Consider the following 576,716-nt stretch of genomic DNA (forward strand, 5'->3'; position numbering starts at 1 on the left):
GGATGCTCATCATGCATGTTTTTGTGTCACACTGATAGGAGTCTTTTGACTGAGAGTTCTGGTAGTGGAGCATCTCTTAGAGCCACTCCTGCATGAGGGAATTTTTCCTTGTATGATCGCGACATCATCTCTTGTGTACATCACTTCTCTTGACAACACTTAATGCAGCGACCTACACCATCTTGACACCAGGGCCCGGAGACGTAGTCCCTCTTGGACAAACTTTGTTATCAACGCTTATGTTTTCGTGTGTTGATGATTGTCATGTTCCTCTTCTTTTCTGCATGCACATGTATTCACTCATGCTCTTTTAAAATTCCAATTTAACACATCATGAAAGTAAAAGGTCTTGGAAGGGTCCTTCTTCACACCCAGACCTAGATCAATTTTGTCTAGTATACTCTTTTTATTCATAAATGGCTGAGATTTACTTTTCAAATGTTCTTTGAAGTCTGGGAACATCTTTCTACATTGTTTCTAAAATGTAAACTACATTTTCAGAACATTTTACACAAGATTTTGTAGGTTTTAGCTATTGTATTTATACAATCCCCAATTTGGTGAAGTCATAAATGTATTTTGTAACAGCAAAATCTAAGCAATCATGAATTTTAGTTTTTACTAGTGCTCTATAGTAGTCTACTTCGACTATGTATGTTTATGTCTTGAGTTAAATTTATCCAACATTTTCTCTCATTTTCTCCTTTTCAGCTCAACTCCTAATCATAAATGCATGGACTATCTAAATATTGAGTTTAGAAGCTTCAGTATCCATGTGAAATACTTGAATGAAATAACACAATATGCCATTATCTCATTGGAAATTTCGGTCTTTGAGATGCTTTCGACAGGTTAATGAAATGAAGAAATTTAATATTTTTAAGCTTTTAGAGAAATTTTTTAGAGGATTATCATCTAAACTCATTAGGAACCATGAATTGTTCTTTTGATAATGGTTTTTTGATGAATACATCAAAGCTAATTTGAGAAAACAAAAAGAAAGTATTGTGGACTCTATAATTAAGCCTGTAATTGGAGAGGGTAAAAAACTTTTGATGTGTCTTGCATTTTGATTGGCTTGCTTTCACGATAAGTTGTGACTAACGGGTATTCATTTTATCAATGCCACCAATGTTTTCCATTGATATGATCCACATAGTAGATTGCATTGCATTAGCACAGTGATCATATCTAACAACATGGTTATGGATTAAAGACTTCAATTTCCTAACAGATAGAGCAATTAAATTCAATGCTATATCTAAATACAAAAAAACATGTTTAGTGCAGTGATGGCTACAACGTCCCCTTACTCTATACCCAATTGCACCAATCCATTTGTTTAGGCTACAATCCTATCTAAGAATTGCATGCCATTTTGAGTGTTACTTTCATAATATATTTTTATATTATAATCATCTATATGTGATATCACAAATGATTTAAATTTATAAGAGATGCTATAAGAAGGTGACAAGGATGGTTATCCTTAACTTAAGTCTAAATTTAGGATCTTTAGTATTGTTTTCGTATTGTTGTAGCTTCAAGAGACAACCCTCGGGTTTAGGAGAGGTCAGTGCCTGCAAAATTTTATTCTCTCTTGAAGATAAATCAGTGTAGCTCAAGAGATAAATGTGAAATGGTTTAGATTTTGTTTCAATTACCTTTCTCAGAGGAAGATTCAGTATGCACATAAAAAACATATCATTCCAAAGAATAAATGTTTAGGTCTAGTGGTCGACACATAGAGAGTGCATATTAACTTTGTCGTTGCAGTGGAGATGTAAAGGAGAGACATAAGAGAGGAACCTGGCTCAAAGGGCTGGATCAACATAGAATCCTATGCAAGAAATCCTAGTATAATTATGAAAAGATAAAAGAATAAAGTGAAGAAATTATGGAGCATATTTTAAGGATTTCCACTCAATATCTCATAGGTACTATCTGCTATTTCATAACATACATAAATCTACAATTTCATAGGGACCATCTGCTATTACCTAACATAGATAAATATACAACCTCACAAGCACCTTCTGTTGTCACAAAACATTAGTAATTTTATGACTTAAGAGTGAATCTAGCAGCTACAATGACATACTTTCTGAAGAAGAAAATACACATATGAAATGACATACATAGGAAGAAAACATACTACATATCCCAATCATTGGAATCACCAGAAACTTCTCCATTAATCTCCAAGAATGAAATACATATCATAGGCCCAAACTGGCGAAAATGTGTAAATAGTAACATCCTCAGGAACAAGAAATTAGAACCAATCTTGGAACCTCGTCTAAAAATAGAGTTCAAAACCGTTGAGCATAGAATTCAAAACCTCTAAAAGAAGAACTTAGGAACCTTTCTAATGAGTTTCCTCTTCCCTTTTATAGGGAGAGACGGCTCAAACAATAATTACAAAATATGTTAGAATGCTACAACTATCTAAACTACCAGTTGTCTGAGCATGTGAATGGCCTAGTTGTCCTAATGATTACATAAAAAAACTCAATTATTTTCTTTAAAATGCAAAAGTTAACAAAACATGAAAAATATATGGTGACATAATTGAGACAACAAAAAAATTTCGATGTTGATTCCTCTGATCTCCTAAGGTTGAATCGAGTTTCATTATCTAGATTGGTGGTGTGATGATGATCTGACCACGCCTCTATTATGATATTCCTCCCACAGTTACCTACCACTTCTCCTATCGCTTTCTCCCTCTTAGTGCTTAAATTCCCTCTTTCTCGAGTGCTTTGTGATTTGGTGTGGTGGAGTGGAGATGATTTGTACTCGATAATGACTCAACAGAGTTCATAGTTGTTGACCCATTCATCCTCTATACTCCTTGTATTATAGTGTTGGAGCTTGATATATCATAACTCTTATTAAAAGAACATTACAAAATCATAACATTCTTATGCCCCTAAAACCTTTGTACTTAACCTCTTATCACATTTTTCCCATGAGACTGGGTGTTGTGACTAGAGGCATAGATCTTAGGTTCTAAGGCCTTAATAATCCTATCGGAGGCTTATCTCTTAGTGTATTAGCTCTCTGCCTTTGGTTTTTAAGGGTTCCATGACCAAGTTCCAATCATTTCGAAAGCCCCTACATATCGTAACATTTTTAAATATCAATTAGGACTAGAACTCTGATATCCACACCCATAGTATGCTCCATAGCACTTAAGTGCTCGACCCAACTCTATGCCCTTAGTTCTTTAGGTCCCCGTGACCAAATGCAATTCAATATCAGAGGCCCCTCTCATTGAAACTTTTTCAAAAAGCTTTTATAAAGAAGTTCTGATATTTCCAACCTCTGATATACAGATGTCATCATTGCCACATGGCACCTCCAGAGTGGTGGCATGTGTCACCCAGGTTTGCCACACAAGGCCACCTAAAAATTCTAAAACTGATTTCCACATGTCCCGTACCTCCACATCATGCTGACATCATCTGCCTCATTAGCTTCTCAGGGCTAATCACCAGCTTCCATGTGTCCTCCAGAGGAGAGAGAAAGCTTCCTTGGGTCATTTAATTTTGTAGCAATTTTCTTTGTAATTCCCCTTCACTACGAATTTGACAATTTTCAAATATTTTGCATTATTAAGAAGTTATGAGAATTCAATCTCTGAAGTTCCGAAGTGGCCAACCTTCTAAAATTAGGGTTCTGATATGTCGCTTGTTCTAGCCCTTCTGATATTGCATTTCGGATCTGCCTTTAAATAGACTGTCGAGGTCTCTTCTATTCTGACCTCCGATATCCCAAAGTATCGATATTCCTTTCTGTCAGCCCTTCTGATATTCCATTTCAGGTTCTCTTTTAAGTAGACCATTGAGGTCTCTAATGTTCTGACCTTTGATACCCTGAAATACCGATATTCCTTTATGTCAATCCTTCCAATATCGGCCCTCGATATTTTGAGCCATCTTCGATATCCATTGTTTTGAAAATCAACTCCTGATATTTTGACTCTCCTTTTTCTATTCCCTTCTAGATCTCGGCCTCTGAAATTTGGCTCTTGGATTTCAGATCTTCCTTTCATCAACCAAGAATGCACATGTTCTTCTCTGCATCAAGGATGAAAAATAGGACCATTTCACACAAATATAAGATGGTATGATATGTGATAACATCAGCTCCAATTGGGGAAAATGCCTTGCTGGCAAGGTGCTAAGAACCTGTAGACTAGTAGCCTTCACCATTGGGCATGGAGTCAAAAATATATTGAACCTGCAAAACCAGAAAATCTCCCTGGAACTTTATTTTTTGGGAGTCCTCTCCTCATAATACATGAAATGCAGAACTAAAACTTCTTTAAATTGGAAATTAAATACTCACATAATGATCTTATTTATGCTCAACTCCTACTTATGTCCAAGGCTCAATTCACCCAAGTGAATTCAACCCTCCAATGATACTATCCCAACATATGAGTATTAGACCTTATGTCATTATTCTCTAGAAAGTTAGCAATTAAATAGGCATGCACCATGTGGAATTTTTAGGTAAAACATTTAATGCATACCCCATAATTGAGACATGTTGCTGACTAAAGAAAGATTCCATATAGTCAGATACCATATAGTCATCTATTAGATCATAGAACTAATGAGAAAAAATTCCAGCTGCCTCCTTTCCTTGAACAATTTCCAGGCAAGGATCTTTCTACAGAAGGCGATCACTAATACAACTTGCTTCTTCAACTTTGGCTCTTCTTGAAAATGCTTTTTCTAGTAATCTTCTCCCCACTTGCTGATAAGAAAATCCCTTTGAAAATATACAACATCCTCCTCTGAATCATATGAATCATAAATCAGATAATCTTCATTAACTTTATTACTAGCTTCTTGTACTTTAAAAATAAAGGTAGGTATAAACATGGGCCAATAAAACTAACTGGAAGCTGCTGATATATACTCAAAACAAGAGGTTTTCTTTATTTTTTTAGAATCATTTTCTTCTTGTGGTTGTCTTGGGCATATGCTAATACCTTTTTCTCCATCTGAAGGATGTAAATCATAAACTGGAGCCTCTTTGTTAACATCATTGTTAACTTCCTTTTTTGCACAGCTTCCCATGAATGGGACTATTGTGGTTTTGTAGCACCCAACTCTCCATCTGAGTCATACAAATCATATAAAGGAGATCCGTCAAGTTCAACAAAATATGATCTTTGAGGGTTTATTTGAAGCTTAACAATGTCTCCTTATTTGTTTTCTTGATTGTTGGGCATTGCTTCTTGATGTAGGTATATGTTTTCTTGGATTTGAGATCCAAAAATATCTTCAACAACATCATTGGTCTTGGAAAGATTCTTAACATTAAAATATTCACAACAATCTTCAAACAGAGAAGTTGGTGGATATAATCTTTTGTAAAAATAATTAAATGCTATGTGAAATCTCTTTAAAGAAGATATGTTGCCATGAGGTATTGTTATGTACCAAACCCTAACATCATTATCCAAAGAGTACATGAACAATTTCATTTTCACATCTAAAAGAACAATACCATGTTGCTCCATGGATTCCTGAAAGTCCTTAAGGTGTTGGGTCAGGATTCCATCTGTGTGTCCATTGAATCTAGGCAAATAGGTGTACCATTCTTGAAATGGAGGAACATGATGGGTGTAACCAATGATGGAAGAAAAATCTAATGGGGAAAAAATGTTGGCCAAGAATGCAGGAAGAGCCATTTTGAAAACCCCCTTAGGTGAGAGATCTTAGGGTCGAATTCAGGGAGAGTTTTCTGTTGAGAATTGTCAGAGCGAATATGAGGTCTTTTGAAAGCCAGAATGATCAAATTAATATTTAAAGAGTGGATTCGCCAAGGTTAGGGATATTCAATCCACACTTACTTTGTTCACCTAATAGAAGGAATGTAAAAATGTCGTACCGAGGGAAAAATATTTTAATTCATTCCCTGACAACGACACCAGAAGATCTTGTATCTCTTACGGAAAACCCTTGAGTTGAGGAGAGATCAATGCCTATGACATCTTATTCTCCCTTGAAGATAAATTAGTGCAGCTCAAGAGATAAACGTGAAATGGTTTAGATATTGGTTCAATTACCCTTCTCATAGGTAGATTTGTTACGCACATAAACAACATATCATTCCCAAGAATAAATGTTCAGGTTTGATGTCCAACACATAGAGAATGCAGGTTAACTTTGTCATTGCAGTGGAGATGGAAAGGAGAATCATAAGACAGGAACCTGATGCAAAGGGATGGATCAACATAGAATCCTATGCAACAAATTCTACTAGAAACGTGACAAGATAAAAGGAATGAAGTGCAAAAATTATGGAGTGAATTTTAAAGATTTCGACTCAATATCTCACTGGTACTATCTACTATTTCATAACATAGGTACATCTATGATTTCATAAGGACCGTTTAGTATTACATAACATAGATAAATCTATAATCTCATAGGTACCTTCTGTTTTCACATAACATTACTAAATATGTGACTTAAGAGAGAATCCAACAGCTACAAATACATACTTTCTGAAGAAAAAAATATGCATATGAAATGACATTCAGAGGAAGAAAATATACTACATATCCCAATGCTTGGAATCACCAGAAAATTCTTCATTAATCTTCAAGACTGAAATACATATCAAAGGCCCAAACTGGAGAAAATGTACAAAACAATAACAGCCTCAGGCACAAGAAATTAGAACCAAACTTGGAACCTCCTCTGAAAAAAGACTTCAGAACCTTTGAACACAAAATTCGGAACCTCTGAAAACTGAATTTGGAAACCTTTCTAAGGAGTTTCCTCTTCCCTTTTATAGGGAGAGAGGGCTTAAACAATAGTTACAAAATATCTCAAAATGCTACAATTTTTTGAATTATCAGTTGTCTCAGCATGAAAATGGCCTAGTTGTCCTAATGATTACATAACAAACTTGATTCTTTTCTCAAAAATTAAAAAAATTAAAAAAACATGGAAAACAAAAGGTGTCATAATTGACACAACAAAGTATCTTCGATGTTAATTCCTCTGATCTCATAACATGGACTTGGTCTCCATTATCTAGATTAGTGGTGAGTTGATAATCTAGCCATGCATGTGTTATGATATTCCTCCCACAGTTACCTGTTACTTCTCCTGTCGCTTTCTCCCTCTAACTTCTTAAATTCCCTCTTTCTAGAGTGGGTCGTGATTTGGTGTGGAGTGGAGGTGCTCTATACTGGCTAATGGCTTAACAAAGTTGATAGTTTTTGACCCATTCATCCTCTCTAATCCTTGTATTTCAATATCGAAGCTTGATATATCGTAACTCTTATTAAAAGAAACATTATGAAAACATAACATTTTGATGCCCCTAGCCCCTTTGTACTTAACCTCTTATCACATTTTTCCCACAGGACCAAGTTTCATGACTAACAACATAACATTTAGGTGATAACACCTTTAGAATCCTGTTGGGGGCCTACCCCTTAGTGTATTGGCTCTCTACCTTTGGTTTTTTAGGGCTCCATGTCCAAGTGCCAACCATTTCGAAATCCCCTAAATATTGTAACTTTTTTAAATATCAATTAGGATTGGAATTCAGATATCCGCACCCTCTATATGATCCATAGCACTTAGGTGTGCGATCATGTTCTGCACCCTTGGTTCTTTGGGTCCTCTTGACCAGCCACCATTCAAACATGTTTTATAAAGGAGTTCTAATATTTCCAACCTCTGATATGTTGATGTCATCATTGTCATGTGGAACCTCCGGAGTGGTGATACATTTCACCCATATTTTCCACACAAGGCCACCTAAAAATGATAAAAATAACTACCATGTGTCCTATATATCCACATCATGTTGATGTCATCTTCCTTGTTAGTCTCTTAGTGCTAATCACCAACTTCCATGTGTCCTCTCGAGGAGAAGAAAGGGATCCTTAAATCCCTTTTTCAGTGATTTCTTTGTAATTTCCTATCTCCACGACTTCAACACTTTTCAAGGAATTTCAATTATTAAGGAGTTATGAAAATCTGATATCCAAAGTTCTGAAAAGACCAACCTTCTGAAATTCAGGTTCTGATATGCTGCCTATTCCATCCCTTCTGATATTCCATTTCAGGTCCTCTTTTAAATAGACCATTGAGGTTTCTCATGTTCCAACCTCTGATATCCTAAAGCCCTGATATGCATTTTTGACGTCCTTTCCTATATTCCATTTTGGATCCACTTTTAAATAGAACAGTAAGGTCTCTTATGTTCTGACATATGATACCCCGAAATCCCGATATGCCTTTCTGTCGATCCTTCCGATATCGTCCCTCAATATTCTGAACTGTCTCCGATATCCATCATTTTGAAAATCGGATCCCAATATTTCGGCTTTCATTTTTTGGCTCCCTTCTGGATCTCAACCTCCAAACTTCAGCTCTTCCTTTAGTCAACCAATAATGCACCTATCCTTCTCCACACTAGGGATGAAAAATAAGACCTTTTGACACAAATATAAGATGGTATGGCAGGTGACAAAACTTATAAATACTTTTGACCACCTTTCTTTATCGTGAATTAAAATATTCATTTCACTTTCTATTATTTCATAAAAATAGTTATAATTATTTACTTATTTATTTAAAAAAAAATAACATTTTTAATTGTTTTTTCATTAAGAAAAGTAATTTTTATCTCGCGTTCAAAATTTGTAATAATTTTGAAATTAATTCACATTATTGTTTTATAATATATATATATATATATATATATATATATATATATATATATTAATTCAAATTATTATATATATAATTTTTTTAACTAAAAAATTTAATTGTTATTTTTATGATTTAAATTGAGTAATTATTCAAATTTTAATTTTTTCATATATAACATGAAATACAAAATATATTTATCAAACTATATTTAAATATATTTTACAAGTTATTTAAAATAAAATATATAAATATTTGATGAAACTTTTCATAATAAAAAGGAAAAATTTTAATTCTTTCATTTAAGTATAATTGAATTTCTCTTTCAATAAGAATAAATACACTTTATCTATTGCATTTAAGTACAACTAAAATTCTTTAATTAATAATCGCAACATGTTATATCCACCAATATTATGTTTATTTATGAAAACTTTTATTTTAGGTTGGTGGTTGTTCTTTTTGGCTGCTGTTTTTTTTAATAGGTTGTTTTTTTAATTAACTTAGAGAAAAAATTACATGGATACCACATTTTCCACATTGATATGTTATTAGGGAGAATAGACTAATATCAAAAGAATAATGTTTTTTTTGTAATATTTTACAAAATGAAAGAATTTATTTATCCAATTGAATCTCAATATATTAGTATCTAAATAACAAAAAACTATAACTTGCTCATTAGAAGTAGCATGAACATTAACATATAATATTATAGAAATAAGCTCATAGGAAGGGCCTGCACAGAAAACCATGAAGGTGGCTCAAGAAGATGTGGAGACGTCTATAGGTTTAGCAGTGGTCCGAGGTGAGGATGGCAACATAAGTGACATATATCTATGTTCCAGAGTCATATCTTGGTGCTCCACTAGAATCTCATCAAGATGCATTATGATCTCCCTCTTAGTCTCATTGTGTTCTAGGAGGACCTTTCTCAACAGGGACATGGCTTGGGAGGTTCAAGAACATGGTATGAGAAAGCCACGCTAGCCAAATCACTGTGTAACTACTTGCAAATTTTCTCATTGTAGCCTTAGTGACTTGAGACACTCTATCACTCTCCCAAAATGATTCAATGGTGTTTGTATGAACTATAAAATCCCAAACCATTCAATCCGCCCTTCTGTCTCTTTGGGTTAAATTTTACTAAAATAAATCTATCATGGATTTTAGTTGGCTTGATATGTTGACAATTGTTCAAAACATTTGTCCTATTTTATAACCATTTGACTTGCTAAACTCAAATTTTCGATGCTATTCAAATCATACCTTTGATTTGTTTATCCTCTAGAGGTAATGATCTTATATGTCTACAGTCATTACAATTTCACTCTTCCTTTGTGTATGAATGTGTGTTCATGTGTGGAAATGCCAATCATTATGATAAAACATGCAGAAATAAGCAGAGATAATGAATACTAACCATGATATGGAGCTTCAGTCAAAATTAAGTCATGTACAACCTCTCACCCTAGGGTCAATCAAGTCTTTCCCATTGGGGGTAAAAGTACCGATCCCGAGCATAGACCAAATCAGCAGTCAAATCTTGGGAAAATCCAATGTAATACATATAGTCATACATTTTATAAAAAAAATTAAAATACTATTTATATAATATTTATTCAATTAAGAATAAGAACTTTTAGGTTTAGTCCCTGCCAAGTCACAAGTTCAAACCTCATGGGGCTTGACCAATGTCTTTCACAATCCTGGTGATAAGCATCCCATGGTGGTTGGATCAGTCTTCTTCCAACCAATAAGCAAGTTGGCCCCGACCTAGGCTCAACCTAGTTTTTTTTATCAATTTTTTTTCAAATACTCTTTTTATAATATTTATCCTATTATAAATTAATTAATTAAAAAGAAAAAAATAGTGATTTAGATTTTCAAGATGATCTGTCCAAATATTTTCTTCCTTTAGTATACCTTTACACCTTTAGGTACAATTGCTAGTTTATATATTATTGAAATTGCATAACTCACTCAACTACTTTATCTTGTTTTTTTTTTTTTGAAAATTTAAATTTTGGAATATTAGATGAACTTATTGGAAATCTTTTTTTTATGACTAGTTCTCTTTCAAATATATATGTATTATTTATTTAAAGTTCATATCAAAGGTATTAATTTATATAGGGATATACATTGATTTACGGAGCAAATTTACTCATATGTAAATCTCTTTTAAAGTGAAATTTTTTAAATAAGTACAAAGTAAAGCTTTTTATAAATGACTATAAATTCATTTCAATTATTGATTTACAATATATTAAGAGATCAAGTCTACTGATATGCATCTTTCATAGTAAGATTACATCTCAAAAGATTTGATCTCTATTGGTTTTTGATAAATACAAGGTTTGGATTTATATAATGCATAAACGAATACAATGTTTTAAAGTCTTATTGGACACTTGGATTGTGTAAAATACACAACTAAAATTTGCAATTCAAACAAACCCTTACTAGATTTTAGATAAAACTAACTAAAAATATAAAATAGTGAGACTACTTGAAATGTTTTAAGCATGAAGATTTATTTTTAATCGATATATATATATATATATATATAGAGAGAGAGAGAGAGAGAGAGAGAGAGAGCATTGAAATAATTTATTAATGAACCACATTAGCTATATCTATATGTTTTTCTATATTAATATATATTTAAATACAAATCAATCTTACTTAACCTTCACAAGTGAAATAATTTATTAATGAACCATATTATCCATACTTATATGTTTTTATATTATTAATATATATATTTAATACATGTTAAAATTTTATTTTGTGAATTTAAATTATATTTCCTTAAAAGTTCATCATACAAATGCAAAAATATTACTGTTCATGAAAATTTTGGTCTCAATCTATCTCTAGGGAAACCATATTTGTTGACCATGACCAAATTTCTAATAATCCAAAATAAAAGCATCACTAAGAAGTTATTGATAACTACCAAAGCTATTGATATCTACCATACAGTGAATGATATAAACTAAAAGCATCTGCCAAATGGCTATGAATGATATCAAGAGTCTAATGAAGTGACCGGGGACAGGTCTTGAGCGCTTGTTCCAGTTGGAGCGGGAGGTTTACATTCAAACTAAAAATGGATTTCAAGGCGATCAAGCTAGGCATCCAAACTAGAAAGGCGTGAACACGAATAATTTTGTACCCACTTCATTTCATTCAAAGGAGATTATATCATTGTGGTCTTCATGTTCCTCCTTCAATACCCTATCCAGAAGAGTTTCCATTTTCCAAAGAAGAGTGATGCAGTTTAGGTACTAGCTCCATCTTTTCCTGGTGTGTCCAACATCAATGATGCAACTTTTCTAACTTCTCTCAACCACTTATCCCTGCTTTGGCTTAGGCTCATTGTGTAACCCCACAAGAACCACTACCCAAAACCTATGAATGATGCATCGTAGTGCTCAAAGTCAACTAAAATGTATTCAATTGTGCTCGCATCTATGCTCTCGCGTCAATCCTTGGTAAAGAGCTTAACCTTGTTAGCATAATAATGATTCTATAATGCAGAATAAACACTTAACAAAATTGAAAAACTTTAATACTCAATAAATCATACCTCCGGCTATTGCTGCTACTCACTCTGATACTAGACTTTCCGCTACGCTTAAGGGAGTCCACTTCCCCTTTTGTTTTTGAAGAAGATTCAAGAAATCTCAGAATGGCTGGAGCCAAAAGCTCTCCCAAGAACAAAATGTCGGAAAGAAACTCTAGCCTTCAGGGGTTCAATTCACCAAAGCATAAAACAAAGCCTCTTGTGAACAATTTCTCCCTTTGAAAAAACGTATACAAAGTATGGCATCAAAACAACTCTTTCAATTGCTTTAAAGACATGGTATTCGCTTCCGTAGCACTAAAGATAATGATTTCTTCATTGGATTTTGATCAATGGAGAATTGAATGAAGAATTTCAACAACAGCTCTTGCTTCCACACTTCCAGGCGTGACATGAAAAATACAGCTAGCAAACAGCTCTGTAATTACGCCATTTTCGAGCCACTACGTGATAGATCATCATCCGTGTGGCACTTCCAAGCTCTGCTCACTCTAATTTGATGGTGTAAGGCTGAAGGGGATTGAGTTGTGAGCTTGGGGACCAAACAGAAGTATTTATAGCCAAGCTTCCATCAAGCTTTTGTTGGCTATGTGTCAAGTGCTCCACAAAACATGGTAGAGAATTGCAGAGGGAGTAATGGACCACTCCAAGAGCTCCCAACAAGAAAATTAATTAACTGTAGATGATTTTTGTAATTGAAGGAATTGGTGGCAGACCATTTCCAAACCATCGGCTGCCATAAAGGAGCCATTAAGGGAGCTAACATTCTCCCACTTGGTCCATACTTCCAATCTAATGTCTCATCTTAAAACCCATTGATAATCTGTATTAAGTAATAGATACATGAATCATGGCGATAAGTCCTCTAATGACGAGTATTATCTTCCATGTATTACTATGTATTTATTTCTATTAAAATTTATGTGGCAACAATTTCTTAATGAATAAACTTTATGTTTATTCTTGGTCCTACATAGATGAATTCTCTCAAATCAAATTAAGGTGCACATAAATATGAGGAAAACATCACAATAATTAAGAATTTCATTAAAATGACATTGTCCATACAATGAGAAACTACATAATGGAACCAAGTCCCATATTTATTACATGATCCTTGAATTTCAACATTGGCATGCCCTTAGTCAAAGGATCAGCGATCATCAACTTAGTGCTGACATGCTCAATGACCACTTTCTTTTCTTTAACACGTTCTCTTATAGCTAAATACTTAATGTCGATGTGTTTATTTCGACTCCCACTTTGGTTTTTTTTAGCCATAAAAACAGAAGTTGAATTGTCACAATACATTCTGAATGGCTTAGAGATAGAATCTATAATTCTAAGCCTAGAAATGAAACTCTTAAACCATACACCATGTAAAGTAGCCTCAAAATAGGAGACGAACTCGGCTTCCATAGTGGAAGTGGCAATCAAGGTCTACTTGGCACTCCTCCATGATATAGCTCCATCGGCCAGCATAAAAATGTATCCTGATGTTGATTTGCATGAATCAACACATCCAGCAAAGTCAGAATCTAAGTAGCCAATTACTTCCAAGTTGTCCATCCATCTATACATAAGCATGTAGTTTTTGGTTCCTTGAAGATACCTCATTACTTTCTTTGCAGTTGTCCAATGGTCTAAACCTGGATCACTCTGATATCATCCCAACATTCCTACATCAAATGCAATGTCAAGTCTTGTGCAGACCTGAGCATACATTAGGCTTCTGACAACAAAAGCATATGGAATGTTCTTCATTTGTTCCCTTTCAAAGTTGTTCTTCGGGCATTGGTTCAAATTGAACCTATCACCCTTCACAATGGGAGCAACACTTGGTGAACAATCCTTCATTCAAAATCTCTCTAAAATTTTATTAATATAGGTTTTCTGAGATAGACCCAAGATGCCTCAGAATCTATGTCTATGGATCCTAATGCCAATTACATAAGATGCCTCACCCATATCCTTCATATCGAAATTTTTAGAGAGGAATTGTTTCACCTCATGCAACAATCCCTTATCATTGGTTGCTAGCAAAATTTCATCGACATATAAAACAAGAAAACATATTTTTCTCCCACTGGATTTCAGGTATATACATTGATCCATAATGTTTTCTACAAAATCGAAAGAAGAAATTACATTATGTAATTTCAAATACCATTGGCGGGATGCTTGGTTTAAACCGTATAATGATTTCTTTAGCTTGCAAACCAATTGCTCACCATCACTAGAGGGGAATCCTTCAGGTTGTTTCATGTAAACCTCCTCCTCTAGATCTCCATTGAGAAATGTCGTTTTCACATCCATTTGTTGCAACTCCAAGTCAAAATGGGCTACTAATGCCGTAATAACGTGCAAGGAATCTTTCTTAGATACAGGAGAGAAAGTCTCCGTGTAGTTGATTCCTTCTTTCTAAGTGAATCCCTTAGCAACAAGTCTTACCTTGTATCTCTCAATGTTTCCCAATGAGTCTTTCTTTGTCTTAAAGACCCATTTACATCCAATGGCTTTTGCACCATTAGGCAACTCAACAAGATCCCAGACTTCATTACTCTTTATAGAATTCATCTCTTCCTTCATGGCATCATACCGTAATTATGATTCTTTGCAACCCATGGCTTGTGAAAAAGACTCGGGATCATTTTCGGCTCCAATGTTGTAGTTAGATTCTTGCAGATACAAAACATAATCATCAGGAATTGTTGATCTCTTTGGTATAATAGATCTTCTTAATGTTGTACCATCATCTTCCTGAGTAGTATGTGGTTCAACTCATTGTCCAAAAGTTCTTGGCAACTCTTGAACTACCTGATCTACTTGAATGTCATCAGCAGCTTGTGGAACTTCAACAATTGGTTGTTCAACACCAGTTTGTACTTGAGGGGTGATGTGAACAATAACCAATATATCACTTGAGGTGGAAGGTTGAGGTTCTGAATGATCCTTCTCAGAAACTATGTTCCTAGTTTGATCGCTTCCACTGATCAAGTCATTTTCAAGAAACTTTGCATTTCTTGATTCCACAATCCTAGTGCTGTGAGATGGACAATAAAATCTGTAACCTTTAGACCTTTTAGCATATCCAATGAAATACCCACTAATGGACCTTGGGTCCAGCTTCTTCTCTTGTGGATTATATATTATCACTTTAGATGGGCATCCCTAAACGCGCATATGTCGCAAACTCGGTTTCCAACCTTTCCATAATTCAAATGGTGTTTTAGGAACAACCTTGGTTGGAACCCTATTTAATATATACACTTTCATCTTAAGTGCTTCAATCCACAAGGATTTAGGAAGATTGGAGCTGCTAAGCATACTCCGCACCATGTCCAATAATGTTCAATTTCTTCTTTCTGCTACACTGTTCTAGTCGGGTGAACCAGGCATGGTGTATTGGGCAACAATCCCATGCTCTTGAAGATATTTTCCGAATGGCCCAGGTGCTTGTCCATATTCTATGTATCTACCATAATATTCTCCACCTCTATCTGATCTCGTGATCTTAATTTGCTTGCCGCATTGTTTCTCTACTTCAACCTTAAAGATCTTAAAGGAATCTAATGCTTCGTTCTTTTTATGAAGCATGTAGAGATACATATATCATGAGTAATCATCTATAAAAGAGATGAAGTATCTTTGACCATGTGAATCCATGTCTAGACTACATATATCAATATGTCTGATCTCTAATATGTCTGAACTCCTATTGGCACCTTTCATTGACTTGTTGGTCTGCTTTCCTTTTATGCAGTCCACACAAGTCTCAAAATTAGTAAAATCCAAAGTATTAAGTACCCCTTCATTTACCAATCTTTTAATTCTTTCTATGGAGATATGACCTAATCTCTTGTACCATAATTTAGAGGAATCTTCATTAATAACACATCTTTTAGTGCTAGTGGGAACATGCATTGAATCATAAGTGACATTGTTTCGTAAATTAATGCAGTGAAGACCATTAGACAAAATACCATTCCCAACACAATCAGATTTATAAAATAAACTAAAGGATGTTTTTGAAAAGTTAAAGGAATATCCAAAAGGTACAAGCCTTGAAACTGAAATCAAGTTTCTAGAAAAAATTGGAACATAAAAGGTCTTTTCTAATTCTAAAACAAAGCCACTACTTAAAGTGAAACAGTATGTTCCTATAGCTTCCACATGTGAGCCCATCTTGTTTCCTGATAAGATGCTTGGCTCACTTCCCACTGGCTTCCTTAGGTTTTGCAAACCCTACAAGGAATTCGAAATGTGAATTTTTGATCCAGAATCAATCCACCAGGTGTTAATATTGACATTAACCATATTAGATTCATAACAAACAAACGAGATTGGATTACCTTTTTCCGCAAGCCATTTCTGAAATTTGGCGCATTCCTTCTTCATGTGTCCCTTCTTTTTACAAAAGAAACACTTGGAATCCTTCTTGATATTGGCTTGGGGAGGTACTTTACCTTTCCCTTTCTTATTGGCTTGAGATTTGCCCTATCCATGTGTTGCCAGCATTGCACTTTCTCCCAGTTCCATCACCAGTCTCCCTTCCTATTGAACACACATGGTCATGAGTTCATTAATTGACTATTTATCCTTATGTGTGTTGTATGAGATTTTGAAGGGTTCGTATTGGTGCAGAAGGGTGTTCAAAATGTAGTGCACTAGGAAGGACTCCAATATTTCAACCTCGAGTTTCTTCAACTGAACCACAATGTCCCTTATTTGCATGATGTGCTCACGTACACCTTTCGCACTAGTGAGCCTTAGGGATGAGAACTTCATAATTAGGGTGCTTGCTAGTGCCTTGTCTAAAGTGACGAATTGATCATCAATGGCTTTCAGCAAGTCTCAGACCTTTTCATGCTGATCAACGGAACCACAAATACCAACAGAAATTTTAGTCTTAATGAACATCATGCTTAGGCGATTAGATCGTTCCCATCGTTAATAAAGCGTGATGTCTGCTGCAGTACTGGTATTAGTGACTGCCAGTGGTTCATCTTTCCTAATAGCATAGTCTATGTCCATTCACCCCAAATGAAGGAGAACTCTCTCCTTCCAGACCGTATAGTTATCTCCTTTAAGTTCATGGATATCACAACGAATTTCAGAGAAACTTGCAGGTTGTATAACTGCATAAAATTAAAGATCACATGCTTATGTTAAATTTGAGGCCTAAATAAAATTTCATGCTTGGTAAATCATGCTTAAAATTGAATCTAATGACATAAAAATTATTTGTGGACTAAATTTTCAATTCAAGCAGATTCAATTATTCTTTATGATAGAATTCATCAAATTATTCACTTAATTCATAATTTTAAAGGGTATATTATGATTATAATTTGATATAAATTCTATCTTAGATTTGAACTTTATGATAAAACTATTTATTCATAATTCCTATGGGTAAGTTATGAATAATTTGATATTTTATCCTAATTAATTATATAAATATAATAAAAATTCATGTGGGACAAAATTTATTATATTTAGTACAATTAATGTCGAAATATTTTTTATGTGATCCTAATCAATCATAATATATAATATTATTTAATTAGAGATGTTGTGGCTATTCTCTAATCAATTAAAAATTATATGGATCACTAGACATTATTTCTTTTATGCATAAAAATTAGCTTGATATGAGAATAATGATAATTTGCATAAATAAAACTATAATATTCATGCATAACATTCAACGATGGGTCTTGTATACTCATCCAGAATAGCATGTTTTAATTAGAGCAGAAATAATCAATTCATGTAAACTAAATATGAGCATAGTTAATAAATTTGCACAACAATTATCCAAATTGCATATAATTAAACCAAATAAATATTATAAGCATAAAAATTGAGCAAAAATTAGACATATTTTCAAATAAATGCCTTAATTCAGAAAATTCTCAAAATATGACATTTAACCAAACAAAGCATGTCTATAAACACCAAGGCAGAGATAAAAATGGCTCCGATACCAAATGTTAGCATAATAACGATTCTATTATGCAGAATAAACACTTAAAAGAATAAAAAAACTTTAATACTCAATAAATTATACCTCCGGCCATTGATGCTACTCACACTCTAATACTAGACTTTCTACTACACTTGAGGTAGTCCACTTCCCCTTTTGTTTTTGAAGAAGATTGAAGAAATCTCAGAATGGTTGGAGCCAAAAGCTCTCCCGAGAATGAAATGCTAGAAAGAAACTCTAGTCTTCAGGGGTTCAATTCACCAAAGTGTAGAACAGAGCCTCTTGTGAACAGTTTCTCCCTCTAAAAAAGCATATATAAAGTATGGCATCAAAACAACTATTTCAATTACTTTAAAGACATGGTATTCGCTTTGAAAACACCAAAGATAATGATTTCTTGATCGGATTTTGATCTATGGAGAATTGAATGAAGAATTTCAACAACGGCTCTTGCTTCCACACTTCGAGGTGTGACATGAAAAAGACAGCTAGCAAACAGCTCTGTAATTACACCATTTTTGAGCCACTGCATGAGAGATCATCATCCGTGTGGCACTTCCAAGCTCTGCTCACTCTAATATGATGGTGTAAGGCTGAAGGGGATTGAGTTGTGAGCTTGGGGACTAAACAGAAGTATTTATAGCCAAGCTTCAATCAAGCTTCTCTTGGCTATGTGTCAAGTGTTCCACGGAACATGGTAGAGAACTGTAGAGGGAATGATGGACCACTCCAAGAGCTCCCAACAAGAAAATTAATTAACTACAGATGGTTTCCGTAATTGAAGGAATCGGTGGCAAACTCATTCCAAACCATCAGAGGCCGTAAAGGAGCCATTAATAGCCATTAAGGGAGCTAACAAACTTGACATCCTATGAAACATGATCACATGAATCTTTGGTGATCGAGAACCTTCGTTGAATGAGCCTAGCAATTGACCACCACGATCAAACAATACAAATCCACATCCATGGTGAATTGTGACGGGGCCTCCCCTTGTGATATGAGTTAGGAGGGAGGGTACGAAATTGTAGTTATAAGTGGAGTTTCCACTCTTTTGATCACACGAAGAGGTTTCTCTAGTGGAATCCCATGAGTCCTATGAATTATAGGGGAGCCTCCTTTTGTGACATCAACAAATTAGGGGGGAGCATCTGCAATGAATACACATCATTGATTGTAATCGATGTTCTCCACTATCCTGAAATCTCAAAGTCTTATCCTGATGGAAGCTTCTTCCTCCTCAAGGTCTTTGCATCTTCTAGCTTTGTTCCAGTACTTAGCTTACATTGTATGTGCAATTGAGTATTCAAGTTCTCAATCTTTGAATAGCCTTGTCATCTTCAAACCTCATAGACCTCAACAAATCCTTTCAAACCCAATGGTTATTGCTCATTTAATTAACACAATTTTATAAGCAATGCATGGCATAATGTAGAGCCACATTAATCCCCACCACTTCTTCATGAAGAAACTTGATAGTCTTCAAATAGCATTTAGCATCCCATGATACAAAGAGATCAAGTTGGCATCAACACCCTTCTCGAATGAAAACTTTGATTGTTCTTCCACTATTTGTATTCATAGGTCAACACACCTCTTTTACTTTTATCCAACATAGGGGTACTCAATGCATGTTAAATTCCATCCTAGAAATGTGTTTCAAAATTTGCTACATGAACATCATATCATCTAGTTATATCTAAGACTTGCACAATTATGGGAACCATACTTATAGGGAATTTACACAGAACATAGATGTAGAGAACAAGTACCCAAGGCATGAAATCAATATATCTCAAATTATTTAACTATTCATCATTGTATATTTATAGAGAAATTTCATCCTCTATTTTCCAAGCTACAAATCTCTCATGCTACCATTCGGGCTATCCTTTACTAGATTACCCGAACTCTACTCTTGAGTTGTAAGCTCTAATCCCTCGTGTTGAGCCCTAATTGTACATATATATAGCTTCTTACTAGTTAGAAACATCCTAACAAAAAAAGGATTATTTGGACCTAATTCTACATATATATAGCTTCCTACTAGTTAGAAACATCCTAACAGAAAAAGGATTATTTGGACGTATATCCCAACTCCTAGTGATCCAGTAGGATCTCAAGACACCAAGGGGATGGATAAAGGCTCGAAATTCAAAATGGCAGAAATGAGTAGTTGATGGCATCAATTGAGAAGGCTCGTCTTCCTGATCGCGATGGCATGAATGGTTCGTCAATCTAAGCTCGTATGCAAAAGATAGAGCCCCTCAAAGATTGGTGTGGCAAAGGAAAAATGGGGCCCACAGTGTGTCACATGGCATCCCAGTCAGCATGTAAGACCGACATGGGAGCTTAACACTTGGCATTCCTCCAATAGCCTTCTAAACCTGCACAAGAAAAAAAATCATTTTGAATTATTAAATAACTATATGACAAAATTTGTTTTATAGTTATTAAAATAACTTTATATATAGAAGTCAAAACCCAAAACATATATATGTAAAAACCATATAATAATATGGTTATACCCACACCAAAACATATATATCCCATATAACAAAAAAATCCAACGTATTACAAATACGTGGCAAGGATTAAGTCATATACCATATAAAACACATGGTATGGTTATATGAAACAAAAGGAGGGAAATATGGTTACATATGTGGTTAAATCAAAACCATAATGTATATATTAATCCAGCCCCATTCACATGGACATAACAAACCAATGCATATGGTAAAGCTGGGATACGGTATGGGACGTTGACCGCGGTAGTGCTGGGTAAGGCGGCCACGTATGTGGTCCCGCCACCCAAAGCCACCACGCATGCCCATAATAAAAACGAACTGCCACCGGATTTAATGCGTCACGCATGCCCATAATAAAAACGAATTGCCGCCGGATTTAATGCGTATCAGTTGCGAAGGGATGGGTGTTGTCACGCCCCCAAGCCTACGGTAGTCTTCCAACTGTGTCTGGCAAGGTGCGGCACCACCCTGCACTTTCTTTTTAACAATACTCATGCACATGGACTACACCTTTCCACATTAACATACTTAATTCATCTTTCTCAATTAAGTAAAATGCATTAATCTTCATACACATTCATAACCAATATGCAATTAAACCGAGAACATAACAATTGCACACAATTATAGAGGGAGGGGCAACTCCCGAACAAGTCCGCCCGATAATAATATATTATGAAAGATTTCAATAATACATCATACAAGTGTGCCTGGCAAAGTCCAAGGCCAACACTTAGAAAATATTACAATCACGGCAAGACAGCCTTTACATATGCATGCCAACCTCACTTGGTAGGAGCGTGCTCACCCGAGCCACCAGAACTCCTCCAATTCAGTTCTGCACCAAACTGCCTTTAGAATTGACCTTCGTACAACCCACGTCAGGTACCGGTAAAATCTGCACCCTTTTTCCTTAGCACATGAGTTATGCGTAGTTCAGAACTGCGCACTCCTTTTACCTCTGCTCCAAGTCGTAGAAGAGATGATCGAACTGCTTGATTGATCCAAATGAAGCCTCTGCGCCATCTATATATACGCTGGCTATCCATTTGGTGAAGGGTTGTTAGCTCTTGGGCCGACCCCATAATTTATGTTTTAGGAGCCCCTACTTTATGTTTAGTAGGTCGGCCTTTGCCCAAGTGCAAGGCCTCCCTACGCCCATTATAAAGTTTCCATAACTCCATCGTATTTTCTCTTAAGTGTAATATGTGCTCCCCATAACGTCGCACTCAGCTCGCCTTTCCGTCGCACGCTGCCCGGTTGTTGTCGCATTGTCCACTCATCGTGTGAAGGGGCGCCCGCCCGAGTCGTCCTTCCTTTGCACTTGTCGTCCGCTGCTTGAACCGCGCCCGCCTATGCTGTATCGCGCCCGCCTGTTGCCGAACCATACCCGCGTCCACACAACTTTGTTGTCCGTCGTTTCGTCGCTCGGGTTGTTCGTCCACCGGGTGCGGGTGGCCCGCCCATCGTGCGCAAGTCGCCCACGGGTCGCCCATTCATTTACCGCACCGGCTCGTCGGGTGGCCGCACTCGTATGTCAACTCGTTGCCCTGCCCACAGCTCGTCGGGTGTCTGCGCCCGAACCTCAACTCGTCAGTTCGTTCGCCGGGTCGGGTGACCGCACCCGCATATCAACTCGCCGCAGCTCGTCGGGTGTCTGCGCCCGAACCTCAACTCGTCAGTTCGTCCGCCGGGTCGGGTGACCGCACCTCGGCTCGCCGTGCCCATCCGTCGGTTCGGCGGCTCGCCGGGTGACCGCACCTGCGCCTCGGCTCATCGTGCCCGTCGCACATCAACTCGTCGGGCCGCCCGCCCATCGTGCAAGGGCGCCCGCCCGGGTCGTGCCCACGGTCCAACTGTCGGGTGAAGAGATGTTCGCCCGCCTCGTGTCTGCCCAAGACTTGAGGGCCTTACATCCTCCTCCACCCGAAATCGTTGTCGTCCTCGACAACACACCATCTCAGTAGCTCTCCACCAAGACTGCATCGACCATGATGTAGACTCCTCCATATAAGGCAAACATCACTGCATATATAAGGTCCCGCCTCCATCAAGTCATCTCCATGTGAAAACTGCCCATGTATAAGTGCTACACATCTCAGTCATGTGTCAACACTCATCTCTACGATCCCATGCTCAAGTCCATGGGAACCCCATCTTTCTGCAGCATGTCATGATCACCATACCTGCTCAAACATGTTAAGGGCTCACTGCCTTGAGCAGCCAACAATGAGCCCCATCTTCTATGTCATCTAAGAAGATAGGAGAGCCAGGAAGCTCCCTCCCTGGCTTTCATCTACCCATGTGTCAGATCGATACTGCATCCTTAAGTATTTATGCACAGCCTCAACCTCCTCACATGTACACCCAAGCTCACCTAGCTTGTCTTTTTTCAACTGAAAGTCATATATGCCCATAGCATACCTGCAAAAATCCACTATTCCGGCAGGATCTCTACCCTCATAACCTTCATCAACCACTGCTTCTGAAGTAGCTTTCGGGCTTACTTCATTCGCAACTCCATTGTGAGGATTGGTAGAAGATGCTCCCAACAAGTGTTTCCAAGTTCGTGAGGTCCTCTCCTCACTTCCATCCTTCTTCTTTCCGACCCTCGCAACAAAGTCAACAAGCTTCCTCTCCCTCATTGTTTGAACCACACTCCCAAGTCCTCTTTGTTCCACATCCTCATGCTTCACATTTGGATCTTTGGGATACAAAGTCATAGAGGCCATTCTTGGTCTATACCCCAAGCAACTCCTCCTATTCATCGGCACCATCATGTTTTTTCCTTCAGCTGTGATCAAGAGAAGATCCCGAGTCATCATTGGTATGGCTTGGGCAAGTCTCATAAAGTCTAGCCCCAACACCATAGAATGATCATCCATATCCACAACTCTCAAATCCAACTTTCCGAACCATGATCCTACCTTCACCTGAGTGTTTTTCAGCACACCATCAATAGCTCTAATGGAAGAGTTAACTAATTTAAAAGCACTACATTCCCTCTCCATCTTTGCCCTCTTCCCAAAAGATTTTGCTGCCTTCCTGCTTACGAAGCTATGAGTAGCCCCTGTATCAATCAAAGTTGCAAACCTTTTGCCCTTCACGGTCACTTGCACAAAACTTAACTTCAAGGAACCATCTTCCTCTATTGGCTTTGTCTTGCGCCTTATCTCAGCAACCTGTTTCAAGAATTCGGTTTCCGAAGTGTCAATAGGTTCATGTTCCCTTTTGACATTTCTCTTAAGATACCTTACTTCCTTGATTTGATTTTCTAGGGAACTCGGCCTTGGCTTGGCTTGACTTGCTTCAAGCTCTCCTTCCACCGTGTTCTGCTCAAGTGTACCAACCAAGTGCCCATCGACCAAGTCCATGGAACTAAACTTCCGGATATCCTCTGGATGTTCCCGGTAATGAGTCTCCAACTTGTCAATGTAATCAAGTTCTTCCTGCTCAATCACAACGATCTTCTTGCCAAGAAGCTTCTTCTTTATTTCTTCCTCAATTTGCTTGACCTCGGCTTCCACCCTAGCACTTTCCTTCCTCAACCGGGCCCTTTCATCAAAGAGCTCTTGAAGACCAAGTCTACTTCGTTGGATCTCCTCATCAAACTCATTGAGTTCAATATCTGTCGTACTTTCACATTGGCTTCTGAGTTCTTCAAGTTCCCTCCTTAGTTCTGAGCAACTTTCCCGAATCTTCGTGTTTTCAGCTTGCATCGCAACCCAGTTAGAACTCCATCGACTCATGTGTTCCAATACTTCGTACCGGAGAGCCTTAACCGCACTATGGCTGGATTCACCATCATCCACCATTACTTCTTTATCGACCTTCTCCATATTGCCAAGTCACGAGCTCTAGATCTAGTTCTTGATATGCTTCAACACCTGAACCTTGTTCAAGTTTCCACGAGCAACCCTGCTCTGATACCACCTGTCACACCCCCAAGCCTACGGTAGTCTTCCAACCGTGTCTGGCGAGGTGCGACACCACCCTGCACTTTCTTTTTAACAATACTCATGCACATGGACTACGCCTTTCCACATTAACATACTTAATTCATATTTCTCAATTAAGTAAAATGCATTAATCTTCATACACGTTCATAACCAATATGCAATTAAACCGAGAACATAAAAATTGCACACAATTATAAAGGGAGAGGCAACTCTCGAACAAGTCCGCCCGATAATAATATATTATGAAAGATTTCAATAATACATCATACAAGTGTGCCTGGCAAAGTCCAAGGCCAACACTTACAATCACGGCAAGACAGCCTTTACATATGTATGCCAACCTCACTTGGTAGGAGCGTGCTCACCTGAGCCACCAGAACTCCTCCAATTCAGTTCTGCACCAAACTGCCTTTAGAATTGACCTTCGTACAACCCACGTCAGGTACCGGTAAAATCTGTGCCCTTGTGCCTTAGCGCATGAGCTATGTGCAGCTCAGAACTGCGCACTTCCTTTTACCTCTGCGCCATCTATATATACGCTGGCTATCCATTTGGTGAAGGGGTGTTAGCTCTTGGGCCGACCCCATAATTTATGTTTTAGGAGCCCCTAATTTAAGTTTAGTAGGTCGGCCTTTGCCCAAGTGCAAGGCCTCCCTACGCCCATTATAAAGTTTCCATAACTCCATCGTATTTTCTCTTAAGTGTAATATGTGCTCCCCATAACGTCGCACTCAGCTCGCCTTTTTGTCGCACGCTACCCGGTTGCTGTCGCATTGTCCGCCCGTCGTGTGAAGGGGCGCCCGCCCGGGTCGCCCTTCCTTCGCACTTGCCGTCCGCTGCTTGAACCGCGCCCGCCTATGCTGTATCATGCCCACCTGCTGCCGAACCATACTCGCGTCCACACAACTGTGCTGTCCGTCGTTTCGTCGCTCGGGTTGTTCGTCCACCAGGTGCGGGTCGCCCACCCATCGTGCACGGGTCGCCCACGAGTCGCCCATTCGTTTACCGCACCGGCTCGTCGGGTGGCCGCACCCGTATGTCAACTCGTCGCCCTGCCCGCAGCTCGTCGGGTGTCTGCGCCCCAACCTCAACTTGCCAGTTCGTTCGCCGGGTCGGGTGACCGCACCCGCATACCAACTCGCCGCCCAGTCCGCAGCTCGTCGGGTGTCTGCGCCCGAACCTCAACTCGCCAATTCGTTCGCCGGGTCGGGTGACCGCACCTCGGCTCGCCGTGCCTATCCGCCGGCTCGTCGGCTCGTCGGGTGACCGCACCTGCGCCTCGGCTCGTCGTGCCTGTCGCACATCAACTCGTCAGGCCGCCCGCCCATCATGCAAGGGCGCCCGCCCGGGTCGTGCCCACTGCCCAACCGCCGGGTGAAGAGATGTTCGCCCGCCTTGTGCCTGCCCAGGACTTGAGGCCCTTACAGGTGTGATCCCGTGAGGTACGGGCCCGCCCCACAACAACAATAAAAAAATAATATATGTTATATGTTGGGTAAAGTTTAGTTGGGTTGGTAAAAAAAAATTATATGTTATATGTTGGTAAAGTTGGGTTGGGTTGGTAAATGATTTGAAAAATATGGGTTTGATAAAAATAATCCATAATAATATTATGAATTAATCTGTCCTAAAACTTTATATAAATTGATCTTTTATCATTTGCGAAGGAGGAGATCAGCGATACAAATTTCGAGACAAGGTGGTGGAATCTTGAGCACTCAGAAAAACTGGTGGAACCTTGTGTGAGCAAAATTTTTGCAGGAGGGTGATTTTGGTCTAGACCCAAAATTGGGCAAGTTTTATATGGATTTTGCACCTCTCGGCGACGGGAATCCATTGGCAGTGTCAGTTTCTGTAACAGAGCTCTCCAATTTTTGGGCACTTTTCAGCATGGAGGTATAATGCTCCATTTTGTAAATTGATGAATGTAACTTCTTGATGCCATTTTTTAATGAATGAAGGCCTCCCCATTGATCGAGCAGGGCCTAGAGACGTAGTCCAAGAGGGATGAACTCCATTATCAAGCTTCTTGTCTTCTTGTCATGCTTATGTGTTTCTTCTTCTTCTTCTCACATATGCACATTTAAGTTTCTCTTTGGTTAAGCTACAAACTGTTTATGTAATTCTTTTCATGCATCTATAAACAAAAGATAACCTGGATCACCTAGAAACTACCCAACACGTCTGATTTATATTTTTCATTTTTTATAAAGTTCCACTTGGCCAAAACACCAACTCACCTAATAACCTAATAACCCAGGTTTAGAATTTGGACACTTTTTCTACATTAAAAACATATTTTAATACAATTTACAATTGAGGAAATCTCTTCCCCTTTTTCATGAACCCCCTTACGTCTAATAAGGAATGGGTTTCTTAGGGTTGATGATCTTGCATCAAACTCTCCATCTTGATAATTCTCATGATCTCCTGGCCATGTTCCTTTGGTTTCTGCATCCTCTAGGATCCCATATCTTGTGTTTTTGTTCATCATTCATCCATTGATGCTACTACTTTGCTACTATTGGTGGTTTAAATCTTCCATATTCTAAAATTTTATTTATTTTGTTGTCATTGTGCTTCCAGGATCCCACTTTTCGTTTTATTGTTGTCTCCCACTTTATTTATTGTGTTGTCTCTAACAACCAATCAAGTTCTATAGTTGATTGTTTCTTCTTTCTCGCTGCACCATTTTTTAGGTATAATCAACATCCATATCTCCGGACCCTCTAATTCTAATTAATTCTCTTTAAGGGCATTCTACTAAAACTGCTCGTTTGTAAATGAAACTTTGAATTTAAATAATTTAAAGCCCTAGATTCCATTTCATCATTAGACATCTTCTCAGGTGCATCCATAATTTCTCCGCTAATCTCATTGCTATTTCTTATTTTCGTACCCTTCCTACTCCCATTCTTTATCATTTGAAATTTGGGAGATGTTTAAGATCGTAATAACCTTCCTTTTGGTTATTTGGGAGATGTACCCTTCCTACTCCCATTCTTTATCATTTGAAATTTGGGAGATGTTTAAGATCGTAGCAAGCTTCCTTTTGGTTATTTGGGAGATGTTTAAGATCGTAACAACCTTCCTTTTGGTTGTTCCTTAAGAGGAAGTTTTTTTATTTTTTTACTTAAATCAAATTTATGACAATTGATTGTTTTCTTCAACATCTTGGTCTTTCCCTGTTTTTATGAAAATATCTTTATGCTTCAACAATATATGAGATCACCCTTAATATAAATTTACCTAATATAGAAACTTTCCTAAATTTAAGTTTTCCACCTCAACACAATGTGCAATTTCATATTGTGCAAGTTGTTGGTTACCTTTTCAAATTTGGCCCACATTCTGATCCTAAAATATAGCATTCCATTTTCAAGAGACAAACTTTCCTCATATTCTCTCATCTCACCTTCCTTTGACTATCATCTTCTTGGATACTTGGCCACAATATCTTCCATACTTTTATTCCTTACATCATGGATTTCACTTCACAACTCAGTATCATCATGAAAATTATTAAAATGTTCATATTCTTTAATCATCCATATCTCCTCAACACTCTTGGTGTGGTTTTATTTAAGCCTTGGATTTACCAACTAGTCTTCAATAACCTTCAAATCCTTTTCATATTTTAATAGCTCGGTATCTAAATGCTATCCTTTCTCCCAGTTGTGGGTGTCTTCACAAATTAGTGAGTAAAAAAGAAAATAATAACATTACGAAAAAAATTACATGAATATATACACAATCATGTTGTATTGTCATGTTTATTATACTTAGAGTGGGGAGAGATGTCAAGTAAACATAATGTCTAATTCCAAATGTGGGTGTCTTCCTTTTCATATTTTAATAGCATGGTATGTAAATGCTATCCTTTCTCCCGGTTGTGGTTGTCTTCACAAATTAGTCAGTAAAAAAGAAAATAATAACATTACTAAAAAAATTACATGAATATATACACAATCATGTTGTATTGTCATGTTTATTATACTTAGAGTGGGGAGAGATGTCAAGTAAACATAATGTCTAATTCCAAATGTGGGTGTCTTCACAAATTAGTCAGTAAAAAAGAAAATAATAACATTACGAAAAAAATTACATGAATATATACACAATCATGTTGTATTGTCATGTTTATTATACTTAGAGTGGGGATAGAGTGGGGAGAGATGTCAAGTAAACATAATGTCTAATTCCAAATGTGGGTGTCTTCACAAATTAGTCAGTAAAAAAGAAAATAATAACATTACGAAAAAAATTACATGAATATATACACAATCATGTTGTATTGTCATGTTTATTATACTTAGAGTGGGGAGAGATGTCAAGTAAATATAATGTCTAATTCCAAATTGAAAGTATGATAAAAAACTTATAATAGAGATAAAATGAACAAAAATATTAAGTAAAATATAAATATTTATATCCAAATTTGAAATAAAAAAATATAAATTAAATTGTAATTTCAAAAAAATAAAACGATATAAAAATAAGATAGCAAGGATGAGGTAAATAGGGACATTAAGTAAATGTAAAAAGCAAACTATTCCATCTTATGATTGGGATATGGAGAAATATTAGCTAAAATTGAAAATTATAAAAAATATATATATATTATGAGAAATACAAAATAGGGGATGGAATGAATAAAAATATTAAGTAAAACATAAATAATCCACTCCGAGACAAAAATAAAACAAATTGTATTTTCAGAAAAAGAGAGAGGAGGGGAAAATGATAAAAGTGAAAACATGGGAAAAATAGAGATATTGTGTTTACAACATATTAAAGGTGAGAACAAAGATGGAAAATATATAGATATTCTATTGTATTGTCATGATGCTCAAAGACTTTATTATAATTAGGATGGAAAAAGATGTTGAGTGAAAATAGACCTTTCAAATAAAAATAAAATAAATATAAATATTTAATTAGAAAATTGATATAAATAAACAATGGTTTATATAAAGTAAATTTTACTTTTGAACAAACCAAGAAAAAATTGAAAAGAATCACACGTTCTTGAAAGGCTATCTTGATAATCTTCGTGCTGTCCAATGATGCCGTGTCATTGTATTCTCAATTATTCAACAAACTCAGCCAAAGCTTCCCTCTTCAACGATGCAGGGCTTCTTGGAAGGCCGAATAGCAGAGCAAAAGATAATTGCAGGAATATCAGATGAAAATAGATTGTTTCCCAAGGTTTTGCTCCCTCATTACCCATCCATTAATTCTGACGATCACACAGAAGGGATTGCAGAGATAACGCAGACCATACGAAACAAGAGAGAATGGATAGAAGAGGAGCTCCTGCAACACAGTGCTCTGCTCTTCAGAGGGTTCCCTCTCAGATCGGCCGCCGATTTCAGCTCTTTTGTGGACGCGTTTGGTTGGGAAGAACACCCATATCTGGGGTTTGCTCCCAGAACTAAGATGGAGGACAGAGTCTACACCGCCAACGAGGGTCCACTGGACCAGGAGCTAGGATTCCACCATGAAATGACTTGGGTAAGCTATGGGCTATGTCGGTTTATTTGGGATTGAAGTTGAAAGTTGAGTTTGGCAGGATTTTCATTTGATGTTATTGAAGCCTACATTCGTTTTCTGTGAATTTTCTGTTGTTGGATGAATTTGAGACTCATGTCCACTGAATTCTTGCTGAACTTCATCTGAAGCCAGAGTTAACTCATTGTTGCAAATTTATTACTTGAAATTTTGTTTTAAATTTCACGAACATAAAGAATAAAATCAATATAAATTTATTCATTTTAATTTTGGATTTATCAAGTGTTAAATCCGTTAAATTGTTAAGAAAAAACTACTACAAAATTTGAAAAAAGCTTTACACTGTAAAAAAAATAAGATTTTAAATAGGAGTTAATAATTTTATGTTATTTAAAAAATATATTATTTATATAAATTTCACATATCTAGATATATTTCTTCTATTTTATTAAAAGCATAATACATATAGTTATATAAGAGTTTGCTTTGATATGTTTTATAATTTTATACTTGAATGTGATGTATAGAATGTGTGTATATCTAGATAGTATTTGAAAAAGAGTTCATTGGAAGAGTTAAATTTTATATGGTTATTATTGGTTAAGAACATGTACTTCATTCTAAAAAATCAGAGGTTCAAATCCAAAGTGGAATAAAATATGTAGACTCTCATAAACAGTATTAGTAAAATTGCTTTAAAATCTGAAGTTCAAATCCAAAATGGAATAAAATATGTAGGCTTTCATAAACATTATTAATAAAATTGCTTTGATGAAGTTTTAATGTATTTGTAAATTATATGTTTTCTAATTAAATATATTAAGTTTTTATATATTTATTAATTATATGTTTTGAAATATAACGATTATAATCATTATTATATAATTAGTATTTTAATGTAATATGTATATTGTGATTTTACTATAAAATTATAATGTAATAAATTAAATTAACCAATATTATGTTTTATTATTATTATTTTTTTAATCTATAATTTCATTTTAAGATTATTGTTATAATTTTAGCCATGTTAAATTGGAGAACATCTCTGCTAAATTAAAATTTAAATGTTTTTGTATGGTCTTGAATAAATTGGAGTTAAATTTTGTTTTGCTTTTTTGTTTTTAATTTGCAAATTTAAATGTTATTATTTTTAAATCTAAAATTTCATTTTATGATCGTTGCAAAAAATTTTACCATATTGAACCAGGAAACATCTCTTCCAAGTTAAAATTTAAATATTTTTCCTATGATGTTGAATGAATAGGAGTTTAATTTTGATTTTTTTTTTTTTTAATTTGTAATTTTAAATGCCGGAATTTAAAAATTGTACATGATTTTCATTATTACATTTTTGGATATAAGAATGTATGTATCTCATTCATAATTTGCTGAAATGCAAAGTGAACAGAATTGGATTTAATTTTTATTGAATAAAAGATTTATAGTTATATATTTTTGTTTTGTTTTATTTTATAAATTGGATGTTGAAATTAGATGATATAATTTTAAGCAATATTGTATTTTTTTATTATTTAAAATATTTATTTTAATATATAAATGAATTTAAATCCACTTTCCATTTATCCTAAGTTTCAGAGTGAAGTTGTTGCACCACCCAACTTACAAATATAATATAAATGAATTTAAATCCGTGTCTTTTTTAGTCCAAAAACTACTATAATTGTTGATACCACGCTAGCCCACATATACAATGACTTAACAATTCACAACCATTAAATTTTTAGTTCAAAAACTCCATAAAATTGTTGGTACACACTGGCACACAGATAGAGTCACTTCACAAGCCATTGAACTTAGGTGGGAGAAGATAATATTCATTAAACCTAACCAAATTGACAACTGAATTTGATACCTATATATTTAAATAGCTGAATTTTATACATGTTTTTTTGCTGGTTCTCCACTCTGTTTTTATTAAATTTTAAGATGTGATTCGATTCTTTATCATAATTGTGATACAGATGAAGTCGTGGCCGTCTAAGATCTTTTTCTTTTGCGAGACTGCACCTCCGGAGGGTGGACAAACAGCGATAGTTCTCAGCCACAGCATTACGCAGCGCATGGAAAAGAAGATGCCAGAATTTGTTAGCAAATTGAAGGACGTAGGGTTGGTGACTACAGTAACTACACCCATTGAAAACAGAGTCTCTTCCTTCATAGCCAAAAACTGGCAGACTTTCCTTGAAACAACGGACCCCAACGAAGCAAAGAAGAGGTAACTGCAATGTAGTAACCATTAACTAACATTAACATAGGCGCATTTAGACTACCTGCGGTATTAACTAAATGTAGCCATACAAAAATAGTTTCTGCTAAATTTAATATAAATAGTTTCTGCTAAATTTAATGTATTAATATCAATTTGGAAGTTTAATGCCCTGGCTTTTGAATAAATGATAAGCAGAGCTTTAGACACGATGAACTGCGGAAGCTTCGAGTGCTTTGAGGATGGAACGGCAAAGTTTGTGTTGGGTCCTCTGGAGGCTGTCAGAGCGTTCGACGGTTACGGTGGAAGGGAAGTGTGGTTTTACGGCATAGCGGCAGCGGCCTCTGGGCGAGGAAACGTTTCGCAGTCACTGGGAGATGGATCTGCAATTCCTTGTGAGGCAGTTGAAGCGTTCAGGGCCATCTTGATGAAGAGTGCGTAAATTTGAGGTGGGAAGTAGGGGATGTGTTGTTGGTGGATAATGTTGCTGTTCAGCATGGGAAAAGGGCTTCAAAGCCACCTCGTCGAATCCTGGTTTCTATGTGCAAGTAGGGGAGCTTTTGATAATTTTAGGGCAGACCTTATATTTTATTGAAACTCCATAACTCACTCGAGTACTTTATAGTGTCTTTAATTTTGTGAAGAGTTTGTGATTGGATATGAATTTTCGAATATTAAATGAAGTTAGGTAAATCTTTTAGTTATGACCAGCACACTTTCAAATATTGATGTTTGTTTCACATATCATACTAGAACAAATCAGTGTAAATCTAATTAAGAATCTAGTATCAAATTTATTGATATATAAAAAAATATTAAAGTATAAAACTTAAAATATATATAATGGGAAGTTGTATACAAATGAGTATAAATTCATCTTAATTATTGATTTACAAAATAATAAAATGGATCAAATTTATTGATATGTAAGAAAAATTTAGAATCTGAAACTTAAAATTGGCTCTTTCTATATATATACATGGATAAAATGGTTGATTGTTCCATTGGACATCTCACTGAAAAATAATATAAAATAGTGAGACTACTTGAAATGTTTTAAACATGAGAATTTATTTTTTTGATTGCCTTATAATATATGTATAGTTGGCATTGAAATATTTAACTTACTATAAGCATTGAAATATTTTATTAATGAACCACATGGTCCATATATATGTGTGTGTGTGTTTATCTTACTTAACCTAAAGTATTGAAATATTTTATTAATGAACGACATTGTCTATATTTATATGTTTTTCTATTATTAATAAATATTTTTAATACATGTCAATATTTTATTTTGTGAATTTAAATTATATTGCCTCAAAACTTCATCATAAGCTAGTAAAATATATCAATGTTCATGCAAAGTCTAGTGTCAGTCTACTTCTAGGGAAACCATATTTGTTAACCATTGACCATAGTTCTAATCATTTAAAATAAAAGCAAGTATCATTGAGAAGCTACTGATATCTACTATAGATTGAACGATATAAAATAAAAACAAGTACCAAGTCGCTAAGAATGATATCAAGGGTCTGGTGAAGTGACCAAGGCCGAGTCTTGAGTCCTTGATCTAGTTGGAGCAAGAGGTTTAAGTTCACACTAAAGATGGATTTCAAAGTGAGCAATCCGCTCATCCAAACTAGCAAGATGAGAGCATTGATAACATTGCACCTAATTGATTTCATTTAGAAGAGATTATATCATCATGGTCTTCATGTTTCTCCTTCAATACCTTGCCCAAAAAAGTTTTCAACTACCAATGAAGAGTGATGAAGTTTAGGTACTAGCTTTGTCTTCCCCTAGGTTGTCCAGGGTTAGTGACGTAGTTTCCTTGATTGCTCTCGACCACTTATCCCTACTTTGGCTTGGACTCGTTGTGCAACCCCACAAGAATCACTACTCAAAGCATATGAATGATGTGTCATAGTGATGAAATTCAACTAAACTTTGTTCAGTTCTTGCATTCACACTCACAACCCAATCCTTAGTCAAGGGCTTAACTTGACATCCTATTAACCACACTCAAACGACTTCTTGGTGACCTAGCACCTTCATCAAATGGGCCTGACAATTGATAGCCACGATAAAACAATACATATTCTTGGCCACAGTTAAATGTGGAGAGGGGCTCACCATATGACATCAGCAATGGGGGTGGGGAGGAAGGGGGTCCACACTCATAGTTTTGAGTGGAAGTTCCACTCTTTCAATCACATGTTAAGGATTCTCTAGTGGAATCCCATGAGTCCTATGAATTACAGGGGGGTCCTCCTCCTATGACATTAGCAAAAGAGTGGGGGAGGGATTGCAATAAATACATGTTGTTGATCTAAACCAACAAATTTCAACTATCTTGGAATCCTAAAGCCTTGTCCCAATGGAGCCTCGTCTCTCCTCAAGGTCTTCACATCTTCTAACTATGTTCCAATATTTATCTTATGCCCTGAGTTCAACTAAATATTCAAGTTATTGTTCTTCAAAGGGTCTCATCATCTTTGAATCTAATATCCCTCAACGAATCCCTTCAACCTAAATGGTTATTGCTTATTTAATTAACACAATTTTATCGATGATGGATGACTCAATGTAGAGCCACATTAATCCCCACCACTTCTTCATGAAGAAACATGATATTCTTCAACTAGAATTTATCATTCCATGATACAAAGAGTTTAGGTTGGAATCAATGCCTTTCTCCAATGCAAACTTCAATAATTCATCCACTAGTTGGCTTAATAGGTCAACATACCTCCTCTTCTTCGATCCAACATAAGGGAACCCAATGCATATTAAATTCCATCCCTGAAAGGTGTTTCAAACCTTTCTACAAGAACATCATATCATTTAGTCATACCCGAGACTCGCACAATTATGGGAACCATAATTGTAGGGAATTTACACAGAACATAGGCATAGAGATCAAATATCCAAGGAAAAAAGTTATTATATCTCAAATTATTTAATTATTTAGCATTGTAAATTTACAGAGAAATTTAATCCCCTCTTTTCCAAGCTACAGGGCTCTCATACTCCTATTCAAGCTCTCCTTCCCTAAACTACCTAAGTTGTGCTCTAGAGTTGTAAGCTTTAATTCTCCCTTAGCTCATCAAGCCCTAACTATACATATGTATAGCTTCCTATTGGTTATAAATATCCTAATAGAATAACAATTATTCAAATGTCTATCCCAACTCCTAGAAACTACCCAACACCTCAACTTTACATCTGTCATTTTTTACAAAGGCCCACTTGGCCAGAATACCAACTCACCTAATGTCCTAACAACCCAAATTCCTTTAGAATTTGGACACTTGTTTTTACATAAAAATCCTATTTTTATACAATTTACAATTGATAAAATTTCCTACCCTTGGTAAAATTTCATGACCCCCTTGGGTCTAATAACAAATGGGTTGCTTAGGGTTAATGCTCCTGCATTAGAATCCCTATATTAAAAATTATCATGACCTCCTAGCCATGTGACTTCGATTTTAGCGTCCTCCAATATCCCAAATCTTATGTTATTGCTGATTATTAATTCATTGATTCTACATCCCTGCTACTACTATTGGGTTAAATCCTCCAACTTTGCAAAATTTATGTTTTCATTCTTTTGTTGTCCTTATTCTTCCAATATGCCACTTTTCATTTTGTTTTTGCCTCCCACTTGCTTTGTCAATGTTGTATCTAATAGGCAAGCAAGTGTTGTAGTTGATAGTGTCTTCTTTCTAGCTGCACCATTTCTTAGGTATAATCAACATCCCTATCTCCTCAATCTCCAATTCCAATTGATTCTCTTGCAAGGGAATTCTTCTAAAACTACTCATTTGTAATTAAATTTTTGAATTTAAACAATTTAAGGCCTTAGATGCCATTTCATCATCAGATATATCCTTAGGTACCATCATCCACAATTTCTCCAACTTATTTCGCTACAAGACCAAACTACTTATTTGTAGTTATACTGTCAAAAATCTCATTACTATTTCATTATTTCCATACCATTGCTACTCCCATTATTTATCATTTGGCATCTGGGAGATGTTTAATATCCTTGACATCCTTCCTTCTAGTTGTTCCTTGGGAGGAAATTTTTTTATATTTTTTACATAAAGTAAACATATTACAACAACTTCTCTCTCCATTATTGTCTTCAACATCTTGGTCGTTGCCTTGATTTTTCATTGAAATGTCTTTATGTTTCAACAATATACGAGGTTTCCCATAATATAAATTCATGTGATGTTGGAACCTTCCCAATTGTAAATTTTGCAATGTGCAATTTCACCTTTTGCAAGTTGTTGGTTACTTTTCCAAACATTGTTTTAGCCCACATTTTGATGCTGAAATAAAATTTTATTTTCAGGAGACAAGCGTGCCTCATATTTTCTCATCTAATCTTCCTTTGATTATAATCTTACTGCATACTTGGCCACAATCTCTTCCATATTTGCAGTCCTTACATCATGTATTTCACTTGAAAAACAAGTATCATCATGAATATTATTAAAATGCTTAGATGTTGTAAGCATCCCTATCTCCTCCTCCTTTTTATCAGTACTCTTGGTGTGGTTTTCCTCAATCCCTGGAATTACCAACTAGTATTCAATAAGCTTTAAATCATTTTCATGTTTTAATAGCATCATATCTGAATGCTATCCTTTCTCCTTGTTGTGTGTATCTTCACAAATTAGTCCTTCATCTCTTCTTCTTTTTATAGCAACCTTCAATAGTTGTTCTTTAATTTTCACATAGTTATCTTCATAATCTAACTTTGTTATGTTTTTTTCCATAGTTTCTTTTCTCAATTGGTGGCAGCATCGAAGGCACCATATAGGATGAGCACACCATAATTAGTAGATTTCAAGTTACAGTTGAAGGAAATGCTTCACAACGGATACATTAAGCCAAGTGTATCACCTTGGGGTGCACTAGTATTGTTTGTGAAGAAGAAAGATGGTACCCTTAGGCTATGCATAAATTATAGGAAGTTGAACAAAGTGACCATCAAGAACAGGTATCCATTGCTGAGGATTAATGACTTGTTCGATCAGTTGAAAGAAGCAGCAATGTTCTTGAAGATTGATCTAAGATCAGGATATCATTAGGTATGCATTAAAGAAGATGACAAATACAAGATCATTTTCCGGACTAGGTATCGGCATTATGAGTTTGTTGTAGTTCCATTTGGTTTGACTAATGCTCCAGCTATTTTTATGTTCTCGATAAATAGTGTATTGCATCCTTATCTTGACAAGTTTTTTATTGTGTTCATTGTTGATATCTCGATATATTCTAAAAATAAGGAACAGCATTTCAAGCACTTAGTAGTAGTGTTGATATTACTCAAAACGCATCATTTATATTCCAAGCTTAGCAAATGTAGTTTCTTTCAAATAAAGTTACATTATAAGAAGGAGAATATAAATAATCTTGATGCTAAATCCATTAAATGTGTTTTTGTAGGATACTGTTCAGAATTTAAAGCTTACAAAATGTTTTATCCTTCTACTCACAAAGTATTCGCAAGCAAAGATGTAATTTTCCATGAGCAGGTAGATGAAGGCAACAAGGACAACAACTATGAAAGGTGGCACATACTTCCTAAATTTGAAGATATTAAAGAAGAAGCAGAAGACAGTGAGTAGCAGAAGCTTGAGGAAGAATCCAATGATATGGATACTACCAACAACTAGAGTTCACCTACAGATGGAGTAGGGCCTTCAAAGAATAGGGATGAATATAGTGGAGTGAAAAGGAGATCTACTCGTCAAATTCACCTAACTGAAAGGTATAAGGACTATGCCTTGATGATTAGTGTTTTGAATGTCATAGAACCCATGAGTTTTAATGAAGCTAACGAACATGAAGAATGGAGAAAAACAATGAAGGAAGAATATGACTATAATTAAAAAAAACCCTGGGAATTGACTTAATTTCCTAAAGATAAACAACAAATAGGATGTAAATGGTTGTACAAACTCAAATTTAAAGCATATAGCAGTATATATTAGTACAACTTGCTAGGTTGGTGGAAAAAGGGTACTCAGAAAAAGAGGCCATTGAGTATGCATAAACATTTGCATCTATAGCTAAATTAAATACTATTAGACTGTTAATTGCATTAGCTACAAAGTACCATTGGAATTTGCACCAACTAGATGTAAAATCTCCTTTTCTAAATGGTGATTTAAAGGGGAGGTGTATTTGACACAACCTGAAGGTTTTATGAAAAAGGGGCAGGAACATTTAGCTTGTAGATTAAAGAAAGTTGTGTATGGGTTGAAGTAGGAACCTAGGCCATGGTATGAAAAGATAGATTCCCTCTTTCTTCAACAGGTTTTTATGAGGAGTCAAAGTGATCCATATTTTATACCAAATTTTATTCAAAGGGGCATGTTGTATTGATTTCTTTGTATGCTGATGATTTAATTATTACAGGAAATTCAGTTAAATTAATTGATGGAATTAAGGTGCAGACGTCACAAGTATTTGAGATGAAAGATCTTGGTGAGTTACATTACTTTTTAGGTCTTGAAGTGTGGAGAAATGTTGGTCATACTTTTGTTTCCCAGGGTAAGTATGTCAGATAATCACTTAAGAAGTTTAAAATGGATCAGTGTAAAGTTGTTTTTGTTCCAATGCAATAGAATGTGAAACTTCATTTTGATGACGACTCAAATGAGGTTGATGGTAAAACGTATAAATAGCAAGTGGGAAACTTGAATTATCTTACTACAACTAGACTTGATTGAACATACTTTGTTAGTGTGTTAAGTCAATTTATGGAAATACCTCTAGAAATCCATTGGAAAGCAGCAAAAGGAGTGCCTATGTATCTTAAAGGAAGAGTCGATTTTGGTCTTCAGTATATTGATTCATTTGATGTTGAGCAGACAAGTTACTCAAATTTGGATTGGGTTAGTAATCCAAATGATGGGATATCTACTAAATGTTATAATTTTGGCCTTGGATCTAGGATTGTTGAATGAGCCTAGCAATTGACCACCACGATCAAACAATACAGGTCCACATCCATGGTGAATTGTGACGGGGCCTCCCCCTGTGATATGAGTTAGGAGGGAGGGTTCGAAATTGTAGTTATAAGTGGAGTTTCCACTCTTCTGATCAAACGACGAGGTTTCTCTCGTGGAATCCCATGAGTCCTATGAATTGTAGGGGAGCCTCCTTTTGTGACATCAACAAAATGGGGGGAGTGTCTGCAATGAATACACATCGTTGATCGAAATAAATGTTCTCAACTATCTCGAAATCTCAAAGTCTTATCCTGATGGAAGCTTGTTCCTCCTCAAGGTCTTCGCATCTTCTAACTTTGTTCTAGTATTTAGCTTACACTGTATGTGCAACTAAGTATTCAAGTTCTTGATCTTTGAATGGCCTTATCATCTTCAAATCTCACAGCCCTCAACAAATCCTTTCAAACCCAATGGTTATTGCTCATTTAATTAACACAATTTTATAAGCATTGCATGGAATAATGCAGAGCCACATTAATCCCCACCACTTCTTCATGAAGAAACTTGATAGTCTTCAAATAGCATTTAGCATCCCATGATACGAAGAGATCAAGTTGGCATCAACACCCTTCTCAAATGAAAACTTTGATTATTCTTCCACTATTTGTATTCATAGGTCAACACACCTCTTTTACTTTTATCCAACATAGGGGCACTCAATGCACATTAAATTCCATCCTAGAAATGTGTTTCAAAATTTGCTACATGAACATCATATCATCTAGTTATATCTGAGACTTGCACAATTATGGGAACCATACTTATAGGGAATTTACACAGAACATAGATGTAGAGAACAAATACCCAAGGCATGAAATCAATATATCTCAAATTATTTAACTATTCATCATTGTATATTTATAGAGAAATTTCATCCCTTGTTTTCCAAGCTACAAATCTCTCATGCTACTATTCGAGCTATCCTTTACTAGATTACCCAAACCTTACTCTTGAGTTGTAAGCTCTAATCCCCCGTGTCTCATTGAGCCCTAATTGTACATATATATAGCTTCCTACTAGTTAGAAACATCCTAACAGAAAAAGCATTATTTGGAGCTAATTGTACATATATATAGCTTCCTACTAGTTAGAAACATCCCAACAGAAAAAGGATTATTTGGACGTATATCCCAACTCCTAGAAACTACCCAACACGTCTGATTTACATTTTTCATTTTTTATAAAGTTTCACTTGGCCAAAACACCAACTCACCTAATAACCTAATAACACAGATTTAGAATTTGGACACTTTTTCTACATTAAAAACATATTTTAATACAATTTACAATTGAGGAAATTTCTTCCCCTTTTTCATGAACTCCCTCACGTCTAATAAGGAATGGGTTTCTTAGGGTTGATGATCTTGCATCAAACTCTCCATCTTGATAATTCTCATGATCTCCTGGCCATGTTCCTTTGATTTCTACATCCTCTAGGATCCCATATCTTGTGTTGGTGTTCATCATTCATCCATTGATGCTACTATTGTTGGTTTAAATCTTCCATATTCTACAATTTTATTTATTTTGTTGTCCTTGTGCTTCCAGGATCCCACTTTTCGTTTTATTGTTGTCTCCCACTTTATTTACTGTGTTGTCTCTAACAACCAATCAAGTTCTATAGTTGATTGTTTCTTCTTTCTCACTGCACCATTTTTTAGCTATAATCAACATCCATATCTCCGGAACCTCTAATTCTAATTAATTTTCTTTAAGGGCATTCCTAATTAATTCTCTTTAAGGGCATTCTACTGGAACTGCTCGTTTGTAAATGAAACTTTGAATTTAAATAATTTAAAGCCCTAGATTCCATTTCATCATTAGACATCTTCTCAGGTGCATCCATAATTTCTCCGCTAATCTCATTGCTACTTTGAATTTAAATAATTTAAAGCCCTAGATTCCATTTCATCATTAGACATCTTCTCATGTGCATCCATAATTTCTCCGCTAATCTCATTGCTATTTCTTATTTCCGTACCCTTCCTGCTCCCATTCTTTATCATTTGAAATTTCAGAGATGTTTAAGATCGTAACAACCTTCCTTTTGGTTGTTCCTTAAGAGGAAGTTTTTTATTTTTTTACTTAAATCAAATTTATTACAATTGATTGTTGTCTTCAACATCTTGGCCTTTGCCTGTTTTTATGAAAATATCTTTATGCTTCAACAATATATGAGATTACCCTTAATGATTACCCTTAATATAAATTTACCTAATATAGAAACCTTCCTAAATTTAAGTTTTCCACCTCAACACAATGTGCAATTTCATATTGCGCAAGTTGTTGGTTAGCTTTTCAAATTTGGCCCACATTCTGATCCTAAAATATAGCATTCCATTTTCAAGAGACAAACTTCCCTCATATTCTCTCATCTCACCTTCCTTTGACTATCCTCTTCTTGGATACTTGGCCACAACATCTTCCATACTTGTAGTCCTTACACCGTGGATTTCACTTCACAACTCAGTATCATCATGAAAATTATTAAAATGCTCATATTCTTTAATCATCCATATCTCCTCAACACTCTTGGTGTGATTTTCTTCGAGCCTTGGATTTACCAACTAGTCTTCAATAACCTTCAAATCCATAGCATGGTATCTAAATGCTATCCTTTCTCCCAACTGTAGGTGTCTTCACAAATTATGAAAAAGAAAATAATAACATTACCACAAAAAAAATTACATGAATATATACACAATCATGTTGTATTGTCATGTTTATTATACTTAGAGTGGGGAGAGATGTCGAGTAAACATAATGTCTAATTCTAAATTGAAATTATGATAAAAAAAACTTAAAATAGAGATAAAATGAACAAAAATATTACGTAAAATATAAATATTTATATCCAAATTTGAAATAAAAAATACAAATTAAATTTTACTTTCTAAAAAACGATATAAAAATAAGATAGCAAGGATGAGGTAAATAGGGACATTAAGTAAATGTAAAAAGCAAACAATTACTTAACTATTAACAAATATATTCCATCTTAGGGATATGGAGAAATATTAGCTAAAACACATTGTTTAATTGAAAATTGTAAAAAAAAAAAAACATTAAGAGAAATACAAAATAGGGGATGGAATGAATAAAAATATTAAGTAAAACATAAATAATCAACTCTAAAACAAAAATAAAACAAATTGTATTTTCAGAAAAAGAGAGAGGAGGGGAAAATGATATAAAAAATATGATAAAAGTGAAAACAGCGATGGGAAAAATAGAGATATTGTGTTTACAACCTAATAAAGGTGAGAGCAAAGATGGAAAATATATATATATTCTGTTGTATTGTCATGATGCTCAAAGACTTTCATGATGCTCAAAGACTTTATTATAATTAAGATGGAAAAAGATGTTGAGTGAAAATAGACCTTTCAAGTAAAAATAAAATAAATATAAATATTTAATTAGAAAATTGATATAAATAGTTTATATAAAGTAAATTTTACTTTTGAACAAACCAAGAAAAAATTGAAAAGAATCACACGTTGTTGAATGACTATCTTGATAATCTTCGTGCTGTACGATGATACCTTGTCATTGTATTCTCAATTATTGAACAAACTAAGCCAAAGCTTCCCTCTTGTTCTGTATTTCGTTCCCACGGGATTGGCTAAAGTGGAACATCAGCAACCATGCAGGGCTTCTTGGAAGGCCGAATAGCAGAGCAGAAGATAATTGCAGGAATATCAGATGAAAATAGATTGTTTCCCAAGGTTTTGCTCCCTCATTACCCATCCATTAATTCTGACGATCACACAGAAGGGATTGCAGAGATAACGCAGACCATACGAAACAAGAGAGAATGGATAGAAGAGGAGCTCCTGCAACACAGTGCTCTGCTCTTCAGAGGGTTCCCTCTCAGATCGGCCGCCGATTTCAGCTCTTTTGTGGACGCGTTTGGTTGGGAAGAACACCCATATCTGGGGTTTGCTCCCAGAACTAAGATGGAGGACAGAGTCTACACCGCCAACGAGGGTCCACTGGACCAGGAGCTAGGATTCCACCATGAAATGACTTGGGTAAGCTATGGGCTATGTCGGTTTATTTGGGATTGAAGTTGAAAGTTGAGTTGGGCTGGATTTTCATTTGATGTTATTGAAGCCTACGTTCGTTTTCTGTGAATTTTGTGAATTTTCTGTTTTTGTGATGAATTTGAGACTTATGTCCACTGAATTCTTGCTGAGCTTCATCTGAAGCCAGAGTTAACTCATTGTTGCAAATTTATTACTTTTCACTAACCTAAAGAATAAAATTAATATAAATTTATTCATTTTTAATTTTGGATTTATCAAGCTTTAAGTCGGTTAAACTGTTAAAAAAAAATTAGTACAAAATTCAAAACAGCTTTGCACTTTAAAAAAAAATAAGATTTTAAAGGGGAGTTAACGGTTTTATGTTATTTTAAAAAAATACCATTTATATAAATTTCTCATATCTATATATAGATATATTTCTTTTTTTATTAAAAGCATAATACATATAGTTATATGTGCATTTGCTTTGACATGTTTTATAATTTTATAGTTGAATTTTAATGTGATGTATAGAATTTGTGTGAATATAGAGATAGTATTTAAAAAAGAGTTCATTGGAAGAGTTAAGTTTTATATGCTTATTAATGGTTAAGAGAATGTACTTCATTCTAAAAAATCAGAGGTTCAAATCCAAAGTGGAATAAAATATGTAGACTTTCATAAACAGTACTAGAAAAATTGCTTTGAAGTCGGAAGTTCAAATCCAAAATGGAATAAAATATATAGACTTTCATAAACATTATTAGTAAAATTGCTTTGATGAAGTTTTGATGTGTTTGTAATTTATATGTTTTCTAATTAAATATATTAAGTTTTTATATATTTATTAATTATATGTTTTGAAATATAATGATTATAATCATTATTATATAATTAGTATTTTAATGTAATATGTATATAATGATTTTACTATAAAATTATAATGTAATAAATTGAATTAGCCAGCATTATGTTTTATTATTGTTATTTTTTTAATCTATAATTTTATTTTAAGATTATTGTAATAATTTTAACCATATTGCACTGGAGAACATCTCTACCAAATTAAAATTTAAATGTTTTTGCTATGATCTTGAATAGATTGGAGTTAAAGTTTGATTTTTTTTGTTTTTTAATTTGTAATTTTAAATGATTATTATTATTTTTAAATCTAAAATTTCATTTTATGATCATTGCAAAAAAATTTACCATGTTGAGCAGGAGAACATCTCTGCTCAATTAAAATTTAAATATTTTTCCTATGATGTTGAATGAATAGGTGTTTAATTTTGATTTTTTTTTTTTTTAATTTGCAATTTTAAATGCTGGGATTTAAAAATTGTACATGATTTTCATTATTACATTTTTGGATATAAGAATGTATATATCTCATTCATAATTTGCTGAAATGCAAAGTGAACATAATTGGATTTATTTTTTTTAGAATAAAATATCTATAGTTATACATTTTTGTTTTTTATTGTATTTTGTAAATTGGAAGATCTAATTTTAAGTAATATTATAATTTTTTATTATTTTAATATTTATTTTAATATATAAATGAATTTAAATGGGCTTTCTATTTATCTTAGAGTGAAGTTGTTGTACCACTCCAACTTACAGATATAATAATTTTACATATATAAATGAATTTAAATCCATGTCTTTTTTAGTCCAAAAACTACTATAATTGTTGATACCAGACTAACCCACAGATACAGTGACTTCAGTTCACAACCATTGAACTTTTAGTTAAAAAACTACTATAAAATTGTTGGTACCACGCTACCACAGATAGAGTCACTTAACAAGCCATTGAACTTAGGTGGGAGAAGATAATATTCATTAAACCTAACCAAATTGACAACTGAATTTGATACCTATATATTTAAATAGCTGAATTTGATACATGTTTTTTTAGCTGGTTCTCCACTGTGCTTTTATTAAATTTGAAGATGTGATTCGATTCTTTATCATAATTGTGATACAGATGAAGTCGTGGCCGTCTAAGATCTTTTTCTTTTGCGAGACTGCACCTCCGGAGGGTGGACAAACAGCCATAGTTCTCAGCCACAGCATTACGCAGCGCATGGAAAGGAAGATGCCAGAATTTGTTAGCAAATTGAAGGACGTAGGGTCGGTGATTACAGTAACTACACCCATTCAAAACAGAGTCTCTTCCTTCATAGCCAAAAACTGGCAAACTTTTCTTGAAACAACGGACCCCAACGAAGCAAAGAAGAGGTAACTGCAATGTAGTAACCATTAACAAACAATAACATAGGCGCATTTCGACTACCTGCGGTATTAACTAAATGTAGCTATACACAAATAGTTTCTGCTAAATTTAATGTAAATAGTTTCTGCTAAATTTAATGTATTAATATCAATTTGGAAGTTTAATGCCCTGGCTTTTGAATAAATGATAAGCAGAGCTTTAGACACGATGAACTGCGGAAGCTTCGAGTGCTTTGAGGATGGAACGGCAAAGTTTGTGTTGGGTCCTCTGGAGGCTGTCAGAGCGTTCGAGGGTTACGGTGGAAGGGAAGTGTGGTTTTACGGCATAGCGGCAGCGGCCTCTGGGCGAGGAAACGTTTCGCAGTCACTGGGAGATGGATCTGCAATTCCTTGTGAGGCAGTTGAAGCGTTCAGGGCCATTCTTGATGAAGAGTGCGTAAATTTGAGGTGGGAAGTAGGGGATGTGTTGTTGGTGGATAATGTTGCTGTTCAGCATGGGAAAAGGGCTTCAAAGCCACCTCGTCGAATCCTGGTTTCTATGTGCAAGTAGGGGAGCTTTTGATAATATTAGGGCAGACCTCATTTATATTTTATTGAAACTGCATAACTCACTCAAGTACTTTATAGTGTCTTTAATTTTGTGAAGAGTTTGTGATTGGATATGAATTTTCGAATGTTAAATGAACTTAGGTAAATCTTTTAGTTATGACCATCACACTTTTGAATATTGATGTTTGTTTCAAATATGAGACTAGAACAAATCAGTGTAAATCTAATTAAGAATTTAGGATCAAATTTATTGATATATAAAAAATATTAAAGTATAAAACTTAAAATATATATAAGGGGAAGTTTATAAATGAGTATAAATTCATTTTAATTATTGATTTACAAATAATAAGATCGATCAAATTTATTTATGTTAAAAAAAAAAAATGAATCCAAAACTTAAAATTTGTTTTTTTTCTATATATGGATAAAATGCTTGATTGTTCCATGGGACATCTTATTGAAAAATAATGTAAAATAGTGAGACTATTTGAAATGTTTTAAACATGAGAATTTATTTTTTTAATTGCTTTATAATATATGTATAGTTGGCATTGAAATATTTAACTTACTATAAGCATTGAAATATTTTATTAATGAACCACATGGTCCATATATATATGTGTGTGTGTGTTTATCTTAATTAACCTAAAGTATTGAAATATTTTATTAATGAACGACATTGTCCATACTTATATGTTTTTCTATTATTAATAAATATTTTTGATACGTGTCAATATTTTATTTTGTGAATTTAAATTATATTGCCTGAAAATTTCATCATAAGCTAGCAAAATATATCAATGTTCATGCAAATTCTAGTGTCAGTCTACTTCTAGGGAAACCATATTTGTTAACCATTAACCATAGTTCCAATCATTCAAAATAAAAGCAAGTATCATTGAGAAGCTACTGATATCTACTATAGATTGAATGATATAAAATACAAACAAGTACCAAGTCACTAAGAATGATATCAAGAGTCTGGTGAAGTTACCGAGGCCGAGTCTTGAGTGCTTGATCCAGTTGGAGCAGGAGGTTTAAGTTCACACTAAAGATGGATTTCAAAGTGAGCAATCTGCTCATCCAAACTAGCAAGATGAGAGCATTGATAAAATTGCACATAATTGATTTCATTTAGAGGAGTTTATATCATCATGGTCTTCATGTTTATCGTTCAATGCCTTGCCGAAAAAAGTTTTCAACTACCAATGAAGAGTGATGAAGTTTAGGTACTAGCCTTGTCTTCCCCTAGGGTGTCCAGGGTTAGTGACGTGTTTCCCTGATTGCTCTCAACCACTTATCCCTACTTTGGCTTAGACTCGTTGTGCAACCCCACAAGAATCACTACTCAAAGCATATGAATGATGTGTCATAGTGATGAAATTCAACTAAACTTTGTTCAGTTCTTGCATTCACACTCACAACCCAATCCTTAGTCAAGGGCTTAACTTGACATCCTATTAACCACACTCAAACGACTTCTTGGTGACCTAGCACCTTCATCAAATGGGCCTGACAATTGATAGCCATGATAAAACAATACATATTCTTGGCCACAGTTAAATGTGGAGAGGGGCTCACCATATGACATCAGCAATGGGGGTGGGGAGGAAGGGGGTCCACACTCATAGTTTTGAGTGGAAGTTCCACTCTTTCAATCACATGTTAAGGATTCTCTAGTGGAATCCCATGAGTCCTATGAATTACAGGGGGGTCCTCCTCCTATGACATTAGCAAAAGAGTGGGGGAGGGATTGCAATAAATACATGTTGTTGATCTAAACCAACAAATTTCAACTATCTTGGAATCCTAAAGCCTTGTCCCAATGGAGCCTCGTCTCTCCTCAAGGTCTTCACAACTTCTAACTATGTTCCAATATTTATCTTATGCCCTGAGTTCAACTAAATATTCAAGTTATTGTTCTTCAAAGGGTCTCATCATCTTTGAATCTAATATCCCTCAACGAATCCCTTCAACCTAAATGGTTATTGCTTATTTAATTAACACAATTTTATCGATGATGGATGACTCAACGTAGAGCCACATTAATCCCCACCACTTCTTCATGAAGAAACATGATATTCTCCAACTAGAATTTATCATTCCATGATACAAAGAGTTTAGGTTGGAATCAATGCCTTTCTCCAATGCAAACTTCAATAATTCATCCACTAGTTGGCTTAATAGGTCAACATACCTCCCCTTCTTCGATCCAACATAAGGGAACCCAATGCATATTAAATTCCATCCTTGAAAGGTGTTTCAAACCTTTCTACAAGAACATCATATCATTTAGTCATACCTGAGACTCGCACAATTATGGGAACCATAATTGTAGGGATTTTACATAGAACATAGGCATAGAGATCAAATATCCAAGGAAAAAAGTTATTATATCTCAAATTATTTAATTATTTAGCATTGTAAATTTACAGAGAAATTTAATCCCCTCTTTTCCAAGCTACAGGGCTCTCATACTCCTATTCAAGCTCTCCTTCCTTAAACTACCTAAGTTGTGCTCTAGAGTTGTAAGCTTTAATTCTCCCTTAGCTCATCAAGCCCTAACTATACATATGTATAGCTTCCTATTGGTTATAAATATTCTAATAGAATAACAATTATTCAAATGTCTATCCCAACTCCTAGAAACTACCCAACACCTCAACTTTACATCTGTCATTTTTTACAAAGGCCCACTTGGCCAGAATACCAACTCACCTAATGTCCTAACAACCCAAATTCCTTTAGAATTTGGACACTTGTTTTTACATAAAAATCCTATTTTTATACAATTTACAATTGATAAAATTTCTTACCCTTGGTAAAATTTCATGACCCCCTTGGGTCTAATAACAAATGGGTTGCTTAGGGTTAATGCTCCTGCATTAGAATCCCTATATTAAAAATTATCATGACCTCCTAGCCATGTGACTTCGATTTTAGCGTCCTCCAATATCCCAAATCTTATGTTATTGCTGATTATTAATCCATTGATTCTACATCCCTGCTACTACTATTGGGTTAAATCCTCCAACTTTGCAAAATTTATGTTTTCATTCTTTTGTTGTCCTTATTCTTCCAATATGCCACTTTTCATTTTGTTTTTGCCTCCCACTTGCTTTGTCAATGTTGTATCTAATAGGCAAGCAAGTGTTGTAGTTGATAGTGTCTTCTTTCTAGCTGCACCATTTCTTAGGTATAATCAACATCCCTATCTCCTCAATCTCCAATTCCAATTGATTCTCTTGCAAGGGAATTCTTCTAAAACTACTCATTTGTAATTAAATTTTTGAATTGAAATAATTTAAGGCCTTAGATGCCATTTCATCATCAGATATATCCTTAGGTACCATCATCCACAATTTCTCCAACTTATTTCGCTACAAGACCAAACTACTTATTTGTAGTTATACTGTCAAAAATCTCATTACTATTTCATTATTTCCATACCATTGCTACTCCCATTATTTATCATTTGGCATCTGGGAGATGTTTAATATCCTTGACATCCTTCCTTCTAGTTGTTCCTTGGGAGGAAATTTTTTTATATTTTTTACATAAAGTAAACATATTACAACAACTTCTCTCTCCATTATTGTCTTCAACATCTTGGTCGTTGCCTTGATTTTTCATTGAAATGTCTTTATGTTTCAACAATATACGAGGTTTCCCATAATATAAATTCATGTGATCTTGGAACCTTCCCAATTGTAAATTTTGCAATGTGCAATTTCACCTTTTGCAAGTTGTTGGTTACTTTTCCAAACATTGTTTTAGCCCACATTTTGATGCTAAAATAAAATTTTATTTTCAGGAGACAAGCGTGCCTCATATTTTCTCATCTAATCTTCCTTTGATTATAATCATACTGCATACTTGGCCACATTCTCTTCCATATTTTCAGTCCTTACATCATGTTTTTCACTTGAAAAACAAGTATCATCATGAATATTATTAAAATGCTTAGATGTTGTGAGCATCCCTATCTCCTCCTCCTTTTTATCAGTACTCTTGGTGTGGTTTTCCTCAATCCCTGGAATTACCAACTAGTATTCAATAAGCTTTAAATCATTTTCATGTTTTAATAGCATCGTATCTGAATGCTATCCTTTCTCCTTGTTGTGTGTATCTTCACAAATTAGTCCTTCATCTCTTCTTCTTTTTATAGCAACCTTCAATAGTTGTTCTTTAATTTTCACATAGTTATCTTCATAATCTAACTTTGTTATGTTTTTTTCCATAGTTTCTTTTCTCAATTGGTGGCAGTATCGAAGGCACCATATAGGATGAGCACACCATAATTAGTAGATTTCAAGTTACAGTTGAAGGAAATGCTTCACAACGGATACATTAAGCCAAGTGTATCACCTTGGGGTGCACTAGTATTGTTTGTGAAGAAGAAAGATGGCACCCTTAGGCTATGCATAAATTATAGGAAGTTGAACAAAGTGACCATCAAGAACAGGTATCCATTGCTGAGGATTAATGACTTGTTCGATCAGTTGAAAGAAGCAGCAATGTTCTTGAAGATTGATCTAAGATCAGGATATCATTAGGTATGCATTAAAGAAGATGACAAATACAAGATCATTTTCCGGACTAGGTATTGGCATTATGAGTTTGTTGTAGTTCCATTTGGTTTGACTAATGCTCCAGCTATTTTTATGTTCTCGATAAATAGTGTATTGCATCCTTATCTTGACAAGTTTTTTGTTGTGTTCATTGTTGATATCTCGATATATTCTAAAAATGAGGAAGAGCATTTCAAGCACCTAGTAGTAGTGTTGATATTACTCAAAACGCATCATTTATATTCCAAGCTTAGCAAATGTAGTTTCTTTCAAATAAAGGTACATTATAAGAAGGAGAATATAAAGAATCTTGATGATAAATCCATTAAATGTGTTTTTGTAGGATACTGTTCAGAATTTAAAGCTTACAAAATGTTTTATCCTTCTACTCACAAAGTATTCGCAAGCAAAGATGTAATTTTCCATGAGCAGGTAGATGAAGGCAACAAGGACAACAACTATGAAAGGTGGCACATACTTCCTAAATTTTAAGATATTAAAGAAGAAGCAGAGGACAGTGAGTAGCAGAAGCCTGAGGAAGAATCCAATGATACGGATACTACCAACAAATAGAGTTCACCTACAGATGGAGTAGGGCCTTCAAAGAATAGGGATGAATATAGTGGAGTGAAAAGGAGATCTACTCGTCAAATTCACCTAACTGAAAGGTATAAGGACTATGCCTTGATGATTATTGTTTTGAATGTCATAGAACCCATGAGTTTTAACGAAGCTAACGAACATGAAGAATGGAGAAAAACAATGAAGGAAGAATATGACTATAATTAAAAAAAAACCTGGGAATTGACTTAATTTCCTAAAGATAAACAACAAATAGGATGTAAATGGTTGTACGAACTCAAATTTAAAGCATATAGCAGTATATATTAGTACAGCTTGCTAGGTTGGTGGAAAAAGGGTACTCAGAAAAAGAGGCCATTGAGTATGCATAAACATTTGCATCTATAGCTAAATTAAATACTATTAGACTGTTAATTGCATTAGCTACAAAGTACCATTGGAATTTGCACCAACTAGATGTAAAATCTACTTTTCTAAATGGTGATTTAAAGGGGAGGTGTATTTGACACAACCTGAAGGTTTTATGAAAGAGGGGCAGGAACATTTAGCTTGTAGATTAAAGAAAGTTGTGTATGGGTTGAAGTAGGAACCTAGGCCATGGTATGAAAAGATAGATTCCCTCTTTATTCAATAGGCTTTTATGAGGAGTCAAAGTGATCCATATTTTATACCAAATTTTATTCAAAGGGGCATGTTGTATTGATTTCTTTGTATGCTGATGATTTAATTATTACAGGAAATTCAGTTAAATTAATTGATGAAATTAAGGTGCACACGTCACAAGTATTTGAGATGAAAGATCTTGGTGAGTTACATTACTTTTTAGGTCTTGAAGTGTGGAGAAATGTTGGTCATACTTTTGTTTCCCAGGGTAAGTATGTCAGATAATCACTTAAGAAGTTTAAAATGGATCAGTGTAAAGTTGTTTTTGTTCCAATGCAATAGAATGTGAAACTTCATTTTGATGACAACTCAAATGAGGTTGATGGTAAAACGTATAAATAGCAAGTGGGAAACTTGAATTATCTTACTACAACTAGACTTGATTGAACATACTTTGTTAGTGTGTTAATTCAATTTATGGAAATACCTCTAGAAATCCACTGGAAAGCAGCAAAAGGAGTGCCTATGTATCTTAAAGGAAGAGTCGATTTTGGTCTTCAGTATATTGATTCATTTGATGTTGAGCAGACAAGTTACTCAAATTTGGATTGGGTTAGTAATCCAAATGATGGGATATCTACTAAATGTTATAATTTTGGCCTTGGATCTAGGATTGTTGAATGAGCCTAGCAATTGACCACCACGATCAAACAATACAGGTCCACATCCATGGTGAATTGTGACGGGGCCTCCCCCTGTGATATGAGTTAGGAGGGAGGGTTCGAAATTGTAGTTATAAGTGGAGTTTCCACTCTTCTGATCAAACGACGAGGTTTCTCTCGTGGAATCCCATGAGTCCTATGAATTGTAGGGGAGCCTCCTTTTGTGACATCAACAAAATAGGGGGAGCGTCTGCAATGAATACACATCGTTGATCGAAATAAATGTTCTCAACTATCTCGAAATCTCAAAGTCTTATCCTGATGGAAGCTTGTTCCTCCTCAAGGTCTTCGCATCTTCTAACTTTGTTCTAGTATTTAGCTTACACTGTATGTGCAACTAAGTATTCAAGTTCTTGATCTTTGAATGGCCTTATCATCTTCAAATCTCACAGCCCTCAACAAATCCTTTCAAACCCAATGGTTATTGCTCATTTAATTAACACAATTTTATAAGCATTGCATGGCATAATGCAGAGCCACATTCATCCCCACCACTTCTTCATGAAGAAACTTGATAGTCTTCAAATAGCATTTAGCATCCCATGATACGAAGAGATCAAGTTGGCATCAACACCCTTCTCGAATGAAAACTTTGATTATTCTTCCACTATTTGTATTCATAGGTCAACACACCTCTTTTACTTTTATCCAACATAGGGGCACTCAATGCACATTAAATTCCATCCTAGAAATGTGTTTCAAAATTTGCTACATGAACATCATATCATCTAGTTATATCTGAGACTTGCACAATTATGGGAACCATACTTATAGGGAATTTACACAGAACATAGATGTAGAGAACAAATACCCAAGGCATGAAATCAATATATCTCAAATTATTTAACTATTCATCATTGTATATTTATAGAGAAATTTCATCCCCTGTTTTCCAAGCTACAAACCTCTCATGCTATTGTTCGGGCTATCCTTTACTAGATTACCCAAACCTTACTCTTGAGTTGTAAGCTCTAATCCCCCGTGTCTCATTGAGCCCTAATTGTACATATATATAGCTTCCTACTATTTAGAAACATCCTAACAGAAAAAGCATTATTTGGACCTAATTGTATATATATATAGCTTCCTACTAGTTAGAAACATCCCAACAGAAAAAGGATTATTTGGACGTATATCCCAACTCCTAGAAACTACCCAACACGTCTGATTTACATTTTTCATTTTTTATAAAGTTTCACTTGGCCAAAACACCAACTCACCTAATAACCTAATAACCCAGATTTAGAATTTGGACACTTTTTCTACATTAAAAACATATTTCAATACAATTTACAATTGAGGAAATTTCTTCCCCTTTTTCATGAACTCCCTCACGTCTAATAAGGAATGGGTTTCTTAGGGTTGATGATCTTGCATCAAACTCTCCATCTTGATAATTCTCATGATCTCCTGGCCATGTTCCTTTGATTTCTACATCCTCTAGGATCCCATATCTTGTGTTGGTGTTCATCATTCATCCATTGATGCTACTACTTTGCTACTATTGTTGGTTTAAATCTTCCATATTCTACAATTTTATTTATTTTGTTGTCCTTGTGCTTCCAGGATCCCACTTTTCGTTTTACTGTTGTCTCCCACTTTATTTACTGTGTTGTCTCTAACAACCAATCAAGTTCTATAGTTGATTGTTTCTTCTTTCTCGCTGCACCATTTTTTAAGCCATAATCAACATCCATATCTCCGGAACCTCTAATTCTAATTAATTCTCTTTAAGGGCATTCTACTGGAACTGCTCGTTTGTAAATGAAACTTTGAATTTAAATAATTTAAAGCCCTAGATTCCATTTCATCATTAGACATCTTCTCAGGTGCATCCATAATTTCTCCGCTAATCTCATTGCTATTTCTTATTTCCGTACCCTTCCTGCTCCCATTCTTTATCATTTGAAATTTCAGAGATGTTTAAGATCGTAACAACCTTCCTTTTGGTTGTTCCTTAAGAGGAAGTTTTTTATTTTTTTACTTAAATCAAATTTATTACAATTGCTTGTTGTCTTCAACATCTTGGCCTTTGCCTGTTTTTATGAAAATATCTTTATGCTTCAACAATATATGAGATTACCCTTAATGATTACCCTTAATATAAATTTACCTAATATAGAAACCTTCCTAAATTTAAGTTTTCCACCTCAACACAATGTGCAATTTCATATTGCACAAGTTGTTGGTTAGCTTTTCAAATTTGGCCCACATTCTGATCCTAAAATATAGCATTCCATTTTCAAGAGACAAACTTCCCTCATATTCTCTCATCTCACCTTCCTTTGACTATCCTCTTCTTGGATACTTGGCCACAACATCTTCCATACTTGTAGTCCTTACACCGTGGATTTCACTTCACAACTCAGTATCATCATGAAAATTATTAAAATGCTCATATTCTTTAATCATCCATATCTCCTCAACACTCTTGGTGTGATTTTCTTCGAGCCTTGGATTTACCAACTAGTCTTCAATAACCTTCAAATCCATAGCATGGTATCTAAATGCTATCCTTTCTCCCAACTGTAGGTGTCTTCACAAATTAGTCAGTGAAAAAGAAAATAATAACATTACCACAAAAAAAATTACATGAATATATACACAATCATGTTGTATTGTCATGTTTATTATACTTAGAGTGGGGAGAGATGTCAAGTAAACATAATGTCTAATTCTAAATTGAAATTATGATAAAAAAAACTTAAAATAGAGATAAAATGAACAAAAATATTAAGTAAAATATAAATATTTATATCCAAATTTGAAATAAAAAATACAAATTAAATTGTACTTTCTAAAAAACGATATAAAAATAAGATAGCAAGGATGAGGTAAATAGAGACATTAAGTAAATGTAAAAAGCAAACAATTACTTAATTATTAACAAATATATTCCATCTTAGGGATATGGAGAAATATTAGCTAAAACACATAAAAAAAATATTAAGAGAAATACAAAATAGGGGATGGAATGAATAAAAATATTAAGTAAAACATAAATAATCAATTCTAAAACAAAAATAAAACAAATTGTATTTTCAGAAAAAGAGAGAGGGGAAAATGATATAAAAAATATGATAAAAGTGAAAACAGCGATGGGAAAAATAGAGATATTGTGTTTACAACCTAATAAAGGTGAGAGCAAGATGGAAAATATATATATATTCTGTTGTATTGTCATGATGCTCAAAGACTTTCATGATGCTCAAAGACTTTATTATAATTAAGATGGAAAAAGATGTTGAGTGAAAATAGACCTTTCAATTAAAAATAAAATAAATATAAATATTTAATTAGAAAATTGATATAAATAGTTTATATAAAGTAAATTTTACTTTTGAACAAACCAAGAAAAAATTGAAAAGAATCACACGTTGTTGAATGACTATCTTGATAATCTTCGTGCTGTACGATGATACCTTGTCATTGTATTCTCAATTATTGAACAAACTAACCCAAAGCTTCCCTCTTGTTCTGTATTTCGTTCCCACGGGATTGGCTAAAGTGGAACATCAGCAACCATGCAGGGCTTCTTGGAAGGCCGAATAGCAGAGCAGAAGATAATTGCAGGAATATCAGATGAAAATAGATTGTTTCCCAAGGTTTTGCTCCCTCATTACCCATCCATTAATTCTGACGATCACACAGAAGGGATTGCAGAGATAACGCAGACCATACGAAACAAGAGAGAATGGATAGAAGAGGAGCTCCTGCAACACAGTGCTCTGCTCTTCAGAGGGTTCCCTCTCAGATCGGCCGCCGATTTCAGCTCTTTTGTGGACGCGTTTGGTTGGGAAGAACACCCATATCTGGGGTTTGCTCCCAGAACTAAGATGGAGGACAGAGTCTACACCGCCAACGAGGGTCCACTGGACCAGGAGCTAGGATTCCACCATGAAATGACTTGGGTAAGCTATGGGCTATGTCGGTTTATTTGGGATTGAAGTTGAAAGTTGAGTTGGGCTGGATTTTCATTTGATGTTATTGAAGCCTACGTTCGTTTTCTGTGAATTTTGTGAATTTTCTGTTTTTGTGATGAATTTGAGACTTATGTCCACTGAATTCTTGCTGAGCTTCATCTGAAGCCAGAGTTAACTCATTGTTGCAAATTTATTACTTTTCACTAACCTAAAGAATAAAATTAATATAAATTTATTCATTTTTAATTTTGGATTTATCAAGCTTTAAGTCGGTTAAACTGTTAAAAAAAAATTAGTACAAAATTCAAAAAAGCTTTGCAATTTAAAAAAAAATAAGATTTTAAAGAAGAGTTAATGGTTTTATGTTATTTTAAAAAAATACCATTTATATAAATTTCTCATATCTATATATAGATATATTTCTTCTTTTTTATTAAAAGCATAATACATATAGTTATATGTGCATTTGCTTTGACATGTTTTATAATTTTATAGTTGATTTTTAAAGTGATGTATAGAATTTGTGTGAATATAGAGATAGTATTTAAAAAAGAGTTCATTGGAAGAGTTAAGTTTTATATGCTTATTAATGGTTAAGAGAATGTACTTCATTCTAAAAAATCAGAGGTTCAAATCCAAAGTGGAATAAAATATGTAGACTTTCATAAACAGTACTAGTAAAATTGCTTTGAAGTGGGAAGTTCAAATCCAAATGGAATAAAATATATAGACTTTCATAAATATTATTAGTAAAATTGCTTTGATGAAGTTTTGATGTGTTTGTAATTTATATGTTTTCTAATTAAATATATTAAGTTTTATATATTTATTAATTATATGTTTTGAAATATAATGATTATAATCATTATTTATAATTAGTATTTTAATGTAATATGTATATTATGATTTTACTATAAAATTATAATGTAATAAATTGAATTAGCCAGCATTATGTTTTATTATTGTTATTTTTTTAATCTATAATTTTATTTTAAGATTATTGTAATAATTTTAACCATATTGCACTGGAGAACATCTCTACCAAATTAAAATTTAAATGTTTTTGCTATGATCTTGAATAGATTGGAGTTAAAGTTTGATTTTTTTTTGTTTTTTAATTTGCAATTTTAAATGATTATTATTATTTTTAAATCTAAAATTTCATTTTATGATCATTGCAAAAAAATTTACCATGTTGAGCAGGAGAACATCTCTGCTCAATTAAAATTTAAATATTTTTCCTATGATGTTGAATGAATAGGTGTTTAATTTTGATTTTTTTTTTTTTAATTTGCAATTTTAAATGCTGGGATTTAAAAATTGTACATGATTTTCATTATTACATTTTTGGATATAAGAATGTATATATCTCATTCATAATTTGCTGAAATGCAAAGTGAACAGAATTGGATTTATTTTTTTAGAATAAAATATCTATAGTTATACATTTTTGTTTTTTATTGTATTTTGTAAATTGGAAGATCTAATTTTAAGTAATATTATAATTTTTTATTATTTTAATATTTATTTTAATATATAAATGAATTTAGATGGGCTTTCTATTTATCTTAAGTTTTAGAGTGAAGTTGTTGTACCACTCCAACTTACAGATATAATAATTTTACATATATAAATGAATTTAAATCCATGTCTTTTTTAGTCCAAAAACTACTATAATTGTTGATACCACGCTAACCGACAGATACAGTGACTTCAGTTCACAACCATTCAACTTTTAGTTAAAAAACTACTATAAAATTGTTGGTACCACGCTAACACAGATAGAGTCACTTAACAAGCCATTGAACTTAGGTGGGAGAAGATAATATTCATTAAACCTAACCAAATTGACAACTGAATTTGATACATGTTTTTTTTGCTGGTTCTCCACTCTGCTTTTATTAAATTTGAAGATGTGATTCGATTCTTTATCATAATTGTGATACAGATGAAGTCGTGGCCGTCTAAGATCTTTTTCTTTTGCGAGACTGCACCTCCGGAGGGTGGACAAACAGCCATAGTTCTCAGCCACAGCATTACGCAGCGCATGGAAAGGAAGATGCCAGAATTTGTTAGCAAATTGAAGGACGTAGGGTTGGTGATTACAGTAACTACACCCATTCAAAACAGAGTCTCTTCCTTCATAGCCAAAAACTGGCAAACTTTTCTTGAAACAACGGACCCCAACGAAGCAAAGAAGAGGTAACTGCAATGTAGTAACCATTAACTAACAATAACATAGGCGCATTTAGACTACCTGCGGTATTAACTAAATGTAGCTATACACAAATAGTTTCTGCTAAATTTAATGTAAATAGTTTCTGCTAAATTTAATGTATTAATATCCATTTGGAAGTTTAATGCCCTGGCCTTTGAATAAATGATAAGCAGAGCTTTAGACACGATGAACTGCGGAAGCTTCGAGTGCTTTGAGGATGGAACGGCAAAGTTTGTGTTGGGTCCTCTGGAGGTTGTCAGAGCGTTCGAGGGTTACGGTGGAAGGGAAGTGTGGTTTTACGGCATAGCGGCAGCGGCCTCTGGGCGAGGAAACGTTTCGCAGTCATTGGGAGATGGATCTGCAATTCCTTGTGAGGCAGTTGAAGCGTTCAAGGCCATTCTTGATGAAGAGTGCGTAAATTTGAGGTGGGAAGCAGGGGATGTGTTGTTGGTGGATAATGTTGCTGTTCAGCATGGGAAAAGGGCTTCAAAGCCACCTCGTCGAATCCTGGTTTCTATGTGCAAGTAGGGGAGCTTTTGATAATATTAGGGCAGACCTTATTTATATTTTATTGAAACTGCATTACTCACTCAAGTACTTTATAGTGTCTTTAATTTTGTGAAGAGTTTGTGATTGGATATGAATTTTCGAATATTAAATGAACTTAGGTAAATCTTTTAGTGATGACCAGCACACTTTCAAATATTGATGTTTGTTTCAAATATGAGACTAGAACAAATCAGTGTAAATCTAATTAAGAATTTAGGGTCAAATTATTCATATATAAAAAAATATTAAAGTATAAAACTTAAAATATATATAATGGGAAGTTTAAATTTATTTTAATTATTGATTTACGAAATAATAAAATGGATCAAATTCATTTAAAAAAAAAAATGAATCCAAGACTTAAAATTGGTTTTACATATATATATATATGTGGATAAAATGTTTGATTGTTTTATGGGACACTTCACTGAAAAATAATGTAAAATAGTGAGACTACTTGAAATGTTTTAAACATGAGAATTTATTTTTTTAATTGCCTTATAATATATGTATAGTTGGCATTGAAATATTTAACTTACTATAAGCATTGAAATATTTTATTAATGAACCACATGGTCCATATATGTGTGTGTGTGTGTGTGTGTGTGTGTATCTCACTTAACCTAAAGTATTGAAATATTTTATTAATGAACGACATTGTCCATATTTATATGTTTTTCTATTATTAATAAATATTTTTAATACATGTCAATATTTTATTTTGTGAATTTAAATTATATTGCCTCAAAACTTCATCATAAGCTAGTAAAATATATCAATGTTCATGCAAAGTCTAGTGTCAGTCTACTTCTAGGGAAACCATATTTGTTAACCATTGACCATAGTTCTAATCATTTAAAATAAAAGCAAGTATCATTGAGAAGCTACTGATATCTACGATAGATTGAACGATATAAAATAAAAACAAGTACCAAGTCGCTAAGAATGATATCAAGAGTCTGGTGAAGTGACCAAGGTCGAGTCTTGAGTGCTTGATCTAGTTGGAGCAAGAGGTTTAAGTTCACACTAAAGATGGATTTCAAAGTGAGCAATCCGCTCATCCAAACTAGCAAGATGAGAGCATTGATAACATTGCACCTAATTGATTTCATTTAGAAGAGATTATATCATCATGGTCTTCATGTTTCTCCTTCAATACCTTGCCCAAAAAAGTTTTCAACTACCAATGAAGAGTGATGAAGTTTAGGTACTAGCTTTGTCTTCCCCTAGGTTGTCCAGGGTTAGTGACGTAGTTTCCTTGATTGCTCTCGACCACTTATCCCTACTTTGGCTTGGACTCGTTGTGCAACCCCACAAGAATCACTACTCAAAGCATATGAATAATGTGTCATAGTGATGAAATTCAACTAAACTTTGTTCAGTTCTTGCATTCACACTCACACCCCAATCCTTAGTCAAGGGCTTAACTTGATATCCTATTAACCACACTCAAACGACTTCTTGGTGACCAAGCACCTTCATCGAATGGGCCTGACAATTGATAGCCACGATAAAACAATACATATTCATGGCCACAGTTAATTGTGGAGAGGGGCTCACTATACGACATCAGCAATGGGGGTAGGGAGGAAGGGGGTCCACACTCATCGTTTTGAGTGGAAGTTCCACTCTTTCGATCAAATGTTAAGGATTCTCTAGTGGAATCCCACGAGTCCTATGAATTACGGGGGGGTCATCCTCCTATGACATTAGCAAAAGAGTGGGGGAGGGATTGCAATAAATACATGTTGTTGATCTAAACCAACGAATTTCAACTATCTTGGAATCCTGAAGCCTTGTCCCAATGGAACCTCGTCTCTCCTCAAGGTCTTCACATCTTCTAACTATGTTCCAATATTTATCTTATGCCCTGAGTTCAACTAAATATTGAAGTTCTTGTTCTTCAAAGGGTCTCATCATCTTTGAATCTAATAGCCCTCAACGAATCCCTTCGGCCTCAATGGTTATTGCTTATTTAATTAACACAAGTTTATCAATGATGCATGACTCAATGTAGAGCCACATTAATCCCCACCACTTCTTAATGAAGAAACATGATATTCTTCAACTAGAATATATCATTCCATGATACAAAGAGTTTAGGTTGGAATCAATGCCTTTCTCCAATGCAAACTTCAATAATTCATCCACTAGTTGGCTCAATAGGTCAACATACCTCCTCTTCTTTGATCCAACATAAGGGACCCCAACTCATATTAAATTCCATCCTCGAAAGGTGTTTCAAACCTTTCTATAAGAACATCATATCATTTAGTCATACCCGAGACTCGCACAATTACGGGAACCATAATTATAGGGAATTTACACATAACATAGGCATAGAGATCAAATATCCAAGGAAAAAAGTTATTATATCTCAAATTATTTAATTATTTAGTTTTGTAAATTTACAGAGAAATTTAATCCCCTCTTTTCCAAGCTACGGGGCTCTCATACTCCTATTCAAGCTCTCCTTCCCTAAACTACCTAAGTTGTGCTCTAGAGTTGTAAGCTTTAATTCTCCCTTAGCTCATCAAGCCCTAACTATACATATGTATAGCTTCCTATTGGTTAGAAATATCCTAACAGAATAACAATTATTCAAATGTCTATCCCAACTCCTAGAAACTACCCAACACCTCAACTTTACATTTGTCATTTTTTACAAAGGCCCACTTGCCGAGAATACCAACTCACCTAACATCCTAACAACCCAAATTCCTTTAGAATTTGGACACTTGTTTTAACATAAAAATCCTATTTTTATATAGTTTACAATTGATAAAATTTCTTACCCTTGGTAAAATTTCATGACCCCCTTGAGTCTAATAACATATGGGTTGCTTAGGGTTAATACTCCTACATCAGAATCCCTATATTAAAAATTATCATGACCTCCTAGCCATGTGACTTTGATTTTAGCGTCCTCCAAGATCCCAAATCTTATGTTATTTTTTATCATTCATCCATTGATGTTACATCCCTGCTACTACTATTGGGTTAAATCCTCCAACTTTACAAAATTTATTTTTTCATTCTTTTGTTGTCCTTGTTCTTCCAATATGCCACTTTTCATTTTGTTGTTGCCTCCCACTTGCTTTGTCAACGTTGTATCTAATAGGTAAGCAAGTGTTGTAGTTGATAGTGTATTCTTTCTAGCCACACCATTTCTTAGGTATAATCAACATCCCTATCTCCTCAATCTCCAATTCCAATTGATTCTCTTGCAAGGGAATTCTTCTAAAACTACTCATTTGTAATTAAATTTTTGAATTTAAATAATTTAAGGCCCTAGATGCCATTTCATCATCAGATATATCCTTAGGTACCATCATCCACAATTTCTCCAAATTATTTCGCTACAAGACCAAACTACTTATTTGTAGTTATACTGTCAAAAATCTCATTACTATTTCATTATTTCCATACCATTGCTACTCCCATTATTTATCATTTGGCATCTGGGAGATGTTTAATATCCTTGACATCCTTCCTTCTAGTTGTTCCCTAAGAGGAAACCTTTTTATCTTTTTTACATAAAGTAAACATATTACAACAATTTCTCTCTCCATTATTGTCTTCAACATCTTGGTCGTTGCCTTGATTTTTCATTGAAATGTCTTTATGTTTCAACAATATACAAGGTTTCCCATAATATAAATTCATGTGATGTTGGAACCTTCTGTTTAGTCAATTTAGTGTTTCTAAATTGATGTCATTAATTGTCAACCCGGGGCTCGTAAGCTGATGAAGTGAAGGTGTACTATATGTACTTAAGCAACCTCTTAGAGTTTTTGTCGTTTGGGGGTGTTGTTTGTGGTTGATTTATCTTCCTAAAATGGAGTGATGATTATAGACAGATGAGTGCAAGTGTGTGAAAAGTGAGTTCTAGATGAGTGAAAGTGTGTGATTGGTGATTTCTAATTACTTGTTGAATTTGTAAAGGAAAAGAACTTGAAAGAAATGAATATCTTGAAATGACTTGAAAGCAAATGACCACGTTCTAATGGCATTAGTCTCTACCCATATTGCTGCAAATAAAAGAAACAAGAAAATCACTTCAAGGACTGATGATAATGGTTATCTCTTCCTAACTCCCTGCTTCTACCACATAGTACTGCGTAAAACACGATTAGGAAGTAGCTGAAAACAAATCCACGAATTGATAAAAACTCTAAATGACAAATTATAACACTACTAAGCCTTTTCCATCATACTGCTTCCTACATATGTGATTATGTGTAACAAGTGGAAAAAGTATTAGTGCCACAAGCCAAGACTACTTAAAAACAAGCTGCAATTAATTAGTGTTTTGTTCTCTTGAAAGATAAACCATTCATGATAAAGAGAGCATCAATTAGTTAGCATCCAACTTGTAAAACTAAGCTAAAAACTAATCTAGAAAACAGAGTAAAAAGGGCAGCATTACGAATAAGACAACTGTAACTACCATTAGATATTAAAGCAAATACAACACACTCAATCCCGGGTAAAAACCTGCAAAGAAGCAAATCTGATCAGTGAAAATAAAGGCTGCAGCAATGAAAAGAAATCAAGCTGTACATAACTCAAGAAAAGGAAATGTTGTATGTGAAATAAAGAAATTGCAGAAGTATAAACATGAAATACTTATACAAGGGCAGTCATGAACGGGGGCCCTCCATCCATACAACCCACAGAAAACTCAGATGCTTTAAAACCTCAAAACAACACTGTTTCCATTACTTTATATGCATAAATACATAGTCAAAAGTGCTGGAACAGCTCTATAAAAACAGAGTTCAAAAAAAGTGCTAAAATTCTCACAAGTTCATAAACTACAGCAGCTAAAAAGTTAACATAAGCGTACGCAGACGCAAGTATTTATAGGCATCTGCAAGATGGCCTAATGCGTAAAGCATAAAACAGAAAATAAACTGAATGTCATGCGTATTAAAGGTGCAGTGAACACGTCATGTGCTTCATGGTCGAGCTGGAGGTCCTGGTCGTTATGGGCAATGAATCCAGCATTGGATCATGTTCCTCACGGCTTACAAAACACGGACAAGTCATCTTTTCCACCGACGTGACCAAACAGCTTACGCATCAACGTTAAGCTGCCTTTATTTGACCGTAACTTGACCCCCTTTGACCGGAGGTACAGATGACGTGGCTGGATGAACTGATGGCACAGGAACCTCGAGCACATATATTCCAACATGCCCACGTGGCTCGTTCTGAAAAATAGCACGTGGAACCTTGAGATCAACAAAATGGCTGCGGGATCATCAGATGGCTGCGGAATCAGCAGATGGCTGCGGAATCAGCAGATGGCTGCGGAATACCTGTAAGTATGTCAAAAACTAAACAAAACAATCACCCATTAGCAAAGCTCACTTGATCATGTTTAATGACAACTAATGTAATGATCTGGGTGGAAAATGAGGCAAAAGAGAGAGGAAAGTGATGAAAACAGTAGGTAATGATGGATGATAAGGTGTAAAGTAGAGTCTCTACATACCCCCACTACGAGGGCATTGCATGTCCTCATGCAAAAACACTGATCAATCAACCTGCTGTGATGCCTCTTCCAAGACATCCAATCTCCTCTTCTTTCTCTGTGTAGACACATTGACCCTTGGCTTCTTTACTAAGCATCTGAACTTTTGGTTGATCAAGGCTCTGTCTAGCCTTTTGCATTTCTTCCTTAACTTTTTGTTACTTCTTTGCCACAGGCCCAAATGTAACATGGTGTTATCATGAATCATCTTATCCAATTTGGCTTGCTCTTTCAACTTTTCATTTTCTTGCATGATATGTCGATTTAGAACCTCAATCTCAAAAATTTCCTGTTTTAAGGAGTGGACTTGTTGCTCTAAAGGTTGAACATTGCTTGGGCCAGCGGCTACTTGCTCCAATGTTTCCAGATAATTATACACTTTTTGCTGCTCCGGGTCAACCTCAGGTGACTTTTTGGGACTTGGTTCATAATCAAATTCAGATCCATGTTCATGCTCAAGTTCATGTTCAAAAGGACTTTCCTCACGTGGAGGACTAGTCTCAATATGCTCAGCGTGTGAAGGACTTTTCTCTAAGTCAAGACTTGTAGCACCTTTTTGAGGTGAGCTTAAGTCAATGAAGAATGACTGTTTACCCTTTGTGGCCCCTACTTTTCTGTTTTGTAATCTGCTGCTCCTTCTTACAGAGGTGGTACTCTGTTTTTCTTTTGGTACTTTTTGCTTCTGTTTTTCCACCTTTTTAGAGAGGGCAGTTTCATGGAGTTTGGCCATTCTTTGAGCTAAGGGCTGATTCCTCACTAGAATTCTCAGGAGTGAGGTAAGTTTCTCGGACTACAGATTTACCTTTATCTTGCTTTTGTTTCTTCCTCCCTTCTTTTCTTTTCTGAGCAAGTTCTGAAAGAGTTTCAGTGATAATTCCTTGGGCTGCTTGGTTATCATCTTCATTAAATCCAGGATCAATTTCCTATTCAGGATGTTGTATATCAGTTTCCTCATCAAACTGTTCTTGAACAGTTTCCTCTTGGGCAGTTGTTTCAGGAATAGTGGTATCAGGAACAATAGTTTCTGTTTGGGCAGTAGTTTCTTGGTTAACCCCCTCTCCTCTTTTTGTTCTACTTCTTTTTGGCACTTGAGGGGACCCTCCAGAAGTTTCTCCTAATTCTTGAAAATGGTTTCTTATGAGAAACCTCTCCCATGTGTCTCTTTTTGATTTCAATTGTTCCTCAACTAGCAATTTCACAAGACCGTGATGATATAAATGTGCTTCAATATTTCTGGGGTTCCTTTGGACAATTGCACACATTTTCTTAAGACTTGAAAGTAGAAAGTATGGGAGGTTAATATCATCTCCTAGAAAATGCATCATAACCTTTGCATGATAAACATATAAGACCCCAAATCTTCCCTCACAAGTGAAAATTTTTTGCACTAATAAGAGTAAGGTTGTCCATTCCTCCTTAACATAAGAAACAGGAATCCCTTTTGTGAAGATGCTAGTATCCATACCTGGGTTTTTTAAGATTTGTTTCCACTGCTGATCTTGAACTTACCGGTTCTTAAACCACCTTTCTCCAGTCTGTGGAAGTGAGGTAGCGTGTGTTATGCTGCTCTCAGTGACTGTGAATTGTAAGTCCCCTATCTCCACGTGATTATCTTTTTCTCTGAAGGACCTTGCAAAGGCCTTCGTAACCTCCTTATGGTAGCCTCTGAACTTCTGTATGCATTGTAACCAGTTTGCCTTTTGCAATGCCTCTTTGACCTGAGGATAACCCTCCAAAAACTTTGAACCTTCCGGTTCTGCCCTTAAGAGCTTCCCCATTGGCTCTTACGGCTCTGTTCTATTTAAAACACGGCTTCAAAACGGCCTTACACAGTCAACTCACGGCTTTGTTCTAGAACACGGCTTCAACAAGGGTCTTACACAGTAAATTCACGGCTCTGTTTTGGAACACGGCTTTAAAAAGGGTCTTACACAGTAAATTCACGGCTCTGTTTTGGAACACGGCTTTAAAATGGCCTTGACTTGGTGGATTTACGGCCTCAACACAGTGGATTATGGTTTTAGCTCTGGATACGGCCGTAACAGACCTCCGCTGGTGATTAGAATTAGCAGAGAGGGAAAACAGAGTATGGTGAATGGTGGCAGCGTAATGAGCACAGCGTAAATGGAATGAAACAGTGTGAGTGGAAATAAAACAGCGGAAGTGAAATGATATGAGCGTAAGAGGGTAGAAGGGTTATGGAATAATGAATGGAAACGGCTATGTCCTTAGATTTCGGTTTCAGAGTTACACTTGGCTGCGTGAGTTGATGTCATATAGAGACGTAGTACATTAGGTTACGTCACCTAAGTACGAGATCTTAATGGAAGAAGCAGCCGTAAGTGAAATTCAAAATCGTGGTAATCAAGGACTGATAGACTTGGGAGATACGTGGGTATATGGTCGCATGACTGGTAATCATTACACTTAGTGGCAAGAAACATAACCTAGAAAACTTTGCATAATGAAATAACTGTAAGTTTAGGATTTAACCCATACCTCAGATTCCCGCTTAGATTTGCCTTTGATGACTTGCCACTAACCCTTCACTGATTTATGGTTGTTGCATGACTATTTTTCATTTATTATTGATGACTACTGAGCTGTAGAAATTTCAAACAGACTGTGTTTTTTTTATGCAGGTACAGAGAGCTGCGGAATCATTAGATGGCTGCAGAATCTTCAGATGGCTGCGGAATCTGCAGTAGTAGCCTCCGACTGCACAAAAACAACTTTTAACTATCTAAAAATGACTTTATTGATGGAATGGAATGTAGTGAGTGGATGGATGAATGAAAAAAATGAGGTGGAGTGAAAATGAATGAAATGGTGGATGAAATGGTGGTGATGATGAAATGAGATGAAATAAGGAGAGAAAGAGATTTTTTTTTTTTGGAAAACATGAGGTGTCAGGTGACCCTGATTTTCACCTCAGGTTTTCTGTATGAGACTGCCAATCAGAGATTGGTTTTCAGGCTCATATATTTATTCCTTTTTTTTTTTTTTCAAAAACCAAAGATTAGGCTGATGGAGGAGAAGAATCCTTCTCCACCAACCTGATTGCAGAATCGTCTTTGAACAATTTGACAAACTCTTCTTTTGAGAATGGCTTCTGGTAGATTTTCAAGCGGTGGCCATTCACAATAAGAGGAGTATGAAATTCATCAATAGTTTTTACTCGAACTGCTCCATTGCTAAAGACTTCATCAATCTCATATGGCCCAAGCCAATGAGTTTGAAACTTTCCTTTGAAGTCTTTGAATTTTGAATCAAACAATAGAGCCCAATCTCCTTTCTAAAACTTTCTTTCTTTGATATGACGATCATGCCATTTAGATCTTTGATGCTGAACTAGATCAGTCCTTAGAATTGCATCTTGTCTTATTTCATCTAGTTCATTTAGCTGGTCCATTCTGTGTTTTTGAGCTTCTGAGAGGCTCATTCCCAATTGGACTGCCATCTTGAAGGTCTTGATTTGGAACTCAATAGGAAGCAGGACTTCCTTCCCATAAACAAGTTCATAGGGAGAATGTCCTGTTGTGTTCTTCCATGTAGTCCTATAGGCCCATAAGGCTTCAGGGAGCCTTTCCGCCCAATCTCTTCTATGAAGATGAACAGTCTTGGTGATAATGCCTTCAAGAACTTTATTGGTAGATTCCACTTGACCATTGGATTGCGGATGGTAGGGAGTAGATGTTCTGTGCTTGATCTTATATTCCTCCATCAGCTTCTCCATCAAATTAGATGTAAACTGGCTGCCTTGATCTGTCACAATTTCCCTTGGGACACCAAAACGAGTGAAAATATCCTCAAAAAGAAATTGAACAACTGAATTTTCAGTGGCAGAAGGCAATGCTTTTGCTTCTACCCACTTAGTAACATAATCAGTACAAACCAGTATATACTTCTTTTGCTTTGATGGTGGATTAATTGGTCCAACGAAATCTAGAGCCCATTTCTCAAAGGGTTCGATGCATACCTGAGGCTGTAGAGGCATTTCATTTGAAGGAGTTGGTTTCCCAACTCTTTGGCAGCTGTCGCACCTTCTAACATACTGCTTTGCATCTTTAAAGAGAGAAGGCCAATAATATCCTAGAGAAAGGATTTTATAGGCTGTCCTCTTGTCAGCAAAGTGCCCGCCGCATGGTTCATCATGACATGCATTAAGGATGTCAGGCATTTCATCTTCCCGAACACACCTTCTGATTATACAATCTGGCCCTGTTTTGAACAATTCATTAGAAATCCAAGAATAATGTGAACTCTCTCGAATGATTTTCCTTTTCTCATTAGGAAATAAGTGTAGAGGAAGCTTCCCTGTAACAAGATAATTAGCCATATCTGCATACCAAGGAGTCTTGGTAGTCACTGCAAACAAGTATTCATCTGGAAACTTATCTTCTACTGGAGAATCCTCATTAGTGTTTTGGATTCTAGACAAGAAATCAGCTACTGTGTTTTGCTTTCCAGGTCTATCTAACACAGTAATGTTGAATTCTTGTAAGAGTAAAAGCCATCTTGTAACTCTACCATTAGTGACAGGTTTGTTCATTAAGTATCTTATGGCAGAGTGATCAGTATGGACAAAGGTTTCATAGCCGGTTATGTAGTGTCTAAACTTGTTGATTGCATGTACCACAGCTAAGAACTCTTTTTCTGTAACAGTATAATTTAACTCAGTAGGAGTCAAATTCTTACTTGTGTAATAAATGGCATAAGGGATCAAATCCTTTTGTCCCAAAACAGCTCCTAAAGCTGTATCTGAAGCATCAGTAGAGATGTGGAAAGGGAGTTTCCAATTTGGTCCCCTTAAGATGGGTGCTTCAGATATTCTAGACTTTAAAGCTTCAAAGGCAGATTGACACTCAGGATCCCATTTAAACTCACAGTCTTTGGTAAGCAATTTGAAAATAGGAGATGCTATCCTAGTGAAGTTTTCAATAAATCTTCTGTAATACCCAGTAAACCCAAGAAAACTTCTAACATCCTTCTGGCAATTTGGAACAGGTAACTTAGAGATGACTTCAACTTTGGATTTATCAACCTTGATCCCATCTCCTGAAATATGATGTCCTAAAACAATCCCTTCAGTAAACATCATAAAACACTTTTCATGACTTAAAGAAAGATTTGTTTCCTTACATCTTACCAGTACTTTTTCCAAATTTTCCAAAGCTTCTTCAAATGTATTACCATAAACTGTGAAATCGTCCATGTATACCTCTACACAATCATGAATCAGATCTGAAAAGATTCCTAATACAGCCCTTTGAAATGTAGCAGGTGCATTGCACAATCCAAAAGGAAGTACTCGGTAGGCAAAAGTTCCCCAAGGACAAGTAAATGTGGTTTTGTCTTGATCTTCAGGTGCTACCTGAATTTGATTGTACCCACTAAAACCATCCAAGAATGAGAAATACTTTTTACCTGCTAAGGTGTCTAGTACCTGATCAATAAAAGGTAAAGGAAAATGATCCTTTAAGGTTGCCTTGTTCAATTCTCGATAATCAATGCAAACTCTCCATTTACCATTCTTTTTGGGCACTATAACCAAGGGAGAAACCCATTGGCTATCTGAAATAGGGTAAATGAAGTTTACCTTGAGCAATTTCTGGAGTTCTTTCTTCACGATTTCCCTAAGGTTTGGATTCATCCTTCTTTGTGGTTGCCTAATAGGTCTGCTATTCTCTTCAATGTAGATGTGATGAATACAAGTCTTAGGATCGATTCCTTTCATGTCAGTGTATTCCCATGCAAAGGCAGTGGAATGTTTTTGCAACAGTTTAGTTAATTCTTCTTGTTGTGGTCTTCCCAAGTTTTTGTTAATGTTTAATGTTTTTCCTGGGAGGATTTCAACTGTAGAACTACCAAACTCTTCCATTGAGAAGAGAGACATTTGTCTAGAGGAGAGATATTCAATGTCTGCATCTATATGAAAATGTTCAGAGTTATATTCTAAAGATACTTCAAAATTTTCTAATGTATTTAGAATTTGACTATCCTCACTGATCTCAGAGATGGTTAGAACAGGTTGAATAGTATCTTCATCCTCTACCCATTCATCTTCTCCTATTTCTGTTATAGCTTTTGCTGGGGGATACAAGTTGAACTTCTTGGTGGAATTACCATCTGATATATACATGTCTCCAAACCTACAGCTTATGAAAGCATCAGCTGTGGCCAGCCAAGGTCTTCCTAAAATAAGAGGATGTCCTCCTAGATTGTTCTTGGGAGTTAAAATCATAAAATCAACTGGATACTCCCAAGAATCTAGAGAGACCGGAATATCTTCCAATACACCATCAGGTTTAATGATTGATCTATCTGCAAGCTGCAGCAAAGTAGGTGTAAAGAGAAGATTAGGAAGCTTTAACTGATCCATGGTCTGTCTACTCATGATGTTGATCGCGGCTCCTAAGTCAATTAAAGTATTTGGGATTTCAACTCCATTAATATGAGTTTTGACAATAGGACTACCGGGATCCACATACTTTTGCATGGTAATCTTACCCATCATTATGTCTGCAATTTTTCCAACTAGATGTATCCTTTGGTATCTCTGGTTCTTTTTACTGTTTTCTTCAAACTCAACTCCTTTATTGTCTTCGCTAGAATGGGAATTTCCTTAATGGCTTGTAACAAGGGAATCTTGATACATACATTCTTCAATTCATCTAGGAAGCTATAGTCAGGCACCCATATCTGCTTTTCCACCCCTTTGTCAATTTGCAATCTTTCAGGAAAGGGAGGTGTAGCTGCAGGTGTAGGTTGCTCAACTATGGGAGTTGTAGAAGTTGATTCTTTTTCTTTTTCTTTTTGGATATTTTGGTTTTGAAGTGACACTTCAGAACCTTTATTGACTTTGAGAGATTCCTCCTCAGAAATGCTTGGTTGTTGAACACTTGTAGAAGGTTGATCTAAGACTCTACCTGATCTAAGTTGTACTTCATTGAGAGGAACAACCATATAGGTAGGGAATGGTTGACCTTCCATCATGTAAGCATTTTGAGGGTTCCTATTATTTGGATTTGGTAATGGCTGAGAGGGAAGTTGATTTGATTTCTGCTGGGATTGAAGTGCTAATTGAGAATTTTGATTTTGTGGAGGAGGGTGTTGTTGTTGAGGGTATGGAAATGATAGTTGTTGACCTTGGTTTGGAAGTTGTGGAGCTTGCTGATTCTGAAATGATGGAGGATATTGATAGAATTGTGCAAATCTCCCATAGGGATTTTGCATGCTTTGCATCCATGCTTGGAAAGCATTTTGAGGTTGAGGCCAAGGTTGTTGCCAAGGATTCCAACTTGGTTGGGATTGAGAATTCATAGAGTTGTTAAACCCTTGATTCTATTGTCCTTGCCAAGGTCTCCTTGCAATAAAACAGAGAGATTCAAGTGTATCTGGATCCTCTTGAAAGACTGCTTTGAGGCCAGGAATTGAGGGACAATCCTTGGTCTCATGAGTTTCTGAGCAAATTACACATGTTTCTACAACGTGTGCATCTAAGGGACATTCCCTTAAAGCATGTTTCTTTCTACATTTCGGGCAAAAGATAGCCAAAGCCTCAGCTTCTGCTTTTTGTTTATTGTGAATCTTAAGGGTATCAAGTTGTTCACTAAGACTCCCTAAGATGTCAGTTTTAAATTCATCAAGCATATTGCCGATTTCAGCCCTACTCACTGATCCTGTTGCAGATTTATTCGCCCTAAGGAGAGAAGGATCTCTAGGCCCTTTTTGAGTTTTTGATTTGCCCCTTGAGAGATGGATACAAAGTTCTGCTATGTCATTGAGAGAAAGTTGAGAAATATCCCCTTTCCCCATCATGTTTAAGATGTCTATCCATTCATCCCTAATGGCTTTCAATAAGAGGGCTTTTAAGGTCTCTTCATCCAAGGTATTCATTTTTGCTCTTTTCAAGTTATATTGAAACCTTTCAAGTAAATCTTCTAGACTCTCATCTTCTTTTTGTATCATTTTAAAAACCTCGTCCTTGTGATTAGTAGGCATGCAATAGTCTAAATACCTATCCAAAAATGTCTGTTTCATCTCATCCCAAGTCCTAATGGATTGAGTGAGTAACCCCATGAACCATTTCAAGGCTTGATCCTTCAGTGTTGAAGGGAACAACTTGAGTTTCTGAGAGTCATCCAAGTAGTCATAAGTTCGACACACCACTTCAAACTCAAATAAGAATGTTTCAGGGTCCTCAGTCCTTAACCCATGGAAATTAGGGAGGACAGATGGTGATATGTTTTTCATGGTGGCTCGGGAATCCTCATTAACAATGGGAAACCCAAATGAATTATCCCCATTTCTATTTCCTCCTCCAATGGGACCTCTACCTCCATTATTGTTATTGTTATTTCCTCCTCCTCCTCTACCTCTACCTCTACCTCCTCCTTCTTCCTCTGCCATGATGATTCTCCTAGGGATTTCAAAATCTTCTGGTTCCTCTACAAAAGGTGAATGAGAAGAGATTTCTCCTTCTTCTTCAGATGATTCCAATTCCTCAATTACAATTGGTCTTCCTGTAGGAGAAAGAGAAGAGTCTCTTCCTGGTTCAAACTCAATAGAAGGTGTAGGAGAGTCAACTCTTGGCTCTTGAATTCCAGGAATTCTAGGACTAGGAGTTTCGGTTGGAGATAAGGGGGGTGTCTCTTGTCTATCCCTTGAAGCAGATGGACTTGTAAAAATTGAACTTCGAGCTCTAGCTAAAAACCGTCCTCTAGAATCTCTAGCTCTATGCATGTCATTTTTTATTATTTTTCTTCAAGTCAAGTTAATAGTTATTTTTCTGATCTTCCAGTTCACTCTAGGTGCAAGAAGAGAGCATACTCAAGAAACTACTAAATCAATAACTTTCTCCTTTCTGATCCTCCAGATCACTTTGAAGTGCAAGAGGAGAGCATACTTGGATAGGTTATTAACCTCTTTCCTTGAAAAAAAAAAAAATTTATGTTTTTTTCTAAGTATGGCTACTTAATTTCACTTCCCCGGCAACGGCGCCAAAATGTTTAGTCAATTTAGTGTTTCTAAATTGATGTCATTAATTGTCAACCCGGGGCTCGTAAGCTGATGAAGTGAAGGTGTACTATATGTGCTTAAGCAACCTCTTAGAGTTTTTGTCGTTTGGGGGTGTTGTTTGTGGTTGATTTATCTTCCTAAAATGGAGTGATGATTATAGACAGATGAGTGCAAGTGTGTGAAAAGTGAGTTCTAGATGAGTGAAAGTGTGTGATTGGTGATTTCTAATTACTTGCTGAATTTGTAAAGGAAAAGAACTTGAAAGAAATGAATATCTTGAAATGACTTGAAAGCAAATGACCACGTTCTAATGGCATTAGTCTCTACCCATATTGCTGCAAATAAAAGAAACAAGAAAATCACTTCAAGGACTGATGATAATGGTTATCTCTTCCTAACTCCCTGCTTCTACCACATAGTACTGCGTAAAACACGATTAGGAAGTAGCTGAAAACAAATCCAAGAATTGATAAAAACTCTAAATGACAAATTATAACACTACTAAGCCTTTTCCATCATACTGCTTCCTACATATGTGATTATGTGTAACAAGTGGAAAAAGTATTAGTGCCACAAGCCAAGACTACTTAAAAACAAGCTGCAATTAATTAGTGTTCTGTTCTCTTGAAAGATAAACCATTCATGATAAAGAGAGCATCAATTAGTTAGCATCCAACTTGTAAAACTAAGCTAAAAACTAATCTAGAAAACAGAGTAAAAAGGGCAGCATTACGAATAAGACAACTGCAACTACCATTAGATATTAAAGCAAATACAACACACTCAATCCCGGGTAAAAACCTGCAAAGAAGCAAATCTGATCAGTGAAAATAAAGGCTGCAGCAATGAAAAGAAATCAAGCTGTACATAACTCAAGAAAAGGAAATGTTGTATGTGAAATAAATAAATTGCAGAAGTATAAACATGAAATACTTATACAAGGGCAGTCATGAATGGGGGCCCTCCATCCATACAACCCACAGAAAACTCAGATGCTTTAAAACCTCAAAACAGCACTGTTTCCATTACTTTATATGCAGAAATACATAGTCAAAAGTGCTGGAACAGCTTTATAAAAACAGAGTTCAAAAAAAGTGCTAAAATTCTCACAAGTTCATAAACTACAGCAGCTAAAAAGTTAACATAAGCGTACGCAGACGCAAGTATTTATAGGCATCTGCAAGATGGCCTAATGCGTAAAGCATAAAACAGAAAATAAATTGAATGTCATGCGTATTAAAGGTGCAGTGAACACGTCATGTGCTTCATGGTCGAGCTGGAGGTCCTGGTCGTTATGGGCAATGAATCCAGCATTGGATCATGTTCCCCACGGCTTACAAAACACGGACAAGTCATCTTTTCCACCGACGTGACCAAACAGCTTACGCATCAACGTTAAGCTGCCTTTATTTGACCGTAACTTGACCCCGTTTGACCGGAGGTACAGATGACGTGGCTGGCTGAACTGATGGCACAGGAACCTCGAGCACATATATTCCAACATGCCCACGTGGCTCGTTCTGCAAAATAGCACGTGGAACCTTGAGATCAACAAAATGGCTGCGGGGTCATCAGATGGCTGCGGAATCAGTAGATGGCTGCGGAATACCTGTAAGTATGTCAAAAACTAAACAAAACAATCACCCATTAGCAAAGCTCACTTGATCATGTTTAATGACAACTAATGTAATGATCTGGGTGGAAAATGAGGCAAAAGAGAGAGGAAAGTGATGAAAACAGTAGGTAATGATGGATGATAAGGTGTAAAGTAGAGTCTCTACACCTTCCCAATTGTAAATTTTGGAATGTGTAATTTCACCTTTTGAAAGTTGTTGGTTACTTTTCCAAACATTGTTTTAGCCCACATTTTGATGCTGAAATAAAATTTTATTTTCAGGAGACAAGCGTGCCTCATATTTTCTCATTTAATATTCTTTTGATTATAATCTTCCTGCATACTTGGCCACAATCTCTTCCACATCTGCAGTCCTTACATCATGTATTTCACTTGAAAAACAAGTATCATCATGAATATTATTAAAATGCTTAGATGTTGTAAGCATCCCTATCTCCTCCTCCTTTTTATCAGTACTCTTGGTGTGGTTTTCCTCAATCCCTAGAATTACCAACTAGTATTCAGTCAGCTTTAAATCATTTTCATGTTTTAATAGCATCGTATCTGAATATTATCCTTTCTCCTTGTTGTGTGTATCTTCACAAATTAGTCCTTCATCTCTTCTTCTTTTTATAGCAACCTTCAATAGTTGTTCTTTAATTTTCACATAGTTATCTTCATAATCTAACTTTGTTATGTCTTTTTCCATAGTTTCTTTTCTCAATTGGTGGCAGCATCGAAGGCACCGTATAGGATGAGCACACCATAATTAGTAGAGTTCAAGTTACAGTTGAAGGAAATGCTTCACAATAGATACATTAAGCCAAGTGTATCACCTTGGGGTGCACTAGTATTGTTTGTGAAGAAGAAAGATGGTACCCTTAGGCTATGCATTGATTACAGGCAGTTGAACAAAGTGACCATCAAGAACAGGTATCCATTGCTAAGGATTAATGACTTGTTCGATCAATTGAAAGGAGCAGCAATGGTCTTGAAGATTGATCTGAGATTAGGATATCATTAGGTACGCATTAAAGAAGACGACATATACAATATCGTTTTCCAAACTAGGTATGGGCATTATGAGTTTGTTGTAGTTCCATTTGGTTTGATTAATGCTCCAGCTATTTTTATGTTCTCGATGAATAGTGTATTGCATCCTTATCTTGACAATTTTTTTATTGTGTTCATTGTTGACATCTTGATATATTCTAAAAATGAGGAAGAGCATTTCAAGCACTTAGTAGCAGTGTTGATATTACTCAGGGTGCATCATTTATATGCCATGCTTACCAAATGCAGTTTCTTTAAAATAAAGGTACATTATAAGAAGGAGAATATAAAAAATCTTGATGCTAAATCCTTTAAATGTGTTTTTGTAGGAGACTGTTCGGAATTTAAAGCTTACAAAATGTTTTATCCTTCTACTCACAAAATATTCACAAGCAAAGATGTAATTTTCCATGAGCAGGTAGATGAAGGCAACAAGGACAACAACTATGAAAAGTGGCACATACTTCCTAAATTTGAAGATATTAAAGAAGAAGTAGAAGGCAGTGGGTAGTAGAAGCTTGAGGAAGAATCTAGTGATATGGATACTACCAACAACTAGAGTTCACCTAGAGATGGAGTAGGGCCTTCAAAGAATAGAGATGAATATAGTGGAGTGAAAAGGAGATATACTTGTCAAATTCACCTACTTGAAAGGTATAAGGACTATGCCTTGATGATTAGTGTTTTGAATGTCACGGAACCCATGAGTTTTAATGAAGCTAACAAACATGAAGAATGGAGAAAAACAATGAAGGAAGAATATGACTATAATTAAAAAACAACCTGGGAATTGACTTAATTTCCTAAATATAAACAACACATAGGATGTAAATGGTTGTACAAACTCAAATTTAAAGAATATAGCAGTATAGATTAGTACAACTTTCTAGATTGGTGGAAAAAGGGTACTCAAAAAAAGAGGGCATTGAGTATGCATAAAAATTTGCACCTATAGCTAAATTAAATACTATTAGATTGTTAATTGCATTAGCTACAAAGTATCATTGGAATTCACACCAACTAGATGTAAAATCTGCTTTTCTGAATGGTGATTTAAAGGGGAGGTGTATTTGACACAACCTGAAGGTTTTATGAAAAAGGGGCAGGAACATTTAGCTTTTAGATTAAAGAAAGTTGTGTATGGGTTGAAGTAGGAACCTATGCCATGGTATGAAAAGATAGATTCCCTATTTCTTCAACAGGTTTTTATGAGGAGTCAAAGTGATCCATATTTTGTACCAAATTTTATTCAAAGGGGCATGTTGTATTGATTTCTTTGTATGTTGATGATTTAATTATTACAGGAAATTCAGTTAAATTAATTGATGGAATTAAGGTGCAGATGTCACAATTATTTGAGATGAAAGATCTTGGTGAGTTACATTACTATTTAGGTCTTGAAGTGTGGATAAATGTTGGTCGTACTTTTGTTTCCCAGGGTAAGTATGTCAGATAATCACTTAAGAAGTTTAAAATGGATCAGTGTAAAGTTGTTTTTGTTCCAATGCAATAGAATGTGAAACTTCATTTTGATGACGAATCAAATGAGGTTGATGGTAAAAAGTATAAATAGAAAGTGGGAAACTTGAATTATCTTACTACAACCAAACTTGATTGAACATACTTTGTTAGTGTGTTAAGTCAATTTATGGAAATACCTCTAGAAATCCATTGGAAAGCAGCAAAAGGAGTGCCTATGTATCTTAAAGGAAGAGTCAATTTTGGTCTTAAGTATATTGATTCATTTGATGTTGAGTAGACAGGTTACTCAAATTTGGATTGGGTTAGTAATCCGGATGATAGGATATCTACTACATGTTATAATTTTGGCATTGGATCTGGGATTGTTTCATGGAGTAGTAAGAAGCATCTTATTGTATCTTTTTCATCTACTGGGGCAGAGTATAAATCTTTGTGTGTAGCAACTTGTGGAGTTGTTTGGTTGAGGAGAGTTCTTCAAGATGTTGGAGAAGAACAAAAGAAGGCTACAATGATCAAATGTGACAACCAGAGCTCAATCAAGTTGGAAAATAATCCAGTACAATGATCAAATGTGACAACCATAGCTCAATCAAGTTGGAAAATAATCCAGTTTATCATGCAAGAACAAAGCATATTAATGCTTAGTTTCATTTTATTATAGAGAAGATAGATTCCAAAGAAAATTTCTTGAATATTGTAATACTTTTGAAAATGTTGCTGATATTTTCACTAAACCTCTTGGAAACATGAAATTTGTATTGTTTAGGGAGATACTAGGTGTGGAAATTAATCCTTTCTCTATTGAGGGGGAGATTTGGAAATAATGGAGAAAGTGGTTGTAAGTGGTTTAGATTGTGTTTTTATTTAGGTGTTAAATCCTATTTTCTAGGAATTTATTTGATCTCCCTGACCAAAACGTAATCACATAAATATATGTAATCTTGTTTGATTAATTAATGAATGTTTAGTAGTGCCTCTAGGTGTAGCTCATATCACTTGAGAACTGTGTGGTTCATTCTTTAAGTTTCATATTCCATATTTTTTAATTAATCTTACATATTATACTTTGATTTATATACCACAACTAATGCAAGGGTAATTATGATATTAACAAAGTGAGTAATAATAAAAATCATTGTATCAATACATGCATACTGAAGTTGTTGATTGACACTCACTGAGAGTTAGCTATTCTTCCCACTAATACGTACTTCATATTTAAACTAAAAGGTGTTCTTTATCATTCCAAGTACGAGTGATGTTGATCGCCTTCATAATTAATTAACCAGTTGATCCAATCACACTTCACCATTAACTAAACAATGGAGTATGGTTGATGAAAAATCTGTGACTCATGAATGAAGTGGGTTAAACAGAATCCCTCGTTCATGTTAATAGTAAAGTTAGACAATGAATAAGGTTACACCATATCCAAATTCATGAATAAAAGTCATATTCAACTGGATATCACTATCAATTATCATTTTCAATTGGACTTAATCTACTTAACTGCAAACCATAGTAAATTGGAACACTGAGAATAAGATTGTTGGTTTGAATCAACTCTAATTCGGAGCGAGGTTGATTGTAATTACAACAGTAGTTTACTAACACAAAAATATGATGATTAAAAAAAATCTCACATCAAATATCCATCATTCACCATAAGGAAAAACATATTCATCATGCTCAACCAACATATAAAGATATTACTTCATGAACACTCATTATCTCTCCTCATTCCATTCATTCTCCCTCGTCATTAAACATTTATAAGTTTCCTTCCTATGTTTTCATGAGATGTAAGTATTACCATTTCACTTAAAAATTCAAACCTTCATATAAGGAAGTGTTCATGCAATATCCAACAAGTTTAAGCCTTCGACCTAAATGTTGCTTCAAGAACACTCTTATGAATTGATTTTTCCACAAGGAATCGACATTAGTCCCAATCATTGATCAACGACCATCCGATGACTCCTATTGGATCTGGGTTATGATGATAGAAGTTAACCCTTCTAAATCTGGAATGGTTGAACACCCAAACTAAATATTTACCTTTTATCAAACAGATCTAATGGTCATCATTTCTCTTGGTGATTCCACTTTATGGTTTCGTGAATGGTCAATTAAATGCCTAGTTCTTCTGGTCTTATCTCTTCCTTTCGGAAGGATTTCGCCACAACTTCATGAGGATTTTATCAACATAACATTTGGATTTTATTTTAGGCAGCGATCTTCCTCATTCCACAACGTTCTCTTTTATGGTTCCACTTCCAATATCTAGGAGCGAAACTCAATGTTGGGTGTTTCTATTAGTGGAGCATTTTTATGTTTATTGTGGATTCCCAAAATAATTCAGGATAATATGGATATGGGAAAAGTCAATTATTTAACTTCACCCATCTCCATAAAATCCTAGAACATTCCAAGAATCTGCAATTAACTTAATCTTTAAGCTTCATGACTATTGTTGAGTGTCTTTCAAATTCTTAGGCAGTTTAAGATAGTATTCCACTTCATGGATTCTAATTTAGTTGCAAAGAAATTCTCCCCTTCAAATTTAGACCACACATCGGTCCATACTTAACTGCAGCACACACATATTATCAGTGTTCCATTTTGGTATGGAATTGTTGCTCAATGCAGAGAAATCTAGCCACGGTTGACTCAATTTGAAATTGAGAACATGAACCCAACACCTGGATCTTCAACAATATATTGACAGTGCATGGTCCAGGTGGCTCCAGAGACACACAAGACAAAGAGGATTTAGGAAAGCTCAAAAATAAAAATGTTTGGATTATGCTCAAACCAAGACCAAAGCGTAGATCTCGTCGTCTTGATCGTGGTGGTGAAAACGGTTCGTTAAACTGAGTCTGTATCCGAAAGTTAGAAGCAGTCAAAGTTGGGTTGACTTTTTGCTGACTAGGGAGGCTTAAGGAAGCGACAATTTGGACAGAACCCGGCCTCCGGGTTCCTGCCAACCTGGGCCAAATTTTGGGAAAATTTGTGGCCCAGTTGAAATGACTCCTTTGCCTTAAATTAAAATTTTTGCCTATGGCATATTACTTTTATAATAATAATAATAATAATAATAATATATATATATATATATATATATATATATATATATGTATATATGTATATGTATGTATATATATATATATATATATATATATATATAAAGGGGTTGGGGGCCACAAACCCCACCACCCCCAACCACCATCGTACTATGTACAAGCCACATTTAAGTGAGGCTGGTGGGGATCGAACCTGCCCAGCGCACGTGGGTCAGCCCCCACCGGGCGGCCCCCATTTATGGTGCATACACCATAAACATAAACGAACAACCATAAAACTAGCGTACCACCACCATATGTTAATGTGCCCAGTTAGTGGCTAGTGCAGAGGTTAAGGGGCGAGCCGCCCAGTGCGAACCCGACCCCTCCTAAAACAAATACATGCAGTTTTGTTTTCTAATAAAAAGAGGGGCGGGGATTGACCACCCGACCCCTCCTCAACTAATACCCAATTTTACTAATGTGCCACAACTACCTACATTGGTTAATCTGCCACAAACTTATATAAAAATCATTTTTTTTAGTGCACCCAGGGCATGAAGCAACCAGGAGCGGGCATGGATTTCGAGGAGGAGGAGGCAGTGCACACAATTTGAGGCAGCGTTTTGCAAGAGGGTTGAATTTTCACTTTGTCATATTTTGACAAATTTTATATGGTTTCAACACTACTCGACACCAAGAACGCAATGGCACTGTCCGTTTATCCATCAAAATTCTTCATTTTTCGGCCACTTTTCAGTATGGAGGTGGAACCATGACTGCTGCAGAAACAGGGAGCAGAACCATGATCCATGAAATTTTCCCGAGGAGGTAATTTTTCTCCATGTTGGAATATAGTCAAGTTTACAGTCATTTTTCATGGTTTTCCGTCGGGATTGCAATGGCGAGGTCAGATTCACCTTTCGAGTTGCATATTTCCAGTCCACCCATGGAGAAGAATCTTTGAGGAATCTAGCAGGAATCTAAAATATTCCTTAGCCCCAGATTCTCAATTTCTCAGAATTCAAAAATCGGACAGTAGATTTTGCACTATTCGATGCCACAAATCTAATGGTGTGTTCAAATTTATCATTTGTTCATTCTATTCTTCAGCCACTTTGATAAGTGGAGTGTAGGTGTCGACATTCATGTGCAAGCAGCGATTTCCATTTGAATGATGCCGTGAGATCGATGGCATGAACAGCTTCAGCAGCTTGACATCTTCTTCTTCAGATGGCCCTTGGTTGTGAGGTATATGCAGTGTTCATGTACTTATTTTGTTATGCATTGTGTTGCATAGGTCCTTGCTTGATGTTTGATGTGGGATCCTGTTTCTTACTCATTTTAATGATTCCTTCTTGATGTGACGCAGAATCGTCTATCTGATGTACTTGTTGTCATGATTCGTCATGTTATGTTTTGAGATCCCTTTGTTGTATGTTAATGGGATACTCATGTGTCGCTATGCATGTTGTGTTTTGAGATCCCTTTTATGCCACATTGGCGGGATGATCATCATGCATGAGTATGTGTCCCACTGATAGGAGTCTTGTAACTAAGTTCATGTAGTGGAACATCTCTTGGAGCCACTCCTGAATGAGGGCATTTTTCTTGTATTATAGCGACATCACCTCTTATGTACATCATCATTACTGACAGCACTTAATGCAGCGACCTACAGCATCTTGACACTGGGTCCCGGAGACGTAGTCCCTCCTCGACGAACTCCATTATCAACGTCTTATTCTTTTATGTTGCTGATGATTGACATGTTCCTCTTCTTTACAGCATGCAGATGTATTCATTTATGTTCTTTTAAAAATGCAATTTAACAAATCACAAAATTAAAAGGTCTTGGAAGGGTCCTTAGTCACACCCAGACCTAGATCAGTGCAATATCCCGAACAATGAAATAATCAACCGATCTGGCACATCTAGGTGTTCTAGTATAAAATAATTGCAATCAAAACACTGAATGCAGCGGGATTTTAAAATGCAGCCTATATTTATATTAATAACTAAAGAAAATGGTACATTCCCATACAATAAATTTCAAGCCCCTACAATGGCATGCACAACTTCTTTCCAAAGAGAAGACAAATGCACTGAAGAACAATCATGGACCCTAGATGGATCCATTAGACAAGTAACACCCATGGGGTTTTCTTCCCTAGGATTAATCTGGCACTGGCCACGCCAAGTTCTCGAGAAAAATACAACAAGACAGACAAATCCAAATGATCCAAATGCTTAGCTTCCATCCCATTTTATAGGTTTGATGGACTCTCTAAAAACCCTATTTTATTATTTTCCCTCGAAAAATGAAGGAAAATACCATGGGTTGATACCATGGACAATTCCGTTCATTTTGACTAGATCAAGAAAGGGAATATTACAAATCATCTTGCCCAAAGATTGCTTACCCTCAAGCAATTCACTTCTATCCACAACAAAAGTATTGATACCAGGATCCCATACAACCCAATGTGTTATTCCATACCTCCATGCTACATGATCCTGAATGGATCCTTCGATACTTGGATCCCAAACGATTCTCTGACCAACCCTTCCTTCGATAGATTCATCTAGATCCCAAACAATCCTCCAGCCAATCCTGGCCCCAATGGATTCTCCTGGATCCCAATGCCACCTAAGTCATGGGACTTATGGGTTATGGTACCATCTCGCCCTCCATCACTTCTCGTGCCAAAGGGCCCAAGCTACAATATGTCCTTAGCTATGAGTGTCCTCCTAGGAATCAACCCATCAATAGAGTACCAACTCATAATTTCTCACCAATCCACACCTTGGGAAGGTTCAATACCTACAAATATACTATGTTGATGTTGCTCGACACTCAACTCATGTTTTTCCAGTTGGTCACCCAACATGATGCATTTGCAGAACTCTTCCCTACTCTTCCCAATGTATAATTGGGTTTTGGTAGTGTTGCACGCCTTATCTATGTACTCTTGTAGAGGGTTTCTCTAGAACTCCCAATTGTACTCCTATTGCTGCCTTGTGAGGGACTTGAGGAATTCCTCAACACTAGATAGTTGGGTCATTGATTCAGCACATACCCCTATGAGATCGTCGACATCATAAGAATTGTCTTGAAATGCATGATCCTTGTAGAAATTTTGAATAATTTAACACATATTCAACAGAGATTATCATGATCGTGTACTATTGCGGAATACATACACAATACATAAGCTCCTCTACATTGATCATCAATATAGCAGCATCAATAACAATAAAACATCAAGAGCATTCAGACATTAACACAGTATGTAACCCGGGGAAAGCATCTCGCTAAAAACCCCACACTATCTGTATATTAATGATTGAGACCATGTAACATTACAAAGTACAATGCTTATCACAAGCAATCCAGTACCATCTCCACCTGTTACACACAATACAGCTAAGATCTGATCTCCAAATCTATTCCACTGCTTGCCTGCCTCCACTGCTCAATACCTGCTCAAGAATGAATGAGAATGGTCTACCAAACTCGTATTTCACCTCCAAAGAATCACTCACAATGTGTAAGACGTGAGCAGAAGCTACAAACTGGGAAAATACATGAGCAAACTCATTGGCATACTCAATCCCTTGATTGTGCAAGATCTGATGCACAACTATAGTCACAATTGATAGCAATATGATTCTCTAACACCTGTCCCTGTTGAACTGAACATGCACTGACATGCAACTGAGTTAACTGATGTATTCTATAGTTGTATTATGAGTTAATAATTAGTTTAACAACTCATCATTAGTCTATTTGCAGTTAGACTAACTACAACTAGTTTAACCAAGTCAAACTGAACACAACTCCACAATCAACTCCACCAAACTCAACTGATTGAGTTCTAACTGAAGTCATGCATGCAACAACTCAACTGACTCATAAGAAAAGCGTACTTCCTTCTGACAGCTGCATGGGCCACATCTGTAGCTCAAACTGAAGTGCTCCAAGAGAATAAGATCAAGTTTATAGTCCAAATATTATTATGAGACAATAATATTTGACTTTTCTATTTTTGACAGCCAGTCTAAAAATAGACTTTGATCACCCACACTGTGGTCACCCACAATTTGGTCACCCACATTGTGATCACTCACACTGTGGTCACCCACACTGTGATCATCCACACTATGATCAAAAATAGAACTTGCGCCATAATTTGCATGCGGGCCCACTTAGTGAAGGCGACTCTTTTCACTAAGCTCCATCATCTTGTTGCAATCTCAACACTCCCTCTCGACAAGATATGGATTATCAGCAACCCCTATCCTGCCTCGGTGGTACTCGAGTTTGCTCCTGGTGAGAGCCTTTGTCAGAATATCAGCATCCTGATCCTCCGTTGGAATGTATGAAAGCAACATGATCCTCCGCTGCACACAATCTCTGATATGATGGTACCTGATGTCAATATGCTTAGATCTATCATGAAATACAGGATTAGCCGATAGTTTAATGCAACTCTGGTTATCACAGTAAATCACAGTAGGATTCAAATGAGAACCGAACAAACCAACCAGGATCTTCCTCATCCATATAGCCTCGCATGCAGCCAAACTTGCTGCCATATACTCTGCCTCCGCTGAACTGAGTGCCACGGATCTCTGCTTCCTGTTGTACCAAGAAACTGTTGTCGATCCAATACTGAAGACCCCTCCTGATGTGCTCTTTCTGTCCGTTCGGCTCCCTGCCCAATCTGCATCTGTGAAGCCACATAGTTTCACCTCATCCTCCTGTCTGTACCACAAACCATATCCCGGTGTGCCTCTCAAGTAGCGCAATACATGCTTGCCTGCCTTCCAGAAGAGCTTGGTAGGCTTAACCATAGCTTGTGAAAGCTGGTTAACTGCATAGCATATATCAGGTCGTGTATTGACCAAATACATCAGCGACCCCACCAACTATCGATAAACAGTGGAATCCACTTCCTCTCCCGAAGTGGCATCCTCCTTCCTCCAACCTCTAGGAAGAGGACTATCAACAGGCTTGCATCCATGCATGTTGAACTTCTCCAGTACCTCCCGAGCATACTTGCCCTAAGAAACAAACAGTCCACCACTGCGCTGCCATATTTCCAATCCTAGGAAATAGTGAAGGAGGCCCAAGTCCTTCATCTCAAACTCTGTAGCAAGATCCTTCTTGCATGACAGTATCAACAGCTCATCACCCGTTAGAATCAAATCATCAACATACAGTACAATGATAAGCAACTTACCCTCCACCACAATCTGGTATAGGTTAGGATCCGCCTCGCTCTTGGAGAATCCAAGTCCTGTGAAATAGTTGTCTATCCGTGTGTACCAAGCACGTGGTGCTTGCTTCAACCCATACAGCGCTCTCTTGAGCCTGCACACATGCGACTCGCTACTGAAGACCTCAAAGCCTTCGGGCTGCTCAATGTACACCTCCTCCTCAATGACTCCATTGAGGAATGCAGTCTTCACATCCATATGATGAATGTGTCATCCCATCTGCGTTGAGAGAGCAAGAATCGTCTGTATGGAAGAATACCTTGCGACAAGTGCAAAGGTCTCCTTATAATCGATCCCCTCTATTTGTGAAAAGCCTCGGGCAACAAATCTTGCCTTGTACTTCTCCACACTCCCGTCAACTGCTTGCTTGACCTTGTAGATCCATCTCGAACCCACCACTGATTTCCCTTCTGGTCTAGAAACAATCTCCCATGCATTGTTTCTGACAATAGAATCATACTCTTCCACCACGGCATCTACCCATGTCAGATCCTCCATAGCTTCCTCGAAAGAGGATGGCTCAGTCACAACACACTTGCTCATCAGAGCCATGTATCCAGTGTACCGATCAGGTGACTGTCTCTGCCTGCGTTGGGCTGTAGGTGGTCCTACAACTTTCTCTGCATCTTGAGCCAGTCGTTCAGCTTCTGTCAAGCGCTTTCGCCCTCTGATGGTTGGCACTGCATGAGTAGTCTCTTCCACTCCATGAACCTCGTCCTGTGGCTGATCCACGTCCTGAAGCTCATCCTTAGGAACTAATAGCTCCTCATCTGCATGCAAGTGTAGCTCCCTCTCAAGCGAACACTTCATGGCTTTCTCCTCCTGAAATTTTATATCCCGTCGCACAACAGTTTTACCACTGTCTGGAAAATACACACGATAGTTGTGGGGCGTATCAGTGTACCCCACAAATATCCCAACCTCTGCGGTCGGCCCCAACTTCTTCCTGGCATCCTTCGTCACATGCATGTAAACGTTAGCACCAAAAATCCTCAAATGAGAAAGATCAAGCTTCTTACCAGAATAAGTCTCCTCAGGCGTACTCATGCCAAGTATCCTATGAGGACAACAGTTCTGCACATAAACTGTTGTATTGCATGCTTCCGCCCACAAGTGAAGGGGTAGGCCTTGATCATGCAACATTGCCCGTGCAGCACCCACAATCGTTCTGTTCTTCCGCTCAGCTACCCCGTTCTGTTGTGGGTTATGGGGAGTTATGAGCTCTCTACGAATCCCTTCTGCCTTGCAGAAATCCTTGAACTCGTCCGAGATGTATTCACCACCATTATTGCTCCTAAGAGTCTTCACCTTCTTCCCCGACTCCTTCTCGACCAGTGCTTTGAATTCACAAAACTTGGAATATGTCTCACTCTTCTTCTGCATGAAGCAGATCCAGCACTTACAAGAGAAATCATCAACAAAAATCACATAATACCTGTGTTTTGCTGTCGAAGCAACTGAGAAAGGTCCACACACGTCTGTGTGAATTCTCTCAAGGATCGTCGTGGCACGACTATCCTTCTCGTGAAAGGTGGCTTTCACAAACTTCACCAAAGTACACCCCTTGCACTGATCTGACTGCGCAAGTGTGCCTTTAGGAAGCCCTGTAGTGATCTGCTGTAGTATCTTCAAGGCTCCATGGTGAAGGTGACCCAATCTCCTGTTCCACAACTCGCCATCATCGCGGCTCACCAATCCTTCTGCCTTGTCTGCCATTGTTGTGCATCCATCTACATGCAACTGATAAAGGTTCCTCACTCGAACCCCTATCTTCCGGGTCTCACAAGTTGTCTTGATGCGCAGGAAAGCCTTTCCCTCGCTGAAAACAACATCATACCCCTTGTCTTCTAACATCGCCACTGAGATGAGATTCTTCGTCAATCCTAGAACATGGATGACTTCCTTCAATACGAAGGTTTTACAAGACTCCCTCTCAAAGGAAATGGTACTGATACCGGTCGCACTGTATCTACCATCATCGCCCATCTCGATGTGCACTCCAAGATCTTTGTCCTCCAGATCAGAGAACAAATCTCTATCTCCCGTCATGTGAAAAGACGCACCACTGTCCAAGAACCACACTGATCCCATCACACTTGAAACCAAGCATGCGATCAATGAAAAATCAAGCTCAAACTGTGAGGCTAGAGCCTCTCCTGCTAAAGATCCAGCAGCCTGCTTGTTCTTCTTCTTCTGCAGACAATTAGTGGCATAGTGTCCGTGCTGGTGACAGTGAAATTACTTCACCTTGGACATGTCCTGCTTCTTGCCTTTCACACCGAAATGAGAAGCTTTCTTGTTCTTACCCTTCTTTGCTTTGGCAGCCAAAGTGCAATTCTCTTCATCAGATACGTTTGATGAAGATCCATTCTCACCTTTATTGTTTCTGAGTTTATCCTTGAGCGCCAAGTCGCTCTTGCTTTGGAATAACATTTGCAATCCGTTGAAAGACATTTCAACAACATTGCTACAAATTCGATTTCCACCAGCAACCAACTCAACTGCTTCCGATCTAGAATTCGTGAGAACACAATATTTCTCGTACAGAGATTGACTGTATGGGCATTCACCGGATATCTAACCTTCCAAAAGAAGGATGAATCCAGAGGCTACCTGGCCCGATTACAGACTCTGCCTGAAGAAATAGAATGTAAACACTTCCTGAATAGTAGATCAGATGATCAATCCTCGCTTGATATCCTGTAAAAATCTCTTCTACAAATCAAGCAGCTCTGATACCATGTAGAAATTTTGAATAATTTAACACATATTCAACAGAAATTATCCTGATCATGTACTATTGCGGAATACATACACAATACATAAGCTCCTCTATGTTGATCATCAATATAGCAGCATCAATAACAATAAAACATCAAGAGCATTCACACATTAACACAGTATGTAACCCGGGGAAAGCATCTCGCTAAAAACCCCACACTATCTGTATATTAATGATTGACACCATGTAACATTACAAAGTACAATGCTTATCACAAGCAATCCAGTACCAGCTCCACCTGTTACACACAATACAGCTAAGATCTGATCTCCAAATCTATTACATTGCTTGCCTGCCTCCACTGCTCAATACTTGCTCAAGAATGAATGAGAATGGTCTACCAAACTCGTATTTCACCTCCAAAGAATCACTCACAATGTGTAAGACGTGAGCAGAAGCTACAAACTGGGCAAATACATGAGCAAACTCATTGGCATACTCAATCCCTTGATTGTGCAAGATCTGATGCACAACTATAGTCACAACTGATAGCAATCTGATTCTCTAACACCTGTCCCTGCTAAACTGAACATGCACTGACATGCAACTGAGTTAAATAATGTATTCTATAGTTGTATTATGAGTTAATAATTAGTTTAACAACTCATCATTAGTCTATTTGTAGTTAGACTAACTACAACTAGTTTAACCAAGTCAAACTGAACACAACTCCATCAACTCCACAATCAACTCCACCAAACTCAACTGATTGAGTTCTAACTGAATTCATGCATGCAACAACTCAACTGACTCATAAGAAAAGCGTACTTCCTTCTGACAGCTGCATGGGCCACATCTGTAGCTCAAACTGAAGTGCTTCAAGAGAATAAGATCAAGTTTATAGTCCAAATATTATTATGAGACAATAATATTTTACTTTTCTATTTTTGACAGCCAGTCTAAAAATAAACTTTGATCATCCACACTGTGGTCACCCACACTTTGGTCACCCACATTGTGATCACTCACACTGTGATCACTCACACTGTGGTCACCCACACTGTGATCATCCACACTGTGATCAAAAATAGAACTTGCGCCATAATTTGCTTGCGGGCCCACTTAGTGAAGGCGACTCTTTTCACTAAGCTCCATCATCTTGTTGCAATCTCAACAATCCTTTTCCGAAAGTCCTCTTCTGGAAATTCTCGTGCCTTGTTGAATGTCTTTGTATTTGTCTGCACCAGATTCCCCATAACCATAGCTTCAACTTGAGCCTTTAAATGACCCTCCAGAAATGGCTCATCCTGCATACTATATTTTTCATGCTACCCTACATGATCATGCTCATTATGTCAATTTATTATTATTGTCTCCTCATTTGATTCTCCTTGAATGTATTCTTCCTGGCCTTCAGCACATGTGGGGATAAGTTGTCCACCCTCTTTGATTTTCAAACATGGATGTATTGGTGGAATGTTATCTATACCTGCTTTCCCATACTTTTTATGAATGTTCTTTTGGATATCTATAGACTCAACTATCTCATCATCAAGAGAAATTCCCTCCTTCCTTTCCCCATGTACTTTTTCAAGCTCACTGATTATCATCAGCTTGTCCTGCAAGTTTCTCTAAAAAACATGGTGTTGTTCCTCACCAGTTGTACTTGAATGCTTGGATCCTTCATAGGTTCTCTTTTAAAAACTGGTGAACCCAACTATGGATGAATCCCCATGATCTGCCCTTGTTGTGTCCTTATCACCTGGACATGAATGGTTAAGGGCCCAAGGTCCCTTGAAAATAAAGTATAGTGCTCTCCTCCTTAGTTCATTCTTGTTGCAAATTTTGTTCTTTCTTCCTGTGTCAATCCTTCCCAACTCCTTCCTAGTCAGCACCCTTCTAGGCAATTTTATGTTTTTCCTGACCAACTTCTCATCTAGATCATAGGAAACTAGTGATCCATGTGGTTCGTTCCTCTAAATGGTCAACAATTTGGATCTTAGTATCTTGCAGATGTCAACATTTCCTTCTAAGAATAGAGACACAATATTTTGCATGCTTGTTTTGACATGGTCTGAATGAGCTGATGTAATACTGGTGTAAACATTTTGGAGCAACTGAAAGATCAACTCATCACATTCCAGATTCAGCATGAATGTGCCAAAGCTAGATTCTGTCAAGAGTTTTAAAATTATGCACCTCTTATGAAAGGTAGGAAGCATGATGTTATTCAACCCTTGAAGGGATTATACTATCAGCTGCAAGATCTCCCTCATGATATCATTATTGTAAGGCAGTAGTGACAACGTTAAAGCTATGATCCTGCTTAAACAAGAAGCAACTATGAGCCTGACCTCTTCACAAGGATGTTCCAGAAATTTGGGTTGTATTAGCCCAAGCATGGATGGCTTGAGGGCCCAACGGAGTTTATTCCATTCTGGCTACCCTACCATTGACAAACATGTGTCTAATTCCTCCAACTTACGAAGGTCTATGACTGACTTCATTCATTGTAACTCAGATCCAAGTGTGAAGAGCTTCTCACTTTTTACATTTTCCTTTTGAATATCTATGGATTGTTGAAGGATAATATGGACCTTCCGAGAGAAAGGCCTATTTTTCTGCTCTTGCTTTTGAGATGTAAGTTGTTTCCATTTTTTATCCAGAGAAGTATTGTAGCCCAGAGAATCAACTGATGTATTACTATGTTGATTATCCGAACTTAAATAGGAATGAAAGAACTTATATATATAATCATAAACACATAGATGCAGTAGAAAAACACTTCATTTCATTAATAGAAAAATATTGAACAATGCTTACAAACATAATGGAAATAATATAGCTCGGTCGATGGTAGATTATCTCTGAGAAGAGATGTGGCAGCTACATGCCTTTGAACTGAGTTACAGTGAGGCTCAAGGGCCTATTTATTATTGGAAAACATAAGAAAATCCTAAACAACCAAAACCCTAACCCCAGGAGATGTAACACCAAGAGTTTGTGGGCCCCGTTGGGATTAGTTGGGCAACCAACTTCCCGGGGTCGTAACTTGTTCATATTATCTCCATTTGGCACATACAATACCTTGTTGTAAAGGTATTGTCGAGTACTATAGGTTTCATCGCAGGCCCCTATCTATGGCTACAGGCCTGTCGCAAATCCCAAAAAATGCCTTTTAGTGGGTCAAAACTGCTTCGGAAGTTCACGACCTGAAAAACTGCTAAAAATAGTAAATGTTGAAATGAACAAGAAAACAAATGAAACTAACTAGGGGGTCTAGGTGGAATAGGCAAGTGGTAACCAATATCCACCTAGATCATTCCTTCCCCCTTAGGAAGCAATGGTCCCCATTGCGTGCAGAGCCTCCATGAGGTGAGGAAATTTTTGTTGAACCTAGTCCCTGGTGAACCACTTGCCCTGGTGAAGGAGTTGGCTTGCTTTGACAACTCGATATAACTGTACCCTTTGTTGGCGAGTGTGGGACCACTGGGTGCAGACCAAGGAATGGTGGGATGTTGAGCTTGAAGGCATTTTCATTGACGACCTTGGTGATGGTGTATGGCCCAAATTAGAGCAGGCGAAGCTTGCGGTGGGGTCCAGCAAGGTGCTCCTTCTGCAAATGTATCCAAACTTTGTCATCCACCTGGAACTTGTGCGGCACTCGATGTTGATCATGGCGTTGCTTGTACTTAGCATTGGCTCTATCCAATATATCATGGACCTGTTGGTGGATGTGTTGAATGCACTCAATGAATTTGTTAGCCCTTTCAGCTTCGGATTGAACGTGATCTGAATCTACCTGAGTGGCTACAAATGGTATGGCCACATCAATGAGGCATAATGGCTGAAATCCCAGCCCTACCTGAAAGGGGTTGTGACCTATTGAGCTGTGGAGAGCTCTGTTGTAGCTGTTTTGGACATAGGGGAGACTTTCATCCCACATGCGTGGATGCTTTGAGTTGTACATGTGCAGAATGTGTATGATCATCCTATTGACAACCTTTGTTTGACCATCAATTTGGGAATGGAAAGTCGTGGACATATTAAGTTTTGTATCCAACATCGACCAGAGACTTGACCAAAATTCATTTAGGAATCTGTTGTCCCGATCTGAGATAATGGTCTGTGGGATCCCAAAGTGTACCCTAACTCACTCAAAGAAGAGCTTAGCAGTGGCCTCTATTGTGATACTCTTCTTACAGGCCGTCATGATCGACATATTAGAGAATCTGTTGACGACCATGAAAATGTTGTCGTTGTCATGCTTAGTAGAAGGAAGTCTCGACATGTAATCCATGGAGATAGATTCCCAAGGTTGGCTAGGAGTAGGTAGAGGAGTATACAGGCCTTTCTTCTTGATGGTTGGTTTAGAAATGGCAAAAGCGATGCAGGATCTAATGTACTTCACAACATCCTAACGAAGTTTTGGCCAATAAAAATACTTTTGCAATAATGCCACTATTTTCTCTACTCTGAAATGTCCAATGACTAGACTGTAGTGTGTCTCCCAAATCATCTCGACATGCTCACTTGAAGGAACACAAATGTGTCCCAGGTGGAATAATAGTGCATCCTGAAGGTGAAAATTTGGAACTTTCTTCCCTTCCAAGAGTTTCTGGTATATGTTGTTAAATTCGGTATCACTCTTGTAAAGATGCAGCCACCCCGATGTCTTGTGCCCACAGGAGTCAAGCATAGTGATCAGTGCCATGACCAGTGGTCCGCTGAGGCAATCAACGACGTTATTGGTGTTTCCATTCTTATACCTACTATTCAAATGGAACTGTTGCAAATAGGTGGACCATTTCTGATGGCGATCGTTCTACAACTTCCCTTGTGTCTGTATGAACTGTAGAGGTCGGTGGTCTGTGTGGATGATCGTTTCCTTCCCCATAATGTAATGCTTCCATTGATGGCATGCCTGCACAATGGAATACATTTCTTTATCGAAAGTGGGGTAATTTCGAACTGTGTCTGAAAGTGTCTCACTATGGTAAGCCATTGGATGCCCATGCTAAGTAAGAACCACACCAATAGCATAGTCGGAGGCATCTATCTCAATCTCAAATGGTTGTTGTAGGTCAAGTAATGTGAGCACTGGTGCAGAACAAAGGAGATTCTTCAACTCATAGAACTCTTTTGTTGGGTTTTCGACCAAAAAAAAAATTCTTTCGCTCTGCCCTTGGTGACTTGACTTAAAGGCCAAGTGATATGAGAGAACCCAAACATGAACCTACGATAGAAATTGGCAAGACCCAAAAATATGTGGAGCTCTGTTAGAGTGGTTGGTGCTGGCCATTCCCAAACGACTTTTATCTTGGATGGGTCCAGATGGACACCCTGCTTACCTCCATCGTTAGCGAGTGTACATGATGTGTTTCATATTTCCGTTTTGCGTCATTATATTTCAGATCCTTCGCATGTTATTGACTTTGGTCATTTGTAGGCTTTGGACGAGAGAACAGTAATGGTCGAACCAGTTTTCATACTGGACCAGCGAACCTTTCAGCTTAGATGACGGTTAGTGGATCAGGTTAAGGTCCAGTGGGACAACTCTAGTCCCAGTTCCACTACTTGGGAGGATGTTGAGGAGATGCGTCACCGTTTTCCTTACCTATTCCAAGGACTTCGAGACGAAGTCTATTATTAAGAGGGGGTGTATGTAGTGCCCCGTTGTAGTTGACTGACAATGATATGACATTAATATTTAGTTAGCCCTAAGGCCCACACTTTATTCTTTGAGGACCTCAGGTTGAGGATCCGGACACATGACTCTATTATTAGTGGTTGTGATGTTTATGTATGTTCTTCATTGATATTATGATGAAGATAACATTAATGGTTATGTATGTTGTCTATTAGTATTATGATGATTGTAGCATTAATGGTTATGCATGTCCTCTATTGATATTATGATGATTGTAGCATAAATGGTTATGTTTGGTCTCTATTGAATTTATGATGATGATAGCAGTAAAGGATATGTATGCTCTCTATTGATATCATGATGATGATAGCATTGATGGATAGGTATGTTTTCTATTAATGTTACGATGTTGATAGCTTTTGATGGATATATATGTTTCCATTGATGTTATGATGATGATAACCATGATGGATGTGTCCCCTATGTTACCTACTTGCATTAGTTCTAGTTCACAATGAACAATGATGCGAATGACTAGGACAATGACTAACACTAAGAAACCTTGTTACTGATGATTATTGAGTATGGCAGGAAACCACCAGAGGCACTTGCATATGATGAGTTGATGACACCTGGTTTGAAGAAAATTTATATTATTTTATCTTTGAAATTCTAAGTCAATTTTGAAACCTGCTATGTATGTTTATCTATATTCTGATGATATGTTAGTGGTTGCAGGCACAGATTAGTTGCCTGGCCGAATGACTCACATATGGGTGATGGGGTTGTACAATTGGATGGAACTGCGTGGGAGGGGTCGAGCAGTGTCCCTGATCTCACCCACTAACACTCCCATCGTGACTTGGGTTGGAAAGTTTGAAACACCTTCGCCTTGAAGATCACGATGTCATGGGGGCAGGTCCCAAATTTGGGTCGCTCATGAGGATTTTACCAGGGGGCGCACATCAAGGCGGATTCCTTGATCCCCTACACCATTAGTCTCACTATAGCAAGCAACATAAAAGATGATAGTGATCTATGTCGTTGCACCTATACTTTCCCCTCATAGTCACTGAATGCTTGAAGGGCAAGTGGTGTGGCACCCTTGGAACTTCAAGGGAATTTCTTGAAGGGCACGACCAACTTGGCACCCTTGGCATCACAAATAAACTATTAGACGTGGCACCCTTGGAACTTCAAGAGAAGTTCTTGAAGGGCACGACCAAACTTGGCACCCTTGGAATCACTAAAAAATAAATTAATTAATAAATATAATCAAGAAATGAAAACTAGGTAAATTTACATCAAGGGTAAATGATGTTAGAAACCGAGGTAATTAAATCAAAAATAAAAACTTGGGTTAAGAGGATCAGAGGAAGAAATAAAATAGGTTACCTTAAAAAGTCTACCCTTCCCATGTTAGAAAATATTAGGTAGATTATGTAGTTTAATTAGGTAAAAGAGGAAAGAGGGACATAATTGTAAGGATAAAGATTAATCCTAAAATAGTTAAACCTAATTAAGAGAAGAGGATGGTGAATTAAAATAAGATTAATAAATTAAATTTTAGAGAAATGTAGAGAACCTCCATGTGGCAACAACCAACATAAGAATATCCATCTAAGAGATAACTTGAGTTAAATTAGGGAGTAGATAGGGGATCAAATCTTGACTCATTAATTGATTTTAGTAATGAACACAAATTAAGGAGTAAAAATGGGGATCAAGAGACAACTAGGAGAAGAAATAGGAATCTTGTTGAGGTGAGGAAAATATTAGTTTTAAATTAAAATTTAAGTAAATAATTTTGGAGACCCTTGATGAGAGAATGACACATGGGTGGGTGAATTATCAAACTATTGAATTATAAAAAAATAATAAATTATGCATGACATGTCAAGTGTCACCTATGAAGACTCCTATAAAAGAAGGGGCAAGCCATGGGAGAAAGAACTTTTGGGAACCCTATTGTTGGATGGATGAGACTATGTCAGAGTAGTGATTACGAACTATAGTGAGTTTGGTGAGGTAGAGGATTTTTAGAGAGGGGACTCTTGAGCCAAGGAGTGCTCTCCTCTACCAGCTATTGCATTCCTCCATTGTACAACCCCATTACAGCTCGAGGGTTCGTGGGGAAGAAGAGTACCCAAGGAGTAGGCTGGGAGGTCAACCGATGGGTCATTGCATTCGAATCAAGTATGTTGGCATTCACACTCGGAGGTGATTGACAACAAAGGAAGACAAGTAACGGCAAATCAAGCGGAATCTTATCTTCTGGTGAATGGTACTTATGTGTTACAATATTCTTTTGCATGATTTCTTTATGGCTTTAGTTAAATATATGTAAATTTTATATATGTTCATTGAAATGAATTTCAGGGATGTGTTAGATAACGCTTAATAAATTTGAATTCTCGATGTTTTTCTCTTATGGTTGTATTTATTTTAAAAAAAAATTATATAGACATGTACGGTCCTTACAAAGGGCTTCGAGGGAAAGAATAATCTGGCCAATAAGTCCAAGGGTTTCATGTAAGAAAATGATGTCCACCCTCTCAAGTTCGAGGAGTCTTTGGAAGGCTAGCTTTTTGGCAGGACTAGCCAGCCTGTGACAATTGAAAGAGAGCCACTTCATGGAGGACTAGAGGGAAGGGTGGTCATAGCTCTAAGGACCCTGTCGATGGAAAGTTGTCTACCCTCGACAACATCCAGGCCAGCCTCATGAATAGACTTGGACATAAAAGAATGTATGCCCCTGGAAGATTTGGAAGTTTTCGGAGGGGGAACGATACCAAGACCGCAACATGCATCGCATGATGATTTGACCAGGGAGCAGAGAAGATAAGGATGGCTCAGACGAGAGTCATTAGAAGTCTCAAAAAGGGAAATAGAGAGAGGAGCATCAGGGATAGCAGGGAAGGTGTCCGAGAAGGTGGGCGGAGGGGATACAGAGGGGCAAATAAGAAGGGGGGGAGACAAATGTAGATGATATGATGCAATGTGATAAAGATACAAATAAAGAATTTGAAAGAAAATTATCAGAAACAGAGGGAGGAAATTGAGCTCCGAATAGGATAAATAACCTGAAGTAAGACCAGCAGCAGCAGCAGCCGCACGAAATCTGGTGACGGGAGGTGAGGGAGGTCGAACAGGTCCTGAGCTCGTACCATGTTGTTGGACTTTGGATCTTGGAGGGCAACCGACAGCTTTAGCAGGCCGCTTGTCCTGAGATCCAGATGGCACGTCTGTTGCAAGATCATCAGTCTGTGAATCGGTAGTAGGTCTGGAGACGATCAGTGGACATTCCTTATACAAGTGACCAACCTTATGGCATCGTCGACACCTGAAAGGTACTCCTTCATAATCTAGGATCTATAGACGGGAGGTGTTCCTCCACTGAATATTCAGGCTAGCCTCCAAACCTTCACGAGTATCAAGATGGACCAATATGTGTGCCATAGCCATATTTCCAGTGACAATGTAGGATTTGGTATAGTCAAAATAAGTCCCGAGCGCATTCCTAATGCGCTTGAATATGACCTCAAACTAGAGGTCAAGTTTTAGACCAGGCAGACAAACCAAGATAGGACCAGCCCCTAATTCTTCACGCTTCGGATCGAATAGAGGGATCCATCTCTTGAATAGAACCGATGCCAGTTCAATGCGCTAGAATTTAGATAGTACCCACATTACATATTCGGAGCATTGAAAGCGGAGAGAAAACAATCCACGGCTTAAGGTAATCACCGAAGGTAATTCTTCAAGTACCTGACCCCAAATTTTCATGATCCATTGCTTGAGACGAGCCGATTTGTAGGAGCATCCCTGAACCCATCCAACTAGAATTTTGTCTGCAGTGTCCAAAACATCACCCATCTAAAGGTCGTCACCGAAGGTTAATGAGATCTTTTCGTGTCCCTCCTTGATGCACTTACATTTCTTCACCATCCGGGACACTATACTAGAAGGCGGATCGGAGGGGGTTGCATAAGATGTGCCTAGATCTTCGAAACCCTAGTCTCTACGCCTGAATCAGTAAGCAGCGAGGTAGATCCTTCAAAACAACCTGATGAAAGGGAAAAGGACGCCAAATGGGGAAAGATAGGGTCAGATGATGATGGAATAGAGCAATGAGGGTCCATATCCGGAGGGTTAGAGGGATAGGAAGCCGAAGAGGAAGGGATACACGGGAGTTCCGACGGACAATAAGTAATGGTCGGGTTTAGACAAGAGGCTAGAAAATGTAGGGAAGCTGGAGAAGGAGGTAAATAATCATAAATCTACAATAAGAATGAGGCGTTCGATGAGCCAGAACCCAACAAAGAGGTTGATGAAGGACTGGCATACGACGAGCATATATGAGTCAAAAGGCTAGGGTTGAGAAAACCTAACACCGAGTAAACCATAGGGTCACCCGCCATAGTAGAAGGGAGTTGCAAAGGAATCAAAGAAGTCGAGACTGTCATGTGAGGCAAAGAGACCATCCAGATAGGCATGAAATCGTAGGGATCCTCGAAGTAGTCCACCAGATCATCCTCCATCTCAGCCGACCGATAGTGACGGAAGATTCGCAAGATATTCGAGCTAGTCGACAATTTCCAATATTCAGAAAATTGTTTGTCAAAGGGGTCCCCAGGTGCTAGTGGACAGGGCGATGGCTAGCAAGTAGCAGTAGTCACCGAAGACAAGAGGAGAGACCCTTAGCCAAACTTTCCAGAGGAGGAAAACCTAGCCAAGAGCAGACGGAGGTCGAAAAATGTAGTCGCAGAGTCATCCTTCCATCAACCCATTGCCAATATACATGGATACTTATATATAATGTTAATGATATAGTTTCTTTGACATCAAGGACAATAATTTGTTCAACATATTAAACCAAAAAAAAAATATCGAGAGACAGTGGAATCTTTTCTCCATTCACACCCTTCGGTACCAAACAAATTCAACAAGTTTTAAATACAAGGATGCAATAGTTATCTTTTATAAAGTTGGCATTTGGTGTAAATCAGAAAATATTTCCATCTACAATATCCATGTTGTAGAATGTTTACCATCAATTTTTTTCATATCAATATTGGGAATTTAGTACCTTGGTACCAAGTTGAAACCCCAAGATGTGGATCTTGGAGTGATGAATAATCATGATTTTGTGACTTAGTTTTCATGTTCTCCACATTTCTTAAATCTTCCCTACATGTGGCCAGGATTCATCAATTTTATTCTCCCTATTTTTATGATTTCCTTGCGTCAAAATATTACCTTCGGGGAACCTTGCATCTAAGGTATGCAAAAGTATGGCATCCACGGTGTTTTGTAATTGTTTTATATTTTAGTCCATTTTCCTTTTAAGCAACTCTTGAAATGTACCAAACGAACATTTTTCAACATAGTGTCATCCATTACATTAAATTGGTTCCTTAAAGGATACCTAGTATTGTACATCTTCACTCTCCATCATCGTGTATGAGTTCTCTAGTGGTTTTACAAAAGAATATTTTTTTATAGAACCCTATCACAATTTTTGAATCATTAAAAATATGTTTTCCAATCGAAAGATATATCCCTTTAGAAACCCAAGTTTGTACACTATCTTGTTGACTGACATTGCTCCTAAAGAATCTCTAAAAGTTTGCCCCCTCTAAGTCTTAAATTTTGATCTATAGTAGCCTATAATATATTCTCTACACTGCCATAAGTTTTCGCAAATTCCAATGTGGTAAGAGAAAGTTACAATGACTTCCCAAAACTTCTCATTTTTCTCTCTAATGAAAATAATTAGTAGTGGAGGTTTTAATGGATTTCCATTATAACTAAAAGTTTTGTATGGCTTGAGCTTCCAATGGAGGTCTTTTATCAACACAATTAGGTATCGTGCATTAGTACATCAAATATATATAAAATACACTAATGCACTACTAATTATTTGTAAGTGCTTAGGCTTACATATTTATTGTTAGCTTATCTCACTAATGGGTACTCCATATGGCAGTAACTTGCTTACTAAAATATCCATTTTTTATTATGTATTTTACCATCTTTTGCCTTAACTATCTCTAATCTTGACATATATATATATATATATATATATATATATATATATATATATATATAAGGATTTTTAAAGGAGTGCTTGGGTGTGTTAGGCTAAATAGAAAAGCATGCAATATAGTTTGCACATATAAATAATGGTTTGTGAATAAAGGTTCGACTAATTGATCAACAATTCATATGCCTTGTCTACAGGGCAGGTTTTGGTCTCATATGGTACGACCATGTGTCAACAATACGGTCTTTATATATATTTTTTGTGGCGAGAGGATATTGCCACCTTGACCAAGCTTATAAGCCATTCAAAAATGAGTACGCATGCTAAGTGGGCGTGGTCTACGACTCCAAGAAGCACAGTTGCAAGATAATATGGACAAAGTTAAGTCATTTATGGACCTTCGAAGATTTTGGTTTGATAGTTCAGCCATCGAGCACATGAAAATACTATATGCAAGATTGGTTATGATTTTAAAGTTCTATTGCTCTAAGATGGATGGAATACCTCTGATATTTCGACCCGCAACTAACAATTCAAGCAATTATAACCAAGGTCTATTCGGAATTCCCACCAAGATATTGGTTCCTGAAAGCTTACAGGCTTGTGGAGAATATTCGATCCATTTGATGGGGTTGGTTTCGAGTACTTACAAGGCTATCTAGCAAAGTATATCCATTTCACGTCAAGAATAGGAGATTTTGTTCAAATCATGACCAAAACTGATAGACAAATGTTAACCAATTTTTATTTTCATTGTCGTTTAGTTCACTCAGCCAACCAAACGCTTGTGTGTTTAATTTTAGATCTTGTGAATCTTATATAAGTATGTAAGTGCTCTAAGTGCAGGAGGAGACTTTGGTATTCTGATATTTTGTCTACATGATATATTAATATTGCTCTTTGTGTGTAACTAGTGGGAGTTCTCAATCTTTGCTTTGTGCTCTCGTATGTATTTTGTGACTTGCTAGTGCACCTGTGTTGAACATCTAGACAGTATAAAGGCACAGTTTGAGCCTTGAGCAGGGCTCACTCAAGGCACAACCTAGTGCCCATAATTCTTTATCTTTTATTTGCAAGTAGGTAAATATTGTTGTCTTTTCATTGCAAATGTGCATAGTTTTACTTTTGAATGGTGTGAGTTTAATTTCCAGCCTATGTGAAGTTTAGATTTTGATTGTAAGTTTCTTTAAATTGTAGTTCAAGGGATTTGGCAGCATGCCTTATGAGCAAGAGTTGTAAGGATGCCTACTGCACAATTTAGTGAAGAACTACCCAATCAACACCTAGTGAAATTGAGATCACCCATAGGAGAGTTAAGTGATTGTAATGCTACATATTTGAGTTGTGTTTTTAGGTGGATCCTCTCATGAAACCTCAAATCCATATGCATTTACTTTAGGTCGTTGTAAGAAGCGTGAGAACTTACCTCCTGTGCATATAACATTTGTGAGCCCTGGTTGACAATTAAATAGATCATGTAGCCCAAAACAATATTAAAACATATCAATACATTGTCAATTGCCTCATATATAGAGAGAGAGGGAGAGAGTCCCTTCACATCATCATCATTGTAATAATTTCTTTGTACTTGTCTTCTTGAGTAAGGCACTAGAGTTCATGAGGACACCTTATGAAAAGTTAAGTCTAGAAAATATATCTTTATTGGGAACTTGCACTTGTGAGACTCTCGAGTTTGTTTCTATGAGATAGACATTAGATAATCTCATTGTGTCTTGATCATCTTATGTTAGAGGTGTGTGACAGACACATGTCTCTCTCTCTCTTTGTACTTTATTTCTCTTATATTAGAAGTGTTATGGTCTTTTGGGGCTTTTGGAGCATTTTAAAAAATAAGGTTAATGTTTCATCCTTTTTGGACATTGGAGAAAAAGTTATGTTAAAAAACCCTAGATTGTATCTACTGAAAGGTGGAGAAGAGGAAAGATGTTGCCTAAGATTTGCTAGTGTGATATTAACTTTTTGGAACCCCTTGGTGCTAGATAAGTTTTTCTTGGTTTTTCCTAACCAAGAAAAGTGTACTAGCCTTAAGATGATATTGTGGTACAAGTATGTATTTCATCTCTTGTATCATATGTGATCCTTTTAGACTTAATTATCATGACTTTCATTTTTTCAATATTAACAATCATACCCATCTTGAAACACAAGTCGTGGAGGATTCTTAGCTACGTGTAAACATCGAAAGGACTCATTGCTAAAAGAACAACACCATTAGCATAAAGAACAAGAGTGATGATAATACCAGTGAGAGTTGTGCTAACACAACCTACTTACTCTGAACACTCTTACAACTTATCAATGTATATGTAAAAAGGAGTGGGAGACAAGGGACACCTTTGCTTGACACCAACATTGCAGTTAATAATATCTTTCGACTAGCTCCCAGTGGTCCTAAACTTGGAAACAACACTCTCATACAACCTTGTCATAATAAACCTCAACGCAAGAGGAACCTTTATCTCTTCCAACCTCTTGCGAAGGTTTGTCCTAGCAATAGTCTCAAAAGTTTTTATTCAACCAACAAAACAACAAGAGACCAATTTATTATTGCACCACTCTTCGATCAATTGAATGAAACCCAAGCCCCACTTGGCCTTCGGCTCTTTTTCATAGCTTTCTAGCTAAGACTAATCTTCTTTTCCACAATAATTCCATACAGCTTGGCTAAAACGAGATTAATAATAAACAGGGAAAATTTTAAGAACGCCCCCTAAATTTATAAATATAATAAATGGGCGAATCTCCATGGTATATAGGAAAAATGGAAGGCGATTTTATCAATAATATAATATGTATATATAATTTTTTGGCGAATCTCTCACCAGGCATGGCGAATATTTTACTCAATTATAAAATCTTGTAAGATCTTGGCGAGTCTTTCACTAAATAATAAAACTTTGTAAAGTCCTAGTGAATCTTAGCATAGGCTACATGCTCGTTTCATTCCCCCATTTAAATAGGCTACATTCCAGGTGAATACCATGGGTCAATAACATGTGCCATTTTGGTGAATACCATGGGTCAATACCATGTGCCATTTTTATTTTTATTAATTCTAATATTAGGGTTAATAATGGTTTTTTGCATGGTATTAATAACAATCTAGTCCATGGTATTTGTCCCATAGTATTTTGGCCATAGGTTTCACCTAAATATAACCCATTTTTTAATTGTTCGTAAATATAAGGTGACTTATGGAGTAAATATAAAAAAATGTTTTATTTGTTTACCATACCTCTCGTTTATTTATATTTTTTATTAATTTACCATACCTCTTTTACAAATATGGTATTTGGCCCATAGGATTCACTTAAATAAAACCTCTTTCTTGAGCCTTCATAAATAGAACAAGGGTTATGGACTAGATATAAAAAGATGTTTTATTTATTTACGATACGTCTAGTTTATTTATATTTTTATTTATTTACCATACCTTTTGAGTAAGTATAAAAAGACGTTTTATTTATTTACCATACCTCCACTTTACTTATATTTTTATTTGTTTACACCCTTACATGTATATAAGGTGACTTATGGAGTAAATATAAAAAATGTTTTATTTTATTTACCATACCTCTCATTTATTTATATTTTTATTAATTTACCATACCTCTTTTATAAATATGGTATTTGGCCCATAGGATTCACTTAAATAAAACCTATTCTTGAAAATGGGCGAATGGATTCACTTAAATAAAACCTATTCTTGAAAATGGGCGAATGGAAGGTTGTAAAGTTGTAAGTCCTAATTTCAAGGGCTAAATTTACCTTTTTTACCCTCTCCCTTAAAATAAGGTGGGCTATTTGAGGTGATTTGTAAAAATGTACTATGATACAAAATATTCGCCCACTAAAAATTTAAAACCCCTTAATTTCGCCAAAGGGCGAACATTCGCCCCTAAAATTATCCTTGATAATAAAGGTTTTACAATTAGAGGGAATGTTTTTATACTTGTAAAAATAGGTATAATGAGGCTTTGCAATTAGGGAAGCCTTGCTTCACTGCCAAATTAAAGAGCTTGTCAATGTGATGGATGAGGATAGGCCCTCTGATTTTAAAAGCTACAACTCGGTAGCATTCAATGTCCTTATTTTTCCTAGTTGTGAGGCACTTAACCCTCAACTTTGTCTTTCATAGAAGACTTCAACCTCTATAGAAGCATTTGAAATGATGTCCATGGCATCAGGGAATTCATAAAGAATTTTAAGTTGAGAATTGTGTTCCTTGGAGTGAATCATATCATTATCTTTGGTTTTAGAAATTAGAATTTCCCTCCAAAACTTCTTAAAACCCAAATTATAAAAGTGCAATAATTGTTCTGGCTTTCTATTTATATAATATTTTTTCTTCCTCAATTTCTTTTTACATATTTATCCTATAGAATTTTAAAGATATCTTTAACAACTTTTTTTTCAAACACTTCAATTTATTAAAAAATAAATAAAATAAAATAAATAAACTTCTTAAGTAAAATAGCAAATATTGTAATAAAATTATGAAAGAGATCTCCAATTTTATCATTGTATATCTTTTAAAATAGAGATCAGCTTTATTACATAACTTAACCACAAGCTCGTTAAATGTTCGTTGCTCTGACATGAGAATAGAGTTCAGGATGTACAGAAAACATCCTATTAGGTATCAAACTTTCAGATCATACACGACGAAACAATGAATGTCTGAAAGTTATAAGCCCCTTTGCAGTTCACATATCAAGGCGTAGTAGGTTGCAGCAGAATTCCATAAAAATATATTTTGACAAATCATTAGAAATGAATACGAACCATAATACAGCGTGCCCGCACCTGGTGAGGATTAAACCTGAAAGGAATCAGCATGTAAGACATTACAGATGCTGTGAAAACGGGCACAAATGTAACATCTTGGTATTTCCTGCTGGATTGTTCATTGATTACATGGAAATTCGAGCTCCTTGATTATTTCCATATCACGTCAGCAATATTTCTATTTGAACAATTAAACAATTGTATCCCTCTCTTGGGTGTCATAAAAAATCGGTTAGAAATAGTGACAATATATATTCGAATTTATAGTGTATACGAATAATGTACAGTTCACACTTTCCTTTGAGGTAGGTCCGTAAGAGGAGGTTTCTTCCTACCGGTAGACGGTGTACCACCTCCTACTCGTTTCTTACTCCTAGTAGAAGGGGGAGACACCCGAGACGGACGTTCCATCATCTTCTTCCTCACCGTTCCACGTGTTGCATATGAAATAACCTGAAAACAATGTCATAAGTATGTGAGATTAGCATGGTGAGGAATGTAATTCATGGCGAATATTGTTGAAAATAGAGATGATGCTCTAAATATGTACATGATCCATTTCTGATTCATCAATGTCGTCGTCATCTTGAGGTTGATTCGCATGAGAACTTGACATAATCGGGTCCTCATCTTCTTTCTCATTCCTGATACGATACGAACATTAAGCAAAGGTGAGACCAGTGAAACAAGTTTTAGCTCATTGCGAACTCGAGAGGGTTTGAATCCAACCTGACTGATAAATTATCTGAAAAGTCATTATCTAAATGTACAGCCTCTCCTCCCGATCGAGCATGGAATGAAAGTGTTGGTGTAATTAGCTGCAATTAGATATCAACGAAAACATTAATTAAAAAAATTCCTATATCAAAGTCAAAAACAATCCAAGTTTTCACTCAATCTACGACTACAGGCCCTTAGGATACATTCTTATTGTCATATTTCTCATTTGGCGAGGCATTGTACTGTAGCTCGAGATAAAACACAACATAACAAGTTACCCAGGCTGCCCAAAAAATGATAAACAATTTATGCAATGGTTTTCCAACTTTGAAGAAAAACATACAACCTTAGAGATGTTCTCACCTTGTCAGAATCTCCAGCTGTTGCTCTATCAGAAGATTCATAATTTTCAGTTTTCTCTGCTTTCTGGCAGTGACCATCTGTGTTTTCAATATTTGTTAAAACATTTACTGAACAAAATGCACCAGGTTCCTTTTCCTTGTCTAACTGTTTATGCTCGTCATTTGTCAAGTTTGCAACACTACTGTCCATTGATACGTCTTTATTTGAATCTTGTGCAATAAGTGGCTCTAGCATTCTTACTCGCTTGGATGTGCTCTTGGGAGATTCTGTGTGTTCTATGCAACCGTTATCCATCCCTCCTGACCACTTTACAGCTTGCTCCTCCCAAGGATCAAAACTGTAACCAACATCTTGTGTCGCAGAAGACCTTTTCAACTGCCCACTCCTAGGATAAGGTTCCTGAGTTTCCCCACCCCTGGTTGTAGTCACGGCTAGCTTGGACCTCAGCTTTTTCTTTAATCCTTTTGACAACAAATAAAGATGTTAAAATCAAGCTTGCATGCATTCCACTATTTTATTATTCAGGGTTACAACATCCTAATACCTTTGGTCTGATTTCCACCCATTGCTGGACCTTGGCTGTCAACTTGGCACTGGGATGGAAACTCCACAGAAGCTAAATGAGCACCCTGATTTGGGGGTTGAGTCATACCAAAGAAACATATATCTTTGTCTTCCGCTGACATCATTCTTGGACGAAATTTATCGCAAGGAAGCACCGAATCCTAAATAATAGAGCACAGCATGTCATATACCAAGACTAGGTGAAAGAATAAAATTACCTGGGCAAGTTTTGCCTAGAGGAGCATGATGCATCCATCTAATGAACTTAAACATTACAAGACCCACTCCCAAATTTAGTATTTCTTATGTCTTCATGCAATATAACACTACTTTTCAACCATGTATAAACTCCTTTTGAAGAGTGAAATGTGACATCCTACTGTTGCCACAGCCAGGATATGATGATATCAATATAATCTGACAAGGCCTTGCTGGTAAAATCAAGGAGCTATGTACCTGCCAAACGCATTCATGTAACCAATCTTCAGTAATGGTCTCTATATTCCAAGTACGCGCAGCCTCATATTTTGGTCCACCAGTAAATTTGCACAGTAAATGCGTAACGTTTCTACTGAGCTTCTCTGTGAATTTGGCTCCCAGAACATGGCACAAATTCCGTAGCAATAATCTCTCTTTTTCTTCGTACTGAGAAACACAAAAGCGCTTACTTTCAAATCCAGCCAGAGGGACTCGACACGGCAAAGGCTTGTATAATATGTGGCTTCCAACATCTAGCATAGCCCTTTCCTTCACCAACCAAGAAGAAGAGTGTAAGCAAACATTGAGATTGGCTCTAACCGCTCAAAACATACTACCACGACAAGATCTTTACCAACAAAACCCATGCAGAACTAAAAAGTCCAGCAAACTCCAGTAAATATTATCAACTTGGAACGGTTATTTCATACTAAAAACATTTAAATATTCCCATTTGCGCAAACAACAACCAAAAAAAAAAACCAACTAAAAGAGGATTAAAGAGTTCACGATGTTACATCATAGTCCCACCAAACAACAAATGGATATGAACTATTACGAGAACGAGATTGGAAGTGGAAAATCATACAATAAAGTAAACTCGGTTCATCTATTATGAAAAAGGGAGAACCTTTAAATAGAGAAATGAAACTTCCATATATGCTTATGCAACTATGTATTATCTCGAAGGACTGATATATTTCTTAAATGGGAGAATATATCTAGTTGGATACATTAAAGGGCGGACATAAAAGGAAATATATCATACAAAAAGCCAACATTCTACAACGACCTGACATCGCAACTGCTGGAATAGTAGACTATGCACGTTCACCACACCTCTAAATTTTTTGGAGATAGTTAATTGGCAATGTACAGTCAACTAGGAGAGTCGACTGACTGGTCAACTAAGAGATCAACTAGATGCTCAACTAAACAATCAATTAGTCAAACAATTTGAACAAAGCAGTCAACTGTTGCACAGAACAAAACAGCAATCAAGGAGTTTTGTTGTGACCTCAGCAATCTTTTTTTTCACGAGAAAAAATCGAACTTTGATTTAATATAAATCAAGTTTACATATGTGATATACTATGTTCAAGAGAGGTATAATACTTTCATATATATTATGTGCCCTCACCAAACTATGTGTGTTAATTTTCCACAAGTTCTCTGCTGTGATGCAATCCATTGTGTACATCAATAATGTTCCAGCAAAGTTCCAAATCTGACCACAACAATAACCAGTCAACGAGAGAGAAAAGTCAATGCTGGTCAAAGATTACAGTCTGCACAGGGGCTGAATTTCAGCTTGAGGTGGCTGAATAGAGGGGCCGAAATTCAGTCCTGAAGTTGCCTCAGAAAGTCCAGTCAATGCACCAGTCAAACCTTCAGTCAAAGTCAGTCAATCCTGTGGTCAACACCCAGCAAAACAATCTGAAATCCGGTCAATGCAGAGGAATATTCCACAGAATATTCAGCCTCTTTCCTCAGTCAAAACCTCGTTCAAACAGATCCATAATAGCCCAGGTCAACGAAAGTCAGAGCAAGTCAAAACAGAGAGATATTGGTCATCGGGGAACAGAAAGTCTCCTTCGCAAGTGTGAACTCTTTTTGTGATTTCAGATCAAATGGATGGATGTGAGATGTGCCAAATGAGCTCCAACGAAGTTGTATTATGTGTCTTAGGAGGTGGCTTTTCCACGTGTGAGCTGACTTGTCTTCCTTGAGGCTGACTTGGTCAAGGTCAAAATTATGAATTGTCTCTATCAATTGCCAATGAAAATTTCGCCTGAAGCTGCCAACTTCAACACTCCCTCTCAGGTAGGGAGGAATTTCCGGCTGCATTAGTGTTACTTGGGAGCGGGACCGTAAGTGGGGAGCGGTAGCGAAAATGGGTGCGGAAGCGACATTTTCAAAAACTCCCAGTTTGGGAGCGAATCCCGAAGAGAGATATATATATATATATATATATATATATATATATATATTATTTTATTTTGATACATATATGTCAACAAAAACATGTAAAATGATGAATTAGATATAAAAAACATAAAAAAACATAGATTGATCATTGAATCATATAACATCAATCATCTAGAAGTTATAATCTTCATCAACCACGTCCACAAGTTAGTAACATACAACATATTGAGTCTTGTGAATCATGATTCATCAATCTTAAAGTTTCAACTTTAAGCTTTCAAAATTGAAAATTCAATCTATAACATTTATCATCAATGATCACCAAAGTTGTACTTGTAAGCTAAGTTTAAACTTTAACCATTACAAGAAATAATATTAACATGAAATGAAATGTTATAAAATGAATTATGAAATGAAATGAAATGAAACAACTTTCACGAAGCATCATATTCATAATTCAAAATCATTACCAATGAGTTATACTTGCCAACTTCAAACTTCAAACTTAAATTGTCACAGTCATATATTGTTTACAAAAAATATCATTATGATATGAAAGAGTCAAGACTCAGCAGTTATGAAAACTAATAGAAACTAGAAAAGACAAGTAAACTATAAATCTATTATCTACTACTTCATGTGGCCCTTGCCACGAGAAGTGTCTGATGTATGATCAGGTCGTAGTGGTCTTCTAGGAGCTCCTCCCGCATAGACCGATGACCAGAACTAGAAGGTACATGCCCTCCACGTGAGGGTGTAGATGGAGGCGGCAATAGCAAAGGAACAAGACTCAGAACTCGAGCACTGCCACTGGATGGTGGAGGCGGCATGGTTGTTGCTTCATCTTCCTCTCTCATAAGTTCTGCTTCCAGTTCTTCAAGATGTATAGTGCCATCCTCCAAATTATCATCCTCTGGGTGGTTGTCCCAAACATAGTTGCAGGAATCGCCCCCCCCGGATCCTAAGCCGGAATCGCGTCCCGTACGGAAGCGTTCCGGAACCTCCAGGCGAAGCGCGATTCCGGTTTTTCTGAAGCGCGATTCCTATTTTTTGAAACGATTCCTGGAATATCCGCTTACCATCCGCTATGAGTTTATTTTATTTATGGTGACGCACAAGTCTTATTTAAAGTTTTGTTGTAATGCTAATGGGGGTAAGGATTGGTGGAGCCCCGCCAACCTAGCAGCCCCGCTAAACCATTAGACAATGTTATCAATGCTTGAAACTCATGGATAGCAGCAACTCAGCGCGAAGTCAATATGGCGGAGTATGTCTAAACTTTGGTTTATATGTCCGCTGGTTCATTATATTTGGCATTCCGGAGTTGGTTAGCAACACTCCAAATATCACAGGAATCTCCACCAAACTCGGCGTGGAGAAATTTTACGGCAACACCATATTCCAAAGTCAAATCGTATATCACGAATATTCCGCAGGGAGCTATGTCAAACTTTGGTTATATTTGATATATGCCACGGGTCGGAGTAATATTACACCGTCAATGTTTGCCACACCACTGAGGGGAGTTACATAACTATCGGAGTTCATGCGCTCATATGCCAAGGTTACATTTTTTATAATTGTCATATCCAATCACGGATGGCGCACCGTCGGACTTTGGTTATAATGCATATGCCAAAGTTATCAAATATATGCCATGCGGAACTCAAACATATCATCTGTCGGTTCAATTGAGCTTATGTTTATCATATGGTTACGACTATATCATATCTGATGCCACAAGGCCTTGTCACTGTCGGGTCTTTGTTATACCATATGTAGTATATGGTTGCACCAAAGCGAAGTGTTAAGTGCAAACTTCGGTTTTTTAACCAAAATGTGCCACAGAGATTCGTATATCCGCTTAAAAATTTGATGTATGTTTGTAATAGCTAGAATATAGATGATTGTTGTACATACTAGTAACTACAATGGAATCATGGATGCCATATCTATCTTGATTTATGCAAAAATATGCATGTTTTCATGTCTTCTACAATTAATTTGGTATTTGGGATGTTTGTTTTGAGTATAAATGCAAAAAAATATAAAAATATATATATATATATAGCAGACGCTTCCGCGAACGCTTCGCTTCCTAGATTTTTGGAAAATGACGCTTCCGCGCTCCGCGTTTCCGCTTCGTGCTTCCGCTTCGCTCTCGCTTCGTGCAACATTGGTCCCAAATTTTATATGTTGGATCTTCATAAGCCCAATCACAGTAATGGCTCAACAATCTCAAGTTGTAGTGCACATAAACCAAGCATTCTGCCCGGTTTTCATTGAGTCTGTTTATTTTCACATTATGTATGAAGTTGTAGGTGCTCCAACACCTCTCTGTAGAAGAAGTATTTACAACCTGTGAGCTAAGTCACCTGACACAGGGATTCGGGACACGTACGATTCGAGATTCGTGGTGTCGGATTCGGACATGCTGACCCCCCAGAACAAGACACGTTATATATTATTTTATTAAAAAAAAAAAAAAATATATATATATATATATATATATTTTAAAAATATATATATTAAAAATTAGATATTATCATATTTCTTACACAAATTTTAATTAATGATACAAATTTATTGATTTCAAACATAGATCTTCATCTATAGCTATTAGCATGCATAGTACATACAAAATTCAAATAAATGTCAGTGGTACTGGTCACATAAATGATAAATCTATTAAAAATTTAAATCATGATTCACAATTCATAACTGAGAGACAACTTACAACTACAAGATAGTAAGATAAACACACTGACAACTATAGTTTTCTCATTAAGTCATCAAATCAAAATGTGTTACATAGGTAGTGTTGGTGCAATGCCAATGGCAAATAGAAATAAATATAAAACAGCTACAGGTATACAAGCCTCAAGGCATCAATCAGCATCAGAATCAGCATCACTGTCCCCATCATCATGGTCCCCACTGCTCTCCTCTGCATCCTCCTCCTCCCCTATATCCATAGTCGCCTCTGCATCTGCTGGTATGGAGGTTGACCCCTCTAAGTCATCAAATCTAACAGGCTCTAGCACTGGATCATTGAGATCCATGTTGGCCAATGCCAACTCAACAGTGGTGTCCAAACCCATATCATCAGGAACAGTGTTACTTGGGAGCGGGAGCGAAAGCGGGGAGCGGGAGCGAAAACGGGAGCGGGAGCGACATATTCAGAAGCTCTTGGTTTGGTGCTCTTGATTAAATACGAGTTCCATACCCTAATACATGACAAAATTCAATGGAAACATTGCAATCCCCCAATCCTAAAATCCTGAAAAACTGATAAGTCTGCTGGATTTTGAATGAAATCTAAAATTCTACTTTCTACATATGAAATCCAATGAGGCCGGAACCACTCTCAAACATCCTGAGTCATTTCATGGTAAGGTTAAAAATTTAAGTAAAAGGATGAAAATGAAGATTAAGGAGAATGTCACTTTTACTTTAAGAATTTAACATTACCATGAATAGCATATCAATACTAGGGCCTAGACTTGATCATGAAGCTGCCAAAATGCTCTACTCCTTGCTGCAACAGTGCAAATCACTTGCCAACAGCACAAATCAGTTGCCAAATGAAAATATTAATGAGCAAACACGCCCTTTTCATTCCCGCACTGAGCTTAGCGAGTCCTGGAAACAGGACACGTGTCCCAAAATCGTGACACGACCTCGGATTCGACGTGTCGGAAACGGACACGACGTGTCATATGATTTGGACACGAATGCGCACTAAATCATGTCGGATTTGTTGGATTCGGGATTCGTAGGGGGTTTAGGACGAATCCGGTGACTTAGCCTGTGAGAACTTTTTTTGCCAATTTTGGCAAAAGTTCATGGCCGCCATATGATTCCCACCATTTGAGAGCATCAAATTTGTCTCTATCTTCCATTGCATGAAAGGTACCAAACAAACCAGTGCCACTAAAGTATCTGCCTAATTCAAGATGCACACTAGCACATTCCTCCTTGTCAGGTATCAACTTTTCTAATGCTTGCAAATATCCTGTAGATACCTCTTCATCTATATGGGGTTTCACCCTAACCCAACCCCCTGGTACAGGTTGGCGCAACCAAGATGTAGAGTAGTATTTTGGCGTAAGGATATACGCCAAGCAATGTAGTGGAACATTAAGTTTATCCCACCATATACACACACAATCGTGAATCAGTTTATACAAGTTGGGATCATTGTTATGAACAATATCTTTTATTTGCCCCAACATGGTATCCATCTGCTCATACACCTCACCAATCACTGGTTTATCTGTATCTGCAAACCGAATCATGTGATAAATGGGCTTGGTGAAATCCAATACTTGCCTCACACGTGCCCAAAACATACCATCAAGAGCGGCCTCCTCCACCTGTTCAAAACCTTGCCTGTCAACTGCATTTGTAGCCCTTTCCTTTAATACCTTCCAGTGTGGACATGATACCATGCTAGCCAATGACTCTCTTACCTTCAAAAGGCGCCTGAAGGTGAAGTACAAATCTAGTCCTCGCAATCTTCAACAACTCCAATCTTGAGTGACTGTGGAAAAGAACATGGGTATTGCTATGATTTGTAATAAATTTTATCATTTGTTTGCCTCTCTGGTACAAATCACCAATCCATTTGTATTGTTCGTTTTTGTTCTTAACAATATCATGCATCAAAAGGTTCATTGGGTGAACCAAACACCCAGACCAAAATATGTTGGGGTATTTATCCTCAATAATTGCTTCTGTTGCCTTACAATTAAGAGCATTATCAGTGATGACTTGGATGACATTGTATGGCCCAATATGCTCAATTGTTTCAAATAATGGCTCTGCAATGTTGATGCCGGTCTTGAACTTGTCTGAGTAATCATGTGTTGAAAGAAAGATGGCACCACCAACAGACACAGCAAGAACATTTATCAATGGCTTACCTTTTACATTTGTCCATCCATCAGATACAATGGACACCCCATGGTCAGTCCAAGAACTTGTCATTCTATTCAAAGAATGTGATATTTTTTCTTTTTCATGATATTTTTGCCTTGTCATACCCAGGGCTCTTGTATCCTTTAGGGGCATCATTTATGGCAGACACCATTTCGTGCCAATAAGGTGAGCGAAGAACAGTGAATGGTATCCCACATGCATAGACAAACTTGTAAACTTTTGAATCCACATCATTCCTACACCCTTCATCAAGGAAATCTGATATGCTTCTACGCCTTAAACTTGGTGACTGTGTGCCTCCATATCCACTGCCTTGGGAGGATATTGAAGGAGTTCTTTGTGCATGTGATTGTGAGCTTGGTTCAAAGAAACCCTTTGATTTTTTAGATTTGTATTGGGCTTCCTCCTCTTCCCTTATGTATTTGGCTCTATCTGCTGCTGACACACCTGAACAAGTTTTGATTCCTATTTGTTTATCTCCATCCCATGGCTTTTTCCCGCAGAGGTGCTTTCTGGCACGAGTATATGAACCTGTGTAATTATTGTTGCAATGGAGGCAACGAAATTTAGTGGTTCCACCACCTTTCCCTGCATTAGGCCTATTAACATATTTCCACAATGGAGTTTGGTCTTGTTTAGTTTTTTGAGTTGACTCATGTTCACTCTCCTCCAGCTCCTCCTCACCGGGTTTTTCATCAAATCCACTATGACCCCCTTCTTCATCCCCTTCTTCATTTTCAACCCTCCTTTTTCTACTCTCCAACACCATAATAACCAAAAAAGCAACCAAGAAGAAGAAAAAGCCAAGAAATATAACCATGATGTTTGAAATTTGATGTTTTGAATCTGCAAAATTTAAAAATATGGAATGGGAATGAAAATGGGAAATAGAGGAAAAAATTATTTATTTATTTAGGAATAAACATTAAAAAAAATTGCTAGAAACTCTATTCAATATTGTAGAGCCTACCTCTTTGGCGTCCAATCTCCCCTTGCAAGCTCTTCAATCTCCCCTTGCTCCTTGCTTTCTCTTACTCTCTCACTCTCTTGCTCCTTGCTCCTTGCTCTCTCTTGCTCTCTCCTTGCTCCTCACTCTCTTGCTCTCACTCTCACTCTCACCCTCTCTCTCACTCTCTCTCACCCTCACTCTCACTCTCACTACAATGATGAAATGAATGAGGGAGGGTCTATTTAACCCTCCCTCCCTCCCTTTATTTCCACAAAAATCTTCTTCTTCTTTTTTCCGTCGGAAACTCTTTATTTTTCCGCGCGTTACTCTGGGAACGATTTTTATAACCCAGGAGTGGTCGAGAGCGATCACTCCCCGACCGCTCCTGGGTTATAAAAATCGCTCTCGAAGCAACGGGAGCGACGCACCCTATATTGAATTGAAAAAAACCTGGGAGAGTAAATTTTTTTAAGGGAGCGCGCTCCCGAAATCGCTCCCTTTTCGAGAGCGATTTCAGGAGCGCACTCCCTACCCACTCCCAAGTCACTCCCACCTGGAGTGCAAATTGCAAGCGGGATCGAGGGCGGGGGGGGCTCCCCCGCAACACTGGGTTGCACCATAGATCTCATCTCAAATGCACATTGATGTCTCCATCCATAGAAAACGAATAATCCATAACCAATATAGGAGAGATTGATTTACCACAACCAAGTCCATTGCAATCCATATGACCTTGGTAAAGATCAGACACCCTATGTCCACTAATTGATCCTAGCCCAGCTTGATCCTAAGCGATCAAGTGATAGAACACCTACACCCAACACTTAGGAGAGATCAATTTACCACAACCAAGTCCATGGCAGTGTCCAACCTTGGTAAAGATCACACACACCTAAGTCTCCTCACCCACTAGCCAGATGGGTGGCAATCCCAACAAGCTTAACCATCTAAACATGGCAGATCACACACACCTAAGTCTCCCCACCTAAGTTGCAGGAAACGTTGGAGAAGGGTCCGTTTCTGGCCAGAAACGAAATGGAAACGAGAAAACTCGTACCGTATGGCCTGGAAATGTGTTTTCGGCCATAATGGCCCTGTTGTCGCACAGATTGTCGCGACAACGCTCAGACCGGGGGCTGTCACCCTGATCCCCGATCTCTCCGTTTAAGCCTGTCTCCCGCGGCTAAGGGGGGTAGACCCTAAGGGATGATGAAGACCAACTGTGGACCAGTTGGGTTGGGAGACACGAAGAAACAAGCACTAGATTGATTTTGCTGAATTAATAGACCAGTGCCTTGTGGGTTTGATGTTTAAACGATTGTTTACTAGATGTTGCAGAGATGTAAACCATGTATAGCAATCATTTATCATCAAATAACTTGAACGATGCAAGATATCCAGTAAAACCACAAAGTTCTTATAATGATTAAAGTTTCAATAACGATATCCAGCGACTAAAAATTTCGAAAGATAAATGCTTTGAACAACCATGCAAATTATGAACATTAACCAGATATCATAGTCATGCAGCTAATCTTCCAAATGATCAAAATGATAAAAATTCCACATCAAAAGAGTTTGAATCTCAGCAGGAAAAAATAAAACGTGATAAGTCTCCGAGCCAAGACTGAATCTGGCAAAAATTTCCCACAATATTTTTTTTTTTAATTAATGAAATCTAACTATTTAGCCAAATTAATAAAATCAAACTAAACTAAATCAAAGATTAAATTTCTAAACCTAAACAAAACTTTTTAAAATCCTAATTTAAAGTCTAACCTAATATCAAAACCTAAAACATACATATATACATGAATATATAACCTAGATAAATGAAAATTTAATATGAATCAAAAAATCTAAAGCGCATCAGATTTCCTTTTTTTTTTTTTATATTTTTATAAAGAGAAAATAAATCAAAAATCCTAACAAAAACTAATGCATATCGAAGTTTTTTATTTTGAATAAAGATAAAACAAAAAAAAGGGACTTACGCTTTTTAAAAAAAAGAAACTAAAACTACGCTCACGTTGAAAACAGAACGATGCTACAGCATAGAGAAAACGACGCCTTTCGTATGAATCGGATTTTACCTGGCATTCGATGGAGAAAAATGGTTCACGTGAAAGGGTTTCAGTCGATGCTTCTCTTACCTGATGCCCACACGCAGCATATCCAACGCACATATCAGAACAAAAGAAATGAAAATCAAAGCCTGGGATTACCGCACGTCAACTGCGTGAAACACCGTCTGCATGATGGAACGAGCTCGTGTTTGTCTGCGGAAGACCTCGACGGCGGACAGGGAAAGATCCTGAGCGTTTGCAGGCCCACGAAATTTTCCCCAGCGGCAGCCACAAGCAGTTTTACAGGTGAGGAGGGCAGGACGTAGCTGCTGTCTGGAGGTGCGATAAGGCCATGGAAGTTGTGACCAGAAAAGGTGTACGCTGAAGGATATACGCCAGAATGCGCCCACGAAACGGCCAGCTATCAAAACGATTCAACACAAATTTTATTTGCTTGCTGCGCAGGTAATCAGAGGAAGCTGCGGGTCAATTTTCTTAAACGCAAGTTGGATACCGAGAAGGCTGGGGAAATATGTGCAGTTTCAGAGGTCCTGCGCAGGAGAAAGCTGCATATAAGGGTAGCAGGAATGAGATCTTTGAAACTTAGCAATAAATGTATGGCAGGCCTGCGTGGAAATGGAAGAATGGCTGTGTATTTTGCAGATGGAGAGGAATAGCAGCAGTATGAATAAGCAGCTGATTTAATTTTGAACAGTGCGGAGCTAATACGCAGAGAAGATAACCCAGAAAACGATGAAACCTCTCCAATTATATCTAGATTTTCTCTGATCTGTAGCACCTGTGACCTGCAGAAGAGCATAAAACCCTAATATAATATATGTATAAAACAAAATTTGAAACCCTAGATGAACCAAGCAATTTACAGCTTTTGACCCGTGAACGGCCAGATTTAGCAATAATAGCAGTAATATTATCAGAATTTAATTTAAATGTAAAATGCTTCAGAAAACCCTGCATGCATTCATAAAAAATATTTCGAATGATAAGCCCGGAATCAAGAACTAGCTGGGCTCTTTCAGAAAAACACAACCCGGGAGTTGGCTGGTTCAGCTGAGAACTTCCCCTAACGCCCGATAATCTGAAAAAAGGATTTCTTGCACAGCTTAAAATCAACCATCAACATAGAAGGAGAAAACAATAGTGAAACCCCGATCAAATGGAGATACCTGCCAATATATTTCAGAATCTAAACTATCATTCAAACCTCAAAGATCAGACAAGATACTTGTGCCTAGATCAATCTTCATTAAGCTATCATTAATGGCTGAAAATAAAATTACGCAGAACAAATAAAACAATCTTACAGCATTTTCAAAAGAGTAACACGAGCAAGATTTTTAACCCCAAAGTCTTCTTTATTGCACAAAAAAAATGAACTACAAGAGAGCTTCTTCAGCACAAGACTCACAGATCCTATCCTCCCTCAAATGACCCCTAGCGCCCTATTTAAAGTAAAAATTCCCAACAGCTAGTTCAAGTGATCCATGTCAAAATGATCTCGACCGTCGATGAGGATCAAGATATCTCTTAATCTCATCCGTCGAATTTTTAATGCATTAAAAAATTGAAATTCTGCATTTATTTACTCAAAATATTATTATTTTATTATTTTTAGGTTTTTTACTTTATTTTTTATTTTTTATTTATTTATTTATTTATTCATTTATTCATTTTATTTTTTATATTTTTTATATTTTTTATTTTTCAGTTTTTTATTTTTATTTTTATTTATTTTTAAATGGATCCTCGAACTTAGCCTTTGAAAAAATCACCTAGGACCTAGCACCTAGGACTTATGAGGGGATTAAAAACATTTTCTAACCCTCAAGACACTTTACATGACGACTTTTACAATTTTACATCTCAAGAGGGAAAACCCATTTGACATAGACCCTCATAAATCACCCAGTTCTGTGACACAACTATAATCTAGCAGATTAACACACTAGGATTCTCCTAAGATTCTAATGACAAAATCCATTCCGACTTTCGGGTTAGGCTGAAGGAAAACTCTGCCGATCATAGATCGCTGAGACAAAAAACCTTCCGGAACGAAGATTATCACTAGAAAATTAGGTCCACCTAGGCAATTTACATACATGACTCAACTCTGCTAAGATTATTTACAATTAAATATGCAGACTGGGTTTACAACATAAATTGATCACGCTGTCGATGACTGTCGAATGGCACGGACATGTTGATCAAGCGCTATCCCTTTTTCGAAGAAAAAAAAAAAGCGGGTGTACTGCTGGGAAGTTGACACGTAGTGGTCAACAGGCCCATTTCTCGAGGAAGAAACGTGGCTAGTACAACCGGAAACACGTTTCCAGGTCGTACAAAGGAGTTTCCTCTTCTAAATTGATTTTTTCTTGTATTTTTTATTTATTTTTTCGCTTCTAATTTTTTATTGGGCGACTAAAATATCTTCTGGATGCCTCTCAAGTTATAAAAAAGAGAATTTTTTTGAGTGGGGCAACCTAATGTTCAAGCCTATGGCCCTAGTGTTGATATGCAGTTCATGGTAATGTTAAATTCATTTTCATCCTTTTACTTAAATTTTTAACATTACCATGAAATGACTCAAGATGTTTGAGAGTGGTTTTGCCCTCATTGGATTTCATATGGAGAAAGTAGAATTTTAGATCTCACTCAAAATCTAGCAGACTTATCTGTTTTTCATGATTTCAAGATTGGGGGGATTGCAATGTTTCCATTGGATTTTGTCATGTACCAGGGTATGGAACTTGTATTTAATCAAGAGAACCAAGCCCTCTATGCAGGGGAGACTCCCAATAATCAAGAGCACGTAGGATACTAGGGTATGGAACTTGTATTTAATCAAGAGCACTAAGGTCGTTCGACTATGTAGGAGGAGACTCCCAATCAAGCATGAGACAAGAAATTAGAAATTTCTTGTAGCTAGTTTTGGATATTGCTATTTTCATTATGTGATCATTCATGAGTAAATGTGATGTAAATTTAGAGACTTATAGTTTATGCATTGACAATTTAATCATAATGTAATAAATTAGAATGTATCATATATGCTTTATGATTGCACATATTTCTTAAATGTCCTAATATATATATATATATATATATATTTTGTTTCCCTGTTTCCAAAATTTGGGGGGGTCACGTTTCATACCCATGCCCGTTTCGGAAACTCGTACTCGTTTCCCCATTTCGTGCAACTTAGCTCCTCACCCATTGGCCAGATGGGTGGCAATCCCGACAAGCTTAACCATCTCAACATGGCCCTTGGTCAATAATGACACGAAGGTGACTTGCAAGTAGGATGCATATTGGGGCATGTACTCAGCCAAGTCCATGGCTCCAAGGAGTACCCTCACACCCAGGAGCTACTCTACTCAACCCCCCCCCCCCCCCAACAAAAAAACCAATTTTTGTTGGACAAAACATAGTGGGAAGAGCATATGCTCAATGCTCTTAATCAATAGTGTTCCCTCCCAAGGAGAGATACATTCTCCTGCACTCCAAGTTGGTCTCTGAAGAATAAGAACTTCGCTTTGGGAAATGACTTGGTGAGAATGTTTGCAATCTACTTATTTGTCGAGATATGTTGGAGCCTCACTGCTCCTCTCTGTACCATATCTTTGATATAGTGGTACTTGATCTCGATGTGCTTCGACCTATCATGAAACATTGGATTCTCTAAAAGTCTAATACCGCTTTGATTGTCACAGAATATCACGGTCATAACTAGCACATGATCAAACAACTCTGCAAGGAGCTTCCGCAGCCACACTGCCTCACCGCTAGCCATACTAGTTGCAATATACTCCGCCTCAATGGTACTAAGAGCGACAGATCTCTGCTCCCTGCTCATCCAAGAAATCAAGGTAGATCCCAAGCTAAAGCAACACATTGATGTGGTATTTTTTTTCTATAATACTCCCAGACCAATATGCATATGTATACCCATGAAGTCTCAAATCATCATCGAAGACATACCTCTACCTATGATTGATTTTCCCATGCAAATATCACAACACATTTTCGCTGCCACCCAGTGAGCATGCAAAGGTTCCACCATGAACTAGCTCAAGCTATTAACAGCAAAACATGTATCCAATCTAGTGTTGACTAGAAACACAAAAGTTCCAATCATCCATCGGTCCATAGAAGGATCCATTAGATTTGGGCCTGCAGCTTCACTGCTCAACTTCTTGAAATTTGCCTCCATTGGTGTGGCCATGGATTTGCAATCCACCATCCCAAATCTCTCCAAGAGTTTGATAGTAAATTTTCCTTGGTTGAGGAAAATCTCTCCTAGTTTCTGCCACACTTCTAAGCCCAAGAAATAATGCATCAATCCAAGATCCTTAATCTCAAATTCGGAGGCAAACTCCCTCAGACACTAGATGATTGGAGGCTTTGCTCCTATCATGAACAAATCATCAACATATAAAACCAAAATCAAAGGCATACCTTGAACAACCTTGAAGTAAAGGTTGGGATTGGCATTGCTTTTGTTAAAACCAAGCTTTGTCAAATCTCCATCGATCCAAGCATACCAAGCCCTAAGGGCTTTCTTCAATCCATAGAGGGCTTTCTTCAATCTACAAACATCAGTTTCCTTGTCATGTTCCTCAAAGCCCTGAGGTTGTTCCAAGTACACTTCTTCCTTAAGTATGCCATGAAGAAAAGTTGTCTTCACATCCATCTGATGAAGACTCCAACCCTGATTAGCAGCTAGAGCAATGATAGACTGGATGGTAGTGTATCTAGAAACAGGAGCAAATTTCTCATCATAATCTTCTTCCTCTTTCTGAGAAAATCCTCTAGACATGAACCTCACTTTGAACTTTTCAATGCTACCATCAACTGTATGTTGATTTTGTATATCCACTTGGAATTCACTACAGACTTCCCATCGGGTCTCGAAACAACCTTCCATACATCATTTTTCATAGTGGACTAGTATTCCTTGGTCACGGCATCTTTCCAACCATGTTCCTTTATTGCTTTTTCATAGCTAGTAGGTTCAAATTGCATGATGTTGCTCATTAATGTAGCATATCTCTAATATCTACAAGTCGCTTTCTTTCTTTGAAGGTGCCTCTAGGGGCTGAATGTTTCTTTGCATCCTGTAAAGTATCACAAAGCCATAAAAGTCTCCTCCTAAAACAGGGTGGATCACAAGGCGGAGCATCTAAAGAATCCAGATGTGCCATAGGCTCATCTGCAAGGTCAAGTTCTTGCATGGATGGTTCTACAACTTCATCAATAGTATCGTCTCTCCTCTCAGTGTTGGTAGGCACAAGAAAGTCCATGGTTTTTCCAAGTGCAGTGTCCTCATCAAAGGTCACATCTTGAATAAACTCAATGTTCCTCTGCCCTAGCACATACATCATGTAAGCATTAGAATTTTCACAATATCCAACAAATGTACCTTTCTTACCAGAAGCTTCTAGCTTTGATCTTTTCTCTTTAAGTACATGAATGTAAACAGGGCAGCCAAATATTCTCAAGTGTCCAACTTCTAGTTTCACACCAGTAAATACTTCTTCAGGAATCTTGTTCCACGAGACTTGATTGAGGGCTTCTATTTTGGACATATATTGCAGTAATTGTTGCTTCTCCCCCACAGAAACATGAGAAGCTTCTAATCACGAATCATGACTTTGACTGCTTCCAAGATGGTCCTGTTCTTCCTCTCAGCAACTCCATTTTGTTGAGGGTTGTATGGAACAGTCAACACCCTCTTAATCTAGACTTCCTTACAACATTCCTTGAAGTCATTTAAAGTGTATTCTCCAACATTATCTGTCCTCGAGATCTTGATCTTCTTTCTAGTTTGATTCTCCATTAGAGCTTTGAAGTCCCAGTATATATTCAAAATTTGATCCTTGGCCTTCAAGAAGAAGATCCAAGTCTTACAGGTGAAGTCATCAACAAAAATCACATTGTATAGATATCCTCGAAGAGATTTCACCAGCATGGGCCCAAAAAGGTATGAATGAATAAGTTGAAGAAACTCATCAAATTTGTTGCTACCAAAAGGGAATGGTCCCTTGAGATTCTTTCTACTTGCACATCCTTGACATGTGCCTTCATGTTCCACTTGAATCTCTGGAATGCTTGAAATCATTTTGCTCAAACTAGGCAAAGCCCTGTAATGAAGGTGAGCAAATCTTCGGTGCCAAAGCTCGCACGGTTTGTGCTATCATGGACCAATGCTTGAATTGGTCGACCACAAACTTTGTATAGGCCTTCATTTCTGACACCAAGTGTGAAGGTTGCCTTTAAGCTAGATTTCCTTGGCCATGCAAGGAATTTTCCATTAAAAAATGCAACTTTGAACCCTTTGTCTTCCATGGCTGAAATGGACACAAAATTCTTCTTCAAGTCTAGCACTTACAACACATCTTACAGATGAATGGTTTGACTAGAATCATGATACCCAATCTAGTGTCTGGATGCCCCACTATCCACTAGCCAAGTATCAACGTTATCTGAAGATGAGCTTGAAAGACCAAAAACAATAAAATATTCAGATTGAGTATTAGTAATATTATCAGCGTACCTTGTGTTTTTGTACTTCTTTGGAGGGCGTTGAGTCTATTCAAAACTTTCATGGGCAGCAAGACCTCTACCTTTCCTATTGTTGGAGTTATTGTAGCTATTGTTGTTGGTATTGGGCCTCTGAGCACTTCTTCTCTCAAGACAATCTCGAGCTATGTGGCCATATTTGTCACATCTATGGCATTGGACTTTGGACAAGTCCCTTCTATTATTGTTGAATGCTGGAGTTGGCTTCTTTGACTTCCATTTGGAAGGTCTTCCTTTCCATTTTCCTTTCCTGGCATTTGCTGCAAAGGTTGTAGGTTCTCTTTCATGTCTCTGAATTCTTCCTCTGGAAATGAGCATGGATTCTTCTCGAGTGCAAGTGCCCAAAAGTTCATCAAATGAAGGGAGCTCCTTTCTGCTACTAATGCTTGTTATGAATGTCTCCCAAGACATGGGAAGTCCTCCAAGGGTCATCTACACAAGCTCTTTATCAAGTATGATTTCTCCAATGGAAAGAAGTTGATCTCTTATTTGAGAGATTCTCATGAAGTAGGTTGTTATGGATTTTGTCTTGGACATCTTGATGTCACGGAGCTGACTCTTCAAAGCAATGATGTGAATGAGATTGTTGACCTCATACATCCCAATCAACTTGTCATACATCTCCCTTGACTTCTTCAACTTAGACACATAAGTGTATGAGATGATCTCTAAGAGAGTCAATGATGATCTTCTTAGCCTTGATCTCAGCCTTCTTGTAATTGGATTTGATATGGGCATTTGCATTCTCAAGAGGTTCAACTATCTTACCCTCCACATACTCCATCACATCATTTTCTTCAAGGGTGAGACCCAACCTAGCTCTCCATGTTCCAAAGTTGGAGGCATCATTTAGCGTCTCTTCAATCTTGAAGTAGGAGGAATTCATCTTGAGCAAGAAAATTGATCACCAATCAGCAAGAGAAATGTCTCAAAGGGGTGTTCTCTGTTCTCCAATGGTTGATCTTCACCTTAGCGTTGATACCATGTTAATTTTCCACAGGTTCTCTGTTGTGATAAAATCCAATTTGTACATCAATAATGTTCCAACAAAGTTCCAAATCTGACCTTAACAATATGCAATCAAAACCAGTCAACGAGGCAAGAGAAAAGTCAACGGTGATCAAAGATTGCAATCTTCACAAAGGGGCTGAATTTTGAGTTGAGGTAGCTGAACAAAAGCACCGAAATTCGATCATGAATTTGCCTTACAAAATCTAGTCAATGCACCAATCAAACCTTCGATCAAGGTCACAGTCAGCACCCAACAAAACAATTTGAAATTTGGTCAACGCAAAAGAATATTCCACAAAATAGTTGACCTCTTTCCTTAGTCAAAATCTCGGTCAAATAGATCCATAATAGCCTAGGTCAACAAAAGTCAAAGAAGGTCAAAACAGAGAGAAAGATGTTGGTCATCATAGAACATAAAGTCTCCTCCTTGTCTCCTTTGCACATGTGAACTCTTGCAATTTCAAAACGAATGGATGGATGTGAGATGTGCCAAATGAGCTCCAACAAAGTTGTATTTATGTGTCTTAGGAGACAACTTTTCCACATGTGCGCTGACTTGTCTTCCTTGAGGCCGATTTGGTCACAGTCAAAAATATGAATTGTCTCCATCAATTGCCAATGAAAATTCCGAGCAAAGCTGCCAACTTCAACAATGCGAACCCCATCTTCCCTATTTCAAGGGAGTTGATTACATCTTGGTGCTATAAAAAGATGGTTTTATGCATTGTGGAAAAAGTCGAAGTTGGGAATAAATCGGCAAGGGTACAGAAATTGAAAAAGTCGTTAAAGTCGAGAGGTTTTCGAAAAAGTAGGCAAAAAGTTGGCAAAATTTAAAAAAAAAAATACAAAAATATTATCCCGACTTTTTCGATAAAATCCCAATTTTTTCAAAAAATAAAAATAAAAAGTCATTAAAGAAACTACCTCACTCACGATTTTTTTGGAAAACCTCCCGATTTAATCTCGACTTTTTCAACTGGAAAAAATCCCCAAAAAGTCGATTAATTAAATCGTCTAGTCTAAGAGTCAGCTAGTCCAAAAAATCGGACTTTGCCGATTTAATCGCAACATTTTGGCGACTTTTTCCGTACTAGTTTTATGGGTAGATTTAAGTGTGTGAATAATGAATGCATGATATTGTTTTGTGTATTGAAACCTTTTGGTTTCTTACATTGCAATGTGTGTTGAGGTATACTTGGTCCTGCTTAAGTGTGTAACAATTTTTGTAGACACCACCGTTCTTTTGGAGTGTCAGCGGTTTGATCTACCTAATCCTTTGATTCTCTCACATGGTACATGTTACATTTGAAGATCTCTTACTCACTTGGTGACTCCAAGAAGGAGAGAAGCACTTGTTTCTTCAAGAGTATTGAAGAACTTGTTTGTAGAGGTGAGATAATCTATTGAGACTTGAAGATATTTGAATACTCACCTAACGACCCCAAAGCTTCGGAATGAGGTATGAAGGTTATTGCATATCAGTGTTTTCAAATTTTATGGTTGAATTAGAAAACAGTGCCATTTTCAGAAGAGTAATGGATGGAGGATTGGTTTGATCCATTTGATTTCCCATGCATCCAAAGGCATTAGTTTTTCAATTTTTAAGGTTGAATTAGAAAATTGTGCCATTTTTAGAAGAGTAATGGATATAGGATTGGTTTGATCCATTTGATTTCCCATGCATCCAAAGGCATCCAAATCAAATTCTTGATCTACGTTTGGACAAGCACGTCCCAAGTTTTCATTGTGTTATAATAATTCAGTTGCTCTGCTTGTTATATTTTTATTTAAATTAATTTCAATATTCAAGGTTATCCATAAGGACGTTAGATGAAAATGTTTTGTTTGTTACTTGGAAGATGATATAATAGATTAGCTTTATGATTGTTGTCCAAGGGAAATACCTTCACTTGCAGGTTTAATCAATGCTTTTCACAAACATTGTCATGTAGGACATTAACAAGAAGAAAAGTTGAAGATTCACATAACTTGCATGGCATGTGTAATGAGAAGCCCTCAAACGACCACCATTCTCTTTCATCCTATGATCTACTTGTTAATTTTTAGTGCTACATTGTTCTCTATTGTAGAAAATTGCAATTTTAAACTTTTTCAACATCTTCATATTACAGCCACCCCATAACATCATTCATCATTAGCAATTATGCAGAGAGAACAATAACAGTACAATAAGGAATAATAGAATAAAAGTATACAAAACAAAGGCACTAGCATTTAGGTCAAAGACCAAGACAAAACCCCACAAGGGGGGAAACCCAAAAAAATTCTTCTTAGATATTCATCAAAAGGTCAGCTGAGATATAAAGTACATTAAGTATGAGACACATCTTTTAACATCCAAAACATTACTCCAAGCAGGACAATCCAGCAGCATGCATATCTCATTGTCATACGAGCACAGGATCTGTCATCATTGTCATATCATCATCGTCATAGAGACAAGCCATAGATTAGTGTGTTACTGCCATACACCAAAGGTTATTTATCATATCCAAGGCACTGTCATATACAAATAGCTCACTATCATATACATACGCATCAGGGTCACATTATCACTGAAGGTCACTTTGTCATATAATATTGTCACAACCCTATTGTCATAAGTATCACTTGACAGCATATATAATTGTCGCAACTCTACTGACATGGGACTCAGCCATATAGGTACATGTTGATTTGGGGTAGCATAGGATGTGCTCTAGCCACGAAATTTGGTAGAGAGGTCGGGGCACATGAGATCTCCAATACTCAGAAAGGATTTGGGCAGATTCTAAACAGATCAGGAGATATTAAAATAATTAATAATTTTAATGGAGTCCCTAAGTCTAAACTTAGGTAAAATAAAATATTAATGTGTATTAATATGAATATGTGTTAGAATGGTCCAAAAGACATGGATCAAGCCAAATTTAATCTTAGTTGTTCATTAGGGACTTAATCTCGGTCGTTGAGATGTCAACAGGAAAAGTATAAGAGGAGGCTTGAGGGTCACTTGGAGAATACACCAGAGTGATCAATTATTCTATTATCTAGAGCGGGGCTTGCGAAAAGAGATAGAATCAATGATCGGGAGAGCAGCTGAGGGGCATTGAGTACAGAGAAACAGAGAAGGCAGAGATTGTGTCGGGAGAGCAGCGCAGCAACCAAGGAGAGTAACGCAAAGCCAGCAAGGGCCCACGCAAGGCCACACAGAGGCAACCAAGTGTTGTGCAAAGCACCAGAGAGGCCAGCGTATCTGACGCAGAGGCCCAGAAAGCTGACGCAGGGCCTCCTGGGGCTGACGCAGGCCAAGAAAGGCTGACGCAGGGCCAACGTGAGACAGAAAGGGGCTGACGTAGTCCAGATTGGGCAGACGTTGGGGTTGCAGCGCAGTTTTGTACTAAGGAGCTGCCGGAAGGATTTTCCGAGGTTTCAGCGAGCAGATTTCTCTCAAACTATGAGGTATAGCTGCTAAGGAAATTCTCTGTTGGGTAGGCCAGTTTAGGCACCCATATTGTACTCTAATATTGCTTAATAAGAAAACCCTCAAATAGTTGCACCGGTTTTCCTGCATTGGGTTTTTCTAGGGACATTGGTCCAAAAATAATGGTGTCATATGGTGTGTTTGTTCTTGTTTCTTTTAGTTGCTGATCTGTAATCTGTTGAGCATGCACTGGTGTTTATTTTTAGTATTTACTTTGTAAATAACTTGTTAAAGAAAAATAACAAGTAGGTAGGAATAAATCAGAAAAAGTGCATGAAGGGTTTCTAAACTAAGTAAACTTAGAAACTTCAACAGTACACATGTCATAAAAGGTCATTAATCAAAGATCATAGTCATACTTTACTATCTCAAATACACTAATATATATATATATATATATATATATATATATATATATATATATCAGTCATATCAAGCCATCATTGAAAGATTAGCCCATACCTCTGTTGAAAAGTGTAACTAGGTTCAGTCTTCATAATGACATGTAATTATGATTTTATGTAATGACATGTAAAGAAGAAAAATAATATTATTGTATTGCTTTCTTCATGGATTTCATGAGCAGGATATTTTGTTTTTGAGTCAAGACTCCCAATGGGAGTTTTACGAATTATTTGTCATCTAGTCATAAAATGATCGAGTCATTGTCATGTAATGAAGTCATGTTACACATTGTAAAAGGTCAAACTTATCTATGTAAAGCATCTTCCAAGACCTTGTCACTTATCCTCTTCAAGTCAGCCTACAATGATGGAAGAATTTGCTAGAAGAAGTCGGCTTACCTACTTGAGATCATGTTGACCTAAGGGCCATGAGATGAAGTGTATAAATAGCCACATGGCCTCACTTAGAGGCAAGCAACTCGACAAGCATTCAATCAAGAAGAAGTGAGAATAAGAGTACAACAATAGAAGTGCGAAGAAGGTATAGCGAAGGAGAATTCTTTTGGGTATAGTGTAGGAAAGTTTCTTCTGGGGATAGCGAAGACAGAATTCTTCTGGGGTCAACAAAGGAAGGATTCTTCTAGGGTTTGTCTTGGGATATATACTCTCTCTCGTTCAAAGAAAGAAGAAACGAAAGCATCACAAGATGTTAAAACTGGCAACTAGGGCCAAACTCCATGTGGGTCATCTTATTTATGGCAGCTGATATTTTTCTTGGACTCCTCTCATCAAGAGGTGTAGGATTGATCTAAAGATCATTCATTTCCGATAAGTATTCATGGAGTTATGAATTTATTTGTGTTATAAGACAATTCGTCAAGGTTGGCCAGCAACCAAATAACCCACACGTGTGCTCAACGTTTTAGTATAAAAGGAGGTGACTTGATAGTCATTTCTACACACACTTCACTCTTGATTTCTCTCCACTTGTTCTGGGTTTTAGTGGAAGAGAAATCTAAAAGAGGAAGACCTAAATGCAGAAAGTAAGGAGCCCTATTACAAGCCCTAGACGCAGTCAAGAAGGAGGGCTACACGTTGCCCTATACGCTGGTCTCTACAAGCCCTAGCCGCATGCCACTTCAGTGACCGAATTAATGGATGCAGGGCCAAGGATCTAGGGCCGAGAAGGCAAGCTACTAGGCCGAGTAGAGGGAAGCTAAACGCTGGAATTTGAATCGCCGTTTGGGCACGTTGAGGAGGTTGAAAGCCAAAGCAAGCAAGGTTGCAGGCCATAGCAAGCTATTGGAGTTATTTCATGGCTACGTTGAGAGGATAATGTGGCATGGGAGGAGCCTCTTCAAGGCTAGCCGTAGCACTAGAAGGCTAGTCTTGTTGTGTGTTGGGTTAAGGGCAGTGGCACATACCCTAACCAGAAGTGCAGTCACAGCAGTAACAATTGGGACAACAGCGATGACATGCTAACAATTGGACAGCAGCAACAATAATGGGACAGCAGCAATGATGGGACAGCAGCAATGGCATGCTAACAATTGGGACAGATGTAACAATTGGGACAACAGCAATAATGGGGCAGCAGCAATGGCATGCTAACAAATGGGACAGCAGCATGACATGGTAAGCAAGGTACAGCAAGCACATGGTGGCAAGCGTGGTGCGGCCAGGACATTGGGCAAGGCGCAGAAAGCACATGGTGGCAAGCATGATTCTGCAAGCACATGGGACAGCAGTGTGGCAACATGGTGCAGCAATGGCACATAGGACAACAATGGTACATGATGCAGTACAGTGAGGTACAGTGTGAGGCAACACTAGTGAGTGCAGCAAGATGATAAGGTACAGCAAGATGTTGCAGTACAGGAAGGTGCAGCATAAGGTGCAGCAGTATGATGTGTGCAGCATGGTAATGAGGTCCAGCATAGTGATGATTGGTGCAGCATGGTGCAGCACAGTGAGGTGCAAAATAATGATGAGGTGCAGCACTATGATGGGTGATGGAGTCACCTTGGAGAATTAGTTGAAGCAACATGTCTTCAACTGAGTTCAACTACCTCATGTATCATCTTCTTAGACATGATCTATGTTATTATAAGTCAAAGTGTTGACTTCAGTTGTATATGTACTCTCTCTCTCTCTCTCTTTGCAGAACTATTGAAGAACATATAAGAAGAATTGATCAAGGGTTTCCCCACATTGGGGTTTGTCCCTGGCTAGCACCACATCTTGTGTCCTCTTGTCTTGGCTTGTCTTCTATGATCTATGTTCATGTTCTATCTGCAATTTACTTTAATGTTGATGCGATTGCTAATCTAGAAAAGATATTGAGCTAACTGTGAAAATTGAAATAAATTGCTCTAAGCATAGAACATACCTAAAATTAACACAAGAAGATCGAAGGAAGAACCTGTTGTTTCATCAAGGAGACTAGGGTTTCTGTTCTAGGGTAAACCTAAGAGATCGAGATTCTCTAGGTGACCGAGATAGAGACTGAGATTCTCTAAAGGAGACCAATGAGAGCCTAGAGACCGAGATTCTCTAGGGGAAGCCAAGGAGAAGCAGTGTGGAAGGTTGGAGACCGAGATTCTCTAGAGAAAGTCAAGGAGAGCAGTTCAAGATCGAGAAGAAAGTCGAGAAAGGGAAGAGGCAAAACATCAAGGTTGGTGACAAGGTTCTAGGGAGGACACTAGACTCAAGGGTCTTTGTCATGGTCTTGGTATTCGTCAATTGAAGATCTATAAGAAGAATTTTGATCAGGTTTTCCTCTCAAGACGTGAGAGGTTTTGGCCCTAGCTGACAGGCCTACATATGGTAATTGTCTTAATGAAAAGAACACAATAATAATATAACAAAGAGAAGACTATAAGCTAAGAAGTAAAAGTATATCACAAACAATTATCAAGCAAAGAAATCTTTTAATTCCTTATGCCCCAGATTTCTCAACATGGTATTAGAGGTTAGGTGTTGAAGTAAAGAAAGGGCACTCAACCAAGAAGACATCAAGCCTCAAAGAGGATCGTAGAAGATTCAAGGGCTACCAAGGTCAAGATCTTCAAAACCCTAAATCAAAGAAATCTACAAGAGTCCTGAAACCATCTTCAAGAAAGAAGGAAGACTAAAACATTCAAGAAGGATCATGAATCAAGTTCCCTCGCATCAATCTCTCAAGAAGCAAATCCTCTATCAACATCAAGATTAAGGAGGAAGAAAGCATCGATTTTTCAAGTAAGTCTATGACTATATCTAATAAACAAAATGGCTTTTTGTAAGGAAAGCAATAAATTCGTTGGGGTTGCAACTTACCTTGCATCGAAGAAAAGGACAGACCTAAATCTTATTGAGAATGAGGTCATGGATCACATCAAGGGGTCGATAACCCAGCCTGCAAAGGAAGATACTCAAGCACATGCTAGATTCATGAAGGGAGAAGTGAGAGCCTAGAGGATTCTTATAGAATCTATAAAAGACTCTCTAATCCCATATGTATCAAAGTCGGAGACTGCAAAAGCTATATATGACAAATTGGTAGAGTTGTTTTCTGTAAGTACTGCAAGAGAAGTAATCTCTTTAAGGCAAGAACTCTACAAACTAAAGATGTCCAACGAAGATGGAATAGCCTCATACTTCATGAGGATATCAGAAATTCAAGATCAACTACAAGAACTAGGAGAAGTCGTGTCTGATAAAGAGATGATCACAGTGGTACTAAATGCACTACCAGAAGAATGGGGTAACTTCACTTCACGTTTATATGGGAAGAAAGAGACTAGTCCATTTCAAGATATATGGTCACTCTGTAAGATCGAAGAAACCAAATTGAAGGTTAAGGTTGATATAGGACCAAATGAGCAGAATCAAGCATATGTTGCTATGACAAGAAGAAAAGGGAAATTTGGAAAGTTAGGTCCTCAAAAGAAAAAGAAGAACATGGCTAAGGTAAGATGCGATGGATGTCAGGAACTTGGCACTATAGAAGAGAATGTAATAAACGTAAAAAGAACATGAGGGATAGGGAAGAAACCCATATTATTGTGGAAGTAAGAGAACCTGAGATAAAGAAGCTTAAGAAGGAAGAAGTAAACGATCTCTACTATGACTGAGATAATCTTCTTCACTAGAAAGTACTTTTTGTTGAGAAATTAAGGCCAAGACAAAATTTCAATTTCTCTTAACTATGGAAACTACTTGTGATATTATTTCTTTATATTCAGCTTCTTATAGTTAGCATGTGTTATTATCATCAACCAACTATCAAAACGAGAAGATCAACAATGCATAAGTACACAAAATATTGGCACCAAGCCAAGGCAAAACCCTCTCCAAACTGTGAGAGGAAAAACCCTTTGAACTCTTTCTTATAGAATCTTTATTGATGAATTCCAAAACTATTGACACAAGACTGCCTTCAACATCAGAGTGACAAACCCTCCGAAATGTACCCAAGTAAGAAGTTTCCTTCTACTACTTCGCACTACATAGTAGATCTGCAACAAGAGAATGACAGTCTGCAATTATGATCTACGATAGGCTCATTTAACCTTCCCTTTTCTTCGCTCTTCTTGTAGGTTAACCATACATATAATAACCCTTTGATTTGAGCTTGATCTTAGATTCTTTGATGCCGAGATAGTGATTGTTTTAGGGCAGCGAGAACAGAAATGTCTACTTCAGAAAGTAGACATACATGCGAGGAAGATTAGGGCTCTTTTATCCCTTTTATTACTTCGATCTTCTTGGCTATGGATCCTTCCTTCAATCTGTTGCTAGATCGAACTTCTAAACCAACACTACCTCAATATAGATTGATGCCCTAGCCCAGATCAGAATGTCGCACATGTGAACAAACTTGATGAAGACTCCGGATGAGAGAACAGACTTCCTCACTGACTGTGGCTATCTCTTCTTCGTCTCCTTTTCCTTGACTTCTCTCCATGAATGTGTAAGAGTGATTTTGTTGTATGGAGGAATCATTGTTGCCTATATATAGGCTTGTCTCCTCATCTTTAAGCCAACTTGATCCCTTGGTTAGGCCGACATCATAAGAGGCTTCTGGAATTGATCGAATACATTATTTCAAGCAGCTTCCTTATATCAATTTAGTGGGTACATTTCGGTGGTTTTTATTGATGATCTAGGACTTTTGACTAATAATAATTACATTTACAAGTGTAACAATCCTTTTACATTACTCAACTTAAGGCTCTTAAATGGCAGCCATTACTAGACCAAGAAACTTCTTGAGCATGAAACCTATGACTCAAGCAATAATATAAAAATATTATTGATACAAAATTCCATCATTGACATTATGAAGGCCGAACCTAGTTACACTATTTTCAACACTTTTCACTTGTAATTTATAGATAGGAAGCAATGTAAATAAGATACGATGCATCTGATTAGAAAAGAGCATCATGATAGAAGCATTAGAAGCAAGAGATCTTGATACGGGAAGCAGAAAGAATGTCTGGAATAAATTCTATCAAAGGATAAGAGCCCTTGGAAACCTCATTGAAATCTCAAGTGATACTTATAGAAAGAAGTAGAGGTCATCATCGACTGAGATCATCATACAATAGTCAATAAGGAAACATATGTTGGGTGAGGATATGAAAGATCCTCAAGTTTTTTTGATGGAATCCTTATCAGAGGATTCACCGATCTAGAAATGAAGCAAGTCTAAAGGAAAAAGCTTTTTCGTTCAAATGAAGCTGCTACTGGAAGTCTGGATAACCCAAAAGAAAGATGGGGTATGTATGCTTACATAGGTTACTATGAAAGTCATGTCATATGGTTGCAGATAATATGGATCATTATTTCCATGTTGGGAAACATGATCAAAGAAAAGGTGATCTCCTCCTCTGAAAGTTGCAAAAAGCCATAGGTCACACTAGATGAAATCAACATAATATGTTCTCATATGAAGCATAAGGAAGTTGACTACAATTAAGGAACTCTTATTGGAAGCTCCTGGGAATGAAGAGTGTGAGTAAAAAGGGGGAAGAGATCAGGAGATATGCAACAATGGCAGAAGGCATTCAACATCCGATTCCAAGAAGATTTGACTAGAATATCTCCCAGAAAGATATGAAAACTTTGATTGAAGTCGGAAAAAGATAGAGACACTTGATAATGGATATCTTTGGGAGATGTGTCAAAATGTATGCGGGATGTTGATACTTACAGGAAGATGTCATTATGAAAGACCATCACAAAGGTAATTTTTGGTTTAAGTGTTCCTTTCTTATTTTTGAACTAATATCTAGATGGGCTTATCTAGGACTACCAAAAGGAAGATATGTGGATGATTTCCAGGAAACCCATATAGAAGCATGTAAGATCCTTCCAGAAAATATGGCATGAAGAAAGCAGCATGACATGATGCAAAGCCTGATGGAAACCTGATGTATCACTTTCTGATAAAAAGAATGAGGATGTGACTGACTCATGAATGAAAGTAATGGATGGTCTGTGCCCTATGAAGAAGTCCAAAAAAATGAAGACTCTAGGACAAAATAAATTCATGGCATCGAAGAAGAAAGGAGTTCTTCAAGTAGTTGGTTGTCCCATCATCTCCACCTGAGAAGCTGTTGTAGGTCCCTAATTAAGAGGGAGCTTGGAAAGTTTCTTACTTGGAAGAAACTTGGAAATTCCTAAACCAAGAGGGAGCTTAGGTACATTCCTTTTGTAGGAATGTACATTCCTTTATTGGAATATGTCCTCCCTATCTAAGAGGGAGAGATAGGAAAAATCATTTTGGTCTTCACCTGGGAAGACAGAATGGAGGATTGGGTAATTATTTGGCATCCAATACTCTTTGAGGATGAGATAGGGCATCCAATAGAAGAGTAGTTGTGGAAGACCAATATTATTTGAGGACTAGGGAGTCCAAGATAAGAATAGTCCTCATGGAACACACCCTGAGTACCCGGGTAGGGGATGTTACGAGAGAGACAATGATGACAGTGTCTATAAATCATTGGTCTCGCCAGCTAATCTGGATTTAAACAGGAACACAACAAATTACAGAGACAACCATAAATACAAAAATGCAGTAGAAATAACACTTTATTTCATTAATATCAAATACTGAAATATGCTTACAAACAGAATGGAAATAAGACTAGCTCAAGCGATGGTAGCTTATCTCTGAGAAGAGATGTGGCAGCTACATGTGTCTGAACTGCATTACAATGAGGCTCAAGGGCCTTTTTATTATTGAACAATAAGAGCAAACCCTAAACAACCAAATCCATAACCCGAGGAGATGTAACACCAAGAATTTATGGGCCCCGTTGGGGTGAGTTGGACAACCAACCTCCCGGGGTCACAACTTGGTCATATTATCTCCATTTGACGCCCATGATAACCCATTGGAAAGATCTCTCCGAGGACAACGACGGAAAAGACGATTTTAGGCAAAAAATCGTTGGCAGGTAGATTGCCAAAAAAATGTCGTTTAGGGCCTCAAAACGACTCCGGAAGTTTAGGACCCGAAAAACTGAAAAAAATAGTAAATTGTGCTACAATTCAGGAAACTGAAAAACTGAAAGAAACAATGGTGGGGGTCCAAGTGGAATTGGCGAGTGGCCACCAATATCCACCTGGATCACCAGCATTGAGCTTAAATCTTATGGAGAGATGGAGTTGTTAGTCAAGGCGTTGCTATGTGACAACGCTGATTGATATGATGCTATACAAATGAGTTACCAATCCAAATTATTCTTATCAGAAATTCTTCAGATTGAGAATGTCTAAGTACCATTATGAATACCTCCCTAGTTAAGAGGGAGTGTTGAAAAGTGTACCTAGGTTCGGTCTTCATAATGACATGTAATTAGATTTTATGTAATGAGATGTAAAGAAGAAAAATAAAATTATTGTATCGCTTGCTTCATGGTTTTCATCAGCAAGAGATTTTGTTTTTGAGTCAAGACTCCCATTGAGAGTCTTTAGTAATTATTTGTCATCTATTCATAAAATGATAAAGTCATTGTCATGTAATGAAGTCATGTTACACATTGTAAAAGGTCAAACTTTTCTATGTAAAGTATCTTCCAAGACCTTGTCACTTATCCTCTTCAAGTCGGCCTACAATAATGGAAGAACTTGCTAGAAAAAGTCGGCCTACCTACTTGAGATCATGTCGGCCTAAGGGACATGAGATGAAGTGTATAAATAGCCACATGGCCTCACTTAGAGGCAAGCAACTCGACAAGCATTCGATCAAGAAGAAGTGCGAAGAAGAATCCAACAATAGAAGTGCAAAGAAGGTATAGCAAAGGAGGATTCTTCTAGGTGTAGCGTAGGAAAGTTTCTTCTGGGGATAGTGAAGACAGAATCCTTTTGGGGTCAGCAAAGGAAGGATTCTTCTAGGGTTTGTCTTGGGATATATACTCTCTCTCTCTCTCTCTCTCTCTCTCTCTCTCTCTCTCTCTCGTGCAAAGAAAGAAGAAACTTAGGCATCACAAGAAGATTGAAGGAAGAACCTATTGTTGCATCAAGGAGACTAGGGTTTCTGTTCCAGGGTAAACCTAAGAGATCGAAATTCTCTGGACGACCAAAATAGAGACCAAGGTCCTCTAGAGGAGACTAGTGAGAGCCTTGAGACCGAGATTCTCTAGGGGAAACCGAGAAGAAGCAGTGTGGAAGGTTCGAGACCGAGATTCTCTAGAGAGAGTCAAGGAGAGAAGTTCAAGATCAAGAAGAAAGTCGAGAAAGGGAAGAGGCAAAACATTAAGGTTGGATACTAGAGTCAAGGGTCTTTGTCATGGTCTTGACATTCGTCAATTTAAGATCTATAAGAAGAATTTTGATCAGGTTTTCTTCCCAAGAGGTGGGAGGTTTTGGCCCTGCTAACAAGCCTACAAACTGTGTCACTTGACTTCTATTTTGCATATTGGTAATTGTCTTGATGAAAAGAACATAATAATAATATAACAAAGAGAAGACTATAAGCTAAGAAGAAAAAGTATATCACAAGCAATTATCAAGCAAAGAAATCTTTTAATTCCTTATGCCCTAGATTTCTCAACAACCTCATTGTAACAAATTAACTTCAATCCATAAAGAATGTATAGCGAGTCACTGTAATTTCATTTGGGCCTCAGAGCGTGTAGTGAGTCACTATAATGTCATTTGATTCTGAGTAATATGATGCCATTGTAATGATGCCACAAAGTATAGTGATGCCACTTTAGAGTATAATGATGCCACCACAGAGTATAGTGATGCCACCACATAATATATTTCTCAAAATATATTATTTCTCAAATTTTGCTCAAAATAATATCTAAATATATTTCTCTTTAATGATTGCTTACCCAAATTTTGTGCCACGTTAATAATAATATTTCTCTTATCAATTTGGATTCTTCCTTGGGCAAGGTGAATTTCTCTTTGAGGTAGTTGGGTTCCTATGGGGAAATTCGTCCCATTATTGCCCCAATTTTCAACAGTACTTGTACATGAAATTTCTGATCCAAAAGAAGAGAAAGGTGACAAAGTTAATAAGATCTTATTGCCATACCTTGTGATTCCATTGAAGACAATGCATGCTCTCATGTCCTAAAAGAAGCACATCATGGTTGAGGAGTTACATTTGAATGAAGGAAAGGGTTTGTTGAGTTATATTCCATTCCAAACTTTTGAATGTTTAGTGATGGATCACTTGGTGATTTCAAAATTGAGACTTTTGTAGAGAAATCCTTGGAAGGTGAGGTGTTTTCATATTCCGTCACCCCATCATAACATAAAGAGTAAGACAACCATAATATTGGAAGAATTGATACTCTATTCCATATTGAAAGACATAGATGAGATAGAAATTGTTTTAATTTTGATGGAGATAATATTTGTGATCTAGATAGCATGGGCCCTAGGGATGGATTTTCAAATTTGATGCATCTTGGACAACATAAAGTATTGCGAGTATCTGAAGCATAGCTAATGAAAAGCTGGACTCTCTTATCTCTAGAGCAGATATGTTGCAGCATGTTCATGAAACTCACTAGTACAGCTTTCACTATGCGATTGTTTAGTGTGATGACATGTTTACTAAACACCAAAACAAAGAGTTTTAGCTTTCATTTTGGTTATTATTCTCAGCAGAAATGCATTGGATGATTTCTCCAGATGTTGATGATGAATACCCAAAATTCATCATGATAGTGAATCCTACAAGGGCTTCAATTGACAAAAATGTTTGTGAAAATGCAACACTAGTGAAGATTGACAGTGCCAATATGCATGCCATCTTTCAAGGAAGCGTTACAAGCGCTAATAGATTTGAATTTTACCATGTCCAAGGTCATTTTCATATCTTGATGGAGTATATTACATTCACTGTTGATGTACTTCGTGCGAAAAATGAAGTATATGTCTCAAAGATACATCTCATCTCACCATCAAATTTCATATCAACATGGTTCCTTCAATACTAGGTCCCATTGAGACTGTCCAACACTTTCCAGTGAGAACTTTCACTTAGCAACCAAGAAGCATTCAAGAAGTTGTTCGTCTTCAAAAAATATCTAAGCCTTCTTTAGTGCTAACAATAAGATATTATCTTTCAGATCATTTTTTATTAATCTCTCCTCAAGCTAGAAGAAGAAGCTATGAAGTGCAAGTTTGTACTACAATCTTTCAACATCAATGAGGAATGAAGTGTCACTAATGTTAAATTGAACCCAATAACCTTGCTCACTTATATCTTAGTAGATTATCTCAAATCTACTGAATAAAAGCATGACAAGGATCTTAACATAAACAAAAATATTCAGTGGAAGCAGAGAACACAACCAATCTCAATCACATAAGCACATAAATATTTTGCCCAATTTATAATTCTTCATTGAAAATTACTTCGGAACCTACTCAGGCTCCCTCCCTAGAAAAATGGCCCGCTGAGGAAATTTAAACAATAAACTTGGATTTGATCCAACTGATCAAGCCCTAGATATATCGTTTGATTTCTCTTGGCTGATCTAGACCTCCCTTATTGCTCCTTGTACCTTCCTTGCACAAAACACACTTGAATGGAAGTACTTCCCCACCCAACCATTGAGGTCTCACTTAGTGTGTCTTGTGCTCAAGATGTCTTGTGTGTCTTCTCCCTTGGCCTAGCATTTCTTTTATAAGCTCAAGTTGGTATGGCCTTTGGGCCCTATATGAAGTCCCTAATAAGCATTCATTATTACATTAATTGTTATATTAGGAGGTCAACTAGAACCTTTCATGGTCCCCATTTTATTATAATTTTACCCCTTGTCTCCTATATATATATATATACACACACACTAAGGAGACCAAGTCTTAGAATCATTAAATATTATCTTTTACATTGTATTCAATGTAAAAAGAGTTTCCCCCTTGAAGACGACGGTAATTATTTGTTTCTTATCACTTTTAACAAGCAAGCTTCATAACATTTGGTATCAAAGCATATGATCCTAGAATTTTTCTCCTTCAAATGAGTCCTCTTGCCTTTTCTCTATAATTTTTTCTGAGACACTTCAAATGGTGAAATATTAAGCATATTGATAAGAAATTTTGAAGAACATCTGATTAAAATTTCAAAGTTTGCTTCGCTATACTTTTTGAAATATACTCTGGAAATTAGGGTTTGTGAAGGATCCTTAAATCAATTTCAAACAAGTGAACTTGGCATTTTCACTATAAGTTTTTTCTAGGATGCTTTAAATAGTGAAATTTTCAACATAGTGTGAACATATCTCTAGTAATGTCCTGCTAACATTCATTTCTTGGTTCACTATACTTTTAGTGACACACTTTCCAGAAGATAGGTTTTGTGAAGTGATTCATAAACTGTCGTGGATATTCCACTGGACAGTTCGTCACAATATATCTAATAAAATTATATTTAAAATCTGAAATTCTACATACTACAGTTTTATTAGGTTTCTAGATCTATAGATTTACTATTAATAGTGCATGCATGCTAATGAAAATTAGGCAAAAAATAAAGAACGGAAAAATAAAAACTCACACACATATTTGACACAAGATATGCTCTAGGAAACCCTTTCGGGAGAAAAATCCCAACTAGAAGTTGAGGTCACTCCGCTCTCTTTCTCTGAATGGAAATATGGCTGCGAGTACCAGCGAAGCACCACCCGTATAAGACCCACAAGTACCCGCGGGTCTTGGAAAGTTCTATAGCGAGTCAAGTCCCTCGCATAGAACCCGCGCTTAAGACCAAACTCGACAGGTATTTTATTAAACTCGTCTACCCGTATAAGCCCCGTGGGTTTTCCATAAGACCCGCATCAAACCCTTATAAGACTCGTTGACCCTCAAAAGGCAAATGTTTTTAATTTTTTGATTTTTTTAAGTTTCTTTTCTTTTTTGGAAATGAGGTGGAGGGAAAGGGAAATTGGAGGGAAGAAAATGCTTATTATTGTTGTAATAGGCCTTTGAAGGGGTGTTGTCACCCAATAAGAATAGACGCTTCAAATTTGGTTATTTGATTAGTCTATTTCTTTTTCTTATACTTCGAAATCCTAAATTATATGTTCATCTCGGTTGGCTGACTTATTTTCAAGGTTTCATGTGTACGGGGCACCTATCTACTAATAATTTTTCTTGGCAAAGATCTTAAGGAATAGCAGGTGCATCAAAATTTGAAGACTTGGGATCCTCGTCAGTTGGAGTACCCATCTTCAAATACAAAAGAAGCTCATTCCCACCTTGCACCAAGTTTCACCTCATTTCCTTCAAAGATTTCTCTAAGATATTTCCTTCTTTTCTTGCTCACAAAATTCTCTTCAATATCTCGTGGTTTGATTTTGAAGATTTTCATTACTAAATCTAGTGTTTGAAGGTTAAATTAGTTGTTGTCCTAACAGCAATAAAATCAGCTATGAAAAGGTTAAGTTACCTTGGCTTTTCCTTAGTTGCATAGTGTATAAATTGATATCTTTCATTCTATCATTTCACTTGGTGTTTTTTGGGTTTTGTATACTAACAATTTTGAGTGTTCCAAAAGCATTTTGCGCACTTTTCACATTGATTTGTTTGCTGGTTTTTAGATGGCAAGTGATCCTAAATGCTGGAAAGATTGGTATGAGACAATTATTTATCATTTATGACATGTATTTCAATTTTGAACTTGCTAACATTTTTTATTTTAATCATGAGTCCTTTTCTTATTTAGTATCTAAATGTTTTGCTTACAAAAATCGAATATGTTATGTTTTGTACTTTTATAGATATGAGATGATATGAATTATTGCATATATTATGGTTTTTATAACTTAGAAGGATTGGAATTGTCATTAGTTTCTTTTCTATGCTCAAAATTTAAAATAATTTAACTCTTTTTTTGTATTTCGACGAGTCTTATATGAGTCTTATACGGGTCGTTCCCGAGTCTTATACAAGTCGACGAGTCAATAGCGTGACGAATCTAATACGAGTACGAGTCGTGCAACATTGGCGAGTATAAATAAGTATGCCATGTGGCCTGTGGGATGCTACAGTGCACAAATCCTCTTTGTCTGCTCTAATTCCTATCCCTTTTAGCTATTTTTGCTCAGCTATGGAACAAATGCACACGAAAGAATGGAATCTCTTTTCCTCCTAGTGCCCCATTATAACACAACTTGATAGCCTACTAGTGGTTAGGTTTGACTACCTCAACTCTTAACTAGAGTTACAATATAGAATTTTCTAGTCTTCTACATCATAATCATGTGGCTAGCCCCTTTTTTATAAATAATCGGGGTTAACATGGAATTCTCTCGAATTATGGTGGAGTGGCATAACTTTCGCATGCAAACTCTGATTGACGTGATTCTTGCATCGTTGGAAAGGTCTTTGTGTGTAGAATAAAAAGAAAAGTCGCGCCAAAACTGGGTTCTGCCAATAAAAACAGTCTGTGAGTTGATTCCTCCATCTTTTCCACTCTGAAATCATAGAGATAGATGACAAACAATATAATGATGCAATCTGAATCACACCTCCCCATTTTGGGGGACTTTTGGTCCCCAAAAGCTTCCACTGAATGAGGTGGGGAAATTCCCCCCCCCCCCCCCCACCTTCTCTCGAGTGTGCCATTTGGCTTTGCCTCGAAGTTGTCCTTTCAACCCAATCTGCCAAAGGTCATGTTGCCCCTATCCGGTAGTTCTGAACCTCTATAAAATTGTATCTTCTTTCAACTCTGCTTGAGCATCTAATGCCAAATCCCCAACAAAAGATATGACTTGTTTCTCTTCTTAATCTAGCATGGAAGGCTCATAGTGTTTCAAATTCTCTACATTCACCACTGAGTAAATGCACATATATGGTGGTAAATTGAGTCGATAGGCATTATAACCCACCCTTTCCAGTATCTCAAAGGGACCATATCTCAGAGCCTTGATTTTCTTACCAAGCCCCTCTAGCCTCTCCTTATTCAATCGTAGCCATACTTCATCCCCAGCTTGAATAATTTCGTTGTCCTATGTTGAACATGCATAGCCTTATATTTCTCCTGCAACTTTTGTAGTGTCTCTTGTACCTATATATGGATCTGCCTAATATTTTCTATAAACTTTTCAACCCTTAAGGCATCTCCTATAAGATCCTCCCTCACTCCTCGTTGATGCCCATATGCAATGTCCAAAGGCAAAGGCAGCAAATATCAAAAACAAGTCTCAAATGGGGACATTCATGTAGAAGTGTGGATTGCTCTATTGTAAAAATGTTGTATATATACTAGATTTTCATCCCAGGTCTTTGAATGATTTTGGTTGTATCCCATCAAAAGTTGCACCAAAGTCCTATCGACTACTTTTGTCTATCCATTTGTCTGTGGATGGAATGTTGTAGATCTCTTCAACTTCGTTTCCATCTTCTCCCACAATGTAGTCCAGAATGCACTAAGAAATCTAGTATCCCTCTCTGAAACAATACTCCCTGGTATCCCAAAGTGCATCCAGACCTATCCAAAGAACAAGTTTGTTGCTTCTTGTCCACTGATGTTCTTCTTACATGGCACCAAAACACACATCTTACTGAACCTATCACCTAACACGAACAGGTAGTCATGTCCCTTCCTAGTTGTTGATAAACCTCCCACAAAGTCCATGGAAATTATTTCCTAAGGATGAGTGGGTACAGGTAAGGGATTATAAAGACCTTGTTTCATGTTGTTAAGCTTGCTAGTGCAACGAAGCATGCATCCTCTTATGAACCTAGCTACCTACTATTGCATCTTGGGCCAATACACATACCTCTACAAGTTGACCATGGTCTTCCCTACACCAAAGTGCCCTGCAACCTTGGAGGTGTGAGCCTCTCTAATCCGCTATAACCGCTCACATTTAGGAACACATAACTTATCCAATCTATAGAGTAACCCATCCTGTAGATCGTAGTCAACAGTGTTGTCGACATCATGCACATGACTCTGACTCTACAACTGCTGAAACACCTCCTTGAAGTCCTCATCCTCTGAATATGCCTCTCTGTATGCATCATGGGTGAATGGCTCCAAGTGCATAAGAGTTTCCAAAGCTAAGATCATTGATATGGGTGATCTTGAGAGCATATCATCCCACTTGTTTGTGTTGCCCTTGTTGTACTTGATCACCAAATGAAACTATTGTAGAAACCCACATCCACTTGTAATGCCTAGTTTGTTATAGCTTACTCGAGACTTACAAGTACTGTAGTGGTTGGTGAGCTATGTGGATTATTGTCTCATTTCCCATCAGATAGTGTTCCAGTTCTTCACAACTTGCACCAGGGCATAGAGCTCCTTGTCGTAGGTAGGGTAGCTAAGAACCACCCCATGAAATACTTCAAAATGGTAACATATAGGCCTTCATCCCTACATCAAGACCGCTCCAATAGCGTACCTACTTGCATTTGTCTCCACATTGAAGGGTTGTTGCAAGTATGGTAATGCCAGAACCGGTGCTCGATTAATTTTCTTTAGCTCCTCAAGAGCCCTCTGCTAACCCTTTCCCCATTGGAAAATCTTACCACTTGTTGTTATGTTGTGGAGCAATGCTACTACCATTGAAAATGAGGCTATGATTTTTCTCAAGTAGTATGTTACCCCAATGAAACTCTTTACGTTAGAGACAATAGTAGGCACCTGCCATTTCAAGATGGCCTCCATCTTGGCAGGATCTATCTTCAACTCTCCTCCACCTATCACATACCCCAGATACACCAAATATTGTTATGCAAACTCACACTTCTTGAGACTTGCTAGCACCTGGTACTTCTTTAATGTCTCCAACACCCGTGTCAAATGTGAGATGTGCTCTTCCCAGGTAGCACTGTATACCAGTGTATCGTCCAAATAGACAATAACAAATGAATCTATAAAAGGGTGTAGTATATCATTCATTAATCTCATAAACGTAGCTGGTGCGTTAAATAGACCAAATGGCATGACTAACCACTCATACAAACCTTACCTAGTTTTGAAGGCGGTCTTCCAGGTATTCTTCTTCTTTGACTCGAAACAGGTGATATCCAAACATTAAATCCAACTTGGTGAAATATTTTGCTTCTTGCAGCTGATCCAGCAAATCGTCTATCCTGGGCAAAGGGTACCTGTTCTTGAGTGTGATCTTATTCAACACCCTGTAATCTACACATATCTGCCAAGTATTGTCCATCTTTGGCACAATGATGATGGGTGACCCACATGGTGATGTACTCAGCCAAACGACACCCTGTTCCATTAGTTGTTGCAATTGTTTCTTCACCTCACTTGCTTCTATAACAAACTGCCTGTACAACCCACTGTTTGGCAATGGGGAGTCTGAGAATAGCTAAATCTCATGCTCCACTTCCCTCTTAGGTGGTAATGCTTTAGGCTCTCGAAACACATCCTTGTATGCCTGTAGTAACTCTTCCAGTTATTGTTTCTGTTTCTTAGAACACCCCTCTAGGGATGCCTTGTCTCTTACTATCTCTTCTGCAAACTGATTTTCACTTAAAAACAATAAAACATACTTATTGCTTGAACTCGTCATTTTCTTGGCTTGGTTGGCACTTAACAACGAAATTTTTGACTTGCCTATGTGCACATTGATAATGAATGATTTTCCATCCTTGAAGAGTCGATATTGGTCGGCTCTCCACATGAATATTGGATCTCGCATGTACATGTAGGGACTCCCAAACACGACTCCAAATACATCAAGGGGAACCACATCTAGTTATAGTTCACCAATAAAATTAACATTGGTAGCAAATCTAATTTTACAGTGTGTTGTTACTTTTAACCCTGCATCCTTATTTACCCATCCCAATGGATATGGGTTTGGATGATTATGAATTTCCAGCCCCACCTTCTTGACCAGCTCTATTGCAATGAGATTCGTCTGCGATCTTGAGTCAAACAAAGCATCAATCTTTGTCTTCTTAACATGTATCTTTATATGGAAGAGTTTATTCATTTCTTTCTCTTCATGTTGTTGAAGGCTACTCAGGTTCACGTCCTTATGCACTGATGTACAGACGATCTTCTCATCCACGTTCGAGCTGCTTTCAACTTGGTTGCTCGAATCAATGGCCATGAGATTCTTCTTCCTATTATCTTTCCTTTTGTTCTTCGAGTTTAGCTCTGGATCCAACAAACATCACTTATCCTATGTATGGTCGTCAATGTTGCAATGGTTGTGGTGGTTGTTGGGATCTTTGCATTGGTGTGTTCTGGTTGTCATCATTTTATCTTTTTACCCTTTTTGCTTCTTCTTCTTCCCTTTCTTAGAAGAGTCTTGTTCCTCCTGCTTCGATCCACTTGATTGCACTCTCTTCAAGCCTATGTTCTCTAGGTATTGTGCCTATACACAAGCCTCGTCCACAAATTAGGCTTGAACAGCATCACTTGCTACCATCGATGGCGATGTAGACCCCCCAAATACTTGAGGAGTACATTTGGGTTATTTGGGGATATACTGAGCATTATGGCCATCTTTGTTTGAAGATTTTTGTGGTAGGGTTTTAATGAGTGAGAATTCAGAGGAATTTCTATAGTAGTCATTTTTATATCTACGTTTCGAGTCTCAAACAGGACTCATCATCAGGATATGATGTTGAGAGAAGAAGGGAAATGTAAAATGAAACAAATAAATACAAATAAAAAACCAACGGAGAAAGGGGAGGTCGACATAACAAAATAAAGAGATATAAAGAACAAAAATTGATGAAGAATAAGAACAAAGAAATAAAATAAGAAAGAATTAAACATAAAACAAGAACAAAATAAATAAATAATAGAATAAGAAGAAGGATTAGAAAGGAAAGGAATAGTACTAGAGGAAAATAGAAAAGGTGAGAGAATAAAGAGAAGGATGACAAACAAAATGAAGTATGACAAATAAAAGGAATAAGGAAATAAAAGAAAGAAATTAATAAATAAGAAAAAACAAAGAGACAAACAATTAAAATAAATATAAATATAAATTAATTAATAAATTAAATTAAATTAAATAATAATAAATGATAAATAAATTATAGAATAGGAAAATTATAAAAGGAAAGAATAATAAAATTAAAAAAAAATAGTAATAATGATGAATATAAAGGAAAAAGAACCCTAAGAAAAAACGAAGAAGAGCAAAATCAGAAAAGAAATAAAAGAATAAAATAAGAAAGGAAATGAATGAAATAAAAGAAAAGAAGAGAGGAGGGAACAAAATAAAGTAAAGGGGAAGAAAAATAATAATATAAAATAATAAAAGAAGAAGAAAATAAATTAAAATAGGAATAAACAAAACAAAACAAAAAAATAGAATAAAATAAAATAAATAATATCATGAGAAAAGCTAACAAGAAAATAAGGGGGTATGATGAGAAGAAGGGGAGGAAAAAGAAGGAGAAGAGGAAAGAGAAGGATAAAAGAAGAGGGTGAGATAAAGCGAAGAAAGGAGAGGAAGGAAACTATTATTGGATATGGGAGATTAAAGGAATCTAGCTAGTGCTTACCTTAGTACCACCATCATTGTTTAGATTGTTAGGTTGTTTGATGATCTCCAATGCTTCTCTAATTTTGTGTTTGAAATAATGATCTTCTTTAATGATAATATTAGTATCTTCAAGGCATAGGTGGTGCTTAGTTTTGGATGAATGCTCAGCAAGAGTTGAGGAGCGTATTCTTTCATTCTTAATGTTTGCCCCATGCTCTTTGAGTCTAATCTTAAATGATCGACCAGTGTCCCCAACGTAGCACTTTCTGCAAGAACAATTGATCTCCTAGAACCCTTTGAACTAAAGTTGATCGACCTTATCTTTAAAAAATATCATTTTGTGTTTTATGGTCTCAAGGGGTTTAAATGACATAATAATACCATTCTTCTTAAGGACCTTAGCAATCTTATCAGTGGTACCACGAATGTAGGGGAGGAGAATCTGGAGAAGGGATCTTTTTGGTTCTTTTGATGGCTCTGCAAATGTCGTTGTGGTTGTAACCAATATCAAGAAAAACCTTAGTAAGGTGGTTGATTTCTTGTTGTAGATGCTCCTTGTCACATAATCTTGAGGCTCTAGTTATAAGTGTGTTAAGGATCCCAATTTCTGAGCGAGATGATGATGAGAATCAGCATGGAGATAGCTATCAGTGTGAATCTTCTTCCTGTATACTTGATGTCCAATGCTATCGTCTTTTCGTTTAGAGATAAGAACATCCAAAAAGGGGATGTTATTATTATCTTCTAATTCCATGGTAAATTTGATGTACTTAGAGATTCCATTAAGATGTTCCAAAAACTTGTTAAGTTCCAAATCCCCATGAGGCCACTTCACATTGGTGTCATCGACATATCTCTTCCATCTTTTTTGTTTTTAAGGGGTAAGAGTTGATAGCTTTCTTTTCAAACATTTCCATATAAAGATTGGCAACAATGGGTGACAAGGGAGAGCCCATAGCAACTCAAGTGGTTTGCTCAAAGAATTCACCTCGGAAATTGAATAAGGTTGATCTAAGGCAGATCTCAGTGACTTTAGCAGTAAGGGAGTCAATGACATTTTTGGCAACCTCTATAGCTTCATTAAGAGGAATTTCAGTGAATAAAGAGACAACATCAAAGCTTACTAATAGGTCATTGGGTTCACATTTATCATCTTTAATCAAGTCCACAAAATGTTTAGAATCTTTAATGAAGGAATTAGTATTGCCAACAAGAGGGTTGAGAATACCAGCCACATATTTAGCAAGCAAATAGGTGGGAGAGCCAATGGTGTTTACAATGGGTCTTAGAGGAATTCCTTCTTTATGTATTTTAGGAAGACCATAAATCCTAGGGTTGATTTCACTACACGGGGTTAACTTCTTTTTTATTTTTTCATCAAGATTTGATTTCTTGATGGTCTTCTTAACCTCGTTTGTGATTTCTGAGATAGGATTATGTTGAAACTTATTGTAACAGCGATTTTTATAGAGGTGGTCTCTCATTTTGGAGTTGTAGTCTTCTTTGTCCATAACAACTGTGGTTCCACCCTTGTCAGACTTCAAGATAACAATTTTATCATTATTCCTTAAGTTTTTAAGTGCCAATAATAGTTTGTGATTCAAATTGGACTTGGGAGGTTTGGCTTTTCTCATGATGAGAGTGCATTCCTGGCGAATACATTCTTTGTCAACATCATTAAGTCCTTGAATACTATCTTCCATGCTACAGATAATACTTTTTAAGGGAATCTTGTTGGGGCCAATGGCGAACCCTAGGCTTTTGTTCAAAACTTCGACTTCATCATTAGTTAGCTCATGAGAGGATATGTTGATGACTTTTTTGTTTGAAGAAGGGGGAGTATCATCAGGATTCAAAGTAGCTCCAGAGGAAGGAGGAAAATTAATGTTAACCTGGTCCATATTCTTGCTGCCACTAGAGTTATCAAATGTATTTGAGATGTTAATATAATTTGGTTCTACTTCAATGTTATCTGTTGTATTACAATCATGTGAATCTCCTATGTTACTGGAGGAATTGACTATACAATAATGTTTATTGTCACCAGGTGTGGCATTGTTCTCAACGGAATTGTTAGGGGTATTCGAAGTCAGATTTTCAAATGTATCTGAGAGGTTCATATCAGCAACCACTTCAACATTATCTGTTGAATTAATAGTCAATAGTGGTTATTGTCACCAGGTGTCGCATTGTTCTCAACGGAATTGTTAGGGGTATTCGAAGTCAGATTTTCAAATGTATCTGAGAGGTTCATATCAGCAACCGCTTCAACATTATCTGTTGAATTAAATATACAATAATGCTTTTTATTGCCAGGATCAGAGAATGTGTTAATGGAAGTAATCATGGATGTTGAGTTGTAGGAGGAATTTCCACTGAGATTGCTTTTAATATGAATGGTGTCATCATTCATACTCACACATTTATTAATTTGTCATCATTCATAGTCGCAGACTTATTAATTATGCCAATGACGTTTAAAGATTTATGTGGTTGGGTTTTAATGGGTGAGAATTCGAAAAAAATTCCACAGTAGTCATTTTTATATGTACGTTTCGAGTCTCAAACAGGACTCATCATTAGGATATGATATTGAGAGAAGGAGAGAAAGGTAAAATGAAACAAATAAATACAAATTAAAAACCAAGGGAGAAAGAGGAGGTCAACATACCAAAATAAAGAGATATAAAGAACTAAAATTAATGAAGAATAAGAACAAAGAAATAAAATAAGAAAGAATTATGGTCATCTTTATGAACTTTGTCGTGTACTCCTACACGCTTTGCCCCACCATTTTCCTGAAGTAGTGCCACCGGATCCATTGGTCCTCTACGTACCCAATAGGGTAAAACTGTGACTTAATGAGGGTTTTGAAGTCCTCCCACTTAGTCACTAGAGGCTCTCCCTCCAACCTCAGGGTCTCTGTGTGGCTCTCCCACCAAGTCAAGGCATGGCCCTCTAATTTCAGTTGCGCAAATGAAATCTTATGTTCTTCCTCAATTTGATGGATGTTGAAATACACTTCCAGTTGCTGCAACCAGTGATTCAACTTCAGAGTGTCAATCTCGCCATGGTACGACTTGATATCGACCTTTGCTTCCATTTTAAACAGGGGTTGTGATTGATTCACCGCACTTGAATTGGGTTGTTCTTTCTTCAGCGAATTCTCCATTTCTTCCCGATCTCCTGATCCCCCTTCTGATTTGTCCTCTGCGTTTGAACCCCCATCTTCTCGAAATATAACAAGATTATTGTTCAGGGCCACCATGAGGAGATTTACATTACAACTTATATTTGCGACTTGTTCCAGCTGCAAAAATCTCTCCTCTGGGTGAACACAACGATTATTCATAGACTCATCGGCCATGACTAGGGATTTTCGACTTTTCACCCATCTGATCTAGATCCCCTGCAGAACTCCACAAAATAACCAAAGAAATTTGGCTTTGGTACCAATATGATACGTAAATTGTCGTGGGTATTCAACTGGACAATTCGTCACAACAGATCTGATAAAATTATATTTAAAATCGGACGTTCTACACAATTACACTTAGGTTTCTGGCTTTGTAGATTTATTGTTAATAATGCATGCATGCAAATGAAAATCACACATAAAATAGAGAATGACAAAATAAAAGCTCTCACACACAATATTTGACACAAGATATGCTCTAGGAAACCCCTTTGGGAGAGAAATCCAATTGGAGGTGAGGTCGCTTTGCTCTCTTTCTCTGAATGGAAATATGGTTTGAGTACAAAGAAGTATGGCTTGTGGCTAGTGGGGTACTACAATGCACAAATAACACATCACGATAGCCTACTAATGGTTATAACACAACCTGATAGCCTAGTGGCACGGTTATAACACAGCCCGATTGTCTACTAATGGTTAGGTTTGACTACCTCAACTCTTAACTAGAGTTACAATATAGACTCTTCTAGAGTCTTCTACATCATAATCACATAGTTAGCCCCTTTTTCATGAATAATGGGGGTTGACGTGGCCTCCTCTCAAATTATGGTGGTGAAAACAAGAAAGTCAAATTTTGAGTGGCATAACTTTCGCATACAAGCTCTGATTGATGTGATTTTTGTGTCATTGGAAAGGTCTCTATGTGTAGAATACCATGAAAAAGTGCAGAGAAAGGCCACGGAGAAGGGGAGGATGGCCCCACAAGCCCTGCAGCTTAGGCCAACGCCCCTTAAGGGCTGATGACAGGGGAGGATAGGGTCGTCGCAAGGCTTGGGAAGCCCAAAAATGCTAGCGGCTTACTCAAAATGGAGGAGGTTGTGGCTAGGGCTACGAGGGAAAACGTTGTGCCTAGAAGGCTCTAAAAACTCTTCAAATTGATGCAAAATTTGAATTTCACTTCAAATCTTCAAAATTGCCCAAATTCAATGCAAAATTTTGGATGTTGGCTCTGCAACCTATTCCAGAGACTAGATCTTACCTTCAAGCGCCTAGATCTAGCTCAAAACCGCAACAAAATCTTCTTGATTAGCTTGAAGCTCACCTGCACAATTGAAAACAAAAATTTCCCCGAAACCCCAACACATACAAAATTTCAAACAAACCCCAAACCCCAATTGTTGTAAAACAAGGGTTAGAAAAAAATATTTTACAAAATATTTACACTTATCTACAAATATACAATGCTTGTAAAATGAAACTTTTTGAGAAATAATTTTTTAAATAATGTCAATGGATCAATGTGTTTCAAAAGTTATAGTATTAACCACAACCTTTAGCGAACTAAGAAAATCACATAAGAATTCCCAGAGCCCAAACAAGGTTGGCTCTTCTCCAAAGCTTGTGAACTCGGAGCCCAAGGGTCGTTGAAAAGAGTAAATAGGTTCAAACTTCATAATGACATGTTTAATTGTCATTTTATGTATTTAATATAAAGAAGAAAACCAAAATTATTTTTGTAATGCTTGTCTCATGGCTTTCATGAGCAAGGAAATTTATTTTAGTTATGGCTCCCATTGTGAGCCCTTAGGATTGGTCATAAAGTCAAATTGAATCAATGTCATGTATGAAGGACCCTTCTTAGGCATGTTACATTTTTATATGAGTCAATGAAAGTGTCAAAGATTCTCCAAGACCAAGCTCAAGCAACTCCAGCGAGTTGGCCTCAAGATGGAAAGATGAACCTCCACCAAATGACATGTCGACCTAGAACTCCTTCAAGTCAACTTATGTACGTCGGCAAACCATTATAAATAGGCAGCTTGCCCTACATTTGAGTATAAGGAATTCGGTCAAGGTCTAAAGCAAGAAGAAGTGAAAAAACACAGAAGAAGAAGCCTCCATCCAAGCGAATAAGAAGGGATCAAAAGCCAAGTTATTTTGGATCCATTTTAGGGTTGTTTGTCATGTGTGCGAAGGAATCTAGGGTTTTGATCCGTTGCAGATAGGACAAATTGCAGTCACACCTAAGTATTTCAGATTGATGTCAATAAGGTCTACTTGGAAGGTCGAGTTCACTAACAAGGCAAGGAAGGTATAGCGAAGGTATAGAAAGATAAATCTCTCCATGATCTCCTCCCTCGTGTAACCTAGGGTTTCTTAAGGGAAGACCGAAAAGTTGCAAAAATTGCAGGTGAGCCAAATTACAGTAAGAAAGGACGAGGTTGCAGTGAAAGTGTTCCTAAGGTCGAAGCTGAAGACTGGAGAGAAGTTGCAAGGGTAAAGGTGACTTGGTCTTGGAGGAATCTTGGTCAAGGGTCTAGGTCATGGTCTTGGTATTCGTCAATTGAAGTCTCTATAAGAAGAAGAATTTGTTTGGGTTTTCCTCTCAAGTGGGAGAGGTTTTGGCCCTAGTTGATCACCTACATTCTGTGACTCTTGTCTCTTTATTGTTTATGCTTTGGTAGTTGTTTGACAAAAAAGAACACTATAATAATCTAACTAAAGAGAAGATCCTAATTTATTAAAGTAAAAATCATTCACAAGCAGTTATCATTCAAGAGAAATCACCTAATCTTGATGCTCTAGATTTCTCAACATGGTATCAGAGCTAAGGTGACAAAGTCAAGGAAGGGCATCTTATCAAGGGACACTCAAGGAGAAAATCTTGTAGGATATCAAAGTGAAGTCAAGAAGTGTCAAAACCCTAGATCGAAGAACTCTACATCGGCAAGAAGTCTTGGAATTCTCAAATCAGCTCAAGAGACCACAAAGACCCTACTTGAGTTGAAGGACTTATAAAAATAAAGTTTCTTTCAAGAGAAGCAAGATCAAGGATGTTCTTATCATCTTTAGAAGTTCTAAGACAATTTCCTCTCATTGAAGCAAGGATTTCATCCTTGAAAAGGATCATCAATATATCATCAAGAAGTCATCATTGATCATCATCAACAAGGACAACACCATCAAAGGATCAAAAGTGATCTCCCTCTTTGTGGAGTCAGGGATCACTTTTGAAGAGATCTATCTTTATCAAGGAGAAGTTCTCTATCATCTATTTTATTATCAAATTCAAGGAGGTAGCAAGTGGAAGAAGCATCTTCACAAGTAAGTATATTTATGTCTAAATCTATCAAAATGTCTTTCTGCAAGGAAAGCAACAAATTGGTTGGGGCTTCAAACTATCTTGCATGGAAGAAGAGGACAGATCTGAATCTCATTAAAACTGAGGTTATGGATCATGTCAAGGGATCCATCACCAAACCAACAAAAGAAGATACTCAAACACTTGCAAAGTTTATGAAAGGGGAAATGAGGGCTCAAAGGATTCTCATAGAATCCATCAAGGATCCCCTCATTCCATATGTATCTAAACTTGACACCTCAAAAGAAATATATGACAAATTGGTAGAGTTGTTTTCTGTAAGCACTGCAGGAGAAGTTATCTCTCTAAGGCAAGAAATCTACAAGCTAAGGATATCAAAAGAAGAAGGAATAGCCTCATACTTTATGAGGATATCTGAAATAAGGGATCAACTTCAAGATCTAGGAGAAGTAATGTCTGACAAGGAGATGACCATTGTAGTACTAAATGCACTACCAGAGGAGTGGGGTAACTTTACTTCAAGTATTTATGGGAAGAAAGAAGCTACTTCATTCCAAGATCTATGGTCACTATGCAAGATTGAAGAAACCAGAATGAAGGCTAAAACTGATGTGGGATCCAGTGAGCAAAATCAAGCATATGCTGTTATGACAAAGAGAAGAGGAAAGTTTGGGAAATTTGGTTCTCAGAAAAAGAAGAGGAACATGGCTAAAATTCAATGCTATGGATGTCAAGAATATGGGCATTACAAAAGAGATTGTCCTAAGCTCAAGAAGGACAATAACAAAAGAGGTAGAGAAGAAGCCCATATCATCGAAGAAGTGGAGGAAGTTGAAAAGAATAAGTACAAGAAAGAGGAAGTAAGAGATCTCTAATATGATTGAGATAGTCTTCCTCACCTAGTTCTTTTCAAGTTTCTATTTTCAAGTTTTTCTGTTATAAGATATGGCTATCATGATTCACTAAAAAATGATAGGATGCATCATGGCATCATAGAAGCATTAAAAGCAAGAGCTTGTGATATCATCATAGAAAAGCATGGAAAAATAACATGATACATTGAGTGGACTCTGATGTGAGGAGGAAAGCGCAACAGAGCTACAGCGACAGTTTGAAAAGGGTTAGGGTTATGCAATAAACTGTACCACCTACACCTTAACTGTCGTTATGCTTTTTCAGATACCTACACCGTGGCAGTCACCGTAACACATCTCGGCTCTCCGTAATGGCCTTGTAACCCTCGACTTATTCACTGTATTACTGCCTACCTACCTCTACCCGACATAACATCGCTGCGATAGTTACGATTGCCTTGGAGGCAGCTGGCGAAGCTCTCCTCGGAACAGCCATGGAGTTGGACATCGTAGATTATTCGGAGGATCCGTTGGAAGATGTCAACATCTGGACAACTCCACACTCTGCCTCGGAAGATATGCTCCCCTTCTGCTGTGATCTAACGGCCACCATTGCAGGCCTGCCCTTGATCTCGGGACCCTCCAGCTCTACAGTGACCTTCTCTGAGCCCCCTCCAGTCTGGCCGGTACCCTCCTCCCCTCCCCAGTCTCCCTCCGCATTTAAATTCGCGACCGACTGTATTAGCCCTAACCCTACAGCTGAACCCTCGCATTACCCTCCCCCCCTCCGTCTGTCGGCTCCCTTAACATCCCTCCCGGAAACCCCTCGAACCCGGCACAAGGGACTCCTCAGGCATCTTCATCAGTGACACCTCCATCGGGCAGCTACACTGCAATTCCCCCACTCTTGGAAGCTATTCTCGTGGATGCACATCTAAGCCCTGAAAACCCTCCTACAAACCCTACTCCACTTGAGGAACGGCCAAACTCCTATGAAGTTGCTGCAAGGCCAAGCAAGAAGCGCAAGTGCTTCAAATCCAAAGGCGAAGATGTCATTATCAAGCTTGGGGAAGATATCCAATGGGGCAACACCATGGACACGGCGGACCGTGTTTTGGTTGGAAGGATCAGAGGCAGAAGCTACACAGCAGCTCGATTGAAGCTTTGGACCTCAGAGGTATGGGGGCAGCACCTGGCCAACCTACCTTTTGTAAAAAAAATTGTTAGGGGTTGGTTTGCTTTGCGTTTTGCCAGAGCAGAGCACACGAACTGGGTCCTGTCCTCCTTCTGGAATTTCGAACAAGCACCTGTCCTTCTCTGCCATTGGAACCCTCTATTCGATCCGGAAAAAGAACAGATAGGAGTCGGGCCAATTTGGGTTCGGCTTCTGGGATTGCCCCTCCAATTTTGGTCGGAGGACATATTTCGGCGCATCGGCAACACCCTGGGCACATACCTTGAGCACGATAGATCGTACTTAACTACTAGAATGATGGCATATGCCAGGGTATTGGTACACCTGGACACAAGGGGGGGCCTTCAGGAACACATCACATTACAATGGAGAACATTCTCTCGCCAACAAACTCTGGATTACGAAGGGGTCCCGTTCCGTTGCAGACGATGCCATAAGGTGGGACATCTATTCAAGGATTTCCCTCTGAATAGGAAGGCGCGAGATGGAGAAAAGGATAAGGACAATCAGCAAAAGAGCTCACATACACAGGGATGCCCCCCCTCGGCTGAAGAGGCAGTAAACTTGGCACAGGCTGTTGACACCAAATCCTTGTGATTGGGTAAATATATGTAAATAAATAAATGAGAAATGTGAACAGTCATCGGGATATGAACTGAACAGTCTCTCCCTCATGTATATAACAGACCTACCTGATTGAATGAATAACACAAATCAGTTTTCTGCCAAATGGAGTTACTGCCTGGCCTGACACAGGCTGTGGTAGAGAAAGCACCCTCAAAGGAGGCCAAGAAGAAGAGTGGAAAAGCACCATTCGGGCCACCCTCTCCTCCTCTGACCAGAGCAAGGGCGGCTCCCAAGGCTGCATTCTTCACGGGTATGTTGGAATCATCCTCCTCCTCTACATTTTCTATTGCTTCATCATTTTGCATTGCATCGAATAATGTTCAATACTATGTCCCATGCATAGTTTTCAAAACCGACCTTGCTAACTAGTTACCGATCTAACCGGCCAGTTAGCAAGCCCACCAGTCGAAACCGGCCAAAAAACTCGGTCAGGGGGGCATTTCTCCTTTTTTTGCAAAAAACCGATCCTAACCAGCTAGTTTAGGACGGAACCGGCCGATTTGTATCAAACTAGCCGATTTCGTCCTAAACCGGCCAGTTAGGAGGCACGCCCACCGTCAACTGAAAAAGCGACTTTTTAACTGTGTTTTAGGGGTTTTGGAGGGAAACTAAGGGTGCTTTCCCTCCAAAAACACCCTCTCCAAGCCTTTAAGAGGCCCCTCTCCCTCTCATTTGTCTCACACATCTCATTTGGAGTGTTTGTGAGTTTGCTTGGGAGCTTGGAGAGTGTTGAGTTTTTGTTGGAGTAGTGGAACAACAGAGTTTAAGCTAAGTAGTAGTCATCATGCCTCCAAAAGCCAGAGATACTGCATGGGCTCATTGTGATATGATTGATGGCAAAATGATCTGCAAATATTGCCAAAAATCCATTCAAGGAGGGGGTATTAACAGGTTCAAGCAACACTTGGCTGGGATAGGAGGCCATGTAAAGCAATGTGGAGCACCAAATGAAATAACAGGGCATATTAGGGCAGAATACCTTGAGAAGTTTGAGACTCAAGCCACTGAACCAATAGAGAAGTTTGTGATTGCAAAATTTGGGAGTCGAGACTCAACCAACTGAGTTTGATCATGATGACTCATGAGAAGTTTCAAGTGATAATGTTGATCACTATTATAGTATTATCATATATGTAGACTTGAGTCTTATAGTAGGTCACTGGCCCCATAGTTTGTAGGCTTTGTTTTTGCACTCTAGAGGCCATTTAGAGACTCATTGCTTATGTATTTTGTCGATGATATGTATTGCACTCCGTGCCATTTTGATATATTCACCTTTACATGGTATATAAATGAGCAATCTTTGCATATTTTGTCTCTATTGGCTTGGAATCATGGTTTTAAATCTTAAAAATAGTTTTTTTCATTAAAAATTAATTATTTAATGTATTTTTCTAAAATCGGTTCGTTTAGACCAAACCAGTCCCGGTTAGACCGGTTCCGGTCGGTAAACCGGTTCATTAGGTGGACCGGTCCAGTCACCAGTTCCGGTTTTAAAAACATTGGTCCCTTGCAACATTCCTCCCATTACCCTGGCATGCCCCCTAAAACCCCCTTCTCCCTCCTTATCTTGCACCCCGCCATCTTTTCCTGAGGATCCCCCAGCCATCACTTCCATCCCTGTGCCTGTCCCTCCATCTTCCAGATACCCTCTTCGATCCCGGACTCGATCTCAGGCTCCTGATTCCCTGGGCATTGGTCTGATTTCCGCCCCCCCACCTCTGAAACAACCTCGAGGCAGACCCTCCTCCTTATCAAAAGCCATTCTACAAGCTGGGGAAGAGATTGCAGCTGGCAGACAACATTCCATTGATTGGGTACTTAGAGCAGTGAATACCCTTGTGCACCCCCCTCCATGAAGATGCTATCCTTCAACTGTCGAGGGTTGGCTAGCCCTGGGAAAAAACTAGCCTTGCAAAGACTGCTAAAATCTGAGATGATCGATGTCCTCTTTCTACAAGAAACCCTGGGTCAGGCTAGTGTTATCACACACCTACTCGAATCTTGGCTACCTGGGTGGACTTTTCACTCCCTTGATGCAAATGGTCGCTCAAGGGGTTTGGCCCTGGGGATAAACTCTCGTTCCATCAAAATCTGTAACATATGGGGAAGCTCTGGACACATAGGGGCAAACATATACTCTTCTGAACTTGATACAGAGCTCAGGATCATTAATATTTATGGTCCCTGTCACAATAGGGAAGAATACTGGAACAGGCAGCTAAACTCTCAAATACTGCAACAGGATAAGCTCATTATGGGGGTGGACATAAATTTTTCCATTGGCTTTGCAGAATCATGGGGGCATAATAAACAAAGGGACACCCTCTCGGATTTTTTTGAGAACATTCTGGATGAACATAATCTCATTGATATCCCCTCATCCAAAATTCAACCTACTTGGAGAAACAACAGAACAAGAGAGGACAGCTTATCCAGGAGACTCGATCGGTTCCTCACTAAGGAGCGCCTGCTAAACATGGGACACAGAATTAGACAGTGGGTTGGTTCAGGGGGATTATCGGATCATCGCTGATTTACCTGGAAATAAGGAGAGGAGTGAACAAACCTAGAGCCCCTTTCAAATTCAACTCTTCATGGCTAAGAGATGCAGACTACACCAGGCTAGTCACTGAATTTCGGAAGACTCACCCCCCAGCGGCAAGGGGGAACATCACAGAAGGTTTTGCTCACAACCTGAGAGAACTAAAGAATCTCTCTAAAATATGGGCGCACAAGAAGCGAACTCTGGAGGACCTTATCCTCAAGACTACTGAAGAAGAAATAGAGGCCTTTGAGAATGAACATCAAGGGATCTACCCCTCCCCACAATACAAGGACAAAATTACATCCCTACTGGCCAAAAGGAGTCAGATACTTAAGGATCAAGAGGAAAGTTGGAGATTAAGAAGCAGAGCCATTTGGCTTATGGAAGGGGATGATAATACTAAATTCTACCACAAATTTGCGAATGGGCGCAAGGCTATTAATACAATTTGGCAGCTAACAGATGAGCAGGGAGAATCAGTGAATACCTTCCCAAGATTAGTTGCCTTGGCTACATCTCACTTCAAGAATATTTACAAGGCCCCTCAAACTGCTACTCTAGCAGAAGTTATGTGAACAGCTCAGTTGTTTCCCAGGTTCGTCGACCAAGAGGATGCATTGGAACTGACAAAGGAAGTCACCTTGGGTGATCTTGAAGCCACCCTAAAATGGTTCAAACGAGACAAAAGCCCAGGCCCAGATGGATGGAATGTGGAATTCTATCTGGCTTTTTTTGAAATTCTAGGAGGGGATCTCTTAAAAGTTATAGAGGAATGTAGATCCAACGAAAAGATGTATGAGGCCTACAACTCAACCTTCATTGCTCTCATCCCCAAATCTGACAATCCCACCTCCTTCAATGACTTTCGTCCCATCTCCTTGTGCAATTGTATATACAAGATCATAGCCAATCACCTCCGGCTAATCCTGTCTAACCACATCTCAGCTGAACAATTCGCCTTCTTGCAAGACAGACAAATCCATGAGGCTGTCGGAACTACACAAGAAATCTTGCACTCCATCTAGACAAAGAAACTAAAAGGTATGGTCTTAAAAGTAGATCTCTCGAAAGCTTTTGACAAGGTAAATTGGCTCTAAATTAGAATGCTTCTAACTCATTTAGGCTTTCCATACGAGAAAATTAAATGGATAATGTGCTGCATTACTAATGTATCATTCAGTATCCTTGTAAATGTGGCAGCATCACCTTTCTTTCACTCTAAGAGAGGTCTCAGGCAGGGATGCCCTCTGTCACCATTACACTTCTTACTCATCATGGAGGGTCTCAACAGAATCATAAAAGAGGAACATCGTCGGAGAAGGCTAAGAGGTATCAAGATTGCAGATAGGTGCACATTGACGCACTTACTCTTTGTAGACAATGTTCTGCTCTTCCTAAATGGGAGTATTGGTGATTTGAACTCACTACAAAACACTTTCTCTGTCTTCCTATCGGCTACAGGCATGATGGTAAATAATGAAAAATCCATAATAACGGCTATTGGATGCTCCCCACACGAAATACAGTATGCCTTGAACAAATTCCCTTATACCCTTTTGCAACTAGAGGAGGGACTTAAATATTTGGGCTACAGATTAAAGCCTCATGGATATAAAATCGCAGACTGGATTTGGCTCATTACCAAGATGGAAAAGTAGCTCAACATTTGGTACCACAAATATTTGTCGCGAGCAGGCAGGCTGATCCTCATCAAAGCAGTTTTAGAGGCCACACCAGTGTACTAGATGTCGCTAGCCTGGATACCAAGGGGAATCCTATCTAGAATACAAAATATTTGTTGTAGATTCTTGTGGAAAGGGCAGCAGCCAGGGAAAATATTTGCATGGGCCAAATGGGAATCCCTAGCTCTTCCAAAGAAGTGGGGGGGTTGGGGAATCAAAAGGCTAGGAAATTTCTCTACTGCCTTGGCGGCCAAACTAGGATGGCAGCTAATCACCTCACACAGCTTGTGGACATCAGTGGCCATCTCTAAATACATTGCTCCTCAAAGTCTCATGGATTGGCTCTGTCAACCACAGTGGAATTATGTTAGCATATCAATCATATGGAAAGCAGTTTTACAATCAATGTCTCTTATTCGGGACGGACTCACATGGAGAATACATTCGGGAGCATCTGTCAAACTAGGGATAGACCCCTGTATTGGATGTGGAAACGCCCACAGGCTCCCTGAGGAGCTAAGGACCCATCTCTCTACCAGAGGTATTACTCATATTAGACATATAGCGGACAAAGAACACTCTACTTTTATAGCTCAAGCCTCGAAAACGGGCCAGGAACTGCAGATCCCTCAACCATGGCAGCAACATTGGAAGGAATACACAAAGGCCCTTACTAAATCACACATAAGAATTCTGGAAGGAGAGGATGAGCTTATATGGGCTCCAGCAAAGCATGGGAGATACTCTCCAAAAGAAGGCTATATAGTATTAATGGACTCTAAAAAGCCACCACTATGTGAAACTTGGTGGAGCAATATATGGAAGTTAAAAGCACCACCCAGAACGAGGCTCCTCATGTGGACTATTCTGAGGAACAAGATACCCACAGGAGACAACTTAAGCAAAAGGTCTTTCCATGGACCCTTCTGGTGCGGTCTATGCAAATCTGATAACAAAATTGTCGATCATCTCTTCCTCATGTGCCCGGCTATAAAAGATCTATGGAGTTCTATACACTCACACCTACCCTCTCTCCCTCAATGGCAGGGCTTAACAGTTCGAGAGGCCTGGGACTCATGGTGGACTGTTGCCTCCCTGAAAAAAGCCAGAAATATCCCTATTCTCACATGCTAGGCTATCTGGATTGCCCGAAATCGATACATTTTTCAGAACTCCCCCCCCCATTGGTCGTCTATCACAACCCGCATTCTATCTGATTACCAAATCATTCCCGAGGATGAATCAAATTCTACTCCCAGACATATTATCCCTGAAAGCATAAATCACTCACATCCTTGGGCTTATTTTGACGGCTCAGCACAAGACATTGGTTGTGGGGGTGGTGCCATACTACACCTATCGAAATCTCATTCTTTCAAAATACAAATGGGACTGGGCAGGGGCACAAACAATTTTTCCGAGCTTATCACAGCCAAATATACCATACAATTTGCACTAGAAAAACATTGCAGAAACTTACAATTATATGGGGACTCAAAAATTGTGTGCAATTGGATAAACAAAACTGCAAATTGCAATGCATATTCTCTGAGACATATTATGGATGAGGTTCATAGACTCATCAATATTTTTGACACTTTTGTTTGTCATCATATATACAGGGAGTGAAACACAGTTGTCGATCTCCTATCCAAGGAAGCAGCGCACAGGCCTATAGGGACATGGATGATCCAGGAGCAGAGAGATGGAACCTTCCATCAGCACTACCATAGACCTTATATAGACATTACAGATTAACTAGCTCTAAAGGAGCCTGTCAATAATTTTTTGTTTATATAATTTTATTTATGCATAATGATACTAGACTTATATATGACAGTTTAATACTCTCTGCGTAGAGTTTTTTATTTGAAGCTTTAATGACAGTGCAGTATCTCCCTGCGTGGATAACACCATATTTTGACTATATTAAACTTGATGGGCTTTATGCCTCACATACAGCATATGCTTTTGCATCTACAAAATGTAATTTTCTTTGATTAATGAAAATTATGACTTTTCCAAAAGGGAAAAAAAAACATAGAGAAGCATGAAATATGGCAGAAATAGAAGTTTATGGAAGGATATAGCTCTTGGTAACCTCATTAGAAGCATAAGTGGCACTTATGGGAAAAAGAAAAAAAAAAGTCATCTAGCACACAGGTCATCATACATCAGTCAAAAGGGGAACATTTGCTGGATGAGGATACTCAAAAGGAAGCAAGGGTTTCATCAAGAATTCCATCATATGGGAATTCATGGGAAGATGGCATGATGACAAAAGAAGTGAAGCAAATCAAGGGATTGAAGTTCTTTCAATCAAGGAAGTTGTTGAAGGAAGTCTAGATGACCTAAAGGAAAATGAGGTATGTATGCTTGTATTCGATAGTGTAGAGTCATTTCATATGGTTGCAGATAGCATGGATAAATGTTATATCTCGAGAACATGATCAAAAGAAAGGATCTCCTCCTTTGAAAGGATAAAGGCATGGGTCACACATTGTCTGGATGAAATCAACATAATATGTCCTCATATGGAATATGAGGTGATTGCCAAATTGGAGGAACTATGACTAAAAGTTTCTAGAAGTAAATGTGTGAAGAGAGAACGGAAGAGATCATGAAATATGCAACTATGGAAAAGGCAATCAACATCCGAGGACTGAGAGATTTGACTAGGATATCTCCATGAAAGATATGAAGTCTGAAAAAGAAAGAGACACATGGCAATACATATCTTTTGGAGATGTGTCAATATGTATGCAGGATGTTGATGCGAACAAGAAGATGTCATGATGAAAGACCATCACAAAGGTAATTTTGATTTAATGTTCATTCCTTTATTTTTGAATAATATTTGGATGGGCTTATGCAGGGCTGTCAAGGGAATATCTATGGATATCTCCCACCCATGATGTCCATGTAGCAGGATGGAAGATCCTTAGGTAAACATAGCATGAAGAAGGCAACATGGCATAAAGGAAGGCTAGATAGGAACTGATGGATCACTTTCCAATGAAAAGAATAATGACATGACTAAATCATGGATGAAAGTGATGGATGGTTTGTGCCCTACAAAGAAGTCCCAAAACATGAAGACTTTTGAATAAAGAAAATAAGTTCATGACATCGTGAGGAAGAGTTCTTCAAGCAGTTGGTTGTACCATCATCTCCAACTAAGGAGCTGTTGTAGATCCCCAGCTAAGAGGGAGCCTTGAAAACAATTTTCTAACTTCGTAGAAACTTGGAAGCAAATTCCTAAGCCAAGAGGGAGATTAGGTACATTCCTTCCGTAGGAATGAGTACATTACTTCATTGGAATAGCTATGACCTCTCTAATTAAGAGGGAGAGATAGACACATCATTCTTCTCTTCACTTGGGAAGATAGAATGGATGATTGGGTAAACATTTGGCATCCAATGCTCTAAGAGGATGCGTTAGGGCATCCAAGATAAGAGTAGTTGTAGAGGACCGATATTCTTTGAGGACTGGGAATTGCAGGTGAGCCAAATTGCAGTAAGAAAGGACAAGGTTGCAGTGAAAGTGTTTCTAAAGTCTAAGTTGAAGACTAGAGAGAAGCTACAAGGACAAAGGTGACTTGGTCTTGGAGGAATCTTGGTCAAGGGTCTAGGTCATGGTCTTGGTATTTGTGAATTGAAGTCTCTATAAGAAGAAGAATTTGTTTGGGTTTTCTTCTCAATTGGGAGAGGTTTTGGCCCTGGCTGATCGCCTGAATTTTGTGTCTCTTGTCTCCTTATTGTTTATGCTTTGGTAGATGTATGATGAAGAAGAACACTATAATAATCTAACTAAAGAGAAGATCCTAATCTATTAAAGTAAAAAGTATTCACAAGCAGCTATAATTCAAGAGAAATCACCTAATCTTGATGCCCTAGATTTCTCAACATGGGTCGATGTACCTGCAAATCTATATATATTCCTTCAAGCAAACTTGTCAGACATATGGCGAATCAAATCACATAAGATAGACCCAAAATCTACCAATAGAATGTTCTTATCACCAACAAATGTAATAGCAAGCTTATATAAAAATTTAGCACAATATAGGAAAGCACATAACCAGCATGTACCACAGATCAATGGGTAAACAACACCATTAACCAAACCCCAAAGTCTTTTTATTATGATCTCAAACGTTCCCAGCAAATCAATGGATCAATACCAGCATTACAAAATTACATAGACTAGGGCCAGAATTTTCATCATGACTTCAGAAGCAAAATGACTTCTAATTTATAGAGAAGTCCTCCAAGTGGAATATAATGGCTAGTTGGTGTTGAAAAGTGTAACTAAGTTCAGTCTTCATAATGACATGTGTAAATGAGATTTTACGTAATTGATGTAAAGAAGAAAAATAAAATTATTATTGTAATGCTTGTCTCATGGGCTTCACAAGCAAGGAATTTTATTTTTAATAATGACTCCCATTGTGAGCCTTTCGGTTTTGTCATCTAGTCATAAAAGTCAAATTGAGTCAATGTCATGTATGAAGGACCCTTCTTGGGCATGTTACATTTTGTATGAATCATTAAAATAAGTATGAAAGCCCTCCAAGACAAGCACAAGACCTCTCCTTCAAGTCGGCTCAAGATGAAAGTAAGATAATCTCCAAAAGGCATGTCGGCCTTGTCTCCAAGTCATGTCGACTAATTTTCATGGGCAAACTACTATTTATAGGCAGCGCGACTTTCATTTTAGGCATTAAATTCGGTCTTGCATCTGAAATACATCAGAAGGTGCAAAAAGGAGAGATAGAAGCCTCTCATCTAGCGCAAGGACGACAATATGAGTTATTTTGGCATTGTTTTGGTTACCTAAGGATCTCATACATGGTATTGACTCTCGGCAACTCTGCAACTCTGCAACTCTCGGCTTATGAAGGACATGTCAAAGGATCTATCACTAAACTAGGAAAGGAAGATGTTCAAGCTCTTGCAAAATATATGAAAGGGGAAGTTAGGGCTCAAAGGATTCTTATAGAATCCATCAAGGATGCCCTCATCCCATATGTATCAAAACTCGAAACTTCAAAATAAATCTATGACAAACTAGTAGAGTTGTATTCCGTAAGCATTGTTGGAGAAGTCATCTCATTAAGGCAAGAACTCTACAAGCTGAAGATGTCAAGGAAAGATGGAATAGCGTCATACTATATGAGGATATATGAAATCCGGGATCAACTACAAGAACTAGGAGAAAACATGTCTAATAGACAAATGACTACAGTTGTATTAAATGCACTATCAGAGGAGTGGCATAACTTTACTTCAAGTATTTATGGGAAGAAAGAAGCTACTCCATTCCAGGATCTATGGTCATTGTGCAAGATTGAAGAATCTAGACTAAAGGGCAAATCTGATATGGTAGAAAGTGAGCAAAATCAAGCTTATGCTACAATGACAAAAATAAAGGGAAAATTTGGGAAGTCTGGTTCTCGGAAAAATAAGAGGGACATGACTAAGATTCAATGCTATGGGTGTCAAGAATATGGGCACTACAAAAGAGATTGTCCTAAGATCAAGAAGGACAATAAAAAAAGAGGAAGAGAAGAAGCCCATATCACCGAAGAAGTGGAGGACGCTGAAAAGAAGAAGTCCAAGAAAGAGGAAGTAAGAGATCTCTATTATGATTGAGATAGTCTTCCTCACATAAGTTCTTTTCAAGTTCCTAAGTCTTTTGTTGAAAGATATGACTATTATGATTCACTAAGAAAATGATGGGATGCATCAAGGCATCATAAAAGCAAGAGCTCGTGACATCAACATAGAAAATCATGAAAGATGGTTGAAGCATGGGAATCAACTATGGAAGGATATAGCTCTTGGAAACCTCATTTGTAACATAGGTGGCACTTATGGAAGAGAAGGAAAAAGGTCATCTAGTACAAGGCTCATCATACATCTATCAAAAGGAAACATCTGCTAGATGGGGATACTCTAGATCCTCAAGATTCTCTGATGGAATCTTCATCGAAAGGTTCACCGATCAAGAGAGGAAGCAAGTGTTTCATCAAGAATTCCAAACTTGTGGAATTCATAGGATGATGGTATGATGACATAAACTATGAAGCAGATCAAAGGATTGAATCTTTGTTCAATCAAGGGAACTACTGCAGGAAGTCTGAATGACACAAACAAAAATAAGGTATTTATGCTTGTATTCGATATTGAAGAGTCATGTCAATGGTTGCAGGTAACATGGATCAAAGCTCTATTTTGAGAGCATAATCAAAAGGAAGGATCTCCTCCTTCGAAGGAATGCAGGAATGCATGGGTCACAAATTCACTAGATGAAATCAACATAATATGTCCTCATATGAAGTATAAGGTGGTTGACATTAATTGGAGGAACTATGATTGGAAGTTCCTGGGAATGGAATGTGTAAACTAAAGGAAGGAGGAGATTGTGGAATATGCAACCATGGTAAAGGAAATCAACATCCGAGAAACCAAGAGATCTGGCTAGGATATCTCCAAGAAAGATATGTAAACTCTAATGAAGTCTGAAAAAGAAAGAGAGCCTTGACAATATATATATCTTTGGGAGATGTGTCAATATGTATGCTTGATGTTGACGCAAACTAGAAGATGTCATGATGAAAGACCATCACCAAGGTAATTTTGATTTAATGTTCAGTGCTTTATTTTTGAACAAAATCTAGATGGGCTTACACAGGGTTGTCGATGATAGAGCTACGGATATCTTCCACCACTGTTGACCATGTAGCAGGAAGGAAGTTCCTTCAGGAAACATGGCATGGAAGTAGGCAACATGGCATGAAGAAAGGCCAAATATGGACTGCTGGATCACTTACCGATGATGACATGACTAACTCATGGACGAAAGTGATGGATGGTCTATGAAGAAGTCCCAAACATGAAGACCCCTGAATAACGAAAAGAAGTTCATGACATCATGAGGAGGAGTTCTTCAAGAAGCTGGTTGTCCCATCTTTATTTTTGAACAAAATCTGGATGGGCTTATGCAAGGTTGTCGATGGTAGAGCTATGGATGTCTTCCACCATTGTTGACCATGTAGCAGGAAGGAAGTACCTTCAGGAAACATGGCATGGAAGTATGCAGCATGGCATGAAGAAGGCCAGATATGGACAGATGGATCACTTTCTAATGATGACATGACTAACTCATGGATGAAAGTGATGGATGGTCTATGAAGAAGTCCCAAACATGAAGACTCCTGAATAACGAAAAGAAGTTCATGACATTGTGAGGAGGACTTCTTCAAGCAGCTGGTTGTCCCATCATCATCATCTCCACCTAAGGAGTTGTTGTAGGTCACTAATAAAGAGGGAGCCTAGAAACAAGTTTCTTACTTGGAAAAAACTTGGAAGCAAAATTCCTAAACCAAGAGGGAGCTTAAGTACATTCCTTTCGTAGGAATAAGTACATTCCTTTATTAAGAGGGAGAGATAGACACATCATTCTTGTTCTCACTTGGGAAGATAAAATGGAGGATTGGGTAAACATTTGGCATCCGATGCTCTTTGAGGATGAGTTAGGGCATCCAGGATAAGAGTAGTTGTAGAGGACCGATATTCCTTGAGAGTTGGGAATCCAAGATAAGAATAGTCCTGGTGGAACACACCCTGAGAACCCGGGTGGGGTATGTTCAAAGAGAGACAATGATGAGGGTGTCTATACTTCATAGGTCTCGCTAGCATTGTGCTCAAATCTCGTGGAGAGATAGAGTTGTTAGTAAAGGCCTTGCTATGTGACAATGCTGGTTGATATGATGCTAAACAAATGGGTTACCAACCTGACTCTTCTTATGACAAACTCTTCAGATTGAGAATGACCAAGTACCATTATGAATACCTCCCTAGTTAAGAGGGAGTGTTGAAAAATGTAACTAGGTTCGGTCTTCATAATGATGTGTAAATGTGACTTTATGTAATTGATGTAAAAAAGAAAAATAAAATTATTATTGTAATGCTTGTCTCATGGGTTTCATGAGCAAGGAATTTTATTTTTAATAATCACTACCATTGTGAACCTTTAGGTTTTGTCATCTAGTCATAAAAGCCAAATTGAGTCAATGTCATGTATGTAGGACCCTTCTTGGGCATGTTACATTTTGTATGAGTCATTAAAATAAGTATGAAAGCCCTCCAAGACAAGCAAAAGACCTCTCCTTCAAATCATCTCAAGATGAAAGTAAGATAATCTCCAAAAGGCATGTTCGTCTTGTCTCCAAGTCATGTCAGCTAATTTGCATGGGCAAACTACTATTTATAGGAAGCTCGACTTTCATTCTAGGCACTGAATTATGTCTTGCATCTCAAATACATCAGAAGGTGAGAAAATAGGAGATAGAAGCTTCTCATCCAACGCAAGGAGGAGGATAATCTGAGTTATTTTGGCATTGTTTTGGTTACCTTTTCCTCGCATGTGTGGCATGTATTAAGAGTTTTGCAGTAGGTTTTTTCTCAGTCAATAAAGCAGCCAAGAAAGGATCTTTATATCAACATACATCATAGCCGAGGTCATAAGATTGAGTCTCCTAGTCAAGCAAAGAAGGAAGATATCTCCAAACAGCTCACACGTGAGAATTAGATAAGCCGAGAGTTGCAGATCTATGGATGAGACCGAAATTGCAGAAGTGCAGACAGTTTGACTTGTGTTGACCATAGAAGGAAGAAAGAGCAACAAGTTTGTTTCCAGGACTTCATCAAGGAAGGTGTGTGACTTGGTCTTGGAGTCAAAATAGGTTAAGCGTCTTGGTCTTGGTATTCGTCAATTGGAATATCTATAAGAAAAAAAAATTGATCGGGTTTTCCTCTCAAGTGGGAGTGGTTTTGACCCTGGCTTATAGCCTATATTTTGTGTCTCTTGTCTCTTTATGGTTCATGCATTGGTAGTTGTTTGATGAAAAATAATACTATACTAACATAAGTAAAAGAAGATCCTAATCTAAGAAGAAAAAGGCATTCACAAGCAGATACTAATAGAAGATAAATCACTTAGTCTTGATGCACTAGATTTCTCAACAGTTGGCTTGATCCCCATAAAAATAATCTCGAACATTGATAAAAAAAATTGATAATCTTTTAATCTCCACCTTCGGAAATATTTATTTTTGAGGAATTTTCAAAAACAATTTGAAAAACATTTTTTATTTATCCAAAAATAAATATTTTGGACTAATTTCCTCAAAATTTTGACTTTGACTTAACCACCAAGGTCCAAGGGCTCAATTTTCCTTAAAATGTACATTTTTGCCTTGGTGGGGGTCCTCCAAACATTAATTTCTTTTTGACCCGCGAATTTTTCTACTTAGAGAAATTAATTTCTATAATTATTTTTTGACTCTAAATTAATTAATTTTCTGGCTTAGGATTTTATTTTATGTTTGCTAGAAAAAATAATTAATGGACACCAGAAAGCATTAATTATTTTTTCACCCTCAAATATTTTAGCTATGATGTCTAAGTATGAAGGACTATGCACTAAAATATTTTTTACATCAAGATGTTACAATAATTCATCCCTCAAATGGGGAAAGCCTCTTTACATATAGACCCTCAAAATAATTACCCAATTCTGCGACACAATATGATCTAGAAGACCAAGTGATTTATAATAAAATAATTTAGTCAAATAGCTTAAATTATTCCCAAACCATTTTTACAACGACTCGATACAACGCTAGGACTCACCTAAGATTTTGATTATGAACTCCACCCTAGTTTTAGGGTTCAAGCTAGAGGAAAAAATCTACCGACTATCTGTGTTTATAAACACACATTATTCGATGAGGTTAAAAATCCTCTTAGTATGAAATTTGTCCCCAAAATCATAGGCTTATCTAGGTTGTTACATAATTAAACAGTCATACTAGCATCAATTACATTATAAGTTGCAAAAATTGGGTTTACAATGATGTAATAGCGTGTTGGCTGATGACTCTGAACTTTGAAAAAAATTGTCCACCGCTTCCTTGGACTTGTGACAAAATAGGTACAGCAAACCCTAAGGGGTTTCTCTCCCCTTTGTGACCTTTCATGGGCCTTTTGGCCTTTCCTTTGCCCTTCCTAGGCCACTAGCCTTGCCTTGTTCTTCTTCTAGTCCTAGTCTTGGGGTTTTCTAGCCTTTTAGCCCTTCCCTATGTTGATTTGGGGTAGCATCAGATGTGCTCTAGCCACGAAAACTGGTGTAGAGACTAAAGCACATGAGATCTCCAATACCCAGAAAGGGTTTGAGCAGATTCTAAACAGTTTGGGAGATATTAAAATAATTAATATTTTTAATGGAGTCCCTAAGTCTAAGCTTAGGGAAATTAAAATATTAATATGAATTAATATAGAACTATGTGAGAATGGTCCAAAAGTCATGGATCAAACCAGATCTAATCTTAGCTATTGATTAGGGACTTAATCTCAGTCGTTGATTTGTCAACGAGAAAAGTATAAGCGGAGGCTTGAAGGTCACTTGGAGAACACATCAAGATATCAAGATTTCGACTTTCTAGGGTTGGGTTTGCTGAGAAAGTTGAGAGAATGATCTGGAGTTGCAGATGAGGGGCAATGAATACAAAAGCAGAGAGGCAGAGATAGTGCCAGGAGGATCAGCACAGCAGTCGGGAAAGCTGACGCAGAGGGCAAAAGCCGGAACTGTCGGAACTGCCAGGAAAGCTGACACAGAGGGCGGAAGCCGGAACTGTTGGGAACAGCCAGAACTGTCGGAACTGCCAGGAAAGTTGATGCAAAGGGCAAAAGTCGAAATTGTCAGGAATAGCCGGAACTATCGGGAACTGCCGAAAAAGCTGACGCAGAGGGCAGAAGAGGCTGACACAATCCCTAAGGGCTGACGCTAGGGTTTTTCGTGGGGCAGATTGGAGCTGAGGAGCTGCCGGAGTGTTTATCCGGGGTTTCAATCGGAGCATCTGTCTCCGAAGGAGAGGTACTACTGTCGAGATTTTTCTCTATTAAGTGAGCCGGATTTGGCACCCAGATTGTATTCTAAAACTACTTAATAAATCAAACCCTCAGATAGTTGCACCAGTTTTCCCGCATTGGGTTTTTCCGGGCACATTAGTCCAAAAATAACGGTGTCATTTGTGTGCTTGTCTCTGTTTCCTTCAGTTGATGACCTGTAATGTGTTGAGCATGCACTTGTATTTATTTTCAATATTTACACAATAAATAACTTGTTAATTAACAGAACAAGTAGGTAGGAATAAATCAATAAAGTGCATGGAGGGTTTCTAACTATTAGACTTAGAAACTTCAACATGGTATCAGAGCGTGGTTGCAGATCACAAGAAAACTGAGGACATCAGCAGAGTAGAGCAGCAGCAGCAAAAAACAGTTGTCCCGAGTGACAGAAGTTGTTCCTAGCCGCAAAGCAGCAAGGAAGGGGTGACACAGTGCCTGCCTCAACAAGTTCGAGCCAAGAATAGGTTCGCAGAGGTTGAAAGAGGCAAAGAAAAGCTCACGCAGAGAGCCCAGGAGAACTGACGCAGTTGGCTAAGGGAGCTAGTTTGCCGGTGCCGGGACTGTAGAGAGCCTAGGAGCTCTCACCTTCACATTGTTGGGGCTTAGGAGGTTGTGGGTAAGTTGCAGAGTGGAGCTGGTGGGGTACTGTAGTTAGAACAGTACCTAACAAGGCAAGGCCAAGGAGAAGGGAATTGCTACCAAAGGTTTCTAGCCAAGAAATCTGGATCAGTGGTGTCGTTGCACAGATGATCAGAGTAGGGGGCATCTCAACATCGGCAGAAGGGTTTCCAAGACGGAAATCAAGGCTTAGAGGGAGTCACATCGAGAACTTCCAAGAGGTAAGTTGAAGAGAAGCATGGCACTACACGGAGTAAGAGACCAGGATAGACTGCACAGAGCCTCAAACTTCACAGTCTGGAAGGCCAGAATCTTATTTGCACTTGACAAAAATCGTGTCAAGCACTTCGCCTGGAGGACAATAGCGATCCCAGTTGACCCAGCTGATAATGACAAGTACGAGGAGGCAATGGCGAGGGCCAAGAGCATCATCCTTGACGAGGTCAAGGACCATGTAGTACCACACATTGCCGAGAAGGAAACGGCAAATGAGATGTGGGAGGCCCTAAAGAAATTGTATCAACATACTTTTGTGCAGAGAAGGATGTTACTAGAAAATCAATTGTGGTCATACCAGATGAAGAAGGGAGAACCAATCGACACCTTCCTCGGTCGACTGAATCAGATCCAGGATCAACGGACCTCCATAGGGGCCACGCCGGATCAGGAATTGATGGTGAGAACAGCCTTGAACACAGTCTCAGAAGACTAGGAGGTATTTGTCCAAAGTATACTGGGCAAAGCAACCCTTCCACATTGGGAGGAAATGTGGGCGGCTCTTCGCCAAGAAGAGATCAGAAGGCTAAGCAAGGCGGGAAGCAGCAGAAAGGGGATCAAAGTCAAGGAGGAGGAGGATGTTGCCCTAGCATCTGAGGGAAAGCAAGAGAAACGGAAGAAGAAGGACCTCTCCAAGGTCAAATGCTTCCACTGTGGGGAGCTAGGTCATTATGCGACCCAATGTCCAAGGAAGAAGAGTAAGGGAGAGGCCTCCGAGACCAAGGCAGCGCCAACAAGCGCAGAGAAGGAAGTGGAGACAGACGATGACTGTGCCATGAGTGCACACACGCCACTTGAGCGGAAATGGGGAGACATCGAGTTGTAGTTAGACGAACTACAGGCAATGAGGCGCAGGATCCCCGAGGTACCCAACCTCTTGGATTATACCTTGCTACGGGAGCCCCGATGAGGAGTAGCAGTACTAGCAGATGTCAGTGGAGACGGATGCGGATGAAGCGGCAAAGAGAACCACAGTGCAGGATTCCCAAGACAGCTCGAGGCTAGCAAGCTACAACAGTGCGAGAGGCACGGGAGTGTTGCACCAGTGAAAAATGGCACAGAGAGGTGTGCAACAGTGCGAGATGCAAGGAGTTGTTGCAACAGAGCAAAGGTCAGAGAGGGAGCACTTGTCAGCGACAAAGGGAGCTTCAGCATCAGGAGGGTCTCTACCCTGACAGAGAGGTCAGCGTTGGGAGATCAGTTACTTACTTCTCAGTAACTGAGTTGCAGTGCAGCATTTAGCAGTGACAGTGCTATGGGCAGCACGATTCAACAGGATGAGAGAGAGTTGTCGTACAGATGCAACAGTGGCAGTGGCAGAGCCGTGGGTAGCAGGACGAGATGCAGCAGTGCAGATGATGGGCAACAGGCCTAGCATCAGGGACTGATGCCGGATGATCAAGATGATACTCAGTGAGGAGTATTGCTAGAGCACAGTCCTCACTAAGGAGTGTTGATTTGGGGTAGCATCAGATGTGCTCTAGCCACGAAAATTGGTGGAGAGTCTAAAGCACATGAAATCTCCAATACCCAGAAAGAGTTTGGGCAAATTCTAAATAGTTTGGGAGATATTAAAATAATTAATATTTTTAATGGAGTCCCTAAGTCTAAACTTAGAGAAATTAAAATATTAATGTGAACTAATATAAAACTATGTTAGAATGGTCTAAAAGTCATGGATCAAGCCAAATCTAATCTTAACAGTTGATTAGGGACTTAATCTCAGCCATTGATTTGTCAACGAGAAAAGTATAAGAGGAGGCTTGACGGTCACTTGGAGAACACACCAAGAGATCAAGATTTCGACTTTCTAGGGCTGGGTTTGATTAGAAAGTTGAGAGAGTGATCTGGAGTTGCAAAAGAGGGGCAGTGAATATAGAAGCAGAGAGACAGAGATAGTGTCGGGAGGATCAGCGCAACAGCTGGGAAAGCTGACACAGAGGGCAGAAGCCCAAACTGTCGGGAAAGCTGACGCAGAGGACAGAAGCCGGAACTGCTGGAACCGCCAAGAAAGCTGACGCAGAGGGCAAAAGCAAAAACTGTTGGGAACAGCCGGAATTTCCAGGAACTACCGGAACTACCGGGAAAGTTGACGCAGAGGGCAGAAGCTGGAACTATCGGAAATAGCCAGAACTGTCAGGAACTGTCAGAACTGCTAGGAAAGCTGACGCAGAGGGCAGAAGAGGCTAACACAGTCCCTAGAGGCTGACGGTGGGGTTTTTCGTGGGGCAGATTAGAGCTGAGGAGCTACTGAAGTGTTTATCCGGGGTTTCAACTGGAGCATCTGTCTTCAAAGGAGAGGTACCACTGCTGAGATTTTTCTCTGTTGGGTGAGCCGGATTTGTCACCCAGATTGTATTCTGAAATTGCTTAATAAATCAAACCCTCAGATAGTTGCACCGATTTTCCCGCAATGGGTTTTTCCGGGGACATTAGTCCAAAAATAAAGGTGTCATTTGTGTGCTTGTTTCTGTTTCCTTCAGTTGATGATCTGTAATGTGTTGAGCATGCACTTGTATTTATTTTCAGTATTTACATGGTAAATAACTTATTAATGAATAGAACAAGTAGGTAGGAATAAATTAGTAAAGTGCATGGAGGGTTTCTAACTATTAGACTTAGAAACTTCAACACCCTAGCCTTGTAATCAATCATCTCTGGTTTTGTATTGTTTTAGTAGGCTAACATTGTGGTTTTGCAGCATTTATTTGAGCTAATTTCGTGTTTGCAGGTAGCCAAACTCATTGGAGGTCAACCTAGCCTTCAACTAGGCCTTAAAGCCTTTTGGTTTGCTCTATAACCCACTAATTTTATCAGTGTCATAAATTTAAATTCTGAAGTATTTCATGACAGCAGTATATCAGAAGGCCCAGCACATTTTTTACAAGCCTAAATTCATCAATAATTCACCTAGAGCATTGAGAAGTAAGCCTAAGTAAATTTGAGTGCATATAAGTGGTTTTCTTGTGGATTGTTTGGTTTATTTCAGATCTGATATGTTTGCTACAGCCACATAAAAACATCTACAGCAGTGATTTAATCTCATAACAGTGGCATAATAACTCATTGCTAACCATATTTCATCATTGTATTGTCACTAGCACTCATTAGGCTTGCATCTTTATGCATGATTAATCATTTTCTGAAGGTTGTAATAATATTTCAAGGTCTAAAATTTATTGCATGGGGTCTAATATAAAAATTTCAATGGTATTAAAAGTAGTTGAAAGACATCTAATCTCACTTAGCTCTGATTTCTTGTATCTTGTGGATCTTGGATAAATGTTAAATTGAGTAGTCGGTTGATTTTCTTATTGCTGCTATAGTATCTTATTAGTTGATCCACATTTCTTTCTGCACCATTGGCATCTATTTGGACTCTCGCATTCACACACATAAGTGCCCTAATTAGATTGGTAATTGTTGATGAGATTTGCTCTAGGTGACATTGTGGATTAATGCTCCTAATTTCTCGGTGTCATTATTGTCATTGGATAAGTGGATTTATTGTTCATTGTTAAATTGGATATCTCTTGTGGATTTCATAATCGAGTTAAATTCTAATTGTGATAAGAGATCTAAATGTATATCTAATCGGCATATTGGTGATTGCACTTGAAAATTACTAATTGTATTAAGTAGCATTGATCTTGTCTTATTTATCTCTTAAGCTAATTGTCTAATAATATTACTGGCAACATTTTCTAGCACCATTTAATTTGAGCACTTTCTCTTGTGTTTGAGATTGTTTATTGTTTAAGTATTTTGTTGTTTATAATTGAAGATCATTGTAATTGAGTACTTAAGTAATCATATAATCTCTCCTTAAGAACACTCACGTTTTGCACTTGCATTTTAGGATTATCCTCTTGCATTAATTAATTTACTTCCGAGCATAAGCTTGTTCGATAGAGAGATAGGCCCACATTTCTCATCTAGCTTGAGGAGTCTAGAAATTATTTAGTAGTTAACATGGTGACCTTGCAGTTGTCATAGCTACAGTCTCAGGTGGTTAGAACCCCAGGGGAGGTATCATTAACCAAGCCTAGGCGTGCTTCCCCCCTGTTTCTCTCTCACAACTTACTCTCAAGACTAGTTTCAAAATAGTTAAGAGGAAGAACACACCTAGAATAAGCATATAACTTAAAATAAACCAAAATTTTGCATCTCACCTATATTGTAGGATTTGCATCTCATTTAGGATAGTGTAGCATCCTCAAAGCAACAATTGTTCATCTGGTGACTTGGTAAATAATTTGTTTTAAGCAAGTAATTAATGCAATTTTGATCTAAATACAGTTAATCTAACATGAAAATATCATATGATGTTAGTTCTATTGAGAAAAATCAACATGCAATGCACCCTACCTAACATGGATATTGCATTGTGCAAGTACTAAGTGTAATCATAGAACCAATGCAACCCAGACATCACTAGATCAACATAAAAACATTTTGCCCAATCATTACTTATGCAACAAATCGAAGAGAAAGGACAAGCACAATCATATGGAGGGTCACCAAGGCAGGAGGTGGGAAAATAAAATGCCCATACATGGAGGATTATGGGAGAAGAGGGAACAAAGGGATGTAATCTACTCCATGAGATCCTCTCTTCTAACCAAAAGATAGAGATGTCAACAATTAGGCTCATAAACTTTTTATGGATGGCAACCTCAAGCATATCACACCCATCATGGTCTTTATTATTTATGTCATGCTTTACGGCCAAAATAGGGTATTGATTAGTAGGAAAGGGAGACCAATGAAATAGAGAGACATAACAAGCACGTGGCCCATGATGATCACACTAAGGAGATATGGAAGATTCCTCATAAATAGTGATAATGTAAGAAAGATTGAGGAAAGGGTCCACATAGAAGCTACTACAACCATAGAATTTTGAGGAAAAACAAGGGTCCTATGGATATCTTCGTCATCGGTGTCATAGATAGGGTCGAAACAGACCTCCCACTTCCCTTCTCGAATAAGTAAGTAATCGTTGATATCAATGTTTGAGAGGGCTATGGGATCACCTTCTCCAAGGTCTTCAAAGGGTAGATCATCATAGGTAGTATCCTTGGAAAACATGGGGTTAACCTTGACTTTTACAAACTCACCCTCCCTATCACATGTGCTTTCGGAATTATCGTCATGCCTATTTTCGTCATGTGGACCCAGGGAGGACCCTCTTTCTTGCTCATCATCTAGATTCCCAAGGTGATGATGATGCTCAATGAAAGCTTCCTCTTGAATGTTTAGTGTGGGGCACACTTGAAAATGTATAAGAAATCCTTCAAAGAACTCCTCAATAGATGAGAGGCTCTTAGGATCGTGATTATGCAACCATGAGTTATGACCATGGAGAGAGCTCATGAACAAAAGAATATGGACATCCTAATGGACCACATTCTCCTTTGAAGTATGTGAAATAAATCTTTCTACATGATCAATTGTGGAGAGTGGATCACCATCAAACATGGGCACCCCACGTACCATCCTTCCTATGACATGATTAGGGTGCCCAAGGATGCTAGTGATGTCCAAAGTGGGAAAATCATCAAAGAAAGACATCCTATTGAGATATACATGTAAATTATGTAGGATTCGTCGAGGTAAATTTAAAGATGCCTAGAGAAATGATTGCTTCACCCTACAAGCATTGACTTTAAATTCAATGAAGAACTAGGGCTTTGTTCTTCCAATGGAGTCACCAATAAAAATATCTCAATGATGTCGTATGTAAAACAAGATGCACGTCTTGTGTCCCCGGCAACGGCACCGAAATGTTAACGCTCAAACTAGCAGGGGTCCTAGGAGGGGATCCTATAGAGCAACTACTAGGTCAAGGGGCAATAATGGAGGGATAACCCATTGTTACCTCAACTAAGGCTCCCTTCTCTTTACGAACTTTCACCGATGGGAGGAGACTCGATATAAGGGGAATCACTAGATGAATGGATCAATAATAAGATACGGAATGATCCCTAAGGCCAATTTACAACAGAGACTCAACAATATGGCTTTCTTGCTTGAAAAGAAATGTAATAGGCTCTAAAGGAACAGCTAGGAAAATTCTTGAGACTAGAGTTTGGGAATATGTCTTGTCAAGAGGGTTCCTAGACCCGAGAATCCTTATGAAGAAATGGTCCTTGTGTGATATTTGCATAACTAGAGTTGTGAGGTTGCAGGATCGCACGAGACCAAGTGGACGCAGAATTAGGTCAAGGATATGGAGTTGATCAACCAAGGAGGGGCTTGACCTAATTATGGAAGAGAAGAGGATCAAAGGACAAATTTTCTTTGAGGATTGAAATGCAATGATCCAAATGAGGACACTAACCCAAATCAGCCTAGGGAGAGAAATGATCCTCGAGCTAGGGCTTGCAATATCTCAAGATTCCATTGTCAGATTGTGCTTAAATTTGGAGGACCACTTGAGAAGACCCCAGCGCAGTTGTGAACCAATTTTCAAGGTGTTTGGATGGCTATAAAAGATTTCGCTTGATGCCCTAGGTGACCCTCTAGGGTTAGGCCTAAAATTTGGAAAAATGAAGAAAAGAGAGGTAAATTTGACCACCAAAGGGATACGAGGATTAGTGCATTATTGCTTGGGCTTAATCAAGACAAGATACACATGGATCGAGAATTTTTGTGAGTTAAGGAGCCCTAATTGATCTTTGCTAGCCTCTCCAAGGGCAACAACTAGGTCAATAGGGATTTATACTTCAAATTTTCCAAAGAGATGAAGTTTCGAGGCTTAAAACCTATTAGGTGCCTCTAGGAACATTCACCCACTCTCTTCAAGTACAACGCATGCATTAAATCACTTATTCAAGGTTCCCAAAAGAATTTCGCATTTACTTTAACCCATACAAGAATAATGATAACCATAACATGCAGTAAACCAATAAAATAACAAGAATAGCATCAAAATTCGACTTACATGAGAGAGAGAGTATATCCATTCATCAACTTTGCATTAGAAAGAAGCTCCAAAGACAATATCAAAAATCCAAACATCATAGACTATAGTGCATCAAGAAAGCTCCAAAACGTTTACCCAGCCAAAAGTGCGAAAACCTCTTAAGATATACCAATCCAATCCAAGTGATGATCATGAAAATGAATCACCTTACGTGTATTTATACAATCACTAATGAGTTTGATTTGCCTAATTTCACCTAATTGAGCCCCAAATAATAAAATCATTTGCAATAATAACATCCCTTGGTGACAAGCCCACCAAGATAGCTCAATGACACAATAATAAGCCTCTCAAGAGGGTCGAATGATCAATAAAGTGAGTCATTGGGCCTTTGAGGAAGCCTAATGAAGTCCTGACTGTGCCATGATATGAGAATGGACCTCAAACATAGTGGACAAGGGGTTGGCCCCTTGTTTACAAGCAAATCCTTGTGGTGCCCCCAAGTGGGTGTGAGGGGCAGAAGGACATCCTCATGGGTCTCCATGTGGATCGAAATTGTCTGTAAACCATCTATAAGGGCTAGGATGTTGTCATAAGCCCTCATCTGGACCCTGGATCATCTGCCATGTGTATGGTGCAAGTGTGGAGTTGGCTGAGCATGGTGAACGAGGTGCATCATCCTCATCCAAAAAGGTAGAACACAAGCAATCAATGAGTGGTGTTGGGGATCCATGAAATACTCTCTGTTATGATGGAGGCCCATGGATTTCAACGCTCCCCTACAAGTGCCAATGTGGCCCTCTAGAGGGCTAGGACCCCGTATAGGGAGACCAACACTCGAATGGGAACCCACTTGAAATCTTGCATAAGATCATATGCTTCCTATTGAACTCCAATACAGCAACTCATTAGAATAATCAAGTAAAAGAGCTTACAAGCCATGGAATCAATGGGGCACTTCATGGTGGCATGCCCTTCCATAGTGGGCTTTGGCTTGTACAAGTGTCTCCAAGCTCAATGAGGCAGTTAATCAAGGACCCTATTAGGTGGTTTCAACCTTTAAAGGGGGTGACATCTCCATGGTACATCCTTCAAGTGGCAGGTGGCAAATGATATGGTAATGGAATGGAGTGGGGATCAAGGGAATAATCCAAACCACATATTCATGGTACAAGGCTAGCAATAATGAGGGAAGCTCACACCTGGGTATGTGAGTATAGGAGGGTGCAAATCGCGGTACATGAGTTACCCCAACCTTTGTTTTTCCACCCTTCTTCATATACCTTTTGCCTTTGATTGATTTTTCTTCATAACTACTCGAGGCTCCAGGGGATGAGAGCATGATGTGTAGGATATAGCAATAGGTATCCCATTTTAAAGTGGACCATTTCATTGCCCACTAATGGTTGTGACAATCATGGGTTCCTTAATGTGGAGGGGGCTCATTTGACGACCATAGGAACCAGGGTGATGGCCATAAATAAGGGGTTGAGCTCATGCTTGGCTTTTTCTCGTGTGCTAAATTTGTATGTCCTGACCATCTTTTGCATTTTGTGGTACATTTGTTGTTAAGAGTGGCCAAATTATACTTTCTCTTTTCTTTTTAGCTGCATCAACCTTCGGGGCATCATTCAAGGCCCGACCCAAGGTGTGGACAAGGGGAGGGAAGGCCAACCCCATGTAGACCCAATCGCCACATGTGGGCCCGAATTGGAAAAATGATGAATGGGGCTAGAATGAACGGAAGAGAGTGATGTATATGGTGTCGGGAAGCAGGACCACGCAACCGAAAATAAGATTTCCCATGTAGTGCCAACCCTAAAGCTAATGGCCAGTAAAGGAGATCCCACGGAACTAGGATAAAAGGGTAACCACCAAATCGAGCGGAGGAGACAAGAATATAGACCTAGCCCACTCTCTCTGTCAAATCCCCCCACCAATCCATGCCCAAAAGTATCCATGATAAGTAAGGAAATTACTCAACTATACCAATGAAAGGCCATACCTTCAAGATCGGGAGGCCCACCTTCAAACATTCGATCATAGCAGATGGGTGACGGACCGCATGGCTGGCTCAAGTAGCGAAGATAATGGCACATCGAACTATCTAGTGGTTGCAAGGGGTTGTTGGTTGCCGACAGAGAACCATCTAGGAGAAAAAAATTTCTCCTATGCATACTACCCACAAGTGATGGGTAACAAGCCCCTAGTTAGCCACAAAGATGTTATCAAAAGAACGTGCTAGTTAGGAAATCCTCGTTAGTTGAGGGAAATCTTGTTCTCCAACCACCATTGCTCCAAGAGACACTTTACAACCCAGTGTGGGGAAGATGTTGTAGTGCATGTTAGATAAGATATTGTAGTAAAGTGTTAGAGAATAAAACATAATGTCGACTCGATTAAAAAAGTAATAAAATGAAAAATAATAAAACTAACAAGTCGATTCAATTCAATTTGTTATATTGTAATTGTGCTTTTATTAATAAAATTACAAACACTTTTTACAAAGAAAAAAAATCATAATATGGATATCATATTAAAAGAAATTTAAATAATGATCATTCATATTTCTAACCATGATATTTTAAAACTTATGTTAAAATTTAATTAATAAACATATAATTTAAAATAAGAATATTTCTAGATAGAGAGATGTGAAATATATATAAAATATAAATAGTAGTTATAAATTAAAATATGTTTTGCCATATAAATTAAAATAATAATGATCCATATATGTAGGTATACTATTTCAGAACTTTATATTTAAATTTAATTAATAAACATAAAAAAACTTATAAAAATTATAAAACATGTCAAAGCAAAATGCCAAGTCCGTATGTATGTAACAATATGTATTATCAGGGTTCTAATAAAAAAAATAAGAAAAATTCTATATATAGAGATGTGAAATTTATATACAATATAAATAATATTATTAAAAACTAGTCTAGATCCATCTTATCTCCAGATCTACCAAGCGCCAAGAGGAATCAAATCTCTTGAGGTGCAAACCTTCAAGTTTTGCACTCAAAACATAATGTCGACTCAATTAAAAAAGTAATAAAATGAAAAATAATAAAAATAATAAGTCGATTCAATTCAATTTGTTATATTGTAATTGTGCTTTTATTAATAAAATTACAAACAGTTTTTACAAAGAAAAAAAAATCATAATATGGATATCACATTAAAAGAAATTTAAACACTGATCATTCATATTTCTAACCATGATATTTTAAAACTTCATGTTCAAATTTAATTAATAAACATATAATTTAAAATAAAAATATTTCTAGATAGAGGAGATGTGAAATCTATATAAAATATAAATAGTAGCTAGAAATTAAAATATGTTTTGCCATATAAATTAAAATAATAATGATCCATATATGTAGTCACACTATTTCAGAGCTTGATATTTAAATTTAATTAATAAACATAGAAAAAAAAAAAAAAAAACAAACAAACAAACAAACAAACAAACAAACAAACAAAAACAAAAAAACAAAAAAAAACTTATAAAAATTATAAAACATGTCAAAACAAAATGCCAAGCGCGTATCTATGTAACAATATGTATTATCAAGGTTCTAATAAAAATAAAAATAAGAAAAATTCTATATATAGAGATGTGAAATTTATATACAATATATATAATATTATTACAAACTAAAATAGATCCATCTTATCTCCAGATCTACCAAGCACCGAGAGAAATCAAATCTCTCTCAGTGCAAATCTTCAAGTCTTGCACTGAAAAAGAGATTTGCATCTTGAGAGATTTGATCACTCTCAGCACTTAGTAGATTAAGAGTTATGATGGATCTATGTTGGTTCATGCAAAAATCTAGATATCGCAGGAGTGAGGGCATTCTCATTGTATATTGTGAATTACCTCCCATCTATATTAACCATACACAAATATAGCCTAGATTACAAGTCAAATACAAGCTTTCACAATAATTCACATGTTCTTGGAATGACGTTGTGTTTGTTACATTTAATTTTCTTCTTAATTCAAGTCATTTGGGCACATTATATTATCTACTGACCAATTCATGCTAAATTATCATTTGAAAGTCATAGCTTCAGGGGGGGCTTCACTTTCAACACTTCTTAAAACTATAAATATGTGAAAAATGAGTACAGTAAAAACTAAAACCAGCAATTTTATCATAATTATAATGTAAAAATAAGTGAAAAACAGCAGGGACCATCTAAATAGCCATACCTCCAGGGAACATCTGATCCAATGGCTTGAAATAACTGTGGCATGAGAATTGTAGCTGATTAAATTATTGCCTGATCCATGGCACTCAATGATAAAATCAGCATCTCTCTTTTCTGCATCTTCCACAAGCACTCCTCCTCCTAGATGGATCCATTGAATAACTTCATCTCTCTAGTCACGGAAACAATACATTCAGTCTGACGAATTTACCGGGAGCAACAACCAAAAGTAAGAGAAAAACATGGCAGGATCTGCCTCTCTTCAACTAAGGTTTTGAACTTAACCTGATACAGAGAAAAAAGGAAATGCAAAGAAAATTGTTTCTAGATCAAGCTCAAAAACATTCATTGAAGAAAGGGTGGAGATACCATTACTTGTTGCCATATTAACTATAACTCGCACACTCTATGTCCTCTAAACCTTCCTAATGCTAACCAGCTAAGAAAATACAGAGAAGCACACAATGGCCAAATAATACAGTTTTGCAGTTTCAATCTCCTGAGATGCTTACCCTGTTTCCTGGAAAACTATTGGAGAACACAAATCTGCATCTCTTAAAGATGTCAGCGCCTTCTAACAAAGGCCCATTCAGATCTTGGATGGATCCACAATGTTGTGATTGGTGCATATGTGGCATTTCCTTCATCTTTTTGGGTAAGCAATCTTTCTTCTCTGAGGTACTAGCACATTGCAAATTCAATGTTGATGCATCATTGGCCCTATTTAGAGATGCATTATTGCTTCCGTCATGTATCTGATTTGCTAAATGGCTTCTATTCTCATTCAAAATATGTCCATGTTTCGAGCAGTCTGAAGCTATTACAGCATTCTCCCCTTGAGAATAACAATTAGAGCCAACCATTTTAGACACCTCCTTTGAGCTATCTAAAGCTGTTAAACAGTTATCCTCTTCGGAACTCAAGTGAGAGCCAACCACATTAGGTGTTAACTTAGGTTCAATCCCTGTTTCATGATGTCATTTTATCAATAGTTGGTAGAGAACCTTTTACATAGGAGAATATGCCAATATATTTCAACAATTTCTATTCTGTACAGAGCCATTTAACACACAACTCATCTTGTAAGAAAATAGAGAACAAATTGCAGAAAGAACAGATTGAAATAAAAAATTGATTAACAATTTTAAAAGACAAAAACCATTATCTGTTATTTCCCATATTACCATGAAAAATAAAATCTTCAAAAACAATATGCTTTTGAGTGACACTGACTTCTCTTCTATGTCGACTGCAGTCATCAAGCCATATAGGTTTGACAACATTCACAATGCCTCGAACTGAAAGTTTCCTGATCTCCTTGATTTGACTGGTGCATTATCAAACACAAACTTTAGTAACAATGGTTGGAAGCATTTTATTTTTATTTTAAACACTTTACTGGAACCAAAAATTGCAAAAAGTTTCTGTAAGAAGCCTAAGCCAAATACTTTATACATTTTCATTTCAGATATTGTTCCAAACACACTAAGATTTGCACTTGATTTATTTTAGTTTAAAACTATAACCAGAAGACAAACAGCAAACAGCAAACCCAATCGCTTACATTTCTGATGGTTTTCCAACAATGATGTGTGTCAGGCCATCATTGAACGTCATGTACCTAGAACCACCACCAGTCCGAACCATGTTAACTAGCTTCCGCATTTCAATCGGCTCAAATCCTGCCAGTAGAATCTTACAGTTTTCCAGGTAAAGATCATTGGCCTCTGTTTGAGAGTCAGCAGCAATACATTCAGCATATTCTGAAGTACTTTCAGCAGATCGAATAACTGTCTCTGCCTTCTCTTTGGTTGTTGCTGGATGAGGAGAAGTTGCCAAAGAGAATGGTTGTGATACAGAACTGTCTAAAGTAGCTGAGATGACCAGAGATGTAACCTCCTTGTCTTGTTTAGACCGTTCCATTGAATTGTATCTACTGGGAAGTGTTGAAGACACACTTCCAGCTTGTACTGGATATAACTCCTCATCAAGACATGCTGTCAAAATAGCAAGGAGCAATGATGTTAAAAATGTTACTAATCTTAAAAATATTTTCTTGAGAAAATTAATAGTGCCAATTGCCATGTTATACTAATCATAAAAGTGGCATTATTCAAATATACCTCTTGCTGCAATAGATTGATAAATCCACTTTTGATTTACAATTTTGATATGGCCCCACCTCCTTGCAACCATATATTTTTCTCCTTCCATTGTGTATATCTAAAAAGTCAAGCAGCAAACAGCTTACACAAGTTTCAGACATTAACCGAGCATCATGTTCTTTAACTCAAGCCCTTTCCAACAATGCATCAATATTTCAAATAAGATCTCAGCTTCAGCTTACTTTGACCTTACTGCAGCCATTATCTCAATAAGGCAAGCTTGATTTCTTGTACTGTATCCTCCTTTGTACCCGTTGTTTTATGTAATATAGAAATTGTTGAGAATCACAAGTGAAAGAAGGAAAATCGAATGGAACCAAAGACAAACCCATGTTCTTCAATAGTACAGTCACAAGTGCACTATAGAGAGAAAAAAAAAATACCCAAGCACAAGTTTGCTACACAAGACATGCCGAAGGGCACATAAAATAAAGAAATAGCAATCACAAAAGAATACCAAAGATAAAGGTGCCCTTAGGCATGAAACACTTTATAAGAGATATTAAGAAGATGAAAGATCACAAGATGGTTTTATACAAATGAGAATTGGGCTGTATTTATATAAGTGTTCTATGGGGGCAAGTTCCCCAGTCCCACACTACTGAGACAGGGGGGCGCCTAGAGAAACATTTCCCCATGCACCCCTTTTGGGGAAACGTAGAGGGAAACATTTCCTAGATGTGGTGCATGAGTTTCCCCCAAAAAATGGGTGCTTCTGAGCATCCCCCATAGAAAAGAGGTGCTTCTAAACATCGGCCCACGAAACGGGGACTTTTGGGCGTTCACCACTCCCCTACCCCCCCCCCCCCCCCCCCCCGCCCCAAGAAAAAGGATGCTTCTAGGCACCCCCCCCCCCGGCTGCAAGAAAAAGGGTGCTTCTAGGCACCCCCCAAGAAAAAGGGTGCTTCTGGGCACCCTGCCTCCCCTCCGACTCCCAAGAAAAAGGGTGCTTGTAGGCACCCCAACACCCCCCACCCCGCCCCCCCCCAACACACACAAAAGGGGAGCTTATGGGCATCCCCCCAAAAAAACATTTCCTATAAATGCTTAAGAAACGAAAAAAGCAAAAACCAAAAATTAATTAAAATTTAATTTTATTTATTTACATTTTATTCAATTTCACTCACTGATGCTTGAGTCTTGACTCTAGATACTAATACCTCAAGCCGTGTCTTTGACTTGTCACTCTTTACTATTTTTTACTTTGAGTTATATCAATTTACTATTTCAGACTTCATTATCTGCCATTTTTCTTAGTACTTACTGCATTCCAGAATGATGAATTTAAATCAGCATATCAATATTTTACTATTTTTGTTTCATTTATGGTTTATGAAACAATGTATTTCATTACCGAATCTTAATCTAAATCATGTTTATATCATTTACAAATTTGAATTCAAAACTATTTTACTATTTTAATATTTACATTGCACAATGATGAATTTCCATGGAACGAATTGTTCTTGTTGAGATTTTATCATTATCATTTTTATATTTTCTGAGACAATGACTCCTATGGTAGGTACCCAATGTCCCCCATCCCCTTTAAATTTTCCCAAAATTTGAGGGCGATTCCACATGTCCCCTATGTGCATCTCCCCGTTCTCATGCTCCCTAATCCTGAAAGTTTGGTGGAACTCAACTAAGCTACTACCCTCAAGAGGGGTTAACGAGCATATGTGTAAAAGTTCAAGTGGGCTAGCCTCAACCACTTCATAGTATTACAACAAATGATCAAAAGTTAAAACACAACCTTAACCACGATTTTAGGTACATTAACGATATATATAAAAGTCTATTGTGGCCAGACATGATAAATATGATATGATATGATTACAAATGAGGACCCCGAATATAAACCTAAGCGGAAGTGTCCTTTCATTAAGAGGCATGTATTTTTGATAAGGCACATATTTTCATTATAATGACCTTCCATTAATTAACTATTATTACTATTAGTTATTATTTATCATAGTACTTATGTTTATAACAATCTCTAAAGAAATCATATGTTGCAAGCAAACAAAAAATGTACAACCCAAACATTGATGCCATAACTTTCTAGTGTCATCACATTAGCCACTATAGCAATAGATCTTTTTCATTTATGTCATGTGACTAACTCCAAAACTTTAGACACCACATAAAATGTAGTGTGAAACCCAAGAACAAAAGAGAAAAGAGATAAGCCATAAGAAAGTGTTAAAATATGTAACTAGCTTCATTCTTTGTAATGACATATGTAATCATGATTTTATGTATTTGATGTAATGAGAAAAATAAATTTATTATTGTTATTCTTGAGGCATGGGTTTCATGCTCAACAGAAATTTATTTTTAGGTCAAGCACCCATTGAGTGCTTCTAGGGCTTTTCATTAAGTCTACAAGTCAATTGATTCATTGTCATGTATGGAAGATCCATTTGGGCATGTTACATATTGTAAAGAAAATTTATTTGAGTCTAAAATAGTGTCATAATCCCTCCAAGACCTTGTCATAATGCTTCAAGACTAGTCGGCCCTTCCAAGTGTCAAGTCGGCCTAGAGAGAGGGAGAAGTCAGCCTATAAATTGGACAAGAAGCCTATATATATGAGGCTAGTCGACCACTTTGAAGAGCATCAAAACACACAACAAGAGTTCGATCTGAAGCACAATAATCACTAGAAAATCCAACGAAGAAGGAAGAAGATAGAACGAAGGAAAATTCGGATTTCTTGAGGATTGTTTTGGGTAAATCTCTCACACGTGCGGCCTGTAATTAGGGCATCATTTCACCTACAGCAAGACCAAGTTACAGTCAGATCAAGGAGCCACGTGAAGGGTAAAAGAAGCATTGATATTCAAGTTGAATTGTTGAAGAGAGATTTGTTGCCCAAGCGAAGAAGAATAGAGGCAATCCTCACCATATTTTTGTCACACGTGCAAGCTAGGGTTACTGCAGGAGGGGTCGAAAATCACAGTCAAAAGTGCAAGTCTAAAAATTGAGGTCGAAAAGGAAGAAAGCAGTTGTTGGAAGGCTAGTTTGACTATCATTGACTTTGTGGAAGAGGAGCTCATCCGTGAGAAGTTTGACTTGGTCTTGGAGGGGTCTTGGTCAAGGGTCATAGGTCTTGGAATTCGTAAATTGAAATTCTATAAGAAGAGGAGTTCTTGTGGGTTTTCCTCTCAAATGAGAGGTTTTGTCCCTGGCGGATAGCTTATATCTTGTGTCCTCTTGTCTTATTGTTCTTTATGGTTTGATAGATGTTTGATGAAAAGAACACTAAATATGATCGAGTAAAAACTAAATCTAATTAAATTAAGTAAAATATATCACAAGCAATTATCAAACTAAGAGAAATCACCTATCTTGTTGCACATACATTTCTCAACAAGGTATGACAGCTAAGGTGACTACATCAAGGAAAGGCAACCTGAAGAAGGATACTCAAGGGTCGAAGCACAACAAGATCATTCGGGAAACGTCAAGAGCATCAATCATCAAGAAGGAATAGCCCTCTCATCATCTTGAAGAAAGCAATTAAGGAATTCTTGGGGAGCCTACAAATTGAACAATATTCATCACAAAGAAACGAAGACCTCAAGTACCCGACATCCACTCAATCAAAGAAAGACTCTACATTTGAAGCAACTTGAAAAAGAAATCACATTCTACACTATCTTTTGAGGAAGTAAGAAAAAGGCGTTGTCATCACCATCAAGGAATCAAGGTGATCTCCCTCTTCTTGAGTCAAGGATCATTATCCAAGCATACTTGAAGGAAGACATCTTCATCAAGAAGACATCATTTATTATCATAACCATCAAGAAAGGTATCAAATTGAAGATTTCATCATCTACGAATACTGTTAGGATATTCCGACACATAGGATATAGTTAAGTTCAACTTGGTCTAGTATAGAGTTAGGTTAGAGTTAGGTAAAGTGTGTTTCTTTACCGTTGTACTTTTTGTAACTTACAATCCGACGGTCACGATATGTAGTGATCCGACGGTTCACTCTCACCTCGGTATTACCGACACTTGATCCGTGGCTTGACACCCGATTGGTCCATGAGTTCTATTTAAAGCGCATGGAGGGTCATTGTTCGTGTAATCCGTGCATGAGAGAAGCTTATGCAAATTTTCATTCTTTGATTAATAAATTGTCTGTACCCACGTTGGGACAGGCCGTGGACTGTTTCCCTCCTTGCACTCTGAGGGTTTTAACCACGTCAAAAATACTGGTGTATTGATTTGAGATCTGGTTGTGAGCGGTGTCCTCTTGGTATTCTTTCTGAGGAACTTACCCTGTAAATTCTTACATGGTATCGGAGCTATTTGAGGGCCGCGTCCGTTGGTGATCCAAATCTGAAGCCGGTAGAACTGCATGCGGCTGTCGTTTCCTAGATCTGCTGTTTCTGACTGCTTTCGGGCCGAGAGGACTGCTCTGTTGCGTTCGGAGCATCTGTTTCAGTGAGGAACCCCTTTCGTTTCACGCGAAAAGGTTTCCGGTAGCCCTAGCTGCGTCATTTTTCAGATCGGGAGGTATACAGTGTTTTTTTTGCAGTTTACTGTCATTTTCTCTCTGCTTATTTCGGTTTCGGTTTATTTAGCCTTTTTTTTTCCGGATCTATACCTTTCATTTCTGCGTATGCTCTTTGCCCTGCGACTCTGTGCGATCTGGGCAAATCAGAAACAGAAAGAAAGGATTTTTCTCATGCGTATGCTCTTTTCCCTGCACCTTAGTGTGATCTCGGAAAATCAGAAACATTGAGAAAAATATTTAGTTTTTCGGCTAAAAGCTAACTTTGAGATTTTTTTTTTAAATTTCTAGTTTTTTGGCTAAAGCTAACTTCGAGCCGTAAGGTTCGTTTTTCTTTGGATATTCGTGTTGGGTTTTGTGTTTTGTGTTTTGTAGGGGAAAAGAGTCTTCCCAAGGCAAGCACGCAAATCGAGGCCCCCCCCCCCCTCTCTCTCTCTCTCTCTCTCTCTCTCTCTCTCTCAAATATTTTGTATAGATCAATTGGTTCAAAGACCTTTTAAGAGAGTAGAGGTCTTGGGTTCAAGTCTCCATTTTGTGGGGGCGGATTTTTTCATTCCCGCACATTCGCGCACTTTGCCGGCAACGTCAACAATTTTTTTTCAAAAAGCCATAACTTCTTCATCCGGAAGCCTTTTTCAGAGCCGTTTTTTTTAAAACCGCCTATTTTTTCGAGATCTATCCATTGGACCACTTACTTTCAGCATCTTCAGCTTCAGTTGTTTTTCAAAAAATGGAAAGTCCATGCCAAGTCATTCTTGACAGCACTAACTACTTCCAATGGGTAGCCTACATGGGAGATTTACTTAGAAGTAAAGGTCTCTTCAGAATAGCCACAGACCAAGAGAAGAAACCCAAAGATGAAGACAAGGCCGAAAAATGGGAAAATCGACAAGATCAAGCACGTGGTTTGATAGGAATGTCTGTTTCTCCTGATCTTAGATTCCACATTGCAGAAATTGAAACTCCTCATGAAGCATTAGAAAAACTTGCTAAAGTTTTTGGGATTAAAAATGAAATTAGAGCCCATCAACTTGAGAATGAGTTGCTTACTTTGGATCCTAATAATTTTTCTTGCATTGAAGATTTCTTGTCCAAATTCAAGACCCTTAGATATCTCTTGGAAGGTGTTAAAGTTAAGAAAGAAGATGGTAACCTTATTTATTCCATCCTTACTAAGTTGGGACCAGCCTACTCTGTATTTGTTTCCACTTTCCATTCTACCAGGGAAGCTTTCATTTGTCAAGGCAAAGACTACAAGCCCCTTCCTTTGACTCCTTTTGTGATTCCTTAATAAGAGAACAAGAAAAACTCTTACACCTTGGTCTTCTTAATCTTGGAAACTCTTCCTCGAAAGCGTTAGCCGCCCAGCAGCAACCAAATTCAAAGAATCCTAAGAAGTCTTATCCTCAAAGGAATGGTCCTAAACCAACTCAGCCTCAAGATGAAAGATCATTTCAGCAATATGACAAGACCAATAAAAACAAATGGAAGAAGACTGACAGACATTGTAACTTTTGTAATCGAGATGGCCACTTAGAATCTAAATGCTTTAAGAAGATGGAAGCCTTGGAAGCCGCAATGAAGAAACATAACATCCATCTGGAGCCTACTTCAACTTCAACTTCCGGAACGGCATTTTCTGCATGTCATCGTCAATCATCTCAGTCTGGTTATGCATTAAATGTATCTTCTTCTTCTTCTCATTCTCATGAGTGGCTCATTGATTCTGGAGCCTCTTGTCACATGGCCAAAAACGAAGCCATGTTTTCTTCTTTAAATGATTGTAACACCAAAAATATATATGTTGGTGATGATAGATCTCTTAATGTTGTAGGGACTGGAACTGTTCATCTAGACAATGGTCAGTTCAATGATGTATTATGTGTTCCAAACTTATCCTGCAACCTTCTATCTGTCTATCAGATAACTCATTCAGGTGAAGGTAAAATTGTTGAATTTTCACCTCATGATGTTGTAATCAAGGATCTAAAAGATCCTAAACAGATTCTAGCTACTGGTCTTGCTGATGATTCCAAAAGGTTGTATAAGTTTCACAACTTTGGGTCATCCCATCTTCCCTCAGTATTTGTTGCTCATAATGATGAAGTGAGCAAACTTTGGCATGAGCGGTATGGTCACTTAAACTATCGCTCCCTTCAGCATCTATGTAAAGAAAACATGGTGACAGGTCTTCCTATGGTATCTTGCAAAGATGGTGTTTGTTCCGGATGTGTACTCGGAAAACATCATCGGGACAGTTTTGACAAACGTGCCTCTTGGCACGCCTCAGCCCCTTTACAGCTTGTGCACAGTGATTTATGTGGTCCTCTTCCTGTTGCTTCATTCTCTGGCTGCAAGTACTTCTTAACTTTCATTGATGATTTCTCCAGACGCACTTGGGTATACTTCTTAAAACTCAAGAGCGAAGTATTTACCACCTTTTTGGCCTTCAAAGCATTCGTTGAAAAACAATCTGGACATCAAATTCTTAAGCTAAGAACTGATAATGGTGGAGAATATGTTAAAAATGCATTCATCAACTTTTGCACCGAAAATGGAATTCAAATGCAACATACTGTTCCATACACTCCACAACAAAATGGTGTAGCTGAAAGGAAAAATCGCACCTTAAAGGAAATGGCTAATTGTATGCTGCAATCTAAAGGACTCAGTCTTAGTTTTTGGGCCGAAGCAATTAATTGTGCAAATTATATAATCAATCGCACTCCTACTAAGGTTCTAGAGAATATCACTCCAGAAGAAGCCTGGAGTTCCATTAAACCAGATGTAAGTCACTTTCGTGTGTTTGGAAGTGAAGCATGGGCCCATATTCCAGATGAAAAGCATAAAGCCTTAGAACCTAAGAGTGAGAAATGTACTTTTGTTGGATATTCTGAAGATGTAAAAGGCTATAGACTTATTCCATTTAAGTCCAAAAATGTTATCATTAGAAGAGATGTAAAATTTGATGAAAATAAATCGGCCTGCGAGCCTAGTCCGGCGGATGTGCCACCTCTTCCTATCTCTTCTATCTTTGAAAACATTTCTTCTTCTGATGATGAAAGCGAGGATGATAATCCTTCCCCACCTTCTCAGGATCCTCAACTTCCAAGATGGGTCCGTGCTACTCGGGATGCAGCAGGTGATCTTGCCGGTGATCCTACAGATCAGCGACGTACACGTTCTCAGTTTGAAAGAGCCTCTTCTTTACTGGCTCAAGCTCCAGTAAATCATGATCCTGACACTTTTGCAGAAGCTTCAGGCCATCCACATTGGGAAACAGCTATGAATGAAGAATATCATTCATTGATGACAAATGATACATGGGATCTTGTTCCTCTACCAAAGGGACGCAAACTTGTTAGATGCAAATGGGTTTACAGAACCAAGTATGGACCAGATGGGAAAGTTGATAAACATAAAGCTCGTCTAGTTGCTAAGGGCTTTTCACAGGTTGAAGGCATTGACTACACTGAAACCTTCTCTCCAGTTGCCAAAATGAACTCTATCCGCCTTGTTCTTTCCCTTGCTGCCTCTTTAAAATGGGAAGTCCATCAAATGGATGTTAAATCTGCCTTCTTGCATGGTGACTTGCAGGAAGAAATCTATATGGAACAACCCATTGGCTTCATACAAACAGACTCCAGCCTCGTTTGTCGACTTAAGAAATCCCTTTATGGCCTCAAGCAAGCTCCTCGAGCTTGGTATGCCAAAATGGATAGCTTTCTTTTAGAATCTGGCTTTTCTAGGTGTCATTCTGACAATACTGTCTACACCAAGAAAGTGGGCAACTCTCTCATCATCCTTGTTCTTTATGTTGATGATCTTATTCTTACTGGTAGTGATCCCAACCTTATAAACCATGTGAAGTCCAGCCTTAAAAAGAAATTTGAAATGACAGACTTAGGACACTTACACTATTTTCTCGGTCTTCAAGTCTTGCAATCCCAAGAGGGTATTTTCCTTTCCCAGTCCAAGTATGCTTGTGATATTCTTCGTCATTTTCACATGGAAGACTGTAAGCCAGCCACTTCTCCCTTTCAGTCTGGAGTCAAACTTTCAGTCTCTTGTACTTCTCCTGAAGTTGATGCTACCTTATACCGTCAACTTGTCGGAAAACTCTTGTATTTAACCCATACTCGTCCTGATCTTTCCTTTGCTGTTGGCCTTGTTGCTCGTTTTATGCAAAACCCCCGTGAAAGTCATTGGAAAGCAGCTAAAAGAATACTTCGTTATGTTCGAGGTACAGTACAGTTTGGGATTCATTACAGTGCCAAAGCAGCTCCTCTGTTAGTTGGTTTCACTGATTCTGATTGGGCTGGTGACCTTGATGATCGGAAGTCTACTGCCGGTTATGTCTTCACTCTTGGTTCAGGACCTATTACATGGGCTTGTAAGAAACAGGCTGCCATTTCTCTTTCATCAGCAGAAGCAGAGTATCGTGGTGCCGTGGAAGCTAGTAAGGAAGCCTTGTGGCTTCGTCAGATCCTATCAGAGTTTGGCTTTGAGCAGCAGCATCCAACCACACTTTGGTGTGATAATCAAAGTGCCATTCAGCTATGCAAAGATCCAGTCCAGCATCAGCGCAGCAAACACATTGAACTACACATGCACTTCATCAGAAAGCTCATTCATGACCATGTTCTTGAAGTGCAATATTGTCCAACAGATGATCAGGTTGCAGACATCTTCACAAAGGCTCTCACAGAGGCGAAGTTCACTAAACTTCGATATATGCTTGGAGTTCAGGAAGTTGTCACTAAGGGGGGATAGGCTCTAGTGCCTCCTTCCTTCTCCTATTGTGTCATATTTGTAAATCCTTCAATCCTATCCCAAGTTGTTCTTAAGGGGGGATGTTAGGATATTCCGACACATAGGATATAGTTAAGTTCAACTTGGTCTAGTATAGAGTTAGGTTAGAGTTAGGTAAAGTGTGTTTCTTTACCGTTGTACTTTTTGTAACTTACAATCCGACGGTCACGATATGTAGTGATCCGACGGTTCACTCTCACCTCGGTATTACCGACACTTGATCCGTGGCTTGACACCCGATTGGTCCATGAGTTCTATTTAAAGCGCATGGAGGGTCATTGTTCGTGTAATCCGTGCATGAGAGAAGCTTATGTAAATTTTCATTCTTTGATTAATAAATTGTCTGTACCCACGTTGGGACAGGCCGTGGACTGTTTCCCTCCTTGCACTCTGAGGGTTTTAACCACGTCAAAAATACTGGTGTATTGATTTGAGATCTGGTTGTGAGCGGTGTCCTCTTGGTATTCTTTCTGAGGAACTTACCCTGTAAATTCTTACAAATACCTTCACTTGACAAGTAAGTATATTTATATCAATGTTTGAATCTATCAAAATGATTTCATTTTGCAAGTAAAGCAACAAATTGGTTGGGCCATCAAACTTTCTTGCATGGAAGAAGTAGACAGATTTGATACTCATAGAAAATGAATTCGTTGGACATGTTAAGGGTTCAATCTCTAAGCCTCTAAAGGAAGAAGCACAATCTCTAGCTAAGTATATGAATGGGGAAATAAGGGCTCAAAGGATCCTCATAGAATCCATCAAGGATCCCCTCATACCTTATGTATCAAAGTTGGAGACATCAAAAGAAATCTACGAGAAGTTAGTAGAATTGTTTTCCGTAAGCACCACTGGAGAAGTCATATCTTTAAGAACAGAGCTATATAAGATGAAGGTATCAAAGGAAGAAGGAATAGCCTCATATGTTATGAGGGTCTCAAAAATAAGAGACCAACTGTAAGAGTTGGGGGAAATAATGTCTGATAAAGCAATGACCACCATGATGCTCAATGCACTACCTGATGAATGGGGCAACTTGATATCAAGCATCTATGGAAAGAAGGAAGCCACCCCATTCAGTGAACTTTGGTCATTGTGTAAGATTGAAGAAACCAGGTTGAAGACAAAAAGTGATGTGGGATCAAATGAAAAGTTCAAGCATTCGCTGCCATGCCTAAGAGAAAAGGAAAGTTTGGTCCTCAGAAAAACAAGAATAAGGATATATCAAAGATTCAATGCTATGGTTTCAAGGAATATGGGCACTTCAAGAGAGATTGTTTGAAACATAAGAAGGACAACAAAAAAAGGAAAGAAAGAATTGAAGCCCACATTACCAAAGAAGTGGAACAACTTGATGAGAAGAAATCCAAAGGGATAGATCTTCACTATTAAGGTTTCTTTGATGCATAACAAGGAGAAGTAGGAGGTGAAAAGACAGTCAAGATGAGAATCATTATGACTAGATGCATCTTAGAAGAAGATGGCATCACATTAGAAGCATACAGTTGAAGCAAGAGCTCTTGACATCATTAGAGAAGCTTGAAATAATAGCAGAAGTACAAGTCTACATGGATGTAGCAATCATCATATAAAGGAAGTAGCTCTTGGTAACCTCACTAAAAGCATGAGTAGCACATATGGAGAAAGTCATCTAGCATGGTAAAAAGAATTCATCATACATCATTTGGTGCAATATTCATTAGAAGGTTCACCTCTCTTGGAAAAGCAAGTGTCTCACAAAAGGTCTACATTCCACCTTATGTGGGATCCTTTGTTTAGAAGGATGATGGTATGATAACATAGGAATGCAGCATGGGTGAAGTACTTTCAAGGAAAGGAAGCTACCGAAGGAAGTCTAGATGACCAAAAGAAGAAAATAGATACGTGTGTGTTTGATAGATTAAGTCATGTCATCATATGTTGCAGATAGCATGGGTAAATGCTCTACCTCATGAGCATGATCAAAGAAAAGAGATCACTTCCTTTGAAAAGACGCATGAAGGCATGGTTCACATATTGACAAGATGAAATCAACATAATATTTCCTCATATGGAATATGAGCTAATTAACAAAAATAAAGGAAACATGGATGAAAATTTTTGGGGAACAATATGTGAAGAAAGAAGAGATCGTGAAAGATGCAATTATGATCACGTAAGAAAAAGGAAATCAACATTAAATGACTAGAAGAATTGATCATGACATCTCCATAGAGAAGAAGACCCTAATAAGATCTGTAAAGAAAGGAGATCCTTGACATGTGAAGTCTTGGAGACGTGTTTATGAATGTGCAGGATGTTGATGTTGCAAAGAAGCAGATGTCATGATGAAAGGCCATCACAAAAGGTAACTTTGATTTGATGTTCATTTTTTTATTTTTGAACAGCATCTGGATGCATTCATACAGGGCTACCGAAAGAGAGTTGCAAATGTCACCTACAACTAGCACTCATGTGGTTGGTTGGAAGATCCTGAAAGGAAACATGACTTGGAAGAGTTTGCGGTATGAAGAAAAGCCATATGTGGACTAGAAGATCACTTTCTGATGAAGAGAAGGATGACATGACTGATATGGTTCATGAAAGTGATGGATGGTCGATGCCCTACGAAAGATAAAGGCTCCATAATAAAGATGTAGTTCATGACATCGAAAGGACAAGCTCTACTAGCAACTGAAGGTACCATGATCTCCACCAAAGACTTATTGTTGGAAACAAGTACCTAGTTGAGAGGTTGCTTGGAGGGGTCCCTAGATAAGGAGCTTGGGTACATTCCTTTTATAGGAATGGGTATATCTTCCCTAGTTGAGAGGGAGAGATAGACACATCATTCTTGTCTTCATATTGTGAAGAAAGAATGGAGGATTGTGTAAGCATCTGACACTGGTTTTGATACTCTTTGAGGATGAGGTAGGGCATCCAAGATAAGAGTAGTCGAAGAGGAAATTCCTTGAGGATGTGTTATTCCAAGATAGGAAGAGTACTAAAAGGACATACTTTGTGAACACCTGGGTGGGGTATGTGCCTTGAGAGACAATGATGATGGTGTCTATCAATCATTGGTCACGCCAGCATTGTGCTTTGATCTTGTGGAGAGATAGAGTTGTTAGTCAAGGCCTTGCTATGTGACAATGTTGGTTGATATGATGAGAAGCTCTAAGATGGCTTACCAATCTGACTCTTCTTATGAGAATTCTTCAAATTGAGAATGTCCAAGTACCTTGTATGGATTATAAATACCTCCCTAGTTAAGAGGGAGTGTTGAAATATGTAACTAGGTTCGGTCTTCATATCAGACCAGGAGGTAACTCCTCAAATCAAATCATGTTATTCATTCAGGTTGTTCATTATTATGTACAAGAGGGAGTGATTGTTCAGTTCATCTCCCGTGACTCTTCATCTTTTCTAATATTTATTTACATTAATTACAATTGTTCACCCAATCCCTATGATTAGGTGTCAACATTCCCCCCCTTAATCTGAAGGGATGTTGGTGAGTCCAAGCATCGTTCTGAATCTTTCAAGCTTTTCTATTCCAAGTGCTTTGCTGAAGATGTCTGCAATTTGCTCATTAGTGGAACAATGGCGGAGATGGATTGTTTTGGCCTCAACATGATGTCGAATCGGATGATATTTAGTATTGATGTGCTTCGTTCGATCATGGAACTTTGGGTTCTTGGACAACTTTATTGCCGAGGTATTTTCAATCACGAGTGGAGTCGATTGTACTTGTTTTACCTGCCATTTTTTGAATCGTTGACTTTGTCCTTAGTATCCTTCTCTTTATCTTTTATACTTTTGATTTGTTTTAATAGCCTTCGATTCAAGTCTTTTAACAACAAATTTTCTTTTTCTTTCTTTGATAGATTCTCATTGAATTTCTTCTCAAGACATTATTTTTCTTCTTCTAGATTTTTCTTTGTACCTTTAGACTTCTTGACCTTCTCAAGTAGTTTTTTATTATGGTATCTTAGACGCCAAATTTCGTTGTTACTTTCTATTGATTCTTCATAAAACCGATCTTTGAGATCTTTATACTTCTTTTTTGATGCTTCGTTCTTTTGTGAAGTTTTGTGATTTCTCCTTTTAATCACTTAATTTGTGGCTCGGTATTACCTTGATATTCTTCCAAAGTAATCAATCTTCGACATTTTGGACAAGGTATTCTGTGATTTTTAAAAATCGATAAATATTGATCCTTTGTTCGACAAAATGGACATCTAGTCCAACATGTAGAGTTATGTATAGAATCCATAGTTTCTTCTCTCATCTTCAAGTTAGACTCCATTCTTCCTTTTTCTTGAAAGATTACCTTTGATGAAAAGTTTCTTTTTTATTTGGAATTGAACGCCTTTATAATTCCCTTCTTATTATAAAGGTGTTCAAGTCCAAATAAAAAAGAAACTTTTCATCAAAGTCAATTAATATATATATTATTTTTTTATTTTCTGAAATGTCTTTTTAAAAACTTTATATTGCAATGTGCCCCTTTGGAACACCATTTTTTTCTTTTTTTCTTTTTTAATTAAATTAACCTTAAAATTATACACATATATATTATCTATGTGTCTCTCTTTCACTTTCGTATATTACTTCAAGCCTTTCAATCTAACGATGATTTCAACTTCAACTTAAAATTTATTGATTATTATTTTTTTAATTCGATCTATAAGGGTCAATCGTCATACCCCTTCAGTCAACTCTTTATCTACCCTTTTTGCTCGTGATCAAATATAGTGGCAATGTAGTCTATAACACATAAGGATCTTTTCTTAAACAGAAGTTGACAGGTATGGTATGGTTCTAGAGGATAGTCGTAGCAGGATGACTTGATAGGCAAATTAGAATTAGGCACAGTTAAGATGTTGAATTCAATTGATCGGATATCATCCACAAAAATCTATGTTTTTGGAGTGCACAAAAATATGCCAACCAGCTACCTTTCCTTGTGAGTTGAGGAGAGACTAGTTTGATTCTTTCTGAGTTTCGAATTAGCAAATGTACAGTAATTTTGGTGGTTGTTCAAATAGCGAGAGCATAGCTGCAAGGGTAGCGCAAGCGGCTGCGGGGGCACAGAAAAATCAACCCCATACGGTGGTGGATTCAGCTGGCTAGATTGGTGAGTAGTGCAGTGGCAGTTCTAGCAAAGAAGGTCGTGTCTGTGGGCAATCTGTGGGTTGAGTATTTTATTTTTTTGGAAGAAGCAAATTACCTATTGTTGCTACCGTAAGAGCGGACGATGGATGCTCATGGAGAAATCGAGTGGCAATGGTGGTGGCAGCTATAGGTCAGTGGCTCTGATGCAGCTCGTGCAGTGGCCGTAAGATTGTGTCAGCGATGATAGCGTTGTATTGTGGATGGTCGTGCGGATGTCTTTCGAGGTGGACTTCGTTGGCGGCAGTGGCTGCAACAAAAAGTGCAGGTAAAAAAAATTAGTTTTTATTTTTTAATAACACCTTTGTTTTTTAATAATAATAAAAAAAAAGTTATGATTTTAAATTGTTTTTTTTGTTTTTTTAATAATCATTTTTTTATTTTATTTTTTTAATTGTTGTATTTTTTATTTTTTTATTTTTTTTAATACAACTTTTCTTTATTTATAATAATTTTTTTATTTTTTGTTTTTTAATTTTTTCCCAATATTTTTTTTAATTCTTTTTATATAACTTTTTTTCTTTTCTCTTAATATATTACCTTTTCCTTTTATTTTTTTCTCTCTTTTTTAAATGGCCAAAGGCCTTTGAAAAATCAGCGAACAAAGAAACTCCAAAAACTTCTATAGTGAAACACTTCCAATTTCACAACAGCAAGCTTAACGAAGAGTTGATGGCCAAGGGCCCATGATCAGAGAACGTGGCTCTGATACCAATGTAACGAACAAAGTTCATATACGCAGCAGAGTAAGCTTCAAAATACTTTGAAGACAAAAACATCCATTGTAGGATAGTAATTGTATATTGAATATTGAATATTGTATAGGAATTGATATGAGATGATTACAAATGAGAATGAGGGTCTGCTTATATACCCTAGGCAAATACCTCTTCACCAACAGTCATGTCCTTAGGGCCATACCTCTTCATTAACTAATTACTAGTTATTTAATCATTATTTATTATTATTATTATTGTTGTTGTTTACATTATTTGTATTATTTTATATATTTTATTCATAACATTGTTGGATTCAATGTTATTAGAACCAAATCGATGATCGAACTGAAAAACCTTGTGGACCGAGAATCAGTCGGAACCGGTGAAAAACCGAAAAAGAACCAATTTACCAAAAATACATAAAATATTCATATTTTAAAGAAAAATATATATATTCATGTGCATACATATGAATCCAAACCATTTATACACAAATATGCAAAAGTTCTCATTTATATAGCATGTAAAGGTGCACATAACCAAAATAGCATCGAGTGCAATCTATCTCTAAACCGAAAATACATCAACAAATAGGCTCTAGATGCCCTCTAACATCAAAAAAAAATCACACTACAACACACGCCTACATATCATCAAAATCATTGTCTATATTGTGGCCTTCGTTATCAATATAACCATTTAGGCATTAAAATGAGATAGGAAAAATGTAGCATATCATGTCAAGATTTTGCTTGAGTGATGGGTACATTTTTAGTAGAGTCGTGATAGAGGAGTTCGAAAACCAATGCCACTAACATCAAAGTACATATAGGGCTTGGTGCTCTTTATTAAATACTAGTTCGTTACCCTGGTGCATGACAAAATCCAATGGAAACGTTGCAATCCCCCCAATCCTGAAATCCTGAAAGTTGTTAAGTCCGCTGGATTTGAGTGAAATCTAAAATTTCACTTTCTCCATATGAAATCCAATGAGGTTCGAACCACTCTCAAACATCCTAAGTCATTTCATGGTAATGTTAATAATTAAACTTTAAAGTAAAAGGATGAAAATGAAAGATAAAGGAGAATGTCACTTTTACTTTAGAAGTTTAACACTACCATGAATTGCATTGCAATATTAGGGCCATAGGCTTGAATAATGCGTTAGCCTAGGGGAGAATTAGAAGTGGGCCAACCAACTAAAACAAAAGAAAAAGAACAAAACAAAAAACAAAAAAAATCAAAAAAGGCAATTTTTTTTATGTTGGCCTTCATTGGTACAAATTGCACGGAACCGGTTGGTTCAGCGAAATAGGTCGGTTCAGTATCGAACCAACCTATTCTGATTCGGAGACCTGGTTCAGACTAGTTTTGGTAAAAAAAAAGGGTTGGACCAGCCGATTCCACCGGTTCTGGGCCGGTTCTAATAACACTGATTGGATTGTCTACCTTAAGGTATTGTTTGCTAGTAATTACCTATGGGCTTCCTCGATCCATCATGGACTTGCTAATGATAAGGCAAGGAGTGACCCATCCTCCTCAAATTGTCAAGATAAAGCATTAGCCACAACATTTTCCTTACCCTTCTTATATATGATCTCATGATCAAACCCCAACATCTTGGTGACCCACCTATGTTGCTCTAGTGAAGACAACCATTGTTTAAGGTACTACTTTAGACTATGACGGTCACTTTTGATCAAAAATACACCTCCCCATGAGATATGGTTGCCAAGTCTCTATAGCATGAGAGATAGTGATCATTTCCTTCTCAAATGTGAATTTTCCAAATTGTGATCACAAAATTGTTTATTGGTGAATGCCAGCAGGCATCCTTCTTGCATCAATACTACTCCTGAGTCCCATACCTCTACCTAAGGCATCACATTCGAACTTATTAAATTCAAGCATTGCTAATACTGGAGTAGTGCACATGACGTCCTTTAAAACAATGATGCTTATGTTGCTACCCCAATCCAAACAAAGGCATTCTTTTTAATGAGTAATGTTGCTGAAGCTACAAATTTGCCATAATTTTTCACAAATTTATTGTAGTGGCCCATAAGTCCTAAATGTCCCCTTAAGCTCTTTATTGTTTCAGGATGGGACCAATCTTGCATAATTGCCAATTTCTTGGGATCAACTTGTACTCTCTGCAAACTTACAATGTGACCCAAATATTCAACCTTAGAAACCCCAAAAGCACATTTGGAGCACTTTACAAATAATTGGTTCTCTGGAGAGTTGCAAAGACTTATCAACATGCTCTATGTGCGATTTCCATGCTATATTGTAGATCAAGATATGCTATATTGTAGTCCTAGATATCATTGAAGAAAACCAACACAAACTTGCACATGAAGGGTTTAAAATTCTTGTTCATGAGACACTCAAAGGTGGATGAAGCGTTACAAACACTAGAAGGCATCACTAGAAACTGATAATGACCTTCATGTGTTCTAAAGGCTATCTTGCAAATGTTTATCTTTTTCCTTCCTAATTTGGTGGTATCATGAATGAAGATGAAGCCTAGTGAAAAAAATTTCTTCGTGAAGTTCATCCAAGAGATCCTCAATAAATGTGATGGAAAATTCTCCATGATAAACAACTTATTGGCAGCCCTAAAATCGAGACGCATGCACCAAGTCCCTTCCTTATTTAACACCGTGGCTGCTAGTGATGAGTAATGGCTTGTACTAGGACACTTGAATCAATTCATGAATGATCTTTTCTATTTCATTCTCTTGTGCAATAGGAGGGTGTCAATAAGGACATACATTTGGTCGTTTGTAAAAATTTCTCATTTCCCACCCCGGTTTTCAGTTTCACCTTATTTCTCCAAAATAGTTAAATGCTCATTCCCATATCCATACATTCAACACTGGAAATTAAATTTTTGCTGAAAACACAAATTCTGAAAAATTTTACAGAATGCTGGAAAATGCAGAAATAAAAAATCAACAGGTACAAACAGCCATTCAACACATTTAAACACAGTGATTTTTGGTCAAGGTGACCCTGGAAAAACCCCCTACAACTCTTGGGGAAAACCAGTTCGAGAGCTCCTTTTTATTTCTGAAAAATGCTTTTCATAGTGAGAAATATTCAGCAAAAAACACCAAGCAAATTGTACAACTTATCTCGTTTTCCGTGCCTCACAGCCAACTGGAAAAACTTGCAAACAGCAAAATCTGAACAGCAATAAATGCTGTACATCCTCCTTGATTTCTGTGCCAATTTTCAGCCTTAAATTCTATTGTACGGCCTGCCTAGAAAAGCGTGCAAGCTGCCAAAAATTCTATTGTACAATTTCCTCTATTTCTGTGCCGAAAACTGCTCTATGGCCTTCTTGAAAATCTGTTGTACGGCCTCCTTGAAAATCGTGCCAGCAAACTCAGATTTCTGATCCTCGATTTCTATGCAAACTGTTGTACAGCCTCTTTGAAAATCGTGCCCAAAAATCTGCCTTTCATTGTATGCTAACTCAGCTGTACGGACTTGCTGGAATGCTGCCTTGGAATGTGTGCCAAGTTGCTGCCTCCTTCTCCTCCCTGTCCAGAAATCTCCCTTGCTCTCTTGCTCTCCTTCTCCCAATCTGCTCATGAAAGAATGAATGATCTTTTCCTCCTTTTCCTCCTTTAATCTAACCCTAAGTGACTTTTGGGTGATCCCCAAATCCAATGGCTGAAATACATTGAAATCTAGGGCTGAGATCAAATGCTCATTTAAATCTCACTTTCTATTTTTTAATTCACCCCACTTTAATAACGACCCACTTAGTCATTTATTTCCAAAGTCACTTTTCCTTTGTAATTTTACAATGACTTTATTAAAGTCACTTTAAAAATAGACTTTAGCTAAGTTGCAGGAAACGTGGCCCTAGGGGGCGTTTAGCCAGGGGAAACGAAACGAAACGCGTTTCCCCGTACCGTACGGCCTAGAAACGCGTTTCCGACCGTAAGGCCACATTTCCCGAAATGGAAACGTGGCCATACGGCCGGCAACACGTTTCCAGGCCGTACGGGCCACGTTTCCCCCAAAAAAACATTTGTTTTTTAATTTTTTTTTCTAATGTAGATCTCTTACATTTGTTTGCCCTAGTGTTGATATGCAGTTCATGGTAATGTTAAATTCTTAAAGTAAAAGTGATATTCTCCTTTATTTTTCATTTTCATCCTTTTACTTAAATTTTTAACATTACCATGAAATGACTCAGGATGTTTGAGAGTGGTTTCGCCGTCATTGGATTTCATATGGAGAAAGTAGAATTTTAGATCTTACTCAAAATCCAGCAGACTTATCTGTTTTTCAGGATTTCAGGATTGGGGGATTTCAATGTTTCCATTGGATTTTATCATGTACTAGGGTATGGAACTTGTATTTAATCGAGAGAACAAAGCCCTCTATGCAGAGGAGACTCCCAATAATCAAGAGAATGTAGGGTACTAGGGTATGAAACTTGTATTTAATCAAGAGCACTAATGTCATTCGACTATGTAGGAGGAAACTCCCAATCAACCACGAGACAAAAAATTAGAAATTTCTCGTGGCTGATTTTGGATATTTCTATTTTCATTATGTGATTATTCATGAGTAAATGTGATGTAAATTTAGATACTTATAGTCTATGCATTGACAATTTTATCATAATGTAATAAATTAGAATGTATCATATATGCTTTATGATTGCACATATTTCTTAAATTCCTAATATATATATAATATATATATATATATATATATATATATTCGTGTTTCCCCGTTTCCAAAATTTGGGGAGGTCGCGTTTCGTATCGCTTCCCGTTTCAGAAACTTGTACCCGTTTCCCCGTTTCGTGCAACCTTGGACTTTAGTAACTTTATCACTTAAAGTCACTTTTAAATTAGATTTGACTTTATAGAAATTATAAAGTCACTTTAGGAGAAAAATTAAATTCTTTTGGACACTTTTCCCTAGGCCAAAAATCAAAGCCTTAGGGAACCACCTGTCCCCTGGTACCAAATTTCAACACTCCCTCTTACCGAGGAAGGTGTTCCTCACCACACCCATCTTGTCTCTGAAGTAGTCATGCTTGCCCCGTGGTAAGGCTTTGGTAAGAATATCTGCAACCTGCTCATCAGTGGGAATATACTCAAGCTTCACAGCTCCCTTCTGAACATAGTCTCCGATGAAATGATATTTGATCCCGATATGCTTTGACCTGTCATGAAATACTAGATTCTCCGTGAGTTTAATGCAACTCTGATTATCACAGTAAATCACTGAAGGTCTCAACGGCTGACCAAATAAGCCAAACAACATCTTGCGAACCCAGATGACCTCACAACTAGCTAGACTGCCTGCCATATACTCTACTTCCGCTGAACTCAATGCTACTGACTGCTGCTTTCGGCTGAACCATGACACTACTGCCGAACCCAACCCAAAACAGCACCCTGAAGTGCTCTTCCTATCAAAAGCACAACTTCCCCAACCAGAATCAGTATAACCTTCCAATCTCACTCCATCCCCCTGCCTGTAGTCCAGACCATAATCCACTGTCCCCTGCAAGTACCGCAAAATGTGTTTTGCAACCACCCAGTGAACCTTCATGGGCTCACACATAAATTGACTCATCGTGTTGACTGCAAAACAAATATCTGGTCTAGTGTTCACCAAATACATCAAGGAACCAATCAGCTGCCTGTACAATGTGGGATCCACCAACTCGGAATCTGAAGCATGAAGCTTCTTCCAGTTGGTAATCATTGGTGTCGAAATGGGTTTACAATCCTCCATGTGGAATCTGCCAAGGATGTCCACAATATACTTCCCCTGCCCCAGGAAGAAATGCCCCTCCTCCTGCCACACCTCCAAACCCAAAAAGTAATGCATCAAGCTGATGTCCTTCATCTCAAACTCCGCCGCAAGATCTCTCTTACAGTGCTCTATGAGTCTCCTTGCACTTGTAATGACCAAGTCATCCACATACAACACCAGAATGAGAGACTCCTCATCTATCACAATAAAGTAAAGGTTCGGATCTACCTCACTCTTCGTGAAACCCATCCCATGCAAGTACGTATCTATCCTAGAGTACCAAGCTCTGGCAGCTTGCTTCAGGCCATAAAGGGCCTTCTTCAGTCTGCACACATGGGACTCCTTACCATGCACCTCAAAGCCTTATGGCTGCTCAATGTACACCTCCTCCTGTATGAAGCCATTGAGAAATGCAGTCTTCACATCCATCTGGTGGATCTTCCAACCCATCTCTGCTGCTATCGATATAATGGAGCGGATCGAAGTATATCGAGCCACGAGAGCGAAGGTCTCCGCATAATCAGCTCTTTCTACCTGGGAGAACCCTCTAGCAATAAACCTCACTTTGAATTTCTCAATGCTGCCATCTGCAGCATGCTTTACCTTGTAAAGCCATCTGGAAGTAACCACGGATCTGTCCTCAGGCCTCGGCACCACCTCCCAAACATCATTCTTCATGATAGAAAAATACTCCTCCTGCATGGCATCTCTCCAGACCTGCTGGCTAACTGCCTCCTCATAGCTATAAGGCTCAGAGTCAAGGATGTTGGTAACCATTGCCATATAGCTACAAAACCTCTCAGGTGGTCTACTCTCTCTGACCGGCCTCTTACGCTCAGCAACAGATGTGGCATCTCTCAAGGTGTCCTGAAGCCACTTGGGCTTCCTCTTCCCTGAGTGCACTTCTCCCATAGGAGAATGAAACTCCTCCTCCCCATCATCATCAGGAGCCTAAACTCCTGACTGTCTATCTGCTGTCCTCCTGCCTGCACCTGAACCTGTAAAAGCTGAGGTACCGTGTGAACTGTCCATCAATGGACTCCCTAGTGAACTGCTCTGTGAACTGCTCTACATGCTGCCCAGAGCACCACCCCTCTGGCTCGGTGAGCCACTGCTCACTGATGGCCCTGACATCCTCATAGATGTACCTCCGGATCCTCCTGATCCCTGCCCACTGGATCCCTGCGACTGACTCAACTGCTGCTGAGGGTCTAGCTGATCCAGATACTCTAACTCCCGTGATCTCCTAAAGGCCTTGTCCTCCTTGAACTTCACATCCCACCTGACAACAACTTTCCTCTGTGCAAGAATGTAAATCCGAAAGGCCTTTGAGGTCTCACTGTAGCCCACAAAGATACCCTTCTCTACGGTGGGTTCTAGTTTGGTCCTTTTCTCCTTGGGTATGTAGGAGTATGTAATGCACCCAAAGATACAAAGATGACCAATATCAGGCTTCTTCCCAGAAAAAGCCTCCTCCGGAGTCATGTGCCCCAAGGCACGATGCGGACTCCTGTTCTACAAATAAACAGCAATATTGCAGGCCTCTGCCCACAAGAACAATGGCAACCCCTGATCATGTAACATGGCTTTGGCAGCCCCTACGATGGATCTGTTCTTCCTCTCCGCAACCCCGTTCTGCTGGGGGTTGTAAGGAACAGTGAACTCCCTCCTAATGCTTGCCTCCGCACAATAGTCAACAAACTCTCCAAGGGTGTACTCTCCCCCATTGTCCGACCTCAGGGACTTGATCTTCTGACCTGTTTGTATCTCCACAAGAGCTCTAAACTCCTAAAACCGCTTGAAGACCTCACTCTTGGTCTTCAAGAAATAAATCCAGGTCCTCCTGGAGTGATCATCAATGAATAAAACATAGTACTCATATCCACTCAAGGAAACATGAGACATCCGACCGCTCACATCAAAATGAATCAAATCAAGTATCCCAGTCGCTCTGTTGTCACTGCTGGGAAAAGGGGATTTGGCAAACTTGCCCATCGCACATCCTCTGCAAGTATCAAAGTGATCAGTACTGAAATCTGGCACACCTGTAGTGATCTCCTGCAAGGTCCTCAAGGCTCCATGATACATATGCCCCATCTTGCGGTGCCAAATCTCACACAGCTCAGAACTGCTAGCTCTGCTGTCGGTACTACTGCTCAATGCCAAAAGGGGCTGGAATGCAAACTTGTACACCTTTGCATGGCATACACCTATCACTCTAGCTGAATCAGCTGGAGTGCCCCTGGGATACATCAACACCTATCCTCCCCTGAACAGTACCTCATATCCTTTGACCTCCAAAGCTGATACGGATATGAGGTTCTTCCTCATCCCTGGCACATAAAGAACACCTGTCACCTTCAAGGGAGGTTTGAACTCCCTCTGAAATGTCAGTGTCCCCACCCCGACTGCTCTAACAACTCTGTCATCACTGAGTACTACCTCTATATCAGTGCCACTCTCTGAAAGCTCTGAGAAGTACTCATGGACTCCTGTCATGTGACGTGAAGCCCCACTGTCCACATACTAGATACCCGAAGATGCTCCGCTAATCAAGGGAAAAGCATGCTCCCTCTGAACCTGTGTGGCAGGGGATCTTGCACTAGAGGACTTACACGTAGTGAACGCAAACTCTCGGTCAAAACGATCTGCAAAGTCCTCAACCTCTGCTGAAGCTGCCATGCTCTGGTTCTTTCCCTTCTTCTTCTTCTTCTCTGGACACACAACTGCATAGTGTCCCATCTTTTGACAACTCCAACACTTCACCTTGGAATAGTCCTTCTGTGTGTTATCATGTTTACCTTTACCTTTGTCTTTACCCCCACCATTGCTTGTGGAAGCCTGCTTCTTCCCTTTGCCTTTCTTGCCCCCTGCCACCAGTGCTACATCCTCATCCTGCTCAACTAGCTTGGCTGCCCCAAGCTGACCTTTCCTAATCTCTATCTGAATGAATCATCCCAAAACCTATCCCATGTGGGAAGGGTCTCACATGCACAAACCCCATCAGTAAAGTTCATCCATGAACGGGGGAGGCCATTCATTGCAATCCGCACCAACTCAATGGGTGGAATGACCTCTCCAACTACTGCCAACTCATCTCTCACATTAGTAATCTTTGTGAGATATCCAACTGCATTATCATTACCCATCTTAATGGTCTTCAGCTTCTCCTTCAGGACCATTTTCGGGTTCTCATTGGTACTCTGGTAGAGATTGGACAATGTTGTCCACATCTCATGGGCATTTCTCTTTCCTCTCACATGAGGAATGCAATGGTCTTTGACTCTATCTAGAATCAGTCTCTTACCCTTCTTGTTCTTTTTATTATACTCAGTCAACTGAGTAGCATCAGTAGGCACAACAACAGGGTTCTGTGTGGTATGCACCATGATGTCCCAGACTTCTGCCTCCTCAAAGATACTCTGCATTCTCTCCTTCCAAACGCCGTAATTGATATGCCCATCCAACTTATCCTCCACCCTCAATCCCAATGACATCCTGTTGTCCCAAAACTGAAAAACAGCACTGTTGTAGCAAAGATAAAGCTGTTGTTTGTGAAAAATCAGCTTGCTGGAATTTTCCGAGTGAAAAATCAGCAGGCTGGAATTTTCCTCCTTGCTATCCTAAACTGCACTTCAGCACTCAAGCTTTGATACCATGTAACAATTTCTCATTTCCCACCCCGGTTTTCAGTTTCACCTTATTTCTCCAAAATAGTTAAATGTCCATTCCCATATCCATACATTCAACACTGGAAAATAAATTTTTGCTGAAAACACAAATTCTGGAAATTTTACAGAATGCTGGAAAATGCAGAAATAAAAAATCAGCAGGTACAAACAGCGATTCAACACATTTAAAACATAGTTTTCAAAACCGTTTTGAAAAACCGGTTAGCAAGGCCACCGGTCTAAACTGGCCAAAAAACCTGATTGGGAAGCCATTTCGCCAATTTTTTGCCCTAACCAGTGAAAACCGGCCGGTTTGTATCAGACCGGCCGGTTCCGTCCTAAACCGGCCATTTTTAGGCACACCCATCGTAAAGTTTAAAAAGCATATTTTTTACTGTGTTTCAGGGGTTTTGGGGGGAAACTAAGGGTGTTTCAACCCTAACAATGTTGGCAATTAATGGTAATGTTGAATTCTTAAAGTAAAAGTGACATTTCCTTTAATTTTCATTTTCATCATTTTACTTAAATTTTTAATATTACCATGAAATGACTCAGCATGTTTGAGAGTGGTTTCGACCTCATTGGATTTCATATGGAGAAACTAGAATTTTAGATTTCACTCAAAATTCAACAGACTTAATGGTTTTCAGGATTTCATGGTTTGGGGGTAAACAATAAATGCAATCGGAGCTCCAAATGATGAGCAAAACTCCTGATCTAGATCCCATTGTGTTGGACGATATTGATCCAACATCAGAATGGGTGGAGGAGACTGAAGAACCTGTGTTTGAGGCTGATTTTGATATCGACATGGTTTTAGCAGGGGATGACGCAGATTATGTGGTGGCATCAGAACTAGGATTAGTAGCGGCATCAAGGAAAGGCAAAGAACCAATGGAAAGCACTAGTCATGCAAGTCGAAAAACTCGTGCTTCCATTAGGTCCACTTCTATTGTCATTGGTGGCATTGATACTGAGGTTGCAGATTAGGTTGAGGCATCCTCAGACTCTGAACTAGATGATGTCTATGTAGCTCCTGATGATGATCATGTGTCTAGTAGTGGTGATGAACTTGATGATTGATCATGTGTACACTGTAGACTTGTAGTAGGCCAATGACCTCATAGCTTGCAGCATTGTTTTTGGATTTATAGGCTATTTAGAGCCTCATTTCTTATGTATTTTGCTATTTTGTCGATGATATGTATTGCACTCAGTGCCATTTTGATATATTCACCTTTACAAGGTATATAGATGAGCAAAATTTGCATATTTTGTCTCTATTGGCTTGGAATCATGGTTTTACATCTTAAAAATAGTTTTGTTTTATTGAAAATTAATTATTTGATGTATTTTTTTAAAATCGGTTCATTTAGACCAAACCAGTGCCAGTTAGACCGGTTCCGGTCGGTAAACCGGTTCATTAGGTGGACCGGTCCGGTCACCGGTTCCGGTTTTAAAAACTATGATTTAAACACAGTGATTTTTGGTCAAGGTGACCCTGGAAAAACCCCCTACAAATCTTGGGGAAAACTAGTTCGAGAGCTTCTTCTTATTTCTAAAAAATAATTTTACAGTGAGAAATATTCAGCAAAAAAACAACAAGCAAATTTGACAACTTATCTCGTTTTCTGTGCCTCACAGCCAACTGGAAAAACTTGCAAACAGCAAAATCTGAACATCAATAAATGTTGTACGGCCTCCGCGATTTCTGTGCCAATTTTCAGCCTTAAATTATGTTGTACGGCCTGCCTAGAAAAGCGTGCAAGCTGCCAGAAATTCTACTGTACGATTTCCTCGATTTCTGTGCCGAAAATTGTTGTACTGCCTCCTTGAAAATCTGTTGTACAACCTCCTTGAAAATCGTGCCCAAAAATATGTCTTTCACTGTATGCTAACTCTGCTGTACGGACTTGCTGGAATGCTGCCTTGGAATGTGTGCCAAGCTGCTGCCTCCTCCTCCCTGTCCAGAAATCTCCCTTGCTCTCTTACTCTCCTTCTCCTAATCTGCTCATGAAAGAATGAATGACCTTTTTCTCCTTTTCCTCCTTTAATCTAACCCTAAGTGACTTTTGGGTGATCCCTAAATCCAATGGCTGAAATAGATTGAGATCTAGAGCTGAGATAAAATGCTCATTTAAATCTCACTTTCTATTTTTTAATTCACCCCACTTTAATAAAGACCCACTTAGTTATTTATTTCCAAAGTCACTTTTCCTTTCTAATTTTACATTGACTTTATTAAAGTCACTTTAAAATTAGACTTTAGCAACTTTATCACTTAAAATCACTTTTAAATTAGATTTGACTTTATAAAAATTATAAACTCATTTTAAAAGAAAAATTAAATTCTTTTGGACACTTTTCCCTAGGCCAAAGATCAAAGCCTTAGGGAACCACCTGTCCTCCGGTACCAAATTTCAACATTGTTGAATTCCTAGGAATCAAGGGAATGCAGTCATGGTCTCCTTGAGAAAGGGGTAAACCCTTTAGTGTCTCAACTATTTGATGATATTTTTCAAGGACCCACTACAAATCTAGGTGGATTTCTTGTGTCAAATTATCCATAAATTGTATGGCATAAAATTGGGCAATAATGCCATTTTCGCAATTCTTTAATAACTTCTCTGTACAATTAGAGTTAACTTTTTTAGGAAAGCCTACGGACATGACCCTTTTTGGTGAAACTCATATAGAGTTCTTTGCAACCCATTGTTACTGGTATGGTTGACTCAAAATCTAGCAGCCATTGTGAGAGGTCTCATAAGGCAAGATCCAAACCAATTGCAACAATGAGGCGGATTGCCACTATCACCACGCCACTCCACCTCTTGCTCTTTAGTGGAATTTCACCACACCAGAAGCTTCCCAATTTCTCACCTAAAGGATATTCTGAGTCCATTGGCTCGAGGTGATATATGTCAAAGGCTAACCAAGGCACTTCTTCAATGTACAAGGGCACAATTCTCTATGTAAAAGGGGTAGTTTGTCATAAACAAAGCTTTTAAAGGATACTTGATACCTAGGGTTTCAAGGTGTAATTCAATAAAGGAAAATCTAGGCATGCAAGCGCAAAGAAAAGGTTTCCTTGATGATGAGATCAACAAAAGGTAATGGAAAACTTTGAAATAAGCCCTAAATTGAAGTATATTTTAGAATTAGGGTTTTATTAGGGCACAAATCACCTACAATTGATGAAATCAACCCTCTTAGGGTAAATTTCATTATGAAAAAGGCTAGATTTATAGTCTATGAGGTCAATCAAGGTGAGATCAAGCCAACAAAGCTCCAACATCTTCCTTCCACAAGCCCTAGTTCAATTCGCCCCTTGCCCTAGCCCTAGCAGTTTGCCTTGAAGAGCCTAGGAAAATAGAAAAGGAGAAAAAATAAAAGTTTATAATGAATTACAACCACCATAAGGATCTCACTGCCTTCCCCTGCTTGGGTGATGGAGTCTTTTTGGGCTAAATTTAAAAGATATCAAATCTATGCATGGAGTAAGTGCGAAAACCTTAGTTTCCACTTGCAAACCTTAATTATATTTTTGAGGTCTTCTAGGGAATTCAAGGGAAATAGATTTAACATGTAATAATTAACCAAAATTCTCCAATAGAAATATGTATTTAGACAAGGAACAATAGAAAAATCCTATCAAACATTTATCACATGAAAAATCATTGAAGATATGCAACTATCTTTACAAATTTTCCAAGAATTATCCTTCTTTCAATACCAAAAAGGCATCTCCAATACATAAACTAGTCCCCAGTAGTAATAGCTCCACAAAAGATCACATCTCCACAAGTAGTGAGTAGCAAAGGCTAAGTTGATCTTTCTCTAAGGAGGCTAAAATCCACAAAGTGATGATCAACAAATGAATGGAATGATCCTCCTTTCTATCACTTCCATTAATCTAACTAAAAGTCCCTAAACAAGTTTACTTTTGAGTAGACACAAAGTAAATGGGTTTCAATCCAACCCAATAACTCAATGAAATATGCCAACATTTGCCCAAACATGTGAATCGTAAGGCCTCTCTAAGCATGACATCATGCCCTTTCAACGCTAAAAATGCTCCAAGAGTGCAATGCAAGGGTTGGATGTGTCTCTAAGTAGCATGATCAAAAGCAATTTGAGGAAGGGTTCTCAAATCAAATTTCAAAACATCTCCATGTGTCCAAATCCATCTCTTGGAACCCTATGTCAACTCCATGGGTGCCATCTAGACAATGTAGTATACTCTCTCTCTCTCTAGCATCGAGGATCCATGAGGGAGTACAAGCCCTCCCTAATCATCTTGGGGATGATCATCATCGTCTTGGATCCAAATCAAACATACCCATCCAGTAGTGTCAAGGCCAACTTAGGGGCATGTTGGGTCTGTTGGTTACATCATCAAAAATCCTCAATGCGAAGAAAGATGAGCTCAGTGTTCTAACATTTGAGGCTGCTCTGAGGTGTCAATCAACTACCAAGGTCATCAAAGTGCCCAATGCTTTGTTCTAGAAGGGAAACGTTGCATCTGCAAGGTCACGACACTCTTCAAAAGTGTAGTACATCCTACGCATCATGTGGAGTAAGAGTGGAATATTATGTCCTTAAGACCTCAGTTGTTATGTGCAAGACCACCTAGCAAAAAGATCTTAAACTCAAGTGAAAGAAACCACTCATTGGAAACAATAACCATAGATGCATCTAAGGGGACCATACTTAACTGTTAAGTGCATAGTAATACTTCAAACAAGTATCACTTTCAAATATCTAATTAGACCAATTCCCATAAAAGTGTTACCTACCTTTGTAGAGATGGCTAGGTAATCAACCCTATTACGTACTTCCAAACCCTAAGGGGAGGTGGCATTTCCAAGGTCAACCCTTCAACTCATAGGTGGTAGTGACAATATGTGGCAACATAAGTGAATGACTTCATGGCTAAGTGCCATGGCCAAGAGACCAATTGATGGAGGTCCACATCTCGAGTGTATAGATGTAATGGAGGTAGCAATCATGGAGACATGAGTTACCCCTTTCCTCGACCTGCTTTTTCCACCCCTCTAGTGCACCTTTTACTTCTTTTTTATAATGCTTTTATATGGTGCACAGTATTAGGACATAGCATTTGTTTACCCCTTTAAGATGAACCAACTTCTCGCTCATCAGAGTTGGGACATGCACGGGTTCCTTATAATGAGATGGAGCTAAAATGCTCAAGAATCAGGTGCTAGATAATGAGGGGGTAGAGTTCATGCTAGGCTTTTGCCCACGCACTAATTATGTATCAAACATCTTTTGCATTTTAGCTTTTCTTTCTATTTTGTTGGGGTCATCTTATGCTTTTGCATTCCTATAGTTGCATCAACCTCTAAGGCAATGTTTTTTGGCCCTAACTCAAGGATGTGGATATGTAAGTGTCAAATCCCAATGAATCAAAGACAATTAACCCAATAATGGATGTGGTATCAAGGGAATGATAAAAAATGTTATGTACGGAATGGTAATGGACACATTACTTCAATCCAAGTTTTCCAAGTAGTGCCCCTCCTACAACCCAGAGGCCTTAGAAAGGCCCCACTAGATGAGGGCTAAAGACTAACCCCCTTGGTAAGGTGAGGGAACAAATCTACAATCAAGAGAAGTCAATCATCCAGATCACCCTGTTATCTATGTTAGGATCCTGAAACATTATGTAAAAGCACTTGATTGCAAAATGGTTAAAGTACCTGCCAAGTGGTCTCCATCCTCATTCGAGAGGAAATGTTGGATGGTGAGAGGTGAATGACCCATGCAAATGGCAGAGAAATGTGGAATATCATCATCACTGAGAAACATGTAGGGTTGCAAGCTAGTTGGTTGCCAAAGATAGGAGAAAAAGTTCTCTCATATAGGGTTACCCATTTTCGTGGTAACAGGTCCCATCATATGTAGCCACTTTGCCCTTGATACCACATCACAACCACCCATATCGATGGCAAATAGATGGGTTTCCAACTAATAGTCTCCCATCTTAAAATTGACGTGTTCACATATGCTCCCAGTGTAGAGTCCACATTTCTAGCCATCTATCATTTCTATTGGAGACAACCTTTGTATCTTCAAAGGATCAGTAGGCGTTGTGGTTGGGAAATTTAGTTAGGGAAGACGAGTGCAAGGAATGAATGTTGCCTTTCTAATTTGTGCATTGATCACCATCTCAATTTCCAAGGCCCTCTCGATTGCTTCTAACCATGTAACAAAACATTGCATTTTCACGTATGCTTGAATCTCCTCATTGAGACCATTAATCAAACATTCTCTATAGAACGAATATGTTAAGTTCTCTATATGAATGACTAATTGCTTAAAAGCTAACCTAAAGTCAATAATTGAGCTTGTTTTGAGAAACCCAATAAGTCGCCCCAAATAGTGAGTATCTCTCTTGAAACATGCATCAGTAGCTTCAACAAACTAACTTCAGATGATGTAGCCCAGATAGTTCTTATTATGACATTCCTACAATTATCATTGTTCTAGATCTAAATATAGGTCCCACCCTAAGTTTCATCATGATATTATTAATGCCATGGAGACGAAGAATGTTCCATCTAGGTAACACATCTCGACGAGTCAAAATCATCAAATTTTTTCAAGTTCACCTTAGGAAAATGGCACCATATTTTTTAATCCATTGGTCTATTGTCATGTAAAATTGAAGAGTGTTATGAGTGGCCAAATAGTCCCGAGTCAGAAGTTTATTCCTTATGTTGTTTAATGTGTTGTGCAAACCATTGTTCTTCTTATATCCCTTCAGCTATCATAGGTGCCAACTTCTTAGTCAAACGTTTTGTCAAGCTCTCCGACTTCTTGTCCAAATTGCTTATGGAATGTTGAATTCCTTAAAGTTGTTCCCTAAGACTTGTGCATCGAGCCTCCAATCGATCTAATTTGTTGATAGCAGTTGGGGATTTGGTAAGATGTGGTTTATATGTTGAAAATTGGCAGCTAAGAGAACAATTTCACCATTGGAGAAGCCTAGCAAACCCTAAGGAGACCCTTCTTGCACTTGGAAAAATTAAACTTGCACATGGAAAAATATTATTTTTAATGTTGGTCCAAGTCAACTTGAAAAGTACAAGTCAGACTAAAGAGAGAAATTAGACCTCCTAACTCACATATAAATAAACCAAAGTTGACATCTCTTGGAGGTATCACATCATACATCACATCTTCCTCATTGGTTCGCACACTTCAGAAATTGCAGGGCCGAGTTCGCACGTGCGAAGGAGAGAGAAGATATTATGTTTTGCCTATGTTGACTTTATGTTTTGGGCATCTTTGACCAGCGCCAACTTGGGGTTGATTTAACTTGGTTCACCTAATTTTCTAATTTGTATTGGAAGGCCAAATTCAGGGAAACTTTGACCAATTTAACTTGGGCACTTTGACCAAGGAACTGAAGCTACGGTTACTGCAAGTTGATTGCTCACTTTGACCAAATTGAAGGAGGAATCTTGGCTCTGCTTTAACTGGTTTCGACAAAGAAGGGAAGGCTAAATTTATTTCTACTTTGACCTAAGTTTTCTAAGCACAATTGACCATTGACTTTGAGTGGTTAGGGTTGTCGTTGACTAAACTTTGACAAGGCCGAAATTTGCAAAACTGGTACATTGACCAAATTTGACTTTTATGCTCATCACTAATTGGATATTGATTTGTTCACTTGGACGGTCAAGGCTTTGATCTTTGACTAGTTGATGGATGTACTTGAACTATGTATCTTTGTTGAACATTTGATGAATATCTAATAGAAGAAGAATTTGGATGGGTTTCCCCCCTTCTAGCGTGTTTCGCTGTTCTTTGACCTAAATCTTCGTGTCTCATTGATCTTGGTTGTCTTCTATTGTGCATATTGTTTATTGTTCTATCTACAATTGCAATTTTTATTGGGTGATTGAACATAAATTGGAAAATTGATTGCTACTACAAGAAGAAATTGTAAGTGATTGTTACAGCATAGAACATTGTGAAAAATTAACATGGTATCAGAGTTGAGGTGAAGACAAGCCCAAGGAGACAAGAGCAATCACCCCTTTGAAGAGATCTTATCTACTATTGAAGTTCATTTGACTTGGTCAAGATGTCTACCTCATACTTCAAGATAGAGGAGAAGTTGAATGACTCATCCAACTTTGTTGCTTGGAGAGCTAGGGTGGATCTGACTTTGGAAGAGAATGATGTTATGGAATATGTTGAAGGGAAGGTACCTGGGCCTCTGGCAAACGAAATTGCTATTGTCAAGTCCAAGTACAAGAAAGGTGAGATCAAAGCTAAGAAAATCATTATTGATTCTTTGAGAGATCATTTGATCACTTATGTATCCAAGTTGAAGAAGTCTAACAAAATGTATAGTAAGTTGATTGGAATGTATGAGGTCAACAACTTGATCCATCTTGTTACTTTGAAGAATCAACTCAAGGACATCAAGGTGAACAAGGTTGAGACTATTCAAGCATACTTCATGAGGATATATCAACTTAAGGATCAACTTGTGAAATTACATCTGATAGACAATTGATGTTGATCGGCCTTGGAGGTCTTCCTATGATGTGGGAGACATTTATTACAACTATTAGCAACAATGACAAGTTTCCCTTATTTGATGAGTTATTATGCATGTGCACTCAAGAGGAGTCCAAGATGATCTCCAGAGGAAGAATTGAAAAGCATGAAGAGGGAGAACCCACTGCCTTTCTGCCCAAGCCAAGAAGAGGAAAGAAAGAGGACCATCTAATTCAAGAAAGCCTGCTCCAGCACTCCAAAAGAAGATTTAGAAGGGGCATATCAAAAATTCAATGCTACAATTGCCACAAGCATGGTCATTATGCCCGAGATTGTTCGGAAAATGGAAGTGCTCCAAGGTCCAACAACAACAATCATGGCTACAACAACAACAGGTCTAACAATAGAAGAAGAAGAGAAGCTCCTGCTTCCCATGAAGAAGATCACTGTCCTCAAAAGAGATCAAGGAACCCAAGGTATGATAATAATGCAGTTGAAACTCAATCTGAGTACTTTCTTGTTTCTGCTCTTTCTAGTTCCTCTCCTCCAGATTCTTTTGATAGTTGGTTGGTAGATAGTGGGGCTTCTAGACATTTCACTAGCTATAGAGAAGTCCTCTCAAACTTGGTTGAGAGGGAGTCTGATTTAAAGATAATACTTGGAGACAATTCTACATATCCTGTGAAGGGGTGCAGATCTGTTTTTTTTCATTTGAATTATGGTCAAATTATATATCTACATGATGTGTCGAGATTGAAGAAGAACCTTGTCGCAATTTCTACCATGGAAGACAAGGGTTTCAATGTTGCATTCATTAATGGCAATGTCCTTGCTTGGCCAAGGAGAACTAGTATGAAAGATGTCTTCACACTTGGGACTTGTTATCACCTAAAATGTACACCTAAACGTGGGAAGTGTTTCCAACCCCACAAGGTATAATCTTTATGGCACAACGCTCAAAGTAGGGGTTGTCACCTATTCCCTACTTCATTTAAGTTCTCTCCTAGGTAAGATAAGTGTTGAAAAGTGTAACTAGGTTTAGTCTTCATAATGACATGTAACTATGATTTTTGTAAACAATGTAAAGAAGGAAAATAAAATTATTATTGTAAAACTTGCTTCATGGGTTTCATGAGCAAGGGATTTTATTTTTAGATGGCTCCCATTGTGAGCCTTTAGGAATTGTCAAAAGAGTTAATGTCATGTATGAAATGTATATAAGTCAATTGAATAATGTAGTACCCTCCAAAGACAAGCACAAGTTCTCTTATTCAAGTCAGCTTCAAGATGAAATATAGATCTCATGTCGGCTCACCTTATTTTGGAGACACAACCCTTCATAAGAACAGGTCAGCGTATATTCATGGGAGACTACTATAAATAGGCACCTCGGCCTATTCCACAAAGAAATATTTTCGGACATCTCTCTCTAAGATTTCGGGTGGCCTAATGCAAAGGCAGGTTCAGATATTTTTGTGGTTCGATAAGGAGACTACAGCTCAAAAGGAGACTAGGTACAATGAAGAAGTTCAAATACATCTCTGAGATTTTCATATGGAATGTTGCAGTGATAAGTTCAAATAGGTGATGAAGGAATACCGAAGAAGTTTAAGGGCTAACCACATGAACAGCAATTGAGATTTCAAAGCGAAATTCTTTGTGCCACAGCAGAAGATCACAAATTGAACAAGGGTATAATGATACCACAGTTCGGTGCTATGTATAAGCTACAATTTAGTGCTTTGATTCAGTTTAAGATCCCTCACAGTTTCGATGCTATCTCCTCGATGCAATCCTTTGTTGTTGGTGTCATCACAGTAAGATGATCTCGATGATAATGATTAGATCTCAGTGGTGGCAATGTTTCAGTGCTAAGAAGGTCGAAAGGGAAGATGAGTCGAGAAGAGGAAAAGAGCAGAAGACAGATAAGAGAACTTGTGTCTTGGTGTTGGTGTGGCAACTAGGTCAAGGGTCTTGGTCTTGGTATTCGTCAATTGCAATCTCTATAAGAAGAATTTTTGTGCGAGTTTTCCTCTTAAAGAGTGAAAGGTTTTGACCCTGACTCATAGCCTACATTTTGTGTCTCTTGTTCATCTTGTTTATGCATTGTTAGTTGTTTGATGAAGAAGAACAATAATAATCTAAGTTGTATAAAACACTCACAAGCAGTTACTAATCAAGAGAAATCACCTAATTCATGATGCCCTAGATTTCTCAACACTAAGGGGGGAAGTCCCTAAAGGATGGAAAACTTGTTGAAACAACAAGTCTACAAGACTAAGGGCAAGGAAATTACTTTTAAAAGTAACTTGATTTTGGATTTAATTAACAATTATGAGCAATGTAGATGAAATATAGATTTTATTATATCAAAATGGCATCAATAAGATATAAAGATAAAAGACCAGTGCCTTAATGTTCAAATTATAATACTTGCAAGATAAGATATTCAAGTCACAAGATGAGAAATGTTGCAAGACCATCGTTAGTACAAAATTATAGAAATATGAGCAATAAGATATAGCTTGAAATGTAAATGAAACTTCAATTTATGTTTCAGAAAAAATGCTCAAATAAGATATGGCAACATCAAAGGACAATGAGCAAGGAATTTAAATGAGATGATGTTACAATGAATGCAAGACTAAACTATGTGTAATGCAAGGATCTTGGTTTATTTTAATTAAAATTCCTAATCTAAGGTGAAGGTCTTCTCCTCAATGTCAGAAACAAGTCTTAAACAATGTTGTAGAAAGAAGTATGGGGAAGGACGCTAACACCCCATTAACGATACCTACCCAAGACTTCTAACGACCCAAATGCCTCCATTCCTACAAGGGATTCAGCAACAAGAAAATTGCAAGGTCACCCGTTTTAACCGTTGAGTAAGGGTCAAGCTCTTGAATTGAAAATTGGAGAAGGTTGCCCTATCTTTCTATTCAACCAAGCCTATGCTTGGAGGTAAATTTTAAAGATTCAAACCTAAATCTAGAATACAAATGCAAATGCTAGTGCAAAATGCTTCAATAAGATTCGATTGTAACCAAAGATGCTTCAAAGAAAGATATTAATCCACAAGAAAGTGATAAATACTTTGAAAAATATTAGCTTATAACAGTGATTAATGAAGCATGTAAAAATTTATGAATGAAACAAAGAAAATGATAAGGATGTTAAACCAATATCTCAAAATGTCTCAAATGAAAAGTGCTCTTTAAGGTGCTTCTTCACTTATATTGAATTACAACAATTGCATTCAAAGTGAGGAATTATATAGTAAATGCACAAGTAATAGATGGCCAATGACATTGTTAACAGTGAAGATTAGAGAAATTACTTAATCATAAAATGCAAGTGAGATCAAGACATCAAATACCCATTTGCAAAATAGATCTAGTAACCAATAGCAATGAAGGCAAAAGATTAGCAATTGAAATCTGGGATCCAATAACAAATTAGAGAAACAAGTCAGGGGATCTAATCTAGAATACAAATGCAACTAGAATGAAATCAAGTTAGAAACTATTGAGTTAGAATGTCCTCCCTTTTAAATAAGAGGAGGGATACCATGGGATGAATTCCCAAGCTCCCTCAAGACACAAAAATTTTATTAATGAAATTTACAATGAGAGACTCTTTAACAGAGAGAAGGGCTCCTTAAACCTTGAAGAGGATTTACAAATGATAGATCTCTACACCAATACGAAGATCCTCTCCAAGTCATACCAAGACAATAAGAAGCAATGAATGAATGGCACTAAAAACATGCTCTAAATTGTTGATCAATAACAACCCTCAATGAAGGAAAGAGAACCTCCTTTGCTCTCAACCAAGGAGACAAAAGACCTTTGGAATCTCTCAATTTCAAGCTACAAAACCACAAGATTAGCCCTCAAAAATATCACGCACCAGATGATAGGAAGGCTCTCGGCCCAAGAAGAGAGAAACCTTCAGACACTCACGCCCAGCTCCAAAAAATGGCTTAGACTTTAATTAAATTTTATGAGAAAAAATCAGGGAAATTTCTTAAGTTTTCAAGGCTTAAGGCCTTACAAAAATTTTGCAATTTGGCAAGCACTCAGATCCAAAAGACTCTCGCACTAATGAAGGATATTCATCCTTTTAGACTCGTGACCAAGAAAGAACCAAAAAAAACAAAAACCTCCAAATAGGCTTTTACGGCCCTAGAAAAAATTACAAGCTTAGATCCATGAATTTCTTGCCAAAATCGAATGAGAAACCCTTATGAAATTGATTTGAATCCTCTGCAAAACAAATGAGGGTTAGTCAAATAACAAATACAAGGAAAATCAGACCCTAATACGCTCGTGGGCTAAAGGAAATAGCGTCCACAATCCTACAGCCTACTCAAAAATATTCCAATCTACGTCAAGGCAATCAAATAGTGATTTGTCTTGAAAATATTGATTAAAACCCCTTCTAAATAATTTGTAGACCACTACAAACAAGGGATAGATTTAATGACAACCAAAACGATGAGATCAAGCTCCTCAAACCTTGCGGCTATTTTAGAATAGACCTCAAAATTCTTTAAAGCCTTAAGATAATAATATGCCAAAAGATCTCGGATTTTGAGGCCAAGAGAAGCCTGCGGCTTCAAGGAAAATTACTTCCAAGGTCTGCAAAATGAAATGAAAGTTAGAAAAAACCCTCGGAAAAAATTTTGCAAAAAAACAATGCTTCAAACCCTTAAAGAAAAATTCAATTAGGAAGAAAAGGTAGCCTTAAATGCTTGTGGCTTCACAGAGAGCGATATGCAACTCTTCAAAAATTCCAAAAAAATTGATAACCCAGGCCGCAAGGAAGGATGGGGGCTTGGCCTCCAAAATTTATTTGTTTCTCCCTCTAAGGCCAGATCCACCTACAAAACAATGGTTAGAGAGAGTTGTACCCTAGTCTTCAGATCTACAAGCAAAATGTTAAAGCAAAAAACCCAAAAATACAAGATAAAAAAGTATGCACAAAAGGGTTAGATCTATCTACAAAATATTTACAAATAATTTTACAAGACCTAGATCAAGGAGTATGAGTACAACTCCGCTCCTTGATCAGCTAATAAAATGCTCTAAATTAGCAGAATTATTCAATAAAGCACAATGATTTAGAGAAGTAAATAAGATAAATAAATTATATAACAAGCCAAGGCGAAAAAATGCCTGCAACAATTCATTAGATAAAAAAATTAAAGGAAACAGAGTACATTCTCCCACATTTTGACTCAAGAGTTGGTTAACTTAACCAAAAGCATCTCCTCACACTTGAATCTGATTCAATAAAATAGTTTCTACACAATTCACAAGATTTTGTTAAATCCAAATGAGATAGGAAAAAATATGATGGAAGGAAGTTCTAGTAACTTAACCAAAACCTACTAGCCACGTATAATCCTAAAACAATTTTTTAAGTCTAATTACTAGCGTAAGATAGCTATACACTAATAATTCTTCATGAACAAATGAAAATAATAAATATAATCACCAATACAAAATTAAGCTCAATGAAACAGTGCTACCATATCCATGAAAGAAGAGCAACAATATTTCACCCCAAACACTTTCGTTTTATTATTCCAAAATATAGAGCTTCTAGAGCCAAAAGCCAGAGTACAACTTCAAAAGATTGATAGATATTACAATGAGGAGCACAAACTTCCTTAAATAGAAAAAATGAGAGATCTAGATCTCTCTCCAAGTGAAAACAATGAGTTGCACAAATTTGACTTGATCCCGGCTAATTGAATGTGTGATCCATGCCAAAATAATCTTGTCCCTTGATTTGGAAGAATAAATACGAATTCCTTTGAAAATGCTTTTGATTTTGGTCCAAAATTTATTTTTTCCAAATTTTTCTCCTTAAAAATTCCCCATTCACTTAACCACTTTGGTCCACAAATTCAATTTTCCTCAAAAAATCGATTTTTCATGGTAATAAATTCCTTTTGGCCGAATCGAATTTTTTGTGGGATTTTTCCTTACTTAAATTAGGGAGATTCTCCAACTTTTTTCGTTGATTCCTTCCTCAAGAAAGTGCACAAACTTTTTTTAAATATTTGTCACTTGGAGAGAATTTTATTTTTCTCTCATTTCAATTTTTTGACCAACTTCTAGTTAATTATTTTGTCATTTTTGCCAGAAAATCATAAATATGACTCAAAAGGGGTTTAAACATATTTCCCCCACACAAAGTGTGTCAAAATAGAAAGTTTAGGCAATGAGGTCTAATTTTGATTAATCATACCACCTATAACTTCTATAGACAACACTTTTTACATCTTTACATCAAATATTACATGAAAATCTCGTTTAGAAGGGCAATTTTGCCAATTAAAAATTGACCTCTAGACTTAACCAAATTCTGCTAAATTTCAATCATGATCTAGTATGATAATTTACATCAACTCTATACACTAGGACTCACTTAAGACCTTACCATCAAGCCCCACTCTAGCTTTGGGGTATGCTTGGGAGAAAAACTCAACTAATTGTAAGTGTTGAAAAGCACAAACAATGGTTTGAGAAAAAAAACTCCTTAGAGTGAAACTTTTTAGTAAAAAATCTTAAGCTTACCTAAGTGTATTACATGGATTTATAAACATACTAGAATCATTTTTACATAATGGCCCTCATGACTGCAGAATTCGGATTACATAATTTTGACAAACTACTAAAGGATGATTATGAATTTTGGATATCTAACTGCTTGAACATAATGGAATGCTTTGAAAAAATGTATTCAACTATAAGGTAGTTGACACTGAGTGGTCAACAAGACGAAAGGCCTATATAAAGTTTGTGGGAGCCCTATCTGAGCCTTTGTTCATGATACTTCTCATTAATGCGAGTTGTGGAACCAAAGTTTTGCTCACCTACACTATAAAGCCTTGCCTAAGGTGAGAAAGATGGTCTCTGGAATGCTTGAGATTCGAGTAGACCATGATGGAGTCTGTCAAGGATGTGCAAGTGGAAAACATGTGATGGGACCATTCCCTTCAATTAGAAGTAGGACAAATGGAATACTTCTTAGACATTCTGATCTATGTGGACCCATGTTGGTCACCTCTCTTGGTGGCTACCTGTACTATATAATCTTTGTGGATGACTTCTCCTACAAGAAATGGATTTTCTTCTTAAATAACAGGGACCAAGCATTTGACATGTTCAGGGACTTCAAGGCACTAATGCAAAATCAAACTGGAAAGAAGATCAAAAAATTTTGGATTGACAATGGAGGAGAATTCACTTCAAACGAATTCATCCACTTTTGCAAGAAAGTTGGAACCAAGAAGGAGATCATCATGCCTTATAACCCCAAACAAAATGATGTAGCTGAAAGGAAGAACAAAACTATCATGAAAGCAGCCAGAGCTATGTTGCAATATCAAAAGCTGCCAAAGTTTCTATCGGGAGAATTTGCTAACACTGTTGTCTATGTTCACAATACAACTCCTCGCCAAGCCTTAGGTGACAATAATCCTAAAGAAGCCCTCACAGGTATGAAGCCCAAGGTTGGACACTTGAGGATCTTTGGTCGCCTCGTCTACTTTCATGTGTCAAAGGAGAAGAGGACCAAGTTGGAAGCTTCAAAAAAGAAAGGTATTTTTGTTGTTTATTATGAAAATTCTAAAACTTATCAAATATATGTACCTCGCCAAAGGAATACAGATTTTAGCAGGGATGTGACATTTGATGAAGACGTTGCTCTTGGGAAAGCAAGGAACACTCCTCCCCCTGCCAATATTGAGAGAAAGGATGATGCCATGGGTGTACAAGAGGAGCATCCTGCGCCAAAGCCTGAACCTGATTTTACCCATTTGTACATGGTATTCTCAAGGAAGAGGCATACATGGGGCAACCACAAGGCTTTAAGGGGCATGACAAGAAGAATCGTGTGCAGGCTAAAGAAAGCTCTTTATGGATTGAAGCAAGCCCCTAGCGCTTGGTATGCCCGCACTGATAATTATTTGATGAAGCTTAGATTTACTAGAAGCAATGTTGATCTAAATCTCTACTTCAAAGTCGTCCAAGGTATGCCTTTGATTTTAGTATTTTGTGTTCAAGATTTATTCTTGACATGTGGAGAGCCTCTTATTCTCCAGTGTAAGAGGGAGTTGGCTTTTGAGTTTAAAATGAAAGACCTAGGTTTTCTTAGGGTCTCAGCCCTTCCCTTCAACACAGAACCTAAGGGCACTTGAAAACAAACTTCAAGACAGAATACCATGTGGATGAGTATCTATGGAAGTAGCCCTAAGTAGGGCACAAACCATCACAGAAACAACCCTTACACTTTCCAGAATAAACCTCCAACAAGGGCATAAAATTCAGAAATTAACTCGTCCTCATACCAAGGCATACTCGGCCTTCATCCACGATTAAAAAAGACCATAAAGCTCCAACTCATCCATCCTCAAGGATCTGCGACTCACTGAGGTACTCACAGTCTTCTTGGACAGAAATCACATGAGAAAAGTGTTAATTTTTGTAGCTACAATCAAATTCCACCTTGAACAACTCAAATGACCAATATGATGATTGAATTAGATTCCTCTTTTCGAGAGGACCAAAATCAACCTAAAGATCACCTTATTTGGACAAAAAAAGATGTACAAAGGAAGGGTAAAAAGAAGTGCGAAAAAGCAGCTAAGAGAAGTGTAAAAGTATCTTCTGGGAGACTTTCTTCTGGGCCAACGAAAGGGACTTTCTTTTGGGGCAGCGAAGTCTCTTCTGGGTAGTGCGAAGTTACGACGGCAAAGATTCTTCTGGGGCAGCGAAGTTTCTTCTAGGCAAGCAAAAAGGGATTCTTCTGGAGCAAAAAAGATTTTTCTGGGAACGTCGCAGTAGAAGACCTAGAGACCAAGTTTCTCTAAGTAGAAGCCAAGGAGAGCAGTTCAAGAAGGAAGGCGAGGAAAGGAAGAGGCAGAGCATCAAGGTTGGTGACAAGGTTCTTGAGAGGATACTAGAGTCAAGGGTCTGTGTGAAGGTCTTAGTACTTATCAATTGAAGATCTAGAAGAAGAATTTTGATCGGGATTTCCTCTCAAGAAGTGAGAGGTTTTGGCCCTGGCTGAAGAAGCCTACATACTGTGTCACATGTATTTTGATTATGCATCTCTCGGTAATTGTCTTGATGAAAGAACACATTGATAAGCTAACCAAGAAAAGACTATAAAATAAAGTAAAAGGGCATCACAACCTAGTGTTGAACATTTTGATCTTGTTAAATTCTATGAGGCTATCTAATGTTGATACATTGATACACTTGATGATTGGCTAACATCCATCTGTTGGACATCTTGATCCTATAAAGAAGGCTAGCACCTTGGCTCTAGTAGATGATACTCTTGATACTTGTCATGCATGGGTCACGTTGGATTTCACATAGAAGGATAGCTCATTGACTCCTATACATGGGTCTGTTGATAATGCTTGTGATAAGCATGATGAAAGCATATGGAAAGAGAGATTGACACTCTCATTGTTTTGATGAAGTTTTATTGAATGACCTTACTTGATCTTATTGATAATGAAGAGCATGGTAACCTTGATGTTAGAGGTATAAGTGTAAGATTGATATCTAGATCTCTTACTAACTATGGTCATGTCTTGATGTGATGAGTAACTATGGCATATCTGATTGTCCTAACTTGATGGAGTGACTTGATAGAAAGTGTCATTGTGTTCATAATCTCTGAGATATGATGTTGCATCTATATGTTGCTTTGAGTCTAACCTTTGATGAAAGATTGATGTCATGATGTTGATAGCCATGATAGATATATGTTTATGATCTAACAGATTTGTTGTTGCTTGACTCTAGCAAAGACAGGTTGATGACATGAATAAAGATGAATGAAGTGGATTCCTAGTCAGAGGGAGAATCTCTTCTCAAGATTCTTACTCACACAACTATTTGCATTCTCTACTATTGAAGTATGACTTATGTGCATCTGACATTATTGAATTGCAGTAGGTCTTAGATCTGAAGCCATACAGAAATTAGGGTTTTTGCTCTGGACGCAGTCACAGAACTGGGAAATCTCATCCCTAGACACATGCATGCTAAGGCCCAAAGAGCATCCAGGCAACTAAAGACGCTCCCATGCTAACCTGAAGGGAGCGTCCAGGGGTTTGACTACAGTTGACCGTCATCTGAAGCTTTCTGAAGTTGTCTGAACTTTGAATCAAGGTGTCTCGGACAAATTTTGCCACTGTAATCTAAATTTTGAAATTGTTGGGTTAGATTGTTGATCATTGTGCATGAAATGAAATGTTCACCTGGGAGATGTCAGTCCTACAGATGTGTGGCAGATAACAACAAGATCTGCAAGTAGGAAAAGGTTGAATGTTTGTCATAATATGAGCATAGAGACTGAACTTCTGTTTGCATGTGACCAGGACATACATATAGATATGTCACTATGTTTGTGCTACAAGAGGTTGGCATGATTTGGCTTACTGATATATATGAACAGTTTTTTGTCATGATGCTTGACAATAACTTTGAATTGATGATTGAGAGATGCTTTGACTATAGATCTCTCTACAAAAGCGAATTTGGACTTGACTTGATGACTAATGATCTGATTTGACGATTGTTGATTTGCCTTGATGTCTATGTTATGTGGGCATAATGACTTATGTGGGTATTCGAAAAAATGATTTTGTATTGGCCTCCTCGTTCCTAGCACAATGGTTGAAGTATTGATAGTTGTGATTCAGCATGAACATGGAACCTGCATGACTCATCCTTGGTGTATGCATTTGCATCTAGTGACAGAAATGACTTATGTTATGATTATGACCTGATAAAGTTTGAACTTTGGATTGATATTGCATAACTGATTACAACTTGTTGGCATGATGAAGTCATGATTTGATATGAGCTCCACCTGTCTCCTGGTTGAAAGTATTGATACTATGATAATAATGACTTTGATAATGGTCGTGATCTGACTTCTAAGCTTTGATAAGCTGACTTTGTTGATGTGATGGTACAACATTGATTTATGTAAGGCTGATTATGATGGCTTAGCAAGACATTATGCTTAGAGCATTGCATGAAGCAAGCTCCTCGATCCTGATATGTCTATATTTGACAGTTATCTGATGAAGTCAGGATGATGAGTTCCAAGGTATGGCTTTGATTTTGATTATGGTTTTGGTTTTATATCCTGATGATCTACTCTTGACAAGTGATGAGCCTTTGATGATTTAAATCAGAGTGAGATAGCTTCTTAAGCTCGAAATGATGTATCATGGCATGTTGAATCAATTTCTGGAATTTGGGAAAGAAATTCCATATTGCAAAGTTATTGGAAAAATGTTTTCGAATAATGGGAATGCAAATCCTTGGACACTCGTATTTGAAGTGCAACATATTGTTGAACTTAACATGTCAACCGACATTTGTATATGTATGATGTGCATAGAACCTAAATAAATTCATGATTGAGTTGCTTCATTCACATAGAGTTTCCACTAAGCATGCTTTGAAATATCTGCATGAGGTGTTCTATTTTTTAGGATAAGATATTTCTCCTATGATATGTGATTACATGGATGTATCGCTAATATTTCAGATTATTGCTGTTAAGCACATTTGGATGTGGATTTAGTATGACATTTGCCAAGATATCTTGGATGAGAGGTCCATCGCATGACCAAGGTTGAACATGATGTTGCTAGCATGGCTAGTTGTGAGGCAGGATGAAGAAGCTCCTTAGAGAGTTGTCCGAGCATGATCTGGATATGACATGGATACATTGTGAGATCTGATTGGCAGAAAATCCCATATTTATAGTAGGGACCAAGATACTCTCATATATTGAGAGAGTGCAGTTGTTTGAAACCAATTCAAGCTTGTCATTCGCACCTCCTTGAGAGGGGTGATGATTATGGTATTTTTTTGTGATTCATACAATTATTTATGTTCTAACATGATATTTGATTTGATGTCCTATATGAACAGGAAACTGTTGTCATTGGAACAAGCTGGTACCAAATTTGAGTATGATGAGAGCAGTGTAGATTGAGGACACTAAGCCAACTCTTACCTCCCTTTCTGAGCTCCCAGGGTGAGGAATTAAGATGGAGGGCTCCTGGGGTTGAGGGAACTCTATACAATAGGGCATTACCCCTATCTGTTACCCATAGGGTTGGAGAATGTTGCTCCCCTATCTTCATAGGGTCGGAGAATGTTGCTCCCTTGCTTGGTCTTTGCAGAGTATACCCTAGTTGGCATCATACCCACAAGCAGGTCGTCTTGCCGAGAATACCGCTCCTTGTTTGATCAACGAGTTGAGTGTGTACTTGGGGTGTACAACCCAAGTCAATTATGATGCAGGTGTTCTACCACATGACTATTCAGGGTCATCGATGGGAAGATCAGTAGGCAATAGGATGGGTTGAGATAACCCTATGCAATTCCAATGTGAGATTGAGCTCCCTGATGAGATCCAAGGGTCGAGATGTGCTCCCCTGTGTGTTTGGATATCCTATTGCTCGATATGGGGTTGTAGATGTATAGCTCCCCCATGATATTCTGGGTCAAGATGTGCTCCCTGATGTGGTTCCAGGTTGAGATGTTCTCCTTGATGATATGCTCTCCGATGACAATTGATGATGATATTCCAGGTAGCAGCCCACTGGCAAACATTCCAAGTAGCAGCCTGATGGATAGAGAGTGGTATCTTAAGCTCCCCTCTGGTAACAAATTCTTCTTCTTCTAGATTCAAGAATGATCAGCATACGAGCAAGAACAATCAAGAGATAAATAGGAATAAGCAAGTGATAGATTGAGATGTACACTGATGATTTATGATGATGAGCTACTTGAGGTGGTCATGGCATGATGACTACATGACAGAGATGATCCATGGTGATACGTGATGACACTTGAAGATTCCAGAATGGCATATTAATTGATGGACAAATATTGGCAGGTGGAATTCTCCCTAGTTGAGAGGGAGTGTTAATTTTTGCAACTGCGATCAAATTCCACCTTGGATAGCTCAAATGACCGAGATGATGATTGCATTAGATTCCTCTTTTCGAGAGGACCAAAATCGACCTAAAGACCACCTACTTTGGATAAACGAAAGTTGAGTTTTGAATTATTTCATTCATACATGTATTATGGAATGGGTTGGCCCTAACCACATGTGTAACTGCTTAGGTCAGCCTCAACCCAAGTGGACCCTCAGGAAAGCCTATAAATAGAAGAGATCTCAAGCTCATTTGGACACATTGATCAAGCCATCTTCTCTTTTCTTATTGTCTTGGTTCGCACAAGTCTGTTGGAGGAAAGTTCGCACAAGGGTCCGCAATCTCAGGGTCGAAGCTTGCACTGATCTAGGGTTTTCTAGTTCCTGGATGCTAGCACAAAACTGGGCATTTTAGTCCTTGGACGTTGGCACACAAGCTTATGAGAGCGTCCAAAGACCCATAGATGTTGGCACAGAAGCTTATGAGAGCGTTCAAGGCTTCAAAGGAAGATTTGCAGGTATCAATCCCCAGACGATCGCACACAGTGGTCCTGAGAGCGTCCAAGCCATCCCGAACGCACACATAGCAACTGGAAGAGAGCGTCCGAGGGTTTTGAAGCAGATCTGGTGAGTTTGAACTTGGACGCATGCACAAAATGGTCTGGGAGCATCTAGGCTGCCATAGACGCTGACATTCAGTTCACAAAGAGCGTCCAGATCTACTATAGACGCTTGCACAGCTCCTCTTGCCTGCGTCTAGGACTCAAAGATGACACAGTGACAATAGTACCCAGCAGTTGTCTACAGTCAGTGACAGCATATTACAATCATCAGAATAAGGGTTTTGTTTTCAAGAATGATTAGATTTGTTTCATGGATATCATAGTTGTTTTTTGCATAGATAAAGTTATGGATCATTATACTCTCTTTTGTTGAATCATTATATGACAATCTAAGAAGAAGAACATTTGCAGTGGTTTTCCCCATTGTGGGTTTTTCCCTGGTCTCGGACCAATCTTGGTGTCTATATGTGTGCATGCTTTTCTTCTATTGTTCCTTTATGTTTTGTTGCATTGATGATGATGATGTTGTTCTTTCTATATAATTGCATATGCTGATGGATAATGGTGTAGATCTGAATAATGTAATGATGATATAGGGTGAACTTAATGTATTAATGATGAATTGCAATTATCAAAGCAATGAACAATGTAGCCCTACGAAAAATTAACAAAATGAAGCTCACATGGATGATTGAAATTCAATCTTATCTCTTTTTTATAGTTTTCTTGGTGAAGTCCATTAGCCACCAAGGGTCACCACTTAAGTCCAAGTTGACCTAAGCAAATCATGCTCAAACACCAATAAATCATGAAATTAAATTTCTTTCATTTGATTTAGCCCTCTCCATTGTAGCCTTAGGTGTCTCTTAACCCATCAAGGGTGCTCCTCATACATCCAATGAATAAACAATCAATTTTTCACTTAGGTCTTTGGCCCACTGCATTGGGTACAAAGCCAGCCACTTGGGTATGTTACCACTCAAACCAACAGGGGACCTAAAAGGGGTTCCTAAGAAGGAAACTACTAGGTTAAGGGCAACAGTAGAGGCTTAGTCCACAGTCACCACAGCTAAGTCTACGTGCTCATTACAGACTTTCATCGATGGGAGGAGTCTCGGTAGTGTAGGGATCACTTGTAAAGTGTATGTCAATGGATAGGTAGAAGGTGACCCTGGAAACCCTTTCCTAAGGATGGAGTGAAGAATGGAACCTGCTTTCTCTTTAAGCAAGCGACTTGGTCCTCCAGGAGTAAGGGGTGAGGATTGGAGGGTTGAGTGAGAAGGAATAGGCTTATAGACAAAGTTTTCAATCCCCATAATCCTTGGGAAACTTGGATTTCCAAATGGTCCTTAACAAATAATCTTTATTGTGAAGTGGGATCACACGGGGCCAAGTGGACCCAGTCCAAGTTCGGGGATGGATTGCAGCAACCAATGATGTTCCTATCATGGACAAGGTGAAAGGAAAGGACCAAACAAGAATATTTAGTTCAAAAAGTTGAATTGATCCTATTGAGGTCTAGCCTCGGGGATGCCTAGGCAAAATTCAATCCTAAAGCTAGGGCTTGGGATTACCAGAGATTCCACCGTTAGAATTGCCTCAAATTTGGAGGGGAGGGAGGGGACCCACCAACACAGTAGCCTGTAGGAGATCGAAATTTTTCCTTGGATCAATTCCCGAGAAATTGATGCCCTAGGTGACCTAATGGGGCTAGTCCTAGGGGAAAACAGTGAAAAGAGGGTTCAAATGATTACCCTTTTTGAGGGATCAATGCCTAATTCACTTGGGAATATGGAGTCAAGGATGACGATGAGTAAGAACTTGGTTTCTTGATCAAGGAGGCCCGGAAAGTCAGCTCCATCCAATGTTGAGAGAAAAAAAAAGAAAAGTGACGTTCAAGCATTTATACTTCAAAGCAAATGATGCAAGCTTATCGAGACAAATAATCTCTAGGACATTTCATTCATATAACATTGGCCCATGCATTAAATTAGCTCAAACATGCTTAATTCCACATTTCAATGATGCATCAACTAGCCCTGATTTTAGCAGTATGCAGCAACAAGAATAACAACATCAAAATTTATTTACAACGTTATAGAATATATCCAACTAGCTTTTCATTTGCAAGACAAAGCTCCAAGACAAGAATAATAGCCCAAATCCATACGTCCAAATTCATCCATCTCCAAAAAATATCCTCCAAGGAAAAAATATGAAGATCTCTATGATCCAAATGTATGTATCTAACATCAATGTATAGCCTCCTAAGAAGTTTGAATTAGCCTATGGGCCTATATTAGCCCCTAACGATAAAATAATGTGCAAATAAAACCCCTACTGGTGACAAGCCTACCAAACTAACTCACAAGTGGAAAAATAAGCCTCACAATAGGCCGAATAATAATATGTACATGTTGTGGGGCCCTCCAAAGGCCTAATAATGTCCTGAAGTGCCATATTGAGGAACAAATTCCTCGGAATATGATGGACAAGGGGATGGCCCCTTGTTCTCCAAGTAGTAGACCTATAGTGTTCCCAGTGGGTCTAAGGGCACATAAATGACGCCATGGGTCTCCATATGAATTGGAGATGCTTGTAGATCCTTTGCACGAGTCTGAGTGGGTGAATGAATGTTCCCATGATGTTGTATAAGTCCTGGGACACCTACCAAGAGTGTGGGGTGTTAGTTTTTGATAGCATCGGAAATGCTCTAGCCTTGAGATTTGGTGTAGAAGCTAAGGTGCATGAGTTCTAAAGAACCCAGAAATCATTTGCGGAAATTCCACCCGGATTGTATTTTATTAAAATAATTAATATTTTTAATGGAGTTCTTAAGTCTAAACTTAGGGAAATTAAAATATTAATGTGTATTAATCAAAATATGGGTGAGAATAATCTAGAAGGCAGATCATGTCATGTTGTAATCTTAGCCGTTGATTAGAGACTTAATCTAAGTCATTGAAAACTCAACAAGAAAAGTATAAAATGGAGGCTTGGGGTTCACTTGAAGACATACAGAGAGTTGATCAGTCAGTTCGGTTTTCCTAGGGCAAGGTTTGCTAAGGAATTCGAACCAGTGATCAAGCAAAGAGGATCAAAGGCATCACTAGAAGGCAATGATTTCCAATTCCAGTGAATATGCAGAGAGGGATACTAGAGTCAGCGCTGGTCCAAGAAGGGACAACGCAGCAGTTTAAGGACATTCACGCAGAGGGTCAGCGCAGCAACCAAAGGAAGTTGACGCAGAAGTGCTGGGGATGACCAGAGTTCAGTGCCGAAAATCACAGTAGATGATTGGCAGGACAAATCTTGATTTCTCAGCAACAGAAGTAGCAGCAGTCTAGGCTAACACAGTCAGAAGGAGACTCCACGCAGAAATCACGCAGAGCCTGTGTAGGCTCACACAGGGACTGCGCAGTCGGCTGGGGACAGAGAAAAATCTCCAAAATTAGTGTGAGAGGATTCTCAGTCACCTTTTCTGAGTGGATTGTCGTTTTTCTCTAGGGCATCCAAATTGTATTTAGATATTTACTGCCAATAAAAGGAATCATCGGATCTATTACACTGATTTTCCCACATTTGGCTTTTCCGGGGACAATTGTCCAAAAACAAGTATGTCAATGTGATTGTTCATATGCTAATGTTTCTCTTGCCTTTCAATTTTCAGTTCTTAATTTGTGAAGTCTGCAACTGAATTTATTTTGGTATTCACTGAAGCTTCGGCGAATGACTTATTATAAATAAGTAGGAGAAATAAGTCAATTATTGCAGCAAATTTTCACATGTTATCAGAGCAAGGTCCAGGCAAGATGGAAGCAAAGAAAAAGGGCATGGAGAACAATAGGGATCAAAATATTTCTGAATTAGCTTCCAAGCTAGAAGAAGAGTTTGCTTTCTTATCAAGTTTTGCATCAACTGAGGATTGGTACATTGATAGCGGGCCTTCAGCTCATATGACTGGAGAATGAGAATATTTCTTGAGCTATCAGGAGGAAAAGATGAACTTCCAAATCACACTGGGTAACAGGACGAAATGCACCCCAGTAGGAAAAGGAACCATTATATTCCAGATAGCAGCAAGAGATAGTCTTTGGGCCACGAATGTACTGCATGTGCCAGGTATGGGAATGAGTTTGCTTTTTGTCTCTCAATTACAAGATAAGGGATATCATGCATACTTTGTTGGTAATAGAGTATATGTCAAGCATTTAAAGTGGGAAAAGAGGGCCCAGATTGGAACTCGAAGTAACAGATTATACAAGTTGCACCTCAAGTCTCCTATGGCACTGATAAGCAGTAATGTCGATGGAGAAAAAGAATTAAATGAGTTGTGGCATAGGAGGATGGGTCACTTACATCATGGGGCGTTACAGATGCTCAAGGAAACTGTTACAGGGGTTCCAGTACTTACTACCAAGCATGATGATACATGCAGAGGTTGCATGCTAGGCAAGTACGTCAAAGCAGCATATTCCAGAAGCAACAAAAGAGCTAAGAGTGTATTCGGGTTAATACACTTAGACATTTACGATACAACGTCTACAAGGGCCATTAATGACGCTAAGTATTTTGTTACCTTCATAGATGACCATTCTAGGAAAACTTGGATCTATTTTTTAAGAACCAAGGATGAGGTCTTTGATCAGTTTAAAGAGTTTAAGGCTCTAGTGGAAAACCAGACAGGAAGGAAGATCAAGATATTGCACTCAGACAATGGTGGAGAATACACAGATAAGGACTTTACTGATTTCTGTGCAAAAGAAGGGATCCGAAGAAAATGGACAACACCCTACAATCCAGAACAAAATGGAGTCTCAAAAAGGAAGAATGGAACTATTGTTGGAGCATCAAAGGTGATGCTATATGATCAGAATCTACCCAAGATTTTATGGGCACAAGCATGCAGCACAGTTGTACACGTTTAGAACAAGACTCCTCACAAGGCTTTAGGAAAGAAGATGCCAAAGGGAGTTTTCACAAGAAAGAAACCAGAAGTAAGTCACCTCAGGATATTCGGAAGTGTAGCTTATTTCCATATTCCAGAAGAGAAGCGAAGCAAGTTAGAGCGGATTGTCAAAGTTGGGTATTTAGTAGGTTACAGCGAGATTTCAAAGGCGTATCGGATCTACATTCCGAGCAATGGGAAGATTGTAGTAAGACGAATGCAAAGTTCATGGAAGATAGAGCCTTCAAGAAATATCGTGAGATGTCATTTGAAGAACAAGATGAGGATAGGGTCAGATCTGCCAGGAAGACAAGGATCTGGTTCAAGCACAGTAACAAGTACTAGCATCTCCTAGAGACAAGTGAAGCAAGGAGTGCCATAGCAGGTACAACAACAAGAAGAGGAACAAATGGAACCTCCCAACACCAGTGTAAGAACTAGCCGAGAAGTATGACAGACCCTGAGGGACGCAAAGGAATTCGTTGGAGCTCCTAGAGCTGAGAAAAGGCAGTGTAGACAACCTGACAGGTACCAAGCATTGGTAGCCCGGTCGAAGAACCCTCTAGTTTTCAAGAAGTCGTACAACACCAGGTATGGGTGGATGCCATGGTAGAAGAGTATAGTTCTATCATGACAAATGATGTCTGGGAAATTGTACCAAGACCAGAGAACAGATCAGTTGTAGGTTCGAGATGGATCTACAAGATCAAGTATGTTGTAGATGGCAACGTAGACAAGTACAAGGCTAGGTTTGTCGCAAAAAAATATGCACAAAAGAAAGGAATAGACTATGACGAAACCTTTCCCCCAGTAGCTCGATATACCTCTATCAGATCCATTATATCCCTTGCAGCTCAGACGGGATGGGAGATTCACCAAATGGATGTCAAGGCAACGTTCTTGAATGGGTTGATAGAAGAAAAGGTATATATCGAACAGCCAGAAGGTTTCGAAACACATGAAAAGAGAACTCATGTGCGTAGGTTGAAGAAAGCCTTGTATGGGCTAAAACAAGCACCCAGAGCTTGGTATGGTTGAATTGACAGCTACTTACAGCAATTGGGATTCATCAAGAGCGATGACGATCCCAATCTTTATTACCTGCTGGTAGAAGGTGAGCTGTTAATTCTAGTATTGTATGTGGATGATCTATTTTTTCCAGGATCATCCAGACTCATAGAGGATTGTAAGAAGAACCTGGAAACTGACCTTTGATATGAAGGATTTGGGGCTAATGCACTATTTTCTGGAATTGGAAGTTTGGCAACAGGATGGTGAGATTTTCCTTGGCCAAGGAAGATATGCATCAGAAATTCTGAAAATATTTTGAATGCAGGATTGTCGACCTATGGCTATGCCTATGATTACCAATTGGAAGAAAATAGATGCTTCGAGAGACAAAGAAGTGGACCCCACCTTATACAGACAACTCATTGGGTCATTTATGTATCTGGTCAACACCAGGTCAGACTTGTGTTATGCTATCAACACCCTTAGTCAGTTCATCGTGGAACCAAAAAGAGCGCACTGGGTAGCAGCGAAGCACAGTCTCAGATAAGTGCGGGGAACAGTCAATTTTGGATTAAGGTACACCAAGGAAAATGATATCAAATTGAGTGGATTCACTGATGCAGATTGGGCAAGAAGTTTAGTAGCCAGGAAAAGTACCACTAGGTATTGCTTCGGTATTGGATCTGGGATGACCTCCTGGTGCAGTAAGAAGCAGAAGTCTGTAGCACTGAGCTTTGTTGACGCTGAGTACATGGCAGCAAGCAAAGTTATATGTGAAGCTATATGGCTCAGGAAACTGCTTGTAAATCTATTCACGAGAAGGATGGAAGTGACAAGGATCTTTTGTGATAATCAAAGTTGTATCAAGCTCTCTAAATATCCAGTATTTCATGATCACTCCAAACACATCGATATTTGGTGTCACTTTATCAGAGACTGTGTTCAGCGTGGAGCGGTACAGTTGGCGTACACTCTCACAAGAAATCAAGTGGCAAATATACATACCAAGGCTCTAGGAAGAGCAAAGTTTGTTCAATTTCAAAAACAAATGGGTATGTTGGAAAATCCTTTTCAATAGAATGATGCAGCGTTTGAGAGAGTTGTAGTACAGATGCAGCAGTGGCAGTGGCAGTGTCATGGGCAGCAGTACAATAGCAGCAACAGCACAGTGTTGGTGGAAGCAGAAGTGCAGAAAGGAGGTGCTTCAGAAACAGGGCAGCATCCAAGAAGACATTATTGCTAGAACACTTTCCTCGCTAAGAGGGAGTGTTAGTTTTTGCTAGCATCGAAAGTGCTCTAGCCTTGAAATTTGGTGGAGAGGCTAAGGCACATGAGTTCTAAAGAACCCAGAAACCTTTTGGTGAAATTCCACCCGGATTGCATTTTATTAAAATAATTAATATTTTTCATGGAGTTCCTAAGTCTAAGCTTAGGGAAATTAAAATATTAATGGGTATTAATCAAAATATGGCTGAGAATGATCTAGAAGGTTGATCAAGTCATGTTTTAATCTTAGTCGTTCGGCCATTGAAGACTCAACAGGAAAAGTATAAAATGGAGGCTTGGGGTTCACTTCAATATATACAGAGAGTTGATCAATCAGTTTGATTTTCCTAGGGCAAGGTTTGCTAAGGAATTTGAACCAGTGATCAAGCAGAGAGGATCAGAAGAAGCACTGGAAGGAATTGATTTCCAGTTCCAGTGAATATGCAGAGAGGGATACCAGAGTCAACGCTAATCCAAGAAGGGGCACCTATAATCCTGCATAAGATCCAATGTGTCCCCTAGACTTACAGTACAACCGATCATTAAAATAATCGTGTAACAGAGCTCACAAACCATGGATAACGAAGTGGGCACTTCATAATGGCATGACCTTCTGTAGTGGGCTTTGGCATATGCTAGTGTCTCCAAGCTCCAAAGGGGGTTAAGCAAGTACCTTTAAAGAGGATAGTATGTCCAAGGTACATGCCTCTAATGGAGGTGGTGAGTGATAAATAAGTGGAATGGAGTAGGGAATGAAAGGGGCAATCCTAGGTCACATATTGCGGTATACGGGTAGCTAGATAAGGCGAAGCCCACACATGGGTATGCAATGTGTAAAAGGGAGCAATCGTGGTACATGAGGTAACTCGGCCTTGATTTTTCCACCCTTCTTTATATGTCTTTTTCCTTTTATGAATTTTTTTTAATTAACTGCTTAGGGCTCAAAGGACGAGCATGATGTGTAAGTTATAGCAGTGATTACCCCCTTTTAGTTAGGGTAGTTCATTGCCCTCCAGGGATTGGGATAATCATGGGTTCCTGAATGATAAAGGAGGACATCTAGGGCCTATGGAACTAGGGTGATGACCATGGATTGGGGTAGAGCTCATGTATTTGCTTTTACCCACGTGCTAATTATTTTGTCCCGACGATCTTTTGCATTTTCTGGTACACTTTCTTGTTAAATGTGGCCAATTATGCTTTTTTCTTTTTCTTTTAGTTGCTTCAACCTCCGGAGCATCATTCCTAGCTTTACCCAAAGTCGGGGCAAGAAGAGAGGGAGGCTGGCCCTATGTGGACCCAGGTGGGAGAAATGATGAATGGCGTATAGTGAGCGGAAAGGGAGTAATATATGTGGATAAAGGAGGGGGATCATGGACCCAAAGTCAGGGTTTCCCAAGTAGTACCACCCTAGAACCAAATGGTCAATAAAGGAGATCCCATGAGACTAAGATCCAAGGGTAACATCCAAAAGAGATCAAGGGGACAAGAACACAAACTAAGCCCACCCTTTCTGCCAAATCACCCCAGCAATCCATACCCAGAAGTATCCATGATAAGTAAACCCAATACTCAATTACCAAATGACAAGACATGCCTTTAGATTTGGGAGGCCCACCTTCAAACATACGATCAATACAAGTGCGTGAGGGACCACATGGTTGGCTCAGGTGGCAGAGAAATGGCACAATGCGCTAGTAGGAGGCTGCAAGGGGCTGCTAGCTGAGGTTCAACATGGAAAAAAATTCCTCCTAGGAATATCACCCATGAAGTGGTGGGTAACAGGGTACATAGCCCACAAAACCAAATTTTTGTGAGTCAACTCCTCGCAAACCCAATACCCATGGGTTTTGGGAGTACCCCCCCAAGCTACACATTTCAACACCACGAGGATGCATCCCCAAGGATTGGGCGCATGCTCTTCATGTTTCTGGTGGACCCGGGACAAGCGGACACATGGGGAAATGTTTCCCCACATTCCCCTTTTTAGGAAACTTGAAGAGACACAAGGGGAATGTTTCCCCAAAATGGGTGCTTGTGGGCACCCCCGCTGAATTTTGCTTGAAAACAATAATTTATAAGCGAGAAAACCTAATATTCGACGCTAGGGCCCTACTATTGTTTTGTAATTAAATGTAATGTTAAATTCTTAAAGTAACTTAAATTTTGAGCATTCCCATTAATTAACTCAAAATGTTTAAGAGTGCTTCTAACCTCAACGGATTTCATATGGAGAAAGTAGAATTTTAGATCCCACTCAAAATCTAGCAGAATTAACAGTTTTCAGAATTTCAGGATTTGGGGGATTACAACATTTCTATTGAATTCTATCATGTATGAGGGTGTAGAACTAGCATTTAATCAAGAGCACCAAGCCCTCTATGTACCTCGATGTTGGTGGCATTGATTATTGAACTCCTCTGTCATGACCCTAGTATAATTGTACCTATCACTCAAACAAAATCTCGACCTGACATGTTAAGTTTCTTTTTTGTCTTATTTTAATGCTTAGAGGGTGATATTGATGATGAAGATACCAATATACGCAATGATTTTGATGATATGTAGGTATTTGTTGTAGCAAGAACCTTTTTGGATTGTAGAGGCAATCTAGAGCCTCTTTGTTGATGTATTTTTGGTTCAACTATGGATTGCACTCAATGTTGTTTTGGTTATATGCACCCTTGATATAAATGTCAGAATCTTTGCATATTTTTGGATACATATAGATGCACATAAATATTTATGTATTTTTTTCAAAATTTGAATATTTAAGTATTGTTTGGTCGATCAGTTTTTTGGTCCGGTTTTTTCTTTTTCCAGTTCCTAGTTTTGGGGTCGATTAGTTTGATCACCAGTGCAATTCGGATAACATTGGTTCATTGTCCATTGTTCATTTTTAGTTTTGGGTCTTGACTCTAGATATTGGTGACCTTAGACCAAGTCGTTGACTCGTCACTTTTTACTATTTTTTAGTTCAAGTAATTTCAATTCACTATTCCAGTCTTTGGACTTTAATTTCTACTATTTTGCTTAGTACTAATCAGATACTAGAATAATGAATCATGAATTTAAATCAATGTATACAATATTTCACTATTTTCATTGCATTGAATCATTTATGATATATGAATCAATGTAGTTCATTATTGATTTTGAATTTGAATCTTATTATATATATATATATATATATATATATATATATAGAGAGAGAGAGAGAGAGAGAGAGAGAGAGAGAGAGAGAGAGACCGACGTCCCACCATCCCCCTTAAATTTCCACAAAATTTGGGATGCTCCAACATGTCACACCTATGTGTCTCCACATTCCCACTCCCACGTCACCACATTTTGGAAACTTGGTGGAACATTGACAATACCCAATTCTGATCAGTTTCACGATCATCAGTCAATGTTTAGGATATTCAGAGATTCTAACACATGCATCAGGCCAGGGACTTTTCATGAGAATATCTTCTATTTTCAGCATATTTCTATTTTAAGACATTAATATTCCAAGTACATCAAAATCAATGTAGACATTCTCGAGCACAGATTTTTATTTTTAGACATTGCTATTTCTGGAAGTACATATTTTTATAAAAGCACCTTCGTATCTTAAAATACTTCTATTTTTGGAAAAACAAGACTTCTGCTTTTAAAACAGCCTATTTCCGTACAGATTCACAGTAATGAGCATAATATATAATACAGAATGATTAAGTTTGACCAAGTCTTCAATAGCATACAATAAAATAGACATATAACCAAATTGGCCAAGGTCACCCAAAATAACAAAAAGATAAAGGTACAAAATAAATAAATAAACAAGCATACTAAATTACGACAATAATACATGTTCACTAGACGAAGTCTCACCACAAGTCAAAACAGGATGTCGTTAGATCCCCTCAAGTAAGTTTGTTGCTTCACGATGCTCAACTATTGAATTCATAAAATATAAAGAGGCATGCAGGAAATAGTAAAAACAAGCATATTCTAAACAACGAAATAAATTCCAACTATCCTAAGACCATTCAGTTGATGAACTTTAAAAGGATATATTACAAATCAAATGTGTGCATTTCTTTGTCAAATTTCCAGAATAGTTACCACCATATTGTACCACATGGCGTTCAATTTGTTGCCTTTCATCTGCAAAAATACAAGCATTTTAACCTGATCAATACATAAATAAAGTGAACAAAAAATGTATAAAACATATAAATCCAAATTCCATTATGGGTTTGAATACAACACAGAATCAACAAAAAAGATTGCAAGCACCTGGAAGAATTCCCGATACACAAATAGTCAATCCAGCAAAAGGAGGAATTCTATACAGCTCATGTGAAACAAGGCGATGTTCACGGAAACATTGTTCCAACCAACCAATCGTCACTATTGGCTTCCTCAATACATTCAATGCCCACTGCAACCATCAAATAAAATTTGGAAATACAAGGTTAATGTATTTAAGCTTCCCTCGTGTGTGAAACATTTACATTATTTTCAACCTTTTAATAGCCAAAAGATCATAACAACCCATTCATCTTCATAATCAAGCATACGTTAAACTACATAGAAGCAGTTATCTAATTACAGCATGCAAAGAATACATATAAAACCAACAGATAGCGGAGAAAATGTAGCCCAAAGATCAGCAACATTCAAAAACTACAAAAACAATTGATAAGACTCCAGGAATGCTTTGCATATACTCAACACTTGAACTAACATCTTTCATAAACACCACATCTACTTCCAGGAGTACTAAGCACATTCCAAAGGCCTCATCCAAACATAAAAACATGGAAGAGTGGTCACCATTGCAGAAAGAGAATGCTGCAGAAACATACACTTATGCAAATGAGCCAATCAAATTTAGATGGCTCAAAAGGTAAGTCCCAATAACTATCACAACAGCATCCTTTAATAGAACCAGACCACTCTGAAACCGTAACAAGAGAAACTCTTTAAATGGAAGTTCAACATCTCGATTCCGCAACCACAGACCTAGAAACTTATGGAAGACATATCAAAGGCTCCCACTAATATGACATTATTGGATGCTATTAAGGCCACAAAAGAATTTGAAAATTTGTCAAGGGTCCTTAAAGCTCCTACCCAACCTCATCAAGCAACCGCAGAGCCCCTTTCCCTCACAAGGCTTTTAACGTGATAGGTCTCAATCCATGAGTCCCAATCTTTTTCATATCCTTGATAATCCACACCTACTCACCTCACCAACAGGGAAAATTTTAAGGATGGAAATTTGTCTTAAATTTTAGAAACCTTGGCGATTCTTACTAGTCCCCAAATTGCAAATTATGAAATGTTTGTTGATATATTTGTAAAAACATGCAAATTTCTAATAGTTTTATATATAGTCTTTGTACAATTTTGGCAATTTTTAAGGTAAAATAATTGTATACTATAAAATTTGGGCGAATCATTTTTAGAAAAAAATGGAAATTGGCAAATCGTTATTTTTTGGAAAAACCATGGAAAATTAGCCCACTTGCAAAAATAAGCCCCTAAAATTTTCCATGCTCACCAATGTCTGGAAGGCATAGGGACAATGTCTAATCTTATGCCCCTCAAGATAACAAAAAAATTAGAGCTTTCGTGAACTCAACCATATAGTAATTTATCAAACATGGACTCGTGCTTTGTTAACTATCAATACTAATAACACTTGTGCGTCACCTTCCACCAAGCAACTAGCACAGACATGCAAATTAAGATACTAGTGATCGATATTCCTATAGCATATGGCATGCTTCTGGGTGGTCAGACATGCTTATTAAGGTGGTAATGGTTGATACTCTCCAAGCATTTGGCATGCTTCTAGGCAACGAATACTCTTTTCCGGATTAAATGGAATACTAATGTATGTAAGTTTCACAACTTACCTTTCCTTTCAAGATAAGCAGTGTTACACTTAAGAGAGAACCAAGTGTAAAAGACCATGTCACACACTTACACCAAGCCATAAAGCATGTAACTTCTCAGAAAGTCGAAGTCAATACACATACAAAGTTATCCAACAATGACTTTACCACCAACTTGTTAGAAGATCAAGAGCACACAATCTAGAACACGGATTTCCATTTAGCCAAAATAATGATTTTTAGATCTATATCATATATTCTTACCAGGGGTCGAGTGATTCCGGCACCTTTACACTTGAGTTTCATAATTCCAGTAATGTAGTACAGTATGAAACACTAGATCAATGTAATAAGAAGACCATATAATTAGGGTCTGTTACCACAAAATATAGAAGGCCTTAGATAGGGAAACCCTACAAGGTATATCCTAGACAATGGGACAACAATAGGGTAGAGGCCCAATGTGACCTTATCCAAAACCCCCTGCTCTTTACAGATTTTTATCGATGGGAATGCCAGTAAGAGAGAGATCACTTAAAATGATAATGATATGGATGAGACACAAGGTGTTCTAACTGTTCTTATTTGAAAGTTCAATGCAGAAATTTAAAAAAAAAAAAAAAAAAAAAATTGCAGAAATTTAAAATAAATATATTGCAGAAACTTGAAAGTTCTATGCTGAAAACTAAATGTACTTCGCAGAAAAATGAATGGAACTGAATGTACTTTGCAAACAGTTGAGTGTATTTTGCAGAAAATTGAATGTACTTTGCAGAAAATTGAATGTTCTTTGTAGAAACTTGAATATACTTTGTAAAAAACTCAATGTACTTTGCAGAAAATTGAATGTTCTATGTTGTTACAATTACCTAGAATGCAGATTTATTCTTCATAACTTTTCAGATCAGCAATTGTAGATAAAACATAAACTTAAGGATCATATGAAGACAATCAAGCACAAATATGAGACACTGAGAGTTAGGTCCAATGACCAGGGAAAACCCAAATGATTCTTCTTCTATTAGATTTCTTCAATTGTTCAGCAAAGTACAAATAGAGAGAGAGAAAGAGAGAATGGGAATGAATACAATCACCAATGTTTGATTAACTTGCAGCTGAAGTGCTCTTGCTCTTTGCTTGAATATCTCCTCCTTCTCTTGATCAGATCTTGTCTTTCACACTTGCTCCAACTCTTCCCTTGCTCTTACTCTTCACTTGCTCTCACACTTCTCTTGCACACACTCAACACTAGCTCTCCTTCTTCACAACGAACATGCTACTCTCACTTGCTCTTGCTTAGAAATATGAGAAAGGAGAGTTACAAAAGGAATTCATGCATTGAGCCAATAATAGCAGAATCGAATTCCATGAGGGAGGAGTTACTTGAGGAGAAGTGTATAACTCATCCCAGAAAAAGAGGGAGAAGCACACTTGTCTTGAGGAGTTACAATTTGAATTAATGAGAGAGAGAGAGAGAGTTACATTTAGACATGAGAAAATATTTGGTGAAAATTACAAATTGAATTGAATGAGGGAGTCACAAGTGCATTTAATGAGGACTTACAATTTTGCCATATATTGAATTAATGAGGGAGAGTTACATTCTCTTAAGTGAGGAGTTGCTATTTTATTCCAAGAGAGAGATTTCATTTGCCAAGTAAGAGATTCTCAATTTAATTTACTTATTCCATGAGAGAATATGTTTTTATTAATCCATTAAAGATGAATGACTTTAGACTATTTTATAAATAATATTATCATAATAATAATAATACTAGTAAGGATAAAAATATTAATTCTTGACTTGTATAATCATGATTGATTTAATTCTAAAGTGGATTCCATGTGTCGAGATCATCCTTGATCATTTAGACATAACTTTCTATTTTTGAAAAGTCACTTCCAAATTGAGATATGACTTACTATTTTTGGAAGGTCATATTAGAATTGTCAGAAATGAAATATTATTATAGGTGATTCAAACAAAACTAAAAGATATGATTTCTTCTAGGAGAAATTCATCCCCAAGCTGTCAAATTTTAACACTAACTAGAGCTCATTCAAGAGAGGTATATTAATGGTTCAAGGCTTCAAATAAGCAAAACGCTATCAAAGAACAGCCCTAGAAAAACAAGTCTCAAGACTTAGGGTTTTGAGAATTTTGAAGATAATAGGAGTTCCACAAGTTAAGACCAAAGAGAAAAGATTTCCTATGGTAGATTCCAACAATTACAAGGCTCATAAAACCTTCAAGAAAGTCCTCAAGTTGAAGCATAAGAAACTAGGGTTTCCCTCTTAGGGCAACTCTTAGCGCAAGAGATTTTATGGATGAAATTTGAGTGGATGCTCAACAAATTGATAGGTATGTAACCTCGACCTATCTCTTGATGTTTGGGCTCTCAAATCACCAAAAAGCCTCCTCCATAAAATTTCGGTTCAAGCCCTAGGTTTTCTTCCTAGCCTTAAAAGCATTGAATTTAAGGAGAAAAATTATGGAGAAAATTTCAAGATGATCACCAAAAACATGGACTAGTGCCTTGTCCTTTGGGCATCTGGAGTCAAGGATGCTCTAGATAAGCCTAATTCATTTCTAAGGAGGCCAAAATTTGGTGCCCTAGGTATCAAAATTCCAATCTTTACCCATTCAATAATAAATGGAGTTTCTTGGGAGAGCTTCAAAAAGATTCACCAATAGGGACATTCATTACATGTTATGCATGATTAACATATGCAACATTCATCTATATAACATTCAGATTTATTTTCAACAAATTATGGCACAAACTAGCATAATCTAGAAGCAATAGTTTCATACATTAGACATTCAAAATGATAGTATTCAACAACGAGCACCTACAAGATAACATGTAATATATCCATCCATTTGCCAAAGTATAGCTCATAAGACAATCCAAATTTAGCTTCCATACATCAAAATGCATTCCAAGAATCTCCAATAGCCACAAAGAAACAAATGTGAGTTCCTCCAAGAGGTCTGAATTTTCCAAGTGTGATGATGATGAGAGATTCAAATGACATCTCTCTAATGTATATGAGTCCTACTGACTCTAATTTAGCCTACAAGCCCCTAAAATCATAAAGTGATGAGCTAAAAACTCCTCTAGGTCACAAGTCAACCTAGTAACCAATGTAACAAATGATAAAATCTCCTCAAGGAGGGTTGAAACGTTGATGTCATGCATGTGTAGGCCTCTAGAGGGAAGGCGTTGAGGCCAAGTGGTAACATGGGTGATGTAGAGGGCCTCTAAAATCATGATGGAGGTGTTGGACCCTCTGTCTCAGTGCAAATCATCTTGTGGACACCCAAAAATTGGATTGAGGCACAAACTAGGTCTCATAGGTCTCCATGTGGCTAAATCTTTGTCTTTGCTCCAATGTTGAAGGCAGTGAAGATAGTGCAAGCCTTCCCATGTCTCGAAAGGTGAGAGAAACCTCATCTGTGCACTATATCAACTACCAAACAATGTGATCACTAATAAGCCAGCTGGGGCATGCTAGTCTAGGCGCATCATTCCATGAATAATATAGGGCAAAGTATGGAAGCTTTGGGTGTTGAAGATACCCATGAATGCAAATGATGCTCTATGAATGTCCAAGGACCCAAGGCTCTCAACACAACACCTATGGATGTCAATATGATCCTCTAGTGGACATGGGCCCCAGTTAAGTTGCCCAACCCATAAGGAAACCACCTACCAATCACACCTAATATCTAGTGCTATAACTTATGACATTAGATATGTTTAATCATTTTTGCATCTAAGTGAACCAAGATTGCAAGTAATGGGCAATGTGACACTTCATACAAGGTTCCTCTTCCAAAATTGGGGCCTTGGTCACATAATGGTATTACCTAAGAGTGGTTAAAAGACAACCCTATTAGGCATTTCTAACCCCCAAAGGGAAGTGACATGTCCTCAGTCCCCCCTTCAATCGATAGGTGTCAGCTAAATACTGATGGAACAGAGGGTAGAAGGGGTCTCAAGCCAAATGCCATGGTCAAAGGGGTAGCAATGGTGAGGAATTCCACATTTTGAGCATACAAAATGTGAGGAGGGAGCAATAGTGAATGCATTAGTTACCCCGACCTTTATTTTTCCATCCCTCTTATTGCCATTTGCTTTTTCTTGATTTTTCTTTATATTATTGCTTGAAGCTCTAGGAAATGAAAGCATGTTTTGAATGATTTGTAGCAATGGTTACCCCTATGGTGGTACGGCAGTTCATTGCCCACCAAGGGTTGGGACATGCAAGGGTTCCCTTTCAATGATGTGAGAGGGCAACATTGGCCCTAGGAATCGGGTCATGGCCATAATAATAAGGGGTAGAGCCCATGCTCGACTTTTGCTCACGTGTTAATTTTAATGTCTCAAGCATCTTTTGCATTTTATAATTTTCTTTCTTTCGTTTCTTGCTTGTGCCCATGATAAGCTCTTTCATTTTCTTTTAGCTTCATCAACCTCCCAAGGCAACATTTCTAGGCCCAACCCAAATATGTGGAAAAGGGGACGGGGTGTGCCAAATCCCAATGGACCCATGGTCAAGTGGACTCGAAGAAGGAAGGTGGAATATGTGTTTGTAATGTGCGGAGGGAAGTGATAAGCATGGAAAAGGGATAAATGGAACAAGTTATCTCAATCATAGATTCCGCAGTAGTGCCCCTTCCTAAAGGGATAAGCCATTAGAGGCGGTTCCATTGGACTAAGATAGAAAATTAACCCCCAATTTAAGGTGAGGGAACAAGACTACAGCCAAGACCTTTCTTCCAAGTCACCTCATAAATCATGCGAAATGTCAAATATACAAATAAGTATAAGCACCTAAATGCAAAATGAATAAAGTACTTTTTTACTAGAAGCCCACCTTCCAACATGTGATCCTAGAAAATGGGTGACGAGACATATGAATGATGCAGGTGGCAAAGTTATGAATGACATGTCACATTAGCTACAAGGTGGCTCTTAGGGGCCATTGGTTGTCGGCTATATGAGATGAATAGGAAAAAAAATTCTCTTAGGGGTCACCCACTTTTCGTGGGAAAAAAATTTCTCTTAAGGATCACCCACTTTTCGTGGGTAACAAGGCCAAAACACCATTTCCCATAAGTGGAATTCCAAAATCCAAATTAAAAGTGAATCAAGTACAAAAATAAAGTCTAGAACCCTTGCTTGCAGCATCATTTACACAAAGTAAAAGAGCTTATCAAGTTTTTCTTTCTTTGACATCTAAGTCACATTAGATCTTTCCCACTCCCCCTTGTTTGTGTCACAAATCCTTTGTGTCAAACATGACAACACCATGATACATGCCCAACACGAGTTTGACTTGTATCCTCAGTACAAGACACGAATCAAACTCATGACGAGCACATGCCAATTTAGTGTCCCAATTTTATAACACGTCCCCTAAAAGATGTCCTCCACGTGGTTTATGAATTGCTTTTGGCCCGATTTTGCAGTCATTGATTCATTACTTTGGAGTTGTGGGAGCATTTGGACTACAAACAAGGCAGAGAAACAAGTTTTAGAGCAAATTTGAAGTGCAAGTGGATTTGTCTTCCAGATTTTTTACATTATGCTACTGCAGTCTACTTTTCTTCGTATCACAACAATCATGGCTCAACCCCAGACAGCTGGAAAAGGGAAAAGAAGGGGAGGAATGCCCACACTAATAATATTCCCCACCCACATCAATTTCATCAAAGTCTACAAGTGTTCCATCTGTTGGAAATGGGTCTGCAACAGCAGCTTCAAATGTTGAAAGAAACATTCTTTTAGCAAAATAGCATGCTGAAGAACAGAAATATCCCTTGTGGAAGCATGTTACAAAACACCATGGGCTAGGGAGCGAGTTAAAGGGAGGGAATATTCTTTGGACATGCATTTTTTCCAACCATCAATTCAAGAGCACCTACTTCCAAGTATAGGGGAATTTGTTAGGGACATCTTGTGGACTTTAAACATGTCCAAGAGTGAATGCATCCAAACAAAGAGAACTAAAAAAAGAGGCCAATGTTGGCATGGCAACGGTGGTTGCATCATCTAAGAAAACCAAGAATGAGAATCCTCTTCCATTCATGAGGAAAACCAATTATCCATTTGGGAGCTCCAATGGGAGTGTAGTTCAAGCAAGGAGGGCACTTGATCCAATGGACAAGATATTTCAGTAAGAGAGGTGAGAAGAGATTGATATTACCATTGGGTTTTTGTTAGCTCAACTTCATCCCATTTAATGTTGTCCAACAACCTTTATGTATTGAGATGTGTCAATCTCTAGTTCAAGGGGCTCCAGGAGTGTATGTTCCTCCAAGTTCATAGAAACTTAAAACCATGTTGTTCGTTAAGGAAAAGAATGAGGTGGATAAAATGGTAGAGCCAACTAAATTAGCATGCCCATCATCTAGGGATAGTATTGTTTCTGATGAATGGACAAATGCAACACGCCATCCACTCATCAACTTCATAGTATCTTCCTAGAATGGACCATTCCTTTTGTAACCAGTGGATGCTCTTGGAAAATGCAAATATGCACAATCTATGGTTGAATTATTCATTAAAGTTCTTGAATATGTAGGTGTTGATTCTTGCATGCAAATCATTATTGACAATGCACCTATTTGCAAGGTTGTTGGCATGATTATGGGAGCGAAATATCCACAAATATTTTGGACCAGTTATATTGTCATTTCTATGAATTTAGCACTTAAACCTATTGCTTCTAATGTGGCATGGATAAGAAATATTATTAAGGATGCACGCAATATCCGCAATTTTGCACAGAAGGCATACCAATGTCATCATAATCTACAAAGCATACACACATCTACCATAGTTGAAGATTGCAGATACAAGGTTTGCCTCTACATTCATCATGTTTAAGAGGTTGAGGGAGGTCAAGACGAGCTCGTGGGGCCATGCTTATTTCAGAGTTTTGGTCATTTTGGAGAAAGATTAAGTGTTAGAAATACAAAGAGGGGTGTTGAATTAGTATTTCATCCAATTGTTAATTTTTGCCAGTTAAAAATATTTTACAAATGAGAAGCATAAACCATGCCAGGACACAAGAAGTATATATAGATATATAGATATATAGACACAAGAAGTATATATATATATATATATATATATATATATATATATATATACTTGAATAATTTTAGCTCAAAATACAATAATGAGGACACCAATCCTTTTATACAAACCAAGGCACCAACCTAGAATGAGGACACCAATCCTCTTGAATAAGCCCAAGCACCAACCAAGCAAAAATGAATGAGGACACCAATACTCTTCAGGCACCAACCTGATAAACTAATTCAAAGTAGATTTCAATGTTTCTCAAAAACTTGCTCCAATATAGACTCCACAACTAATCAAGGATTTGCTCCAAGACTCCTTCAAAATAGGATTCAAGATACGTTCCAAAAGTAGCTTATAGATTCCTTCGGGATGGACTTCGAAATAAGCTTAAAAATCTACTTCAAAGCTTCTTCAAAATAAGCTCCAAAAAATTGCTCCGTATCAGACTTCTAATTAGTTTCATATCATACTCCAAGAAAACTCTTGATTAGACTTCAGATAGCTTCAAAATAGGTTGAGACTTGCTGCAAGGAGGGCATAATTCAAGGTTGCTACAGTGTCGAATAGAGGGCCGACTTAACCCAAGTACGACCAACTTGTCCTATGGGATGGTAGACTTGACTGTGGCCAAAGAAATTCAAACTTTATCTTGAAAAAATTGTATCTCCTCAATCGAGAGGAGTGATGGACGAGCCACAGCTCAATGGAAACGTCTAGAGACGATCTTTAAGTCTGTAATATCATCTTCTTCAGTTGGATAACCTTTGACATCAATAACAACCATCTTCTCAACATTAAGCAGCCTCAAAAAAGTTAAGGATATAGTATTAGATGATGCATAGTGGGAGAGGGTGGATCTTACTATTAAGGTGATGGACCCTATCATTGCTTTGTTGTGATTTGCACGCACAGACCAAGCCATCCTAGGAGAGGTTAACAAGAAGTGGGATTCCATGATTGAATCTATTAGGAACATTATTTTTCAAAATGAGAGCCTTCAATAGAAGACATCAATGGAGGCCCTTTTCACCATCATACAGGATACTCTTAACAGCGAGTGGCACAAGAATTACATGCCTTTGCATCACTTGCCACACTCAGTGAATCCCAAATACTACAATAATGAGTGGATCAATCGTGGGCCTTCAGGCAGATTCCCTCCACACATGGATATTGATATTTTACAAGCAAGGAAGGGATGCATTTAGCATCCCTTGATGAAGTGGAGGATGCCTTTACAAATTTTTCCATTCGCAATGGGAGATTCGCAAGCTATTATGTGATTAGAGACAAGGGCTAAGAAGCCCTATGCTTGGTGGGCAACATCGGGTGGCATGCCCTCCTCTGCAACAGTTAGCCATGAGGCTCATCTGAGGTTACTTCATCCTCTTGCTACGAGTGGAATTGGGCACATATGGGAATCTGTATTGCTTGAAGAAGAGCAGGCTTGAGCAGTCCAGTGGAGAGACAATCGTATGAGCACACCAACCTTTGTCTTATTTGCAGGAAAAGAGAGGAGTGGTTGAAGGGAAAGACAAAGATGTGGGATGTGTTTCTTAATGATATGGGTTTGGACCAAGGTTGCTTGGGAGTGGGACTGGAAGCGGGAAACAAGAGCGAAAGCGGAAGCGGAAGGCGGGAGCGGAAGCAAGGGCGAGAGCGGAAGTGAAAAGAGGGAGCAGAAGCAGGAGCAGGGACCGACATTTTCAAAAGCTCCCAAGTCAAGAACGATTTTTGGAGCGAATTTTATATAATATATATTCCGATGCTTATATGTCAACAAAAGCATGAGGAATGACGAATAAGTGATTAAAAACATAAAAACATGGATTAAACCATATAACACCATTGATCTAATACGTATAATCTTTATCAACCACATCTCCACAAATTATGAGTTCTCATTTATATAGCATGTAAGGGTGCACATAACCAAAATAGCATCGAGTGCAATCCATCTCTCAACTGAAAACGCATCAACAAATAGGCTCTAGTTGGCCTCTAGCATCAAAAAAAGTCATGCTACAACAAATACCTCCATATCATCAAAATCATTGCCTATCTTGTGCTGAGAAATCTAGGGCAAAGAAATTAGGATATTTATCTTTTAATGGTAATTGTTTGTGAATACTTTTTACTTCTTTAGATTAGGATCTTCACTTTACTTAGATTATTATTGTGTTCTTCTTCATCAAACAAGTACCAATGCGTAAACAATAAAGAGACAAGAGACACAAAATGTAGGCAATCAACCACGGCCAAAACCTCTCCAACTTGAGAGGAAAAACCCAAATGAAGTTTTCTTATTATAGAGACTTCAATTGACGAATACCAAGACCAAGACCATGACCGAGACCCTTGACACACCAACCTCTCCAAGACCAAGTCACAAGATCCTCCTTCACTGCTTCTTCCTCTTGCCCAAGTCAACACAAGTCAAATTGCTAACTTCTCTCTCCTTCTCGGCTATCCTTCAGATTTAGCTTCCTACAATTCTCGGCCTATTTCAGAAGCCCTAGTTGCAGCACGTGGGAAGTGTCACCACCTAGATTAGTGCCCTTGTTTTTCTTCGCTTAAGATGGAGACTTCTTATACTTCAACTTGGCTTCCTTCTTGACTTGTCCTATTCCCTAATTTGGTTTCCTACAATACTCTTGGCCTTTCTTGCAACAAATGATACCTCTCTTCTTCACACGTGTGACAGATAATAGCCCTAAAACAGATCCAAAATAACTCAGCTTCTTGTTCTTTCTTCTTCGCTTGGATGGAGGCTCTTCTTCTATGATTCTCGCACTTCCTTTCTCACTTCAGATCTTGACCGAAAATCCTTGTTCTCAAATGGAGGCCAAGTTGCCCTATTTATAGTGTTTCGTCCATCAATATAAGCTAACTTGAGAGAGAGTCCTAGGCCGACATGCCATTTGGTGTAGCTTCATTGCTCTATTTAAGATTGACTCGGTGGAAGTTCTTGAGCTTGGTCTTCAAGGGTCTTTTGACTATTTCAATGACTCACATACATATGTAACATACCCAAGAAGAATCTTTCATACATAACATTGACTCAATTGACTTTATGACCAATCCTAAGAGCTCACAATGGGAGCCTTAACTAAAAAAAAAAAAAATTCCTTGCTCATGAAACCCAAGAGACAAGCATTACAAAAATAATTTTGTTTTCTTCTTCTCATCAATTACATAAAATCATAATTACACATGTCATTATGAAGACCGGAGCTAGTTACACTTTTCAACATCTTCGAATCTTTGTCACTAATATCACCCTCAAATCAAGATTTTGTTCGAGTGATGGGTACATTTTTACTAAGGTCATGATAGAGGAGTTCGACAACCAATATCACTAACATCAAGGTACATTGAGAGCCTGGTGCCTGTTACCCACCACCTGTGGGTAGTATATATGGGAGAAAAAATTTCTCCTAGATGGTCCTCAGCTGGCAACCCCTTGCAGCCCCCAGATAGCTCGATGTGCCACTTTCTGCGCCACTTGAGCTAGCCATGTGATCCCCCGCACATTTGTTACGAATGTATGTTTGAAGGTGGGCCTCCTAACCCCAAAGGTATGGCTTTTCATTGTTATAGTTGAGTAGTTTTCCTTGCCATGGGCACTTTTGGGCATGAATTGGTAGGGGTATTTGGTAGAAAGAGTCAATTAGGTTTGTATTCTTGTCTCCATTACCCGATTTCGTGGTTACCCATGTATCCTAGCCTCGTGGAATCCCCTTTACTAGCCATTAGCTTTAGGGTTGGCACTACATGGGAGATCCCGATTTTGGTTGCGTGGTCCCGCTTTCCAATACCACCTGCATTACTCCCCTTCCACTCATATTAGCCACATTCAATTCTTTTCCCATCTGGGTCCACACGTGTCCGCTGAGTCCACATAGGGTTAGCCTTCCCCTCCCCTTGTCCACACCCTTATTCATGCCAACACCCTCGTTTCTATGGGCCCTAGAGCGGCCCCATCCATCATTAAGGAACCCATTATTGTCCCAACCCCTGGTGGGCGATGAACTGCCCCGCCTCAAAAGGGGTATCCACTGCTACATATTACACATCATGCTCTCCATCCCCTGGAGCCCCGAGCAGTTATGAAGAAAAATCAATCAAAGGCAAAAGGCATATGAAGAACAGTGGAAAAAAAAAAAAAAAAAAGCTACAGTAAATCCTATACCACAATTTTCTCCCTCCTACACGCATATAATCAAGTGTGGGCTTCCCTTGTTATAGCTACCCAATGTACTTTGACATGTGGTCTGGATAATTCCCCTAATCCCCACTCCATTCCATCATTGTATCATTTGCCACCTGCCCCTTAAAAGATGTACTATGGACATTCCACCCCCTTTAGAGGTTGAAACCACCTAATAGGATCCTTGGTTAACGCCCTTCTCAGCTTGGAGATACTTGTACTTGCCAAAGCCCACTATGGAAGGGCATGGCACCATGAAGTGCCCCATTGATCCCATAACTTGCAAGCATTATTACTTGATTACTCTAATGATTTCTTGTATTGGAGGGCAAGGGGACGCATTAGATCTTATGTAGGATTGCAAGTGGGTCTTCATTTAGGGCTTGGTATCCCTATACGAGGTCCTATCTCTCTAGAGGGCCACATTGGCACTTGTAGGGTGAGCGTTGAGAGCCATGGGTCTCCACCATAGCAGATATTACTTCATGGATCCCCATCAATGTTCATTGATTGCTCGTGTTCCACCTTTTGGATGAGGATGATGCACTTGGTCCACCATGCCCATTCGGTTCCACAGTTGCATCACACACTTGGCAAATGTACCCAGATGCCTCCCGCTACAAATGGAGGGTTTATGTCATCACTCCAGCCCTTACCGATGGTTTACAGGTATATTTGATCCATTTGGAGACCCATGAGGTTGTCCTTGTTCCCCCACAACCACTTGGGAGCACCACAGGTTCTTGATTGGATAACAAGGGGCCAACCCATTGTCCATTATGTTTGGAGTTTTTTCTTCATCAAGGCACCCCTATGACTTCATCAGGCCTCCTCAAAGGCCCATCGATTCACTTTGTTGATCATTTGACCCTCTTGAGAGGCTTATCTTTACATTATTGAGCTCTTTGGTGGGCTTCTCAACAAAAGTTTTGTTATTATGCACATTATTTTATTTTAGGGGCTAAATTGGGCCTAATTAGCTAAATCGAATTCATTAGTAAGTATATAAATAGATGAGAAGTGATTCATTTCTCTCATCGTCACTTGGATTGGATCATTCTCTCTTGTGCGATTTTCGCTATTCTTTTGGAGGATGAAATTGGATGAATGGATGAATTTTGATGTTTGAGTCTCTTCATTCTTGTCTTGGAGCTTTTATATTGGCATATAATGATGATTGGATCTACTTGTTGTCACATGTAAGTGATATTTTAATGTTATATTGTCATTTTCTTATGTCACATGCATGTTGTTGGGGATTTTCACTATACTAGGCTGAAATTTGCAGCTTTTCTCATGTGAAATGGTGGAAATTTGTCTTTTTATAGCACTACATCATGCCATGGTGGAAATATCAAGATATTGTTGAAATTTTATCTTGATAAGTCCTCATATATTGCATATCGAAGTATAAAGACCTTGAACCAATTGTCTAATGCCCTAATTGTCATGTGAAATTGTTCTAGAGGCCTCCTTGACTAAGTGAAATCATCCCAAGCATTGGAATCTCCTTGACTCCATTTCCCCCAAAGGATTAGGCATTGATTCTCCGTAGGTGATCACCTAAAGGCATATTTTTCTCACCTTTCTCTCTTTCCCTCTAGGCCTAGCCTACATAGGTCACCTAGGGCATCGATTATCTCACAATCAAACAACCCAAACACTTCGATTTTTTGTCCATAATTGTGGTGGAGTTTGATGTAGAGGACCTCCAAATTTGAAGCCAATTCGATGATGGGATCTCGAGATATTGCAAGCCCTTGCTCGAGGATCGTTTCTTGCCCTCAGTTTCCCTTGGCAAGTGACCTCATCTGGATCATTGCATTCCATTCCAAGAAGATTTGTCCATTGATCTTCTTCTCTTCCACAATTAGGTCAAGCCCTTCCTTGAGTGACCAATTCCTCTTATGTGACCTAATTTTGGGTCCACTTGGTCTCGTGTGGTCCAACAACTTTTATAGGATAATTTCACAAAAACCATTTTGGAACCAAGTTTTCATAAAGGTTTCTAGGACTAGGTCCCTCCTTGGCCCTTCTTACAGAACCTTACACCTTGCTTCATGTTGACCACTCCATGTCAACTACCCTATAGCAATACACGCTTTCGCAAAGGGATTCCTTCATGTTCGAGCATTCAGATTATCCTAGATTCATCATCATGAGTCGTCAGTTTGTCAGAGTTGTAAACCCATTCTGCAAAATTTTAATGTAAATGATGCTAATAAGACCATATATGTTTGTAACAACCTAGGTAAGTGATCTGAATGGCAAATGGCATCAACCCATGGTATTCATCCACCCATGGAATTTACCCATCGTATTGTACATGGCATCCACCCATGGTATTTATCCACTCATGGTATTGTAAGTGACATCCACCCATGGTATTCATTCACCCATGGTATTTTCCCATGGTATTGTGCCATCCACCCATGGTATTCATTCACCCATGGAATTGACCCGTGGTATTGTGACATCCACCCATGGTATTCATTCACCCATGGAATTGACCCCTGGTATTGTAACTGAAAAATACTATAAGTAGCAAGTCACATTTTGTAAAATGACAGATTGCCCACCACAATGTAGTTCTTACAGTTACTATTTGTTTTAATAAAAAAATTCTTTGTGATTTTGTTTATTGGGCATTCTACTCTTTTTTTTTTGGCAATTTTTCAGTTCTTGGGGACCTCCCCCCCAAGATCCATTTCAATGTTTTTGATCTTGGGGGCCTTCCCCCAAGATCCAAATCAGTGGTATCAGAACAAGTTATGATTCCATGGGAGTGAAGGTTTCATACATATTTCAGTTTCAAATTTTTTCAGAAATATTCAACAAACTACAGGCACGCGCTGCGACCTCCACAGAGCACTTTCTTGGGCCAAGCAGAAGAATTTTTCCTTTTTCATATTTTTGCAGAATTTTTTTGGGCAGCGAGTTTGCAGATCAGATCTGAAACATTTGGTGTAATATATACAAAAACAAATACCAGATCTAGATTCCTTGCAGAAAAATACCAAAATTCAAAAAAAAAAAAAAATCGGTCGAATCGGAGTCTAGATGAGGGAGATATCGTTGATTTAAAATCAACTATGTTGTAGAAGTGTTTTCTGTCGACAACTGGTGGACGAAGAATCTCCTATCAATTTTTGAAGTTTTTGTGCAGAATTTCAAAAAAAGGATTGTAGATCTGAGCTCCTCTTGAAAAATCACACAATTTCATAAAAAAATGGGTCGAATCGGAGTTCAGATGTAGGAGATATCATTGATTTAAAATCAACTATTTTTTTCAGAACTTTTGTGACGGCGGAAAAATTGCAACGCGAATATGAGATTCTAGAATGTCCAGATAAGGATTTCCAACACATGGGAAGATGCAAAATGGTCCTTCTACTTCCAAAAACATGTTATAATAAATATTCTGAGTTATATTGACCGAGTTATGTCCATTTTAATTATGGAGCAGCATTCGAAGTGAGTTCCCATTGGAGACGTGCCCTCTCACCCCACTTTAGTAGACATCTGCTTCACATTCATCAGTTTTAGCATAGCAGCGTTCGGCTTGGGTTATTTGGAGATGTGCCCTCCCATCCCAGGCTATGTAAGCACCTGCTACTTCATCAACAATCAACATCACGGTTATGGGTCAACCACACAAAATCCTTGTCATCGAAGTCCATTTGCTAGGCCGCACACTGTTAGTATCATAGTTGGTCACAAGCATTACAGGGTATCTCTATCCTCGGATCTTCGTTTTTCATGGTTATGTGTCATCCACAAACTCACACTTCATCGAAGTCCATTTGCTCGGCCATACACTGTCAGTATCACAGTTGGTAACAAACATTACAGGGTATCTTTATCATCGGATCTTCGTTCATCATGGTTATGGATTAACCACATAAAACCCTTCTCTTATGTGGGTCTTCATATTCAACAAAGCCTTTGCAGGAGGGAACTTCACACAATGGAGACCATTGCTTTTTAAGGAGGGAGGAATGAACCGAATGGAAAATGGCATCAACCCATGGTATTCATCCACCTATGTTATTCATCCACCCATGGAATTTACCCATCGTATTGTAAGTGGCATCCATCCATGGTAATTATCCACTCATGGTATTGTAAGTGACATCCACCCATGGTATTTGCCCATGGTATTGTGCCATCCACCCATGGCATTCATTCACCCATGGAATTGACCCGTGGTATTGTGACATCCACCCATGGTATTCATTCACCCATGGAATTGACCTGTGGTATTGTAACTGAAAAATACCATAAGTAGCAAGTCACATTTTGTAAAAGAACATATTGTCCACCACAATGCAGTCTTTACAGTTACTATCTGTTTTAATAAAAAAAATCTTTGTGGTTTTGTTTATTGGGCATTCTACTCTTTTTCTTCTGACAATTTTTCAGATCTTAGGGCCTCCCCCCAAGATCCATTTCAATATTTCAAATCTTGGGGCCTACCCCCAAGATCCGGCCAGTAAGTCTATTATTTTGGCGATGAGTTTCATCCTAGGAGGTTTTTTGTCTCACTGATTCATTTGTATTTCTAAACATGGAAGATCAGCAAAGTTTTTCCCTCCAGCCTCACCCCAAAGCTAGGGTGGAATTTATCGTCAAGGTCTTAAGTGAGCCCTAGTGTTTTAGTAGAGTCTTTTGTAAAAGTAATTTGCGAATAATTTAAGCTAACTGGCTAAATTATTTTATTACAAATCACTTGGTCTACTAAATCATATTGAGTCGTTGAACTCGGTAATAAATTGAGGTTTTATAACAAATGGTTGTTTCCCCTTTGAAGGTTGAAATGTAATTATCTTATGTAAAAAATATTTTAGTGCATGGTTCCTCATACTTAAACACCATGGCTAAAATATTAGAAGGTGGAAAAATTATTAATCCATTCAAATGTCAATTAATTAAATTTTCTGACAAAAATAAATTAAAATCCTAAAACGGAAATTTAATTAATTAGAATCAAAATCAAAATCCTGGAGAAACTAATTTCTCAAAGTGGGAAAAATTCGTGGGTATCAAAGAAATTAATTTTTGGAGGTCCCTCCACCAAGGAAATATTGGAAATTTCAAGAAAAATTGGACCCTTGGACCTTTGTGGTTAAGTCAAAGTCAGTTTTTTGAGGAAATTAGCTCAAAATAATTATTTTTGAGCTAATAAAAATGGTTTTTATGAGAAATTCGAAAATTCCTCAAAAATAAAGATTTTCGACGATGGAGATTAAAAGATGATCAAATATTTATCGACGGTCGAGAATATGTTGGCAGGGATCAAGCCAACTAGTTGTTATTTTCCACTTGGAGGATTTACCTATATATTAAAAGTCATTTACTTCTCAAGATACAAGAAAATTTTGAGAAAGTTGTGAGCCAAGATCTGTTGGTTGTAATATTTTTTATCAATAAAGCAAAAAACTTTGGGGTTTATTCATGGTGGTGTTACTCTTCTGCTTCTTGTGGTAAATTTCGGATCATGTTCTTAATGCTCTATTGAATGATATTTTTGAAGTTATTATTTCTTTAGTCGTTGATTGGATTCACTGTTTGCACAAGTATCTTGTATTAGTTACTAGGTTCAGAGAAACATTTTAACTTGATTGATCTAGCAGGTATCTCTAGATCTTTGAGGGTTATGGTGCCTGTCTAGCCCCTATTCATCTAATAATTTGATCTTAAGTGTGTAGAGACTTTCAAGGATTCAAATCTTGGGCGTGAGGGGAGTCTTCGATTAGACCAGCCAACTCCCAAGACAAGAAAGCTTAAGAGCCCACTTTGTTAAATTTCAAGGCTTATTTAACGATTGGTTTTGCAGAGATTTTGGCCATTACTCACCCATTTAAATTATTTCACTCATCTATTTTTATCGATCGTGCATTAAATGAATAGATCTTCTTATGAGAGCCATAAATCATTGTGAATATTGTTTCATGTTCAATTATTGGCATTGGTGTAGTTGGATAAGAGGACTAATGCTTGTTGTCTTATAAGTTCCATAATTTAAATTGTGCACACAAAAAACTCACTCCCTAAAGGCACATTCATCTCATGATCTAATTAAGCGAATATACCTAATATTGGCATCTATTGTTTCATTGCTAATAACTATTGGTGAATGATAACTTTACATTGGCATTAAGGCCAAAGAATACCATTGAATATCTATTAAGCAATTGGAAATTGTGTTTAAATAATATATCTTGAGCAATTTGTGATCTTGAATCTAGTGATTTGCATCTAACTGTTCCAAATTCTCAAGAATCTAGCACTGACATTGACAGCTTTATCGTTTTATTATTGGCATTGAAGAGCTAAGTAGCCTAGGGGCTTGTTGATTTAGACGAATAGCTCTTAAATGATTGTTTGGCATCATTTTGTTGATATATCTTGAGGCTTTCTAATTTTAAGGGCACTGAAAATGTTATGGTGATAATTATTGGCTAAGTGTTCTAAGTGCTCTAATTGTTCCTATTGGCTTATGGTTGTTTTTATCTTGAATACATTGGTGAATCATTCATTGGCATCTCTTGTTCATTTCAACACTTGTTAACATTCTCTTGTGGTTAAGGATTGTCCCTTAATTTCCATTAATGAGTACTTATTGTCATGATTGAAGAATAATCTTAATTGAAGTACTTAGCATAATCAACCTTAACTCGAGAATCACACTCAACATCCTTGCATCGCATCCTAAGTTAATTTGCATTAATAACTTACCTCCAAGCATAAGCTTGGTTGATAGACCTCTAGGGCCACCCTTTTCATTTAGCTTGAGCAGCTTAGCAACTCTTCGGTGGTTAACACGGTGACCTTGTAGTCGTTAGAGTCACAGTGTTTGTAGCGTTGGAGGCATCGCGTGATAAGAGCCTAGAAAAAGGTATCGTTAATCAAATCTTTGCTTGCTTCTTGTTGGCCTCGTTCCCACAACCTACCTTGGAGCCTAGCTTCAAAACAGTTAAGGGAAGGTCATATTTAGATTAGGCATTTAATTAAAACTAACCAAGATCTTTGCATCACACCTAGGTCTTAGGATTCACATTTCATATAAGCTAGTAAAGAATCCAAGTAGCAGTTGTCCATCCGATCACTTGGTCTCAATTTCATAAAGCAAGAGTGTTCACTCAGTCAGGCATTGGTCTCAAATATAAATTTAATCTAATCCTTAAAATCTTGCTAAATCTAACCAGGTAGCTAGGCCACTCAATTATGTCTCCTGGACTCGTTGGTTCCTTCATCATCTTATTTCCATAGGGCCTACCCCCCATAGCTTGTTGTTGGGAGACAACTAGAACAAAGAGGTTGGGCATCAAGGTGACAGCCCCCGACCTAAGTCGTTGTCGCAGTGCCTGTTCAATTTGAGTGACAACACTTCCCATGAAAGCAAACCATACAATTGGGTCTCTCTCACGAATAGGCCTTAGGAATCACTCATTATCTCTTCATTGATTCACTCTTCTAGTGATTCCCTTTATACCGAGTATCCTCCCATCGGTGAAAGTCCGTAAAGAGCAGAGAGCTTTAGCTGAGGTGACAGTGGGCTATTGCTCCATTGTTTCCCTTGACCCAGTAGTTGCCCTAACTAGAAGTTTCCCCATAGGATCCACTCCTAGGACCCCTGCTAGTTTGAGAGGTAACAGTGCCCTCCATTAAATACGAGTTCCATACCCTAGTACACGACAAAATCTAATGGAAACATTGCGATCCCGCCAATCCTGAAATCCTAAAAAATTGATGAGTCTACTGGATTTTGAGTGAGATCTAAAATTCTACTTTCTCCATATGAAAATCAATGAGGTCGGAACGACACTCAAATATCCTGAGTCATTTCATGGTAATGTTAAAAATTTAAGTAAAAAGATGAAAATGAAAGATAAAGGAGAATGTCACTTTTACTTCAAGAATTTAATATTACCGTGAATTGCATATCAATACTAGGGTCATAAGCTTGAATATTAGGTTACGCCACTAAAAAATTATTGTTTACAATCTTCAACAGCTCCCTCTATCACTCTCGAAATGGCAGTGTTACCCACCTATTGTGAGTTACACCCATAGGAGAATTTTTTCTCCTACATTGTCTTCAACGGGCAACCCCTTGCGGACCTAGATAGCTCGTGTGTCACCATCTCCGCCGCCTGAGCTAGCCATTATGCACCATCACCCAACTGTCATGATCGTATGTTTCAAGTTGGGCATTCCAACCCCCAAGGTATGGCTTTCATTATAGCTCGATGTGTCACAATATCCGTCAATTGAGCTAATCATTATGCACCATCATCCATATGTCATGATCGTATGCTTCAAGGTTGCTCTTCCAACCCCCAAGGTATGGCTTTCATTATGTAGTTGGGTATTTTTGCTTACTTATCATGGACACTTCTGGGCATGGATTGATGGGGGGATTCTGTAGAAAGAATGGGCTTGGTTTGTACTCTTGTCCCCTTGTCCAACATGGTGGTTAACCTTGTATTCTAGTCTCGTGGGATCTCCCTTATTTGTTAGTTTTTGGTAGCATCAGAAGTGCTCTAGCCTTGACAATTGGTGAAGAGGCTAAGGTAAATGAGTTCTAAAGAACTCAAAAACCGTTTGGTGAAATTCCACCTAGATTATATTTTATTAAAATAATTAATATTGTTATTGGAGTTCCTAAGTCTAAACTTAGGAAAATTAAAATATTAATGGGTATTAATCAAAATATGGGTGAGAATGATCTAGAAGGCGGATCAAGTCATGTTTTAATCTTAGTCGTTGATTAAAGATTTAATCTCAATCATTGATGATTCAATAGGAAAATTATAAAATGGAGGCTTGGGGTTCATTTGGAAACACGCACGGAGAGAACGAATTGATCTGGAGTTCGATTTCTGGGGCTAGGACGCTAAGAAATTCGAACTAAGTGAACATTCAGTAGCAGAGGGGCAAAGAGAATACGAGAGGACTTTCCGAAGAATACTGACAGAGAGGTGGAGAGAGCTTGTGGAAGCAACGCAGTAGCCGGGAGAGTTGACGCTAGGCCAATCTAGGCCCACGCAGCCTTGACAAAGAGCCAAAAAGGCTAGCACAGAGGAGAAAGCTTCATGTCACCAGAAGTCGAAACTATCGAGAACTGCTAGAACAGCTGGGATAGATGACGCGGAGGGTAGAAGAGCTGACGCAGAGCCTGAAAGGCTAACGCAGGGCTAGCGCAGAAGTAGCCAGGGTTAGCAAGTCTTGTTTTTGGATCAGCCGGAATTGTGCCAGGTGAAGTGAGGTAAAACTCACTCAGATTTTTCCGCCAATATTTTCTCCATAAAGGATTGCTAGATGAGCATCCTAAATTTGTATTCAGATATTTCTCTTGCATAATAATAAACCCTCAAAATTGTTGCACCGGTTTTCCCGCATTGGGTTTTTCCGGGGACTATTGTGTCCAAAAATAAGTGTGTCCTATGTATCTTGTTCTTTGCTCAGTTTCTTGTTTCATGTAATCAAATTAAATTGGTGTAGGCTGCAAAGGTAATTTACTTCAGTATTTTTCAGAAAATAACTTGATAATGTATATTAAAATCATGTAGGAGAAGTAAATTCAGTTTTGTTGCAGTAACGATTCCTTGAGGATAGGAATTTTCACATGGTATCTGAGCATTGATTTTGATCCAGGAAGAGCAGATCCAGCGTTGAGCAGAGAGGCCAAAAGCTGCACTTGGCAGCAATTCGAATCCCCTTGAAGGGATTGCGCAGTACTTTCCGGGAAGCAGATCCGAGGAAATCTCTCTCTGAGTGAGACGACAGAGAGGTACGATTTCCAGTTCGTGAGTTTGCAAAGGCAGAGGGAGTGATGCAGAGCCTCAGCATAGTGCTTCAAAGGCGCAGTTTCTATCGCGGGCAAAAATCTATTGGAAAATAACAAAGATACGTAGAACGGGGATTTTCTCTTCAGAGAACTTTCCGCTAGAAAGTTCGAATTTCTCACTTGTTGAGCAGCTGAGCAATGTTAAGCAGTGACTAGAGGAGTCAATTAAATAGTTGGGTGAGATGGCATATGGAAGACCAGAATCTTAGTTGTTTTGAAAGAATACAATCTCGAGCCCTACGTCAAAAGTGTTGTAGTTGTTCCTGTTGACAACGATCAAAAGAAGAAGTACAAGGTCGAGCAGGGGAAGGCAAAGAGGCTCATTCTCGATGGAGTTCGAGATCATGTGGTCTCATACTTGTAGGGCAAGGATACAACTCGGGAGATGTGGGAAGCCTTGTCTTCTCTGTATGAAGGCTCTTCCGAACAGCGGAAGATGTATTTAGAGTAGAATTTGCAGCAGACTTCGATGAAGAAAGAAGAAGGGGTGAACCTCTATCTTCAACATCTTCAAGACACTAGCGACCAACTTTCTGCTGTGGCGTCCACTCCTCAACCAACTGCGCTGGTGAGGATAGCCCTGAATAGAGTCTTGGATGAATGGCAAGTTTTCGTCCAAAGCATATTAGGCAGAAAAACTACCATCATGGGAAGAGATGTGGGCATCTCTTCAACAAGAGGAGTTAAGGAGGGATCTAGTGAAGGTCAACCTCAATGGTAGCAATGGGAGTGGCACAAAGATGAACGAGGAGGACAAAAACGCAGCTCTAGCATCAAAGGGACAGCAAAAGCCGAAGCAGAAGAAAGACATTTCGAAGATGAAATGTTTTAGATGTGGCGAGATGGGTCACTTTGCATCTCAGTGTCCTTTGAAACAAAAGGATAAGGACGAGAAGCATGATCCAAACGTTGCAGCCGCGAAGATAGACGAGCAAGAATATGCCATGAGTGCCCATGCATCTCTAAGAGGGAGATGGGGTGATATTGAGTTGTAGTCGGGAGGACTACATGTGGGCAGGATCCTTGAGGACTCCACCTCTTGGATCAATTCCTTGCTACGAGAACCCAAGATTCAGTAGTAGTGAGATGGACTCAGTGTCAGATGATGCAATCAAGTGTTTGGAAAACAAATGCAGTAGCTTCGGACCAGAGACTGATCAGCGCAGAGCAAGGTTGGCAACAGTGCAAATGGCACAGTGCAGAAGTCAGCAGCAGCGTAGAAGATTCAGGGGTCAGTAGAAGTCAAATTCCAACATTCATTAGTTAAGTTCAGTTAATTTTGGGATGTTTTTCAATTGCTTCTCTCAGAACTGAGTTGCAGTACGAATGCAGTGTTAGCAAGGGCAGTGCTAACAGCATAGCAGATGCAACATTTGAAAGGGAGTCGTAGTACAGATGCAGCAGTGGCAGTGGCACAGTAGCAGCAGTAGCACAGCGTTGGTGGCAGCAACAATGCGAAAAGGAGGTGCTTCAGAAGCAGAGTAGCATGCAGTTGGACATTGTTGTAAGAGCACTTTCCTCGCTAAGAGGGAGTGTTATTTTTTGGTAGCATCAAAAGTGCTCTAGCCTTGAAAATTTGTGGAGAGGCTAAGGCACATGAGTTCTACAGAACCCAAAGACCATTTGGTGAAATTCCACCCGGATTGTATTTTATTAAAATAATTAATATTGTTAATGGAGTTCCTAAGTCTAAACTTAGGGAAATTAAAATATTAATGGGTATTAATCAAAATATGAGTGAAAATGATTAAGGAGGCGAATCAACTCATGTTTTAATCTTATCCGTTAATTAGAGACTTAATCTCGGTTGTTGAAGACTCAACAGGAAAAGTATAAAATGGAGGCTTGGGGTTCATTTGGAAACACACACGGAGAGAACAAATTGTTTTGGAGTTCGATTTTTGCGGCTAGGAAGCTGAGAAATTCGAACTAAGTGAGCATTCAACAGCGAAGGGGTAGAGAGAATCTGAGAGAAGGACTTTCCGAAGAATACTGATAGAGAGGCGGAGAGAGTTTGTGGAGGCAGTGTTGTAGCCGAGAGAGCTGACGCTGGGCCAATCTGGGCCCACGCAGATTTGACGCAAAGCCAAAAAGGCCAGTGCATAGAAGAAAGTTGCATGTCACGCAAAAGCCAGAACTGTCGAAACAATGGGGATAGCTAATGCAAAGGGCAGAAGCGCTGACGCAAAGCTTGAAAGGCTGACGCATGGTCTATGCAACCCCAGCGCAGAAGTAGCCGGGGTTAGCCAATCCTTTTGTCGAATCATCCGGAATTCTTCCAGGTGAAGTGAGGTAAAACTCACTCAGATTTTTCCGCCAGTATTTTCTCCGTAAAGGATTACTAGTTAAGCATCCTAGATTTGTATTCAGATATTTCTCCTGCATAATAATAAACCCTCAAAACTGTTGCATCGATTTTCCCGCATTTGGTTTTTCTGGGGACTACTGTGTCCAAAAATAAGTGTGTCCTATGTATCTTATTCTTTGCTAAGTTTCTTGTTTCATGTAATCAAATTAAATTGATGTAAGCTGCAGAAGTAATTTACTTCAGTATTTTTCAGAAAATAACTTAATAATGTATATTAGAATCAAGTAGGAAAACTAAATTCAGTTTTGTTGCAGTAGGGGTTCCTTGAGGATAGGAATTTTCACATTATTGGTTATTAGATTTAGGAGTGCCACAACATGGGAAATCTCGATTTTGGTTGCGTGGTCTCACTTCCAAACACCACATACATCACTCCCCCTTGCTCATTATAACCCCTTTCCACAAATTTCCCATCTAGGTCCACATTTGTCCATTGGGTCCACATGGAGTTTGCCTCCCTATCCCCTTGTCCACACTTTGGATGGGGCATGGAACGATGTCCCGGAGGCTGATGCAGCTAAAAAGCAAGTAAAAAGCATAATTTGGCCACTCTTAATAGGAAATGCACCATAAAATGCAAAAGATGACCGAGACATACAAATTTAGCACGTGGGCAAAAGCCGAACATGTGCTCTACCCACATCATTATGGTCATCACCCTGGTTCCTAGGGCCCCCTGTATTGGCCCCCTACATCATTAAGGAACCCATGATTGTCCCAACCCCTGTGGACGATGCACTGCCCAACCTTAAGGGGGTATTCATTGTTATATCATTCACATCATGCTCTCATCCCCTGGAGCCCCAAGCAGTTTTAAAAGAAAAATCAATAAAAGGCATATCAAGAAGGAGAGAAAAACAAAGGTCGAGGTAACTCGTTTACCACGACTACTCCCTCCTACATTCATACACCCAAGTGTGGGCTTCCCTTATCTTAGCTACCTTTGTACAATGGCATGTGGCTTGGAGCCTTCCCCTAATGCCCCACACCATTCCATCATTATATCACTTGACACTTGCCACTCGATGGATGTACCATGGGCCTGTCACTCCCTTAGAAGTTGAAACCACATAATAGGGTCCTTGGTTCACCTCTTTTTTCAACTTGGAGACACCTACAAACTTTGAAGCCCATTATGGAAGGGCATGCCACTATGAAGTGTCCACTTGGTTCCATGGTTTGTAAGCTCATTTACTCAATTGCATTGATGATTTGTTGTGTTGTAAGGTGAGGAGATGCATTGGATCTTATACAAGATTGCATGTGTGTCTTCATCTTGGGGTTTGGTCTCCCTATACGGGGTCCAACCCCTCAAGAGCGTTATATTGACAATTGTATGGTGTGCATTGAGAGCCATGGGTCTCCACTATAACAGAGATAAGATAGCCATGCCATAAGACCCTTCAGTATCATCCATTTCTTGCTTGTATTCCACATATTTGATGATGATGATGATGCAATTGGACCACCTTGCCCAGTCAGTTGCACACTTCCACCACACACTTGGCAGTTGATCTAGGACCCAAATGACGTTGTGTCTCACCATGGGAGAGAAAGGGAGGGCTTGCATCATTGTTCCAACCCTTACAGATGGGATACAGGCTTGATCGATCTACTTGGAGACCCATGAGGATGTTTTTGTGCCCCCACAGCCACTTGGGAGCACCACAGGTCATTTGCTTGGAGATCAAGGGGCCACCCCCTTTATCACTATATTTGGAGCCCTTCCACTCATTTTGGCACATATTGGACTCCACTAGGCCTTCCAATGGCCCTCCTAGCTATTTATCTATCATTTTGGCCCCCTTGAGAAGCTTACATTTCATGTTAAGGAGCTATCTTGGTGGGCTTGTCACCAAGGAATGTTATTTTGCACATTATTTTATTATTAAGGGCACCATTATGCCTAATTAGGCAAATCAAACCCTTAGAGGATCATATATATTGATGTGATGATCAATTCATTCCTCATCATCACTTGGATTTGTATCTCTCTCTTCTTGAGAATTTCGCTATAGCTATTGATGGATGAATTGGAGAAATATTGATGCATTTCGATGTTTGGATATCTTTTCTTAGTCTTGAAGCTTTGATTTTGTCTCTCTTTGATGATTGGATATAATCACTATACTTGTAATTGCTCTTTCATGGTTCATTTCTTTCTATTGTATAAATGATTAATGTATGGAATTTTTGCTCATGAAATCTAAAATTTTGATTTAATTGAATGCGAAATTGTGGAAATTTTGATTTTGTGAGTTGTTGCATATGTTACATGTTTGGTATGGTGAATGAATGTTCCTAGGGGTAAATTATCTCCATAATTACCTTGAAAAGTCATCAAATTGTTGCACCAAGAAGTATAAATACTTTTGGTAACCTAGTAGTTGCCTCTTGGGCCATGCGAAGTTGTTATAGGACTCCTTGATTGGGTAAAGGCATTGCAAAATTTGAAAGCACATTGACTCCATTCTCCCAATAGGCTAGGCATTGATCTTATCCTTGGTGATCACCTTAAAGAATATCTTTCCTCACCTCCTCTCCTTCTTTCTAAGCCCTAACCCTAGAGGTCTCCTAGGGCATCAAGCGAAATCTTTTTGAGCCATCCATTTGGAGAGCAAGTTGGACTACAACTGCGTTAGGGTTTTCCCTAGGCCCTCACAAAGTTTGAAGGATTTTCCACGACTAGATTTGGAATTATCCCAAGCCCTAGCTCCAACTCCATTCTTGTCCCTAGGTTTCCTTGGTTAGTGGCTTCCTTAAGGGTCATTGCACTAAAAACTCAAGTCAATTTCAATTTCATTGACCCTCTTCTTCTCCCTTGTTTGGTCTAGATATTTTGTTTGAAGTTTCATCTGAAACCCTAGGCCTTACTTGGGTCCACTTGGGCTTCTTTGTGGTCCCGCACCTTCATCATTCCTATTTCACAAGATCACTTTAGAAACCCTATTCCCTTAAGGATCTTAGGTCTAGGGAATCCCTTATCAAGGAATATCTCTAATCCCTAGGTCTAGGCTTCCTCTTGAGCCTTTCTTGGACAGCCCTATACCTTGCTTCTTGAGCAAGTCCTATCATATCATCTAAGTCTCTGCTATGAATGGGCTCTTAAAATCACTATCCCTCCATCATTGATATACCATTCATAGTGATTTCCCCTATACCAGGACTCCTCCAATCAGTGAAAGTACGTAAAAAGCAAGGGATATTAACTGAGGTGGCAGTGGGTCTTTGTCCCAAAGTTGCCACTTGGTCCAGTAGTTGCCCCTTTGGAACCCCTCCTAGGATCCCTGCTAGATTGAGCGGTAATATTTTGGGCGCAATTACCAGGGACACGAGACATGCATCTTAATCACTTACTACATTATCGACATATCATTCTTGGCGACTCCGTTGGAAGAATGAAGCCCTCATTCTTCATTGAATTTGAAAGTTAATGCTTGTAGGGTGAGGCAAGCATCTATCAAGGCATTTAAATTCACCATGGCGACTCCACTTTGGTTTTATATGCATGATCATGAAGAATGGTTGATTATCAAAAAGAACTTATACATGACCTTGAGAGCCTTCATAGGTTGTGGGAAAGACTGGATGTGTGGAATGAGTTTTGTGAGCATGTAGTAGAACATGAGGATGAGGACTTCTTGCTCAACTTCGATAATAAAAGCAAGATTGACCTCTATTGTGTACAACAGGAGCATCAAGAAAGTCCTTCAGATTATCTCTTCTGTGAGCTCGTTTATTACACTGGGGCATTCAATACCTTGTGCCATGCAATTAAATAAAAAAATGGCTCATTACGCGATGAGGATTTCCATGACCAAGAGAGTGGGGAAGATGCGGAGGAGTTCGAAATTGCAAAATTGGAAATTAACAATGATAAATTTCAAAGCATCTCCCCTGAAGAAAAAGATGAGAATTTTGATCCTAAAAGCCTCCAGGTGTCACAAGAAAGGATGGTGGAATATGAAGAGTCTTGCAAGCGGCTTGAGACCAGATACATTTCCAAGGATGCTTTCTCCCATTTATTTGAGCAAGCGGAGAGGCTCTATATTATGAAATGTGAATATAACAAAAATCCCTCAAAGGACCTCTTCCTTGAAGTATGCTACCAAACTCATGTAATGGAGACCTTAGATAGTATTCTTCAAAAAAAGAGGAAAGAGGAGGAGTTTTCCCTGCCCAGCAATGAGGATGATTCTAAAGATAACCAAGCAAATGAGGAACCTATGGATGACCTTTGGACTACAGATTGGGGAATTGGGTACAAGGATGGTATAAATGGAAGCCCTCTTGAGGTCCACAAGGATGAACATGATGAAGTGGGTCCTCTCATTCGAGAAAGGGCGCTTGAAGATATGGATATTGTTGATTTTTGTAGCATTGGATGTGCTCTAGCCTTGAAACTTTGCAAAGAGGCTAAGACACATGCATTCTCCAAAACCCAGAAATTGTTTCTGGAAATTCCACTTAGAGATGATTTAATTAAAATAATTAACTTTTTTTAAATGGTTCCCTAAGTCTAAACTTATGAAATTTGGTTAATTAAAGGGTATTAATTAAATCAGGTGTGAATCTTTTAGAAGAAGACAAGGATCAACTCCAAGTTAATCTTAGCCATCGATTATGTTTTAATCCTAGTCATTGGAGCTCCAACAAGATATTATAAGGAGTTCAATGTGGTTGGTGAAATACACTTGAGCAGTTCGATTTTGCTAGAGAATCCATTTCCTAAGTAGCAGTTATGAGTTGTAGGAAGTGATTCAGTAAAGTCGAAGCAGTGAGAGAGGGGCAAGGATTGTTGGACACCTAATCCTCAATGGGTTAGTGTGGAAGCCGAATAAACAAAAGGAGTCCAAGAGACCTTGGGATGTGAAACCCAAAGGTCAAACAATGTACTATAAATGTATATTAGTTGTTAATAAAAGTAGTATTCTCATGTTTTATCTTTCATATTATCTTGCTGCCATATGTGTGTTTAACATGGTATCGGAGCCATGATGTGTGGCCTGTGTAGTTTTCTTCCTCACAGTTTATCCCATAGTTAAAAATGACATGTTGTTATTCCCTGAGCAGCTGGTCTGAGCTGCCTTGAATAGTGTTGGCCTAGTCTTCATTACCTGTAACTTTCTTGACTACCTAACGCGCCTGACAACCTGAAACATTGAAGCTAAGCGCATCAAACCTGCAACGTCCCAAATTAGCTGTTGTGTTGGTAGGCAATGTACTCCTACCTGTGGCCTGTCAAAGTCTGCGTGCATTGCTGCGAGAATGGCATGATTGTGTGTGGAATGTCGAAATTTTTATGACTTGAGCTATTTGGTTAACGCCTAACCTATACCGCCTCCTCGGCCTGCATTCGGTTGAACGTTGGACTGTCCTCTGGCAGCTTTTCCATTATGAAATTCTTTGTCGGTTGAACGTTGGACTGTCCTCTGGCAGCTTTTCCATTATGAAATTCTTTGTCTTACCTAACATTCGTGGCTACTTCTTCGCGAAAACAAATTGGGAATGATGGAGCTAAAGCAAGGCAGAGCGGTTTGGGGTGGGATGGAATGTCATCCGCTGGCCTAGCCAGAGAGAATTAGAAGACGGGAATCCAAAGTACTCTTCTGCTTTATGAAAGTGTTTTGACTCGTACAAAAACTGAGCGTAGTTCCTAAGAACAAGAGAATTTCCAGGATTCTTCTCGAGCATTCTCTGATAATGCTCCTCAATATTATCAAGCCCAGCTCCAAGAAGAGTTTCCGCCACTACCTCCCATATCGGTTTGAGTATCTATGACATTTGGTATATGATGTGGATGTTGGATATTGATGCATAAACGTTGGAAACTGCAGCATCGCTCCTCCATTCTCTTTCGCTCTGCTTCAAACCGCTGCCACTGCCTGCGACCCCTCCTCCATACACACTTGCTCTTCGGCTCTCCGCTCCCATACGTTGTCATTGATGTGGCATCGAACTACGCTTCCTCTGCTACACCTTCCGTTTGCAACCCCATTACAATTATTTGCGGGCCTCTACACAGGCAAGGTCTGTTAAGATAGTAAGATCTTCATCTTCAAAAATTTCTGTGGAAAATGTAAATGTCTGATGGGTCTCCAGAAAAATTTCAGATTTGGCACATTCTAATTGTTTTGCTTTACAACACTGAACTGAAACTGACATAACATTAGAAGCATCTGGTAAGATACCAAGACTTCTATCTTCTGAGACCTTTGGTGAAATATGGCCTAGGAAATGCCATTCCTGTCGTTCGTATACACATTGCAACTGCAGGTTCTGGAGAGACGTCTACATATTCAACGGAATTATATCGAAGAGATTCAAAGGGAACAACTCAAAGGCTTGCTTTTAAGACTGTGGACATTAATGAACTTGATGAACTGTTTGTTTATGGAACGCTAGTTGATGCAGATTATGACTTTGATATCTATGATTATCAGCAACATGCAGGGATCCACCTTGTTGCCAGAAGACTGTCTGTGGTCTGTTAGTAAAATTGATTGATTAGACGTTATTTCATAGAAATCAGCAAACATTGGTTTTACTTGGCCCAAGTGTATCAGAATCTCTAGCATTTGGACAAGAACCAATGTATATTGGGGTTTGTTTTACATGTTTGAAGTTTAATACATGAATGATATAAAACTAATAATCTGATAGTGGCATAGATAAAGACCAACTATCATAGCAATATTAAGGTATATGTTACATGAGTGCATTTGACAGTGCGATAAGGATAAAAGATTTTCTATGTTTTAACTATAAGTGCTCAACAATTTTCTTGGTAAAAGAGAATTGCAAGGGTGCATCAATTTTGCAATGTGGATAAGAGACTCAACCAGGGTAATGTGAAGAATATTGATTTTACACACCAGGATATCATCAATGATGTGATCAAGCCAACCACCGACGAAATCCTCAATTTCTCAAGTCTTACATGAAAGTCAACAAGTTTTAAAATCGTAAGAGATCCATTTCATACATCCATCGCTGCAACGCATTTTTGCTCTTGATATTTGGATCTTGCACCACTCTTACATTTGGTGTTTGTGCCAGTCTTTCTGTAACATTCAAATACATCTTATTTTTAAGAAAGTTAGCAATTCTTTATTTGGTTTTGAGAGTACATTTGGATTCAAGAATTTAAACCTTTGGAAAATGGCTAGATTTGATGATGCATTAGAGTTACTGAATACACTAATACATTCCACTATTGGTGGGATCGTAAATGTCAGCAAAGACACTCTCTGTGACATTCAGACCTGCCTACATAATGCACAGGAAAAGATCAATTTTTTGCAGCTTGAATCACACCTACAGCAAGAAAAGATACATCAAAATAGACATCATTCTAAACTTGTTTTTTTATCAGAACATTGAGACAACCACCCATCAACAGCAAGTCAATAACGTTATAGATCCAGTGCCCAATAAAGCAGTAGTTGCACATGCAGATGCCGAAGTTTAGTCTACACTTTCCAAGTTGGTCATCAGACCTTGGGAACAGCTTGTCCACAACAAGCACAGAACTGGTCTTGGATATGAGGACTTCTCCTTTCATATTCCAGACTACTCAAAGCCCATTCAATTTCAAACTACTGGATTTCTTGAGGATGATTCATCTTCACATGTTCTTCATGACTGTTCACCTCCAGCTGTTCCAGATTCTGCCCCACTTCCATAGCAATAACAACAACAACAGATTGTAAAATACCAACATTTAGACTGAGTTGGCCATTTGAAAGATCATTGTTTTGATCTTCATCCATGTAAGCACTGTCATAAAACCACCCATTCTTCAAACAGATGCTTCAAAAACAAATGTCCTGCAAGAACAAAGATTCATCTTGGATGGATCGCTTCTTGGCAATGGGCATCAACAGCCAAGAAGATATTCCAATCACATGTCAGAACTTGTTCAAGAGTATTGAACAATCTTGCAGTTGAGTTTTCTCCATCATCTCACCTTGTATCTGATAGGGGGGAAATGATGGTCATCTACAAGCTTTAAAGTCACATCAAGCGAGCCTGAGCCACAACCTACCATAACAGATTCAGAGTTGTAGCCAGAGACAAAGATGCCCCTGAGTATGCCTTCAATTGGTAATCTGGGACACTTCCCCCAGCAGAAGACTTCAGCTTCTTGCCAGTTTCCAAAGAATTCCAGGAACAAAATTAAGAACACTTCCTCTAGCAGAAGACTTCATCTTCTTGCCAGTTTTGGAAGAGTTCCAGGAATTTAATTAAGCATTACAGAGTTGTTGGTCATCCTTAAACCATCACAAGCTGAGACTTCCCTTTTGAGGTTGAAGTTCTCCCTTTTATGCAGGGTGAGACCTCCCTTTCATAGTTGAAGGTTTCCCTCTTCAAAACAATAGGAGCACTTCCTCTAGCAGAAGACCTCAACTTCTTGCCAGTTTTGGAAGAGTTCCGGGAATTGCACTAAGCATTCCAGTGTTGGTGGTCATCCTTAAAATACCACCCTTTATACCAACATTTCAGAGAGCACATTCAGCCTAGTGCTGCCATGCATTTTTGCACATTTTGTATTATAGCTCTTTTCTTGGACTCATACATAACCCTTCGGATTAAGGGGGGGAATGTTGGACACCTAATCCTCAATGGCTTAGTGTGGAAGCCAAATAGACAAAAGGAGTCCAAGAGACCTTGGGATGTGAAACCCAAGGGTCAAACAATGTACTATAAATGTATATCAGCTGTTAATAAAAATAGTATTCTCATGTTTCATCTTTCATATTATCTTGCTGCCATGTGTGTGTTTAACAAGGATAGTAGACCGAAGGAAAATTTCCAGATCCGGGGAGTGCAAGGCAGAGAAGGCAGACAGCAATTCAGTGAGGCAATGCAGTGCTATGCAAAGGTAGCACAGAGCTTCAAAGGGAGTTTCAAATCTAGTTGGGAGAGATGAGATTCGGTGCCAAAAGTCAGGGTGTGAGACTGAAGGGCCAGGAGGTCGAATTTCTAAACAGTAAGAGGTCAGCAGAGGAGGTGACGCAGAGCCCAACTAGTGTGACACATATCTGCATAGGATTGACGCAAAAGCTGTGCAGAGGCAGCGTGGGGCTAGACAACTAGCCCCTAATCAATGTCAGATCTCCCGGATTAGTGTGAGATTTTCTCACTAACTTTCTGCCAGTATTTCTCTGTATCGGACAGCCAGTTTGGGCATCCAACGATTTGTACTGAGATTTACTACTACATAATAATAAAGCCCTCAGTTGTTGCACCGGTTTTCCCAAGTTGGGTTTTTCCGGGGACATTGTCCAAAACCAACTGTGTTGATGTGTGCGTTTATTTCTCTCCAGTGCAGTATTTAGTTTCCACAGTATTTAGTTTTGTGTAGGCTGCAGTGTATGTATTTCAGTATTTGCCAAAGAAAACTGCAAGTAACTTGTTCAAGTAATTTAACAAGTAGGTGAAATATTATCAGTTTGTTGCAGGATGACATTTTTTATTTCTTATGCATTAATGAGGGAAAATGGGATGTTGCCAAATGTCACTTTGACAGCAACCCTATTTATGACACCAACAAGAAAAATGAGGTTGAGGATGGTGTTCACTTTCTACACGACATTACTTGCAATAATATACCTATTCACAATAGTGAAAGGGAGCATCATTGTTTTCCCATACATGAAGGTTTGTGGGAGGTGGATAGCCCCATTTATGATACCGATGATGACCCTGAAAAGAGCCCTACTTTCCTTTGCCTTCTCCAGGATTCCAATGACAATGTTGCATTATCCATGAGCCCTTGCATTGCCCGTTGTCATTAATCACTAATTTTGATAAACCCTGCCCCCTTCGTGAGTATGATGCTAAGGAAGGGCCACTCATTAGATGTATCCCTTCTCCCCAGTCATACCCTTAGTACTATGAGCACACAAATGTTGTACCTTTTCAATGTGACCATCATATTGATCAATCTGTTTGTTGAGTCTCTCCTTGTCCCGGGTCCCCTTTTCCTTTCCATCGTGACCTTGAGACCACCACAAAGCATGAAGTTATGAACAATGATCATGATAGGGAGTTCTTAAGCTTGGTCATTCATTCTTCCATTTTGGGTTTACAGGAAAGGCTTTGAACCTCTAAATTGGTATCCTTCCCCTCATCCAGGATTCCTTTCTACATCATATGGCTATCATATTTTTGCGTCTCCCACCCACATCATCCTCCATGTGTTTGTTTCTATGTTGACATTTTTGTTTGTTGCATAAGTAATCATATGGGCAAGAATTCTTATATTGGTCTAAAGATATGTTGGTTGCACTGGCTCTATGATTACACTTACTAATTGCCTGAAAGGATATGCATGTTAGAGTAGGATGCATCACATATCAATTTTTCCATTAGAACTAACATCATAATCCTTTATCATGCTAGAGTAGTTGCATTTAGATTAGAATTGCATCTAGAGTAAATTTTATTTCTATTTTATTTTATGGCCTAACATAAGCATGGGTGATCATGAGATGCCACAAAAACATGTTGCATTGTTTGCTTAGTCTTCGATGTGTAGGTAATAGGTCTACGGTCCTATGCGATTGCTAGTATTCTCATGACCTCCCCATTCGAGTACATTTGTACACTCTAATGAGAGATCATGTCCCATAGGAGAATTTTTTCTCCTAGATTGTCTTCAGCTCGCAGCCAACAACCCCTTGTGACCCGTTGTGTCACCATCTCCGCCAACTGAGCTATCCATTATGCACCCTCGCCCATCTGTCATGATCACATGTTTCAAGGTGGGCCTTCCAACCCCAAAGGTATGGGTATTTTTGTGTTATGCTCTTGACCTGCAAGAAGATACCATAATACCAAATATGCGAAGAAATATACCCAGAACACCGAACAATAAGAAATAACAGCAAGTATTTTATTATTCAAAAAGGAAAGCAATGTTCACTTGCCTCTTCGAGGGGGAACCTCCAATAGAGCTGGGCTCAATTACAAAATAAGACACGATGCTCCTCGAGGGTAGTCTCTATCCTTTATATAGGATTCATACATGCAATACCATGGGTCAATACCATGGTTCTTATTTATACCATCTATTTAATACCATGGCCCATTTGCAACTAATTGTGGTCCCTTCTTTAAATGTGGGTCAACCACTTACAATTATTAATATGGGCTTTATTGACTCTTTACTTAACTATAACTATGACTCGATCCTATTACATAAATAAGGGGGTTAGGGTTGGACCCTAACATGCCCTCCCCCATAAGAATAGCCTTCTCCTCAAGACTAAAGTTGCGGAAACTGCTGAAAGACAGTGGCTAGTTCCTAGGTCGCATCTTCCGGAGAGGTGTTTTTCCACTTGACGAGGACATCCTTGATCGTGCGGCTACGCAGGTGCCATTCTCATGTGTCAAGAACCTGTTCAAGTTGGAGCTAGATTGACCCTTCTTCATCCAATTTAGGTAGACTGGTTTGAATTCGGCAATGGTTCCCAATCACTTTCTTGAGGCATGAGACATGGAAGACTGGATGGATTTTTGCAGTGGGTGGCAAAGCTAGCTTGTAGGCGACTTCTCCAATGTGTTGAAGTACTTGATACGGTCCATAGAATTTTGGAGATAATTTCTGACAACCCTTGTCTTTGAGTGATGTTTGCTTATATGGTTGCAACCTCAAAAATACCTGATCCCCTTCTTGAAATTGGCATTCTGAACGATGTTGATCTGCCTGTTGCTTCATGCGGTTTTGAGCTTGATGGAGATTCTCTCTGAGGTGGGCCAGCATGGTTGTGCGGTTCTGTAGGAGTTGATCCACTGCTTGTACCTTCGAGCATCCCTTGATATAAGAAGTAGGTGAAGGAGGGAGTTGACCATAAACTGCTTCATATGGAGTCATTTTGGTGGTGGCATGATAGTTGGTGTTATACCACCATTCGGCTAGAGGTAACCATTGTACCCATAGATGTTGCTTTTCTGAAGTGAAACACCTAAGGTAGGTCTCCAGACATTTGTTGACTACTTCAGTTTGACCATCAGTTTGGGGATGATAAGAAGTACTGAGTTGTAGTTGGGTACCTTGTAGCCTAAAGAGTTCCTGCCAAAAGTTACTGGTGAAGATCGGGTCACGATCAGACACAATGGAAGTGGGCATGCCATGCAATTTGAAGATCTGGTCCATGAAAGATTGAGCTATAGAATTCGGTGTAAAAGGGTCGGATAGGACGCAAAAATGAGCATACTTAGAAAGTCTGTCCACAACCACCATGATGACTGACTTTTTGCCTGACTTCGGAAGACTCGTAATGAAGTCCATAGAAACCTCCATCCAGATTGAGGCCGGGATGGGCAATGGCTGTAATGTGCCTGGGGATTTGATTGTTTCTCCTTTGTGGCGTTGACATACGTCGCACAAAGCTACAAAAGTAAGAATGTCATTTTTCATGCCTGTCCAAAATAATGAACGTCCAGTGCGAGCATAAGTCTTCGGAAAGCCTGAATGGCCTGCAGTGGGAGATGAGTGTAACTCTGCCAAAATGCAACTTTTGAGAGTGGATGTTGGTGATATCACGACTCTGTCCTTGTAGCGAAGAATCTCATCCTGCCAAGAGTAGCCCGTTGTGGAATTTGGATCCGCCTGCAATTTATTAATGAGTTGGGAGAGCAAAGGATGTGAAAACCATTCCTTGCGAGCCTCTTCAATCCATTCTAGAATGGGAAGGGAGATTGCGAGCAGGGTGCCTTCCTCCTCAAATTGGCGTGATAATGCATCTGCTACGACATTTTCGCGCCCTTTCTTGTAAATTATCTCATAATGATATCACAACATTTTGGCGAGCCATTTATTTTGTTGTGGCGAGGATAGGCGTTGCTCCAAAAAATATTTAAGGCTTTGATGGTCTGTGCGGATTTGGAAACGCCACCCAAATAAGTATGGTCGCCAGGTATCTATTGCATGTAAGATGGCCATAATCTCCTTCTCATAGGTAGATTGTCCTAGATTTGTCCCACTTAGTTGTTGGCTAGTGAAGGCCAAGGGTCGACCTTCCTGCATTAAGAGCGCCCCAATACCCATACCTGAAGCATCACATTCAATCACAAAAGATTTGGCGAAGTCGGGCAGTGCTAATACGGGAGTGGAACACATGGTATATTTGAGAGCTATAAATGCCTGTTGCGCTTCATTATTCCAGAGAAATGATTTTTTCTTGAGGAGGTGAGTGAGGGGTCTAGCAATGCGACCATAATTGTAGACAAATTTGCGATAGTAGCCCGTGAAACCCAAAAATACTCTCAAGCTCTTCAAGGTCTTTGGTTGAGGCCAATCCTGCATTGCTTGGATCATTTTGGGGTCCACGTTGACACCTTCACGCCCCACAATGTGGCCCAAATACTCAACTTCTTCCATGCCAAAAGAGCACTTGGACATCTTGACAAATAATTTATGCTTCCGGAGCAGTTGCAAGAGCAGATCTACATGCTGAAGATGTGTGGCCCAGGTGTGGCTGTAGATGAGGATGTCATCAAAGAAAACAAGGACAAATTTTCTGAGATATGGTTTGAGCAGGTGGTTCATGAGGCTTTGAAAAGTGGATGGGGCATTACAAAGACCAAATGGCATGACCAGGAACTCATAATGGCCTTCATGAGTTCAGAAAGCAGTCTTTGGAATGTCTACTTCTTTCATGCGAATTTGGTGATAGCCCGAGCAAAGGTCGAGCTTAGTAAAGAATTGAGCCCCATTTAGTTCGTCCAGCAAATCATTGACAACCGAGATGAGAAATTTATCTTTGACCGTCAACTTGTTGAGGGCCCTAAAGTCTGGACACATACGCCATTCCCCATCTTTCTTGAGCACCATGACCACAGGCAATGAATAAGGACTAATGCTAGGACAAATGACGCCTGCTTCCAAGAGTTCCTTGATGATTTTTTCAATTTCATTCTTTTGGGCGAACGGATATCTGTATGGGCACACATTTGGTGGTTGGGCCCCTGGGACCAAAGTAATGCTATGATCATGTTCCCCTCTCGAGGGTGGAAGCTCATGAGGCTTGTCAAAGACTGGCAGATGGTTGTTTAAGATCTGTTGCATCTCAAGATGAATATGAAGCAAAGTGGGTTCGAAGGCCTGGATGGCATTAAATTGGGCTATAACTCCATGGTGGCCCTTTTTTAACAATTTTTCCATCCTATGTGAGCTAATGATAGAGGGATCACCCACCTGGAGTCCACAGAGGGTATGTGTGTGGTTTTTCTACTTAAAGCTCATATATAACTCCTGGAAATCCATTGTGATTGGGCCGAGTGTGCGGAGCCATTCAGCACCCAAGACAATGTCACACCCTCCCATGTGTATGGCAAACATGTGGGTCTTTAACTGATAATCCCCCATTGGAAGTTTGACATTTTCACAGCAGCCTTCACATTTTATTGTCCCCCCATCATCTATTTGGACATGGAAGTTAGAGACTGCTCTGACAAAACAATCCACTGCTTCCGCGACTCACTGATGGATAAAGTTATACGTACTGCCACTATCAATCAAGACTACTACAGGGCGATGCTTAATAAAACCTCTGATTTTGAGAATTTGGGGAGAAGAAATCCCTGCAAAAGCATGAAGCGAGATAACTGGTTCTTCAGGTACATTGTTCAACTAGTTGTCCTCATCTTCCTCCTATGGTTCCTCAAGTGGTGGGGCTTCCTCCGATGAACTATGATCAGTAGCATCACTTTGAAAGAATTTGGGCTCCTTGCATTTATGCCCAGGGGAGTATTTCTCATCACAGTAGTAACACAATCCTTGCTTTCTTCTTTCTGCCATTTCCACTGGGGACACCTTTTGAACCTTGAGTGTTTGGGTAGTGCTTTGAGCCTGGGTGGGGTGACCCTTGGCTATGAAATTTGGGCGATGGGACTGGGCCGCTAACGCATGTTCTACTTCACAAGCTATCTTGCAAGCATCCAGCAATGAGGTTGGGTGTTGCAGTCGAACATTGGCTTGTATGGCTTCTTTGAGACGACTGACAAAACATTCCAAGTAGAACTAATCGTGTAGACCTCCTGTGCGGAAGGCTAAGGCTTCAAAGGCTGCAATATATTCGTTCACTGTTCCTGTCTGTCGGAGCTTAGTGAGACTATTCAAAAAGTTAGATTCATGGTCAAAGCGATCCGTAAGAGCTTTTGCGAATGTCTACCAAGCCACGAGCCTTCCATAGCAACGTTGATGCCACTGCCACCATTGCCATCTTTCATTGTCCAAGTACATGCTACCCACACTAAGCTGAGTCACATCATCTCTGATGTGATTCAGTGTGAAATATTGCTCCATTTGTGCTAGCCATGTGGTCGGCTGAGAGCCATCAAATTTATACATGTCCAGCTTGGGTGGTCGCGTCTAGAACTATTGGTGGTTTCCAAAGAGATGAAGAGAATGGCTAGACTCGCCCTCAATGTTTTCATTGAAAGAATATGCCTCCGAGTGTTCCTCTGACTTGCCCTTTGCGAGTGTGTCAGCTAAGGTCTTGAGCGACGACAGTACTACGTCCAACTTTGTTTCAAGCGTGTCGATCTTCTCATTGGCCATAGCTTGAGCTCTAGTTTGTACCATGCACTGATCCGATGCACTTTAAAATTTGGCACCGCCCGAAATATTTGACGCTAACAAGTGAATGGTACCACCTTTCTCAACTTGTCGACCTGATTCTTATGGGCTAAGTCTCCTACAAGTGTCCCGAGAGGGTCTTAGACTTTTCTTTTTTTTTTACTCCGAAAGGAGTTTTACTCCTCGCTTAGGAATACTGCAGTAGCCTAATCCCAGAAAAGTCAATTCTGCCCAATGTCTTGCAAGAATCGCACCCAGGTATAAGGGCCCACACAAATAGTCTGATCTGTCAACTCCATCAACTGCAAAGTATGAGTAGGAATGTGGTAGTGATCGAACCCGTGCTGCTAGATCTGATTGTGGCAACTGCTACCGAACCCACGGCTAGATCTGAATGGCGGATCTGATAAATCTGATTGGCAGATCTAATAGATTTGAATGGTGAAACTGATTGTTGCAGCTACAACAGAACCCCACCTGCTAGATCTGATCTGGCAAAGATGATGCGTGATCTAGAGAGAGACCCGGGAACTATGGTCTCAAGGAGTGTCAGGTGCTACAGATCGCAATATACATAAGGGTCTGACAGTAGTACTCGACCCAATCTTTCAGGGTACTAACCAAATAGGATCAACATTATCCTTAGCCGTACAACCCAACTACCCTATCGTGCGCGCGAGTAATCTCCCCGAGTGTTGTTCTCAGTGTACTGTAGCAGCAAGACAGCTGACGGCTTATCTATGGTGAGGTTTAGAGAGAGCATAGGGGGCTTCCGATATACCCAGAGAGTACTTGGAAGACAGTCCATGGACAGTTCTGTCTAATGCGCTACTACTCAAAGGGGTACCCACAGGGGTTAGAAGGGAGTCCAACAAGCGTGACCACTACTTGTATTTCCTGCGTGCATGCCTCCCCAAATCCGCAAGTTTATGCGCTCAACGACAGATCCCGTGGTTTAAAGACGCCGGAACACGTCTCTAGCCAAAAAAAAATTGCTAAAAATGGAGATCCCACTAGCCCTGGAAAGTGCTCTGATACCACTTGTTATGCTCTTGACCTGCAAGAAGATACCAGAATACCAAATATGCGAAGAAATATACCCAGAACACAGAACAATAAGAAATAACAGCAAGTATTTTATTATTCAGAAAGGAAAGCAATGTTCACTTACCTCTTCGAGGGGGCAACCTCCAATAGAGCTTGGCTCAATTACAAAATAAGATACGATGCTCCTCGAGGGGAGTCTCTATCCTTTATATAGGATTCATACATGCAATACCATGGGTCAATACCATGGTTCTTATTTATACCATTTATCTAATACCATGGCCCATTTGCAACTAATTGTGGTCCCTTCTTTAAATGTGGGTCAACCACTTACAATTATTAATATGGGCTTTATTGACTCTTTACTTAACTATAACTATAACTCGATCCTCTTACATAAATAAGGGGGTTAGGGTTGGACCTTAACATTTTGCTTACTTATCATGGACAATTCTAGGCATAGATTTGTGGGGGGATTTGGCGGAAAGAATGAGCTTGGTTTGTACTCTTGTCCCTTGTCCAACTTGGTGGTTAAACTTGTATCCTAGTCCCGTGGGATCAAACTTATTGACTATTAGCTTTAGGGGCGTCACAACATGGGAAATCCCAATTCTAGTTGAGTGGTCCCGCTTCCGGACACCACATACATCACTCCCCTCCACTCATTATAACCCCTTTCCACATATTTCCCATCTAGGCCCACATTTGTTTATTGGATTCACAAAGAGTTAGCCTCCCTATCTCCTTGTCCACACTTTGGGTCGGGCCTAGAACAATGCCCCGGAGGTTGATGCAGCTAAAAAGAAAATAAAAAGCATAATTTCACGACAAGAAATGTACCATAGAATCCAAAAGTTGGCTGGGACATACAAATCTGGCATGTGGGCAAAAGCCAAACACGAGCTCTACACCCATCATTATGGCCATCACCTTAGTTCCTAAGGCCCGCTATATTGGGCCCCTACATCATTAAGGAACCCCTGATTGTCCCAAGAGCTCTACACCCATCATTATGGCCATCACCTTAGCTCCTAGGGCCCCCTATATTGGCCCCCTACATCATTAAGGATCCCATGATTGTCCCAACCCCTGTGGGTGATGAACTGCCCAACCTTAAGAGGTTATTCACTATTATAACATTCACATCATGCTCTCATCCCCTGTAAAAGAAAAATCAATAAAAGGCAAAAGGCATATGAAGGAAGGTGGAAAAACAAAGGTCGGGATAACTCATGTACCACAATTGCTCCCTACTACATTCAAACACCCAAGTGTGGGCTTCCCTTATCTTAGCTACCCTTGTACTATGGCATGTGGCTTGGAGCCTTCCCCTAATGCCCCACTTCGTTCCATCATCATATCACATGACACCTGTCGCTTGATGGATGTAGCATTGACCTATCACACCCTTAGAGGTTGAAACCACCTAATATGGCCCTTGGTTAACCTCCTTCTTGAACTTGGAGACACTTGTACACTCTGAAGCCCATTATGGAAGGGCATGCCACTATGAAGTGTCCACTTGGTTCCATAGTTTGTAAGCTCATTTACTCAATTACATTGATGATTTGTTGTGCTGGAAGGTGAGGAGATGCATTGGATCTTATATAGGATTGCAGAGGAGTCTTCATCTTGGGGTTTGGCCTCCCTAAACGGGAGAGAAGCCCTCCAGAGGGTCATATTGGCATTTGTAGGGAGTGTGTTGAGAGCCATGGGCCTCCACTATAACAGAGATAAGATAGCCATGCCATAAGACCCTTCAGTATCATCCATTTCTTGCTTGTATTCCACATATTTGATGATCATGATGATGCAATTGGACCACCTTGCCCAATCAGTTGCACACTTCCACCACACACTTGGCAGTTGATCTAGGACCCAAATGACCATGGGATCCTTAAGTACCATCCATTGCTCGCTCGTGTTCCACCTATTTGATGATGATGATGATGAAGCACCAAGACCACCTTGCCCAGCTGGCTACACACTTGGCAATTGATCTAGGGCCTAGATGGGGTTGTGTCTCACCATGGAATACAAAGGGAGGGCTTGCATCATTGTTCCAGTTCTTACAGATGTGATACGGGCTTGATCAATCTACCTGGAGACCCATGAGGATGTTTTTGTGCCCCCATAGCCACTTGGGAGCACCACAGGTCATTTTCTTGGAGATTAAGGGGCCACTTCTTTTATCACTATATTTGGAGCCCTTCCACTCATTTTTACACACATTGGACTCCACTAGGTCTTCCAACGGCCCTCCTAGCTATTTATCTATCATTTTGGCCCTCTTGAGAGGCTTATTTTTAATGTTATGCAGCTATCTTGGTGAGCTTGTCACCAAGGAATGTTATTTTGCACATAGTTTTATTATTAGGGGCATCAATAAGCCTAATTAGGCAAATCAAACCCTTAGAGGGTCATATATATTGATGAGAGGATGATTCATTCCACCATGATGCCATCTTCCATAAATGCTCAAGGTGCCTCAAGCAAGAGACAAAATGGATCATGAGTGCTTCTCAAAAAAGCTCAAAGTACATGGGATGTCTCCATAAAGTACCTCTAAAACCATGAGATCATCATTATTCTAGTGTTAAAATTTTCATGTTCTATGTTGTAACAATTACTTATTCCAAAACTTCTTCTTGCAATATTAGTTATGCAATTATAGATAGAACATAAGCCAAATGCGCAATTGAAGACAACCAATAACAAGATAAGACACAGAATTTAGGTCCAATGAGCAGGGAAAAACCCATAAGGGGAAAACCCAACCAAATCCTTCTTCTATTAGATATCAATTGTTCAACAAGGATACAAAGTACAATGAGGGATCAAGAGAATGAGTAATTTCACCCAAATCTGAACAAGTTGTAGCATAAAGATCACTGACAACAGCTGCTGATGGAAACACTAAATTAACCTTCAAGTTTTGCTCTTACCCTCTAAGTCTCTCTCTCCCACAATCTTCTTCAAGCATCTCCATCTCTCTCTCTCTCTCAAGTTCGAATCCTTCATTCACAATTCAATAGTGAGAATGAGATGATATGAGATACATATATAGGAGGAGCAACAAATTATGGTCATAAAGAAGGAGCAATACGCACGCATTGAGGAGTAGTTACATATGCCATTTAAAGAGCTACACATGCCTTTGTAACTCATGCCATTAAGAAGGTACACATGCCTTTGTAACTCATGCCATTAAGGAGGTGTAAGAGGAATCTTTTATGACATGTTTTTATTGTAAGTAAGTGGAATATGCCATGTCTTAACAAGTGCATAAGAGAGACAATAACGTATGCATTAATGAAAGCGTAAGAGAATCTTTTGCGACAAGACTTTAATGAGAGTTAAACATATCCATTTAGAGAGAGAGAGAGAGTTATGATGCACTATGTCAGACATAGAGGTACAAAGTGATTCAGTGATGAAGGTAAGGTGACTTGAAGTTCCTTTTAAAAATAATAATATCATAGTATCATAAGGATAATAATAAAGGTAGTGATAATATTGTTGATTAAGTCCAAATATTAAGATTGATTAATGATGAGTTAAGTGATTTTCCAACATCTATACTTGATTACCAATTGTTGCAAGGTGATTTACTATTTTTGGAAAGTCATGCTTAAGATGCTATATATGACTTTCTAATTTTAGAAATCCACTCCAAAATTGTCAAAAATGAAATTTAATATAAGGAAATTCATCCCTGAGCTGCCAATTTTCAACACTCTCTCATCTAGGGAGGAATTTCCTTTGGTAACAAAGATCTCTACTCTCTCTGCTCATCTTTGATCATCTCTGCTTTGGAACAATGATGTCACAATCTAATGAAGAAGAATCATCATAGGGAAGATTCATCTATTACCCAATATCCACTGATCTTCCCATCTTGACAAAGGCTTGGGGGGTTACCACTTGTCAACACGTGACAAGGATCGCACACAACCAAGTCTCACCTTTGCCTGGGGGGATTACCAATTGTCAGCACATGACAAGTATCACGCTCAACCAAGATTTACCATCAAAGTCAAGTGGTAGAACACCTACATCCATAGACTTTGAGGGGAATACCACTTGCCAACGCATGACAAGGATCGCGCACAACCAAGCCTCATCTTTGCTTGGGGGGATTAACACTTGACAAGGATTCCACACAACCAAGATCTCACCTCTGCTTGCTGGGATTACCACTTGCCAAGGATTGCGTACAACCAAGCATTACCACACCCATTGGCCAAATGGGTGGTATTCCAACAAGCCCAACTTGTGGGTAGGATGCATACTGGGGTATACTCTCAGCAAGTCCCAGACTTGATGGTAGGGGGGGTTACCACTTGTCAACACAAGACAAGGATCACACACAATCTACAGTCAAGAGTTCCCTCAACCCCAAGAGCTCTCTTGGCTCCATTCCCAACTCGAGAGCTCAAACAAGAAGGAAAATCTTAGCTTAGTGTTCACGATCATTCGAGCCCGCCCCCACCAGGAAGAGTAACATCCATCAGTCCAATTTTCTCTTTGAATACCAAGAACTTCCCTTTCGACAAAGGTTTGTTAAGTACGTCTGCTATCTGATCGTCAGCTGCAATATGATGGAGTCTTATTGCTCCTCTTTGCACCATATCCCGAATATAGTGATATTTGATCTCAAATTCTCAATGTGTTTGGACTTGTCATGGAACATAGGATTTTCTGCAATTTGAATCCCACTCTTATTGTCAAAGTATATTATTGTTGTATCTAGCACATGCTCAAACAGCTCTCCAAAAAGCTTCCTCAACCATACTACCTCACAGCTATCCATGCTAGCAGCAACGTACTAGGCTTCAACCATGTTAAGCGCTACGGACTTATGTTTTTTGCTCATCCAAGATATCATGGCAAATCCAAAGCTAAAGCAGCATCTAAATGTGCTCTTTCTATCAGTAGAGTTTCCAGCCCAATCAGCGTCAGAATACCCATGTAGTCTCACATCTCTGGCAAATATCTCAATCCAAGATCGATGATCCCATGCAAGTATCTCAGCACATGCTTTGCAACAATCCAGAGGTCATGTGATGGCTTAATCATATATTGGCTCAGTGTATTGACTACATAACATATGTCCGGTCTAGTGTTCACTAAAAACATCAGTGCCCCAATCAATTGTCGATAGTCAGAAGGATTAGTCAAATCAGGTCCTGCCGCTTCACCCTTTGTAATTCATTTCCATTGGTGTGTTCATGTACTTATATTCTGTCATACCAAATCTTTCCAGAAGCTTGACAACATATTTTCCTTGAGAAAGGAATAGCTCACTAGGTCTAGGCCATACTTCTAGGCCGAGAAAGTAGTGCATCAAATGAAGATCTTCATTTCAAATTTAGAAGCTAACCCACTCTTACACTGGATGATAAGAGGTTCTCCATCGATCAAGAATAAGTCATCAACATATAATACCAAAATCAAAGGCATACCTTAGACCATCATGAAGTACAAATTTGGATGAGCATTGCTTCTAGTAAAACCAAGCTTCATCAAGAAGTTATCAATGCGAGCATACCATGTTCTTGGGGCTTACTTCAATCCATAGAGAGATTTCTTTAGTCTACATACATGAGTTTTCCTGACATGCACTTCAAAGCCTTGTGGTTGCTCCACAAATACATCTTCCTTTAGGAAGCCATGAAGAAAAGCAATTTTCACATCCATTTGGTGAAGAGTCCATCCCTAGCTAGCAGTTAGAGCCACAATGGATCAAATGGTAGTATATCGAGTAGCAAGTGCAAAAATTTCATCATAGTCTTCTCCCTCTTTCTTAGAGAAGCCTCTAGCCACAAATCTAGCTTTATATTTTTCAATATTGACAGACAGACCATGTTTAATTTTATACAACCATTTGGAAGTCACAATAGACTTACCTTTGGGTGTTGGAACGGCTTCTCATACATCATTACGTATGAAAGTGAATGGCTCAGTCTGAATAATGTTGCTCACAGCTAAAACGTATCCCTAGAACTAGCAGTGTTTCTTGCTTTCTCCGAAGGTTCCTCTAGGGGCAGCATGCTTATCAACTATCCTGTAGAGTGTCACGAAACCATAATGGCCTCTTTCTAGCATGAGGGTCACTTGGAGGAGGATCCAAGGGGTCCATGGGCTCCATGAGTTCTTTAGCAAGATTAGGCTCAGGCTCATGATCTTCTTGAGCATCCAATTCATCATCCTGACATTCGACATTAGCAGGAAGAGGAGTGTCTCTTTCCTTTTCAAGAGTTGCATCTTCATCAAATGTTACATCCTTGCTAAACTCTATAGTTCTTTAACCAAGCACGTATATTTTGTAAACTTTAGAGTTTTCACAATAACCAACAAATGTACGTTTCTTACTCAAAGCTTCTAGCTTGGTCCTCTTTTCCTTTGGCACATCAAAGTAGACAATGCAACAAAAGATCCTAGCAGAGCTGCCTACAATCATGAAGATGTAAAAATGAAGCTCTTTGTTCTCTCCTTAGAAGAAGATGCATTGAATTTGTTCTTGAAAAACCCTGATAACTCATTTGATTCATTGCAAACCCTAATTAATGCTTTTAAAGATAAATATAGGGATAAGAGAAAAGGAAGATATTTACTTAGAACTATCAGCGATATAAAGAAGAAAGAGAATGAGACTATAGGAGAATTCAATAAAAGGTTTAATGGTATTGTTAAAGAAATGCACCAAGATTATAATCCTGCCAATAAGTCTCTTCTTGAATATTACCTCGATGTTTTTAATGTTAACACTTCTTATGAGTTGAGGCATGCTAAGCTTGTTGATTTTAAGATTGCTCATTTATTAGTTGAGGAATTAGAAAAGGACATGAAAGCATCTGGGAAATCTAAGATCCCAGGTTTTGGTAGAGGTCCAAGTAAGTCTCGTGAATCTAAAGGAAAGGAGGTCAAATAAGTTGACCATGATCCTATTAAGGAATTAACACAATTGATTAAGGATATGAAGATTGAACATGTTCGAGTGATGAATACTATGCAATCTAGGTTGCTCCAAGCGAAAAAATCACAAACTCAAAATTTTCAACCTAGAAATAATAACAAGAACAATATTACGTTGCAGAAAAGGACCTCTCCAAATGAACAAAGACCATCAAATCCGCTTGAATCCACAAATATTTCCGATCAACCTTTGCTAGAGTGTAGACTTTGTGAAAGCTTCCATGCATTAGAGAAATTTTGAGGTCTAAAATGGGCTTTCTAAGGAATATTATAAAATAATAGTGGAAATAACAAAATAAGATTAGATTACCTCATCAAATTTTGGAGTGAACAAAAAAAAACTATTTTTTCAACTCGCATTTTCGAATTATCTTCCTATGATTTTACTCAAATTTCAAGCGGGAGCACTTGTTGGATGTGGAATTTAATTTTGCATCCAATGAACCCATATTGCATACTTTCGATGGACCCTACTGCACGAAAAAATGTGAAACATATGAAAAAATGTGATTGCAATCCCATTTTTTGTGAAGCAAGGTCCGTCGAAAGTATGCAACATGGGTACTCCTTGCATGCAAAATTAAATTATGCATCTAACGAGTGCTCCCGATTGAAATTTGAGTAAAATCGTAGGGAGATAAGTTTAAAATACGAGTTGAAAAATGGTGAATCATCCCTCATGGTTGACATCATCATAATCATATTGAATTCTGTTGGTTCTTATAAAGTTGATTTTTGTTGTACATTTTTGTTTTGAGGCCAATTTTTACCTCAAAATTTCTCTAATGATGAGGATTGTTATGCTATTGCAAAAGGCATCGTGGATGGTGAACTCATTGGAACGAATGATCAGATCAATATGTTTGGGAAAGAGCATCTCCTACCCTTGGAACGGTGGGTAGAAGTTATCGAGAATAGTCATAATGTTAAAACTCTCCAGCCTTCTAATATAAACAATTTTGAGGATGAGAAGGTTTTAATTACTGAGTTACGAGAAGAACTGTCATCTCAGGAGCAGATTTTGGGGATGGCAGAGAGTAAAGGAGCAAAGGAAATCACCCTTGGTATTTCAAGTCCGTGGTTAAATATTGACTTACGAAAATGGATTAACAATGCCAAAATCACGGTGCCTATTACCAAGTTTCTCAAAATTCACTCCCAGAGGTTTGAAGTTCTAAAAACTATCGAAGTACCTTGGGAGGAAAAGTCTAAACGTGACCATCAGGCTCCTTTGACATTTTTGCCATGCAATGGATTTGTTGAGCTTGACAAGGACCCAAAAGAAGTGTCTCGTCCTAAGGATCATCATGATGAAATTATTATGCAACAACCTAGCATGGGGAGTTATGTCGTCCTCTATAATTCTATAACCCCTTTAGAAGAAAAGATTGATGGATCAAGAAGTCAAGTATGGTAAATGAATTTTGATGGTGCCAGTTCTAGGCATGGTAAAGGGGCTGGGATTGTGTTAAAATCTCCTCTGGGTCATACGTTTAAAATCTGCAAGGCCTGCTAGTTTGTGCAGCAACAGGACTCTTGAACCTTAGTAGTTACTTTAATAATTAAACTAATTTTTTTACAAGGAAAAAATGAGTTTAATCTAATCTAATGCAAAGGTTATTTGCACTAGTGAATTACATGAATCTTAACCATCAATCTCAAGTGAAGAAGATCTAATATCAGTCATCAATCACTTTGGAGATTAAGGTTGTGGATTTGGTCATAAGTCAAGCTTATAAAAAAGGGTTATGCCAAGGGAGAAGACACAACAACACACAGGAGCACAAGGAAAACCAAATCAACCAAGTCTAGGGCTTGATCAGCTAGATCAGATCCAGATTGTTATATGTATTTCATCACATTGTGCCATTTTCCCAGTAAGGGAACCCATGTAAGTTTTGATCAATAAAATGAAGAGTTGTGATTTGGCAGATATTTGTGAGTGTGTATGTCTCTGTTAGATTGGTTAATTTAATGTGTTTTAGCTTAATATTATTTTTGTTTATGTTAAGAACTCATCTGCGCTTTTATTCAGCAGAAATAAATCTGCTAGGAATTAATTGTCAGGCGCTGGGTTCAAAAATTAACATGTGAACATTTAAAAATGGCTCTACAAGAAGGAATCACCCGCAAGATATGATGTCAATCAAGAATTGAATATTGGCTCATAGATATCGGTGGAATTTAACTAACGATGAGATTTAACTACCCATCATTTTATTCTCTATCATAATTTATAAGACTTAAGAAATAAAGATGTTGAGAATTATAGCTTTAACAGGAACTTCCACATAGGTTCAATGTGAACATCCAAGAAATAGGTCGAGATATTTTCAAAAGAAAATCTATTTTGTAATTCACTTTAGTAAAACAGTGAAAGGTATTATATTTAGCTATTAAGTCTAGAAAAGTGTATTTCATGCATGCATGACTTGGAGTAAATCTCAAAAATAAATTAGAGTTTTCGTCTCATAGAAAAATATAGACAGGTCAAGATAGAAGGTTTAGGAACAGTCAAACAATTGTTCAGCTTGAGCAACCAGGAAAGAGAGAAAGTAGGGTGATTCAAGAAAGAGGCAGTCGTACAAGAGGATGTCTGTACAGGCCAGATAGGCAGATCTATAGAGTCGCACAAATAGATTTGTGCAGACATACAAATGTTTGTACAATTATATGGATGGGCCACACAGCAATTTTTCTGTTGTTTTCTGAATTTTCCAGCAGGCTGTACCTCTCAGGCAGGTTGTGCAGCTCTGTTTCAGGGTGTTTTTATTGACTATGCAGCTATTGCTATTTTAGCAGACTGGAGGTTTCTCCATAAGTTTTTTGAAAGAAAGAAATGCCCAATCTGAAATAGCAATTACCTCTCTCTATCTGAAACTGGTTTTATGGTTCTGCTATATAATTTCCAGCTGTTGTGTGATTGATGCTATGGTATGAATTTAATGCATGCATTAATTAAATTCAGCTCTTTACTTCTTTAATTGAGATCATAAGAACATTGGTCATCTAGGATTGGAATTTTCACAAAAGAACTATACTAAATTAATAATAATATGCCACAACAAGAGGATAGAAATATGCCGCGAAATGCAAACATTTGTCAAACCCTTTTAGGGGCATTGATTAAACTGTGTCCACATCAATAAGGGCCCCAAACAAGGTTATATAACATAGTTTAATGTCTACTAAGAGGCTATTCTAGATAGATATCAAACCAAAGAATATCAAAAAAGATTAAACTTCTACCAAAGATTACACGTGCCACAAACGAGTGCAATGGACTACTAGATAAGTGGCAATCTTCCATGAGCAAAATGCAAATCAAAGACTACTCACCTTTTCTTTTCAACGTTCATTTCTATCGATGACAATATGCCAAAATGAAAATGCAGAGACCACGAAACAAAATAAATGAAAACCTCACAAAACATAATTGTAAAGCATTCATACATTGTGACCAATGGTGATAAAAATAGGTATAATTAACAGAGAACTGTCAATTACCTTGTACTTAGCTGCCAAAACATCCTTTGCAAGCACAAAGTCTATATCCAATGAAGTTTTTGTTCGTAATTCACCACACATAGCAGTCACAAGCTTTTCAATCTTAATCTGTAAGTAGATAAGAACAACGAAGCATGTTCTGTATCAATTGTAAGAATAAGGGCATTTACAAATACAACCATTAAATTGAGGTTTTTTTAGCTTATTGGACTAGAAAATATTCACACAACTAAAAATAGATGGGTGTTTTCTCTCACAACTTCACATAGATGAAAGCCGGCATACATCACTATACCTTTTCCTCTTTTTCAAATCCTGAAGCAAGGACTTTTACTCCATCCATTGCTAGACAGCATGTGTAAACCTGCCTAGGAAAACTCCTATGTTCTTTAGCACAGCGAAATATACATTCCGGACCTGCCAATAATTGTAAACCAATTGCCATCATTTCAATTTTATGCTTATTTGATCAAAAATTAAGCATGCAATCAAATACCATCATTACCTAATGCTTACAACAAAGAGCATAAAATACTATGGAATTAATAAATTAATCATTTTACTTGCCAAAAACAGTACTTTGAAAGATGTACTACAGCAAAATTTGTTCTAAAGATTAATGTTACCATCTGATCTTTTACCTGATACACATAAGAACAAGCAACGTAACATTACAGAACTAGCATGGATATAGACCTACTAGAGAATTATAACGGTGTTAAGAGTATTTTATGTTATCTGCATAGTGTATGAGTTGCACCTGTCATTAATAATAGATAGCCATCCCCACTACTATATCCAGCAATACTAGATCAACATAATTATAGCCTATCTTACACAAGGAGATTTATTGTTTGTGACCGCACCCCTTTCCTTCATGACAAGTACAAAAATTAAACTACACTTGAAATCCCTTTCTTGCAATTATCTCCCAGACCTACACTCAAAGATTTTTAAGTCCCTGAATGAGGTGCAACCCTAGAGGCACTTGAAAAGAATGCCCACTGTCATCACATTGACTCTTCCTCTCATTTTAGGCTGGATGATCTCAGGCACAAAGCAGGAAAACTTGAAAAAGAATGTTTGAGATGGTTTTTTAGAAAAATTGGGATGGTGCATTGCCAAAACCAATGTCTGTCAAATTGGGATGGATTAGAAGAGAGTAGCAAGAATTTTGGGATAGAATCATGTGAATCAAATGCAAAGTTTTATTTGACTTGTTTGGCAAACTAATTTGCTTTACTATCTGTAATAGGCAATTATGATTTTTCTGCCAAGCAAAAGCTTTGAGTTGACTTACCTTGCATCTCAAATTTATCAAACAATGAGGATGCCTTTAAATAAAGTTGCTTTTACTACATTTGTCAAGCAAGCATTCCTAGGTTGACTTCATATCTGTGATGTCACAGTCATGCTGATTAGTCATTGTTAACTCACCTTGCTGTAGTTACCAACCCAAAATCCCTGAAAGGTGGCAGCTGCTAAACTAGTCATACACGAAAGCTAGTTCGTTTTAATTTATTATAATTACCAGTCTTCAAAACCATATCAGCCTAAGCCCAGGTTAACCTCATCTACCCTGGGTTTGACACCTCTTTATAATTCTCTCAAGCAAGTAAAAGCCAGAAAGGGGGTTTGCTGTTTCCAAAATTGAGAACTCAGAAGCTTAGTTCAACCCTTTCCTCCAGTTGGCATGTGAGACAACTTTCATTTTACCTGATTGTCGTAGCCTTAAATTGCATATGAGATAATTTTGGAAGGCTGTATTCTCCACAAGGAAATTCGCAAAAAGGATTTGGCAGTTCTCATTGTAAGATGAATATAACCTCTTCAACAGCCATGCAAGCTCAAAAATCAAGGGAGAAGTCTATGCCTGCTAAAACAGTGCACAGGGTCATGATATACAGTTTGACGTAGTGATTGCATGCACAGCAAACTGGCAATGGTAAGATGACTGTTAGAGGTTGAACTTAGAAAGTTTTCAGTGTACTAAATGATAAGACAACAATCACAGAAATGAATTAGGGACGAGCCACTAACGTAGAAGGTGAATTTTTGTGGAAATTTTTTATAGTTACCACACAAGACAGCGCACAAGTTGGGGATATGCAGTAAATTATTGGCTATAATATTACCGTTTGAGGATCAGGATATACTAGGCGAACAAAACAGCAAAAACAGTAGCTGCATTTAATCACCTAAAACCCAACAATGTATGGTGTTAACACTAAGCAACATTTTTTTAGAATGGAGAAAGTCAACTTTATTTGTTGGGAAAAGTTACTCGTACAGCCTGTGGGTAAACCAACTGCTTTCAGTCCACACTTTTGGGCATTGCTCAGAATGTTAAGAATGTTTCCCAAACCAGCAGCAACAACTTGCAGGCCCCACCAAAAAAAGGGGAAATCCTGGACTTCCGAAATCCCTTTGTTGTACTTATGCTTACACTAAGAAGAGAGGTGAAACAGTATAAGATTATTTTCTTATTTTAAATGAGAATTCATCAATCATTTATTAACTTCAAAAAATTAAATGCATGTCAACTCAAATGATAGTACACAATGTTTAAGGTGGAAACCGTTGCATGAGAAAACCACAAAAAATTATCTTTATAATTGTCTGTAGGCACCAACGTACTGGAGTGTTACAAACAAAGACAAACTCAGCCAAATATTGTGTAGGCACCAACCTATTGGAGACACCAATCTTCTTGGCTAAGCATGTGAAATTTTCAACTATTGCAGCAATTGGAAATTATTCTTCTAACTGTAAATTAATTAACAATTTATTTGCCCACACAAACAACGAATAATTCACAACTGCAATTTTCACCAAATTAAATTTTGCGGAAGATAAACTGGAATTGAGAAAATACTGGCACACACACACAAGAATTTGACCCGCTTATTTTTGGACAAAAGTCCCCAGAAAAACGCAACTTGGGAAAATCAGTGCAGCAGCTGAGGGTTTTAATTATTAAGCAGCAGTGAAATTATGACTACAATCTATGGATGCCCAACTGGCAATCCAATCAGCAAAATAAACTGGCCGAAATATCTGTGAGGCAAATACCTCAACACCACGTCTGATCCTGCTTCGACAACTGACCAAACTAGCTAATCGTTCTACCTCTGCGTGAGCCTCTGCGCAATGCTTGCGTAGACCCCAACTCGCTAAGCCTGGAACTACAAGGAAAAATGATGTCCTGGCTGACTCTGCCTTTGGGAGAAATTCGCTTGGGTATCCGCAAGAGAAGGTGAACCACTCATCCTACTCATATGCCATAGGAGAAGGTGAACCACTCATCCTATGCATATGTCACCAACAGTAGGGGAAGGTGAACCACTCACCCTACACACGTGTCATCAATCGTAGGGGAAGGTGAACCACTCACCCTACACACATGTTATCTATCACAGGGCAAGGTGAACCACTCACCATGTACATTGCGCACCTATAGGGGAAGGTGAACCACTCACCCTATGGTCGCTCATAGCTCGAAGAAGTACCCCAGGCCCCCAGGAGCTCCCAGAGCTCAATGTTCAATCGAGACCCTCATAGTAGGGTCTTACCAAGACTTCCAACCTCTCTTTGAAGGAAGTTAAACCTGTCCTTACCCAGGGGATTTGAAAGGATGTTGGTAACCTGCACATCCACCCTGCAATGATCGAGCTAGATTGCTCCCCATTGTGTCATATCCCAAACAAAGTGGTACCTGATGTTAAGCGATGGTTTCCAACACATGCTCAAAAGACTCACAAAAGTGTTTTCTCAAATGTCTTCATAATAGGCATTGCTTGCTGCTTTATTCATTCAACCTCAACGGTGCTCCTAGAGCAGCAGACTTCAGTCATTGATTTATTTGCGAAGTAAAGAGATCCAACACCTAAATGTGATCTTATACTGCCAGTCCAGCAATCCTTAGTAGTATAAATCTTAATGAGCAGCTAACCAATATATGAGGCTTAACCCGTATATTGATGAATGAGAGAACCATCATTTTGACAATCATCATTAATAGTTGCATTCAAGCATCATAGCTTGACAATAGCTCCCTCTGAATATCAAGAAAGTAACCTTGCCCGAATCATAACCATCAAGCCATCTGCACCCTTGTTATTAATCCTTTGGTCCATGTGCCAAAGTCAACCAATTATAGTCATGTTGCTTCTCAGGTAGCAAAGATTATCAGTTATCAGATCATAACCAGCTATTATGTATAGCCTTCGCCAACATCCTTTAACATGAATTTCCTTCTTCAAATAATCATTGGGTAAGAGTCATCGATCCATTCTCCAAGGATTCTATAGCTCCCACTGAAGTCTTAGTTCAGTTGGTCATCTAGCTTTCAACAATATGCCGCTAGATAATTGTATTAAATTCTCCAATTCATTATAAGGATGTTCTTCTCATCCAGTCATTCGTGTTCATATAAAGAGGAGTTGACAAGAGCTTTCCTCTACCTTCAGAATTATCTCAACTTCCTTTGACTCCTTTGGAAGAGATATCGATGATTTGGTCAGAAAGGTCGAAGGACGTATGTCCTCACCGACTGCACGAGGAACAAATAATGCTACTGCATCAGGGATATCCAGGGTCAAATCATCTGTTCAGTCGAACAATTTGCCAACGCCTGTTCAGGGACAAGAGCACTGCAGCCATCCCCTTTTCTCAGTCATGCCTATCTATTGATATGGAGATCGGACAGCCCAGATCAGAAAGATCAGAAGCTTGTGAAGCCACATTTACAGTAGCAAAATATTCCTTTATTGATTCCTTCCAGATGGTGAGGTTCCTTCTCGCTCTCATAGTTTGGGTCATGCAATCAAGATGCACATCCCAATCTGTGTCTAGAAATCCTCTCTCCAAGAGTCTTTGCCACCACAGCTAATTTTGTACTTCATGATCAAAGGCCTGCAGTGGGATGTCAGGTTCTTATAACTAATCTTGAAGACTTCAAAGGTACTTCACCCCTTATCCAAAATGCCAAAGACAAGGGTGCTGCAATAGATCCCGGTAGCTTCTTCATAGTGGATAACTTTTCGAAAAGAAGACAATTTTGCTTTTCTTAATATGGTCCTCTTGCTTTAGATTGTTCCTTCAAAAGTGATGTTATCTTTGATTTTAAAGATATCTTTAGGTCTACAAGCTTCCAGGAAGACTGATCCTTCTTAAGCGATCTAAGATCTTTGCCAAGATTGCTTGCCAATATGACTTTTAACTGAATCTCTACTCAAGACATTTTTATGGATCTCGATGCATCCCTTTATATAGAAAGGAGAGAGTTCACACTGCCAGAAGTAATGCTATAATTTGCAAGCCCACATTCGAGTTAAACCTTGAATCTTCTTCATCATATGAATCATAAGACTTCAATAGTTCGAATTCTACAAAAATTTGTTCTTCTAGAGATGATGTTTTATTAGCATGACATCAAATCTTGTCTTCTCAACAGTCCAAAATGAAAATGACATCTTAACAAGGAATTCGACTTCTCAGGATTACTGACAACACTTTAATCTAGTACAAAACTCGATCCTTATGTTTGAGTAGCTCAACCTCACAAATCGATCCTCAATTGACTAATACGATTTAGTTGACTAGCAATGGAGTTCTGCTCAAGAATGTAAGTACTTCAACACCCTTAGAACAAATGAACTTGGACCCCTGCTCATGATAATAATTTTGTCTTTGATATACTAGGATTTCATCCTACAGGAAGGAATGATCTCATCCCTCAATTTGAGAAATTAAATTAGGCCTTCAATAGGGAAATATGATATGGCCTACTACAGGAAAATAACGATTTGTATGCAGCTCGAACCCATGAATAATAGGACCTTGTCCCTTCCAATAATAAATGAGACAGTGAGAACAATTTGGCCTACTCAAGGCAATCTCAGTTTCATAAGAGTACTCGACCTCCTAAATATGCTTCTCAAGAACAATACCTTAGCTTAGATAAGGTGATTTGGTCTCCTTGTAGTTTATGAAAACGATGGAACTTGGCTTGCCACAAGATCTTCGTACTTCAATCAAAGTAGTTTGGTCCTGTTAATTGTGATTTCTTTGACACGTAACTCGGCTTTGCATGAGCTATTGGACTAGCCCCTCAGTCCTTCAGATCAAGGTTTATATGCTCTTCAAATAGTCTTCCCTTTTCCTTGGATAAGTTTACGGCCTAGTCTTTATTGACTATGGCTTGAGATCATGCCCTGAATTTATCTTAATGCCACAAGGAGCTCAGTCCTAGGTATATCTCTTCCTTTTGACGTGATGAAGCCTGATCTTTAGTGATCCCCTTTTCTTTTTCTAATTAATTGCTTTCTTTGTTGCTTGGGCTTGTCTTAAGCTTGGCTCAGATACCATGTTAACTTTAGATAACATGTTCTTTGCTAAGGATAGTTACTCCAATCTTCCATAAGAGCTCATTTATCAATCCATTTCATTTCCATTGGCAATCACATAAATCATTATCGAATTGACAGTAACTGAAGAAAGAACATAAACGAAAGATGCAGAAGACAAGCCAAGACAAGAGAACACAATGATATGGCTCAAGCTAGGGAAAAACCCCAAGACGGGGAAAACCCTTGATCAATTCTTCTTATTATTATTATCAAATGTTCAACAGAGAGGGAGAGAGAGTACAATAATTCGAAGTCAAAATTGACTTCTCAATTTGAAGATCTGCCATAAGATATAGATGGCTCATTCAACATTGCAATCCAGAAGCACTCAATATAAGTCCTCTCAACAGGTGTCATACAACAGTAGAAGTTGATCTGGTGAGGACTACTTACAGTCCATCAAGAAGCTGCTCCAGACTGTCCAATTTGGACAACCATCCAACTAGCATGCAAAAACTATCCAAATACATTATCTATGTTCATACCTTATGATCACAAGTGAAGGAGTATGTTGTTGTTGCTTGCTGCTCCTGGTTAGGGCATGTGGCACACTGCTACAGCCCTCACAAATTCACCCAAAACATCCTTCCATAACTGCGGCCTTTCTTCATGAGAACTTGTCCTCCTTCTGCTACATAACAGGGCATAGTTCAGCCCCCAAACAAGCTTCCATGCTTACCAAAACAGGTTTGCGGTCCACCTGGGCAAACATTGACCCTCTCAGCCTACTTTTTAGCAAGATGAGGATTGCGGCCTGCTTGAGAAAGGGTCCTTGTAGATGTGGCCCACCAGGAGAGTTTTTCCATACCATAGAAACATGCTCAAACACTCCTGCTCTGCGATCAACCTCAGAGATAACCCAGACCTGCAATAAGAGAAAGATATGCCCAGAAGTAGGCCCAGACTTACCCTTAACATGCTCGCCCTCCTGCCTTTGAAATTTTGCCCATCAAACAACCCAACCAAAATGCCAACCTTACCCTTCCTCCTTCGCTGAGGTCATCTCTCTTCTGCGGCTATTTCAGAGAGGAGAAATATGTGAAGTGATGTGTGTAAATGATGTTGAGATCACCTCTATATATACAACTTGTTAGGGTCAAGAGACGTGACTATTGAACTTGATGAGCCTACATAGAGGTGAGGCCAACCTTGATAATTTGCTTGTGAGAAAACAAAAATTCAAAATCACACTTCCGCTTGTCCAAATGAGACAATCTTTATATTGATTTTGGTCCTCTCGAAAAGAGGAAATCAATGGAATGATTATCTCCATCATCTGAGCTGTCCAACGTGAAATTTGGCCGTAATTACCAATTTCAACACATATTAGCTTATGTTGTTGTATGTTCATATGTACCTCTTACATTCTTTTCATTAGTTCTAATTCATTCTTCTTGAGAGCAGAACCTCCAACGCCATATAAATTATAATGTTGACTTTGCCAATTAAACTCCATGAATTATGCTTGAAGGTTGGCAGTATAAGTGCCCAACTCCATCAACCATGATGCACTTAGCAGTATATCCATCTCACTGAGTGGTACAACATAAAATTATATTTGTGGTTGCAATTATTATATTTGAACCGAGGTTTTGAGACATTCCCCTACTCCCTTAACCTTTTGAAGATCAACTATTGTAACTATGAGGTCCTTGGTGGGATACACAAAAAGGTTTAGTTGTTTTGCAACATTGATGAATATACAATTATGAGTACTATTTGAATCTACCAGCATTTTATGTTCCTATATTTTGTGATTCCATTAAGCTTTAGTGTCTTAAGATTGTTATTTCCTAGTCATGGTTATTGATGGAATTATAAGACTCCCTTCCACTTTCCTCGTAAACTAGATCTCATCAACCATTTTGAGATGAGGAGCATTGCACACATTTTGTCGCAGTTCCAAGGAAGCAATTCTGCCAAACTTTTTCAAAGACTTGGATCATCAGCCAGCAATTTTTTGAGTCATTGTAAACCCATTCTGCAAATTTGTAATGTAAATGATGCTAGTAAGACTCTGTATGTATGTAGCAACCTAGGTAAATCTATTATTTTGGTGACGAATTTCATCCTAGGAGATTTTTTGTCTCATTGATTATCTGTGTTTCTATCACAGATGATTGGCAGAGTTTTTCCCTCTAGCCTCACTCCAAAGCTAGGGTAGAATTTATCGTTCAAGTCTTAGGTGAGTCCTAGTGTTTAAGTCAAGTCTATTGTAGAGTGGTTTGGGAATAGGCGAGTCCTAGTGTTTAAGTCGAGTCTATTGTAAAAGAAGTTTGGGAATAATTTAAGCTAATTGGTTAAATTATTTTATTACAAATCACTTGGTCTACTAGATCATGTTGTGTCGCAAAATTGGGTAAGTTTTGTAAGGGTCTATAGAAAACGGGTATTCCCCCTTTGAGGTTTGAATTTGTAAAATCTTATGTAAAAATATTTTGTGCATGGTCCCTCATGCTTAGACAACATGGCTAAAAAATTTGAGAGTGAAAAAAAAATAATCCCCTCAAGTGTCAATTAATTAATTTTTCTGTCAAAAATAAAATTAAATCTTAAGCCAGAAAATTAATTAATTAAAGTCAAAAATTAAAATCTTAGAGAAATTAAATTCTCCAAGTGGAAAAATTTGTGGGTTTAAAAGAATCTAATTTTTGGAGATCCCCCACCAATGGAATATTGTAAATTTCAAAAAAAAAAAAATTGGACCCTTGACCTTGATGGTTAAGTCAAAGTCAAACTTTTGTGTATCAACGGTCAAGATGATTTTGACGAAAATCAAGCCAACTAGCCATTATTTTCGAATTGGAGGAATTTCTCTATAAATAGAAGGCATTATGCTTCTATTAGATATTTAACCTTATGATGAGTTGAGCTCTGATGTAATTTTGTAAACACTAGTGTGAAGCCACTATTCTACTAGGATCGTTTGAACTTCATAATAAAAGACTTTGGGGTACAGTTCATGGTGTCTTTGTCTCACTGATTTGTGGTATGTGTTGGGTATGTGCTTAAAATATTATTTGAATCGTTATAGCATTTGTAGAGGATAGAAACATTCTATTGGTAAGATGTGGGCTTATCTTAGGTGATCTGATTCATTGTATGTTCTAACAATTTTCTTGAGAAAATATATAGAGTTTGCAGGTTCCACGACCATTGGGCTTCAAGTTCACAGATTGTGGGCACATGTTGACCTTGTTTGGACTTTGAATATTTTATGTAACGTTCTTACTTCGCTAAGGTTGTGGTTGAATATCTATCTTTCGAAATACATCTAGCCATCATCATATAACAATTTTAATTCTCCAAAAAATCTTCTAAGCATTGTAAATTTGTATATCTTGTAAATAAATGTTGTATAAATTTTGTAAATAAAAAAAAAAAAATTCTAACCCTTGTTTTGCAATTGGGGTTTGGGGTTTTGGAGTTTTGTAAATTTTTGTATATATTAGGGTTTTGGACACTTGTAAATTTATTTGTGCAAGTGAGATCCAAGAAGAATTGTTGGATTATAACTAGATCTAGGTCATTGAGGGTAACATCTAGTCTCTAGAACTTTTTGCAGGGCCAGCAACTGAAGAATTTGCAGTGAAATTGAAGATCTGAAGCAAATTCAAATTTTGGCACGCTGTTTTTTGAAATTTTGTAGGGCCCCGAGCCCAACGCCCTGCACCAAGCTAGTCGTCTAGCCATACTTGCCCTATTTGTTGCCATTTGTGGGCCTATTAACCCTAGCCATCGGCCCCATAGGCTTAGCCGCAGGCTTCTAGGGCCTTTGCTTGCCCTTCCTTGCCTAGTCATGGGCATTTGTGGCCTTTTCAGGCCTGGATGTAAGGCCTAAAACCCTTTTTAGCCTCGGACATAAGGCCTAAAACCCTTTTTAGGCCTGGCTTTGATATCTTTCTAATTGGCGTTGAAACTTTGGTGAATAAGCGCTCTCATATTGTCATTCTTGTTTCATTGCTAATATCCATTTACGAATGATCTACGTTGGTATTGCAATTCTAAGTGTTCTAATCTAATTGAATATCTCTTGCACAATTGAATAATATTGGCACTTATCTTGTTGAAATATCCCAGAACTTCTAATTGAAGTAAGACTATTGATAATTATGTGGTAATAATCACTGAATAATTGTGTATTGTGGGTATCTATTGTATCTCATTGTCACTTGGTAACTAGACACATTTCCTTGTGGTTAAGATTGTAATCTCATTGATAAGTACTTGGAGGTATAACTTAAGATCAAGTAATAATTAAGTACTTAAGCAACTTAAACAATCTTACCTTAAGAATCACCCAATCCATCTTGCATTGCATTCTAAGTCTAGTTGCATTAATAATTTACCTCCAAGCATAAGCTTGGTTGATAGATATTTCGGGCCACCCTTTCTCAATTTAGCTTGAGCAGCTTAGACCCTCTTTAGTGTTTAACATGGTGACCTTACAATCGTCAAACCCACAGTCTTTGTAGCATCAGAGGCATCGAGTGGTTGGGACATAGGGGGAGATACCATTAATCAAGTCTTTGCTTGCTTCTCGTTGGTTTCCATCCCACAACCTACTCTAGAGACTAATTCCAAAATAGTTAAGAGGAAGGTTACACCTAGAATAGGCATATAATTAAAAGTAACCAAGATTCTTGCATCACACCTAAGTCTTAGGATTTACATAGCATATAGGTTAGTGAAGCATTCAAGCAACGGTTGTCCATCAGGTTACTCGACATTTAATTGGTAATAAGCAACAAGTTGACTCCATAAGGCACTGGTCTTACAATTCAATTTAATCTAATCTTTTAACCTTGCTAAAATTATCCAAGTAGCTAGGCCATTCAATCGTTCTCCCGGACTCGTTGGTTGCTAACTTGTTCTTCATCTTCATATTTCCATAGGGACTACCCCCCATAGCCTGTTGTTGGGAGACAACTAGAACGAAGAGGTCAGGGATCAGAGTGACAACCCCCAACCTGAGTCATTGTCGTAATGCATGTACAATCTGAGCGACAACAATTTTTGGCGTCATTGTCGAGCATAGATTTCCATGTCCTTGCTCTTCATGACAATTTTCAATCTTTCCATCTTTTCTTTTATTCTCTCTCTCCATTCTTGGTCCCGTCAACGCCACAACATTTTTTGGCGTTGTTGTCGGGGACCAATTTATGGGACCTTGGCTTTGCGACATTCGTCTTAATCATCTTCATATTCTTATTATCTCATCATTCCTTATCCCATCAACGCCACATTTTCTCGCGCCAATATATCTCTTCTTCTTTTCATCACCTTACCCTTTTTCCTCTCACTAATATGTTCATCTTTTCTATCTGCACATTTAGCACCTAGACATTCCGACTGGTATCTTATTTGAGTGGTGACTACACTTATTCATCCATTTTTTTCTCTCAGACAAGAAGCCCTTGTTGATATCCATCTGCTTCTCCCTGACTAACTTTTCGGTTTTTGCCTATTGGATTTTCGAGTTAGATTCATGTTCAAGTGGCGACTCCACTTCTTTCATTTCTTGCAAGAATTTCTGCTAGACGCTCACTTCTTATGGATCTCTTGCTTTTCTTGAACAAGGATCTCTCTCTCTCTGACATCCATTGGCTCATTTTCCTTTAAGCAAGACATCATGGATGACTTGTTCGCCCCTTGTCGTTCTACTAACATTCAAGGTCATCCTCATGACATTACAGAGAGAGAAGTTAATCAAGTTAAGGAATTAACAGAAATCGTTAAAAGTATGCGAGCTAGATTTAAAAATCAAATAACTGATATGGAAAATCACCTAACTAATATGGAGAAAGCTCAAGAAAATGTGTCACATCAAAGCATGTTATATTGCAAACCTAAATCCACTTGTTCCATCGCAATCAGAGTCTGAGATAGTGGAAAGGCAAGAACAAGTGATCAAAGGGATCTTATCAAGGAATTAACTCAAAGGCTTAGAGACATGCAATTCAGTCAAGCTCAGTTGATGAAAACTATGGAGCTTAATCAAGAGAAATTGGTAGCAAATCACACAAAGGAAATGAAATCCCTACACATCAGGTGGATGGCTATTGAGGAAAGGAATGTTGAAGAGCTAAGCTCCATAAAGGAAAATCATAAGAAAGAAATAAGCTTTATTCAAGACAAGGAAGTCAGTCTTTAGAACAGATTATTAGCCATAGAAGAACAGCATGTTGAGGAGCTGAAAACCATGGAAATTAATCATTCTAATCAGATGGCCACCATGCAAAGTTATTTGATCACCATGGAAGCAAATCATAAGGAAGAAATAAATTATATTCAAGTAAATCATGATAAAGTGATAAAGGACAAGGAAATCAGTTTTCAGAGCAAGTTCTCAATTATAGAAGAAAACCATGATGAGTTGCTAAAGATCATGAAAATTAATCACTCCAATCAGATGGCCACCATAGAGGAAAAGTGTGCTCAAGAGATGGAGGCTATGATGTCCAATATGCAGAATCATTTTATTGCCATAAAAGCAAATAATGACAAAGTAATAAAAGATATGGAAGCTAGTCAGATATGCCTTTAGAATAAGTTGTTGACCATGGAGGAAAACCATGCCAAAGAGGTTAACACTATGAAAAATGAACATTCTAAGCAAATAGATGCCATGAAAATTGAAAGATCACTCTTTAGAATAAGCTGCAAAAAATGGAAAAATCGCAAGTGTGGGAATTCCAGCATATATCAGATGATAAAAGAAACAAAGAGCTTTCAGTAGATCATAAGCCTCCCAGTTCGCAAGAGAGATTCTCATCTCATTACAAGGTCACTTGCCCCATTGAAGATAGGTCAACTACAAGTGCCATGGTTGAAAAGGAAATTTGGAAAGGACAAGCTTATGTATCTTCGTTCATAGAATATATCCAGAATAAAGTTGGGCATGCCTCATATTTTTCATGCGAGCAGTTTTGAGATCAAGATAGAAAATCTACGTTGACCCCTCTTTTAGCATCACTCCTTGCCGAAAATAAAAATAAAAGCAGAAAACAAGGAAGAGGTTTGATGCATTTGATGGCCGAGAGCAACTCGATATTCGAATGAGTCAACATCCTAACATTTTCAGAATTCAGCATAGGACATCCAAGAAGCAACCTACAGATCTCCCTGAAAGTCGGCAGATGCTCAGTATGCACTATGTTGAAGACATTTGATGCCATGCAGCAACGTTTGTATAGTATCTCTAACCCTATTCCTTTCATTTATGTCATTTGTTTATTTTATATATTTATGTTATGTATCTTTATTTTCTAGTTTGTTAGAGTAGATTTCTATTCCAGCAAATTATTCAATGAATACATGATGATTTGAATTTTGAATGGATATCTATTTGATGGACTTTTGTTTGCTTGGATGCAGGACACTGGGATTCTCACGTTACTTCATGGAAGCAACGTGTTCCCATATAATGCCAGATGTTGCACACATTTTCTCAAAGTTCCAAGGAAGCAGTTCTCACAAATTTTTTCAAAGATTTGGATCATCAACCAACAATTTTTTGAGTCATTGTAAACCCATTCTGCAAATTTGTAATGCAAATGATGCTAGTAAGATCGTGTATGTATGTAACAACCTAGGTAAGCTTATTACTTTCACGACGAATTTCATCCTGAGAGGTTTTTCATCTCACTGATTGTCTGTGTTTCCAAGCATGGATGATCGGCAGAGTTTTTCCCTCCAGCCTCACACCAAAGCTAAGGTGGAATTTATCGTCAAAGTCATAGATGAGTCCTAGTGTTTTAATCAAGTCTATTGTAAAAGTGGTTTGGGAATAATTTAAGCTAATTGGCTAAATTATTTTATGACAAATCACTTGGTCTACTAGATCATATTGTGTCGCAAAATTGGGTAAGTTTTGCAATGGTCTATAACGAACGGGTATTAACCCTTTAAGGGTTGAATTTGTAAAATCTTATGTAAAAAAAATATTTTAGTGCATGGTCCATCGTACTTAGACACTATAGCTAAAATATTTGAGGGTGGAAAAATAATTAATTGCCTTAAGTGTCAATTAATTAATGTTTCTACCAAAAATAAAATTAAATCTTAAGCCAGAAAATTAATTAATTAGAGTCGAAAATAGAGAAATTAAATTTTCCAAGTGAAAAAAATCGTGGTTTTGAAGAAAGTTAATTTTTGGAGGTTCCACACCAAGGGAATATTGTAATTTTCAAGAAAATTTGGACCCTCAGACATTGGTGGTTAAGTCAAAGTCAATTGTTTAGGAAACTAACTCAAAATAATTATTTGAGCTAATAAAAAATGGTTTTAATGAAAAATTCGAAAATTACTTAAAAATAAATATTTTCAACGACAGAGATTAAAAATTGATCAAAGATTTATCAATGGTCGGGATTATTTTGACAGGGATCAAGCGAACTAGCCGTTATTTTCCACTTGAAGGAATTTCTCTATAAATAGAAAGCATTATGCTTCTATTAGATATCAAATCTTAAGAATGAGTTGAGCTCTGATGTAATTTTGTAAATGTTGGCATGAAGCCATTGTTCTGCTCAGAACGTTTGAACTGAATAATAAAACACATTGGGGTACAGTTCATGTTGTCTTTGTCTCATTGATCTATGGTATGTGTTAAGTATGTGCTTTCCTATATTGTGCTTAACATATTATCTAAATTGTTATTGCACTTGTAAATGATAGGAACATTCTATTGGTAAGTTGTGGGCTTATCTTAGGTGATCTGATTCATTGTATGTTCTAACAATTTTTCTTAAGAAAATATATAGAGTTTGCAAGTTTCCTGGCCCTTGGACTCTAAGTTCACACACTGTGGGCATAAGCTGACCTAGTTTGGACTTCAAATAGATGTTCCTACTTCGCCATCATCATATAAAACTTTTAATTCTCCAATAAATATTTTAAGAAATGTACATTTGTATATCTTGTAAATAAATTTTGTATAATAATTTTGTAAATAAATTTTTCTTTCTAATCCTTGTTTTGCAGTTGGGGTTCGGGGTTTTGGAGTTTTGAAAATTTTCCATATATATTAAGGTCTTGGAGTTTTGAAAGTTTTTGGTATATATTGGAGTTTTGGGCACTTGTAAATTTATTTGTGCAGGTGAGATACAAGAAGAATTGTTGGATTAGAACGAGATCTAGGCCCTTGACGGTGAGATCTAGTCTCTAGAATGTTTTGGAGGGCCAGCGACTGAAGAATTTGCAGTGAAATTAAAGATTTGAAGCAAATTCAATTTTTTCTGGGTATTTTTGAAATTTTTTAGGGCCTCCAGGTCTAGTGTCCTCCTCCAAGCTAGTCGTCTAGCCTTCCTTGCCCTAGACATTTCAATTTTTGGGCCTATTAACCCTAGTCGGGGGCCCCATAGGCTTAGCCGCAGGCTTCTAGGGCCTCGACTTGCCCTTCCTTTCCTAGTCATGGGCATTTGCGACTTTTTAAGGCCTAGTCATAAGGCCTAAATCCCCTCTCCTCCCCTCGGCCCTATCCTTTAACCCTCCTCTTCCTTCCCTAGCCTTCCGTCTCCCTCTTCTTCCTCCTTGCGCTCGCTTTTTCTCCCTTCTTTCCTAAGCCGCAGCCCTAAAAGGCTTGCAGTAGGCCCCCAAAGGCCTTTTTTCCTGGGTCAGAGCCCTTGTGGGAACTACATCTGCCCTTTGTCGGCTCATTCCCTTAGTCGTAGCCCAAATTTGAGTTTCTTTGCCTTCTCAGCAGGCCTTTAAGGCCTCTCATCCTTAGCCGTTGTGCCTATTTGGCCTCTCTTGTGTGTTGTTGCCTCTTCCTTGGCCTTCTAGCCCTCATTTGCCTTCATCTCATCTTTGTGCATGCGTTTAGATTTCTGGACTGAATATTGGTGGTTTTGCAGGAATATTTGAGCACAATTTTGGTGTTTTTCAGGTGCCAAAGACATTGGGAAAATTTGAATAATTTTGGCAAGGGACTTTAAGGCCGCAAGGTCTAAGGGTTTGATCCCCTAACCCGTATTACTTCACTGTTTTGCTTCAGCAAGTAAAATAATTCATAACAGTGGTAAAATTTCATTTAAGTTGGCCTAAAATCAATCCAGGGTTTGCTTGACACATTAAGGACTAAATTGGATAAGTTGGGCAATCATAATTTGGCATGAATCTATGAGTTTTGGTCACTGTCATATCTGCATAAAAAGTCTGATATAACGGTGGTAATTGCATCTTAAGAAGGCGGAAACATTGAAATTATTAAGTTGGCAAAGTTGATTTCATACTTGGGTTTCTAGTGCATATGCATCTCATTTTTGCACCTAAAAGCACTCTAAAGTATAAGATACATACTGTTGTCATAAAGGAACTTACTGCTGTTCTATTCTCACTGAATATCACAAAATTGTAGGAAGCTTGAAGGGTTCCTGCTTTGTTGTGAGAAGAATTTGTTTTTATTATCTAAAGTGCTTATTGACATTGATAATATTGTATAAGAGAACTAACATTTGTTTGACCTTTGTGAGTTTGTTCATAATCTTGTCAATTTTGCACTAGTTGGTTGACTCCCTATTGAACATAATCTAATGTCTTGGTTTCCTAAGTGAATAATCTAAGTGTTCATTGAATACTGGTATTGTGTCGAATACATCACATCGCTTTGATATCTAATCGTGTTTATTATTCTAATTGGCATTGAAACTTTGGTGAAGAAGCACTCTCATATTGTCATTCTTGTTTCATTGCTAATATCCATTTGTGAATAATAAATCTACATTGGTATCGAAATTCTTAGTGTTCCAATCTAATTGAATATCTCTTGGACAATTGAATAATATTGGCACTTATCTTATTGAAATATCCTAGAAACTTCTAATTGAAGTAAGAGTATTGATAGTCTTGTGGTAATAATCATTGGTATCTTGTTAAGCATTGGTTAAATTATTCCAAGTGCTTCAGTTATCGTTGAATAAGTTATTATGGGATTTTAGCACATCCCATAGCTGTTGAATAATTGTGTATTGTGAGTATCTATTGTATCACATTGGCACTTGGTAAATGTTACCCACCACTTCGTGGGTATTATCACCAAGAGAAATTTTTCTCCATGATGGACCTCAACCGACAACCCCTTGCAGCCTCCTGCTAGCTCGTTGTGCCATTTCTCTACAACTTGAGCCAACCATGTGGTCCCTCACCCACCTTTATTCATCGTATGTTTGAAGGTGGGCCTCCCGAATCTAAAGGTATGTCTTGCCATTTGGTGATTGAGTATTGGGTTTACTTCTCATGGATACTTCTAGGTATGGATTGATGGGGGCATTTGGCGGAAAGGGTGGGCTTAGTTTGTGCTCTTTTCCCCTTGATCTCTTTTGGATGCTACCCTTGGATCTTAGTCCCGTGGGATCTCCTTTATCGACCATTTGATTCTAGGGTGGTACTACTTGGGAAAACCTGATTTTGGGTGCGTGGTCCCACTCCTTTATCTGCATATATTACTCCCTTTCCACTCACTATACCCCATTCATCATTTCTCCCACCTGCCTCCACATTTCCATTATGGGTCCACATAGGGCCAGCCTCCCTATCCCTTTGCCCCCACATTGGGTCAGGCCTAGAATGATGCCCCGGAGGTTGAAGCAGCTAAAAGAAAAATAAAAAAGCATAATTGGCCACATTTAACAGGAAATTGAACCACAAAATGCAAAATATGGTAGGGGCAAAGATAATTAGCATGTGGGAAAAAGCCAATACATGAGCTCTACCGCAATCCATGGTCATCACCTTGGTTCCATAGGGCCCTAGATGAGCCTCCTTTATCATTCATGAAACCATGATTGTCCCAACCCCTGGAGGGCAATGAATCGCCCTACCTAAAAGGGGGTAATCACTGCTATATCTTACACATCCTGCTCTTGTCCTTTGAGCCCTGAGTAGTTAATGAAAGAAAAATCATAAAAGGCAAAAGTCATATAAAGAAGGGTGGAAAAATCAAGGTCGAGACACCTCGTGTACCACAATTGCTCCCTTCTACATATTACATACCCAGATGTGGGTTTCCCCTTAGCCAACTACCCCTATGCCCCAATATGTGGCCCAAGGTTGCCCCTCTCACTCCCTATTCCATTCCACTTCTTTATCACTTGCCACCCCCATTAGAGGGATGTACCTTGGACATACTATCCCTTTTAAGGGCTAAAACCACCTAATAAGGTACTTGGTTAACCCCCTTTGGAGCTTGGAGACACTAGCACATGCCAAAGCCCACTAGGGAAGGGCATGCCATTATGAAGCAGAAGTGCCCACTTTGTTATCCATGATTTGTAGACTCTTTTACCCAATTATTTTAATGATTGGTTGTACTGGAAGCCTAGGGGACACATTGGATCTTATGCAGGATTACAGGTGGTTTCCATTTGGGTTTGGTCTCCCTATATGGGATCCTAACCCCCAGAGGTCTACATTGGCACATATAGGGTGTGCATAGAGAGCCATTGGCCTCCACAGTAGCAGACAGCACTCCACGGATCTTCATCGATGCTCAGAGACTACTAGTGATCCACTTTTGGGATGATGGTGATATGCTTGGTACATTATGCCCAGCAGGCCCCCACAAGAGCCCCACACTCTTGGCAGGTGTCCCAAGACTTGTACGATGTCATGGCAACATTCATTCCACCACTCGGACCCTTGCAGAGGATCTACAAGCATCTCCAATTCATATGGAGACCCATGGGGTCATTTATGTGCCCTCAGACCCACCGGGAGCACTACAAGTCGACTACTTGGAGAACAAGGGGCCACCCCCTTGTCCATCATATTTCAAGGAATTTATTCCTCAGTATAGCACTTCAGGACATTATTAGGCCTTTGGAGGGCCCCACAACATGTACATATTATTATTTGGCCGCTTGTGAGGCTTAGTTTTACACTTGTGAGCTAGTTTGGTGGACTTGTCACCAATAGGGATTTTATTTGCACATTATTGTATCATTAGGGGCTAATTTAGGCCCATAGGCTAATTCGAACTCCTTAGGAGGTTATATATTGATGTTAGGTACATTCACTTAGATCATCACTTGACTTGGGATCTCTCTAATCATACAGAACTTCGTATTTTTTCTTTGGAGGATATTTTTTGGAGATGGATGAAGTACGTATGGATTTGGGCTATTTTTCTTGCCTTGGATCTTTGTCTTGCAAATGAAATGTTGGTTGGATATATTCTTTAACGTTGTAAGTAAATTTTGGCGTTGTTATTCTTGGTGCTGCATACTGCTAAAATTAGGGCTAGTTGTTACATCATTGAAATGTGGAATTAAGCATGTTTTAGCTAATTTAATGTAAGGGCCAATGTTATATGAATGAAATGTCCTAGACATTATTTGTCTCGATAAGCTTGCATCATTTGCTTTGAAGTATAAAAGCTTGAAGGTCACTTTTCTTTTCTTTCTCTCAACATTGGATGAAGCTAACTTTCCGAGCCTCCTTGATCAATAAACCAAGTTCTTACTCATCATCATCCTTGACTGCATATCCCCAAGTGAATTAGGCACTGATCCCTTAAAAAGGGTGATCATTTTAACCCTTTTTCCTTAGGTCTAGTCCCATTAGGTCACCTAAGGCATCAATTTCTTGGGAATTGACCCAAGGAAAAATTTCAATCTCCTACAGGCTACTGCATTGGTGGGTCCCCTCCCTCTCCTCCAAATTTGAGGCAATTCTAACAGTGGAATCTCCAGGAATCCCAAGCCCTAGCTCTAGGATCGAATTTTGTCTAGGCATCCCCAAGGCTAGACATCAATAGGATCAATTCAACCTTTTGAAGTAAATATTCTTGTTTGGTCCTTTCCTTTCACCTTGTCCAGGATAGGAACATCATTGGTTGCTACATTCCATCCCCGAACCTGGACTAGGTCCACTTGGCCTCGTGTGGTCCCACTTCACAATAAAGATTATTTGTAAAGGACCATTTGGGAATCCAAGTTTCCCAAGGATTATAGGGATTGAGAACCCTGTCTATAAGCCTATTCCTTCTCCCTCAACCCTCCAATCCTCACCCCTTACCCCTGGAGGACTAGTCCATTGCTTGAAGAGCAAGCAAGTTCCATTCTTCACTCCATCCTTGGGAAAGGGTTTCCAGGGTCACTTTCCACCTATCCAATGACATATACTTTACAAGTGATCCCTACACTACCAGGACTCCTCCCATCGGTGAAAGCTCGTAAAGGGCATGGAGACTTAGTTGTGGGGACAGTGGTCTAAGTCTCCACTGTTTCCCTTAACCTAGCAATTCCCGTCTTAGGAACCCCTTTTAGGTCCCCTGCTGGTTTGAGTGGTTACAGTAACTAGGCACATTTCCTTGTGGTTAAGATTGTAATCTCATTGATAAGTACTTGGTGGTATAACTTAAGATCATGTCATAATCATGTACTTAAGCAACTTAAAGAATCTTACCTTATGAATCACTCCATCCATCTTGCATTGCATTTTAAGTCTTGTTGCATTAATAATTTACCTACAAGCATAAGCTTGGTTGATAGATATTTAGCGCCACCATTTCTCAATTTAGCTTGAGGAACTTAGACCCTCTTTAGTGGTTAACACGGTGACCTTACAGTCATCAGAGCCACAATATCTGCAATGCCAAACGCATCGGGTGATTGGAACACAACGGGTGTAATGACCCGCCTATAAATAAAATACGAGTATTAGCATACATACGAGACCTCCATACGATAGCTACGTATGCATGGACCCGCATGTATCGCACTATATGTAAACTAGTTACTACAGGAGGAGATATAAATTAAGGTAATAAATTAATACCTTACCAGAGTATCATATATATGATAAGTCCTTAAAACCAGCAGAAAATATTAATTTTAAAAGTACAAATTAAAATTTACAATTTAAAATTAATAAAATAATAATATAAATTAATTAAAATTATAAATTTAATTAATTTATTAAAAAAAAAACTTATTAAATCAAACTACGTATTCAAATAAAAATCAACGAAATCAAATGAGATTCGATTTCATAAAAGTTACACGTAACCAAAATATTGACACGAAGAAGAAAAGAAGGCGGTGGATGAGGAAATAAAAGGAGAAGGGAAAAACCATTTTGAGGGGGGCAGCAGAGTTGAGAACAATTTTGGATACTGTAGTACAGCTATGAAGGAAACTTGAGTCTTGATTATACTGATGTTTTTGGGCACGGGGGAATCAGATTGCTTCAATTGAAAGCTTTCTGAGACTGAGTACCTAGGTTGTACTCAGTTCGGCAGGGAGGTTTTGGCCGTTTTAGTAACACAGCCGGACAAGAATTGCAGCAAAGCAGACAGGTTGGTATTCATTAGATTAATTATTTAAATTCTGTATGTAAAATTTCATGTTCTGCTATTTTAAAATTAGCTTGAGATTGGGTTCTTACAGTTTGGTATCAGAGCTTAGTTCAAACTCTCGGACCTGTTAAGTCTGTTAAGATTTACAGATTTAAATTTGTTAAGATAAGGTTACAGTTGAATTCAAAAAATTACTGAACTCTTGAGTGAAGAATAAACAAATAGAAAGGTCTTACACTGGCTGAAGCAAAGGTACATCCAAGCTCAGAAAATAAGAGAGTTACGAATGAATAAGCCACAGTATTATATCGAATAAGCCATAGTATTATATCAAATCTTCTGTATGCAAATTTAAAAAAAATATATATATATATAATACATTGATGAGGATTTTAAAGATGATTTCATCAGAGAACAAGCAAACTTTGGCACGATGATTTACATCTGCAACGATATTTTTGCACCTGCTTTACAGTCATTATGGGAAGTGACCAGAGTGTGTACATTTGTACAATTGAGTGCTATTACAGTCATTATGGAAGTGACCAGAGTGTGTACGTTTGTACAATTGAGCGCTAGCCGAAGTAGTAAACCCTTACGCACTTGTCTTAATTCCTTGCTTTTGGGTAAATTTGTTTAAACCCTTGCTGAACTGGTTTATGCCCACGGCTGCCATACCTGGTGTCAATGGCAATAAGTTATAAGTCGAAATTGCAGATAGTCAATAAAATATATATACATATATAAATATATGCTGTGAAATTTTTATAAATTCATACTTTCTATTCAAGGAAATTTGCATTAGTTGTCTTCATTATTCTGTCTTTCCCATGCCTCCTTACCCATCCGTAGCTGTTCCGCTATCAAATTCGAACTCGATGTATCAAGCCGCAAATGTATAAGCAGCGTGATTCGATACCTTGACCTCTGCCAGCAGAAAAATGGACTGAGCAGAGAGAATGGTCTGTAGCCACACAATATATATTAGCCACAAATCTACAGACCTCCAGGCACTAAGAATGCCACGGTCCTCCCTCACCCTTTCTCAATAGTTTGACGCGTGAGAACCCATTTCGTGAGTGGCACTTGGTGTCATATGATATTGGTTGACGTATGTCAACCACCAGCGGAACCTCTTGGTTATAAGACGGATGCTCCATCCACCGCATAAATTATTATATGCACAGTTAAATGTATCGATATATTATTATTTGCTTAATTTTAAATTTAAACTTAAATTTGTATTTCGGAAATATAGTTATGATAATATATTCCGTTAATTCCAAAGTTCTGGAAACAATGCAATGGAATTCAAATCTTGCACCACCGCATAACCAAATGACTACCGTCACACCATGAATGAGGAAATTATTCATTTCAATTTAGAAAAATTTGTTTATAAGATGGTAGGGCCTCTCGGAAGTTCGAACTGCGGACCTACCGCAATATAATTCAGAACTACACCTCAACGCTGCCGCTTAGACGAAACAATTATAGTATATTTATTAAATATTACTTTTCTATAACATATATAATGGGTTCTTACAAGGGGAGGTATCATTAATCAATCATTTGCTTGCTTTCCGTTGGCTTCCATCCCACAACCTACTCTAAAGACTAATTCCAAAATAGTTAAGAAGAAGGTTATACCTAGAATAGGCATATAATTAAAAGAAACCAAGATTCTTGCATCACAAATGTAACAAATGTTTTCTTTCTTTTTCTCTCTTTTTGAGTGACAATATTTAGTATTATTGTAATCACCTAATGCACTAGCCTAAAAGCTACCTCATATTGAGCATTGAGCTTTTTTTCGATTATCTTAGCCATGCTTCTAGCTTCAACCAAATTCTTAGCTCACTATGGATAATGGGTTTTAATATTAAAATATATAATTTTAACAAATGATCCTCTATAGGGTCCAAAATGTAGTACCTAGGACTTCCAATTGATGGATATTCATTAATTGTCCCCATTCAATGTAAATGAGTGAACTTGATAAAGGTGTCGTCTTCTTCATCATCATGAAATCTCTTAAGAAGATTTTCAATGAACATTTGCTTGTTAACAAACAAACCACTAGTTTTCTTTGACCACTAAATGAACCAATCATAAGCATCACCTTCTAACTAGAAGGATGCCATTGATATTCTTTTTAGTTTGTTAGCAACGTGGGCTCATAGCGAAAATTCCTTCAATTTTATTAACCAACATGATAGCTTTTCTATCATCTAGTCCAAATTATTTCAATATACCAATTTTTATTTTATTTACAAAAGTCATGTTATCTTGATATCTCTAGTGAGTCATGACTAGTGCTTAATGAATTTGGACTTGATGGTGGTCTTTTGTGGACGAAGGGTTATGCAAATAACACATCAACCCTTTCAATTACCTAGTCAATCCTTTCATTATGATCTCTATGTATCCTCGTTGTTTCATCCTTAATGTCATTTTTGATTCTTATAAGGGCTTTCCATCGTTTCTCAAAGTCCTCCAATAACTTATCAATTCTCTCCCCAAATTTCAAGATTTTTGTCCCAACTCTTTTGGTCCTTTTTCAACATTAACAAGTAAATGCCTTCAGCGAAAATGCCTTAAGTAACGTTTTTGTTAAGTGACTTTAGAAGTCAAGGTGTAAATTTAATACAATGACTTTATAACCCAAGCCAACTTTACCATATAACTTCCAAGGTCAAATATATATATATATATATATATATATAGATATATATATATTTGGTGGTTGCGACCTTGGCAAAAACAAGCATACAAATTTATAAAAACACAATATTACTAGGTATAGTATGAAAAAGGCGTGTGCAATTAAATTGTACAATGGTGTAGAGAATAATAAATAAATCTACGAACAAATAAATTACAATTTTTACAACCACATACAGTGTTTGCTTTTCTATTGGTAGTTGTATAACTAAACGAAAGTAGATGGTATGATGTACAGAAGTATGAGCAAAGTTAATTGTTGGTAGTATAATGGCAAAACACAATGGACAATACTACAAATAGTGGACAGAGCACTATAATGGCAAAAAACTAGCCAATAAGAGATCTATATGACAGACTCTGATTGCAGCTATGCAACCGGATTCGTTCCTAAGCCGCCTCGTGTCCCGAATCCTTGGTTATGTGTTTTTGTTTTGATCTCTATATCATCATAATGTATGTATTGGACAGTGCACTGGGTGCCATTTTGATATAATGGATATATTCATGAGCCTACTTTTATCATATGTTGTCTTCTATCTATATTCTAATGCTGTGTGTTTGGAAACATGAATGAAAATCTTTAAAATTATGTGTTTTTATAAAAAATAAATATTTAATGTATTTTTTACAATGACCGAGTCATTGAAATCGAGTCGGTCGAATCGGAGTCAGAGTCGGAGTCGACCCTCGGCCGAGTCAGAGTCGGAGTCGGAGTTTTAAAACATTGGTTCTATGCTTTAGAGCAATTTTACTTCAATTTCTTTATTAGCCCAGCATCGATCTTCATATTAGCAATCACATCAACATGATAGTAAAATGCAGATAGAACATAAACATAAACAGTAGAAGACAAGTCAAAACAAAAGGACACAAGATGTGGCACCATCCAAGGACAAACCCCAATGTGGGGAAACCCTTGATCAATTCTTCTTATAGTCTTCAATAGTTCCACAAAGAGAGAGATAGTACAATTTACAAATTTGATAATTTATAACAGCAAAAAAAGAGCCCTAACCAAAAAAGTCAAAGTTGGTCAACAAGGCAGATTTGACCCTCAGCAAATCGGTCAACTTCAGTCAACTTCGGCCTCCAAAGAACAAGATAAAACAACCCTCAAAACAGTCAAATTCAGCCTAGTCAAAGTTTGGTCAAATAGCCCAAAAATTTTGTCTCCTGAAATTTCGCTTTCCTGAAATTTTAGTCTCATGAAATTTTACTCTCCTGAAATTTCAACGTACTGAAATTTCACTCTCCTGAAATTTCGGATGTGTGGAGAGAGAGAGGCCCAGAAAACCATACCCAATCAATGAGGAGAGAGAGAGAAGTGTGAAGATGAGTGTTTCCAAATGAGGCTAAGTCACCTTCTACTTATATGCAACGTTGAGGATGAATAGACATGACTGCTCGGCTTCTGAGCCTACATAAGTTTGTTGGCCGACCTTGACAATTTGACCATAATCAAAATAAATTCATAACTTCATTTGTACATGTAAGAATCGGATGATCCTTAGATCAATCCTACACCTCTCAGAGAGAGGAATCCAAGAAAAATATTAGTTGTCATAAATAAGATGACCCATGTGGAGTTTGGCCCTAGTTGCCAATTTTAACACTCCCTCTCAACTAAGGAGAACTCCATCTGCTAATCCATCTGCCAATTTGTACTATCTCTACCATCAATGCACTGCTCTGCTCTGCTAAACTATGAAGAAGAAGAAGTGATCAAGAATATGTCATACCATTCTCTACTGACCCGAACTCAGTCCCAATCAAAGGAGAGTGTGTCATACCACCCTTACTAACCCGAAGTCAGTTCCAATCAAAAGAGAGTGTCTCATACCACTCTTACTGACCTGAAATCAGTTCCAATTGATCCCAGATCAATATCAGTCATCCTAGCATAGGGAGTACGATAGTACACACTGCGTCCATCGATAGTACTATGGTCCCTATCCTCATTTCCATACTCATTGGCCAGATGAGAGGTACTTCCCTTGAGTCCCAGACTATATGGGTAGGATGTCTCAGCAAAAGAAGGATGAACCACTCATCCAGCCTACATGTCGCCAAGGGGTATCGCAGGAGAAGGCTAAACCACTCACCCTGTACACAACAAACCACTAGGGGAAGGTTGAACCACTCACCCTATGGTTGTTCATCGCTCCAAGAAGTACCCCAAGCCCCCCGAAGCTCCCAAAGCTCAATGTCCATCTCATACAGGACCCTCATAAGAGGGTCTCTCCACGACTCCAAGTCGTTCTTGGAAGGCCAAGAACTTGACCTTCCCTAGGGGCTTTGTCAGAATATCAGCGACCTGCTCATCATTCCCAATGTAATGGAGCCTTATTGCTCCTCGTTGTACCATATCCCAGTTAAAGTGGTAACTGATATCTATATGCTTGGAGCGATCACGAAACACGAGATTCTCTAATAATCGGATCCCACTCTAGTTGTCGCAGAGGATCACGGTGGTATCCAGCACATGTCCAAATAGCTCACTGAAGAGCTTCCTCAACCAGACAGCTTCACAGGAGGCCATACTAGTAGTAGCTATGTATTCGGCCTCGGTCATGTTCAAGGCAACCGATTTCTGCTTCCTGCTCATCCAGGATATTGAAGCAAAACCCAAAAAAAATAGCATCCATAAGTGCTCTTGAGATCCACCACACTGTCAGCCCAATCAACATCAGAATAACCATGCAACCTCACATTTCCGGCAATCTATCTCATTCCATGAGTGCTTGTGCCCCAAAGATATCTCAGAAGATTCTTGGCACCAATCCAATGTATACGATGAGGCTCAACCATGTATTGGTTCAATGTGTTAACTGTAAAACATATGTCTGGACAGGAGTTCACCGAGAACATCAGTGCTCCTATGAGTTGACAATAGTCAGAAGCATTTCCCAATTCAAGTTCAGCAGCACTACCACATAACTTCTTAAAGTTAAGTTCCATTGGGGTAGTCACAGGCTTGTAGTCCACCATCCCAGATCTTTCCAATATCTTCACAGAATAATTTCCTCGAGAGAGGAAAATTCCCCTAGCTTTTGCCAGATCTCCAATCCTAAGAAATAGTCCATCAGTCCTAAGTCCTTCATCTGAAATTCAGAAGCCAACTCCCTCTTACATTTGTGAATGAGAGGGTCTACACCTGTCAGAAAGAGGTCGTCCACATAAAGTACTAGAATGAGAGGTTTATCATTTTCAACCTTAAAGTAAAGGTTCAAATCGGCTTCACTTCTAGTGAATCCCAGCTTCATCACATAGCTATCGATTCTCTCATACCAAGCCTGGGGTGCTTGCTTCAATCCGAGAGCTTTCTTCAACATGCATACATGAGATTCCCGATCATGTACTTCAAACACCGCTTGGATTGTTCCACATAGACTTCCTCTTTGATTGAACCATGCAAGAAGGCGGTCTTGACATCCATCTGATGTAGGTTCCATCCTTGCGAGGCAACAAGGGCTATGATCGAGCGGATGGTGGTGTATTGGGCAATAGGTGCAAATATCTCATCATAATCTACACCTTCCTTTTGAAAAAAGTCTCGAGCAACAAAGCGAGCCTTGAACTTTTCTGCATTTCCATCAGTTCCATGCTTGATTTTGTAGAGCCACCTAGAAGTGACAACTGATTTGTCTTGGGGTCTAGGGACCACATCCCAAACATCATTCTTCGTAATTGACTCGTATTATTCATTCATAGCATCCTTCCATACTTGTTGCTTCACAGCTTCTTCGAATGATGAAAGCTCATTTTGAATGATAGTGCTCATGGTAGTCAAATATCCTTGATACCTGTTTGGCTTCTTGATTTCATGGAAAGTCCTCCTTGGTGCAATGTGTCTCTCAGCATCTTCGAGAGTCTCCCTAAGCCATGAGGGTCTCCTCCTGGAGGAGGAAGGCTCATGAGGAAGAGGATCAATAGGATCCATTGGTTCATCAACATCAGGAATCGTTTCGTCCTCTTTTTCACCCTGATTTCCTGTGTCAACTTCTTTGCCCTTCCTTAGGCTAGGAAGGTTGTTGATCTTCCTGACGGCCATATCTTCGCCGAAGGTGACATCATGACTTACCACAACTTCCTTTTGACCATCCACATAAATTCTATATCCCTTAGAATTTTCACTATAACCCACAAAGATTCCTTTCTTCCCAAATGCACCCAATTTGTTTCTTTTCTCTTTCAGCACATGAAAATATACGGGGCTTCGAAAAATTCTAAAATGAGAGACATCGGGTTTCTTACCAGTGAACATTTCTTTGGGAGTCTTGGAGTCCAATGCTTGATGAGGGCATAGGTTTTAAACGTGCGCGGCAGTATTTGCAGCGTCAACCCGTAGAAACTTCGAAAGGCCTTGATCATGAAGCATGGCACGAACAACTTCTACAATAGAGCGATTCTTCCTTTCAGCCACACCATTCTGCTCGGGAGTGTATGGCGGTGTAGTCTCCCTCTTATGCCAGCTTCTCTGCAATAATCTGAATTCATTGGATTCGTACTCGGTTCCATTATCAATCCTTAATATCTTGATTTTCTTCTCAAATTGGTTTCGATCAATACTTTGAAGTGTCAAAACCAGGTGAACACTTCATCCTTCTTCTTCAAGAAGTAGATCCAAGTCTTGCGAGAATAATCATCCGTAGAGGTGAGATAATATAAGTATGCTCCCAAAGAGTTTATGCGCATTATACCAGATATGTCGGAGTGGATCAATTGCAATATATCTGTGGTCTTGCTATTACTTGAGGGGAATGGTCCCCTTGTAAGTTTTCCTTCGGCACATCCCGGACATACACCTTCATGCTCTACTTTGAACTCGGGCATACCTGTCACCATCTGTCTCACATCGGGTAGGACCTTATAATGAAGATGGGCAAACCTTCGATGCCATAGTTCAGATTGTAGAGATTTGTCGCCAGACATGGCTCCCAATGGACTTCCTCCAACTTGATACAAAGTGTCAACCCTGAACCCAAGAGTAAAAGCATCTTTAAAATTTCTTTTCCAAACACGTACCTTTCCATCGATAAAAGCCACCTTGAATCCTTTGTCTTCCATTGCTGAAATGGACACCAAGTTCTTCTTGAGATCAGGTACATCTAGTACTTCTTGTAAATGATTAGTGTTACAGGATAGGTGGCATCGTCTCCAAGGATGATCTCCAAGTTTGTCTCCTTTTCTATCAGATTAGAGAGGGCTTCCTTGTATCCGGTGAAGTGCCTTGAGGCACCACTATCAATCAGCCAATTTCCCAAAGTGTCTGGAGGAGAGGCAATGGGGAGGGCCGATATAAGATAGCATTATTTTTGCTTATTGTTAACAGCATTGGATTCTTCATACCTAGAGTTCCTTGATTTCTTGGAGGATCAACCATTTCCTTGATGTCCTGCATTCCTTTTTCCTTTGCCATTAGACCTGCCATTCCTTTTATCGTTGTTATTGATGTTGCCCCTAGAATGATTGTGATCATCATCAAGCGATGTATCCCTTTTATTTGGACACTCCCTTGCATAGTGAACAAACTTATAGCAAACAAAGCATCTTCCCTTCCTTCCATTTTTGAATCCCAGTCTTCCTTGACTTTGCTTCTTTGAACCTACATTGTTCTTCCTCGTGGCATCAACAGAGAATGCAATGGGGTTGCTACTATTAGAAGGCATTTCTTGCTCCACCATTCTTGTTTCTTCTTGAATGCATCTCAACATCAATCGTTCAAACCCTGGAATTCAATCATTGTTGAGTATACTAGTTCTAAATACATACCACTCAAGTGGGAGTCCTCCAAGGGTGGTGAGAGTAAGTTCCCTGTCAAGAATGGCTTCTCCAATCGAGAGTAGATCATTCTTCATCTCAGTAATCCTCAAGAAATAGGATTGAATGTCCTCGTCCTTGCCCTTCTTAATATCATTCAACTTATTCTTGAGAAATAGAAATTGATTAGCATTACTAACCTTGAACATGTTGACCAACCTATCGTAGATTTTCTTGGAGGTCCTCAATTCAAAGATATAGGCCACTAGATGCTTGTCAATGGAATCCCTGATAATCTTCTTCGCTTTAACTTCAGCCCTATTGTACTTGGTCTTCGCAGCAGCCGATGCATTTGAAGGAGGTTCAAGGATTTTACCTTGCACATAATCCATCACTTCTTTTTCTTAGAAGGTCAAATCAAGAGACATCTTCCATCCATGATAATTAGATTTATCATGGAGCTTGTCTTCAACAGAGAAGTAGGATGAGGAACACATTGAACCTTTTTTCCTTGTCCAACTCTCTTTGGTGATTGCTCTTTCACTCTTGCTTGGTCTTTGTCTTCACCTCAGCTCTGATACCATGTTAATTTTAGGCAACAATGGTATGTTCTATGCTTTAGAGCAATTTTACTTCAATTTCTTTACTAGCCCAGTATCAATATTCAGATTAGCAATCACATCAACATGATAGTAAAATGCAGATAGAACATAAACATAAACAGTAGAAGACAAGCCAAGACAAGAGGATACAAGATGTGGCACCAGCCAGGGACAAACCCCAATGTGGGGAAACCCTTGATCAATTCTTCTTATAGTCTTCAATAGTTCAACAGAGAGAGATAGTACAATTTACAAATCTAATAATTTATAACAGCAGAAAAAGAGCCCTGACCAGAAAATTCAATGTTGGTCAACAGGGTAGATTTGACCCTCAGCAAATCAATCAACTTCGGCCTCCAAACAGCAAGATAAAACGGCCCTTAAAACAGTCAAATTCAACCTAGTCAAAATCTGGTCAAACAGCCTAGAAATTCGGTCTCCTAAAATTTCAACCTTCTGAAATTTCAATTTCCTAAAATTTCGACATCCTGAAATTTCGCTCTCCTGAAATTTTGGACATGTGGAGAGAGAGAAGCCCAAAAATCCGTACCCAATCAATGAGGAGAGAGAGACAGAGAATTGTGAAGATCAGTGTGTCCAAATGAGACTAAGTCACCTTCTATTTATATGCAACGTTGAGGATGAATAAACGTGACTGTTGGGCTTCTAAGCCTATATAAGTTTGTCGGCCGACCTTGACAATTTGACCATAATCAAAATAAATCCATAACTTCATTTGTACATGTCATAATCGGATGATCTTTAGATCAATCCCACACCTCTCAAAGAGAGGAATCCAAGAAAAAAATCAGTTGTCATAAATAAGATTACCCATGTGGAGTTTGGCCCTAGTTGCCAATTTTAACAAAAAGCAGCAACAAATTTCCATTTGAGGGTTTTGGTAGGGCACAAGCAGCAAAAAGAAAGGCAATGGCACTTGGTCCAATGGGCAAGATTTTTCAGAAAGAGAAACGAGAAGAGCTTGATCTCACCATTGCATCATTTTTCTATCAAAACTTCATATCCTTTAATGTTGCACCCTCACCTTTATTTATTGAGATTTGTCACGCTCTAACTCAAGGGGCTCCATCAGGGTATGTGCCTCCTAGAACAGAGAACCTTAGAACCACATCATTGACTAAGGCAACAAAAGATGTGGACAAAATGCTTGAGCCTATTAAATCAGCAAAGCCAACATCTAGGGTTAGTATTGTTTCTGATGGATGGACAAATCCAGCACGCCACCCACTCATCAACTTCATGGTTTCTTCCTTCAATGGTCCAGTTTTCTTGAAATCAGTATATGCACTTGGACAATACAAGTATGCACAATATATGGGTGAGTTGTTTATTGAAGTTATTGAAGATGTAGGTGTTGATACTTGTGTGAAAAGCATTACAGATAATGCACCTGTTTGCAAGGTTGTTGGCATGATTGTGGAAGCTAAATATCCACAAGTATTTTGGACACCTTGCATTGTCCATTCCTTGAATTTAGCACCTGAATCTATTGCTTCTAATGTGCTTTGGATTGGAAGTATTATTAAGGATGCACCGCATATCCACAACTTTGTAAAAAATCATACAAATGCCTTCACAATGTACAGGGAGTAACCAATCTATCATTGTTGAAGATTGCGGATACACGGTTTGCCTCTTCATTCATCATGTTGAAGAGGTTGAGGAAGGTCAAGACCGCTCTTGGGGCCATGGTTATTTCAGAGTTTTGGTCTTTTTGGAGAAAGACAAATCAAGCAGCCTCAAAAAGAGTGAAGGACACAGTGTTAGATGATGCTTGGTGGGAGAGGGTAGATCTACTTATTAAGATCATGGACCCTATCATTTCTTTGCTACGATTTGCAGATACAGACCAACCCATCCTAGCAGAGGTTTATGAGGAATGAGATTCCATGATTGAGTCTGTGAGGAGCATTATTTTACAGAGTGAGTGCCCCGAGTATGATACATCATCGAAGGCCTTCTTCACCACCATACAGGGTATTCTTGTCAGTAGATGGGATAAGAATTGCACACCTTCGCATTGTTTGGCTCACTCATTGAACCCAAAATACTATAGCCATGAGTGGCTGAATGGTGGACCTTCCCGCAAATTCCCTCCTCACATGGATGGTGAAATTTCACAGGGGAGGAAGGATGCATTGAGGCGGAGTTTTCAGGATAGAGCGTCCCTTGATGAGCTGGAGGATGCCTTTGCAGATTTTTCCACTGGCACTAGTGGATTTGCAAGATATGATGTGATCAAAGATAGGGGGGCTAAGAAGCCTTATTCTTGGTGGGCAACTCATGGGGCAACAAGCCCTCCTCTACAACAGTTAGCCATTAGGCTCATCTCTCAAGTGACTTCATCCTCTTATTGCAAGAGGAATTGGAGCACATATGGGAATTTGTATAGCGTCAAGTAGAACAGGCTTGACCAGTCCAGGGCAGAGACAATGGTGTATGTGCACACCAACCTTTGTCTTATTTACAAGCAAAAGGATGAGTGGTTGATGTTAAAGACAAAGATGTGGGATGTCTTTCCTGATGATATGGGTTTGGACAGCAGTGTTGAGTTGGGATTGGCCGACTTGGATCTTAATGAGCCTGTCATTTTTTATGATGGTGATATTGTAGAGGGGTCATCCTCCACACCAGCGGATGCAAAAATGGCATTGGATACAGAGGAGGAGGATGTAGCAGAGGAGAGGAGTGATGACCATGATGATGACAGTGATGCTAATTTTGATGATGATGATTGATGACTCATGAGCTACCTAAGTAGTTGTTTTGTATTTTCTATTTCTATTTGCCATTGGCATTGCTACTACCTATGTAACACATTTTGATTTTGATGACTTAATGAGAAAACTGCAATATCTTGTCTTTCTCCTATTGGATCATTGATGAGTATGTCACAATTGTATTTGTATGCATACTGTTACTTTGTAAAACTTGCATCTAGATGAAGATCTATGTTTCAATCAATGAATTTGTATCATGAATGAGAATTTGTGTAAGAAATATCTAAGTTTTAATATATATATATAGAATAATATATAATGTGTCCTAACGTGTCCTATTCTAAGGGGTCAACGTGCCCGTGTCCGACACTCGAATCCTCATGTTCTTCGTGTCTCGTGTCCCCATGTTAGGTGACTTAGGGTTGCTTCCATACGGATTGCTAATTAATCAATATGTACGAACAACAACAACCAAAGGTTTTGTACAACCTATACAATCTAACTTGCCAACTATGGATTTAACGCATAAAATTAGCAAAGAGTTAGTTATGATACCAAATGAAGTGAAAGCTAAAATTGATTTAAAGATTCAATTGGATATATACCAAAAAATATAAATATTGAAATGTATAAAATGAATGACAATTACAGTGAGCCTCATGATAGTGTACTTGCATGCATTGACTGGTCATAAGGTAAGAGGTGTGTCCTTTGACCTTTCGATATCTACTTATTAATTTTACTATTATTATCATTATTATTATTTATTATGAAAGCCAATTTGAGGTCAAACTCCCACAGGTGAAAGAAACTATGAAGGTGGCCAAAAACCAAAGCAAATAGGGTCTAAAAAAAATGTGGCCAAAGCTTGAGATCAAACTCGGCTCTAATAAAAGGCATGACTAAACATTGAGATCAGATTTTGTTCCAATACAGTGAAATGAACAATCGTTCATTAATTGAATATCCAACATAAGTACAACAAATTGAAATCATGAAGGATAAATAATATAGGTACAATTGACTAAGATACGATATAATAAATTGATTGATTTACAATAACTTAAGTGACTATATATATATATATATATATATATATATATATATATATATATATATAACAAAACACAAAGTGAAAGGTTTTCACGAAGAGTGATAAACCTTTGCAGTATATTATTATTATTATTATTATGACCCTTAGCAACATATTATTATTATTATTATTAATTAACATTTATTTGTATACTTTATGTTTATAACAGTTATGTAGTGAATCAATTTTCCCCCAAAGAAATAGCTTCACAAATAATGCCCCCCATCTTACCCAAAATTTCTGAATGGATGGCAAACCAATAGCACCAGTAACCCCAAAGGACCAGACGAGAATGGATCAGAAAACCTATGGATTTTGCACAAAAGCATCATAATGACTGAGCTAACCTTTGCAACTCAATGTATTGCAATACATATATTGCTTATATAAGATACATTTTACTAGAGAATATGCCAATGTAAAGCTTTCTAGATTTTACATGAGATGCAGCTATTGTGTTGTGAAATTTAAATCAAGTTCACAATACATTAAGATATAAATCAATGCACTATTTGGTTTTATGTCACTTTTTGCAACTTCATAATGTGTTTTCTTCAACAAAACTAGAAACTAGAATATAAGTATAAACAAATATTATTATGGTTTGTTTAGTACCAAAGAAATTTATCAAAATTTATATTCAATGCCTAGTAAGTTGGAGTTAACAAGACATAGCATTCTACAAGTTAAAATGATATGTGCAAACATATAATTGATTGAAATGTATTTTTCATAAAAAAGCACTCTATGAAATACTCTCATAAAAGAAGGTGAAAATTGATTGCAATTACCCAAAATTACTCTAACTACATCAAAACATATTGAAAATTATTACCAATCCTCTATCTAAGATATCCATGATCATATGAATGAAAAAGTCCCTACAAGCTTTTCTCTAAATTGTACAGTATCAGTGCAAGTGGATCTTAAATTTCACTCAAAAAAGGAACCAAAACCTAAACAGTACAAATCCTATCTCTGGCTTGAATCAAAAGCCTTCAATCATTGACCATTTACCTTAGTACCAAGTGAAATTCCTAAATCAGATAATCTCACAGTCATCCTCCTATGATATGTATCTAGTCAATAATAGAAAATATTAAAGAGATAAAAATACTGAACACAAACAGTCAACATAGCAGTGTTTACATACAGTAAACATAGCAATGTTTGCTAAAATCAGTAGCTTACCAATTAAGTTACAGCCTTGAGCACTTAGAAATGCAAACTTCTCCTGTAAGAAAGAGGAAATGCAAGGTCCATATTTTGTTTTTGAAAAATAGTAAAGTAGATAACAAAATAAAAGTAATTATGATAATTAAATTTAAACAATCTACTTTACGAAAAACAATTAAAAATAACATACATGTTCTAAGGAGGAAATAACATGGTATTGCTTGGGAGAATTTGATGAAGGATCCGCATCAAGACAAATGTCAGCACCATTTGATTTTAGGGTGCCATGCAGCTCATCAAATTGTTCAAGAGCAACAAGGTTGCGAGAGAGATATACTGTGAGTCCTTCGAATGCCATTTTCCAGCAAGCCTTGAAAGCAATAAGAGTACCTACCTGTAAAAGCTGCATGTTTTAAAGGTTTCCTTATTGTCAATGACATCTACAAAACTAAAGCATGCCTAAAAAAATCCACCTTGCAAGCTATTTTCAATTTTTCATCAATCAAAAAGCAGCAATTAAACATCTAGAGAGGACATTAAATAGTGGGATTTTTATCTTATCACAACTTCCCACATAATCAAATATAACACAACAAAATAGCCGATCTTCTTCTGAAATCACATTTCAGTACTCTATTAGGTGATCCTTACCCCTGTGTAATGAAGAGAAGCAATCAACCTAAACAGTTAAACCACAGGATGGAGAAATGCTACACCTTAGGTGAAGGGAAGAATTAGACTACGACACAGAGAAGCGCTACAGCATAGGCTAAGAGGAGAGTTGGACCATGGAGTTGGAGTAAGTCTTGGTTCTAAGAGATTGACTCAAAGGGTGGGTTTTAATAGTAAGGGCAATTGTGCAAACTAGTTGGAGAGCACCATCAACAGACAAAGGACAACCATATTTCAGACACTAAGCTAATTCTTTTATTACTAAATATTTAGTCTAAATCTAAAAGCCATGGCAAGATTAGCGAAGCAACTTGGAAGAGATGGCAAGCACGACTGGAGGCCATTCCAAAAAACCCTACGAGAGAAGTGGACTGGGGGCAATTTTTGATATAATATATATTTTTAAATATTACTATGCACTTATATTAAAATAATATGTGATGTCAAATTAGTTGCAAAATACCCAAAAATATGCATATTTGTGCTACTTGTAGATAAGATAAGATAATTCTATTAATGGCCACAATTACGTCAATGGGACTGCTAGGTACAAAAGTATTAATATATTGTGGGAGAGCAAAGGCCACTCCTACAAAAACCAAACATCAAATCTAATCTATGATGTAAGCTTTCTATACTAGGAAAGAAAGAAGTGCCACTAGAAGCCCTAGATATATGCAAGAACCGCTAAAGATTCAAAGGATAAAAATGAAAGACTGCCTAGAGGAAATGCAGGAGGAGGGAACAACAGTGGTAGAGTAATCATTAATCATTCAAGCATCAAGCATATATCAGTTACAAACATACAAATTCTTAAACCATATAATAGGAAGTAGAGCTGCAGTTTATGGAATGAAAGAAGCTATCCACCAATTATTAACACGACCAGAGAGTTATGTTTAAAAAATAATCCACCTGCATAAATTCTGAAATGATAATTTAACTGAAGTATGACAACCCAAAGATCCAAAATACAATTTTTTTTAAAAGGCCCTTCTTCATTTTCATAGGACCGTGGAGGGAGCATCGTGGGAGGATGGCAGGAGCATAGGAGGGATTGTCAAGAGCATGGGAGGGAGCACAATTCTAGGGTCTAAGAGCATCCAAGGGAGCCTCGCACTCTCGACATCAGCAGGAAACACACCATAAGGCCCTTAAGCGTGTTTTTGATTTCTAGGAGCATCTGAGGTCGAAGCGGTCCCAAGGAGGATGCTCCCAATAACATTGGCTTGAGGTGCTACACAGCCAAATCCACACAAGACAGATGGCAAGAACTATGACACTGGGAAATTCGATATAGAAACATTCTTGTGGTGAGATTCGAGAAAGCTTTGGGGCATCATATATTAAAAAGAAGCCCAAGCCCAATGATGTGAATGAAACAAGAAGCTTATTGTGGTGGAGATGGCTAAGGTCTTCTAATCATTTGTATGGCTCTCAAATGGCATAATCCTTCATCTACAACATATAGATAGAGAGCTCTCAAGAATATCAGATAGATTGAAAGTTTAACATGAGACATCTAACAAAACCATGTGTCTTCAATTGACAAACCAATGGTACTATTTTGAGATTATAAATTATAATTCAATAAAGAGTTACATCATCAGGTTCAAAATACATAAGATTAATTTATCATTGTGGGTGAAAGGATAGAGAACAAGGATCTTACCTCAGACACTTTTGATGCTTGAAGTGTTTTGTCGCAATCTTTTCATGTGTTTTTAACATGCCTCAACTTATCAACAAGAGAAACACCCTCGAAAGTTGACAAGCTACAAGGATTTCTCCTACAAAACTAAGTTGCATGGTACAGAGAAACAAAAATGCATATCTGAAACGGGAACGTGCTAGAAATATGACCACCAAAAACTCAGGAAACAAGGAAATGTGATCTATATATATATATATATATATATACACACTGGTGCAAAAATACTCGGCATTAGACAGCAATTATTAGCAAATTATATATTTTTTATTAATAATCATTGAATGATTTACAGTGAGAGAGGCCCTGGCTTAAATACAGCCATAGGTGCCTCTTTGTGAATGGGCATGATCTTTGATCAAGCCCTTTTGCCTAATTAGCTAATAATTATGGATTATTTTTTACAGAACATTGCCTCCATCTTGAAAATATGCTTTGTCCTCAAAGCATACATAACGACGGGTGTTGTTGACGAAACGCTTTTATCTCCCAAGAAGCTTCTTCTTTTGGTAAGTCCTTCCATTTCATCTGGTGTAGATTCCACCCTTGCGAGGCTGTAAGGGCTAGGCAACAAGCGCAAATATCTCAGCGTAGTCCACACCTTCCTTTTGAGAGAAACCTCAAGTAACACATCTAGCCTTAAACTTTTTAGCACTTCCATCACCTCCATGCTTGATCTTGTAGAGTCATTTCGAGGTGGCAATGGATTTTGTGAAAATTTCTAAACTAAAATTCTATCACTACAGCAACTGATTTATTTCACCTACTTATTATTCTCAATAAGTTATTTACGAAATTCCTTCAGCAATTATTAAAATGAATTCTACTACAGTTATCACATAATTACCCAAAGAAAAAATACATGCACAAAAATCAATCACATCGACACAGTTATTTCTGGGCAATTATCCCCGAAAAAACCCAATGTGGGAAAACCGGTGCAGCAAATGAGGGCTTTATTAATCTTCAATAGCAATTGCTTTTACAAGGAATGGTTTTACAGAGAAACTGAAAGAAAACACCTGAGACTTTCCCTCTGAGACCATCTCTCTCCTGCACATTGGTTTCCCGAAGTCTCTCTCCTGAAAACTAGAAGGTTCCCCAACCTGAGCTACTAAGGCTTGGTATCTGTCTGGTTGTCTTCGCTCCCTTTTACTATTCTTGGGTGCACCAATGAAGTCTTTTGCATCTCGTAGAATCTGTCGGAGTTCCTGGCTCTTTCTTCCACTAGTAGTAGGCACATCTATCAACTCCTCTTCTTCCTGAGATTCCTCCTATTATGAAGCCTTATCTTTAGGAGGATTTCTGGTGACTAGTTTCCGCTGGTTGAAGTGGTCAAACCAATGGCTCATCTTTCGACTGGTCCTCGGAAGACATTCTCGAGATTTTCTAAAAGCTCTATCCTCCATGAACTTTACATCCCTCCGAACTACTACCTTCCTACTCCTTGGGAGATAGACTCTATGCATTAGCATTCTCGCTATATCCCACAAGATATGCTTTCTCAGCAGTTTGATCTAATTTCTTTCTCTTCTCTTCGGGTATACGGCAATATGCTAAACTCCCAAATATCCTGAAATGACTAACTTCAGGTGTCTTCCCAGCGAAGACCTTCTCTGGAGTGATTTTGCCCAATGCCCTGTGAGGAGTCATGTTCTGAACATAAACTGTCGTGCTGCATGCTTCTGCCCACAGGAATTTAGGCATATCCTGATCATACAGCATTGCCCTAGCTACTTCCACAATAGTCTTGTTTTTCCTTTCTGCTACTCCATTCTGCTCTGGATTGTAGGGAGTTGTCCACTCTCTTTTGATGCCTTCCTTAGCACAATAATCGATGAAATCCTTGTCAACATATTCTCCACCATTGTCTGAGCACAACACTTTTATCTTCTTTCCTGTCAAATTCTCCACTAGAGTCTTGAACTCTTTGAATCAACCGAAAACCTCATCCTTGGTTTTTAGAAAGTAGATCCAAGTCTTCCTAGAATGGTCATCAATGAAGGTGACGAAGTATTCGGCACCAATAAGATCTTTTGTGGACATCGGTCCGCAGATGTCTGAGTGTATCATTCCTAGCACACTATGCGCCCTATTTTACTTCTAGAAAACGCAGCTTTGGCATACTCGCCCAGAGCGCACCCTCTGCATACATCATCCTGTTCAGTACTTAGTTTTGGAACTCCTAAAACTATTTTCCTGAGAATTCTCAAATCCCCATGGTGTAAGTGTCCCATCCTCCTGTGCCATAGCTCATTCAAGTCTTTGTCTCCATTACTACCTATCAGTGCCATTGGTGACTCTAGCTGTAACCTGTACATCCTGTTACTTCTGATTCCAATCTGAGCCTTCTTTTTCCAACTTGGGTGTTTGACATATACTTTCTGCTTAATGAAGAAAATGTCATAGCCCCTGTCATGAAGTTGAGATACGAAAAGTAAGTTCATCCCCAATCCCGGCACATGCAACACATTGGTTTCCCGAAGTCTCTCTCCTGCTTCGGTTTGAAAAACTATGGTACCTTTTCCTAATGGAGTACACTACCTTATTCCCCATGGTGATCTGAAAATTCATTCTTTCTTCCTAATAATCTGAAAAACATTCTCGGATTCCTGTGATATGCCAGAAAGCTCCACTGTCCATGTACCAAACCTCTGAGGAGGCAGAGCTTGCAAGGCAAGCAGCTTCTTCCAATCTAGAAGCTAACATCGAATATTCGTCCCTTGTGCATTCTTCTTGAAATTTGAGCGAGTCCCCTTGAGTAGATGCCTCTCCATCATGCTCTTGACCCATAATCGATTTTCCTTTCTTGTTGTCGGATCTCTGCTCTTATACCATGTGAAAATTTCTAAACTGAAATTCTATCACTGCAGCAACTGATTTATTTCACACACTTATTATTCTCAACAAGTTATTTACGAAATTCCTTCAGCAAATATTAAAATAAATTCTACTGTAGTTATCACATAATTCCCAAAGAAAAAATACATGCACAAGAATCAATCACATCGACACAGTTATTTTTGGGCAATTGTCTTCGAAAAAACCCAATGCAGTAAAACCGGTGCAATAGATGAGGGCTTTATTAATCTTCAACAGCAATTGCTTTTACAAGGAATGATTTTACAGGGAAACTGAACAAAAACCCTGAGACTTTCCCTCTGAGACCATCTGACACTTCGGAGACCCTGCTCCCACTTTTGCGTCACTCTAATTGACCCAACGTGGCACTGAGTGGCTCTACGTCAACCTGCGTAGGCTTTGTGTCTCTGCTCTGGACTGTGTCTCTCTTTCTGTGTTGTCTTCCACTGCCCCTGCATCACCTCCTCCTCGATCACTGCCTTCTATTGAATCCCTCCTCTTCCTCCACCCTACAACTCCCTCTCAAATCAATCTCCTCTTCCTTAAGAATCAAATTTCCTTGAGATACTGAGTATCTACTGGTGTATCTCCAAATGACCCTCAAGTCTTCTCTTATACTTTTCCTATTAATGAATCAACGATCGAGATTAAGTCCCTAATCAACAGCTAAGATTAAAATAAACTTGATCCTCATCTCTTAGAAGCTTCTCATCCTTATATTTATTAATACCCATTAATATTTTTATTTTCCTAAGTTTAGACTTAGGAACCCATTAAAAATAATAATTATTTTAATAACTCCTCATCCGAATGGAATTTCTCAAAACGATTTCTGGGTCTTGGAGATCTCATGTGCCTTAGCCTCTCCTCCAAATTTCAAGGCTAGAGCACATCAAAAGCTACCAAAAATCAACAGATTTGTCCTTGGGTCTAGGGAACACATCCCAGACATCATTCTTCATAATCGACTCATACTCTTCGTTCATAGCATCCTTCCAAACTTGATGCTTTACAACTTCTTCAAATGTACAAGGCTCAAATTGAACAATGGTGCTCATTACAGTTAAGTACCCTTGGTAACTATTCGGCTTCTTACTTTCACAAAATGTCCCCCTAGGTGCAACATGTCTCTCGGCATCTTCGAGAGTTTCCCTAAGCCATGAGGGTCTCCTTTTCGAGGAGGAGGGCTCATGAGGGGGTGGATCTATGGGATCCATTGGTTCTTCAACATCAGGCATCGTCTCATCCTACGATTCTTCATGTTTTCCTAAATCTGCTTCTTTGTAATCTTCCTAAGGGCAACATCCTCATTGAAGGTGACATCATGACTTATCTCCACTTCTCTTTGACTAGGCACATAGATTCTATATGCCTTAGAAGTTTCATTGTAGCCCACAAATGTTCCTTTCTTCCGAGATGCATCCAATTTGCTTCTCTTTTCTTTTGGCACATGAAATACACAAGGCTACCAAAAATTCTAAAGTGAGAAACATTAGGTTTCTTACCGGTGAAAACTTCTTCGGGAGTTTTGGTGTCCAATGCTTGATGAGAGCATCTATTTTGAACGTACACGGCAGTGTTGGCAGCTTCGACCCATAAGAACTTTGGAAGGCTTTGATCATGAAGCATGGCACGAGAAGCTTCTATGATAGAACAGTTCTTCCTTTCAGCAACACCATTTTGCTCAGGAGTATATGTGGTAGTTGTCTCCCTCTTAAGGCCAACTTCTCTACAATAGTTATTGAACTCATTTGATTCGTATTTGGTTCCATTATCGGTCCTCAATATTTTGATCTTCTTCCCTATTTGATTTTCGACCAAAGCTTTGAAAGAACGGAACCATGAGAATACTTCGACCTTCTTCTTCAAGAAATATATCCAAGTTTTGCGCAAGAAATCATCCACAAAGATAGCATAATATATATAATCTCCCAAAGAGTTCACAAGCATCATACCAGATAGATCAAAATGAACCAATTGCAATATGTCGGTAGTCTTGCTATCACTAGAGGGAAATGGTCCCCTTGTGTGCTTTCCTTTGGCACACCCTTGACAAACACCTTCATGTTCAACTTTAAATATGGGCATACCTGTCACCATCTTCCTTACATCGGGTAGATCATTATAATGTACATGAGCAAACCTTCGGTGCCCTAATTCGGATTGAAGTGATATGTCGCAAGACATAGCTCCCAATGGACTTCCTCCAACTTGATATAGGCTATCAACCCTAAATCCAAGCGTAAATGCATCTTTGAAATTTTTATTCCACACACGTACCTTTCCATCGATAAATGCCACCTTGAATCCTTTGTTCTCCATCGTCGAGATAGATATCGGGTTCTTCTTTAGATCGGGTACATATAGTACTTCTTGTAGATGAATGGCGTTACCTTGATTCAATTGAAGAGTAACATTCCCAACTCCCTTCACGGGATAGGTGGCATTGTCTCCAAGGATAATTTCCAAATTTGTATCCTTTTCAAACAGATTTGAAAGAGCTTCCTTATACCCAGCGAAGTGCCTTGAGGCACCACTATCAATCAACCAATTTCCCAAGGTATCCGGAGGAAAGGCAGTAGAGAGGGCAAATATAAGATAAAATTATTTTTGCTTGTTATCAACAACACTAGATTCATCATACCTGGTGTTTCTTGATCTCTTGGGAGGGCGACCATTTCCATGTTGAGTAGCAAGAGCATTCCTTTTTCCCTTGTTGTTGAACCTGCCATTCCTTTGATTGTTGTTGCCCGTGAATTTTGTTATTGTTGTTATCATCATGAGGTGTATCCCTTCTATTAGGACACTCCCTAGCACAGTGGCCAAACTTACTGCAAATGAAGCATCTTCCCTTCCTTCCATTCTTGAAACCCGGTCTTCCTTGACATTGCTTTTATGAACCTGCATTGTTCTTCTTTTTAGCACGAGCGGAGAATGCAGTAGGATCATTCAAATTTGAAGGCATATCTAGTTCCATCATCCTTGTTTCTTCTTGAGAACATCTAGTCAGCGATTCTTCAAAACCTAGAATCCTGTCGTTGTTAAGAATAGTAGTGTTGAACACATGCCATTCATGAGGGAGTCCTCCAAGGGCAATGAGAGTGAGCTCCCTATCAGCAATAGCTTCTCCAATCGAAAGAAGATTATTTTTTATCTTGGTAATCCTCATGAAGTAGGATTGAATATCTTCACCTCTTCCCTTATTTATGTCCTTCAATTTGTTCTTGAGAAAGAGAACTTGGTTTGCATTGCTAGCTTTGAACATGCCAACCAACCAGTCATATATCTCCTTTGATGTGTTCAAATCGGAGATGTAAGCAACTAAATTATTATGAATAGAATCCCTAGTAATCTTCTTTGCTTTAACTTCACCCTTCTTGTACTTTGTCTTAGCAGCAGCCGATGCATTTGAAGGAGGCTCAGAAATCTTTCCCTGCACATAATCCATAACATCCTGCTCTTCCAAAGTCAAATCAAGAGACATCTTCCATGCATGATAATCAGACTTATCATTGAGCTTGTCATCAGATTTGAAGTAGGATGTGGAGGCCATTGACTCTTGTCCTTGTCCAACAAATCTCTGTGATTTCTCTTCTTAGTGATTGCTCTTTTCACTCTTACTTGGGCTTTGTCTTCACCTCAGCTCTGATACCATGTTAATTTTAGATAACAATGGTATGTTCTATGCTTAAGAGCAATTTACTTCAATTTTTTTATTAGCTCAATATCAGTTCCCAAATTAGCAATCACATTAACATGACAGTAAGTGCAGATAGAACATAAATAAAACAATAGAAGACAAGCCAAGACAAGAGGACACAAGATATGGTGCCAGCAAAGGACAAACACCAATGTGGGGAAACCCTTTGATCAATACTTCTTATTATTCTTCAAAAGTTCAACAAAGAGAGAGAATACAATATGCAATATTCACTTGCCCAATCATTTTGAAATCTATCCAAACAAACAGCAGCGACAGAAAGCCCTAACCAAAAAGTCAATGCTAGTCAACAGGGCAAAATTTCACCTTCAAAACAGCTCGGTCAAACCCAATCAATTCGGCCTCCAACAGTCATCTAAATCAACCCAGAAAAGTCCCAAAAAACTCAGTCAAACTTGGTCAACACAAGTCAACGCTACAGTCAAACCCTTCTATAGTCAATGTTGGTCAAACAGTACAGGTTGCCTCAATTTCTGTGCCCAAAAATGCGACCTACCCAAACAGAAATTATCCCACCAAAATTGCAGTCAAACAAGATCAATGTTGCTGGTTAAACGTTGGTCAAACTTCCCATAAATTCGATCAACACTGAAACAGAAAATTTGTCTTCTTCTTCACACGTGTGGAGAGAGAGAGGAGCCCAGAAATCCATACCTAATCAGATAAGGAGAGAGAGATGTATGAGAAGATGAGTGATGGCCAAATGAGGCAAAGGCACCTTTTATTTATATGCAAAGGTTGAGGATGAATAGACATGACTATTGGACTTCTGAGCCTACATTAGTTTGTTGGCCGACCTCGACAATTTGTCCATAAACAAAATAAATTCATAATTCCATTTGTACATGTTAAAATGAGATGATTTTAGATCAATCCTACACTTCTCGGAGAGAAGAATCCAATAAAAATATGAGCTGCATCATATGATCTGTCCAAGGTGGAGTTTGGCCCTAGTTGCCAAATTCAACAAGATGATACATTTTGGCTCTAGAATAATCCTTCCTTCGGCATCTAAAGTCCGAATTGTTGTCTGCGTTGATTGATGTTCACCAAGTGCCCTTTTAAGGCAAGATACATGGAAAACGTTATGAACACGACTTTTATCTAGAAGGCATAAATTGTATGCTACTTGGCTGATCTTTTTGTTAATCTGGTAGGGTCCATAAAACCTTCGTGCCAATTTGTTTTGTCCCCTTTACTTTAAGGACAATTGCTTGTAAGGTTGGAGTTTAACAAATACCCAATCTCCAACTTCAAATTCTCTCTTGGTTCTATTTCGGTCAGCTTGCTGCTTCATATGATTCCTTGCATTATTTAGATTTTCTTTTAGAGTTTGGACGACTTTTTGGGTTTCTTCTAACTAGTTTTTAACAGTTGGAAGCTTTGTCTCGATGATAGCAAAGTCCTTCCATTTCAAAGGTTCATAACCATACAGAGCTTGAAATGGAGTCATTTTGCTAACGTGTGGTTAAGTGGAATTGTACCACCATTCAGCGAGATGTGACCACTGAACCCACTTATTTTGGTTGTCTGTGGCGTAACAACGTAAGTAGGCTTCTAAACATTTATTGACAACCTCTGTTTATCCATCCATTTGAGGATTGTAAGCTAAACTCATGTTGAGGTAGGTTCCTATATGTTTGAATAATTCCTTCCAAAAATTACCCTTAAATTTGGCATCTCTATCGCTCACAATGACCTTGGGAAATCCATCTAATTTGTAAACATTTTTGCAAAATATCTCAACGATTTGTTTTGTTGAGTTTTATTGCATCATTGCAATAAAGTGAGCATACTTGGTGAGTTTGTGGACTACTACACGAATTTTATGCTTACCATCAGACATAGGTAAACCTTCAATAAATTCCATTGATATTTCCTGCCATTTTTTATTCAAGCTGTTTAAGGGATGACATAGTCTGGGTGTCATAATATTTTCATTTTTATTCCTCTGGCATTAATCGCATTCGGCTACATATTTTTGAATATCCTTACTCATTCACTTCCAAAAAAATGGTTGTCATGCGTTATAGTAGGTTTTAAAGAATCCTACATGTCCAACTGACAGTGAATCATCTGACTATTTAAGTACCTTGGCTTTAAATTTGGAATCTGCATTCAGATAAATTCTTCCTTTGTACCATAGAATATCGTTCTTCCATTCAGATTTTGAATTCTGAGGAAGATTATTGATTATAGCACTTGTTTCTGGATTTTTTGCATATTCACTTCGAATCTCATTAAGCCATTCGCACAACCACTGAAATTGCAACTAATGATGGTTCTTCGTCTTTTCTCGACAAAGCATCAACTACTACGTTATCTTTCCCTTTCTTATGTAATATATCCATGTCAAAGGTAGCGATTTTTTCTATCCATTTTTGTTGTTCTGTAGATAGTGTTTTCTGTTGGAGGAGATGCTGAAGACTATTATGATATGTTCGTATTAAGAACTTACTTCCCAAGAGATATTGTCTCCATTTGGCTAATGCATGCATAATGGCAAGCATTTCCTTGTTGTACGTAGACTTGAGACATTCTTGCTTATTGAGCTTCCTACTTTCAAATGCAATTGGGTGACCATCCTGCATTAGTACTGCTCCTATGCCAAAACCTGAGGCATCACATTCAATTACAAATTGTTTTGAGAAGTTTGGAGTTGCCAATACAGGGGCATTAGACATAACTTCCTACAAGTTTTCAAAACATTTTTTTCCTTCATCATTCCATCGAAATGAGTTCTTCTTTAGAAGGTTCGATAGGGGTGCGATTATATGGGCATAGTTTTTAATAAATCTTCGATAATACCTAGTCAATCCTAAGAATCCTCTTAGCTTGGAGATATTAACTGGATTGGGTCATTCCCTTATGGCCTTGATCTTATTAGGATCTACTTTTACTCCTTTGGATATTATATGTCCGAGATATTCTACTTCTTCCTTCCCAAAAGTGCATTTGGACTTCTTGGCATAGAACTGATGTTTTTCTAATACAGTAAGAACTTGTTCCAAGTGTTGTAGGTGCTCCTTCCATGTTTTACTATAAATTAGAATGTCATCAAAAAATACTAACACGAACTTCCTTAGATATGGACAGAATAGCTAGTTCATGGTAGCTTGGAATGTTGTTGGTGCATTGGTTAAACCAAAAGGCATTACTTTAAACTCGTAATGACCTTCATGTGTTCGAAATGCAATTTTTGCTATGTCTTCCAACCTTATTCTAATTTGGTAGTACCCCGACCTTATGTCCAATTTTGAGAAGTATTTAGCAGCATGTAGCTCATCCAACATTTCATCAATAAAAGGAATTTGAAACTTGTTTTTAATTGTTATTTTGTTTAGTCCTCGATAATCGACGCATAATCTAAACGATCCATCTTTCTTTCGAACTAATGCAACTGGAGCAGCATACAAATTTTTATTTTTTGTGAAGATACCACACTTTAAAAGATCTTGGACTAGTCTCTCAATTTAAGTTTTTTGATGATGTGGATATCAATACTGTTTGATGTTGATGGGATTTGATCCTGTTTTGACTTCTATTGTATGCTCGATTTCTCTTTTAGGAGGTTTGGAATACTTTTTCGTGCTTTTGAATTAGCTCTTGGACTTATAGTGGTTCTTTGTTGTCCAGATTCGAAGTTAAAATTTCTAATTGATGACACTGTACTACATAAGCTGGCGCTCGCTTCCGAATCATTTTCATCACCTGAGATGATGATACAATTTGGTTCTCAGTTGGCTGGAACCCATATAATTTGTATTTCTGCCCTACCCATTTAAATTTTATAAATTGCTTTTGATGGTTGGTAGAGTAAGTACCAAGCGTTTGCAGCCATTAGATACCGAAGACCACATCCACTCCACCTAATGCTATAGTGTAGAACGGAGATTCTAAATTAAAGTCTTGAATCTGCAATTTGACTTTATGGCATTTCCCTACTTTTTCAATTTTCTTACCATCAACTACCATAACCTTCATGTTGGGCATGGGAAATGTGAAAATGTTGGGTCTCTTCACCATGGTTGAATCCAAAAAAATGTGGTTGTTACTGGTATTGATCAGAACCATTACATTGTTCTTCTTGATATGTCCTTTTAATTTTAATGTCTGGGGTTGTGATATACCTGTCATAGCCGATAATGATACTTGCAGAATGTTCTCGCCATCTAGTTCTAGAAAAGATTTTGGGGAATCTTCAATTTCTATGTCTGATTCATCATTGTCTAAATCATTAGTTGCTTTACATTTATACAGATTCTTGGTCTCTTTTCCTTTAGCACACCTATGTTTAGGGTCTTATTTGTCGCCATAACGTTTGCACTTGCCCTCTTTCATTCTTTGTATTTCCACATTAGTTTTTTCTCCTTCACGAAGATGTGGTGGAACATATTTTGTGTTATCCGTGTTCGCGGCTTGGGAAAATCTTTGTCTCGAATATACTCTTTCAACCTTCGGCCACAACGTTTTTTCGTGTGTATTTTCAGCAGCTTTTGCCTTTTGTCTGTCTGCCTCTATAGAAGTGATGTCATGAAGCTCAAGCTCAGCCTGGATATAGGGTTTAAATCCCGTAATGTATGACTGAATCAAACGAGTTTCTGATAATCCAGGTACTCGTGTGGCCAAAGTTTCCCATTCACAAGTGTATTCGTCCACATCTCCTTTTTGTTGCAACCTGGTGAATGCTGAGAAGAACTCTTCTTCCTTGACACCTTGGAACCTTTTAAAGAACGCATTTTTGAATTTCCTCCAACTAATCGCAACTGTCGTCTTTTTCCAACACATATACCAATTATACGCTTCGCCTTTTGCATGGAAGCATGCCTGATCTTTTTGTCATCATTGTCAATACCGTAAATCTCGAAATATTCTTCTGCTTTATTGAGCCAAGAAACACTGCATTTTTTGTTGCCGTCAAATTTGGATAGCTCAAGTTTTGCTCTTCGTTGATATGTAGCTATTGACGGGGCGAAGGAGTGTTGATTTTAAAACGATATATTGGTGTATGGATCCCAGAGCTGCGTATTTTGAACATTCATGTTGCTATTTTCTTCATTAAGTGTGGAAGATGTCTTTGGAGACTCGGGTTTCTCATGTGAGTCTGACGATTTTGACGAATCTGGAGAATTGAGATGTTGAGTGGCCTCATTCTGGGGTAGTTGCGCAAGCATAATCTTCATATTGTTACAAACACAGGTCAACATCACTATCACTTGATCCACCTTAACTTAAAGGTTTGCCTGATTCTTTTTAAATTCATTCTTGTTATGCTCGAGCTGAGTCTCTATTCTCTTTGCTGTGTCCTAGAGCACTTCGATTTTTTTGCCCTGTCCGGTCAATTTAGTCTCAAGCTCTAACAATCTTTTATTAAAATCGGCCATTGACATTGATGAAGCCATTGATTTGGTATGTGGCAGAGTATACTTATTCAGTTTAACTTTTTTTCTTAATTTAACCCTATTCTTTTCAATATACAATATATATTTTAATTTAATAATCGAATAAATATATATCACTAAATATATAATTAAATTATATAATATTTATATAAATATTAATTAAAATTTAATTAAGATTTATATCGTGAGTCGTGACTATATAATAAAATTATATATTATGATTGAATTAAAAAAAAAATGGTTTGTGTGAAGACATGATCGTGGGTCAACAAATACCAGATGGAGCAAAAGGTCACACGACCGGGGGTCAACAGACGCGAGGCAGACGAACGATGAGCAGAAAAGCGGTGAAGTGAAAATGACACAGTTTTGGAACAGAGACATCAGATGTTATCGATAGCAGGGCAGAAGGGTCGGTGGATGATGCGGCTTCACGTACGGGTGAGGATAACAGTGGACGACAGGGAGACGCAACGAGAAGAGATGGGCAATGGTTGCCAAGAAAGGACAAAGGAGCAGTCGGCAATGTTGACCCTGCCGCCTACACCTACCTACAAGTTCGTGAGAAAAGCCTTCAACCCCACAAGGTGTGGTTGATGGCAAGGAACTCAAAGAAGGGGTTGTCACACTAATCCCAACTCTCTCCGTTTGAGCTATCTCCTAAGTTAGCTAAGGTGGGTGGTCCCTAATGAAAAGTGAAGTTAAAAAGGATGTGAGTTTCTAGGAGACTTGTTAGAATTAAATAGATTATTTATTTAAGATTTATAAGCAAAAATTGATATGAGCAATAACCATCATAAGATAAGCATGAAATACATAAACAACCAGTGCCTTCCAAGTATTTGCTCTTTAAGAAATGAAATTGTATTTTGCTTAAAGTGAAGTGAAATGCTTTCAATTTGAAAGCCAAAATAACCTTGAAAAGTGAAACAATAAATAGTTAGCACAAGACATTATAAATGCTTTCAAGATCAATAAGTCTACAAATCAAAGCATGGAAACTATCTTGCTCAAAAGGATACAAAAAGAACTCAAATGTTAGACCAAGATGACAACATGCAATTAAGTTTGCAACCCAAAATAATAGTACTTGAAAGTGAAATCAAAGATTCATGACAATATGCAATTAAACCAAAAGATGAGACAATTTTCAAGTACAAAAAAATTAAACTTGTTGCAAAATTAAAAGAGATTACAATGCTTGCGTCCAAAGTGCCTCTTGAAATAAGATTTGCATGTGAGACTTTAAACCAAAGGAAATGTGATGGAATGTTGTTCTTGATTCATTTTATTAATTAGTGCTAAGGCAAAGTTACAACTGAACTCTAGCCCTCAAACCTCATCCTCGCCCAAATGTTTGGATCTCATAATGAGGAGTCAATAGAGGTAAAGGATCCCTAAAAGTCTATTCAACTGACTTAAGTTGGAGGTAAGTTTTAATGAGGCTTGAAACCTTCCTATACTAAAATGCCTAGATGAAATGCAAATTGTGTTAATTCCCCAAATTAAACTAATGCTTCATGCAAATGCTTCAAAGAGAAATAGTTTGCAAAACTTGAGAGCGTATGCATGTGGGAATTTAAATACAAGATTAGTAGAAAAAATTATGTGGAGTGAAATGTATTGATTTTAAGCATGCACAATATGAAATTTAAAAGCTAGAAAGCTAAGAAAAAAACTAAAAGCAAGATTAGGCCACCCACAAGAATCCCTCCTCTAAATGAGGAAGGGGGATGCCATGGAAAAAATCCCAAGCTCCCTCCAACAAATCTGTTTATCTTTTATTAACGCTTAAAGCGGGTAAAAATGTCTCGAAGAGGGCAACCCACAATACAAGAGAAATCTTTACAAAGATGGGACTCTAACAAAGCTAGACTCTCCCCCCAAAAATATAACAACAACAAACCTGAAGATGGAAAAAACTCTCCAAAAGAGATTCACAAGGCTTAAAAGCTCCACGGCCTAGATGAGTTTGTCACTCTCTCCCAAGTGCTTATGGACTCCCTAGAAATCAGTCTTTGAACAGCGTGAGGGGGTCCTGCATACACACAAGTGAGTAGTTTTCCAAAGCTTCTCCTCAAGCTCCTTGTTGCCTAATGCTCAAGCCTACGGGCTGCAAAACACAAAAAAATATATATCAATTGTCAGCGTGAAATTAAGAAAAAGAAACCAAAACTAAACTTAGAATTTAATTTACAAAGTACTAGCACAAGTAATGGGAGTGAATCCCCATACTTGCATAGCTTTAGAAATGACTCTTGAATAGGAGATATAACTTTGAAAGAACTAGAACCAAAGAAGTATTTTGAATTTTAAATGAATGATCAAGTAGCTATAGACTAAGAAAACTCCCTTTTGCTCTATGTTGGATGGAAAACTTAGAGCAAAAAAATGGTTGAGTCTTGAATCGTTGTAAATCTAGGAGTGAGTTGATCTAATTGAGATTTCTCCCACTTCCAGATGGATTCTTACACACAATACAAAAGATCTTTCCTACACACTGAAACACGTATTAATTTGCACAAGATTAGAGCAATATAATGAATAAGATAAACCAAGCATTCCTCCTAAAATGAATTGGCAAGCTTATCATTAGAATACTACTCTAAATCAATTATATGTGCAATATAATTTGCACAAATCAATCCAAGCAAAGATGGCAAACATAAACCAATATTAATTCGACATGCGAAAAAAATTAACACAATAGCAGTAGTATAAAAGGACATCACCTCATAATGCCAAGAGAACACCAGCCAGATAGCCCCAAAGTCTTGATTATATTAAGAAAGTATGCAAGTACAAAATGGCAGGGTTTCCTCAAGCCCAATAGCTTATTACATGATACAATATGAAATTCCATGGCTCTATTATATAGAGAGTTGAGAGCAAATCCCAATGAAAAATGATAATGACAAATGACATTGGAGTCAATTCCAATGTAGAAGTAATTAAACAAGTGGCATGAGGTGACAATCTCAAAGAGAAATTTGAATTTGTTGAATGGAGCTCCAATGCCAAGTGTAAAAATCGAATTCTTGCAAGTGGACATCATTTTCTTCTTCCCTTGTGTGCCAAATTCGAATTTTATGATAGAATGACAAGTGTATATGGGTGGTAACCCAAGAGGATACAATTTCCCACAAAAATTTCCACCAGATATTGTCCCAAATCCTCCCAAATGTACATTAACTTCACAAATTCGAATTTCCAAGTAAGCAGTTTTCTCCTTTAATGCCAGAAATTAGATTTTATTTGAACACGTCATTTCCTTGATTTTAGAAATCCACATCACCTTGGGACTTCACTTTAACTGCCCCATAATTTTTCACCTATGACTTAATTAATTGCAAAATTTCCCACTAAACTTAGGAAAAATGGGTTTTGAGAATTCAAAACACATTTTTAACCCCTCAAAGTGTGTCATAGTAGAAAGTTGAGAGTGAAATGTGCAAATTTCAATATTCATACCCCATACAACTTCTCTAGACATCACTTATTACATTACAAATACAATTTTATTAACAATTTCCGCAGTGCGGAAAATATAAAAATTTAAAAAATGACTACTTAGACCTAACCAAATTCCACGAATTTTTTTGTGTGATCTAGTATGGTAATATACATCAACTCTAGACACTAAAATGTGTTAGGGACTCAACCTTCAAACCGTCACCCCGGCTTTGGAGTAAAACGTGAGTGAAAAAACCCAGAAAATTATCTGCCTTTAAAAAAGAAGGAATAATTAACCAGATAAAAAAAATCCAAGGTGTACTCGTTTGTTTATCGAGTCCCAACATCCTAGGATTGTTGCAGACTCAAAAACTCATCATTAGTAGTATCACTTATTACAATTCCCCGCAAGGTGTGGAATCTGGGTACAAGAAAGATGATGAGAAGATAGAAGTAGAGTTAAAATACTTTGTTGACTGATGATATCTGATTGTACGAGTGTCCTCTGGATCATCCTTGGGCATGGAGTCTTCATATAATCATCAAGTGCCACTCCAGTAGTCAACGGGCAGCATGGTGGATGGAGTGCAGAAGCAGTCGAGTTAAGAAAGCAATGAATTGTGCACCAAGGAGCAAACTCGCTCTGATACCAGATGTTGCAGAAATACTCGGCATTAGACAACAATTATCAACAAATTATATATATTTTATTAATAATCATTGAATGATTTACAGTGAGAGAGGCCCTAACTTAAATGCAGCCCTAGGTGCCTCTTGGTGAATGGGCGTGATCAAAGATCATGCGCCTAATTAACTAAGAATTATGGATTTTTTTCACATAACACATTCAGAAAATTATACTAAAACTTTTAAAGAAAGCATTTAAGTTTTACATTAATTATAATTTAAAATATGAATATAGATTCATGAATAAATGAGCAAGTGCCAAGGCCCAAGAATATCATGCTACAACAAATACCAACATATCATCAAAATCATTGCCCATATTGGGATCCTCATGATCAACGTCACCCTCTAAGCATTGAAAAAAGATAGGAAAAGCTTAACATGTCAAATCTAGATTTTGTGTTAGTGATGGGTACACTTTGTTGATTTACCTTATAATAGAAATTGATTTTCTATTCTAATAATTACTTCCAATGATTTGTATTCTCAAGTTGTCTATTGTCACTTATATCATTAAGTGTATATATATATATATATATATATATATATATATATATATATATTAACTATAATGTAACAATAACCATAGGATCATAGACAGCCAAACACAATAAGGCACAAGATTACCCTGGGAAAACCCAACATTGAGAAAAACCCAGTCAACTTTTCTTCTAAGGATAATTCAATCTTCAGCGAAGTTTGAAATACAAATTTTCTAGAAATCTGTCTCAATTTCCAACCACAAAATACCAATCAAAATTGGTCAAAGGAGACAAAATATCTAACTTATGTTAGTTTAGTCAAATCTGGTCAACAAGTTGATTTTCGATCTTTTTGCTTCTGGTCAACATTTGTCAAAGGAGGCCAAATTTCGGCCCTACAACTTCCTCATAGAATTCAGTCAAACAGTCACAGTTGACCTGCAATCAACCTTAGTCGAACATATTTGGTCAATCGAGATCTCAACCCAGAAATTCAGTCAATGTTTAGTCAAAGATGCCCAAAATATTCGCTCCAATAATTAATCAAAGATTCAATCAAATAGCCCAGAAAAATGCCAAAGTCAATGTTAGTCAATGAGTCAAACTTCACTTCAGATTTTGGCAGTTAACTTCAAACTTCTTCAGCTCCTTTGCACGTGTGAATAAATGACTTCTTGCTCTTGTGTGAATGATCCAAATATGCCTAGTGAGGAGGACGAATTGACTTATTTATAGTGGTCAAATAGGTGCCCTTTGACCAAGGGTCACCTCTAATAGTGGGACAGATTTAGGCTTCTTGAAGCCTACATAAACAAATATAAAAAATTATTTTTTCTTTTTAATATTTATAATTTATTTTGCTGGTTTTGAAGGGGCTTCTTGGTATGCGAGAATACCTCTCGATGCTACAAAAATCAACACACTTCTACTAGTGTCGTGTTAAAAAATCTCAATAATCAATGTCACTAACATTAAGGTACATAGAGGACTTTGTTCTCTTAATTAAATGCTAGTTCCATACACAACAGAACTCAATGGAAATGTTGCAATCCCCTCAATCTTGAAATCTTAAAAATTGGTAAGTTTGTTGGATTTGGAGTTGGATATAAAATTCTACTTTCTCCATATGAAATTCAATGAGGTTGGAATCACTCAATTATCCTAAGCCAATTAATGGTAATCTTAAAAATTTAGGTAAAAAAAGGAAAATGAAAGATAAACCAGAATGTCACTTTCATTTTGATCCTTTTACATTAAGAATTTAACATTACCACTATTTACATAGCATATTCTTAACATTAACATTAATTACATAGCATTAGTAGCGCACTAGGGTTGAATATTAGGTTACCCCACTCATATATTATTGTTTTTCTAAAAGTAATTAGCATTCGACCGACATGCCCACACAAGCAAGTTGTACCGCCTCACACATGTTGTTTGGGCGTTAAAACATATGGGGTTTAGTGCCTGAAATGTGTTCCAGTCGAGCTGAAACACATTTCAAAACAGTGAAATGCATTTTAGCCAAGCCTAAACACGTTTTAAAAAAGTGAAATGCAATTCAAAAAGGTGAGAAACATTTCAGCTGCATTTCAGCATTTTTGTACCCAAATGTAACGGGTACGAGGGGGACCCACATTACCTGCAACTTAGATACAAAAGCAACACAAATATAAGTTGTACGATCAAGAAAGTCATAACGACTTTACAACATATTTTAAGGGCAAAGGAAGGAAATATTTTGCTTAGCTAAGAAACAAAAAAGGAAGCTAAAGACAAGGAAACTTCACACATGAAGATCCATCATAAGAAGAGCGAGCCTAGCCCACGTAGCAAAGGTCCTTTCACTATTTTGCTTTGTTGATTTTTTGTAGCTCAGGTGGGTACTTTTGCACAGACCTTGTGTTTAGGCGTGCAAAACATGCTCACATTCTCCTTAGAACACTTGCTCAAGTGTGAGAAGTTGCTAATGTAACTTAGCCCAAGTCTAACTTAGGAAAAAGCATATATTAGTGTGTTGGCTTATTGAGCTAAAAGAAACTTAAGAAAAGTGAAGTAATTTACATCAGTGATTTTGTTGTAATCTTAGCGATTGATCTCAAGTGAGGCAAAATCTAATCTCGGCCATTAATCACTTTGAGATTATGGTTAGGGTTAGGAATTTAGCTCAATGTAAAGTTATAAAAGCAAGGTTGTAATATATCGAACCTGCAAATATATGATAAAGCAAATATACCCAAAAATAACAAGATAGAAATAGATAAACTTCATATCTTTATTAATATCAAAACCCTTGAAGTAGGGTAACACCATACAACTACTCCTTAAGAAAAGAGAACACTCCACAAACCATATGTTTGCCAATACAATATTCCTTGACATCTCTCCATGGGTTGTCTCTGGCCTCTATATAAGCCTCATACATACAATGCCATGGGTCATTACCATGATTCTCTCAATACCATATATCTAATACAATGGGCTTATTACATTATTGCTAACTACTTGTGGTCCCTTACATGATGGTGGTTAACCACTTTATTTATTAACTATGGCCCATCCCATTATTACATTATTCCCTTGGGTACCTCCCTCCGTACCCCATACTATCCCCCCTAAGTATACTACAAAGGTTGAATAGAAGAAAGACACACCACAGCTACATAAGATTGAGAGAGGCATCTCAATGAGCAATATGCTAGGTCCAAGGTAGTGCAGAGACGTTGGAGATCCAGATCTGCGAAGAAGATCAAGCATTGATCTACGACAAATCTGCTGGATCAGATCCAGGTTATTTGTATCATGTATTTTCTCAGTTGGATTGTTACCCACCACCTGTGGGTGACACCGATAGGAGAATTTTTTCTCTTAGATTGTCTTCAGCCGACAGGGAACAGCCCCTTGCAGCCACTAGATAGCTTGATGTGCCACCATCTCTGCCACTTGAGCCAACCAATATGTGCCATCGCCCATTTGTTATGATCGTATGTTTGAAGGTCTGCCTTCCAACCCCGCAGGTATGGCTTTCATTATGTAATTGGGTATTTTTGCTTACATATCATGGACACTTCTAAGCATGTATTAATGGGGGGATTCGACGGAAAGAGTGGGACTGGCTTGTACTCTTGTCCCCTTGTCCAACTTGGTGGTTAAATTTGATTCCGAGTCTCGTGTGATCTTCTTTATTGGCTATTAGCCTTAGGAGTGGCACTATATGGGAAATCCCTCCGCTTTCCGACACCACATATGTAATGTTCCCAATTTTTGTGAGTGCAAAATTCCCTAAGGAGTTTTGCCAATTTTGGTGATATTAAATAAAAAGGAGAAAAATATTATTTTGTGGGAAACAAGTGGAAATTATTATTTTAACGAAGAATGGCAACAAAGTAACATTTTATTAGTGGAAGGTGGGGACCGGCAAGGGAGAGGACTAGCAATTATAAATAGAGCTTGGAGGCCTCCATTTGGCATCTTTTGACATTTGCAAACAAACACTCATTTGTACGCTTTGTTGTTTAGCAAGTATATTGGCTGTTGATTTTTGGTAGCATCGGATGTGCTCTAGCCATGAAAATTGGTGGAGAGGCTAAGACACATGTGATCTCCAAGACCCAAAAATCGTTTGGAGAAATTCCACTCGGATGAAGAGATATTAAAATAATTAATATTTTTAATGGGGTTCCTAAGTCTAAACTTAGGAAAATTAAAATATTAATGTGTATAAACATAAAATGGGTGAAAAAGTTCTAAGAGATGAGGATCAAGACGGATCTAATCTTACTCGTTGATTAGGTACTTAATCTCGATCGTTGAATCGTCAACAGAAAAAAGTATAAGAGGAGGCTTGAGGGTCAGTTGGAGACACACCAAGTTGATCAAGAATTCGATTTTCAGGGACAGGGTTTGCTGAGAAGTCGAGTTAGTGATCTGTTGCGGCGAGGGGCAGTTCAGCAGAAAGCCGAGAATACATATCAGAGAGGCAGAGAAAGTGTCGGAGAGACAGCGCAGAGCCTTGGAAGGCTAACACAGAGGAAGCCAAGACTGACGCAAAGGCTAAGGAGGCCAGCGCAAGTGACACAGAGGGCCAAGAGGCTGACACAGAGGCAACAGAGGCTAGCAAAGCTGACGTTGGGCTGAAGAGGCAGCACTGAGGAATTTTCGTGGGGCAGACTGGGAGCTGAGAGGCAGACGCAGAGCCGTAGAGGGTGACACAGTCCCTGGAGGGTGATGCAGTTCCAGAAGGAAGCTTGGAGCAGCTTTCGTTGTCCAGCTAAGGAACTATCTAAGTTGCTGTGGGATCAATCATCCGGTTGCTGATCAGTCGGAATATCTGTCTCCAAAGAGAGGTACTTTTGCCAAGGAAAATCTTTGAAGGGTGAGCCATTTCTGGCACCCTAGTTGTATTCAAAAACTGCATAATAATAAAACCCTCATATCTGTTGCACCGATTTTCTCGCATTGGGTTTTTCCGGGGACAATTGTCCAAAAATAACGGTGTCCCTTGTGTGATTGTCTCAGTTATTTCAGTTGTTGATTTGTATATGTGTGAAGGTTGCATTTATGTTTATTTCGGTATTTATATTAATAAAACTTGTTAATGGAATGAACAAGTAGGAGATAATAAACTAGATAATGCAATAGGGATTTCTAATGTGTCAGACTTAGAAATTTCCACATGGTATCAAAGCGTTGCAGATCACAGGAGGACTGAAGACATCAGCAGAAATCTGAAAATTTGCAGCAAAAGCAGCTGTCCTAAGAGACAGCGTTGTTCCAGAGCAGAAGCAGTAAGAGAAGAAGTGATGCAGAACCTACGTCATCATTTCGAGCCAAGGGAAGGGCCAACGCAGAGGCAAAGAGAGGCATAAGAGGCTCACGAAGAGCCACATCATCTTGCTCAACCAGGTAGGATTGACGCAGTTGGCCGGAGGAGCAGATTTAGCCTTTGTTAGAATTGAGCAGAGCCTGAAAGGCTCAGTTTCTTCAATTGTCGAGACTTGGGGAGCTGTGGGCAGATTGTGATTAGAGGAGCTAGTGGGACGTTGTTTCTGTCGATACAGAATAGTGTCTAAGGAGACGGAACCAAGGTAGAGGGAGTCACTACCAGGATGGGTTTCTAGTCAAGGAATCTAGATCCGAGTTGCAGTTGCAAGGAGGATTGGAGAGGAGCGATTCAACAGTTGGCCAGAGGATTTCCAAGAGGGAAATCAAGACTTAGAGGGAGATTTCCAAGAGGGGAGTCAAGACTCAGAGGGAGTCTAGAAGAGGAGCTGAAATGGCAGTGAACGGACTAAGGGATCATGATAGGTTGGACGGGGCTTCCAACTTTGTCATCTGAAAGGCCAAGATCTTGGCAGTCCTGGATCAACATCACATCAAAGACTATGCCTTGAAAACCATGGCTATCCCAATTGACCCAGCTGAGAATGAGAAGTATGAGGATGCAATGGCAAGGGCGAAGTGCATGATCCTAGACGAGTTCAAAGATCATGTCATACCACATATTGTTGAGAAGAACACAGCAAAAGAGATGTGGGACACCCTGACCACCTTATACTAGGGCTCTTCCGTGCAACGGAAGATGCTATTGGAGAATCAGCAGTGGTCATATCAGATGCAGAAGGGAGAGCAAATATATCCATTCCTTCTCAGATTGCAGGAGATTCGCGACCAGCTTACTTCCGTGGGGTCTACACCAAATCCAAAATTTATGGTCAGGACTGCCCTGAATGCAGTCTCCGAGAAGTGGGAGACATTTGTCCAAAGTATTTTGGGCAAGGCTACTCTTCTCGGTTGGGAGGAGATGTGGGCAGCTCTTCGCCAAGAGGAGATCAAGAGGATGACCAAGGCGGGGAGTAGTGGCAAGGGAGGACGAATCAAGAAAGAGGAGGAGGATGCGGCTCTAGCATCTGCGGGACAGCAAGGGAAGAGGAAGAAGAAGGACATCTCCAAGGTTAAGTGCTTCCATTGTGGGGAGCTGGGACATTATGCATCCCAGTGTCCCAGGAAGAAAAACAAGGGAGAAGCTTTTGATTCAAAGGCAGCTCCAGCTAAGGCGAAGAAAGAGGTCGAGACTGATGACGATTGTGCCATGAGTGCTCATGCACCTCTAGAGAAGAGGTGGGGAGACATCGAGTTGTAGTCAGGAAAACTACATACTAGGGGCAAGATCCTTGAGATGCCCAAACTCTTGGATCATATCCAACTACGGGAGCCCTTAACGATGGTAGCATGATGACAAGTGTTGGGTGGAGCAAAGTGTGGTACCGATGCGAAAGATCAGTGTACCGAAGCATCAGCATAGGTACCGATGCGAAAGATCAGTGTACCGAAGCATCAGCATAGGTACCGATGCGAAAGATCAGTGTGAAGTTTCTATGGTGAAGCATTACTAGAGTACATTCCTCGCTAAAAGGGAGTGTTGATTTTTGGTAACATTGGATGTGCTCTAGCCATGAAAATTGGTGGAGAGGCTAAGGCACATGAAATCTCAAAGACCCAAAAATCGTTTGCAGAAATTCCACCCCAATGAAGAGATATTAAAATAATTAATATTTTTAATGGGGTTCCTAAGTCTAAACTTAGGAAAATTATAAAAAATTAAAAATTAAAAAAAAAATTTAGTCTAGGACAATCGGTAACTAGTGAGAGTTATCCTGAACAGACCCAGGATCAAATCTAACTGGCTGCCACTATAAACCTAGGCTACATGCAACTGCCTGCAAGCCGCACAATAGCAGGAAACTTATGCCTCAACAAGAGCCGAGACGTCCGCTATGGGGTCGCCTACTCTTCTAGCCAAGACACAACAGGTCATATATGTACTCAATGAGATTTGAACCCTCATCTCACGGGTTACACCCCGGAAACTTACCGTTGAACCTCACATCACTGTACCTAAACTTAGCAATAATGTAAAATGGGTGAGAAAGTTCTAAGAGACGAGGATCAAGCTAGATCTAATCTTAGCCGTTGATTAAACACTTAATCTCGGTCGTTTAATCGTCAACAGGAAAAGTATAAGAGGAGGCTTGAGGGTCAATTGGAGACACATCAAGTTGATCAAGAATTCGCTTTTCTAGGGCAGGGTTTGCTGAGAAATCGAGTTGGTGATCTGTTGTAGCGAGGGGCAATTCGACAGAAGGCCGAGAATACATATCAGAGAGGCAGAGAAAGTGTCGAAGAGACAACGCAGAGCCTTGGAAGGCTAACACAGAGGAAGCCAGGACTGACGCAAAGGCTAAGAAGGCCAGCGCAGGTAACGCAGAGGCAACAGAGCTGAAGTTGGGTTGAAGATGCAGCGCTGAGGAATTTTCGTGGGGCAGACTGGGAGTTGAGAGGCAGACACAGAGTTGTAGAGGGTGACACAGTTCCGGTAGGAACCTTGGAGCAGCTTTCGCTGTCCAGCTAAGGAATTGTCTAAATTGCTGTGGGATCAATCATCCGGTCGCTGATCAGCCGGAATGTCTGTCTCCAAACAGAGGTACTTTTGCCAAGGAAAATCTCTGAAGGTTGAGCCATTTTTGGCATCCTAGTTGTATTCAGAAACTGAATAATAATAAAACCCTCATATTTGTTGCACCGGTTTTGTCGCATTGGGTTTTTCCGGCGACGATTGTCCAAAAATAACGGTGTCCCTTATGTGATTGTCTTAGTTATTTCAGTTGTTGATCTGTATATGTTTGAAGGTTGCATTTGGGTTTATTTCGATATTTCTATTAATAAATAACTTGTTAATGGAATGAACAAGTAGGAGATAATAAACCAGATAATGCAGTAGGGATTTCTAATATGTCAAACTTAGAAATTTCCACACTGGTTGTTTAGCCACGAGTCTCTCACGCGAGAGATTCAACCTCTAGTTCGGGGGACCATCCATGCCCGCCCTAGGGAGGCTGTTCTACGGGAGTTTTTAGGAGTTTCGAGGCAGCAACACACATCAGTGACCAACGTGAGAGGGAAGTGTGTATTTCTGGGCAGCCAGGAATCACATAGACGAAGTTTGAGACCAACAAGGATCTCATTGCTTGTCGGGAGATCAGGGAGCTGAGGTAGCAGCATTGGGCAGGCATTTTCACTGGAGCTTTCAGCTAGCTAAGCCAGCATACCAGCAATTCACATTTCTGGGCAAAGGGATAGCGCAAAGGCCACTCAGCAGAATTTTGTGGTGTTTGGGAGCAGTTGATCCGGGCCAAGAGTTCATCTGAGAAGTTAGGAGTTGGATAGCAGGGGTGAACCCAAAATTTTGGAGGAGTTTGCAGAGGGATTTGCAAGCAGTTTCCAACAGGTCGAATTTGGCAACCATAGCTGGGGTGAGGCTCCAACAGGGTCGAAAAACAAAAGTCAAAACCAGCCAAATTCCCTTCTGTGTTTTTCTGGGTTTTGGCCAAGGAGTCCAGGGTTAAAATCATATAAATTTCTGGGCGGTTTTAGTGCACTTTCCAGCCATTCGAAATTCAGTAATGCAGCAGTTTTCTGGGCAGCGCAGTGCAGATTGGTGCAGCAACTGGGCAGCCTTTAGCTCAGCCATTTTCCTACCTGGGTTTGGTCTTTCTTGTCCATTGAGACAAGCTCAGGTGCACCATTCCACTATCTATTGTATTTGGCTTGCAGAAATATAATAAAATGGCTCAGAAGTTCTTCATTTGCAGTTTTTCTGTGGGTGCTTGATGAATATTTCGTTTTTGTATTTTGCTGCATAGAATATTTGCTGTTATCACTTGTATTTCCTATTTAGGATCATTACAGTGGTATCAGAGCATGATCTTGGCCAGTTGTGGAGTAGCCAGCAAGATCATGGAAGATTTGGGCATGTATGCACTGTGATGGGTGAACTATAGACAAACCCATGGCTCAAGGGAGAGTGAGTATCATTGAGGGAAAAATGACCCTCACCCACTTTGATGGTTCAGCTAGGAGTTCTATCAGAAAATGGGTACAAGAATTGGACACATATTTCCGGCTAAACCCCATGAGGGAGGCGAACGCTATTAGACATGCCACTTTGCACTTGGATGGAGATGCTATGGAATGGTGGTACCGAGGGCTGATCCCTTTGGGTCATGTACGTATCACATCCTACAAAGAGTTCACACAGAGGCTCATGGAGAGATTTGACTGAAAGGACACCAAGCCCCCTCAAAGGGAGTGGATAGGATGAGGAAAGCTAGAGAATGAGACCAGGAGGCATTTCTACTGGTGGAGACCAGCCTTTAGATGTCAGAAGCTCGAGGAGGAGGTTGAGCAAGAGGACACGCAAGATGGTGAGAGGCACATTGATATACCCGGTGTGGTGCAAGAGTCACCATTGTTGGAGGCCTCTTTGGTAGCTCCAGTTGACACCTCAGTTGAGGGAGTAGAGCATACACTCGGAGGGCCATCTATTGATGAGATGCTAACAGTTGATGAGGTACTCAATGGTATGACCCAAGTTCTAGAAGATGGCCTCCCACAGCAGGTTGATGAGGTGCCTGGAGGCATACTTGTCATTGAGGAGGTACCAGAAGAGACGGAGGGCTCCAGAGCAGTGACCGACTTTACAGAGGATAGCCGCCCTCCACAGTTTCATCAGTTCTGGACTAGCAATCTAGCGTTGATAAAGAAGGCCACAACAGTGTGAGAGGCCATTCTACAACAAAACGAGTTGGAGGACATGAGAGCGGTTTGTGCTGAGTCAGCGGCCAAACTAACTCGCATTGGGGAACGGGTGGGTTCCCTAATGGTTCAGTTGGAGTGCAGATTGGAACGATGGGGCAACCATACTCAGACATTACAAGCCAGTAGCACTAGCAAGTTACCACTACACATTGGAGAGGCAGAGTCACCTCGACATATTTTATGTGTTGACTAGGATGGTGAGATGAGGCGACATGAGTTGTGCAGGGGGCATCCTTGGCAAGATGGAGGGTTAGTTCCATGTATGGGAGTATATGCTCTCGATCCTTCCCTTGGGGTTGGATGGCGAGATATATTGAGTTGGTATCTAGTGGAGCTAGCTAGGAGGTTAGATGCATCCATGGCCACAGCTCAGCGGAGGCTGTGGATTACCAGAGGGGCTCGAGGGCCAGACTGTTGTTGGGATCCAGGTGGGATTCTCCATCACATCGTGGAGTCGATAGGTCATGGTAGCAGCTACGTGATGGACTCGGTGGTTGGGTGCACACACCTTTTCATATCCCCTTCAGAGTTCCTGACAACACTAGTGATAGGATGGATTGGCAAAGGAGTAGGCAGATTTCATGAGTTGTCATGGCATATTGATTGTGCATGGAGTCACAGGTTGATTAGCCTACTCTAGCAGGAGCTGGTAGGAGGAGGTGGCATCAGCAAACCACTGAACAAGGCATTACATGGAGACAGTGCTCTCTCATTGGTATATTGGACACTAGAGCTACTGAGGATAGACACAATAGTGGCATTCCCATTGGCATGTGACAAGTCAAACCACTCAAGTATTTCAAGGAAGATGGGGAGATGTAGCCCACATCATGGAAGGATTACTAGCAGAGTGGTGGATGTGTTGGCACATGTAGGATGGCATATGATACAGGGTGGTACGACAGTAGGCAATGGTACGCAGGGGTGCACAAGGATATGCCGCAGGGTCCAGTATTATGCAGAGGGATGTGACCTGATGCATACAAACCCAATTTTAGAACCTAGCATCCAGTGTTGTATAGAGGTATGCAGTGATGGGCAGTGGCTTGCAGAGGAGCATGGAGATGCGTGATTGCTTGATGTAGCATGTTGGTTTGCATTGAGCAACTCACATTGCATCGAGTACATGTGGGGAGAGCCAGATACAATGACACAGGCAGGATACGAGACAGTACAGGATGGTACAGCAGTAGCACAGGATATCCAGTGGTGTACAGCAATAGGCTAGGGGGTATAGTGCCAGGTCAAGGACTACAGGGATACTCGATGGGATGCACGGGCATATGGTGTTGCACAACGAGGTCTTGGAGGGTTGCCTCGAAGGAGACTTATGGACAGAGACACCGGGCATACCTTTGGGTGTACTTAACCCAAGATCGATGCAGACGCAGATGAGCAATACTCGATGGTATCCATGGGGACTCACATGCTTGTACCTCTTATACATCACTTACAAGCACAGACGATTTGGTTGTTGTCCTTTGACACTTTGGGCACGAGCAGCGGGGGACAGGGAGCTCACCCGAGATATTGGGATGACACTCAACGCACTAGGGGAGAGACTTCTAAGTGGCAGCATTGGGTTGTCACAAGTTGACAACCACAGTTTGGGGGATGAGGTGATCATCTGTAGGGGTGGCATATAGTTCATCAGTGAACCTACACTTGGGGAGCAGGTCACAAGGGAGACGTGTCACTCTTTCCACAGGGCATGTCAAGACCATGCATGAGCAGAGGATATTGTGTACGATTGAGGCAACTTTTCAATATGTGTCCGACCTCCAGGCATTATATTAGCACATTATCGAGATGGCGGATGGCAAACTCAGTGGTGATGGTTGGCAGGAGCAGGATGGATGCACATACACTGAGTCGATTGTGAGTATCGGATACCCATCTATTGGTTGCCTTCAGGGGGTAGTTATTTGGCACATGTGGCTTCCAACAGTCATCGGTACTACGCAGTGGCAGGCACAGGGCAGTTTAGCATGCATCAGATTAGTTCATGATATATGGGGCCTATATGTCGGTTTCATGCAGGGATTAGGGACGAGGAACAAACAGATTCCAGCAGTTGTTAGAGCTATGTCGCAGTAAGTCTGGTTATGGGATCCAGGGATTGAGTTGATTGATAGGACACTCCATTCTATGATGAGTAGGTTCATGGGAGAGAGTGATCTAGTTCACCTTGGGTGTGACACATGGGAGATTGTTGAAACCTCCATTGTATGGCAAGGTAGATTTATCTTGTTGCTACTCAGGATTGAGATTGACAGTGGATGGGTAGACATTGACATCATGGAGATGCCTGGGCAGGATAAGCTTGGCCTTCACAGATATCCCACCATCAGGTTTTGGGAGGGGAGGATACAGTCTGAGCATGATGGGAAGTTTGTCATAGTCAGAGTGGCGCAACATCAGCATGGTGGCACCCTTCTGAGACTAGCATGGGATTTGGGTACAACAAGATTTGGCGGTTCATCTACCCTAAAGGGTAAGCTGCTTTCTACAGGGGGAGATCATTCAGATATTCCATTGGAATCTAGTGATTCGCTATTGACATGCGGATCGTCACTAGTATGGCAAGATGTTCAACAACGAGAAGTGGTTCAGTGGCACATTTGGGACCCTGGGATTGGCTAAGCCAACGTTTGGAGTAGCATGATATTGCTTGAGGACAAGCAATTTTTGGCTGGGAGGACTGTAATGTTCCCAATTTTTGTGAGTGCAAAATTCACTAAGGAGTTTTGCCAATTTTGGTGATATTAAATAAAAAGGAGAAAATATTATTTTGTGGGAGAAAAGTGGAAATTATTATTTAAATGAAGAATGGTTGCAAAGTAATATTTTATTAGTGGAAGGTGGGGACCACCAAGGGAGAGGACTAGCAATTATAAATAGAGCTTGGAGGCCTCCATTTGGTATCTTTGACATTTGCAAACAAACACTCATTTGTACGCTTTGTTGTTTAGCAAGTCTACCAGTTGTTTAGCCATGAGTCTCTCACGCGAGAGATTCAACCTCTACTTCGGGGGACCATCATTGGCCGCCCTAGGGAGGTTTCTCTACAGGAGTTTTCAAGAGTTTCGAGGCAGCAACACACATCAGTAACCAACGCAGAGAGGGGAATACGTATTTCTGGGCAGCCAGGAATCACGTAGAGGGAGTTTGAGACCAGCAGGGATCTCATTGCTTGTCGGGAGGTCAGGGAGTTGAGGTAGCAACATTAGGTAGGCATTTTCACTAGAGCTTTCAACTAGCTGAGCCAGCATACCAACAATTCGCATTTTTGGGCAGAGGGACAATGCAGAGGCCACTCAGCAAAATTTCGTGGTGTTTGGGAGTAGCTGATCTGGGCCAAGAGTTCATCCGAGAAGTTAGGAGTTGGATAGCAGGGGTGAACCCAGCATTTTGGAGGAGTTTGCAGAGCGATTAGCAGGCAATTTCCAGCAGGTCGAATTTGGCAGCCATAGCTGGGGTGAGGCTCCAAGGGGGTCGAAAAACAGAAGTCAAAACCAACCAAATTCCCTTCTAGGTTTTGGCCAAGGAGTCCGGGGTTAAAACCATATAAAGTTATGGGCGGTTTTAGTGCACTTTCCAGCCATTCGAAATTCAGCAGTGCAACAGTTTCATGGGTAACGTAGTGCAGATTGGTGCAGCAGTAGGGTAGCCTTCAGCTCAGTGATTTTCCTACCTCGGTTTGGTCCTGAGACAAGCCGAGGTGCACCATTCCACTATCTATTGTATTTGGCTTGCAGAAATATAATAAAATGGCCCAGAAGTTCTTCATTTGAATTTTTTTATGGGTGCTTGATGGATATTTCTTTTTGTATTTTGTTGAGTAGATTATTTGTTGTTATCGCTTGTATTTCATATTTAGGATCATTACAACATACATCGCTCCCCTCTACTCATTATAACCCCTTTCACATATTTCCCATCTGGGTCCACATTTGTCCATTCAGTCGAAAAGGAGTTAACCTCCCCCTCCGCTTGTCCACACTTTGGGTCAGGCCTGGAACGATGCTCCAGAGATTGATGCAGCTAAAAAGAAAGATAAAAACATAATTTGGCCACTTACAATAGGAAATGTACCATAAAATGCAAAAGATAGCCAAGACATCAGAAGTTATCGTGTGGGCAAAAGCCAAACATGAGTTTTACCCCTTATCATTATGGCCATCACCCTGGTTCATAAGGCCCCTTATATGAGCCCCCTGCATCATTGAGGAACCCATGATTGTCCCAACCCTGGTGGGTGATAAACTGCCCAACCTTAAGGAGGTATCCACTGCTATATCATTCACATCATGCTCTCATTCCTTGGAGCCCCGAGCAGTTAAAAGAAGGAAAAATCAATAAAAGGCAAAATGCATAAGAAGAAGGGTGGAAAACCCAAGGCCGAGATAACTCATGTACCATGATTGCTCCCTCCTACATCTACACGCCCAAGTGTGGGCTTCCCTCGTCATAGCTACCCTTGTACCATGGTATGTGGCTTGGAGCCTTCTCTGTTGCCTCACTCTGTTCCATCATTACTTTACATGACACCTACCATATGAGGGATGTACCATGGACCTATCACTCCCTTAGAGGTTGAAACCACCTAATGGGGTCCTGGATTAACCTCACTCTTGAACCTGGAGACACTTGTACATTCTAAATCCCATTATGGATGGCATGCCATTATGAAGTGTCCATTTGGTTCCATGATTTGTAAGCTCATTTGCTCAATTGCACTAATGAATTGTTGTACTGGAAGGTGAGGAGACACATTGGATCTTATACAAGAATGCAAGTGGGTCTTCATCATGGGGTTTGGTCTCCCTATACAAGATCCAAGCCATCCAGAGGGTCTTAATAGCACTTGTAGTGTGAGCGTTGAGAGCCATGGGCTTACGCTGTAGCAGAGAGCAGATAGCAACACTGTGGGATCCTTCAACGCCACTTATTGTTTGCTCATGCCCCAGTTATTCGATGATGATGATGCACTTGGACGACATTGCCCAACCGGGTACACACTTGCAATCCACACTTGGTAGTTGATCCAGGGCCCGGATAGGGTTTTGTCTCACCGTGGGAGACAAGGGAGGGCTTACATCATCGTTCTAGCCCTTACAAATGAAGCACATGCTTGTTTGGTTCAGTTGAAGACCCATGAGGGCATTCTTTGTGCCCCCACAACCACTTAGGAGCACCACAAGTCATTTGGTCGGAGATTAAGGGGCCACCCACTTCATCACTCTTGTTGGGGCCCTCCTATTCATTATGCCACATGAGGGACCTCATTCACCCTTCCAATGACCCTTCTAGTTATTGTACTATCATTTCGGCCCTCTTGAGAGGCTAATTATTCATATTGTGGAGCTATTTGGTGGGTTTGTCACCAAAGCAATGTTATTTTGCATATTATTTTATTTTAAGGGCATCACTAGGCTAAATTAGCCCATTTGAATCCCTTAGAGAATTGTATAAATATGAGAGAGGCGCTCTCATTCATTCATCATCACTTGAACTTGGATTAGCTCTTTTGAAAAGAATTTCGCACTTTTCTTGGTTATCTATTGGAGATCTCTTGATGCATTTCGATATTTTTGGAGCTGAAATTTTCATTCTCTCTTTGAGCCATCTTCTTGATTTTGGATTTGGATATCTCTCTTGTTAGCATGTAAGTAAATTTTGTAAGGAATTTTTGCTTATGAAATAACATCTAATGTGTGGAAATTTGTAATGTCCCGAACGGAATATTTTGCCAAATTTGCAGAAATCGAACTCCACCCAAATTTCACCCTTAAATTATCATTCATTTAACTGAAGATTGCCATGTAAAATAAAACAAACAAAGCATTGCAATCCAATGACACAATGAACAAGAAAATTCTCATCTTTTATTATAATGGATAAACTAGGGTTACATGCACATACAACCAAAATAGATGAGATGAAAAGTTGGCCTCCAAGATAATCTGTTGCACTGGTATGCTGGCCCTCCAACTGAAATGAGCTGCACTGCTAAGCTCTCCTGTGAATTCTGGATGAATTCACCAAGGGAAAGTGGGTACTCACCCGACCTCACTGAATCACCTAAGGGTTTTGGTCCTAGGGCTACTGCTGAAGTAGAGAATCGGCTTCTAACCTCTCATACAAGAAGAAATATCAAATCCAAGATGTCCTCTAATGGCCTCCTCCTCCTCTTTTTATAGATCTGATGGACCCCTCTAGAAGCTCCTATTTTATTATTATTTTAATCATTGAGCACATTTCCCTTAATTAAAATATTCTTTTTAATGTGGGAAAATGGTAAATTGGCCACCATGCCTCCTCAGGCCACTGAAAATCACTTCTAACCATCCCATCTTGTAGATCTTCTCATTCCAGTTCCAACAAGCTATTACACTAAGGTGTTCTGCCAAGTATTCCTCCTGAAATGCCACCTTAAGCATAATTAATTGAGTCAGACCCATTAATAACTCTGTTTTTTGAAATTTGTCAGAATGCAACAGAACGAAAGGCAAATTGTGCAGATGATGGAATATACCAAGCGAATGCCATCGAACCCCATAAAACTCCTCAAAACCCCTCCAAAATCCCCTTGGGCCCGCCGATGACGCCAACCTACACCTGTGACCTGTCTGCCCCCAACTCTAAAAGTCCATCCTAACCATGCCATGAGGAACACCAGAAAAAGGAACATCACAAATCCTCCACCCCAAGATTGCTTGCCCTCAAGCAATCCATATCTGTCGGCAAATCTGGCAATCTCATGCAACTGAGAATCAATACCTGGATCCCATACAAACCACTGGGTGATGCCATACCTTTGTGCCACCCAACCAAGAATGGATCCCTCAATGCCCGGATCCCAGACTAAACTCTGACTCAACCTACCATCAACAAATCCTCCCGAATCCCAATGCCACCATGGCCACTCATCAACACCCCTATCCCATGGCTCTAGTTGTGCTCTGTCTCCAGCTATGGTTGTTGCTCCCTCAACTGAATACCAACTCATCACCTCTCTCTAATCTAACCCTTGACTCAATCCAATGCCAATCCCATTCTCCTAATGTTGGGGCGGAATGTTGAAGCATTGTTGACCTGTATCCCACTGCCAACTAGAGCATGGAGTATCTGTCATGTCTAAGGGTTCCTGCTCCACTACGCCCCGGACTAAGGATATCGTACCATTAATAAGATACCAACTCATGATCTCCCGCCAATCTAATGTATGGACACCTATGCAAGGAATATGTCTACTAAGCTGATACTGGTCCATGCTCAACTCTTGATGCTTTGCCCAGTCAGCCAACAAAATTTGTGCAAGAAATCCTGCCCCTCTCCCTATAATGGAGAAAATTGGCCAAGCTGTGCTAGAAGCCCTATCTATGTACTCCTGGAGAAGGTTGCTGCCTGAAAATGTTGTAGCTTTGCTAGTTGCTACTACATTTGTTTGCACCTCATCGATGGGTAGACCCAAAGATGGATGCACTGCCATCTCCCTCGTTTGATAGGAAACGCCACGCTCCTCCAGTGCACCAATCTCCTACAAAACTATCCTGTCAGACTCCAACACCTTCTTACGACCAGTGTCTACAAGTCCTCTAACCCTGTTGGTTGTCTATGCATAAGTCTGCTCCTTGCCAATGGTTGGCCGCTCATCCTCCTCCAGTATGGGCTCAACATGAGCCACTAACTAACTCTCCACAAAAGGCTCATCATGCATATTGTGCATATCATCCTCCTGAGCCGACTCATGCTCCACCATATACTACTCTTGTTGAATCATCATTGGTGGCTCATCATCCCGAATGTCTCCCATAGGGTCCATCCACTGCTCACCATACACACTGGAATATACATCTGGTCTATTGTCAACAACTCCACATGACTGCTCATGCTCCCCAAAAGCATCCTCGTATGACCCCATGAACTCATCCAAAGAAGAGTCCTCATCCTGAAAGACAGAAGGAATATCCTCCTGCTCTACCTCTGCCATCTCCTTTGCATCTCTCAAGCATGAGTGGTCAAGTCCCCAAGGTTCCCTGCAAATGAAGCAAAGACCCTTCCTCCCTAGCTCATTCTTGCTACATGGTTGATCACCATAAATCCATTGCAACTCCTCCTAGGTCAACTATCTCTTGAACAGTCCAATGTTTTGCTCAACTAACCTTTTGGCTAGTTCATAAGCAGCAGGTGAAACCAATTGTTCCTCCCTCCAAATGGCCAACAACTTAGACTGCAACCTCCTGCAAATGGCATCATGGCCTCCCATACATGAGGACAAAATGGACTACATATGTGTTATGACTATATCAGGATGATGTTTCCTAATGCTGAAGAAGCATTGGAACATTTGCACGATCAAATCATCACACTCCAGCTCAAACATGAGGTCATAAGATCTGACCAATGCCATGCATTCTAGAATCTCTAGCCTCTTCCCAAAGGTAGGGCCCTCATTATTATCCAAATCCTGAAAGGTCTCCAAGATCAACCTGAATACTCTCCTCATAATGTCATCATTGTAAGGAGGTATAGGTGCGGTTAGCATCATGATACTACTAAGACAACAAGCAACTGGAAGATTGAGCCCTACACAAGGATGCTTCAAAAATTTGTGTTGTATGAGAGCAAGCATGGATGGTTTTAGAGCCCAAATCAAGCTCTTTCCATTTTTCTGATGTACCTTGGAGAAGAGTGAAGCAAGTTCTTCTGGTTTGAGAAGGGCTTTTGTTGTAGCCCCCATGCATCTCAAATCTGTTCCAAGTGCATAAATTTTGTATCCCAACCATGTTTTTTCTGTGGCTGCTCGTGTTGTAGCAAAGTAAGTATCCCCTTGGAAAATGACTTGTTAATTGTTGTTGCTAGTTTATTAAGGGTAGTTTTAAAGGTTTCATCCATATTTTTGTTCAGTGGTGACAAGTACATCAAGACTTTGACAACAATAGTACAATAATGACCAACTGGCTTAGCACCGACAAACCTAAGCTCATACCCCAACAAGACACAGCTCATACGAGCATCAAGGCTCCATCTAATATCAATATGACTCGACAATAATCTGACATGCAAGACAAACTGCACTCAAGGATGACAGCAGAATGGTTTCAACCCACTAGAACATACCCCTCTTGAATGTGCTCAGGGTTAAGAAATTTATTTGGTTCTTATTACAGCAGACATATACTTATAACAACACTTCAGATTTGCAGCAATTAAGATGACTTCAAACAACTTAACATTCAAAAAAATTGTCAACAGATGAAAACACAATATATTCAAGAACCTGGTCACACGTGAGGTTACAGATCAGATCCAAATCGCTCTGTTCAACCATGCCAACCATTTATGTAATTGCTCCTCTTCGCACACAGCAGGAACTCTGTCTCTAATCTTGTAATCGCAGTTCCTCTATTCTTGCCAAACGTTGTGATCCTGACCTTCAAAATTAGTGTTCACAGTCTACAGGGAATTGGGCTAGTATTTTAGCTTCAACGAAGTGGCCTTCTACTCAGCAATTCCTCTCAAGGGAAGTGGTCACCCGTAACAGCCTTGTATTTAATGTGTCTAGTAGTACCCTTCTATTCTAATCTTGTCCCACGCATATAGAGATGACACCAGCAACTTCAACGACCAACCATCTAAAGAAATGGACAGGTATGGGGCTCAAACCAACCTTCAGACTTGGGTTTTAACCATGCATTGGCACCATCTCAGACCCAGAACCCCATTGTGCCACATCCTCAACAACTCTGCCTTGCGCAGCATGGACTCCATTGATATCTTATGTACGGGCAACATTCACGCTAAAACTCATCCGTTTTCAAATGGAAGTCGTTGGTAATTTGAACCCTGTAGATCGACGTCGCATGCATCTCCTTGTCTATAGGTTCTTGGCTCGGGTTTTTGCCTCCAATTGTTAAATAAACCAGACTCTTGTAAGTCGGCCTTGTCAACAGGATTCCGGCGCCCAGAAAATTAGATGCAACCCTTTGTCTGTCTTAACATTGGTCGTCTCAATCCAGCGATCAGTCGATTGAGTTTTGACTCAATTACACCGTCGACCATACCACAGTGTTCAAGTCGTGGCCTGCGATTGTATCTCCACAGCTAAAGTGACATCAACCGTATAGTCATGAACCTCGTCACATGAATATGCCGCCGCACAGGTGTATGTTCAGATCACCTTTTAATTAGATTGGTCCTGCCAACAACAAATCCCCCCCTAGCGCATTTAGCAATAAACTCTGTTCAACGCACATGCTTGGTCAAATGCACATCTAATCCACCCAGTTGCACCATATCAACAACGTTCAAGCAAATCACATTGCATGGGAGGGTCCCGCGACTCCACTTAGCAAATGATTATGTCAGAGTAGCCCCCCGTGGTCCGCACCATCAACCATAAACACTAGATGTAGCATGCGGACACTTTGTTATATACAATGATGTCGTCGTCAAAATTGACACGATCTAGTACCAGAAAAATTAGGCCTGATATTTTATTTTCGACCTTTTATTCAACTCGGCTCCTTTCAACACGAAAAATGTCGCTCCTTCAAATGAGTTAACTCGGTCTCCCTACGATGTTCCTATCAAAGGTTATATGAGGAATGTGTATCTTTCTACCTAGAGAAATGAATATGGGCCCACATGCATCGCAATATATCTTGGCAACCGAACATATATTTGGCTCTCCTAAAGCAAATAACACGAACAATACTTGGCTTTTCGCGATACAAAGCTCGGCAAAATTAGTTGACTCGATCTCAATGCCCTCGTAGACTTCAAAGAATGTGTTTCGCCCCTTCTAATTTTTATTTTTATGTTTTTGTACGGCTACAAAAAAAATCGCCCTTCTATAAGTAATAAAAATTTGGCCCCTAATTTGACAGCTCCTTGATTTAATAATTGGGCCTCTAGATTTTGATAAAGGTTATAATATGACACATCCTCATTTTTATAATTTGATGGATGGCCCAATCTGGAATCACTGAAAATAATCTTGAACCCCTCGATCTTCCTCTGGAGTTACTCGGCAATTAAAACCTCAGGATGGCAGGAAAACCAACTCTGATACCATTGTAATGTCCCAAACGGGATATTTTGCCAAATTTGCAGAAATCGAACTCAACCCAAATTTCACCATTAAATTATCATGCATTTAACAGAAGATTGCCATGTAAAATAAAGCAAACAGAGCATTGTAACCCAATGACACAATGAACGAGAAAAATCTCAGCTTTTATTATAATGGATAAACTGGGGTTACATGCACATACAACCAAACTAGCTGAAATGAAAAGTTGGCCTCCAAGATAATTTGTTGCACTGCTATGTTGGCCCTCCAACTGAACTGAATTGCACTGCTAAGCTCTCTTGTGAATTTTGGATGAATTTACCAAGGGAAGGTCAATACTCGCCCAACCTCACTGAATCACCCGAGGGATCCTGTCCCGAGGTGTTAATTTTAGGTATGTTCTATGCTTAGAATAATTTATATCAATTTTCACAGTTAGCTCAATATCTTTTCCAGATTAGCAATCACATCAGCATTAAAGTAAACTACAGATAGAACATAAACATAAATCGCAGAAGACAAGCCAAGACGAGAGGACACAAGATGTGGCACTAGCCAGGGACAAACCCCAATGTGGGGAAACCCTCGATCAATTCTTCTTATATGTTCTTCAATAGTTCAGCAGAGAGAGAGAGAGGTAGTACATTTACAACAGAAGTCAACACTTTGACTTATCTATATAAGAGCATAGATCATCTCTAAGAAGATGATACATGAGATCAGTTGAAGACATGTTGCTTCCACTGATTCTCCAAGGTGACTCCTTCACCTATCATTGTATTGCATCTCATCATCATGCTGCACCTCACCGTGCTGCACTATGCTGCACCCATCATCATAATGTTGGACCTCATGATCATGTTGTACACGTCATATTATTGCACCTTGCCTGCCATGCTATCCATGCTTGCTGTTGTCTCATGTGCTTTTGCTACTATGCCACCGTTGTTGTCCCACTTTGCCTTGCCATACCTTCTTGTTGTCCCATACGTCTTTGTAGCACTATGTACCTTGTTGTCCCATGCATCTTAGCAGCACTATGTACCTTATTGTCCCGTTTACTTTACTACACTAGTGTGCTAGTCGCCTTGTTGTCCCATGCATTGTGTTGTCCCAACCTGTTGTTCATGACTGATCTGGTTAGGGCACTAGGCAGCCCTAACTCCACCTACTAGTCATCAAACAAGTCCCTTGATGAATATGGCCCACCTTGGCAAGTTTCTTCCGTAGTTACGATGCTTCCTTAGGATGCATATCAGCCCTTCACAGATCCATTATCACCTACAGCAATTATTCCTACTATAGCCCTCCACGCTGCTCCTTATGCTTCCCCACGTTGTCCCTTTGAGATGATTGTGGCCTGGTTAGGAGGGCCTTTCTAGGCCTCTCGGCCATCTAAACTTCACCTCCCAATTGTTGTTGTAGCAGTCCCTCACTGCGGCCCTATAAACAGAAATATACACCCCAAAACCATGCACAAAACAATCATTAAACTTACCTATAGTCTGCGGCCTGATTTGCAAGGTGAGGCTGCTCCAACGTGTCACAAAACTGCCCTCTTCTTGCCTCCTGCAATGTGGCTAAGAGCTGCGGCTCTTCTTCTCTAAATTTCGCACCCAAAATAGTGAGAATATCTCCACAAACTCAGCTACCTTCTAGACTGCGTAGATACCAGTGTTAGGGCTTCCTCCTTGATAGCGTTAGGGCTTCTCATTTGACTGCGTTAGGGCTTCTCACTTGAATGCGTTTTAGGGTATCATCTCCATTAGGGCAGCATTGTCTTCTTAGGATCACTCCTCCCACCAAAACCCAAGACAAGTGGAGGAAGAGATCACTAGAAGTGTGTGTAAGAAATGACTCTCAAGTCATCTCCTTTTATACTAAAAAGTTGAGCACATGAAGGGTTTATTTGGTTGCTGGCCGACCTTGACGAATTGTCTTATAACACAAATAAATTCATAACTCCATGAATATTTATCGGAATCGGATGATCTTTAGATCAATCCTACACCTCTCAATGAGAGGGATCCAAGAAAAATACCAGCTGTCATAAATGAGATGACCCACATGGAGTTTCTCCCTAGTTGCCAATTTTAACACAAGGTTACTGCTGAAGTAGAGAACTGAGTTCTCGACCTCTCATACAAGAAGAAATATCAAATCTAAGATGTCCTCTAATGGACTCCTCTTCCTCTTTTTATAGATCTAATGGACCCCTCTAGAAGCTCCTATTTTATTATTATTTTAATCATTGAGCACATTTCCCTTAATTAAAATATTCTTTTTAATGTGGGAAAATGGTAAATTGACCACCATGCCTCCTTAGGCCACTGAAAATCACCTCTAACCATCCCATCCTATAGACCTTCTCATTCCAGTTCCAAAGAACTACTACGCTAAGGTGTTCTGCCAAGTATTCCTCCTGAAATGCCACCTTAAGCATAATTAATTGAGTCAGACTCATTAATAACTCAGTTTTTTGAAAGTTGTCAAAATGAAAAGGAACAAAAGGCAAATTGTGCAGATGATTGAATATACCAAGCGAATGCCATCGAACCCCATAAAATCTCCTCAAAACCCCTCTAAAATCCCCCTACCCATCGATGATGCTAACCTACATCTGTGACTTGTCTGCCCCCAACTCTGAAAGTCCATCCTAACCATGCCATGAGGAACACCAGAAAAAGGAACATCACAAAATTATGCAACTAACTCTCGTTCTTTAATGCCCTAATTGTTGAATATCATTGTAAAATAATGTTAGAATGCAAATTTTTGCATGTTACTCATTGATAACAAGTAGATGAATATCCCTAGTGGAGTAGAACTTGTTTACTTTCCATGAAAGTCCATAAATCTTGGGTGGGTAGATGTTATAGAGTGCTTGTTAAGGCATCATTTTCTAGCCTCCTTGAAAACAATTTTGGCCAAATTTCGAAGCACATAAGACTCCATAGCCCAAGGACAAGGCACTCATCCAAGTGAATTTGGTGATCACCCCTTCTTCCCTTCTCTTTATCTCCTCCAAAAGTTTTCGGCCTCCAAACCTAGGTGGCCTAACTAGATCTTCCTGCGAAATTCATTAAAGGGACCATTTTTCGAATCTGCTTGGATAGACTTTTGCGTTGGTGTCTCCTCTAGTGATCCTCCAAGTTTCATGCAATTCCCACAGTTCAATTTTGAGAAGTCTCAAGCGCTAGCTCCAACTTTGAAGTTTATATTGAACATTTAGGTGTGTTGGCTTTCTTGAGGGTTTTGGCACATAGTATTCAATGGAATAAATCATTCAAACCCTTTCTTTCATCCCATCTCGACCTATAGATCACTTTGGAGAGTCTTCTCCCACGATTACACATAAACCCTAAGTCTCGTGTGGTCCCAATCTAGGCTTCTCAAGTATAGCAAAGGTCTATTTTAAGGCATAAAAGCATCATTCAAAAACTTCTTGAGTAGTCTTAATCATCTTTGGAGCCTTGACCTTAGGTTTCCTTGTCATAATTGGATATCATAACCCTAAGTCTAGGTCTCCATATAAGCCTTTCTTGGAGAGCCATTAGCTTCTCCTTGAAGCAATCTTGCTATTATTTGAGCCTCTCCTTTGAATGGGCTTTGGAAATCACACCACACCTAGTCATTGACCTTATAATTCTTGTGATTTCCTTCAGACTGGGACTCCTCCCATCGATGAAAGTCTGAAAAGAGCAAGGGACATCAATTGAGTTAATAGTGGGTCCTTGTCCTGTTGTTGCCATTTGGTCTAGTAGTTGCCTTTTAGGAACCCCTCCTAAGACCCTGTTAGATTCAGAGGTAACATGGACCATTATCCCAAGACGAGAGCCCACTTAAGTTTGGATTTTGTTTTAATGAAAAATTTGCTGGGCAAAATTTGTGTGTGTGTTGTTTTATGAGATCGATTATTTAAATTTGCTTCCACTAAATTTCTATTAAGAACCTAGCTACGTATTTAATCAATAAATCAATTTTCTACTAGGAATCAAGTACTAGGTGCTAGGTTCGCAAGAAATCTAATATAGTATCAACGCTGAAACAGTGAAAACCAATCTTTGAATCGTCCAAAAAGCCAAGTTCGCACAAGATCGTCGCGGTCAGCTCTAGTCGCAATCATATGATGCAAAAAAAATTCAAAGGAGAGACTGAAGGCATCGGCCATTGATCCAAAATGGATCTTGGATAAACCTCTAAGTCTAAAAGAATTCATATAAGAGGTGGTAACAGAGCATCAAGTTGATTAACCCCACCTTCAAAGAAGGTTATATCAGCTTTGGTTGTATCAGAGTAAGTTATACCAGAGCAGGTTGTATCATGAAGCAGATTGTATCATGATGCAGGTGATATTAGATCGGGATGCTTGATTGACAGAGCAATCTATATGCTTGTTTGACTTGAAAGGTGTTCAAACAGTAGAAAGAATTTAGCTGTTTGATTGTTTGTAAACTGACTATTGTTTGAGTTTGCAGAGGTGAAGGGAAAGCTATTGATAGCTAAGTCTAGGAGAGGACAAGAAGGAAGAAGGGCTGAAGGCATTCTTCTTATCCCAAAGGACCTCAAAGCAATCCTTGAAGCACAAGAGGTTTGTTGCAAAAGGTTGCTTGAATAAGCTCTTTGTTAATCTTGTTTGAAGTTCTTTTGTTCATTTTGATAATGACAACTTCTACAAGTGAGTCCTCAAATTCTTCTTTCTTCACAAGAGTCTTTGATGAAGACAAGAAGCAAGACTTGTTCACCATGATGGATATGGTGAGAGAAATGTATGAGGATGGAAGGAAGAGCATCATACTTAGAGAGTAGTGGAATTCCATGAAAGAAGAGAAGCAGTTGGTTTCTGACAAATTGCAGGAAATGGAGAGGCAACTTCATATTGCAAATATGAACCTGAAAAGGATGCATGAGTTGGAGACACAACTCCTTGTTGCCAAAGAAGCCTTGTTCAAGTATCAACTTGAAGAAGAGGTAAACAATTCGTGTTTGTCTTCAAATTTTTCTAAGAATATTTATGTTGGTTCTTTTGAAAAACATACCAGAGGGCCAGAGGCATAGGTTCCAAGTTAATGTCCAAAATGGGCTATGAAGGAAAAAGATTGGGCAAACATACACAGGGTATTGTTGAGCCAATAATAGTTGAGGAAAGGCCTAAGTATTTGGGTCTTGACTATGGACAATCTTATGGAGAAAGTTCCAAAGCTGCCATGAAGAAAATTGAAACAGTTCCAAGAAGGAGTTTCATTTCAGGTCTTCTACCTCAAAAGTGTAAAAATTGTATTCATGGGGAATGCAATAGCTTGAAACATCATTTTCAGGATGAAGGTGTTCATAAGCATACACTTGAACCAGAGAGTTGTGGAAACTCTGAAACCATTGAAGAGGTTGATGGTGTTCCAAAGGGAGCTACTTCTTCATTCAATTCATCTCCTCATGAAGGCAAAAAGGTGAAAGAGAAAGGTATAAATCTGGTTCTAATCATATTCCTTTTGATTGTGTTCAGCATGGTAAATTTCCATATAAGTATGGGAAAAGAATTGCATGTTCCTTTTGTGGTTTGGATAACCATAATGTTTCTAGATGTTGGAAGAGAACAGCCACATACAAGAAACTTTTGAAGGAAAGGAAGCAAGAAGCCAAAGGTCCACTGGACAAGGCAAATCATGTTGTCAAGAGGATGCACATGTGTTGCACTTACTGCCATAAGCAAGGACATATTGTTGCAAAATGTTGGACTCTGAATCCAACAATGCTTCCACAAAACTTGAAGAGGGTGGAAAGAGAGAATAGCAGGAATGGAAAGAAAGATTCCATGAATGATGTGTTTAAGGATGATTCACATGTTGTTGTTGATGTGCAGACAAAGGAAGGACCTTTGAAATGGATTGGTAAGAAATGGTTAGAGTTCTTATCCAATTAAGGTTGCATGTCTTTTGAAAATGCATCAAATCAATAGAATGCATTTCTTTGTTAATGGAATGCAAGTTGCAGGTTTTTACCAAGAAGGTGAATGGAAAAAGTTGAGTAGGAGACTCACTTTATTGCTGCAACATTATATTCATTTTAGCTTCGAAAGTACAGTGTGCTTAAGTGAAAGTTGAAGGATGAAATGCATGCATAAGCATGATATGCATGAACACAGGGATGTTGATGATTTCCTTGTATTTGAACATGTATGTGTGATTAACTTGAAGGGTTGATTACTTTGTTTTTAAACATGCATGTAATATAATGTTGACTTGGGAAAAGTTGATTTGGTCTCCAAGATGGAGATGATGATGAAGTGTTTCATCTTTGAAAAAAAATCCTAAAGTTCTTTTTCTACATGCTTGACTTGAAGGGTCAATTGTTTTAAAGGCATATTTTATTGGCTTGTTATCTAGTCAATCATTTGTATGCAGATGTAAGGACATGGAGGTGTTCACAAGATGTGAAATCTGTTTCTTTTGTTGAAGCAGAAGTTTAGGCCATCCAGTTGTTGTCTATAATTCTGTTGTTGTTAACAGTTGTTGTTGACAATATGTCAAACAGGTACAAATATAAATTTTTGTGAAGAAGATGTAACTTCACATTTGTTTGAGCCACCTTGGATCAATAATCAAGGAAGAGAAGTTCAAACTACCTTCTGTAACCTTCTCAGCAAGAGTTCTGCATGAAGTCAAAGAGGAAGACAGTTCTTCCCAAGAGGACAAGCACATCCAGGAAGGGAGTGTTCAAAGGCTTTGGTTCAAAGGCACTATGCAAGGCAAGTGTATGGAGGCTGAAAGAAGAGGGTAAGGTACTCTCATTTACTGTTCAGATCAGTTTATCAGTCTTTTGGAGTCCAAAAGCTTTTTAGTGGGAAGGCGTGATCCAAAATGGATCTTGGATAAACCTCTAAGTCTAAAAGACTTCATATAAGAGGTAAAAAGGTGCTAAACGGCACAAATCCTTTGTAAAAATGAGTCGGATAAGGAAAAGGGTCAAAGGTGAAGTTTTATAAAAATATCGCATCAGAAAGGTTCCAAAGGGAGGACTTAAGCAAAGGCAGAAGGACTCCCTGATTAGCAATCTCCGACATATTGCATCGAAGGAAGGCGTCATGCGATATCTAAACCCCGGGCCGTTTACATGTGCAATTAGCGATTGCGATATCAGCGATCGGCAATCGGGTCGCGCAAACGCCGATGCGATGGGCCGATAGCGATAGCGTCAATAGAGTGATTGACGATCAGCGAATCCCCAATACAAGGGTCGTTACGACTTGCAACATGCGATTGCGATATGCGATCGGTGATCGGCGATCAACACAAAGGAGCCATGCTAATGCAACGTGCGATTGTGACATGCGATAAAGGCCGGACCCGATAAGGTTATGGACACGATTTCATAATATTTGAAATCCGGATTTGCGGATTTTCTTTGTATTTCCATGTAATTGGGTTTTTTTGGCCATACGCAATGCGATTGCGATATGCGATAGAATGACGGACCCGAGAGGATTATAGGGGCGATTGCATATATTTTGAGTTCCGGTTAAACGGCTCATGATGCGTTTTACCTGTGTATTCCATTATTTGGCTATTTTAGGGAATCTTGCACAGAAAGGCCAAACAACTGGGTTTCTTGTACCCGCTGGTTCATTTCCATTGGAAATTGTCTCACGCACCTATGCCACGCTGTAAGCGGACGTTTTGTAACAGGAATACATTATAGAAGAAGCAGAGCCACAGAGTCAGTGAGCCAGAGGGCCAGTCGAAGAGACGCAGAGCCACAAAGGAATGATTCCTCATGATTGGGGATAGAGGAACGGATGGAAGCTGCAGAGTCGGAGGATTCTTCGAAGGCCAGAGAGCCAAGCGAAGAAGCTAGTCTCCCTTCAGGAGTTTTCCCCTTCAGGGAGCTCACAGCTGAGCAAAGAGCCGAGAGCCATAAAGCCGTAAAGCCAGTGAGCCATCAGAGGCTGGAGGCTTGGTAGAGGCCGAAGCCACCAAAGGTTGGGAGGCCGAAGCCGCAGTTCCTTAGAAGCTTGAGCGCAGCAGAGTTGCAGAGCGAATAAGGCCAGAGAGTCGTAGAGCTGAGGATTCGCAAAGTGCCACCAGAGGTTGGGAGGACAGCGAAAGAGCCACCAGAGGTTGGAGGTTTGACAAAGAGCCACAGCCACAGCCCAAAGCCCAAAGCCACAGCCACAGCCACAGCCGAGGGCCAGAGCCAGAGCCAGAGCCAAGAGCCAAAGCCAGAGCCAGAGCCAAAGCCAGAGCCGAGAGCTAGAGCCAAAGCCAAAGCCGAGAGCCAAAGCCAGAGCCAGAGCCAGAGCCAGAGACAGAGCTGAGAGCCAGAGCCCGAGCCCGAGCGAGAGCCAAAGAGCCAAACAGCCAGGGATAAAAATGGTATTCTAAGCCTAATGGTTCAGTCGTAACATATTGGAGTTGAGTGTGGAACTTGTAAAAGAATTCAGCGATAACCTCAAAGAGTCTAATCGAGTTGATTAGAGCTCAAGGAGGCGTAGCCCAAGATATCAGGGTGAACTCCATATGATATTGTTGTCTTATGTGTTTGTTTATTTGTTGCATTTTACTGTTATGTGTGTTTATATATCAGTTTAAGCAAATAAACTTAAGGCAATTAAGCAATTAGAGGCAAACACAAGCATACACCTATTTCAGATGCTTATTTCCGCAAATTATCAATCATAAGCATAGATCATGGAATATATATAAGCTTTGGAGTGGGAGAGGTTCTTGTAAGCACGACAAGAAGCCTTTAGGTCCCCATTTCAGATCAGCCATACAGCCCAGTAAGTGATTTTTTTTAATGCAAGAGCCAAATTTATTTATTTTTTTGTGTGACCTACAAAGATTAAAAGAAACAAGTAAGAAGGGAAGCCTGATTAGGTGGCCAACAAGTCTAACGGCCCACCCAACCACCACATGCCACATGACAATAGCAAATAGTGGCACGTTGAGCAGGCGATGGGAGAGATCAAGGACGATCGAGCGATAGTGGGTACAATAGTGGTCGATAGAGAGTAGATGCAGAGGATCGAGCACACAATAGGTCGAGGAAGGTGGTCGTTGTTTGAAGGAGCCAGCCACGTGAACAAAATTCGATCGAGACTGCCAGCCACTATGAACAATCAAAGGCAAAGCAAGGCGTAGCGACCAACAGTGGTGAGAGAAAGACATTGTAGACGAAAAACAGGAGACAAAGTTTCATGGTGTGTGAGGTTGAGCCGCCAAAGGAGAGTTAACAGCGACCTATAACAATAGTCATGCAGAGGAGGCAGCTCACGGAGAGGGTGGCAATTTTCGAGAACTAGTATGGGCCGATAGAGCTAGGAATCAAGGGCAGGGATGGCCACCAAAAGAGTCACACAACCACTAGTAGAGTTGTCATAGGGTGCCTTGAGCTAACAAGGAGTCGCTACAAGGTCATGCATGTGACAGTCGACCACAGCACAACCATGCAAGAGTTGTTGGAGGCCATGGATGGCAACCACACAATAGCAATAACAACTCAATCAAAGGCAGAGATTTGCATAAGCGAGCGCGAGGGGACACGAGATTGAAGCCAACAACTAGCAAACCTACCCCACATAGAAATAATTAAAATTAAAAATATACAAAAAACGCATAAGGAGGAGAGCAATTTTCTTCTTCATTAAAGAAAAGTTGTTTTTTGGCAAGGTTTGATCAATTAAACAGAGATGGTTATTGGTCTTTGGGTTTGAAGATTGCTTGGATGGGTAGTCTAACTACAATATATGGAAGGATAAATTTGCGTTGGTGTTAGAGAACGAGATCTGGGAGTTGGCAAATCAAACTCATACTCCTATCGATGCGACACTTCTGCCTGCCCATAAGAATAAGGACGTGAAAGGCAAGAGGATTATCCTGGATGGAGTGAAGGATCACATTATTCCTCATGTGTCCGAGAAAAAAGCTGCCAAGGAAATGTGGGAGGCGTTGACCAAGTTGTACTAATGTGACAACCAAAACCAGAAAATGGTGTGGAGAAAGAAACTCAAGATCACCAAGATGTCCAAGACGAAGGTAATTTCTTCTTATCTACCCGAATATCTCAAATTCGAGATGAGCTTACTACAATAGGGGAGAGAGTGACAGACTTAGAACTAGTGAGGATGGCTCTAAATGGGTTCACTGAGAGGTGGGGCACCTTCGTTAAGGGAATCGTGGCATAGGAGTAACTCCCAACCTGGGATAGTTTGTGGGATGACTACACCCAGGAGGAGACTTGTGAGGAGGCTCTACATGGCAGCCAAGTAAAAGGTAAAGGGGATGAGGAGAACATTGCTCTTTCTGGTCATGTAAGAAAGGGCAACGGGACTACCAAACTAAACAAGGGAGAGGAAGGATCCTCTAATGACGAGAAAAAGAAGGACATGAGCAAAGTCAAGTGCTTTGTATGTCACAAGTCAGAACATTATGCGAGTCAATGTCCAAACAAAGGAAAAACATAGGTTGTGGCAAAAGCAGAGAATAATGAGTTTGTTGCAAAATTTGAGTTCTCATTGGTGGTTTTTTTCTGGCACTAGTGCTAGAATTCCCTGTTTGGGAACAGTGATGCATGGTTCGTGGATAGTGAAGTATCTCACCAAATGACAAGAACGAGGGAAGTGTTCCTTAGTGTTTGAAAGACAGATTCAGACATGCATGTGAAAGTTGGCATGAGTTACCGTACATGCAGTGAAACGGGATGCAACAATGATATTCCTGCTAGAATCGGGAAGATCTCTAGAGGTGGCAGAGGTGTGATATGTCCCAAAGCTAAACACAAAGTTGCTCTTAGTCTCAGCTCTAGAAAACGAAGGGCATGATGTTGTGTTCCAGAAAGGACAAGTATTCATGCATTCAGAGGGAGCTACCCAAGACACAACAGTAAAGCTAGGTGCCAAGAAAGGTAAGATGTACAGCTTGTAGGGCCAGACTATAGGTAGATCCAAGGGGATCTTGGATCAAGGACCAATGTTAGTGACAAAGAATGAGCAGGAGGCTTTGAAGATTGAGTTGAGACCGAGGACTTAACTTTCTAATCTGGAAGATGGGCAGGAGGCCTCTTTCAGAGCTGTCACAACCAATTAGTATGAGTTAACATTGATGGATGCTCAGGAGCAAGTTGACCTTACAACATGGTTGTGAGAAACAAGTCTTTAATGCAAATTCCAAAACAAGTAAAAAGGAAGCCTTTCGATTCAGAGGGAGTAGCTAAAGCAAAGAATGATGTAGTGAGACTGGAGACAAATCCAGGTTGAGGTGTTTCTTCAAGAAGTACCTCCCTCGCTAAAAGGGAGTGTTGAATTTTAGTAGCTCAGGCAAGTACTTTTGCACAGGCCTCGTGTCTAAGCGTGAAAAAGTTGCTCACATTCTCCTTAGAACACTTGCTCAAGTATGAGCACATTTAGCAGCCTAAGTCTAACTCAGGAAAAGGCACTTATTAGTATGTTGGCTTATTGAGCTAAAAGAAACATAGAAATGTAAAGTAATTTACATTAATGATTTTGTTTTAATCAATCTTAGTTGTTGATCTCAAGTGAAAAGAGATCTAATCTCGACCGTTAATCACTTTGAGCTTAGGATTAGGGTTAGGGATTTATCTCAATGTAAATTTATAAAAAGAAGGCTAAGGAGAGGAGAAAGACACACTACAACAACACAAGATTAAGAGAGGCACCTTAGTAAGTAATGTGTTGGGTCTGAGGGAGTGCAGAGAGGTTGGAGATCCAGATCTGTAGAGAAGATAGAGCATCGATCTAGGGAAGATTTGTTGGATCAAATCCAAGTTATTTGTATTTTGTATTTTCTCAGTTGGGACATTATCGTAAGACGAGAGCCCACATAAGTTTGGATTTTGTTTTAACGAAAAACTTCTTGGGCAAAATTTGTGGGTGTTGTTTATGAGAGCGATTATTTAAATTTTCTTCTGCTAAATTTACGATAGAACCTACCTGTGTATTTAATCCGTAGATCAATTTTCTGCTAGGAATTACATACCTGTTGCTAGGTTCACAGGAAATATAACATGCTTAATGATACTTCATCCCTTCCTCAACAAAGGCATGAAGTACTAACCAAAGAACCTCACAAAGAACTCGATAAGGCTATTAATGTTGTTGAAAATAGGGATAGGTTCAAAGGGTTGCATTATACTAGGAAGAATAATGGTCCAAGCCACCCTGAAGCAAGTAGTGGTGTTGTTACACAGAGAAATGTGATTAAAGCACCTCTACCTTCTAGTAAGAACATTTCAATTTCCCAAGAATACTAGTAATGGGGTACCATTAGATGTAGATTTAGGAAGTGTCCTCCTCAATAAGGTGAATGTCATGTGCTTGTCCCACTCTTGGAGCTTGCAAAATTTGAGCCTCAAAAAAGTCAAGTTAAGAAAATCCTTAACCTAGATAGGGAACCTAATGACCCTCTATGATATTACAAAATATATTATGGCCAAAAGAATGGAGGGCATGCACCTTTTCTATGTCCATAGTAATTAATACCTTGATATTGCATAAATGTGTGTTTAACTCCGAAGCCTCTACTAATGTCATGCATTTGAGAGTTATGAATCAAATGGAGCTGCAAATCGTTAGGCCTTACAGACATGTGTGTGGATTTCACATTCAAAATCCATCCCTGTGCATGGCTCAATCAAAGGTGTTAAGGTTGCCTTAGCTACTAATAAAGACATTAATATGTTGATGGATATAGTGATCAATGATATTCCCGATGCCTGGGACATGCTCTTATCAAGAAAGTGATCGGCCTTTGTTGGTGGACATTTGTAGACGAATCTATCATATGCTACCATACCGACAACTAATGGAAAACAATTAATCTTATATCGAGAGCTACATATACTTCAGCATGTTGAACCCATCAATCCTTCCCTTTCCCCATTACCCCTGAAAAGCATAACAAGATGGAAGGGAACCCTAAACCTTTAAACATGTAGGTAGCATGGAAACACTTTAACCCTAGTATCTTCAGAAGACCAACCGTGGTTGAGGAAAGTGGGGGAAATACGTGCCATGTAAATCAACTGCTTTCTTCCAGAACCAAAAGACAAAGACATAAAAGCAATAAAAAGAAATAGTGGGGAGAGAAACAAGGAAAAGGTTTCCAAGTCAGGGATCTAGTCCTTGTTGATGATGATCCTTATCCATATATAAGGTCCACAAAAAAGTAGGGATTAACTATTTTTACATAGATAGCCTTAAGGGGGAACCCTTGTCATCACCAATGGATGGCAAGCACCCCACACCTTTCAGTGGAACTTGATGCATTCATTTGTAGATAGCTTGCACAAAATGGTGTGTCTTGCATTTTTTTTTTGTTGCGTCCTTCTTTTGATATTATCCATATTAATGTGTTTGGACTCTGCATCATAGTTAGATACCATGTTTATTTTCATTATAATCTCACATTAGTATTTTCTTTTTGGTCCTATATCGCAAGGGTGACGATCAACACCCTACTTAGTTGTTATCAACAAGTTGTTGCGAGTGTACAAGTAACGCGTCTACAAACAGTAAAAAATTGTTGGGATTCTCATGCACTCCTTGTTCAAGCACATGGATCATTCACTCTACGATCAACACATGTCCTCGAGTTCAAGCTAGATGTTACCCACCAAAAATTGGGTAACCGCTAGGAGAAAATTGTTCTCCTCATTTGACAACTAAATAGCCAGTAGCCCCATGATGGCCAGCACATAACACTATGCCAATATTCTCCACCTATTACTCATGTCAAATCTCTTTGCCATCTAGCATTTCTTCTTGAAGGAAGTTGGGTCATCTGTTGGCAGGTACTCCAAACATTTTTGCAATCATGTGCTTTCATTAAATGTTATGGGCATATTAATATGAATCACGGGGCAAACTAGATGACTGATCAATCTCAATTGTATTCTCCTTACCACACTTCACTTGGGAAGTTAGTCTTTGACTCTAGTCAAATAGCACCTCCTTTAAGGCCTTAGGGTTTGTTGCGCCCATTTTTTCAACATTCCAAGGAAGCAAGATCTAGGAGCTTGAAGAAAAATTTTCAAAGTCAAAATCATCAGCGAGTTGTTTATTATGTCATTACAAATCCATTCTGGAAAATTATAATGTAAATGATGCTAGTACGACCATTTTGTTATGTAACAACCTAGGTAAGCCTATGATTTTGGCGACGAATTTCATCCTAAGAGGTTTTTTGTCTCATTGATTCATCTGCGTTTCTAAACAAGGATGATCAATAGAGTTTTTCCCTCTAACCTCACCCCAAAGCTAGGGTGGAATTTATCGTCAAAGCCTTAGGTGAGTCCTAGTGTTTTAGTCAAGTCTATTGTAAAAGCGATTTGAAAATAATTTAAACTAATTGGCCAAATTATTTTATTTCAAATCACTTGATCTACTAGATCATATTGTGTCGTAAAATTGGGTATGTATTTTGAGGGTCTATGACGAACGGTTATTTCCCCTTTGAGGGTTGAATTTGTAATATCTTATCCAAAAATATTTTAGTGTGTGATCCCTCATACTTAGACACCATGGCTAAAATATTTGAGGGTGAAAAAAATAATTAATCCCCTCATGAGTCAATTAATTAAATTTTTTGACAAAAATAAAATTAAATCCTTAGCCAGAAAATTAATTAATTTAGAATCAAAATTAAAATATTAGAGAAATTAATTTCTCCAAGTGGAAAAGTCTAAAGAAAGCTAATTTTTGGAGGTTCCCCCACCTTTGGAATATTGGAGATTTCAAGAAAATTTGGACCTTTGGACCTTGGTAGTTTAGTCAAAGTCAAATTTTTTAGGAAATTAGTTCAAAATAATTACTTTTGAACTAATAAAAAATGATTTTAATGAGAAATTCAAAATTCCTCGAAAATAAATATTTTCGACGGCAGAGATTAAAGGTTGATCAAATATTTATCGACGATCAATATTATTTTGACGGGGATCAAGCCAACTAGTTGTTCTTTTCCACTTAGAGGAATTTCTCTATAAATAAACAGCATTTTCCTTCTATTGATCACAATGATTGTGACTTTGGTCTAGATGTAATTTTGTAGCGCAAGTGTGAAGACATTGTTCTGCTGGGAATGTTTGAAATCTATAATAAAAGACTTTGGGTTTCAATTCATGGTGTCTTTGTCTCATTGACCTGTGGTACATGTTGGATATGTGTGTTCTTAATGTTGCACTCATTTTCTCAAAGTTTAGAGGAAGCAGATGTACCATATTTTTCTTCAAAGGATCAAGATCATCAGCGATCAGCATTGTGTTATTGTAACCCCATTCTGCAAATTTTTAATGTAAATTATGCTAGTAAGACCATGAATGTATGTAACAACCTAGGTGAGCCTATTATTTTGGTGATAATTTAATTTTAGGAGTTTTTTGTCTCACTGATTCAATTGTATTTCTAAACACATGATTGGCAAAGTTTTTCCCTTCAACCTCACCCCAAAGCTAGGGTGGAATTTGTCGTCGAAGTCTTAGGTGAGTCCTAGTGTTCTAGTCAAGTCGTATGTAAAAGCAGTTTGGGAATAATTTAAGCTAGTTGACTAAATTATTTTATTACAAATCACTTGGTCTACTAGATTATATTGTGTCACAGAATTGGGTATGTAATTTAAGGGTCTAAGCCAAACGAGTGTCCCCCCTTTGAAAGTTGAACTATAAAAAATCTTATATAAAAAATATTTTAGCGTATGGCCCCTCAGACACCATAGCTTAAATATTAGAGGGTGGAAAAAATATTTAATCCCCTCAAGTGTCAATTAAATTTTTTAGCAAAAATAAATTAAAATCTTAAGCCAGAAATTTAATTAATTAGAGTCAAAATTAAAAGCCTAGAGAAATTAAATTCTCCAAGAGGAAAAATTTGTGTGTATAAAAAAAATTAATTTTTGGAGGTCCCCCACCAAGGGAATATTGGAAATTTCAAGAAAAAATGAACCTTTGGACCTTGATAGTTAAGTCAAAGTCAATTTTTTGAGGAAATTAGCTCAAAATAATTAATTTTGAGGAAATTAGCTCAAAATAATTAATTTTGAGCTAATAAAAAAGGGATTTAATGAGAAATTCGAAAATTCCTCAAAAATAAAAATTCAATGGCTAAGATTAAAAAATGAACAAGTATTTTTCGACGGCCAAGATTTTTTGACGAGGATCAAGCCAACTAGTCATTATTTTTCCACTTTAAGGATTTATCTATATATAGAGAATCATTTGTATGTCAAAGCCATCTGAGATCATTTCTCCAATTCTAGGCCTAACCCTAGAGGCTATCCTAGGGCATCAAGCAAATTCTTTTGTAGCCATCCAAAATCCTTGAAATTAGGTCCACTACTGCGTTAGGGTTTTCTCTAGAGGTCCTCCAAGTTTGAGGCAAATCTGATGGTGGAATCCTGAGATATAACAAGCCCTATCCATAAGACCATCTCTTTCCCTAAGTTGATTTGGATTAGTGTCCTCACTTGGATCATTGCATTTGAAATTCAAAAGAGAAATTGTCCTTTGATCCTATTCTCCCCCCTAAGCAAGTCAAGCCCCTCTAGTGATGATCAACTCCATATCCTTGACCTAGTTTGGGCTCACTTTGGTTCTTTGTGGTCCCGCAACTTTATAACTCGAAATTCTACAAGGATTGCATAGAAGCCACTTCTCCAGAAGGATTCTTAGTTCAAAGACGCTCCTTGTCAAGGGATATTCCACAAACCTAGGCTTAAGTATCCTCTTAACCCTTCCCAGACAACCCATCACCTTGCTTCTTAAGCAAGTCGTTCAATTGAGTCTCTCTTGTAAATAGGTTCTAGGAATCACTCCTCCGTCCATTTATCGATATATTCATCCTTGTGATTCCTTTCATATCAGGTCTCCTCCCATCGGTGAAAATCCGTAGAGAGTAGGGAGTTATAACTAAGGTGACAGTGCGCTATTGCTCCACTGTCGTCACTTGACCTAGTAGTTTCTCTATATGATCCCCTCCTCGGACGCCTGCTAGTTTGAGCAGTAACAAGACCATAGCACTACAAATGGACGTAGCGTGTATTGTCGTACTCCCTATGTCTAGAATGCATGATGTTCAACAACTTGATTACTCATGATCCAGTCTAATTAGGGTTCTACCCCTGGTTATGTGGATTGACTTTTGCCAGTGGGAAGAGAGTGGTAATGTCTTCTTGCTCACTCTCGATCGATCCTTCCTATTATCTATATCATCTTCAACAGAGATGAGACAAGATGCAGAGATAGTACATGGTGATTAGGATGGCATGACGATGGATATTGGCAAGTGGAATTCTCCCTAGTTGAGAGGGAGTGATAAAATGTGCAACTAGGGCCAAATTCCACTTTGGGCAACTCATTGACCTAAGATGATGTTTGGACAAAATTCCTCTTTCCAAGAGGACCAAAATTGACCCTAGAAGCACTGAATTCAAACAAGGAGAAATATGTTTTTGATATCAAGCCCACAAGTGCACATTTGGTCAAGGTCGGCTTGGGGTCAATTAGACAAATTGAACCCCCTCCATCACATATAAATAAAGGAGACCTTTAACCTCATTTGGCACATCAACATCACACATCATTTCTTCTCTCTCCTTCATTGATTGGTTCAAACTTTGTACAAATTTGAGGCAACCTATTCTTCTTCACACGTGCGAGGGTTTGGAGGCATCTTTGACTTTATGCATTGACTTTCTACAACAAGACAATTTGACTTCCATTTGACCAGTTTCTGTCCTTGGTTTGACTCACTTTGACTAGCAAAAGTTCAATCTTGGAAGGCCAAGTTGTTTGGCACATAAATCACAAAAATTTGGGCACTTTGACCTAGCGTTGACTTCAGAGTTGACTATTGTTTTGACTGCAAAAATTACAATTAACAACATACTTTCTCTCTCCTTAGACCAAACTTGACCAAACTTTGGACGACTATTTTGGGCTATTTTTGACCAACATTGGAGGTCGAGTTTGATTGACTTTAACTAAGCTTAAAAGGAATTGTTTGACTGTTGCGTTGACCATTGATTGTTGACTAGTTAGGGCACATTTATTGATGTCGACTTTTAATAGTTGCAAGCATTCATCAAGCTGATCAAAATTACATTGGGTTGGATACTTTGCAAAATTCAAGTCACTTTGACTTTGACTCTCATCATTGTACTTTATTTTCTCTCCCTGTTGAACATTTGATAGTTGATAATAAGAAGGATTGATTAAGGGTTTCCCCCTCTAGGGCTTTTCCTTGACTTTAGCCAAATATTGGTGTTCTCTTGTCTTGACTTGTCTTTTACATTTATTGTTTATGTTCTATCTACAATTACTATCAATATGAATTGATGGTTTATGTGATTACTACTGAAATCTAAGTGGAAATTGTCATTGGGCTAACAAAAGGACATTGAAGTAATTGTTGCAAGCATAAAACATGCCATTGTTATCTAAAATTAACATAAACAAAGTGTTACTTATGCACTATCATAAGATAAAAAAAAAAAATTGCCAAGCAAGAACGGACATTGCAATAAAACTCAACATGTTTTAATAGTGTTTCGAGTGTCCTTTTATGAGGGATTGATAGCTTACCCTCCACTGTCAACAGGTATTACCAACCATCCTCCACCTATTGCCCTGAATAGTTCACGAATCTCTTTGGATGGTGCCCCCTCAGTATGCCCCTACTGAAAACTCTTATATAGTGCTCAAATGCGGGAAAACTTTGGGTTGCCCATGAAGTTAAAACTCTTAGCCTAGAATCTCAAGGAGGCTTTTAGCCTTTAGGGATGATCATCGGGCCATTGTCAAGACTCAAGAGGGCCATGGCTAGTTTGTATTCTTATGTGTTCCTCCTTTAACAAGTCAAGGTACTTGACTTCAAGCTCCACCTACTACTGAACAACTAGAATGGGAAATACATGTTTACCTCTCATGAGGTAGGATGGGAGGGTGTGGGCGGTTCGGGGGAGGGGTTTCTATCTACGTTGTTTTTCCTGGCTATCCCTACATATTCTAGCTCAAGGGATGGATCCCATGGCTTACTATTGTTAAATGGTTGTCTTGTTAACAATTGCTAAGGTTTGGGGTTTTAATCTAGTGTATGGCCCCAATGATTCTAACAGATGCATACAACCTTAACATTGGTTGGCCCATATGGCATGTATCGACCCATGTCAAGTGGCCCAATTGGGGGAGATTTCAAGAAGGTTGTGTGGGATGGAGATCGTGTTGGAAGGAAAGTGTTAATTTTAGTTAACAATGGTATGTTCTATGCTTAGCACAATTTACTTCAATGTTCCTTAGCAGCCCATTAACAATTTCCAAAAGCAATCACAATAATCACATTGATGGTAAAAGCAGATAAAACATGAAACAAAATGCAAAAGACAAGCCAAGACAAGAGGACACCAAATTTAGCAAATGCCAGGCAAAAAACCCCAATATGGGGAAACCCTTTAATCGAATCTTCTTATTATTATATCAAATGTTCAGCAAAGAGAGAGAGTGTACAAAAGTCAAATTGACTTACCCAATTCCAAGTCAAAATAGCACTGTAAATTTCTGTAATCAAACTTTAGCCCTAACCAAAAAAGCCAACATGGTCAAAGCAGCAATAGAATTTCCTCAAAACGACGTGGTCTTCCCCAGTCAAACTCGACCTGATCATGAGGTCAAAGTCAGCCCAAAACAGGACAAAGTTAACAATCAAATTTGGTCAAACTATTGTCTGAAATCTGCAATCAGCCTGCAATTTTGGTATGCGATCAAAGTGCTCATAATACCTCGATTTATGTGCCAAAAAATGTGGCCTGCTGAGACAGAAATAACCCCAAAAAATCAAAGTCAAATGATCCCTAGAAGGTCACGGTCAACGTTGGTCAAACTACAAAAATTTTGTGATTTTCGGCCCTGCAATTATGTCTTGTAATTTCATCCTCCTTGTGCCACACATGGGAGAGAGAGAATGCCCAATGATGTACGAACCAATGAGGGAAGGAGAGAGAATGTGTGAGAGATGAAGATGCCAAATGAGGTGGGAGGACACTTGTATTTATACAAATCGATGAGGGTGAAGAGTCATGTCGATTGGACTTCATGAGCCTACATGATGATGTGGGCAACCTGAACAAATTGTACATGAATGGGCATAAATTCACAATCATACCTATGCTTGTCCAAATGAGATGATCTTTATATCAATCTTGGTCCTCTCAAAAAGAGTAATCTAATGCAATGATCATTTCCATCAAGAGAGCTATCCCAAGGTGGAATTTCACCCTAGTTGCCAATTTTAACATAAAGAAATTGTGTTCTTTGTTGATGCAAGGTATGCCTGAATAAACTCCAAGAGGTTAGTTCGTGTGTCATATTGTATGGGGCTAGGAGATCTTAGCACAAGTTGATTAGTACACCTAGACCAATGGATTGCATTGAATTCAATGCTTAACTTGATAAGTCTTATGCCAATTTGTATGCAACCACATTCTACCTCGATGAGGAGTGTTTTGTGGGTGTGGGTTTATCCATTGTTGTTTATTCTCATTGTCCAGCTTCCACGTATGTGATCATTGGTGTTGATGGCCAATATGAGGCTCAATCACTTTTCCTTCAAGTTGAATACTCCACCCCTTGAGCTTGTTGAGTGTCATATTGTCATTGCACGTGTTTAAAATTTTGGCTCCCCCTCCTATAGAGGATAGTGGCTTGATCCTTTAGTGGTAGGCGAGCATTCTACATACTACTTAGCTCCTACGGGGTGGGGTAAAAATGGTTGCTAGAAGCAAGCACAGTAAGGAAGTCCAACTCATGACCAACTTCTACATTCTTACAAAAGGGAGGAAATCAATCCTTTTAACAAGCAACTTCAACAAGATGTCAGTGAAATGGAACAACAACTACAAATATTTGGAGAGAATAAGGCCAAATGGGGAAAGGTTATGGGGTTTCATGCAACCAATAGTTGAGGGAGATGCACTCTCTATGTTTATTTTCAACATTTGAAACACAAACACAAATTATAGAGGGCTATTTCCCTTTGAGATCCCAATGGTAATCTTAGAAAAGATAATGTGATCATTAAGCAAATATTTAATAAGCATTTTCCAACTTATCTCACATGTATTGCTAATATAAATAATATATAGTATATAACCAAAGTATAGAACATATGCTCACTAGTCCAAGGGGTTCAAGTGACTATCACAAATGTTGTTGGGTATTTAGCTAGTTTCATGCTAGCAAGCGCCCTGTTCAAATCCCCAAATGAGGTGCACTAGTCAACAACTACAGGTCTGCTACATATGCCATCCACAAACATGGGCAGCATCATTTGGGTTTCCCCACAAAATTTTCCTTTGAAAAAAATTATAACATATGCTGACAATTCATTATTATGTGGATGCTATCCATGAACAGAGTAAACCATCTTTAAAAAAATATAACATTTGTTCCTATTGATAACTCTTCTTAATGTACTATCTTTGTACAACAACAACAAAAATTATCAGAACCTTGTGTGGGAGGGAAAAACTCATCCTCGACACCAAAACCCTTGGCCAGCGGCCAAATTTTTTTCTCGGCGGTCAATAAAAACAAATCAGTCACCCCACCTCAGAATAATCCGTCCCTACTGCGGTCGTGTTAATAAATCACGGGTCCGGGGGGTTTGCCTCTCTGCCGTTATCCTTCCAAGAATATGTACGAGTAAATGTAGCATCGGCACGCTTTCCCGGAAGGGCACAATCGTTGTGAGTATTCTGAATTCCTTTCCATTCCATAGAACAGCACAATTACCTTATGTCTCGCCCCTTTGACCAGGGCCGATTCCCCTCTTCTTTTTCTTCTTCTTGTTGAAAGAAAATTACCATATCTGGTGGCTAGGACAACCAGGTTATGTTTTCCTAAATTTCTCTAGCCACTCCACATTACGGTTTACTGTTTTGACCAGCATTTCCTGGTTTCTTTAAGCTTACTCACATCGTCCACGCAGCATCATCAGATACAGATTTAGTAGACATACTACTTCCAGGGAACCCTCGATCTGCGTATATAATTTAATCCTTAAGGGAATTTAAATTTGATTTAACATGAAAACCCTGAGGAAACTTGCAGAGACAAACACATTGGCAGATCAGCTAAGAGACTAAGCAAAGCACTTGCCTGCATGCCGCCATTATAAATGTTTGCAGATAACAGGAAAATGCTAAAAACTAAACGAATTTCTGAATAACAGAGAATTCATTATTAGCGTGGAAAATTCGTTTTGACAATAAAGCAGCAAAAGCCAGCATTAATAAATATATGCATATAGTAGTTGAAGAATGCAGAGAAAATAGAACACGAAGGTACCTTGGATTAACAAGGCCTGAGTTGCAGTCACTGTAATAACGACTGCAGCTGGAAAAACGAACGGATGAGGATAAATCCACAGCAAAGGGTTCGAAGCTCGGAACCGTCAACGCGTCCACCTTCAGAAATTTTGAAATAAAAGGGAATATTTATTTGCTGGCCACTCCTGGCGGGAATTTTCTGTCTCTACAGTTGTTTAGGTGTCCATTTCCCTCTTTTACCCCGTTTAGATCTAAACCATGATTTTAGAGTGCACGGACCACTTGATGATGGGACTAATGTTTTCTCCGTTTGATGATGCGACTAATGTTTTCTCCGTTTAAGATGCAAATTCACTAAAATTATGAATTAAATATGGAATTTTATTAAATAAAATTATATTTTAGTTGATTTTTAAATATATATAATATTTTTTTTAAGTGGTAGTAGAATAGGAGAGAAGTCAATAGTGAGCGGTGAGCGGTGATTAACTATATAAAAGTTGCTATTTTAATTTGGAAATGGTATTATTGCACACTTAGTGGAACAAAGTCATTAAAGATAATGAATTGGCATTCCTCAATCCCGTCTTGGCGGCACGTGAATCTAGTTCTTGCTAAAATCATAGGATCTTAGTATATCGGTTTGTAGGTAGTTGGATGTACTCCTAGTGTTATAGACGCAACTACGAGGATTGATCTTGGGTCTCCCATAGATTAGGACTGACAGTTACCTATTCACCATGTGCTTAAAAAAAAGGATATTCTTGGCAATAGTACAGTGATGTGTGGTTTGACAGTAAGTCTACTTGGGCGAAGCCTAGGAGACCGTAGTTCAAATCTCATTGAGTACACTGGCCTGCTGTGGTGGATGCTCGAGAAGCAGATTCCCCACCCCTGCCTTGGCGGCACAAGAGTCTCGCTTTGCTAAAACCATAGGATCTTAGTATATCCACTTGTAGGTAGTTGGATGTACTCTTGGTGTTATAGTGGCAGCTACGAGGATTGACCCTAGGTCTCCCATAGATTAAGCCTGGCAGTTACCAATTCACCATGTGGTTAAAAAAAAAACATATTCTTGGTAATAGTCTAGTTCATTTCCCCACACTCGTTTATTTCTTCTTCATTATCAATGGGCTCTAATACTCATTTGCTATGGATAACCAGAAGTAGTTTATTGTATCTCTATTACATGTTCATCTTTTTTTGTTTCTTGTGGCCATCTTCTTGTATACCAGTGCGATGATACCTTAATGTTTACTTAGTGGTTTGTTGCTCGTTGAGTTGTTGTTTGGGGTTTGGTTCATTCATGGAATGTTGTGTTTAAAGTTTGTGTTTATTTGGAATGATATGCCATCCCCTTTGCATTGGCTACATAATTTAGGGACAACCTGACCATTTTTTTCATTTAGTTCCTTGGTTTAACATGCTTGAAAAGTGTCCTTCTTTTGGAGCCATTGTATTGGGGAAACATTGTGGGTTGTGGAGCCATGCACTCACTTATGTGTTCACTAATGACTAGCAACGTTAATGGATTGGGGTAATTCACTATGTTTGGTATGGCTTCTTTGCTTTTGTTGCTTTAATGGTTTATTTGTCTTCATGGCTTCAATGGTTAACATGACTTCATCATATTTACAGGGGAATGGAGGAAATCGTTGTCAAACAATAAAAACAAACCAAAATTGGAGTAACACCTTACATGGGAGCAAGGGGGCAATTTTTTTGGTAGGAAAATTCCTACCACACTGACAGGCCTACTTGTGTTTTTCAACATACTAGTTCCATCATGGAATTTGCTTGCATGCAACTAGTAAGAGCAAAGGGTTTGGCATTTGTTAGTGGTGTGATATTTATTAGGGTTATAGGTTTGGTCTTTGTTAGTGTCGTGGCTTTCATTAAGGGTTTGGCCTTTCTTAGTGTTATGGGTTTGGCTTTTGTTAAGGACTTAGCAATGTGGATTTAGCCTATGTTCACTTCAACATAGTTATTGTAAAACACTACTCAAAATTTATTTCAATTTGGCAACCAGTTGCTAGACCTGGACTTATCCATAACAAAGGTAGCTCCATGCTTTGACATAGATTATTTAGTAGCTCATATTGCTTTCAAAGCCTTATTTTCTTCTTCGCCTTCTTTCATAGATAGATGGATATCCCATTCAACATGCACCCTTAGACAATTCTTATTGCTAAATATCAAAGCTTTTGCCCCCAAAGCTAAATTGAAGTTTCTAATTTTACTTAATTTAGAAACCCTTCATGCACTTCTTCTGATTTATTCCTACCTACTTGTTAATTTTTCTTTAACAAGTTATTTACAAAGTAAATATTGAAAATAAACATCAGTGCATGCTCAACATATTACAGATCAGCAACTAAAAAAAACAAGAACAAACACACCACATGACACCATTATTTTTGGACCAATGTCCCCGGAAAAACCCAATGCGGGAAAATCGGTGTAGCTGTCTAAGGGTTTTCTTATTAAGCAATATCAGAGTACAATCTAGGTGTCGTAACTGGCCTACCCAACAAAGAATTTCCTTAGCAGCTATACCTCATAGTTTGAGAGAAATCTCCTGGCTAAAACCCCGGAAAACCCTTTCAACAGCTCCTCAGCACAAAACTGCTCCTGCAACCCCAATATCTGCCCAATCTGGACAGCGCCAACCCCTCTTGGTCTCACGTTGGCCCTATGTCAACCTTTCTTGGCATGCGTCAGCCCTAGGAGGCCCTGCATTAGCTTTGGGAGCCTTTGTGTCAGCTACGTTGGCCCCTCTACTCCTCTACGCAGCACTTGGTTGCCTCTCTGTGACCCTGTGTGAGCCCTTGCTGACTTTACGTCACCCTCCTTAGCTGTTGCGCTACTCTCCCGGCACAATCTCTGCCTTCTCTGTTCCTCTGTACTCAATGCCCCTTAGTTGCTCTCCTGATCACTGATTCTATCTGTCTTAGTAAACCCCGGTCTAGAGAATAGAATGACTGATCATCTGGTGTGATCTCCAAGTGACCCTCAAGCCTCCTCTTATACTTTTCCTGTTGACGATTCAACGACTGAGATTAAGTCCCTGATCAACGGCTAAGATTAGATCTGGATTGATCCATGTCTTTTGGACCACTCTAACATAAATTCATATCAATACTCATTAATATTTTATTTTCCCTAAGTTTAAACTTAGGGACTTTATTAAAAATATTAATTATTTTAATATCTCCTTGTCTGTTTAGAATTAGCCCAAATCCTTTCTAGGTATTGGAGATCTCATGTGCCCCAACCTTTCCACCAAATTTCGTGGCTAGAGCACATCCGATGCTACCCCAAATCAACAACCAGTTGCTAGACCTGGACTTATCCATAACAAAAGTAGCTCCATGCTTTGACATAGATTATTTAGTAGCTCATATTGCTTTCAAAGCCTTATTATCTTCTTCGCCTTCTGTTAAGTTATGGTATGTTCTATGCTTATAACAGTTTACTTCCTTTTCTTGTTATATTCCACCGATTAGCAATCACATGTACATAAAGTAAAGTGCAGATAGAACATTAAACGATCGACAAAAAACAAGCCAAGACAAGAGACACAAGATGTGGCGGCTAGCCAGGGACAAACCCCACAATGTGTGGGGAAACCCTTTGATCAAATCTTCTTTTATCTTCAATAATTCAGCAGAGAGAAATAGTACAATAAATCTGATTCATATCAGCAGTAGCAAACCCTAGATCAGCAGCATCAGCATTAGCGGCTTCATTATCAAACTAGGGCAGACCATATCTCACAAACCGACCGTCGGATTGACTTCATTCCACCACCAAAAGTTTCGGCTTCCAGAGGAGGTTCAGATGAACCTACAGCGCAGTTCAGATGAGGAGATCTTCTAGGCCACGCAAGTCAATCTTTACTTCTGCAGTTGCAGCTTCAGTTTCAGCAGTTTCCGGCTTCAAACTAGGGCAGTCGATATCTTGCAAACCGTTCGTCGGATTGACTTCATTCCACCACCAAAAGTTGCGGCTTTTAGAGGAGGTTCAGATGAACCTACAACACAATTCAGATGAGGAGATCTTCTAGGCCACGCAAGTCAATCTTTACTTCTGCAGTTACAGCTTCAAATTCAACAGCTTCCGGCTTCACATGTGTGAGAGAGAGACCCATTTCAGCGCAGTAGAGAAGAGACTCATTTCTGCGCAGTAGAGAGAGAGAGAGATGTGATGAGATGAGTGAGTTCAAATGAGGAAAAGTCTTCTTATATTTATACACAACGTTGGTGGGTGAATAGATGCGACTGTTGGGCTTTTGAGACTACATGAGTTGTAGGTCGGCTTGATAATAATTCCATAATCAAAATAAATTCATATCTCCATGAATACTTATCGGAATCGGATGATCTTTATATCAATCCTACACCTCTCGACGAGAGGAATCTAACAAAAATATTATCAGCCATGAATAAGATGACCCACATGAAGTTTTGCCCTGGTTTCCAATTTTAACACTCCCTCTCAACCATGGAGAACTTCATCTGCAATCTGTCTATCAGTCGTTACTATTCATCCATCAAATGCACTGCCCTATATAGTCTGACCCTTGCCCTGCTCTGCTCAATTCTGCCTATTCTGCTTTGTCTTGTTCTGCCCTGCACTGATATGTACTGTTTTGCTCTGCTCTTGCATTGTTCTGTTCTGCTCTGCTTTTGTCTGAATTATGAAGAAGAAGAAATGATCGAGGATGTATCGTACTAACTCAAAAGTCAGTCTCAGAGTATGTACCACTGGTCCCAGACCAGTCTCAACCAACCCAAAGTCAGCGTCATAGTGAGTACAACTCCAATGGTCCCAGACCAATATCATCCTCCACTGACTCAAAGTCAGTCTTAGAGTGCGTACTACTGGTCCCAGACCATTCGCAGCCGACCCGAAGTCAGCTTCATAGTAAGTACCACTCCTACCATTGGTCCCAGACCAGTATCGCAGTCTTAGAGAGTGTACCACTGGTTCCAGACCAGTCTCAACCGACCCGAAGTCAGCGTCATAGTATGTACCACTCTCACTGGTCCCAGACCAGTACTGCAGTGACACGAAGTCAGTCTTGGAGTATGTACCACTGGTCCCAGACCAGTCTCAACCGACCCGAAGTCAGCGTCATAGTATGTTACAACTCCTACCACTGGTCCCAGACCAGTATCGCAGTCTCAGAGAGTGTACCACTGGTCCCAGACCAGTCTCAACCGACCCGAAGTCAGCGTCATAGTATGTACCACTCTCACTAGTCCCAGACCAGTACTGCACTGACACGAAGTCAGTCTCGGAGTATGTACCACTGGTCCCAGACCAATATCAACCGACCCGAAGTCAGCGTCGTAGTATGGTACAAATCCTACCACTGGTCCCAGACCAGTATCATTGATCCCACATCAATGGAGGTCATCCTAGCGTAGGGAGTACGGTAGATACAACGATGCGTCCATCGGTACTGCTATGGTCCCTAACTTCATTTCCCTGCTCATTGATCAGATGAGAGGTACTTCCCATGAGTCCCAGACTGCATGGGTAGGATGCCTCGACAGGAGAACTAATCAATCATGTCCTCACAGGAGAACACATCAATCTTGCTACAATCGCCGTGGAGAACACATCAATCTAGGCTGCCATGGAGAACACATCAATCCAGGCCTCACAGGAGAACTAATCATCCTGCTACACAGGAGATCGAATCATCCTGTTCCACAAGAGAGCGAATCATCTTGTCCCACAAGAGAGCGAATCATCTTGTTCCAGTGTGCACCACCAGGGGAGGGTGAGTCACCCTGTGGTCATATGTTGCTCCAGTAGGAACCGCAAGCCCTCAGAGCTCCCAGAGCTCAATGTATGCAACATGCAGGACCCTTGTACAAGGGTTTCTTGCCGACTCCAAGTCGTTTGGGAAAATCACAGATTAGATCTTTCCTCAGGGCTTTGACAAGGTGTATCAACCTGTACATCATCTTAATGTGATGGAGCTTCCTTGCTCATCGACTTACCATATCCCAGATGATGTCTATCTACTGGAGCAATTGACGAATACGAGATTCCTCAATAATCGAATCCCACCTCTGGTTGTTACAGAGAATCACAGTGGTATCCAATGTAAATCCAAACAGCTCACTGAAGAGCTTTCGCAACCAGACTGCCTCACACGAGGTTATGCTAGCAATAATATGTCCTGCTTCGGTGGTGCTCAAAGCCACTGACTTCTGCTTCCTACTCATCCAGGATATCGAAGCAGATCCCAAGGTGAAACAGTACCCGGAAGTGCTCTTACGGTCCACCACACTACCTGCCCAATCAACATCAGTATATCCAAGTAGTCTCACATCTCCGACAGTGTATCTTAATCTATGAGAGATTGTGTCCTGAAGACATCTCAGAAGATTCCTCACATCAATCCAGTGAGGTTAAACCAAATATGAGCTCACAATGCTAACTGCAAAAGTGTGTTCGGACGGAGGTTCACCAAGAACATCAATGCGAATGAGTTTTTGAAACTCAGAGGCATTTCCCAAGTCTGGTCCGACATCACTACCGTATAACATCTAAAAGTTAAGATCCTCGAGATAGTCATAGACTTGCAGTCCATCATACCGAATCTTTCCAATATATTTACCACATATTTTCCTTGAGATAGGAAAATTTCCCTTGGCTTCTGCCACACTTCAAGTCCTTGGTCCTTCATTTCAAATTCAGAAGCCATCTCCCTCTTACATTTGTGAATGAGAGGGTTTGCACCTGTTAGAAAGAGGTCATCCACATACAACACCAGTATGAGAGGCTTGTCATCTTCAACCTTAAAGTAAAGGTTAGGATCAGCTTCACTCCTAGTGAATCCCAGCGTCATCAAGTAGCTATTGATCCTCTCATACCATGCTCGGGGTGCTTGCTTCAGCGCATAGAGAGCCTTCTTCAACCTGCATACATGAGATTTTCAATCATAAATCTCAATCCTTCAGGTTGCTCCACATAGACCTCTTCTTTGATAGAACCATGCAAGAACGCGGTCTTAACATCCATCTGATGTAGGTTCCATCCTTGTGAAGCCACAAGGGCTATGATCAAGATGATGGTCGTATATCTGGCAACAGGTGCAAATATCATAGTCTATACCTCCCTTCTGGGATAAACCACGAGCAACAAAATGAACCTTATACTTTTCCATACTTCCATTTACTGCATGCTTTATCTTGTAAAGCCATTTTGAAGTAACAATTGTCTTGTCCAGGGTCTGGGAACTACTTCCCAGACATCATTCTCCATAATAGACTCATGTTCTATGGTCATAGCATCCTTCCATAGTTAATGCTTGATGACATCTGAGAATGATGAAGGTTCATTTTGTATGATCGTGCTCATGATGGTCAAGTATCCCTGATACCTGTTAAGTTTCTTACTTTGATGGAAGGTTCCTCAGGGTGCAGCATGTCCTTCAGCATCATCAAGTATCCCGTTAAGCCATGAAGGCCTCTTCCTAGAAGAGGAAGGCTCATGTGGATGAGGATCAATCGGATCCATGGGTTCTTCTACATCAGGCATTGATTCATCATCCTTTTCTTTCGGTTCCTTGGTGTCAGCTTCTTGAGAGCTACTCAAAGTCAGCACATTGTCCACCTTGCTAAGAGCCATATCTTTGTCAAAGGTGACATCATGACTAATCACGACTTCCCTTTGACCGGTGGTGAACATTTCTTCAGGAGTTTAGGAACCCAATGCTTGATGAGGGCATCGATTTTGTACATATACGGCGGTGATTGTAGTTTCAACCCATAGAAACTTTGGAAGTCTTTGATCATGTAGCATGGCCCGGACAACTTCCATCATCGTGTGGTTCTTCCTTCCCACCACACCATTCTGCTCAGGAGTATGTGGTGTAGTAGTCTCCCTCTTAATGCCAACCTCAGGTATGCCTGAGTAAATCAATTGTAATATATCGGAGGTCTTGCTTTGGCTTGAGGGGAATGGTCCTCCTTTGAGCTTTCCTTTGGCACATCCCGGACATACACCTTCTTTGGAATTCGGGCATCCCTGTTACCATTTGTCTTACATCGGGTAGAGCTTTGTAATGAAGGTGGGCAAACCTCCGATGCCAAAGTTCGGACTAAAGAGTTGTGTCACAAGACATGACACCTAGCGGACTTCCATCGACCTGATATAATGAATCAACACTAAACCCAAGAGTAAAGGCATCTTTAACATTATTTTTCCATATACATACCTTGCCATTGCTGAAGGTTACCTTGTAGCCTCTGTCTTCCATTGCCAAGATGGACACTAGGTTCCTTTTGAGGTCAGGTGCATTTAATACATCCTAGAATTTCTAGCCTTCTTGAATGCTTGTCCTCTTCCTTAATTCCCAGCTCTCCTCTTACCTTTGCTGTTGAATTTGTCATTCCTTTGATTGCCATCAGAGGGATTTTGAGTTGCACCACTGCATACTGTACCATGCATCTCTAATCATGATTATCATCATGTTGCCCATGTCCATGATTTTATCCATCATAATGCTACTCAAACTAGTGTGCATCATCATCATGCTATCCTATATGTCCATGATCTCATGTTGCCCTTTATGTCCATGATCTCATTCATCATGATGCTCATGATCTCATACATAGTGACTTGCTTTATCGCAAATGTAACATCGTCATTTTCTTCTAGCCTTAGGTCCAGCCTTTCCTTTTGATTTAGTCCCGGAATTATTTCTTTTCTTTGCATGAGAAGAAAAGGCAGCAGGAGGACCTTTAGGCATGGGCATTTCCTGCACTTCTTCCCTTGTTTCTTCTTGAATGCATCTAGCCATTAATTCCTCGAAACCAAGAATTACATTATAGTTCAAAAGAGTAGTCCTGAACACATACCATTCAAATGGCAATCCTCCAAGAGTTGTGAGTGCCATTTCTCTGTTAGTAATAGTTTCCCCAATAGATAGGAGATCGTTCTTGATCTCGGTGATTCTTAAGAAGTATGCTTGCATACTTTCATCTTTACCCTTCTTGATTTCCCTTAGCTTATTTCTAAGAAACAAAACTTGATTTGCATCATTAACTTTAAATAAACTCACCAGTCTATCGTAGATTTCCTTGGAGGTGTCTAGATCAGAGATGTAGGCCACCAAGCGCTTGTCGATAGAGTCCCGGATGATCTTTTTCGCTTTAATTTCTCCGCTCTTCCATTTGTTCCTGGCAGCAGGAGGTGCATTTGATGGAGGCTCAACAATATTGCCTCTTACGTGACCCAACACTCCTTGATCCTCTAGGGTTAGATCGATAGACATCTTCCATCCGTGATAGTCAGCTTTCTCATGGAGCTTGTCTTCGGCAGGGAAGAGTGTTGAGGACCCCATAGTTCTTTTAGAATAGCCTTGCCAATCTTCTCTTCAATGATTGCTCTTGCTCTTGCTCGGGCTTTGTCTTCACCTCAGCTCCGATACCATGTTAAGTTATGGTATGTTCTATGCTTATAACAGTTTACTTCTTTTTCTTATTATATTCCACCGATTAGCAATCACATGTACATAAAGTAAAGTGCAGATAGAACATTAAATGATCGACAGAAAACAAGCCAAGACAAGAGACATAAGATGTGGCGGCTAGCCAGGGACAAACCCCACAATGTGTGGGGAAACCCTTTGATCAAATATTCTTTTATCTTCAATAATTCAGCAGAGAGAAATAGTACAATAAATCTGATTCATATCAGCAATAGCAAACCCTAGATCAGCAGCATCAGCATTAGCGGCTTCATTATCAAACTAGGGCAGACCATATCTCACAGACCGACCGTCGGATTGACTCCATTCCACCACCAAAAGTTTGGGCTTCCAGAGGAGGTTCAGATGAACCTACAGCGCAGTTCAGATGAGGAGATCTTCTAGGCCACGCAAGTCAATCTTTACTTCTGCAGTTGCAGCTTCAGTTTCAGCAGTTTCCGGCTTCAAACTAGGGCAGTCGATATCTTGCAAACTGTTCGTCGGATTGACTTCATTCCACCACCAAAAGTTGCGGCTTTTAGAGGAGCTTCAGATGAACCTATAACGCAGTTCAGATGAGGAGATCTTCTAGGCCACGCAAGTCAATCTTTAATTTTGCAGTTACAGCTTCAAATTCAACAGCTTCCGGCTTCACATGTGTGAGAGAGAGACCCATTTCAGCGCAGTAGAGAAGAGACTCATTTCTGCGCAGTAGAGAAGAGACTCATTTCTGCGCAGTAGAGAAAGAGAGAGATGTGATGAGATGAGTGAGTTGAAATGAGGAAAAGTCTTCTTATATTTATACACAACGTTGGTGGGTGAATAGATGCGAATGTTGGGCTTCTGAGCCTACATGAGTTGTAGGTCGACTTGATAATAATTCCATAATCAAAATAAAGTCATATCTAAACGAATACTTATCGGAATCGGATGATCTTTATATCAATCCTACACCTCTCAATGAGAGGAATCTAATAAAAATATTATCAGCCATGAATAAGATGACCCACATGAAGTTTTGCCCTGGTTGCCAATTTTAACACCTTCTTTCATAGATAGATGGATATCCCATTCAACATGCACACTTAGACAATTCTTATTGCTAAATATCAAAGCTCTTTCCCCCAAATCTAGGCCACACGCAAAGCCCAATGCGAGGGCCATTGTTTTGGCTGCTAATTTGAATGCATTGTTGCCTATAGCATTATGACTTTGCCTACTAGGACATTATTTTAGTTCCTAATATGGAATGCCTTGGTTATAAGATTGCAATGAATATAGATTTATCCATCCCAAAATTTTGATGCTAAAATAACAAAGGGTATCAATGTATGTATTAATAGGTATTGTTTTGGTTAAAGTGTCTAGTATTAGCCAATTGTTCTATTTACTTTTAAAAACTAGAATTGAGCTTGCAGAGTACCCGTTTGATTTATTATGATGTGGTTGTTTGGATGTCATTCCCTTGTGAATTAAATACCAATATAATAGTATTCTAAAAGTCCTAACATAGGTTGTTTAGTAGCTCACTCTACATTCAAAGGCTCATTTTCCTCCTTCTCTTGTTGTGTATATGTCTCCCATTCTATTCCCCATTATTCAATCCATCATTGTTATAATTTTACAACAAAGAGCTCTTTCACCCAAATCCTACTAGTTTATAGAGTTCAAAGTTGAAAGTTTGGTTCCTAATATTAAAACATTATTGCATGTGGCATTCTTTAAAGTGCCATGAACCTACTTGTAGATAATGTGCATTCATCGTAGGGATTACATTGTCCCTAACATGTGACTGGTCATGTTCATGGAATCTTCCATTCTGCTTTTGCTAAAACTTCCTTGGAATGTCTTTGATAAACCTAGAAATAACTTGAATAGGCTGTCAAAGAACAATGTGTTTGCAAATAAGAGCCATGGTCTGTATTTATTGAGCGTAAATGGGTGGTTCAAGGATAATAAAAAGTTTTTTGTTTGGGTATGTTTAAGTTCATTATTTTATCGGTGTTGTTTGAGTATATATAATGAGTTGTGTTTTTTGTCATTATTTATTGTATGGAAATGTTGCAATTATATAATCGTTGGCTAATGTAACTAATTGTTTGGTGTATGAGTAATGAAGTAACTCTTCAAGGTGATTTAGTTGGTAAGGATCTTACTATTATGAATATAATATATGGAAACAATAGAAATAATATGGATAAATAATAATCATAATAGTAATTAATTAAATAATAATTAGTTAGTGAAGAGGCGTGTCTTAAAGGACATGGTTGTCCATGAAGGGGCACTTGCCTAGGCATATAAGTGGGACCCCATTTGTAACAATCACATCTCATATCAATTCTCTTATATATATATATATATATATATATATATATATATATATATATATATATATATATATATATATGAAACCTTTCGAAGAAAAAAGCAAAAATAAATAAATAAATATTATAGTGAAAATGCCACGATCACTTGTTTGAAGCAGCAAAATCATATGGTCATGAGCTCTGATACCAAATGTTATGAACCTTACATCTTAAAATGATAAAGAACCAATAATTGCAATCCTCTTCAAGGGGGGAACCTCCTTTTACAATGAATACATTGTATAAGATAATATTTGATGATTCTAAGACTAGGTGTCCTTAATATACGTATAGGAGACAAAGGGTATAATTATAATAAAATGGGACCAAAAGAGGTTCTTGCCTACATAACAATATAACAATAGAAATCCAATCACTCAATATATAGGGCTTAATAAGGGGTTTTAGGATTAACATGGGCTTATATAGAGCTTGACATTGAATAAAAAACTTGCCTCCACCACTTGGGAACTTATATAGACCACTTCCTCATTATTTTTTGGACATAAACTTATGCTATGCCATCATAACTTTGGGTTACATTCATAAAGTGACTCTATGAATGCTATATTATAATTTCCATGGCTTAGGAACCATGTCATGTTCCACCCACTTACCTTTCTTTCTTATGGAATCTTAGCCTCCCATACTCTTTTTATTTGTTTGTTTACAACTATGGTGTCCTAGCCTCCCATACTCTTTTCATTTGTCGGGCAACAACTATGGTGTATTTTATTAACATGGGTATGATTACATGTTATAACATTAGACTCATTCATCTTTCGCACATAGGATTTTTGACAATAATCACATAAGCACTCTAGCCTTAAAACATATAGACATAGGAATGAAATCCCCAAAACAATATATACATATGGGCATACAATCCCAATAGAACCTGCCTCGCCAACCTAATAGAAATATGTAGAATTTCCTGCAAATTCTCTACAAATCTACCTCTGAGATCTATGTAGAAAATCTGACTGTAGATTAATCCGATTATGCAATGTACTAAAGCAAAATACTTAATCTACTTCTATAGTCAAACTTGCGGAAGCTTAATCGATTTTGAGCAAGATCAAACATAACACATATAACAGAGAAGAAGAATCAATACACATGAAATACAAAAGAATACTTTGGGGAAAGCCTCAGCTAAAAACCCCACTATCTATATTATCATACAAGTGGAAATATTTCGGGATTACACAAAGCTTTAGCTCACAAGCTATCCAGCTCTCAGTACAATCCCTCACTGCTGCTCATAGACAAAATAGACAACACATATGCCTTCCTTCAGTCCTCCAAGCCTCCTATTTCCTTGTGCAGTTTCTCCTGGGTCCTCCAGCTGCCACCTGTGTGTTTCTCACCTCACACACTGCTCTGACCTCTGAAATAACTGCGCAATCCTGAAGGAGTTAATTCCTTCTGCATGGATGAGTTTCCTTTATAGGAAAATTCCTCCAACTGATAGTACAATGTCCATGTCTTTAATCTCAACTGGGTCTCTGTCTGAACTGACATGCATGAGTTATTTATGAGAGAATATTCAGTTATCTAGAGAACACTAGTTGCATGCATGCATGCATTAACTGACTGAACTCACAATCAGTTCCACAAACTGTTTGGAACTAATCTAACTGGACTTAACTCAGTTAACTGAGCTAACTAATTACAACTCAAATACAACTCATCCTTATCTCCTTAATTAAGGGATAACTTCCTCAATCAAAGGGATAACTGTTGCATGTCTTCACAAAGACTTCATGTTTGATTTTCTCCAACTAATTAACTCAAGATGAATTAATTAATTATTTTTCAAACAACTAGTGAGACTAAATTCGAATTTTAATTCTCAATTTTGATTCAAGGACAAATCAAAATTGGAATATATCTCGAAATTCTATTTATAGCAATGTTATTTTTAGCATTTATATTTTTTGCTATTTCTAACAAAGTTGGAGTATATCCTGAAATGCTATTTATAGCAATGCTTTTTATCATTTCTATTTTTAGCATTTCTTATTGTTATTTTCAACACTCCCTCTCAACAAGAAAGGCATTCAACCCGAACCCGATCCTGAACCTTTGGAATGTTCTGCATGCAACACTTCTCTCAAGTGTTGTTATGCTCTTAACCTGCAAGATGATACCAGAATACCAAATATGCGAAGAGATATACCCAGAACATAGAATAGTGAGAAACAACAGCAAGTATTTTATTATTCAGAAAGCAATGTTCACTTGCCTCTTTGAGGGGGCAACCTCCAATAGAGCAGAGCTCGATTACAAAATAAGACACGATGCTCCTCGCAGGGAGTCTCTATCCTTTATATATGACTCATACATGCAATACCATGGTTCTTATTAATACCATCTATCTAATACCATGGCCCATAACTAACTGTGGTCCCGTCATTAAATGCGGGTTAACCACTTACAATTATTAATATGGGCTTTATTGACTCTTTACTTAACTATAACTATGACTCAATCCTACTACATAAATAAGGGGGTTAGGGTGGGACCCTAACATGCCCTCCCCCTTAAGAATAGCCTTGTCCTCAAGGCTGAAGCTGCGGAAACTGCTGAAGAATAGTGGCTAGTTCCCAGGTTGCATCTTCCGGAGAGGTGTCTTTCCACTTGACGAGGACTTCCTTGATCATGTGGCCACGCAGGTGCCATTCTCGTGTGTCTAGGACCTGTTCAGGTTGGAGCCAGATTGACCCTTCTTCATCCAATTCAGGTAGACTGGTTTGAATTCTGCAATTGTTCCCAATCACTTTCTTGAGGCATGAGACATGGAAAACTAGATGGATTTTTGCAGTGGGTGCAAAGCTAGCTTGTAGGCTAGTTCTCCAATGCGCTGAAGTATTTGATACAGTCCGTAGAATTTTGGAGATAGTTTCTGACAACCCTTATCTTTGAGTGATGTTTTCTTATATGGTTGCAACCTCAAAAATACCTGATCCCCTTCTTGAAATTGGTGCTCTGAGCAATGCTGATCTACTTGTTACTTCATGCGGTTTTGAGCTTGATGAAGATTCTCTCTAAGATGGGTGAGCATGGTTGTGTGGTTTTGTAGGAGTTGATCCACTGCTTGTACCTTTGAGCACCCCTTGATATAAGAAGTAGGGGAAGGAGGGAGTTGACTATAAACTGCTTCATAGGGAGTCACTTTGGTGGTGGCATGATAGTTGGTGTTATACCACCATTCAGCTAGAGGTAACCATTGTACCCAAAGGTGTTGCTTCTCTGAAGTGAAACACCTAAGATAGGTTTCCAGACATTTGTTGATTGCTTCAGTTTGACCATCCGTTTGTGGATGATAGGAAGTACTGAGTTTTAGTTGGGTACCTTGAAGCCTGAAGATTTCTTGCCAAAAATTGCTGGTGAAGATCGAGTCACGATCAGACACAATAGAAGTGGGCATGCCATGCAATTTGAAGATTTGATCCATGAAAGATTGAGCGACCAAAGTCGGTGTAAAAAGGTGGGGTAGGGCGCAAAAATGAGCATACTTAGAAAGTCGATCCACAACCACCATGATGACTGACTTGTTTCCTGACTTTGGAAGACTTGTAATGAAATCCATAGAAACCTCCGTCCATATTGATGCCGGAATGGGCAATGGTTGTAATGTGCATGGTGCTTTAACTGTCTCCCCTTTGTGGCACTGACAGACATCGCATTCAGCTACAAAAGTAAGGATGTCCTTTTTCATGCCTGTCCAAAAAAATGATCTTTTAGTGCGAGCATACGTCTTCTGAAAGCCTGAATGTCCTGCAGTGGGGGATGAGTGCAATTCCGCCAAAATGCAGCTTTTAAGGGTGGATGTTGGTGATATTACGACTCTGTCCTTGTAGCGAAGAATCTCATCCCGCCACAAGTAGCCCTTGATGGAATTTGGATCCACCTGCAATTGAGTAATGAGTTGGGAGAGCCAGGGATGTGAAAACCATTCCCTGCGAGCCTCTTCAATCCCTTTTGGAATGGGAAGGGAAATTGCGAGCAGGGTACTTTCCTCCACAAATTGGCGAGATAATGCATCTGCTACAATATTTCCACACCCTTTCTTGTAAATGATCTCATAATCATATCCCAGCATTTTGGCGAGCCATTTATTTTGTTGTGGGGATGATAGGCGTTGCTCCAAAAAATATTTAGGATTGTGATGGTCTGTGCGGATTTGGAAACGTCACCACAATAAGTAAGGACGCTAGGTATCTACTGCATGTAAGATGGCCATCATTTCCTTCTCATAGATAGATTGTCCCAGATTCTTCCCACTTAGTTGCTGGCTTGTGAAGGCCAAGGGTCGATCGTCCTGAATTAAGACCACCCCAATACCCGTACCTGAAGCATCACATTCAATGACAAAAGATTTGGTGAAGTCGGGTAGTGCTAAGACTGGAGTGGAACACATGGCATTTTTGAGAGCTATAAATGCTTGTTGTGCTTCATCATTCCAGAAGAATGAATTTTTCTTGAGGAGTTGAGTGAGGGGCTTCGCAATGCAACCATAATTGTGGACAAATTTGCGATAGTAGCTGGTGAGACCCAAAAATCCTCTCAGGCTCTTCAAGGTCTTAGGTTGAAGCCAATCCTGCATTGCCTAGATCTTTTTGGGGTCCACCTTGACACCTTCACGCCTCACAATTTGGCCCAAATACTCAACTTCTTCCATGCCAAAAGAACACTTGGACATCTTAACAAATAATTTATGCTTACGGAGCAATTGCAAGAGCAGATCTACATGCTGAAGATGTGCAACCCAAGTGCAACTGTAGATGAGGATGTCATCAAAGAAAATAAGGACAAATTTCCTCATATATGGTTTGAGAAGGTGGTTCATAAGGCTCTAAAAAGTAGATGGGGCATTACAAATACCGAATGGCATGACCAGGAACTCATAATGGCCTTCATGAGTTCGGAAAGCAGTCTTTGGAATGTCGACTTCCTTCATTCGAATTTGGTGGTAGCCTGCGCGAAGATCCAGCTTAGTGAAGAATTGAGCCCCATTGAGTTCATCCAGCAAATCATCAACAACCGGGATGGGAAATTTATCTTTGACTGTCAACTTATTGAGGGCCATGAAGTCTGGACACATACGCCATTCCCCATCTTTCTTGAGCACCATTACCACTGGTGATGAATAAGGACTAATGCTGGGACGAATGACGCCTGCTTCCAAAAGTTCCTTGATTATTTTTTCTATTTCGTTCTTTTGGGTGAATGGATATCTGTATGGGTGCACATTTGGTGGTTGGGCCCCTGGGACTAGGGTGATGCTATGATCATGTTCCCCTCTCGAGGGTGGAAGCTCATGAGGCTTGTCAAAGACTGGCATATGGTTAGTTAAAATATGTTGCATCTCAGGATGAATAGGTAGAGAATTGGGTTCGACAGCCTGGATGGCATTAAATTGAGCTATAACTCCATGATGGCCCTTTTTTAACAATTTTTCCATCTTATGTGAGCTGGTGATAGAGGGAGCTCCCGCCTGGATTCCGCGGAGGGTATGTGTGGAGTTGTTCTGCTTAAATCTCATATATAACTCCTAGAAATCCATTATGATTGTCCCAAGTGTGCGAAGCCATTCAGCACTAAGGACAATGTCGCACCCTCCCATGTGTATGGAAAACATGTGGGTCTTCAACTCATAATCCCCCATTTGAAGTTTGACATTTTCACAGCGGCCTTCACATTTCATTGTTCCCCCATCCGCAATTTGGAGTTGGAAGTTAGAAACTGCTCGTACAAAACAATGCACTGCTTCCGTGACTTTTTGATGGATAAAATTATGTGTACTTCCACTATCAATCAAGACTACTACTGGACAATGCTTAATAAAACCTCTGATTTTGAGAGTTTGAGGTGAAGAATCCCTGCCAAAGCATGCAGTGAAATAATTGGTTCGTCAGGGAAATTGTCCTTCTGGTTGTCCTCTTCTGCCTCCTTAGGTTCCTCAAGTGGTGGGGCTTCCTCTAATGAGCTGTAATCAATGGCATCAATTTAAAAGAATTTGGGCTCCTTGCATTTATGACCTGGGGAGTATTTTTCATCACAGTAGTAACATAATCCCTGCTTTCTTCTTTCTACCATTTCTGTAGGTGACACCTTTTGAACCTTGTGTGTTTGAGTTGTGTTGTGAGCCTGTGGGGGGTGACCCTTGGTGGTGAAATTTGGGCAAGTAGACTGTGCCGCTAACGCATGTTCCACGTTACGAGCTACCTTGCAAGCCTCTGACCATGTGGGAGGGTGGTGCAGTCGGACGTGGGCATGTATGGCTTCTTTAAGACCGCTAATAAAACATTCCATGTAGAACGCATCTTGGAGACCCCTAGTGCGGAAAGTTAAGGCTTCAAGGGCTGTAATATATTCATCCACTGTGCCAGTCTGTAGGAGCTTAGTGAGACGACCCAAAAAAGCGGAGTCATGGACAAAGTGCTCTATAAGAGATTTTTTGACAGTGTCCCAAGTCAAAAAAATTCCATTGCAACGTTGATGCCATTGCCACCATTGCCATCTTTCATTGTCCAAGTACATGCTCCCCACCATAAGTTGAGTCTCATTATCTAAGATGTAATTTAGATTGAAATACTGCTCCATTTGTGCTACCCATGCTGTCGGGTGAGAACCATCAAATTTATGCATATCCAGCTTGGGAGGTCGCGAACGAGATTGTTGGTGGGTGCCCCAGAGGTGAAGAGAGTGGCTAGACTCACCCTCACTATGTTCATGGCCAATATACGCCTCCTCGCGGGCTTCTGCCTTGCCCTTAGAGAGTTGGTTAGTTAGTGACGTCAGCTAATCTTGGAGGTCTTTCAAGGATTGTTCAAGTTTGTTGATCTTCTCATTGGCCATAGCTTGAGCTCTAGTTTCTACCATGCACCGATCTGATGTACTTGAAATTTCGGACCGCATGAAATTTTTTTTGGCACTAACAATTGAATGGTACCACTGTGCTCAACTCGTTGTCCTAATTCTTATGGGCTAGAACACCAATAAGCACCCCGGGGTTTTTTTTTTTTTTTTGAAAACTCCTAACGGAGTTTTACTACTTGCTTAGGAATATTGCAGTAGCTGAATCCCCAAAATGTCAATGCTGCCAAAAGTCTTGCGAAAATCACGCCCCAGTATAGGAACCCCACACAACTACTCAGATCTGGTGGATCTCAGAGATCTGAATGGATAGCTCTGAGCGGCGGAACAGATTGCTGCTGCGGATCTGATGGATCTAATAGATCTAAATGGCTATTCTGTTAACTCGGAACTGCGGGACTGATGTCTGTTGCTGCTGCAAACTCCACTTGCGAGATCTGATCTGGCAGAGATTATGCGTGATCTAGAGATAGAAAAGGGAACTATGGTCTCGAGGAGTGTTAGGTGCTACAAATTGCAATATACATAAGGGTCTAACAGTGGTACTCGACCCAATGTTTCAGGGCTCTAACTAAGGAGGATCAACCGTACCCTTAGCCATACAACCCGACTACCCTATCATACGGGCGAGTAATCTCTCCGAGTGTTGTTCTCGGTGTACTATAGCAGTAAGATGGCTGACAATTTATCTATGGTGAGGTTGCAAAAGAGCTAGGGGGCTTCCGATATACACAGAGGGTACTTGGAAGACAGTCTGTGCGCGGTTCTGTCTAATGCGCTACTACTCGAAGGGGTACCCACAGGGGTTACAAGGGAGTCCAACAAGCGTGAACACCTCTTGTATTTCCTGCGTGCATGCCTCCCCAAATCCGCAGGTTTATACGTTCAACGACAGATCCCGTGGTTTAAAGACGCCGGAACACGTCTCTAGCCAAAAAAAAAAATTGCTAAGAAATGGAGATCCCACCGGCCCTGGAAAGTGCTCTGATACCACTTGTTATGCTCTTAACCTACAAGACGATATCAGAATACCAAATATGCGAAGAGATATACTTGTTGAGATTTTCTATTTTAATTAATTTTGGAAAAAATCTCATGTATGTGACAACAATAGGATTAGTTGCTATATCAGCTCCAGTATTTTTTGAGGAGGAGTTAATGCATCCTATATTTGTTGTGAGGGAATTTATGATTCAGTTTTATACTCCAGCTATAAGAAATGTAATCCCGTAGAGGATTGTGAGAGTGTAGAGAAAATAGGGTGAGCTGAGAGTATGTGTGAAGAATTAAAATTGTTGTAATCTCCTGTTGAATAATAAGATTGCCGATGCCTCTGTTCTGGTGGACGTAGCCCAGATTGGTTGGGTGAACCACGTTAAAATCTTTGTGTTATGGTTTTGTGATTTTGTATGTGTTGTGTATGTATGTTTATTTTTATTTCCACTGCGCATTGTTTGGTCTAACAATTGGTATCAGAGTGGCGCAGCAGAAGCGTGGAGGGCCCATAACCTACAGGTCTCTGGTTGTGGAGCTGGTACATGTGACAGAGACGCGGAAAGTGAAGCTTTTTTGGTTGGCGCGGTTTTGGCTGGAACAACAGCGCCAATTTTGAGCTAAAGAAGGGGCTGGCGCGGTTTATTCAGTAACAGTCGCACCAATTGGCGCGGAAGTCCTAGGAACAGTCGCGCCAACGCGCTAGAAAGGGCTATTGGCGCGGAAACGAAAGGGTTAATCGCGCTAATTTCCTGCCTTACATGGTTTTTGTTTCAGGCGCGGGTCTTCTGCCGTCAAGGAGCGCCAGGCATTTCAGGTGTAGGTTTTCTGCTGTCGAGGAGCGCCAATAAGTTTTTCCTTCTGGTAAACCTGCAATTTTTTTGGTTTTTTCTTTTCTTTTCAAATTGTAATTACATGGTACGACAGAGGCATTTTATAGTATAAAGAAAAGGCACTTTTTTAATTTGGAATTGGAGATTCTGTTTGTTACAACATGGCAAAAACTCAAAGTGCTCGTTTTGAGATCAAGAAGTGCAAAAATAAAATCTGGAAAGTGAAGATGCATGATCTACTTGTGCAACAAGGCGTGGCGAAGGCGCTGTTGGGAAAATCCAAACAGCCTTACACCATGACAGATGATGAATGGAATGAATTGGATTGAAGAGCTTTGAGCGGTAGTCGATTGTGTTTGGCAGATGATGTTTTGTTTAACATCGTGTCAGAGAAAACTGCTGTTGGTTTGTGGACAAAGCTTGAGAAGATGTACATGACAAAATCCTTAACCAATAGGATTCTTCTGAAGCGACAATTGTACAGTCTGCGAATGAAGGAAGGTACAACTATTACTAATCATTTGAATGTCTTTAATACTCTCCTGGTGCAATTAGAAAGTATAGAAGTAAAGTTTGAATCAGAAGATAAAGCTATAACTTTATTATGCTCGTTTCCCGAGTCATGGGATCATTTTGTTACTTCTATAAGTCTAAGTATATCAGAAACCCTTGAATTTGATGTTGTTGTTGTAGCTTTGTTGACTGAAGAGACAAGGAAGAGGCCAAATTCCGAAACCTCTACATCAGAAGCAATGATGGCTAGAGGTCGTTCTAGAGAAAGACGCTCCGGAAAGCACAGCAACTCGCGTTCAAAATCGAAAGGGAAGAAGAGTAAGGTAAAGTGCTGGTTTTGTGGCAAATCGAGACATTTGAAGAAGGACTGTTGGAAGAGACAACAAGCATCCAAAGAAGACTCTTCAACAGAGAAGAAAGAAGAAAACACAACAAATATAGGTTCGGCATCCAAGATAGGTATGAGTGATGAAGTGTTATCAGTTGATTTGTCTAGTCATGATCAACATTGGCTGTTAGATTCTGGTGCATCAAATCACTTGTGTATTCATAGGGAATGGTTTAAAACTTATAAACCAATCAATGATGGAGTAGTTTACATGGGAAATGATGTCACATGTAACATTGTGGGAATTGGAACCATTCAGCTTAAAATGTTTGATGGGACAAATAAAATTTTAACTGATGTAATACATGTGCCTGAACTAAGGAAAAACCTCATTTCATTAGGAGTACTAGACACTAATGGATATAAAACCTTTATTCAAGGTGGAGTAATGAAAGTTTATAAAGGAATTTTACTAGTAATGAAAGCAAAGAAGGTTGGAAATCTTTTTCAGTTAGAAGGAAGAACAGAGTCAGATCATGTTTCTACAGTGTCTGAAAACGACAATAATTCTATTCGTTTATGGCATCAAAGGTTGGGCCATATGAGCGAAAGAGGTTTAAAGATTTTATCTGATCGTAAGTTACTTCCTAATTTAAAGTCTGATAAGTTAGATTTCTGCAAACATTGTCTGTTTGGGAAACAAAGCAAGCAGAAGTTTAAAACTGGAAAACATACTAGTAAGGGAATCCTTGATTATATCCATTCTGATGTTTGGGGTCCGTCTCCTACAACCTCATATGGAGGTTCGTCATATTTTGTATCTTTTATTGATGATTTCTCTAGAAAAGTGTGGGTCTACATGTTAAAGAAGAAGTCTGATGTGTTTACAGTTTTCAAACAGTTTAGAGCATTAGTTGAAAACATCACTGGAAGAACTATTAAATGTCTAAGAACTGACAATGGTGGTGAGTTTACTTCAAAGGAATTTGATAATTATTGCAAGGAAGCTGGGATCGAAAGACATAAAACCAATGTGTATACTCCTCAACAAAATGGAGTTGCTGAACACATGAACAAGACTCTTTTAGAGAGAGAAAGAAGTATGTTGAGTAACGCCAATTTGCAGAAGTAATTATGGACAGGAGCGGTTGCTACAACTTGCTATTTGATAAATCGATCACCATCAACTACAATAGGATGCAAAATTTCTCAAGAGGTATGGAAAGGTCATCCTTTTGATTGTTCTAAACTGAAAGTTTTTGGTTGTGATGCATATGCTCTAGTTCCAAAACATCAGCGTTCTAAATTAGATCCTAAATCAAAAAGATATATCTTTGTTGGATATGGTGATGGGACTAAGGGATACAGATTGTGGGATCCTACTACTCACAAGATCATCATTAACAAAGATGTTAAATTTAATGAATCCTCACTTGAAAGTTCAGATGTAGATGATAAATTGAAACAGGATAATGCATCTAAGCTTCAACACATTCAGTTTGAAACCAATTCAAATACTGATGAAGATCAAGATGAACATGGTTCAGATGCTAGTCATGAACAAGTTTCAGATGTAGATCATGAACAAGTTTCAGATGTAGATCATGAACATGTTTCAGATGCATATCATGAAGAAGTTCCTACAGATAATAATTAGCAAATTGTGGAAGTACCAGAAACATATTTAAGGAGGTCCACGAGAATTAAACGTCCTCCTAGAAGGTATGATGATTATGTTACTTCAGTTGCTTTAACCGCTAACGATGATGAACCTTTGTGCTATCAGGAAGCTGTAGAAGATTCTAAAAGTGAAAAGTGGAAAGAAGCTATGAAGGACGAGAAGATGGCATTAGACAAGAATGAAACATGGGATCTGGTAGAACTTCCTAAAGACAGAAAAACTGTGGGATGTAAATGGGTGTACAAATTGAAAAGGGGTGTTGATGGTTCAAAGGACAGGTACAAAGCAAGGCTGGTCGCGAAAGGTTTTTCTCAGAAAGCAGGCATTGATTTTCATGAGATATTTTCACCAGTTGTAAAAATTGTTTCAATTCGAATTATATTAGCATTAGTTGCCTTAATTGATTTAGAATTACAACAACTAGATGTTAAAACTGCATTTTTACATGGAGATTTAGATGAGGATATTTATATGGAACAACTAGAAGGGTTTGTTCAAGATCGCAACAAGAAATTTTTCTGCAGGCTCAAGAAATCATTGTATGGTCTGAAGCAATCGCCTCGACAATGGTACAAGAAATTTGATTCTTTCATGTTGAGTCAAAATTATATAAGAAGTGAATATGATCATTGTGTTTACTTTAAGAAATTACATAATGGCATGTTCATTATCTTAGTGTTATATGTTGACGATATGCTTGGCATGTTCATTATCTTAGTGTTATATGTTGACGATATGCTTTTAGCAAGCAAAAGCATAACATAGATCAACAGGTTAAAGGCTCAGATGGCTAGGACATTTGATATGAAAGATCTAGGAGCAGCAAGACAAATTTTAGGCATGGAGATTTTCAGAGACAAGAGCAATGGTAAGCTGTGGCTATCACAACAGAAGTATATTGAGAAAATACTCTTGAGGTTTGGTATGAACAATGTGAAGCCTGTTTTAGTCCCTTTAGCTTCCCATTTTAAGCTTTCTTCAAGTTTATGTCCTAATACAAATGAAGAAAAGGAATATATGTCTCGAATTCCATATGCCAATGTAGTAGGTTGTTTAATGTATGCGATGGTTTGTACTCTACCAGATATTTCACATGCAGTTGGGGTTGTCAGCAGGTATATGGCAAATCTAGGAAAAGAACACTCGTCAGCAGTGAAATGGGTGCTTCAGTATTTGAGAGGCACAAGTGATTATTGTATCACTTATAACAGAAGTAGTGAATTTGTTTGCAGATATGTTGATTCCGATTTTGCAGGTGATTTGGATAAGAGAAGGTCAACTTCAGGGTATGTCTTTACTCTTGCAGGTGGAGCTATTAGCTGGATGTCAAAGCTACAGAATATTGTTGCTTTATCCACTACTGAAGCAGAATACATAGTTGCTTCGCATGCTTGCAAAGAAGCGGTTTGGTTGAAAGGTTTGATTGGTGAGTTTGGTAGGTTACAGGACAACATCAAGTTATTTTGTGATAGTCAAAGTGCAATTCATTTGGCTAAGAATCCGGCCTATCATAGTAAATCTAAGCATATACCTATCAAGTACCATTTTGTAAGACATGTTATCACTGAAAAGGGTGTTTCTCTTGAAAAAGTACATATGAAGGAAAACTGTGCAAACATGTTCACGAAACCAGTTTTGTTAGAGAAGCTACGTTGGTGTCTGGCTTCTCTTGGCTTGCAGAAAAGATAAAAATAATAAATGAACAGGGTATCAGGCTAATTGTTGTCAAGGTGGAGATTGTTGAGATTTTCTGTTTTAATTAATTTTGGAAAAAATCTCATGTATGTGACAACAATAGGATTAGTTGCTATATTAGCTCCAGTATTTTTTGAGGAGGAGTTAATGCATCCTATATTTGTTGTGAGGGAATTTATGATTCAGTGTTATACTCCAGCTATAAGAAATGTAATCCCGTAGAGGATTGTGAGAGTGTAGAGAAAATAGGGTAAGCTAAGAGTATGTGTGAAGAATTAAAATTGTTGTAATCTCCTGTTGAATAATAAGATTGTCGATGCCTCTGTTTTGGTGGACGTAGCCCAGATTGGTTGGGTGAACCACGTTAAAATCTTTGTGTTATGGTTTTGTGATTTTGTATGTGCTGTGTATGTATGTTTATTTTTATTTCCGCTGCGCATTGTTTGGTCTAACAATACCCAGAACATAGAATAGTGAGAAACAACAACAAGTATTTTATTATTCATAAAACAATGTTCACTTGCCTCTTCGAGGGGGCAACCTCCAATAGAGCAAAGCTCGATTACAAAATAAGACACGATGCTCCTCGCAGGGAGTCTCTATCCTTTATATATGACTCATACATGCAATACCATGGAGCAATACCATGGTTCTTATGAATACCATCTATCTAATACCATGGCCCATAACTAACTGTGGTCCTGTCATTAAATGCGGGTTAACCACTTACAATTATTAATATGGGCTTTATTGACTCTTTACTTAACTATAACTATGAATTGATCCTACTACATAAATAAGGGGGTTAGGGTGGGACCCTAACAAGTGTTGTTGCTCCAGAAACTCTAGTAACACAAAAAATATCTAACCTGAATCAGAATGATGCCTCTGTCATTAAAGTATCTGACTGTTATTGCTTCTGTCGACTGAAAAACTCTGCACCACTATGCTCTTCAGCATCTGACTGCTCTAGCCTCTGTCACTTTGATCTCTAACTGCATCAATCACACTGGTTCCTCGTGCTGCATCCATGTTGTTGTTGGTTCTATCTCCCAACACTGCATCTGCACTGTACCTCCTCTCATCTTGTTGCATCGTGCTGCCCAATGTTGCACTGCAACTCAGTTACTAAGAAGTAAGTAATTGATCTTCCAACTGACCTGCTTGTTGGGCTAGAAACACCCTCTGATGTTGAAGCTCCCTCTATCGCTCCATTCACATTTATCTCTACCCACTCAGCCAGTCCTACTACTCCTCTTCGGGGCTCCCGTAGCAAGGTCTAATCAAAGAGGCTGGGTACCTTAAGGATCTTGCCCCTATTTCAGCCTTCTTGGGACTATCTCTTCACATCGCCGCACCTCACACCTAAAGGTATGGCTGCACGTGATCCCTCTGCCCACTTGGCTTGAAATTTCCCCCTACTGGAGGTCTTTGCATGAGTGGATGCCTCCACTCGATCTCCTCTCAGCTTCTTCAGTTGTGGCTGCTCCACAACCTCTTGAAGTTGCTTCACCAATTATGGCTCCTCCACAATTGTTTGAGACTTCTTCTGGCGTTTCATGTTGAGAGGTAATGTACTTTCCCTCTCAACCACCAAGTCTCCAACATTTGCCTTGCTCCTCAAGGCTTTGCATGCATCTTGAACCTCAAGAGCATACAGGTTTTGTACCTGCGAACCGATCTGTTTCACCTGACCCGTGGTGATGTGTTTAAGGAAAACCTTTCCCTTACTAAAGACAACATCGTAGCCTTTGTCCTCCAACATTGCGATTGATACCAAGTTATTCTTCAGTCTAGGCACATACTTCACATCTATCAAGGTAATGAGAGCTCCATACTCCCTCTTAAAAGCAACTATGCCCACTCCTGAAACACTATACTTTTCATCATTACCCATCTCTATGCGCATCTAGAGGTCTTTCTCCTCCAAGGTACTGAACAAACTCTTATCGCCATTCATGTGGAATGAGGCTCCACTGTCAAGAAACCAACCACAACCCATCATCGATGAAACCATGCATGCGATGAGGGTAAAATCCTATTCGAACTGAGAGGCCAATGCCTCACCTTCAGATCCTTCCAAGGATCCCTTCTCAGATTTTTTCAATGGATAATTAGTTGCATAATGGCCCACCTCATGACAATTAAAGCATCTCACTTTAGCTTTTTCAATCTTCTTCCCACCATGGGAAGAACTCGATTTGGAATGAGAATCCTTCTCCTTCCCTTTCCTTGCCTTACTGGCTAAGGCTAGATTTTCTTCATCCTCTTTCGATGAAGAACCATCTCCGGTGCTCCTCCTAATCTCCTCCTGCATCAAATCCAACCACAATTGTTCCCAATCTGGTAGTTTCTCTCTTCCATTCACTGAGTCCTGGTAGCTATGCCAACTCTTAAGAAGACCGAGGAGAGCAAGACTCACCATGTCATCATCGGCTGTCGTGATTCCTACACTTCCAAGCTCATCTCTACAGGTGGTGAGCTTGTTCAAATATGTAGAGATTGTGTCGCCCTTTTCACACTTGATTTTCTGAAGCTTGTCCTTCAGCGCCAGCTTCCTCTGGTCGTTGTTGTTCTGATATAGATCCTTCAATGTCTTCCACATTGAAAACAGAGTCTCCTTCCCATGGAGACTCGAGACAATATGGTCTCGAACTCCCTCCAGAAGAATCCTCCTCGCTCTCGCCACACATTTCTTCCATTCTGCCAATTCTTGGGCATTAGCTACTGCTGGCTTGGGGACTTCTTGATCAATGAAGTCCTTCAAACCATTGTCCTCTAATACCGCTTCCATGCGATCCTTCCAGGCTATGTAATTCGAGCTACCATCTAGGGCATACTCGAGTCTCAAGCCATTGAACACCATTGGTGAACTTTGAGATGTGGTAAGAAATCGATTCTGTACCTACAATCAAGAACTTCAAACTTCGAACTTCTCCCTTATTTGTATACTATTCCCTGCTTTGATCACCTTTGCTCTGATACCATGTAGAAATTTCTCTATGGATCAGCTAGCTGGATACTAAAGCAAAATACTTAATTTACTTCTACAATCAAACTTGCGGAAGCTTAATTGATTTTGAGCAAGATCAAACAAAACACATATAATAGAGAAGAAGAATCAATACACATGAAACACAGAAGAATACTCTGGGGAAAGCCTCAACTAAAAACCTCGCTTTCTTTATTATCATACAAGTGGAAATATCTCTGGATTACACAAAGCTTTAGCTCGCAAGCTATCCAGCTCTCAGTACAATCCCTCACTGCTGCTCATAAACAGAATAGACAACACATATGCCTTCCTTTAGTCCTCCAAGCCTCCTATTTCCTTGTGCAGTTTCTCCTGGGTCCTCCAGCTGCCACTTGTGTGTTTCTCACCTCACACACTGCTCTAACCTCTAAAATAACTGCGCAATCCTGAAGGAGTTAATTCCTTCTGCATGGATGAATTTCCTTTATAGAAAAATTCCTCCAACTGATAGTACAATGTCCTTGTCTTTAATCTCAATTGGGTCTCTGTCTGAAGTGACATGCATAAGTTATTTATGAGAGAATATTCAGTTATCTAGAGAACACTAGTTGCATGCATGCATGCATTAACTGACTGAACTCACAATCAGTTCCACAAACTGTTCGGAACTAATCTAACTGGACTTAACTCAGTTAACTGAGCTAACTAATTACAACTCAAATACAACTCATCCTTATCTCCTTAATTAAGGGATAACTTCCTCAATCAAAGGGATAACTGTTGCATGTATTCACAAAGACTACATGTTTAATTTTTTCCAACTAATTAACTCAAGACGAATGAATTAATTATTTTTCAAACAGCTAGTGAGACTAAATTCGAATTTTAATTCTCAATTTTGATTCAAGGACCAATCAAAATTGGAATATATCTCGAAATGCTATTTATAGCATTGCTATTTTTAACATTTCTATTTTTTGCTATTTCCAACAGAGTTGGAGTATATCGTGAAATGTTATTTTATAGCAATGCTATTTTTAACATTTCTTGTTGCTATTTTCAAAAAATATGTAGAAATAAAAATAAGGGTCATTCTAGGGACGTTACGTTCCACGTCGTTATTTATGCACTATCCTTAGTGCATCATATACATGTGTACAATCAAAATAGGAGTGGGCATGCATCATATACATATGTTCATAGTTATTCCCTTCTTTGAGATGATATGACCCATAAATGAATTTGCTTTTGGTAGCAGGATCAATTACTCATCTTGGCATAGAGTTGATGTTCTTTGAGTGGTTATAATATCATCCTCAAATGTTGCTCATGTTCCTATGATTTTTAATATATAAAGATGTCATTTAAAAATAATACTATGACGAACTTGTCTAATCATTCTTTGAGAATGAGTGGATGATCTGAATTGGATAATTATAATGTTTGTCATCCATCTTTATGCTTTCGAATTGGAAAAAGTAGAGGAATAAACTCATGGGACCATTTTTATCAGTGGGACCTGGTTTATCAAATTGGAATATGAAACCTTCAAGGGGCATTTTGAGGCATCAAACAACGTTTTTTAGGGGTAAAATTATCACTTTAGCATTGCACCTTTTTATCATATTCTATAGATAGAGACTTTTCAATGACGCAAGAAACGGATCAATCAAACTCCGTATGCAAAAATTATGCCACTCAGAAATTGACCTTCCTATTTTCACCATCATAATTCAAGAGGATGCCACATCAGCCCCCATTAATCATGGAAAAGGGGCTAGCCATGTGATTATGACGAAAAAGACTCTAAAAGATTCCATATTGTAGCTATGGTTAAGAGTTGAGGTAGTCAAACCTAACCATTAGTGGGCTAGCAAGTTGTGTTTTGTCCAGGCCACTATGAGGAAAAGGGGTTCCATTCTTTTGAGTTCATTTCTTCCATAGATGAGCAAAAATAACTGGGAAGGATATGAGATAGAGTACATAAATATGATTTGTACACTATAGTAGCCCATGAGCCATAGGCCATACTTCTTTGTACTCACAACCATTTTCTATTTAAAGAAAGAGAGCATAGCGTCCTCACCTTCCAATTGGGTTTTCTCCTGAAAGGGTTCCCCAGGGCATATATTAAGTCAGTCATGGTTTTGTAATTTTTTATTTCAGTGTTCTCTATTTTCTACATGATTTTAATTTTCATGCATATGCAATTAACCATTATCTACATATCCAAAAATCTAAAGAAAAAAACCCTAATAGTGTAGATTTTGGATTTTTAAATATAGTTTTATTAGATCTACTATGATGAAATGGATAGTGGAATATCCACAAACGTTTATAGATTAGTGGACCCCATGCCAATGTTGTGATAACATCCAGGCCAATGGAATGATTATGTTGCAAAACACTACTGCTAATTTTTCGGCCAAACAAATTGCTACAACACTCGGTCAAATAGTTGTTGTAACAGTGGCTGGAGTAGTTGTTGCAACATAAGTTGGAGTAGCTACTACGATGTAGGTTTATGCAATGTTTCAATACCCTATGCTGCAACACATGTTCTACAACACCCTTGCTAACATGGATTAAAACCATTTTGTGCATGAGCTAATATCATAAAAGGTATGTGATATGACAATTTGTTGTTGTCAACCTAGAAAAGGGTAACAACTCAGAGTAAGTAGCGAAAGGTACATATTTCCTTTTGCATAATGAATGACATTAATGGACATCATCTATGCTTGCCTTGACAATATTGCATGCATCATTCACCATAACACCCCACGACCACCATTAGCCTATAACACAATCTACACCCTTAGCCCATGATTACCCCATCTCACTTAAAAATCGTCGCCCTCATTAAATTGTTCATTCAAACTTATAACTAACAGTCTGTCTAAGCATTGAGCAAGGACAATCGAAGGTTCATAAAATCACAAATAACTCACAAAGACCCTCCTATTGCAAGCTTATGACAACATTTTGGCACCTTTTCAGGCTACAGGTTAGATAGGGTATGCTGAGTGTTTGCAAGGGTATGATGATGCCATCGCCATGGAATTTGCACTAAATTTCTAGCATGATAGGTTTGTGCTAGGAGGGACAGTAGTCCAGTTCAATGAACACACCATAGCCACAATGTTTGGGCTACCATAAAGTTGATCATGACGGTATTTTAGGAGGAAGCCCTAACTTGAATTGATTGAGCAATGTTTTCATCTAGGAGAGAGTTTGGCAAAGAAAGGAAGTGGCTTTGACAGGGAGTCTTTGTCACCACCTTGAATAAACATAAATCTCATCATACGAAGATACTTCACATGCAAAAGGTACCACAGGGTTATTTATCAGCATCATTTGTGGTTGTTGGACTACTTGACGCACTCGTACCTCGTCAACATGCCATTCTTTCTCTAAAAACACTATAACAAATGACCTCCAACATCTATAAATATAATAAAATGAAGGACACCCTCTCGTATCACTACTTGATCAAGTTGTTGGTGGAGCACACATTGCAAAGGGAAGGTCACATTTGAGATGACATTGTGCAATCTGAAATAAGAGTATTAATTGTTGCAATTCCACTAGAAGTTGCAGGTGTTGCGATCCCTATGGAAGAAGTTGCCACAACTCTCAAAATAGGGGAAACTCTTGAGTTGTAACCAAAGGAAGAAGAGGCTAGGGAAGGCCATGATAGTGACCTGGAAATCACTAGAAGCCTACCCTTGATAATGAGGTTGAGGTGGATGACTAAAAGGCTTGCACAACAACTATGCCGAGGAAAAAGAGAACAAGTTATAACAGGAAAGAAGAATCTGCATCAATTGTAGAGGAATTAACAACCCCTATTATAGCACAAGAACGAGCAGGGGTGGGAGAAGAAGAAGAAAAAACCATTGCTACAACACAAGAACAAGTAGGGGTGGAAGAAGTAATACATGTTGCAATATGGATAGATCTAGAGGAGATAGCAACCCCTATAGCAACATCGGAGCTAGCAAGTGTGGTAATAAAAGAAGAAGAACCTATTTCAACATAGGAAGAAGAAAATGAAAGCCCTGCTAAAACACAAGAACCAATAAGAGAAATTGAAAGGGAAGCCTTGTTGGAACAAAATAACCATTACAAGAAATTGAAGAAGATTGAGGCCTTGTTGAACCACAATAACTAGAAGGGATGGAGGAAGGAAAGATTGATGCCTTTTCTACAACACAAGAACCAATAGAGGAGAACTTGCAAAAATATTTTGCTGCAAAATAGGAAGCAGAAACGGTTACATCACTAAGTGATATAACACAAAAAGAAAAGATAGCTCCCTGGGCCAACATTGTTGCCCAAAGCTTGAGGAAAATATACAACAAATGAAGAAGAAGAAATATATAGATACTTTTTCCTTTACTCCTATGCATTATTTTATTATCAATAATAATAAAGTTAGGGAAAAACGTAATAATGAATTGCAAGCCAAAATTAGAGTTTTAGAGGCCAAATTGAGAGGAAACTAGTCCTTTGAGGGATGTTATGTTTCTTAGGTAGTACAACTCCTTGACATAAGGAATAATAAGGATCTTACTCTGGTGGCAAATGTAACAATTCAACAGAAGACAATTCCTACCCAAGACAAGGCTTTCCAAATAGAGATTAAATTGTTCATTAAAACTTATAACTAACAGTCTGTCTAAGAATTGAGCAAGGACAAGGGAAGGTTCATTAAATCACAAATAACTCACAAATACCCTCCTCTTGCAAGCTTATGACAACATTCTGTCACCTTTTTAGGCTACAGGTTAGATAGGGTATGTTGAGTGTTTGCAAGGGTATGATGATGCCATTGCCATGGAATTTTCCCTAAATTTCTAGCATGATAGGTTTGTACTGGGAGGGATAGTAGTCCAGTTCAATGAACACACCATATACACAATGTTTGGGCTACCATAAAGTTGATCACGGCGGTATTTTAAAAGGAAGCCCTGACTTGAATTGATTGAGAAATTTTTACATCCAGGAGAGAGTTTGGTAAAGAAAGGAAGTGGCTTTGACAGGGAGTCTATGTCACCACCTTGAATAAACATAACTCTCATCATACAAAGATACTTCACATACGAAAGGTACCACGGGGTCATTTATTAGCATCATTTGTGGTTGTTGGACTACTTGACACACTCGTACCTAGTCAACATGCCATTCTTTCTCTAAAAACACTATAACAAATAACCTCCAACATCCATAGATATAATAAAATGAAGGACACCCTCTCCTATCACTACTTGATCAAGTTGTTGGTGGAGCACACATTGCAAAGGGAAGGTCACACTTGAGATGACATTGTGCAATCTAAAGTAAGAGTAGTAATTGCTCCAACTCCACTATAAGTTGCAGGTGTTGCGACCCCTATGGAAGAAGTTGCCACAACTCTCAAAATAGGGGAAACTATAAAGTTTCAACCAAAGGAAGAAGAGGTTGGGGAAGGCCATGATAGTGACCCGGAAATCACTAGAAGCCTACCCTTGTTAATGAGGTTGAGGTGGATGAATAAAAGGCTTGCACAACAACTATGCCGGGGAAAAAGAGAATAAGTTATAACAAAAAAGAAAAATTTGCATCAATTTTAGAGGAATCAACAACCCCTATTATAGCACAAGAACGAGCAGGGGTAGGAGAAGAAGAAAAAAGCATTGCTACAACACAAGAACAAGTAAGGGTGGAAGAAGTAATACATGTTGCAATGATAGATCTAGAGGAGATAGCAACCCCTACTGCAACATCATAGCTAGTAGGTGTGGTAATAAAAGAAGAAGAACCTATTTCAACCTAGGAAGAAGAAAAGGAAAGGCCTGCTAAAACACAGGAACCAATAAGCGAAATTGAAAGGGAAGCCCTGCTAGAATAAAAGAACCATTACAAGAAATTGAAGAAGATTGAGGCCTTGTTGAACCACAATAACTAGAAGGGATGGAGGAAGGAGATATTGATGACTTTTCTTCAACACAATAACCAATAGAAGAGAACTTGCAAAAAAAATTTGCTGCAAAATAGGAAGCAGAAAGGGTTACATCACTAAGTGATATAACACAAAAAGAAAAGGTAGCTCCCTGGCCAACATTGTTGCCCAAAGATTGAGGAAAATATACAACAAATGAAGAAGAAGAGATATATAGATACTTTTTCCTTTACTCCTATGCATTATTTTATTATCAATAAGAATAAAGCTAGGGAAAAACATAATAATGAATTGTAAGCCAAAATTAGAGTTTTAGAGGCCAAATTGAGAGGAAACCAATCCTTTGAGGGATGTTGCATTTCTTAGGTAGTACAACTCCTTGACATAAGGAATAATAAGGAGCTTACTCTAGTGGTAAATGTAACAATTCAAAAGTAGACAATTCCTAGCCACGACATGACTTTCCAAATAGAGATTAAATTGTTCATTCAAACGTATAACTAACAGTATGTCTAAACATTGAGCAAGGACAATGGAAGGTTCATTAAATCACAAGTAACTCACAAAGACACTCCTCTTGCAACCTTATGACAACATTTTGTCACCTTTTCAGGCTACAGGTTAGATAGGGTATGTTGAGTGTTTGCAAGGGTATGATGATGCCATCACCATGGAATTTGCACTAAATTTCTATCATGATAGGTTTGTGCTAGGAGGGATAGTAGTCCAGTTCAATGAACACACCATATACACAATGTTTGGGCTACCATAAAGTTGATCATGATGGTATTTTAGGAGGAAGCCCTAACTTGAATTGATTGAGCAATTTTTTCATCCAAGATAGAGTTTGGCAAAGAAAGGAAGTGGCTTTGACAGGGAGTCTTTGTCACTACCTTAAATAAACATAAATCTCATCATATGGAGATACTTCACATATGAAAGGTACAACAGGGTCATTTATTAGCATCATTTGTGGTTGTTGGATTACTTGATGCAATCGTACTTGGTCAACATGCCATTCTTTCTCTAAAAACACTATAACAAATGACCTCCAACATCCATAAATATAATAAAATGAAGGACACCCTCTCCTATCACTACTTGATCAAGTTGTTGGTAGAGCACACATTGCAAAGGGAAGGTCACACTTGAGATGACATTGTGCAATTTGAAGTAAGAGTAGTAATTGTTGCAACTCCACTAGAAGTTGTAGGTGTTGTGACCCCTACTGAAGAAGTTGCCACAACTCTCAAAATAGGGGAAACTCTTGAGTTGCAACCAAAGGAAGAAGAGGCTAGGGAAGGCCATGATAGTGACCTGGAAATCACTAGAAGCCTACCCTTGATAATGAGGTTGAGGTGGATGACTAAAAGGTTTGCACAACAACTATGTTGGGGAAAAAAAGAATAAGTTATAACAAAAAAGAAGAATCTGCATCAATTGTAGAGGAATCAACAACCCCTATTATAGCACAAGCACGAGCAAGGGTGGGAGAATAAGAAGAAAAAACCATTGCTACAACACAAGAATAAGTAGGGGTGGAATAAGTAATACATGTTGCAATATGGATAGATCTAGAGGAGATAGCAACCCCTACTGCAACATTGGAGCTAGCAGGTGTGGTAATAAAAGAAGAAGAACCTATTTCAACATAGGAAGAAGAAAAGGAAAGCCCTGCTAAAACACAAGAACCAATAACAGAAATTGAAAGGGAAACCCTGCTGGAACAGAAGAATCATCACAAGAAATTGAAGAAGATTGAGGCCTTGTTGAACCACAATAACTAGAAGGGATGGAGGAAGGAAAGATTGATGCCTTTTCTACAACACAAGAACCAATAGAGGAGAACTTGCAAAAATATTTTGCTGCAAAATAGGAAGCAGAAAGGGTTACATCACTAAGTGACATAACACAAAAAAGAAAAGGTAGCTCCTTGAGCCAACATTGTTGCCCAAAGCTTGAGGAAAATATACAACAAATGAAGAAGAAGAAATATATAGATACTTTTTCCTTTACTCCTATGCATTATTTTATTATCAATAAGAATAAAGTTAGGGAAAAACATAATAATGAATTGTAAGCCAAAATTAGAGTTTTAGAGGCCAAATTGAGAGGAAACCAGTCCTTTGAGGGATGTTGCATTTCTTAGGTAGTACAACTCCTTGACATAAGGAATAATAAGGAGCTTACTCTGGTGGCAAATGTAACAATTCAAAAGAAGACAATTCCTACCCAAGACAAGGCTTTCCAAATAGAGAATGACAAGCCTAAATTGACAGAGTCAACCACCTAGATTGAGCCTATTTTGATGAAGATGAGGCTGAACAAGTATATCTCCTAGATGTGTGGCAAAAATATAAAGATTAAAATGGAAAAATAAATGATGAAAACTTATGAAGAAGGTGTCTTGCCCATTAAGGGACATTGATAGGCTATCAAAAGCCTTAGATAGAAGTGTGAAGAGTAGTTAGAAGCCCATAGAGACAAATGGGATAATTGGAGGAAGGATATGAAGGGGGAAGTTGAGAAGACCCTCTAACTATAGAGAAAGGTGGACAAGCTAGAAATTAAAAGATTAAGCTTTCCCCACTGGTAGAATTTTCTCTTAGTTACAAGGCTCCATCTCTTATCTACGTAGTGTACTTATAGGAGAAAACACCTTATGTTTAAGAGGAAAGCCATCATGAAAAAAAAAACATATGAGATCACTTTTCCAAACACATCCTTGGAAGCTTATTATGAAAGCACTAATGAGGAGAATAATTTGTTGTATCAACCATACCAAGATAACATTTTGTTGCACCTTGATTCAATTTGGAATCCTTACCTTTTTGTGGGAGATTTTCTGCTAAGAGCCTTTTCATCTTACTTGAATAACCATATTGACTAGTCAATCGCTCAGAAGGTGGCAAAGAATAAATTCAAATGAAAGCTATGGGAAATAGGGGAGTATTGTAGGCCTAAAAGTGTTCTCCTTACACATTACAACTGGGTGAACTCTCGACAACATGCAACATTTATTGCCCACAAAAGAGGGGAGACCATTAACCATTGCATAACACGAATTGAGATATTATATGAGACAACTATGGAGGGTTGCACTCAATGATGGAAATAGGCCTTAGAGGACATACACCACAAGGACCCCTTTAATCCTAGTAATCTTGCAATGGCACTAGATAGACTTCACTTATCCATAAAATGCATGGAAATTCATGGAAATCAACGACTAGGCCTCATTTTCCACTAAACTGTGAAATGGATGCCTTTCCCAAGATATCAAAGAGACTACATCATGACTAAAAAGGAAGATCTCCCCTATTGGAGGTTATTTTAAATAGAAAAGGCTACCATCATGTCCATGAAGTAGGGGGGTTTGACTATAGTGTCAACAATCTCCATGGGAACCACACCCTCACAAACTCAAATTGACTGCCTCGTTTCATAGGGACGTGCAAGAGTTTTGCATGTTTTTAATGCCCGTCAAAAACCATTTTTCTCATCTTTCCCCTTTTCATACCACTCTATCACCTATTTTTCCTATACTGATGCATTTTTTTATCAAGGTGCAATTATCTTCTTATTATGTAACTTTAATGTGCATTCTTTTCTATTTAGGAAGGAATTTACATTTTACACTAACATGTGATATTTTTTGAGAACTACTTCAGGTAGGCTCAGGAAGGTACTCTTGAAATAAAGTGTTACAACAATACGAGGGTAGTTGCTGCAATACCATCATGTGTTGCACAACACTTTTAGGTTGCAAAAATAACCTCATATTATTGTAACACATTGGTACCTCATTGTTGCAACACCCTCATATTGTTGTAACACATTGGCAACTCGTTGTTGCAACACCCTCGTATTACTGCAACGCCCAGGTACCTCGTTGTTGCAACACCCTCATATTGCTGCAACACCTAGGTATCTCGTTGTTGCAACTCCCACTACTGTAATAGAATTACAAAGCAGGTGCTACAGCTCCCAATACAACAACACGACTACAAGGCAAGGGTTGCAATTCCAACTTCTACAATAGGAATAGGGTTTAATTATGCAGTCTATTGTTGTAATGCGATAAAACACTTTGTTGCAATTTTGTTTCTTCAATGTAGTTGCAACTCCATGGTTGCAACATGACAAAATTAACAAAACTAAAGCTACAACATGCCTAACACAATTGCTACAACATTATTGTTGCTATAACACACTCGATGTTGCAACATGTTGATAGTTATCGATTGAGGATAACTATTGCCACTCGGGGATAACTAGCACAATGCACAACTATCATGAATGGATTGCGGGAAGACCATTTGACCACATAAAAAAAAAAGTGGCAAGATGTAGTTGGCTTCTAGCAAGAAATGGTTTATAGCAATAGAAAATAAACCAATTGCCACTTATCACAATCATTGAGTGAGTCAACATTTATCTAATATCATTTACTTGGAAATTTGTTGTAACCAAGAAGGAATAGCTTGAGAATTCGATGATTCTTATGGCTATTATTCAAACTCTTAATTCAATTTAGACTTCAGTGATTGTGTATAAAACATGTTTCTCTACTCGATCTAGAAAATATATAATTACTAATATTTTGCTTTTGGAGCTTCTGTTAATAAAAGAGATTGTGGTTTTATTTCATTTCCTATTATGTTATGTATGAATGGCGTGCTACTAACTTACACGATTTGCTTTCATAAGCAATGGCTTGCCTAAGGAGATAGGCCCTGTCCATAATCAAGTTCTACTTGTAACCTTATAGGTTAGTTTCTATTTTCTATTCTATAACTTAGTTTCTTTACATTGCTGCAATTTATTAAGTTATTTTGTTGCAACTCAATAATTTTATAACTTACTATGTTTTGTTGCAACCCATTGATTTGATAACTTTGTTTTGTTGCAACTCTTTGATTTGATAACTTACTATGTTTTGTTGCAAGTCATTGATTTGATAACTTACTCTATTTTGTTGTAGCTCATTGATTTGATAACTTACTCTATTTTGTTGCAATTCATTGATTCGATAAACTACTTAGTTCACTACAACTCATTAATGTGACAAGTTACTTAGTTTTTGTACGCTGCGACTCGCTAGTTTGATAAACTAGTCTATTTCCATACATTGTTGCAACTCAGTAGTCAACATAATTGACTTTGTGCCTTTATGTTATATATAAAACAAAGAAGTAGTTATGTTCTTGTAAATTGTTGCAACTAATAGATTTGAATAAGCAACTTACTATGTTTTGTGAAGATTGCCTTTCATTACTTTGTTTTTCATATTTATATTATTGCCTTTAATATATTTAGTGGGATTGGATTCTATGTATTTTAATTTACCAACATTTTACCATTGCATGTGCATCTTTGTTCCAAGGATCAGGACCACCATAAATCTTAATCAAGTCACCACTTCACTGCTTGCATGATTTATTTCTACCCGTGTGATTTCTTTTCTCCTATGTGGATTGTTCTACCAGCGTTGGGGGTCACAACATTAAGCTTCCTAGGCCCATAAGGTAGAAGTGTGTTATTACAATTTTGCAAGTGGGATATTTAATTTACTACAAGTGTGGTTTGCTTTCCATGTTCACTTGTAAAAAGACATTAATATATTGATTTGAAACATATCTAGAATACTACAACATCATTGACACTTAATAGGATTGTACTAGCATATCTAGTGCATTAAGTTCACAAGTTCCACACAAACATTAGATTGATAATTAAATATACAGTTCCTCAATTATCTACTAAATAATTATAAGGTAATTGAAGATCCCGTCACTTAGTTGAACCAACGAAGTCCTGACATGGTTGCTATTTTCAAATTAAATCTTTCAACAAGCTTTGGGTCAATATAACTACGGTGAGATCGTTAAGAATATTAGCTCCAACTTCTATCATGTGTGCTTGATTATTAGCTTGTGTGTTTTCCAAGACTGTATTCATCGTAGGGATGCTCCTATCCATTTCCTCTACTATATTATCTCCTTGGTATTTTTGTACAATTTTGATTTTGGCATCCTTGTGAGGGTGATCCTTAAACTTATGGCCTCCCTCACAAACCTAATACTTAATAGGTGGGATATCTTGGCCTCTTTCCCATTGAGTTTGATTTCTTTGGTTCACTAGGTGTGGGCTATCCTTGCTGATTTTCCTAATAGCTTATCTTGAAAATTGAGGGCTTGTAATCTCTCCTTATTTGCTCCATCTTAGCCTTCTCCTCATCCCAAACCTTTTGGAATGATGGCTTACATTTAGTTTGTTCATAGAGATATCTAGTTTTCCTTATTACTTCCTTTATATTTTGGAATCATCAAACCTTATCACTGTAATATGGAGGCAAACCACTCAAGAATCTATGGATCTTGACTTTTTCATCTTTAATAAAATCAACATATTTGAATGACTCAAGGCATTTTTTTTCACATTCCTCCATTATCATATTGAAATCGCAAATCGACAATGTTGGGGGTCGATTCCTTAACCCACGACCTCTATTTTCCCACAATATGCAATATGCGGAACCCAATGATAGCCTTCCACTTAGCGCTTCCCCATTCGCTGAAACTTTTGCCATGTCATCTCCTCTTGCCACCTGGGCAAGTCAAACTCAAACTTTGACTTGCTCTAACTTCTTCATATGAACTCGAATTCAAGTGTCATCCGCACCATCGGAATCAGAATGACGAGCACTTCGATCTGATGCTAAGTTTATCCAAATTATGCCACTTTGAGTTTTGAACCTTTTTACCATGCCACTGGCACTTTTTGAAGATCCATATGAATCAATCCTCCCCACTAAGAGAAGCTTTTAGTCCTCCAAAAGCATTAAATAATCTGCAACTGCTCTGTACTTTGTCTGCATCACAAGTGTCCTAACAGGGCATCCTTACTTCTCCTTCACCTTCGTCCTTCAGAGCTATAAGCGATGAGCCAACACCTGCATCCCCTCCAAAATTGTAGTACAATATATTGCAAATTACATGTTTCGATATGTGACCAAAAAATGGGCCAAGCATCCCATACTTGCCACGATTTTATAACACATGCTATGTGGTTAAGTTTACATAAAAATGGAAACAATACTCCAGCTATCAATACAAGGCCAAACATCATTGTTGCATCAACAAGTGATGGAAAACACATCATCATTGCAACACATGATTTACAAAAATAAGGCCATGACACTATGGTTGCTTCAACAAGTGATGGAAACACATCATCACTTTCATAGTTTAAAATGCAACACAAAATAAGGCCAAACATCATTATTGTTGCAATAAGTGATGGAAAATACATCATCACTTTTACAATTTAAAATGCAACAAATGATTTCCAAAATAAGGCCATGACATTCTACCACACCTAGAAGAACCATCTCTCACTTATCAAAGTGAATGGGTCACCTCGTTGTGGCGCATTTGCTAATCGAACAATTGTTTCACCTGGTTCAGTATGGATGCTTTGCCCTTGCGACGTTGCTATGGATGGAGGCTCCAACATGTGGCTCTTTGATGACCACCTCTGTCACAATGACTAAAATAAGCCTTCTTCCTCTAGATCTACTTTAAATTCTTCTTTTCCTGTTGTTGAGAGGGTCTTTCACGCCTCATCCTTTTTCGTGTTGCTATTCTTTTCCAACACTCAGTAAACATATGGTTATGCAATCCACAAAAACTGCAAGTTATTTTATGCCATGATTTTCGTTCATTATTAACAATACGACTGTAATCAAAATGAACATTACAATATCGAGATTGGTTATACCTTTCTTGTTGGTCTCTGGTATGATCATGGGAACAAGAGCTTGCCTCAGCTCTTTCTCCACAATGCATACTACCATAGGTTGATGGTGATGTGTTCCCATCATCCTCTTTCCTCAACGATTTCAATAATGTCGTGGAAGCTTCTGACATCTTTGAGCATTGTCCTTCAATGCACCCTAACCTTATGAATCGAGGTCTTTTCTCAACCTCCAATGGCTGAGTTATGCCTTGGATTTTAACACCAAGTCCTTCTTCTTCCTTGTACCTTGTCATGGTAAGGAGTCTCATGTTTGTCCTTGTAATTGGTACCTACACATTTCCAACATAAATTATACTATGTGGATGAAACTAAAGGGAAATCAACATCTTTTACCTCCATTTTTTAGTTGGAAAGGACTAATGAGGGCTTCTCGTCATCTGTCGTTGGTGGTTCGCTGACTATTTTAGTGCATTCCCCAACTTCCTTCCTGACATACCAAAGTCCTACCTGATTAGTTAATTCCTCTACTTTGATGGGGTTTATGATGCCTTGGCCATTAATGTCGAGGCCCTTCCCCTCATATCCCATTCTCCTTAACAGTTTGGAGCTAATTCCCGTGGTATGGTTTTCAAAAAAGGCGAAATCATCATCAAAAAAACATACATGAAGTCGAAGAATTACTTTTTACCTCACAAGGGTCACGCTGCAGCTTTTCGAAGGCCTCGTCCTTAGATTGCAGCTGGCATAGCTCCCTCTATTTCTCCTCTTCCTCTTCTTGTAGAAGCCTCCTTAATCCAGCAAGCTTTGCTTAAAGACTCTGGTTGTTGCACTTTAACTCTTCCAGGGCCTCATTTGTGGTTTGAAACTGAAGTTGCAATGGTTGCCTCTCCTATTTCTCTTCTCGCAATAGCCTTCTTAATTAAACGTTATCTTCTTGAGGCCTCTAGTTAACCTCCTCATTTGAGGAAGGTGAGGAATAAAATGCATAAGCATCGGAAGATGTGGATGATGCATCGCTCTCCTCCTCTCTTTGCTTCTCATATGCTTCATACATGATGTCCACCATTTTGGACATTCACAGGAAGGTCTCGTGCATTTATTTATCATTCTCCATGGCTGCACACTCGGTCATTCACACTCGCAATTCTTAACAGCCACAAGACCACTTCTCTTCCCAACGAGCTTCAACATCCGCCATGTCTCCTCTTCGTGATGCACGTCCTTTGAGGCTGATCTTTAGTTAGCATACTCATGCAATTCACATCAACTAAGCCTTGCTTTGATACCACTTGATCCAGGACTTTTTTTCTTATAGATGCATCAGAATTACATGAAACAGAGCACTTAAAAACCATGGAACATAAGCATATAAAATGAAGATAAAAGAGACATAATCACACATGAGATCAAGACACAGAGATTTGATTACAGAGTTCATCCAACTTGGACTACATCTTTGGGCCCTGCTCAATAGTGGGGAGGCCTTCATTCATTAAATGGCATGGAAAGAGAGAAGTACAAGCATATTTTTACATAAACATCCTTATACCTCCAATATGGAAGATAGTTGGCAAATGGAGAGCCCATCTATAGAGACAGATGACACCACTAACTTCTTGGCTAAAAATCGTGCAGAATCACCTATCCGAACACCCAATTTGGATAATCAAGCTTTCTACACCCTCTCGAAACCTTCTGATTGCTAAGGACCGGTTCCAGCCACCTACCAAGAGCAGGTGCCACTGCTCTGCTCTGCAAATCTGCGCTACTCTCTGCTCTCCCCCTTCTCGCTGTGTGAATAACCCAATTTATATGCTGGTGTGGCAGGATCCTTCATAAATCTAGGCAATTTAAACAAAATGACAAGTTTAGGAGGTGGTTTCAACAACCGAGATTCTCCACAAACAACACGTGGTGTTTTGCATTCTTAACATGGAAAATCCATCAGAAAATAGTTCCTACAGACTTAACCACACATTAATCCTTTGACCCGGTGGTTTGTTTAACACAGAGAATCGATGTATTTCCAATAGAGGTTCTCAGGCCTGAATAAGACATGGCAACAAACCTTACAAACATGGCACAAAAACTCTTTAACTGCGCGTTGAACTCGGCGATTGATACTATTGGTTATCCCCCATCGACGTTTCTAATCGATGGTTAAACCAAAGCCATACATCAAGTGGCCTACGATACAACAAACTCGTCGAGGTGATTAAGCATAGTGTATAACATATCGCATCCAGAAGGCCATCACAAATCACAATCGGCGCTTTCCATCAGCGGATACGAAAACCCATACAATTGCGGACCCGCCGAGATTATCAAACCTAGTCCATAAAATATCAAGTTCGGAGTTCCATCGCAAATCGTAATCAGCGCTTTCCCTTGGCAGATATCAAAGTCCATACAACTGTGATATCAGCGGACCCGCTGGGCTATGAAATATAGTGTATAAGATTTCGCGTCCGGAACCCTATTGTAATCACAACCGAGATTACTATTGCGGGTGCTTCACAAACACTAGCCCCTTCTGCTATTGTGATATGCGATATATCGCATCGAAACTAGGCTTTGCCGGGGGCTGATTCATAACTCTTGTCCACCTCCGATATGCGATATCACAATTGCAAATTGGCAATCCTAGGGGCCGATTCCTTAATTTGTGACCTCTATTTTCTTGCGATATGCAATATGCAGAACCCAATGGCAGCTTGCCACTTGATGCTTCCCCATTCGCTAAAGATTTTGCCACGTCATCTCCTCCTGCCACCTGGACAAGTCAAACTTGAATTTTGACTTGCTCTAACTTCTTCATATGAACTCGGATTCGAGTGTCATTCACATTGTTGGAATTAGGATGACGAGCACTTCAATCCAATGCTAAGTTTATCTAGATTCTACCACTTTGAGTTTTCAACCTTTTTACCATGCCACTGGTACTTTTTGAAGATTCGCTTGGATCATTACATAACACATTCATCGTAGGAGGTTTGAATTTTTTGAGCTCCTTCTTTAGATTATCATTATTAGACTTCCTTATTTGATTTCTGGTTGGCGATTGCCACTATCATAATAAGAGGATGCGTATGCTCTCATCATTGATTTCCTTTGGTAATGATACTGGTGCTAAATTGCAGTCCTAGGTTACCGCAAATGTTAATATCCCCACTTCTATCATATGCTTTATGTTGTAAGCCTAGCTTACATGCACATACAAAAATAGGTTAAATCATAGCAACAACAAGAACATATGTAAATACATGAATAAGAAAGGATTTTCGGGAAGGAATTCCAACCATCTTATTATTCCAACTTCATGGATATTTATATAGTATGTGGTTAGAGCATTTGTACCCACTCCAACGAATCACTCATATATTTACCTTTTACCATTTATTAAAAATATTTAATAATATAAGTATGATGACTATACATGGCCTAAGAGGCCCCTATAACACCTTCCCCACCCTTAATGCCTTGCTCATCTCGAGCAAGGGTGCAACAATGGGGGAGGTGTTGGAGGGGTCTCTTAGGCCATGTATAGTCATCATGCTTATATGAGTAAATATGTGTAATATATGGTAAAAGGTAAATATGTGAGTGATTGGTTGGAGTAGATACAACCACTCTGATCACATCTACTATGCATAAATATGCATGAAGTTGGAATAAAAACATGGTTGGAATTCCTCCCCAAAACCTTATTCTTCTTTGTGTATTTACATGTGTTCTCATTGTTGCTATGATGTAACCTGTTCTTATATGTGCATGTAAGTTATGCTTACAACACTATGTATTCCTTAATGTGGATTTCAAATGATATTCTATTTTATAATGAAAATGAGTTAAACATTGCAAAATATATGTGTTAGTGAAATTTTTATCTTTACAAGCTCTAATAAACCTTTCATTGTCAATTTTGTAGCTGAGTACCTCCATATTTATACTTTTCATTGTCTCAACCAAGATTTGGTTCTTTACCTCGTCCTATCCATGACCATTTGAGTCTGTTTCAGCATTGTCTCAACCAAGATTTGGTTCTTTACCTCGTCCTATCCATGAATTTGAGTCTGTTTGAGGTATAGGACCCTTGAGCATGTGCCATATATCTAATATTCATTTGGATTCTTCTATGCTTTTATATTATCTTCTTAATCTACCTATACCTCAATTATTCATGTTCCCAATTATGTAATGCACATAAAAGAATTCAAATATTAAAAATCATATTTAAGTAGAACTTTGTGTGTGTGTGTCTATATAACACCGGAAACATTATGTATCTTATAGGCCGCCATAAGTTTTTTTTGGGAGAAATTATAGTACTTAATTTAAAATTTTGGTTGGAAAATCATTTTTTTATATTTATTAGATTTTCATGACTATTCATTTGCTCATATCCAAGTTTTGGGCAAAAGATTATGATCATTTGAAGTTTTGTTAGTCTAACCCATATTTCCCTAATTCAACTAGGGATTTCCTGGATAATTCCTTAAAAATTATAATGCTCATGTTTCAAATTTGATTCTGTTGGTTGGTTATGCCATCCATGAGATTTCCATAGGCTACTTTCGTGTCCTAATATGATATTTGAGTAGGGAGTTATCCCTCCTAGAAGTAGACTAGTGCCTAGTTTACCCCCTTCACTATTTAGGTGTAAATTTCTCATACTTACTCTGTTTTGGAGCTACAATATCTTGTAGGAAAGCATTCTATGATATATTTCATTTGAGATTAATTGGTATGTGTGGCACAAACACATATAATCATTGAAATTTGGGACATACAACATCATTTAGGGCCTCAAAAAATGCCGTAAAAATTAGGACCCAAAATTTATAAGAGAATTTGTAGTAACAATTACTACTTTGGCTACCGATATAGTATTTGATGTACTGATATAGCTAGCAAACCATTAGGAATGTTCTCTTTTGAACCTATTGATGGCCTGGGTGCAGGTGATATAGATAGCCTCGCAAATCTGTCCAAAATTTCTTTAATATCAGGCCAAATTTCTCTTTCTCCTTCACATGGAATATCAGTCATCTAATGTTAAACTGAAAGCCTCATGGGTTTTTTTTTTTCCAATCACCCCAACCCTTGTTAATTGATAAACAGAGCCTTTGTTCCTATCAGAATTGTAATTTCAAAGGAATTACCCAAAAACACTATCGGCGCTTTAACATTGTCGCGACTCTCAAATATGCTTAGTGTAATTTCCAAAGGAATTATATTATCGCACTCTTTTCCAAAGACTTTGCGTTAACCGCAAATAACACTATTGACAGTTTATAATCAGGCTTTCAAACACTCCTTCCTCCGATGCGATAACACGTGCTCTCGAAAACCACTATCGCAACATCCAATGTACCTATACTTAGTTCCTTCCGCTCCGGGTTTGCGATGCGATCATCCTTGTGGACCCAACAGCCTTTTCCACTCTTCTCTATAATGTTTTGGGGCCGAGCTTATTGGGGTTTCGGACTTTGGCAGTTCCACAACCCTTTCCGCTCCTCTTGCGATTATGCGATGCGATAAAGGGTTCAGACCTGATGAAGATGTAAACTAGACTTAATAATATTTCAGGTCCAGAAACTCATTCTGGACTAAGTATTTCACGATTCCTCTGTGTAAATAGAGTTTGGCCGCGAACTCTATAAAATGATTCAAGGAGCCTGTGATCGCCAATGTGAAGGAAAACTACCCAATAGACCTATGCTTAAGTGTTGATTGGAAAACAACAATTTGAATCACCATTCATAAACACGGAAAACAACAAAACTAGAACTGATACATACGTAAAATACCAATTAACAGAGAGTCCTTAATTCAGATGAACAGAGAGAGGTTTTGCAAAATGATAATGCTTCCGGGCTCAACCTCTCCTGAGAGTCCCGTTGTTTCTTATTTATAAATAATAGATAAAGCCTTCTCGACCATTATCCTTTACAAAAGCATGCATTTACATAGAGTGATTTAAAGCGTAAAGCTTTGTTACAACTTATCCATAAGCAATATAATTAGCATGTTTTATTCTTAATTCTACTCTTATCTTAAACTAGAAAAGCATGAAAATTGCTGGCTAAAGGACCCGACTCCCTTGCTTGTAGATTTTTTTGGAATTTTTTTTGGAATATGTTTGAATATTTTTCCCTCTAAGTCACATGCTCCTGCATCAGACTCCTAAGGACAAAATTCTTCATGGGCTCCTATCCATGAGTTCATCTACAGAACTGCCCAATTTATGTAGCATCTCTTCTGTAACCCAAGTAGCTTCAGTGGTTGGCTGTGCCTTCCATTTTACCAAATACTGGAAGTACTCTCGTCCCCTTGTCTTCTTAAACACCTTCTTGTCCATAATTTTTTCTGGCTGCAACTCTTTTGCTATGGGTAACTGTTTTACCCAGTTAATCTCTTGGATCTCTTGATCTTGTGTTGTATCATATGTAGTTCCACTTTCATACTTGTACAAGTCTGCAACATTAAAAATTTGTGATATCCCAACATCAGGGGGTTAACTCAATCTCGTAGGCATTTGTAGATAATTTTCTCCACACTTTGCACGGTCCAATTTTCTTGAATTTCAATTTATTATACTCTCTCTTTGGAAACCTCTCCTTTCTGAGGTGTGCTAAAACCAAATCTCCAACTTCAAAATTTACCTCTCTTCTCCTCATATCTGCTTTGGTTTTGTATTTGATGTTGCTATCCTGCAGCTGCTGCTTCACTTGTTCATGTATTGCTTGCATTTCTGAAGCAAAATTTTCACCCTCTGCACTTCTCATCTCTTCTTTTCCCAAATTTCTTAATTCAGATATTCCTCTTGGATGCATTCCATAAACAATATGGAATGGACTCTGTCTTGTACTCCTGTTAGGTGAGTCATTATATGCATATTCAGCTTGTGCCAATACTTGATCCCATTGCTTTGGATGTTCTGCAGTAAGGCTCCTTAAAAGATTGCCTAAACTCCTGTTCACCACTTCAGTCTGTCCATCAGTTTGTGGATGATAGGCAGAACTGAAACTTAATTTAGTTCCCAACTTCTTCCATAGTGTCCTCCAGAAATGTCCAACAAATTTGGAATCCCTGTCTGAGACAATACTTTTGGGAAACCCATGCAATCTTACAATCTCCTTAAAAAACAAATTAGCAATGTGAGAAGCATCACTAGTTTTATAACATGGAATAAAGTGTGCCATTTTTGAAAATCTGTCCACTACAACAAAAATTGAATCATTACCTATTTGAGTCTTTGGTAAACCCAATACAAAATCCATACTTACCATATCCCAAGGCCTATCTGGAATTGCTAATGGGTTATACAAACCTGTGTTTTGGCTCCTTCTCTTTGCATATTGATAGACTTTGCAAGTTCTCACATACTTCTCCACTTCATATTTCATTTTCGGCCAGAAATAAAATCTGTTTAGCTGTTCAAAGGTATTTTTTATGCCAAAATGTCCTGCAAGTCCTCCACTATGTTTTTCTTTGATTAAATTCTTCCTCATTGAACAGTTTGGTATGCACAACTGACTTTTCTTAAATAACAGCCAACTTGTAAGAAGTAATCCAACCATTTACTCCTATCCACCAAAACAAGATTTTTACAAGCTTCAAATGCCTCTTTAAAATCTGAATCAGTCTCATACAATTCTTTAAGAAAATCAAAATCCAACACTTGGATTTGACTCTCTTGAAATAATACATTCCTCCTACTTAAGGCATCTGCAACTTTGTTTGACTGCCCATTTATATGCTTCAAAACAAAATGGAAACCTTGAAGATACTCTACCCATTTAGCATGTTTCTGGCTGAGCTTTGGCTACTGCATTATAAACTGTAATGCATGGTTATCTGAATAAAGGATGAATTCCTTTGACATTAGATAATGCCTCCATTTCTTCAATGACTGTACAACTGTGTAGAACTCCTTATCATAAGAAGAATACTTCTTTTTGGAATCATTTAGCTTTTCACTAAAATAAGCTATTGGTCTATCTTCTTGGCTTAAAACACCTCCAATTGCTTCTCCGCTGGCATCACACTTCACTTGAAAAGGTTTGTTAAAATCAGGCAGAACCAAAATAGGCTTTTCAGTGATTTTTTTCTTTAACAGCTGAAAATTCTTTTTTGCTTCAGCAGTCCATTTAAATGGTTGTTTGTCCTTCTTTATGGTCTCAATAATAGGTGCATTAATCTTACTAAAATTCTTGATGAATTTTCTATAAAAGCTAGCAAGACCATGAAAACTCCTTACCTGAAAAATACTCCTGGGTGAAGGCCACTCCATAATTGCCTTGATCTTTTCTGGATCCATCTTCAACCCTTCAGCAGAAATAACAAAACCCAAGTACACTAGCTCTTCTTTCATGAATGAACACTTCTTTAGATTCAACAATAATTTCTCTTGATGCAGGCTTTGTAAGACATAATTTAAATGTCTCATGTGGTCCTCCTTAGACCTGCTGTAGACTAATATATCGTCCAGATATACTATTACAAACTTACCAATGAACTCTTTAAGAACTTCATTCATTAGTCTCATAAATGTACTTGGTGCATTTGACAACACAAAAGGCATTACTCTCCACTCATACAGTCCCTCATTTGTCTTAAAAGTGGTTTTCCACTCATCCCCTTCTCTTATTCTTATCTGATGATACCCACTTTTAAGATCTAGCTTTGAAAAATACTTTGCTCCACTCAAGCAATCCATTAAATCTTCAATTCCAGTTAATGAAAATCTGTACCTGATTGTGATTTTATTGATGGCTCTTGAATCTATACACATTCTCCAGCCCCCATCTTTCTTTGGACTCAGCACTGTGGGTATTGCGCAAGGACTCAAGCTTTCTTTGATCAGCCCTTTATCAAGCAATTCTTGCACCTGATTCCTAACCTCTTCATTTTATGTAGGAGTCATTCTGTAAGCTGCTTTGTTAGGCAGACTTGCTCCAGGAATCAAATCTATATGATGGCTGATTCTTCTAATGGGTGGTAATTCATTAGGCAAATCATCAACAATAATATCACAATATTTCTCCAACATTTCTTGAATTTCAATGGGTAAATCAGAAATTTTAGTAGAAGTCATTATTACCTTGGGCTTGCAAATTACAACAAAATTTACCTCATTTTCTTCAATCTGCTTCAAGTATTCCTTTCCTCCAAGTAACATAGTTTTTGGATCAGTCTTCTTTCCTGGTACATCTTCTTCTTGCAGAGGCAGCAACGTATGATTGACACCATCCTTTCCAAACTTGTAGGTGTTTCTTTTTCCATCACGCATGGCTCCTTTATCATATTGCCAAGGTTTTCCAAGCAATATGTGACACACATCCATTGGCATCACATCACAAACAATTTTATCTTTATACTTGCCTACCTGAAATTCCACTTCACACTGTTCATTCACCAACAGTTGATGTCCCTTTTGCAACCATGACACCATGTAAGGTGTTGGATGTTTCATTGTTTTCAGCTTCAATTTCTCCACTACTTCTGTAGAGACCAAATTATCAATGCTGCCACTATCAATGATCATCTGGCAACATTTCCCTTGGACTTTACACACGGTTCTGAACAAAATCTTCCTTTGTGATGGTTCAACCATCTCCTTTGTGGGCTTGAGCAGAACTTTATTAACTACCAAAGGTTCTCCTCTCTCTGGTATATTTTCTTCTTCTGTCACTGCTGCCACTAGTGTTTCTCCCTCAACTGGAGCAACAATTGCATTCCTCTTATTTGTTTATGTATTCCTTGGGCACTCAAAAGCTCTGTGTCCCAACTTGTTACATTTGTAACACCTTATTTCTCTGCCTCTTCCTATGCGTCCTCTTCCTCTAGAAAAGCTCCCTCTGCCTCTTGCATCACCTCCTGTGGGTGCATGTTGGGCTGAGCTACTGCTAGCTCTATCTTTAGGTGTTGTAGATCTTCCTCTACCACCTTGACTTCCCCTTCCTTGGAAAGTACCTCTCCCTCTGGAAGATTGCTTCCTCATGAGTTTTTCTTCAGCTTTCAGTGCTATCTGATAAGCTTCCTCTACTGTTTTAGGAGACAACAGACTTATCTCATCTTGAATGTCCATCCTGAGACCATTCATATATCTAGCCACCTTCTCATCTGTATCCCGGGCTTCTCCAACTCTTATGCTTACCTTGTAGAACTTTTTGGTGTATTCTTTCACTGTCATAGACCTTTGTCTAAGATTCTGCATTTGTCTGAACAAGGTTTGTTGATAATTACTTGACAGAAACTTACCTCTTAGCTTTGCTACCATCTTGCTCCAATTCTTGATTGGTTGCTTGCCAAGTCTCTTTCTTTCTGCTTGCACACCATCCCACCAAAGCGCTGCATGGCCTTTTGGCTTGGTGACAATAAACTTGACTTTCTTCTCATCTTCTGTTTCTTCATAATCAAAGAATTTCTCCATGCCATTAATCTAGTCTATTAATTCTTTTGGATTTAGTCCTCCTTCATATATTGATACCTCTGTCTTTGGCCTGACTGTGGATCTCAACACTGACTGAAAGAACCTCATCTCAAGAGTAACTACTACAACTTCCTCCTCTGCAGCTTCAATCTCAAGTTCACTAACATCTCCATCATCTATGTTCCTGCCTATTGTTAATGCATCTAATCTAGCTTGCATCTATTGCACAGCTTCCATTACTTCGATGTTTGCAACAGGTCGTCCTCTTCCACCACGTCCTCGTCCTCTTCCAAATCTGAAAGCCATAGTAACTTTCCTTCTCCTGCTTCTGAGATTCAATCCAATGTCAGATGGCTGCTCTGATACCACTAATGGTGCCTTGGGTGCAGGCGATATAGATAGCCTCGCAAATATGTCCGAAATTTCTTTAATATCAGGCTAGATTTCTCTTTCTCCTTCATATGGCGTATCAGCCATCTAATGTTAAACTGACAGCCTCATGGGTTTTTTTCCAATCACCCTGTTAGAGCCTAGATTTGCCTCAGGCTGAAAAGACAAGGTTCTAGGTCCACATCAAACCACGCTCAGCCTCATAGCTAGCCTTACGAGGATAGGAGAGGGTTGTCTCCGGGTCAATCTCGGAAAAATATAATCGATGGGGCTCGAGATGATTGTAATAAAAGCTAATCTTAGGCTAGGTATGAAGTACAAAGGATTTGATTTGAGTTTTTTGGGGTTTTGTGCTGGAAACAGGGGAAGACAAATTGGGCTCGGGGATGAGGCACAGTTTCTGCAGAGTTCTGATTGGGGCAAGGAAGGCAATCATTTTGATGCTTTAAAGTGAGTGAATGGATAGATCAGACTGGTGAGGAGCTAAGGAGAGCAAGAGAGTCTCAAGAATTCTCCTTAAACAGATGAAAACATGGAAATTTAAACAAATTCAAAGGTAGAGCATAGCAGTTAATGGATTCTACCTTAATCACTCATTTGTTCAAATTCAGAAGAAGAGACAGGAAATGATACACATAACACTAATGAACTTACAATTACTCAGAGAAGAACACCATCAAAACATAAATCCACATGGATCCCAAATAGTGTTGCAAAACCCTGGTCTTTCCTTAGCCAAAAATGCAGAGATAGAATGTACAATGATGTGCCAAAGCAATCCCTAGTGTCCAACCCTGAAAATGACTTAGGAATTACATGATATAGACTAGCCCATCATTCTAGGAGCTGTCTGAACTAATTCTAAACAAGGAACTGAAATCTAGGTAGTCAAACAACTTACCCCTATATGCTAGGAAACTGATTCATTCACTCACATTTCACCTTTTGGTGAACGAATCTTCTAGAACAAGTAAAAATGTGCCAATATTACATCATGGTTATCAAATTACATCATGAAAAGTCAAGAATAACTTCAAGAAGCAAAACTGGCCAAAACTGGGCGAATTGCTAAGCTGAACAGTGAAAAACAAGCCAAAATTCTCTATGTGCCGCGCCAAAATCTGTATGCGTCGCGCCACTTTGGAGCTGATTTTGAGGCACTTCATGAAGTCCAAATTGAGCCCAAGTGTGCTTGTTGGAAAGCCCTGCTTTTCTAATTTCTAACCCAAGTGGAATTTCTAAATTTGGATGTCATTTGCGCCTCCAAAACTTCAATCTCCCAAGACTTCTTCCTGTGTGTCAAAATAGGGGCAGTGAGGTCATTTTTTGAGTGTTTTTGACCTCCTGGGACTCAAAACTTGCCCAAACTTCTTGGCCATGCACCAGAAGTCATGATTTTTCATGCCAAATCCAAAAATGTAAACTTTTTGCAATTTGGAGCTCTCTAGGAAAAGCGCGCGCCACATGGCGCGACGCACAGGGAGAAAAACCTTGTTTTTTAGTGCAAAAAATTTCAAAATGTCAAAAATTGCTCCAAATTTCTTGAAATTTGGGCTGGAGCTTCTTCATTAAGTGTCATGCTGGGATAAAGAGGCTTCAGCCAATATCTGAAGACGATCAAGCTCCCTTTGCCTCTTTTGTTTCCTTATTGCCTTCTTTAGTTTTGCCTTTAAATTCCCGATTCATGCCTTGCCGACTTTGTTCCGTGCCATATAGTGAAAAGCTATGTGTCTCAGAAATGAAAGGTCATTATCGGCCTTGTTCAACAGTCCCTCCAAGTGAATGTTGACTTTCTCGAGCCAAGCCTCCCGATCATCATTAATTTCTTGCTGAATGGGTGTCCTCTCATTTAGGCTTCGTTGGGCAGCTTACTGGTCTTCATGGATGTTTTTCCACCTCTATGAGGCCTCCTTGGTGTATGTACCTCTGTTGGTGAATCACTGTGTGTCTCTTCTTCATGATCATATGACGGATCAGATGTCATGTCTGCTGGTGGACAAATTGTCTTGGACAAATAGGTGTTGATATGTCACACTGTCTTGTAATGCCTTTGATGATGTGCTTGACCTTTGTCACCAAGAGAAAACAATGAAATGAGGGACAGTAAGGGGAGGGAAAAATAGTGAGGGATTAGGGACTATTGGGACAAATTTTATTAGGGAAATTTAGGAGGTTTTGAGGGGTTTTATGTATAGGGTTAGGAGAGTTTTGGTAGGGTTAGGGTTTGGGTTTTGGAATTTGAGAATTTTGGGACAGAGAATTTGGGATAGGGGTTTGATGTTTTTAGGGAGTAGGGAAACTTAGGAAAGATGGAAATAAGGAAGAAATGGGATGGGGAATGAATTTGGTGAAAACCCTAAACAACAACTTTCATGTGAAGATTTTGACATGGTATGGTTTGAGTTTTTGTTTGAACCATTACCATCTATCAACCACCATACCCTAGCACAAAATTGGATGAAACAAAAAAATGGAGGCTCTACCTACTTGTGGAATGAATAATTTTCAATTTGGAGGAAGATTTCAATGAATTTCAAGCCTTTTAGCCTAATGCGCTGCGCCTCCCCAGTGCATCGCGCCAGTGTAAATTTACACTGGAAAATTTCTCCCAGTGCGCCACACCTTTTTGCAGGTGACTTTTGGAGGCCTTGCCGGTGTCCAAATTGGGCGCAGGATAGCTTGTTGGAAATATATTTGAGTCTAATTTCCAACCCAATTGGAATTTTTCAATTTGGATTTCATTTTCCCTATAAAAAATTAAATCTCCCAAGACTGGTCAAAATGTGCCAAATGAGGCTGCCTAAAGGCAGAGTGCTGTTACAGTCAACTTTTGAATGCCTTCCTCAACTCCAAATTGAGCTCATGATAGCTAATTGGAAATCTATTTGTCTCTAGTTATCATTTTACTCATCAAGAAAGTCATTTGGCTGACCAAGCTAGGAGAAAAATTGATTTTCCCAAGGTCACTTTAAAGGTGCATCAATTCTCCCGAGGCGATTGTATTTTTGACATTTCTCTAAAATCATGACACCTGTGTAAAAATGAAGGGGGTGTTTCTTCCTTGTCATGTTTTGGACAAAAACCTCTCTCAGTTTTCCAAAATTAATCTTTCCTGCTCAGAAACATCATTTGAGTAAAACCTACCCCGATGTGTGGAGCAGGGGATTTGTCGAAGTGAAGCGAAATGAAGGGGATAGGGGGCTTCTAAATTCTTGAGGAAATTTTTGGAAGTAGGGAGGGATGTTAAGAAGTAGGGGAAAGTGGAATCTCAGAAATTGAGTGAGGGGAAGGGGTCCAAAATGGAGAAACACAGGTCTAACCTAGAAAATTGCCAAGTTGTAGCAAGAAACTAGGTTTGTGCAAAAATGAGGAATTCGAGGGATCTCAGCGATGGGAAATGTTTAATAAGGTACATTAAGGATAGGGGAAGGTGGATGAACATAAGGATACAATTTTTGCTGATGATTTGACCGTCCAAGAGAAATTGCCTTCAAAACCCTGGGAGAGGGAAATGAACCTTACCTAGGCGCAATTGAAGTATGAACAAGGTGTAAAATGACCCAGTGGAACTTGTCATGATAATGAAAACCCTCTGAACGATGGCACACTCATCTGAATGGTGACATGGACCGACATTTGGACAACTTTGGAAGGAGTAAAAGGAAACCCTAGACCTAATGCCTAGTGACCAAATTTTACTTGAAGACTCACTGAAATGATAAAATTTGACCTTGACACCTTAAAATTACTTTGTAAGAAAATGTTTGATCACTGGAGGAAGGCTGGAAAGACTGACACTAACATTAGCTCCAATGGGGATGGTAGCTCCTTGGAGGTTCCAAGAATGACAGATCTTTGGGAGAGCAGACCAGTGCCTTATCCATTGGGCAATGGAGTCAAAAACTCAAGCTGAAATGCATCACTGAAAATTGACGACTTGACGACACAAACTTACTCTCACTTAACTAAAAACTGACTCGATACTTAAACACAACCGACAAACTAGAAATGATGCTCAAGGTTGAGCTTATTCATCAAAACCTACTCTAACAGTTTCATTCATCACCTGATCAAGTGAAATGAAACAACCAATGCAACCAAGTAAGTATTTCTGTCTGATGTTTAAATTCTCCACAAGTGCTTGCTTATGAACAACAAGAGAGAACTACTAAAAGGAAACTCCCATGACAACTTGGAAACAGATCCATTGAATGCTATGGATTCTCTATCCGCCTCCAAAAACACTGCATAAGGATCTTGAAATTCATGGACACTGGGACTTAGCTCATCCAATGGATTACTTCTCTTCTCTTCATACCATGAATGCAAAATTTTATCTGAGCTTTGTGACGAGATTCCTGCTGAAAATGACAAAGAAACCAGCTGCCGGATCAAGTTTATATCAGCACACGTTTCAAGTTCACAAATAGTTAATGGAGAAGGACTTTGACTGCAAACCTCATCCAAAACATCAGCTATTGGATCATGAAAAACTTGAAAAGACTGCTGCAACCCATTTTCTATTGGTTCCAATGTGATTACATGATTGCCTACATGCTGCTCATTCTTCACTGAAGATGTACTATGCAATTTTCCCTTCAAAAACTGAAATGATTCGAAACAAAATGGTATGGAATCATCTTGCATCATCTGAGCATATGTTCCAGCTTCCAAGTCTTTATTTGCAACTTGACAATCAAAGGCATTCGGGGGCTGCAAATCTGGATATGAAAAGTCTTGAACAAGGTTTTCATTGCCCTCAAGATGGTCCAAATCAAGACTTGTTGACAACTGATTTCTAATTGCATGGAAGTTGTCTCTGATGAACTGACATGAATCAAAACAAAAAGGCAAAGATCCTTCACTTACTTCAAAATTTGCTGCACTTTCCTCGTCATTGTCATAGCTGATATGCATCGGCTGAACATTGTATTCGAGCTGCTGTAAGTGGACCTCTTCCTCCCACAAACTAGCTGCTGATTTGTCTGCAAGATTAGCTTCTGTTTGGAGAACATAATTATCATCATACTGATCAAACTGAGGCAAATCATCAGTATAAAAGACATCATCAAGCATACATGTCATATCAATAGATCTCTCTTCTCCAAGATGATTAATAAGACAATCAGATCTATAACAATTGGCATAAGAAATAAGATGTTTTGGATCAACAACTTGTTCTTCTTCAATCAGCGAGCCATGGGCTTGAACATTATTCTCATTCCTTGTGGTGATCCTCTACATCATCTCTTCCACTACACTTACCAAAATGTCAAGATTTACCTCTAGAGATGTTGATTCCTCCGGATCTATGTTTTTCATCTCTTCTTCCTTCAACCTTGCCCTTCGGATCAGCAAGTGAGCCTCTACATTTACTGCACTGTTCTGCATTGCTTCAAGTGTTGCAAGGTTCCTTTCTCTCAGTTGAAACTCCATTTCTGGATCAAAGGCACCCGGATAGTGCAAGAGAGCAGATCTAGGAGGAGGTCTTATATCAACCGGCATTGAATAATAAACTTGGTTAAATCTGGCAGAAAACTGTTGTACTGTCTCCCCTGGCAGTCTTTTCAGCTGGTTATACTCTTCTATAATCAAGAAAAGGTTCTGTCCGACCACCCACCTGTCAAGGAAAACTTTGACGAACTGCTGGAGATCTGAGATGCTCGCATCAGGCAGGGCTTTGAACCAACTCTTCACTTTGCCTTGCAAAGAAAGAGCAAAAAGCCTTATACTGACATCTTCTTCATCAACTTCAAAAAGATCTAGAAAATTCTCAACATTCTGCACATGTTGCTCAACGTTGACATTCTTACATTCACCGTCAAATCTCGGCAAGTATAGATCATAGTTTTTGGGAAAAGCATGAAGAACAGAAGGTAAAACAAGGGGTTTATACCGATCTAGAATTTTACAAGGTATAGGGGTATGTACAAAAGGTATAGAATCAGTCTTGGTCTCTTGGGGCTCATCAATTTGAAGATGGTCATCACAAGATTCAGAAGAAGGGCCTTGATCAAGCTCAAAGGTATGCAAATATTTGGTATTCACAATCTTCAAAGGGAAAGAATCAACTGCAGGCTGAGGATCTCTTCTCAAATACAATATACTTTGCAAAGCATTGTTAACATTCTCGGGAAAAGAGAAGAAATAATTTATAACAAAGAACAAAATGTCTTGGATGAAATTCCAACTTGAATACCTGATCTGTCCATGTTGTCCTTTCATGTTTTTGCTGGTCGGGTTCATCCTCCAGTGGAGTCTTTGGATCTGATCTCAAAACTAATTTAGAGTCGCCAGGTGAATGATTTCAGCCTTGGCAATGTCTGATCGTTGTCCACCATCAACCATTAGATCTAACTTGATACATGTACTGGGGCAATTAAAAAGTTAGATGTCACGTTTACAAGCTAGACCGGAGATTGACTGAAGCAGCGTTTATCTACTTCCACTAATGCAAAGCAAAAGCGTTTCGAAGGCTACCTGGCATAACTTCAGGCTCCGTCTGTAGCTATAAAACAAATGACATCAACAAGAAAACCAGTTTCGTTCCCCAATATGGTCACCACTATGTTAGAGCCTAGATTTGCCTCAGGCTGAAAAGACAAGGTTCTAGGTCCACATCAAACCACGCTCAGCCTCGTAGCTAGCCCTACAAGGACAGGAGAGGGCTGTCTCCGGGTCAATCTCGGCAAAAGATAATCGATGGGGCTCAAGATGATTGTAATAAAAGCTAATCTTAGGCTAGGTATGAAGTACAAAGGATTTGATTTGAGTTTTTTGGGGTTTTGTGCTGGAAACAGGGAAAGGCAAATTGGGCTCGGGGATGAGGCATAGTTTCTGCAGAGTTTTGATTGGGGCAAGGAAGGCAATCATTTTGATGCTTTAAAGTGAGTGAATGGATAGATCATACTGGTGAGGAGCTAAGGAGAGCAAGAGAGTCTCAAGAATTCTCCTTAAACAGATGAAAACATGGAAATTTAAACAAATTCAAAGGCAGAGCATAACAATTAATGGATTCTACCTTAATCACTCATTTGTTCAAATTCAGAAGAAGAGACAGGAAATGATACACATAACACTAATGAACTTGCAATTACTCAGAGAAGAACACCATCAAAACATAAAGCCACATGGATCCCAAACAGTGCTGCAAAACCCTGGTCTTTCCTTAGCCAAAAATGCAGAGATAGAATGTACAATGATATGCCAAAGCAATCCCTAGTGTCCAACCCTAAAAATGACTTAGGAATTACATGATATAGACTAGCCCATAATTCTAGGAGCTGTCTGAACTAATTCTAAACAAGGAACTGAAATCTAGGTAGTCAAACAACTTACCCCTATATGCTAGGAAACTGATTCATTCACTCACATTTCACCTTTTGGTGAACGAATCTTCTAGAACAAGTAAACATGTGCCAATATTACATAATGGTTGTCAAATTACATCATGAAAAGTCAAGAATAACTTCAAGAAGCAAAACTGGGCGAATTGCTGAGCTAAACAGTGAAAAACAAGCCAAAATTCTCTATGCGCCGCGCCAAAATCTGTATGCGTCACGCCACTTTGGAGCTGATTTTGAGGCACTTCCTGAAGTCCAAATTGAGCCCAAGTGTGCTTGTTGGAAAGCCCTGCCTGTCTACTTTCTAAACCAAGTGGAATTTATAAATTTGGATGTCATTTTGCCCTCCAAAATTTCAATCTCCCAAGACTGCTTCATGTGTGTCAAAATAGGGGCAGTGAGGTCATTTTTTGAGTGTTTTTGACCTCCTGGGGACTCAAAACTTGCCCAAACTTCTTGGCCATGCACCAACAATCATGTTTTTTCATGAAAAATCCAAAAATGTAAACTTTTTTCAATTTTGAGCTCCCTAGGAAAAGCGCGCGCCACGTGGCGCGACGCACAGGGAGAAAAACCCTGTTTTTTAGTGCAAAAAAATTCGAAATGTCAAAAATTGCTCCAAATTTCTTGAAAGTTGGGCTGGAGCTTAATCATTAAGTGTCATGCTGCGCTAAAGAGGCTTCGGCCAATATCTAAAGATCAAGCTCCCTTTGCCTCTTTTGTTTCCTTATTGCCGTCTTTAGTTTTGCCTTTAAATTCCTGATTCATGCCTTGCCGACTTTGTTCCGTGCCATATAGTGAAAAGCTATGTGTCTCAGTAATGAAAGGTCCTTATCGGCCTTGTCCAGTAGTCCCTCCAAGTGAATGTTGACTCTCTCGAGCCAAGCCTCCCGATCATCATTAATTTCTTGCTGAATGGGTGTCCTCTCATTTAGGCTTCGTTGGGCAGCCTACTGGTCTTCACGGATGTTTTGCCACCTCTATGAGGCCTCCTGGGGGCATGTACCTCTGTTGGTGAATCACTGTGTGTCTCTTCTTCATGATCATATGATGGATCAAATGTCATGTCTGCTGGTGGACAAACTGTCTTGGAAAAATAGGTGTTGATATGTCACACTGTCTTGTAATGCCTTTGATGATGTGCTTGACCTTTGTCACCAAGAGAAAACAATGACATGAGGGACAGTAAGGGGAGGAAAAATAGTGAGGGATTAGGGACTATTGGGACAAATTTTATTAGGGAAATGTAGGAGGGTTTGAGGGGTTTTATGTATAGGGTTAGGAGAGTTTTAGTAGGGTTAGGGTTTGGGTTTTGGAATTTGAGAATTTTGGGACAGAGAATTTGGGATAGGGGTTTGATGTTTTTAGGGAGTAGGGAAACTTAGGAATTATGGAAATAAGGAAGAAATGGGATGGGGGAATGAATTTGGTGAAAACCCTAAACAACAACATTCATGTGAAGATTTTGACATGGTATGGTTTGAGTTTTTGTTTGAACCATTACCATCCATCAACCACCATACCCTAGCACAAACTTGGATGAAACACAAAAATGGAGGCTCTACGTACTTGTGGAATGAAGAATTTGAAATTTGGAGGAAGATTTCAATGAATTTCAGGCCTTTTAGCCCAATGTGCCGCGCCTCCCCAGTGCGTCGCACTAGTGTAAATTTACACTGGAAAATTTCTCCGAATGCGCCGCACCTCCCCAGTGTGCCGCGCCTTTTTCAGGTGACTTTTGGAGGCCTTCTCGGTGTCCAAATTGGGCACAGGATATCTCGTTGGAAATATCTTTGAGTCTACTTTCCAACCCAACTGGAATTTTTCAATTTGGAGTTCATTTGCCCTGTCAAAAATCAAATCTCCCAAGATTGGTCAAAATGTGCCAAATGAGGTTGCCTAAAGGCAGAGTGCTGTTACAGTCAACTTTTGAATGCCTTCCTCAACTCCAAATTGAGCTCATGATAGCTCATTGGAAATATATTTGTGTCTAGTTATCAATTTACTCATCAAGAAAGTCATTTGGCTGACCAATCTAGGAGAAAACTTGATTTTCCCAAGGTCACTTCAGAGGTGCATCAATTCTCCCAAGGCGATTGTATTTTTGACATTTCTCTAAAACCATGACACCTATGTAAAAAGTGAAGGATTTTTTTCTTCCTTGGCCTGTTTTATACAAAAACCTCTCTCAGTTTTCCAAAAATCATCTTTTCCTGATCAGAAGCATCATTTGAGTAAAACCTACCCAGATGTGTGGAGTAGGGGATTTGTCAAAATGAAGCGAAATGAAGGGGATAGGGGGATTATAAATTCTTGAGGAAATTTTTGGAAGTAGGGAGGGATGTTAAGAATTAGGGGAAAGTGAAATCTCAGAAATTGAGTGAGGGGAAGGGGTCCAAAAGGGCGAAACACAGGCCTAACCTAGAAAATTGCCAAGTTGTAGCAAGAAAGTAGGGTTTGTGCAAAAATGAGGAATTCGGGGGATCTTAGTGATGGGAAATGTTTAATAAGGTACATTAAGGATAGGGGAAGGTGGATGAACATCAGGATACAAGTTTTGCTGATGATTTGACCGTCCAAGAGAAATTGCCTTCAAAACCCTAGGAGAGGGAAATGAACCTTACCTAGGCGCAATTGAAGTATGAACAAGGTGTAAAATGACTGAGTGGAACTTGTCATGATAATGAAAACCGTATGAACGATGGCACACTCATCTGAATGGTGACATGGACCAACATTTGGACAACTTTGGAAGGAGTAAAAGCAAACCCTAGACCTAATGCCTAGTGACCAAACTTTACTTGAAGACTCACTGAAATGATAAAATTTGACCCTTACACCTTAAAATCACTTTGTAAGAGCATGTTTTATCACTGGAGGAAGGCTGGAAAGACTGACACTAACACACCCCAACCCTTGTTAATTGATAAACAGAGCCTCTGTTCCTATCGGAATTGTAATTTCAAAGGAATTACCCAAAAACACTGTCGACGCTTTAACACTGTCGCGACTCTCAAATAATCTTAGTGTAATTTCCAAAGGAATTATACTATCGCACTCTTTTCCAAATACTTTGCGTTAATTGCAAATAACACTATCGATGGTTTATAATCGGGCTTTCAAATACTTCTTCCTTCGATGCAATAACACGTGCTCTCGGAAATCGCTATCGCAACCTCCAATGTACCTATACTTAGTTCCTTCCACTCCGGGTTTGCGATGCGATCATCCTTGCGGACCCGACAACCTTTTCCACTCTTCTCTATAATGTTTTGGGTCCGAGCTTATCGGGGTTTCAGACTTTGGCAGTTCCACAACCCTTTCCGCTCCTCTTGCGATTATGCGATGTGATAAAGGGTTCGGACCTGATGAAGATGTAAACTAGACTTAATAATATTTCAGGTCTAGAAACTCATTCCAGACTAAGTATTTCATGATTCGTCTATGTAAATAGAGTTTGGCCGCGAACTCTATAAAACGATTCAAGGAGCCTACGATTGCGAATGTGAAGGAAAAATACCCAACAAACCTATGCTTAAGTGTTGATTGGAAACAACAATTTGAATCACCATTCATAAACACGAAAACAACAGAACCAGAACTGATACATACGTAAAATACCAATTAACAGAGAGTCCTTAATTCAGATGAATAGAGAGAGGTTTTGCAAAATGATAATTCTTCTGGGCTCGACCTCTCCCGAGAGTCCCATTATTTCTTATTTATAAATAATAGATAAAGCCTTCTCGACCATTATCCTTTACAAAAGCATGCATTTACATAGAGTGATTTAAAGCGTAAAGATTTGTTACATCTCATCCATAAGCAATATAATTAGCATGTTTTATTCTTAATTCTACTCTTATCTTAAACTAGAAAGCATGAAAATTGCTGGATAAAGGACCCCACTCCCTTGCCTGTAGATATTTTTGGAATTTTTTTTTGGAATATGTTTGAAGATTTTTCCCTCTAAGTCACATGCTCCTGCATCAACTATGCACCCAAATCGTAGGTTGAGTTTTAATTAACAAGTGATATGGTCGAGGCCATTGACTAACCTAGTCAATTTGCTAATGTAGTATGTTGATTCACTGTAAAACCTTGTCAACTAAATAGTTGATTTGGTTAAACTATGGGTTGGGTCCACTGATGTATATGTTGGTTGGCCACAAAGATGAGTCAATCATATGGTCAACTTAGTTGACTATTGGCTTGAGGTTACTAAAGTGATAGACCAATTTTTGATTGGGTCAACTGAAGTGATATGCTAATTAACCATTGGTCAAGTCGACCAAAAACACACATTAGTTAGATATTGGTTGGGTCGACCATAATAATATGCCAGTCAGTCATCGATCAAGTGAATTGAAATGATACATCAATTACTTTTAGGTCGGATTGACCAAAATAATACGTAACTTGACTGTCAATTTAGGTCAAGTGAGCAAAATAATATGTTGGTTAAGTTGGCGAAAAGGATTCGTTAGTCGATCATTAATTAGGTTGATCGAAATAATATGCTAGTCCACTGTGAATTGAGTCGACTAAAATAATATGCCAATCAATTGTAAAAATAAATCAAATAAATAGTTGACACGATTTACTGCTAGGTTGGATCAACCAATGAAATGTGATAGTCATCTACACAATTGAGTTAGTTGACTAAAAAAGTACGTTGACTAAATAATGAACTTGATCGATCATTTAGTCGAATTGACTAGTAAAATATGCTACTTGAATATAAAGATGATTTGATTGGGTAGTCAAATTAGTCAACCATTGTAATACACCAATTGAATAAGTAGTTGATTTAGTTGACTAGGTGGTTGATTCAATCAACCATATTTTTCTAGTTCTTCAAGTTCGACTCTTAAATTTCTACTCTCTAGCTTAATTTAGGTCTAGTGTTTGAACTTTTCGATGGTGTTGGATACCGCCAACATATAGGGGGTCTCCCCGATGTGAAGTCCCCATTATACCTCACATTGTTTGGAGTAGGAGCCCCATCCAGAGTATCATCCCGACCACCATAACTTTAAGGTTCACCTTGGTTTCAATAAATAACATAAGAGATCATACACATAACCTTTGAATAAGCAAGTAAGTTGACATTGTGGAACACCAATTACAATGTGTAAAAGGAGGCCTTCATGAGAGGGGAGACAAAAGTGAGTCTCTGGAAGGAAGTAACAGTACTAACCTAAGAGAGAAACATGAGAGAAAAGCAAGATTCTTTAGTTATCTAGCGAAATAGTTCACATAGACAAAATGATCCTCAAAGCAAATACAACACACCTTAAACGAGATAAGCACCAAAGCTAACGAAGTAGTTCAGTTTCTTTAGTACATATGAACACAACACATACCGCAAACATCTAAGGAATAGTCCTACAATATTCACAATACATGCATGAAATTGTGTTTGCTCATTGAGCTTCAATTATTAGGTGAAAGATCCAAGTACAAGGTTACAATGGTGAGGCACTAGTTCCATTAGTGGAACATTAAGTCACTTCTTGCTTCTACAAAAGAATAGTTTTATATCATATGTCAAGTAGAGAAGCCAAGACTAGCTCTCCAAAGCCTAAGCCTCCTAAAGCCCCCATTGCTTGAGTTACGAGGTTGCTTTAATAATAAGAGGAATGACCTTTCATATCCCCATGACTCTTCAGTTACCCTCATGACTCGTGTACGTCTATTATGACCTTGGGAATTTTAAACAACTCTTGAAATTCTAATGACTTTAGGACTCCTCTATGTGACTTTTGTCCATATATGACTATGCGACTTTTCATATTCCACATATGACTCTTGGATTCCCACTCATTATATTTTGTCCTACTTGATAATACATCATACATCCCCCATGGTGATGTGGCATGACACATGGACACATTTGACACAATGATGACACTTGTACAAGTTACAACTTGACAATGATGAAATAGAGCTCGTGATGAGGTGATAATGCCAAGCCACTCTCTTTGCTACTTTGTATTCAGTCTTAATGAAAAATTTGATCAACACTTCATCTTTATGAAATATCCACGTTTTTGCTTATCTTCACCCTCCAAAGGGTCTTGGATCATTATTGGAATCTTTTGAGTTATCATGTAATGTATTCATTATGCCATAGTTCAGGATCTGCTTCAGGTCTTCATGATAGTTTTCCTTTGTGATTCTTTTTTGCAAGTGCTTCTTTGTGTCTTTCCCTTGCTATCTTCCTTGAGAATCTCCTTGTTATTCTAAGAAAGTATTCTTGCCAATGAAGATCATTTATGACAAGGCAAAATCATTATTGAAATCACCTATTATATTTCTACCTAGCTCAAGGAATGTACTGCTTATGATAGGCTTGTGGAAGGATTGAAAGAACGAGGCTATAAGGAAGGTACAGTTGAGCTCAATAGTGGCCTAGGAAGGCACCATTGTTCATTTTTACTACGCTATGCATTGTATATAGGGTCTCTCCTTAGTCCAACGTAGTGGGGAAGCTCAAGGGACAAGGTGATGGGCTTGTTGCTTAAAATTGCGCCATGCGCTAGGAAGGAAAGGGAGGAAGAATATGGCAGCACAGTTTGACTAGTCAAGGGCTGAGAGGAGGCCTCCTTGAGCCTTGATACTACGTCATGGACTAGGAGAGGGAGGCTTGAAAAGTGTTCAGCGCAGAGGGGAAGAACAAGGAACAAGGGTGAAGGCTTGTTACTTGAGACTGTGCTATGCACTGAAGGAAAGAGGAGGCCTTAAGGGAAGCACATTTTTTTCTCTAAACGGGTTCACGATCTCTTGAGAATATTCCATGCACTAAGGGAGGCTTGACAAGGCAAGGCTTGAGCGGAGATAAGGACAATAATGATCAAGGGAAGCAAGACTAAGCCTTATTACCATGCCATGTGTTGGGCTTAAGGGTAGGCCTTTATGACAACACATTTTTCTTCAACAAGGGCTAACTATTCATTTGGAATGCAATTTCCTTCTATGCTAGTGAATTTTGGCCCAACAGTGGTTGAATTCTCACTCGGAATGCATTTTCACCTAGGGAAGCCATAGGGAGTAAGTCACTTTGCCTAAGAGGGTCTTCACTACACTATGACAATAGGAGGGCCTTTGAATTGCATAATTTTCTTTTGAAAGGGGATGGAAAGGGTACTTGTTGTCAGCTAGGAGTGCTCCGTGTTCCATGCAAGGCAGATGTGATCAAAACTGAGTGCAGTGAGTCAATATGAATAACAAGGGTTAGGTGATTGTCCTTGGAAGGGTCTTAATATGCATTGATTTGAGATGACCTTGAGAAGAACTTAATGCATAAGCACTGGTGAAAAAGGTTGCATAATTTAGGATTATGAATAGGCTAATATTTTTACCTAGTAAGAGAGCTAATTCCTTCACAACTTTCACTGAGAAGGAGGACCAAGAAGAGCTCCAAAATGGCCAAGTATGGGACCAACAGAGTAAGAGAAGGAAATGCATCCGAACATGACTCAAACATGGGTCACACACATGAATGTTGTCGATACAAGCCAAGAGAATACATAGGACTCATGAAAAACAATCGCATCTTGAAATGACAACAAAGCGACACTTATTTCTAAGTGTGACAATTGAAGTGACATAATGCGACATTTAGAACACAAGTTGCAACAAAAGTGATGACTGTGACCAAAAGGTGCGTTAAGCTGTAGGAATGTGTCTAGTGCATGTTCTAATGATATTTATGGCCATGTAATGCAAATGGGTGTGCTAGAACTGACTCTAGTGATGTGCAAAGGTGTGACACATACAAGAGTGAAAACAACAAAAGTGACACCTGCGATAGGAAGAAAATGACACTTGCAAATGCGAACAACATTGAAAGTGACACATTCCATAGCAAAGATAACATGAAAATGACTCTTGTTACAGTGAAATAAAGAAAAAGCAATAATCGTGAACATGAAAGTGACACTTGTGAAAGCGAAGGTGCACCAAAAGTGACAATTGGGAAAACTCACTGAAATAGAAGTACGAATGTGACCAAAATGAGGGAGATTGTCAAATGAAAGTACACATTGACTGTCTACTGCCTATGTTTTCATAATAAATGTGCACTCATGCATTTATCAAGAACTAAGCGTGTGTGAGCAAGTGACTTCAAAACTTAGAGTCTGAGAAGAAGACATAAATGCTTAGCAAACATTAATCAACAATGAAGTGATCATAGAGCAATAGTTCATTAGATCCTTAGTAGGCTCCAAAATTCAAGTGTAGGAAAAATTTTGGAGGGTGTTGATTGCAACATCAACAAAACCATTGAGATTTTATATTATTTTCTAACATGACCTAACCACCCAATTGAGGGACATTACTACTCAACTCCACCGTAGTTACCAAATTTGTGTCAATGGCTGACTCACTCAGTAACCGTCCACTTAATAAGTTTGCATCGATAAAATAGTTGATGTGTTATTCCTTGAATTCCCATTGATGAAACATATGGATTGACTCGTACATTCAAAACTTGTCAATTCCCTACACAAATTAAACATCCATCAATGGTATGAAAATAATTATTATATGTTCATTGTCCATTAATGGAATAATGGAATTATTGTTTGATGACTATTCGATTATTGAATACATGAATTCACTATATAACAATTATGCCCATTATGCTCTAATTATAGTGGAAATGTTTTTAACCAACTCTTAATATTTTTTAGGTGCATTATTATACTAAATTCCTCTATTATGGTACCCTTGTACCATAGTCTAGGTTTGCCATGAATATCTCATGCATACTACCATGCTATGTATCAATTGACATGTTTATAACAACAATATAAATATGTAAAACATGTAGAATACATAAGAAATAACACATCATTAGAATAATTTAAACGCACAATAAGCATACTTATATAATTTAATTCACCAATTAGTTATAAACCTTATACATTCCACTTAGACATAGACCTCACAACCATAAATATCTTAGTAACAAATCCCCCAAGCTAGGGCTATGACTCCACCAAGAAAAAGGTTCACTTAGATCCAACTATGGTCATGTAGACCCAACTATGGTCACTAACTATGGCTATACATCCCCTAGCCTACATAAACCAAGGTATTTCACACCTTATTTAACTTTGCAATCCATTAGTTTATGCCACTACTCTTCTTGGGCTTCTATCACATACCGGCTATGAAGTCTCAAAGTACTATAGCTATAGGAGTTCCAATTGCTCTCAAGAATCTTCCAAGCACCCATCAAGCCTCACACTATGAAATTCTACCCAACCCATTCCCCTACCGATCTCCAACATTACTCAAGGTCATCAAGGAGAATTGACCATAGAATTATATCAAGGAATTTAATATTGGTTTACCAAGCTATAGGATCTATGGAAATCGGGGCTCACTTACTGATCCAATGTTCCTGTGATACTAACATTATCCAAGATATTTTCTTCAGTGATGTTTTAGAATCGCATGAAAGAGAATGTAAAAACCATATGAGAAAATACTTAAAGAAGAAGTAGCATAAAGGAGACCATAAATAAAATGCACATACAAGTTTGATAATGAAGTTCATCCAATGTGGACTACATCTTCAGATCGTGCTTCAATAGCAGGGATGCCACTTCATTCATCTCATAAAAAAGAAGGCAAGTACATGGAAAAATACATCATTAAACCTCCATCCTGGGAGTGACTTGAAATTCAACTTCTCAAAACATATGAATCATAGCACCAACAGGTCCATCTCGTCCTCCTGAGACTTTTGACTTAAACACGACCCACTTTTCAAAGGTGAATTGTTGTCTCAAACTTTGTGCCCTGTTAGAGTCGGTCTAGTAGCCCTCCATCAGCGATCAAAGCTCTTTGCATTTGCATAAGTAGGTGTCTCATCCTTGTTGATCTTGATGTCAGTTCTCCTAGCCTAGAGTCAAAGGAGATCATTCAACACCTTAGAGTTGAAAATGATGCATTGCAGAAGAGATTAGAAGGGGCACAATGGACAATCTCATATCTAGAACAGCGCAACAAGCAGTTGGAGGATGAGCAAACTCTTGATGAGTTGTGGAGGATTCGTAGTGACCGCAACTTGAATCGAAGAAGACCCGGTGATTTAGTGCCAGTTGAGCGAGAGGCTATGCTTATCCGGCTCAATGCTCATTTAGAGAGGCTTTTGGCTAAGGCCAACCAAGATAAGGAATTGCTTAGAAACACGAAGAATCATTATTGGGCACAGATGCACGTGTACAAGGCAAAGATGAAGGTGCTCCAAAGGCGGTTGGTCAAAGCACAAAAACAGAGAAAAAGGCCCGATCCCCTCCACATCTTGGCCGAGGCTTCCTTGAAGGAGCAAGGCACTAAATAGTTCAGCCCCAGCACAAATTCCAAGAAATTTTGAGCATTTTGGGTGATTTTTGGTTTTTAAAGCAAAAAACAGGTTTTTTTCGCTTGACGGGTCTCACCCCCCGCGCGACCCTTTCACTTGGCAACTCTATTTTCAAAAAACTCAGCATTTCTGGATTTGGCATGAAAGGTTACACATGCTCACCCATTTCCAAGAGATTTTATGAAGTTTTGGGCCTCCAGAAAGTCAAAAAACAAGCAAAAATGACTTTCTGCCACATTTTTGGCACACAGAAAGCAGTGTTCGAAGATTGCAATTTTGGAGGGGTAAATGACCACCAAATTCAGAAATTCCAGTTGGGTTGGAAAGTAGACATCTAGACATTTCCAACAAGCCTACTCTTGCCCCATTTGGACACCTGGAAGTGCCCCAAAAGTGCTCTCAAAGGCGCGCGACCTGTCAGGATTTGGCGCGCGACCCATCAGGCAAATTTCATAATTTTTCACTTACAGCTCATGGATTCGCCCAACTATTACTAGTTTTGACTTTTGATGGGGTTTTTCACCCTCTTTGATGTAATTTATGTATTTTCATGTTGATGTGACACTTATTTACCTATTCTAGAAGATTCATTCATGAAATAGCTTGTATTTAATGAATGAATTGGTTTCCTAGCTTATAGAGGCAAGTTGTTTTGACTGCCTAGTTTTCAGTGCTTAGTTTAGAATTGGTTGAAACAGCCCCTAGGATAGTGAGCTCGACCCCTAGAGGCAGGGAAATATGTTAGATGATCTATATTATGTACTCTCTTGCTCATTTTCATGGTTGGACTCTTGAGGGAGAAGCTCTTATTGTATTACTCACTGTATCTCTGCAATTTTTGGCAAAGGAAGACCAGGGTTTTGCAGTCCTTTTTGGGATTCTTGTGGTCACATGTATTGATGGTGTGTTTCTCTTTGTACTTGTAAGTCTGTTATGTGAATCATTTCCTTACTTTTCCTTCTGTACATTAGGCAAATGAAGTGTTAAAGTAGAACTCATGACTGTCATGCTCTGCTTTTAAGTTTGCTTAATATCAATGTTTTCAACTGTTTAAGGGGAATTCAAGGTTATTTCTTGCTCTCCTTAACTCCTCATAAGTCATTCTCATCCATCCATCTCTATCAAAGGCATCAATACTGTTTCCTACCTCGCCCCAAAGAAATCCCTGCGAAAACTGTGTCCAATCCTCGCACCCGAAATTGCCATTCCCCAATTTTCCACCAAAACTTTAAAAATCCCAAATTAAACCTCTTGATCAGTTTACTAGCCTAAAATCATTGTTTCCCTATTGGTCATCTCGCCCATTGAAGATCTTTACTGAGATAGACCGGAGAGAGCCCTCTCCTGCCCCGTAGGGCTAGCTACGAGGCTAAGTGGTTTGATGTTGCCTTGGAGTTTACCTTTCTCAGCCTGAGGTGAAATTTCAAGCGCTAACATATTGGTGACCATACTGGGGAGAACAAATTGTTTGCTGGTTGATGTGTTTGTTTCATAAGTCTTAGACGGAGCTTGAAGTTATGCCAGGTAGCCTTCGAAACGCTTTTGCTTTGCATAAGCGAAGTAGATAAACGCTGCTTCAGTCAATCTCCGTGAGCTTGTGGATATAACACTTCATTTGCATTTTACCCCAGTACATGTATCAAATTCAGATATGATTGTTGATGGTGAACAACGATCAGACACTGACAAGGCTGAGATCATTCACTGGCGACTCCTTCACTGAAAACTCCAGAGATCAATGCTTCATGGTGACTTCACTGCAGGAAGATTAGTAGCTTTGAGATTTTCAAGATGGATCAGATTGCAAGAAGATACGCTCCCCTGAGCCGAGATCACATCCCTGGTTTTCCAAATAAAATTCCGAAGGTAGATTGGTCAAGGAATTTGCCTACATTTAATGATGATGGTAAGAAGGATGCTGCTTTACATCTAGTTCGATTTCATATGCATATTCGCAAGTTGAAGGTGGATTTTCCTGAAGATTGCTTAATGAAGATATTCCTGGCCACTCTGGAAGGTGAAGCCCAATCATGGTATGAAAGTTTGCCGCCTGCTTGTATTTACTGTTTAAAGGATTTTCATGCTATGTTCATTGAAAGATATAAGGACTCTTATCCATCATTAAATTTAGTTCAAGACTGTTGCAAGCATGCTTATAGTTTTATTGAATGCCTTGAGAAATATTATGAAGATGATAATTTTATGGATGTTGAGATCATGGAGGCTCTGTATGAAAATCCGTTTCAGCAGCACACAAAAATCTTAGAGGATACTTGTCAAGATCAGCAGGCTGAAGATTTCCATATGGTTGAAAATGAGGAAAGAGCAAATGTTGTTTCAGATCTGTCCATAGAAGAAGATAGCACGCAGGTCACACAGGAAAGTAATGTTCCAATCTCAGAAGGTGATGATGATAAATCAGATCGCGTGGTAAATTGTGATGAGGCAAAACATGTTGTTCCGGATCTCATAAAAGAGAGTTGTATTGTCGCGGCTGCCTCAAATGAAGAAAATGGAGTAGCAGACCTAAATTCTCTCATCTCACCATCACTAGATCTTCATGAGAAAGTAGTTCATTGCCTCTGTGAAAAACAAGACAAGATCTTCATTCAAGTAAGTGAAAAGGTTTCTCTAGATGAATCTATGATAGCTCATAGAAATGTTAGTGTTGGGTTTCACGAAACATCTGAAATTTATTTTCTCATGATTGATGAATGTAATGAGAATCTGGCTATCATATCATATGAGGATGACTTACCATATTGTCAGACTACAGAAGATCAAAACATTCAGGATTCCATTTCAGATTCTTCCTCATATGTCTCATGTTTTGAAATGTTATTTCAAGAGGAGATCTGCTCATCTACTTGTTCAGAATTTTTTGAAGCCCATGAGCATACTTTCACCGAAGCACATGATGAAGGCAGATCAGAATTTGAAGCAAAGGACACCTTGATCTTTCAGCAGGAGGTGGCAATGTCAAGTCTTCATGTTTTCCAGGATCCAATGGCAGATTTGTTACAGTCAGCAGTGAAAGTGATTATTGTTGTGTTCAGTGATGAAGGAGATCATGGTCAGCTATGTTTTTGGATGCCCAGTTACCAGTATTCAGTGTTGACCAGAAGATCTGATCAGGAGAATCAATCAAGAAGGCATCTGCTTGATTGGTTGCATTGGCATTTTGATATAGTTTGATGTATATTGTCTTGTAAGAAACACAGGTGGTTGTCATCATGATTTCAAATCTTGATGGACTGCTGCCCTTCAATAAGCTTTGTAAGTTCTTGTTTTAGTTAAGTCAGTCATGAGTCATTTGTGAGTCAGTTTTCAGTCATGTAGGTTTCATAATTGTGTCGGCTTGAGTCAGGTTTCAGTCAATAAATGAGTCAAAGTCTTGTATTGTTTGTCAAATAATGACTCCATCGCCCAATGGATGAAGGCACTGGTCTGCTCTCCCAGAGGTCTAAGGTTCTTGGTACCTCCAAGGAGCTACCATCCCCATTGGAGCCAATGTTAGAGTCGGTCTAGTAGCCCTCCATCAGCGATCAAAGCTCTTTGCATTTGCATAAGTAGGTGTCTCATCAGTGTCTCGCATTCCATTAGGCATGCCATAACCCTGATGGAGGAGCTGGTGTCTTTATTCCCCTCTTGGCACTGCTGGATCAAGTTGTTTCAGTCATTAAACTGTTCAAGGTTACTTGTCTTTGTCTTTAGGTCAAAATTTTTAGGTCTAGGGTTGAGGTCAAATTTGTCTTCAAGGTCATGTCTCTGAAGGTCAATAAGTGCCCAGCAAGCCAGAGGGATGATTTTCAAAGTGTTTCTTCGAAAGATTCTATCTTGTACAGTTAATTTTCACCTTGGATTTAAAAACCCTGTTTTTAAAGCCAAGGTCATTTCTCAAAATTTTGTAAAAATTGTAAAAATTCAAAATGATTCAAAGGACAACATGTAACCCTGGCTCCCTTGTCAAGATCCCTCAGATGCTATCCCTGCAAAAAATTATCAAAGAAAAGCATCAAATCAATCAATTTCAGGACAAAAGGAAACCAAAAAAGTCAAGTTTATAAAGTGTCAAAGAAAAACATTATAAAGTGGGTTTGGGCATGAAATTAATTCAAATCAAGGTTATAAAAGCCCAATCTCCCTCCATCGATCCTTATTGTGCATCTAAGTCACTCGCAAGAGAGATTGGGCGAGAGATTGGACGAAGTTTTTGAGCTGGACAGGCGCGCGACCCGTCAGACCAGGCGCGCGACCCGTTGAGCGCCCTCCGACAGTGCAAATTTATAACGGGCGCGACCCGTCAGTGGCGCGCGACCCGTTGGGTGAGGCGCGCGACCCGTCAGCGCCCTCCTTATAAAACCGCCTGCAAATTTCACCAAGGAGCCACAAAATCGCCGGATTGTGTGAGGTAGGCCCTCAAGCTTAAAAATTTGTTGCTTGTTATGGTTAAAAGAAATCATGAGTACATTTTCAAAGATCTCCATGTGCAAGAGAAAAGCTCCATGTTGCTGTAGTTTGAAATTGTAAAAGTGGCTAGGGTTTTATGCTGTTTTAAGGTATTCCCTTGTAATCATTTTTTCCCCATTTCCATTTCTTTTTCCTTGACATTCCATGTAAATTTCCATTGCAAAATTAGTGAAAAGCCCTAAACCCTACCCCTCTTCCCTAACAAGTAAAAATCAAACCCTAACCCTACCTCTAATAATATCCATGTTAATAAGTTTGTATAATGGTGTATATGCAATGATTTTGCAATGATTTTTCCCAAAATCCCTGTTTTATATATTTATTCCCATTTTCCCTTTAAAGTGTCCCTCCCCTAACATTCCCCTCGTGCTCCTTGTCCCCTTGAAACATCATTTTAATCAACAGTTTATAAAGCAGAAACAACAGTACATTTGAGCCATTTTTCTCCTAAAACAATGTCAGAAACCGAAACCAGTTATGAGCAAAGTGATGACCATGCATCAGCTTCAGAGTTTGAGGAACAGAGGAGGCCTCACAAGGGTGGAAAGGGCGGTCATCATAGGAGAGAGGAGCCCACCTCTTTGACCAATTTGCAGGCTTGTCCAATGGCAGTATCATGTTTCCGTTATATGTCTTGTTATGAGTTTTGCGAGAGGATCTCTTAGATTCAGCGTCACAGGGAGTTGGCTCGCTTATTTGTGTTGCATTTGCATGATGGACATGTGAACCTTGCTGGGGTGGATTTTACATTGACACCCGAGATGATTGCTCAAGCCACAGGGATTCTGAATGTTGGGGAGGTGTGGAACAAGCGCATGATGTTGGACAGTGTTCAGTTTGAGCCTTTCATTAGACCTGCATTCATGAGACATTTGACGGGTGTATTTCCCTTCAGATTTTTGAGGAGTGAGTTTGCTCCCATGATGAGGCTTATCATGCTCTTTTTCACCTGTGAGGGCAGATTTTCACAGATATATTCATACCATATTCGCCTATTGATGCATTTCACACGGGTACGGATGATGAACATCCCTATTTTCATGTGCCAGAACATTGAGAGGATGGTGCCCTTGATGCAGAGGAAGAGCCCAGCTCAGCAGTATAGGAGCCTCTATCATTACGATTTGATTCAGCTTGTGGTCAGACATCAGTTGGCTCAGCAGGGCATCACATGGGAGGAGTTCATCTCTCGTGAGTTCTTTACAGCACCACCACCACATCCAGAGATTGTTCATGAGGAGGGAGGACCATCACAGCAGCATGATATCCTCGGGACTAGCCATGTCAGCTCTCCTCCGCTTGTCACTTATCAGAGAGGCCAAAGGGCCTTATTTGCAGCAGCTCGGCGAGTATTTTATCCACATCAGGTGGAAGGGGTCTCGCCTTCTTCATCATCTCAGTGAGTGTTATCTCCACAACAGGTGGAAGGGGCCTCGCTTTCTTCAGCAGCACAGGCAGCACAGAGGGGCAAGCAACCCAAGATTGATGAGGGGCCATCAGGTGTTCCAGATATAGAGCTTGTTGATCTTGATGTCAGTTCTCCTAGCCTAGAGTCAAAGGAGATCATTCAGCACCTTAGAGCTGAAAATGATGCATTGCAGAAGAGATTAGAAGGGGCACAATGGACAATCTCATATCTAGAACAGCGCAACAAGCAGTTGGAGGATGAGCAAACTCTTGATGAGTTGTGGAGGATTCGTAGTGACCGCAACTTGAATCGAAGAAGACCCGGTGATTTAGTGCCAGTTGAGCGAGAGGCTATGCTTATCCGGCTCAATGCTCATTTAGAGAGGCTGTTGGCTAAGGCCAACCAAGATAAGGAATTGCTTAGAAACATGAAGAATCATTATTGGGCATGGATGCACGTGTACAAGGCAAAGATGAAGGTGCTCCAAAGGCGGTTGGTCAAAGCACAAAAACAGAGAAAAATGCCCAATCCCCTCCACATCTTGGCCGAGGCTTCCTTGAAGGAGCAAGGCACTAAATAGTTCAGCCCCAGCACAAATTCCAAGAAATTTTGAGCATTTTGGGTGATTTTTGGTTTTTAAAGCAAAAAACAGGTTTTTCCGCTTGACGGGTCTCACCCCCCGCGCGACCCTTTCACTTGGCAACTCTATTTTAAAAAAACTCAGCATTTCTGGATTTGGCATGAAAGGTTACACATGCTCACCCATTTCCAAGAGATTTTATGAAGTTTTGGGCCTCCAGAAAGTCAAAAAACAAGCAAAAAATGACTTTCTGCCACATTTTTGGCACACAGAAAGAAGTCTTAGGAGATTTCAATTTTGGAGGGGTAAATGACCACCAAATTCAGAAATTCCACTTGGGTTGGAAAGTAGACATCCAGACCTTTCCAACAAGCCTACTATTGCCCATTTGGACACCTGGAAGTGCCCCAAAAGTGCTCTCAAAGGCGCGCGACCCGTCAGGATTTGGCGCGCGACCCATCAAGCAAATTTCATAATTTTTCACTTACAGCTCATGGATTCGCCCATCTATTACTAGTTTTGACTTTTGATGGGGTTTTTCACCCTCTTTGATGTAATTTATGTATTTTCATGTTGATGTGACACTTATTTACCTATTCTAGAAGATTCATTCATGAAATAGCTTGTATTTAATGAATGAATTGGTTTCCTAGCTTATAGAGGCAAGTTGTTTTGACTGCCTAGTTTTCAGTGCTTAGTTTAAAATTGGTTGAAACAGCCCCTAGGATAGTGAGCTCGACCCCTAGAGATAGGGAAAGATGTTAGATGATCTATATTATGTACTCTCTTGTTCATTTTCATGGTTGGACTCTTGAGGGAGAAGCTCTTATTGTATTACTCATTGTATCTCTGCAATTTTTGGCGAAGGAAGACCAGGGTTTTGCAGTCCTTTTTGGGATTATTGTGGTCACATGTATTGATGGTGTGTTTCTCTTTGTACTTGTAAGTGTGTTATGTGAATTATTTCCTTACTTTTCCTTCTGCACATTAGGCAAATGAAGTGTTAAAGTAGAACTCATAACTGTCATGCTCTGCTTTTAAGTTTGCTTAATATCAATGTTTTCAACTGTTTAAGGGGAATTAAAGGTTATTGCTTGCTCTCCTTAACTCCTCATCAGTCATTCTCATCCATCCATCTCTATCAAAGGCATCAATACTGTTTCCTACCTCGCCCCAAAGAACTCCCTGCGAAAACTGTGTCCAATCCCCGCACCCGAAATTGCCATTCCCCAATTTTCCACCAAAACTTTAAAAATCCCAAATTAAACCTCTTGATCAGTTTACTAGCCTAAAATCAGTGTTTCCCTATTGGTCATCTCGCCCATTGAATATCTTTACTGAGATAGACCGGAGAGAGCCCTCTCCTGCCCCGTAGGGCTAGCTACGAGGCTAAGTGGTTTGATGTTGCCTTGGAGTTTACCTTTCTCAGCCTGAGGTGAAATTTCAAGCGCTAACATGCCCAACAATAAAGAAGGCAATTTTCTTCCATGATCCCTAAGATTCACTACTCCAATGAAAAAGTAGACTGTACCATTGTGATCCTTTCAAAATTATGACTAAAATGAGTATAAACTCAACTATTTTCTGGCATTGTTATCTCTAGACCCCCTAGAAAATCTTTTTGATTCCTCAAAGATTCTACATCAAAATATTCTAGGAATATACTACCTCGAAAGTTGTGCCCACAAAGTGTCGCCCATGTCATGGTTCTCACGTTCTCGTGGTTCCTATCGACCATCGGTTTTGATGGTTTGCATTTCGCTCACGACCTTCGTTCGATCGCCTTTCTCGTGGAATGAAACAGATAAGTTTAAATATATTTGGGTGGACGGATGTTTCAAAGCCCACTTGGGGTGCATCAGTGGTAGTCAGTTGGTAAGCCATATGAGGGTCGGAGGTCATGGGCTCAAACCCCATGGACTGCAAAAATATGGTTCATTTTAAAATAAAAAACAAAATAGTCATCCAACCATTGGTCTGTCATTAAAATTATTGTTAAACCGATGAAACGTCGCACCATTGGATATAACATATGTTGTAAAACCGACGTGTTAGTTTGTTGGTTATAATTTGTGACCACTTGATAGCTATTTTAAAACAATAATAGTGTGACATATATATATATATATATATATATATATATATATATATATATATATATATATATATATATATATATATATATATATATATATATATATATATATGACTATATATATATATATATATATATATATATATATTTATATATATATTCCATTTTTAATTCTGCTTAAATATAACCGTTTGTTTTAAACAATCGTCGAGTCATTGCCATGTTTGGCCAATTCGTGGGTTGCCCTCACTTGGTCGTTAGCTGGGTACCATGTGGCACCATTTGATTAGGCCACATCGACACATGCTATTGGGCCAATTCAGTGCCTCTATATTTAGCGGTGTCACTAACTTTAATACCAACTAAATTCTTTGCCAAATTTAGCTAAGGTCTGCTAACTTTAGCTGTTGATTTGGTAGGGCCCCGAAATTGGGGCTGCACCAAAATTTAACTAGCGACCTGCTAAACCGTGTCTTTTAACCAAGTTTGAACTAAACTTTGACTGGTTTTAACTCCTACATACAAACTTGAATTGAGGTGTTGTTTGCGTCGTTGGAATCCTGGCGATGAGCTCTTAGATTTGGCCTTTGTTTCGCTATGATCCAAGAAATTTTATTTTTGGGCCATTAGGGATCCACCTGGATCACTTACCCTCAAGTCTATAACATTAACCAACAATGAATTGACAAGCCTGGTATCATGGAATAATGATAGTCAAATGATTGCGGAATGTATGAGAGAATGATGGGAACATGAATTTTGCATGCATGTGATATTTTTGCTAAGTGTCGTATGAGGAACTCATCTCCACAACTTGAGAACTCACATAGACCACTTTCCCCTCTGTTTCTGAACTTAATGCCATGTCATCATAACTTTGGGTTAATTCATAATGTGACTTTACAAAATTTATATTATTTTCATGGATTGGGAACATTATCACGTTTCTACCCCATTGTCTTTCCTTCTTGTGGATTCCTAACCCCCCATTCTCTTTTCATTTGGTGGTATATAGTTATGTTGGACATTATTAACTTGGGTATGATTGCATATTACAACATTATATTTGTTGGTTTTTTAACACATAGGTTCTTCGATTTAATCACACAACCAATCTCGCCTTAAAACATATAAACATAAGCATGTAAGCCCTATAACAATATACATAAATGGGCATGCAAGTCCAACACAACCCAACTCACCAACCTAATAGAAATATGTGAACATAAGGGTCATTCAAGGGGTGTTATACTTTTCATCTTGTTTTGTTGGATGAGCATATTCAACGGAAGGGGTGGAAAGGTAATAAACCAATTATTGACCAATTGTTTGCCTTCAATAACTTCAGTTTGTAAATTTGAAAGACCACTAATAAAGTGACAAATAAACTTTGCAATACACATGGGATGGTGATGAGGTAAGAATAATATTTATTCGACATGCCATCACACCGTGAATCCACTATCCAATTTTAATAGAAAATGAAGAACCATATGCCACTAGAATGAGTAATATGTCATGGAACATGACAAAGAGATTATAAAGGAGATGCTAAATGACATGAACCACGAGGGTGATTTTTTGTTAATCATCTCCGAATGCTCAATATCAATCCAAGTTTTATTCGTATGAGCCATTGGGATGAATGTAGTCGAAGGCGTCTTGTTTTTCTAATTGAATATATATTGATAAACTCAAGGTATGACCCTAATCTTGCCATTTTCAAGGAAAAATTTAGGAGTTAATTTCACATATGGGTTAATTTTCCATGTTCTCCCCCCTAACAAATTCATCAATTTCAATTTTTTATAAAATGATTGACCAGAAATCCAACAAGATAAAATTATTTCCTTAAAATTTGCCAAAATTTGATAGAAATTATATAAATTTCTTAGAAATTTGAATATATTTACAAAAATATTGCTTAAGATTTTATAGTTTGTATATTATTAACCAGCAAGATCTATGAATGTTTCTACACTTCAAAATAAGTTTGCATACAAATTTCCTTGCTTGTTGTAATGAAATATTTGGGCTCGAAGAAATAAGATCAATTCTGTAAACTCTAAACTAATTCATCAACTGAGGAAGATATTATAAGATCAAATTCATGGGGAAATTTACCACTCTAACCTAACCACCAAACCAATCCATTTGTTAACCTTGTTGTTCAACACATTGACCGCCGAATTGAAATGTTACCGCCACGGTTTGTTTGGTTGTAATTGCCCGCAGAAATGTTGTTAAATATATGGATTTCGCTGTAAACACCAATTGTCATATATATAACCAATCGTTGATTTGTTTAAACACACACACACACACACACACACACACACACACACAATTGTTTTCCATGTTTGATGCCACCGCCCGAATATAACCATTTGTTTTAAACAACCACCGAGTCGTTGCCATGTTTGGCCACTTCGTGGGCTGGAACCACTTGGTCGCTAGCCATCTGATTGGGCCACATGGATGCATGCTATTGGGCCACTTCATTGCCTCCAAGTAGAGTGTCGCTATATTTAGCGATGCCTCTAACTTTAATACTAACTAAAATCTTTACCAAATTTAGCTAAGGCCTGCTAAAGTTAGATGTTGATTTGGCAGGGCCGCGAAATTGGCATTGCTCCAAAATTTAACTACCAACCTGTTAAACGCTGCCTTTTAGCGAAGTTTGACCAAAAGTTTTACTGCTTGTAACTCTCACATACAGACTCAAATTTAGGCTTCATTTACACCCTTAGAATCCTGGTGACGAGCTCTTCGATTTGGCCTTAGTTTCGCTACGATCAAAAGACTTTTATTTTTGGGCCATTTGGGATCCACCTAGACCACTTACCCTAAAGCCTGTAACGCTAACCAACAATGAATTGACAAGCTTGGTATCGTGGACTAATGATATTCAGATGATTGTGGAAAGTATGAGAGAATAATGGGAACATGAATTTTGCATGCATGTGATATTTTTGCTAAGTTTCGTATCAGGAACTCATCTCCACAACTTGAGAACTCACATAGACCATTTTCCCCTCAGTTTTTGAACTTAATACCATGCCATCATAACTTTGGGTTAATTCATAAAGTGACTTTATGAAAGTTATATTATGTTTATGGATTGGGAACATTGTCATGGTTCTACCCCCTTACCTTTCCTTCTTATGGATTCATAACCCCCCATTCTCTTTTCATTTGGTGGTATGTAGCTATGGTGTATTTTATTAACTTGGGTATGATTACATATTACAACATTAGATTTTTTCATATTTTAACACATAGATTCTTTGATTTATTCACACAACTACTATGGCCTTAAAACATATAAACATAGGCATGTAAACCCCGAAACAATATACATACATGGGCATGCAAGTCCAACACAACCCAACTCATAAACCTAGAAATATGTGAACATAAGGGTCATTCCAAGGGTGTTACACCTTCATCTTGTTTTGTTCGATGAGCATATTCAACGAATGGGATGGATAGGTAATAAGCAAATAACTTGATCTTCTAAACTTGAAAGAGCACTGATAAAGTGACAAATAAACTTTGCAATAAACATGAGATGGTGATGAGGTAAAAATAATGTTTATTTGGAATGCCATCACATTGTGAATTCACTATCCAGTTTTAATAGAAAATGAAGAACCATATGCCTTTAGAATGAGGAATATGTCATGGAACATGACAAAGAGATTATAAAGGAGATGCTAAATGACATGAACCACGAGGGTGATTTTTTGTTAATCATCTCCGAATGCTCAATATCAATCCAAGTTTTATGCGTATGAGCCATTGGGATGAATGTAGTCAAAGGCTTCTTGCTTTTTCTAACTGAATATATATTGATAAACTCAATGTATGACTCCAAGCTTGCTATTTTTCAAGGAGAAATTTAGGAGCTAAATTTCACTCATGGGTTGATTTTCCATGTTCTTCCCCCCAAAAATTCAACAATTTCATTTTTTTTCTAAAAATGATTCACCCAAATCCAACAGGATAAAATTATTTCCTTAAAATTTGCCAATTTTTGATAGAAATTGCATAAAATTCTTAGAAATTGAATATATTTACAAAAACATTGCTTAAGATTTTATAGTTTGTATATTATTGACCAATAAGATCCGCTAATGTTTCTACACTTTAGAATAAGTTTGCATAAAATTTTCTTTGCTTGTTATAATGAAATATCTGGGCTCGAAGAAATAAGATCAACTACGTAAACTCTAAACTGATTCATCATTCGAGGAAGATATTATAAGATCAAATTCATGGGGGAAATTTACCACTCTAACCTAACCGCCAAACCAATCCATTTTTTAACCTCGTCGTTTAACACATTGACCGTCGAATTGAAATGTTACTGCCACTGTCTATTTGACTGTAACCACCCACATAAATGTTGTTAAATATATGACTGTCGTTATAAACACTAGTTGCCATATATATAACCAACCTCTGATTCATTTGTTTGCCATGTTTAATGCCACTGCCCGAATATAACCGTTTTTTTAAACAATCGCTGAGTTGTTGCCATGTTTGGCCAATTCGTGGGTTGTCCCCACTTGGCCGCTAGCTGAGTTCCATATGGCACCATGTGATTGGTCCACATGGCCACATGTTATTAGGCCACTTCACCGCCTCCAAAGTTAGCAGAGTGCCGATATATTTAGCGATTCTGCTAACTTTAACCCCAACTAAAATCTTTGCCAAATTTAGCTAAGGTCTGCTAACTTTAGGTGTTGATTTGGCAAGGCCGCAAAATTGGGGCTGCTCCAATTTTTAACTAGCGACCTGCAAAACCCTATCTTTTAGCGAAGTTTGACTGAAACTTTATTTAGCTGTAACTCCCACATACAGACATGGATTGAGGCTCCATTTGCACCATTGGAATCCTGGTGACAAGCTCTTCGATTTGGCCTTAATTTTGCTACGATCCAAGGACTTTTATTTTTGGTCCATTAGGGATCCACCTGGATCACTTACCCTCAAGTCTATAACATTAACCAAAAACGAATTGACAATCTTGGTATTGTGGAGTAATGATGGTCAGATGATTGTGGAATGTATGAGATAATGATGGGAACATTGATTTTGGGTGCATGTGATATTTTGCCAAGTGTCGTATGAGGAACTCATGTCCACAACTTGATAACCCACATATACCATTTTCCCCTCAGTTTTCAGACTTAATACCATGTCATCATAACTTTGGGTTAATTCATAATGTGACTTTATGAAAGTTATATTATTTTCATGGATTGGGAACATTGTCATGGTTCTACGCCCGTACCTTCCTTCTTGTGGATTCCTAGCCCCCCATTCTATTTTCATTTGGTGGTATGTAGCTATGGTGTATTTTATTAACTTGGGTATGATTGCATATTACAACATTATATTTGTTGGTTTTTTAACACATATGTTCTCTGATTTAATCACACAACTACTATGGCCTTAAAACATATAAACATAGACATGTAAACCCTAAAAAAATATACATACACGGGCATTTAAGTCCAACACCACCCAACTCACCAACCTAATAGAAATTTGTGAACATAATGGTCATTCCAGGGGTGTTACACTTTTCACCTTGTTTTGTTGGATAAGCATATTCAACGGATGGGATGGAAAGGTAATAAACCAATAATTTGAGCTTTTAAATTTGAAAGACCATTGATAAAGTGACAAATAAAATTTGTAATACACATGGGATGGTGATGAGGTCAGAATAATATTTATTTGGCATGCAATGAGATTGTGAATTCACTATCAAATTTTAATAGAAAATGAAGAACCATATGCCATTAGAATGAGGAATATGCCATGGAACATGACATAGATTATAAAGGCGATGTTAGATGACATGAACCATGAGGTTAATTTTTCATTAATCATCTCCGAATGCTCGATGTCGATCCAAGGTTTATGCGTATGAGCCATTGGGATGAATGTAGTCGAAGGCGTCTTATTTTTTCTAATTGAATATATATTGTTAAACTCAATGTATGACTCTAATCTTGCTATTTTTCAAGGAAAATTTTAGGAGCTAAATTTCAATCATGGGATAATTTTTCATGTTCTTCCCCCCAAAAATTCATCAGTTTCAGTTTTTTCTAAAAATGATTCACCCAAATCCAACATGATAAAATTATTTCCTTAAATTTTGCCAAAATTTGATAGAAATTACATAAAATTCTTAGAAATTTGAATATGTTTACGAAAACATTTCTTAAGATTTTATAGTTTGTAAATTATTAACCATTAAGATCCGCGAATGTTTTTACACTTTAAAATAAGTTTGCATAAAATTTTCCTTGCTTGTTGTAATGAAATATTTGGACTTGAAGAAACAAGATCAATTACGTAAACTCTAAACTAAGTCGCCAACTAAGGAAGATATTATAAGATCAAATTCATGGGAAAAGTTACTATAACCTAAACGCCAAACCAATCAATTTGTTAACCTTGTCGTTCAACACCTTGACCGCCATTGAAATGTTACAGCCACCGTTTGTTTTACTGTAACTGTTCGCGGAAATGTTGTTAAATATATGACTGTCATTGTAAGCACCAATTGTCATATATATAACAAACAGCTGATTTGTTTAAACCACACACACAAATATATATATATATATATATATATATATATAACTTATTTTCATGTTTGATGCCACTGCCTGAATATAATTGTTTGTTTTAAACAATCGCCGAGTCGTTTCCATTTTGGCCAATTTGTGGGCTGGCCCCACTTGGCTGCTAGCTGGGTGCCATATGGCACCTTCTGATTGGGCCACTTCACTGCCTCCAAAGTTAGTAGGGTGTCACTAAGTTTAATCCCAACTAAAATCTATGCCAAATTTAGCTAAGGTTTTCTAACTTTAACAGTTGATTTGACAAGGTCACGAAATTGGCGCCGCTCTAAAATTTAACTAGCGATCTGCTAAACCCTGTCTTTTAGTCAAGTTTGACCGAAACTTTGACTAGTTGTAACTCCCACACACATACTTAGATTGAGGCTCCATTTGCATCGTTGGAATCTTGGTGATGAGCTCTTTCATTTGGCCTTAGTTTTGCTACGATCCAAGGACTTCTATTTTTGGTCCATTAGGGATCCACCTGGATCACTTACCCTCAAGTCTATAACATTAACCATCAATGAATTGACAAGCCTGGTACCGTGGAGTAATGATGTTTAGATGATTGTGGAATGTATGAAAGAATGATGGGAACATGAATTTTGCATGCATGTGATATTTTTGCTAAGTGTAGTATGAGGAACTCATCTCCACAACTTGAGAACTCACATAGACCATTTTCCTCTTAGTTTTTGGACGTAATACCATTTCATCATAACTTTGGGTTAATTCATAATGTGACTTTATGAAATTTATATATTTTCATGGATTGGGAACATTGTCATGGTTCTACCCCCTTACCTTTCCTTCTTGTGGATTCCTAGCCCCACATTCTCTTTTCGTTTGGTGGTATATAACTATGGTGTATTTTAAGTATGATTACATATTACAACATTAGATTTGTTGTTTTTTTGACACATAGGTTCTTCGATTTAATCACACAACTACTATGGCCTTAAAACATATAAAAATAGGCATGTAAACCCTAAAACAATATACATACATGGGTATGCAAGACCAAGACAACCCAACTCACCAACCTAATAAAAATTTGTGAACATAAGGGTCATTCCAGTGGTGTTACATTTTTCATCTTGTTTTTTTGGATGAGCATATTCAATGGTTGGGATGGAAAGGTAACAAACCAATAACTTGATCTTCTAAATTTGAAAGACGACTGATAAAGTGACAAATAAACTTTGTAATACACATGGGATGGTGATGAGGTCAGAATAATATTTATTCGACATGCCATCACATTGTGAAATCACTATCCCCTTTTAATAGAAAATGAAGAACCATATGCCATTAGAATGAGGAATATGCCATGGAACATGACAAAGAAATTATAAAGGAGATGCTAGATGACATGAACCACGAAGCTGGCTTTTCGTTAATCATCTCCAAATGCTTGATGTCAATCCAAGGTTTATGTGTATGAGCCATTGGATGAATGTAGTTGAAGGCGTCTTGTTTTTTCTAATTGAATATATATTGATAAACTCAATGTATGACTCTAATCTTGCTATTTTTCAAGGAAAAATTTAGGAGCTAAATTTCACTCATGGGGTAATTTTCCATGTTCTTCCCCTCCAAATAATAATCAATTTCAATTTTTTCTAAAAAGGATTCACCCAAATCCAATAGGATAAAATTATTTCCTTAAAATTTGATAGAAATCACATAAAATTCTTAGAAATTTGAATATATTTACAAAAACATTGCTTAATATTTTATAGTTTGTATCTTATTAACTAGTAAGATCTGCGAATGTTTCTACCCTTTAAATTTTTTTTGCATAAAATTTCCCTTTCTTGTTGTAATGAAATATTTGGGCTCGAAGAAATATGATCAATTACGTAAACTCTAAACTAATTCATCAACTACGGAAGATATTATAAGATCAAATTCACGAGGAAATTTACCACTCTACCCTATCTGGCAACCAAACCATTTGTTAAACTCATCGTTCAACACATTGACCACTGAATTGAAATGTTACTACCACCGTTTTTTGACTGTAACCGCTCGCGGAAATGTTGTTAAATATATGGTTGTCGCAGTAAACACTAGCTCATATAACATTAATATATATAAAATTGTTTGCCATTTTTTTATGCCACTGCCCGAATATAACTGTTTGTTTTAAACAACTGCCGAGTCGTTGCCATGTTTGGCCAATTCATGGGCTAGCCCCAATTGGCCGTTAACTGGGTGCCATATGACACCATTTGATTGGGCCACATGGACGCATGCTATTGGGCGATTTCACTGCCTCCAAAGTTAGCAGGGTGTCACTATATTTAGCAGTGCTTCTAACATTAATCCCAACTAAAATATTTGCCAAATTTAGCTAAGGTCTGCTAACTTTAGTTGTTGATTTGGCAGGGCCGTGAAATTGGCGCTGCTCCAAAATTTAACTAGCGACCAACTAAACCCTGTCTTCTAGCTAAATTTGACCGAAACTTTAACTGGTTGTAAATCCCACATACATACTCAGATTGAGGCTTTGTTTGCACCGTTGCAATCTTGGTGACGAGCTCTTCAATTTGGATTTAGTTTCGCTACGATCTAAGGAATTTTATTTTTGGTCCATTAGGGATCCACCTGGATCACTTACCCTGAAGTCTATAACACTAAGCAACAATGAATTGACAAGCCTGGTACCATGGAGTAATGATGGTCACATGATTGTGGAATGTATGAGAGAATGATGAGAACATGAATTTTGCATGCATGTGATATTTTTGCTAAGTGTCATATGAGGAACTCATATCCACAACTTGAGAACTCACATAAACCATTTTCCCCTCAATTTTTGGACTTAATACCATGTCATCATAACTTTGGGTTAATGTGACTTTATGAAACTTATATTATTTTCATGGATTGGGAGCATTTTCATGGTTCTACCCCCTTACCTTTCCTTCTTGTGGATTCCTATCCCCTGATTCTCTTTTCATTTCGTGGTATGTATTTATGGTGTATTTTATTAACTTGGGGGTATGATTACATATTACAACATTATATTTGTTGGTTTTTTAACACATAGGTTCTCCGATTTAATCACACACCTACTATGGCCTTAAAACATATAAACATAGGCATGTAAACCCTAAAACAATATACATACATTTCATGCAAGTCCAACACAACCCAACTAACTAACCTAATAGAAATATGTTAACATAAGGGTCATTCCAGGGGTGTTACACTTTTCATCTTGTTTTTTTGGATGAAAATTTTCAACAGATGGGATGGAAAGGTAATAAACTAACTATTGAATAATTGTTTGCCTTCAATAACTTGAGCTTCTAAATTTGAAAGCCCACTGATAAAGTGAAAAATAAACTTTGCAATACACATGGGATGTTGATGAGGTCAGAATAATATTTATTCAACATTCCATCACATTGTGAATTCACTATCCAATTTTAGTAGAAAATGAAGAACCATATGCCATTAGAATGAGGAATATGCCATGGAACATGACAAAGAGATTATAAAGGAGATGCTAGATGACATGAACCACAAGGTTGATTTTTTGTTAATCATCTCCGAATGCCTGATCTCAATCCAAGTTTTATGCGTATGAGCCATTGAGATGAATGTAGTCGAAGGCGTCTTGTTTTTTTCTAATTGAATATATTTATAAACTCAATGTATGACTCTAATCTTGCTATTTTTCAAGGAAAAATTTAGGAGCTAAATTTCACTCATGGGCTAATTTTCCATGTTCTTCCCCCCAAAATTTCATCAATTTCATTTTTTTAAATGATTCACCCAAATCCAACATGATAAAATTATTTCCTTAAAATTTGCCAAAATTTGATAGAAATTACATAAAATTCTTAGAAATTTGAATATATTTACAAAAACATTGCTCAAGATTCTGTAGTTTTTATATTATTGACCTATAAGATGTGTGGATGTTCTACACTTTAAAATAAGTTTGCATAAAAATTTCCTTGCGTTTTGTAATGAAATATTTGGGCTCGACAAAATAAGATCAATTACGTAAACTCTAAACTAATTCATCAACTAAGAAAGATATTATAAGATCAAATTCATGGGAAAAATTACCACTCTAACTTAACTGCCAAACCAATCCATTTGTTAACCTCGTCGTTCAACACATTGACCGTTGAATTGAAATGTTATTGCCACCGTTTGTTTGACTGTAACAACCCACAGAAATGTTGTTAAATATATGACTGTTGGTGTAAATACTAGTTTCCAAATATATAATCAACCACTGATTCGTTTAAACCATATATATAGCCATTTTCCATTTTTTATTCCGCTCGAATTTAACCATTTGCCATGTTTGATGCCATTGCCTGAATATAATCGTTTATTTTAAATAACCACCGAGTTGTTGCCATGTTTGGACAATTCGTGGGATGGCCCCACTTGGGCACTAGATGGGTGCCATATGGCACCAACTGATTGGGCCACATGGCTGCATGCTATTGGCTCACATGGCCACATGCTATTGGGTCACATGGCCACATGCTATTTGGCCACTTCACTACCTCCAAAGTTAGCAGAGTGCTGCTATATTTAGTGATGGCGCTATCTTTAATTCCAACTAAAATCTTTGCCAAATTTAGCTTAAGGTTTGCTAACTTTAGTTGTTGATTTGGTAGGGCTATGAAATTGGAATTGCTCCAAAATTTAACTAATGCCCTGCTAAATCCTGTATTTTAGTCAAGTTTGAACGAAACTTTTCTTGCTTGTAACTCCCACATACGAACTCAGATTGAGGTGCCTTTGCGACGTTGGAATCCTGATGATGAGATCTTCGATTTGGCCTCAGTTTCGCTACTATCCAAGGACTTTTATTTTTGGGCCATTAGGGATCCACATGGATCACTTACCCTCAAGTTTACAACATTAACCAACAATGAATTAACAAGCCTGGTACCGTGGAATAATGATGGTCATATGATTGTGGAATGTATGAGAGAATGATGGGAACATGATTTTTGCATGCATGTGATATTTTTGCTAAGTGTTGTATGAGGAAATTATCTCCACAACTTGAGAACTCACATGGACCATTTTCCCCTCAGTTTTTGGACTTAATACCATCTCATCATAACTTTGTGTTAATTCATAATGTGACTTTATGAAACTTATAATATTTCATGGATTGGGAAAATTGTCATGGTTCTACCCCCTTACCTTTCCTTCTTGTGGATTCCTAGTCCCCCCTTTTCTTTTCATTTGGTTGTATGTAGCTATGGTGTATTTTATTTACTTGGTTATGATTACATATTACAATATTATATTTGTTGGTTTTTTAACACATATGTTCTCTGATTTAATCACACAACCACTCTCGCCTTAAAACATATAAACATAAGCATGTACCCTTAAAACAATATACATACACGGGCATGCAAGTCCAACACAACCCAACTCACCAACCTAATAGAAATATGTGAACATAAGGGTCATTCTAGGGGTGTTACACTTTTCATCTTGTTTTGTTGGATGACCATATTCAACGGATGGGACGGAAAGGTAATAAACCAATTATTGACTAATTGTTTGCCTTCAATAACTTGAGCTTCTAAATTTGAAAGACCACCGATAAAGTGATAGATAAACTATGCAATACACATGCGATGGTAATGGGGTCAGAATAATATTTATTCATCATGCCATCACATTGTGAATTCACTATTGAATTTTAATAGAAAATGAAGAACCATGTGCCATTAGAATGAGGAATATGCCATGGAACATGACAAAGAGATTATAAAGGAGATGTTAGATGACACGAACCACAAGGCTGATTTTTCGTTAATCATCTCCGAGTGCTCAATGTCCATCCAAGGTTTATGTGTATGAGCCATTGGGATGAATGTAGTCGAAGGTGTCTTGGTTTTTCTAATTGAATATATATTGATAAACTCAAGGTATGACCCTAATCTTGCTATTTTTCAAGGAAACATTTAGGAGCTAAATTCACTCATGGGCTAATATTCCATGTTCTTCCCCCCAAAAAAATCAACAATGTCAATTTTTTCTAAAACTGATTCACCCAAATCCAACAAGATAAAATTATTTCCTTAAAATTTGCCAAAATTTGATAGAAATTATATAAAATTCTTAGAAATTTGAATACATTTACAAAAATATTGCTTAAGGTTTTATAGTTTGTATATTATTGACCAATAAGATCTGCGAATGTTTCTACCCTTTAAAATAAGTTTGCATAAATTTTTCCTTGCTTGTTGTAATGAAATATTTGGGCTTGAAGAAATAAGATTAATTATGTAAATTCTAAACTAATTCATTAATTGAGGAAGATATTATAAGATCAAATTCATGGGGAATTTACCACTCTAACCTAACTACCAAACAAATCCATTTGTTAACCTTGTCTTTCAACACATCTTCCACCAAATTAAAATGTTATTGCCACCGTTTGTTTGACTGTAACCACCCGCGGAAATGTTGCTAAATATATGACTGTCGTTGTAAACACCAATTGTCATATATATAACCAATTGTAGATTCTTTTAAACCACACAAACAGACACATAAGTTTATGGTAATCATACTCTCGAGCAATGTCTGGGGAAACTAAGTCGTCATTTCTTTAGAAATATATATATATATATTTTCCATTTTTAATTTCACCCAAATATAACCGTTTGCCATGTTTGGCCAATTCGTGGGCTGGCCCCACTTGGCCGCTAGCTGTGTTCCATATGGCACCATCTGATTGGGCCACATGGCCACATGCTATTGGGCCAATTCACTGCCTCCAAAGTTATTAGAGTGTCGCTATATTTAGCGGTGCCGCTAACTTTAATCCCAACTAAAATCTTTTCCAAATTTAGCTGTTGATTTGGGAGGGCCGCGAAATTGGCGCTGCTTCAAAATTTAACTTGCGACCTACTAAACCCTATCTTTTAGCCAAGTTTGATTGAAACTTTGACTGGTTGTAACTCCTACATACAAACTCAGGTTGAGGCGTCGTTTGTGCCGTTGGAATCTTGGTGAAGAGCTCTTCGATTTGGTCTTGGTTTCGCTACAATACAAGGACTTTATTTTTGGGCCATTAGGGATCCACCTAGATTACTTACCCTCAATTCTATAGCATTAACCAACAATGAATTGGCAATCCTGGTACCGTGGAGTAATGATGGTGAGATGATTGTGGAATGCGTGAGAGAATGATGGGAACATGAATTTTGCATGCATGTGATATTTTTGTTAAGTGTTGTATCAGGAACTCATCCCCACAACTTGAGAACTCACATAGACCATTTTCCCCTCAGTTTATGGACTTAATACTATGTCATCATAACTTTGGGTTAATTCATAATGCGACTTTATGAAAGTTATATTATTTTCATGGATTGAGAACATTGTCATGGTTCTACCCCCTTACCTTTCCTTCTTGTGGATTCCTAGCCCCCCATTCTATTTTCATTTTGTGGTATGTAGCTATGGTGTATTTTATTAACTTGGGTATGATTACATATTACAACATTAGATTTGTTGGTTTTTTAACACATAGGTTCTCTGGTTTAATCACACAACCACTCTGGCCTTAAAACATATAAGCATAGGCATGTAAACCCCAAAAAAATATACATACATGGGCATGCAATTCCAACACAGCCCAACTCACCAACCTAATAGAAATATGTGAACATAAGGGTCATTCTAGGGGTGTTACACTTTTCATCTTGTTTTGTTGGATGAGCATATTCAACAAATGGGATGGAAAGGTAATAAACCAATTATTGATTAATTGTTTGCCTTCAATAACCCGAGCTTCTAAATTTTAAAGACCACTGATAAAGTGACAAATAAACTTTGCAATACACATGGGATGATGATGAGGTCAGAATAATATATTTTCATCATGCCATCACATTGTGAATTCACTATCGATTTTTAATAGAAAATGAAGGACCACATGCCATTAGAATGAGGACTATGCCATGGAACATGACAAAGAGATTATAAAGGGGATGGTAGATGACATGAACCACAAGGCTAATTTTTCGTTAATCATCTCTGAATGCCTGATGTCAATCCAAGGTTTATGCGTATAAGCCATTGGGGCGAATTTAGTTGAAGGCATATTGTTTTTTTTAATTGAATATATATTGATAAACTCAAGGTATGACTCCATTCTTACTATTTTTCAAGGAAAAATTTAGGAGCTAAATTTCACTCATGGGGTAATTTTCCATGTTCTGCCCACCCACCCCCCCCAAAAAAAAAAAATCATCAATTTCAATTTTTTCTAAAAATGACTCACCCAAATCTAACATGATAAAATTATTTCCTTAAAATTTGCCAAAATTTGATAGAAATTATATAAAATTCTTAGAAATTTGAATGTATTTACAAAAATATTGCTTAAGATTTTTTAGTTTGTATATTATTGACCAGTAAAATCTGTGAATTTTTCTACACTTCAAAATAAGTTTGCATACAATTTTCCTTGCTTATTGTAATGGAATATTTGGGCTCAAAGAAATAAGATCAATTACGTAAACTCTAAACTAATTCATCAACTTAAGAAGATATTATAAGATCAAATTCATGGGGAAATTTACCTTTTTCTTTTTGCTTGTATAATGTTGTAATTTTAAGATTATCATTGCAAATTCAAATTTCTAATTCTAACCATAATGTGCTACGTTGCAGAGACAATGTGGAAGTCCTCGTGACTAGAGTCTTAAAATTGGAAATAAACGGAACATAAGGTCATCTTTATGTCTACTGCAAATTCTAATGGGCATGGTGTTATGCCAACAGATTATGATGCATCCTATGTTATGTTGGGAAGCAATGCAAACATCCCTAAGATAATATTAATATTCGAAACAAATAAAATGTTACGCCATCCTTATGTTGATTTCAAATTCCAATGGGCATGGAGCAAAGTCATTTGATTTTGCTCCATGCCTGTTGGATGAGAGACTCTATAATCCACATAAGCTTAGATGGAATGCTCTCTTGAGATCTCAACTCTTGATAACAAGAGTACATATGTTACATATGTTATGCAATGTGATGTAGTAGATGGAATTATGAAACATTGTGTATCAGTTGATAAGTTTTATTGGATGACTTTTTTAAAAGTTATCATATCCCTTTAAATAATAAGATATGCATTATGTATAAATATACTCCTTTGGCAAAATTATTTATATGCCTTTTAACAATAGAAACAAAGTTGGATTAGAAATAAGAAAATAAAATAAAATATAAGAAGAGACAAAAAAAAGGTCAAAATTAAAAGACAATAAAACTAAAATATATAAAAAGTAAATAAATAAATAAATATTAAAGCTATGAATAATGTTATCTAAATATTTACCTATTTGCTAATATAAAATGTATGTTGCACAAGCTTTTGTAACTTGCGAATTTGTATATTGATGTTCGCTTAAATTGGAATAATAGAAAAAATGAAAAACCCATGATTAATGGATATCTAAACATTTGCCTATTTGCTATTATAAAAGCTATGTTGTACGAGTTTTTGGAACTTGGGAATGTTTCAAATGTGGATACAAGTTTGAGTGTCTAGAACAACTTTTACCTAAGTTTATAGTAAATATTAGGAGCAACAATTATATATATTGGAAAAATATTTTAGATTATAATGATACATTTTAAATTTTATTTCAAAGAAATTGGAGGTCAATCCAATATAACTCTACTCCTACTATGTGTTAGAATTGCTATATAAGATTTATATCATAGTATGTTAAGTTTTATTATGTTAATATGTTAAATTATATTTTTGGTAGTAATGGGTATCAATTTTTATTGTATTAAAATGTGTAAATTTATAAATTCTTATTTTGGTATTAATAAGTACCAATTTTGAATTGTATTAAAACTTTTTCAAAATTCATTTTTTTTGTAAGCTTGGTAGGACTGCATCTTCATAATGTCCAACTTCTCACCCTGAACAGGAGGATAACACAAGATAACACAAGAGTAGCATAGAAACTTTACATACTTATGCCACTGATATGAGCTTTATATGTCTTTAGATGTATTAGTCCTTCATTGTATCAGAATGTTCAGTTTCGTAATCAGTCCTTCTTTTGTGTATGATATGAATGCCTCATGTGTCACAAATGTGATATTTTCTTATTTTTTCCAAGTGTACCAGCCCCTGGTTTATTTTCCATGTAAATATAATAAGACCAAGGTCATGGGACATGTATTCCAAGCTAAAATATGGGAAAACATTATAGTGTGCATCACTTGTGGTTTAATAATCACTGTGGAAATTGGCAAGGGCATTGGCAAATGTAAGGAGGCAATAAATGGCATTTAATTAAGGAAACAAAGGAAAATAGGAGAAAAGGAAGGCGAAGAGACACAAATATGCATGCAAAGGAAATTGGAGAGAAAATGAAAGAAAAAAGGAAAAAGGAAAGGAAGAGACCAAAAATCAATAATAAAAAGGCATCAAAGAAACAATACACAACTTTTGTTAGTTCAGTTTTGGTTCTCTCCTTCCATACTCTCATTCTCTCATACACTCTTACACACTTAGAGCATTCTTGGAACGCACTAGTATTCACTTGGATTTGGAGGAAAGCAAGCAAGAAAACAAAGGGCAAGCAAAGGAAATTAAGGGAGCGCAAGGAGACAATTGGATCAACAACTACAACAAGATTACTTGCAGGTAACAAGTTGCATGTGTGTTATCCTTGTTGGTTTTTGATGAATGTTATATGCATGTGGTTCCTTGGTTATGTGTTGTCATTAGCATGGATATTTACCTGGATTGCCAGTGGTTTCCATCGTGCCTTTCCATTTCCTAGATAACCGTGATGTAGTGGGTTCCGTATTTGAATTTTTGATTGATTCTTAGATTCCCTAGTGGTTGTGGGCTAGGAAAAATTATTTGGAGTCCTAGAGGTTGTGGGTTGAGATGGTATATCTATGGAGCCCTATAACAACTTAGGTCCCCTGGAGGCTGTGGCTTGAGTTAGTAGTCCGTGGAGCCCTGAAAAACTTGGGTAAGGACCAATCTAGATTGGTATTAGTGATTTATGGATTGGTTAGGTGAAATCAATCTGGTTGAGGGTTGATGTAGTTGACCTCTGGAAACCCTGGTTGATTTAACCCATATGATCCCACATTCGTGCTTGGAATATGGTGTGGAGGTGATTGGTTGAAAGAGAGATTTTGGTTCAGTCAATCTATGGTCGGGTGGTACATGGAAGTCCTTGGCTTGGTTGGCATTTTCTTATGTTAATATGATATATTTTCCCTATTGTGATCTATGACCACTTTTACTGATTATCATGTTGATATTATGAATGCTTTTTCATGGTTTCTGTTATGGTTATATGCATGGTTCTATGATTTTCTCTAGTTTTTATCACTCCTCCAGATATCCAAGGGCGAGGAAGAGTCCAGCTGAGGTAACCACAGACCAACCTTTTGTCTTGGTAGCTAGCCCTACCAAGCCTAAGAGGGCTCTCTCCAAAGGATCACAACCAAGAAGGCTGGATGGATTAGGGTTTTAAGCTAGATATAGTAGCTCACGGTTTTGATTTGATTTGATTGTGGTAGTCACTGGATGAGTGAATTAGGTCAGAGAGTGAACTAGGTCAGGGCAAAAGAAAAGCATAATTGCAGACATCTGATGGGGCAAGGTAGCAAAGTAATTTAACACTTTTTAGTATATTGATGGAATGGTTTAGACTGATGAGATGCTAAAAAGAGCATGGAAATCGTGAATTCTTTTTAAATTGAGGAAATGAAACAAATTATGATGGTTTTCCCAAAATAGAGCATAGAAGATGAATTCTTCTTATCACCCTTGAAAACCAAACATATTTAGAAGTGAAATGGATCATGGAAAATACAAAACATTCACACACATGTAACTGAAGAAGAAACAATATCAAAATACTATGCCACAGGAATCCCACCAAAATAGCTACAACTCATCCATGAGAAGAGGAGTCCAATCTCTGCCTCAAAATCCTCCCAAACGAATGATAAAATCTAAACTGATAGCTAGAGTGTAGGGTGGTCAAAGTGACTCATCCCTAATTACATTGAAACTGATTCATCTGACTTGATGAAGACTATTAACCTAATGTATTTACCCCTAGGTAATAGTAAAAGACCATAATTACATTTATCATATCAATTAAATCAGTAAAATGTTGATTTCCCATAGGTGAAAATCAAATCTGGAGAAGAACAGTGAAAAATTAGGCCAACTGTCAAGTGTGCCATCTTTGTGTCAAGTGCACAATGCCATGTTCAGACCCACTTTTTCCTGCCTTCCCGGTGTCCAAATTGAGCCCAGGATATCTCATTGGAAATATTATCCAGTCTAGTTTCCAAATATGCCTTTATTTTTCAAAATGGGCTTGATTTGACCTTGCAAAATTTAATTCTCCCAAGACTAGTCAAGTGCGCAACGCCTAGCTGAAAAAGAGGGCAAAAACATGATTTTTTGCTAGTTTTTTGCCCTTTTCACCTGCTAGTTTTGCAATCCAGGGCTGGAAACATGGTTTTCCTAGATGTATTGGTCCTTCTTCATCCATTGGTGGCTTCCATTTCTCCAAAAAGTGTCCCAAAAAAGTGCGCAGCGCCTAGGGCGCTGCACATTTGACCATGCAGCTGATATTTAAATTGCCTAAAAAACACAGAAAACATATCTTTGCCAAAATATGCTAAGAGACTTCAAAATTGGTCAAGGAGTTGATGTTTGGTGTAGATAGGCTTGGAGTGAAGCCTCTGCAAGTATGTCAAGCTTCTCCTTCTCTTTTTGGTGAGTTAGGGCTTCAATTTTTTCCTTTGCAGCTTTGAGTTTTGCCCTGGAAATCCTTTCTCTGTTGGCATAATGTTTTGCCATTTTCTTCTGAATTTCATTTTGTTGTTTAGATTTGTCTAGGAGCTTCTCTAGATGTTGATTGACCTTATCAAGCCAATGCTCCTGGTTCTCATTGATCAAGATGACAAATTTCTCATTCCATGTGAGCTCATTAGCAAGCTCAGCCTCCTTTTGTTTTTCTAGTTCTAGAGCTCTTTTAAGCTCTCTAGTTCGAGGTCTTTTTCTAGGTTCTTGCTCTTCTTCAGGTTCACCATACCTGCCATAGGCATCATCTAGTAATACCTTGGATTTCATTGCTTCCCTCTTTCCTTGATGAGCTTAATTTCCATGACATCATGTTTGGCTTGAAGCTGCTTATTCTCTTGCTCATATTATGAGATGATGTATTTTGATCTCTCTAGATTGATTTGGAGCTCCCTGATGAGTGCATATTTTTCTTTGATGACAATGCTTGTGCTCTCATTGTCATCATGCTCACCTAGGTCAACCAAGTCAAAATCCTGCTCTGTCTCATGGAGGTCCTCCTCCTCATGCTGAATGTCTGTCTCTGTCATCTTTTCCTTGCCCTTATGTACCTACTTTGTTGATGAAGAAGGCAAGGCCCCTCCCACAATTTGTGGGGAAAACACTTTCCTATGGCCTCTTTGATAAATGTGTGTCGAAGTGCCCAAATTAGCCCCTTTAGCCTCGATGACCTCACCCTGTCCAATCTGCTCCTGCTCTATGATTTCATCTCTATTAGGTGAATTAATATGCTCATGAAATGGTGATGATGGAGGTGATGGTGAGGGTGAATGATCAGATGAGGATGAATGATCTATGGGCCGAGATGGAGGAATGGAGGTGGAAGGGTGAGATGATGGAGGGATACTTTGAAGATTCTGAGTAGATGAATCAGTAAATATAGGATTGGATATGAAGTTACCCCATGCAATGTTTAGCTCTTTGAGATGATAAAGGACTATGATTTTAATGAGGGAATGATGAAAGAGACCCTTCATTTGATGTTCATACTCCCTTTTTTGGACAATGTAGGCCATCTTATCAATGCTCTGGAACAGATAGTAGGGTATATTGAGCATTTTTGCCCTAGTAAAATGCTTCAAAAGTTGGATGTGATAGGGATAAATCCTAGAAAATCTACCTTCACATGAAAAGTATTTCATGATATTTCATCATGGGAGCATATTTATCTAGTAGCTGAGAAAAAGGAAAATAGCCCTTTATTTCATTTCTGTGCCTTGGCTTTATGAAAGGCTCATAATAATGTCTCTTCAACTCACCTTGTTTAAACCATTTCTCCCCAACATTTGGGATTCCAGTGGCAGCTGATATAATGGCAGTAGATAAAGTAAAAGTGACACCTGCTAAAGTGACTTGGTTGTCTTGGAGTTTAGATATGAAGAGCCTAGTCAACATAGGATGGTGTTGGACTGCCTGAACTTGCTCACAGAAATCATAACAGCCTAGATATTTGAAGGATGTCATAGCCATAGGAGATGCCAAGAGTTCCCTGAGATCTATGGGCTCAAATCTGAGTATCTTGCCTCCTTTGTGTGTTTTCTTGACCTCTGTTTCTTCTTCCTCACTGTATGGTTTATATTCCTCTTCTACCATAGTGTTGTAATATCAAACCCTAGGGAGGTATAAGGTAGTTGGAATGTGGTTTTTTGGGAATAGGAAATGGGGAAGGGGAAATATGAAGGAGATGGGTGAAGGGATGTATGTAATGGAGGAGGATATGGGGTATTAATATGATAGATTTTTGGGATGGGGAAATTGTTTTCAATGTAGGGGGTTTTGGAGCCTAGGTAATTGTAACACCTAGGACTTATGGTTTAGGTATAAAGGTTTAGAGAGTATTTGGGATAAAAGGGTTTTGGGAAAGGGAATGAAGGTATAGGGGGTGTATGAAAGTGTAGGGGAGTTAAAATTTAAGAATTGAGAGTGCAAGGGTAGTTTTTAGGGAGATACTAGCGTTTAGATGTGCAAATAACACCAAGTCTTCAACAAACTTTCAAAACACCATGAGAAAGATTTTAGGAGGAAGAAACATGTAGTCTTCAGTGTTTACTTACTTGTGGGAGGTTGAATGCAACTTTGGTGGAGTTGAGGAGGCGATTTTAGCTCTCTTGGACAAACATGTAGCACCTGTGGTAAGTGTGTAGCACCTTTAGCAAGCGCGCAACGCTTGAAGGGAACGCGCAACGCCCAAGGAAAGCAAGCATCAATGGGAAAGTGTGCAATTCCTGTAGAGAATGCGCAACACCAGAAGAGAACGCGCAACACTTGCTTTTTTTTGCTGATTTTCGCCCAGAATTTTGAAAAATGATCTCTTGGGGTTTGCTCAAGAAATGATAAGAAGAAAATGGAGTTGAGTTAGATGCTAGGAAGGCCTTTATAGTCAAATGAATTTGATCTTTTAGATTTAAAACCCACTTTCTAATGTTTCATTTCTCCTTTTTTAAATGCTTGCTAATTTCCCTTTACTCTCTGATTTTCTTTTTTGCAAGTGGATGATGCATGGAGTTTTGGCACTCTTCACATTTGAATTTGCATGGATGAAGTTGGAACATAGTTCTTTGAGTTTACAACTTTAGGAACAATAACTTATCACATATAATGAACATAAAATTACAAAAATTAGAAAAAATATTACATTTGTTTTTTGAAATAAAATTACACTATGAAATAGAACTAATACTTGGAATAAAAATTAGAATTTGGGTAAACATAGTCACATGGTTATCAATCCTTTTCAAATTACAAAAGGATATTATTTTTCTCACTCTCATACTTTTTGCTGGCTTTATGCAGTGAAATGGAGTATTATTGGACCTTGAAAGAATGAAACTTAGTGACCTAATGGGACCCTAAATGAGCAGACTCCATGTGGACTTGACTGACACAAAACACGATGAAATGAGCCTTTATGGTCAATGTATGCTCAGTAAGACACATGAAGGTGGGCTAGAAAATGTTGATTTTTGAGAGAGAGTAGGGCTTTTTTCATAGGGGTACCATCGATGAGTAAATTTTTAAATGAGGACCTAGGTGGAATGACAAAAAATTCCAGAATGGGACCTAATATGATATAAAAGAGGGGTTTTGATCACTGATGGAAGTATGCAAATATTGAATCTAACACTAGATATGTATCTTTCTCATGATTTGATAAGTTATTGAATGGTTGATGAATGCATGGGCTAATAATTATTATTGCAACTATATTGAGAGGGCATAAAGCCTTGTTAGTGATTCTCATATGAAGTTCTGAAGCTTATTATCAGATATGAATTCATGACCTATAGCTTTTATGTTCATCATATGTTTGACGAAATGAGTATCAGTATTAGGAAGGTCTAGGTAAAGATCTTGCTCAAGGTATAAATGGTTGGTATTGTTATCATTGTAATTATGTTTATGGAAAATTATAGGTAGTGGTCTGGAGGCTAGCTGGAAAAAGTGGCATAGATATCGCAACAACTGGGGATTTTGGATCATAACCGCATAGAGACATGCTTATGGGTGCATTTATCCTAGTTGCATGGATGTTGTGTAATGGGTGTGGTTGTGGAATTAAACCAGTGAAACCGAGTTCCAGGTCAGGGATTGATCACCTGGGGTGGATGTTAAGCTCTTGAGTGGTGTATAATCCCCGAGGGATGGTAGTTTTGTTCCGGTTAGTCGGCTCCACTTCCATAATTGGGACTTGGAGGTCGGGTCATATCATAGTGACACTCGACTCATGTTTACCCCGTAGAGCTTGTAAAATTGGGTAAATGTGGGAGGAGGTATTATAGATTGGTATCAGAGTGAGGTTAGAGAACTGGAACTTGGGGTAAAAGAAAATCGTCATACAAGTTTATATGTTTGGCATGCAGACATGATGGTTAATGGTTGTTATATTCATCGCGATTATATGCATGTTTGTCATTTTATTGTTGTTGTGATTATATGCATGATATATGCTAGTTGATTAGTGTAGTTATATGCACGTGCATCAATTATTCATTCATGATAGTTAGCTTGTTGTTATATGCATTGCGGTCATATGCATGATGATTATTGTCATTGCGGTTAAGTTCTTGATATTATTATGTATTGTGCTAATCTGGACTGACTTGTGGGGATGTAATAACCTCCCCTGAGATACATTGTGGTATGAGTTTTATTATGTCTTCTATTTGGTTTATGTAACATGGTATGTTGCAGGATAATAAAAGATCAGGGATGAAGAGAAGAATAGTTGAGTGCATTTCATGTGACTCTGCGTACAGGCTTGAAGAGACATTGGTATCATGGGAGAGATCAGTTGAGCAGTGGAGAGAGGGACATTCTCTTGGTTTGGCAGACACATTGAGAATTTTGAAGGTAGAAATCATGAGTTACAAGGAAGATAATGAGCGATTGATTGAGGCACAGGGAAGGATTTCCAGAGCTTAGGAAAAGCAAGTTGAGGTTAATGCAGTGATTCTTTAGAGCCTTTCAAATTTGTAGAAGCAAGGACATTTGGGGATTAGTCATGGACAAGGATGATATAGTGAGAGGTAGCAGATCCTTGGATACACTTGACAAGAGGGGTAGTACTTATGCATTCTATTCTAGCTCTGGTTCTAGGAGACCTCAACACCATCACCGCCATCATTTGTATAGGAGTGAGAAGTGGATTTCTATTAGAATTCAAGGATCATATTGAGTTTTATGAGCCTTTTTCATTAGAGGAATCCATCATAAAGATGAAGCATTGTTATGAGTAGTCAAATCGTAAGCTTGAGTTCAAGCGTGTCTGGAAGGGTAATGAGAAGACTAAAGGAAACTAGCTCGAGAAGCGAGGAGGATCTCAAGATGCATGTGATAAGGAAAATGTGGCATCTCATAAGAAGTTCAATGCAACTGAGAAAGGACATGGGTCTCAGTCTTTGGAGTAGCAGAATAAAGGCAATGGTAGAGAACCATTGCGGTGCTAAACTAGTGGTGGAAGATCATCATAGGAAGGATTTCCCCTTGTATCAGAGTGGTATTCTATTTTGTATCTGAGTGGCACAATGAAGTGTGACAGGGCTCAAATCTACAGTGCTCAAGAGGCGTAGATAGTTAGGTATGTAGGTCAAAGCATTCCCCGAATCTATGAAACAATGGGCAATAGGCATGCAGGTCACTATACATCCATCATTGAAGTGGAAGTGGAACTAGGGGGGCCCTTCAAGAAAAGTCTCAATGGATTTTGCAGCAGAATAAGCTCATGCTCTAGAATCAAGTAATAGAGCAAGTTAAAGTGAAATGGAGGCTCTTTGGGTCAAGGAAGCTACATGGAAGATGGTTTGTATGGGCCTGACCCAGGTTTAGAGGTGATTTAGCCAAGCAAATCTCAGTACTACTGGCCCTTTCGGCAATAGTCCGCGGAGTGCAGACTAAGGTCTCACTTGAAGTAGTATGGGAGGGTGCTAGAACCAGGTTTCCACACCCTGGGGATGTCTGATGGGCTTTGGGAGGTTGCGGTATGACCCTATGCACATGTCGCTACGCACACTTATTATTCCTTCGCAACCTGTGCTGTTGTTTCCATGCAGCCCTACTCAGGGCGCGACCCGTATAATACCCAAGTTCCTTGCTAATTATCTGATTACTTAACTTGTGTGTGTAAGATTAATGGTTATTACAACCTATTCATCAATGATATCAGAGCGCGAGATACATAAACCAATATAAACATAAAGAAGGCAACGTACAACAAATACACGGAAATAAGGATCAACTTCTTTTTATTAATCTTCAATCCTGATTACAGACTTGACATCGCCTTGCCCACTCAGATGCAGGGGTCTGCACACTCAGCTGCAGAGCCTCTTCCTACTACTATGACCCAATACACTTAGAATCCTACTCTAAGCTCGAATCATTCGTACTCTTCACTCTTTTCTATTCACTATCTTTACAACTTAGAGCCTCACTCTATTTATACAATCCCATGGTCCGCGGACCATGAGTAGGACGACATGACTTTACATTACATTACATTACTTTAGGGTGGAGAACCTTATGACTTAACCTCTACTTCACGCTCCACGCCCGTAATTCGCGGAGTCTTATAAAATCTTTGACCAAAACTTGGGCTTTGAGCCCCAAAACATGCTGTGTGGGGGATTCCATGCCCAACAGGCCCCCAACACAATCATCGTGACTCGTCCTGAGTCACTCTGCTGGTGCGGCGATCTTGGCACAGAGCCCCTCCAACTGGTCCCATACTTCCCGGAGGTCTGCGACACACTGTTCTGCGGTTTGCTGGACCTATTGCATGCGTTCCTTTGATGCTTCTTTCTGAGGATCCGTTACCCGCCTTAGCGCATACATCTCCTACATTTGTGCGAGCTTTCCTTCAATATCGGCTGTAATGGTGAAGGCCTCATCAATCCAAGGCTGGACGCGCGCTTTGAGAAGTGCCTCTTTCTGTCTTGCAGCATCCAACTGTTCCTTCAATGCCCTCGCTTGCTGAATCTTTTCCAGCCATTGGGTGAGGACGACTGTCTATGTAGTTCCCCTTACACTGTCAAACTACTCCTGCAGTTCGTGCGCCTCTATTTCCAGGCGCTGTATGTTGGAGTACTCCTGCAAGGATGTGAGGACGTCAAAAGCTTGATCCAACATACCAGTACAGTCCTGCACTACCCGTCCAATTTCTTTCAATCTTGTTTGAATCACGTTAACGCTCTGCTCTCTAACTTACAGAGGAGTGGAAAGTTGCACCTTCATCCGTAGCTCAACAATCTAGAGGTTCAGCTCCAGTTTCACTCGCGTTGTTTCCTCACGCGCGCTTCAGACTCCACTTGCCAAACAGTGGATCCGCATCTCTGTGGGTAGTCTACGGTAATGGACAATTCTGGAATGCGCCGGCATGCTTCATGAACTATTTGCACGATCTGCTGATTCTGTGACATTAGCTCATCATGCTGTAGGCTAAGATGTTTGATGTTGATCTTGTACTCACTCAATCCCTGGATCGCGCGGCCTTCCCTGGCGCGTAGCTCTGTTGTTATGCCATCCTATAGCTGGTACACTGTGTCTTGCGGAAGGTCAACCAAATTTAGGCCAAGTCCCTTGATCCTGCCCACCGCAGCTCTGTCATCCTCGCTCTTTGCTGTTAGCGCTCCTTCCGGGAGCACTATGGTGTTAGCTATCTTTGCGCGTAGTAGTTTCTCCACTGCTAATGTACTTGTGGCGTCGTAGGCGGCTACCGCTCCTTCCTGTGGGGACCACACCTAAAGTTCCTGTAGTTGCGCCCTTAGGGCCCCCAACATAATTTGTTGCTTCGTCATGGCTTCCTGGAGTGCTTCCCTGGTGACCTCGTGAACCGTGTCGCTGATGTCGTAGAGGTCGCCTTTAGTCAATGTAATCGGTTCGATGTCCACAAACTTTTTTAGAGTCCCGTGCTCTCTTTCAATTATCTGGAGTGCTTAGGCTGTACTCCCTACGGTTAGTCAGGTGGCTGCACCACCTGTGTGAGACTTCAACTCGCCTTCTAGCATAGTTCGCGGAAACTCCTCAATTGTCTACGCGACTGCTGGCGCCGCGCGTTCTACTGTATGTAGTGCACTCCCCTGATTACTGCATTTGGTGAGGTGCGGTCATAACCATGGAAGTAGAGTCATTAATTCTCGACGAAAATTTTGTAATGCAGTGGTACGATCCTTTGTATCTTGCCTTGTCATCCTTACTTTATCGACGAGACATGCCTGTGTGATCTCATTTTCCAACCTCCTGATCTCAACGTCCATCAAAATGCTTTTCTCCCTCAACCATACCCGGTTCCTTTCGAGTTCGTGGAGTGTAAGGTTCCCTCACCAGATGGCTTCCTGAACCCTTATATGTTCGACCTCGCGTAGATGTGTGATTTCTTCCTCCTGGTCATTGCGCACTGTCACCACTACAGGGTTCAGTACGTGCAGATTCCTTTTCGTATTTTCTTCAGTAATTACGGTCTCCACTCTGTTCCATGCCTTTGGAATCGTCTCCGCATTCAGGGTTTTGCACATGGTCCAGTAGGCCCATCGAACTGCTAGCATGCGCAAGTCCCAATCATTTCGTCTCGCTTGGTGAATCTTATTCAGTATTCCGAACACCTTATCGAAGGCTTCGTTGTGGAGAATTGGTAGTGCATGTTGCCTTTCCTGCTGCTGTGGTTTGTTTTGATTCTCTATTTTGGGGGTGGTTTGCGCTTGTGTGAACTGTACAGCATATGTCTGTGCCCATCGGGAAAGGTGGACGCGCAAGTTGTTCCGCACCTGTTGACTAACTTGCATTCGAAGCTGGGGTTTTCCAAAACGTAGGCACATCATCCTTCTGCATCCGCGCCAGTCCTCAAAGTTTCCTTGATGCGTACCCCACCATCGTGCAGGTGCTGCGCCAAGTGCCCACTTTAGCACATCGAATCGCTGCTGTTTTGGTACTGTGCTTTTGAATTTGCTCATAAATTCATTCACCGCTAACAATCCATCATATGTCGGTAACTCCCTTGTCTCTGTTGTCATGCAACGCAGTGATCTGATCATCATGTTGCAGTTCAGCGTTGTTACTTCGTGCAGCTGATTCTGCCATCGCTCTATCTCTTCGTCTGAATCCGAAGAGCAAGAGATTTCGAGCTCCCACGAAATCCTTCCATATCCAGTCGGATTCACCCAATATTCTTCTCGCGCAGTTATCTTGTAAATACAATCGAGATCGTCAGCACTATCTTCGTCGCACACCGGTTCAGTGTATCGCGCTCCTTCGGCTGGATCTAGTGGTACTACCACGGGTAGTGACTTTTTCTCAAAGATCATTTTGCGCTTCTTCAGGTTTATGACTCCGTTCATATCAGTGGCCCAGTCTCTTCCTAGTAGCGCGGGATAGGGATTGCTATCATTGACAATCTCTATCACTTCAAAATCTGCCTGCATGCTTGCACCTTCAATATCGACTGTAACGCCTTGCAATATTCCAATGGGCAAAATCTTTTGTTGGTTTGACATTCGTAACTGAATAGGAGACCATTGTAACGCGGGTCTGCCCATGCGTTCCCATGATTGCTTTGGTAGTACATTCGAGTTCGAACCCAAATCTAGGATTACCTGATCCATTTCAAACTCTCCAATCTGCGCAATCAACCTCATTTCCCTTCCGGTGCGCCATGCATGCTTCCCCAGTTTCCGGACCACGCGCAGTTTTCCTGACCCCGCGCATCTAGTGATAAGTTTCTGTAGTCCTTTGACTACCTTGCTGTCGCACAACAGTTTCATGCATGTCTCCAGAAAGGTAGTGAGCATTGAAGAATCCATCCCTAGTTCAAGTTGATCCTTACTACCTGAAGTGGAGGCCTCCGTGAAGCTCTTCTTAGCTTCCATGAATGTCTCCTTCACGCGTTTTAGATCAAACTTAGGTTCCTTTATAGGAGCCCTGCGAACCCACGCGCTTTTTTCTGGCTACTTCCCTTGATCATCTCCCATGTTCATACCGCTCCTGAGCATCATGTTTACATTTGGGTCTTCTCTGCGTAGCTCAGACCTCATCATTTGTAAATTTTGGGTCGGAGGGGGCTAGAGTACCCCTTTTTGCGCATTCTCTCTATTAGCGAAGGGCAATCTTCTACCTCATGATAAAACTGATTATAGTACCAACATGATATCCTTGTCGGGTTTATACAATCGCGGGCATAATGCCCTGGCCCTCCGCAATTGTAACAAATTATTTATCTGCGACCCCTTCCTGGTCCCATTCTGCCTCGACCCCGACTGCGCCCCTGAAACCCAGCTCACGCCATCCCTGCATTTGGGTCGAGGGCTCGCGTTTCGGTTTGCACCTTGTAGGCAGGAGTCCTATCCATCATTAGTTCATAGCTTTGGCATGTGCATTCGTCATGGCCTACTGACCTGCAGAAATTACAAAACAATTGCTGGGACGTTTGCGTATTCTTTTGCAACAGATGAAAATTATCCATGGTGTGTTTTACTTCCATCTGGCAGATCGCGAACCATAATGCAGATGCTGCGCTCGACCCTGCCTGTGCCTCCAATCTTAACGGCATCGGCCCTCCTCCTGCCAAGTAGTTCGCGAACACTGGACAATGGTCCTTGTCATGCCCTTGGCCTTTGCATTTTATGCACCATACTTCCTCGCGCACCTCCGACCAAGGTGTCCTATCCTGTTTCAAACTTTGCATTTCCAGACATAGATTCTGCAGTTGCGCATGGATTTGTTGGACTCCCAACCCAGGGTCTTGTATAGGGGTCTCATGCAATCTCATTTCCATCTCCAATGCTTCAGCCTGGGTGGAATTTTTTTGCTGTGACAACGCCGTCCTTAAGTGTGGCATCAGTGAGGCCACAAACCATGTGCGATGCTGTGCATCTGTTAACGTCATATTGGCTTCACGAATCGTACTCTTCAGCCTTTGGTCCAGATCCCAGGGGGTCTCGCCCGGGAGCATCACGATCTCTTTAAACCCAATGATTAATTGTGTTTCTGACTTTGGCCTGCTAAATTTCCTTTTCAGCACGGCCTGGATCTTTGCAATTCCTGTGTTTGGGTGATCATTAGAATGCTTGATGTACCACGTTATTGCACGATCCTATAACACGCTCACTAGCATAGCCTTTTTAATATTATCATCCACGACGCCCTGTGCTTCCCATACTGCTCTTACCACGAACCAGAATTGGTCTGGATCTTCATTTCCCACTCCTTTGAATACCGGTGGTTTGATCGCACTTGCCATACTAAAATGCGGTGGTGGCAGAGGTGGAGTGGGTGGATATGGAGGCGAGGGGGTGAAATGGGTGGCGGTGTGGGCGAAGGTGGTAAACGTGGAATACGCTGCCTTATCAGGGTAACTGCGCTTCTCGGAGGAACTTTCGCGAGCTCTTCCTTGCTTTCCTGTGAGGGTGATATTAAGGGATTGTTTTCCAACTCTTCACTACTTCCGCTTCTATAGATCTTCTTGCTTCACGTAGTTCCAAACATTAATTTATTCGCATAACCCGCTTTTCACACAATAGCATCTTAATCCAAGTGTTTAAAGATTTAATATACTTACCTCGCGGTCTCTTGAGAAACTGTCATTCCGCCTCACTGTAGCTGACGGTCGTGTTGACCGCTAACTCAGTGATAAATCTTCCTATTATTCGGTCGAGCCAATGGTCCTCAACTCACGCTATCTTATCTCCTGATGCTTCTAGTCTGCGCACTAATTCCGGAGTCCAAACTAATGGTTTGTCGAGCCTACACCTTCCTTGGCTATCTGCTAACTTCACGATCCACTCATATAGCTCAGAAGGAAAGGATGCAAAGAAAATTTCGTGGATTTCCATATACAAGTAGCGCTCCAACCACTGTTCCTTAGATACTCGCGGATTTCTATTTTCCTGCGTCGCAAACTCGTGAATCTTCTTATCCAACCACTCTTCAATTTCTTTCTTTGTTGGATTCCAGTGGCATGACATCAGACATCCTTTATGCAGATCCTGGTCCCGGCAACAGAACCATTTGTTGGCTTATATGGGCTTGACCTAGGTTTAGAGGTGTTTTAGCCAAGAGAATCTTGGTACTACTGGCCCTTTCAATAACAATCTGTGGAGTGCGGACTGAGGTCTCACCTGAAGTAGTATGGGAGGGTGCTAGAACCAGGTTTCCGCACCCTGGGGATGTCTGATGGGCTTATGGAGGTCCGCAGTATGACCTTGGGCGCACGTCGCCATGCACACTTGTTATTCCTACGCAACCTGTGCTGCTGTTTCTGCGTAGCCCTACTCGGGGCGCGATCCGTATAATACCCAAGTTCCTTGCTAATTACCCGATTACTTAACTTTTGTGTGTAAGATTAATGGTTATTACAACATATTCAACAATCATTTCAGTGCACGAGATACATAAACCAATATAAACATAAAGAAGGCAATGTAAAACAAATACACAGAAATAAGGATCAACTTCTTTTTAATAATCTTTAATCCCGATTACAGACTTGACACAACCCTGCGCACTCAACTGCAGGGGTCCGCGCACTCAGCTGCGAACTCTACTAGGCCTCTGCGCACTCAGCTGCAGAGCCTCTTCCTACTACTATGACCCAGCACACTTAGAATCCTACTCTAAGCTCGAACCATTTGTACTCTTCAGTCTTTTCTATTCACTATCTTTACAGCTTAGAGCCTCGCTCTATTTATACAATCGCATGGTCCGTGGACCATGGGTAGACTGACATGACTTTACATTAGATTACATTACTTTAGAGCGGACAATCCTATGACTTAACCTCTACTTCGCGCTCCGCGCCCGTAATTCGTGGAGTCTTACAAAACCTTTCACCAAAACGGGGGATTCCATGCCCAACATGGTTGATTAGATGCAGGTATGATAGTTGGTTTCCAGTTCCAATTGGATTCATCAAGGGAATTGGAATACCTCGAGAGATGATATGTGTAGGTGATTAATTGCAGGGCAACGTGCTGGGTACAACAAGGTAATGCAAATGGTATATTGTTTTTTATTTATTCACTAACAATTACGTGTTTATGGTAGTATGATGTAGGGAATTGCATGGAAAAAGAAACTGCCGTGAAATCTTGAAGAAGGCTTGGGTTGAAATTTCCCTTGGAAGCATTGGAATCATAGGGCTTGAGTCATGGTGTCTATTGAGAGTATTGTACTTTTCGTATTTTGCGATTTGTTTTCACTTGATTTGTCATTTTGATTGTGTTTGGTGCATGGCCATGACACTTTGTTTATGGTGTTGTGTTCTTGTTTGTTTTTCCTTATTTTCTTTATCTTTCATTTTTGTTCTTGCCTTTTACATTTTGAGGGTCTTGGGAATTGGTTAGGGAAAGAGGAAAGCTAATGGAGCTTTGGGAGAGCTAAATGAAACCCAATAGGTAATATAAACCCAGATGAAGCTCAGTGCATGAATAAGGGGAAACTGAAGGCAAGAATATGATGACCAATTGTGCTGGTTAGGTCCATTGGGGTAAATGGACAGTCATAGTACAATCATGAGAAAGGTATTAGGAAAGGTAAAGTAAGTGGATTTGAGGTAACATATGCCTTGGTTATATTGGGGATTGTTGTTCTCAATGTTGTGCATGGATAACGAGAGTTCTCTTAACCTCGACCTTATGAACATTGGTATTTGTGTTGTGATCTCATATATATATATATATATATATGCTATGTCTAACAGGGTCATCAGGGATCATTCTTGTGGAAGGATGATGGTTTTATGCAGGTGAATGGCATGAAAAGGTTCCTGGTTTATGAGGAATTAAGTGGGATGAGTAGCCCTAAAAAATATGTGAGGTTAGTATCATGTGGATATGATTTTGATCTTATGTGCTTATAACTATGCCTATGTTTAGGTTATGGCAAGCAACGCTGAAGGATACATCAACGTGATGAAAGCAATGTGATCTACGACATGTTAGGACAAGCAAGGAAAGTGGAATGAGCCACAGACCCTGGACTTGGGTTGTGGATGCATGTACTAAGGCATGGGAAAGACACTAGAGGCAAGGTTTCCTATTAGAGACAGTGTGGTCTCTAGATGTGCAATACTACTATTGTGTATATCTTGTACATGTTGTGTTGGGTACATGTGGTGTTGTGTCACGAGTATTGTGTAGCCATTGTATCGTGATATGTGCATTCGTTGTGTTGTACTATGTGTAGTGGTACACTGTGTGTAGGTGTATGCATTGTTTTGTGCATCGTGTGTAGGTGTATGTGTTGTGTCATACACCGTGTGTGGGTGTATGTGTACATGTCGGGGATTGGTTCTCATGATCCATGGAGGCTATGGGACGAATCCCTATAACAACTTGGGTTCCCTAGAGACTGTGGGTTGGATCCCTATAATATCTTGGGTGCCTTGGAGGTTGTGGGTTCAAATAGTAGTCCTAGGAGCCATGAATATCTTGGGATGAGACCAATCTTGAGTTGCCGATATTGAGGGTAGAGGCGATATAATCTTTGGATTCCCTTATTGATGATACTGCATATGGAAGAGAAGGCACTGGGTGCTTGCTAGGTTCGGAAACCGATCCAATGTGAGTACATGGTCAAGAGAAGAGAAGGAATTGGGTGCTTGCCAGGTTTGGAAACCGATCCGATGTGTGTATGGAAAGGACAAGGAACAAAGGCAAAAGAAAAAAACAATTTAAAAGGTAAGTATAAATGTTTGATTTCAAGTTTTAATTATGCACAGTCTATGATTCTGATTTATTATGGTTGAATTTTGAGCTAACCAAATGTGATATGTTTATACATGATGATTTGATCAAAGAACTGATTCGACTTGTTGTGACAGAAGTAAACAGAATTGCAAGTGTACCTTATTGATGAGCTACTAATGAGGTATGATTTGAATATATTAGAATTCCATTTGATTATAATGGAAATTATGTGCTTGGTACAAGAAAGCATGAAAATTCTCAGTTTGGGTGGTTGGAACCGACTGCAAGAGAATTAGCAACAACAACAAAAGGAATTGGAACATGCAACAATGTGTTGGTAAAGCATTCAGGAGCAAGGCCTTTGTGGGATGCTGGTTCCCAATAGTGTCCATTGATTTCTATGAGCATGCTACAACTGATATGATGGTTTTGAGGTAGGGACATGCCTTGGTTTTTGGACCTTCCGATGCGAGGAAACCTTGTCAAGGAATGGATCACCCGAGGGACTAGAAAGTAGAGAAGGGGATGCTGGGGGACTTGGAAGGTGAGTGTTTGCACGAAAAGGGGTAACCAGATTTCCCGAGGGTCTGAGAAGTAGAGAAGGGAAGGTCGAGGAATATTTTTTTTTGGTCATTATCTTGCTAGATGGAATCAAAAGCACATTGGGAGTGTGCACTGGAAAAATGAGTAAGTAACTGTTCATTGAGAGAACAAGTAGCGAAAGGATTATGGCACTGGACATTGCAGGCAGACTTTGATCCTAATAGTGGATTTTGGACTTCCTGGGAAGGAGGTGAATCCTGGTACTACTTGGAGGGTGGAGGTGTGAGCCTATGGATTCCCTTGTTTCTAATGCAAACATCATATAATTTTATTTGTTGATTAAAGCAAGTGTAAATATGTATATATGTGTATATCATGTAAATACTGTGTTGATTTGTGTTTATAAAGCTCCATAAACAATATGTTTATTTGTTGGTTGAAGTAAATGTGTATAAGTATATATGTGTTTTCATTGTAAATACCACATCGAGTTGTGTTATAAATCTCCAATAAGCAATATATTTGTCATGTTGGTCACGATTTTCAACATTTGTTTATTATAAATATTACATTGAGCCATGTTATAAATCTCCATGGGCGATATGTTTTGATGGTTATAAGTGTCATTGAACACCGAGGGCGGTGTTCCCCCAAGGGGAAGGGGTTTGTAACAACCCCTAGTTGATTTTTCATGTAAATAAAATAATACTAAAGTCACGGGAGACATATTGCAAGGTGAATGGTGGGAAAACGTTATAATGGGCATCACTTATGGTTTAATAATGGCCATGGAAATTGGCAAAGGCATTGGAAAAGGAAAAGTGGCAATAAATGACATTTAATTGAGGAAATAAAGGAAAATAGGAGAAAAGGAAGGTGAAGATACACAAATATGCATGCAAAAAAAATTAGAGAGAAAATGAAGGAAAATGAAAGAAAAAAGAAAAAAGGAAAGGAAGAGACTAGATGTCAATAATAAAAAGGCATCATAGAAACAATACATAGTTTTTTTTGTTTTGTTTTGTTTTTATTTTTAGTTCACAGATTTTGTCAGATTAGTTTTGGTTCTCTCCTTCCGTACTCTCATTCTATCATATACTCTTGCACACTTAGAGAACTCTAGTATTCACTTGGATTTGGAGTGAGGCAAGCAAGAAAACAAAGGGCAAGCAAAGGAAAATAAGGGAGTGCAAGGAGACAGTTAAATCAACAACTACAATAGGATTATTTGCAGGTAATAGGTTGCATGTGTGATCTCCTTGCTAGTTTTTAGATGCACGGTATATGCATGTGGTTCCTTGGTTTTGTGTTGTCATTGCCATGGAGATTTTCCTAGATTGACAACTTACCATTTCGTGGATAACCATGATGTAGTGGGTTCCCTATTTATATTTTTGATTGGTTCTAAGGTTCCCTAGAGGCTGTAGGTTGGAACAATTTTTTTGGATCCCTAGAACAACTTGCGTGCCCTGGAGGCTATGGGGTCAGTTATGTAATAGCCACTAGTTGATTTTATATGTAACTAAAAAGGACCAAGGTCATGGAACACATATTCCAAGTTGAATGTTGGGAAAAACACTATAGTGGGCATCACTTGTGGTTTATTAATGGCTATGGAAATTTGAAAAGGCATTGGCAAAGGCAAAGAGACAATAATTGGCATTTTAATTATGAAAATAAAGGAAAATAGGAGAAAAGGAAGGTGAAGAGGCACATATTTACATGCAAGGTAAATTAGAGGAAAAGTGAAGGAAAATGAAGAAAATAGAGGCCTTAATGATAAAAAGGCTTCAAAGAAACAATTGCTAGCTTTTTGACAGTTTTGATTTGAGCTCTCCTTTCATTCTCTCGCTTTTTCATACTCTTGCACACTTAGAGCATTCTTGGGGCATGCTTGGAGCACTCTAGCAATCACTTGGATATGGAGAAATAAAGCAAAGGAAAGCAAGGAACCACAAGGATATTGTTGGATCAATGACTATAGATGGATGTATTTACAAGTAATAGGTTACATGTGTGATTTCCTTGCTGATTTTGGATGCATGGTATATGCACGTGATTCCCTGGTTTTATGCTGTCAATGGCATGGAGATTTTCCTGGATTGACAGTGATTTCAACCTTGCCTTGCCATTTCCTGGATAGCCATGTTGTTGTGGGTTTCCCACTTGTTTTTTATTATTATTGGTACTCAGGTTCCCTATGCATGTGGGTTGGAACAAATAATATGGAAGCTTTGGAACAATTTGGGTTGAGTAACTAGTTCCTAGAGCCGTAGGTTGGGACAAATGCTCTGGAGCCCTTGGTGGGTTGAGCTACTAGTCCCTAGAGTTGCAGTTGTAACAAACGTTATGGAGCTTTGGGAGGATGTGGGCTAATTTTCTAGTTAGTGGAGCCCTAGATAGCTATGGTAGATACCTATATGGTTGATGTTAGTGATTTTCGAACCGTAGAGGTGGAATCGATAGGGTTGAGGGTTGAGGTGGTTTGGCCTCTAGAAGCCCTAGTTGGTTTTGTCTTGGTTTATTCCATGATATCCCACATTCATGCTTGGAATATGGCACAGGGGTGATTGATTGAAAGAGAGATTTGGTTGAGCCCAATCTATTGTTGGGTGGTACATGGAAGTCCCTGAATTGGTTGGAATTTTAATATGTTAATAAGAGATATTTTCCTATTGTGATCTATGAGCACTTGTACTGGTTATCATGTTGACATTATGGTTGATTTTTCATGGTTTATATTTTGGTTATTTGCTGGTTATATGATGTATTCTATCTATGGATCTTGACATGTTTTGATTAGTTACTGAATGGTTGATGAATGCATGGGATAACAAGTGTTATTGCAGCTAGCTAGAGAGGGATTGGAGCCTTTTGGGTGGTTCTTAGATGAAAATCATCAGTTTATGATTAGATATGCATTCATGACATATGTCTCACAAGTTTACCACATGTTTGACAAAATGTCTAATGTGGACTAGGCATATGTAGGTCAAGTTATTGCTTGAGTTTGAATGGTTAACATTTCTATGGTCTCTTTTATTATTCTGGAAAGTTACAAGTAGTTCTGGGTAGTGGTTTGGATGTTAGCTTGTAAAGGTGGCTCAGATCTTGGTACCGCTAGCACTAAACTAGAGGATTTAGGTCATAACCGCATGGAAGCCTTATTGTGCATGCGGTTGGGGCCTGATAACCACACTCTTGCCTTGTTGTGTGTGCGGTTGGGATGTTAGGTTAGTGAAAAAGGGTTCCAGATCAAGGATTGATCACCTGGGGTGGTTGTTCAACTCTTGAGTTATTTGCAGTCCCTCTAGGATGTTAGTAAGTGTTTAGTTTGTAGGCCCCACTTCCTTAACTGAAACTTGGAGGTCAGGTCATGTCATAGTGACACTTGTCCCATGTTCACCTTAGCTAGCTGGTAAAATTGGGTAATTGTGGGGGGAGGTTTTACAGGATGGAATCAGAGCAAGGTTGCAACACTAGACCTCAAGGTAGATGTGATTGTTATGCATTCACGTCAGTCATATGCATGCATTTTAGTAACTATGGTTGTCATGTATATAGTCGGTGTTACAGAGTAGTTATCATGCATGATGTGAGACGATGATATGATGATGTCATTATATATATATATATATATATATACATAGATAGATATCATGCTAATTTGGACTGATTTGTGCAAATGAGATAACCTCCCATGAAATTCATTGAGGTATGACTTTGATTATGTATATATTTGGTTTGTCTAAAATGACATGTTTACATGAGATAGAAAATAAGAGATGGCAAGAAAAATGGTGGATTACAATTCACGTGACTCTCCTTACCAATCAACTGAGCAGTAAGGAAATGAGTGCTCTCGTGATATAACAGATACACTAAGAAGTATGAAGGCATAAAGTAAAGAGTAAAGACATAAATAGAGACATAAAGACATAAAGGAGTAACATAAATCGAAAAAGTACTTATCTTCAAAGAGAAGTGATCATCTCCCTCTTGAACCAATGTTCAAGAGTCATGACTGTAAATTAACCATATAACATTGTTGCCTTCAATATATTTCAACCAACTTCAACAACAACCTGACCTAATTGAGATTATCCCATGTAGGGTTACATCAAATCTGTCACAAGTGCTTGAACGTATTTACACTGATCATGCTAGGGTTTTTAGATTGCATATCTCAAATATTTGTAATAATCCAAGGTTTCTTCCAAACCCTAACCTCATAATATCCATCACACCCGAATAACCAAATTTCATAGGGTTTCCTTCGCAACCTAGCCTTCTTATAGGTCTCCTCCATATTCTCTTGCTTCCATAAATGGTGTCTTCATAGGGATGAACTTCAATGACTTTTCTTCAACTCAACTCTGATAAAATTTTCTTAGGGATATATTGTTCTTTGATTTAGATAATTTCATTCCTTCATTTACATACTAAATTCACCCCCCAAAATCATAACATTATTCAGATTTACAACATTATTCAACAACATATGTAATTATATAGAAAGAACAATATCATCATCAATGCAACGAAACATAAAGGAATAATAGAAGAAAAGCATTCACAAATAGAGACACTAGGAATTGTCGAAGACCAGGGCAAAACCCACTACGGGGAAAGCCCAGGGAAAATCCATTACGAGTAAAGCCCTTTCAAATTCCTCTTCTTATTAGGTTATGATTGAATGATTCAACAAAAGAGAGTACAATGATCCATATCTTCAAACACTAGATCTCTAGGTAGATGTGATTGTTATGCATTCATGTCTGTCATATGCATGCATTTTAGTAACTATGATTGTCATGTATATAGTCGGTGTTACACAGTAGTTATCATGCATGATGTGAGATGTTGATATGATGATGTCATTATATATATATATATATCATGCTAATTTGGACTGATTTGTGCAGATGAGATAACCTCCCATGAAATTCACTGAGGTATGACTTTGATTATGTATATATTTGGTTTATCTAACATGACATGTTTACATGAGATAGAAAATAAGAGATGGCAAGCAAAATGGTGGATTACAATTCACGTGACTCTCCTTACCAATCAACTGAGCAGTAAGGAAATGAGTGCTCTCCTGATATAACAGATACACTAAGAAGTATGAAGGCATAAAGTAAAGAGTAAAGACATAAATATAGACATAAAGACATAAAGGAGTAACATAAATCGAAAAATTACTTATCTTCAAAGAGAGGTGATCATCTCCCTCTTGAACCAACGTTCAAGAGTCATGACTATCCATTAACCATATAACATTGTTGCCTTCAATATATTTCAACCAACTTCAACAACAACCTGACCTAATTGAGATTATCCCATGTAGGGTTACATCAAATCTGTCACAAGTGCTTGAACATATTTACACTGATAATGCTAGGGTTTTTAGATTGTATATCTCAAATATTTGTAATAATCCAGGGTTTCTTCCAAACCCTAACCTCATAATATCCATCACACCCGAATAACCAAATTTCATAGGGTTTCCTTCACAACCTAGCCTTCTTATGGGTCTCCTCCATATTCTCTTGCTTCCATAAATGGTGTCTTCATAGGGGCGACCTTCAATGACTTTTCTTCAGCTCAACCCTGATACCATGTTAAATTTTCTTAGGGATATATTGTTCTTTGCTTTAGATAATTACATTCCTTCATTTACATACTAAATTCACCCCACAAAATCATAACATTATTTAGATTTACAACATTATTCAACAACATATGTAATTATATAGAAAGAAAAATATCATTGTCAATGCAACGAAACATGAAGGAATAATAAAAGAAAAGCATTCACAAATAGAGACACTAGGAATTGTCGAAGACCAGGGCAAAACCCACTACGGGGAAAGCCCAGGGAAAATCCACTACGAGTAAAGCCCTTTCAAATTCTTCTTCTTATTAGGTTGTCATTGAATGATTCAACAAAAGAGAGTACAATGATCCATATCTTCAATGTAATCCTATCCAACAAAAATCAACTAAACAACATCCATGAGATGAACCCAACAATGATAAAAACCCTGATTTAGAATCATGTGTTCAATTGTCATTGTCTGTGGTCAACTGACGAAATCTATGGTCAACTGTAAAAATCAAACCCTAGCTTCCAATCATACACAGAAAGTGATGTGCATGTGGCTGAAACCCTCCAAACACATGCATGATCCTATGTGCCTGCGATTGTGACCAAAATTTACCTGAAGCATGCTTGTGGCTAGAAACCAAAACCCTAAACACACATATGAGCTTCAGACCCTGCAATCTCAGACTTGTACAAATCAATATCCATGACCCAACATCAGACCTATACGAGCCAAACCCAAATAAAGAAGAATGATCATGATAATATTTAAATGAGGGTCACTTGAATTGTATTTATAGCCATCCATGGGTGTCTAATTTTTCTTTTGGGTTGACTTGTTTGTTTGTGCACATGTGGGCTTTAATACAAAAATGCACTTTCCATTGTCCAAATTGAGCACTTCAATAGTCAAAATTGGTCCTCTCGAAAGGAGGAATCTAGTCCCATGATTGGAATTTGTCATTGAGCTTCCAAATTAACAGGGTGAGGCATTTCTTCGTTACAGAGGAATGAAAGGGATGGTGTTGAGCTAGACTAAAGGGAGAATTTTGTTGGAAACCAGTGGTTGAACCTTGGGTATTTAAGTAACATTTTGTGCCAAAAATCATTAACACTTTTTGTTTTTGAATTGTTTTTTTCATGTTTTTGCGAAAAAGTAGGGGTTTGGGATAAGGTTCTCATTTTTAGGTTATAGTTCTCATTAACTTGGTAACTTTGTTCATCAACTTTGATATATGTGAACATATCTTAATTACACTAAAGGTGTCTCTCTTTGGGGTTGGGATGGTGTTGTCATTGTGACAACACCCTCCCAAATTTGCCTACACTTGAATTTTGGAGCCTACTAAGGATCTTACGATCTATTATTCCATAGTAACTTCATGGTCAATTGATGCTTTGTTAGGTGTTTGAGTATTCTTCTCAGATTGTAAGTGTTAAAGTCACTTTCTCACATATGTTCTGTCTTCGATGAATTAACAAACACACATCTTTTCTATACAAGCTTAGATATGTATTGCACAACTCTTGAAGGTAAGGATTGCACAATCACTAGTGACAGTGACTGCGCAACCCATAAACATAGTGTATTTCACAACATATGTTGATAGTAAATTTGCACTCTCCTTTGACAATCTTCCTCAAGCAATTGCACTTCTATTTCAGTGAGTTTTCTCAACTGTCGCTTTGGCACACCTTTGTTTTTTCAAGTGTTTCTTTCACATTCACGACTATTGTTTTTGCTTGACTTTACTTCTATAGGTTGAAATTTTGTGTTTTCTTCACTATAGCATGTGTTTCTTTCACTTTATTTAGACTTTGCAAGTGTCATTTGCACTTTTCTCTTATATTAGCAGTGTCATCTTATGGTTAGGGAAGTGTCACATCTAGTCAAAGGGAGTCATTAGTAAATTTTTGAAGGGAAGTTATTGTGCATTCTCCTACTGTACTATGTTCTATCCATCATAAATACATGAATTAGACACATTCACCAAGTCTTGAGCATTGTTCCACTAGTGTCATCACTTGTGTCGCAAAGTGTATCTTGAGTGTTGCACTTGGAAGTAAGTATTTTACTATTGTCATTTCAATAGGAACATGTTGATTGTGGCTGTTAAATGCTTACTTTTCGAGTGGTTGATCATATATAAGTGTGTGATCATGTTCAAGTCATGTTTTGGTTCCATCCCTCACCTCTTGGTTCTCGCACTTAGTCATTTTATGCAATTGATCCTTCTCCAATCAACCTCCTCCCAAACTGCCTCCATGAACTTCACATTGCACAATGTCAAGCCACAAGAACCTATACTTCCTTAAGGAAATATGCACTATGTAGTATTAGCCTGCAAGGAATGCACATTGCATAATCATAGTGCTCAAGAACTGCCTCTTTTTCCCTAGAACTGCACAATCTTTCCTCCTAGTCAGTCTTGCACTGCGCATATGAAAGGTCACATGTAAATTAAAGAGTCACTTGGAAGTCCAAGAGTCATGAGGGAAGCTTAAGAGTCATGGGATTGTGAAAGGTCATTCCTCATGTTATAAATACACCCTCATAACTTGAACAAAGGGCTTTTGGAGTCATAGACTTTGGAGAGCTAGCCTTGGCTTCTCTAGCTTGGCATAGGAGAGAAAATCATTCATTGGAGAAGCAAGAAGTGACTTAATGTTCCACTATTGGAGAGATCCAAATTAAAATAGGAATGCAACAAATTATAGATATAACCATAAATACAAAGATGAAGCAAAAATAACACTTCATTTCATTAATATTAAATACTAAAATATGCTTGTAAACAGAGTGGAAATAAGACTAGCTTGGGCGATGGTAGCTTATTTATGAGGAGATGTGGAGGCTACATGCCTCTGAACTGTGTTACAATGAGGCTCAAAGCCCTATTTATTATTGAGAAACAAGGGAAAACCCTAAACATCCAAAACGATAACCCTAGGAGATGAAGCGCCAAAACTATAGGCCCTGTTTGGGTAAATTGGTACATCAATTTCCCGGGGTCGTAACTTTGGCATACGATCGCCGTTTGACGTGCACAATACCTAGTTAGAAAGATATATACGAGGAATAAAACTTCTGATTAATCAATATTGGTCCACAAGCCTTGCTAGCCCATGTTTTCACAAAAACCGTCATTTAGGGCCTCAAAACGGCTCCGTAAGTTCAGGACTAGAAAAAACCGTAAAAAATAGTAAATTGTGCTACAATTAAGGAAATTGAAAAAATGAAAGAGATAGTGGTTGGGGTCCAAGTGGAATAGACGAGTGGCCACCAACATCCACCTAGATCACGGAGTTAGTGCCTCACCATTGTAGTTGTGTAGTTGGATCTTTCACTTAATAGTCAAAATCTCACTGATCCAACACATTTTCATGCATGTATTGTGAATATTGTAAGACAATTCTTTAGATTTTTTCTATATATGTTATGTTCATTTGTACTAAAGAAGTTAAACTATTTCATTGGATTTGGTACTTATCTTGTTGAATGTGTTGTATGCGGTTTAATGATCATTGTGTCTCTGTGAACTATTTTGCTAGATAATTAATGAATCTTTCCTTTCTCTCGTGTGACTCTCTTAGGATGGTACTATTACTTTGCTTCTAAAGACTCACTCTTACTTCCCTATCATGAAAGTCTCCTTTCACACATTGCAATTGGTGTTTCATAGTGTCATCTTTCTTTCTGGTTTCAAAGGTTTTGTGCATACTCTCTTGTGTTATTTGTTGTAGCCAAGGAAAACCTTAAGTTATGGTGGCCAGGATGATACTCTAGATGGGGCTCCTACTTCAAATGGTGCGAGGTCTAATTGGGACTTCACATCGGGGATACCCCTTTGGTTGACGCATTTCTAACATTGTCAACAATTGGTGCTAGAAGGAGGCCTCAATGACAAGTTGTGCCCATTGATTCTGCTTTGAATCTCTTATCTTAGATGGCTGATCCCCAAATCATACTTCCAGGGTGGTTTTCCAATAGATCCATTTGAAAACTTTTAATCCTTGATGAACCTATTTATCACTTATCTCAATTGAAGTTTGATGGTGAGGGTGATACATCCATAGCCGAGCATATCTTTCAGTTTTTCAAGTTTTTTGAATCTTATGAAATTGATTTTGAAGATATTTCTTGTGTGCTTTTATTCCTCACTCTTGAAGTTCAAGTTAACTACTAGTGTCATACCTTACCATATGCTTCCGTTCATTCATTCGATCAATTCCTCAAGGAGATTCATCAAGCCTTTGATAGGTATGATTACCAAGATGTTTAAAAATAAATAATCAACTTAGAATGGAGCCTAATGAATCAATAAAAAGATTTTGCTAATATATTTCTTCACATATGTTATGAGTTTCCTAAAGAAGATGTGGACAAGGATTTCTTTAAAGAAAAAATTCAACGCTTGGTTCAATTATCCTTTAAGTAATTTGAATATGAATCTTTGGTTGACAGTGCTCCCCCAACTTTTATTGTTCATGACACATTTCTAGTTTCAAAGGAGGAATTTGCTACTCCTTTTATTGCTTCTCCTCCTCCTTTTGATGTTGGCATTGGAAAATATGTAAATTAGATTTCCGATTCATTCATTCGAGATCTCATCCAAGAAAAAATTGAATTTAGTATGAATACCAATCCCCTTGACTTTTCAAGATGATATTAACACACATAACTTCAATCTTTAAGCTGAATTAGTCAAAATATGACCTCTTCAAGGGATTCTTTGCCTCCCATACTATCCCATTATCATAATCCCTTGTCCCTTGATCTACTTGACTAGTCTCTTTAAAACTCTTTTGATTTTCAGTGTGCCAATCCAAGCAATGATCAAGTGTAATGTAGTCACATTTCACAAGTAGAGGAGTAGAAAGGTGAAGATTCTTTCAATATTTTTTCTCTTTTCTAAAGTCCTCTATGTGAATATAATGTTTCTCCATTCTTGGCTGATATCAAATCTAATGATTATGGTAGTGAATCAAATGAACTTAATTTGCCTAATCAATCAAGTAAAGTCTCCGACAACTATCATTTGGATGATCATGATTCCATTGATATACATGGCAATGAATGCCCAAGTGAACCAAACCATATTTTAGTTTCTCAATAAGATTCTGATTTGAAAGATTTAGATATTGAATTTGATTCAATCAAAGAATATTTCCTTATGAAAACTTCTTCTTCAACTCACTATCCCTTTTACTCTACTGTTTGCAACGCATTAACTTGTGAAGAAGAGACTCCATGCTATTCAAGTTCATCATCTAATGAGTTGGATTATGAATTTACACAAGGTAGTGAGGCTATCCATGATGAAGAAGGAAACAATCAAATCATCAAGTATCCATTCCATTCCTTATCATTTCCAACCTTGCATGAAGAAAATTATTTTGTTTAGATTACTCATGAGATTTTTCTAGTCTATCAATACTTACATGTGAATTTAGAAAAACTTTATGACTTGGGTAATATGTTTGTTGAAGATGCACAATTCGATCGAATCAGTGATAGAGATGGCTGCCATCCAAGTGGTGGTAATCTTATTGGTGTTACTGTTAGTGGCTTCCCACACACCATGGATGATCTGATGCAATCTTCAAAATGAAATTCTACAATCCTTGAAAGTTCTAGGACGTATCAAGAAGTCGAGGCACTTCAACTTCAGTTGGTGGTTATGTCACATTCTCACAACTCTGGTAAGGTCCCTGAACTAAGTCAGATTGGGATTTTCTTGCAAAATTATTATTTTTGCATAGTTTCACTGAATGCAAATTCCTTCTGAAATAATTGTGGAATTTTGGACATAACTCTTTTAACTTTCAAGATTTAATTTTTGATTGAATTGAGGATTTCGTTTTAATTGGTTCATCTTCATGCAAATATCTTATATGAAACTCGAGTTTTGAATGTATGTATCTAATGTAAGCACAAAGATGTGAAGCTAATCATTTTAAAGATTATCATTGGCTAAAGGATTCATACCCGTCATACTCTTTTGGAAATAATCAACTCCTTATTTTTCTTGTGAATGTTATAATGCTAATCATTTTGTTCATGGCATCAGATACCCTCTTGAGTTTTAATGAATTCTTATGTCACTTGTTGAATCAAGTTCCTCTTTTCCACTCTAACTGGTTTCATGTATTTTGTATACTAGCATTCATTTTCAGTTCTTCCAATGATTGTAACCAATTACAAGGAAATGGTTTGTCACATTCAACATATGAGGAAGATGATTCTATCTTTCCAAGCATTTGCAAAGCTATTCAAACTGATCCACTTATGCCTCAATAAATCCATTTGATCATGATTCTAGTCATAGTAATTGCCATTCAACTAATCATTTTCCCACTAATGTATCTAATGATATATATGTATATATGTATGTATATATATATATATATATATATTTTTTTTTTTTTTCTTAAGAAAAAAGCACAATTTTCATTAATTAAAAGAAAATTACATGTTGTATATTTAGCATGTATGAGATGCAGTCACCAATAAATGGAAAAACCATTTAGATCAGTACAGTATCATAGTTCAATATTTACAATATCAACATAATATTTACATAGAAAAGTTAAATGCATAACCGTCTTGTGAACCAAAAACTGAACGAAAAACAAAAATGCTGAATGATCTTTATGAAGATCATTTCGAAATATTTCCATCCATCTCGATGAATGGTCGATGAAAAAAATGGTAGAATACTCGATCTCTGAATTCCTGTATCAACCACTGCCCCCTGATTTGTTGCGCGACCTCTTTGGATAGAAAATCAACAACTGCATTCCTTTCCCTGTATATATGAGAGCATACAATAAAATCAAAATGTGATTTTAGAGTGATGACTTCATCCAGTAATCCCTTGAGTGTGCGCAAGTGACAATGCTATGCAAAGTTGATCTAATTTATAACAAGCTGTGAGTCCCCAAAGATCTATATCCTGTGGCAGTTTTGTTCCATTGCAAATATAAGAAGGTATCTTAGGCAGTTAAGTTCCACATAGTTATCGTTGCCTCTCCCTAAACCCACTTGTATCTTGAAGAAGTGAAGTTCATTTATATGAAGTACACCCCCCCCCCACAGCATGCGGCCTGAGCCAACCCATCGAAAAAATCCAATGGAATGCTCTTATCTATTACTTCCGGAATGATGACCCGAGCATGTTGGTGGTCAGGGTCTTCAGTAATCAAGTTATAGATGACAACAATATAATTGGAAGTCATACAATTCTTGGATGATACAAATGACAAGACCTCCTTTCTATATATAGGAGTCTAAGGGGTCATAATATAATCAAAGCCGACATAACAATAATAATGTAAGGGCACAATAATAACAATAGTGGGGTTCTATGGGCACACTAATAACAATATGGGGACTAGATGGGCACAACAATATAATAAGGGGGTTGTACTAAAAACAATAAGGGGTTACACTAGTAGTGTAGGGACCTAACATGCCCCTCTCATTCAAAAAGTGTTGTCATCAATGCTTGAGTAGTTATTGATGTTTCTGTATAAAATTCTTGTCCTCCCATGTGGAATCTTCAGCGAGTAAGTTCTTCCACTTGATGAGATACTCTGAAATTGATTGATATTGTAGTTGTGGGGTTCTTGTATCTATGACTGCTCTAGGCTCCAACATGATTTTTCCTTCCTCATCAAGTTCTGGCAATATTGTTTGAACTGGGATCTTCTACAACTTTTGAATGAGTGGCCAGACTTCTTCGTCCTTCTTCCATTCATCTCTTGCTTCATTTATCCAATCTGGTTGGATAATAGAAATAGCACAAAACAATGCTTCCACATCCTCATCCTTTCTTGAGAGTGCATCTGCAACAACATTTTGCTTCCCTTTTCTGTAGATGATTTCAAAGTCATAACCCAACATATTCGTGACCCATTTTTTTATGTTATTCTAAAGATAATCTTTGTTCTAAAAAGTATTTAAGACTATCATGATCCATTTTTACCTTGAAATGTCTTCCCATTAGGTAAGGTCGCCATTTCTTAAGTGCATGTAGAATTGCCAACATTTCCTTTTCATAAATAGCTTGCTTGAGATGTAGCCATAAAAATACCCAACCACCTACATCAAAACTTCTTTCACTGTGATGTTGATTTTCCCATTGTTTCATTCGATTCTACATCAAAGTGGCATTATCCTTTAAAAGTTGGAGAAATTGTTGTTGATACTCGATGTGATCTTTCACTGCTTGAACTTTTTTCTTCTTGATATGTCCTTCTATCTTGAGAGTTTGAGGAGTCGTAATTTCTTCCAATGCATTACAAGATATGGTTGGATTCATTTCTTGATGCTCGATGTGATCTTTCACTTCTTGAACATTTTTCTTCTTGATATGTCCTTCTATCTTGATAGTTTGAGGAGTGGTAATTCTGGCCAATGCATTACAAGATATGGTCGGATTCATTTCTTCTTTCTCAATGTGATCTTTCACTTCTTGAACCTTTTTCTTCTTGATATGTCCTTCTATCTTGCGAGTTTGAGGAATGGTAATTCTTGCCAATGCTTTACAAGATATGGTCGGATTCATTTCTTCTTTCTCTGGGGTTGGTTCATGGTGTATATCCTCTTCTTTTGATGTTTCTTGATTCTTTTCTTCCTCCTCTTCATAATCTATGTAAAATAATTTCTTCTTAGCACACTTATGACCTTTAGTGTATTTGCTATCACAATTGTAACAAAGCCCTTTTTCTCCTTTTTATTCCAATTGTTGTCATGTAAACCTTGTAGGTTGTGGAAGGCTAGGAGAAAAAACACTTCCATAACTATAGTCATGAGTGGTGGGATTCCTTGTTTCCATAATTTCGCTTTCAATTTTTCTTGCCAACCTGAATGCCTTCTCCAATGAATCAGGTTCCCAAAGATGAACCTCATGTTGAATGTTATCCTTTAAAGTCCCTATGAAGAAATCAATCCTTTGCTTCTCTAGAATATCATTTACCCTTATATTCAATTTTTGAAAGTCCTCGATGTGCTCTGCCATTGAACCCTTTTGTTCAATATTTATCAATTGGCTAAAAAGGGTGTTACTCTTTGTATCCTCATAATGTGTTATTATTTCTTCTGTGAAAATTGACCAAGTGACAAGTGCTTTACGAGAACAAATCCCTTTGTACCATAAAAATTGATTTGGTTCTAAATATAAATATGCAATATGTACCTTTTGTAACAGTTGAACCTCATGTAGATCAAAATATTGCTCCATTTGTAGTATCCAATTTACCGGATCCTTGCCATCAAACTTCCTCATATCGCCTTTTCTCAATTTTAGGAGATTAATCTTGAAATGACTATAACTCGGTAATTTCAGATTTCCAAGTTCTGAAATTGCACCCTATAGTAGCCCTCTGAGTCCTCTTTCTAACCCCGCAAGTCTGATTAGAATTTGATTCTCCAAGGAAGAGTTATGCCCAATCTCCTAAGATGACCTGATTATATAATGTTTCCGTAGAGCGAACTTGTACAACATTCCACGTGTCACTAATTCGAACTTCGGATCTGAAAAATATACACAGAAAACTACAGTCTATCCTCTTTTTGTAACTTCTGGAGAAATTTCAATTTGTTGCTCAGAGAGAAAGTTATGACGATTTTCCTAAGGTCACCTGTTTAGAATGTAAGTCGGGAGTCTGCAAAAACCCTAACTTCCTCAGATTATATCTCTGAAAATATAGCGAGAAAAGATATGAGATTTGGATCCAAGCTTCACCAAGATTTTGGCTCAAATGAGGTTTAATTTTAGAGTCTAAACCTTTGTAGAAACAATATTATAGCGAAACTTCTATGATGACCTGTTTGAGATGAAATTATGGAGCTTGAAAAAACCCTAACTTCCGCAGATCATATCTCCTAAAATATAGTGAGACAAGATCTGAAATTTAGACTCGAGGTTTAGACCGATCTCTTCTCAAATGGGTTTTTTTTTAGAATCTGCAAATTCATAGCAAAAAAGGTATAGCGAAAATTCCACGATGACCTATTTGGAGCAACGAAACACTAGAATCCAATGCTCAGATACCAAATGTTATGAAACCAACTCACAAAAAGATAGAAAATATAGATGAACACCTTATAAATAAGCCTCTTCGAGGGGGAAACATCCTTTACATTACACAGATGAACAGTTCTTGGATGATACAAATGACAAGACCTCCTTTCTATATATAGAAGTCTAAGGGGTCATAATATAATCAGAGCCGACATAACAATAATAATGTAAGGGCACAATAATAACAATAATGGGGTTATATGGGGCACAATAATACAATATGGGGACTACATGGGCACAACAATATAATAAGGGGGTTGTACTAATAACAATAAGGGCTTACACTAGTAGTATAGGGACCTAACATTGGCCAATGAGTCAGAGCATCCTGGAAAATACTACCATTACTGGTCAACCAAATACTCTAGCAGACAATTAGAGGGAGTTTTCTGACTTTCTGAGAGGCTGCCTCATTCCACTAACATTTCCAGGCATCAGTTATGTGCAGACCTTCCCATCTATGCGTAATGTTGAGGGTGGTTGTAATATGAGGCCACACTTTACCAACAGCGAAGCAGTAAAAGAATAAGTGTTTAATTATCCTTTGAGCTTTCCTTACAGAGACAACATCTGGATGGACCATGAAAGGCACGTCGCATAAGGTTGACCTCCGTGGGTACTTTATTCGATAGTATACACCACATAAACAACCAAATTTTGTGAGGTGCCTTTAGTTTCCATAGTGAGCGCCACCACCAACTTACATCTACCAGGTCCTGAGCATTCATAAGAGAAACATACCCTTCCTTTGGTGTATATCGGCTATGAGGTGTAGTTTCCCGTATGATTTCATCTTCCTGTGGAATAATTATGATATGTTATTCCTCCAATGCTTCGATAAATCTATTCCATACCTCTCTCCATCTACTCGAGATGCCAAGATCCAGTTTGTCCAGCCATTTCTGTGATGTCCTGTTTGGATGTCTGTCATCAGCGATGTGTGTGAGCTAGGTGATGCCAACTGTTGAAATAAATTGTCGTAATTCCAGTGGTAGTATGTGTGCATTCCCACATCCAAACCGGGCATCAACACCTAAATCGTACTTGCACTCCATTCCTGATTCGCCATGCCAGTCCATCCTTGATGATGCTAATCGACTACGAGATAGCCTTCCATATGATCGATGCACCAGATATGCCCTGTGATGGCCTGCAAATCCAGTCAATAACTGATAGGGGTGTATATATTTATAATATACCACCTATTTCCAAAGGCTCTCTGATTTGATAATTTTCCATCCCATCTTGGTAGCCAGTGCCCTTGCAAAAACATGTAGATCCTTTATACCCCAACCACCCCATTTTCTAGGTTTCCCAATCCTGTCCCTGCAGACCCAAGCAAAAGTCCTGCCCACATTTTCCCTCTGCCATAGGAATCGACAACATATTCGTTGTATCCTATTGATAATGCCTTTTGGTATCTGGGCAAGTGTGATCCAGTATACCGGGATGGACTCCAGCACAAATTTGATCAAGGTGAGTTTGTCAACTTTGGAAAGCCATCACTATTTCCATATGTTTATACGACCTTCGATTTTTGCAATGAGCCATGACCAATCAGAAATACGATATCCATTTGGATTGAGCCTGAATCCAAGGTATTTGAGACCCATCTCCAGCTCTTGTTTGACAAATTCAAATTTTTGTAATGCATGTCTTTCCTCATTTTGTAGGCAAGACACCAATATGATGGAGGATTTGTTGAAGTTGGGCTCCATACCTGTATCTTTACAAAACAAGGATCGTATTTTCTTGAAACAAGCGGTATCACATAATGATCCATTTAAAAATATAAGAACATCATCTACAAACAATAGATGTTATAGATAAGACACATCAGACATCATTACACCTCCTAGAGACCCTTTTGCATGAGAATTAATTAACAGTCTACTTAATCTCACCATGATTAAAAGAAATAACAAAGGGGATAAAGGGAATCCCTGTCTTAGACCACGTTCAGCATGGAAAAAACTTGATGTAGCCCCATTGATGAGAATGCTATAGGATGCAGTAGTGAAACAACACATGATCCATTTTATGAACAAGTGAGGAAAACTGATATGAGTAAGGATAAGTTGAAGATAAGAACAACTTTCATGTTGAAAGGCTTTTTATAGATAAAGTTTGAGGATGATACTCTTGTTGTTATTTTTTTTGATCGAGTGGAGTCCTTTCTGAGCAATTCCTGTGGCTTCATGAATCTCGCGCTGGTTAAGGAAAGCAAATTGTTCCTTAGAAATCATCTTCGATAAGAAGGGCTTGATGAACATAGCAATAATTTTAGAGATAATTTAGTATATACAATTACAAAGAGAAATGGGCCGATAGTCATCAAAAGATAGAGGGTTATAAACTTTGGGGATGAGTGCAATAAAGGTCGAGTTGAAACCTTCATACATTTGACCAAAAAGTCTGCAATCCTCAATAGCCAATAGGAGGTTTGGCAATGTGTTAAAAAAAAGTGAGGTAGAATTCCATAGGCCACCCATCTGGTCCCTGACTCTTATCTCTTTTGAACCATTTCAGGACAACTTCTATTTCCCCAGCGTCACTGGTTCATTTAGGGTCTCTGCATCTTTAGCCTCTACAAACCTAGGAAAAACTTCAGCAATGCGGAATATCTCAGATATGGAGGCTTCCCTAGGCGCTTTGAATATATGTGAAAAATGTCTGATGCCCATATTTGCAAGATGGTTGAAAGTGTTGGCCTCCCTGCCAGTCTAATCCTGAAGAGACCAGATAGTGTTAGTAATTTTCCTCCCCCTGGAATATTGTTGGAAGAACTTTGAGTTCTCGTCCCCAATCTTTAACCATATCGCTCTGCTCTTTAAATGCCATGTCTCCTCTTTCTATCTTAGGAGGCAGATCTTTTCAGTTTCCAACTTGATCAAATGATCCTTTGATTCATTATTTGTGTAGCTTGTAATCCCCAAATTTTCCATTTGCTTAATGACAGATTCAATCCTCAGTAAGGTGGCCTCATCCTTTTGCTTCTTTTCTTTGGCCCAACTAATGGTTTTGGATTTTATGTGAGCCAAGTTGCATGCAATCACCTCTTCCAATGAGTTGCTATTGTCTAGACCACAGTATGTCTAGGACTCCATTACCAATTTATGGTAGTCAACTTCAGCAAGCCAAGTAGTGTTAAATTTGAAAGGGGATCTTGGTTTATGGTTGGAGTCCATAATCTCCATAAAAAATGGGGAGTTTTCAGAGATACCCCTGATCCCACCCATTAACGAATATAGTCCAAACTAGCCAGCAGAGGAGCTTTAATCAAGAATCGGTCTAGTCTTCTGGCTAGTGCATCCTCTCTTGTTCTCCTATTCCTCCAAGTCGGAAGAATCTTGGCCGAGTCTATGTTCATGAGATTATTGGAATCCATCAAAAGTTCAAAATAGGCCGTCAAGGGGTCAGTCTATGCCCTATTTCCCTAAGATTCTTTAAGACCTAAGGAGAAATTTAGGTCACCTCCAATGATCAAATTGTCCACCTGCATGAATTCTGCCCCCAGAAGATTGTCCCAATAATCCTCCCTATTGTGGAATGGTCCATAGATATTAATTATTCTTAAGGGAACATTGATATCAGTGGCTTTGAGGTTAACCCTTTGAAATCCTTCACCCCCAAATGTTGACTACCTTGATAGTCTTGTTATTGAAACCCAACACACATCCCCCATATCTCCCTCTTACATCTAGTGAGTGGAAATCCCAATCCGGGAGAATCTTCAACAAGATTTTGTTAATGGAGATCCCATCACCCAGAGTCTCTTGTAGTAATATTACATCAATCCTCTCTGATCCAATTAGCCTCTTAAGAGCTAGTTTATTATTCGGGATGGCCAAACCCCTGTAGTTAAAGGAGAGGCATTTCATGGGGTAACCCTGTCAGGGTTTCCTTTTTCTCTAAGAACCCGGTCAATATGAGTCTGAATTCCCATCACCACCTCAATACCTAACCATTTGATGGCTTTGGATAAATGTGATTGTCTACCCCTAAGTTGTTTGAGGGTTTTTGAGGGTATAGGGTCCTCTCCAAATCCATAATATAGGGTTCGGGAATGGGGTAACGATCTCAGATTATATCTGTGAGAGCCACTAGAGCTCGAGCCTTCCCTGGAGGCAGTAGGGAGAGGGTCCAGTTGTAAGGTTGGAGAAGAGAGAAGAGGAGCGAGAGGAGAAGCTAGCACAGGAAAATTAATAGAAAACAAATTGCTAGCCCTAATACTCGAACCCGAAACAACAACAGATGATAATGCATTTTCAGATATCAACAAATTTTGTGTAGCAAGGGGAGAGGGAGTAAGAGTACTCTAAAATGAATCAGTGCCCCTTGTGCGTGAATGGGTGACTGGTGCCTTTAGAGTCCAGGAGTTTGTCTGATGTGTCACCGCCTCATCTCCTCTTCAGCTCGGTGAGGGATCCTCTGTGTGCAGAACCGGAGATGTTTATGCCACTTCACTTGTCTGTGTGCTCGCTAAAACATATCTTCCCGAGGGTTCCAACTGTTTCCCAGTTATTAGTGGGAATTATTTGTATAGGTGACTGACCTCACGACACCTCCTATAGCGGAAGGGAATTCACTCATAGTCCAGTATTTTCCACCTTACAATTTCCCCCATTTGTAGCCTATAGGTCTCCAACAAGCCTTTGCGGGTGTCCAAGTGCACCAATATTCTGGCTATGGCCAGGCACCCAGTTTTATTGTATGGTTTGTCATGGTCCAGATAAACACCCAGATCATCCCCAATACACTTGAAGATTTCCTCTGCCCAGAATTGCAGCGATAGTCCAGGAAGCCACACTCAAATTGGCCCCGCCCCCATTTTTTCCTTCTCTAGGTCAAAGAGGGGCGACCATCTCTTGAGGCGTACAAGCATCATTTCAGTGTGCCAATATCTAGTTAAAACCCAAATGATAGGTTTCGGTTGCGGGAAAATAAGAGCGAACCATCCCTTGGACATGGTGAGCACCACAAGCAACTGTTCCATCAAATGTCCCCATATCTCTGTTGTCCATCGCTTTAGGCACGTCGGTGTATAGTTTCGGCCTCAGACCCTAATAACCAACACTGTGATCTCAGTTAGCACCGCTTGAGCCATACTAATACCTTCACCAAAAACCAACAGTCGACCCCTCTCATGAACCTTTGAGCACTTGGGGTTTTTCCCCCCTCCTGCCCTGTGTTTTTGAGTTATGGGATGTTGCTCGCCATCTTGCTTGATGATTGTTGTCTCAGTGTGAGGCTTTGTTTTCCTTAGGGCCCAAATCTTTCTGGGTGATGCCATCAAAGCACCCTTATGTGTGAGTTGTATTAGCTAACCCCGAAGATGGGAATTCAACGACGATAGTCCCATGAGTGCAATAAGGGTGGTTTATTCCACCATTCTTATCCACAACTATTCCATTCTCGCCCCCCGCAACCACCCCGAGTTCTCCTGAACATTCTGCTTAATACCTTTCTAATTATGAGTGCAACACAATAGCTCAAAATGTGATGGAATGTTTGGAAAGGGAAGTTCCTGTTCCACCCCCAGGTTGAGTAAACCCTTGGCCACCGCTGCTTCTGGTTGAGTAAACCCTAATCCTTCTAGGGTTATTTCCATGTTCTCCATTACCGAGGAGTAAAACCCAACTTGGTCGTCTGGTGGCTCATTCTATTCTGGTGAGTTTCCTCCGCACGACAAATGTTTATCTTCAACCCGTATTTGTGAAGAGTCCATGGTGTCAGATGAATAGTCTATTAGCTCTTCATCCATGCATAAACGCCATTCTATCTACCGGTTGCTGTTCCGAACAAGTGATCACGAGCCCCCTCAATAAATGCTAACTCCAGCTTAGTATTCGCCAAACTAACTCCATTCCCTGCCATTACCTTAAAGCCCTCAGGTATAAAAAAAACTGACAGACTCCACGACAAGGAAGCCTGAAGTTTCGAGTCTCCAAACCGTTGCCCACCAAAACAACCCATTAAAAGTTACAACGATATATGAGAAAGGTGAAGACCTGCCCTGGTGCACCCATGAAAACACAATTCACTGTTTAACTTTCCTGCCATCGACCGCCAACCGAGGATTTTTACCCTGCACTAAACCCTTGTTCCACCATGTTCGCCCTCCTGAGTGTTCCCGCCGACTTCTAAGAAAAATATTCTTGTTTGCAAAAGCACATCTAATGATAGTTGTTTTTCATTGACCTATCTTTATGGTTTATCATCCTCTTATTCATGTACCTGCTAAGAAATTGAGAAACTTCAGCGTTTGCTGATGGTTATGTCAGGTCCTCACTACCTTGACAAGCCTTATGGACATGATCATATCCATTTTCCTTTACAAGATTCTTGTCCTGATTCCATGCCATTAATTGAAAATTCATTTTCTCAAGGATTTCGAGGTTTTCAAGAGGACAGTCCTGAATTTCATGATCTAATTTATGATCGATTAGAAGCATTGTACTTAGCAATCCCTTTTGCTAATAAAAAGTTTGATCTTTTATTTTGCTTGCTAAAGAGGACAACACAGTTGTAGATGCATTCACAAGAAGCTTTCAGGGTTTGTTTGATTATTCTTCTCATCGAAAAGATAATGTGGCAGGTCAGTTAAGGTTGGTGGATTTGTCACATCTTTCTATATCTAGCAAAGACCTTCTATTTTCTGGGCTAGCTATTCAAGTTCTTATATTTTCCTTTACACGATGTTTTATATCAATTTTAATTGCTTGTATCTTTGTGTATGCAAGTCGGGAGCAGTTACGATGGATACATTGGAAATTTCATTACACCTAACCCTGACCTTCTAGCTGGTTAGGTTAGGAGTGGGTCCATCTGCATCCTTGTTTCCCTTTCATACTCATCCTTCACTTGCTCTCCATCTAGTCTCTGCATTTGTTTTATTTTCTTATTTTGTCTCACATGTGGATTTTAAGTTTAGTCTCTATATTCTTTGTTCTTTTGTTCTTGTTTTATGGTTTGTTATGTGTTTTCTTTCGTTTTTTTATTTAATAAGACTTTGCAATAAATATAATCTGGTTGGGCTCAAAAAATAATGTGGAAAAACTTGAAAATGGAAACTATGATGACGAACAATGCTTAGTTATTCTATCACCCTCTTCATTGTCTTGGTTATACATATTTAAAGTCAATGATGTCGAGACAGAAAATATGATTCATTTTAGATGGAAAGCCTTTGGTCAAACTACGAAGCTCGTACCTTTATTAGGATCTTCATTCCTAACTCATCCTTGTATTGAATGGTGTTTTCATCTATCGACTCAATCGAGTAAAGAAGGGAAAGGAGAAAAACTTTAAACGAACATATAAACTTCAATTATCATTTTAATCCATTAAAAAATGAACCAACCTCTCTTGCAATTAAATAAGATGGGGTCATTCTTCCACCATCAAAATAAATAAGTGCCTTTGCATATTATATTAATAACTAAATAAAGAGGTGAAGAAGAGAAAGGCTTCCTGCATAGAGAGGTGAAGCAAGCAACTTCGCCAGGGTACTGAATAGGCTTGCTGATATCGAAGCGATGGTTGTGATTCCTTGAGGTGACTCTACTAGGGTACTGAATAGGCTCATTGGCAGTAGATCAACATCGAGGAATGAACTTAAGTCTAATTATCAAAATCTCAATACACTTACTGTCCTTCTCCCCTATTGAAACAATTGAGGTATGACTAGTCTTGTTGATGTGTTTGAAGTTGAGAAAGGAAAATAAGAAACTATATCTTTAATTGGGATAAGTGTCAAAGACGGGGTAATCTACATGGTGAATCAATAATTTTCAGAAGACTTAGATATTTCACTTAAGGATAAGACCTAAATGAAGAAGCTGGCTCTATACTAGTGTGTTTCCAAGTGTTGTCACCGTGATAACACCCTCCCAAATTTTGCCTACACTTGAATTCATGGTTGATTGATGATTTTTTAAGTTTTTTAGTCTTCTTATCAGGTTTTGAGTGTTAAAGTCACTTTATCACACATGTTCTGTCTTCTATGAATTCACAAACACACATCTTTTCTATGCAAGCTTAAATAGGCATTGCGCAACTCTTGAAGATAAGGCTTGCACAATCACTAGTGACAATGGTTGCGCAATCCATAAGCACAATGTACTATCCAAAACATGTTGATGGTCAGTGCACACTGTCCATTGACAATATTCCTCACTTTGATTGCAATTGTACTTCTATTTCGGTGAGTTTTCTCAACTGTTGCTTTGGCACACCTTTGTTTTCGCAAGTGTCACTTTCACGTTCACGACTATCGCTTTTGCTTGCTTTTAATTCTACAGGTGGTGATTTTGTGTTTTCTTCACTATAGCATGTGTCACTTTCATTTTTTGAAGCTTGTTCAAGTGTCATTTTCACTTTTCTCTTATTTTCGCAAGTGTTATCTTGTGGTTAGGGAATTGTTGCATCTAGTAAAAGGGAGTCATTTGTACATTTTTGACGGGAATTTATGATGCATCCTCCTACTATACTGTGTTTTATCCATCATAAAGACATGTCTTAGGCAAATTCCCCAAGTCTTGAGCATTGTTTCACTAGTGTCGTCACTTGTGTCACAAAGTGTATCCTAAGCGTCACACTTGGAGGTAAGTATTGTACTATTTTTGTTTGAATAGGAACATGATGATGTGGGTGGTAAATACTTCCTTGTTGAGTGGTTGATTGTCTATAAGTGTGTGATAATGTTCAAGTCATGTTTTAGTTCCATCCCTTGCCTTTTGGATCTCACACTTAGTCATTTTCTACAATTGATCCTTCTCTGGTCAACCTCCTCCCATACTACCTCCCTAAACTGCGCATTACATAGTCTCAAGCCACAAGAAGTTTGTCCTACCCTCAAGAAAAACATAGTATGAAGTCTCAGCCCCCAAGGGTTGCGTATTGCATAGTCATAGTGCTGAAGAACTACCTCTTACTCCCCAAACTTTCTCAATCTTTCCTCCTATTTAGTTTTTCACTGCACATTGCACAATTTCAGTCAACAGTCTATCTCTCTATCTCTCTAAACTGTGCAACTGTGTAATCCAATGGCTCAATCTCTCCCTTGAAATTCACATTGTGAAATCACAGTGAGAAAGACCTTCCTATCTGCACCTTTAACTTGCTCAACTACGTAATATTCAGTCAATGGCCTCCTAGAATTGCGCATTTCGCAATCACAGTGAGAAAGCTTTCATCGTTGTCTCACTAACTTTCCCAAATGCATAGTTTTGTGCCTCCTTACCTCCTAGAACTGCACATTATGCAGTTTCACTAAGCAGGCCCTCGCTGCTATCTCTTGGACTCCCTCAACTACGGAGTCTTGCTTCTCAAGCCTTTAGCCACTGCACATTACACAACTATAATCATCAGTATCTTCCTCCTACCTCCTAGAACTGCGCATTGCACAATCCCTAAGCCTTCTCCTCTATCCAACACTTAGTCCTGGGTCCAATCTGTGAAGTGCATAAGGAGAGTTAGGCTAGGATATTTTTGGGCTAACGTTGTCTTGTCATGAGTGAATTCCATTTACATGTACTATAAATTGATATGACCAAATGATGTTTAGGTGATCATGCAAAAAGGCACTTGTGAAGCTGGAACCATGGAGAGATCATTAAGCGAGAAGATGAAGGGACACTAGCTTATGAAAGAAGATAAAAGATCATGACTTATTGAATACTCTATCAATTAGCCCCTTGGAGGATGAAGATGAAACACATGCAATACCTTCCATGAAGAAATGAAGGAAGAAACAAGAAGAGAAGCTTGGCTTGGGCATATCATCGTGAAGATCTGAGTCATCTTTTGCCAAGTCATGGCTTGTACATGTGTCATCACAATGTAGTATGTGTCAAATGGGTATCGCCACATGGTGTGGAATGTGATTATGTATTTTCAAGTAAATGAAAAAAATGTAACTGTGTGAAATTCCAAGAGTCACATGTGGAATATGAACGGTTACAAGTAAACTAAAGAGTCACTTGGAAGTCCAAGAGTCATGAGGGAAGCTCCAGATTCATGGGGATGTGAAAGGTCATTCCTCTTGTTATAAATAGACCCTCATAACTCAAGCAAAGGGATTTTGGAGTCATAAACTTTGGAGAGCTAGACTTGGTTTCTCTGGTTTGACACATGAGAGAAAATCATTCCTTGGAGAAAGAAGAAGTGGCTTAATGTTCCACTATTGGAGCCAATGCCTTACCATTGTAACTGTGTACTTAGATATTTCACCTAATAATTAGAAGCTCACTGAGCCAACACATTTTCATGCATGTATCATGAATATTGCAAGACTATTCTTTAGATTTTTTCCATATATGTTATGCTTATTTGTACTAAAGAAATTGAAATATTTCATTGGCTTTGGTACTTATCTTGTTGAATATGTGTTGTATGTGATTTAATGATCTTGTGTCTATGTGTACTATTTCAATAGATAATTAATAAATATTTCCTTTCTCTCATGTGCCCCTCTTAGGGTAGTAATATTACTTTCCCTCTAGAGACTCACTCTTACTTCCCTCTTGTGAAATCCTCATTTTACACATTCAAATTGGTGTTTCATAGTGTCAACTTTCTTATTGATTTCAAAGGTTTTGTGCATACTCTCTCGTGTTATTTGTTGTAGCCAAGGTAAATCTTAAGTTATGGTGGCTAGTATGATACTCCAGATGGGGCTCCTACTCCAAATAATGTGAGGTCTAATTGGGACTTCACATCGGGGAGACCTCCTTGGTTGATGGATTTCCAACACCATCAACAATTAGGCATATCTAACCAATCATATAGGCCTATTTTTTCCTCCCTCCATTTAGTTAAAATATGACACGTGGCTAGCACCTTACATTCAAACACACCACTACCACCCACTCAGGATTTGGCATGGGAGTTGTGGGACCCATTCCGGGCATCTTCACCTCCTGTTGATTAGCAAAGGAGGGCAATGATGAGAGTAGCAACATCGATGAGGTTTAATGTTTCACAGGAGGAGCATAGGTGCATGTAGGAATGGGAGGTCGAGGAAGAGGCACAAGCACATAAGTTGAAAGATACCACCACCATTGTCACCACTACCACAAATCTTAAATATGAGCGCAAGAGGGTGCATAATGAGAATGCAAAGTCTCTAAAGCCACAGTGGGACAATTACTCCTCCATGGTCAGTAGCTAGTATACCAAAGACTTCAATTTTCACATGGTTATTTCAAGGACCCAAAAGGATCTCAGAGAACTATTTTGAGAGCTAGATGAATAATTTTTTAAGGCCTATACAGATGGTAATGAGGTCTCTAGGCTTTTAAAGACCCACTTCTATTCCACCATTGGTGAACACATGAGTTCTTTATTTAACTCTCTCTCAATCAATCACGAGTTGTAGTTTTAGTGTAAGTTTATTGTAGTTATGATGGTTTGTTGAGTACCATTTTGCATTATGTACAAGAAATTAATAAAGAAAAAACCCTTTTCCAACGACCTTGGCCAAAATTTGTCAAAACAAAAATTTATGATTTCATCTATCCATGGAAGGCGAAGTTTTTCTATATTTATGGGTCCACTCATAAAAACAAAAAACCCCTTTAACCATGTCTAGTCTCTTTGAACGAAAAATATTATGCTTGAGGTCAGTGGAGCACTTCCGTTAGAAATCAGTGTGAATTTTTCCATAAATAATGCAGGTAGATAGGTAGGGTTTGACGTTATCAACCTTTACCTTTTCTATTGTTCTTAGTAGAATCCCTTCCATTCTAATTGACTTCCTTTTTGCAAATGAAACAATCATTATGTTGGCACAAGAATATTTTCTTGTGCTAGAATGTATGGAAGTAATTTCTATGATGAAGACTTTTATGCTTTAAAACCTATTGGTTTGATATCCATTACATAAACTTATTTTCAAGTAAAGAGCATCATTTCTGTAGTTTTTGCAAATAAGTTTGGTTTTGAAGTAGCTATAGTTCATCATTGTTGCCTTTTTGTACATGATCTTGGGTTTAGATTTCATTTGGGGCGATTTAGACCCGTTATTTATTTAAGATAAGGCACATTACCCTAGGTTTTGCTTTCATTTGGGGCAAATTATGCCAATTATTTGTGCAAGATAATGCATGTGTCCATGGGTTTTAAGATGGTTTCTCAAGGTTAAAATAGTTTACTATTTTGCATCTTTCACAACTAACATTATGCACCATTTAGCTTATATTTTGGACACATTATGTTCCTCACTTCTGCAAATTTTTTACTTTATTTCCTGTAATTTTAGATTTCTATGGGTTTTATATTTAATTTCTCTCAATTCTGAATTCCATCGCAAAATACCGAATAGTAGACCTATGTCACAAGTAGTATTCTCCTGTTAACTGGTCAGTGATGATGGTGGAAACATTTGAAACATAAATTCTTGTATCTTTGCATACAAATGGCTTCTGTCATGAGGCACTTATCACCAAGAAGGATTTGGTTTGACATATACTCATTTTCAACTTTTGATGTTGGTTCTGCATGACCAAGTGGTCTTGTATCCTTTCACTTCTCTCATCCCTTCTTGAGAGGGTTTTGGTTAGGAATGAGAGACAACCGACATCTACAAGTCAATGCTTATCACCACCAAGGTTGGGGGTTTTTCATGGCATTCGAATTCCAGACATCAAAATTGTGTAGTATTTGGAGAATATTTTTAAGAATGTGCATCGTAGTCCCTTTGTTTTTGTAGTTGCATATGCATATATCGACCACTTGATTTAACTCAATTCAAGGTTTCATATTACTTCTTAGAATGTACATAGACTTCCAATCACTAGTGTGATGGTTTCTACCATTTTTCTTGATGATATGTATGTATATTAGACTTGGTTATCCATTAAGATCCTATTGGTTGCAATACTTACAATTTTTATGCCTAGTTGTGTATTTCAGGAAATCAAAGAAATCAAAAGTATGAAAATCATGGCTCTACTTTTTAGGATTTTTAAAGTTATAAAAAATGATACAAATGAAAAATGATTAGGGATAATGTTTGAAATCCTCCATATATTTTAAGTTGAAATGTACTGAAGGTGCTCTGTTCCATATTTATGTGTATAGTCATTTCCTGGTACTCTCTGGCTTATTGTTGTACTTGTGTTAGTGGCGAGCATGAGTTAGGGTTTCTATCATGAACTGTGATTGAATATCTGGTTAATATTTGATTCATTAATTTAAAATAATGTCATTCTATAGTGGAGGTAGAGTTGGATGTTAGCTTGAATAATATTTGTACCAATACTTTCATTCAACATCTATTAGGAAAATGAAAATTGTTTCATAATGGAAACCCATTTTGAAGTTGAACATTGTAATTCATTAGAGATCCCTAGCCAAAGAAAATGACTTATAAATGAATCCTTGAATATCAATGTTACTAGAGACCTTGAATGAAGAAAACATGACTTAAATGAACCCATTGGTATCTTGCTTCTGTTTTCCTCATATTTTTTTTCTTGTATCTTTTGCACAAGAATTTTTCTCTACTATTGGTATCTGAGTAAGATTGTTGTTGTTGTTGTTGGTTTTGTTTTTTTTTTTTTTGTAGTCAAATTTAAAATTTAGCAATTTATTGAACCCATGAAGCTATGGGTTGAGCACCTTTCATGGAAAAACATAGTGAGACAAGGTTTCTAATCCTCTAAAATCCCATAGCTTTTTCCATGTTTTGTAGTTTTATTACTTTATATATTATGCAAGTGATGTGTTTAATGCTTTTAAAATCTGGCATAAAAGCTTTGGTTGTCAATATTTAACATGTGTCTAGAATTGCCATATGATTTTTAGCACAAGCTTCAAATTTCAAATTTGTAATGTTTTCTGCCAACCTATTGATTTTAGAGGACTTTGTTTTGTTTATGGACATGAACTACAATAATGCATATTATGAAAAAGTAGGTGGTATTTCCACCAGGGATATTAATCATCTTGAAATTGAGTTCTTGTTCATGTTATAATTTTGTTTGTAGGTAATTGTTAGTGTGTTTGAGAGCTATTATGCACATCTAGAATGAGAAGTTGCTTTGGGAGGAGGTTATCAAATTGAGAGAGCTCTTCGATTCATATGTGGGTTGGATGAAGGCTCCACATATGATGATTCTAAAAAACTAGTATTGAGGAGGTTATCAAATTGAGAGAGTTCTTTGATTCATATATGGGATGGATGAGCATTGCTCAGAAGATGATTCTGAAAATCAAGAGTTGTCTATGATATGTAGTTATAGGGGATTCTAGAAGACTTTTGTAGCAATTGTAAGAGCACGCTGAAAAAAGCAGTGGAATTACATGTCCACCTCAACTGCGTACTTGGGAGATCCTTCAGGAATAAAAGCGAAAACGAAATTGAGAAGCTCTTCGTAAATGGAAACTCCAACAAAGTCGAATAAATCTTGGGATGCTTCGGAGAAGGGTTTAATATTTATTGGTTTCATCAATACATTGTCTGGTGGTAACTGAACTATGCTCATGGAGGGATATAAGGTAGACCATAGGAAAATATTTTTTAAGTTTAGATATGCGTGTTTCCCAATAAAATAAAATAATTGTGCAACAATGGTTATATCTTTCTCCTTTAGATATTTGAAAGTGTTATGGCTTATGCATGAAGTTTTATGTTAACTTGGGTTTTGGACCATGTTTTTTTTAAACCCAGTGTACTAAATACAAAACATATGAGGGTTATTATTTGTATTAATGGTTGGGAGACTTCATGAAAGATGATATTACTAATGCAAAAATAATTTTCTTTCATGAGTGATTATGATATTTGAGTTTTCACTTTCTGTTTTCTTTTGTGTTGAAGTTTGAATGTTGCGTTCACTAGTGATTATGATATTTACATTTTTACTTGCATCTTTTTTATTTTTTATTTTTTATTTTTTAATTAAAGTTCGTTAGAATAATTTAATTTATATATTTTTGTTAGAGAAGTTAGTATTTCAACATGTTAATGGGCATGTTAGCTCATATTTTGGTTTCTTTTTTTGGTCGCATATTGCTTAGTTGACATATTCCTTCGGTACACCTTTGCACCTTTTAGAAACAATTTCTAGTTACAAAATTTGTTAATATCTTGAAAATATAATCGACACGTGCATAGTCAATTTTTTGAATTTATTCTTAACCATTACATTCCAAAATATTCCCAAATAAAAATACCTCTACTTACAACCATTCCCAGTGCAAAAGAAAATAGAATTAATATATACATTAGCCATTTCCCCACTATTCCATACCGTGCTTTAACTGTCCATAATGAGTGACCATCATTAGAATTCTTCCCATTATCATTATTGTAAATATTCTCATGCATCGTTCATGTTGAGATTTCCTCGTAGGACTTAACAGGGCCTAGAACATCAAAGGTTTCCTCTGCATCTATTTTTGATTGTTAATATCATTAGGAAAGCAAAGTTGCAATTTCAAAATCAAGATCAATACTTTGATATAGAAAATATATTCAACTAGTGTTGTTTCAATTTGATCTGTTTTCAACTAGTGTTGTTTCAATTTTGTTATCTTCATGACAATTTCTTGACCATTGAATATCATCCTCTCTCGTAGTTGGAATCTTGCCGTGAAGGCTTTTTACTTCTCTTTCATCCCATTTTTTGATATTTCATTTTGAATTTTTAAAATCTAGAATTTGCAACGAGAAATAACAATCAATCTTTCCATTTTAAGTTGAAACCAAAACATGGTATTTACAATGTTGAAAACATATCAAATAAAAGTCAAATATGATTAAATTATCATAATAAGTAGTGAAATCATATAAATTAATTGGTTGGTAAATGTTTATAGGCATTATTATAGGAGAACATAATCATCATTAGTTCAGTCTTTGGTGCAACTGCTCCTCCTCTCATGGATTCGACCCCTGAGGCTCAGATTAGTTGTTTTGAGGCCTATATCATGTATTTTCTTAGTCATTTTGTTGGTTGGACTCAGGCTGAATGCTCAGAGCTTGATTGTACGCCTTTGTAAGTAGTTTGGCAGGAAATTAATAAGAATTGCAACGATTTTTATGGGATCCCTATGGTATGGAGTTCTAGTACAATTTCTTCTTCTGTGATTATATGTTTATATGTTTTATGTATGCCATCAATCATTTCATTGCTTCTAGTTGAATGTTTTTGAAGTTGGATAGATAGAATCCATTGCATCAGTGCTCTACCTTGGGAAACCATTCACCATTTCATGTTTTCTGCAGTCCAGGAAGGATCCATGATTGTCACATGCCTTTCTTAGCTTCTCACCAGTCTAAAACATTTCACCCCATCAAGCCCAAGAGTGCTAAAGCCTATGCCTACCTTGCCCCATAGAACACCCTACATTTTTGACCTAATTTCGTAGTCCTAAATAGCCCAGCTCCTCCTGATCTGGCAAAAACCCTACAAAATCCAATCAAAAGTTTCATGGTACTATACCTAGCCTAAAATCCTTTACTTGATCCAGTCATCTTGCCTGAGAAACTTATGGAGAGAGCCCTCTCCCAACTTAGTAGGGCTAGCTACTTGGCTAAGCTTGGTTTGTGGTTACCTTGTCATTGACTTCCTTAAGCGTGAGGTTCAATCCAGGTGATAACATAGTGGCGACCATATTGAGGAACGCAGTTTTATGTTCCTCAGCAAAGTGTACCAAGTTCAGATCTGATTGTTGATGGTGGACAATGATCAAACACAGGAAGGCTGAAATCATTCACCTGGTGACTCTAAATTAGTTTCGAGATGAGATCCAAGGACTCCATTGGAGGATGAACTTGACCAACAAAAACATGAAAGGAAAATATGGAAAGATTAGGTATTCAAGTTGGAATTTCATCCAAGACATTACGTTCTTTGTTGTAAATTATTTCTTCTCTTTTCCTACGAATGTCAAGAAGGCTTTACAAAGTATATTGTATTTGAGAAAATATCCTAGACCTGCATGTGATTCTTTCCCTTTGAAGATTGTGAATACAAAATATTCGCATGCCTTAGATCTTGATAAAGACCCTTCTTCCGAATCTTATGATGACCATCTTCAAAATGATGAGCTTAAAGAGACCAAGACTGATTCTACAACTTCTATACATACTCATACACCTTGTAAAATTCCAGATCGGTACAAACCACTCATCTTACCTCCTATACTCCATGCTTTCCTAAAAATAATTACCTATATCTACCAAGATTTGATGGTGAATGTGACAACATCACTGCTGAGAGACATGTACTGAATTTTGAGTCTTTCTTGACCTTTTTGAAGTTGATGAAGAGGATGTCAATATTAGGCTTTTTGCCCTTTCTTTGCAAGGCAAAGTCAAGAGTTAGTTCAAAACCCTACTTGATGCGAGCATATCAGATTTCCAACAGTTCGTCAAAATTTTCCTCTACAAGTGGGTGGTCAAACAAAACCCTTTCTTGATTATAGAAGAGTATAACCAGCTGAAAAGACTGCTAGGGGAGATAGTACAACAATTTTCTGCCAGGTTTAACCAAGTCTATTTTTCGATGCCTGTTAATATAAGACCTCCTCCTGGATCCACTCTCTTGCACTACTCGGAAGCCTTTGATCCAGAAATGGAGTTTCAGCTGAGGGAAAGGAACCTGGAAACACTTGAAGAGATGCAAAATAGTGCAGTAGATGTAGAGGCTAATCTGCTGATCAAAAGGGCAAAGTTGAAGGAAGAAAAGATGAAGAACATAGAACTAGAGGAATCAACATCTTTAGAGGTAAAGCTCGACATTTTGGTAAGTGCAGTGGAAGAGATGATGCAAAAGATCACCACAAGGAATGAGTATGATGTTCAAGACCATGGCTCGCTGATTGAGGAAAGACAAGTGGCTGATCCAAAACATTTCCTTTCTTATCCCAGTTGTCATAGATCTGATAATGATTGTTTTATAGATCATCTTGGAGAAGAGAGATCTGTTGATCTGACATGTATGCTTTATTATGTTTTTTATACTAATGATTTTCCTAAGTTTGATCAGTATGATGATGATTATGTTCACCAAACAGAAGCTAGTCTTGCAGACAAATCAATAGTTGGTTTGTGGAAGGAGGAAGTTCACTTTCAACAGCTCGAATACAGTGATCAGTTGTTGCATATCAACTATGGAAGTGAGGAGGAAAGTGCAGAAAATTTTGAAGTAAGTGAAGGATCTTTACCTCTTTGTTTTACTTCGTTTCAATTCATCAAAGACAACTTTTGTGCAATCAGAAATCAACCGTCGATAAGTTTTGATCTTGACCATCTAGAGGGAAATGAAATCCTTGTTCAAGACTTCTCATATCTAGATTTGCAGCCCCCGAATGCCATTGAATGTCCGGTTGCAGATGAAGACTTGGAAGTTGGAACATATGATCAAATGATGTAAGATGATTTCGTACAATTATGTTTTGAATCATTTCAGTTTTTGAAGGGAATTTTGCATAGTATATCTTGAAATGAGCAGCCTGTAGAAAATCATGCAATCTCATTGGAACCAAAAGAAAATGGGTTGCAACAGTCTTTTCAAGTTTTTCATGATCCAATAGCGAATGTGTTGGATGATATCTACAGTCAAAGTCCTTCTCCATTAGTTAACTGTGAGCTTCAAAAAGGTATTGATACAAACTTGATCCGACATCAGGTTTCTTTGTCATTTTCAGCAGGAGTCTCGTCACAAAGCTCAAATGAAAGTTTGCATTCATGGTATGAGGAGAAACAAAGTAATTCATTGGATGAGCTAAGTCATAGTGCACATGACTTTAAAGATCCTCATGTAGTATTTTTGGAGTCAGATAGAGCATCCATATTATTCAATCTGGGAAAATTTGGATCTGTTTACAAGTTTTCATGGGAGTCACATTTTAGTAGTTCTCTCTTGTTGCTCATAATGCTTACTTGGTTGCATTAGTTGTTTCATTTCACTTGATTTGGTGAGAAATGGATGACTTAGAGTAGGATGTGATTAATAAGCTCACAAAAGTGAGCATGGTTCAGTCAGTTTCAGAGTTAGTTTGTTTCGTCAAGTGTCAGTTTTCAGTCATGCATTTCAATTTAAGTTTTTGACCGTATTGGCCCACATGGTTAGGCACTTGGTCTACGGTGTTCTTGACACCTCCAAGGAGTTTCCATCCCCAATAAGGCCGATGTTAGTGTCAGTATTTGCATCCTGCCATCAGTGATAAAAAATCCTCTTTTCATATCATTTTAGGGGTCCGATTCAACAATTTTTTATCATTCCACTAGGTCATGCAAAAAATTAGTCACTGATGGTAGTCCTAGTCCAAAAACATCACTCTTCCCTAAATGTGATTACTTGCTGGCATAGTTTCATATCTTGTTGACTGTACATCATCCATAAATTTATTTTTATCATGCCATTTGTATCAGTCATGAGGTCATTATGTCATCTTGAAATTCAGTCCTTCAAGGTCTCATTAGGTCTTTAGGGTTTTTCAAGGTCTCATTAGGTCATTACGGTTGCCAAGGTTCCATTCCATTGCATAAGACCAGCAAGTAAAGGGTGATCAAATAACATCCCTTCACCATGTGAAAATGATTTGTAAAGAGAAATTCTTATTTCATTATGTAATTTATGTCTTTCAAATGTAATAATTTCATCATCCCAAGTTGTTAACTCAGTGTTCCAAAGATGGCAGACCACCAAAAGATCAAATTTTCAAAGGAAATAGTTGAGTGAAAGGGTAAAGTTTCGAAGGGTTAAGTGCATGCCAAAGGGAGTTGTTTTTTGCCAAGGGTGTCCAAATCATCATTTTCCACAAGCAATAAACCCTAATTTTCTCACCCATTGAGCTAGGGTTGGCTATGGAATCAGAGACATCTGAGTATATGAGGCATAAGGGAGGTAATTTCAGTGAGTATGAGGACATTCGAACTCATACACATCATGTCTTCATCATTTTTCAATAAGTCATTCCAAGGGACAAATCATTTTCCACAAATAGGACCGGTTTTTCTTCAAACTATGTTTTAGAACAAACAAAGAAGAATTTGGAAAATGCGAGAGAGGTTTTTGTCCACAATAGGCAAGGAAGAAAAACCTCCTTCACTTTTTACATAGGTGTCATTTTTTTTAAAGAAATGTCAAAAATACAGTTGCCTCAGGAGAGTTGCTGCACTTTTGGAGTTACTTTCGAAAAATCATTATATCTCCTATCTTTCCAGCGAGCTATCATGAGCTAAATTTGGAGGTGAGGAAGACCTCCAAAAGTTGACTGCAACAACATTAAGAATTTTGGCAGCCTCATTCTGCACATTTTGACCAGTCTTGGGAGATTGAGCTTTTGACAGGGCAAATGAACTCCAAATTGAAAAATTTAAGATGTTCTGGAAAGTAGACTCAACAAGCTTTCAAATAGGCTATCCCGCGCCTAATTTGGACACCGAGAAGGCAGCCAAAAGGGACCTGAAATTGACACTGCGCTTTCCTCTTAGCGCTGCGCACTTCCTTCAGTAATTTTTGTATTAGTCCCTTGGTCAAACGCGCAGCGCCTAGGGCGCTGCACACTTTTTTGGGGCATATTTTGGAGGAATGGCCACCACCATTGGATTCAGAAGACCATTTACACTCAAGAAAACCATGTTTCCAGATTTGAAAGTCAAAACTACTAGGTGGAAAGGGCAAAAAACCACCTAAAAACAATGTTTCTCCCTATTTTCTGAGCCAGGCGGTGCGTGTTTGAACAATATTGGGATATTGCAGTTTTGGAGGGGCAAATTAAGATAAATTTGAAACTAGGGGCATTTTTGGAAACTAGACAGGATAAGCTTTCCAATGAGCTATCTTGATCTAGATTTAGACACCAGGAAGGCATAAAAAACTCACCCTGAAGATTGTGCTACGCACTTCCTTCAGGCACTGTCTGTTTGACACTAGCGCTGCGCACTTGACAGGCAACTAAATTTTTCACTGTTTCTCTCAGAAAATACTTTTCACTTGTGGGATTTTGGTTTTTCACTGATGTAATTCATAATGATGATGTAATTAAAGTGTATTTTTGTTACCTAGGGTAGATACATCAGATGAATGGCCTAAGTGGCATGTAATGAATTAGTTTGCTTCATATTAGGGATGAGTCAGTTTGACCACGCTAGTCTTTAGCTTTTAGTTTAGTCTTTTGTGCATTGCTCCTCCTCTCATGGATTCGACCCCTGAGGCTCATATTAGTTGTTTTGAGGCCTATATCATGTATTTTCTTAGTCATTTTGTTGGTTGGACTCAGGGTGGATGCTCAGAGCTTGATTGTACACCTTTGTAAGCAATTTGGCAAGAAATTAATAAGAATTGCAGCTATTTTTATGGGATCCCTGTGGTATGGAGTTCTAGTACAATTTATTCTTCTGTGATTATATGTTTATATGTTTTATGTATGCCATCAATCATTTCATTGCTTCTAGTTGAATGTTTTCAAGTTGGATAGGTAGAATCCATTGCGTCAGTGCTCTACCTTGGGAAACCATTCATCATTTCATGTTTTCTGCAGTCCAGGAAGGATCCATGATTGTCACATGCCCTTCTTAGCTTCTCACCAGTCTAAAACATTTCACCCCATCAAGCCCAAGAGTGCTAAAGCCTATGCCTACCTTGCCCCATAGAACACCCTGCATTTCTGACCTAATTTCCCAGATCTAAACTGCCCAGCTCCTCCCGATCCAATAAAAACCCTACAAAATCCAATCAAAACTTTCGTGCTACTATACCTAGCCTAAAATCCTTTACTTGATCTAGTCATCTTGACTGAGATCCTTACAGAGAGAGTCCTCTCCCAGCCTAGTAGGGCTAGCTACTTGGCTAAGCTTGGTTTGTGGTTACCTTGGCATTGCCTTCCTTCAACCTAAGGTTCAATCTAGGTGATAACATAGAGGAAACCATACTGGGGAACGTACTTTTATGTTCCTTAGAAAAATGTATCAAGTTCAGATTTGATTGTTGATGGTGGACAACGATCAGACACCGGAAGGCTGAAGTCATTCACCTGGCAACTCTAAATCAGTTTCGAGATTAGATCCAAAGACTCCACTGGAGGATGAACTTGACCAGCAAGAACACGAAAGGACAATATGGAAAGATCAGGTATTCAAGTTGGAATTTCATCCAAGACATTACGTTCTTTGTTGTAAATTATTTCTTCTCTTTTCCTGAGAATTTCAAGTAGGCTTTACAAAGTATATTGTATTTGAGAAAATATCCTAGACCTACATGTGCTTCTTTCCCTTTGAAGATTGTGAATACAAAATATTTGCATGCCTTTGATCTTGATAAAGACCCTTCTTCTGAATCTTATGATGACCTTCTTCAAATTGATGAGCCTAAAGAGAGCAAGACTGATTCTACAACTTCTATACATGCTCATACACCTTGTAAAATTCCAGATCGATACAAACCACTCATCTTACCTCCTGTACTCCATGCTTTCCCTGAACATCATTACCTATATCTACCAAGATTTGATGGTGAATGTGACAACATCACTACTGAGAGACATGTACTGAATTTTGAGTCTTTTCTTGTCCTTTTTGAAGTTGATGAAGAGGATGTCAGTATTAGGCTTTTTGCTCTTTCTTTGCAAGGCAAAGTCAAGAGTTGGTTCAAAACCCTACCTGATGCGAGCATCTCAGATTTCCAACAGTTTGTCAAAATTTTCCTCGACAAGTGGGTGGTCAAACAAAACCCTTTCTTGATTATAAAAGAGTATAACCAGCTGAAAAGACTGCCACGGGAGACATTACAATAGTTTTCTGCCAGGTTTAACCAAGTCTACTTTTCGATGCCTGTTAATATAAGACCTCCTCCTAGATCCGCTCTCTTGCAATACCCGGAAGCCTTTGATCCGGAAATGGAGTTTCAGCTGAGGGAAAGGAACCTGGAAACACTTGAAGAGATGCAAAATGGTGCAGTAGATGTAGAGGCTAATATGTTGATCAGAAGGGCAAAGTTGAAGGAAGAAAAGGTGAAGAACATAGAACCAGAGGAATCGACATCTTTAGAGGTAAATCTCGACATTTTGGTTAGTGCAGTGGAAGAGATGATGCAAAAGATCACCACAAGGAATGAGTATGATGTTCAAGACCATGGCTCGCTGATTGAGGAAAGACAAGTGGCTAATCCAAAACATTTCCTTTCTTATCCCAGTTGTCATAGATTTGATAATGATTGTTTTATAGATCATCTTGGAGAAGAGAGATCTGTTGATCTGACATGTATGCTTGATGATGTGTTTTATACTGATGATTTGCCTAAGTTTGATCAGTATGATGATGATTATGTTCTCCAAATAGAAGCTAGTATTGCAGACAAATCAACAGCTGGTTTGTGGAAGGAGGAAGTTCACTTTCAACAACTCGAATACAGTGATCAGCTGTTGCATATCAGCTATGGAAGTGAGGAGGAAAGTGTAGAAAATTTTGAAGTAAGTGAAGGATATTTGCCTCTTTGTTTTACTTTGTTTCAGTTCATCAGAGACAACTTTTGTGCAATCAGAAATCAACCGTCGATAAGTTTTGATCTTGACCATCTAGAGGGCAATGAAATCCTTGTTCAAGACTTCTAATATCGAGATTTGCAGCCCCCGAATGCCATTGAATGTTTGGTTGTAGATGAAGACTTGGAAGCTGGAACATATGATCAAATGATGCAAGATGATTTCATTACCATTATGTTTTGAATCATTTTAGTTTTTGAAGGGAGTTTTGCATAGTATATCTTGAAATGAGCATCCTGTAGAAAATCATGCAATCTCATTGGAACCAAAAGAAAATGGGTTGCAATAGTCTTTTCAAGTTTTTCATGATCCAATAGCTAATGTGTTGGATGATATCTGCAGTCAAAGTCCTTCTCCATTAGTTAACTATGAGCTTGAAAAAAGTATTGATACAAACTTGATTTGACAACTGGTTTCTTTGTCATTTTTAGCAGGAGTCTCGTCACAAAGCTCAGATGAAAGTTTGCATTCATGGTATGAGGAGAAACAACGTAATTCATTGGATGAGCTAAGTCCCAATGCACATGAATTTAAAGATCCTCATGTAGTATTTTTGGAGTTGGATAGAGCATCCATATTATTCAATCTGGGAATATTTGGATCTGTTTACAAGTTTTCATGGGAGTTGCATTTCAATAGTTCTCTCTTGTTGCTCATAAGCAAGCACTTGTGGAGAATTAAAACAGCAGCCAGAATGCTTACTTGGTTGCATTGGTTGTTTCATTTCACTTGATCAGGTGAGAAATGGATCACTTAGAGTAGGGTGTGATTAATAAGCTCACAGAAATGAGCATGGTTCAGTCAGTTTCAGAGTTAGTTTGTGTCGTCAAGTCGTCAGTTTTCAGTCATGCATTTCAATTTAAGATTTTGACCGTATTGGCCCACATGGTTAGGCACTTGGTCTACGGTGTTCTTGACACCTCCAGGGAGCTGCCATCCCCAATAAGACCGATGTTAGTGTCCGTATTTGCATCTTGCCATCAGTGATAAAAAAATCCTCTTTTCATATCATTTTAGGGGTTCGATTCAGCGATTTTTTATCATTCCACTAGGTCATGCAAAAAATTAGTCACTGATGGTAGTCCTAGTCCAAAAACATCACTCTTCCCTAAATGTGATTACTTGCTGGCATAGTTTCATATCTTGTTGATTGTACATCATCCATAAAGTTATTTTTATCATGCCATTTGTATCAGTCATGAGGTCATTATGTCATCTTGAAATTCAGTCCTTCAAGGTCTCATTAGGTCTTTAGGGTTTTTCAAGGTTTCATTAGGTCATTAGGGTTGCCAAGGTTCCATTCCATTGCATAAGACTAGCAAGTAAAGGGTGATCAAATAACATCCCTTCACCATGTGAAGATGATTTGTAAAGAGAAATGCTTATTTCATTATGTAATTTTATGTCTTTCAAATGTAATAATTTCACCATCCCAAGCTGTTAACTCAGTGTTCCAAAGATGCCAGACCATCAAAAGATCAATTTTTCAAAGGAAATAGTCAAGTGAAAGGGTAAAGTTTCAAAGGGTTAAGTGCATGCCAAAGGGAGTTGTTTTTTCCCAAGGGTGTCCAAATCATCATTTTCCACAAGCACTAAACCCTAATTTTCTCACCCATTGAGCTAGGGTTGGCTATGGAATTAGAGAAATTTGAGTATATGAGGCATAAGGGAGGTCATTTCAGTGAGTATGAGGCCATTCCAACTCATACACATCATGTCTTCATCATTTTTCAATAAGTCATTCCAAGGGACAAATCATTTTCCACACATAGGGCTGGTTTTTCTTAAAACTATGTTTTAGACAAAACAGGGAAGAATTTGGAAAATGTGAGAGAGGTTTTTTTCCACAATAGGCCAAGGAAGAAAAACCTCCTTCAATTTTTACATAGGTGTCATGTTTTTAGAGAAATGTCGAAAATATAGTTGCCACAGGAGAGTTGCTGCACTTCTAGAGTTACTTTGGAAAAATCATTATATCTCCTATCTCGGGTGACCAAATGACTTTCTTGATGCATCTAATGATAACTAGATACATAGAGATTTCTAATGAGCTATCATGAGCTCAATTTGGAGTTGAGGAAGACCTCCAAGAGTTGACTGCAACAACACTCAATATTTTGGTAGCCTCATTCTGCACATTTTGACTAGTCTTGGGAGATTGAGCTTTTGATAGGACAAATGAACTCCAAATTGAAAAATTAAAGATTTTATGGAAAGTAGACTCAAAAATATTTCCAAAAAGCTATCCCACGCCTAATTTGGACACCAGGAAGGCAGCCAAAAGGGACCTGAAAGTAGCGCTACACATTTCCTCTTAGCGCTGCGCACTTCCTTCAGTAATTTTTGTATCAGTCCCTTGGTCAAACGCGCAGTGCCTAGGGCGTTGCACACTATTTTGGAGCATATTTTGGAGTAATGGCCACCACCATTAGATTCAGAAGACCATTTACACTCAAGAAAACCATGTTTCCAGATTTGAAAATCAAAACTACTAGGTGGAAAAGGCAAAAAACCACCTAAAAATCATGTTTCTGCCTATTTTCTAAGCCAGGTGCTGTGCGTTTTAGCAGTCTTGGGAGAATGCAGTCTTGGGAGATTGCATTTTTGGAGGGGAAAATCAAGATAAATTTGAAAACTAGGGGCGTTTTTGAAAACTAGATAGGATAAGTTTTCTAATGAGCTATCTTGAGCTAGATTTGGACACCAGGAAGGCAGACAAAACTCACCCTGAAGATGGCGTGGCGCACTTCCTTCAGGAATTGCACGTTTGATACTGGCACTGTGCACTTGACAGACACCTAAATTTTTCACTGTTTCTCTCAGAAAATACTTTTCACCTGTGTGAATTTGGTTTTTCACTGATATAATTCATAATGATGATGTAATTGAAGTGTATTTTTGTTACCTACGGTAGATACATCAGATGAATGGCCTAAGTGGCATGTAATGAATCAATTTGCTTCATACTAGGGATGAGTCAGTTTGACCACCCTAGTCTTTAGCTTTCAGTTCAGTCTTTTGTGCAACTGCTCCTCCTCTCATGGCTTTGACCCATGCGGCTTAGATTAGTTGTTTTGAGGCCTATATCATGTATTTTCTTGGTCATTTTGTTGGTTGGACTCAGGGTGGATGCTCAAAGCTTGATTGTACGCCTTTGTAAGAAGTTTGGCAGGAAATTAATAATAATTACAACTATTTTTATGGGATCCTTGTGGTATGGAGTTCTAGTACAATTTCTTCTTCTGTGATTATATGTTTATATGTTTTATGCATGCCATCAATCATTTCATTGCTTCTAGTTGAATGTTTTCAAGTTGGATAGGTAGAATCCATTGCATCAATGCTCTGCCTTGGGAAACCATTCACCATTTCATGTTTTCTGTAGCCCAGGAAGGATCCATGATTGTCACATGCCCTTCTTAGCTTCTCACTAGTCTAAAACATTTCACCCCATCAAGCCCAAGAGTGCTAAATCCTATGCCTACCTTGCCCCATAGAACACCCTACATTTCTGACCAAATTTCCCAGACCTAAACTGCCCAGCTCCTCTTGATTCAGCAAAAGCCCTACAAAATCCAATCAAAACTTTTGTGCTACTATACGTAGCCTAATATCCTTTACTTGATCTAGTCATCTTGTCTAAGATCCTTACAGAGAGAGCCCTCTCCCAACCTAGTAGGGCTAGCTACTTGGCTAAGCTTGGTTTGTGGTTACCTTGGCATTGCCTTCCTTCAGCCTGAGGTTCAATCCAAGTGATAAAATAGTGGCGACCATACTGGGGAATGTAGTTTTATATTCCTCAGCAAAATGTATCAAGTTCAGATATGATTGTTGATGGTAGACAACGATCAGACACCGGAAGGCTGAAATCATTCACCTGGTGACTCTAAATCAGTTTCGAGATGAGATCCAAGGACTCCACTGGAGGATGAACTTGACCAACAAAAACATGAAAGGACAATATGTAAAGATCAGGTATTCAATTTGACAAGACGTTACGTTATTTGTTGTAAATTATTTCTTCTCTTTTCCCGAGAATTTCAAGAAGGCTTTACAAAGTATACCGTATTTGAGAAAATATCCTAGACCAGCATGTGATTCCTTCCCTTTGAAGATTGTGAATACAAAATATTCGCATGCCTTTGATCTTGATAAAGACCCTTCTTCCGAATCTTATGATGACCGTCTTCAAAATGATGAGCTTAAAGAGACCAAGACTGATTCTACAACTTCTATACATACTCATACACCTTGTAAAATTCCAGATCGATACAAACAACTCATCTTACCTTCTATACTCCATGCTTTCCCTGAAAATCATTACCTATATCTACCAAGATTTGATGGTGAATGTGACAACATCACTGCTGAGAGACATGTTCTGAATTTTGAGTGTTTTCTTGACCTTTTTGAAGTTGATGAAGAGGATGTTAGTATTAGGATTTTTTCTCTTTCTTTGTAAGGCAAAGTCAAGAGTTGGTTTAAAACCCTGCCTGATGCGAGCATCTCAGATTTCCAAAAGTTCGTCAAAATTTTCCTCGACAAGTGGGTTGTCAAACAAAACCCTTTCTTGATTATAGAAGAGTATAACCAGCTGAAAAGACTACCAGGGGAGACATTACAATAGTTTTCTTCCAGGTTCAACCAAGTCTATTTTTCGATGCCTGTTAATATAAGACCTCCTCCTGGATCCGCTCTCTTGCACTACCCGGAAGCCTTTGATCCAGAAATGAAGTTTCAGCTGAGGGAAAGGAACTTGGAAACACTTGAAGAGATACAAAATAGTGCAGTAGATGTAGAGGCTAATCTGCTGATCAAAAGGGCAAAGTTGAAGGAAGAAAAGATGAAGAACATAGAACTAGAGGAATCGACATCTTTAGAGGTAAAGCTTGACATTTTGGTAAGTGCAGTGAAAGAGATGATGCAAAAGATCACCACAAGGAATGAGTATGATGTTCAAGACCATGGCTCGCTGATTGAGGAAAGACAAGTTGCTGATCCAAAACATTTCCTTTCTTATCCCAGTTGTCATAGATCTAATAATGATTGTTTTATAGATCATCTTGGAGAAGAGAGATCTGTTTATCTGACATGTATGCTTGATGATGTGTTTTATACTGATGATTTGCCTAAGTTTGATCAGTATGATGACGATTATGTTCTCCAAACAGAAGCTAGTCTTGCAGACAATCGACAATTGGTTTGTGGAAGGAGGAAGTTCACTTTCAACAACTCGAATACAGTGATCATCGGTTGCATATCAGCTATGGAAGTGAGGAGGAAAGTGCAAAAAATTTTGAAGTAAGTGAAGGATATTTGCCTCTTTGTTTTACTTTGTTTCAGTTCATTAGAGACAACTTTTGTGCAATTAGAAATCAACCATCGATAAGTTTTGATCTTGACAATCTAGAGGGCAATGAAATCCTTGTTCAAGACTTCTCATATCTAGATTTTCAGCGCCCGAATGCCATTGAATGTTTGGTTGTAGATGAAGACTTGGAACCTGGAACATATGATCAAATGATGCAAGATGATTTCATACCATTATGCTTTGAATCATTTTAGTTTTTGAAGGGAATTTTGCATAGTATATCTTCAAATGAGCAACCTGTAGAAAATCATGCAATCTCATTGGAACCAAAAGAAAATGGGTTGCAACAGTCTTTTCAAGTTTTTCATGATCCAATAGCTAATGTGTTGGATGATATCTACAGTCAAAGTCCTTCTCCATTAGTTCACTGTGAGCTTCAAAAAGGTATTGATACAAACTTGATCCGATAGCCAGTTTCTTTGTCATTTTCAGCAGGAGTCTCATCACAAAGCTCAGATGAAAGTTTGCATTCATGGTATGAGGAGAAACAAAGTAATTCATTGGATGAGCTAAGTCCCAGTGCACATGAATTTAAAGATCCTCATGTAGTATTTTTGGAGTCGGATAGAGCATCCATATTATTCAATCTGGGAAAATTTGGATCTGTTTACAAGTTTTCATGGGAGTTGCATTTCAGTAGTTCTCTCTTGTTGCTCATAAGAAAGCACTTGCGGAGAATTAAAACAGCAACCAAAATGCTTACTTGGTTGCATTGGTTGTTTCATTTCACTTGATCAGGTGAGAAATGGATCATTTAGAGTAGGGTGTGATTAATAAGCTCATAGAAGTGAGCATGGTTCAGTCAATTTCAGAGTTAGTTTGTGTCGTCAAGTTGTCATTTTTCAGTCATGCATTTCAATTTAAGTTTTTGACCATATTGGCCCACATGGTTAGGGACTTGGTCTATGGTGTTCTTGACACCTCCAAGGAGCTTCCATCCCCAATAAGGCCGATGTTAGTGTCAGTATTTGCATCCTGCCATCAGTGATAAAAAATCCTCTTTTCATATCATTTTAGGGGTCCAATTCAACAATTTTTTATCATTCCACTAGGTCATGCAAAAAATTAGTCACTGTTGGTAGTCCTAGTCCAAAAACATCATTCTTCCCTAAATGTGATTACTTGCTGGCATAGTTTCATATCTTTTTGACCGTACATCATCCGTAAAGTTATTTTTATCATGCCATTTGTATCAGTCATGAGGTCATTATGTCATCTTGAATTCAGTCCTTCAAGGTCTCATTAGGTCTTTATGGTTTTTTAAGGTTTCATTAGGTCATTAGGGTTGCCAAGGCTCCATTCCATTGCATAAGACCAACAAGTAAAGGGTGATCAAATAACATCCCTTCACCATGTGAAGATGATTTGTAAAGAGAAATGCTTATTTCATTATGTAATTTTATGTTTTTCAAATGTAATAATTTCATCATCCCAAGCTGTTAACTCTGTGTTCTAAAGATTCCAGACCACCGAAAGATCAATTTTTCAAAGGAAATAGTTGAGTGTAAGGGTAAAGTTTCGAAGGGTTAAGTGCATGCTAAAGGGAGTTTTTTTTCCCAAGGGTGTCCAAATCATCATTTTCCACAAGCACTAAACCTTAATTTTCTCACCCATTGAGCTAGGGTTGGCTATGGAATTAGAGATATCTGAGTATATGAGGCATAAGGGAGGTCATTTCAGCGAGTATGAGGCCATTCCAATTCATACACATCATGTCTTCATCATTTTTCAATAAGTCATTCCAAGGGACAAATCATTTTCCACACATAGGGCTGGTTTTTCTTCAAACAATGTTTTAGACCAAACAGGGAAGAATTTGGAAAACGTAAGAGAGGTTTTTGTCCACAATAGGCCAAGGAAGAGAAACCTCCTTCACTTTTTACACAGGTGTCATGTTTTTAGATGTCAAAAATACAGTTGCCTCAGGTGAGTTGCTGCACTTCTGGAGTTACTTTGGAAAAATCATTATATCTCCTATCTGGAGTGACCAAATGACTTTCTTGATGCGTCAAATGATAACTAAATACATAGAGATTTCCAATGAGTTATCATGAGTTCAATTTGGAGTTGAGGAAGACCTCCAAAAGTTGACTGCAACAGCACTCAATATTTTGGCAGCTTCATTCTGCACATTTTGACCAGTCTTGGGAGATTGAGCTTTTGATAGGGCACGTGAACTCCAAATTGAAAAATTTAAGATGTTCTAGAAAGTAGACTCAACACACTTTCTAGCAAGCTATCCCACGCCTAATTTGGACACCAGGAAGGCAGCCAAAAGGGACCTAAAAGTGGCACTGCATGTTTCCTCTTAGTGCTGCGCACTTCCTTCAGTAATTTTTGTATTAGTCTCTTGGTCAAATGCGTAGCGCCTAGGGCGTTGCACACTTTTTTGGGGCATATTTTGGAGTAATGGCCACCACCATTAGATTCGAAAGACCATTTACACTAAAGAAAACCATGTTTCCAGATTTGAAAGTCAAAACTACTAGGTGGAAAAGGCAAAAAACCACCTAAAAATCATGTTTCTGCCTATTTTCTGAGCCAGGCACAGTGCGTTTGACCAGTCTTGGGAGATTTCATTTTTGGAGGGTAAAATCAAGATAAATTTGGAAACTAGAGGCATTTTTGGAAACTAGACAAGATAATCTTTCTAATGAGCTATCTTGAGCTAGATTTGGACACCAGGAAGGCAGCCAAAACTCACCCTGAAGATGGGTGCTACGCACTTGACAGGCAACTAAATTTTTCACTGTTTCTCTGAGAAAGTACTTTTCACTTGTGGGATTTTGGTTTTTCACTGATGTAATTCATAATGATGATGTAATTAAAGTGTATTTTTGTTACCTAGGGTAGATACATCAGATGAATGGCCTAAGTGGCATGTAATGAATCAATTTGCTTCATATTAGGGATGAGTCAGTTTGACCACCCTAGTCTTTAGCTTTCAGTTCAGTCTTTTGTGAAACAACTCCTCCTCTCATGGATTTGACCCATGATGCTAGGATTAACTATTTTGAGGCCTATATAATGAATTTTCTTAGTCATTTTGTTGGTTGGACTTAGGGTGGATGCTCAGAGCTTGATTGTACACCTTTGTAAGCAGTTTGGCAAGAAATTAATAAGAATTGCAACTATTTTTAAGGGATCCCTGTGGTATGGAGTTCTAGTACAATTTATTCTTCTGTGATTATATGTTTATATGTTTTATGCATTCCATCAATCATTTCATTGCTTCTAGTTGAATGTTTTCAAGTTGGATAGGTAGAATCCATTGCATCAGTGCTTTGCCTTGGGAAACCATTCACCATTTCATGTTTTCTGCGGTCCAGGAAGGATCCATGATCGTCACATTCCCTTCTTAGCTTCTCACCAGTCTAAAAAATTTCACCCCATCAAGCCCAAGAGTGATAAATCCTATGCCTACCTTGCCCCATAAAACACCTTGCATTTCTGACCTAATTTCCCAGACCTAAACTGCCCAGCTCCTCCTGATCTGGGAAAACCCCTACAAAATCCAATCAAAAATTTTGTGCTACTATACCTATTCTAAAATCCTTTACCTGATCTAGTCATCTTGACTAAGATCCTTATGGAGAGAGCCCTCTCGCGGCCTAGTAAGGCTAGCTACTTGGCTAAGCTTGGTTTATGGTTACCCTAGTATTGCCTTCCTTCAGCCTGATGTTTAATCTAGGTGATAACAAAAGGTACCATGATCATCATCGTTATCATCCTTAGAGGAGGAATGACAAGGGATATTTTCCAGATGAGTTCAAGAAAGCAAAACCACCTACCTTTGATGGGGATTTGAAGAAGCCAGAAGATGTAGAGGCATGGTTACTTAGGATGAAGAAGTTCTTTGAGTTGCATGATCACACAGAAAATAGGAAGGATATAATAGTTATTTTCAACCACAAAGGGAAAGAAAACATCTAGTTGGAATATGTGAAGCATGTTAGAGACATCAGGACAAAAGAGTTGAGTTGGTATGAATTCAACAGTCTTTTTAGGAAGAAATATTTGTTAGAGAGGTACTACGACAATAAATCTAAGGAGTTCTATGAGCTAAATATGGGACCGAAGATAGATGAGGAGTGTATGACCAAGTTCCTGGAGTTGTTGAGGTATGTACCATATCTTAAGGATGAGAAATCTAAAGTTTAGAGATTTGTCAGTGGATTACCATTAACATTTAGAGATAAGATTAAATATGATGAGACTTGGTCACTTGAAGAAGTCATTGGGAAGTTGAAACACTGTTATGAGCAATCAAAGCGTAAGAAAAAATCTCAGCAAGGTTGGAAGGGGAAAGGAAAGACTAATGGTAAATGGTAGCCGAAGCGAATAAGAACTCAAGATGAAGGTGAGAAAGAGAACATTTTTCCTTACAAGAAGTTTAATATAGTTGGACATGGACATGGGTCACATCTTGGAGGGAAACCAAATAAAGGTGATGGTAAGGGATAGTTGCAGTGTTGGGTATGTGGCAAGGAGCATCTCAAGAGAGATTTCCCACAATATCAAGGTGGTAGGATTCATATTTATAGTGCATAGGAAGTAAAGATAGTTGGGGATATTAGGCAGAGCATTCCACGAATCTATGCAACATTGGATAACAGGAAGGTGGATCATGAGACATATATTATTGAGATGGATGGTAAGATTTATGATCAAGTTGTTTCTATTTTTATTGATCCTAGATCTAATTATAGTTATGTTAATCCTGACCTAGTGGATAATTGTGGTTTGAATAAAGAAGTGCATTCAGAATCTTGGTTAGTGCAGTTGGCTATATGTACAGAGAAGCGAGTTCATCATTGGGTAAGAGCTTGTGCATTTGAGTTGAATGGTATGCTTACATCATCACATTTGAATGTGCTTCCATTGGGATCATAAAATATGTTGTTGGGTATGGACTGGTTGGACCAAGGTGGTTTGTTATGACAAGGCCATTGAGTGCTTCGATGACAATGGAGAATAAAGGATCTTGTAGGGTAAGAAGAAGGCAACATCTATTATAATGGTTACAACCATGCAGAAAAAGCACAGTCACAGGGAGGGTGTGTGTTATTTGCAGTGCATATTTCTAGTGATAAAGGTAAGGATGTTGAGGATGCAGAGGTATTTAGAGGGTACCCTATTTTACAACAGTTTCAGGATGTGTTTCCTGCAGATATTTTAGAGCACCCGCCTCATAGAGAAGTGGAATTTTCCATTGAGTTGGTACCAGGGGCAACACCAATATCAAAGGCACCGTATAGGATAAGCACCCAAAAGTTAATAAAGCTGAAGTTGCAGTTGAAGGAAATGCTTGGCAAGGGATACACTAGGCCAAGTGTATCACCTTGGGGTGCACCAGTATTGTTTGCGAAGAAGAAGGATGGTACTCTCAGTTTATGCATTGGTTACAGGAAATTGAACAAGGTAATAATCAAGAACATGTATCAATTTTTGAGGATTGACGACTTGTTTGACTAGTTGAAGGGATCAACAATGTTCTTGAAGATTGATATGAGATCAGGATACCATCAGGTACGCATCAAAGAAGAAGATATTTACAAGACTAGTTTCCACACTAGGTATGGGAATTATGAGTTATTTGTAGTTCCATTTGGTTTGACTGGTTCTCCAACTGCTTTTATGTGCTTGATGAATAATGTGTTGCGTCCTTATCTAGACAAGTTTGTTATTATGTTCATTGATGATATATTGATATATTTTAAGAATGAGGAAAAGCATGCCAAACACTTACCAATAATGTTGATATTGATAAGATAACATCAATTGTATGCCAATCTTAGCAAATACAGCTTCTTTCAGAGAAAGGTACATTACTTGGGACATGTTATTTCCAATGAAGGCATAATAGTGGATCCGGAAAAGATAAGAGCTATCATGAAATGGGAATCTCCTAGGAATGTGGATGAGGTAAGGTCATTTATGGGGTTAGCAAGTTACTACCGGAGGTTCATTAGGAACTTCTCACAAATTGCATATCCTATCACATCACTGAAGTGAAAATGGAAGAAATTTGAATAGACAGAGGAATGTGTAGCCAATTTTGAGCAGTTGAAGCAGTTGCTGACAAATGCTCAAGTTCTTAAGATTGCAGATCCAGACAAAGAGTTTGTGGTATGTACAAATGCTTTCAAGAGAGAAATTGGTGGAGTCCTGATGCAGGAGGGATAGGTGGTATGTTATGAATGAAGGAAATTGAATGAGCATGAGCATAATTATGTGACACATGATCTTGAGTTGGCAACAATCATCCATGCATTAAATATATGGAGGCACTATCTTCGTAGCAGGAGGTTTGTACTAATGAGTGATCACAATGGATTGAGATACCTATTTGATCAACTGCATCTAGATGCCAGGAAATCTAGATGGTTGGCCATGATCAATGATTTTGACTTTGAGATTAGGTACATTAAGGGAAAGGAAAACATGGTTGCAGATGCTCTTAGCAGAAGAGTGCAAGTGAAACATATAGAAAATATGAGTTCTTATGGGATAGATCTACAAGATCAGATCTTATAGGCATGACATCGGGATGAAATGTACATGGAGCTTAGGCACAGGTTGCAACAGGGTACAGGTGAATAGGATGTGGACTATCATCTTACAACAGATGGTTTGATCACATTTAGGGACATGATCTATGTGCTGGACAACAATGAGGTCAAGAATCTTATCTTGAGGGAATTTCATGATAAAATGTATTCAAGTCACCCAGGATATCAAAAGACATTGACAACGGTGAAGAAGTTCTATTATTGGCTGAATTTGAAGAAGGAAGTGGCAGAGTTTATGGCGAGATGCTTGGATTGTCATCATGTAAAAGCAGAGTGTAAGAATCCAGGTGGATTAATATAGCCGATCCCGATTCCAGAGTGGAAATGGGAGGTCATTTCGATGGAATTAATTACAAATTTTCCAAGGACATATAGACAACATGATTCCATCATGGTTGTGATGGACAAGTTGACAAAGGTAACACACTTCATTTAGATGAAATCTACTTATTAAACAAGTTATGTAGCACAGGTCTTCATCAAAGATATATTGAGCTTTTATGGTGTTGAAAAGAATATTGTGTTATCCATATATGTTAAGTTCACTTCCATATTATGGAAATAGTTCTTTGAAGGTTTGGGTAGGGAGTTGGCCTTCAACACAACTTATCATTCATAGACAGATCAAAAGATAAAGAGGGTCAACATGATTCTCGAGGACATGTTGAGAATGTATGTCGTGCATCAACAATGAAAGTGGGAGGAGTATCTTCCATTGGCTGAGTTTGTTTACAACAATGGGTATCGGGAGTCTCTAAGGATGAGTTTGTATGAGGCACTTTACAGGTAGAGTTTTAATACTCACATCATTTGGAGTGATCCAGTGAACATGGTGTTGATAGGAATGGACATGTTGGAAGAGATGGAACAAGAAATGTAGGTTATCAAGAAGAATATAAAGGCATCATAGGACACGCATAAAATTTATGCAAATCAACACAGGTTGTTTAAGGAGTTTCAGGTTGGGGAACATGTGTACTTGCACATCAAGCCCAAGAAGAGATCCTTGAGGATTGGGTCATGTGTGAAATTAGCACCTCGGTATTTTGGGCCTATAGAGATCCTTGAGAGGATTGGCCCAGTGGCCTATAGACTTGCACTACCTTTGATAGTGAAAGTCCATGATGTTTTCCATGTTTCATATCTTAAAAGATATGTAAAGGATGTTGATCATGTTATTGATTGATTTGTATTGCAGGTGGAGCTAGAAAGAGAATTCCAGCCGGAACCTCAGTGTATTTTGCAAAGAAATATTCTCATGCTTCATAACTGAGCAACTGATCAAGTTAAAATGTAGTGGAAGCACTTTGGGACCAATGAAGCTACATGGGAGATGGTTGATCAGATGCAAGCTATGTATCCTTCTCTATTCGCTGGTTGAGTGGATGTATTTTCATATATGTTTTGGCACACTGTTTTGGTATATGTATATATGTATATGGATGTAAATACCGCCATGAGATGTGTTATAAATATCCAATAAGTGGTATGGTTGTCATGTTGTTATGTTTTTCACGTTGGTTTTCTTTTTAGTAGGTTCATCATTATAAATACTACATCGAGCTAAGTTATAAAGCTCCATGGGTAGTATGTTTTTTCTTTTCAACTGTCTTTTTGGTTGTAGGTGTCATTGAACATCGAGGACGGTGTTCCCCTAAGGGGGAGGGGTCTGTAACAACCTCAAGTTAAAAATACATGTAATAAATTTAATAAAGGAAAAATAAGACCTAAGTCATGGGACACTTATTCCAAGATGAATGTTGGGAAAAAACATCCTTGTGTGGGTTATTATGGCTAGGGAAATTAGCAAAGGCAATGGAAAAGGCATTGAAAAGTCAAAGAGGAATTTATTTGCATTTTACTTATGAAAATAAAGGAATAGTAGAAAAGGAAGGTGAAAGGTCACATGTTTTATGTGAGGAGGAAAATGAAAGAAAATAATTTAAATTAAAGAAAATAGAGGCCTCATTGATATAAAAGGCTTCTAAGGATCAATTCAAAACCTTTGTCAATTCAATTTTGTAGCTCTCTCTTGATTCTCTCTATTCTCATACTCTCATACACTTAGACTATTCTTAGAGAACTCTAGCATTGGAGGAAGGAAGGTAAAGGAAAGACAAGAAAGCAAAGGGAAGCAAAGATCAAGCAAGGAAGTTTAGGATCAAGTGGATAAAATGAGATTACTTATAGGTATCGAGTTGCATGTATGATTTCCTTGCTAGTTTTGGCACGCATGGTACATGCGTGTGTGTATTTGGTTCTCTTGCTGTCATTGAAATGGTTTTTTCTAGGTGTGACAGTGGTTTTCGGCCTTGCCTTACCATTTTTGGATAACAATGGTTTGATGGGGTTATTTTACTTGGTTGAGCTGGATTGATGGATGGTTTCGAAACTGTGTGGGGTGGTCTCAAGGCCTAGGAATCCCTTGACTAGTAATGGCAGGATACATGGTAAATCCTGGTTGTGAATACCCTTGTTGGGCCTAGGAATCTCTTGACTAGTAATCATAGGATACACGGTAAAGCCTAGAGGTAAATAACCTCGTTGGGCCTAGGAATCCCTTGAAAGATATATGGAGGGATACATGATAAAGCCTAGTGGGTGGAGACATACAAATTCCTCACGGTTTAGGTGGAGAGATCTAGAGGCATTCATGCTTGTTTAGTGCCTAGTGATCCCTTCATCAATATATGGCGGGATTGCGGTAAATCCTGTAGTGTATGTTTATTGTTTGGGCGCTTAGGAACCCCTTAGCGGGATACATGGTAAACCTTGAGGAAGCCTTGATTGGTTTTGTTGTGAGTCCCATATTCATGCTTGGAATATATCACATGGGTGATTGGATGAAAGAAAGATTTGGTTCAACCCAATCTATGGTCGAGTGGTATGTGGAAGTCCTTGACTTGTTTGCATTTTGCATATGCTAATAACAACTCTTTTCCCCTTGTGTATTATGTGTAAATATACTTGTTAATATGTGATTTTAATGGCAGTTCTATTATTGTTATTTTGTTGGTTATATGCTGGTTATAAGCATGGTTTATGACAGACTTGAGTTATGGATCTCATCTTGTTTTGTTTCGTAAATGAATGTTGATGAATGCATGACCTAATAGATGATAATACAACTATTTTGAGAGGGCCTCAGACCTTCTTGATGATTCCCAAATAAGTATAAAGTCCCTATGCTCAGATGTGTTTATATGACCTGTAGATTACATGTTTGTGATGTGTTTTATAGAATGTATGTCATGGCTAGGCCTTGTTAGGTCAGGTCCTTGTTCAAGTGTTTGCATCAGTAGCCTTATTTCAATAATATTTGTCATATGTGAAAGTTTCATGAAGTTCTGGGTAGTGGCCTTAGTCATAGCCCTAAAAAGTGGCTCAAAACCCAGGGTTGCTAAGATAGAACTGCATGGAAAAATCCATAGTCGCATGGATGCCTTGCTGTGGGAGTGATTTGGATCTCTCACATCTACCATAATTAACCAAGATCTTTTACTTCTGTAATGTTAGGGGATTTTCATGTGAAAGAGTATGAAAAACCACATGTGCATATTTTAAGGAAGAGAGAACACAATGAAAACCATCAAATCAAAGAACACAAACACATTAATAACAGAGTTCACCTAGTGTGGGTTACGTCTCCGGGCCTGGTGTCAAGAGTGGGGAGGCCACTTCATTAAATGATGCAATATGATGATGATGTATATGGTATATTATTTGTCATTACAAGGATAAATTCCCTCAACCAAAGTGGCATGTCTCTCCATGAGACGTTCTCCTATAGGAACTCTCACTCATATGGTCCCTCCTTTAGCATGACAAGATAATAAATTCTCACATGACGTGGCATACAAATATCCTTCAACATAATGGTAACAAGGATCTAAACAAAAAATCATCATCTTAACAAATCAAAAGAAAGACATGGCATCACTGCTTCATATACCTCCACTTCTGGGGATGTCCAGAAAATGTACCACTCTGCCGATGAAATGGGCTGCATCGTTGGATTTGTGGTGCAAAATAGTGTGAACGACTGTAAACTCGACCCCTTTCTGACACTGTTAAAATATGGACCCTCAGGAATCTCAAAGATTTCCCCAAAGATTGCTTCCTGGATATGGATGAAAAATCCATTTCTCAGATGAAAATTTTGAGCACACCACTGTGCTCCTTGCGAAATTCTAAGAAAAATGACTATGAAGTCGACACCATTCTGCCTCTTTCAAAAATCAACCTCAAAGGGAATATTTTAGATTCCTCAAGATTCTGCAAAGATTCCTCATTGTTGACTGCTTGAAATTTTTCTGATCAGATGAGGAAATGGTCCACACCATCATGTTCCCTTCGAAATTCTGGTTTGTTTGAGTATAAACTTGGCATGATTATGACACTGTGAAAAATCACCCTCTAGGGAATGTTTTAAATTCCTCACTAATTTTGGATGGAATATTATGTGGAATATTCTAGGAAATATTCCCCTGGAATATCCCTGTCTCGAAAAAGTGCCCACACTTGTGCTGGGTTCCCCTCTGCACCTAGTTCCGTTTCTCGTCCTTGGTCTCCGCTTCCTTTGCCGTCGAATGGAAAAGTTGGCATTAAATATAAATTCTTGGGTGACTGAATCAACGCTTGGCTTGTGGATAGTTGGTGGGTGCCTAGATTAGGTGGGAGGAGCTTGACGGTTCCAACCCTTGCCCGTCCATAAATAAACTTTGGTTTTAATTTTTTGTATAACATTTGAAACGACGCGTAACGAGTTTTAGGTGCCACGCATTAGCGAGCTAACCTATGTGGTTGGGTGGGTTCGAACCTTGCCGACCCCATTATAAATGGGATGTATATAATGTTAATAGTCATGGGCCATTGGGTGGGGTCCTCGGTTAGCTACGGGCCTCGACCTAGATAAATGTTGTTTTTTATATATATGTAATTTGGTTAGGTGGGGTGGCGGGGGTGATCGCCCTCCCCCTATTTTTTTAGATATTTTAAACCTTTTTCATAGAAATATGTAAAATTTCTGTGGCAATTATTAAGGGTTACTGGAAAAATTAAAGAAGAGACAATTTTTCCCATTCTGACTGTTGAAATATATGCGCCGGAAAATTCCAAATTGTTGCCTTGTTAGCGGCTGCCATTATGCTTAGTTTGACCAAAACTTTGACTACACATATCTTGAACATACAAACTCGGATTTGAGTTCCGTTCACACCGTTGGAATCAAGACGATGAGCACTACGATATGGTTCTAGCTTGGGTGAAATCTGAGAAATTTTATTTTTGAGTCATTTTTGAATTCTAAGCATTTTTGGAGCAACTAGATCAGGGAGCGACTAGAGGGTCCCAATCACATGGAAGTCTTGTCATGGGAGCGACTAGAGGTCTAATTCAAAAAAGCATCAAGTTGGATAAGGGGTTGGACACCTAGAGGGGTTGGTTGGATCCTAAAGGTTTTGAAGCTCTCGAGGAAGGTCAGTTTTGTTTTATGTTGTCGGTTCCACTTCCTTAATTGTACATGGGGAGTTAAATCATATCATAGTAAATCTTCGTCACATGTTTACCCCTGTGGAATGGTTAGCTTGGTTAAATGTGGGAGGAGGGTGTTACAACAACATAATCCCATTCCTTTGTTGCTGTTCTTGTGAATGATGGGCAAAGCTTCTTTACCCCCGTAATGCCTTACTCTTCGAAAATCTCGAATGCATCTGTATATTTTGGCACCACCCATTCTCACTGGACTCGGGCTCCTCCCAAGCACCATCAAAGTCAAATAAACATATAATAATCTCCCTTCTGCCTTTAAAATGATGTCCGCCGGTGAGGCTCCTACGTTAGAAGTTTCTATGGGAGAAGAGGCACCCAATGAAGTTGAATTTTTCTCTGAAGCAAGGTTGATTTGTAAGTTCCTTGGGCTTTGTCCAAAGCTTGTTGATCTTCACTCTTGGATTAATGAGTATTGGAATCCCCTCATCTCCGTCGAGTTGAAAATTTACCCTTTGGCCAAAGGTTTCTTTATCATAACTTTCAGCAAAGCTAGTGATCGAGTGCGAATTCTGGATGCTGGTTCTTGGTTCTTGGTTATGGGGTTGTGCAGGTCTTTCTCTGCAAACTTGGTTCCTCTCCTTTGACCCTATCTCAACTTCTATCACAATTTCTCCTATTTAGGCAAGTCTCCCTAATATTTCTTTGCATTTGTGGAACCTTTCTTCTTTAACTTCTATTGGTAACACTTTAGGCATGTTTCATTATCGTAGTGAAGACAATGAGCTCGTATATGCGTGGATATGGATTTTAGTAAGGGTTTCCCTACTAAGATCAAGCTCGTTGGTCCTGACTTCTCATGGGTTCAATCCTTGGATGATGAGAATGTTTCCTTTCACTGTAGAGGTTGCTATGCGACTGGTCATATCCTTAAGACTTGTCCCAATGATGGGAAATCGAAGTCAAAATTCTCCTTTAGGAAGACAAAATGGTGGGTTGGTGCAACCTTTGATCATTATTCAATCTCTTCAGAGGCCCCTTCTTCAGCTTCACGCAATGTGTTCAACGCTCAAAATGGTTTAAAAATTTCTTAATCAATGGTTGGAATATCCCAGGCTTCACAGGTCTCTTATGAAATTCTTGCGAAGGTATCTAATATTGTGGAGGTTTTGGATAAAGTGGAGTGTGTAAATGTTTTTGCTTGCTCTCTAGTGATCTCTTCAAAGAATCTGTCCCTAGTGCAAGAACCCATTATTTTGGATAAAGGTAAAAAATTTGCAGACCCATTTCAGCTCATGCCGCCTGCTGTCAACAAAGGGAAAATGTTATTACAGGTAGAGCAAGCAAAAGTCGTTCTCCCCCCTCGAGAAGGCAAGGTGGATTTCAATAGCCAAGTTCCTTTATGCATGTGCAACATTATTAAAACACTAAGAAATTGGGATTGGAACCAAGTCAAAAGAAAGATGAAGAACTCTCCAGGGAGGGTGAAAATGAAGCCAAAAAAAATCGAAAGTAAGGAATGTTTTGCAAATTCATAAGGATTCTAGGTGTTTTTTGGAAAATTTTTAAGTGGAATAATTTTATTCGAAAAATAGTGTGAAATTTTTGCAAGATTCTGGGCTGTTCCTACATGTTCCAACTCGAATCTTAAAGGTTTTTTGGAATATTTGTTCCTAGAAATTGTAATTCCTTTCATTTATTAATATAAATACTTAACCGTTCCCTAAAAAAGATAATATTTCTCAACCTTTGATTTGTGTATACTACTAAGAATATTCTAAAATATTTCATAGACGGTTAATATCTACCATCCATTGAATAATTATTAATAATTAAATTAAATTTCTAGAAGCTCTTTTTCCAAAATAAGCATCCCTAATGGCATAATCAATTAAAAATGAGAGGAAAATATTGAATCTGGCTTAGGTAAATTTTTGTGGTTTGTTTAATAGTGTTTGTTTCCAAAATTGATAATAATTTGTATGACAAATGTAATAGTGCCAAGATAGATATATCATGACAAATAAATATATTGGAGGTTGTTGCAATGTTGAGTGCAATTTTTCATTTTTGATAATCACTAATTAGTAAAAGACAAAATAAATTTAAAAATAAAAAGGAGTAAATATAAAATTATTACAATACATTATTTTTAAGTGGAAAACCCAACAATGGGAAAAATATAAAGGATTAGTAGTTATATTTAATCAAAAATTGAAAACACATACATCCACTCACTTCTCGCTCACACACCTATTTTACCATAAATTTTACTATGAATGATTTCTAGTATTTAATTAGGATTTGTGACAATTCCATGGGCTAGTACTATGGGCCAATACCATATGCCCAAACAACCATGGCTCATTTTATTCCTTCCATAACATTTCAGAAGTCAAAATATTTAAGCTAATAGGCCTACCTATTTTGAAATAGGGCTTCCATAATTTTAATTTAATTATCAATAATTATTAGGTTGAAAGTAGGGATTTAACCTCCATGGATTTTGATTGAGATGTATCATGAAGCTTTGATGGTTATCATGGATTATACCTATTGGTGTTTAATAACCATTTAATTTATATGGCTGCACTAGTATATATATTTTATTTTAATTTGATTTGGTATCACATCTGACAATATCCCATTTGAGACCAAATGGAAGCTTGAGTGAATATTTTTGCTATTATTTTTATCTCCTTATTACTAATGATTTCCCAAGATGCCTTTCACCACATTTGCATAAACTTAGCGAAGGTTCTACAAAATTCCTGCTTATCCCTCCACAAAATCTTTGTTAACATATTATTTGGATTATTTACAATGTTTATTTCCTCCAATTATAGTATCCCATCATCTAGTACTTGATGAATCCAATGGTATATCACATAAATGTGCTTTATATTAGAATTATACGCTAGGTTTTTTGCTAAATAAATGATGGTATGACTGTGACAATGAAGCAAATATTTGTATTTTTTATTCTCATCTTTCCTAAGGATCATTGGATCCATAATACCTCTTTGTGGGATTCTATGGTATCTATGTATTCTGCCTCTATTGTGGAGAGGGATACTATTTTCTGTAGTCTAGACACCTAAGACACTGTTGCACCTATAAAAATAAATAAATAACTAGTGGTATAATTTTTGGTTTCCACATCTTTAGCCATATTGGCATCTGTATAACCTTCAACATAGCATTATTAATATTATTAGCGAAACATAAAAAAACCACTTTACCACTACACAATGTTGTTTCTTTAGATTTTCAAATAATTTCCTTACCACTCCCACTGCATGTGAAATATATGATAGGATACATACCATGGCATACATTAAGTTTCCAACTCCTGAAGCATATGGGATTTTACTCATTTCCTCTTTCTTTTTGTCATCGCTAGGGAACACATCAACACAAATCTGAAGTGGGATGCTAGGGGTGCACCAATTGGTTTGCCAACATTCATGTTGAACCTATTTAACATATTCTCAATATATTTTTCCTGTGATAGCCATTTTTTTAGTTTAATTTATTATTATCACACATGATCATCATGCCTAATACTTTTTGTTTTGGTCTGAAATCCTTCATTGTAAATTGACTTCCCAAATCCTTCTTCAACCTATTGATAATGTTCTTTTCATGTTTAAAAATTAGCATGCCATCCACATGTAACAATAGTATAATATAATTTTCTTGGTAACACCTCATGATGTATACATAATGATAAACATCTACTATTGTAAAACTATGATCCAATATAAATGAATAAAATTTCTTGTACCACTCATAGGGTGCCTATTTAAACCTTTAAAGCTTCTTCTTCAACTTGCAAGCTAGGTTCTCTTTAGCTTTTATTTTGAATTCTTCTGGCTTCTCCATATAAATCTCCTCCTTCAATTCTCCATGAAGGAAGGTTGTCTTTACATCTAACTGTTCACATTCCAAATCTAAAGTAGCAACAAGGCCAAGTATAACTCTTATGAATGACATCTTAACAATAGGTGAAAAAGTTGAAGTAAATTCAATACATTCTTTTTGGGAAAATCACTTCACCAGTAAGCTTGTTTTTTAGCTTTCCTTATTCCCTTCACCCACATGTTTAATATTGTATACCCATTTATTTTGTAGGGCATTTATTTCTTTTGGAAGCTTTACTAACTCCCATGTTTTCTTTTCCAAAAGGAAGTGCATTTATTCCTCCATTTCTTTATTCCACTCTAGTCTTCATATTACAAGCCTTCAGAAAATAACGAGGTCACCTTCATTAGTTAACAAAATATAATTTGAGGGTAGACATATTAGTGAGGGATTACGAAGCTTAGTAGGTCTATGAACCAATTGTGGTGGTGTATTTTCTAGTTGGATATATTTTAACAATCATTGCAAGGTTTCTTCTTATTTCTATGCATTATTTTCCACTTTTTCCCATCATGTTCTTAAATTCACTGCCCAATTTCTTGCAATGGTGGGATATTTCTTATTGTTCTATAAACATTTCAACAAATTTATTGACCTCCATATCACCTGTAGACATCTTATACATATTTAACTAATTAAATATTACATCCCCTCTTCAAATAATTTTGTGTTTAGCTGGATCCCGTAGATGGTAAACAAACCCACTATCCACATTATCCCAGGAAAATACATTTCATTGATTTATCATATAACTTGGTTCTATGCTCTTTGAGAATATGCATAAACGTTTCAAACCCAATAATGTTTAGATGAGAATAGTTTACCTTCTTACCGATATGAAATTCTTTAGGAATGCCACCATCCAAGACTATAATAGGCGATCAATTGATGAGGTAACAAGTTGTATTTTTTGCTTCTACCCAAAATTGCTTTTCTAATCCATAATTTGACAACATAATCATCACTTTCTCCATGATAGTGTGGTTCATCCTTTCTAAATTACTATTTTATGGAGGAGTACAAGGGAAAATATTCTCATGTTTTATGCTAAACATCTTACAATAATCCTTGGATGCATTGGAGAAATACTCTTCACTGTTATATGTACTAAAAAATTAGGCATTTTGTTAATCTCACTTTCTATAACAATATGAATTCTTTTAAATATCTTAGACACCTCATCTTGTAGGTCCAAACCTTCCTAGATGCATCATCTATGAATGTGACAAAAAATGAGGCTTTTTCTAAAGACTTAACACTAATTGGCCCAAACACATGAAAGTGCATCAATTCTAATATATATATATATATATATATATATATATATATATATATATTTCTTTCATTTTCACCTCTCATAAATTAAAATCTTCATTTCCTACCATATATATAATGCTTAGAAAGGTCAAGTTCATAGGATTTCAAACTTGATAGCCTATTTTTTCCAAAAAGGATTTTTAGGCTCTTTTCGCTCTTATGAACCAAGAACTTATGCTTTTTTTTTGCAACAAAAACCACATATAATATTTTTTTTGCTGCCCTCACTCTATAGAAGTTTCCTATCTTGAATCCTTTAGCCATGACCAATGAATCTTTACTAATTTTATAGCCACATTTACCAAGGCTTGTGGAGCAAGCTTCATCATCTAATTGTTCCACAAAGATGAAGCTCATATGCATCTCTGGAATATTCCTAACCCGTTTCAGCAAGATATTCTATTCATCCTCCATCTTGATTTAGACACCTCCCAATCCAATAATATCAGAGAAGTGATTGTTCCCTAAATGTATCTACCATAATCATTAGCCTCATATGTAACAAAATGTTTTTGCATGGAGTTACACGGTGAGATGCCTGAGAGTCAAGTACCTAGTCAATGATATTGAAAAAAGTATATAAGAATGCTTCTTCTAATGAAACAATAAATAAAATATCACTCTCTAAAGCTACAATAGTGGTATCACCTTTGTTTGACGCCATGTTTTTCTCAGACAAATCATGCAAATATTTTTATAGTTCTTTTGCTATATTATCACCAACCACATTGAAGTAGACATTCTTTACTATGTCTTACTAGATTGTAGCAATACCTTTCTATCCAACAATTCCAGGCTTTATCCACCATTGATGAGAGTTTCTTTGCCACTCCCTTAATCGAAAAATATTGAAATTTTTAAATCAATTTATCATCCATCTGTGATTTCCATAGGGAAAAATTATCCCCATTCTACTTCTCCATATCATTCACTATAGTTGTATACATATTAATTTACATACCTATCTTACACCAATAATGACAAGAACATGTAGCTCTGATACTAATTGTTAGAAAATAAAACAACAAAGGACACAATAAACCTAAAATTAAAAAGTTGTAAAGATAAAATTACCAAACTACACGAGTTTTACATAGAAAATCCATCAATGGGAAAACCATGGAGGAAATATTGGTAGCTTTATTCAGTCAATAAATGAAAATACACACATCCACTCACTTGTCATTCACACGCCTATTTTATCATAGACGATTCCTAGCCTATAAATATGATTTCTAACAATACCATGGATTATCAATACCATGTGCCAAAAAAGTCGTATCTCATTTGACTCCTTTCATAACATTCCAGAGGCATGAAGAAGTCAAAACATTATATGTATTTTGTTTTAATTTTATTTAGTCTCACATCTAACAATAATAAAATACCTTACCTTTCCCTGTGGATGTTTCCCTAATAAACGATTAGGGTTTTACCATGTAAATTTGTGCGTTATATGATATTCTCATTTTTGCCATTATTTCTCTACTTAGTATACTTATTTCTCATGCTCTTATATACACACAAGTTCTACTAGGTCCCAAGTTTTATAAGGCATCCATATCTTCTTCATTGTCAGCTTCCATATGGCATTATCGATATCATCTATTGCTTTGTGATAACAAGAAGGTTCCCCACCATCAATAATCAAAGTAATAGATGAAATAAAATTAGTATAACTTTTAGGAGGATTTCTCTCCCATGTAGATATTCTTGGTGTTGGTTGTAGAATTTCCATATTTTCCTTAATATCTTTGGTACCTATGACTTATTTATCATTAGAAGCTTCTTCTTGCTTCCACAAGCCTAAGGATTGTTACTTCTCTTATAATATTAAATAATATATCATCTACAAGACATAATTGAATTGCATTGAGATCTCTGGCATCTAGGAATTTCCACTCTTCATTGGTAATATTTGTATGTTTCTTCCTCATGCCATCTAACGCCTTATTCAACCTTTCTTGTACTAACAAATATTGAGTTTTAGATTCTATAACTTGAGGGGGGGGGGAGGGAGGAATTTAACAGTAAAAATAATTTGGTATTATCGAAGCTACTAATGTAACATTTATTAGTACATCAATGGTTGCATAAGGTGTTAGATTGTAAGAGGATGGATCTGCAAATATTACAGATTAAAAGTGGGAAGACTTCGATACCAAAGATATCCATACAATTTGGTTATGTATTGTAGATGACGTCTTATTTAATATTATCAAAGAAGTAACAACAACATTCTTATGGAAGCAAGAAGAAAAATTTGATGATAAACAAGCCATAGACATTGGAGATATTTAGGAAAATGTGGAAATTCCATAACCAACATCAAGAAGATATACATAGGAGATAAATTCTCTTAAAAGGTATATTGATTTTTTTATTTCATCTATTATTTTGGTCATTAACGACAGGGTACCTTCTTGTTATTAGGAAGCAATAGATAATATTTATTAATTCAAAATAGAAGGTGTCAATAAAAGAAGAGATGGATGCCTTGGAGAAAAACAAAACTTGGGATCTAGTAGAACTTCTTAAAAATAAAAAGGTTGTTGGGTGTAAGTGGATATACAAATTGAAGAAAAGAACTGATGGTAATTTTAAAAGGTATAAATGCAAATTGGTCACAAAGGGTTATTCTCGAAGGTATAGATTCCATGAAACACTTTTGCTAGTTTTTAAGCCTGTATTTGTTCATATTGTGTTGGCACTAGTTTCTTTGCTTGATTTAGATATAGAGAAATTAGATGTTAAAACAAAAAATTTACATGGAAATTTTAATGATGAGATATACAAATAACAACCATAAAGTTTTGTGAAATATCACAAAAGAAGGTTAGTTTTCAAGCTCAAGAAATCATTGTATGGCTTGAAGTAGTCTATCGGGAAATGGTACAAGAAGTTTGATTCTTGCACGATGAGGTAGAATTATACTAGAAGTAAGTATGACCATTGTGCTTACTTTAAAATTTTGAATGCTATATTCATTATCTTAGTGTTATATGTTGACAATATGTTTGTTCCAAGAAAAGGAATGGACAAGATCAATAGGTTGAAGGCTCATATGGATAGGAATTTTGATATGAAGGATCTAGGAGCATCAAAACAAATTTTGGGAAATGAAATACATAGAGAGAGAAAAAATGGTAAGCTCAAGTTTTCATAATAGAAGTATATTGAGAAAATACTTGTGAAATTTAAGACGAATAATGTGAAACTTGTAAATATCCCTTTCACTTACTATTTTAAGCTTTCTTAAGGTTTATGTCCTACTAGTGAGGAAGAAAATGATTATATGTCTTTTGTACCTTATGATAATGGAGTATGAAGTTTTATGTTAGACATTCACATGCAGTGGGTGTTGTTAGCAGGTACATGGTGTGATAACCCCAACTCGGGTCTCCTCATAAGAATGCATTGTAATGTTCTGAATATATATATATATATATACACACACACACACAAAAATGGGATGAGTCTAAGGGACACGAATTCCAGAGCTAAAGGGATGCTTTACTTGGGATATGAAAGGTTTCATCATGTAGGAAATCTAGACTATTTTTTGGACAACCAGTAAAGGCTCGTTGGTGCATGTTCTTAAAGGATTGGTTCTTGAATTTAAATGGGCCGCAAAGAGAAGTACACAAACCATGTTCTTGTGAAACTCAACAAGGAAGAAAGGATTGGAAAATTTTATAAGGTTAGACACCTTTATAAGGCAACAAGGACGAGGAAGGAATCCCTGTGCAACAAGGAAAACAAACATAGAGAAAATAGAAGGGTTAAACATCATGGGGATCATAATTCCTTAAATTGACTCATGCAAAAAGAGTCATTAATTCGACCATTCCTCATTTTATCATGCAGGTAGAGAAATCCTTTAAGAAACATTCAGTTGGGAGTAGAGCAAAGGAGGAATAAGAATAAATCAAGGAACTACAGTAGAGAAGAGAAGATAAGAGAAGGAGGTTGGTTGTCTAGCTACCTAGAGGCTGTGGGTTGAGTTACTAGTCTTTGGATCCTTGTAACAACTTGGGATTCCCTGGAGGCTATGGGTTGAGATAGAATCCCTAAAGCTGTGGAACAACTTAGGTTCCCTTGAGGATGTGGGTTGAGATAGAAATATATGGAGCACTGTAATAACTTGGGAATTCCCTAGACGTTGTGGGTTCAGATAGAATCTTGAGCCTTGAAACAGTTTGGTTTCACCAGAGGTTGTGGATTGAGATAGTAGTATTTGGAGCCCTATATAGTTTTGGAAGAGACTAATCTTTGAGTTAATATTTGCGGACTCATTCATGTCCTAGTTTTAGTAGTAGATTCTGGACTTCCTCGAAAGGAGGTCAATCCTTGGTACTGGTGAGCTCCAGTATTGTAGCAATAATGCTACAACTCCTGGGGCTTCCTGTCTCTTAATTTTATCAACCCGGTAGTTCGTACAAACTTGGAAGCGACGGTGCTGTATGCACAAGTACTAGCTCTTGTTGCAGCTGTCACTTGGTCAGCTGGCACAAGTCCGCTAGGGATCAAGCCAACTTCTATAGGCTCTCAGAAGAAGCTTGTTAAATGATGGACGAAAGCTAGCTCAAAGAAGACTAATCTACTTGGCAAAAATGAACTGAAAGCAAATCAAAACATGGAAACCCTAGGAAACCCTAATTTAACTAGTCTAACCTCTATGATGCAAAGAATGTGAAGGAAACTTCTACCAATGATGCCATTACTTCTAATAAGTGAACATGCATGAATCTAATCTACTTGCATCTTAAAAGACATGTTTTTGTATTTTTTCTTTAAGTGGATGGAGTGATTGTGATTTTGTGCTTATTAGGGTTTGGTTGTGCAGATGTGATGCGGAAGGAAGGAAAGCTTGGGAAAGGTTGGGGAGGCTAGGAGAGGTCCCCAGAGATCCTTAGCATCAGTCCACAGAGGTTCCTCACGTTCAGAGGCTCAGCAACTGAGTGAGTGGCCTCCTACAGGATGTCTGCAGGGGATTCTACAGGAAGTCTACAAATTGCTACAGGATGACCTACCGTGGGTGTTTGAAGTGATGGTGGAGTGATGGAATGGTAGGGGGAGATGTGCAAGGTAGGAATAAAGTTGGTGATGGCTCAGGAGTGGAGAAGTAGGATGGAGAACGAGTGTATGAAGTGGGTTGATGGATGGAAGGTTGGGATCAATGAAAGTTGAAGGAGATGGAGCTATGTGGGAAATGAGAGAGTTGGAGGGTAAATGCATAAGACAGAGGTTAAATAGGACTTGAGGATAGATCAAGAAGAAGAAGAAGGAAGTAGATTGAGAAGGAGCAGCGTAAATGAAACAAATGACTTATGCATCAAAACGAGAAATTCATTAACCTATGATAACTGTGCCATGAAATCTATGAACAGAAATGGAAAACAAGAAATGAAACCTATGCGTGGCAGTGAAATGTGGAAGTATGGTTCGATGTCAAAAATGCATGGATGGATCTTCAATGAAAACGTTTATGTTGCAGCTTGCATGGAAATGAGAAGAACTGCTTTTCTTTTTGGTGGTTGGTCATGGACTGCACCCCAATCCCTAACAGAGGGATGGCAGTGAGCCTTTACAACCTTTTTGTTGGAGCTCCAAGAGATTATATCTATCCTCCTATCAAACTTAAGCAACTGAAAGCAAATCACCATAAACTAGTCCTATCTATGCTCATGAAAACGACTAAATTAACAAACTGTAAATTCGAATTGCATGTGAAAATAAACAAACTCAAAGTGCTGGAACGAAATGCAAACACATTACAACACTGAGGAGAACTATTGCTCTCAGGTTGGGCCCTAACCTGAGAGCTATAGCTCCTTGAGAAAACTCAGAACTAGATCAAAATCTGCCTTCTTTATTCATAATCTGATGTCATGCCAAATTGGCTTACAAAAAGGAACAAAGACTGAGCTCTAGCTCGTACTTTCCAATTACAAGAGTAATGCCAAGGTTCAAAAAGCTTCTCTGCAAGGCTACGGCCTCAGTATTTATGCAAAAACGATCATCCAACAGATGTCCTTGATTTTAGGAGCTCGGCTGTCCAACTAAAGTTTAACTGCTGATCCTGTAGGACAGTCATAACTACTGCTCCTGTAGAACAGTTATAACTGCTGTTCCTGTAGAACAGCTGGCTGCTTCTAAGCTCGGTGGGGAGATGGATTGGAGCTCAGAGTTCTTGGTGGGAATCACGAGGAAGGTCCCCAAGACCGTGGACATCCTCTCCTAAAAACCAGCAGTGCCACCTCATTGTCTCCTTGTCTCCTTTTTCGTTGTCTTTTTCTCCCTTTTAATGCCAAAAACCTGAAAGCATCATGCATTAGTCACGTAGATAAAATGTCTACCCTTCTTCCTACAAACAACACGAATAAATTAAGATATGCATGCATAAGCAGTAAAAAGTGAATGGTTTGAGCAAAGCAAGTAGGCCAAATGAGCCCAAATTATACCAAAAATTGGGGCTCATCATCACCCCCCAGCTAAACTATTTGCTCATCCTTGAGCAACTTAGTCCAAGTCCTCATCTTTCATTGCTTTCACTGCTTCTCTTGCATCCCAAGGCTCTGTGGTAGGGTCCTCTCTGTAGATGTGAAACCCTGCTTTTCTGTTTACCTCTTCCCATTGTTGACTGTCATCTTCCTTTGTATTTCCTTCAGTCAATCCTAGCAATAGTGGTGGGCTGAGTTTAAGGCCAATCCAGCTG

General features: G+C 38.4%; 3 protein-coding genes and 1 pseudogene across 9 annotated transcripts; 3 read left to right on the forward strand and 1 right to left on the reverse strand.

The window, feature by feature from the left end:
* The first annotated feature begins 29,799 nt into the window (after positions 1–29,799).
* LOC149214367 (clavaminate synthase-like protein At3g21360) lies at positions 29,800–33,075 on the forward strand (annotated as a pseudogene). The gene is made up of 3 exons (XR_016250386.1): positions 29,800–30,281; positions 32,264–32,517; positions 32,707–33,075. The product of XR_016250386.1 is annotated as a clavaminate synthase-like protein At3g21360 (transcript).
* Positions 33,076–43,093: 10,018 nt separating this feature from the next.
* LOC149214368 (clavaminate synthase-like protein At3g21360) lies at positions 43,094–46,523 on the forward strand. Of its 2 annotated transcripts, XM_089390893.1 has the most exons (4): positions 43,097–43,148; positions 43,194–43,585; positions 45,570–45,823; positions 46,013–46,523. In XM_089390893.1, the coding sequence occupies exons 2-4, from the start codon at positions 43,199–43,201 to the stop codon at positions 46,365–46,367; spliced, it is 996 nt and encodes a 331-aa protein (XP_089247019.1). In that variant the 5' UTR covers positions 43,097–43,148; positions 43,194–43,198; the 3' UTR covers positions 46,368–46,523. The 2 variants fall into 2 exon arrangements, with proteins under 2 accessions (XP_089247018.1, XP_089247019.1); XM_089390892.1 differs by having other exon boundaries at positions 43,094–43,585.
* Positions 46,524–56,311: 9,788 nt separating this feature from the next.
* LOC149214369 (clavaminate synthase-like protein At3g21360) lies at positions 56,312–59,661 on the forward strand. Of its 2 annotated transcripts, XM_089390895.1 has the most exons (4): positions 56,312–56,321; positions 56,367–56,758; positions 58,719–58,972; positions 59,162–59,661. In XM_089390895.1, exons 2-4 carry the CDS (start codon positions 56,372–56,374, stop codon positions 59,514–59,516), a joined length of 996 nt encoding a protein of 331 aa, XP_089247021.1. In that variant the 5' UTR covers positions 56,312–56,321; positions 56,367–56,371; the 3' UTR covers positions 59,517–59,661. The 2 variants fall into 2 exon arrangements, with proteins under 2 accessions (XP_089247021.1, XP_089247020.1); XM_089390894.1 differs by lacking the exon at positions 56,312–56,321 and having other exon boundaries at positions 56,328–56,758.
* Positions 59,662–105,546: 45,885 nt separating this feature from the next.
* MEI1 (transcription coactivator) lies at positions 105,547–395,520 on the reverse strand. Of its 4 annotated transcripts, XM_089392280.1 has the most exons (20): positions 395,325–395,520; positions 349,525–349,731; positions 333,441–333,644; positions 333,266–333,308; positions 297,739–297,860; positions 297,444–297,551; positions 245,185–245,329; positions 244,960–245,052; positions 186,854–186,946; positions 186,295–186,727; positions 185,915–186,057; positions 185,243–185,694; positions 184,732–184,902; positions 107,923–108,213; positions 107,447–107,627; positions 106,903–107,363; positions 106,549–106,637; positions 106,370–106,463; positions 106,155–106,272; positions 105,547–105,853 (listed from the first exon to the last, which is right to left on the reverse strand). In XM_089392280.1, exons 3-20 carry the CDS (start codon positions 333,606–333,608, stop codon positions 105,738–105,740), a joined length of 3,321 nt encoding a protein of 1,106 aa, XP_089248406.1. In that variant the 5' UTR covers positions 333,609–333,644; positions 349,525–349,731; positions 395,325–395,520; the 3' UTR covers positions 105,547–105,737. The 4 variants fall into 4 exon arrangements, with proteins under 4 accessions (XP_089248406.1, XP_089248405.1, XP_089248404.1 ...); XM_089392279.1 differs by lacking the exon at positions 349,525–349,731; XM_089392278.1 differs by lacking the exon at positions 349,525–349,731 and having other exon boundaries at positions 333,441–333,653.
* Positions 395,521–576,716: the final 181,196 nt, after the last annotated feature.

Source organism: Pinus tabuliformis, chromosome 1_1 (genome assembly GCF_031772625.1).
Source record: "Pinus tabuliformis cultivar Carrire ecotype Pingquan chromosome 1_1, CPIR1, whole genome shotgun sequence".
Lineage (NCBI taxonomy): Eukaryota > Viridiplantae > Streptophyta > Pinopsida > Pinales > Pinaceae > Pinus > Pinus tabuliformis.

Bases quoted from the DNA above. Each gene is read 5' to 3' on its own strand.
- LOC149214369 (XM_089390895.1), top strand. From the start codon at position 56,372: ATGCAGGGCTTCTTGGAAGGCCGAATAGCAGAGCAGAAGATAATTGCA. The intron at 56,759-58,718 runs GTAAGCTATGGG...ATTGTGATACAG, and splicing joins TCCACCATGAAATGACTTGG to ATGAAGTCGTGGCCGTCTAA. The intron at 58,973-59,161 runs GTAACTGCAATG...AATGATAAGCAG, and splicing joins CCCAACGAAGCAAAGAAGAG to AGCTTTAGACACGATGAACT.
- MEI1 (XM_089392279.1), bottom strand. From the start codon at position 333,608: ATGGCATTCGAAGGACTCACAGTATATCTCTCTCGCAACCTTGTTGCT. The intron at 186,728-186,853 runs GTATATTTGAAT...CTATTTTGACAG, and splicing joins TCAATCTATTGCAGCAAGAG to CATGTCTTGATGAGGAGTTA. The intron at 107,628-107,922 runs GTACATAGCTCC...TCTATTATTTAG, and splicing joins TACATGAATGCGTTTGGCAG to GATTCGGTGCTTCCTTGCGA.
- LOC149214368 (XM_089390892.1), top strand. From the start codon at position 43,199: ATGCAGGGCTTCTTGGAAGGCCGAATAGCAGAGCAGAAGATAATTGCA. The intron at 43,586-45,569 runs GTAAGCTATGGG...ATTGTGATACAG, and splicing joins TCCACCATGAAATGACTTGG to ATGAAGTCGTGGCCGTCTAA. The intron at 45,824-46,012 runs GTAACTGCAATG...AATGATAAGCAG, and splicing joins CCCAACGAAGCAAAGAAGAG to AGCTTTAGACACGATGAACT.